The sequence below is a fragment of the Podarcis vaucheri genome (assembly GCF_965113315.1).
Source record: "Podarcis vaucheri genome assembly, chromosome: 17".
Classification (NCBI taxonomy): domain Eukaryota; kingdom Metazoa; phylum Chordata; class Lepidosauria; order Squamata; family Lacertidae; genus Podarcis; species Podarcis vaucheri.
This window is the reverse complement of record NC_138755.1, coordinates 7,022,449-7,587,199: the sequence shown is the minus strand read 5'-3', so window position 1 is coordinate 7,587,199 and position 564,751 is coordinate 7,022,449. Positions and strand designations below refer to the sequence as shown.

Below are 564,751 nucleotides of genomic sequence, written 5' to 3'. Positions count from 1 at the left end.
TCATTGGTTTGGTTTCCACCCAGCTTTCTTGCTTCTCATGCAGTATCCAGTTGGTTTGAGGTTGCCTTAAGCACTCTGTGATTGCCATGAAGAAGGCAGCCGGTGAAGCAGTTACGCAAGGAAGGGCTTCATTCCACCTTAATCCTGATCGAGACACTCAGCGCAAGTGTCATGAAAACTCTCCATGGTAATTCAGTTGTATAATACGGGGGGTGGAAAATTTATCAGGTCAAAAGCGACAGCCTAAGGGGAGGGACTGTTGCTCAGCGACACACCGTGCCCTTTGTATGCAGAAGGTCTAAGGTTCAATCCCTGGCAGTCTCCAGCGAAACATCCGCGAGTAGGTGATGGGGAAGACTCTGCCTGACAGCCCAGGGGCTTCCCCCATCCTCACACCCTCCAGATATTTTGAACTACCAGCTCTCATCCGCCCCAGTCAATGCAGCCTGGAAGGTACAAGGCTAGGGAACACTGGCTTTGACAACACTGGCCCAAAGCCGGCCCTACCATTAGGCAGAGTGAGGCAACCAATTTTGAGTCTCATGAATGGGCAGCAAATTATTGCTGTGTTCTTATTGCCAGGGTGGGGGAGAATTATTTGTGGGGATTTCATGCCTCAAATGCCAAAATACATTGACTAGCCATGGTATTCTGCACCTTGACTTGGGAGTGGGCACAGGATTGGGGGGAGGGGGAGTATTTGAAACTCTGCTTCAGACAGCAAGATTTCTTGGACCAGCCCTGACTGGATTACACAAGTAGAGGTAAGGACATTTTCTGTTTTCCTGTGAAGATGTAGTGCTGCTAGAAGACACGCGGTAATTGGGAATAGATGCTCTGTATGACTAGCATCAGGGACGCAGGTGGCGCTGTGGGTAAAACCACAGAGCCTAGGACTTGCTGATCGCATGGTCAGCGGTTCGAATCCCTGCGGCGGGGTGCGCTCCCGCCGTTCGGTCCCAGCGCCTGCCAACCTAGCAGTTCGAAAGCTCCCCCGGGTACAAGTAGATAAATAGGGACCGCTTACCAGCGGGAAGGTAAACAGTGTTTCCGTGTGCTGCGCTGGCTCGCCAGATGCAGCTTGTCACGCTGGCCACGTGTCCCGGAAGTGTCTTCGGACAGCGCTGGCCCCCGGCCTCTTAAGTGAGATGGGCGCACAACCCTAGAGTCTGTCAAGACTGGCCTGTACGGGCAGGGGTACCTTTACCTTTACCTTATGACTAGCATCTAGAAGGACAGTTCCCAATTGCTGGCTTAACTGAAGCAAGTTTAATCTTTGCTCCCTTCATTTTTGCATTCTGAGTATCTTATTCCCTTTGTTAAAAACAATCTTGCTATTTCACACCAGTTCTGGTGAGACCACCTAAGCTCAAATCTGCACAATTGCAGGTTCTCACGCTGCCTTCCTTTTATGCAGCATTTAAATAGAAATCAAGGCCATTACGCCCACAAAGATGGGGCTTTCCCCCAATTGTCCTCCTAGTTTAGGTGGTTCGTGTTTTTTAAATGGTTCGGCCCTTCTGTTTTGGTTGATTGAAGCATCTTGGTAGTTTCCAATGGGTTATTTACTCAGAACATAACCTTTCCACTGTGTAATCCTCAAGGTGGCTTGCAGCAACCCAAATGAATACCCACATAGATAAATAATAATAAAGTCAACAGAACAAAAACAATGGTGACCTCCCCTGTATCTAAGATGCATTCATTGAAGACGGGTCTGTCTGCAAAATGGAGCCCTCATGGACAAAGTTATACTACCTTTCAGGATCAGCTGCTGGTGACAAAAAGGGAGTGTTATTGGTTTTAGGCCTTGTGATCCTCCCACAGGCAATTGGTTGGCAGCTGTCAGCTAGTATGATGCTAGGCTGGATGGAATAAGGACGTTTCTTAGTGTTTGGGATCTGCAGTTAGTAAGGGCAGGCAGGATCCTGGACTGGACTCCTGGGGAAGAAATTACAGAAGCACAGCTTGGCTCAGGTATGGCCAACCCACATCATCATGTCATTCTGTTAGCATGAATAGGCCCTGGAAAGCTAGGGCACTGGGGGAAACTAAACGTGTGATGGACCACTTGCTTTAAAGCCTGGATGTGAAACTAGGTCTCCTTTGCAGTATATGCATCCAAAGTCAGGGTGCTTGAGGGAGGAAGCAAAGATGCATACCATCACTTGCCTATTCAGACATAGTAGAACCTGCTTCTTGAAATCCCGAAAACATTTGAACCCAAAGCCGTTTGTGTATAATGTGGACCCAGAACAGCCTTCTTCTTGGCACTGAGGTTGTGGAGTGCTGGAAGCGTGGAAAATGTTCACAAAAGCTCGTATTACCTAATGTGGTGGCTTATTATTGTTCCTGTGTCTCTTTGCCATTTGGAAACTTGTGTTGGTAAGCTGGGCGATGAGGTGGCAAGCTACCAGGCTCGCCCTGAACTAAGAAACGATGAGTGACCCAGAAACCGCATGGAGCCATTTCCACTGGCTGCTGGTATCCAGGTGACTGCCCAGTCACCTTTCCTCTCAGGAGCCACTGCCTTCCAGGCACTGCTGAGTCACTCTGCAAGGCAAGGAGATGTTGACAACTCAGTCCAGACTGTCATGAGTACTTAGTGGGTGTCTCCAGGAAAGAAGCTGCACCTTCCTCTTAACCAGTGCCCCTGTGGAGATGCTATCATTAAGAATTGCACCACTTGGCTCAGGCATTCTTGTTTTTCCAATTCCAGGGCTAGCAGGCAGAAGGCACCAAGGTTTAGCAGGATTAGAGAGCAAAGGGAGAAACCAAGATTGATGAGTGGAGAGGGGGCACAGAGAATAATTAAGATGCCGTGTGAGGTGCAATGGTGCCCAATACCCAGAATTAAGCATAGATGCTTTCTTGGCCTATTACGCTTTCGACTTTGCTCTCTCAAGAGAAAGCTGTGCGTGTCTGATTGTCCTCATTTCACATTATGCGTCCTAGAATAACTGAAACCGTGTGCCATCATCTCTGCCTGCCCAGTTGGTTTCTCTTATCATCTGCAGGCATATACTAGAAAGTTGGGGAAATCTGCATTGTTAATACCCTGCCTTTGCTAGGCATTCATGTGGGGACTGGAGTACCAAAGCATCGTCATCGTCATCATCATCATCATCAGCAGCAGCAGCAGCATTAAATTTGTATCCCGCCCTTCACCTGAAAATCAGAGGTGGCTCACAACATAAAAAGGTTCCCCTTTCATCCTAAGGTAAAGGTAAAGGGATCCCTGACCATTAGGTCCAGTCGTGACCGACTCTGGGGTTGCGGCGCTCATCTCGCTTTATTGGCCGAGGGAGCCGGCGTACAGCTTCCGGGTCCTGTGGCCAGCATGACTAAGCCGCTTCTGACGAACCAGAGCAGAGCACGGAAACGCCGTTTACCTTCCCACCGGAGCGGTACCTATTTATCTACTTGCACTTTGACATGCTTTCGAACTGCTAGGTTGGCAGGACCTTTCATCCTACATATTTATAATTTCAACAGCATACTGAGGAGTCTTAGCAGCTCAGTGAGGGAAGGGCTGCGTTGAGAGCTAACATACCTCTGTTGAGAGACAGGCAGTGTGTACAGGGCCAGCCCAAAACATTTCTGTACCTGATGCTGAAATCCCTAGTAACACCCACCTTCCCACTCACTAACATGGGGGCACAGTCCGCTGGGAACTTGTCTTGTACAAGCCCGTTGAAGTGTATGGTGCTTGTCTGATTTCTGTTCATGTTAGTGGGGCTTCCATAGGATAATTTCCTACTGGAAATTGAACCTAATAGAAAGATGTTCTTGATTGGTAACTGATAAGCAACACATTAGATTGCCTACATGGTTCATCGCAGGACCATCCTTAGGGTGTACGGGAGGGTTGCCCTAGGTGTTGTTGGAGCCCAATTCCCATGGGCCCCAGGCAACCCAGACAAAGGCCAGGGATTTGGGGAGATGCAGTTGAAGAACAATCCCAATCCTTGGTGTAGCGGTTGGGATGACACCTACTTTTCTGTTTTGAAGGTGACAGAAGGAGGTCCCTTGACATGGAACGTTAGCAGAGGACTGAACTCATTGTCTCCTTGTGGTCAACACCGACTCTTCCTCATGCTTTGCCCAACACAGCAGGTACAGAATCAGATGGAAATCAAGAGGCTGTGTAGGAACAAGTCTAGGAACTGGCAGATGTGCTGATTAACCAAGTGCAGCAGAGTGTTACGGCACCCAGGTCAGGATGGGGAAAAGATCCGACCATTCGTTCTAAACCGTCCTAAGAGGGGTGGAGGAAAAGGATCCAGATAATTAGAGAACCCCAAGTGGAGTCAGAGACTGGCCACAAGAGGCCAGCCCTTGAGTCAGAGGCCCGGATTTCCTATTCCAGGCAATTCAGGGTTGCTCAGTGAGTCAACTCGTCAGCTATGCAGAAAGGGCAGCCCCACAGCCCTACAGAAGGAAAACTAGCAGTGGGTGGCACCTTTGCCAATGCGCTTGTGGCCCTGCCCTGGTTTCCTCGTCCTGGCACAGGGCTGTGTGAGACGAGCCTCACGTGTACAGGAGGCACCTTGTTTGTAATACTAACCTCCTGGCACAATGCCCTGGCTGTTATGTAAGCACTGGGGTTGCAGGCTGCTGGAGGGAAGCCAGATCCATGCAGGAGGGAGGAGACCTGAGGGCAGAACAGGGAAAATAAGCTCCAAAGACCCGAGTGACTCGGGCATCACGTGGGAGGGAGGGAAACCCTGAGCCCTGGGCCCGGCTGGGGCCGCTCGTTCTTTGAACCGAACCCCACACCCTCAACAGTGGATGAGGAAACCACCCCAACCCCAGATCCAGCTCTTCTGCCCCAGTCTCTTCTGGGTCCGGCTTCCTTTCCTTGGAGCTCAGGGAATAAGAAGGTGGGAGCTCTCTGGTCCCCTTCCCTCCGTCCCAAACAGGCAGCAATAAGAGAGAAGCTAAAGGCCAGATTTGCTGTACAGGTTGGTTTATTTAACATGACACAGTGTGCCTGCCTTAATAAGCCTGGAAACAAGTTATAATGGCCCAGAAGACACACACTGCGGGCAGACACTGTGTGGCTGTCAGCTTCTTATCTCCTTGTGAGGGAGGTGGGCTATATGCCTTTATCCACATTACAGATAGATGCCAACATAGCAGGGGGTGCTTCAGTAGTCGTTCATGCATGTCAGAGCTTGGAGGGCGCAACAGCCATCGACACACCCTTCCTGCAAGGTGGACAGACTGGCAGGAGCTCCTACTTCCCTGGAGTTCTGCTCTCCGAGTGCCTTCCTTCCTTGTGGGTCCAGCAGCTCTGGACTGGTGAAGAAAATTACTCATCCAGATAAAGCATTTCCCCACTTGCTCTCCTCCCAGTCTAGGACTTATCCCTATCCCCACAGCTGTAGGTTCCTCAGCACATGCATTGTATCTTGCAGACTCACCTGGAGCAATCGCTATGACTAGCACTAGGTCTCATATGGTTTGGGGGACATAGAATGCATATTGGCCAGGCTCACACAGCTTGTGACCCACCAGGTCAAACACAGTCCACTTGCCACATATTCTGGCTTCCCACATGCTTCCCAATCCCGTTTTTTGTTGCCCCAGGCAAGGAAGATTGATCAAGCCCAACAGGCTAAATTTGGTTTGGTCAGACAACAGAAATACTACATGGGTTGTAAAGTCTCAACAGAAGTGAACCCGGCTTTCCCCTAAAACCCCACTTCATTGCTATTATTATTTCCAGTGGAATATCTGATGCCCAGGGATCCAGCTCTCTTCAGGAAAACAAGTGGTTTTTTTTCACCATCAGGATAGCTGAGGAAAGATGAGTTAATGGCTGCTGCAGGGTAACAAGAGGGAAATTTGAGAGGGCGGGCAAAAGTAAAAAAAGATTTCTGCCATCAGCTCGCATTGCATAGAGGGTATCTCTCACTTCAGAGGTAACTGGAATGGGAGAGCACCAGTGAGTGAGGAAGGCGGCTGGAGACAGACTGGGAGCTGAACCAGGCGGAAGAATGGTCAATAATACATATGGAAGAACCCTAGTGATTAGGGTTTGATGTTGCCGTTTGCAGCAGGGCTGCCAACTCTCTGACCATGACCCAAAGTTGCAGGGTTTTTGCTTCCTTCTTAAGATTTACAGGCCAAAGAATAAAGCCTCAGAGTGAGGGGGCAGATGCAAAGAGGGAAGAGAAGGCTATTTTTCTTATATGGTGCATCCAGGACCTAACCACTTAGTGTTGGTAAACAGTAAATGGTAAAAGGCAAAGGACCCCTGGATGGTTAAGTCCAGTCAAAGGATGACTATGGGGTTGTGGCGCTCATCTCGCTTCAGGCCGAGGGAGCCAGTGTTTGTCCACAGCCAGCATGACTAAACCACTTCTGGCGCAACGGAACACCATGAAGCCAGAGCGCACAGAAACGCCATTTACCTTCCTGCCACAGTGGTACCTATTTATCTACTTGAACTGGTGTGCTTTCAAACTGCTAGGTTGGGAGCTCACCTCGTCATGGGGATTTGAACCGGCAACCTTCCGATCGGCGAGTCCAAGAGGCTCAGTGGTTTAGACCACAGCGCCACCACGTCCCTTAGTGTTGATTTAACTTACCACTAAATAACCTTGGGCGCTGTAGGTTTAATGAGAGTTTAGGATTTTCAGTCAGGAAACTGCTGTCACATTTACAAGGCTACAATCTCCAAGGTTTAAGTGGATGCACCTGCCATTCCTCCACTGGGCTCCATCCTCCTCCCATGTTCTCAAGAACAAGGTAAGGATTGTGAAGCGGACTGAGCACTGGAAGGAGTTTAAAGCCATGAGTGGGTGGTGAGAAGTTCGGTTGAGAATTTTTGCCCATTTCTTCTGAAATCAGATTTCACCCCTGATCCACCAGGCATCACTAGGCCCCGCCCCTGCCCTGGCAGGCTCCACTCCCTCTTATGCCAAGCTGTACCCTGTATTTCAGGGTCTGAGCCTTTGGAGGCCTGGCGGCATTGTGCCTCTGGGCAGAAGCTGCAGACATGCTCTGAGGTTACAGTTCTACAGCGAAACAAGACACTGCCAACTTACAGAACCATCATGCAAGATGACTTCATTGCCCACAAACACAGATGACACAACAGCTGGATGATGGGGCAGCATGGTTGGCTGCAGGCATTTTGCCCAATTCGTGGCTGCAGGAAAATGTATTCCCGACCAACTTCAACCAAATTGGCAGCTGCAGGAGCTGCTGACACAACTGCGATGTGCAACAACGGCAGTGCCCATCCTCGTTTTCCAGCACCATCATTGCCTTCCTAGTGTACATGCCAAATGGTTCCACCCTCCTGGTGCCAGCTCTTGCCACTGACATGCAACAGCCCAGTGGGCCAAGGACTGCTGTGGTAGTTCTACATTAAGGGGCATGCATTTAGTACATTGGCAGGAGATGCCATTTTGTACAGCAGGTCAGAGGTTATGCTATGTGAGCACCCATTGGGCACCTCATGTAAGAATAGGGGCAGAAAGGTATTAATAATATTGTGGAAAACTCTTTCCTCCCTTCTCCAAAATGGACTCAACACGCATTTCCAGGTTGGGATCCACCATGAGCTCAGACTGCACTATAACATGCCTATTCACCAAGCAACCAACCACCTTTAATGGTTTTCAGTTGTCTCCAAAATCACTGTCTGAAAAACCACTTATTTTGATGGGCTCATTAAACCAAGTTTGAAAAGACGTGGGCTCTCAATGGCTCTTTCTCTCAAGAATCACTAGTCTGTCTGGCTTTGCCTTTGCAAGATACTTTCGTTCCTAAGGTTGAAAATCCAAATGGCTCACCTCTTCCACTACTTAAGTCAAGAAGTGAGTTCACCAGCATAAGCCCCATTTAAACAGGGCTGGTACAGGGATATTTGCCAATCAGTCGTGACCTCTAGGCCAGATATTCTGATCTCCCACTTTTCATAGTGCGTCAAATTTGCCACCTGAGGGGACCTTTATAGTTCAAGCACCTCTGCTTTTTCTAGAGGTGTGGCCAATCTGCCTTTTTCTCTATCCAGGCACATTCAAATCCAAACTTTTGTTTAGTTTCAAACAGACGTACAATACTAAGAACTGACCAATGTGCAATTTGCTTTGCCAGGGAGTTCAATTTGATGTTTAAAGTGCTCACTTTGGCGAGATGATTTAGCTAAGTATTAGAACTGCAAAACAATAAATTCAGGGTTTCTGCATCTCCCTGCCTCACCTAAGGAAGTCAGGAAAGATGAACTTGCTTTGGACATGTGCTACGGGCAAATTGAAAGTGGGGGTGGGGACTTTGGCTGTTGAGGGATGGGAACTCACTTGCTGACTGCTGCCATGGTGCCAGCCTGGACCAGCTTCTCTCAATCAATCAATGACGAACTCGCATGACGTTGGACACCCCCTCTGCATGCAAGGACCCAGACGCAACAAGAATTATAATTGGGCTTCTGCACTTTGTGGGTTTGTAAAATCTTCTGCGCCCCAACTTACTTGGTCTGCACATGTTCTGATGTCTTTTCCTTGCACATCCATTCATTCCCCCTGTTACCCTACAGACTTCAAGGAGTAGCTTGAAACACAGGGCCTTGGGAGTAGCTTTGGGGAAGGGAGTGATCACAGTATTAACCTTTTCATGTATAGAGTAGTCTTGCTCATATATATATATATATGTATATTTATATAAATAATATAATATAATATATATAGAGAGAGTTATGTATAGGTACTTTACAAGGCCTAACACCAGGCATGCCATTTGCAGGAGGGTGGCCGGGGGGCGGGGGACGGCTTTATTGCCTCTGCCCTTTGTATTTACAGGGAACTTACAGGTCAGCCCCCTCCAGCTTCGATGTGGGTGCCCTAACCAGCCCCACTGCTGCCACGGCTGCAAGGCAAAGATGAAGGAGGTGTCCTAAGGAGCGTGGTCTGGGGGTCAGTACAGTGAGAAAGGCAGTCCTCTGGGTCAGCGTGCCGCCCCCTTTTTCTCCAGTGCGGGCGGTGAAGGCCGTGGGGTGTCTCCGGCACACTTGTTCCCGGATCCCAGAGCAGACCCCTCTTCCTTCCCCCGCTTCCCCTTTGCCTCCGCTGAGCTCCGCTTCAGCCCGTTCTTGGTCCCCTCTGGGCAGAGGCAACTGGGGGTCTTGGCGCAGGTCCCCAGGGTGGTGTGCTCCTCCACGACCTCCAAGATCCACTTCTCCTTGGGTGAGCCAGCCTTGTCCTGGCCATGCTCCAGGGCAGCTTTCCCAGGAGGGCCAGGCTCTTGGATCTCCTTGGGTTCCAACACAATGGGGACAGGCCCCCGCGGGGCGACTTCCACCTCCACGCTCCCTTTCCTGCCTTGCTCGTGCTCTTGCACGGGGCTCAGGGCTTTGGCCAGGGCACGGTTGGCTCCTGCAAACGCCTCTTCGGTCTGCACAGCTTGGCTTCTCCTGCAGTCCCCCAGCAGAGCTTCCGGGAGCCTGGCCTTGATGCTGGCTTCCAGGGCGCTGGCCTCTCCATCTCCTGCCCCAAAGCTAAGTGGGGATTCCTGGCGGCCCAGGCGCCGGGTGGCAAGCGGCTTTGGAGCCCCTGATTCACTGGGGCTCTCTCCGTCGGACTCCGCCAGGCTGTGGAGGCCAGGCTCCCCATAGAAGTCCTTGCGGTATTCAGAGTGAACCACCTCCAGGCTGTGTTTCCTCACCACCACTTTCTTCTCGGAGCTGAGCGGGGAGCCCAGCTTCTCCGCCGACTGCACCCGCTTCAGTAGAGGCGAGCGAGGGGGCTCTGCGCTCTTGGGGCGCGGCCTCACCACGGGTGGCGAGGAGTGGAGCTTGGCCGGGAAGCTCTGCGTGGTGTTGGAGCTGCCCACCGTGTGGCCAGGTAGCGGGGGCGGCGAGGACTGCGTGGGCGAAGGCGTGTGAGCCAGGGGCGAGAGGGGGATGTTGCCGGCCGACTTGCAGCGCGCGGAGCGGTACTGGCGGTGCAGCTTGGGAGACAGGCCGTGCAGGGTGCTGGGGCGCATGTGGTGGGATGAGGAAGCCGGCGAGTTGGGGGTGCTGGAGGCTGGGGAGCTGCTCTGTGAAGAGGCACCTGTGGGGGGGGGGCAAAGGGGAAGGGGGCAGGCTGAGAGGCAGGAGACCAGCAGCCCTTGCTGGGCACCAGGTACGCTCCAAGCCAATCTCAACTCCCTCCGGGGTGAGAGGCAGCAAGAGCTCACAACATGCAATTCTGCCCCCCCCCCCACTGCCACCCCATTAAGAACATCTTTGGGGGAGGAATGGATTTGTAAACTAAATGAATATTTAATCTTGGCAAAATTAACTGCTATAATAAGAAATCAGTCAAATCAAAAATTTAAAAAGGAGTGGAAATGTTTTGATGAATAGATGGCAAAATATTGCTCAAAAAAAGATACGCTAATATGCCTAGATTAAAATGTGAAGTACTGGATGGAAGAAAAATTAGTAAGGAAAGATAAGATGATTTGAGAATAATGTAGAATGCAAAGATTATTGTAAATTGTATAATGTGGAGGAAATCGAGTGGGGGCGGAGGGAAGTGGGAGGAAGGGGAAAAGAATAATATGATGGATTGAGGAAATAGAAATGCAAATGTATCGGGGAATGGGGAGGAAATGGTGTTGGCTTTGGTACATCTGTATTGTAATGTAATATGTGAAAACCAACAAAACACAAAACAAAACAAAAAGAACATCTTTGGGAACAAATGTCCCCCACCTCCCTAACCCTCTCCCCACCCGCCCGCTGCAGCCCAGCCCCCTTGTGCTTCCTACCTAGGTAGGCAGAGTCAGGGGTAGAGCGCAGGCTCTGGGTGGGCGAGCGCGCGCCCAGGCCGTGGGTGGGAGAGCCCGGCAAGCTGTCGCTGGAGGACAGCGAGCGGTTCAGCGACGAGAGGCTCCGGCTGGTGTGCAGCAGGTTGGACTGCTTGGTGATCTTGCGGAAGAGGGAGCTGCGCTTCTTGCTGCTACGGAAGGAAGGGGAGCCGTTAGCCGAGAGGGGAGCCAGCCCCTTCCTCTCCACCCCCCGCCCGGTTATTGCACATCACCTGTCCTGCCCTTCCTTGCTGGTGCTCCTCTTGTTCCTCCGAGCCATCTTGGATTTGTAGCTGCTCTTGCGGGCTGGCCCAATCCGGATGGAGGTGTTCTCAAAGGGCGTGGTGGTCACCATCACTTTGTTCCCGCTCTGTGGCGAAAGAGAGGGGAGAGAGCTGGCTGTTGGCACAGCAAGCAGACGCAGCACTTTGCCCAGGTGCCCTCGGAGGCCACGGCCGCTCTGTGCTTACCTTCAGGATGAGCTCCACCACTTCCGTGTGCACCAGCCCGTGCACTGGCTCCCCGTTGACGTGGGTGATCAGGTCTCCGGCACATAGGCCTGCCTCATGAGCTGGACCACCTTCTTCCACGTGCTGCCAGGGGAGAAGACGAGAGAGATGCTCTCATGGCTCTGCTGTCCCCTTCTGCCCACAGCACACCCGGCTTTGGCCTTGCAAGGGCTGTTGCCTAAAGCGTTTGCCCCTTTGGGCTCTCTTAGCGTGAGGCAGACAAGGCAGATAAGGGGCTCTTCCTTCCCCTTGGTGCAGTGTTAATCTTAAAGGTAAAAGGTAAAGGGACCCCTGACCATTAGGTCCAGTTGCGGACGACTCTGGGGTTGCGGCGCTCATCTCGCTTTATTGGCCGAGGGAGCCGGTGTACAGCTTCCTGGTCATGTGGCCAGCATGACTAAGCTGCTTCTGGCGAACCAGAGCAGTGCATGGAAACGCCGTTTACCTTCCGCCGGAGCGGTACCTATTTATCTACTTGCACTTTGAAGTGCTTTCGAACTGCTAGGTTGGCAGGAGCAGGGACCGAGCAACGGGAGCTCACCCTGTCATGAGGATTCGAACTGCCAACCTTCTGATCGGCAAGTCCTAGGCTCTGTGGTTTAACCCACAGCGCCACCCGCGTCCCAAGTGTTAATCTTACGCCTGCCCAAAGTGCCCTCCGGATTGGCATGCATGCTTACCCAGACAATGTGGTGCACGCTGTAGACATCGCTGTCCCCCATGTAAACCCGGATGGCACGAAGTGTGAAGCCGTACTTCTTCCCCGAGCGCTGGATCGTGATGGGCGAGCGCAGGATGGTGACGGCGGGCGAGTAGTCGCGGGACGGAGAGGAATCGCGGGATGACGGGTTGGAGGAGAGTGACCGGGGGGACATGGGGCTGGCCAAAGGTGAGCTGCTGTGCTGTTCCACTGCGAGGAGGGAGAGGGAGAGAAAAACTAAAGGGGAAGCAAGAAGCCCCCCGCCATTCCATGGGGCAAGAACACAAGAGCACCTCTTGCCTCCCAGAACAGGAGCCCTGGCCCCCTGCCTCCCCTGCTCTAGGTCCTGCAAACTTGTACTTTCTGGTCTCTGCACACAGCCTAAGGCCAGTCGCCTGTTCCTTCCAGTCGTTTCCCAAGACCTGTTGGCAGCGAGGGAAAAGTACAGAAGCTGCAACACTTCCAAGGGCAGTTTTGAGCTTGGGAAATGGTACGTCGGGGTAGGTGGGAGTCGAGCAGGCTAGGGCAAAGTGCTCCCGCAGGTCCCAAAGGCAAATGAAGCCTGGTGTGTGCCCTACTAGCAGGAAAGGGAAAATAAGTGGTGCCTTTCCCTATTCTCTGTGGCCCTCCAGGTGCTGTTGGGCTACCACTTCCCATCATCCCTTACCATTGGCCATGCTGGCTAGGATTGGTGGGAGTTGGAACCCAGCAGCATCAGAAAGGGCTCCCCACCCCCAGTTTAAGCATACAGCCATAGACCCCTGTCACAGACAAAGGCCTGCATGGTGCAATTTCAAGCTGCAGAAGGCTGCGGGCTTTGGGCACAATGTTCAGCTTCCCAAGAACCTCCCTTTGCATTTGAATTAAAAGCAAGTTTCCAGCCCTCATGGCGCAATTGACAATGTGTGGGCAATGCTTGCTTAAATCTTAAGCGGCGTAACTGAATAAGATTCCCAGCATTCAGGGGGTCCTCAGTGCCTTGAAAGCTACTTTCTGTCCCTTTGTAAACGACAGAAGCAGAGCAAACTATGCAAAACTGTAGAAGCTGCAAAATCTAAACCAACAGAGGAAGTTATACATGCAAATATGCTTCATTTGCATAAGTTTGTGCATGGCCCAGAGTTCCATTTTTCTTATGGAAGACCTTTTTTTTTATTGGCACAAAACAGCTCAGCAACTATGTTAGAAGTGCCGAAAGGGTGGGTACAGCATGCAGGGTTGATAAGTGAGAGGTTGGGGGCTGTGAGCTGATGAAGGCTGCAGTGAGTGGGGAGTGTTCATTCCTACTGGAACAGCCACAGATGGGTCCTGTCTTCAGGGACTGGACGGTCTTGATCAGGATGCGGCCCGCCGGGACAGGCCGGTCCGATGGAAGAGGAGCGGTTCTGTGCAAGGGCGGGTGGATACAGCATGAAAGACAGGCCAAGATGCTGTCAAGCAGGATGGACGGTTTGTAGTGAGAAGCCCAGTGCCCCTGGGGGCAGGGGGTGGGCTGAGAGCAGGGGGTGGGGTGCCAGGCTCAAAGTGGGATGCCGTTCCTATGGGGTTAGTGCTGTGCCTGCTGGTTATGTGCAGGGGGGCGAGAGGAGGAGGCCCGTACCTGTGGGGATAATGACGGACAGCGCAGTAGCTGAGGCAGATTTGATGACCTTGCCCCCTGTGCGGGAGCTGCGCTTCTCGGCCGTGGCGTCCCCTGAGAGCTGTTGGTGGCGGGCCCGGCGCAGCACCAAGTCATTGGTGGCTTTGGGGGCTGAAGGGTCCAGCTCCTTTGGGGGCTGTAGCTCACCCGCTTTTGATTTATTGCCTATTGGGGAGGGGAGAGAGAGGGATGATGACTCAAGCCCTACATCAGAGGACCACACGCCAGGGGCCCCCGCCTTCAAACAAGGAGCACAGAGCAGAGGGGGCCGCGGCAGGGACTGTCCAAACCCCCAGCCACCCGAGAGGATCACAAGCACCATGCCCAAAGATTTCGCCTTTCCTCATCACGCAGAAGGCGGGCGGAGCACCAGGCAGGGTGACTCTGCCTGCCTAGACCTTCTTGAGGTGGAGCTGAGGAGATGGGGTTGCACCCCAGCGGAGCTCGGAGGCCTAGGGCCAAGCCCCAGCGTGCCCACCAAACTCTCACAAATAGTGTGAAAAGGACCTCATGGTAAGTGCTACCGATGCACACCTGATATTGCAATTGCCAAGCTGCCTGCCCTCAGTTCTGTGGACTGCATAAAGGTGCTGAAGCCATGCAATTCGATGCTTGGGCTGCAAGACTCTGCAAGGAATCATTGCCCTTTCCCTTTTCTTACTAGACATGGCAAACACCTTGGATGCCATGCAAAGGGATGGCTCTGCCCGCCCCCCACCCTGGGCACCTTACCCCCTCCAAGAGCACCAGCAGAGGGCTTGTTAAAATCACCAGGGGTCAGATAAGGGCTTGTTTTAGTACAGTATGCCAGTAGCAGAGGGACCTTTCGGTCTGATCCTACACACACCTGGGCTGACAAGGCTCTCGCCATTTTGGGTTTTCTGCAACCACACAAGCTCTGACAAACGTGGGGAAAGCCCAGATTCCAATCAAACCGCTTCGCAGATATTACTAGAATAGAAGTAACTGCTGCATTTGCTCTTTTTGGAAATCTCAGGGGTTTGCTAGAGCCTTTGAGAACTTGCAGCAGATGTGTCTGTTCCTGGGGTAGAAACAGAGTAGGCAACCCAAGCACTAAGGGACAGAGAGGGCGGCAATAATTTCTTATTTATATCCCACCCATCTGGCTGGGTTTCCCCAGCCACTCTTCAAGAAGGGAGACAGCTGATGGTGGAATGTGCAGCTTGGTAGGCTTTTACTAAATAATCTGCCCGCAACCACATTTTATTCATAGGATTGCACACCTGCTAGTAGCCCCAATCTAGTGCCAGAATCTATTTGGGGGGAAAGAGGGGAGGATGTGCATTGGCTCTGGGTAAGGGGAGCGTGCAACCTCTAAAAAACCAAATTATGAAACAAAAGCATCCCTCTTCCCAAATAGTTTGGGAGAAAACAAAAAAATTGAAGAAGCAGAGGGGCAAGGTTGCAGCAAAGGGGCAATCACCCCTTTTTTTTCATTTGTTTTAAAAGCACTTCATGGAGCACCTCCCTCCTATGGCACCATGGGGTGGGACTTCACCTCCAGCATGTAAACAAAGAAATAAAAGGGTTGCAAAATGACCCTGGCAGAGGCAGGAAGAGAGTTGTGTCACCCATTGCCACAGAGCCATTCCTACCGTGAAGCAAGTGTCTCACGCAGCAAATTTTGGGCGGCAGAGTGTCCGACCCATAAGTCACAATCCACCAGGAAATTTTCCTGTGCAAGCCCATTGAAATTACTGGAGGCTGTGCAAGAATGGAATTGGTTGCAAGCGATCGGCTGAAGGGCCTGCACCAAATACACATTGCCTAGTGTACTCCTTATCGCAGTGGATGTGTTATCAGGAGATTTGTGCGGTGCTGGTGGGAGGAAGGTTCGAGTTTCTCCAGCAACAAAACCTTGCAGCCCGAATGTTGGGAAATTGCAATTTCCTGGCAATTGATGGGAGAACAGACGTTTGGATCCTCTGCAACCGCTGCATTGTGCAATGCCTACCGGAAAGGTCCCAAGAGGCTAACTGTACACTTGAGATTTGCCACAGAATCAAGACCAGAGTGCTTGGATCTGCCAAGGGGTGATTTAAGGGATCTGGGGTGCACTGCTCCCTGCTCCCTAGGGATGTGTGGTCTCCCTGAGCCAGACTGCATCTCCTCACCAGAGGCTGGAAGGGAGAGGACTTTGGCTGCACAAAACAGATGTCGAAAGGGAGGCGACGTACCAAGAATCTGTTCAGACTGTAATAGGCACATCTCATGTAAACAGCAAATTGGGCCCCCGACTGTGGCATCTCCCCTTCAGCTGCCAGAGTGAGGGCTTTCAGCCAGAGGCCATTACTCACCTGCCTCAGTCTCTACAGGGGCAGGACTCTGCCCAGCCTCTGCTGCTGCCCCTTCCTTGCTCTCCTTGCCTTCGACCTGGGGCGTGGACCCCGGGGGCCCATTTTCCGCAGGAGCCTTCGCAGGCCCCTTGCCAAGACTCTCGCTGTCGGTTTCCAGGGGCACGGCAAAACGGCTGGTGTCCATCAGGGCCGAAAAGCGCCGCCGTGCACCCAGCGGGGGGCTGGAATCGCTCTCGGTGTAGGACGACTCCGAGGCTGAGAGCCGCTTCCTGAGAGACAGAAAACAAGCAAGATGGCTCACCCCCCCACCCCAAACACCTGAAGCTATGTCCAAAATGCCAACCAGGGCTTAACTTTTGTCAGGAGGCCTTAGAGCTTATTATTATTATTATTATTAGTGCTGTAACTGGAGCGTAATCTACTTTAGCCGAAGCCGCGATGGGGAGCCTGTGGCCCGGCAGATGCTTCAGGACTACAACTCCCATCATCCCTTTCTACTGGCCACACTGGCTGGGGCTGATGGGAGTTGGAGTCCAAGAGTCTCTGGAAGGTTGCAGGTTCCCCAGTTCAGAAGTGAATCTTCAGTGGATTCAGTTGCAATAAGTGAGGAGACATTTTAATTGTTAGGGCTGCAACTTAAGAGCACGGGAGTGGTGGTGGTGGGAAATAAATGCCTAAAGCGTTACATTTTGCACTGAGAGCATTACAGTTGTACCTTGGATCCTGAACACCTTGCAAGTCAAACACTTTGGCTCCTGAATGCCACAAACCCGGAAGTGAGTGTTCTGGTTTGCAAACGTTCTTTGGAACCCGAACGTCCGACGCTGGTTCCATGGCTTCTGATTGGCTGCAGGAGCTTCCTTCAGCCAATCGGAAGCCATGCCTTGGTTTCCAAACATTTTTGAAGGCGAATGGACTTCCGGAATGGATTCCGTTCGACCTCCGCGGTACCACTGTACTATAGTAAGGAATGAAAAAGAATTTTAAAAGATTATCTTCCCTCCAAAGAATGAGGAGAAAGCAATTGTTTGTTGAACTTTATGTCATCCTGTACTTTAGTCCGTGCCTCACTTATATTGCACCTACACTGAGATTTCGGTAATTCAGAAATGCATTACATTTAAGCTCAGTCAGTAGAGCATGAGATTTAATCTCAGGGTTGTGAGTTTGAGCCTCATGTAGGGCAACAGATTCCAGCGTTGCAGGGAGGTGAACTAGATGTTCCTCGCAGTCCCTTCTAACGCTACAATTCTGTGATTCTAGGAACAGCTGATTAATGTACTAGTTAGACAGACGGCGTCCATTTTCTAAGCATCCTGTATTCATCTGATATTTCTAGTTTTCTCTGCTAAGTCCGCAGGGCATATGGAAAAGTGCAAGACTAACAGCAGCTAGCGTCTGCCAGGGACCAGGGGTTGGGACCAGAGCCCTGGAATATCCAGGAAACCCTGAAGCCCACATTTGCCTCTCAGAGCTGGAGTGAGAGCTCCTCTTCCAAGTGCCCCCAGCCTCCTCTAGGTCTGGGGGCTGAGGAACAAAAGCCACAGCTGTTATTACACAGGGTGGAGACTCACATTTCAGGGGAGTTGGTGCGCCAGCTTTTCTCTCGAAGGGTGAAGCTGCCCAGACTCTCCCTTTTGCTGAGCTTCTCATCTTTGTGTTTGTTGCTCTGGTCCCTCTTGGTGACGCCTGGAGTCTTCTGCTCATGCTGGGAGAGGTGCTCCATGCTGCTGTACACCTGTATTGAGGGGGGCAGGTGGCAAAGGCCAGAAAGGTGAGAAATGGTACAGCCACGTGCTATAAGGAGGAGCTTTATTGCTTATGTAGTTATTTTTAATTTTTAATTTATTTAACATAATTGTTACAAAATATAAGCAAAATATTGCAAATACATACATATATTTTTCAAATAAGCACATGTATACGAAAAAAGGAACAAACAGGAAAAAAAGAAAAGAAAAAAGAAAAAAATAAAGAGAAAAGAAGAAGAAAAGCTGGAAGAATTTCTTCCAAGTTTATTCTACAAATATCTCGATATGAAAATAATAATAAAATTTCATTGATTGACTTCCATCACTTACACTGCACTTCCTATATACATTTTAAGCAAGATTGTATCTGTTATTCCGTATTTTCCCCATACAATCTCACACAAATAATCATAGAATCATAGAATCATAGAATCATAGAGTTGGAAGAGACCACAAGGGCCATCGAGTCCAACCCCCTGCCAAGCAGGAAACACCATCAGAGCACTCCTGACATATGGTTGTCAAGCCTCTGCTTAAAGACCTCCAAAGTAGGAGACTCCACCACACTCCTTGGCAGCAAATTCCACTGTCGAACAGCTCTTACTGTCAGGAAGTTCTTCCTAATGTTTAGGTGGAATCTTCTTTCTTGTAGTTTGGATCCATTGCTCCGTGTCCGCTTCTCTGGAGCAGTAGAAAACAACCTTTCTCCCTCCTTTATGTGACATCCTTTTATATATTTGAACATGGCTATCATATCACCCCTTAACCTCCTCTTCTCCAGGCTAAACATGCCCAGCTCCCTTAGCCGTTCCTCATAAGGCATCGTTTCCAGGCCTTTGACCATTTTGGTTGCCCTCTTCTGGACACGTTCCAGTTTGTCAGTGTCCTTCTTGAATTGTGGTGCCCAGAACTGGACACAGTACTCCAGGTGTGGTCTGACCAGAGCAGAATACAGTGGCACTATTACTTCCCTTGATCTAGATGCTATACTCCTATTGATGCAGCCCAGAATTGCATTGGCTTTTTTAGCTGCCGCGTCACACTGTTGGCTCATGTCAAGTTTGTGGTCAACCAAGACTCCTAGATCCTTTTCACATGTACTGCTCTCAAGCCAGGTGTCACCCATCTTGTATTTGTGCCTCTCATTTTTTTTGCCCAAGTGCAATACTTTACATTTCTCCCTGTTAAAATTCATCTTGTTTGTTTCTGCCCAGTTCTCTAATCTGTCAAGGTCGTTTTGAAGTGTGATCCTGTCCTCTGGGGTGTTAGCCACCCCTCCCAGTTTGGTGTCATCTGCAAATTTGATCAGGATGCCCTTGAGTCCATCATCCAAGTCGTTGATAAAGATGTTGAATAAGACCGGGCCCAAGACAGAACCCTGTGGCACCCCACTAGTCACTCTTCTCCAGGATGAAGAGAAGAGTCTAATCAATAATTTTTCTAAATCTTTCATAAATCTATTCTAAACACAACCTATACCTTACATTTAATCCTTGTCTACATAAATAAATATGTATTTATTTTCCTTATTTATAGACTGTTTTTCACTACAGATGGCTGCAAAGCAGTTGAGCCAACCATCCACAAAAACAACCCATCAATCATTCATGCAGTACTAAAACCACAGGTGAAAACGTAATTAGATTAAACGTCCTCCCCTGAGGACACACACTCAGAAGCATGTTGTGTGGAGGATATAACAACAAAAACAAATCACAGCACCCAGAGCCTTCTAAGACATTCTTTGGTGTTTGTAAGGGAAAATTTGAAAAGTATCTCAGCCACCAAGAATTAACACATAGCCCTGCTGTGCTCTTAAACCTCCCCAAATCTTTCAGATCTCCACAGAAAATCCCCCACTGCCCACAAGGTGATTTCAAGTACAGTGGTACCTCAGGTTACAAACACCTCGGGTTACAGACTCCGCTAACCCAGATGTTGTACATCGGGTTAAGAACTTTACCTCAGGATGAGAACAGAAATTGTGCGGCAGTGGGAGGCCCCATTAGCAAAAGTGGTACCTCAGGTCAAGAACAGTTTCAGGTTAAGAATGAACCTCCAGAATGAATTAAGTTCGTAACCAGAGGTACCACTGTATATGTTTTCCATCAGTGAGGGTTACTGCTGGTTTCAGATCCTATACCAGGGGTGCTGGGAACAGTCTTAGAAAGGTCTGAGTGTGCAGATCTGGCCCATGCGGGAGACTTCAAGCATCCCTTCTTCCTGCCAATCTTCGCCTGAAAATACCCAGCCACCTACCCACACCCACACATTAGCTCAACAAACACACAACTTGGAAACCATAGTTCTGCACACTTAAGTGAGTAAGTTTGCATAGGGCTGTGCTGCTGCTGACAATCTCCTACTGTATTGCCTCCCTATAGAGATGCGCTATGAAGACAGCCAATACATTTATTGGCTACCCACCCCCAACATATACCATTCAAATCCCGACTCCTCATTGCACTGTGCTCCCAAACACATTTTGCTAATGTGTTTGGCTGATGGTAAGGAGAAAAATGAAGAAGACAACAACAGCAGCACTTCATAGAGCAATTAAAAGTATTTATAGCATTTCACACACATTATCTTAGTAATCCTTACAGCAACCATGCCAACACAATATCCTCGCTTATTTGCAGAAAGAAAGAGAGGCGACAGAGAGGGAAGTGGTTAGGGACACTTGTGACCTTGAGGCTGAGGTGAGATTTAAACTCTGGGCTTCTGAGCGCACCCTCTATAACCACAGCACCAGTGTTAAACAACAGCAACAATTCAAATTAAATGCAGTCAGTGAGGACTCTCACCTTGCTGAACCTGGGGGAGCAAGATGAAAACTGCCTTATTTCCACAGGTTCATCTTCAGTCGTGTCATCTTCATCATATGAGTTAATGTGGTGGTAACGATCGGAGCGAGCTGGAAAGAGGAAAACTGTCTCATGGGAGCTGCGGGAGACCTGGGCAGCAGGACTGCTGTTGAGCTGCCCACATTCCCTCTAAGCCTGGCCCCAAATGGCTAGAGAAAGAGAAACATCACCGAGGCAGCTTCATTCCTGCACCCACGTGGAACATCTCACCCTGAACAGGAAGGAAGCTTGGAAAAAACAGAAACAAAGCCCCACCAGGACAAGCAGCCTCTCCCTTGGCACCCCCACCCCAAAGATGAGGAGCATACCCATGTAATTAAAAAGAAATGAGAACCCTAGAATGTCCCCATCATCTCCCAGAATTATGCTGCCATTGTCACATAAGAGCAGATGGGGAATCCTTTTCAACCTGAGGATCAGATCCAGAATCCACCCTCCATAGACCATTTTTGACAGGTGGGTGAGGGGTCACCTACCTGTCAATCACCTACAGTTGTATGGCATGGATGATAAAGATTTCAAGCCCAGAGCAGGCAGAGGCTTATCTCTGATCTTGGCCGTGTGAACCAAACAGGAGATCAGATGCACCTTAGCATTTAGCGCATTACGTTTTAAGCATTTGCTTGTCAGGGTCTGGGTAGACCGCCTCCCCAGCCTGACCCTTCCAGGGAGGAGGAAGAGGAAGACAGTATAGATTGACAACAGGTGTTTGAGGGAGGTCACAGCTCAGAGGCAGATGAGGGGAAAAGTTAGGAAATAATGAGAGAGGAGGAGGCAGGACCAGAATGGCAGCTGGCTGACACGGTGTCTTTAGAAAGCATTCCAGACTCCCCATCTCCCAGAACACGGTGAGCCTTTAAAGTAGGAGAGCTAAGAGCTCAAAGACACATAGCAGGACCCATAGAGGAGACGATGAGAATAATGAATGAGGAAGAGGGAGAGATGGGTGTGTGTGTGTGTGTGTGTGTGTGTGCATTCACTCAGGACAACGCCATTATCCAAGAGGCTGGGTTCAATAGCCTCTCTCTGTAATATTGAAATAAAAAAGGAAGGTAAGAAACTTTCCCTTGTCTTTATACTTTCCCGGGCAGCCAGCCAGGAGCCGCTGACAGCATCCTGACACTGTTTGACATTTGTCAAATATTGTATTTTTTAAAAAATACAATAGCAGCTGCAGCGGTGTGATTCTTTCACTGGAACATTGCCTCCTCCTACAGACGCAACCACTGGTTCATAATGTTCCACACTGTCTACACTGAGTGACAGCAGTTCTCCCAGAGTTCCAGGCAGGGGTCTCTCCTAGTCCCAGCTAGAAGTGCCAGCGACTGAATTTAGGACCTTCTGCTTGCAGGCATTACTCTGCCAGTGAGCTATGGCCCTATTCTCCCCTGTGGTAGCCCTGGTGAAAATGTTTCCTCTGAAGCTGATATTTGCAATGGAAACCCCCCACTGACGCCTCTCTGGTATGGAAGAAGGAAGGAAAAGGCCCTTATTAACATGAGCAATACGGGATTAGGTGTTTCTGGACAGTGGGAAGTGGTGCAGTCCAGCAGCCTTGCTCTTGTTTGTTAAAGGAAAACATTTGGGAAGGGAGAGAGAAAAAGAAAGAAGAATGTTAACACTTGCTGTCAAAGTAGCTGGTGTCTTCCTCAGACTCCAGGTGAGGGATGAATTCTGCTTTCTGCCTCAGAAGCCCGTTCCAGTCCAGATCTTTGAAAAATGCATGCTGTTTCACTTCGTAAGCACCACCTGCAAAACGCAAAGACCAAAGTCTTGCTGCCCTCTGCTGGACAACACCACCAATCAAACTGGACATGGTAAGAGGTGCTCTATCCTAGAAACATGTGATTCTGCTGCCAGGTGGTGGGGGGAGGGAGGGGCAACATCCTGAGCACTTAGGGAATATTGACACAGACCCACCAAGGCCACAGCTGGTCAACAATTTGGTGTCCCAGGTTGCAACACCCCGAAAGAGGATCTAGAGATCTGGGGGCAGGACTACCCCTCCCCTCCTTCTGGATTGGATCACACTGAAGCCCCACCTAACTAACTGCCCTGCACCCTGACCAAGTGTCCTTACCTGCCCCCAGGCGGAGAAGAGGATTGGTCTGCAGGAGGCAGGAGATGAGATCTTGAGCATCTGCTGGGAGGGCCTCCTCCCCTTCCGGCCACAAGATGTCATCTGAAAGCAGAAAGAACAGAGAAGCTCTTGGTGGACAAGGCTGCTGATGGGGTGGGTTAGGGAGGGCTAGAAGGGTCTCCTTAATGTGTAGATTATTGTGACAGGTTTAATTGTTACTGGGAAATGGGCTCGTATGCCAAGTATCTTCCTAACATGGAAAGCAGCTCACAGAGCCTCTGAACCCAAAGCTCCACCTTAATGCTTCTCTCTGTTTCATGGTACCCTCCTAAGGTTTTTCTCCCCACCAACTCAAACAGCACCCTCCTCTCACCCCTCCATTCACCTTGGTTGAGCAGGAGCAACTGAGCCAAGCCTGGAGGAAATGCCAAAGCCAGCAAGTAACAATGTTGAGCTCATAGCTGGATCACAGCCACCCAAACACACCTGCCCTTCACTTACCAGTGATGACCTGACCAAAGAGCTCCTCAGGGGTGTCTCCAAAGAATGGCACACAGCCCACCAGGAACTCGTACAGGATGATGCCCATAGCCCACCAGTCCACTGGCTTCCCATAGCCTTGGCGAAGGATCACTTCGGGAGCAATGTATTCAGGGGTTCCACACACCTGCCAATACACCAACCATCCTTCAGCTAGCAGCACAGAGATTGGACGAAATCCCGGTAATGGCCGGGAAAATCCATATGTTAGCTGAGACAACTGAGAAGGGGGTGATCTGCATTCCTTTCAGAGTCCTGGGCTGGGTGGAAAGGTTTCAGACCTCTCTATCCATCCTAGAGCTGGGTATATAATTTTTGTTTTGACCACCACCACCACCACCTGTGGGGTCTTGGGGGTCAGAAAAGCTTCTGCCAGGCCCCTGGGGTGGAGGTTAGACACCCTAAGTCTACAGATTTTTCCCTCACATACACAATGACAATTTGTCATGTCCTGCCTCATGTCTTCCTTCTAAAATACCAGAAGGCCTTGTTTGGTAAGAAAGGCTTTGTTCTGCTGACTGACAAGTTCTGATTTAAAGTCCATGCTGGGGCTTAAAAACAAGTCAAACAGATGAGAGCTTCCAGCCAGCAGCAAGGGGTTTTTGTACTCTCTTATCTCATACCTCCCTAAATATTTACCAAGTGGTCTGGCGGCAGTGAAAACCCCCATAGCCAATGACTAACTGAGATTAATGTCCTCTTACTTCTGTCGTTTGTACGTAAACACAATCTAAGAGGAGCAGGAAGAACTCCCTTGGATCAGCCTTGATTTGCACCACAGGGCAGGGTTATACCACAAAATTTCAACGACACGTTTCAAATTCTGCCCCCTCACCCACCCACAACGCTCCCCTCTCACACACCCCATCAGGGGGCCCACCTGTTTGTCCAGGAACTCCCGGGCATCCTTCTCAATGTGACCCTCATACAAGTTGGTGGTGAGGCTCATCAGGCCCATCTTGGAGAGACCGAAGTCTGTCAACTTGATGTGCCCCATGGAAGTGATCAGCAGGCTGAGGAGAAAGCCGGAGAAGCAACCGTCAAGAGAGCTCAGATCACAGAAACACCTTGCCCCCCCCCCCACACACTTTTGGCAAAGGAACCCAGGGAATGTCAGCAAAGCTCTTCTCCCGGCAACATAGCCCAGGAGAGGCTCTGGCTCTCCGCTTCATACTTGTCGGGCTTTAGGTCACGGTGGACGATGCCATAGTTGTGCAGGTACTCCAGCGCGAGGACAGTCTCAGCAAAGTACATGCGGGCCATCTCCACGGGCAGTGCCCCTATGTTCTTCAACAGTGTGGCACAGTCCCCGCCTGCTGGGAAAAGGGCCAAGTGGTTAGGGAGGCAGCTAGCAGGCCACTCTCTTCGTACAGTGCAGGACTACTGCTCTGTTCCTGCCCTGGATCGGAGCTTGCAGTCCTCCAGTGCCATGCCATTTGGAATGCTAAGAAGCACAGTCTGTAGGAGGGCAGGTACAAGGCTTGGCTCCCTGTGCCTTACATTCATGCTGTATTTAATATTAAAAGACCTAGGTGATCTTTCAACCTGAGACTGGTTTAAAGAGAGGTGTTTCCAATCTTGCTTGCTGAAAAAGCTAACAGGATGCTGGAAGCCCCTGCCAAGCACACAGGGACTCTGCCATCTCTTACAATCCAAGCTTGCTTTGAAGCCAGAGACACAGTTGAATAAAAGAGATTTTTTGAATAAAAGAGTTTGTGTGGAGGGCAGATAGGCTCAGTTAATTTCATTGTACACAGGTTGTACATTGACAATAAAGGTATCATCATCATCATCTTAGGGCTTCCAGTAACATCACTGTCCTGACTAAAAGTAATGAGACCACTGGTTGAGGAGCTTGGGTGCTAATGAACTGAGAAGGATAAGAAGAAGAAGAAGAAGAAGAAGAAGAGTTTGGATTTGATATCCCGCCTTTCACTCCCCTTCAGGAGTCTCAAAGCGGCTAACATTCTCCTTTCCTTTCCTCCACCACAACAAACACTTTGTGAGGTGAGTGGGGCTGAGAGACTTCAAAGAAGTGTGACTAGCCCAAAGTCACCCAGCAGCTGCATGTGGAGGAGCGGAGACACGAACCCGGTTTCCCAGATTACGTGACTACCGCTCTTAACCACTACGCCACACTGGCTCTCGAGAAGGATAAGATCAGTTTGGAATGCCAGGAAAGATGCTTTTCTCAACTTCTGAGCTATATTTTTAATTTAATAGATAAATTTAATAAATAATAATAATGACAACTGGATATTAATTGTACAACAAAGGATGTGCACGTTGTTTGCTCATGAGTATCTGATATCCGCTGCTGCTCTCAGAATGGGTTGTTTCCTGCAAGCTCACACATGGGATTTAATTTCCATATGTAACCTGAAAGCTGACTTGTGTGATGCTGAGAGGCCAGGGGGTATCTGAGTCCCTTCAGGAGTTCTGAGGCCGTGTACCTTCGACATATTCCATGACCATGCAGAGGTAGCGCTTGGTCTCAAAAGAGCAGAACATGCTGACCACAAAGGGGTTTTCTGCAAAAGTCAAAATGTCGCGCTCCACAAAGGCCTGCTGGATCTGGTTGCGCAGGATGAGGTTTTGCTTGTTGATCTTCTTCATGGCAAAGCGCTGCCGGGTCTCTTTGTGCCGCACCAGATACACAGCTCTGTGAGAGGAGGAGGCGGAGAAAGCAGAGGGGATGTGCTCAGCAAGAGGCAGCCCCAACCCACAAAGCACTTCTCCAAGAACACAGCAGAGAATGTAGGTGTATTGAGGGATATTGATCCTCGCTCTATAAATACTAGACTCTCTCCCCTATTTAAACAATGGGCTGGTAAAATAGCTTTTACCCAGAGCTTTTGGGAGGGGGCAGTGAGACTTAAAGGTAAAGGTTAAAGGGACCCCTGACCATTAGGTCCAGTCGTGGCCGACTCTGGGGTTGTGGCGCTCATCTCGCTTTATTGGCCGAAGGAGCCAGCATTTGTCCGCAGACAGCTTCCAGGTCATGTGGCCAGCATGACTAAGCCGCTTCTGGCGAACCAGAGCAGTGCACAGAAACGCCGTTTACCTCCCCGCTGGGACGGTACCTATTTATCTACTTGCACTTTGACGTGCTTTCGAACTGCTAGGTTGGCAGGAGCAGGGACCGAGCAACGGGAGCTCACCCCGTCGCGGGGATTCGAACCGCCGACCTTCTGATCGACAAGTCCTAGGCTCTGTGGTTTAACCCACAGCGCCACCCGCGTCCCTTGTCCGCTCATATGTTCACTGCATCAACATTACACATCATTGCAAACCCTTAAGGTGGCAAAAGATATTGGGCCATCCTGGGGTGGGAAGCTGTCTGAGGATTGCGACCTGAAGAACAACGCCCTGCTCCCGCATCGCCCTGCCTTCTCTTTGATGCCTTCTTCAGAACCCTCCCTCCAGGTGCCTCTGCTGTCTCAGTATGAGGCAAGTAGCAAGAGAACACAGGGCCTTCTTGGTGGTATCCCACAATTGACATCATATGTGACAGCTGGTTTTAGGCAAATATGGACGTGCCTTAAATGGGGCTCCCTGCTGTTCCTATACAAGTAAGGTTCCCTGTCAGCATCAATACACTGATCCAGTTCCCTACACCATCTTACTATGATGGGAATTTACCATTATTATTCTCCTTTCTGTGTAGTTGAAAAACCCTTATACAGTCATACCTCGGGTTAAATATGCTTCAGGTTGAGCGTTTTCAGGTTATGCTCCACGGCAACCCAGAAGTAATGGAACGCGTTACTTCTGGGTTTTGCCGCTCGCGCATGCACAGAAGCAGCGAATCCCGCAGATGCGGGTTGCGTTCTACTCAAGATGCGAATGGGGCTGCGGAACGGATCCCATTCGCAACCAGAGGTACCACTGTGATTCCTCTCCCCCCCCCCCCGGGATATCTCCTGAACTTCCAAGCCTGGTTCAGATGATTCTATATATCAGAGATCCTGCACCCCTACACCATGATGCAGTGGCATAGCGTGGGTTGTCAGCACCCGGGGCAAGGCAAGTAATTTGTGCCCCCTAACCCGTGGATTTGCGCCCCCTAACCCTAACCCCCAGATGTTGCGCCCGGTGCGGCCGGCCCCCCCTGCACCCCCCATGCTACGCCACTGCCATGATGCTCATATGAAGAAACAAGGGACATGGGTTCCCCAACATGGATGGCCGTACCATAACGGTGTGATACTTTCAACTCCAACCAGCTGAAACAGCCTACTCCTCCACTTTCGGAACAGCACCTTTGGGCCAGGTAAGCGTTTGGACCAGGCCTGATTTGGTGCTGAAGGAGCCAACCAGAAGCAAGAGAGACCCTTCCATGGAGGCAGATCCAAGGAGCTTGGGATCTGAGTCTGCTCACTCACCCATATGCCCCGTTGCTTATGAGTTTAATTGTTCCAAAGTCTCCTTCTCCCGGTGGCTTCTTTGGCTTTGGAGTAGTTCCACGACTCTGTAATGGTAATTAAACTGGGTGTGAGGGCATAAGAAGCTCCTATGAAATCCAGCCACGCTAACTGAAGACAACCCCAACTGAGGACCCCTTCTTTACCAAGGTTAGGAGCATTATTGTTTTTGGTATGGGAACAGTTAGGGCCAGAGGTGCCAACTTGCAAGGGCAACTGTGGGGGGGGGGGGTGCCGCTGTTGCGAGTGTGACATCGCTATGTTGTGATGTTGTGTGCTGAGCATTGTGCCTCCTTCCGAAAGCTGGGTGGACTTTGGGAAGGTGGCAGAAGGTCTCCTGGACCCAGTTGGAGCATCACACCTCCCTCTCTAAGACAGGGAGAAGTTTCCCGAGTTTTGGGAAGGAGGCACCAGTCTTTAATACAATTGATACTCTAATTTACCCGGAACATTTAGGGAACCTGCCTAGTCCACTGACCGCACGCCACTGGTTAGGAGTGCAGTTGTGTATGGAATATGACAGATTGTGAACGCAGTTAACACTGGTACCAGAAAACTGGTAGAGAGCCACTCTGAAACTGAACAGGCATAGCCCATTTAGTTTCATTTATAGATGCAGAAGACAGAAAAAAAAACGGCACTATGGATTTAATGATGAACCTTGCTGGCAGAGCCACCCACTGACTCAGATGCCTAATAATAAGGAGTTACTCTGGTGGAGTGTCTTCTGTTATTCAAGAAGCCAACCCCCTCAAGCCTGGGTCACACAAATGAAAGGTTAGTCAGTAAGAGCAAAAAGGACAAGAGATTCCACATGTTTTCAGTTCCTTTTTGTAATCACAACAGATTTATTTTTATTCCTATCTATTGCAGATCAACTGGGCGGGGAGCTAAGAGGGAACCATGCTGGGCTCTTTTTCCACCTAGTATGAAGGAGGTGGAAGCCTGCTAGATCTCTCTCCCTCTTCTCTATCCCCACCCTTTATCTTTACTAAATAAATAATTTTATTTTCTATTCAAAAAAGGAGCCCGCACAGCAATTTTTGGGGGGTGCATGCGATCACATTCTATTTTCCTCTTAATAAACGCATACTGTTCTAACAACCTTTGTGACACAAAACCTAGAAAGGGATCTCCCCGGACAGGGGCGCTGACTTGCCCCCCCCACTGCAGGTCCCCAACATTGGTGCACACTGAGTTGCAGCATAATGACGTGGTGATGTGATGATGTCATGTCGTGTCATCACGATGGAGCAGCTCCAGCACTGTGAGAGTGACTGGATCACGGCCCGTGTGTGCCGTGGCTGCATTGGGTGATGCCCAGAGGCAGGCGACAGAGGCCAGGCACCATCAGCAAAAGTTTTGTGGGTGCCCAGGCCCCTGGGGCTTGCTGGAGATGGCGCCAGTGTCGCCTGCAACTGGATTCATTCTACTGAATGGAATATTTATTCTTCCACAAGAAGGGCTGCTTCTGGGTCCCCCAGGCTGTTGAGCTTTAACTGAGGTCAACTGGAGTTTAGGAAGGAGTTGTGCTTGTCACCTTTCTGTCCAACCAGACTGGTCACCATGCTAGATGGCTAAGGTGCCCCAATGGGAGGATGATAGGCTGCTGCAGGCACCACACCATCACTTTCTCTGATTCTCAGACCATGGCAGGCTCTATCCCAGCAGTGGGGCTTCCTGCCTTTCCAGCTGTTTGAGAAAGCTCTGTAGCTTCTATTGACACACTCTCTCTCTCTCTCTCTCTCTCTCTTCCTCTCTCTCTCTCTCACACACACACACACTCTCTCTCACTCACACTCTGTCTCTCTCACACACACTCTCTCTCTCACGCTCTCTCTCACTCACTCACTCACACACACACACACACACACACACTCCCTCCCTCTCTCTCTCTCTCTCTCTCTCTCTCTCTCTCTCTCTCTCTCTCCCTCCCTCCCTCTCTCTCTCTCTCTCTCTCTCTCACACACACACACACAGAGTACTTCCTTTCCTAAGACCTGAGTGGCTGGTCATATATTCCACTGCATACCGCTTCTTATGATAGACAGTTGAGGAAGTTGGGTATGGAAAAGAGGAGGCTGAGAGGAGATATGATAGCAATCTTCAAATATCTCAAGGGCTGTCACATGGAAGATGGGGGGGGGGGAGCTAGTTTTCTCCTGCTCTGGAAGATAGGACTCGAACCAATGGCTTCAAGTTACAAGAAAGGAGAGGCTGACATAACACCAGGAAGAACTATCTGTTCCAACAGCTGTCCTGACTCCAGTTTTTAAGCAGAGATTGGATGGCCATTTTGCCAGGGATGCTCTAGTTGAGATCCCTGCCTTGCTGGGGGTTGGACTAGGTGACCCCATCCCATTCTTCAATTCTATGATTCTAAGATTTTCTGTTTACCAGCATGTTTGGACGTAATTGTTTTGGCTACCCCACACCACTGCATCATGTGCTCTTTTCCCAAATAAAAATGCAGCACACACTCTGAGAAGAATGGATGAATGAAGGCAAGAGAGCCATCACCGCAGTTTCCTACGTCTGTAGCAAACAACCATGTCATGCTTCTGTAGGCTTCGGTGCTGCAGTTTTATACTTAGTTCTACTTTAGCATCTTTTTTCGCAACATATCAAAAAACCAAATGTAAAACACACCATTCAAATTCAATAAACCAACACATAACATCAGTGGTGGAAAACCCAAACCCTCTACCAGTTTAACCCTGCAGCCCAAATAGCACCCAATGAATCTTAGCCGTATGTCTGAGACGTTTCCGTGCTCAAGATTTGGGGGACCGCCAAGAGGGAAGAGAAGGGATAAGGACTAAGAACGCCTCCCTACGCCCCCTTTGCTGTCAAAATGAGAGACATGAATACCATCCCTGTACCCTGACAGACTCTGATAAGGCAGAGGGTGGTGGTGGATAAAGCAGTTCCTAGGCTTGGACCAGCAGGACTTAGGACCACCTCACACTGTATATTTTAAGAAGCTCATTTTCCTTCCCTGTACTTTCTACCTGCTTCCCTTCCCGGCATTCTCACACAAGCCTCCTCTCTTCCATTTGCCCATGATGCTTCTTGTCAATCACCCATGCCTTCTCTTTTCCTCTCACCCACTAATCACATTCCTCCTAAACTTTCCTCTTGGCTGCTTCCAACACCATCTGGGCTTCTTTCCCCTCCCACCTCATCCACCCATATTCTGTGCCTCTCTTCCACTTGTCTCCTAGTTCTCACATGTGAACCTTCCTTCTCTTCCCTCCTCATATGCCTGCCTGGACTTCTCTTTCGAAAGAGTGGAGGAAGCAAATGGGAACTTCATGCATTTTCTCCAACTTCTAACACACCAGTTCTCATCCCACCCCCTATTGTGGTTTTTTCCAATTTATCTGCCTCTTTCCCTTTTCTTGAACAATTGCTATGCTACTACTGTGCATGGCTGCCACAGATACACAGTCAAACCTCAGTTGTCGAACGTAATCCGTTCCGGAAGCCCGTTCAGCTTCCAAAATAACAACTGAGGCGTGGCTTCTGACTGGTTGCAGGAGCTGCCTGCACTCAAGCAGAAGCCTCGTCGGGTGTTCAGCTTCCGAAAAACATTTAAAAACCAGAGCATTTACTTCTTGGTTTTCGGCGTTCAGGAGCCGAAACGTTCCAAAACGGAGATGTTTGGGAGCCGAGGTTTGACTGCATTGCTGATCCAAAACCAGTGTGCCACAAATCCAAGAACTGCACCCTATCATCCTCTGCCTCTGGCACCCCTAGAATTGCTGCTTGGGTTGCCATCCTTGGCGCTGCTGCTACCTCTACCCAAGTCAGGGTGCAAGGAAGTCAGCTGCTTCCACAACTCCCAGGGAGTCATCTAACACGCAAAATTCATAACTCGAGCTGCAAGTTTTAAGCCGTCAACTAAAGCTTGGGTTGATTATCAGGTGGGGCTCCAAGCACATTGATTTCACTGTACAGGTCCCAGCGCATGGTCATGTTTTAAAAAAAATAAATTAATTAAAGGTGGCCTTTTGTTTTGACAGTGATAATAATAATAATAATAATTTATTTATTTATACCCTGTCCATCTGGCTGGGTTTCCCCAGCCACTCTGGGCGACTCCCAACGGAACATTAAAAACACGGTAAAAGATCAAACATTAAAGCGAGGCGATGAGTCTGTTTATTATGTTTATGCCCCAGTCCCTGTCCCAAAGTTCTATGAGCCCAGAAGGACTTTGGATTTGGGGTGGGGAGAACAGCTATGGGAATAGGGAGGAAGTGTCACTCTGCCACTGACAAATTCTGACCTGCCAAAAGTTATCCATTGGGAAGCCTACTTTGGACTTTCCCCCGAAATTGCAAATATCACCTTTACGTAGGGATGGAAAAATTCATCTCCTCACCCCCCCCCAACAGTCCTGAGGCTGCTCATGGTTGGGGGGGGGGCTGCTTACTTACATAACAAAGGCGTGTAAATTAATTGCATCCAGGCAACAAGTTCTGGCTATAGCCTAATGGTTCCCAACTTTTTTTTGGCCATGCCCCACCTAGGCATCTCTAAAATCTTGATCCACCCCCCTCCCGTGACATGTAATTCTTATTATTCAAAAAGTGAACTCCTATTCACATGGAGGAGTGGCCATTAACTCTTAATAACTCATTCTCAAATTGCTCCCCTTAAAAATCAAATTGCCCCCCCCGGGGGCGTGTGCCCATGTTGGGAACCACGGCTTTGGCCTGATTTCCAGCTGCTACCAGCAGTAGAGACCGAACACCCAATAATAAATGGAGGGCTTTAGTTGCATGAACCCAAGTGAGTAGCCAGATTTCCTTTAGTTTGTTTTCCTGCACAACAGCCCACCAAATGGGGCGGCTGCCTGAAGTCAGGTAGGCGCAGGAGCTTTGCTTTTCCCTCTTTCCCCAGGATCAAGCTTGCAATGTGGATGTAGTGACAGAAACACTGAGCAGCGTTATGAAGAGAGAGAGAGAGAGAGAGCGACAGAGAGAGAGAGAGACAAAGAGAGACAGAGAGAGAGTTGTGTCTATGTGTGAAGAGTTGGGATAGACAGCACAGAGCTGGGGTGCGGCTGGTGCCCCCTGTGTACTGACCTCTGTGAACTCCTCTGTCTCAGGTGTGTTCGATCCTCCGCTATCATGCTCCTCCACATACAGCACATCTGACGAGAACAGGGTTTGGAAAGAGCCAAAGGGAGAGCCAAGGGAACAAGGCTTTAGCAACCCCATTGTCATTCATGAAAGCACAGAAAGGGCGAAACCTAGACATGTGCATACAGCCATGCATATACGCCAATGCACATGCCTTGTGGTACATACATGCACCCACGCGTGGGGGTATGTGTGTGATGGAGAGATACACGTGTCAAGGAGACAAATCAGGAGATGGAAGCATGCGCTCGCTAAGACAAATCACAGGCGAATATGCTTGCATGCACCTTAGCACACACCTTGGGAACAGATACACAAACACCTGCGGGTATGCGGGTTCGCATATACTTACATTCACACTGGAATACAACGTCAGCTGTGCTATCTGCTCACACAAATGCAAGCCCATGCCCATTTAACACACACAGATACAGATAGTTTACGCCAAATTGCAATCTCTCCGTCATCTGGTGCCTTGGAGACCACTTGACTCTCCAACGTCGGCACGTGAACTTGGTTTGGCTTACCTGGGTGTCAGCACTTTGACACCACACAGACTCACCTTGAGCAACTACCAACCCTGTCCCTGGGTCAAACAATTGGGAACAGGTCTGTACAACTTTCTCCCATGGGAATAAAGCAGCTTAAGGTAAAGGGACCCCTGACCATTAGATCCAGTCGTGGCCGACTCTGGGGTTGCAGCGCTCATCTCGCTTTATTGGCCGAGGGAGACGGTGTACAGCTTCAGGGTCACGTGGCCAGCATGACTAAGCCGCTTCTGGCGAACCAGAGCAACGCACGGAAGCACTGTTTACCTTCCCGCCGGAGTGGTACCTATTTATCTACTTGCACTGTGAGGTGCTTTCGAATTGCTAGGTTGGCAGGAGCATGGACCGAGCAACGGGAGCTCACCCCATTGCAGGGATTCGAACCGCTGACCTTCTGATTGGCAAGTCCTAGGCTCTGTGGTTTAACCCACAGCGCCACCTGCGTCCCTTAAGAAGAGCCAAATGTGACTGGGAAACCAGCCTGAGAGGAAAGCATTAAACATGCCCTTGGCCTGCACCGCTCGGACAGCCAATGTGGCATAATGGCTACAGTGTTAGACTAGAACATGGGAGACCAGGGTTCAAATCTCCACTCAGCCATGTAGCTCACTAGGTGACCTGGGTCCAGTCCCAGTCTCTCAGCCTAACCTACCCCACAGAGTTGTTGTGAGGATAAAATGGAAGGGGTGGGGAGAAGTGAGGTGTGTACACCACCTTCAGCTCCTTGGAGAAGAGGAGGGATATAAATATAACAGACAGAAAGACAGGCAGATAGATTTGGAGTCCTGGAGACTATAGCAAAAGTGTTAGGTTGGGGTTTTTTTCATTAGAAGAAATTCCACATGTATATAACGACATTTTGCCCCTCAGTTTACACAGATAAACCAAGAAGCACACCCTGAATGACCATTGAAATCTGCCATATAAGATCAGTGCATCAAACGTTAGCTAGTTCAGTCCAATTTAAGATTTCAAAATCAAGAAATTTATTGATGGAGGTAAAAGGTAAAGGATCCCTGGACACTTAAGTCCACTCAAAGGCGACTATGGGGTGTGGCATTGATCTTGCTTTTCAGGCCAAGGGAGCCTGCGTTTGTCCACAGACAGCTTTCCGGGTCATGTGGCCAACAGGACTAAACTGCTTCTGGCGCAACGGAACACTGTGATGGAAGCCAGAGCGCATGGAAATGCTCTTTACCTTCCCATCGCAGCGGTACCTATTTATCTACTTGCACTGGCGTGTTTTCGAACTGCTAGGTTGGCAGGAGCTGGGACAAAGCAGGGGCTCACCCCGTCACATGGATTCGAACTGCTGACCTTCTGATCACCAAGCCCAAGAGACTCAGTGGTTCAGACCACCTTGATACCAAAGCAAGCATACTTTCTAACCTGACAACTTAATAAATAAGATACCAGGGCGGTGAACAGTATTTCAAAAAACGTTCATACAAAGACATCCTTTCAGTCATAATGTAGATTCACACATATGTGGTCTTTCCCCCCAGGTGTCACGTATCTGTGATACATGATCATATGAACAAATAAATGGCTGCTAATGTGTGTGTGAACTAGGTCCAGATTCACACAGCAAGGGTCAATACTTGGGATCTCTTAGTGGCAAAGGCTTCACTGATCTGTATTAATAAGGGAACCAAAGAATGTATCTTATCATCATCCGAAGTGCCTTTCTATATCAGACTGAAGTCCATCTAGTCCTGTGTTCTCCACAAAAATCCCAGCAGTAAGCTAAGGAATTATCCAATGGGACGCGGTCTATCCATGATCTATCCTTTCTTAGGGGATGCTCTGTCCCCAAGGAATCCTGGATGAGTTTCACCTCTTTGTTAAGATACAGGTACCACTGTACTGGAAATATGTCAAGGCTAGAAGCTGTCCTGACACCCACTCCCATCAGTGACATCACACCCTCAGTGTGTTTTTCTGTCCTGCTTAACAAGCAGATCATTCTAAACAATAAACACGCACATGAAGAGGTCAGCCTGAACACCGTAGAGGAAATGTGATTGGCCCACGAATGAAGAACCCTCACGAGGGGGAAGGGGGATGGAACAGCCTGTGCTTCTTGGAACCCATGTAAAGCCAAACTCCACAGCTAACAGGACAGGTCACTTGCCACATAGCCACGGAGGTTACAAGATGAGCATGCTAGCACATGCATGAAATCACATACACATATGTTCACATAACACAGTAGGTACTGCGGCCCAGGTACATACGTGGAATGCAGCCTGCTTTCCTGCAGGTGATTTTTTTGTTGAATTACCTGGGAAGGGATCTCGGGTAAGTCCCAGCTGGCTGATGATGTAGCGAGGGATATCAGTCTTCACCAGGTGTCCCTCTTTGGCATGGTCCTCAGCAGCTTCCAGCAAGTGGTAAAACTCCTCGGGATTAAACTCCTAGGGAGCAGTAGAACAGCTCAGAGTTAGGCCTTGCTTTGGATCGGATCAGGCCTCTTCTCCTAAGACTGCGGGGAGATAGCAACAATGAGCTGCCTTTGCTTTTTCACAAAAGGGAGAGTTGGTGTGGTGTAATGGTCAGAGCGCTGGGAACAGGATCAGAGTATCCGGGGCGAGCCTCAACCAGCCGCTCCTTTCTCTTTGCCGAACTTACCTCGCAGGGCAATTGTTAGAGTAGAATCGCACAGTCCCCAAGCACACTGTCCTGAGCTTCTTGAAGGAAAAGTGGAATAATAAGTTTGGGGGTTGGATCAAATGGGTTCTTTTGGGGTCCCCTTCAATCCTGCGACTTCATAACTAGGACCAAATTCTGTAGAAACAGGAAGGCTGCTGAAATGGTCAAACTAGTTTCTTTACTGAGGAAATAACCCCAGCTGCATCTGTTAAGTATCTACTTAATCGGGGAGGAGGATCTGTTGGGAGTGTTAATGCTATGAGTTTTCTATCTTCTGCATAGACTATTTATCTATGGAAGCAAGATCATACAGCACAGAAACACTATCTGTCTCCATCAAGGGAACCAAACCTAAAGTATGTGCTAGTACCCTGAAACCTCTCACCACTCAGGGACTTGGGTGTGCAAAACATTGTTTTATCCACAAAAAGCATAGGATTTTACCATAGTAAGCAGGTTAAAGATTCTCTTTGGGTTACTTGTTTAGAAATGAAGGTGTGCAAAAATGGGGTGCTGTGGGCCATAGAAAAAGGCTGGTGCAACATGGATCGGCTAGAGGTTACAAGATGACTATGCTTATGCTAAATGATGAATTGGGGTCCTCCCATTTCATTAATTTTATTCTATGTTATCAAGTATACCAACTGTGATGCAGACTGATTTATGTAGCTGAGCCAGGGATTTCTGTGTTTGTGCTGTGGGGATCCTACAGTGAGTGAGTGGAGGAATTATGTGACTGAGGTTTCGATCTGAACCATTATACTGCTGTGTGGTAATTTTGCAGTTTGCTTAATATGACAAAGTAATTGTCATATAGGTCTGTGAACTGGGTTGCAACCTCTTTGTGAATCAGAAATTCAACTAAGTTTTACTCAGAGTAGCTCTGCTAGCATTCATAGACCAAGCTTGGCCATGTTCATTAATTTCAATGGGGCTACCTAGTTGATCACACCACCCAAATTTTAAAAATAATGCAGGCTACAGATCTAGCTGCAGCAATTTATGTTGCTTCTAAGGAATGAAACAAGCTGACCAGGCTGTGAAAGAGTAATCAAAAGACTGATTCTGACTGCAGTGTGTTTGGTTTTGTGGAGTTGGAAAGGATGGGGAGAGACAAAGCAGTAGACAGGGAATTAGAGAGATGAGACTGGGGAGTTATTATAGAAAAACAGGAATTTGAAGTGTTCCAACTTAACCTTGGTGAAAGCTTTATGTGTGGGTGTTTTTGCTTCCCTTGAACTCCCAGGTCCAAAGGAAACAGTATCAGGGGAACCAGTCCCAGTTCCTGTGCTAGAAGAAATAAAGGAGGAACAAAATCTTTTGCCCAACACTGTTTCCTTCAGATCTGGCTGACAGAGAGATTCTTCATCAATCAGTCACAACCCAACAGCCGGTGGAGAAAAACACTTGAAAAAGGAATAAGGAAATCAAACAGCTTCCCATCAGCCAGCTTTTGGCAAAAACAAACTGACAACTAAGTATATACATATATGATAAAAAGAGGCGTAATCAGTTGCTTTCTTCTCTACTGCTACTCTCCTCCTTTTCAAACAAGGGATGCCCACATAAGCACAGCAACTGATACTGCATTGGCTTGGCACAGCCTCCTGCTCCTCAAACCACCTGGCAACTAGCAAGGCTGAGGAAGCGCATCCTGTGATTGGATGGTATGTTGCCAGGGAAACCGGCAGGTGGATGAAAGCTGATGCCCTGTGGATGGCAGAGAGCAGAGCCAGGATTAAGAGGGAGAAGGAGAAGCAACTGGTGCCAAGGCTCAAGGGTGCCCGGCTCAGTGCTAATACTTAAGTCGTGGTACGAAGGACTGAACACTTTTCCTGGACTATGGCTCCTCCCCACATACAGGCACCAGGATGAACTCCTACCATGTGGGAACAAAGCTGACAAAAGTAACACAAGCCAGGGTGTCCTTTGTAGGCAGAATTAAGGGCTGGTCCAAGATGTGTTGGGGCAACACCAAATCCAAATTGCTGCCTCACCTCTAATTAGAATGAAGAATGACTTGCTGAAGTCTTCGGTTAAAGCCCTGGGCCGTGCTGAGGAGAACTTCCTGGGAGATTGAGTACTTGCACAAGATCTGTCTCCCTCCCAGTTTGCCACCCTTAATTTATTGACCAATGGGGCTGCCCTAAAGATGCCTCTTTCACTTTCTGCCTCATAGAAACAGATACAGAGCAAGGATAGTGAACATGTGGCTCTCCAGCAGTGTTTGGACTCCAGCTCCCACAATAGTTCAATAGATTTCCCCCCCTTCCCAATGATTTTCACTACCCGTATGATCAAATCCTTCTTTGGCTGTGTGTGCACTTTTCCTTAACCCAGTGGTTTTCAACCAGTGTGCCGTGGCACCCTCGGGTGCCTTGAATGATGGTCAGGGGTGCTGCAGGCAACACTGGCCTCTGACCCCCTTTCCTTCCCTCCCTTCTCAGATTGCCTCCCAAAGGCTTGCACAGCTGTATATTGCAGCAGCCCTGGCTATAAGCTTTGGGAGGCACCTCTCTTTGGGGCAGGGGGCACAGCTCAGAGACCAGGGATGGCAGCTAGAGGACTCCCAAAGAGAGGGGAGAGGAGAGGAGGCTGAGGGAACCCTCCACAAGGGAGGGTGTTCAAAAAAGGGTGAGAGGCTGCCAGCTCTGCAGGCAAGGAGTGACAGAACTGGGCTCCTGAGCCCCACAGGGATGCCACAGAAAAAAATGTAGTTAGTTAAGGGAGCCGTGGACTCAAAAACGTTGAAAACCTCTGCCTTAACCTTTTGTGTGCAGTCTGATAGTTACTGAGTAATACCCTGTATTTACAGCATGCTTTTTCATTTTGACTGCATAACTGGTGTTGAAAATATCAGTGGGCTGTGGCTCATTTTAAGCTCTGATAGTACATGGTTAGGATGAATTCGCTTCCCAGCTCTGGAAGAGGAGGTAGCGCTGGGAGAAGAGGTGGTATCCATTTGTGGAGGGCCCCCCCCCAGCTAGCAAGGCTTCTTTTGTATTATTTATGGCATATATTTAAAAACCGTTGTCCCATCTCCTATCCCTGTAAGGCCCTCTCAACCTAGGCTACAATGCAATTATTAAAAAACTTGATATACAGGCCACAGGATGCATGGCAGCACTCTTAAAATACATGTCCACCTAAAGGATGTTTTGGAGAGTGCACCCTCTAGAGATAAAGGGAATTGGAATCTTCTGGGGTCCACTGGTGGGAATAGCCAACAGGCCTTGAACAAAGGGAGAAGATTCCAGTGGGCCTTGTGTTGAGTTAGGGCAGCTATGTTCATGCATTCCATTCATTTTAAGGAACTTTGTGCGCACACATGATTTTTATGTTCTTCCTAAAACATGTACATTGCCTTCTCATTTGCTGTGCACAGCCCACACGTTGTCCCTCAGGGATGTCATATGTTGTAAGAGTTCCTTCAAATGGACCATTAATTGCTACTGTGTGTAAAACATGCCTCTAAAGAAGTGTTGTAGGCTCTTGCTGGGTACAGTGCTTTGTGTGTGTGATGTTAGAACCCACAACATAGCTCCTATCTGCCAGTCACTTCATTGTGAATTTATGTTTTGAGTGTTTTGGTGGCTCCCTGCTACTCCCATCACACAACTCCTTTGCAGCAACATGCATTAGCAAATGAAAAAGGAGGATGGTGGGAGAACAGCAGAACGGCACTCTTCTCCCCATCCTCACAGCAATGCTACCTGTCACAATCCCAGAGTCAATGACCAAGATATCAAAGAGGCAATAGGGCTAGTGGCTGAGGTGGTGGACTAGGTTCCTGGCTTTGAGCATGATACTGAGCCCACTGAACCTGAGGCTGGCGGACAGGAAGCTCCAGGGCTGGATCCTACAGAACCAGAGCCCATAAACCCACAGCCTTGACCCTTACAGGTGCCTTCCCCTTGACCTGAGAAACTGAGCCCCTCACCAGTCCAGAGAGTGCAACAGGCAGGAGATCATGGAGTGATCTTGATGTGAACATGTGGGAAGATATCAAGTGGCAACAGAGACATACAGCTTTGACTTCTGCCAATTCCTAGGGAAGCAGACAGACACATATACCCCTCAGGGCCTCACCAGGCATTCCAGCAGCCGGGCTGGTCGGGAGATGATAATCAGCAGCTTCTTCACAAGCTGAGTGACAAAGGTCACCTCCTCACTCTCAGAGCGCTCATAGGCCTGTAAGCAATGGAAGAAGGGGCTTGTTAGAGAATGGTTTTGGTTGCAGTCATCTCCATGGAATGCCACTGTGCCCACAAGGAACACCTCCTCATGTTCTTGCTATCACCCCACTCAGAGTCCCTGCTCTCACATGGCTTGTTTCGTCCATCATGGTTGCTTCCATCATAACTTGCTGCCACTCACACCTAAACCCAAATTTCTCCAGAAAATACTCCAAGCCAACCCAGCTCCCTCCCTTTGACCACTGTTGCCTCTCCTGACTGTATCTTTTTTATTCACTGCCGTGCAAAACTGACTTCTTCAGCACATCATTCACTGAGAGGCCCCGTGCTCACATCTTTCAGAAGTTTCTCCATGTTTTCCTGCAGCTCATAGAAGTAGACCGTGGTGATGAGGCCTTCCTGGGACTTGGCTAAACAGTCTCGTGCCAGCTCAATGACTTGGTGGTGGATGAAACTGAGAGCCCCATCAGCCAAGGGCAATACACTGTCTGGCTCATAGCTCTTGATGAAGTCTTTCAGCTTCTCTTCCATCTGTGCCGTGGCCTGTGAGGGTAAGAAATTGGAACTCTTGTGTCAGGAAAAAGAGGAGTCTAGTAAATAACCCAGAATAGGCATTGCTCCTTTCTCAAAGCTAGGAAACGCATAAGGGAATCCTGATTCCCAGGCCCTCAACTACAACCCAGTTCACAGCGCACTCTGTGCTCTCCCTGTAAAAAAACAAAAATCTATGAATTCTGGGTCATGAGAGCCCTTCCTTTTTATCACCTTCCTCCAAAAGAATCACTTGCTATATCACAGCTGCACCACAGTAGGACACGACATCTAACAAGGCACATCCAATCTCAGGGGCTCTCTTTCTTTCTCAGTCTTATAAGGCATAAGGTATTTCTCTTCTCCATCATATCTATTTATATAAATAACAATTACACACCCTAGTCAGGTATCATTATACCTGTTTGCTTCCATTTCTGTGCCCAGTTCTTATTCTCTCTCTCCATTACCCTTTCTCAGTGTGTTTGTTTGGAATGTGGGCTATTGCAATAATCATGAGAGAAGGAGACAAAGTAAAGCAATGAGATACTGCTCTGGGCAGGAGTATTCAAGTTTTAAAATGTAAATTAAGGGCTGATCCACACTTTTCCTAGACACGATCCACGGTGTAAAACTCCTGCTCAAGGTGCCCACTCTTTAAAGCTCAGTTGGAGCAAAAGGCAATTCGCAGAAAAACCAAATGGACATTTGCTCCAATTGAGCACTAAAGAGTGGGTTTTTGCAAAGAAAGCTCCAGGACAAAACACACACATACACACACACACACTTGGACTCAGAGCTTTTAAGCATGGAGCTGTGTCCAGAAAGAGTGGGACAAAAAAAAAGCCCTAAATTTACACACTAAGTGTCAATACAGGTAGATTGCCTGTCTTTTGTCAATGGAAAGTGGCTAAATGAAACAGATCCCTTTGCCTCTAGCAGCCATTTTCCAGGATTATGGGCAAAATGGTCCCTGTAGGATGTTATTTGATGGAAATGAAATCTTTAGATTCTGCCTCCGACTATAATCCTTACCTTGGGGAATCGTTCCTTGTACACATGATTCATCATTACTATCTCATTGTCATAGGAGGATGGGGACCGGCCCGGGCTGCAAAGGAATAAAAATGCATCAGCTCCTGGTATCTTCTATTTTCCTGTACTCCCCATCGTCCTGAATTCTATTTGGGCATTTCTCACTTTTCTTTATTACTACTTAATCTTTATATTTTCATTGCTAATGGTGTGAAATATACTGTATGGAAGAAGTGGGGAGAAGGTAGATTGGGATCTATGGTAAATCTCTGGGTACTTTGCAGGAGACTTGGAAAGGTTTTCTTACACACACAAAAGACTTCCCTCTCACTTTCTGAATAAGGCTGTTGAAATAAAGAAAACATGGTGGTATCAGAATGGATTTTTGTGTGAAAAGACTGTGAGGTCAGTTGCACTACTAAAAACAAACTCATGGGCTGAGTGTGTGCTCAGAGGCATCACACTCTCCATTTCTAACTGTCTCGTGCACTTGGCTTCCAGCAGTTCCAGTAAAATAGAAAACAGATTCCGAGACCCCAGCCCCTGTGTATAGGAAAGATCAGTGTGGTGTTCAGTATTACCCATATTGCTTCCTATACAGTCAAACCTTGGATCCCAAACACCCCCATTTTGGAACGTTTCGGCTCCCAAATGCCAAAAAACCGGAAGTAAATGCTCCAGTTTTCAAACATTTTTGGGAAGCTGAACGTTTGACACGGCTTCCACTTGAGTGCAGGAAGCTCCTGCAACCAGCCTTGGTAGTCAAACATTTCGGAAGCCAAACGGGCTTCCGGAACAGATTACGTTCTCCAACTGAGGTTTGACTGTATTATCCTATTGCTTTCATTAACCAAAGGCAACACTTTCAGAATGGCACACAAACCTGCTTTGCAAGATATACAGGGAACCATTAGCAGGAGCTATTTAATCACAGTTCTCTTCAATTAATTGCTTCCCAGCAGGCAGGACAGTAGAAGAGCCTTTTGTATTCAACCTGTTTAACCTTTCCTCCTGGCCTGGATCATACCAATGTGAGAAAGTAAAAGTGCAATCCTCTAATGTCTACTCTTAGAAGTTCAACAGGGCTTACTCTTAGGTAAATATATATAGGATTGCAGCCTAATGACAGAATTCAAATAACTAATCCCATCAGTCTCTATCACATTTGAAATGCAACAAAAGTTATATTTGCTGAGTTGCTAAGCTGTTTTGTGCTTATTTTCTTAGATGTTTAATGTATCATTATACCTTGATACGTTGGTAGTCAAACGGCTTGGCTCCTGGACAAATTGGCTCCTGAATGCCACAAATCCGGAAGTAAGTGTTCCGGTTTGCAAACATTTTTCAGAAGCTGAACGTCCGACGTGGCTTCCTGCGACTTCCAATTGAGTGCAAGAAGCTCCTGCAGCCTTGGTTTTCGAACCATCAGAAGCTGTGCCTTGGTTTTCAAACCATTTCAGGAGTCAAACGGACTCCCGGAACAGATTAAATCCAAGAACCAAGGTACGACTGTGTTTCTTTTTGTCTACGTAAACCTCATTCATTCTTTAAGATTACTGGAGGCCTTTCAGTTGTTGCTGGACTATGACTCCCATCACCTCTGATCACTTGGCATCCTGGCTGGAGCTGATGTCCAGCAGTATCGGGAGAACCAGAGATTCCCCACAGATCATTGCGCAGATCATTGCACTAAAATGCTTCTTAGCAAATACACTACATTGTATTTGGGGTTGGGTTTTTTTTGGGGGGGGGGAGCTTAGGATCTACCCATGCCAGCCAGGGTTGACCCTGAATCAAACTGGAACACTGGCCTTTTATCCCAGTGTTTCCCAACCTTTTTTGGGCAAAGGCACACTTGTTTGATGAAAAAAATCTCGAGGCACACCACCATTACAGCCCCGTGACGTCAGCGCGCAGCATCACGCCGGGAGGGACGCACGAAAGTGTAAGTTTCAATTTTTTTCCCTCCCCCTTGCCGGGGAACCTCCAAGCTTTGGGGGTGGGGGGGGAGGAGGCAGCAAAGCGAGGCAGGAAGGATAGCGCGGCTTGGCTGGGTGAGCTTTGGCAAGGGCAGGGAATGAGAGCCGCGAGGCGGGCGCTGCGGACGGAGGCACTGCCCGCCGAGCTCGCAGGCAGCCAGGCAGGCAGACGGCGAGAGCCCCGCGCTGGGCGGCCTCTCCTCGTCGTCGCCACCCCGCCTCTCGCCGCCCGACTCGCCCGCCTCCCTCCAGGCAACATCTCGCGGCACACCAGGCAACATCTCGCGGCACACTAGTGTGCCGCGGAACAGTGGTTGAAAAACACTGTTTTATCCCATTCTATAGACCTTCAATAATTCCATTGCAAGTCTCTCATTTGCTTATATTCCTACAAAAGTATCTGAGTGAAGGATGAATGCGCAATGGACATACAAGGGACCCAAGGGAGTTGCTCTGCAGGGTGACGGCTGCTCCATCCTTACCTGAGGCTCCGGGACCGGGGCCGCACCGCGGGGGACCTCCGCCCCCCGTCATCATCAGTAATGCTCTCACTGCTGCCGAAATGCTTGGAAAGGAAATGCAGCTCATCCATAGTGGGCTGATAAGGCAGCTGGTGAAGGCGCTCTTGGGAGGAGCAGGACGACTGCAAGGAAGAAACAGAATTGGCCCTAAGTTGATGCCAAGTGTCAGCTCTTTGCAAATGTCTTCCCAAATCTGCCACAGAAATGTATCTAGGTCTGGGAAATGGCCCAGCTCCTATACATGGGCTGCATACCCTTCTAAAACATGCAACAGTTTTACTGCAGGAACCAAAATATAATACAACTGCCAAGGCAACATGAGAATTGTTAATGCAGAATGGTTTTCGTATGTCAGCCGGGCATTAACCCACAGAATGTGACTGAGCGCAGGAAGCTGCTTAAACCATCTATGCCCATTTAGCTTGGCATAGACTACACCAGCCTTCTCTGTCCTGTTTGCCTCAGGCAGCACAGCAGAGGTGATATTGGGGTGTGCAGTTGTAGTCCAAAACATAACGGAGGGCACCAAGTTGGCAGGAGGTTGCTCTATGGTTTCAAGCACGCATATTTTCTAAGTCCTACCTGGAAATGCCAGGAATGGGTTTTGTGACCTTTCGTATGGAAAAAAAAGCATTCTACCACTGACCTACAGCCCTTCAGGTTGACATGAAGCTAAGAATTCCAGATGTTATTACAGTGAACCACAGATACACACACAAGGATGTTAAAGATTGCACTGAGTTTTGCGACAACATTTGCAATGGGTACGCAGTCTGCTTCCTCAACCTGTGCTGAGTACAGTGGTGCCTCGCAAGACGAAAAGAATCCGTTCTGTGATTCTCTTCGTCTAGCGGTTTTTTCGTCTTGCGAAGCAAGCCCATTGACGGATTAGCGCTATTAGCGGCTTTTAGCGGCTTATCTGCTGATCGGATCAGCTGATAAGTGGCTTAGCGGCTTAGAAAAAAGGGGGGGAGGAAAAAAACCCAGCAGGAACTCGCAAGACATTGTCGTCTTGCGAAGCAAGCCCATAGGAAATTCGTTTTGCGAAGCACCTCCAAAAAGGAAAACTCTTTTGTCTAGCGAGTTTTTCGTCTTGCGAGTTTTTCGTCTTGCGGGGCGCCACTGTACTCACATTATGTAGACGCCTCTTCTCCTAAGGGTGCCCCAAGGCAACCCAGACTGACAGCACTGACTCCCCTCCCCTATCTCTTGTCTGTATGCTAGGGTTGCCATATCTTGAAGAGAGAGGGGGAGAAAAGACAGCCAGAGCTGCTGCCAGCCCAAGCCAGGGAAAGCGGCGCAAGGGTGGGCAGGGCCGCTGCACCAATGTGCCTCTCTCCCTGGTTCAGGCTGACAGTGGCCGCGGCGTGCAGAGCCACCCGTGCCCACGCCAAACTGCACCCCAATTTCAAAAAACCCAAACCCCAGACATTTCCTTTAGAATGTAAAAATCCCCCCCCCCCTGTTTACCCTGCAAAAGAGGACATGTCTGGGATTTCCTGGACATAAGGCAACCCTACAGTGGACATGCAGGGCTCTCTTGGGTGGGGGTGGGGGGGGGTCAACAGCTGCAAACTAGGAGTCAGTTGGCCCACACGTAGTTTTAGCAATTTTTATCACCGTATTTATGATTTAGACTTGCATGGCTGGCCTGTCCTCAAACACCCCAGCAGAGTCTTTGGGCCACTGTCCAATAAACAGCTCCCATAACCAGTCAAATCTTGCCTCCCTCCCAGATCTTCTTTCCTCCCAGATCTTCTTAATGGCAGGAAGGTCTTACCGATACGGTGGAGCTGGGAGTGTTGGTTCCATATCCAGATGATGGCAAGGAAGCCAAGGACCAGCGCCGGCCATCTGCCCTGAAATGATCAAAATGAACAGGAACTTTAAGATAGTCCATAGTTTAAAGATTCAGGCAGAACCAGTTCTGATGGGGGGGGGGAGAAAAAACCCATATTGTCACAAAGTCCATGTTTCAACCACTTGTGCTTTCTTTACTGGTATCTCCAGTAAACCAGCTGGCTGGAAGTAATTGCCTGTTCAGACTTTCAGGACACAAGAAGAAGAAGAAGAAGAGTTTGGATTTGATATCCCGCTTTATCACTACCTGAAGGAGTCTCAAAGCAGTTAACATTCTCCTTTCCCTTCCTCCCCCACAGCAAACACTCTGTGAGGTGAGTGGGGCTGAGAGACTTCAAAGAAGTGTGACCAGCCCAGGGTCACCCAGCAGCTGCATGTGGAGGAGCGGGGAAGCGAACCCGGTTCACCAGATTACGAGTCTATCACTCTTAACCACTACACCACACTGGCTCTCGCACAAAGGTGCGTACAAAGCATATGAGTTTGAATGCTACACTATGCCTCTCATATCGAACTCTATCTTGACATATATGTCAAACCATTTAGGTACAGCCTAGAAAACCTCTCTCTATTACTGTAGACACAGATCCATTTGTGGGCTTTAATGAGGCTTCATAGAATTACCAGAAACTTTGCTAAGGGTAACTGACAATGCAGTGAATGGAGGATGGGGCTGGGAGCTCTATGGGCTTGAACACTATGATTCCTATCAACAGAATCCCTTATTCTTTGTCCCCCAGTATATGGTGTCCAAAAACATTCTGCAGGGATTGGCAACGTGGTGCCCTTCTGACATTTTGGCTCCAGCTCCTATCAGCTCCAGCCAGCATGGTCAAAAGTCAGGGATGATGGGAGTTGTAGTCCAACAACATCTGGAGGGCAACACATTGCCTACCCCTCCAGTATGTTGCTTCTGAATGCAGAGGTTCTATTTACCTCTCATGACTAATAGGTGCTGAAGGCAACAATTCATTTGATGTTTTAAAGAGAAGTACTTTGGGTAAGGACTTCAGCCGAGAGGCCCAGACTCAGTCCATCACTAGTAGCTGGATCATCTAAGGCTTTATATCACAGGTCAGCAAACTTTTTCAGTAGGGGGCTGGTCCACTCAGACCTTATGGGGGGCCGGACCCACCCTCTCCAGAAAGCACCCCCTCCCCTGAAAGGCCCCCCCTCCCGCCACTTCCTCCCGCTCAGCTCTTGACCATCGCTTTGGTCCATCACTTTAGATTGGCTTTATATCACAGGTCAGCAAACTTTTTCAGTAGGGGGCTGGTCCACTCAGACCTTATGGGGGGCCGGACCCACCCTCTCCAGAAAGCACCCCCTCCCCTGAAAGGCCCCCCCTCCCGCCACTTCCTCCCGCTCAGCTCTTGACCATCGCTTTGGTCCATCACTTCAGATTGGCTGCAGGAGCTTCCTGTGGCCAATCCGAAGTCGCGCCAGCATCGCTGCCCACCCAGAGGCATCCGCAGCTTCGGATTGGCTGCAGGAGCTTCTTACGACCAATCCGAAGCCGCGCCAGCATCACAGAAGTCAGTCCCCGCGTGGCAAGGACCAACGGGCAGCAGGGTCCGCAAGGTTCGCAGGCCGGATTAACGAGCCCGGTGGGCCACATTTGGCCCCTGGGCCTTAGTTTGCCGACCCCTGATCTAGATTCTAGAGGATCCTTGGCCAGTCCCACTGCCCCCACTGCCCCAAACGCAGACTCTTTTAGGGGTTTATGCAGGGGATACCACTGGCAGCAGCTCTCACCTGCCTGTATCATTGACAGGTGCAGTGAGGACCTCCACAGCAGTGAGGGCTCCTGCCAACAGAACCTGGCTGCATTTGAGTGGAGGGAAATCTCTGCCACTTCTTAACTTCCTCCAGCACAGCAGATTGGGGGTTAAGCTTGTTCTGTTATTTTGCCCAACCTGAGCCTACTGTCAATCAATGTTATTGTCAAATTCTGTTATCCTCAGGGAGAAAAATGTCTCCTTTCCCATATTGTTGATGCTTTTATGCCCCTCTGCCCTTGCTCCCTGTCTTTTTACATTAAAAAGCTCCAAGTGATTTGGATTTTTCTCATGGGGAATGTGCTCTTGAAGCATTTTCACATGTTAAGACGTGTGCAGGGGCAAGCCCTCTGCCCCCTCCAAAACCTGCATAAGCTCAATTCAGGTGCAATGTAGGTTCACAGGTGTACAGTTTGAGCCTGGACCAGGAAAAAAGAGACTTGATTGTGTGAACTAGCTGCTATATCAATGAAAGCTATAAACACACTGACAAGTGGTGTTTGGCTGTTGCAATTAATCTTCTGGATCCAATGACAATTGATTAGCCTGGCCTTGAATAATTAATCAAACTTTCGTGTTTGTTAAGTAATCTGGCCAGGCAGTAGTGTAATTTAGGGCTCATACACAATTCTGCTCGTTCCACACCTAGAAAGCATGGATCTGAGCAGTTTCCCCCTTGCCCCACATCTTTCCCAGGGAAAACCTGCTCTTTAGTGCTAAATCAGAGCAAACACCAATTCAGAGAAAACCTGAATTGCCATTTGCTCTGATGGAGCTATAAAGAATAGTTTCCCCCGGGGCAAAGCTGCAGGACAAGAGAAAGTTCGGATAACCATCACCAGTGGTTAGGGATGATGGGAGTTGTAGTTCAACCGCGCCTGGAGAGATGCTGTCACACAGCTTAACCTGCCTGGCAAGGTTACTGAGAGGATAAAATGCAGTGATGATCTTCCCAGAGAAGTGCCCTTGGCGTTTTCCCCTGCAATTCTCAGAAGACTCAACAGAACTTTGCTTTTGGAGAAGGTTCAAGTCTCTTTGGATTCATGACTATTTTGGTGTTTAACTTTGTTTCTTTGCTAAACTATTTTGTAGAGTTCATGTTTCCAGTTATTATTACCTTAGACCATCTCATTCAACTAAGCAGTTGCGCTAGTGGGAGCCAGTGCAACAAGTTCTGCTATCTCTTCTTTCCTCCCCTCCCCTGCATGGCCCCATCAGTTTGGGGACAGGGATTGAGAGAAATTTAAGTTTGATTTAAATACTCCCATCTTTGCTTCCGTATAATTAAAAATAATCATGCCCAACACAGCTCCCCTTTCCGCCTCTTTCTTTGATGAGGTTTTTAAAAATACCTCTCTTGTTAATAAAGCCAGGTCCACAGAATGCCTTATACAGTGGTGCCCCGCAAGACGAATGCCTCAAAAGACGGAAAACCCGCTAGACGAAAGGGTTTTCCGTTTTTGAGCTGCTTTGCAAGACGATTTTCCCTATGGGCTTGCTTTGCAAGACGAAAACGTCTTGCGAGTGTTCCGATTTTCCCCCCTTCCCCCCTTTTTCTAAGCCGCTAAGCCGCTAATAGCCTTTTAGCCGCTAATCTGCTAAGCCTTTAATAGCCGCTAAACCACTAATAGCGCTAAGCCGCTAATATGGTTGCTTTGCAAGACGAAAAAACCCGCTAGACGAAGAGACTCGCGGAACGGATTAATTTCGTCTTGCGAGGCACCACTGTATCAAGTTGATGAAGGTAGAAAAAGTGATTCAGTAGTTATGTGTGATGGTGGCATAGCTTTCAGGGGTGTAAACTGGATTACTGAAAGTGGAGTACCTGGGTGAAATAGTGAATGCCACAAACCCTTTAAGGAATCGCAACCCCAAACCACAACAGCAGTTCAGGCGCAAGGGTTGATTCTAATTAGAGTCCTTGCATTAGAATTCTCCTCCCAGTTCTATTTTCCCTTCAGAGGTTCAGAAAGAAAGGAAAGCACAAGAGAAAAAGTGCTTGTCAACATAGGGCAGATTCACACCATGCATTTAAAGCACATTCAACACACCTTTGAAACACATGGCTTTGCCCAAGGAATCCTAGGGACTGTTGGGTGCAGGGAATTGTAGCTCTGTGAAGGCGAAACTACAGTTCCCATGATTCTTTGGGGGAAGTCACAAGTTCTAAATGTGTGTTGAATGTGCTTTATATGTGTGCTGTGGACCTATGCTGCATCTCAGACTTTTTAATGCATGCTAGACGGTCAACTTTCTCCTCCCCCAGCCCCAGGAGGGGTCCACCTACAGATGTTCTATTTGTTTGCCCTGACCCAAGCTAGCTAGAAAACTTCAGTGTTGGGTCTGCGTCTTCGTCTGGGCATGACAACAGCTAGTCTTGACCTTGTTGACTCTCTGGTTGTTATCTGTTAGATTATGGCATCTTGTTGGAAAGGTACCTTACCTTCGACCCCAGCTACCGTGTGACTCTGTTTTGGACTGTCCCTTTCTGCATGCTGCCCTGATCCTTTGGCCAACAATTTCCAAAGCTTTCTGGCAAAGTTTTCCCCACCCCTCAGTCTTGCATCTGGAACAGCTTTGACAATTTACTGGCCCTCAACCCTGTGCTTTCTGCAAATAGCCAACATCCTCCTCCTTTTATTAGGCAGCCTCAGTGGGTTTGTTAGGGCTGCCATACATCCGGATTTTCCCGCACATTACTGGGATTTCGAAGGTGGAATTGATGTTGGGGTGAATTTCCGAAAGGTAGCATTTTGTCCTGGATCTTAGGCAAGTCAATTAAAAAAAACCCACACATACATTTTTTGGCGTTTTTGTAAAGAAAAGCTCAACAACTTTCGGATTTTCCTTAAAAAAACCCCACAACTCAACAATTTCAGTGGTTTCCTTAAAAAAAGCTCTTTCGGGGTGTCCTGGTTTGTTCCAATCTATACACTGTGCTTGATTTCTCTCTCATTCTCTCTCTCTCTCTCTGACACGAGTGACTTTGCAAGTTCCACGGAATAAGGTATTTTCTAATCTTACTCCTGTGATAAAACCGTACGTGTGTTTTAGTCCAGTGTGAAAATTCACAGAACAGAGATCTGTAAACAGCTCAGGGCGGATTTTACTCAGCACTTTGTTGATGGCAAGATGGAACTTCACAGTCTGTTCCCTTGCTTTTGGGGGTGGGGGTGGGAGGCAGAAGCTGCATGGGCATGACTATAAAAAGAGCAGAGAGCAGATGGGGAGTGGGGAGCAGCAGCGGTAGAGTCTTCAACCGCCTCAAATGTTCCTGTATGCCACATTCTGGCAGCATGGCCTGGTAGATCAAACACGAGAATGATAGCCAGGAACCTGCAGTTCTCCTCCGAAGCCTTTGAGAGGGATAGGGACTTCTTGGGATGGGCTGGTGGGGAACTGAGAGATTGGGCAGGGGCTGAAGCAAGAAAAAAGTATGAGGGAATGGATATGAGGTGGTTCTCCTTGTGGACAGAGCAACTGGTTTCTACCCCAAGTGGGCTTCCTTTCACTCAGTAGTCTATAGGAACTTTGCCCAGGAGACTGCTTCTGCAACCAGATGTGGGAAAATGGTGGGACTTCATCAAATAAGAACTGCAAGTGGAGAGGCAGGTCTCCCATGAGGCAAATATCTAGGGGGGCTTGCTGTACTATCAGTAGCTATAAGCGGCATGGCAAGACTTATTTTTGTGTGTGTTTACTCCTCTACCCCCAAATTCACAACCCTTCATTTTGCCCATTGCAAAATATGCTGGTAAACCTTAGTTCTTGACTATTTTCTGCTGTTGTTTTTTAAGGTGTGGTTATATGTGTAGGTAAAAAAGTAATGGAAAAGGACCCCTGGACAGTTAAGTCCAGTCAAAGGCGACTATGGAGTTGCAGCGCTCATCTCGCTTTCAGGCTGAGGGACCTGGCGTTTGTCCGCATACAGTTTTCCAGGTCATGTGTCCAGCGGGACTAAACTGCTTCTGGTACAACGGGACATTGTAACGGAAACCAAAGCACATGGAAATGCTGTTTATCTTCCCGCTGCAGCGGTACCTATTATCTACTTGCGCTGGTGTGCTTTCGAACTGCTAGGTTGGCAGGAGGTGGGACAGAGCAACAGGAGCTCACCCCGTCGCAGGGATTCGAACTGTTGACCTTCTGATCAGCAAGCCCAAGAGGCTCAGTAGTTTACACCACAGTGCCACCTGCATCCCTGGTTATATCTATATCTATAACTATATCTATAACTATCTGTGCTCATGCCAACCTTAAGTAAATGTTAATGTAGGGTGTGTATATAATAACTGAGGGGAGTGGTCACCACAAGGATACACGCAACTAGTGCAGATGCAAAACACTGGTTTAGGACTCAGAGGCAGAAAATTTAAACGACATCTGTGGACACTGTTGCACCCAGGTGCATACGTAAAAAGTGGACTACTCATTGTACAACACCCCTGTATGGACACAGCAGTGGTCAGTGAAGGAGTCCGGGTTTGCAGTGGCGATTCCCAAAAGCCATTGGACACCAGAGCCCCAAAGAATGAGGGACTGCTCTTACCTGCGGGAGGAAGCGAAGGAAAAGTGGGCTGGTGTATTGGGGGAAAAGTTCCGAGGGCTGTCCAGCGGGCTGCTACCTGTGGACAGGGCAGGAAAAGAAGACACAAAAGGGAAATCAACACATTGCCTCGTGAGACTGCCAGAGGATCAAATCGAATTATTAACCCTGTCTCACTCAAGGAGCCAGCATATTCATATTCATATTCATATATTCAGAGCCTGCCATAATGAGAAAGGTTGCCATAGTGACTCCAGCAACAAGCCATGGGAGGTGATGCAGAGGAATATGAAAACAGAAGACAGAAAGAGGCCAAGAAATAGAATGCTGGATGGGTGAATAAACAAATAAGACAGGTGACAGGCAGACAATGGGGGATTAATGATCAATTGTCAAATGGCTGGGTAGACAGTCAGAGGAAAAGATTTGAAGTCAGACAGATGGACAGACAATGGCAGGGATAGTTAGTAAGATGGACAGACGAGAAGGTGCTGCTATATATGTGGCCAGAATAATAGACAGATGGCCTGGGATGCATGGAAAGATGAGAAAAGAAATCAGTGGGAAAATTACAGTTCGGATGCAAAGGCTGACTAGAAGATGGATGAACCCACAAAGACAACATTGGTTCTAAATCAAACTAATATGATTGCTTTGGAGTCAACATAATTCTTATTGCTAAACGTATGGCAAGGCTGACAGGATGGAAACTGGGTGAGGTGGACATGGACTTTAGACAAAATTTCTCTCAATATTTCTGTAGGCATCCTGGCATGTTATGACAAACAGGTATAACACAAGACTATGTCCATCTAATCCTATCCAGCTGTAGCAATGTGAAGGAACCCCACATTTTTTATAAAAAAGAGGGTAGATTAAAAAATGAAGGACTTACATTACTGTGTCCTCACAAGGAACCAAGGGCAACATATTAGTCCTGGGTATAAGCAATTACTACTCCAAGGTGTGCTTTGTCAAAGCCAGTCTAGCCGGCCTTGTTTGAAGGCCACTGCCTGAGCAGGGGCAGCAAGACAAGGGGCCATATTCTGTTTGTGACCCACCGTGTAGTGCTGGATAAGGCACACCCAGGGTGGAACTCCTGAAAGAAGGATGGGGCAGGTCAAGGGCTTAACTCACCAATATGACCTGGGAGTGGAGAGTGAGGCCGCGGCAGCGTCGGCGATGTACTTGTCAGGATCAGGCTCTTTCTGTTACTGGTTCGGCAACTGTACAAAGGGGAGGAAAGAAGGAGAGGGAAAGAAGACAGGCCTAGATCAGGGGGGGTGTGGATGAAAGATGCCAGACCAGGCTGCAGCTCATGTCACTATGTGGTTTGCCTTAAAAGACCGCAGTTAGAAAGCTTGGCCAATCAATTCTCTTTTCAGCTTGGTTGGCTACTCCAAAATGGTAGCAGGTTACCTTCTATAGTCCTTTCCCAAAGAAGAGCTGGCCAGGAAACCCCATTTCCCACTTAACCATTGGCCCACCTTGTGCCATGGAGCTCCCTTATTACTGGGTCAAACCGCTGGTCTTCCTGGTCCCGTACTGCCTGTTGAGACTGGCAGCATCTCTCCAATATCTCAAGCAGACTGAGATCCATTTAGCTGAAGTCGCTCAGGACAATGACCGAGGCATTCTGCATACAACTATTATCTCTAATAAATAACTGAGCTACAAATCCCTTATGAGAAGGTGTGAAAAGCAGGAGTATTGGTTCAGTGTGGGGCAACAGAACTCCACTACAAATGTGGGTGGGCTTATCTAGAGTGTGATCCAAAAGCAGAACTACCAAACTGAGCTCTTTTGCTACAAGACCTGCCTCCCAACTGAGGCCTTACTGTGCCTGCGTTCTCCGTCTTTCTCACACACATATACAAGCTTTCACTCAATATTGAAATTCAGAAATCCTGGATCCACTCTTGCTTGCTATGATCACATAATACTCAGCTCCCTTTTCCTCTGGAAGGTGACATAGAGGGCATTGGCGGTGTTAATTAACTGCTATTTGCATGGAACTACGGGTCATACTTAACAGAAGGGTGGAGCCAGATTTTTCCTAATCAACAATTAAGTAGCATTTCTAAGTGTGATTTACAGCCTTATGTGATGGCCTGGGATTCGGACTCAGAGGCTGAACCTGAGGGATCCCAGCCTGCACAGGATCCCCCGCCTCCAGAACCAGCTGCAGCCGGGGCTGGGGCTTGAGCCTGAAGGGTCCTCACCTGTGCTGGATCCTCAGGTGCAGGCACCAGCTGAGTCTGCTCTGGCTCCTGAGGGGATGGAGGACCCATTGCCTGCAGGTGCTCCACTCTCAGCCCCGTCAGGGGAAGCGGAGGTTGCCTCTGGGTCCGGTAACCCTCCAGCCTCTCCTGAGTTGCAGAGGCTCAGGGCAGAGAGGCGGAGGGAACTAAGTTCCTGCAGGTGGAGTGCTCACCTCCAGGCCAGGAGAGGCGAGTCACCTGTGGACCGGGGCCGCCCTATGCCTCGGGGCAGATAAAAGCCAGCCAGCCCCAGTCCCAAGTTGCGGGAGCAACGTTGTTGGTAGCCTGTTCCTGGCTGCACCCTGTCCTGCTCTTCTGCCAGAGTTCCTGACCCCACCCGACTCCCCACCTTGGACCCAGCTACAGCTTTGACGGACAGCCTCCATACCGCTCCCTCGACCTCGGACCTCGCCGCACGGATAACCCTCGGGACCAGCACACCTTACTTCTTTCTCCCCCAAGCCTTAACATTGTCACAAAGGGTTCATTGGCAGGTTATCCACACCTTTCCATGTTTATTGAGCCATAACTAGTCCTCAGATAAGTGAGCTGAACTCAGTGATGAGCTGAGGTAAGGCAAGTCATTCCACAACCCAAGCAGTTCAAGAAAAGAAACTCTGCCATAACGTTTGGGCATTATAAAGTAAATTGGAGTAGCCCCAACACCGTTCAGATGTGTGCCTTGACAAGGCTGTGTTGAAATGCCATGCAGCTCCCAGGTGCAGCTGGCTGGCTGTTAACCTTATTTTGCCAGCTAGTCTTCAGTGCTGTACAAACAGTATGGTATAGGTTACTAACTGCACAGGGCTGGATGCTTGCCCAGGTTTATATTGCTGTCGGTTTCTCAGGCTGCACAGTAGCTTATGGGCTGCCAACAATGGCTTGCGTGTTGTGCAGTGCCCCTTCTGTCCATTGCATGCTAAGGCTCAGGGTTGCAACTGAACAAGTTTGAATTAGCAATCATCTGAGCCAGAAGAAATGCACCTCCAAGGCTCTTATCTTCTCGAAACATTCATACGGAAAGCCCAACATGCACAACTGAAAGACAGCCAAGTGTCCCAACCCTCCATCACAAAAGCTATAGAAAGTTCCCAAGGCGGGTTCTGGAGTGATGCAAAACTCACACATGGGCCTAGGATAAACAGCACTTCTAAACAAGAGATAATTTTGAGGGTGTGTCGTTCATTGTGTGCCAACAGGATACTAAAGTACATACCACCATATACCCCCCAGAGTGATCCATCATCCTAACGCCTCTCTGACACTCAGTTCTCAAAGAGGAGACACAAACAAAAGAGTTGTGCGGCCTTTTAAAGACTAACACACTTATGTGGCACAAACATGTTAATTGAAGAAGGGATGAGCCTGTTCAGTGTATTCTGGAGGAGGAGAGCAAGGTCAGGGGAATTCACACCACACAGTGGCGTCGCAAGAGGAGTGGTGCGCCCCAGGTGCCATGTCTGGGGGGTGACAAGAAGGCACCCTGCCGTCCCCGGGCACGGCGGTGTGAGCAGCCATTGTGCTGCCACAGCCGCATGTGGAGGATCCTCCATTCGCAGCTGCAGCCGCGAGCAGAGGATCCTGCCACCGTCCGTACGCCGTTTGCAAACCGCTATGTACAATGCATGTGCAGTGTCGCACGCATGCACCATATGTAGAAACACTGCACATGCGCCCTATGTAGCAACGCCACACATATGCCATATGTAGCGACACCACGCATGTGTCGTATGTAGCGGCACAACGCATGTGCAGCCTGCAGTTTGCCCCTCCACGGGTGTCGGTTAGCCTTCGTTCACCCCTGACATTATATACCCCCATTCAGTGCTCCCCCCCCTAGAAAAATAGGTGCTCGTACTCACCATGATGTTGTTAGAGTAAGTGCCACACTTTTTAGCAACAACAAAAAGAGGTGCGGGTACTGCATACCTTTGAGCACCCCTGAAAAAAACACTAAAAAGTATAAAAACTCTGTCCTGCTGTCATTCTGGAGACCTATCCACCTCTCCTTTACTATCAAGCGTTCTGCTACTAGGGGAATAAGAATAACTAAAGGATGGCAAGCAAGGGCTTAGGCTACCTGAAATAGCAAGTGAGATGCAAATTTCTCAGGCCAGAATAGTTACCCTTCTTGTTTTTTTTTTTATAAGATATTTATTAAAGTTTCACAAATTATATAATCAAACACAACAATACAAACAAACACAAACAAGAAAAAACAAGTATAATTTCAAATCCTTGTTTTCTTAAAACTTACTTCACCGACCTCCTCATACCTCCCCTTTCTGCATTCCAATTTCAAATATTTAGTTCAGCAAATCCTCACCCTTAATTTTATCTAATTGTTAACCTTTCTTTTCTTTTAACTTAATCTTTACAGCTGTAATCCACTTAATTTCTAAAGCCGCATCATTTTAACACTCATTAATTTTACAATGTTTCTTAAGATAGTTCTTAAATTTCTTCCAATCTTCTTCCGCCGTCTCTTTTCCCTGGTCTCGGATTCTGCCAGTCATTTCTGCCAATCCCATATTGTCTATCACCTTCATCTGCCATTATTCCAAGGTGGGTAGCAGAATAGTTACCCTTCTTGTACTCCCACCCCATGAGTCCGGTAAGTCTGAGCAAGTAGGGACATTATCAGTGGGGGCAGTCAAACTGCACAATCCATCCCAATCACCCCAGTTTTGATATAAAAATAAGAACTAAAGCCAGAACGTTGCAAACCAATGTGTATGAAAGGATCCTGACACATTTTGAGACTCAGGTTTTCCACTAGGGAATAAATTTCATTTAAAAAGACCAATCTTTCATCCGAGCAAGCAAATGTAGCAGGACCCTTTCATAAATATTGGACCACATCTTTGTAGACACCCTCTACAAATCCCCCCCCCAAAAAAAAACTATTTGCAAAAATACAACACTTTTGCCAGTTGATGATGGTAAAAAGAAGTTAGAAGGAATGCATACAGTGGAGGATGGAATTGGTGAGCAAAAGAAAAAGGGAATTCAGCTAAATGATGGCAAGAGAATGGGTACAGTGCTTAACCCTCTTCTCTTTCAAGACTATGGGAAAGAGGTCCATAGAAATATCTTCTGACACTTACTAACATTCATATTTCTCTTACAACCATGAAACATAGAGACATCCCTTTTATTTACGAAGTGAGATTTGCGTGGCTAATCCCTCCCCCCCCACTGTAGAATAAATAAAGACAACGGACACAGAATTTAGGTTAATGGGCGTAAATGGCCACAACTTTATTGATTACAGGTAAGAAGGGTATTGGCTTTTAGGCATTGGCCCCTAACCGACTATCCGGTCTGACCGGGAAGGGTTAAACACCAACAGGGGGAGCCACCCGAGATGCGTATCCCTAGGCGCTCCCCGAGGGGTTACCGCTCGGGGGCGCGCTTTAGGCCCTAGCCTCCGTAGGTTTCGGACGAGGCGTCGCCCCTCGGAGTCCTTTAACGAACTACCCTTCAAGCATTGGGGGAGGTGATGGCGTTCCTCCCCCACCCAACCTCATTTGCATGACAATATACAACAATACCCCGGCCAATGCCTACCGCCACCCGAGCCGTAAGCCGGCTCGCCGCCAATACCCTCAGGCCTGTAACCAATCCCTAATGCCTTGAAAAATATCCGCCAACCAAATATCATTGCCAGCATCAGATAGATGCACGCCATCCCAGCGGTAAAGCATTTCCTTGTCAAATCGTATGCTTGGGTGTTGGATGACCCGTCCTCCCAACGCAGCCACCCTACGCGCTACCGCGCGCTCCACAAGCCTCCTTGCCTTGTTCACGGCAACAGGTTTCTCCGCGTCCCGCCAACATCGCCTTTCCAGCAAGGAAGACCAAATTATTGCAATGTTTCCATGAGAAGCCCTCAACAATTCTAGGTCATTGATAATGTTCCACATCAAGTTAACCCCTTTCCTATAAGGCAGATCGTTCTCGCCCAGCTGAATGTCTTGCCTTGCTTTCCACATCCCTGATTAACAGGTGCAGAGTTATGCAAATTAATCAAATATAAGCAATGTTGCTTAATTTTCATATGCTTATTACAATTAAAAAATTTATTCCACCCCTACCTTTCTAGGAGCAGAATGTGCATAACCCTGGCACAGAATTGCGTGTGTGTGCTTTGAAAAGGCATGGGGTGTTCACAACCCTGACCAGTTCACATGTGGCAACTATAAACTCACTTTGCACACTTCTGTGGCCACGCAACATTTCCACCTTACAACCCAGTGATTTTTCTTTTACATCTTGAATTACATACAGTTCTGTCTGATTTCCTCATCTGAGGCCCACCTACAACTCAAGCCAGGCCTGTCTCATTCATACACATCCTAGCATATGCTCCTCCATACCAGACCCAATCTGGTACAGTCACTGTCTTTAGGGCTGTGGCCTTTTCCAGGTGCCCCCTGACTGGGCTGAGAAGAAGAGCCTTGTCACTTCTGATTATTATTAAAAGGACCGAGTCACCATCAGGGCTATATAGATTTTGTCTTGACAGCCAGCCATGATTTCCACCAATCTCTCCGGCATGCTCAGAGGGCGTGGGGAAGAGGCAGAGATTCTCTTAGCTACTGTTGATTTTTAATCTTTTCCTTTCATTTTTGGAATGTGTTTGGAACACCTACTAACTTCCTTAGGGCCCTCGTATTTACGGGACCACCTCTCCTGGTATGCCCCGCAGAGGACCTTAAGGTCCACGAATAACCATAGTTTAGAGTTCCCGGGCCCTAAGGAAGTCAGACTACCCTCCACCAGGGCCAGGGCCTTTTCAGTGATGGCTCCGACCTGGTGGAATGCTCTGTCCCATGAGACTAGGGTCCTTCAGGATTTAACCTCCTTCTGTTGGGCCTGTAAGACAAAGCTATTCCACCTGGCCTTTAATTTGAATTCAGCCTGATCTTTTATTTCCCTTTTCTTCCCTCCCCCTCCCCTTTTATGAAGATTACCCGCTCTGAGACCCCACAGCTAATTCTCCCCTTGCATCCTCGCCGGCCCAAGTAGGACTAATTCAGCCAGCTAGCCCTGGTGAATATCTAATGCTTATTAGATAGATTTTCTCCAAACTGATTCTTGAACTTTGAATTTTATTGTTATTCATGTTTTTATACTGTATTTTATGCTGCTTCTACAATTAAGTGTTTTGAATTTGTTGTTAGCCGGCCTGAGCCCAGTTTTCTGAACCAGGAAGGACAGGGTATAAATAAAAAATTATTCTAATTTATTATTTATTGTTATATTTTTTGTAAAGCACTCAGAGGTGTTTGGGTCTTTTGCTTTTCTTTTTCTTCACAATCAAGAGGTATATAAATTTTGTTTAAGTAGATCAAATCTGATCCATAAAAAGTCCTTTTAAAAAATGCATTTCCCCCCAACTTCTCTCCAGAAAGGCTTCTCATATGCAGTTTCATTTCCTGCCTGCCTTAAGAAACCCTCCTTTGACCCCAGCCACACACCTCACTTTATTGAGCCGTTTTTGGAGTGTGTGCTTCTTTTAAAAAAAATAATAATAATCCCTGACCACCTTTCTCCTCCTCCCCCCTCCCTCCCCTTTTAATATCTTGTTTTTTAAATCTCTGTGGTGTGGTTGATGGCTTTTAGCTCCTGCATTTGATTGTGATTTCAGCTTTTCTGCTCCTGTGTTGCACTTGTGTGTATCTGTGTGTTGGCCTTATGTTTGTTCCTTGTACGCTTTTACGCTGGTTGGATTTTTAAGCTTGTTGTGGATTTTGAATGTACCATTGTATAATTGCTGTGTTTTATTTTTCTGTATCAGGCCTAGATAGTTTATTTTAGGGGGGCACCATATAAATGGCAAAGGATAAATAATTAAATATATAATATACACATAGCCCCCTCTCCCCGGGCAGAAAAGAGAGTAGGTCGCTGACATGACTCCTAACTGTGAGGCTCTATTTACGGCTGGGACACACATACATGAATCATTGTTTGAGTTCTGTCACTCCAATGACTCACAACTGTTTCCATTGAAACAAGGAGCATTGTGTGTGAGGCGATATGAAAGGCTCACCTTAGGTGTCTGATGCATGATGGCTCGTTCACAAAACGCACGTCACAATCAGGTAACAAGCCTAAACCGAGAAGCCCTAAGTGAGGCTGTGCAAAAGGGAAACAGGTCTCTAGGCTGGGCCCTCAAGACTCGGCTAGGACTCCTGATGCAGCAGAGAGCTCCCTGAGGACAACCTAGTACAACCAGGGCACAGGACTAAGCTGGCGATGGTTCCCTGTCCAGCTCACACTTGTGCGGTGACTCCTGAGCAGGGCATCTGTTTGTCTCGAGAGACAATGGAGTGCACCATCAGGGGTGAAGTCATAGAATCATAGAGTTGGAAGAGACCACAAGGGCCATCGAGTCCAACCCCCTGCCAAGCAGGAAACACCATCAGAGCACTCCTGACATCTGGTTGTCAAGCCTCTGCTTAAAGACCTCCAAAGTAGGAGACTCCACCACACTCCTTGGCAGCAAATTCCACTGTCGAACAGCTCTTACTGTCAGGAAGTTCTTCCTAATGTTTAGGTGGAATCTTCTTTCTTGTAGTTTGGATCCATTGCTCCGTGTCCGCTTCTCTGGAGCAGCAGAAAACAACCTTTCTCCTTCCTCTATGTGACATCCTTTTATATATTTGAACATGGCTATCATATCACCCCTTAACCTCCTCTTCTCCAGGCTAAACATGCCCAGCTCCCTTAGCTGTTCCTCATAAGGCATCACTTCCAGGCCTTTGGCCATTTTGGTTGCCCTCCTCTGGACACGTTCCAGTTAGTCAGTGTCCTTCTTGAACTGTGGTGCCCAGAACTGGACACAGTACTCCAGGTGAGGTCTGACCAGAGCAGAATACAGTGGCACTATTACTTCCCTTGATCTAGATGCTATACTCCTATTGATGCAGCCCAGAAGTGCATTGGCTTTTTTAGCTGCCGCGTCACACTGTTGGCTCATGTCAAGTTTGTGGTCAACCAAGACTCCTAGATCCTTTTCACTTGTACTGCTCTCAAGCCAGGTGTCACCCATCTTGTATTTGTGCCTCTCATTTTTTTTGCCCAAGTGCAATACTTTACATTTCTCCCTGTTAAAATTCATCTTGTTTGTTTTGGCCCAGTTCTCTAATCTGTCAAGGTCGTTTTGAAGTGTGTTCCTGTCCTCTGGGGTGTTAGCCACCCCTCCCAGTTTGGTGTCATCTGCAAATTTGATCAGGATGCCCTTGAGTCCATCATCCAAGTCGTTGATAAAGATGTTGAATAAGACCGGGCCCAAGACAGAACCCTGTGGCACCCCACTAGTCACTCTTCAAACTAGTCAAACCACTAGAGCAGGCTTCCTCAACCTCGGCCCTCCAGATGTTTTGAGACTACAGTTCCCATCATCCCTGACCACTGGTCCTGCTAGCTAGGGATCATGGGAGTTGTGGGCCAAAAACATCTGGAGGGCCGAGTTTGAGGGGGCCTGCACTAGAGAATCACAGCACCTGCTGTGGCTGCAGAGACTGGTAACTTGTAACTGCTTCCTCCTGCGTTGCTTTTGCAACAGCACTGAAGTAACCTCTCCGGGGTGCAAGCTTAGGCAGTGTGTACAGAGGTCCTGGGCTGCCCAGATGACAAGAATCCCCTTTCAGCCTCACTGATGTGATCCAAAGGAAAGCAAAGCAATATGTTTGGCACCAGCTTTGCTGTAGGAGCTGCTTGAAGAAGGCATACAGGGAGCCATTCAACCACCTTAGGGACTCCACTCTGGATTTCTGTAGGGTTTACTCCGAAGTCTTTCTTCTTCCAAAGATATCCCACAAGGCAGCAGAGGTACAGGCTCAGAGTTTTCCTTCTCCTAGATGAGCTAGCTCTTATGGCTCACTTGAAAGCCTTAATAGAGGGAAGCAGTTGGGCATCACTAGAAAAGGGATTTACCAACCAGGGGGCCATGACCAAGAGGACCCTGTGCTGCCTTCCAGCTCACCAAACCTCAGAAGGCCATGGAAATATTCACAACAAGACCCATTGGCACCTGGTTTAGCTGGCCAGTCGAAGATGTTCCCGGGATGTGGCCACTGTCACATGCTGACAGGTAGAAGCCACAGGTGAGAGCTGATTGTAGGGTGGGGACCAAAGATGGTCAAACAATCCAAAAGGAGGACAATGTGTCCCCCACCAGAGGTACTAACCCTCCCATAACACTCCATACACCCTCGCTCAATAGCAACAAAAATCACATCACTACCTTTTGCATTAATCCATCCAGAATCAGTATCATTCCTCAGGTGAAAGTTCACAATTGCCAACACAAATGAAAATCTCTATTACACTTCAAGCACACTGTTATGAGTTTTTTTTGGGGGGGGGGAGTTGGCTGTATGCGATATCCTTCTGATCCCTGGATTGAGCAAATATTAAGATAGGCTACCTTCCTGTGTTGAGGTGATAGCCTGGGGAATGGGTCATTAAAGGAAACAAATGAAAGAGGCTCTGTGTGAGACTACAAATGGGTGGGGCTGTTCCCCCAGTTTGCAGTTAGTTAAAAGGACAAAGCCAGGGTCCAGAGCTGAGTTGCAGGGATATGGACCAGAGGCAAAGCAGCAAGCAGAGAGAGACAGCCGTGCTGGATTCTGGATGCTGCGAACCCCTCCATTGTAGGCTCAGGTAGTAAAGGTAAAGGTACCTTTAACCGTTAGGTCCAGTCGCGGATGACTCTGGGGCTGCAGCGCTCATTTCACATTATTGGCCGAGGGGGCCGGCGTACAGCTTCCGGGTCATGTGGCCAGCATGACTAAGCCGCTTCTGGCGAACCAGAGCAGCGCACAGAAACACCGTTTACCATCCCACCAAAGGGGTACCTATTTATCTACTTGCTCTTTGACGTGCTTTTGAACTGCTAGGTTGGCAGGAGCTGGGACTGAGCAACGGGAGCTCACCCAGTTGCGGGGATTCGAACCGCTGACCTTCTGATCAGCAAGCCATAGGCTCTGTGGTTTAGACCACAGCGCCACCTGCGTCCCTATAGGCTCAGGTAGTACCTGTGTAAATAAACCATTTATCATAAAGACACCATAGTCTCTGCTGTGCCTCTTTCCAAACGGAAACATGAACACTGGGTAAACACCTGGACCATCTGGAATCTCACACCACTTGGGGTTGCATGAAGCAATACATTGAAAAGCATAAATAAATGCACCCCTTATTCTCCCTCATTGTGAATGCAACAGGGTGGTTAACAGGGAAGCTAGTCTTTATTATGTACTCCAGTTATGCTCCCTGAAATACATTCTCCTCTAATCTTCCTACATATCACAATAACAATCAAAGATTAATTTTCAGACACTTATAGGCAGTCCAAGAAGCACCAACATCACACCAAGAACTCAATTGCAGGAGTAAAAAAACAACCCTTCACTACGCCCCACATTTCCCCAAAGTTGGCAATAAAGGTACCAGGTATTAAATACCATTACAATATTATTAACATTTAAAAATAAATAAACAGCATTCCCCTCCCTTTGAATTTTTCTGTTTTTCCTCACCTCACATCTCTGAAGCTGGAAGCAATGCCTGAATGAATGAACAATCCTCATTTTTTGGCTGCAGAACCCAGGGGGAAAGTGGGTTCTCAATTCTGGGCATTCTAATAATAATAATATTTTTAATATTTCTACCCTGTCCATCTGGCTGGGTTTCCCCAGCCACTCTGGGCAGCTTCTCATCCCTGAAGCAGCCAACCTGGGGCTACTTTTACAAGCCTTACCTGTATTTAAAGGATCATATCTGCCTACATGAGCCTATGCAGGTTTTGAGCTTTTCATACCACACCCTGCTCTCTGGTCTCCTGTGGACCCGAAGTAGTTTGGCAGGGTCTTTTCTGCACCAATGCAATGGAACACAGGCAAACCACCCGTCCAGGCCTCTCTAAGCATGCTTTGATAACATTTGCATTTAAGAAGGCCTTTATGATTAGCTTTAATCTGGATGTACTGGCATTCAATTAAGTTTTACTTAGAGCAGGCCTATTGAAATTAATGGATCTAACTTAGTCATGTTCATTAATCTCAGTGCACCTACTTTGAGTAAAATGTTGAGCATGAATTTTAAGAAGGCCTTTCAGCTGTGCTTTTAAATGTGATTTACCTGTGATACTTTATTGGTTTTACTGATTTATGTGAGGTTTTTCTTGCTTTTGAATTTTGTAAGCTAGTCTCGTAAAATGTTACTCCAAAAAGCAGGGCATATGTAAACAAATAAACAGCAGAACACCTAAGATAGAAGTGCAACAGAGCTGACTCCTCCTCCTTTGGGGAAATTTTTCTCTTGCATATCCAGAATGGAAATTGTGAGGTTGGGTAATGCTCTGGGTTTGCGACTCAGTTGCCAAAGACCAAACTACAACAAAGGTGGTACTTGACGTCAGGTCTCCACGAACCTTGTCCAACGCCATCTCATGAACTGCACAAGAACGTTTCAGATGTGAAGGTTCATTTGCATGACAGCTTAGAACAAGAGTTACCACACAGAAAGGACCATAGATCTCCCATATTAACAATGATATATAAGACAGTGATGGGGGACCCTCCAGATGTCACTGACCTCCAACCCCATCAGCCTCAGCCTGCCTGGGTCTGGGGCATGGGAAGTTAAGAGTCCAGCAACTATCTGGAGGACCACAGGTCCCCACCCCTGAAATAAGCTTTTTAGCCAGGACTGGTGCGATGTTTGGGGTGAAAGATTTGATCTACGTCCCAGAGGACTGTGGCAAGGAAGTGGAAAGATCATACAAGTCTATTCCTAATCCTAAAAGTCTTGAAAGCCATGTTAGATACAACAGGGGCAGCCATGTTTCTTTCTTCTTGTGTCACCCCATGCGTGTACAAAGCGATTGCCGTTGGTGGGATCAGCTTGACATTAGAAGAGGCTGACAAGGAAAGAGAGCTAAGCCCAGCCGTTCCCTTCCTAGCCTCCCTGCAAGCTACATTCGAAACTCCCATTGCTCTAGGCGCATTTTGCGACCGGGAATTTCATTAGCGCTAGCGGTTTCTGAGCCCTGGGCGCACTCCTGCACCCAAGATTTCAGATTAAAACTGCAGAGTGGAAGGAAAGGAGGAGCCTTTTCTGCCTCCCCACTTCTAGCTACACTCTGAAGACCGGAGAAGAGACCCTCTTAAGAATATTAGTGGGGGTGGGCAGGGGAAGGATTAGACCATTTGAAAAATGAATATAATATTTTAGCTGCAGCTGATTCATTTTCAGCTTTGTATTCTTGTTATGAAAAAAACGTGCCTAGACATTCCGTTGTTGCGCCCATTACCTAGGTTTAAGGTGCCATTTAGCTCCTAGCTTTCACAGCTCAGTTTCTAACACTGCCTGCAAGCCATTGCTCCATAGTCTGGGCTGAGGGGAAAGGGCCTGGGGAAATGAAACACATGGTAGTTGAGGCTCAAAGGGCTCTTTTCTTCTCACCAAGCATCCCTTTCCATGTTAGAAGAGCAAACACGTTTCAATTCCACAGCGTACAGGAACGAGGCAGACATATGAACAACAAACATGGCTACCCCTGGTCATGTCTAGGCTCTTCCTTAGTATGCACTCTCAGCTGCTCCCCTTTTCTCTACCCAAGGCAGCAGCCGATCTTTTCCAAAACCACATCTAGTATTTGGAAAGCAGTGGGGTCCATTTTCTGGAAATGCTTTGCAAAGACAAATCCTTAAAAAACAATAATACATCCTGGGTGACCTTGAACCAGTCTCTATCTATCGATCTCTCAGCCTAACCCACATTTGCAGGGCTTTTTAAAGATAAAATGGGATTCTCCTTGTACATGCTGCCCAGAGCTCCCAGGATAAAATGTGAGAAAGAAATATCCATTTTAGCTAATCCACAAGTATGGGATATAAGCTTATTCCTGATAGTTTGAAAATACATCTTTCCTATAGGTGGAGCAATAGGGCAGAGGACCTGTCACCATCTGCCTACTGTGAAGCTCAACAGACTCCCTTCTTTCATAGGGAATATTGTCCGAGTCTCCCGGGGATTCTGAGTTCTGGGAGAGAGCCCACTGCAAACTTGCAACACATCAAGGCATCTTCTAGCACTGCAATTTGGCGCAAGTAATTATAGTAAGCCACCTGGCTTCTGGTCTGAAGTTCCTACACCACTGTTCAACCACACAGAATGACAGAGTGACAGCACACACTCTGCTCTCTACGTCCTATGTAAACAAGTAAACACACACACACACGTCTGTGATTACCCTGTATTTCTCTCCCCCCAACTCAGCTCTTTCACTGCAAACTCACTCTGCCAATTACTGATGTTCAAATGAACAGATGTAGACTGCACACATGCAGACACAAACAACACAAACTGAGCTAGTCTTGTAGAAGAACCCACATCTGATAAGCTGAGACAGCAGGGAGGACTTAGCTTAACTGCCACAACCCCACCTGACTGACGCTGGACCCGTCTTTAAGTCTCTCTGTTATACGCAGTTATAAAAGCATTGCCCTGCAGCTGAGCAGATCGCAAAGATAAATAACAGAGAAAACAGTGGTGTATATTGAGGCATTATGGGAATGGAGGGCAATGGCAGGGAGAATTTAAGCAAAGGATGGGGGTGTTACTGCTATACATTCCGTACTCAACTGCTATGATGGATGGGTAAAGGGGGTGGGGAATAAATGTAATCTAGATCACTTTTCACACAATCGCTCCTAGGGCTAGAATGCATTTAAAATTCCTAGCTGCCAGAAGTGGCAGCTAGGCATGCAGGCACTTGAAAAATTCACAGGCGTGAGCATCTTCAGGAAGAGGAACAGAATGCCAGAGCCCAGCCATAGATCTTTCCATTTATTCCCACTCATCCCCTTCCCACCTAACTTTCCTGTGGCAAATATATATAGACACCCACAACACCATCCTTCTGGAGTGCACTCAGACACGCAGATCTCTCGCCCTCTGCATCTTCCTTCCAGCCACTAAGGCTCAGCCCCCTCCTATCCATCTCCATTTGCTCGCTGCATCCGACAGACCCCATCCCCACCCACCCACCCACACCCCAGCCCCTCCATCTGCCCACCCAGCAGCCACAAGCTTGTCCAGGCTGAGTGACCCAGAAGAACCGAGGGGGGGGGGGATCCATGGAGCCAGAGGGAGACGGACAGCTAGAAAGACAGGCAGACCAACCATTTGTCATAGGCAGTGCTGCCAGTTCATATACAGCTCATGTCCTTGGCAGTTGCCATGGCATCCTAGTCTTTGTGAATCTTTCTTTCCCCTCCCCCAACTGCGCCACAACCCTGCCAGCCACTGCAACCCCCTCCCTCCCTCCCCCCAGGAGACACCTCCTTGGAGAGTCCTGGCTGCCTGGCCACAATGCGCGGGGGGGGGGGTGTTAGAGAAAAAGGAAGATGATAATACACAAGCTATTTTTTCCCCTTCTCCCTTGAAAACCAGCGAAGTGGGGGGGGGGGAGTGGAGCAAGAGATACAGGAGACAGAGGAGAGGGGAAGAATGATAGGGATGAAGGAAGGAAGGATGGAGGAATGGGAGCAGAGGGGGACAGAATGCTGATGGGGAGGGGCTACGGAGAAGGGGGAGAAAAGATGGAGGGATGCAGACTAAATTAAGCTTCCTTTCTCTGTACCTTTTTGTACGGCGAAACATGCTGCTCTCAAGGAAATCGGGCATAGAGAAATTGGAGAGCGCTGTCCACAGGGACTCAGACATCATCCCCCAGGGGGGTCATGGTGGCGAGGCTGGGGGTGGTATATGCTGCAGAGGCAACTTCTGAGCCCCCACTGGAGCCAAGAATGGAGGGGGGGAGGTCTGCGGTGAGCCTTCCCTTTTGAAGAAGAAAGGAGGACTGGAATGGAGGGGAAGACAGAGGGAGGGAGAGAATGCGGGGAAGGGCAGGGAGAGGAGGGGGAGGTGTGAGGGGGCGGCGCTGTATTAAGTGCCAGTGTGTGCATGAGCGCATGCTGCAAGTGCTGCTGATCTGCATATGGGTGTGGGTTGTGTGCACACATATTTGGCTGTGTGCAAATACCTGCCTATCGTAGGTGCTCTCACCATACGGGTGAACGATGTCTTGCACTGATGGACATATTTGTATACTTTGATGGTGTAAAAAGTATTTCTTCTTCTTCTTCTTTGGCGATCACTCTTAGCCGAGTAAGATTGTCTTCCATAAAGTATATCCACTTACTAACTCTTTTGCAAATGGTGCCCACTGTCCCTGGCTGCGTAAATGCTTAAGAGCATTCATAGGTACGCTGGCCTAGGATGAAGCTGATTTCACTAGCCATAAACAGCAGACTACATTAATGCCAAAATCTGGGCAACTGTGAATGTGGCGTTTTTGCTCAAAACAAGCTGCATTCCCAGTACAACTTAGGGAAATATCTGGAAACATACATCAACTCCATGCTCAGAAGCAGGACACCAGGTGGCCATGTTCATGCTGCATTTTAGTGGCTAAAAAAAGAGAGCTATGAATAATGACCCTGCAATCATCATCCGAAGCCCTTCTTTCGCTGTGCCTCCTACACAAGAACGGGCCTTTTCTGTGGTGGCTCCCCATCTGCGGAATGCTCTTCCCAGGGAAGCTCACCTGGTGCCTTCGCTCCATATCCCAAGGCACCAGGCAAATATATTTCTCTCTAACCAGGCCTTTGGATGATTTTATATTCTACAACCTAATAAATGTCTTTGTGGGAGGTGGGTTATTAGTTTGTTTTTGTTTTTATTATGTATTTTGTGTCCTCATTTTTTAATTTTTATGTTGTGAACCACCCTACGATCTTTGGATGAAGGGTGGTATACAAATTTAACAAAGAATAAAAGAAAAATAAGGAAGACCCTGCCTCTGTCATGAGCTCATTATGAGCAAATCTCTCTGGGCTTCAGCAGCCTCTACTCTGCAGTAAGGGTCTTAATGATACTGACCCTAACCTTACAGGGTTATTGTATTTCTGAAGTGCTTTGAACCATCTAAAGCACTATGGAAACGTCAATTATAATAAGGGGAAATAGTCATATGACTCACTCACCTAAAGCAGAACTGCAGTTCTCCCTGCCACTGCAACCTTCTAAATGCAGAATGAGCACTGGCTGGCATGCAAAAACTGCAAAAATTTACCCATGGAAAGTCAATCACCTGATTTGTTTGCCTGAGCAAGGAACACAATGAAGGGCATCAGCTTCCAGCCATAATGGTTGCTGCATAATGATGGCCAAGCTGGTTCATCTTTGTACCTGTAGCACACTGCCTGCTTCCACGCCAAATGGAGCAAAAGCTGATCAGGCAAGCTCCTTTTCAACCTGTTGGCTGGATTTTGTTTTGGGATTATTGTGTGACTTGCTTTATGCCAGTGGTTCCCAGGGGATCTGTGGCACGTCTGTCAACTGTCCAGGACATCTTGTTTTTCGGGACCTTACTCTCGCAGGGTGGCGCGGGTGGTGCTGTGGGACGTGGGTGGCACTGTGGGTTAAACCACTTGCCGATTAGAAGGTCGGCAGTTCGAATCCCTGTGATGGTGTGAGCTCCTATTGCTCGGTCCCTGCTCCTGCCCATCTAGCAGTTCGAAAGCATGTCAGAGTGCAAGTAGATAAATAGGTACTGCTCCGGCGGGAAGGTAAACGGTGTTTCTGTGCACTGCTCTGGTTCGCCAGAAGCGGCTTAGTCCTGCTGGCCACATGACCCGGAAGCTGTACGCTGGCTCCTTCAGCCAATAAAGCGAGATGAGCGCCGCAACTCCAGAGTCGGCCACGACTGGACCTAACGGTCAGGGGTCCCTTTACCTTTTTTACTCTCGCAGGAGATCATGGTGTCCCAAAATGCACAAGATCATGTGCCAAAACACACACATTTTGGGACGCTGTGCTCTTGTGTGGGAACACAGTTGGGAAGAATGTGTGGAGAATATGTTGGAGGGTATGGTGGCACCATTCACATATCAAAAAGTACCAGAGAGATATCAACATTTTCAAAAGCTGGGGGCCCATGGCTTGGCTTTTGAAAAACAGGGAGTCAGCAGTACTTCGCTAATTGGGAACCACTGCTTTATGCAATTGTATGACTTGCATACAGTTTATTTTTATTTTTTTAAATATATTTTTGACTTGCATACAATTTGAAATAAAAATACTGTAAAAGAAAAGCAATCAGTACGGATAGCAGAGAAGTGCATGAAAATAAAAACAGGTCACACTTTAAAAAGGACTGTTTTGGGCATAGCAATAAAGTAGCTGTTGCAGACATTCAGGACTGAGGGGATGTGGTACAGTCCTCTGCACAATTGTTGCATATGTGTGGGGGCACTCTGTGCAGGAAAGAACCCCCCCTTTCCAAAACCTCCATAAAAATGGAAATTTTACATGTTAGGATAAATACTGAGCTTAATCTTTCCTCTCTTTAGGTTTTCAACATAGGGATTTTGATGGAACGAGGATGCTCTCAAGCCAGCAATCCCTGAAGCCACAGTATCATTGGCAGAAATTGCCACAGGCTCTCCATCACAAGACATTCAAACACAGCACCTGGTAGCACTTTTTGAAGTAGGTGCTTTAGACATAAAGTCAGAACTAACCCTGTGAATCGACATCATGCAAATCTGCATTCTTGGTTCCAATCCTTATTCAGTTTCCAGTAGTGTGCTCATATTCGAGCCCAATTCCTCCAGCAGTGGAATATCTCCAGGTGGGGGCGGGGGGGGGGAGAGAGAGAACTTGAATCTATAGAAAAACCCTTCCTAAAAGGTATATGTAGAAACATATGAATACTCATTTAAATGCAATAAATTGTGCAGCTTCTGTTGTGCTTCTTTAAGCACAACTTTGTAACATATGAGTAACGCTCTAGAAAGTGTACACACACACAAACACACATGTAAAAGGTGTGATTCAGCTAACTTGTTGCATGCATAGAATATGGTCTGCTTGTGCAATAGGAGTTCCCCCTCCAGAGGCAAGTTTAGGGGAGTGCGTGGAGCCACAGCAGCCACCATAACTATAATGTACAGTGGTACCTTGGTTCCCAAACTTAATCTGTTCCGGACGTCTGTTCCAAAACCAAAGCATTCTAAAACCAAGGCGCATTTTCCCATAGAAAGCAATGCAAAATGGATTAATCCATTCCAGACTTTTACAAACAACCCCTAAAACAGCAATTTAACATGAATTTTACTATCTAATGAGACCATGTACTGTACTATAAAATAAGTAAGACAATATTGTAGATGATAAAAAAAAAAATTCTTATGTGCACTGATGTGCACTCATTGTTTGAATGGGGGGGGGGGCTTTTATCCATTTCTGCAGCCACACAATCAATCAGTAGCTGAACTGGGTCCACACAGGCACAAAAACAAGTCACAAAAATGAAGTCACAAGCCACAGTCACAAAAACAAAGTCACAAGCCACAAGTCAGTCCCATAAAACGAATAACAAGTTACAGTAAAAAAAACGAAAAAGCCACAAAAACGCAAAAATAGCAAAAACAAAAGCTCCAAATATCACCTCCGTGTTGCATGGGTGCCATAGCTGTCAACTTTTCCCTTTTCTTGCGAGGAATCCTATCCGGAATAAGGGAATTTCCCTTAAAAAAAGGAAAACGTTGACAGCTATGGTGGGTGCTGGGGACTCAACAGCCGACAGACTCAACAGGAAGCCTCTGATTAGCAGCTGGGGACTCAATTTACAAACGGAACACATTCAACAGGAAGCGGAACATGTTCCGCTTCCAAGGCAAAGTTCACAAACTGGAACACCTACTTTTGAGTTTGCAGCATTCTATTTCCAAGTTGTTCATAAACTAAGCTGTCCTAAAACCAAGGTGCCACTGCAGAATGGAAGGTGAGAGGCGGAGTCATTTTGGAGTCACACGTGGCACCGCTGACATTTGAGACCCCAAAGTCCACCACTGCCCCTCCTCCCCTGTGCCCCCTGCATTCAGCTCCGGAGGGTTGAGGGAGCTCTCAGAAGAGGTTTAGGGGCTTCACGGGGGAGCGAGGTCCGGTTCCACGAGCTGACCTCATTCCCCATGCGCAAACCCCACTGTTATGTTGAATTCCACCCATCATCTCTTAGTAATTTCAATAGTCACACAGACACACACCCAGCAATGAACGGAGACTTTTGAAAGGCATGGTCCTCAGCATGGACTTTGGCTTGACTTGAAGCCATCTTGCCATGTGTGGGCATTTCATGAGATGCTGGAAGTGACTGCCACCTTCGTTTTAAAAAACATTGGTTTCTAGTCCTCATGGTTAGAGAAAAATACTTCAAAATGAATGCATATTATTATTATTATTTTGCTGTGTTCTCAGAAATGCAACTCCTCTCCTCTGGCTTTCCCTACACACACAGCCCATCTAATATTCATGTTCTTAAATCCTGCTGTACTCAGCAGTTTCGTCTTTCTCGTCAGTGTCATGCTGGAAGTGCTTCGGGAAATGAGCACTGGACTCGGCACTGGAATCCAAGCAGCAACTGTAATGTACAGTGAGCATTCAGCGTGTGTGAGGAGGGAAGCATCTTTCTCTAGACCCCATTAGCCTTAGTCTGACCTAAGGCAAAGATGACATTCAAAGCTGGGACACAGTTCTGGTCTAATAAGCACAAACTGATTTACGCAACATGAACACTGCCCAATAAGATCCTGTGAGAGAATGGATTGCAGTGCAAGACATGGCAATTCTGCCTGATGAAACTCAAGGCCAATGCATGGGCAATTGGCTAAAAGATGCTGATTCATCCTGGAAGTCCATATTTGTCTATGCTGATGATCTGGAGTCTTCGGTGCATGTAACATGCATAAATGTGAAATTGGTGTGTTCTGCTTTTCTTTAATATGACTAGACTATGTATCTCCAGTATGCCTAAATTGGCAGCTACTATGGTGTTGTAGTTTGGTTTTTATGTTGTTATTTGTTTTTTATTTTGTTAATGCTGGAAAAAATAGTAATCATTTTTTTTTAAATTAAAAAAGCTTTGCTCTGGAGTATTATATAATAATGTCCTACACATTTGTGGGAACCTTACTCATCTCCTCCTCCTCTGATCATCCGTGCAAGAGAGGTGCCTCCAGAAAGTTGAGAGGGCATTAAAGGTAGCAGAACATATTAGGGGAACTTATGATTTTCAATTTTTTTATTTATAGAGCCCACTTTAATACCCTTAGAACAGAACTTTCCAAACTGCTTTGTTTTAGTGTGTTGGCTGCAGTGTGTAGGTGTGTCGCATGAATGCTCCCCGTGCTCCTCCTGGGGCTGGAAAGGGTTAGTTTAACTTACAGTTTTCTACTAAAACTGAATTACTGTGTCACGAAATGATGTGAAACTGAATTGCTGTGTCACGAAATGAGGCATGTCCTAAAAGTGTGTCACCAGCTTGAAAAGTTTGGAAGATCCGGAATCAGCGCGATGAACTGTTTCAAAGGGACTGGAGCAAATTTATATTATATATGAAAGAATATTGTAAACATCTGAAAACGTTTGTAGCTTTGAGTTGAAATGTTTTGTAATGATAATACAAGGAACTGATTTACATTGAATAAGGGGAAATATAAAAATAAGCAAGAAGGTAAAAAAGTGGTTATAGAAATGCTAAGAATAAAGTAAATACATACGGAAGTCAGAAAGAGGGGCGGGAGGAGGTCGATGCTCGGATAGAGCGATGTTTGAGCTTATTGATTTATGTGTTGATATTGTGATTACAAAAAAATTGAAAATGTAATAAAAATTATTTTAAAAAAATATAAAAACATGAAAAGTTTGGAAAGCTCTGCCTTAGAAAATGAATAAGGAGAATATAGGTTGCTCGACTTAGTCTGTGTATCTGAAGAAGTGTGCATGCACACGAAAGCTCATACCAAGAACTAACTTAGTTGGTCTTTAAGGTGCTACTGGAAGGAATTTTTTTATTTCGACTTAGTCTGTATCACTGCTTTGCCATACTTCAGGCAGCCAACAGTGACTTACTGCTACCAGCAGCCATTACTTCAGTTCCCATCTTCATTTCAGACCTGTATGCACATACATACTCCCCAACATACGACACACCAATATGTGTTTGCTAAGTGTAAAAACACAATGTCAAGAATTAATGCGGATGCACAGAGATGAACAGTCCCCTGCACAGATACACCTTAGCCACACACACCATTCAAGGGGCATTTTGCTACTCAGATATAAGATCCATGGGAAGGATGGAACTGGCAGGAATCTAGTTTTCTGGGCAGATTTTTCCTGCACCATTTATATGAATTAGGAATTCCAGAAAAAATAATTCCCACATGTAATCCTCCTATACATTTATCTATGGAGGCAAAATATTATGGCAACAATCTAAACAGTAAAATATGAAGCAAAAGAAACCACACACACAGTCAGAGCTTATTTTGACATTTTATTCTGCAGCTGTTCCAACACCTAATGAGGCAAGTCATTTTTGAAACCAAACAGTGGCTTGCCTCTTCAGGATAACAAATGCACTCCTCCTATCTGCTTATCCACATAAATAAAGGGGTATCTATTCCACAATTTCCACACCCCACCGTTTCCTTACTGAAGAATTAATTATGGCCTCAGTAAACTGATTTCTGCTTAAAATAGGATTGTAGAAATGTTGAGATTGCAGAGGACTATGAAGTACTGAATCATACACCTTGGGGAACTTTCCTGCCAAACTTTGAAATGCCGTGAGAACTCCAGGTACAAATATGCAGCTGCAAAGTCATGCAAGCTGAATATTCCATTTGAAAGACAACTCAGTTCTGTTTTGTGTATGTCAATACAGTGGTGCCCCGCAAGACGAATGCCTCGCAAGACGGAAAACTCGCTAGACGAAAGAGTTTTCCGTTTTGGAGGTGCTTTGCAAAACGAATCTCCTATGGGCTTGCTTCGCAAGACGAAAATGTCTTGCGAGTTCCTGCGGGTTTTTCCCCCTCCCCCCTTTTTCTAAGCCGCTAAGACGCTTATCAGCTGATCCGATAAGCTGATAAGCCGCTAAAAGCTGCTAAAAGCCGCTAATAGTGCTAATCCTCTAATCCGTCAATGGGCTTGCTTCGCAAGACAAAAAAACCGCTAGACGAAGAGAATCACAGAACGGATTCTTTTCGTCTTGCGCGGCACGACTGTATTTATGTGTGCAGAATGCTTTCATAGAACCAGCCAACGGGATAACCACGTATTCCAGTTCTATGTTATCACTTTGCAGACTACTACAAATACCCTAGCATCCTGGCATAAAGGTAAAGGTAAAGGGACCCTTGACTATTAGGTCCAGTCGTGGCTGACTCTGGGGTTGCGACGCTCATCTCGCTTTACTGGCCGAGGGAGCCAGCGTACAGCTTCCGGGTCAATGTGGCCAGCATGACTAAGCCGCTTCCGGTGAACCAGAGCAGCGCACAGAAATGCCTTTTACATTTCCGCTGGAGCGGTACCTATTTATCTACTTGCACTTTGATGTGCTTTCGAACTGCTAGGTGGGCAGGAGCAGGGACAGAGCAACGGGAGCTCACCCCGTCATGGGGATTCGAGCCGACGACCTTCTGATCGGCAAGCCCAAGAGGCTCTGTGGTTTAACCCACAGCGCCACCCACGTCCCTTAGCATCCTGGCATAGCAGTCAGTAATTCAGAGTCTCCTTGGACAAGCCTTCCTCTCCCTCGAGGGGTCCTTTCTTGCCCCACAGTTGCCAACCACGAGGCAACAAATCTCAGGCAACAAGATTTGTCAGCAGGTCACTCTGAAGGGCTGGCGGTGGGAGCCTTTGCCTTCTAATCTCTTATTTTATTCATAGAGTGGATTTCTAGGGAAACTACCTGTTGGCCAGAACAAACATATTTTTAAGAAGCAAACGAGCAGAAAGAAGAGGCTTTGTCCACAATGCAGAATGAGTGTTCAAAATGGCCCAGTGGTGAGTTTATAATGTGAGGGTTTTGGGCAGGCTAGGAGACAAAATAGCAAAAAATGCTGAAGTTGGGAAGTAGCTTTGAAGAGCAGCTTAAAATATTATGACAGCCCCTGTGTGGAGGCTGCTGAAATTATCTTCCCCGTAGTGGTGCTCTGTTTGGTGGAAGCGAACACTTCAAAGCTCCATGCTGCATGCATTGCTGGGACTGCGTACATTTCTCCTTCACCACCAAGGATATGCAATATGACAAGGCAATTCACATTATAAGGAGATGTTAAACAAAGCACCACCAGGCTGGAAGCCTTCTCATTGGAGTAATGATATTTAAATCAGTCCACAAGGGGGGTAGTTAGTAATAATAAATAATAATAAATTACATATCCCATATAATACACACACAAGCAAAAAAAAAAGTGGCTACAAAGAAAAAGTCCCCCCCCCCTCACGTTGGCATTCTGTTATGCATCTATTATAAATACAGAAATCTTGTACTTACCTACTGCTTTTCCTGGGCAAAGGGAGGTCTTTCTGCAAATAATTAAAAAAATGCATTAGCTACAGGTGTAAATTGAGGATAAGGAAAGGAAAGACTGGCCTTTTTTTTACATCCCATCCTCCATGAAGTAAAAAGGAAATTCATCCCTACTATTTATGTAACTCATTCTTCATTACACATCATTTATATGGAATGTAGCTGTCCTGAGGGAAAGTGGAGCACAACAGGTAGGCAACAGTTCTTCATTCCCAATAAGCCATCGCATTCTCCTCAGAACGTTTGATGAGAGTGGGATACCCAGAGGCAACCTAGACTCCTCTACAATTTTCTCATGGTCAAAAAAATGCTAAAGGAGAGGTGGAGAAGACAGGGAGACTTGTGGTGGCAGATACCGCAGACCACGTAAATCTGTGGTAAGCCCCCACAGAAGGGTGTTGCAGAAGAGCTCAGTTAGAACACACATTTGCCATGACTCCATGAAACACAAGAGGACAGGATGTATATGCTACATGCACAGAAACCATCTCTCTGAAAAACTCAGCTTTCACGTTAGAAAAGAGAGAGAACAACGATCTAGTCCATGGGTAGGCAAACTAAGGCCTGGGGGCCGGATCTGGCCCAATCACCTTCTAAATCCAGCCCGCAGACAGTCCCGGAATCAGCGTGTTTTTACATGAGTAGAATATGTCTGTTTATTTAAAATGCATCTCTGGGTTATTTGAGGGACCTGCCTGGTGTTTTTACATGAGTAGAATGTGTCCTTTTATTTAAAATGCACCTCTGGGTTATTTTTCCCTTCAAAATATAGTCCGGCCCCCCACTAGGTCTGAGGAACAGTGGACTGCTGAAAAAGTCTGTTGACCCCTTAGTCCTTATATCTGTAAAGACGATTGAAAGTGGGGTCACTGCATGCCTGCTGAAAACCCAAAGGAGTTGCCAACAGGATTTCCCAGTGGTCAGAGGCATCTATAGCTTCCTGCCCCTGACTAGCAAAACCAGAATGAATTATGCATAATAACAGTAATTGTCCAAAGTGCATCATAAATTATGTAAAACAAGGGAAATGGGGCAAATGTGCTCGATTTACAGCGTGTACCTAAATCACAAAGTTTACCTTTTCTTGTTTGGACTGCCTGGCTGCATTGTTGCTCTTTTTCCATTTTAGCACAGGTGTTTAGCACAGGTGTTTATGAGGCGATCGGGTGAGGGACAAAAGAAAGGAGGGCCGCCCCAGAGACTGTCCTCACAAAAGGCTCAAAGGTGGAAATGACAAAAGACATAACAAGTCGGGTGAACTAGGTGAGGGAACCAACGGGGTGCGGGGCTGGGCTGGCGGGAGCAGAAATAAGAAAAGGGAATCAAGGAAGGATGGGTGAAGAAAATAAAGTATCAAGGCTACAACCATATGCCCACTCACTTGGAAGTGAGCACTATTGAACCCAGTAGGGCTTACTTCTGAGTAGGCATGTATAGGATCACACTGAAAGACAAGCAGGCAGGCAGGCAGGCATTGAAGTTGCTTCCTGATATTAGGTTTCTTCAAGACAGGAAAGCACTTGATTCTCTCAATGTAACAGGTAGCATTAGATATATTTCCCGTTGAGTTATTTTGACAGACATATTGGATTTTCCAGATTGTCCAAGTGCCAGCAGAATCGCTAAATAGCATATTCATGCCAACCACTTTGCAGTACAGATTTCAATTTCTGCTTACCAACAGGGAACAATATAAACAAAGTTATAGGTCCCTCTCTACCCAGTACCGTTAAAATGCATTGTTGCACGCCAGCCTAATCTCTGTGTGGTGCAAGTTACAAGGAGTTCCAGAAACTCACCCAAGGTTTGTCTTTTCTTTTGGAAAGGAGGCACAGCAGAGACTGCAGTGTCTTTATGATAAATGGTTTAGTTACACAAATATACAGCCTGAACCTATGCTGGAGGGATTCGCAGCATCAGCACCTCTAAGGGGTCTTGATTCTTTCTGATACACAGGCATGACCATAAATGCTACCCCCACTCCATTCACAGTCACCAATGCATGTTCATGTGCCTTGATACATCTCCACAATGCTCTACATCACACACATCAAAAGAACCCCAAAGCCCCTCCTTAACCACTCAAATTCCCTCTCAATAAAGGGCTCACACCCATAAGACATTAAAAAATTTAAAGGGACAACCTGCCCAAAGCTCCGCTGTCAAAGTTGTTGCACCGCTAGCGACAGCTCAACACAACTAGCTGGCAATACCGCTGTTTCTATGAATGGAACCCCCTCTGTGTCAATGGAGCAAGTACCATAGCGGGATATTGACACTTTCTATCAGAACCGGAAACAATTAATTAGACTTGTTTTCTAAGGAAAAGCACGTGTATCTGAATGAAACTATGTATAAAATAATTTGTAAATGCTTTGTTCTTTATAAGGGGGTTCTAGAATGACTCACACACTCATGCATTATGGGAAACCTTGTCTGCCGTAATTCCCTAAGCAGGCAATCGCGAGTGCGGACGCTTATCAGAGGAAGCTTCCAGAAAGGTTTTCCTTACACAGTAGACTCTGGTGGTAGTAACTGACAAAGCCCACTGCAATGTTCACCGAGACTGTCAGATGAATGAAGCGCATGGATCCTGTTGATTACCCAGGTTGTCACTTGAATGTAACTTGTGATAACTGCTTAGAAAGTCCTGCATCCAGACAGGCCTTTTTATTTTGGCTGCATCATCTTAAATTCAAAGTGCTATTATCTATAAAGCCCCCAAAGGCTTGAGATTAGGCTATTTAGAGGGCTGCCTCTTCCTCCATGAACCTGCCTGTCAACTGTGGTCATCTTCTGAGGTATTGCTCTGCATTCTGCAACTAAGGTGGGTGCAATTAATGGAAATGTAAGACAGGGCCCTTTGCGTGGAAGCAGGTAAGGACATGCTTGTTCCACCAGACTTTTAATACACCTTAATTTTATCTAGTTTTGATTTTGTTCATCTGTTTTATTTTGGTTTTGAATACACCTTTTAATTACATTGGTATTTTATTGCTGTGAACCACCTTGAAGGCTCTTCTTAGAGCTAAGGCAGGATGGAAAAGTCCTATAAATAAAGTCTTATTCTCAATTACCACCCTGCCCATTCCATAACTTTTGCTAAAACCCAGACCATTTTTCCTCAACTTGGTGCCTTCCAGATGTTGTTGGACTATAATTCCCATCAGTCCCAGCCAACATGATCAATGGTCAAAGAAGATGGGAATTGTAATCCAGTACTAGACTGGGAAAAGCTGACCTAGACTGATGCCCTAGCTATTTCCTGAATTGACTCCAACCTAACTTTCCCTTCAGTTATCTCTTTCATTTTAATTGCTGGCTCACACATGCATGTTCGTCACAATGACTGCAGCATCAGGTGGCACTTTGAAAATGAGTCACCATCACAGGTTCAACTCCACAGGGAGAATGTCCTCCTCACCTCAGACAAAGTGCTTTTTGAGGTCAGTTCACACAACCAAAGCCGGTCTTTGCCACGGGCATCAGCATCCCCACAACAAGTTTTCCCACTGCCTTGCCGTATTTCCCCCCTACAATTCATCACAAAGCAAGCTTGAGATCTGCCTCAAGGAAACTCAACCGTGTGTGTATGTAATGCATGCAATGGCCTTGGCTCCAGTGAAGTGTGATATCCTTCTAAACCTGAAGACACAAGCAGCATTTCATGTTCAAACCAAGGCCTCTTCTGCTACTTGTGCCGTGTAAACACACCAAGAGTTGGCTGCAGCAGTGCTGGCGTGCTAATGCTACAGGTACAGCAGCTGAGGGCCCAACTGGCAAATGAAGCTGGTTGGGCAGAAAAGAAGAAGAAGAAGAAGAAGAAGAAGAAGAAGAAGAAGAAGAAGAGGAGGAGGAGGAGTTTGGATTTGATATCCCGCCTTTCACTCCCTTTAAGGAGTCTCAAAGCGGCTAACATTCTCCTTTCCCTTCCTCCCCCACAACAAACACTCTGTGAGGTGAGTGGGGCTGAGAGACTTCAAAGAAGTGTGACTGGCCCAAGGTCACCCAGCAGCTGCATGTGGAGGAGCGGAGACACGAACCCGGTTTCCCAGATTACATGACTACCGCTCTTAATCACTACACCACACTGGCTCTCAATCAATTTTAACCCACCCAGCATCAAGTTTAAATCAAGCCATGCACTAAACAATATGGCAGATGCCACACACGTGACAGAACAAGGTGGCAAAACAGCAGGGGAATTCTGGGCAGGGTTTGGGGGCAGACGTCCAGGGCTCCTACAACGCAGAATAAGCAGACCGACCCAGACAAGGCTGGCTTAACACATTTTTTTAAATTGATCTTTATTAGTTTCAATTAAAAAAAGAGAAGTCTATATATACAGCAATATTCAATACCAAAGCTGGAACAAAGAAGAAAGAAAAGGAAGCTATGGAAAAACAAGTACATAATTTTATACAATTCTTCTGTATGAATATAATAACAAATTGTCCTTTATGTTCCTACAAATACAATTTCGTAAGAAGGGGGGGGGATTTTCTATAAATAAACTTTTTAAAGACTTCCAATTTTTTTTGTTTACTGTGTCTATTCTTTCCGTTATAACTCGCAGGGCTTACCACATTTTGGAATAAGTGAAGTACTGTAGTACACTTTACCATCGGAAGGCGAGAGGGGGCAGCAAAGGCCATTAAGTCCAGAGTCTAAAATTACCTAGCTGCGCCACTGTGGCTGAACCATGTTGGAATGGTTGTATGTGAGAAGGTGCCATTTGTGAATGGCAATCTGCCCCTATAATTCCCTGCAAGGAAACAAATAGCACTCTCAGGGATGTTCTAAGCCTGACCTGCCTCCCACATGCCATACCCTCCCACATTTCTCCCATGAAATAGGGATGTCCCCTTCCATAATGATAATTTTACTATTTATACCCCACACTTCTTATTGAGTTGCTCCAGCTACATCAGGCAGCTTCCAACATATATAAAAACATAGCAGAACATGAAACATTAAAAAAAACACTTTCCTATACAGGATTGCCTTCAGACGGCTCGGGGGTTGGATAACTCCAAACCCTCCAACATTTCTCCAATGAAAATAGGGACGGCTTAAGGAAAAGTGGGACATTCAGGGATCAAATCAGAAATCAGACAGCTTTTCTAAATCAGGGATGTCCCTGGAAAATAGGGACACTTGAAGGGTCTGACAGTCTAGTTTACTACCTGCAAGGAACTGTGTGTGTGTGTGTGTGTGTGTGTGTGTGTGTGTTTAACATCATGTACCATTTAAAAAACCCTGCAGTCTAAGGTAGTACATTCTTCTTCTTGTTGTTTAGTCGTTTAGTCGTGTCCGACTCTTCGTGACCCCATGGACCAGAGCATACCAGGCACTCCTGCCTCCCGCATTTTGGTCAAACTCATGCTGGTAGCTTCAAGAACACTGTCCAACCATCTCGTCCTCTGTCGTCTCCTTCTCCTTCTCCTTGTGCCCTCCATCTTTCCCAACATCAGGGTCTTTTCCAGGGAGTCTTCTCTTCTCATGAGGTGGCCAAAGTATTGGCGCCTCAGCTTCACGATCTGTCCTTCCAGTGAGCACTCAGGGCTGATTTCCTTAAGTATGGAGAGGTTTGATCTTCTTGCAGTCCATGGGACTCTCAAGAGTCTCCTCCAGCACCATAATTCAAAAGCATCAATTCTTCAGCAATCAGCCTTCTTTATGGTCCGGCTCTCACTTCCATACATCACTACTGGGAAAACCATAGCTTTAAGTATACAGACCTTGGTTGGCAAGGTGATGTCTCTTCATGGATCACTGCCTTGCTGTGGCGAAGGGGCTTGAGTAACTCAGAGAAACTATGAGCTATGCCATGTGGGGCCACCAAAGATGGACAGGTCATAGTGGAGAATTTTGACCAAAAGTGATCCACCTGGAGGAGGAACCGGCAAACCACTCCAGTATCCCTGCCAAGAAAACTCCATGGACAAATACAACAGTACATTCTACCACCGCACAATTTCACCTTGTCATTCTGTTGCTTGTATAGACCTAGACTAGGCCGCAGTCGCAAAATCATCAAATACTGATCAAAGAGTGGCCAGAAGTAAGGTCATGTCTATGTGCGTGTGAATCAGCCTTAGGCCAGGTGGCAGAATGAATGGACAATACTATTCCATACTGAAGGCGGGGGAATCACATAGTTCAGTGTTTCCCTAGGCCAGGCTTCCACAAACTCACCCCCCCCCAGATGTTTTGAGACTACAATTCCCATCATCCCTGACCACTGGTCCTGCTAGCTAGGGATCATGGGAGTTGTAGGCCAAAACATCTGGAGGGCCGAGTTTGAGGAAGCCTGCCCTAGGCAAACAATTAACTGCAAGTAGAAAGCCAGTGCAGCAGGTACAAACTCAGGCTAGGAATCTTTCTTCCTGTGATCCTACTCTTCTTCTTGCATAGATGTTACTCCAACACATCGTTCACTGTTGTTTTTAACGATGTGGTAAATTGTCTCTGGGCTCGGTGATTCCATGCTAACTTCCAACACATTTGCTTCCCCTTCCCAAGAGTCTTAGGTGTCTATAAGACTTTGCTGCAACAAACTAAGGTTATAGTGTGCATATAGCCTTCAAACACATTCAAAGCACATTATTTCCGTCAAATAATTCTGGGTGCCATAGTTTACACCTCAGAGGGTTACATTTCCTAGCAACCCTTAACAAACTATAATGCCCAGAAGTCTTTGAGGAGAAGAATATAACTTTACAGGGATAGTGTGTACAGCCTCCAACAAGGCTATCTGGATATGATTTGTCCCTCTGATGTCAACACCAGGCTAAGCTGAATGTGAAGCACATCCAAAATTCCTTTTTCTGGAAGGAGGCAAACAGAACCTGGGGCAAGGGAATCCCCCTGTCCACCCTCATTTCAGTGGGGGTTGTGCTAGAGATTGAGAGTGGACTGTGACCCAGGTAAATGACCAAGGAGGATGTGTCATTTAGTGTATCTGCCCAAAGCGCCCATTTCCCCCTCAAATCAGCTCCATTCTGGGTGGGATATTCAGGGCCAATGCAAAATTTCGTTTTCATTTTTGTTTATTTGGAAACTGCCAGGTGGATTATGACCAGAATATTTATCTGCCATCCAAATTTCCAAGCAGATATGCCAAGGGTAGGTGGGAGATTGGGAGGTTCGGTGGGGAACAACAGCACAAGGGGCGGTCTTATTTTTCTAGAAAAAGAGGTGCCGGAACTCACCAGGAATGCCTCTCTTATTCTCTTATGAAGGCAATGGCACCCACCTGAGAGGTGGCAGAACAGAGTTCGGGCTGGAAAAACCCCCTGACAAGGGGTTATGCTTCAATACCACATTACCGCACCAGTATGTTTCTTTCCACAGTCGCTCCAGGCAAAGAGATAGGTAAAGACTAGAATGACAATTCAATTCTCTGGAGACAGAGCCTCCTGGTTCCCTTATATGCTGTTTTTCTCTCACACCCAGGGCTGAAGTGAGAGAAGCGATGGAAAACAATAAACGAGTGTAGCTATGATTTGACAGTCATAAGTCCATCCAGAAACAAGACCACAGCTAAGACAGAAATAATTAAAAGCGTGAAGTTTCATTTTAAAATACTTAAAATGATTTCCCTGCCAATGCCAATATACAACATTGTCTTCATAATGCTCTTTTTTTGGAGGGAGGGGCACAGTGCTGTAGCTGAGAGAGAGAGAGTGGCTGACAAGAAGCCTGCAATACAGCCTACTATTAATATTTCACAGGGCTGCACCAAGATATTTTGCTGACTGAGGAAGAGCACCAAATGGTGCCCACCAGTCAGGTACAAGCTATTTTGCCACCTGGTGTGGAAAATCCTACAAGTCTCTTTTCCTGGAAATTATGTAGTTGTTAAGCTTTTGTTTAGGAAGACCCCCAAACTGCTAAGCTTTTTAAAGGAAAACCCTAGTTGTTCAGCTATTATTATTATTTATTTTTTAATTGACTTGCCTAAGATCCAGGACAAAGCGCTGCCTTTCATAAATTCCCCCCGGACATCAATTCTGTCTCTTAGCATCAATTCCAGCCATTGCTTGTTAACTTACCACAGTGGTCATGTAACCACTTGGCAAGCTGGTTATGCATGCCGTCCTATCTTTGTGGGTGAGGACAGATTCTGCACACTTCCATGCCTCAACAGAAAACTAGAGGCGGCTTCTCTTTTCTTGCAAGGTGTTGGGTTTTTGGTTTTGTTTTTTAAGTTCTGCTTGGCATGGAAACTGTTTATCATCAATACACACTACATAGATATAATTTCAGTATTCAGAAACACCAGTTCCTTATTCTCAGAGTCTAATGTGTCTATTAACCTCAGCATTTCAAAATACTGAAGGTGCAGTTCAAATTCCACTTGCCATTCTACTTAAATCAAGCTGGTTTCATTTGCTATCACTTGACCCGTGGTTAGCCCCAGTAATGATCTTATCTGTCAAATCTTTACTAACTGCTGGTGTTAAATTCAAGGCAGCATTTCAGCAACAACTTGGAAGCATTCATTTAGGCACTAGATCCTGCAGCTACTTGCTGCATACATTTAATAATCTGGGGCAGGGGAAGTGAAGTGTTTGTCTCCAATTACGGCACATTAAAAGGTGCTCCTATCCATTTTGAGATCAAGAAACAGACTATCAACAGCTGAACCCAGCCTCCCCCAAGCTGGTACCTTCCAGATGTTTTAGACTCCTCCCCCCACTAGGCCCTGGCCAATGAGAGTTCCAGTCCAAAACATCTGGATGGCACAAGGATGGGAGAGGCTAGTATAACCTTAATACCCCACACAGTGTCTTCTATCCTTCTTTTGTAAAACCTTCCTCTATGTGTGTGTATCTTGGCATAATTTCATACATTTGTTCATTTTAAATCCATCACTATCTCCAAGCTCTCACAGCAGCAGCCAGCATTGAGGCCTCTACTCACGCAAAATACCTGCCCAGGCCAAGCGTGACAGTTCCTACATGCAGGCCTGCAGCATATACGGTTATATTTTGTAGTGACTTTTGGCATGTTGCTGAGAATACTCAGAAATATTCAGCACAGTCAACATGTGTTGAGCCCTGCTGATATCGCTGGTTTAACACGTGACTGTCTCAAAATGGGTGAGCTACAGGTTCTGAGAAACCAGAAAGAACTGAAATGGCCGCATGGGAGAAGCTGTGGAATGCAGATTTAAAATTTACAGCAGAAGGAAAACTACATGAAAATGATGTATAGATGGTATTCCTTTGGCGATCACTCGTAGCCGAGTAAGATTGTCTTCCATAAACATGGTTTTAACAGTGAGTCAGTAAGTGACTATGGGAGCCAATTCTGGATCCACACATCCTTCCACAGTAGGGACATTGGTTTCCAGGCGGGAGTTGATCTCGGTGTGGATTTGCCAAGCGTTACTTCCTCTTAGCACATTTCTCCCTTTCGTCCTGAGTTTGAGCATCTTCAAAGCCCATGACACCTTTGGTAAAGGCTGTTCTCCAACTGGAGCGCTCGCAGGCCAGTGTTTCCCAGTTGTCAGTGTTTATACTACATTTTTAAAGACTTGCCTTGAGAGAGTCTTTAAACCTCTTTTGTTGACCACCAGCATTACGCTTTCCAGTTTTAAGTTCGGAATAGAATACAGTGGTACCTCGGGATGCGAACGGGATCCATTCCGGAGCCCTGTTTGCATTCTGAAGCGAATGTAACAAGCAACGGCGTGTCTGTGGGTCGTATTTTGCTGCTTCCACACATACGCATGACGTCATTTTGAGCGTCTGCGGATGCGCGAGCAGCAAAACCCGGAAGTAACGCACTCCGTTACTTCTGGGTTGCCGCAGAGTGCAACTCGAACGCGCTCAACCTGAAGTATATTCAACCCGAGGTATGACTGTAGTTGCTTTGGAAGATGATCATCAAGCATCCGTACACAGTGGAGGAGCTTCATGCTCCAGCACCAGGGGGGTGGGCAGAGAGCAGGCTAGCACATGTTCCGGGGTGGGGCACACCGCCCACAGGGGCGGGACGTGCATTCTGGGGGTGGGGCGCCCAGCGTGGGCAGGAGGCAGCCGCAATGAAACCCCACCGGGATCGCGTTGCCAGGGGCAGTGCACTCCCCCCACTCTCCTCTTCCTCCGCCAGTGTCCACACAACATGACCAGTCCAACAAAGTTGATGTTGAAGAATCATTGCTTCAACACTGGCGATCTTTGCTTCTTCCAGTACACTGATATTAGTTCGCCTGTCTTCCCAAGTGATGTGTAAAATTTTTCGGAGACACCGTTGATGGAATCTTTCGAGGAGTTGGAGATGGCGTTTATAAGTGGTCCATGTTTCACAAGCATACAGTAAGGTTAGTAGTACAATAGCTTTGTAAACAAGCATTTTGGTTTTCCTGTGAATGTCCTGGTCCTCAAACACTCTGCACTTCAGTCAAGAGAAAGCCGCATTCGCAGAGTTCAGGCGATGCTGGATTTCGCCATCAATGTTGGCCCTTGTGGAAAGATAACTGCCTAGGTAGGAGAAGCGATCAACATTTTCCAACATTACACCATTGAGTTGGATTTGTGGCGCTGCAGAGGGGTTATTTTGTACTTGTTGGTGCAGCACTTTGGTTCTTTGGATGTTGAGTGATAGGCCAAGCTTTTCATAAGCTTCTGCAAAGATATTTAGGATGGTTTGGAGGTCATCCTCTGAGTGTGCGCACAGTACGTTGTCATCAGCATACTGAAGCTCTATGACGGAAGTTACAGTAATCTTACTCTTTGCTTTCAGCCTGCTCAGCCTGAAGAGCTTTCCATCTGTTCAATATATGATTTCTACTCTGGTGGGGAGTTTCCCTTTGACAAAGTGTAGGATCCTGGCAATGAAAATAATGAATAGAGTTGGGGCAATAACACAACCCTGTTTAACACCAGATCCCACTGTGAATGGTTCACTTTGAGAGCCATTGTTACCTGCAATTGTTGCTGTCATATTATCATGGAGGAGCTGAATGATGTTTACAAATTTATCTGGGCAGCCAATTTTCAAAAGGATAGTCCACAGGGTATTTAACCCCTAGTGGCTTAGCAAAAAGGTATAAATCAAAATCAAACACATGCTAGAAATGTAAAGAAAAAGAAGGTACTTTGTCGTGGTCTTGTAAAAGAGCAAAAGCTTTCTGGGAAATGGTTTATAATGAATTGAAGAAAATGTTTAAGATAACCTTTAGCAAAAAACCAGAAGGTTTTCTTCTAGGGATAGTAGGTACAGAGATGCCAAAAGACCAAAAAAAAAAAAAAAAAAACCTGTTTATGTATGCTACAACTGTTTTTTTGCCCAGAGGTGGAAAGAATATGCAGCACCAACCAACGAAGAGTGGCTGGTTAAATTAATGGACTATGCCAAAAGGGCAAAACTAACAGGTGTCATAAGAAACCAAGAAGGAAAAAAATTAATTAAAGACTGGGGAAAATTTGTGGAATATCTGAAAAATTCTTGTATGGAAGTAAGTTCATTAGCAGGACTAAAGTAAAACAAGCAGTTAAACATATTATCCAGAGAAATTAAACAATAACTTTAAAATGGATTAATGTGGAAAATGCAATATGAAAAACTAAAATAAAAAAACCACAAGAAGGGGGAGGAAAGTCAAATATGCATGTGTATTGGAATTGTATGTGAGCTGTGTCTTTGTGATTTGTATGTCTGTAAATTTTGGAAAACTAGAAAAATAATAAAATAAAATCAAAATGAACTGCAGCTGCCATACTTTGCAAAAGCAGTAACAAGAACCAGTCAATTTTGGATTTCTGACCCATACAGTACATTATTGCTGTTCTCCCTTTGCCATTAATTCTGCCTCTTCCCTACAGCCTACCATGCTCAGAAAATACATGTTCATGAAGTTCATTAGATGTGGGAGGCTAGAAGCATCCCACTCCAATAAGTGCAAAATTCTCAACAGCAGAACATGGGGGCAATACTTGAGAAGATGCAAGATACAGATCCCAGTACATAGAGCCAATAATAACATAAAGGTGGAAGAAGGAGATATAGTTTGACATGAATGTCTTCATAAAACACAGATTTCACAATGAATTCACATGCTAAAATTCAATTAAGCATTATTTTCTCCAGGGAAGGAAGATATCTTCAACCTATCTGGGTGGCAAAGAGTAACATTACAAACATTCAGAGGGAAAATATTTAAGACACCTGCAAAATAGTGTTTGATGTATTTCTGGACAGCCAATGGCCAAGTATGTATACAGTAGTACCTTGGTTCTCAAACGGCTTAGTTGTCGAACAAATTGGCTCCCAAATGCCACAAACCTGGAAGTGAGTGTTCCGGTGTTATGGAAATTACGGGGGGTAGGGGCACGTCTTTAAAGTTGTTAAATGTTACAAATATTATGCATAAATGTGTCCTTTCGACTTGACAGCTCAGGGAAGTTACCTAGCTTTAAAAATCATATAAAATCAACTCCTTTGCCAGTTTCCTTCATTCCGCCACCAATTTGCTTCATTGGCCAAGGACTTGGAAACAACTTGGTCCCCATCAAAATCCCTAAAGTGGGAGGTCACATATTCACAGGAAGGTACTCATAGGTGTCAATCGCTGGGCAAAGGCACTCCTCCAGACTTGCCCAGGTGGCAGACCATGCAAAGCAAGGTTCTATTGTCCCATTGTGCTTAGAATGTACTTCCCAATACATATCCTGTATCCACCTGTTGCCCCAACACATTCCTCCTATGTTAATCAGGATGTAGCAATGATGTAGTGATGATGCTTAATGAACTGTATGCTGGGATAAGATAGAAACTTTTAAAAGTCCTTGTCACCCCATCCTCGGGGTGCAAAATTCCTCTTTGAACCTGTTGCGCAATAAACTTTGGTCTACAGCTATTTGGTGGCTGGACTCCTTCCTTTATTCTGCCGACGAGCTGGGTGACTGAGCAGCCTCGCACATAGATTTTTCCATAACATCCGGTTTGCGAGCGTTTTTTGGAAGCTGAATGTCCGATGCAGCTTCCGCGGCTTCCAGTTGAGTGCAGGAAGCTTTTCGAACAGTTTCAGGAGTCGAACTGGAACGGACTAAGTTTGAGAACCAAGGTACCACTGTATTTTATTTATTAAGTTTATTAAATTTGTATCCTGCCCCTCTTCCCAAAGGAGCCCAAGGCAGCAAATGCATCAGGATGAGCGACCCTATACTCTTGAAGCGCCGGGCAAAAAATTCGCCGTCGGCTCCCACAGGGCTTATGACTTCTACAATATTGTTGGGATGCCAATACAGTAGTACCTCGATGGAAAATAAAACCCCAAGGTGGTTGTCGCCAATGGAGGCAAAAGCTGTGAAAAAGCTCAATATGGAGGCCAAATGGCCAAAATATTGGGAAATTTTGGAACAGGAGGGAGATAAACTGAAATTACAGAGTCATGAGAAACTGAAGGTTAAAGTACGAGATTGGCTCCATTATTACCAAATAATGGAGGTTTACAAACAGGACAGGAAAATTGGCTTCCAGGTGGAGAAATCAAAATTAGAAACAGAACTGTTAGAACCCAATACTAAGAATTTGTCAAGAATGTACAACTTGTTGCTGAAATGGAATACACAAGATGAAACAGTGAAATCAGCTATGATAAAGTGGGCACAAGACATTGGTCATAACATTATGTTTGCTGACTGGGAACAGTTGTGGACCACCGGCATAAAATTTACGGCATGTAATGCCTTAAGAGAGAATATTATGAAAATGTTTTACAGGTGGTACATGACCCCAGTCAAGCTTGCAAAAATTTACCACTTGCCTGATAACAAATGTTGGAAATGTAAAGAAACGGAAGGTACCTTTTTTCATCTTTGGTGTACGTGCCCGAAGATTAAGGCTTTCTGGGAAATGATATATAATGAAATGAAAAAGGTACTTAAATGTACTTTTCCTAAGAAACCAGAGGCCTTCCTCTTGGGCATTGTCGGCCAATTGGTGTCAAAGAAAGATAGAACTTTTTTATGTATGCTACAACAGCAGCAAGAATACTCATCGCAAAGTATTGGAAGACACAAGATCTACCCACTCTGGAAGAATGGCAGATGAAGGTGATAGACTACATGGGACTGGCTGAAATGACTGGCAGAATCCGAGACCAGGGAGAAGAGACGGCGGAAGAAAATTGGAAGAAATTTAAAATTTATCTTAAGAAATATTATAAAATTAATGAGTGTTAAAATGTTGTGGTTATAGAAAGTAAGGGATTACAGCTGAAAAAGATTAAGTAAAATAAAAGAAAAGGAAACATTTGGATAAAATTAAGGGGGAGGATTTGCTGAAACAAATTTGGAAATTGGAATGCAGAAAGGTGAGGTATGGGGAAGTCGATGAAGCAAGGTTTAAGAAAAAAAGGATTTGAAATTATACATGTTTGTTTGTTTTTGTGTGTGTATGTTTGTATTGTGTATTGTGTGTGTTTTTATAATTTGTGAAAATTCAATAAATATTTATTAAAAAAAAATACAGTAGTACCTCGGGTTACAGACACTTCAGGTTACAGACGCTTCAGGTTACAGACTCCACTAACCCAGAAATAGTACCTTGGGTTAAGAACTTTGCTTCGGGATGAGAACAGAAATTGCGTGGCAGCGGCAGAAGGCACCATTAGCTAAAGTGGTGCTTCAGGTTAAGAACAGTTTCAGGTTAAGAACGGACCTCCAGAACAAATTGCGTTCTTAACCCGAGGTACACTGTAACTAATAAAAACTATCCTCAAAATATTCAGTACTTTGTTCATTTTCCCTTTATCTTACACTCTGGGTGAGTTTTGCAACCTGGGCAACGTGCCAACACCATTTGCACCATTCTGTTAAAGAGGCTACATTGGAACTGCACCACTTGCTGGGTACTTGAATTTTGGTATTTGATAGCAAGTTAACTCAAACTGGGATTCACCTATAGGGCTGCCATATGTCCGGAATTTCCCGGACATAGTCTGGATTCAGCCCTCATAAACGGTGTCCGGGCAGAAAATCACTTTTTTAAAAAATGTCTGGGAAAATCCAGCTGTATGGCAAATTTCCTTTAAAATAGCTCAAAATGTTTTTTTAAAAAATGCAAAAAAGCTCAACAACTTTGGTCAGAATTAATAAAAGCTCAACAACCTTTGTGTTGGGATTTTCACTTTTTGAAATAAGGCAACCCTACCTAACAAAGGTACAAACAGCAAAATATAAGCTATTGATATATGCACCAAAGCAGTGAAAGTGGAACTGTACAGAATGAATGCGGGTAATTTCAAGACCACTGTAGAGCACTGGCAAGGCTGGGGTTCTTTTAAACTATAGTTTATATAATATTTAGCTAAAATACACAAGGCAAATACATAAATAAAACCTGACTGAGATATACAAACAAACTAAAGCAACAATAAGCAGGGCTTTGTAGATTTTTTAAAAAGCCTATGAAAATAAATAAAATTTATTTCTTTGACAGGTAAACTGGCCTGGCAAACTAAGGCAGAGAAATGAACAAAGCAGTTTTTGAGGAAGTAGCTAAGCAGGTCTCTGGAGGCAAACAAGATGAGTCTTGCAGTTCTTTAAAAATGAACAGATCAACAGTGGTATTAGCTTTCTCTGTTGGCTGTGTGTGTGTGTGTGTGTGTGTGTGTGTATACAAACAAATCCAAATGACAAGAAATGGGATTACACCAAAACATTAGGAAGAACTTTCTGGTGGTAGGAGTTGTTTGACAGTGGAACAGACTCCCACAAGACTTTCATTGGAGGTTTTTAAGCAGAGGTTGGATGGTCATCTGCCAAGGATGGGGGTTGGACTAGATGACCCTCAGGGTACCTTCCAGCCCTACAAGTGTATGATTCTATCATTTACGGAGGTAGAAATTGTGGGTCCAAAAGGCACATACCTAACATTTCTATGCAGAACAATTCTTCAATCAACAAGGGATTTGACACAACTTCTCTTGGCATTCTAAAAAAAATTGTGAGGGTTTTTTCTTTTTCTTTTTTTAAAAAAGCAGATTAGGAGGCATTTCCACCATGTGGGTACACACTTCACTGAAAACCTGTTTCAAAATCTGGTAACCGATGAATCACTGTCGAGCTGGGAGGAGGTGTGAAGTCAATTTCCACAGGTGCACCATCTTATATCACATGTTGTTTTAAAAATGACATTAATCTTCCACTGCCATTTTGAACAAGTTTTTGGTACTCTGGCAAACCCAAGTTCAACAAAACCATCATATCTGAATGATATGCACATGTGAGGCGTTTCCTTTTAATCTTTCAAACACAAGAGTGGGTGGCCGACTGTCATTTTCTAAAAGCTACTTGTGTGTATGCATTTTTGAGAAACTGACAAGCAGCTAAATAAATGCCCTCGCACAGTTCAAATATGACATATCTATAGCATGGTAATCCTAATTAATTGGTTGGCATCCATCTGTCTCAGGAGACACTGGAAGAAGAGCGCGCCTTCAGGGATGAAGTCAACCAACTTGGGGAATTGCAGCACCTGCCGTGGCTGCACAGGCAGAAACAGGACCTCTTCAAAACCTAGTAAGTGACCAAGGAAAATGGATGCAGAAAGCGACAGGGCTCAGTTCCCCAATTTTCCTCTCTCTCTCTCTTTCTCTTTAGCGAACATAACAACATTGCCATCTCTTACAAAGATATATAACCACAAGATTGGGGGCGGGGTTAGCATAAGGAGCCCTTCAGCAAGTTAACACAACACTCAGTCTTCGCAATATTTATTTTAGGGAACTACTCCTACATATTCAGGCTCACTGCACCTGCTTTTCATTTTCTTTTTAACACAGCAACCTCTAAATGCATACAAATGAAACAAGTCTCAGATCCCAAACCGTTCATTCCCAAACCATGTGCCATTGTGCACCAATTGTGCCACTGAGGGAACTGCTTTGGGCTGTGAGAAAGAGCATTACGTAAGGCGGCTCTGGTGGTGAGCCCCACTCACCCACGAGGCTGCCTATTGCGTCTCGCCTTGCTTTAGGGATATAATGGGAATAAATATTTTCACCATGCTGGGCCCACCTCTTTCTAATCAAGCTGCAGCTGGGAGCAGGTTATTCCATTGTATCAAGTACAAATGGAATTGTCTAGGCCAGGGCTGGCCCACTCAGAAAGCATGCCGAGGCAGCTGCCTCAGGTGGCAGGTCTACAGGGGCAGCAGATCCCAATGTAGACCTTTATAGGCCAGCCTTTCTCTACCTGCTGCCCTCCAGCTGTTATACTGAAGGGAGCTGAAGTCCAGAACAGCTGGAGGCCACCAGGTTAGAAGAGGCTGGACTCGTCACACAGGAAATCCCTTTACACCAGGTCAGACTATTGGTCCATCTAGCCAAGTGTTATTCCCACTCTGGCGAGAAGCAGCCGACATCCTTCCCATTAGTGTCATACCTCGTGTTACGTCCGCTTCATGTTACGTTCTTTCAGGTTACGTCCCATGGCAACCTGGAAGTACCAGAAAGGGTTACTTCTGGGTTTCGCCGCATGTGCAGACGCGCAAAATGACATCACACACATGCGTAGAAGCGGCGAAACGCAACCCGAGCATGCGCAGATGCGCCACTGCAGGTCGCGTTCCTTTCATGTTGCGAACAGGCCTCTGGAACAGATCTCGTTCACAACCAGAGGTACCACTGTACATCTATCAGATCATTTTAAGTGGAGGTGCCAGGGACTAAAACCTGGGCCTTTCTGCATCCAAGACATATGTCCAACCACTGTGCTTGCTGCCTTCCCCATTAGGTGCAGCAGAAGTAGCTCACAGAGGCTGCCCGCTACCTCTCTGAAGGAGTCACTATGTTGGGCTTGCCCCACTCCAGCCAGGAGGTGTGTCCAGAACAGTGACTCATGCAGAAATATAGGGAGAAGCCTTCTTTGAAGGCAAGTCATTCTTATTCTCTCTTAAAGGAAACCCTTTTCCCATTTACACTCCCCTTACATTTAGAAGAATGCATAAGGAGCTGACTGAGCAGGGGGGGGCCCCAAGCACAGCACATAAAGATCCCAAACGCACACAGCAAGGGGCGCTTTCTAAGGAAGTCCCTCTCAGCAGTACAACACATGTTGTTTTATGCTGTTGGGTCACCCATCTGCTAAGGAGCAAGGAAAGAGAAAACCCCACCACCCCATCATGATCAGAAGATTACAGTGGTGCCTCGCAAGACGAAAAGAATCCATTCTGTGATTCTCTTCGTCTAGCGGTTTTTTCGTCTTGCGAAGCAAGCCCATTGACGGATTAGCGGATTAGCGCTATTAGCAGCTTTTAGCGGCTTATCAGCTTATCGGATCAGCTGATAAGCGGCTTAGCGGCTTAGAAAGGGGGGGAGGGGAAAAAACCCGCAGGAACTCGCAAGACATTTTTGTCTTGCGAAGCAAGCCCATAGGAGATTCATTTTGCGAAGCACCTCCAAAACGGAAAACTCTTTTGTCTAGCGAGTTTTCCATCTTGCGAGGCATTCGTCTTGTGGGGCACCACTGTATCTGACTACCACAGCATCATGAGGAAGGGCAGTGGGGTGGAAAGCGGGGGGGGGGGGGGAGAAGGAGGAAGCACTGAAAACAAATACAGTTGTCAGGAGTGGGTGCCAGGAGCAGGTTTGTAATAACTCACACAGCTTCAGTGAAGTTAACTTTTTATTCAAAGAAACTAGACAGCCAGAAGGCCAGGCCTGCAGAGCACAGCAACTCTTCCAGGTAGAACTTGCCCCTATGTGAGGACTAAAGGTCCTTGCCTTCTCATAGTTGCCTAAGCTTCCTCCTTCCCTGAGTCCTTCCCATGCAACCTGAGACTCTGTTGTATTACCTGTCTTTGCTCCACCCTCTTCATACCTCTTCTGGTTCTGGGAGACCAGGGGTGAGGGGAAGCCCCCCAGACTTCTTCAGCAGCCTGCCTCATCTCTTCCTCTTAGCTCCTCTCCTCTACAGCCTCTGGTTCTGGGCTGCTCTCTGCCACAGCCTCTTCCTGCTCACTGATCCTTGTTGCCCTTTCAGTTTCTGACACCTCATCCTCTGCCCCCTCTTCTCCCTCTGGCCACTCATCGTCATCCAACCACCAATCCCCTGGGGTTTCATTGGGGGTTTCCCAGCTGGTGCCTCCCATCAACCCTCTGGATCCAGTCAGTTCATAAAAACAGTGACTAGCTAAGAGAAAAAGTCAGCAGTGACTCAGATATGAAGTAAGTGCTCCCTGATAGGCAGGAAGAGGGGTGTTTATGTACCAAATGGTCTTCGAGAGAAGGCATGTTCACCGCCAGAGCCATGCTGAGGGACATCAGAGCAGCACAATCACTCTTGTGGTAAAAGCTGCACCTCTCACTGCTTTCACATGGCAATGCTCTCCGGAACCCAATTACACATGAGTGTTAGTAGCTTCTCTCTGCAGGCACCCTAATCTCACCCCATCCATAGCACACAAGGGTGGCTCTCTGAACACAGGGACACCACTGCTCCATTTCCGTGCTCCCTCTGCCAGTCCTAAACTACCCTCAGAACTGTGAACATGCAGGCTACCTCCAAGATCAGCGAAAGAAAAGGCAGGCACGCTTGGAATGTGTACGGTGGAACAGCAAGTGCAGGGTCTGAAGAACTGGGGATGCCGTTCAGTGGAGCTCAAAGCTCTTCTTAACTACAGACTTGTGGCAACATGATATGGCTAAAATTGGATGGAGTCAGGATTGGGGCGTGTATACTTCATTAACCTCTCCCCCTCCCCTTCATAATGAAGACAGACCATACCTACTGGTTCAAACCAGAGGAGGGCAGTTGCAGGAGAAATATCTTTTTCAACAGTGGCCCAATTATGAAATGCTTTCTCCAGAAGGGCCTGCCTGGCACAAACATTGTCATATTTTTGGTGCCAGGATGGGACTTATATTTACTCCAATCCATTTGGCTGTGGAGATTTTCCTCTTCTGGAGGGGTGGGCTTTCTTAGGTTTGTTGTTTTAATGATGAGTCAGTGTTGTGCAACTGTTTTAAGTAAAGGTAAAGGGTCCACTCGTGACCGACTCTGGGGTTGCGGTGCTCATCTTGCTTTATTGGCCGAGGGAGCCGGCGTACAGCTTCCGGGTCATGTGGCCAGCATGACTAAGCTGCTTCTGGCGAACCAGAGCAGCACACAGAAACGCTGTTTACCTTCCCGCTGGAGCGGTACCTATTTATCTACTTGCACTTTGACGTGCTTTCGAACTGCTAGGTTGGCAGGAGCTGGGACTGAGCAACGGAAGCTCACCCTGTCGCAGGGATTCAAACCGCCAACCTTCTGATCGGCAAGTCCTAGGCTCTGTGGTTTAACCCACAGCGCCACGGCTTTTAGCTACAGCATTTAGTATGACTGCCTTTAAAGGTGAAGGTAAAGGACCCCTGACAATTAAGTCCAGTCGCGGACAACTCTGGGGTTGCGGCGCTCATCTCGCTTTACTGGCCGAGGGAGCAAACATTTGTCCACAGACAGTTTTCCAGGTCATGTGGCCAGGATGACTAAGTCACTTCTGGCAAAACCAGAGCAGCGCACAGAAATGCTGTTTACCTTCCCGCCGGAGCAATACCTATTTATCTACTTGCACTTTGACGTGCTTTTGAACTGCTAGGTTGGCAGAAGCTGGGACCGAGCAACAGAAGCTCAGCCCGTCGCGGGGATTCGAACCACCAACCTTCCAATCGGCAAGCCCAAGAGGCTCAGTGGTTTACACCACATGTATGACTGCCTTTACTCTATTTGAATTTTTATTGTATGCATTCTGTATTATTTTTGCTGTATTAATAGAAGTTACCTTGAGACCCTTGTGGCATAAAGCATTGTTGGTTTCCTTCTGTCTTAAGACAATGGAGTGCGCCTCCAGCGGTGAAGTCAAACCACTGTGTTAGGAGGCCAATGTGACCTCCCAGGAGCACAAGCCTAGGCAATATGTATGGAGGTCCTGGGCTGCCAAGAAGACAAGATGCCCCTCTCAGCCTCACTGATGTGGTCCAGAGGAAAGCAGAGCAATATGTTTAGCGCCAGCTTGGCTGCAGCTGTTGCCAGGAGGAGACATACGAGAGGCTATCCAACCATCTTAGGGACTCCACTTCAGATTTGTGTAGTCCTGAGCCTTTTTTCTTTCGAAGGCAGCAAAGGTTTAGAACAGGGGTCAGCAAACTTTTTTAGCAGGGGGCCGGTCCACCGTCTCTCAGACCTTGTGGGGGGCCGGACTATATTTTGCAAAAAATATATATGAATGAATTCCTATGCCCCACAAATAACCCGGAGATGCATTTTAAATAAAAGCACACATTCTACTCATGTAAAAACACGCTGATTCCTGGACCATCTGCAGGCCAGATTTAGAAGGCGATTGGGCCGGATTCTAAACCCATGGTTTCCCTTCTCCTAGATGGGCTACCTGCGTAGGCTGACGAACCCCATCTGCCCCTCACTTCCCTCCACAGCAGGTGCAGAAACTGCCTTCTTGATCATTGCACCCACAGGCATAATGTGGGGAGGCCCGGGAGGCCCATGACCTTGGGTGCAGATATTGGAAAGGGCGCAAGGGGGTGCAACCAGGCACTCCCACAACATGCCCCCTCATTCGCCAAGCCACACGTGGGCTGGGCCTTTAGGGCTGGGGAAGCCCCTTGTGGCCAGTGAAGGGATGCCCGCACATCCCACCCCTGGGCGGGCAGAGAGGAACTGGGTGGGAGAACACTGCCGCCACCCACCAAGAAGAAACAAGAGGCTCTTGCAACCTCCTCCTCCTTTGCAAAGGGGGACGCCACAGGCTGCCAGGTGGGCACCCGCAGCCGGGTAGGGGCAGGGCATGAATGACGCGTGACAGGGATTTCTGCATGGTGTGCTTGCTTTGCGCACCCCCCCAAATTGTGCACCTGGGGCAATGGCCCCCCCTGGCACCCCCACAATACGCCACTTTGGTGCCACAGCCCTCAGGTCTTCCCTCGTCATGGGGTGCCTTCAAGCCTCTTTCTTCCTCCTTCGCCACAGCTCAGACTGCAACAGCTCAGTTAGAAGTGAGGGCTTGGGCTGGCACGGGCACCCTCCGTGCCCCATCTCTCAGGCACACACACACGTGCACCCTAAGAACTTGCGCTATACGGTTCGTTGGACCGACTATTGGCCTCATCTGTTTAGTCTGCCTGAGCCCGTCTTCTCACGCTGGGGAAGTCCCTAACTCACGAAGGGTTTGAGACCCTTTGGCAACCTTCACCTGGTTTAGCCGGCCAGTTGAAGCCCTTTCCCAGGGTATGGCCACTGTCACATGCTGACAGCTCCTAGGAGCCACAGGTGCAGGATGAGGACCAAAGGTGGACAAATTACCCAAGGAGCACAATGCGTTCCCCGCCAGAGGTACTACCTAACACTAAATAAATTACCCTAACACTAAATAAAAGAATAATAACAATCACCACAGGCCTCTCTCATCCAATTCCCCACAGTGGCCAACCAGGCATGGAGAAGCATTGGCCTTTTGTAACTGGTCCGACTCTCCTACGAGTCACTTTCGCGTACTGCATTCTCCCTTCTACATCCTTGTAGAGTGTCTTCCTGGAAGCATGTCAGCTGTTGGCAACAGTCCCATAGGAGTCAGTCAGGGGGGCTTTCTCCCATGCTGCTGCAACCCCCAGCCAGCCATGCTCCCAAATTTCCTCCCACCACAACACCAGATTTAGGGTGGTGCAGGCAGTTCCACTGCACAGGGTGCTAAGGTGAGGGCATCCAAAAATGAGAAGATCCAAAAAGGAGAAGATCCATTTGCGGGGAGTACGCCAAATTTTGGCATCACACAGGGTGCCATATTCCAAAATAGTACTATAATCTGCCCCATCCATCGTGTGTGTGTGTGTGTGTGTGTGTGTGTGTGTGTCCCACCAATTGCGGACTTCCTGAGAATGGTCTGAAAGCAAAACAATAGTTTCTAGAGCAGAGAGGCTGAGATACACGCTGCATTTGCAACATATCCAAATCCCAGCCTACACTTACCTGTGTCAAATAGCCATCCTTGAAGGTGAGCCAGTCAATGCAATGCTAGGGTGCTGTAACTAGGACTGGGGGAGAGCTCGCAAAGCATTGGAAGACTCAAGATCTACCCACTCTGGAAGAATGGCAGATGAAGGTGATAGACTATATGGGACTGGCTGAAATGACTGGCAGAATCCGCGATCAGGGGAAAGAGACGGCGGAGGAAGATTGGAAGAAATTTAAAATTTATCTTAAGAAATATTGTAAAATTAATGAGTGTTAAAATGTCGAAGTTCTAAGGGAAATGGGGGGTTACAGCTGCAAAAGATTAAGTAAAAGAAAAGAATAAGGAAAAATTTGATAAAATTAAGTTCTGTTAGGATTTGCTGAAATAATTTTGGAAATTGGGATGCAGAAAAGGGAGGTATGGGGAAGTTGATGAAGTAAGGTTTAAGGAAAAAGGGATATAAAATTATACATGTTTGTTTGTGTGTTTATTTGTTTGTTTATGTCTATTAAAACTTTGTAAAATCAATAAAAATTTTATTTTTTAAAAAAAGGACTGGGGGAGAGCTGGGTTCACATCCCCACTCAGCCATGGACCTTACTGGGTAGTCTTGGGAAGATCACTCCCTCTTCCTCTCCCAACTCAGAGGGCTATTTAAGAGGAAAGTCGGAAGAGCCATGACCACCACCTGGGCACCTTGGAATATTAGCAAGTTAAAAATGTTTTGCATGCATCAGCTTTGCATGTGCTCACCCCCACAACTTGAGTATTGTATTTGGACTGTGGGACCCTATCTGGCCTGGTCTGTCTCTCCAAGAGACTTAATGCAGCAAACCTAGCTATCAATAAGAAGTCCTGAGTTCAAATCTCACCTGTGCTATCAACACACTAGATGGCCTTCAGCAAGTCACACTAATATTGTTTGTTTGTTTAGGAGAGGGCTGCTTAAAGCTAATAATATTGGGCCTACCTCAACCTCATTATTGTAGGAGTTACTGTATGAAAAGTGTCTAAAACGCTACAGCACCGACATATCACATTAAAATATTATGATAAAGGATTACTAGCTTTATAATTACTACATGAAAATGGTTACAAGTCATGAAGACTGTTGCTAAATTCAAGTCACATTTAAAATAATGTAAGGCATACTATTTATATCTGCAGCTCCACAAATAATATCGAAGCCACAGTATAATTAAGGCGTAGGGGTGATATTTTCTTTGTAGCATCGTGAAAACAGTAGGCAAAAAAACCCACGTCAGTCAATACACTTCATCCACACTTGATCAAATGGTACAGGAGTGCCTTTTACCAGCTTCTGTCATTTCTGGTCAGGAATAGCCTTATGCCCGTGACTCATCCACTGGCTACCTCAAAGTTGGATTGCTGCAATGTGCTCTATTGTGGGGCTGCCTTTGGGGCTGATCTGGAACCTGCAGTAGCGACAAATGTGGTGCCTCGGCTACTCAATGGATTACATTATTGTACAGATATTATTACCTAAAGGAGCTCAATTGGCTGATCATTAGCTATCAGGCTAGGTTTAACTTCCTGGTTCTGGCTTTAAAAGGTAAAGGACCCCTGACAGTTAAGTCCAGTCGCGAACGACTCTGGGGTTGTGGCGCTCATCACGCTTTACTGGCCGAGAGAGCCGAAGTTTGTCCGCAGACAGTTTTTCCGGATCATGTGGCCAGCATGACTAAGCCGCTTCTGGTGAAACCAGAGCAGTGCATGGAAAAAAGCTGCTAGGTTAGCAAGAGCTGGGACCAAGCAACAGGAGCTCACCCCGTCGCGTGGATTCAAACCACTGACCTTCCGATTGGCAAGCCCTAGGCTCAATGGTTTAGACCACAGCGCCACCCGCGTCCCTTTGGTTCTGGCTTACAAAGCCCCAAACAGCTTGGGACCAGATTGACAGATTGCCTCCTCCCATATTGCCCTGTCTGATCAGTTGAGGCCTCTTGGTTGTAGAACATTGTGAAGAAGTGCATTTGGGGGTGATCAGGAATAGAGTCTTCTCTTGGTGGCTCTTGATGGCATGTCCAGCTGGACACCAACACTGATGGTGTTTGGGTGCCTTCTGAAAATGCATTTGTGACCCTAAGATCTTTGCTGGTGTCTAGTTCCAGAAGTGGTTTTGTGTTGATTTGCCCTGGATAACTGCTGTGTTTTAGTTTTGAAAATATTAACTGTTTAATGTTGTAACCTGTTTGATGGATCATTGTATTTTTCCTGCTATGTAGCATATGAAAGGCAGTATACATACAAGCCCAAAGTATGGTAAGGACCATTGGTAAAAGAAGGAGGAAATGCTTAAACCTATCGCCTGGACAAATAAATTAAACAATGGTTGGCTTACATGTGCAGAAGCACAAACCATAGTCTGGATTTTGAACTCTGATTAGTGCAGAACATGGTTAGGCATGATGTCTGAAGAGATACAGCAAAAGATGTCTAGTGGACACCACTGAAAGATGGCACTTAGTTTCTAACAGTGCAAATTCCAGGACTGAGACTATCTGGAAACACTTTCAGACCCGGGAACCCTATGGCTTAGTCCTGGGAATCTGTAGCTTTATGTTGGATGAAATTCTCTCTTCACATGGTCAGAAGCACTTTCATCACTTCTCATTTCATATGCTTCAGGACAGCCTGGGCATTGCATAAAGACACCGCAGATGGGCCTACATAAATTAATGAAACCCTACTCCAAGATTATATGAGTGATGGTGACTTTCTCTTCTCCATCAAGGAGACTGCAAAATGAGGTAGGGGAGGTTATAGATCACTGCATTATTAATTGAAATTATTATTAATTGTTGTCGTCATCATCATCATCATCATCACTATTAGATTATCCACCCATCATCGGAAACCCCCAGAATGGATTACAGCAAAATAAAATAAAATACAGAATAAAAACAGTTCAAAACAAAATACAATCGCAAATAGAACTATGGAACTAGCTGTTCATATGCAGTCAACTTTTTGCTATTTCATATGTCTCTTAGCTTCCAATGTCTACCAATGTGAAATAAAGAGAAACAGATTTTCTCATTTATCACGTTTATATCCTCACTTTCCTCCAAGGAACCAAAGATCCATTTTATCCTCAAAAGAATCCTGTGAGTTGGATTACACCAATGATGGCTGGCCCAAGGTTTCCCAGCTAAGAAAAGATCTGAATTTGCCTGGGTCACCCCAGTCCCAGCACTCTAACTAGTACAGCGGCCTTTGCCAGCCTGGTTCCCTTCCAGATGTTTTGGATTACAACTCCCATCAGCCTTCAGCCAACATGCTGCGGTCCAAAACACCTGGAGAGCACAAAGTCGGAAAAGTCTGCACTACACTTTCTGCATCCTTTCATGGACCCACTGCAAATACAGCTCGGGAAATGGTTTCTTAGGAACAGATTGCTTACAAGAAATGATGGGCTTTGAAAAAGTTTTGTTTCCATTTTTAGAATGCCTCGCCTTCACTAAGCACGTTGTCCAGCCACGGGGACTTCTGCTGTTTCGCTTTTCCCTTCCACATGAGCTGAGCATCCCCGTAGCTTTATCTCTCTTGTATCCTTCCTTGCTGCCCGGAACAGTATGCAGATGAATGGACTGCACTACTCTCTGGGAACCTAGCATATGCATACATTGTCATGTCCCCATAATTCCAATAGACCATAAACACCTTTCAAGCTCTGTGAAATAAGAGAGACAAGGCTAAACAACTGTTAAAGCTAAGTATTTTTAAAACATATAACTAGAAGTGTCTGGACATGTGGAGAGGTTGTTTGTTACCTCCACAGCTCATACTGCCTGCAAGGAGCCAAGAGAACAGTCTATTGATTCAATTTCCGGGGGGGGGGGGGGCCTCACAAACAGATACCAGCCAGGCAGAACCTGCTTAGGCCCAGAGTCCATGGGGCTCTGGGTGGGTGCCCCATTCTGTGCCTCTCATCATATCCATACCACTCCAGTTGTTAGATCTCATTCATGTCACAGTCCTAATTCTTCTGTGCACACAATGTGTGCTATCAGCACACAGTGCTTCACAGAGCATTTGTGAAACTTCTGGAGCAGCCAAGCAAAATCACTAATGTCAAAGGTGTGGTGGGTTGGCTTTCCCTAAAAAGCTTTAGCAACTGGATGTTTCCATTGCAGTCTTTTGTTGTTCAACATTTCCTGACATCCAAAGTGGGGAAGTGGGAATGAAATGTAGCAATATAAGACACCTTGGCTTTGGAATGTTTTCACAATCAAAGGCTCATCCAGCACCCACTCCAAGTCTTCCTCGACACTTTTTTGATCCCCCACCCTCTCAACCTTTTTAGTGTTTGTCAATTGCTCTATTCCATTTGGCTGCTGTCAGGCTCAAGCTGTAGTTTACTCTACGCATTAAGGTTTATAAAATAATAATGTTTGTAATGTTGCCCTTATAATGTACTTAAGGCGTAGGGCAGAAATCTAAACAAGTTATTTAAGTAAATAAATGTAATAATTCTACCCCTATTTCTCCTTTGCTAGTGCCCTGTATTTAGAGTGGAACTTCCTCGGGGCAGGGACTGCTGCTTGTCATTTTTGCATGCTGCCAAACACTACATAAACGGACTCCAGCCTGACCCCGCTGGGAAATTCTTCTATTCCTAGGACTACAGCCTCAGTCTCTTCAGTCTGGCTTTGCCCCAACGGATGAAGCAGAGAGAAAGGAGGCGGAAAAAGGAGCCTTCTCCCAGATCTCATTTTCAGCAAAGCCAAATGAGGATTCGCAGGCGCCGCTGATCTTTCCCTGGCGCTGCCCAGGGACGCGCGTGACCCCACAGCCCACCCGGGGCAGGCGGCCCTCGACTTCCCCGCTGGTCTTCGGCCATTCCGTCCCCCTTCCCACTCCTCCCCCTGCGACACACCAGAAGATCTGCTCGGGTCTGGCGTGCGGGGAGCGCGCCCCCCTGGCACCAAAGGAAAGCGCCGCTCGGTTGGCACCGAGCACACCTGCGCCCTGCAGGAAGAAACGAGCCCGGGCTGGGCTTCTGCTCGGAGGCTCCCCCGGGATGGCGGAGGAGAGCGGCGGCGGCGACCAGTGGCGTAGCGTGGGGGGTGCAGGGGGGGCCGGCCGCACCGGGCGCAACATCTGGGGGTTAGGGGGCGCAAATCCACGGGTTAGGGGGCGCAAATTACTTGCCTTGCCCCGGGTGCTGACAACCCACGCTACGCCACTGGCGGCGACTGCCGCCCTGTCTCTCTTGCCCATCGGCCGGCCGGCCGGCCTCCCTGCGTCGGCGGAGAGGGCGCGCGGATTGCGCGCCGCATCCCCGGCACCGCGGCAGGCTTGGCCAGGGCGGCGCGGGCTTCGCTTCGGAGAGGAGGGAGGGAGAAGGGACCCGCCGCGCGCCCCGATTTACCTGGAGCCGCCTCCGGCGTATGATCCCGGAGTCGTCCATCGCTGGCTGGCCCGAAGAGCTCGCCCCATGGGCGCCGCGCGCCTAGTGCCAGCCGAGCCGAGGCTGCGCGCCTCCCGTGCCGCCTTCCAGGCCGCGGCTGCGCTGCGCTGGGCCGGCGCTCAGGGCGGGGCTGGCCAGGTGGGCTGCGCGGAGGGGGCGCCTCGCCCGCCCGCCCGCCCCCCGACTGCGGCACAGCCCCGGCCTCGCCTGGGACGCTTGGCCCGGGGCGCGCCGGGCGGATCCTCTCTCTGCGCCGGGGCAGCAACGCCGCGCCCCTGGGGCTCGCCGGCTGCATGCGCGCCCGAGGCTGCCGGAGCTGGAGCGGCGGCACAAGGAGGCGGCGAGGGCGGCGGCCGCCCCTCCCCGGCTCCCGCTCCTGTGCGCCGCGGGCGGGGCCGACGTGCGCTCCGACCTGGCGGGGGCAGCGAGAGGATGCGGCGCCCCCTCGCCGGCCAAGTCCGGCCTCCTTAACCCTTTCCCCTCGGCCGCCTCGGCGATCACACGGCGCCGCGCCCGCTCCAGGGCCGAGGGTGGGGGGCGCAGCTGCAGCGCGCCGGGCTTTGACGCACTCCCCCGCCCTCGGGCAAACGACCCTCACTGAGAACTAGACTCTTGCCATCTCACCTGCGAGGCAGCCCTGAAGAAGGAGCCGCCCCACCCGCTACCTGCATTCCACGCGTCTTGCCTCAGGCGCCAAAATGTCTTGGTCGGCCTCATAAGAGCCCACTGCTAGGGGCCTGTGGGGGCTTCCCCACAGTAACATATTTGAGGGGGCCGGACCCCCGCAGATTTTATGCCCATTCCCATTCAAATGGTGTGTGCGTGCTGCATCATGGAATCAATTATGTGGGACAGAAAGATAAAAAAGGAAAAGGACCCCTGGAGGGTTAAGACCAGTTAATGGGGTTGCGGCGCTCATCTCGCTTTACTGGACGAGAGAGCAGACGTTTGTCTGCAATAGCTTTCCGGGTCATGTGGCCAGCATGACTAAACCGCTTCTGGTGCAGTGGGACACACTGACAGAAACCAGAGCGCACGGAAACGCCATTTACCTTCCCGCGAGAATACCTATTTATCTACTTGCACTGGCATGCTTTCGAACTGCTAGGTTGGCAGGAGCTGGGACAGAGCAATGGGAGGTCACTCCATTGTAGGGATTCAAACCGCCAACCTTCCGATCAGCAAGCCTAAGTGTCTCAGTGGTTTAGATCACAGCAGCACCCACTCCCTTACCTGCGGGCCCCCCAATATCTTATTCAAGTTGTGCCCCCCCCGTCTACCCTGACTATTATATAGAATCATAGAATTGTAATGTTGGAAGGGTTTTCTAGTCCAGCATCCATGACAGTTAACCATCCAACATCTGCTTTCAAACCTCCAAGGAAGGAGAGTCCGCCACCTCCCAAGGGAGTCCATTCCCCTGTCAAACAGCTCTTACTGTAAGAAGGTTCTTCCAGATGTTTAGTCAGAATCTCCTTTCTGGTAACTTGAAATGAAGATCTGCCTTTAAAAGGGTGGGGGAGTAATATCAGATTCTAGCACCCATAAGCCACACAGATAAAACATTCCATTTGCCAGCTAAATCAAATCCAGCTCATCATCATCCAATGGCAGTTGATAGTGTAGTAGTCTGACAAATGTGCTTTAGTAGGTTACACAGAAATTTATTGGTCTTATAATATATTTTACATTTGCACAGGGCTGGCACAAGCAGAAAATCTGAAGTGGCTCACATTCTCCCACGTGGGACACAATGCATTGGCAAATTCTCGTTCTACAAGTTGCATTAAAATTGGTGGGAGCTGTGGAGGAGCGAATCCTTTGCAAAACTTCCCAGATGGTGTCTTGTGGGCCACTGCTGCCATAGGAGCATACGAAGCTGCCTTAATGCACATGGGTCCATGATGCAGCCTAGCATAGCCTCTTCCCACCTGGCATTGGGTTTCCCATGGTCTCAGGACAGACAAGGCTCCTTGCTCCCGAAGTTAGCCCTCAGCATCAGGGGGACACTGAAGTTGGCTCCTAGTTCCTTATTTGCACGGAAGTTCAAATGCAACACCATCAAAGCACTTTAAAAATGAACTAGGATCTATGTGTTCCTGAAACCCAAACTAAACTTAGGTGCACTCCATATCTATATCTCCTGGACAAAGTCCCTGTTTCCTTGGAGATCAGCAATCGTGCAGATTCCTTGGCACCTGAAGCAACTACTTTGTTGCTTATGTCATTAAGTTGGTACAGATGTTATTAGCAGCCACAGAGCAGAAGTAACCCTCATTCCGTTCAATAGGACTTACTTCCAGGAAGGTTCACTGTGGTGGTCAAGGCTATGCTGTGTCAGTCTATAGGTGGTGAGTTATGCTCCTCCATACAACTTTCCCCCTTCCTCTACATAGAAAACTAGGATGTCAATGAGATGGATTCTATCCCTGACTTGCTAGTTTTCTATCTGCAGGGAATGAGGAGTGTTCCATTATGCAAGTCCCCACTTACGCTCTGAAGTGGCGCAGCTCAGACACATTTACCACCTCAGTAAGAAGTAGTCCTTTGTAAAGCAAGAGTTTCTCTGGGCACTAATGGCATTGGGATTACAGACAAGATCAATCATTGACCCTTTCACATATAGATCTCCCAACACTTTGCTTCTTTTTCTCTCTAGCTTCGCCCTCTCTCATCCCAAAGAAACATGTTATTATGTTATGGGTCATAGTGTACAAGGGGAGGGGAGGAGAAATGGGATAAATTAGTCTGATGAGCTAATGTGTCTGGGGAGAATGACATTTAATAAAATGTTTTTTGGCTTTTTTCACAAGGCTCATCCATGTCCTGTCCCCCATCACAGTATCTTTGACATATGCTAAGAGCTTTGCTGTATTATTGATCAGTCTCTGGTTTCTAGTCCCAGGGGGAGTGGGGGCTGGGAGCGCCAAACTGCCAACACTCTTTTCTTATCTGTTAAGCAGCCCTAAAAGGAGTGTGAGTATTAGGTGATGGTGGCTGAGAGAAAAAGTATTGTTACATGCCACCCCAAATTCCACAAGTGGTGCAAGATTCCAGGCATTCCAGGAGCACTTTACCCATGGAGAGCGAGGCACGGCGGAGACTGTAGCGTTTTTATGATATATGGTTTATTTACACACATATATAAAACGTGAGTCCAGATGCAGGGGCTCAACACGCTACACTCCAAGAGGGTCCCTTCTCCCATAGGCACAGAAGGCTTGAGGTTCAGAGCAGAAAAATCAGCCATGCTCTCTGTCTCTTTGTTACAGCCCGTCTCAGTCAGTCAACATGGTGCTCTTCGGCCCCTTTCTTGTTCCTTGTTGTGGTTGTTAGCCCAGTGAAACGATTCCCCTCCAACCCACATCATCCAAACTGAAATCTGAAACCCTTTTTGTCTCTGCCCACTAACACACAGCTGGAGGAGGGGCTCCACCCCCCTTGCTGTCCAGCACTGAATGTCCTGATGGCTCAGCCATTATCAGGCGGTTACCTCACGGGGAAGCTGGCCTGTGTTATTTCCATTTTGAATCCCTGCTGGATCTGGGAGGTCGGTGTTTGCAGTTTAACTTCCCAAACCTTGATTAAATTCTAACACTTACTAAATCTAGAAATTATGGGTGCCTTGCCCCCACAAATTCTGGCACCTCAAACTTATAACAGTTTTATTTCATTCATCCCACAAATCCCTCCAAGGCTGCAATCTCCACTTGATGTTTTCATGGTTTGGCAAAGGATGGGGTTGGAGACAACGTATTTATTTATTTCGTAAAATTTATATAGCACTTGATTGTAAAAACGAAACCTCAGAGGATGGAAGGGTTGGCTTTAAGGGCTAATCAATAAGAAGTGAACTAGGGCAAGGCGGAATTGTGATGAAGACCATGGCTGTGGTCCAAAGGATGACTTCAGAAGCTCCTAGGGGCTCAGGCATCTTCAGTGGGGTCTCTTGCTAGGGTTGCCAACTCCCTAGAGGGAGGGGGTGGGTGGGAGCAGCCCGGCCTGCCAATGTCCCTTGCAGCAAAAGTTTGAAATGCAGAAATTGATCGCTGGGGAAGCTTTTACATGGTATGGAGCTAAGCATTCTCTTTTGCTAATTGCTGCAGAACAAACTGCTGCCATGCAGGGGATAAAAACAGGGATTAAAAGTTGACAGCCGTTATGATACTGAGTCTGTAGAACTAGTCAAGTAGTTATTTGGATCCTGGCCAGAAAACAGGTAGAAATAGGAATCAAAAATGTACAGTGACTGTGGGTGGGTGGGTGTGGCATGAAGTGGCTTCCTGTTCTCTTGTGCACCATTTGTCTTGGGTCCTAAACCCTGTGCATCATGGTTACTATCTGCCCTGAATCCTTTAAGGTAAGGTGCACTATAAGATCAAATGAAATGGGTAGTAAATCCATACATTTCACAGGTATCATTGTGTGGTGTGCACTGTGGAGAAGTGAGGTCTTATGCCTAACCTGAGAGTGATGGAGCTGTTAGGTAAGGTAAGGTAAAGGACCCCTGGACGGTTAAGTCCAGTCAGAGGTGACTATGGGGTGTGGTGCTCATCTCGCTTTCAGACTGAGGGAGCCGGCGTTTGTCCGCAGACAGCTTTCTGGGTCATGTGGCCAGCATGACTAAATCACTTCTGGCGCAACAGAACACCGTGATGGAAACCAGAGTGCACAGAAACGTTGTTTACCTTCCTGTTGAAGTGGTACCTATTTATCTACTTGCACTGGTGTGCTTTCGAACACACAGGGCAAGCCAGAGGAGAATTTGCCAGGCGTCCCATCTTGTAAACCACCCCTGTCCTGAGTGGCACTTCAGCCAAAGCCCTGTGGGGTGAAAGGGGAGAAGCTCCTTTGGACAGGTCTCCCCAGTCAGGGATTTTTTGTGCCAATTCACACCACCATGTGCCCACTTGGTGGAATTGGCACTACTACAAGTGCCACATAATACCTATTCCACATTTGTAAGAGCTCAGTCATTTAGTGTGGCAGCATCTACTCTCTTACCTATTAAGATCAAATATCTTTACTGTACTCTGAACCTTCTCTACCTTCTAATAACACCTGCTAGAAACATTATTGTTTAGACAAGCCTACCCAGATGTTTACAGTGTTGAGGATCTGTTTTAGTATTTTTGTATTTTAACTTTTGTATTTAAAGTAGAGTTGTAAATCTTTCTTGATTTGACTGTTTTATTTTTTATAAACTACTTTGAGGGTTTGTTTTACAATCAAGTGGTGTGTAAATTTTGTGAAACAAACAAACAAAAAACTAGTGTGCAGGATCCAATTTTTTCAATCTTGGGTGACTTTAAAAACTTGTAAAACTTGTATTGTGTATGCCTTTTTCCAAGAGATGAAAGACTAGCTGATACTGTTGATGTCCATTGTATTTAAGATTATGTTTATTACATGTGATTAATAAATTAAAAAAAAAAAACAACAACCCATGTAGTGTGGCAGTGTGATAAACCAGGGACTGGAATCCTGGAGGTGTGTTCAAATAGCCACTTTGCTATATACATTACCTACCCAGGGAGACAAAGCAGAATCCACAAAAGTGAACCTACCCTTACTCTTTGAACAATTACTCCACAATTTTGGCTCTTGGAAAGGACACAGGAGAAAGGATAAGAGATTACTCTGTTGACTCTGTCTGCTGCACACATTGACCTAGTATTGCAGCACCTCCAGGAACAATACTCTTCTATTAATAGTTTAAAATCAGATTAAATAAATACAAGCTAATGCAAGTCAGTACAGAGGACAATTTACCAAAAGGTTCTTGCATCTGACAGATACAAGACTAACAGACAGACAGACAAGGCAGGGACTGCCTCTTCCATGAAAGGGGCCTTCTCATCGGTGGCTCCCTGTTTGAATAATGCACCACCCCTAGGCACTAGGCAAGAACATTTTTATACATCCAGGCCTTTGCATCCTAATTTTCTGCTATCTTTTAGTGGGCTGGGCTTGAGTTGGATCTGCTCTTTTCTATATACTACTGGTGACCATTTTTGGTTGTTTTTTATTTTGCTTTTAATGTTTGTTTTTGTAAGCTTATTTGAGTTCATCTTCCTGAAAAAAAGCATTATTATCATTATTATCTAGTGCAGTCAGGGAGTGGTAGAGCTCTCACATCTTGGTTGTGAGCTTACCAACTGGTTGCCCTGTAGTGCATGATTTTTATTTGTGAATCGCCTTTCACATACCGTATTTTTTGCTCTATAAGACGCACCAGACCACAAGACGCACCTAGTTTTTGGAGGAGGAAAACAAGGAAAAAAAATATTCTGAATCTCAGATGCCAGAACAGCAAGAGGGATCGTTGCACAGTGAAAGCAGCAATCCCTCTTGATGTTCTGGCATCTGGGATAGCGGCGCCTTCATTCGCTCCATAAGACGCACACACATTTCCCCTTACTTTTTAGGAGGGAAAAAGTGAGTCTGATAGAGCAGAAAATACGGTAAGTCTGAAGTCTATTTGAGTGGGTGTCAAATGGGTTTAGTAAAAAACAACAACCAAAGGTAGGTTTCAAAACAATACAAATAAAAAACCCTAGACTTTAAAAAAACCCACCCCAAAGCCTTATCTTCCTTCACCCAAATGATGATTTAGGGATAATAATAAAAGCAAACAATAAGACTGCTCCTATAATCCAGGCCTCGTGCCTTCAGCACACAGCTGTCCATAATAGATTCACAAGGAATGCAAATGTATATACATTATACATACCCAAGTATACCATGGAGGCATATTGGGGATGGGCTGTCACATATATGATGTCTCTGCATGAGGAGATGTTGGTGTTTCTGCTCTTCCAACATAAAGGCTTTGTGCTTGATAAGGAAAATTCTGGGTTGAGAGACTACTAAACAGCTCAGCTCATCAGGGTACAAGTCCCCCGTGGGTCCATGAAGTCAGTAAAAGAAGGAAATTCCAGCCAAGTAATTTGAAGCAAAACAGCAGTCAGTAGGCTTAGATCCTTTATTGTTGCGCAACAAGTTCAAACAGCAGCGAGTGAACCTCGTGCATGGGGCGACATTGCCTTTTAAAACTTTCCCACCATATCCCAGAATACAGTTCGTTCAGCATCATTGCTACATCACTGAAACGTCAGAAAGGGGAGGGTTATACAAGATTAACATAGTCAAATATGTCATGGCAACACCCAAGTATAAGATTAGCATAGTTAAGTACCTACCACCCAAAGTAAAATGGAACTTCCTTTGCATGTCTGGATCCCGAGGCAAGTCCAGCGATGAGATTTGGCTTCCCTTGGCCAACAATCAGCTCAGCAATTGTCACCCCTCTGTGTGTGTGTGTGTGTGTGTGTGTGTGCATGTACATGTCCTTACACTTGAGGGATTATGGCGGGAGGTGGCAGGGAAAAGGGTCCTTTTTCCAAGGGCAAAATGGCGTTGGAATGCAGGAAATTGGCAGAGGGGTTGGTTTTCTATGATTTATAAAGCTAGGTATCTTCCCTGAGCTGTCAAGTTGAAAGGATACATTCAGGTATAATATTTATAACATTTAACAACTTTAAAGATGTGCACCCCCATGTAATTTCTGTAACATGCTACTCACCATTCAAAAAATCACAATTCATGCACAGAGTCTGGCACACCCTGAAGCTATATAGTAAAATAACATCTCCCACTCATATAACACGTTTTGAGTCTTCAAAGCATGCAGTGCAGGCCAGTATAGTCATAACTCGGGTTGATGTTGCTTCAGATTGAGCATTTTCGGGTTGTGCTCTGTGGCGATCCGGAAGTAACGGAACACATTATTTTCAGGTTTTGCTGCTCGCATATGCACAGACGCTCAAAATGACATCACGTGCATGCGCAGAAGTGGCAAATTGTGACCCGCACACACGCCAACGCGGGTTGTGTTTGCTTCAGGATGCGAACGGGGCTCCGGAACGGATCCCGTTCGTATCCAGAGGTACCACTGTATTATAAACCCTGTGTTGCAAATGGAGGGATTGTTGTCCATGTCCTGAGAAGGCCACATTGAGGTGAGATTTGCACCTGGAACAGAGCTCACCCCATGTCCACTATGCTACAAATGGTATCTTACATTCAGCTTCCTGCCTCCTCTTCAAAATGAGAGCGCTCCGAGGTGGCAGGGGAAGGACGGACTGCTGCTTCTATGCCCAGCAGTTTTTCTGTGCCCCAGAAAAATCAAGACCCGTATGTCCCTAGCAAATGGAGTCAGAACAGCCCCAGCCATGTTTGCAAAATTAGCTTTGATGAAATATTCATGCAAGTGATATATTATTAAAGCCAGAAGAGCAGGCAGCGCAGTCTCCAGAATGGAAGAAAGTGAGCTTGGCCTATGACCCACCATTAAGCAACAGGGGAGGGAAGCAGACGAGGCTGTAGCCAGCCTGCTACACTCAGAGCAGACGGCCGTGCATCATTCCTGGTTGATGGAGGCTGCAAAATCATTGCCGCAGCTGCTCCACTTTCCAGGGGCAGCTCTTGTTCAAAATCCCGCAAGCACGTAGGTCAGACATTAATTTTTTAAGAAGGAAGAGTAAAAAATTGACTCCCTCTCCATTTTATTAAGAGGGCTGTTCAGATATGAAGATGTACAGTAAGCTCATGCGCCACAGTTCTGCAGGCCATACGATACGATAATCTTTATTGTCATCGTCCCATGCAGAACAACGAAATTGGGGGAAAAAATCTACATCAGACATTCAAAAACCAACAAGCCTGCTATCCCAGCTATCCCAGCTTGGTTAGCCTCCTAAAAACTCTGATACCCCATAATTAAATACAATATGCTCCCAAAGAGACTACCTTACACTGCGTTTAAAACCCAAATTGCATTTGGATAGAAACTGTTTCTCAGACATCCATATTTATTTGGCAATAACCCCACTGCCTTAATCTGCAACCTTATGCACACATATTTAGAGTAAACCTGGTGGAACACAGGGGACGGGGCTGGATCAAGACCTTCAGAGGCCCTAAGCACTTCCAATATTTGGGTGCCACCGTAAATATCTAATTCAAAATATAAACAATAATAAACTGTAAAATAAAATTATATTTTTCGAAATGAAACAAAACCTACAGTAAGGTGGAAAATATTTATTTTTGTATACTTCCACTTTATTTATATTTGAATTTTTTTCTCCTACTTTTCCTAATTGCAAAGTCATTGATGAGATCCTCAAAGCTATTCTTACACAACACATCTGCTTCTATACTTGGTAGAGATAAGGCACCCAGCCTGCCTTGTTGCATAGTTGTTGTGTTGGGATTTTTAATATACTTCAGCTGAGAGAATGAATGCTCAGCTGAGAAATTTGTGACCATTAGCGTTAAAAATCAGGAAATGGAAAATTTCTGTGGTGCCAACCTTCCCTAGATGCCCTAAGCACGTGCTTATTTTGCTTAATCTAGCCCTGACAAGGGAAGTTTGTTCTCGGAGGACAACCTAGGGAGCACTGGGTTGACCACTGCCCAGAAAATAAGTTCCATTCTCCTGTGTCGTACTCCCTTTCCTAGCCAACGTCATTGTGTTTGGTTCAGCTGGAAGCCAGAGACATGTTTGATTTGTGCTGGATCCAAAGTTGTGACTCATGGAGAAGCAAGATCTGTTGGGGTGTTAATGCTGTGAGCCCCTTCACCCCCCCCAGATCTTATGCTCAGGTTGTATATATGTGTAAATAAAACCACAAAGGCAGTGAGCAGTGAGAGAATTCAGGGGCTCCAGGTGCCTGCCCAGGTTTGGGTTCCTCCCCCCCCCCAATTTTTTTTATTAGTTTTCCAAATTTATAACAAACACATCCACAAGCATAAAAAAATCAAAAAAACAAACAAACATGTATCCTAACTATAATATTTCCACTTTTGTTGTCATTGTTGGCTGAGTTCCTCGAATCTCCCTGGCTGAGTTTCCATATAAGTCATTATAGCAGTTTCCCAAAACTATTTTCACATAAAATTTACTTGGTCCATTAACATCTTTCTTTTCATTTTGACTTTTATGGTTCAGGTTCCTTGGAATGAAGGCCTGCCCCATTCATATGTAAACAAGAGAAAAGGTCGGGCAAGGTCTAATTTTTAAACAAAAAAGGACGTGCTGCTGTGCTAAGCATAACCCTTCGCCCTCTGCTCCCTCTCCTAGTTTTGCACCAGCGCTCTCCCCAGTTGGATATCTGATATTGGAAAAATGAGCTTGGGCAGACAAACTGTGAGGGGGGTAGAGCAGTTCCCCTTTTGCGCATGCACCTTTCGTTGGCTATAAGTATGCCACCTGCTGCTTAATACAAGAATGGGTGAATAAATGAACAAAAGAATGTGTCTGTCTCCATCACGAACACTTCGTCCCTTTGTTGATATGGTAATGCTCACATAGGCTTCATATGAAACAGATCCTGTCTGGATAGCCTCACAGAACTGCAAATCATCTTCCGTAGTGGTACCAAGAAGATATGTCTGATGCTGACACACACATCAGTAAGTCATTATTTGAATTCCTTTCTGAAGGAAGATGGAGGCACCTTTTAAAAGCTTTGGATTCTAAGGGTACACACCAGGACTTATAGTACTTTCTAATGCTCAGGCACGTGGTTTAAATTAGCATGCTGCAGATGTTTTTACATGTTCACTTTCAGACAGGTTCTAGTCTATCTCAGCATAAGTTGGTTGCCGCTGCTTTGGTCCCTCAAAGACAGCAGTCGTTGCCCTTTAGTCGCTGACGTTCCATCTGCAGTGAAGCAAGTCAAAGACCAGGTCGGCATCAAAGGCAGGAGCCAAATATTTCTTTCTAAAATGCAACAAAGACCTGGGTGACATCATTTCTAACCAATCCCAGATCTTCCTTCTCAGAGGCTCTGCGTATTACATTTCCAAAGCATAACATGTAAACCAATTTCCAGTTGAAACTCACACATGTAACGTAGAAGCTACCTTGAAACTTTAGGCAGGTGGTTTAGCTAATGCTACTTGCACATAATAAAAGCTCATCTGATGGAACACTGATTTGGGCAGAGGAGTTTACTGTTCTAAGGAGAAAAGGATATCATTCACATTTGACAGAGACCACAGAAGGGTGTAGGTACTTCTGAATTTATTGTCTCCTGCAGCTGGTGCTTCCTGTGAGTAAATTGCTCACAGGAAGCTGCCATTTTGCTCTTAGTACAAAGACAATATAATAAATTTTCAATTACAGTATATACCTAGGATTTCTCTTCACACCACTGCCTGGATACACCATGGGACAAATTGCATGTGACATTTTTCATGCCTTTACAACAGCATGCTTCCTGGCCACTTTTATTTTGAAGGAAAAGCAGTTGTGGGGACTGTGCCGGAAAATGTGCTCCCAGTCCAGATCACAGCCCTGTGGCAGGATCCTGCTGGATATCATAGCCTGTTTTTTGTCTCTGGTTCTTGCTGATAGCAAGGGGGTTATGTTCAGCAGGAAATTGCGGTGGAGCCCTATTTTGGATCTAGAACAAGTTCTGTAAATGACATTTTCCTCAAACTAAAAGTGGCACTGAGTCAGTGCACAAACCCAGGATGGTTCATCAGATTATTGTCACTCTATTAATAAACAAAAAGATTCCATCATCTCAGTTCTAGTAGTAAACATATTTATGAACTCTTATGTTCAGAGAACATCTTCTGGTTAACTTTAATTTATTTGATTTCAGGTAACAAGGGCAATTAACAGAACAGATACCCAATACTTAACAATAACCAGCCCGGCAAGAGTTAAAAGTACACCATACAGCCCTATATACCACAATGTGCAAACTGCAAATTGCCCCAGAACATCTATCCAAAGCAAACTATATGATAATGATGGAAAGCAATTGTTTTCCTTGTGTGAGCTACACACAATAAAACAGTACCATTGTTAATGAGATGTGCCTGGAGATGTCCCCATATTTTTCCATGCTGCTGACCGTATTTATTTATGTATAATTTTGTGTATTATTTATTACATTTGTATTTGTCTATATCAATCCACCGAGTCACTGTCTGCTAGTTAGCAACTGTTTTGGCGGTTGACACAAAAAAGACAACCAAAACTTCCTTGAGCTGTACAGTGGTACCTCGGGTTACAGATGCTTCAGGTTACGTGATTTTGGGTTGCGCACTGTGCTGAACCCGAAAGTACCGGAATCGGTTACTTCCGGGTTTCGGTGCTCGCGCATGCGCAGACGTGGCGCTGCGGGTTGTGAATGTGCCTCCCGCACGGATCATGTTCGCAACCTGAGGTTCCACTGTACATCAGTCTTTTCTCTATCGAAGACAGAAAACAATGTCATAAGTAGGTTTGGTTGGAGGTGTCTGATCAGTAATTAAACCAATTTCATGATTGACATGCCTCAAACATCTTAATCGCTACACGGAAAAATGTGCCTGGCTCTCCACGCCCACTCCAACACAGAAGGCTATATATTCTGGATAACTCTGATAAGGTCCCTTGTCCCCCACAAGCCTGTTTTGTGTGTTTCATATCTGATTGCAAGTACCAGGGACTACAAGCAAGAGGCTTAGCAGTACTGCAGTGGCTCACAGCCTCCCTTTTAAAGACACTGAAATTCGTTGGGGCTTATAGGCTATTTCCTTGATCACAACAGCACCAGCTAAAGCAGCATAGAGACAGAACAACAGGGTGGAAGGTGCCTGGGGCCTCAAAGCCCAGTGGCTTGGTTTCTATGTTACCGTGGTGTCGTCCTGCTCTAAGAGGAAGTACTCTAAGAGAAGGGAGCTTCTGGCTTGTTTTCTGAAAGCTACAGGGACACCATCGCAGATGGCTACCACATAACCTCCAACATTTCTCCAATGAAAATAGGGATGCCCCTTCCATAATGTAATTTTACTATCTATACCCCACACAACTTACTGGGTTGCCCCAGTCACTTAAGGTAGCCTCCAACATATATAAAAACATAAGAAAACATTGTTTTTAAACTTCCCTATACAGGATTGGCTTCAAATGGCTCGGGGGTCAGATAACTCCATACCCTCTAACATTTCTCCAATGATAATAGGAACATCCTAAGGAAAAGTGATCGGAATGCAGGTGGCGCTGTGGGTTAAACCACAGAGCCTAAGACTTGCCGATCAGAAGGTCAGCGGTTCGAATCCCTGCAACGGGGTGAGCTCCCGTTGCTCGGTCCCTGCTCCTGCCAACCTAGCAGTTCGAAAGCCCATCAAAGTGCAAGTAGATAAATAGGTACCACTCTGGCAGGAAGGTAAACAGTGTTTCCATGTGCTGCTCTGGTTCGCCAGAAGCAGCTTAGTCATGCTGGCCACATGACCCGGAAGCTGTACACAGGCTCCCTTGGCCAATAAAGCGAGATGAGCGCTGCAACCCCAGAGTCGGCCATGACTGGACATGACCGGACATAATGGTCAGGGGTCCCTTTACATTTACCTAAGGAAAAGTGGGACATTCCGGGATCAAATCAGAAACTGGGACGGCTTCTCTAAATCAGGGATCTCCCTGGAAAATAGGGAAACTTGGAGAGTCTGCTCCCAGCTCAATGGGGATAAGCTAACACAAGAAGTTCTACCTACCTGCCGCATTGGCCATAGAATGAGCTTTCAGTCGCCATGATTTGGTGCAGGAAGTGAGGCCTTGAGGGCCAAGGAAAGCTTCCAAAGAGGACAGGTGTGGCTTCTCCAAGTGCCAGAGATAAACTAAGATCACATTCACACCATACATTTGAAGCACTCTCATACTACTTCAACATTCATGGCTTCCTTCAGAGAATCCTGGGAACAGAAATTTGTTAAGTACGCTAGGAATAGTAGCTCTGTGAAAGGACTCCTAACAACCTGGCATTCTTCAGCTATGGTTCCCAGGACTCTTTGCAGGCAGTGACTGTTAGAGCACTTTAAATGTGTGGCAGGGACCCATGCATGATGTGCTGGTCCCATGGGTTACCCGAGAGGTGAGGTCCAAGTCCAGTCCATGGTCAAAGGTGCAACGTGGAGGCAGTCCATAGTGGCTGAAGCTGGGTGCAGGGCAGGGAGTCGGGTGAAGTCAGGAACAGGCTTGCAAGCAAGAAGTCAGCGCAGGTCAGGAGCTCCGGCAGAAAAGCAGGACAGGGTTCAGGCAGGAACTAGCAACCAGCAATGTTGTTCCCACAACTTCGGACTGGGTCTGGCTGGCTTTTATCTGCCCCGAGGCATAGGGTGGCCCCGATCCTCTGGTGACTCGCCTCTCCTGGCCTGGAGGTAAGCACTCCTCCTGCAGGAACTTAGTTCCCTCCGCCTCTCTGCCCTGAGCCTCTGCAACTCAGGAGAGGCTGGATGGTTACCGGACCCAGAGGCAACCTCAGCTTCCCCTGACGGGGCTGAGAGTGGAGCACCTGCAGGCAATGGGTCCTCCATCACCTCAGGGGCCAGAGCAGACTCAGCTGATGGTTGCACCTGAGGATCCAGCACAGGTGAGGACCCTTCAGGCTCATGCCCCAGCCCCGGCTCAGCTGGTTCTGGAGGCGGGGGATCCTGTGCAGGCTGGGATCCCTCAGGTTCAGCCTCTGAGTCTGAATCCCAGGCCATCACACATGACCTAAACATGAGTCGTGGCCCGATGCCTGCTTGAGCCCAATATTGTACAGCTCTGAGCATTTTTGGCATGCTTCTGTCTCAAGAGACAATGGAGTGCGCCTCCAGGGGTGAAGTCAAACCGCTGTGTTAGCAGGCCAAAGTGACCTCCCTACTGCACAAGCCTAGGCAGAATGTGTGGAGGTCCTGGACTGCCCTGGAAAATAGGGACACTTGGAGGGTCTGGTGTTCAAGGTGCTCAGGGTGGCCAAAGACATCTTTCAAGAGCCAAGCATTAGGGCCCTTCTGCTCCCTGCCACCCTTGCTCCCATTCCTCCAACCACTGATGTACATATCTGAGGACATTCTATACAAGATCTCAAAGTAGCTGTTTTACTACAAAGGAATTTCAGAAATAGACTGGAAAGAGAAGCTGCTGAATTGCAACTCATTACCAAACTTAAAACCATGGAGAGACCTGGTCTGAACAAAGACATTGGATTCTTATCTCATTATACATGACTAAGCCATTCTTCACCTTCTCACCCCTTGCCTTTTCCTGGAAGACCTATTACAGTCGTTTAGAGTCGTCAACAGGCTCATCTCAGCTATCTGCCAATCTCCCATTCCCACCACCCTTCTGAGTAATACCCCTCCCCACCTTCTCACTATATAGAAGGGTCTGGCAACTTCTGTTTCAGTGTATCTGAAGAAGTGTGCATGCACACGAAAGCTCATACAAAGAACTAACTTAGTTGGTCTTTAAGGTGCTACTGGAAAGAATTTTTTTTTATATCTGAGGTGTGTGTTTATGAATTCTATTCAGAATGGTAGCTTGTGTGTGGCTGTAGGACTGACTGAAAATGCAGGGGAAGCAGGGGAGAACAGGCAGGCAGGCAAATTTAACAGGCCAAACACCTGCTTTGGGTCTCTTCAGGACTTGCCACACTTGTGTACAGAGACTTACTACCTCCCCCTCAGACGCAACAGTCTCCTGAGCTCCACAAGGCATCATTAAGTGAGTGTTGCAACACCAGAATCGTTGCTATGGAATCAAAAAAGCAACGCCAAAGCCTAAACTTTCTGCGGCCATCGCAGCATATTCCCCATACATCTCTTTAAGATTCGAGTATATGAGGCCTAGATATTGTGGAAATTTGAAACCATGGGTCTCTCACTGAAGAGTAGATTTGAGAACATGGGTCTTTCATTGCCAAGGAGACAAGGCTAGATGCGTATCTGCTTGCAGGCAGCCTTCCGTCCCCAGGGAAAATAAGAGTAATAGGCTTGCCAGGGAATCTGAGACCATAGATCTATTGTCACTGCAGAGTGTAAAGTTCCTTTTATATTTCATATACACTTCAGGCCCTCCAAGTGTCCCTATTCCCCCCCTCAGTGAACCCTTGCATGAAGTCAAATAGGTGCTTTCCCTGCAGGGTTTTTTTTTTTGGATGGAACTACAGTGGTACCTCTGGTTACGTACTTAATTCGTTCCAGAGGTCCGTTCTTAACCTGAAACTGTTCTTAACCTGAAGCACCCCTTTAGCTAATGGGGCCTCCCGCTGCCGCCGCGTCACCAGAGCACGATTTCTGTTCTCATCCTGAAGCAAAGTTCTTAACCTGAGGTACTATTTCCGGGTTAGTGGAGTCTGTAACCTGAAGCGTCTGTAACCTGAGGTACCACTGTATTTGGGTGCTCTGTGCTTGTCTTCTTTCCTTTTATACTGTTCAGTCAAAAACATTCTTGTAAGAAGTGAGCAGGGTGGTCTCTGGAGCTGCAGATTTATGCTTACAATAATTCTTTGTGTCTTTATTGTTTGTGCCACAGGAGCTTGTGCTTGGCATCCTTCTGTCCCGAGAGACAATGGAGCACACCTCTGGCCTCCAGGGCACATGCAATATAATCATTATGTGCGCTGTGTATGGGGCGGGTGAAGAAAGCAACTTGCAGGGCCTCCCCATCCCTGTAAGTGCATTGCTTCCTTCCTTGTCTATCTGATAGAGTCATGGAAAGGATCCTGAGGTCCAATGCCATGCAATGCAAGAGTCTCAACTGAAGCATTCATGACAGATAATAATAATAATAATAATAATAATAATAATAATAATAATAATAATAATAATATATTTATACCCCGCTCTCCCCGGCCAGAGCCGGGCTCTGGGTGGCTAACACCAGAAAAATTACATTAGAAATATAATAGGGGAAAAAAACCCAACCAATTTAAAATACAGGTTAAAATACAATTTAAAATGCAGCCTCATTTAAAAGTAGCCCATGGATCAAAACCATAAGGGGAGGGAAACATAAGGGTCAGGCTGAGTCCAAACCAAAGGCCAGATGGAACAGCTCTGTCTTGCAGGCCCTGCGGAAAGATGTGAAGTCCCGCAGGGCCCTAGTCTCTTGTGACAGAGCGTTCCACCAAGTCGGGGCCAGTACTGAAAAGGCCCTGGCCCTAGTTGAGACCAATCTAACCACCTTGAGACTTGGGACCTCCAAAGTGTTGTCATTTGTGGACCTTAAGATCCTCCGCGGGGCATACCAGGAGAGGCAGTCCCGTAGGTACGAGGGTCCTAGCCCGCAGAGGACTTTAAAGGTCAAAGCCAGCACCTTAAACCTGACCCTGTACTCCCTGGGAGCCAGTGCAGTTGGTAAGGCACTGGATGAATGTGATTCCGCGGCAAGGTCCCCATAAGGAGCCTCGCCGTGGCATTTTGCACCCGCTGGAGTTTCTGGGTCAGCTTCAAGAGCAGCCCCGCGTAGAGCGAGTTACAATAATCAACCCTGGAGGTGACCATCGCATGGATCACTGTGGCTAGATCAGGGCGAGAAAGGTAAGGGACCAACTGCTTAACACGGCGGAGATGGAAAAATGCCACCAACTTCTGTCCTCCAAGGAAGGAGAGGCCACCACCTTCCAAAGGGGGTCCGTTCCACTGCCAAACAGTTCTTACTGTCAGAAAGTTGTTGCTGATGTTCAGTTGGAATCTCTTTTCTTATAACTTGAATCCATTGGTTCGAGTCCTACCCATCAGAGTTGCACCATGTGGGAGGAGGAAGATGATGATGATGATGATGATGAGTTGTATTTGTATACCGCCCTACACTTGGAGGTCTCAGTGTGGTTCAGTGGCGTAGCGTGAGGGGTGCAGGGGGGGCCGGCCGCACCAGGCGCAACATCTGGGGGTTAGAGTTAGGGGGCGCAAATCCACGGGTTAGCGGGCACAAATCCACGGGTTAGGGGGCGCAAATTACTTGCCTTGCCCCGGGTGCTGACAACCCACGCTACGCCACTGGTGTGGTTCACAGAACAAAGATGCAGGGATTTGCCACACCGGCGGTTTGTGTGCAACAGGGGCTGGGCTGGGGGTTGCCCCAAAGGAGGAGGGAAACATGGACATGGGTGTGAAGGTGGAAACGGGTGCAAAGTGGGTTTGCAGAAAAGAAGAGAGAAGTGCTTAAAAAATGGGATCAGGAAGTTGTAAAGTGAGCAAAGTAGGGTAGTTGCATGGGGTTGAAAGAAGATGCTCAAGGAGGTTAATGTGGGGGGATGACCGGGAGTTGATGAGTGGAGCAAGTAAATACTCATAAAAGCCGCAGGTTGCAATTGCTATCTTAGTAGAGGCATCCCTCTGTGTGGGGAAAAAAGAGGATGCCTCTTTTAAGATTATGCCTGCTGTGACAAGTTTACATAATTAGCATGAGCTGAGTCTCCAGGTATTGTTGGCTGACGCCTTTCACCCTTGAGCTCCTGCGCATGCTGACTGAGACTGATGAGAAAGGGAGTCCAAGGACTTCAGGAGGATAGCTCAGTTGGCTAGAGCATGGTGCTGATAATGCCAAGGTAGCAGGTTCAATCCCTGTCTGGGACAACTGCAGAGGGTTGGGCTAGAGGATCCTCACTATTATACAATTCCAACTCTATGATTCTATGAAGGGACACGGGTGGCGCTGTGGTCTAAACCTAAACTAAACCTAAACTAAATGTCTAGGGCTTGCCGATATGAAGGTTGGTGGTTTGAATCCCCGCGACAGGGTGTGCTCCCGTTGATCTGTCCCAGCTCCTGCCAACCTAGCAGTTCGAAAGCAAGTCAAAGTGCAAGTAGATAAATAGGTACCACTCTGGCGGGAAGGTAAATGTCATTTCTGTGTGCTGCTCTGGTTCGCCAGAAGCGGCTTAGTCATGCTGGCCACATGACCCGGAAAAACTCTCTGCGGACAAACGCCGGCTCCCTCAGCCGGTAAAGCGAGATGAGTGCTGCAACCCCAGAGTCGTTCGCGGCTGGACTTAACTGTGAGGGCTCCTTTACCTTTACCTTTTTTATGATTCTATGAGGGCCATATATTCCCCATCCCTGATCTAAAAATGGAGTTGGATTCAGACAGGTGTCATTGATCTACAGGTCTACTAAAATCATAAATAAGTCTGGATCCATCCCAAAGTAAGCTTTTCCCCACTTTAAAGTTATTCATGTGTCACCCCCCCAAAAAAAATAATAGATGGATTTATCCATCAATTAAAGGACTTATGATTATTTGACCAAGATTTCCTTAATTGGGTGGCAGCCCTAGTGAAAAATAGATTTCTGTCAGATGTTAGTGTTATATTTTAAGGAGTAAACATAAGTGTGAATTTTCAGGGGAATGTGGAGCATTAATCTCCTTGGCAACCCTGCAGCCTCACTTTAAAAGTCCCTATGTATCCCTGAGGCTCGGCAACCAGATATATTTAATAAAAGGGGACGTGTGCCATCAGATTAAATGAGGAGGAGGAGGAGGAGGAGGAGGAGGAGGAGGAGGAGGAGGAGAAAGAACCATGTAGGCCACCTTGAGCATCTTGAAGAAAAAAAGGGGGGAATATAAATGCAATAAACAACAATAATAATCAGGGAAGTGAGAGCTATGGAAGTGGAGCACAGGAGTGGCTACAGTTACGTGCTCACAAAGGGCTTAGCACCCCCACAAAAACCCCATTTCAGCAGCCTTGACAAACAGAGCCAGAAGATGGCCAAGATCAATATATTGAATGGAAATTACAGAGGTGATAAGAGCAAGCCTAATGCAGGGCATTTAAGGAAATCAATTGGCATTGATGGGTCCAAGAAGCACAGCTAGCCCTAGCAAAGCTGCCTAGAGCAATTCTAGCCAGCAATATTGTCTCAGCATATATACAGGGAATGAGCCAAATCTTTATGATGATATAGCATGCAGCTACAAGGTAAGCAGGCCCCTGTTGCACTGGGTGCTCTCGGTCTCTTAACTGTTTATGTAGGAAGCGTGCAGTCAATAGATACGAAGTATGTGGAAATGTTGTTGCCTGCGGCAGCTAGCTATCATGTGCTTTGTTTATATATGCTTAGAGTAGTGATAGGCAGCCATTTTTTTACTTCCCCTAGCAAGCGGGCAGCAAATCAAGTCTAAAGAGTAAAGAACTGTCCCTCTATCCCAGCCTTCCCTAAAATGGATGCCCGCCATGTTTTTGACTGCAGCACCCTCTGCCTTCAGCCAGCAAAGCCATACCGGCCAGGGCTGATGGGAATTATCGTCTAAAACTGCTGGAGGCTACCAAGCTGTTGAGGCCTGCCTCTGTTCAATGGGGTTTGTTGCTTTCTTGTAAGGATTTATGCCCTGTCTTTCCCCAACAAATGCATTCAGTGGGGCTCACAAAAACACGGAGCCAATAAGTACACAGTGACAAAAGGAAATAAAATATAAACAGCAGCATTAAATTATGCTTAAAAGACACTCAGATAAATAAAATGCCTGCTGAAAGGTGAGCAGCAGAGGGCCAGGTGAACTTCTCTTAAGCAGACTATTCCACAGCCTGGGCACCACAACCGAGAAGGCTCTTTCTTATGGGCACTTATGTCTCAAATCATGTGAGAACAGGTAGGGGGACTTCCACAGAGGAGCAGACTTCTCAGGTAATAAGGGAGGGGGCAATTCCAGAGATAGATTGGACATTTAGAGCTGTAACGATAAAAGCTAACACAGAGAAACAAATTTGCAGTGGGTGTAAAAAACAAACAAAGGTAAAGGACCCCTGGCAGTTAAGTCCAGTTGCAGACGACTCTGGGGTTGTGGCGCTCATCTTGCTTTACAGGCCAAGGGAACCGGCAGTTTTTCCAGAGCAGTGCATGGAAATGCCATTTACCTTCCTGCCAGAGCGGTACCTATTTATCTACTTGCACCTTTTTTTTGCATGCTTTCGAACTGCTAGGTTGGCAGGAGCTGGGACTGAGCAACGGGAGCTCACCAAGTCGCGGGGATTCGACCTTCTGATTGGCAAGCCCAAGAGGCTCAGTGGTTTAGACCACAGTGCCACCTGTGCCCCCTCTTGCAGTGGGTGTAGCTGATACAAAATCCAGTAATATGCTCTGATCTCGTGGACCAGACAAAGGCTGCCTATGTTTTCATGAGAGATGCCTGATCTGATGTCCCCTTCCTGTTCTCTCTGCCATATATGTAAACCCCACACTGGCTAGAATGCACATTCAATGTGAACATGACTCCCTTCCACTTTCCATCTTGCATGAGCATCTTCAGTATCAATTGTGAAAGTGCCCTGAGTTTATACGTTGTGCCTGGGCTTGGTTTGATGAAAGCCAGACAGAGATATGCCCACTTGATTTGTTTCCAAAAACTCCTTTCTTGCAGAAGCAAACCCAACCCTGGGAGGCGATCCTTGCGCAGAGGAAGCGAGAGGGATGGAGAGCAAGGCAGAACCTCATTCTCAGCTGCCCTTAGTCGCTGTCCATGGTAACTGAACTGCTTGGCTCTATCCCCCAAGGAGCTCTGGCTCTTCGCTCACGTGTCTTTGCCTGCATCTCCCAGAAGCTGTGTGTGCTGGAACATAGCTAGGCTTCTCCTGTTTCTACATGAAGACATGCAAGGAGGCCGGGAAAGGGTGCTTGCTGGGAATCTGAATGAAACCTGGCGTTAGCTGACCAGCTCGGGGGAGCTGTAAACGTGCAAAAAATAAGAGCACCTTGGTTTTCTTTGTATTTTCATTGTTTGGATTGCTATTCCATAGTGATTTTTTTATTGAGAGGATTTTGTGGTGTACAAAATGTACTGTGGGTATGTCAGCTTTACATGTGTGGAGAAAACTACAGGGGCTGGAATTTTTTGCCAAGCCTATCTATTTTGAAAGTGTTGCCTAAAACTTAATATGCAGGTGTCAGTCACAAACAGATAGCAAACCAACAAACCTATGAAATGGTTCATTTTCATTTTCCTACTCCCCCAGCCCCAAATGAAATACAGTGGTACCTTGGTTTACAAACTTAATCCGTTCCAGAAGTCCATTCTTAAACCAAAGCGTTCTTAAACCAAGGTATGCTTTCCCATAGCCGTGGGGGACTCAATTTGCAAATAGAACACACTCAACAGCTTCCAAGGCAAAGTTGACAAACCAAAACACCTACTTTCAGGTTTGTAGCGTTCTTAATCCAAGTTGTTCATAAACGAAGCTGTTCTTAAACCAAGGTACCACTGCATGTGTATATGGTTACCTTCCTTCATGGGCCTGTCAAGGTCATTTTTTCTCTTCATATGAATTCCATTCTCCCCTTCTCACTACCTCTCTCTGCATGACTGGAAATTATTTCTCAACACACACCCCTGCCAATCTTATCTTATTCTCTCAAAATTTGAATCCTTGATTCCTGCTCTAATTGTGGGTGATTCTGACATTCAGGTTAGTTTCCCTAATTCCTCTTCTCTTGAATACCTTCCCCATTTGCTAGACATATTCTTGGTTGACTGACCGAACCCAAAGAGCGCTCATGTTTGCTGCCTCATCATCCTGGAAAAAAGAGACAAAGGTGGGGGGCCTGGTGTTGTTCAACATATTTATAAACAACTTGGATGATTGATTGATATTTATTACGGCCATTGGCCCATCACACGACAGTTTCCCACCAACATATATATACTTAAACCTCCAAATTTAAAACAGCCAAAAACTTACAAAAAACAGACAAGAACCAAAGCAAATAAGCAAAAGACCAACATACATTACAATAAATTTACAACATAAACATCGCCCTCTGCTCATAAATTAATAAAAGACATCAGTGGTGATATCACCTAGTTACATCCTAAAACATAGATCGCAACTTGGATGAATGAATTGAAGAGCTGCTCATCAAATTTGCAGATGACACCAAACTGGAAGGGGTAGTTAACACCGCAGAAGACGCAGTTGGGACCTTAACAGGTTGGAGAACTGGGCCCCAACTAATAAAATGAATGTCACTAGAGACAAATGTCAGGTTCTGCTTTTGGGCAGGAATACCCATCTTCACAAATATAAGATGGGGGACACCTGGCTCACCAGTAGCACATGTGAAAAGGATCTAGAGGTCTTAGTGGACCACAAGCTTCACATGAGTCAACAATGCCATGCAGCAGCAAAAAAATATATATTATTCTAGGGTGCATCAACAGAGGTATAGACTCCAGATCAAGGAAAGTCAGTACCGTTCTATTCTGCCTTGGTCAGACCACACCTGGAATACTGTGTCCAGTCATACGCCCCACAATTTAAGAAGCATATTGACCATCTGGAATGTGTGCAGAGGAGGGCAACCAAGATGATCAAGGGTCTGGAAACCAAGCTTTATATATATATAAAAGCAATGGTTGAAGGAGCTGGGTATGTTTAGCCTGGAAAAGAGGAGACTGAGAGGAGAAGTGATAGCCATTTTCAGATATCTTAAGGGCTGTCAGATGGAGCAACCTCATTTTCTCCTGCTCTAGGGGATAGGAATCAAGCCAATGGGTTCAAGTTACAAGAAAGGAGATTCTGAATAAACATCAGGAAGAACTGTCTGACAGGAAGAACTTCCTGACAGTAAGAGCTGTTCGACAGTGGAATTTGCTGCCAAGGAGTGTGGTGGAGTCTCCTCCTTTGGAGGTCTTTAAGCAGAGGCTTGACAACCATATGTCAGGAGTGCTCTGATGGTGTTTCCTGCTTGGCAGGGGGTTGGACTCGATGGCCCTTGTGGTCTCTTCCAACTCTTTGATTCTATGATTCTAAGACCTCTTTGACAGTGGAATGGACTCCCTCGGAAAGTTTCCCTGGAGGTTTCTAAACGGAGGTTGGATTGCCATCTGCCAGGGGTGCTGTAGCTGAGATTCCTGCACTGCAGGGGGTTGGACTAGATGACCCTCAGGGTCCCTTCCAACTCTAGAATGCCGTGATTCTATAATTCTATGAAATGTGTTAAAGTGCATGGAGGGGAGGGGTGCTGGACTGATTCTTTGTCTTCACAGTGCATTCAGCTGCTCCTTGATCTGCTGGAGGGGCTTTTGACACTGAATCTTCATGAGAGGTTTTCATAGGCTCAGTCTTGTGCTGATATTTCTCTCTGGTGGTGTCCAGTAAAAAAGAAAAGAAAAAGAAGGATAAAATCTGCTCAGACTATTGCTGACCCATAACTGTTAAGCTATGCAAGCAAAACTGCGCGCCTTTGGAACCCTCTTCTCTATAAAGCTTTCGGTGCGGTCAGTTTGTGCAAATGTGGTTTACAAGAAAAGCGAGGCTCGCAGCTATTTTTTTATATTAAATTTTAAAATTAAAAATGCTCTGTATATGGAAAAGCAGCTTCGATCGCGGAACCGAGTCGGGGTAGAGCAGCGCCCCCTGGCGTCTCTTCGCAGCGAAGGCGTCGCCCGCGCGGAAGCTCGGCGCTTTCGGGAGGGCGGGGCAGGAAAGGAGGACGAGGAGGAAAGGAGCGCATGCGCACGAGAAGAAAGGCGGGTGTATGTGCAAGCGGCAGGCAGAAAAACGTTTGGGCTTGGCAACGGTCGCGCGCATGCGCTTTGAGTAACGAAGCCGGCCGCTATTGAGGCGGTGTGTGTGTTTGTGGGAATCATAAAGTTAGGGAGGGAAAGTGTAGAGTGACACAACGACATGGACTTCCGGGGGAGGGAATCGAAAACGGCCATTGGCCATTAATCCTATTTTGGGCGGAGTCTGCTGTATTTTCCCTATCATTAGGGTCTGGAGAGGAACGACGGAGCCGCGCGTGCGCGTGATGTCACTCCAGAAGCGGCCAATCAGCGCCTCGCGGGTTTCGGCGGCGCCCAATCAGGGCGGGCTGTTCGCTGAGCGTTTCAGAGGCGCCGAGTTCGGAATCCGCGCGGGCGACGCCAGGAAGGCAAGCGAGGAGGGTCCTTCGCTTCTGAACCTCGCCATTCGATGTGAGGCGTGTCCCCGTCCATGGGCGCAGCCAGGATTCACCTGGAGGGGGGGCGGGCGGGGGGGGAATCGAGTTCTCTGCCATGCAGTTGGTCATTTAGTTAGGTATTTTTGTTTATTTGCTTGTTTTTTTTCGGGGGGGGGAGCTATGCTCAGCTCAGTCAAGCGCGCCTTAGACCATGTGCAGAGTGCCGGCGACGAACCTGGGGTTTTGATGGGCCAGGAAGGGAAGGGGCAATAGCGGGGCGCCCTCGAGCGCTTCCTTCCGAGTATGGCGCCTATCTTGCGCCAGGGAGGCAGCAAGAACTGACTGCTCCGAATAAGGCATTGATTGAATGGGCGGGGGGTGGGGACAGGGCACACGGAGAAAAATATAGTTTTATTATTTGTACCCCCGCCCATCTGCCTTGGTTGCCCCAAAAACTTCCCTACACAGGGCTGCCTTCCTATGTCTTTCTAAAAGTTGTATAGTTATCTTCTTGACATCTGATGAGAGGGCGTTCCATGGGGGGGAAGTCTGTGGTTGCAAGAAAACAGAAAGATATTAATGAGAGGAAACAAAATCCCAGGGTGATGCATGCTCAAAATATTTTGTATGCTTCTGGTGGTAATCCATCTAAGAATAACAATGATTTACAAATGCACTTGGCTACATTGGTGTTGGGTAGCCAAATATTGTAAAGACTGGTAGAAAACCTTTGTTGGGTAGCAGATATGTGCTGAAACTTTTTAATAATAATAATCATGGGTTGGCGCTGTGGGTTAAACCACAGAGCCTAGGGCTTGCCAATTGGAAGATCAGTGGTTCAAATCCCTGCGACGGGGTGAGCTCCCGTTGCTCGGTCCCAGCTCCTGCCAACCTAGCAGTTCGAAGGCTAGTCAAAGTGCAAGTAGATAAATAGGTACCGCTCCAGTGGGAAGGTAAACGGCATTTCCATGCGCTGCTCTGGTTCGCCAGAAGCGGCTTAGTCATGCTGGCCACATGACCTGGAATAAAGTGAGATGAGTGCCACAACCCCAGTGTCGTCCGTGACTCGACCTAACAGTCAGGGCTCCCTTTACCTTTTACTGGGAACAGTAGAAATGGTAAGGCACACTGCTGCTTCCACCCTGATTTGCCCATATTGGATGACCCGTCCATAACTTGCTGCCACTTTTGGCATTTATACAAAGGGACTTTGGGTGGGGGGAATCAAGCAGGAGCTCACCCTTCCTCTGGAAATTGCTGGGAGATTGCATGCCTAGAATCCCCCAAATGCTGACCCTCTTCCCCCTGCCATTTAGCTTGGCATATTAATAGGTGCGATGGCTGCCGTCAGTGAAGAGTTACAACATCTAGACAGAAGGACCAAGCAGCTGCTTGAAATGATGACAAGAGCCAATGGGGCAGAAATTCTGAAGGAGACTCTAGTGAAAGAGGAGCAGATGCTCAACAAGCTCTGGGATACTCAAAAGAGCACAGCCCAGCTGCTGAAAGGTAACTGAATAGCAACAGTTGTGATTGAGTATGTTACTGTATCTCTTAATTTTGTTACAGGTGGAGACCATGGAGAGGCTTTTTAGAGGGTGCTCCCCGTTTGTGTGATTTTATGCTTATGCACATCGAGGCCTGGAACACCAGTATCTAAATTGTATAAAACAGATAGGGTGTTATTCAGCTAATTTTTACTCTACAGTACACCCTTTGAAATTAATGAACATGACTAAGTTAGGCCCATTAATTTCAGTGGGTCTACCCTTAGCAAAACTTAGCTGAATACCAGCCCTCATGTACTGAAACCCTGTGTGGACCACGGTCCCTGCACTTGCTTGGGGTTGGATGAACATTACAGCACCAGGTGTTCCTAGTCCACTACAGTACTAAAGTTTGATCATTGCCTGCATAGGAACTCCATGGTTGGATTATATATCTTTTGGGTGACTTGCCACGCTCTGAAGTTTGGCAGGTGATGATCTAATCTCATGCTGCATTTCTTAATTAGTCCAAATAAAACGTTCCCGATGTTGATCCTTTGTTTATTTTTGGCAACCTCTGAATTAGTTTAGCAAGTGGGTTAGTGCATTGTAGTTCTCTGTGAATTCTTTATTTTCCTGTTGTAATCCAAAGTCCTCAGCAACTCACTTTCGGTTTCCCTTTTTTATATTATTCCATTGCCAGAATCGTAGTAAAAATTTCACACAGTCAATTTTGTGATTAAACAATAACAATGGCAATAACAATACATTCTTTCAATCCTGCTTGCATTTCAAACATCAGTCTTTCGGGAGAGATTTGCTGAATAAAACAGCAAATATAAAATATATCAAAAGAGGATAATGGAGGCTCACCTCCCCCAACACACCGATCCGATCACAATGAAAGCCCTTCTTCAGGTCGAAACCTTGGAACTCAGTGGCTGATTCAATTAGCAGAATATTTAATCCCTGCTAGTTCAGAGCATGCCTGTTAATTAAGTCCAAATTTCATCTTAAGAACAGGTGCCCTCCGCTCATGGCAACAGCTTTGGAGAGTTGCCAAAACACGCGGTGCATTGCCCCCCGCCCCCCGCATTCCTTCAAGACAAGCGGCAGGAATTGGATGATCAGCAGGTGGAGCAGCCCCCCCCCCAGCCCTGGGGAATTTTTGGAGGAGAATTACTCCCATATTATCCTCAATTAGCTGCACGGAAAGGCTCCGCTGGAATAGGCACAGCCGTTCACCATGGCGGACAGACAGGCATTGAATGTTTGGCTTTTTTGATTGTATTATAATTTGGAATATTTTAATGAGGTTTTTATTGGATTGTTAAAATGGAAAATTTTATAAAATTTTTTTTAAAAGGAACTCCATGGTTGGAGATAGCTGAATTTTGTTGATTCACAAGTGCATCATGGGAAATGGGGAGAGGAAGAGAGAAGGGCTGTTTGGAATTTGGTGAAAATGTGGAGCTATGTTCAAAACATGAACTATTCTGAATCTATTTGCTAGATGCAAATAGATCCTACCAGCTCTCTTTGGCACTTTGCAGTTTGGTTGCAGAGATGTACAGTGGTGCCTCGCAAGACGAAAAGAATCCGTTCTGTGATTCTCTTCGTCTAGCGGTTTTTTCGTCTTGCGAAGCAAGCTCATTGAAGGATTAGCGGATTAGCGCTATTAGCAGCTTATCTGCTGATCGGATCAGCTGATAAGCGGCTTAGAAAAAGGGGGGGAACCAGTAGGAACTCGCAAGACATTGTCGTCTTGCGAAGCAAGCCCATAGGAGATTCGTTTTGTGAAGCACCTCCAAAACGGAAAACTCTTTCGTCTAGCGAGTTTCCCGTCTTGCGGGGCACCACTGTACTTGTGAGGGGCTGCAGTGTGCGTGCAGTTCTCATCTAGACACTGATCAGGTTAACACGAATCTCATCCTTTCTCTCTCACTCTTGGGTGCTTTTCCTCTTAATGAAATTGGAGTTTATTATAAGGGATACCTAATGTTGGTTTGGCATACTATCCAGTCATTTCAAGTAGTTGTCACCAGCCTCATCTTCCCTTTAATTCTGTCTGTATGCAGCTGAGAGATCAATTGGGTACCTGATTAACTTTATTAGGGGCCAAGTCCTCCTACACTTCTGGGGAAAAAATGGCTTGTTTTGCCTTAAGAGTGGTAATTTTAAGGAGAAAAGTTTGAGGGGATGATAAGTAACATTCAGGGGAGCAAACGTTTATCTGACAGAATGCCTTGTTTTAGTAATTATTTTACTGTATAATGTATTTTAGCTGTATAATGTATTTTGTCCTATGTATCTTGCTTTTTGTAATGGCTTAGGCTACACAAATAATATTCATAGCAAAATTAATATCTGCAGAATTTAGAAAGTTTTTCTCCTCTGTACTCCTCCACCTCTCCCCTCTAAAAGAAATGAAGATTTTTTTTAGACACCTTTACTAAAGGAGGAGGACAGCAAATGTATGAAAAAGGAAGTATCAAAAGAGGAGATGAAGGAATTAAAAACTTGAAGGTGGGAAAATCTCTGGCCCTGATGGATGCTCCGCATCCTTTTGCAAAGCATCTAAGGAACAAACAGTCCCAAAGATGGCCACAATATTTTAGCTGGTAATTCACTTCCCACAACTTGGAAACTTTCAAGAACAGTAGTTATTCCCAAACCTCACCAACTGATCTTTTTGTTAAATCATAGAATTGTAGAGTTGGAAAGGATCTGGAGGCTCTACTTTTTAAAAAAATCTGCATGTTCATGGTCAGTGGGGCTGTGTTTTATTCCATTGGGGCTTTGCAGAAGCAGTGCAAGTCTCTCAGCTGTAAACCCAAAGTGAAGGAGTATTGGATTTGAAGGAGAGGTGCTTGTCATTAGTAGTAATAATGTTTGTTTGCTGGTAAACATTTATAGGCTGCATTTTGTTAAAAATCCCAAAGGTAACAAATATATGTGCAATTATATGTCAGTCTGTCTCTCTCACACGCAATTTAACACAAAATCAAGTATCTGCAAAAGTAGTACATTCCTGATAGTAGAAATCTGTTAAAAGCAGCTGTCATGAAAGAACAGATGATCCCAAAAGTTTTATGGAAGAGGGTTGCTTTGTACTGCTACCTAAATACCATCAGGAGAACTGAAGTGGGCGCTTTTATAATGTTGGTACCCTATCCTTTCCTTATGACAGATCTCATGACTGCAGAGGAGAAAGTGGCCCAGAAACTTTGCGACAGGGAACAGCAGCTGAATGCAAACTTCCAACAGCTGCAGAAAATTGAAGACGAATTGCTCCAGGCAAATGAGAAGGCTGCTGAATTGAGGACCAACACCAAATATCCTTCCCCATCTGCATCTGGTGCCAAATCGAAACATCCCCTGGTTGGGGGGGGGTCAATCCCTCAAACATTTCTCCCCTTTTAGAACATGCTACAGATCAGCCAAGGTTTGGTAACTTTTCTGTTTGAAGGTGTCACCCTGGCTCAGCAAGGCAGGGCATAGCTACTCCTGTTTAGCCAGCTGAGTGGATTTAACTTGATTTGTCTGAACTGATATACAGCTGTATTTTTAGTTGTATGTCCTTGCTAATTTCTGGTGAGTTATTCACTGTCTCTCCCCCAGAATTGTTGATTTCACCAAGCAGGGGTAACATCTGTTGTTTTGACGAGGGCAGGACTTCACTTTACCTTTCCCCCTTCCTTTCTTATGGGAAGGGACACTGGTAGAGTACCTCCTTTGAATACAGAAAGTCTCAATCCCTGGTAGCCTCACGAAAAGGACCTTCGATACTGGGGCTTAGGAAGACCTGCCCATGAGATCTCAGGGAGACGTTGCTTCTCAAAGTAGACACCATTGGGCTTGATGAAGCAACTCTTACTTACTCAGGAGTCTCGCTTTTTGAAATCAGATTTCTTAAAGTCGAGTGTGCATCTTACCTACCCGCAGCTTTCCCTTTCCTCTGTAGATGCTTATATATTTTGGGATGAACAAAATCAAGTCAAGAGACACTTTGCTGAAGGCACCTCAGCCTTGGATTGGGAAACCCGAGGTCTTCCATATGTTATTGGACTCTGACTCCCATCATCCCCAGCCAGCACAACCAATGGTTAGGGATGATGGGTGTTGTAGTCCAACAATATCTGAAGAACCATAGGTTCCCAATCCCTGGTACAGTCATACCTCAGGTTACAGATGCTTCAGGTTGCATTTTTTGGGGTTAAGGGCCACCGGAACGGGTTACTTCCAGGTTTAGGCAGTCGCGCATGCGCAGAAGCACTAAATTGCCATTTGCACATGCGCAGCAGCGCCAAATCGCAACGTGTGCAGACGCGCTGCTGCGGTTTGCGAATGTGCATCCTGCGTGGATCATGTTTGCAACCCGAGTGTCCACTGTAGTCCTAATTTTTCCCTCTTGTAAGTTAAGACAGAGGGAGAGAGGCTTATCCAGCTCAGCTGTCCAGCACGTGAAGACCCTTTTGCGTCATTGTATTGTGTTATATTTCTAGTCTGCTCTTTTGTACAGGCAGTCAAGTAGATCAGAAAGTTTCATGGCACCTTGTTGCCATTCTTCAGAGGACAAATAACTATCTCAAGTAATTTGCCCTTGCTGAAATCAATAGCCCCTGTTGGGTTTGGGGAATGCATCAATTATTATTCCTTAACTCACATCGAACCGATTTAAGAAAAGAACTGGAGGCTTTGAAAGAAGAAATCAGGCAGAAAGAGAAGAATGCAGATAACGATGCCATTGTGTCCAAATCGGCTATGTAAGTAGAGACCTCCCTCTGCTCCTTTTATTTAAGCCTAGTCTTGTGAATTGGTTAGGGAAAAGGTAGATTATTGTATCACTTACTGTCAGAGCTGCCCTAGGTCCCAGCTCACAAAGGACCAACGCTGGTTCTTGGTATATACAAAAGTCTTTATTGAAGTTCAGTTCTGCTTTCACAGCCGCAGCGCGCAGCTCTACGTCTTAGACTCTAGACCGCTGAAGCTCCGTCTGAGTCTCCTCCCCCGATACACCAGTTTAAGACCCTAGCCTTGCTCCACCTCTTCCTCTGCTCTTTCCTCCGCTGGGTCCGCCTGTCAGCTGGGGTTTCGCCCTTCCTAGACTCTTCTGACGCTGAATCCCCTGAGTCTTCCCCCTGCCTCCGGCGGGCTTTAGGACCTGGTTCCCGATCCGGGCTTTCTGCTGTCCCGCGCGCCTGTACATTTGAACTTGGCGCGCGCACCCAGCCGGCAACCTTCCTCCTGACCGTTTCACTGCTCCTGTCACTGCTTCCCCCTTCGGGGAGGCTAGCTGGACCTGACACCTGGGACTCTTCCCCCCCCCCCCACTGTGCTCTGGTGGGGAAGCTGGTCCTGATCTCCAGCTGCTGCTTTGGGAGTCCCCGCTGGCTCCCCGTTTCTGGTGCCCCCCCCCCGGGACCCCCCTCGCCCTGACCATCGGCGCCTCCTTCTGGGAATCTTCTGATTCGCTGGAGAAGCTCATGGAATCACTCAGGTCACTGTCATACTCCCCTATGCTGCCCTCAGATCCTTCCCCTTCGCTCTCCATCTCCTCTCTCCCCTGTGTCTCTGTCCCCGAACCCCTGACACTTACCCTTTATTAAACGTTTCTTAAAAGTTGCCCAAGCCAGTGACAAGGACCTCTGCTTCTTTTCCCACTGAGTTAGAGGCAGAATGCTGCCAGCTGCAGTTTCAAGAACATTTTTAAGTACAAGAAGATTCCTGCTTCTATCCTGAGATGGAGTGATTGTCAGTGGTCTGTACAGAAGTGTTGGCCTAGCATCGTATTCTAGGTCCAGCTATAGATAGTGGTTCAATTCAGACATTTTGATCTCCAGTCTAATGCAACCATGGTTTATTGGACTGGGAATGAGGCATAAACCTGTGTGTATTCTCTTTGTCCCTTCATGGCTTCTTCCTTGTCCCGTGACACTGAACTGGTTTAAGGGTTCTATGTAAACCGGAACCCAGTTTTGTTACATCTCCCTGAGGATTTTGGGTGATGAGCTCAGATAAAACTATCCACTTTTTAATGGCCAGTGGGTGCAATTGGGATATTTCCCCCTACCCACCCTTGAGTAGCCAAGGGACTGAGCCATGAATTAAGAAGTCCTCACATTGTACTTATTTACTTCACCAAACCTTTATTAGGCATTACAGCCCACATTGTATCTTGGCCTCTGCACCCTCCACTACTGGCAACCGAGGAGTAATTAGTGACTTACCTTACAGTGCTCTAAGGATGACAACCAGCTTAGGCTTATGAAGTGTTTTGAACACTTGAAAGCGCTACTCTAAGTAGTATCGTACATAAGTGGCATTGAGATCACACAGATAGGATTTTTATGTTCAAGGGGCTGTAGTATATATAATGGATCTCAGCCACAGGTGCCAGAGTAGGCAATGATCTGATCTGGGAAGCTTCATATGTTCACTTTTGTCTTACAGGTATATTGTGCACCTTTATTACCAGATCTGCCGTATTGACTGGGACTACTCCTGTGAGCCAACAATAGTCAAAGGAAGTATCCTTCCGCTGCAGGCAAATAGGGTTCCTTGCGGGGAGGGGAGACATAATGTTTTTTTCCTTAACCCTTTTTGCCTTCAGTTCATTATGGGCCAGACATTGCTCAGCCTATCAATCTTGACAGCAGCCAACACTCCCGCAGCTTCATCTGCGACTACCTGTGGAACCTTGTGAGCACAGCCTGGTGAAGGAGATGACTCTTGATGTGAATGTACAGTGGCCTATACCTATTATAGGCGATCAGTGTTTCTTTCCCTGTTGTAACGTATGTCAGAGGTGTAAATAGAGAGCAAGAAGAAATAAACTTTCGTACTAATCGCAAAAAGTTGCTTTATTTGTGTGAGAAGTGTAATTTAAAAACCAGTTCATTTCAAGCCAGTAAGTTTGATGGTAAAAACAAAAACAAAACCAATCGATGCAGGAAGCCCCCTGGCCAAGTACTTCTCATGGGGTGGCAATAATTCAAAAGCAGCCAGGGCCCACCTGAAGTCTTTATAGGTCCTGTTCTATGTTTACTTACCTTGCAGAACTATCATCCACACAAGAGCAAACAGTCTGCCCAGCTTTCTTCCTTTTGCAGCGTTCTGTCAAAATTTACCAGTTTGAATAGGCAGAGAGGGAACTTTAGAAAAATCGAGACTTGAATTTGATGTCAAACTGTCTGTTCAATAAACATTTCAAATAGGCAGGAATGCTCTATTTACAAGGTATTCCCAAGCGTTCCATGCAAAGGAGACGCCCACCCCCCAACAATTAGACTATTCCTTGCCAGATATCACTTGCCAGACATCTGGAAAGAAGGGCACTGTGAACATCAAGCTGTCTTCTGCAATTCTCCTAGGCAGGTTCCTTTTTTAGACGACTCCCAATACAGTCATACCTCATGTTATGTTTGCTTCATGATACGTTTTTTCAGGTTGCGTCCTGGGGTGACCTGGAAGTACCGGAAAGGGTTACTTCCGGGTATCGCCACTCGCGCAGAAGCGCACAATCACGCTTAGTGCACAAGCGCCAAATCTGCGCAGATACGGCGCTTCAGGTTGCAGGCTTTCCATGTTGCGAATGGGCCTCCGGAACGGATCCCATTCGCAACCAGAGGTACCACTGTACTAGAATGAGGCAGAGTCAATCGTAAATCACCAGATACACTACCCTGATAAAAGCACAGAGCAGGGACAGTTCTTCACAGTCACTGCCCCTCATGGGTAGTTTTGAAGTTTTGCTCATCCTTGGCACTTTTCCTTGGTCCTGGCAGAACAGAACTTAGCACTAGGCATGTCTTAATACTGAATCTTCTCCCATTTGTTTTCTTTCCTCCATTTGAAAGGAACTGCGCTCTCTTAGCAATGGCAGTTTTCATCGCCCTGTTTGCGGCATGGCTCCATGGTGACGGCCACCCCCACCCCACTCCGGCCTGATGTCATGTGGGTCACCTCGGTCCAAGTATCGGTGGTGGGATCATAACATTCAACACTATCCAGGAAGGTGTGACCATCATAGCCACCTGCATGGGGAGAGAGCCAGCAATTAACACACACAAGAAAATCAAGCAACCATGTGCAACTAATCGCTCCCACCATGCCTGTGCATAGGTAAAAAAGTTAAAGGCCCCATGATGGTTAAGTCAAAGGCAACTGGGGTTGTGGTGCTCATCTTGCTTTCAGGCCGAGGGCGCTGGCGTTTGTCCACAGACAGCTTTCCGGGTCATGTGGCCAGCATGACTAAACCACTTCTGGCACAATGGGACACTGATGGAAGCCAGAGCGCACGGAAACACCGTTTACCTTCCCACCGCAGTGGTACCTATCTATCTGCTTGCACTGGCGTGCTTTCAAGTTGCTGGGTTGGCAGAAGCTGGGACAGAGCAACGGGAGCTCACCCCGTTGTGGGGATTTGAACTGCTAACCTTCCGATCGGCAAGCCAAAGAGACCCAGTGGTTTAGACCACAGCGCCAGTAGACTTGTGTTAGTGCAATAGCTGCGACACCCCCATATTGGCTTGGGAGAACCCTAGGAACAGCATAGGGGAGATGATTTCATCAGCTTGTTTAGCCCCACACTGAATTCCTCCCAGTGTCTTTATCCACCATACATATGATCATATTCTCTTTTAAAAATATAGATATGCTAAGGGGGATGGGGAGCAAAAAAGAGCCATGCCAACCCTGCCTTCTGCAGCCTTTTGTCCTTTTGCCACCTCCCTCCCAGCAGAGAGCTACCCTGGCCAAGCTTACCCAAGACGTAGATCTTGCCCTGGTGCACAGTGACGCCTAGCGCACTCCGGCGGTGGCTCATGGGTGCCGCAAAGGACCAGGTGCCTGCCTCCACATCGTAACGCTCCACGCTGTTGAGTTGTAGTGTGCCATCAAAGCCCCCCATGGCATAAATGCAGTTATTGAGCGCACAAACCCCTGTGGGAGGAAGCAGCCGTGTTAAGACAGACCAGCCTGACCCAGACTCATCCCATCGTATTCAGAGGCCCCACAGATATTTAGTGTCTCGTTTCAAGCCGTACGTGTGAAGTCTTTTGGCCTACCTAATGAAGCATAAGGCACTGTTTCCCAGAGTACCCCCCCCCCCATTTTTGCATGGCAATCAGCAATAAGGAGACCGAGACCTGGCTGACCTATCGCCAGTAGGAGATGGCTGCATTTCTATTGCACAGGCCTCTGCACCAGGAGGGCTGGCCCATCAGCAAAACAAATGGGCCTGTGAGTGCCATGCGACTGACTCATCTGCGCTGCAGCTGCACTTCAGCCTCTAGCCTGGGGTGGGGCACCAGATGTTTTTAGACTACAAGGCCCATTGTCCTCAACCATTCACTATGCTGGCTGGAACCAATGGCAGCTGGAGTCCGGCATCAGCTGGCAGGCCACAGGTTTCTCCACCCGAGCTTTAGCTCATCAATGGGAGCTGCTGCCAGGACCATATAACCTAAAGGACCTACATTGGCTCCCCAGTACATTTCCGAGCACACAATTCAAAGTGTTGGTCCTGACCTTGAAAGCCCTAAATGGCCTCAGCCCTATATACTGGATGGAATGTCTCCAACCCCATCGCTTAGGCCAGAAACAGCTCCAGCGAGGGCCTTCTGGTGATCCCCTCGCTGTGAGGCTACAGGGAAGTAGGGACAGGGCCTTCTCCGTAATGGCACCCTCCCTGTGGAACTCCCTCTCATCAGATGTCAAGGAGATAAAGAACTAAACAACTTTTCAAAGACATCTGAAGGCAGCCCTGCAGAGGGAAGTTTTTGATGTTTGATTTTGTTTTTAATATTTTGTAGGGAGCTGCCCAGAGTAGCAGGGACAACTCAGTTAGATGGATGGCCTAATAATAGTAGTACAGTGGTGCCTCGCAAGACGAAATTAATCCGTTCCGCGAGTCTCTTCGTCTTGCGGTTTTTTCGTCTTGCGAAGCACAGCTATTAGCGGCTTAGCGGCTTTAAGAAAAAGGAAACAAACTCGCAAGAACTCGCAAGACGTTTCGTCTTGCGAAGCAAGCCCATAGGGAAATTCGTCTTGCGGAACAACTCAAAAAACGGAAAACTCTTTCGTCTTGCGCGTTTTTTGTCTTGCGAGGCATTCGTCTTGCGAGGTACCACTGTAGTAGTAGTAGTAATAATAATAATAATAATAATAATAATAATAATAATAATAATAATAATAATAATAATACCACCATTACTACTAACACCATTGTCAATCTAGGATGCCCATTCAATATAAGAACAGTTGGGAAATTCAGAGAGTAAAACCAAATCTGATCCCTCGACCCAGGCAGCACCCATGGCCAGATGAGAGCAAAGGCAGCGCACCTCCAATCTCGGTGCAACCAGCAGAGAAAAGACAGCCTTGGTGAAGGTTCTGGGACACAGGAACCCAATTCCTTTCCATCGCCCCACTTACCTGCTCCACTCCGGATGGTGTTCATTGGGGCAATCATCTCCCACGTGTCCCGCTCAGGGTAATAGCACTCCACTGAACTGTGGCGGCAATTGCCATCAAAGCCCCCCACCGCGTACAGGAGACGGTTCAGCACAGCCACCCCGACACCAATGCGACGGGTGAGCATGGGCGCCACTAACTGCCACTCGTCCCGCTCTGGCTCGTACCTGGAGGAAGAGAGGGGAGGAGACGCCTCAGGGCAGGTCGACCATGTGTGCGCATGAGCAAGGGGCTCAGGCTAGCACAGAGTTAAGCAACTGCAGGGAGGAGGGCACCAAATCTTGACTCCTGTATCCAGAGGTGCTTGCGGGAGGGAGGGGCAGCTGCAAAAGACACGACATGCTTGCAGTCCATGTTGGGGGACGAAGCCCTGGCCCCCCAGCACTTCCACAAAGCAATCACTCCATAAAACTAGCTGTTGGCCAGGAAAGGCTGCATTTCACACCTATTCAGCTTCAAATAAGCAGCTGCCACCACCATCTTGTTCCTAGGGCCTCCTCCAAAAGGTCACAGTCAAACAACAGCAGATGAGCAGAGCCCCTGTGTAGCCAAAAGGTCTCCCCAAAACTCAAGGGAAGATTGTTAACAGTCAGCACAGAACTAGATATCTGTCTTCCATCTGAAGAGAAGATCGAAACCCTCCTGGTTTCAAAGGAGCAAGGAAATAACTGAAAGGCAAATTTCTGTCTCTGGACAATTCACCAGTGGCCTCTCTGCTGACACCACCTCCTTTTTCAGGGGTGTCTGAACAGCCTTAGTCTCTAGAAACCTGCACTCCACACACCGCCACCCCTCCCTCTGGAAAGTTGCAAGGTCCTACTTTAAAAGTCATAGCCAAGGCTGGCTGTGTCTCTGGCACCCATGCTCAAAACTTGGGTTTTAGAGCACATTCTGTTTTTTTCTTTTTTGAAAAAGCAAGGATCATTGGCCGAGTGACCAACCTGGGTGAGGCACGGTGCAGAAAGAGCGACAGGAAACAAGTGAATTTTGCTCCTGACTCAGAGGGGAACCACCTGCAGCCTGTTTACTGTCCTCTGACCTCCATGCTGTCTGAAATAGGACAATCAAAATGGCCGCTATTTCCTCACTCTTGGCTATCTCATGTCGGTTCCCCGATGCCTCAGATCGAGGGAAGTAGGTTTGCAGGTACTTTCTTCCAGGGGTCAGGGCAGGGTGCCAGGGCTTCCTTTTTGGTTCTTTCAGTTATCAGCAATTCTGAAGCCAAGCCAAGTCCCCCCCCCCCAAAAAAAAACCTTCCTGCTGACTTTTCTTCACTTGCAGGCACCTGGGAGAAAAAGAGCACCCAGGGAACCCTGTTGCCTTTGCAATGAGGTCATCAAATTGCCATCAGCTTTGAGTTGTGCATGCTGCTGGCACAGACAGTAGCCTCCTGAGAAACCACGGGCCCTTGCCACCCACCCAGTACCTGTGCAGGGGAGAGTCCCACAGGGTCGTGCCAGATGGGCAGACGCCCCAGACTAGCGATGGGGGACCTTCGTACGTCCAGACATTGATGGACTACAATCACCCTCATCCATGACCACTGGCTACTGCTGGTTGGGAGTCCAGCAACGTATGAAGAACCACAGAGCTCCCCGTCCCTCCCTAGACTCAGCCCCCTTTCCCATCTGGGTCATATTCATGGGCGTAGCCAGGATTTTTGTTAGGAAGAGGCAGAACTTGGTTGGGGGGCAGAACCAGCGTGATTGGTCAGTTAAGCATTTCTATTGTTTTACTTGATCTAGGGGGGAAAGCTACCCTCCTCCAGCTGCGCCCATGGCTATATTTCCTTAAAGGATAATCTGTAGGGAGCCACATGCCAGTGGTGGGTGGGGCCAAAACCAGGCGTAAGCAGGGCCTGCACAAAAGCTGGGTCCTTTCTTTTCAACATCACCTTCCCTTTCCCTCCCTCTCTCCACTAGGCTGCCCAAGGAGGGGCAGATCACTCTTGCTAGGGGTCTGAACTGACTGCCTTCCCATTCCTGCAATCTTCTCTCCCTTTCAGCTCCTCCCCATCCCTCCCAAGCGTATCTGTCCCTTTCCAAAAGTGCTGGGGGGAGAAGGTGCCCAATTTAAAAAGCACCAAAGGTAAAGCCACAGCGACAAAGGAAGAAGCAGGAACACACACACACATGAACACACACACACACAAACACACAGAGCCCAGCTGTGATTGTTCCTCTGCAGCCTTGGATTTGCAGCTCTGAAGCAAAGCACCGTATTTTTTGCTCTGTAAGACGCACCCAACCATAAGGCACACCTAGTCTTAGAGGAGGAGGACAAGAAAAATATTCTCTCCCTCTCTGCGCAGCGCCCCTTCAGCGAAGCGGCAGGAGAAAGGGAGCCCCTTCCATTTCTCCTCCCGCTTTGCTGAAGGGGTGCTGCACAGAGAGGGAAAGCTGCGCAGCGCCTCTCCAGCAAAGCAAAGCCAGGAAAGCAAGAGAGATCCCTCTTGCTCTCCTGGCTTCAGGGATAGTTGCCCGAAGCCTCCGGAGCGCAGCGGGAGCGCTCCTGCTGTGCTCCAGAGGCTTCACGTTGCTTTCGCTGAAGCCATGGAGCCTGCATTCACTCCATAAGACACACACACATCCCCCCTTACTTTTTAAGAGGGGGAAAGTGCGTCTTATAGAGTGAAAAATAGAGTGCTAAAATGTTGAGGTTATAGAAAAAAGGGGATTACAGCTGTAAAAGATTAAGTAAAAGAAAAGAACAAGGGAAAACTAGATAAACTTAAGGGGGAGGATTTGCTGAAACAAATTTGGAAATTGGGATGCAGAAAGGGGAGGTATGGGGAAGTCGGTGAAGTAAGGTTTAAGAAAAAAGGATATGAAATTATACATGTTTGTTTATGTGTTTGTTTGTTTGTATTGTGTATTGTTTGTGTCTATATAAATTGTGAAAAAGCAATAAAATTTTTTTATAACAATAAATAATAATATATAGAGCGAAAAATACGGTACTCTTGCAGGGTCCTGTTTCGCACCCAGCCCTTACCTCTCCACGCTGTTGTGATGGTTGCTCCCGAAAGAGCCGCCCACTGCGTAGATCATGCCGTCAATCACCCCCACGCCAATCCGGTTACGTGCCACGCTCATAGGAGTGCAAGGAGACCACTGGTTCGTCATGGGGTTATAGCAGTCAATGGCGCTGGAGTCCATGTTGCCGTCGTGGGAGTTGTTCCTCCCACCCACCGCGTAGAAGAGTCCGCTCACCACGCAGCTGGCCAGGCCGCTGCGGGGCACCTCCAGGTCAGCCAGTCGAATCCAGGAGCCGTCGCAGGGGTTGTAGGCCTCCAGGTAACTGAGGGACCGGTGGTAGTAGCCGCCCGCCGTGTAGATGAGCTGCCCCACTTTGGGCGCCCGGCAAGACACATCCTTGGTGGGCTTGTGCAGGGTGAGGTCCTGGAAGATCTTGGCCAGGTAGTCCTTGCAGCGCGAATCCGACTTGAGGATCTCGCACTTCTGTAGCTGCATCTGGAGGAAGTGAGGGGTGAGCGAGTGGCAGCGCACGGCCTTGAGCAGCGCCTGGACGTAGAGCCGCCTGTTCTCGCAGTCGTACTTCACCCAGTTGATGCAGGCGTGGAAGACTTCCGACTCGCAACGCACGTTCAGCTCGTCCCTGCTGATCAGCGTCACCAGCTGGCAATGCGAGAGGTTGAAGAATTCATCCTGCTTGGAAACCTGCAGTGGGGTGGGGTTGGGGGCAGAGAGAGAGACCCAGGACATGACAGACAAACTCTGCAGGAGACGTTCTGCAGATTCGCTAGAGCCCTTCAACACACAACACTTTCCTTGACCGCTCTGCAACGGGGAGCAAAGTGCCTTCTGGTGCTGCGGTGAGACCACAATGAGTGGTGCAGGAGAAGACCAAGTTTAGAGCAACCTTCTCTCTCTCCTCTCCACCCCCAGCCAAATAAAAGAGTTCTGGGGTGGGGTGGTAGGGCATGAGATTTCTGAAGCTCTCAGATGAGCGAGAGTCTGCATGAGAGATTACCGTATTTTTCGCTCCATAAGATGCACTTTATTTCCTCCTAAAAAGTAAGGGGAAATATCTGTGCATCTTATGGATCAAATGCGTGGTCCCTGGAGTCGAATTGCCCAGGGGCGAAAAGCAGATAATGCTTTTTAAAAAAGAAAGAAAGAGGGAAGGGGGTGTTGAAATGAAGCTGCTGAGCAGCTGATCGGCTAGCGATTAGGAGGGAGATAAGGCTGTGGGTAAAGGAGGCTGCCAGGGGAGGGGGGGATGTAAAGAAGCAAACTTGCAAGGAGAGGAGACAGGAAGACTAAAGCAACGAGGAGAGAAATTAGAAGAAAAGGAGGAGCAAAAAACTGCTTCAGCTAAGGAAAAAACTCTAAAGGCAAACAAGAGGGAAGGGGGTGTTGCAATGAAGCCACAGAGCAGCTGATCAGCAAGCAATCAGAAGGGAGATAAGGGACGCTAGCGATAAAGGAGGCTGCCTGGGAGGGGGAGGTAAAAGCACATGGATCCTCAGGATTTTTGCATTGATTCACCCCAAATTCACCATCAGATCACATAGCATGTCCATGGCTCTAGCCTGCACCAAAAAAACCACGCATCCACGGTTTCGTGGGGCCGCAGTGGCGCAAAGACGTGGTTACAAAGCACGGATCCACATGGATTCTCAGGATTTTTGCATTGGGCTACCAGAACCTACCGTCAAATCACATATCATGTCTGTGGCCACAGAATGAACCACAAAAATCAAACATCCACTGTTTCGTTCAGAATATTTATTTTCTTGTTTTCCTCCTCTAAAATCTAGGTGTGTCTTATGGTCAGGTGCGTATGATGGAGCAAAAAATATGGTATGTTACAAAGCTCCTTGGCTGCTGGCGGTGGTTTTATGGAACTAGCCTTTGTTCCAAGGCCTCTTGATACTGGAGTTGCTAAAAGGACTGCAAGACCATTCCTAGGAAGTGAAGGAGCAGATCCTACCATTACTGACCACTCTCCTGGGCCATCTGCCTGAGATAACTCTTGGAAGGCAATGGTGAAGCTGTTGCAGTCTTTGCTGTATCACTGCTTGAGCTGAGTCACCACAATGGCAATGGGCGCATCAGTACATTTGCCAGCATCACTTACTGGGTTGGGTGGCTGCTCCCAAGCGCATCAGATGAATGCTGAGGAGTAAATTAGATTCAGCCTGCAAGAGGTAAGACTCCCCCAACTTTTTTAATTTGGTGGGAATTCACTTTCCAAAACCAGGGACCAGGAGGGCCATAAGCAGAATCTGAAAAATGTACAGAGACTTTTGGCATATTTTCTTGAATTGTTTACATCTGAGAAACCAGCCCATCTCTGACATGGCTCTTCTTTTATTTGGATTTTAATCAAGTACTTCTTTCAGCTTTCAGGTGTGTGAGAGATGGAAAGTTTCTTATATTTGATCCCAGACATAAGAAACCAAGGACCCACATTTCCTGGCTGGCAGCTTAAGTCAGCAACAAAGATTTTAACTCCCCAGTCCTTGCGTCTGTTAGAAGGGTTGCAAGTTGGGCTGTTGGAAGGTGGTTTCTATCAACTCAGGCCTCATAGTGGAAATGCATATGCTAGAAACAGTAGCATAAATGCTTACACCTATTTAACAACACACTTTTGGGTTATCCTAAGCACAGAGGTGTTCCATCTTCATCACATCTACAAGACCAGTAGTACAGAAATGTTTCTGTACAGTCTTTATATTCTTAAAGGTAAAGGGACCCCTGACCATTAGGTCCAGTCGTGGCCAACTCTGGGGTTGCAGCGCTCATCTCACTTTTTTGGCCGAGGGAGCTGGCATACAGCTTCCGGGTCATGTGGCCAGCATGACTAAGCCGCTTCTGGCAAACCAGAGCAGCGCACGGAAACACCGTTTATCTTCCCACCGGAGCGGTACCTATTTATCTACTTGCACTTTGACGTGCTTTCGAACTGCTATTTCTCCTTACTTCCCTTTTCTGTTGAGCCAGACTTTGGCCTCTCAGTTACGAGACCCTGTTGTCACAAACAAGAACATAGTGCAGCCCCACATTTCCACACCAAGGTTGGAAAACAGGCAGAATGCAGGGGTGGTGACAGAGTTCAGCTTCTCACATGTTTAAGGAGTCTGAAAGGAGACTCCCTAGTGCTGGAGAGCTGGAATATGACAGCGTGGAGGCACTGCTTGGCAAATTTCAAGGGCATGAGGAGTGTTCCTCCATGAAGAGGAGTAGCAGGCTACAGTTGTACCTCGGGTTAAGTACTTAATTCGTTCCGGAGGTCCGTTCTTAACCTGAGACTATTCTTAACCTGAAGCACCACTTTAGCTAACGGGGCCTCCTGCTGCCGCCGGGCTGCCAGAGCACGATTTCTGTTCTCATCCTGAAGCAAAGTTCTTAACCCGAGGTACTATTTCTGGGTTAGTGGTGTCTGTAAACTGAAGTGTATGTAACCAGAAGCGTATGTAACCTGAGGTACCACTGTACATGACGGGAGCAGCAGCGGCAGTTCTCTCGTGCGAGCAGACATTCCCCCACACCCAGACCATTCCACCCTGACGCTGAAAAGGCCTGCCCTCCGTGCTCCCCCCCCACCTCTGCATGGGCACTCACCTCCCCAAAATTCATGTAGATGTACTCCCGCGCCCGCTGATGCAGCTCGGTACAGCCAATCTGCTCAGCGAAGTTGGCGATGCCAATGGCGTTGCTGGGGTCCAGCTGCTGGGCCAAGAAGGTGCAGCAGGCTTTGACCACGCTGTCGATCTGGTACATGACGGCCCCGTTCATGACGTGCAGGACGCACTTCTCGCCCACCGAGATGGAGGCCGTGTAGGCAAACTCGATGAGCCTCTCCATCACTTTGGGGTGGACGCCCTCGATGGGCACAATCTCCATGCCCTGCTCCCGTAGTCCCATGGTGAACATGGCCTTGAAGACGGGGCTGGAGGAGGCAAGCACTACCTTGTGGGCCTGGAAGTCGGCCGGGGGCATGTTCTTGTACTTGACCCGCAAGGTGACGTCGCAGAGCTGCTGGCTCAAGCGCAGCTGATTCATTATGCTGAAGGCTTGCTTGGTGTGGTCCTCCAGCGTGTAGCTGAAGGTGTGGTTGCCATTGTGCGAGGGAGTCACCTCCGCCTTGCACTCTGGGGAGTACATCACAGTTGCAGCCGCACACTCATCGCACGAAGGAACAGAGGAAGAAGCAGTGGTGGCGCAAGCGGCCAGGCAGCTGTCTACAGGGCCCCTGCAAGCAGCCAGATCTCTGCACCTGCACAAAGGACAGAGAAGCCGAGAGGTCTGGTTAGGTGAGGTGTGGAGCCACAAGGAACATCTGCCCCTTTAGGTGTCCATCCACTTCTGCCTCAGCCCTTTTGGTTTCGGCAAAGAAAAGTCCCAAGTATGAGGAAGCTGTTTCGTTAAGGAAAATATAGGTGAGTCAAAGAGAGGGTAGGATGATAGAGGAAACTAGATAAAGAGTTTTTCTCCACCTCATAGAATACTAAAAACCCCAAGAACACACAATGCAGCTGAATGAAAGGAAAGGAAGCAATTCCTTCACACATTCCTTTTACTTAATGTTTTAATGTGTTGCAAACCACTTTGAGACTTTTCCTTTGAAATATAAAGATGAAATGAAATGAATAATAATAATAATAAACCCACTCCAAAAAAGGCACCTAGACATTCTGTTGTGGTAACCATAACCTAGGTTTAAGGTGTCATTTGGCAATTAGCTTATATATCTGAGTTTCTTACACTGGATTTGAGCGATCGAAAAGCAGCTTCAAAACAAAGATCTCGACACAGGGCACAGGAGTATCTCTCACTCGGAGCTCCATATCCAAAGTCCTCCTTTGACAGAGAAGGACGTCCTATGCAGCTCTCATAGGATTCTCTCAGATTAGCAAGATCCCCTTTCCTTCTCCAGGAGACCCATGCCAGAGGCTAACTGAAGCTCATGCGTACGCCTCGTGCCCTCTAACTAAGGACACCATTCTGAGTGTTTTTTCTCTGTTCCGTCACTCAGTGTTTAATCTCTTAAAAATACTAATGTTATTAATACATGGAGGAGAATGTGCTCACGTTAAGAATGCACTCTCTAGAGGACACAAATAAGGGTCCCTGAACAGCCAACCTCAAATTGTGAGTTACCCAGCAGTATAGATATAGCTTCCACACCAAGGCAAACTGTGTGCTGTGCCCCCCCGCCCCAAATCTTGTCATCTTCATCATCACTTCTTGCTACAGATATAGCTCCCCCCAGTTTCAAAGAGCTTTGCGCGCAGCAAACTTGTAACAGCCTTGTGAGGTGTGCATTTCTTATTAGCAGAGGGCCGGAGGAGGGGGCACAGAAACTAAGGCCAAGGGAGGGTGGTTTGGCTACAGTGCTCACATTCGGGTACCCTCAGGAATCTGCCATGGGTCCTTGTGCACCAGCAGGACTGGCTGCTGATGCTGCACCTGGGACCCCCGTCCAGGCAACAGACAACCAGTTCTATTATACGCAGTGCCCCCTGACCTCACGCAGCTCTGGGGTGCTGTAGTGATGTTGGGAAATCTTAGCAGGTTAAAACTTTGGCTCATGCAAGAGAAGAGCATTATGGGAGAGCCAAAGAAGCCATAGAATGCTGGGAATGCATATCTAGGTCTAATCGCAGACTTTCTGTCTTTAAAAGTGTGAACTGGTCATCTCCTTCCTACAGGAAAGAGTTTTTCCAGCTGATTTGTGGTTCTTGACACCTGGCTGTCTGGGACGCAGATTCAGAGTGAGAGGGTTATCTGGCTAACTCAAAGAATCTGGTTTGTCTTTGGGAATGCTTTAATCTTCAAGGCCTTTTGATAAACAGGATTCAGCAGTCAAGTCTCCTAACAAGCCTGAGTCATTGTTCCTCCATGTAACCGTTGGCGAATTGTTAATTAATCTAAGGGACTGATTGGTTCCTAAGTTTTGAATCCACATGGGTTCAAGAGGGATAAAACCTTAGGAAACTAACTTGCAATTCACAGACGCTTTGGCAGCCCACCTCCCTGGCACACCACCTTGCCATGAGGAAGGCCTGTCCTGATGCGCAGAGGTGCGGAATCAGCCAAGAACTACTTTGAAACTATTATGCTTGCACTTCTGTTCTTGTTGTGAGTACAGTGGTGCCTCGCAAGACGAAAAGAATCCGTTCTGTGATTCTCTTCATCTAGCGGTTTTTTCGTCTTGCGAAGCAAGCCCATTGAAGGATTAGCGCTATTAGCGGCTTTTAGCGGCTTATCTGCTGATCGGATCAGCTGATAAGCACCTTAGCTGCTTAGAAAAAGGGGGGAGGGAGGGAAAAAACCAGCAGGAACTCGCAAGACATTGTCGTCTTGCGAAGCAAGCCCATAGGAAATTCCTTTTGCAAAGCACCTCCAAAACGGAAAACTCTTTCATCTAGCGAGTTTTCCGTCTTGCGAGGCATTCGTCTTGCGGGGCACCACTTTATAGTTAGTCATATTAAACAATGTTTTTATTTTCTTTTTTGGGATTTGTAAGAGATGTGCCAACTTTTATGTTCTGCATAACCTTTCTTTTTAATAAATCTGGAAAAAGGATTTTTTTTCTGCCTTTGTCTTTCGTGTCTTTCTGCTGGGGAAGCTGAACTAGTGCCTCCTCCCCTTAGTCGCCTATCAGAGCCTGTTGGATTTCTGCCTGTGTCACTGAAGTGGCATAGGGTGGGGCAGTCCGGTAAAGACTGAAGAGTAATCTTTCTCCTTGGGTTACTTTTTGGGACTGTCCTGGAAACAGGGAGGTGGTGGCAGCAAACCACTGTTCTGTTTTATGTTTTGAAAAAGCTTTCACGTGCCTGTCTCTCTTCCTGCCGGGTCCTGACGGATTTGGAGGACGTGTTGGAGAGGTGCAAAGCGCGCATGAATGCTACAGGTGCTGTCAGGAGTTAAGAAATCGAGATGCATCCATCCACCTCTTCCCCCCTCCAAACTGACTGATTCATTCATTTCCCCTGTGGGAAATAAACAGGGCAGACAACTTGCAGTCCTGCTGCTCCCACTAGATGTCGTCACCAGCAGGGCAAGCCCAACGGCAGGCGGGTGCTGGATCTGGCCCCAAATGGCTCACCCAAGGTAGAGGAGTGAGAAACAGGAAGCCAGCTTTCTGTGCCAAAACTCGCTTGGAAACAAGCAAGCCCTCCTTGTGCAGCCCAGGCCTGGTTATTTGTGGGGATTTTCTCCCCGCGAGTTCTGCAACCTCTGTAGGAAGGAGCCCACATACTCCATTGCCCCAGGTGATTAGGAACAGAATAGAAGGGGAGGGCTTGGCATGGTTGCTGAAACACCTCAGAAGGGACGGATTTCCTACAAGAGAAAAGCAGCTCACTGGAGGAGGAAATTGTGCAAACCGCGTGGAACCCCCTCCCTGCTTCCTTAGCAGAGACAGCGCTGCGTGCAAAATACCAGTAGATATGCACCAAATGGCAATATGCTCCATTTGTGGCTGGCAACCAATTCTTCATATCTGTGGGGGAAGCAGTATTTTCTCCCTCTGCGAGTTCCCTCAAGCAAAACCAGAGGATCGTCCACACTTCCATTAGGCATGCGTCCTCTTTCGTCCCGCCGCTTCCCCTAGGAAAACCCGCTGTTTGCCGATGAATGGAACAAACATCAATTGGGTTTTCTGCCCACTGACGTTTGTTCCGATTCAGCAGTAAAACCATGGGTTTTCTGGGGAAAGTGGTGGGACTAAAACAAAAAACCGTCTTGGGCCTGTGCCTAGAAATCACGGGAAAGTGTGGATGAACCCCAGAGAACAAGCAAATGCTTCCCTTTAACCTGCCGGCCCGCATGCCCTTAATATACTGTCTCCATAATGCCCCTCAGCTGACTGTTTACAAGCCTTTGCCCTGCCCCAGTTTCTCCAGACGCAAGACCGATTCACCGGCAGGAAATTATTCCTTGAACTTCCCTTAGCCACCCACACCTCACTCCAGGTCAGGGTGGTTCAACATGTGGCCCTCAATTCCTTTTTTGATGGCCCTCAGCAACATCTGACCGCCCCCCTGCCCTCACACTGCCTTCCCAAAGCCTGGCACCCTGCTTAACTGGCAGGGCGAGGGCGGGCGTCAGATTTTGGCCTCGCTTCTCACCTACCCCTCTGCAACAAGGCAGTGTGCAGCCTTTGGGTTGCATGTCAAAGTACTCTTGTGGCCCACGTGGTACAAAAAGTTGGGCTGCCCTTCTCCAGGTTATCAAGAGGCCTCTCTTAAGCTGGGAAGGCAAAGACCACGAGACCAACATCACCCAGGCTGAGAGGATCAGAAGCACTCTCTGTCCCAACTTAAGCAAACAAAGGGTTGGCCACTTGGGGCATTTTGCAAAGGTGGTGCCTGCAAATCACTCAATCTCTCTGCTGCCCTTCTTGAAAGGAAGGGGCCTACGAAGGGCAAGATGGAGTCGCAACCTTATCTTCTGCTTCCTGCTCCATCCACTACAGAGTCACTTGAAGCAAGGGATGCAGAATGCCTCAGAAGAGGGCATGAAAAACAGAAACAAGTCAGAAGGGTGGGGCGGGAATGTGCAAAAGGATCTTACTAAGTGCCAGAAAATCTGGTAGAAAGTATGTTGGAGAATAACAAGGCGAGAAGTCCAGGACCGGCAGACACCACCGAAATCCCACACTGTACTGGGAACTGTGGGAGGAGTTCCTCCACAAGTGGGGCAGGAGAACTCCTGGCTCATAAGGCCCATGAAGCCACCAGACTGAGCTCTTGCTACATTCGATGCAAAACGAGAGCCGTGAAAAAATTCAAAGGCCGGGGTATGACTGCATATGTGATCTAAATGGAACCCCCACCAATAACCAGACTGCTGCATTTTGGACCGAGCGAAGTTTCCAAGTCATCTGAATCCAGTCTAGAGTAGATTCTAGTAATTTGCTTTCTCCTGAAGCTGAACTGCCACTACCTCGCTCAAAAGGGGGGGGGGGGTAATTGCCACTGGGTGATAGTTGTTTTAACCCTTCTGGGTCAAGGGGGGTCTGCTTAAGAAGGGGGCACACCAATGCCTCCTTTCTCTCTAGTGAAGCATCAACCACTCCCAGCCAACCCCCTGTGCCTAGTTTTAAGAAGCGAAGATGACCAAGGGTCAAAGCTGCTATAATCTAAACTGATCAAGTATAGATGAACACAGTGCTCTAGACATCTTCATGGGACTTGGCATCCAAGTCTATCCGAAACTAAGCAATATTGTCCTTAAAGTGTCTTGCAAGTTGTTACTGCAAACCTCTGAAGGTGTCAGAGGTACACTTTCTCGGCCAGGTGACAAAAGCCCATTCACCACTTGGAAAAGCTCTGCCAGAAAACTACCTGCGAGCACATCTCTCACATCTTTTCAGCCCATCAAATGTGCTTGGAGGGCTCTAAGAAACTGCAGACTATCAAGGACTCTCAGCATCAGAGGTACAGAAATCACACTGGGCAAGGAAGAGCAGCTGCTGCGTAGAAGTAGGGACTCAAATGTTCTCCCGGCCTTACTCTAATTCTGATGGCTTTTGATTCTAGTAAAAATAATGTCAGAGGGGTACTAACTTTTGCAGGCTTATTCACGAAGACACATCACAGCTTCAAAACTTTGATTCAGTAATTAAGCAACTAAAGCCTTACTTACTCAGGGCCAGTTTGAATACAGTGAGGCTACGAGTTAAGACCACCTTTTTATGCTTGTTTCTCCTTTGAGGTTCTAATATATTACCTTGATGAAAGAAGAAAATGGAAGTGTGACAGGTGTTCTTTGCTCTGCGAAAGGAGTGGTTTCTCTTGTTTATTCAGTAAAACAACAGTGCCCTCGGTATTTCACAAATGCAACAGTATGGAGGGCTTTGCCTATAAGCAAGTGAGAGACCCAAGGTTTCAGATCTTTTGCTGCTATTAGGAAGGAATGAAAGATGCTCCTATCACAGAGGCCTGAAAAGTCAGGAACTAAGCTGGGCATCTTGGAAGATGTGGATACCAGTATCTCCCAATGGGGTCTTGCGTGTTCATTTATTTAGGATTTTACTCTCAGGGGTGGGGAACAATTCAAAGTGTTGGTGCTGACCTTTAAACCCCTAAATGGCCTCGGCCCAGTATACCTGAAGGAGCATCTCCACCCCAGTCATTCGCTGAAGTCCAGCTCTGAGGGTCTTCTGGCAGTTCCCTCATTGTGAGAAGTGAGGTTACAGGGAACGAGGCAGAGGGCATTCTCGGTGGTGGCGCCCGCCCTGTGGAACGCCCTCCCACCAGATGTCAAGGAAATAAGCAACTATCCGACTTTTAGAAGACCTCTGAAGGCAGCCCTGTTTAGGGAAGTTTTTAATGTTTGACTGTATTTTTTATATTTTGTTGGAAGCTGCCCAGAGTGACTGGGGAAACTCAGCCAGATCGGTGGGGTAATAATAATAATAATAATAATAATAAGAAGAAGAAGAAGAAGAAGAAGTGTGGGGAAACAGCCTATAAGTGATTTAAGTAACTATCTTTAACTTTAAGTCAAGTAAAAGGCAGGTACAGTGGTACCCCGGGTTAAGAACTTAATTCGTTCTGGAGGTCCATTCTTAACCTGAAACTGTTCTTAACCTGAAGCACCACTTTAGCTAATGGGGCCTCCCGCTGCCGCATGATTTCTGTTCTCATCCTGAAGTGAAGTTCTTAACCCGAGGTACTATTTCTGGGTTAGCGGAGTCTGTAACCTGAAACATCTGTAACCCGAGGTACCACTGTACAGTCATACCTCATGTTATGTTTGCTTCATGATAAGTTTTTTTCAGGTTGCGTCCCACGGCGACCCGGAAGTACCGGAAAGGGTTACTTCCAGGTTTCGCCACTCGCGCATGCGCATAAGGCCAAATTGCGCCATGCACCTGTGCAGATACGGCGCTTCAGGTTGCGGGCTTTTCATGTTGCGAACGGGCCTCCGGAACGGATCCTGTTCGCAATCAGAGGTACCACTGTACTTAGTTTACCAAAAAATTCTTATAAAATCCACTGACCACTTTTTCCTTTCAAGCCTCAGTGGGCAGCAAGTGTTGGGGGGGGGCACGGCATGTAGGTACAGGAGAGGAAGAGGGGGGTTTGTGTGCTGGCTTCATTGTGGTTGGCAAAGGCCTTCCACCATCCTTCTGCCAGGGAACTGCAGCCCAGTTCTATGTACACATTCAGCAGTTTCTTCCACATGCCACAAGCCTACTCGAGAGGAAGAACTTAGGCTCGAGTGCCCAGATTTCCCCGATTAATTTCTGAGACACACAAGGGGAGCGCATACCCCTCCTCCTTGCAGGCCATGCTGTCTGGGGAGATGGAGTCTGTCGACAACATCTGGAGCTGACCCCTTACAACCTGAGACTCGTATGTCCTGGATGCACCTCCAGGATCCTGCACCCCAAGCCAGATCTCTTGATGACATCACCAGGGATCCCGGGCCACGCCCATCACACGGGACACCCTTCAAAATACTGCCATTCCAGATGGCCCGCTTGAAATCGCTTCCGCAGCCAGTTGTGCCCGACCCTAACTTTCTCCCTTCCCCGCCCCTCCTCTTACAACCCCACGGTCCAAAGAGGCGCCTCCCCATAGCCAGCCACCCGCTCCAGCTCGCCTACCTGCCCCATAACAAAGGCACAAAACTCGGGCCGGGATGCATCTTCCCACCAGGTGCAAAGAGCTAAAGCAAAACCACCTCCCAAGTCGACGAAGGCAGAGCCCCCTCCCGCCCCTGCGCTTTCCTCCTCGGGGGCCTGGGAGCCCCCACCCCATATGCGCCCCCCCCGGCTCGCCGCTCACTTTCTACAGCTGCATCAGGAGGATGACTCTTGGTGGAAGTTAAGGATAGGGGCCTTCCTGAGCGGAGAGCAGGCGGAAGGCCTCCCCAGCCAGGGCACGCCCCCCCCCCCGCCAGGACACAGCTCTGGGGAGCCCGCAGCTCGGGCCCGAGCCCAGCACCGCCTGGCGGCCCACGCAGGTCGGGGACGGGAAAGAAGAGTCGGAAGCAACAGGCCGCCCTCTGTGCATGTGCAGAAAGCGGCGCGGGGAGCGCGGCGACCACTCACCCGCCCGCGGCTGCCCTCCTCGCCGCCGCCGCCTCCCTCGCCGGCCTCCGCCGCCCGCCCGGGCGCTCCGCTCGCCCTCCATTGCGCACGCCGCCGCCGCCACTGCCGCCGCCGCGGGAGGAAGGCAGGAGCGCGGAGCGGAGGGAGGAGGCGGAGGAGGAGGAGGAGCGCGGGGCTGTAAGTCAGCATGACTAAGCAAGAGAGGGAAGCGGCCGCCCCGCTTCACAATAAGAGTCCCCCTCCGGCCGGAGCCGCGCAGCTCGCCCCGGCGCGCCTGGATTGGCCGAGGGAGGCGCGCAGGGAGGGCGGAGAATCGAGCCTGGGCAGAGGCGGGAGGGGAGGCGGGAAGGAAGGAAGGAAGGAAGGAGGACACGGGGCGGGGGGCGACAAGCAGCTGCTCCATAGCTGTCAACTTTCCCCTTTTCTTGCGAGGAATCCTATTCGGAATAAGGGAATTTCCCTTTTAGAAAGGGGAAACGTTGACAGCTATGAGCTGCTCCCCGCGCGCAGCCCTGAAAACAGGCGCAAGTAGCAACACGTTCCTTTGCCGTCCGGAGGTCTTGCTCCCGGGGAAATAGGCGTAGGATCGCAGCCTTCGGTGCAAGCAGACGCGATGCGCTCTGCCTTTGCTTCTAGCCGCGAAGTGTAATCAGACGCGTGTCTTACTTTCCCTTTCTCTCCCCTGCTGCTCCGGATGGACCCCCCCCCGCGCCCGACCAGCCCTCGAGCAGATTTTGAGGGTGCCAGCGGGGAAGGAGGCAGTTAGGTTGCGCACGCGGAAGGGCGCAGCGCTCGCGGAACAGCTTTGGAACCATAGGAGCCGAGGTCCTTTCGCTTCCTCCAATAAAATATTTGAGGGGGTCTGCCTGCCCAAATTTTATGGGCATTGCCCATGGGCGTAGCCAGTGTTTATGTTAGGGGGGCAGGACTTTTGCTAGCGGGGGCAGAACCGAGCTATCTGCGACTCAGTCAGTCATTTACTAAGTATATTTATTTACTTACTTGATTTAGGGGGGCAACTGCCCCCTGCACCCCCCCTGGCCAGAGAAGTAGCTAGGTGATCTTGCGTCCCTGGCAGAACTGTCCAGATTATGCCCTCCCCCATTCAATTCACCCTCTATTTAAAACCTTATGAGGCAATAATCAATATTTTTATTTAAAGACATATTTGTGGACATATTTTTCAGCCGATTTTGCGCCCCTCCCCTCGACTGTACCCCTGGCTGAGGCCCACCTCACCACCCCGTAGCTACAGTGCTGCCCCGGGCTATCACTTTATTAAATTTTATTCAAGTTGGCACCCCTGCTTTCAGCATATGGGCAGGACTGACCTAAAGAGCTCCCCTTTTGCTCCCCATTCCCAAATCATCTCAGAGGGTATATGGCAGGTGGGGTGGGATGGGGTGGGGAGGTGAGCAGAGTCGTTCTACCTGACAAGCACTGATGGGACATTAGATTTGGATTGATAACACATTGTGCATGCTGTTAGACAACAAAGGTCTCTGAACGGCTTACGATAATGAAAATGGTAGTCCCAACTATAAGCAATAAAATATCCTCGTATCAGCAACGAATAATCTTGCAGAAGCACCAAGAAGTAAATAGGATTTAGATTGTAAAATGAAGTTTTTCAAAAGGAGGAGATAAAAAGTTCTTCACCTGGGGCTGGAGAGACATCAGAGAAGACACCAGGTAGGGATGCCATTCCAGAAATTAAAGGTATTGGGACCCCTGACCATTAGGTCCAGTTGTGACCGACTCTCGGGTTGCGGCACTCATCTCGCTTTATTGGCTTCCAGGTTGTAGCCAGCATGACTAAGCCGCTTCTGGCGAACCAGAAAAGCGCAGGGAAACGCCGTTTACCTTACCGCTGGAGCGGTACCTATTTATCTATTTGCACTTTGACGTGCTTTCGAACTGTTAGGTTGGCAGGAGCTGGGACCGAGGAACGGGAGCTCACCCCGTTGCGGGGATTCGAACCGCCGACCTTCTGATTGGCAAGTCCTAGGCTCTGTGGTTTAACCCACAGCGCCACCCGCGTCACTTCCAGAAATTAAGAAGGCCTATAAAGATCCATTGCCTCAAGAGTCAGGTTTTTTGCCACCTTAGCAGTGCTTGAAAGCAGCAGGTTTATTATTTTCATGGTGATTTGATGGTGAGTGGAAGTGGGGGTGTCACTTAAAAAAATATGCAGTTTCAAGAACATCCTTGGTCTGACTCGCAAGTGCGTGTGCATTCATCTTTTCTCCCGAAATCCCATTCACTCCCCCTCACTTTCTCTTGAGTCCACTTTCTCTTTCCTGCCTTCCCCCAGATGGCATGTTTCCCTCCCTGCCCCTCTCAGTGTCCTGGGTCGCTCCCCTTCTTACTCTCAGTTGCTTCATTTTTCGCTCAGGTGCCAATCTGAGCCTTATAAAGGACATTGAGCTGGAAAAGGAAGTGGGAAAGAAAGAGTGCTGCTCTTCCCACTTCCTCCTTCACCTCTATGTGCTTTTCGGGGAGGGGGAGTGTCACCCATGTGCAGCAGGGAAGGGTTGATTGTGCCCACTTGCACCACAAAGGTGACCCCAGCTTTCTGGAGTCAAAACTGGAACATTATGTCTTCACCTGTGCACGTCTGATGCCAGGCACCCACACACCCAAGAGGAGTTAACTAAAACGTGGCCTTTTCCCCTTCCCTGCTCATTACAGGGGTACCTTGGGTTAAGAACTTAAGTTGTTCTGGAGGTCTGTTCTTAACCCGAGACTGTTCTTAACCTGACACACCACTTTAGCTAATGGGGCCTCCTGCTGCTGCCGCACCTCCGCTTCCCAATTTCTGTTCTCATCCTGAAGCAAAGTTCTTAACCCGAGGTACTATTTCTGGGTTAGCGAAGTCTGTAACCTGAAGCGTCTGTAACCTGAAGCGTCTGTAACCCGAGGTACCACTGTACACATTTTTGTTAATTTGGGACATTTCTTAGCCTGCTCTGCAGCCAAAGGGTCTCTTGGAGTAGCTAACAAAAGATTTAAAAGCAACAGGACTTCAGTAAAACTGGTACAATTAAGAAGAGGAGGGGATGAAGTTAAATGAGTAATCCTCAGCATATTCACTCAGAATCAAGTTTCACTATGCCATTAGGCTTCTAAGCAAGTGGGCAGCCTAAAAATCTGCACCTCTTTTTAAAAAAGGGGTGCTATTGAAACTTGGCACCAAAAATAAATCAAATCCAGCAGCAGGCAAGCGTCCCTAGGGAGGGCATTCCATAGCTGGGGTGTCACAGCTAAAAATGCCCTCCAAGTGGCAATAGCTGGTTCCAGCACTACCCTCAAATCACAAACCTGACCCTTCAGAGAGCAGCACTGCTCTAACCACCTAGGTAGACAAATCTGCCTACCGACAGCATCTTATAGGCATTGAGCTTCTCTTTGTTGGCCCTCATGCAACCTGTTACTGTCCCCACTGGTCCAGCACATTATCCAGATTAGCCAGGATTTGACGAAAAGGAGAAGCAGAGTCCTGACGACACGTTACCCCCAAATACGCAGATGGCCTAACTCAGTGGTTTCATGTAAATCTTAAAATAGCATGAGGGACAAAGCAGTCCTGCAGAATGTATCAAAAACTTCTGAGAAGTCCAGAAGAAAAAGCATCTGAATCAGGTTTGACAGAGGCCTGGTAACCCTTGTCGCTGGAGTTGAAATGGAGTTGAGATGATCAATTTTCTCATGTTCATTTTCAGTGTCTAGCCCCGTCTTTCTCACACAAGGGCACATCAGGATTGCTTCAGTCAGCTAGAAGAAGAATTGAAATTGTGGTTCTTCGTGAGACTCAGTATAGTAGTTGATTACCCACAATGCCCAAATCCTTTCATAGGGATGATACAGTAAAATGTTTGTCTAACTGACTGAAGTCCTGGGGCAGGTTACAATGATAAAAATAGATGGTTATACATTAGGGAGAATGATTTACCAGGAACGTGGCACCGCAGAACAGAAAGTGCCCCATGTAATAATTACGAGATCATGTGCTACTGAGTCACAGAGAAGTCTTTGGTGTTCAGGGGAAAGAAGCAAGTCATCGGTGTGGCATTGCTCAGCTTCCCTTTGCCAAACCTCTGGCATCCTTCAGGACAAAGAAGTGAGAGTCCTTCACTGGCAAGGAAGGTTAAAGTCCCCTACCCAAAGCAAGAAGGGCATGTCTCTGTGCCTGGTGCCATATATGTGTCTCGTAAATCCCGCAGGGAGCATCGAATCTGGCAAATTAGTGGGCCGCTGGTCTGATCCTTACGTTTTTAATTGCAAAAGCAGAGTCAGATTTGATTATATAGGGTTGTATATAACTATGTTCTTCTCAGAGCCACATAAATTAATAATAATAATAATAATAATTTTATTATTTCCCCAGCCACTCTGGGTGGCTTACAGCACATAAAAAATGGCAAAACATTAGAGAAACTTTTTTACTGATACAGGGTTGCCTTCAGATGTCTTCTAAAAGTCAGGTAGTTGATTATTTCATTGACATCTGATGGGAGAAGTGACATGGGAGTGTGTGTGTTGTGAACACTTTCAAACATTCAGAGCACTTTGTGAAGAGGACCAGAAAGGCTTTATGTCCCAGGGCAGAGCTCTTAAGTTAGCTGAGGGAGTTGCGTGTGATACTACTTACTCAGTGCAGTACAGTATGTGCTTGGTTTGATGGAAGTGTCCCCTGAGAGAAAGAAACACAGAAATTGTAAGGTGTGCAAGTAATTAATGTGATTACTCTAAATAAGGGACAGTTCATATAACACCGGACCTGAAAAACCTGCACTGGCTCCCAGTACATTTCCGAGCACAATTCAAAGTGTTGGTGCTGACCTTCAAAGCCTTAATGGCCCCAGCCCAGTATATCTGAAGGAGCGTCTCCACCCCCATCGTTCAGCCCGGACACTGATGTCCAGCGCCGAGGGCCTTCTGGCGGTTCCCTCCCTGTGAGAAGTGAGGTTACAGGGACACAGGGCATTCTTGGTGGTGGCACCCGCCCTGTGGAAAGCCCTCCCATCAGATGTCAAGGAAATATCTCTTCGACTTTTAGAAGATATTTGAAGGCAGCCCTGTTTAGGGAAGTTTTTAATGTTTGAAGTTTTATTCTGTTTTTAATGTTCTGTTGAAAGCTGCCCAGAGTGGCTGGTGAAACCCAGCCAGATGGGCAGGGTAGAGATAATAAATTATTATTATTATTGTTATTGTTATTGATTCAGGTAGGTAGCCATGTTGGTCTGACACAGTCAAAAATAAATTAAAAATATTTTAGCACCTTGGAGACCAACTAAGTTTGTTCTGGGTATAAATTTTCATGTGCATGCACACTTCTTCAGATACTTCTGACAATTCTTCAGGTATCTGAAGAAGTGTGCATGCACACGAAAGCTTATACCCAGAACAAACTTAATTGGTCTCTAAGGTGCTACTCGACTAATAATAATAATAATAATAATAATTGTTTGGCCAGTTTTCAGTGAATGTTTATAGTATGTGGAGTAGAGCCTAGGAGGCATTTACACTGCAATTTATTAAACTGAGTTTTCACATTTATCTGAGAACGATTGTGTTACATCACTTGGCTGTCTACGTTGCATTGAATGACTGAGGTTGCAAACTTCTGCCATTGGGCTCAGCGGAAATTTCTCCCAGGTAAACATACATAGAAAATATACATGCAGTTCAATCTGTCGTCCCAAGGAGGCTCTTAGGACTCACTTTCACTCCCTTCCCTCTGGATTAACAGGAGAATCATTTGCATGTCAACTGGGGGAGGGGTAAGGCTCCTTTAGTAAAACAGGGGCTTACTCCCAGGCAAGTGAATATAGCACTGCAGCAAATTTCCCACAATCCAGAATGCGGTGTTCTGCAAACACGATCGCTCTGCCTCCTGCATATGCACTCTTGTTTTGATTGTATGGCTGTATTAAATCCTTTTAACACATTATCTTGTGTGATCCGTTTGATTGCTGTTTTATGTTAATTCTGTAAACTGCCCAGCAGAGGGCAGGCCAGAGGGACAGATTGACTTCATGCCACTGTGTTCTAAAAGTATGGAAGCGGCTGCATCCGTTTTCTACACACCATGCAGTGGCGTAGCGTGGGTTGTCAGCACCCGGGGCAAGGCAAGTAATTTGCGCCCCCTAACCCGTGGATTTGCGCCCGCTAACCCTAACCCCCAGATGTTGCGCCCGGTGCGGCCAGCCCCCCCTGCACCCCCCACGCTACGCCACTGACACCATGTATCGTTTTATAATCTTGTATCGTGGCCCCACAGCTGACTCCCCTGCCCCTCTCTAGACTGAAACTCCCCAGTGCTAACCCCCATTGTTGGGGAATATGCTTCAAGCTCCAGAGCTGTAAAACTGTTTGAATATTGTATTTTTATATTGTTGCAACTGGGACTGACGAAGAGCGAGTCAGAAATCGAACATATACATAAAAAAAAATACTTCTTGGTTGATTTATATCAAGCCAATTATGATAGTGACACAGTTCTGAGGCAGCTATTTTCAATCCCCTATCAAACACTTAAGTTCATTCTGCCCCGATTCAACATTTTTGTTGAGTTACTTTACTGTAATAAATTGTATAAAACTTCAGAGTTCCTTCATAAACACACTACCTCAGTGGCGTAGCATGGGGGGTGCAGGGGGGCCCGGCCGTACCGGGTGCAACATCTGGGGGTTAGGGTTAGGGGGCGCAAATCCACGGGTTAGGGGGCGCAAATTACTTGCCTTGCCCCGGGTGCTGACAACCCACGCTACGCCACTGCACTACCTGAATGGCCCCAGAATCCACTTGGGCCCTGGAGGTAGAGGATGGGAGTGTTCATCCTTTCTCCCTCTAAACCTGGATCATTTCCCTGATCCAATCCACCCCATCCACTGCTATTTGTCCTGCAGAAGAAAACAGGAAGAGCGCTCCGTTCCGACCATCTATCATTTGAATGCTTTTGCTGAAATTCCTGCATCGCAGAGGGGTGGGCTGGATGACCCTCAGGGCCCCTTCCAACTCAACGGTTCTATGATTCCATGATTCACAGGACAACAGTTTAACATCCACCCCTCTCCTTTCATAAACTGGAGGGTTGGGGGTGATTACAAATCTGCTAGTGATTCTAGGAGCCACCAGAAGCTTTGTTGTTTTTGCTACAATGCAACTGACTAAATACAATTAGTCAGAAAGCAGAAAATAAAGGGTCTTATTTAAAATGTTACAATTACAAAGACACTCCAGGAGGATGGCAGGAGCAGCGTGCCATGCCTTGAACTCGTTCAAACAACCCGCTCAGCCTTCAGGAACCATGGCTGTTCAATAGCCCATTGTTGCACGAAGTGTCCAGAAGATGGCAGCAAGCAGGTAACACATTGCCCCTTTTCTGGAAAGAGGAGATTTTACCTTATCTCTTCCTTGGTAGCCTCCAGAATAAATCACAGCAATGCACCAGAGAGTGATGTTTTCGAAGAAGACTGCAGAAACAGAATGTCTGCTGCTCACCACCTAATGGCACACAGCTGTCCTGATTTGCAGCACCACCAGTTGCCAATTAGCATCCAGACCCAATTCAAGATGCTGAACCATGAAGACCTTGCATTGTCCAAGACTGCCTCTCTTATTTCAAGAAGTGGCACTTAGCCTTTGCAGCGTAGGTGCTTTCACTCTGTGAAGGACAGTCATGTTATGGGTAGCTGAACCTGATACTACTATTGGTCCATGGCTGTGCGGCAACCCTTTGTTGTCTTTTCCTGCTGAAGGGGTCAAAAAGCCCATCTTTCCAGTGGCGTAGCGTGGGGGGTGCAGGGGGGGCCGGCCGCACCGGGCGCAACATCTGGTGGTTAGGGGACGCAAATCCACGGGTTAAGGGGCGCAAATCCACGGGTTAGGGGGCGCAAATTACTTGCCTTGCCCCGGGTGCTGACAACCCACGCTACGCCACTGCATCTTTCTAAAGGCCTTTGGCTGCTGGTTTTGTTAATTGCTGATTTCCTGCATGTTCTATTAATTGCAACAAATAGTTATTTTATTTTTTGGTGTTTTATATAGTTATATTTTTGTTTTTACATTCTAGCTGTGTGTGTCTGTGTGTCAAAACAGATCATAGTGGCTTGTAATCAGGATAGCCAGAGAGTGCCATGTTCAAGACAGACACGAAAAGGGGACGAGTTTGTGAGAAGAGTGAAAACCCCATGGGATGAGGCACAGCGTTAAAGTCAGAAGTCCCTGGAGCTGTGGCGAGTGTGTTGATATTGCAATTCAAGAGCCTTTGAAGATGGCATCACGTCTCACCTGGGAAGAGTTGGCATTCCTTGGGATTGAATTAAAATAGTGCCTGCGGGGCTCTTTGGCTCCTGTCCAGGGCTAGCCCAAGACACTTTGCTGCCCAAGGCAAAGCAATAGATCCCTCCCCTGTCCCCACATCTCCAGGGCCACGGCATCCACAGCAATAGAACATTAGAGTTTGCTGCCCTCTTAAAGGTAAAGGGACCCCTGACCATTAAGTCCAGTTGCAGACGACTCTGGGGTTGCAGTGCTCATCTCGCTTTATTGGGAGCCGGCGTACAGCTTTCAGGACACCTGGCCAGCATGACTAAGCCGCTTCTGGCGAAAACAGAGCAGCGCACGGAAACACAGTTTACCTTCCTGCTGGAGCGGTACCTAATTATCTACTTGCACTTTGGTGTGCTTTCGAACTGCTAGGTTGGCAGGAACAGGGCCAGAGCAACGGGAGCTCAGCCCGTCGCGGGGATTCAAACCCAGACCTTCTGATGGGCAAGCCCCAGGCTCTGTGGTTTAACCCACAGCGCCACCCACGTCCCTGCTGCCCTCTTACGCCACCCACAATGAGATGCCTATAGCAGATGCCTTAGTCTGCTCAACGGTAGGCTGGAACTGGCTTTCTTCCCTTCTCCTTTTGGTCTCCGGGGGGGATTGAAAAAACACTCACACCTCTTACAGCCTTGCAGAGAAGGCAGGTCAAGGTCACAGGAACAAAGACTCCCTTTCTCCTGGTTTATTGTGAGCTCGGCTGCTGAACGGTTTTGGTAACATTTGAGAGAGAACATTGCAACAGCTGATTAACGACACTGCAAGGAAAAATGACAATTCTACAATTTCCAATGTGTCTATATTACACCATAAATACACAGACAGGAGAAAAGGGCAGGGGCAGGGCCTGCGTCCCAGAGCTCTCGAGGAGAGAATGCAGCTGGAGAGTCTCTCAGAGACCTCATTGCTCTCCACAAATGCACTCCCAGCACAGGTCCTACAGCAGGAGTTTGGGGAGAGAAACCGAGGCAGGGCCGGGAGGGAAAGGAAAGGGTGAGGGGTATTGTTTGTAAGGTTCTTTTACTCTTTTTAGAATAATTTACAATCTGCTTATTCACAACTATGTACAGTCCAAACCCGACCCAACAAACTCATGGAACAGAACTGCATACAAAAATAAAAGCTATACACAAATCAGAAAGAAAGAATTCCTCTCTCTTTCCCTTTTTTGTTTTTTCTTCAGTTGAGGCTTCAAGAAAGAAAAGTGAAAAAATACAAAGAAAATGGCTACAGTACTGTGTTCAGAAATGGCCATGTTCTCCTTGGGAGGAGATGCCCTACACTGGCTTTTGAGCAGAGACCAGGGGCTGCAGCGGCTGGCAGGTGTTCTAGGGGCTGGCTGCCTTGCAAGAGCTAGCCCATCTCTCCACCCCAGTTGTCCCCCTGCCCACTACCGTGCTTGGGTTGGAACAGTTCTGGAAGGCTCCTTGTCGCCTGCCTGAACCTATGTACTAGGAGAACTGGCCAAATAGAAGTCAATGCAAAGTGGGTGGGATGGAGACTTTGCAAAAGAGGAGACATGGCTTTGGTTCGAAAGCTCAGCGTGGTGATGGGAACGGAACCTCACTTGTTATTGCTTCACCACTTTACATGGAGGGGAGAGATTAGGGTAGGCACACGCCAGCCCTGAATGGCCACATAAGACAGGCTAAAGGGGATCCCAGTCCTGGCCTCACCTCAAGTGGCTCAGGTCCACTCACTCAAGTCTCGCATTGTCAAAAGGCCAATCCACTCACAATTCACTTGTGCTGCCGCTCTCCCACTTTCCTCTCCCTCTGCCTCCAGAAAGAGGGGTTGGGCCCTCTAGCCAGTGGGGTGGGGGAGTGATCCCCCAGAATCCAGCCAGCCAAGGACTAGGCTACAGCTTCCCCAAGTGGGCAGAGGCACAAGAAAAGAGGATCCACAATGTTTGTTTCCTGCGGTTCTTGGGACTGGATTCCCTAGCACTGCTTGTCCATGCAAATATCTGATGTCCCCAGAGCTAAGGAGAACGTCCATCCAGGGGAAGGGCAAGGCATTTTGTGGATGGAGAAAAGTTCACCCTCTTCATACCAGGACAGTGATGCAGGATACTAGCAAATTATACTCCGCTGGCTGGTTAAGGCAAAGAATAAAAGCAGCCAAAAATATCTCCTTTTGATATTCCACAGAGCAGATTTTCTTTTCTTTTCTCTCATGGTGATTTCTGGTGAAAGGGTGAGACAGCAGGTCCTGCTTCTCTAGGAGAACTGTCAGGAGGCGGCCGGGGCTCCTTGTTCTGTGCCCAATAATAGAGCAGGGGAAGAGATCGTCAGGAGAGCAGTATTTGGCATGGAGATCTGTATAGCAAGATCAGCCCCGTGGAGGGAAAGAAAAGCACATTTCAGACCCCCTTCCTCTGGCCAGTTTCATGCAAGTGGAAAAGCTGCCTCTGTATTTCACTTCAAGGCAAGTGACCTTAAAGTAAGAAACCTGCCTACTGCTGAGACTCCTCTTTTGGCTGGATTTTCTGTCGATCTGATTGAGCTCTGAGAGATGGAGCTTCTCTGGAACCAGACCCAGGGTCTGAAAAAAAGCTATTGGCTTACGTCACAGCAGTGCGAGAATGGTGTGGGGTTTCTGGGCACATGTAAACACATAATTTTCCTAGGAAGGTGGTGGTCTGAGGTGGATCCTCACCTCTGGAACCAAGAGTGTTAGAGCCTCTAGGCTTTGAACTTAATAAAGCCCGCCCCCCCTCCCCAGCATACAAACTTCACAAGTCAATCTATGTGATCCAGCCACATTACACTGCATTGCACAGAAATAAAGATTTGGGTTTCATTCATACAGACTCTGCTTGTATCAAGCCTCCTGTGAGAAAAATATGTGCCTAGAGGCACATGCAAATTGTTTGTTTGTTTGTGGTCAGTACACTTGCATTTCCTAGTTGACAAACCTGTAAGCAGGAAGAGGGGTACTGCAGTTTAGAGATTCATCAACTAACAAATCACAGGTTTTCAGACATAAAGATGGTGGTAACCTGCAAATTAGTCCTTAAATAATCATCACTGAAAAACATAAGTCTCTCCTCTTATTATTGGGTTAGGAAGGATGCAAACCAACCCTCCTCTCTCCATCCCATCCCCATTACTGGGAGAGGAATACTCACCCCTGAGGTCCCCTATGGAGCTGTCTGGGCAAGTTGGCCAGTTACAACCATTCAATCCTGGCCATATTGCCTTTTCTTTCTTTTTTTGTGCAAAATGATAAACGGAGGAAGACTTGGCTATTTGGAAACTCAGATAAAATGTTTTGCTTATTTGATTTCTTGTTCCCTTTTGTTTTCTTTAAAAGCAATGTCTTCTCCCATTTGCTTCTGGGAGAATGTTATGGCGTCACAGGCAAAAAAAAAAAAAAAAGGAACTCCCCACCTGCAAACCATTATTATTATTATTAATTTTTTTTAAAAAAAGTGCATCGGAAAGAAAGAAAGAAAGAAAGAAAGAAAGAAAGGAAGGAAGGAAGGAAGGAAGGAGAAAGGAGGCAAAGTCCTTTCTTCTTACCAGTCCGATCAAATCAAAATAATCTCACAAAAATAAATTAGCAGTAGCTTAAAAAAATAAGTTACAAAAATCAAAGTTATTAGAACTCTCCCTCCCCCCCCCAAACCCCCAATGTTTTGAACACCCTGTTTTCCAGCTAGGAGGGTTATGCTGTGATGGGCAAAGGAATAAAGGCACCAAACGACCCAGGAGGGCATGTCTGAAGCAAGGGAGCCAGATGAACAGAAGGGGCATGGGTGAAAATTATTACTGGTTTTTGGCATTGAAGCCCTGCAGTGTCTCTGCTTTGTTTTACTACAAATGGCTTAAAATACTATTATTATTATTATTATTATTATTATTATTATTATTATTATTATTCCTCCTGCTTGGCCTTTGCCACCACTTCATACATGCTTTTCATCACCATCGCCTTCCTTCTGTTCCTGATGGCACCAGTCTTTTTTTTAAAAAAAAGCAGCAAAGGAAAATAATAAAAACCCACTCGGCAACAACGGAGAAGAAAGAAAGAAAAAGAAAGCAAAATTAAAGGTAAGATTATTTCTGGAGTGCTTGGGCCGCTCACTGAGGCAGCAGGGCCACTGCCCCTTGCTTGGGCCAACCTGGTTCTACAGTTGCTGTGTATATTTCCCTTTTTTTCTTGTTGATTTTCTTTTTATAAAAAATACAATAAAAATAAAAAATGAGTTTTTTCGTTGTTGTTTTTTTATCCCTGCCCCTCCCTCATGAAAACTTTCGTGTGTGTGTGTTTTTTGCTTTTTCAGTTGTCCCTTCCCCGAAGTCATGATGTGCCAGTAGACGTGTCGTTCACTGTGTCGTCCGTTAGTCTGTCCTGCCCTTCCTGGGACTCGTGTTGCTGCTCCTCTGCGGCTGTGTAGTAGCTATTGTCCTCGTCGCCGGGGCTGCTGTGGTCCTTTTCAGACTGCTCTGAGTCCTCCCCCTCTTCCTCCAGAGTCAGCTCAAACTGGAATTTCTCCAGGCAGGCTTCATCGTCCTTCTCCGTGTCGTCCGGAGGGGGAGAGGGGCTCTGGGGGATCATGCTGTGGTACCAGTCCCTGTTGTCCTCTAGGGTGTCCAAAATGTCTTGTGCATCTGGGTGCACCAGGTCTGCCCACGTCTCCCACAGCGGGTGCACGATGTAGTCAATGAAGCCCACCTGAAACACAACCCGGGGCAGGGAAAGAAGAGGGTTGGTAACAGAACAGTGAGCAGTATTGCTGTTAGGTACTGAGTTGAATAGGATCCAAAATGCAGCAGTCTAATTGGTCCTAGAACAATAGGATTCAGAATGCAGCAGTCTGATTGGTCCTAGAACAATAGGACCCAGAATGCAGCAGTCTGATTGGTCCACAGGAGCCACACAATCCAGCTCCAGGCGGAAGTGAATCCGCAACCTGATTGGCCTACAGGAGAATCCTGGAATTAGCCAATCACGTGGGGCCCATTGTGTAAAGAATGTATATAAAGCAGACATTCTGGGGGAACTTCCATTCCTCCTCACCACTATGAGCTGAATAAAGAGCATGAAATCCACTCTCGACTCCGAGTATATTTCAATTGCCAACTGCAGTCCCTTAAAGGACACCCATGAACTCATCCTGTGCTTCCTCAGGCCACAGAAAAAAGGCCTGGATGCTTTTGCACCAGGTACATTGTGGGAAGGGGTGTGGGTGAGGGGTGGTTATTTAGGAGCTAGAATAATGCAGTGATAGGGCAGGGAATGTTTAACTTCTCTTAGCCCAGAGTCATCGCCCAGAACAGTGGAAGAATGGCCTAGGGAGCACCCAGACGGGTGAGCTCCTAGCCACTCCAAGCCACAGTGGACAGGCATGATTTTTGCACCCCTGGGCCTGTGCCCTTGATGGGGGGCAGCCTGGCTAACTCACAGGTATGTCCTTGCATCCTCATCTCTGGGTTTTGAGCATAAGCCGTAGCTTTATCCTTTCAAGATTCTCCAAGTAATGAGGACTAGAAAAATAGTATTCTGCTGAAATTCTCAGAGGCTTTCTGTAAGACAACATGTTCCGTTCCCTGTACCTGCTATTCCTGTTAGTGCTAAAACGAGTGCAGAAGTTAGCTAAACTGTAACTAACAACCCCCCTTCCCCTAACAGCTGTCCTCTATAGCACTGAAAGGGTGAGGTACATTAAAGTGTTTCTAAAAGGCAATAGAACAGTTGGTTCAACAAACAGTGGGACAGTGCTTTGGAGGAGTGTGGGGCTTGTTATAGCTGGCTAGGTTCTCTCTTACACATATTTTAAAAGACGACAATCCACACTCCCACCAAAATGGTACAGCAGGGAGCTCTCTGTTAGCAAAATAAAGCATTCTTTAACAGTGGTGCAGACATGGGTGTGATTGCACAGTTTTTAGTCCAGAGGTGCACACAATCATAAATGACCTAGTAACTGTGGGAAGAAGAGCACATTCCCAGTTCCCACAAGGAGGGAGCCAGGCAGAGGGGCTCCAGGTTCAATCCATGATATTCCCAGTCAAAAAGGGGGCCCAGGAAGTTAAGGGGGCTTGAGCCAGCCTGACAGAGGAGGCCACACCAGGCTATGAGGTCCCACGGTCTGACAGCATATAACAGCTTCTTTTTGCTTAAAACAGTAGTTTCTTACAGGGAAAAGGCAGGTTTCTGGCAATGGATCCTCTGTACCAACTCATGGCCACTGATTCCTTGCACGAACAAAAAACACTTGCCTGTAAAAGACTCAGCTATGTATGCTGGAAGCCATAAGCTGCTGGCTCACAGTCACAGGAAAGAAGCTTGCTTGCCTCCCAGTGCCAGATTCCTGCTTTCTTCCAATGGACATGGCAGCCCCTCCTTTCTCCTGTAATGGATCTAGGGTTTCCTTTCTCCTTCTGGACTGGCTATGTTTACTCCCTACTTCCTCCCAGCCCCTCAACTTCTGGTGAAGTTGTATTTTTGCTGAAACTCAGGGATGGGAGCACGATGATGCGCCAAAGATAAAGTGGGTTTTTGGCAGCAGCCATCCCATGTCTGAATTTTCCTAGCCTTGGTAGTAGCAGGAGGGGAAAGGGATCCCTCTTCGCCCCCCTGAAACATTATCCCACTTGGCCATCACGCACCTGCGATTTCTCCACGGAGGCCGTGTGCTTGTCGCACATGGGGCTGATCTCCATGCCCCGCTCCCGCTCTTTGTCCCCCTGCCGGAAGAACTCTTCCATGATCCGGTCTGTCCATTGCCGATAGAGCTCCAGCGGCTTCGTGGGGTTGCTCAAATCCGCACAGTGAACCATGTTCCGCAGGACCTGGTTGGGGTCAGGAAGCGGAAGGACAGTCAGAGAGAGGCCCAGCTGAAGCCGGGCTCAGAGCAGCTAACAACAATAAACACAGCATTCTAAAATCAATTAATTCTAAAATCAGTTCAAAATCACATCTATAGAATTTTGTATTTTAAAATGGGTTTTCAGAGTTTTTGAATGTTTTATGTAAATTTTCAAATTTCAATTTCTATTGACAATGACAATAAAGATATCGTATATATCGTATACAATGGCAACCACTGGGCTAGAATTCTGTGAGGATTACCAAAGGAGGGGGTCAGACTGTGCCTTGGCCAAAGGCCTGGTGGAACAGCTCTGTCTTGCAGGCCCTGCAGAAAGATGTTAAGTTCCGCAGGGCCCTAGTCTCTTGTGATGGAGCGTTCCACCAGATCGGGGCTACAGCCAAAAAAGCCTACCTAACCTCCCTGTGGCACGGGACCTCCAAGATGTTTTTGTCTGAAGACCATAAGGTCCTCCGTGGGAGATACCAAGAGAGGCGGTACCATAGGTACGAGGGACCTAGGCAGCTGAACACCAAACCCTTGGGAAGCAAAACAGTGAGTTGTGTGTCTGCATGTGTGCAGAGGGAGAAAAGACCTAGATGGAATCAGCCCCCCTCTGCTCTCAGAGCCTAAGGAGTTTGGCGAGTGGGAAACCTAGGAAAAGGACTGTGCAAATGAAGCAAAGGCTCTGGCTGTCCAACCCATGTGGCAAATTTCCTGCGCCACCACAGCAGTAAGGTTCTCTTGGTCTGCTACTTGGCGTGGGCAACACCAGCGCAGAGGGCCCAAAAGAGGGTCTGCAGCTTATTCAGTTGTCACGTGACAAAAGGAGCCAATGGGCTTTCTAAGGTCTGGGGGGTGGGCAGTGAACGCCATCATTGTCGTCACTACTGCCAGGAAGATACAGGGAGCCAAAGATTGCCCAGTCACCCGAAAGGAGGGGCTCCAGCCCCAGGGACACAATTATGCATGTGTTTGTATGCCCAGGCTGTTTTTCCCTGCAGGATCTTTAAGGCAGGTAAAAGGTAAAGGACCCCTGGATGGTTAAGTGCAGTCAAAGGCAACTATGGGGTTGTGGTGCTCATCTCGCGTTCAGGCCGAGGGAGCCAGTGTTTTTCCACAGGCCGCTTTCTGGGTCATGTGGCCAGCATGACTAAACTGCTACTGGCACAACGGGACACCGGGACAGAAGCCAGAGTGCACGGAAATGCGGTTTATCTTCCTGCTGCAGCAGCACCTATTTATCTACTTGCGCTGGCATGCTTTCTAACTTTAAGGATCAGCAGTTGAACCACAGGACCTTTCCCCAGTCTTAACTGTGTTTTCAGTGTGTGTTTTTGTTTAAAATTTTTAATATTGTATGTATTGTGTGTTTATATTTTCTTTTTTTGAAGGCTTCCTTGAAAGGCTGTTTTTAGGCAGCAGGCCAACAATTTAAATAAAACAATGTCATCCGTCCACCTTCCCGCCCAAGCCTCAGATGCTGGACTGGCTCAACAGCTTGGGCAACACATCTGAGAGCAAGCTGCTGCCAGGCGACCCTTGCAGCTGCTTACCAGCTTCCTTGTGGCCATTTTGTCTGAATGCCAGTTCCGGGACCAGCTGCACTTTGCCTCCCCAGCCTGCCCCTGTGGTGGGGACTGACCTCCTTCCTGCTTATCCTGGGCAGGGCTGTGCCTCTGGACAAGAGGACCTGACCATCCTTTCCCAATCTGTAGCATGCAGGACTTCATCCAGCCTTGCCCACCTGTATTCTGTCAGTGTAGTTGTCCAGCAGAAGCACCCCTGAGCTGGTCACTTTCTTGGTCTCCACCATCGTCTTGAGGTCAGCCAAGAGGCTCATATGTTTGGACATGTCGGTAGCCAGGACCTGCAGAAGAAGAAGCCATAATTTTTGATAACGGAAGGGGATCACTCGCGTTTCAACTATCATGGGCTCCATGCCTTTGTTCGTGCTCCATCCTTCCTCTCAGGGAATTTAGGCTCCTGTGCAGACAGACAGCAATCCAATGTAGAATGATAGAATCATAGAATCCTAGAGTTGGAAGAGACCACAAGGGGCATCGAGTCCAACCCCCTGCCAAGCAGGAAACACCATCAGAGCACTCCTGACATATGGTTGTTAAGCCTCTGCTTAAAGACCTCCAAAGTAGGAGACTCCACCACACTCCTTGGCAGCAAATTCCACTGTCAAACAGCTCTTACTGTCAGGAAGTTCTTCCTAATGTTTAGGTGGAATCTTCTTTCTTGTAGTTTGGATCCATTGCTCCGTGTCCGCTTCTCTGGAGTAGTTTTCTTTCATCTGGCCCAGAGGTTTTCGACCTTTTTGAGTCCACGGCTCCCTTGACCAACCTTCTTTCTGCAGCACCCCAGTGGGGCTCAGGAGCCCAGTTCTGTCACCCCTTGCCTGCAGAGCTGGCAGCCTCTCACCCTTTTTTGAACACCCTCCCCCTTGTGGAGGGTTCCCTCAGCCTCCTCTCCCCTCTCCTTGGGAGTCCTCAGGGCAGCCGCTGCTCCTGCTCATGGTCTCTGAGCTGCGCCCCCTGCCCCAAAGAGAGGTGCCTCCTCACACTGCCCCACAAGGGCCTAGGACTCCCCAACAGCAAGAGCTGAAGGAAAGGCTCGCTGGACTCCCTCACCTGCTGGCTGCTTACTCTGAGGCTGCCTCAGCTCCTGTCAACCAGCACCCCCTGGCCAGCCCCAGAGGCACCATTCACCTGTGGAGCTTGGAGCCGGGGCTGCTGCAACAAACAGCTGTGGAAGCCTTTAGGAGGAAGAGTCAGAAGAGGGCATCAGAAGAGGGAGGGAAGGAAAGAGGGACAGAGGCCAGTGTTGCCCACGGCACCCCTGACCATCATTCAAGGCATCCCAGGGTGCCACGACACACTGGGTGAAAACCCTTGGCCTAGCCCCTCCATGAAGCCTAGTGACTGTGGGACTGCCACTATCTAGGAGGGCTTCCACAGTCCTCTCCTTAGTGCTTTTGAGGTTGTTCTACCATATCTGTTCTGAGGAGAGACAGGCTGAAGAAACACCAGAGCTGTCAGCTGATGAAACCATTTTTAGATTACTTAATCAGGGACCTTTTAACTGATTATTTTAATCAACTAAATTTACATGAGTTTGAACATTATCATAACGCCAGTGAGCTAATCTCTCGCCCCTCCCCACCTTCAGGATTTTCTCTGAAACAACAGAAGCAACCTGAAAGCTCCTCCTAAACCAGGGTGGGACTGCGGGGTTCTGCATATCCTGGCATTTAAGCAAATCTTGCAAAAAGTCTGCTTCATCTGTCATCACCCACCCGGAATAGTTGGCAAGAAAAGGACTCTTTTGCAAGCAACGCATCTTAGTCCACTTGGCTCTATCTCAAATATTAGACAGAGCCAGTGTGCCTGTTTGGGGTCATGGGAGACGGGACCAGGATTTTGGGCCTGCAGGGCATCAACACAGCTGCCAAGGATGCCTGTGCTCTAGTTGCTCTGATAACACCCATCCCTCCAACCCACAAACCGCTGACTGGCCAAGCCTTTTCCGACTGGGGTTGCCACGTACTCATCAGCAGGGTCCTGCTATGAGTGGGCCCTGTGGCGCCCAGAGCAGTCTACAAAGTGGATGGCTGATCTAGAAAAAGGAAGGATGGATGAGGAGGGAAGGAGGACCCCCAGAGAGAGGGGACTTCGTTCTGCCTGGCAAGCTGCAATGCTTGGGCTAATGGGACATGTGCCATCATGCGACACGGAATTCCACCCACCCTATTTTTACTGCCAGGGAGCGGGAGGCTGCTTGCTGGTTTTTCTGCCTCAGCCTTGGACGCTGCGTATCTGAACTTTGGGCGTTGGTGCCATTTGGGGATGTGCCTTGCGCTACCATGGTCAATATCTCAGAGTCACGGTATGCCACTGTTTCAAATTATACAGTCCTGCTATTGGGAACCAGAGCAGAGGGGACCAACACAGAAGCCAGCGAGACGGGAGGCAGTTTCTGCACTAAGACAGAGGATCAGCCTTGCCACCCATTCCTCAAATCCCAGGTCACGTTTTCCTGCTTGAGGTGCAACTACAATTTCCTCCTGTGTTGGTCTTTGCATACAACTGCTGCCATGAAATGTGCACATGTGTACAGCAAAGGAATGACAGGAGACAAATTAAAATGATTCTGCTCATTTGAAGGTCCACCAGCTTGGTACAGACAGAAAGCCTGACAGGGATGATGGTCCTTCCTTGTGCAGCGTCACTGTGAGAAATATAGCAGCAAGTTTCATACCTCTGCTTTTAAACAACTGAATTTCCCAAGGGAAAAAATGAGGAATGGAACCTTGAACTGGGAGACCCAGCCCAGGGATGGAGTAGGGGGAATGCAGACTCGATGGCCCTTGTGGTCTCTTCCAACTCTATGATTCTATGATTCTATGTTCTTGGAAGCAGCCAATGGCTCTCCTTTCTGACGCTCACCATGTCAATGACCATCTTCCGCAAAGTCTGTCGCTGCCTCTTGCTCAGGTTCTGGAAAATATCGCAGTTCTCTTCCTGCAGCAGCTTGAAACCCACCGCCAGGTGATGGTTCTCCAGGACTGACTCGTCGTTGTACATCAGCGCCAGCTCCGAATCTGCCAAGGAGGATCACGTTAGTCGGTGTCACGGAGAACAGGAACGGATATTTCATTTTAGTTGCTGACATCAGCATATGGCTTACAGGATTTAAAAAAACAAATGAAATAAAAATGAAATCATCAAACAATCTGAAATTGCTCGGAGCAGCAGAAAGGAATCACGAAACAATGCAGCAATAAACCAAAAGACTCTTCGAAACCAAGGCTTGTTGAATAAATGTTGTCTGGGAGGCAAGTGGCTCTCTGGGGGTGAGGAGGGCGAGTTCCACAACCTAGGCACCACAGCCCTGTCTGGTGTCACTAACAACTGTACTGCCACCACGAACAAGGCCTCTGCTGACTAAATCAACAGGCAGCTGGATTTGTAAATTCAGTCCCTGAGGTCCCATGCAAACCACACACTTGCACCTGCCTTCTTCCTGCCTGCTCATACCCTTGGCTATGGCTTGAAGTATATGCTATTCCAGAACAAAGAGGCCAGGCAAGTCCTACAGAAGCAAAACATCTACAGAAGGAGGAAGAGCAGAACAACCCGCAAGAATATTCTGCCCTTGAATAACCCAGGAAGGCAGCACTTTTTAGTTATGCACCTCCCTGTAATTTTACAGGAGTTCCTTGCCCCTTTATCCACAATGGATTTGAAGAGCAACTTCTTTTCTGATGTTTGGAAACTACTGTTAAGGACTTTGTGATGCTCCCAGAAGTCCCTCATGTCCGCAGGAAGTCCTGCAGCTACTTTGCCAAGCCCAGACTTTTCTTAAAACACCTGCCGCCACCACAATCTCTTAAAGAAAACAGTAAGGCTTTCTCTTTATATCATTACACAAGTATTTTTTTTATGTTGCAAAATTATAAACTGCTTAACAGGCTGAGATTAATAAAAAGTATCTACCTGGATTCCATTTAGCATTTTTACACTAATGAAGTTACATAATCCTCTTAAGTATGATAAAGATCTGCTTTTGTTCGGTATTAAGTTGTCTACTGCACCAGTCAAGGCCCCCGGACAATTTGGGGAATGTCTGGAGCATGGACAAAAATTTGGGACAGTGGGATTATGAAAGGCTTTTGATGGCAAAATAAGGCAAGGGCCCAGTTTTATACCCATGACAATCCCTGTTTACTTCTTTCTGGTGGTGATCGCTATCAGGGGGTTCCACTTGCATGAGGGTAAGGAGGGAAGACAGTAAGTTTGAACTGGAAATTTGTTTGCTATCAGTATTGAAAGAGATGAGCTAATTCCTCTTTAGAGTGTCCCCCTCCCTGGTCCCAAGGCTGTGACTGAGTGGGAGAAATTGCTTCAGTCCCCAGGGAATCTTCCATATCTGATTTGCCTGGCTAGCTTTTGGTAACCCTGCCATCTTTCCCCCTTTGCATCCCTTCTAGTTTTCTATCACGTGTTTTGAGAAGGGTGCACAATATGAAGGTCACCGGGAAATTCAGCTGGACTAATTCCCTCCCCTCCCCTCCCGAGCAGAGCTGGGAAAGGAGGGCGAGTGGCAGCCTGGAAAATAAGGGCAACGCTGAAAATCACCTTATACAGAATCAGGGCCACGAGTCCATCTCTCTCAGCACCATCCACACTGGCTGAGGCTTTCAGTGTTTCCGGTGAGAGCCTATCCCCGCCCTGCCTGGGAATTCTGCGGATCGGGGCTACGGCCTTTCACAAGCGACTGCTCTCCCTCCCCCCTCTGAAAGTTTAGCAGTGGGACTCTCAGAAGGAGGCCATGCAGGTGTGTAAATTGTGCACACACAGAAGCATACCTGAGAGGGCCTCACCTGTCCATCTTAGAGGGCTCTATGCCAGGTTTCCTCATTTCAGGAAGCAAGAGCATTCTCTGCAGTGGTGGTTGTTTTAAAACCATACAAAACAGACACTCGTGGCAAAGATCCATTTATCTAGCTGCAAAAGCCCATCAGAACAAACACACCTTCACTGCCATGTGATGCTCAGGATGTATTCCTGACCCCCACAGAGCCAATTTCAGGGACCTTGTGCAGGACTTCCACTGATGGGGCTTCTTAGCTGCATCTCGAACACTCGTTGCCCCAATTCCACGAGGCAGCATCTCTTTGGATCTGCCTTTACTCCCCCCCTCCTGAAAATTTACAAATTTTCTTGGGTTTTTCGAGGAAAGGGCGTTTGTGACATTTTAAATCTAGAATAAAAATCGGCACAGCACCTTGGGCAAGTTTGCAAGCATGTGTGCAGGTGTCAGGTCTGAACTGGGCTTCCCTGTTAGGAAGATGGGGTGCTGTTGCTGTTGCTGCTGCCGCCTGCCTCACTTTCTCCCCCAACCTGTTTCTTGTTCTCTCGCAAAGCATCCGAGTCCCCTTCCGTGCCTAATTTTACTTTGCCGGCACACGTCCTCTCAGGTTACCTAGACAACAGGGACACCCTCTCCCACCCGTTGTCTGATTCAAATGATTGGAGAAAGGACTGTGCTTGCAGCAGCACAAAGTAAGGTGGAGGAGGAGCTGGCGACTCGAAGGAAAGCGCATGTTCGTGTTTTAGCTGAGCGGAGACAGGCTGCATTATCCCACCATCTGGGTACAGTGAAGAGTGGAAACACTCTTAAGCGTCACATGCAGAGATCTCAAGACGGTTACAGCCCGCATTGAGTAGCACACCCTACCCAAACCACCGCAAGTTCCAGAGCTGGCCTTAGCAAGGTGTGTCTGGATATGGCCCTATGGTATTCGTATGAACACCTCTGCACAAGAATGCAAGTTTGCAAGTATTTCTCTGAGCGAGGTGAAAATAACTAAACCAGAAGCAGACAGGGTTTGTGTGTCAAAACTGTCTGCTGCTGAATCCATCTGGAGGAAAACAATGAAGCTCATGACAGAAAAACAGTACTTCTGTCTTGTCAGGATTCAGCCTCAGTCTGTTAGCCACCATCTATCCTCCAACCACCTCCAGACACTCACACAGGACCTTCACTGACTTCACTGGTTCTGATTTGAAAGAGAGGTAGAGCTGGGTATCATCCACATACATAAGTCTCTCTTTTCTTGCAACAACCCTATAGCAACCTTGTCAGAAGAAAAGCAGTTCAGCCGCAGGCATGATAAGGTGACATTACAAGGTGCAGGCAAAAGAGGCACATTCAAATCCTTTTTCCGTCCAAGATCTCCTCCATATATGACACACATGCGTACCCCTCCCCCTCTCCCCACCAAGTCATGCCCCCCCACGACACCCCTTTGCCCCCCAACTCCCTGTGCTACTCACTGGTATTGATCAAGAACTGGTTGGAGACACCAGGGTGGTCCACGTCATGGATGGCAGCAGCAAATATTGCAGCCAGGATCTCAAGGTCAGTGAAGACAGCCTGCAAAGGACAGAGGGAGAAGCTGCTACAGGTATGGTGTTTCTGTCCTGCTTCGTGGAGGAAGCTGGTGATTCGCTAACAAGGAGAGATGCCCACTGCTAGCAGAGAGCGAGGCTAGATCCCAAACCCCAAAGATTTGTGTGTTGCCGCCATGTGAGGTAACCCACTGAAGCTTACAGGCCAGAGCATTTCCTGGGCAATATCAGGCCCCCAATGAACATGCAACTCTAATGGGATGCCTACGTCCTCTCCCCATTCTACCTGGGGAAAAGACCCTGGCATCCAAAAATTCCTCATATCCCAGGCTGGCCAGCCATTGTGGTTGACTGGTACAGAGCAGAGGTAGCTAACCTTTGGTGATACAAATCTTGCTGAACTACAAATCCCATCAACCCTGACTATCGACAGTGCCGACTGGGGCTGATGGGAGATGGAATCCAACAACATCTGGAAAGCCATAGAGGTTTTAACTCATGGGTTAAATCATGATTTCGGACATAAAAACAGAAACAACAATATCAATGGGGCTAATTTTTCTAGCCTCTCAAAAGGAAGCATTGCCTATCGCTTATTATCACCATTACCATTTCTATTGCTATGGTGTTTTGCAACACACATGAAGTTATAAGAATTGCCTGTCTAGATCAGAGCAGAGGTCCATCTGGGAAGCTCCTAACAGGGGCATGATTGGGAGAGTGCGTCACCCCCTGTTGTGGCCCCCCAGCACCAGGAATGGTGCACTATATTGACTCTTCTGGGTGTTTAAACACTGTGCCCTCCGTAATGCTCCACAGCGACAAGAATTAGGCAGGCAGCAGGTTTGCAAACATACTGTAATCTTTTGCATTTGCTAATAAGTCTTGCAATACTTATTGGAGCTCTGTGGCCAATAATCTGTCTTGTCTGCTCCAAATCGATATGTGAATGTCTGCTGCCCTCCTTCCATCTGCAGCTCCTGGCCACGTGCAAGTTTCCTCTCAGCTTCCTTTCTGCCCTAGTTTTCCTTTCCGATTCCTGGCTCTTGCCTTCCCCTCTCCCTCTCATTCTGCTGCAGCTTGCTTCTCCCACACCCCCAGACTTAAGCCCCTACTTCATTTTTATCCATCCTCTCCTAGGATCTTCTGCCAGTATCTAAAATCAGAGCAGTTCAGCCAATGGCAGCCAGAGCCTCTCCAGGCCACAGACATCCACCCTGAGGCTGGCAGGAGACAATCAGCCAGTGGATTCACCACTTAATACACTGGAATCTAGATGTTTTGAATCCTCGTAGCCCTGTGAAACATTAGGCTGGGAAATAGTGACTTGTTTAAAGGGTATTTGGGCCTAAGCACAGATTCCTCAAAGGCCAGGTCTGCCAAGTCCAAGTGAAGCACTACAGTCCCTGTGCTTATGACACAATCCTCGGCTACAGGCACCCAGTGAGCAATCTCCCCCACCCCCAAATAGGCAGGCAGGTGGACTGCCCAACCGCCGCACAAACACACTCACACAATTCACCGGTTATGGAAGACAAACCCTTACATCCAAGGCAGGTGTAGACAGAAGAACGTGAGTGGACTGCGTGACGTCAGCAGCATGGAGGCTGTTGTGATAAGCCACGTCGGCGTGATAGTGGTCTTCCAGCGTCATGATGTAGGTGACTAATGTGTCCACGGGGATCTTGAAAGTTTTCAGCAAGTCTCTTTCCTGGGTGGGGTGGAATAAGAGGAGTGAAGCGTTTGCTGGGAAAGTCAGGCATCAGCCCCCACCTAAAAAAGGTTGCTCAAATGAGTGCCGTTATCTTTCTCTTTCCCGTAGTGGAAAAGATAAAAGCGAGGGACAGAAACTTGTGGAACCTTGAGCAGCCATTACAATACACCAAGAGAGGAGGAGCGAAAGGCTTCTGCCCACGCACCGAGCCAGAGATCTCTCTTCCGTCTGCCAGAGCCCCCTCCCAGATATCACCATTCAACATAGATTAAAGAATATTAAGTACTCTACAGAAAGAAAGCAAAAGGAGAAAAGGGGGCCTCCCTCTGACTGACAATCTCATGGGAACATTAATCAGAAATAGATCTGCCTTTTCTCATCTTAGGCAGTCTATTCGATCCAGTTCCACAGGGGGCGGCAGGGGCTAGCCTAGGACCCACTGGATCACAAGTTGGCACTGCTACCATCAAGTTGTGGCAATGGGCTCCAATCCTGGCCTCTTTGCTGTGCTAGCTGCCCACTTCTGCCCTGGCCAGAGCAAGTGGTTGGGCTGTGGATCAAGCCCCACTGCTGCTGGCCAGATGTAGGATTGTAGGCTAGCGATCTTATTTATTGTTGCAAAAGCATTTGTGGGATGGAGCCACTCTGTCAATGCAACGGACCCAGGTAGGCTCAAGTCCATAGAAGTTTATAGTAAATATATTTACTAATGCTTGATGGCGCCACCAGGAGCCCCAACCTGCAACTCAGCCAGATCTCTCCTTAAATGTCCCCTGTGAGGACAGGGAGAGGACTTGGAAGTGTCATCCACCAGGAGACAAAACAATTTGACTCAGAAAACAGCCAAGTCTCAAACAAGCTGCAAAAAGGGCACCTCTTACACTAAAAGTGCTCAGGGAGATGAAATCATTAAACCAAAGAACTCTCCCAAAATTGACACACTCCCTGCAAAAAGTGCTCCCCCCTTCACTTTTTGTGGAATCCTCCTTGTTTTTTTGACTTGCTTCTTGTATACAACTCCATATGTATTGAAGGGATACAGAATAATGAATCCAAAACTGACCTAGAAAGGCACATCTCAAGCTTCAGCTTCATAAACAAGTCTTTGTATATTGCGGCAATATTGCAGCCCAAGCCAGTAGGAGGGGATGAGGACACGGGACGAGGACACGGCAGTGCGAGCACACGTACCTGGAATATTGTATACATGATGCAGCTGAGCGACCGATTGTTGGTGTACTCGGCGACCCGGAAGATGTTAAGGCCCCACTTGTTTAGGTGTTCCAGTTCCTGTAAGAGCGTAGTGGGAGGAAAGTTGGTACACTTTTGCCACAATGGGTTTCAAGAGGGAAGGAGGTCACCAGAGCAGAGATGTGGAACAAGTGAAGAGAGCAAACCCCACGGTGTGTTCTCCCTGGCAGTCCAGCTGGAGCCTGAGCCGCCATTCCACACCGGGGACATCACCAAAGGCAAGACTGAAAACCATGTCACCAAGGAGACTAGGAACACTACCCTCGCAGCTGCTCCAGAACACCCAACATGGCTTCAATCTAAGAGGCCATTTAGGAGCCTGGAAGCCAGGCAGTGTTTACATCAGTCCTGCCCAACTTGGTGCCCTCAAGGCATTGCTCAACTGCAACACCCCTTCATCCCAGACCACCGGCCAGGATGGCTGGGGCGCCAAAACATCTGGAGCTCACTAGGGTGGGAAGCCTGGTTTAGCTCATCTGTTTTGAGTACAGTCACAAGTAACACTAAAATTTAGAGACACAGAAGCAGAAAGGTTTTGCCAATAAGGTGTTTTTTTTTTAAATTACCGCATGCAGCTGGCTTAGAAATCAAACCTGTGAGCAGCTGAGCTTCTTCTAAAGCTGCGTAGCTCACGAGAATTTAAAAATGGAACAAAAAATTCATAGGTCCACCATGATCCTTTCTTCTCATTCTGTCAATTTGAAGACAGCTCCTTAGTACTCCATGATTACGTATGCTGTGATTAAATTATGCAAACCACTTAAACAGGAATTTTCTGCTAAGGCAGTGGTTTGCAAATCCCTCCCTGCTGTGTGGACCACTTGCTGAGGGCCTTAGCTGACCCATTGATCCTTTTTCTGCCTGTTGCAGTAATTGCAATGCACTTGAGCTAGATGCCGAATGATTTTAAGTTCCATTTTAATCACTTCTTTTATTTCTTACATTGTGCTTTATCGCATGAAAATCTGAATCCCATAAAATTCATATTGTAATACAATAAAATACAATATAAAATAATAGAAGTAATAAAAATATAATTTTAAATCAAGATGAATATTTAGTGCAGACATGCTGCAGACCACTTGGATGAAGCTAACGGACCAGAGTCTGAGAAGCACCTGCACCAAGAGAAACATTTCCTCTTTTTACATTTCAGCAAATATTCCCTGCTGCTATAAAAGGACATAATTGGACCACTTCCTTCGGCCAACAGCACTGTATTTGTGTTAAGGGTGTTGTAGAGCTGCACACTCTGGAGCTTGACTTTTAAAGATGCCAAATCCAACTTTTTGTCTTGGTTACTCATAGGGTGTGGCTACTGGTTTAACACCACCCTTCCAAAAAGTGAACACTTATTTGCAAATATAGCAGATGCGCTGAGTTGCCCCCAAGAATGATGTGTGTGTGTGTGTGTGTGTGTGTGTGTGACACCTGGCCAGGGCGACTTGTCTGCCAGCCCGCCCCCCCAGCCAGTCACCTTACGTTCATGAAAGTGACACACCAGGGTGAAGACACTTTGCCCTGGTGTGTCCTTTTGAGGATCACTGTGGAATTTGGGGGGCAGCCCCCTCCTTGAAAATATTGGCAGACCTCACCGCCCCCTGATGGTGCCCCTGAAATATAGGCACGGTAATTTCAGAAACAGTGGCTTCTGTTGCCTTTGCAGTATTGAGATAGCACTAAGAGTATTCTGATACCATGGGGTAGATTGTAATTTGCACAACCCTGTTTTAATTTTTTGAGTGCATAAAGAGTGTTTTCTGTGGTGCTCTCCATATTTTGCAAGACTGCAACTCCTATCATCCCTGATCTTTGGCTATGCTGGCTTCTGCAGCAGCTGGGAGTCCAACCACACTGCATATCCCTTTGAAGGTTTATGACTACACATATATTTGTACTTACTGCTTCTGACTATACTGTTATGGCCTCCAGCCAAGACAAAATAATAAACTTGAATTAGTCCATGAGACGTGCCTAAGCACTGGGTGGACACTGCCACACCATGAGGTGGCCATCCTAGTGGAAGTTAAGGACATATTTGGTGTAACTGTCCTAAGATTGTGAATTCCTGGCAAGAGGTATTGACTGAGTATGGACATGACATTCCCGGCTTCCAAGCGCTGAGGCTGCCTGCTTCCGCCTTGTGCCCTTTCCTCGGGCTGCAGCTTCAGCAGGTCAACCCAGGTCATTTTAAACCACTGTTACTCATTAGATCAAAAACAGACAACACCTCCCAGTTTTGGACGTAGCAGGCAACTGCGGCTGAAGAGACCGAGATTGAAAGAAGGAAACCAGCACATGAACGGGAAGCGGCGAGTGAAATGCTTGTAACTGGCTTTATGAATTATGGCTGATTAAGCCAAGAATGTTACTTCCAAGCAGGTCCTTTACATCATTTATAAAGGTAAAGAGCTGTGTCATCTTGGGCTGATGAAATAGAAAGCAAGTCCCAACAGACACCAACTGGCTAGGAATGTGCAAACTCAGTGGTGGTAAACCTCTCTGGTCAAGTGTGCCACAAGTCAAGCCCAAAGTATGAGGAAACACGAGGCCTCAATAGAAAGTGCTGCACATGCAGATCTGCATGCTCTGATGACCCCCGTCCTTTTTGCCTCTAGCCCAGGGATCGGAAAGGTTTACCTCACCTGGGCTGGTTCACTCCAGCGGAGATCCCTCTGTGGGCCGGAATGCACGTGCCCCATGTTTTCCACCATCTGCACAGAATCGATTTCCAGCGTCTTCACGGACGTGGTTTCCAGTGCCACGGAAGCAAGTCCCTGCGCTGTGCTGGTTTAGCGCAGCGCGGGGACTCGCCTAGCGGGCAGCTCGGTTTGGGGGCGGTTTGGGGGCCGGTTAAACAACCCCTGTGGGCTGCTTGTGGCCCATGGGCCTTAGGTTGCTGACCTCTGCTCTAGCCCATTGAGCCTGGGAGTAAGATGCAGGACAGTGCTGAAGAGGCAAGGAAGAATACAGGCATACACTCTTGTCCAGGCATATTGCAACCTCTCACTTCCTGCACCTGTTCTGCCGTGACCATCTATCGTCTAGTTGCCACTAAACTGGCTGTTTTTTGGGGGGGAGGGAATGGAGCACTCAGAAACTGGGCAGTAGATTATCAAGGGGAATGGTTGGAATGTTACGTCCATTAACAAATTAACTACGTACAGTAGGCATGCAGGTGATGGAGAAATATTGGCTCAAAGACAAAACAATCAGTTTTATTCTGGGTCAATGGAGAGAGCTCCCATGTCTTCTCTATACTACAAAAGGCAAGAAAGTACTGTTGCCATATGCCTGGAATTTCCCGGACATATCTGGCATACTGCAGCCGGAAGCAGCGCCCGGGTGGAAATCACCAAAAATGTCCGGGGAAATGTGGACATATGGCAACCCATGTTGGCAGTGTTGTTTTTGGCGATTTCCCTTAAAAACAGTTCAATAACTTCTTCTTTGCTAATTTCCCAAAAAACGCTCAACAACTTTGCCAAAAACGAAGCTCTGGATTTTCACCGTTTGAAATATGGCAGCCCTAGTACTGTTGGTTCTGGAACCAGAACAGAGCAAAACTGGATTCAAAGAAAGTCCTGCCAGAGTCTGTGATCTGTGACCCAGAATCCCCTTCAAAGCTAGATATACCCTTTGACTTTCCACACCAGCCAATGCCCATAATATGGGTGCCAGCCTCCTGCCGCCGCGAATCTCACCTTACTGAGCGGCTCTTCCTGGTCAGTTTTGACCCCAAAGCGGGGAATACTGGAATTGGTCAGGCTGGAACTGTGCATGAGTTTCTTGACTCCGCTGATCTGGCACATGGGTTGCTGCTTCTTCTTCTTCTCCCGCTCTTTCTGTGTTGGGGATGGAATCTCCACATCGTTCTGCTTGTCTGAGGATGAAAAAAGACTGCATCTGAGAGAGAAAGAGGACAAGGGCGAAAGACTGAAGGTGCCACTGTCTGACCTGCGCAAGAATCTCTCTGGGCAAACGTGCACCAAGGAGTTACATGACGTGGATGCAGTTCTGCTCCATCTCTCCAAAACAAAACAGTGCCTACATCAGGCAGAGATTCATCGCTAGCTCACATATTCCAGCCTGAGCTCCTGGAGGCAAAAAGGCCAGTAGTCCCATTCTTCAGTGCCCTGAACAGAAGCCAGGATAGTTCAAGAAAGGATGGATGGTCTACGGATGCTGGGTTCAAGACTGTACATGGGCAATGATTTCTCAAGGGACTTGGGAGGTGGTATTGTAGAGCCTTCAGTTACAGAATCATAGAATTGTAGAGTTGGAAGGGACCCTGGCAATCATCTATTCTAGTCCAACTGCATGCAGTGCAGGATTCTCAACTGAAGTGTCCATGACAGATACTTAAAAACCTCCATGGAAGGAGAGTCCATCACCTTCCAAGGGAGATCCTTCCACTGCTGAACAGCTCTTACTGCCAGAAAGATCTTCCTGAGTTTTAATTGGAATTTCCTTTCTTGTACCTTGAAGCCATTGTGGTGCACACAGTTAGTCCTGCCCCACTGTGGTCATACCGATTTAGCAGGTTTTTTCAGGGCTTTGAGTTGTGCTCAGGAAAAGCATAAGCAACTCCCGAGAAGTGTAACCAGTGGTGCTGCAATAAAAGTGTGCATGCTTTGGTCTGATTGCTGAAGGTACCTATTGGATAGTACCAATGTCAGAAGCAGCATAGAAATTATTTTTATGAGAGTGCTGCTGGCATTATGAATAGTAAAATACTGAACTTAAGGAGAACATTGTGGTTCAAGCAAATCCTGTTCACCAATTATAGCGGCCCCAAGGTGTGTGGGGGGCAATGCCATTGGAGGGCCATGTAGCCTCTGCAGTGAGGACTGCTTGTGCCTAGCTTTGGCTGGTTTGCCAGCAACGGCAGTTCCTGAACCGTGCTCCGATTATTTCATGGTTTGATTATTGCACGGTGCCCCATGAAAAGCTTCAGTCAAAGATGGTTTGGAAACTGCACCTGGTTCAGAACGCTGCTGCAAGGTGGGATCATATTATACTGATCCTGAGAGCGCTTTAATTTTCTGCCGGTGTGCTACCTAGTGCAATTCAAGTTGTTGGTATAAATGCATAAAACCCTGAATAGGTTAGAACTCAAGTGCTTGAAGGAACGCCTTCCGCCTTACCAGCCAACCAGTGTTGTAAGATCCGTAGGCCATGACAGAGCAGGGCTTTCTCAGTGGTGGCACCCTGCCTATGGGAGTCTCTCCCTGTATGGATCTGGTGGTCCACCACACTATTTTAATTCAGGCAACAGCTATTTATTTATGCAGGGTTTCTGTCCATCATGGGAGTGACCCTACTGATACAGCTGCATCACTAGTTGCTATATGGCATTGATTACTATACTGTGTTGTAGATTATGGTTTTAACTTTGTTTTTAATGCTGTACCTTGTGGAATCTGATAACCCCCCTGGGCTCCACATGAGGAAGCGAAGAATGCAATAAACAGGTAATGCTGATGACTAAATTAGTGAAAGATAAGCAACACAACTCTCCACTCTAGCCCCACCCATACAAAAATGTGTCACCACACATTGATTCAATTCTCCAACTGCTCCCTAACCATCTCTCTCTCTTTCTCTCTCTGTAGCAAATCTAGCCTATTTTTAAAAATAATAATAACATTTTTTATTTATACCCCGCCCTCCCCAGTAAAAACATAATGGGGGGGGGCAATTTAAAATACAGGTTAAAATGCAATTTAAAACGCAGCCTCATTTTAGAAGTAGCCCATAGATCAAGACCATATGGGGAGGGAAACATAAGGGCCAGACTGAGTCCAAACCAAAGGCCAGGAGGAACAGCTCTGTCTTGCAGGCCCTGCGGAAAGATGTCAAGTCCCGCAGGACCCTAGTCTCTTGCGACAGAGCGTTCCATCAAGTCGGGGCCAGTACTGAAAAGGCCCTGGCCCTAGTTGAGACCAATCTAACCACCTTGCGACCTGGGACCTCCAAAAATGTTATCATTTGTGGACCTTAAGGTCCTCCGCAGGGCATGCCCGGAGAGGCGGTCCTGTAGGTACTTGGGTCCTAGGCCGCAAGGCAGTAACTCCCCATCCAACCCGCCCCCAACCCCCCAATTCCATCCATTCCTTTAAATCTATTACCTGTGGACGAGGTATCATGCAATTGCATTCAGCCAGGACTAGAGGGCTCCACTGATCTTTTCAGGAAATGTGCACACTGGAGCTTCAAGGGATGGGGGCAAGGATGTAGTGATTCGGGGGCTGTAGGCCTCTAAGAAGGCTGTGGGGCAGTTTTGTGGAGAGACTCACCCTCAGGAGTGCAGGGCCTCGTTCCCCCACCTTCTTCAAGGACCGTCTCCAGGGGCAAGAAGTCACGGGTGGGGGGCACCCACTGGGAGAAGAGAGGAGGTGGTGGGGACAGCCTGCCCAGGGGTAGGTGGCGAGCCGTGGGTGAGCCCAGCGGGGGCAGGAAGTGGGGAGGGCGCAGGGTGAGGGGGAAGTGAGAGCGGGTCACATCATGGCAGGGCAGAGCTATGCCCCAATTATACCTGCGGGAGAAGCAGCGGCAGGGGGGCCTCATGGTCGAGTGGGGAGGGGGGCTAGAGGCCCTGGGGCAAGCAGTGCACAAGCCATCGCTGCATTCTAGAGTCGGTTGCTAAGAAGCAGGATTGTGACCCCTCAGAGCACCCAGCCAACCAGCAGGCAGTGGGGCTTTCTCGCGAGGGCAAAGCAGAACCCTTTGTCGAGCCACCTCCGCTGCCCTCCAGGGCCCTTCTTCATCCCAAACGCTTCCAAAAGATGCAGAGCTCCCAGACCCCCTCAAGCTCAGTTGAGCACAAAATCAGAAGTGGCTTTCTACCAAGACTGGCAGAGTGTGAGGACATCTCTCGTGGAAAGAGAGATAGTGGCCCAGAACCTCCCATAGCCAATTTGCTAATGGAGCCACCTTTTATGCAGACAGGGCAAGAGGACAGATTCAACCCCATCTTCCACAACAGGACAGCTTCCTGGGTGACCAAGAGCATCCTGGGATTTGCTTGTGAGCTGGACATAATAGACTCCACGGGCTGCCTCCAGTATGGTGAGTGATCCTTGACTTGCCGGCCTATTTTGCTTGAATGGTACAATCAGCTCAGGAACAGAAGAGGTTCCTCTCTTTTCCTCACCCCAACTACAGTCATACCTCAGGTTAAATATGCTTCAGGTTGAGCATTTTCAGGTTACGCTCCATGGCGACCCGGAAGTAACGAAGTGCGTTACTTCCGGGTTTCGCTGCTCGCACATGACAGACACGGCAAATCGCAACCCGCACACACACAGACGCGGGTTACGTTCGCTTCAGGATGCGAAGGGGGCTCCGAAATGGATCTCGTTTGCATCCAGAGGTACCACTGTAGTAGATCCCTCTCCCAACTCTGAGCTAGGAAGAACTCAGAAGTCCTGGCTATTTCCTACAACATAATCCCACGCCTATTTCCACACAGCCAAGCATGGGATCCAAATATCCCAGCGGTTCCCAGACGCAGTTCTATTCTGTCCTGCTAGACGCAACTTCCTCTGCCAATATCGGAAACCACCCAGGTTTTCTCCTGCTCTGTAGGGCAGGACTCGAACCAATGGCTGCAAGTTGCAAGAAATGAGATTCCAACTAAACATCAGGAAGAACTTTCTGACGGTAAGAGCTGTTCAGCAGTGGAACGAACTCCCTCGAGTGGTGGTGGGCACTGCTTCCTTGAAGGTTTTTAAGCAGAGCTGGATGGCTATCTGTCACAAATGCTTTAGCTGAGATTCCTGCACTGTACGGGGTTGAGCTAGATGACCCTTGGGGTCCCTTCCAATCTATGATTCTGTCATTCTCCTCGCAGCAGCTCTATGCCAGCAAAAATAGTCTGGGCTCTGGGCCAACCAGCTAAAACCAATAGCCTAGATTTGATCTCTCTTTCTTTGATCTCACTCACCTTTTGCACCTCAGCAGCCTTTACTGCCCCACCACCTGACCTGGGCAGGACATGCCGCAGTTGCTTATGCGGAGGAAGAGCGAGTGTGAATTCTGGCCCCAGCACAACTTGCCCTTGGCCTCAGCCCTCAGCCTGAGTTCCGGCTCCCTCACAAGGCTCCCATTGAAGGGGCCGTTTGCATCAACATTTGCTTAAGGCTGGGTATTTGCATCTGCTGACGTCAATGGATGCCTGGCTTCTTGGGAACTCAGTTAATGGAGGCACCCGGGAGTTTGCCTTGAATGTCCTCAGCTACCAGCTGCCTTTTTCTGGCTGAGGGGAGCGTGTGGGTCTGTCGCAGGGAGATACAGGGAGGAATCTCCAACTCAGCAAGTGCCCGAATGACCACATATACTTGAATGCGTTGTCTAGACACTGTTTTTCTTATGTCAACAGTGTACAGTGGTGCCTTGCAAGACGAAATTAATCCGTTCCGCGAGTCTCTTCGTCTTGCGGTTTTTTCGTCTTGCGAAGCACGGCTATTAGCGGCTTAGCGGCTATTAACAGCTTAGTGGCTTAGCGGCTATTAACGGCTTAGCGGCTTTAAGAAAAAGGAAACAAACTCGCAAGAACTCGCAAGACGTTTCGTCTTGCGAAGCAAGCCCATAGGGAAATTCGTCTTGCGGAACGACTCAAAAAACGGAAAACTCTTTCGTCTTGCGCGTTTTTCGTCTTGCGAGGTACCACTGTACACACCACAGAATGTGAGGTGCGCAGCATGGATTTGTGTCCATGACAGTGTCTGGAGGGGAAGTGTTCGCATATCATCGTATGTGTGCCTGAAGTGCCTCACAGTCCAATCCTATGCTCCTTATTCATGGGTTTCAAGGTGTTTTAATCAGAGTAAATGGTTTAGGCTCCAATCCTACACTCACTTGCCAGTGAGTTAAGTCCCACTGAACCCAAAGGGCCTTACTTCTGAGTGGAAATATCTAAACTTCCACTGTTAATCTGCAAGTGGAAAGAGCGCAGCATTAGCTTGTCCAGCCTCACATGGCATGGCCCAGCCCTCAAACGCAGGAATCTGGATCCTGTGACAGGAGGTGGTAGAGCCCATTGTCAAAGAGGAGGCACAGCCCTCAAGGGTGCTGGTTCCAGCTCTTGCACCCAGAGTTGTCCAACAGTTGAACTTCAGTTCAGACAAATAATCTGAAACTGGAAATGGACATGTAACCTTGGCGTAAGGTGGGGTTATGCACTGCCTACAGAATGCTAAGCTTACTAGGAAAGCTCAGCCACACCTAACCGTGAAACAAACAAAAAACAACAACACTGAAGCAAAACGTTTAAACAAGATAATGCAAAAGAAACAAACACAAATGGGATGGAAGTGATATTGAATAGGGAGGGGAAAAAGAGGTGCGCCAAAGTTTCACACTCAAGGTGATGAACATGGTTCTCCTCCTCCCCATTTCATTCTCACAACTATCCTGTGAGGTAGGTTAGGCTAAGTGATGGTGACTGGCCCAAGGTCACCCGGCGGGCTTCATGCCTGTGCGGGGATTCGAACCCTGCTCTCCCAGGTCCTAGTCTGACGCTCTTAACACTCCAACCACTACGCCACACTGGCTCTGAGCTGTTGAACTGTAACTCTGGACAACATAGTAGTAAGTCTCTTGGAGGCAAATTTGAACGTGGATGTCCTCTGGCCCCTTTACATTACTTTCAACTGTGTCTGTGCTTGAATATGCAATTCCAGCCACATTCTCACTGGAGTCTTGGGGAACTATGTGAAAAGGGAACTAGAAGTATCTTCATCCCCCTCCCCACCCATTCAATGCCTCACTGATCATCAAAAAGGGGGTGCTTGGGGGGTTATGTATGTGAACAGACAGTGGACCCTTGGGTTACGTTACCTTCGGGTAATGTAACTTTTGGGTTGCTAATGTGGCAAACCCGGAAGTGTATACTTCTGGGTTTCGTCACACGCGCATGTGCAGAAGCACTCCTCACACTTTGTGCATGTGCAGAAGTGCTCTATCACGCTGTTTGTGTGTGCAGAAGCGGCGCCTCTAGATGCGGACTTTTCGGGGTACAGATGGACCCCCGGAACAAACTAAGTTCATATCCGGAGGGTCCACTGCATTCATAAAACTTCACCTCTGCATTTGAGCTCAACTCTAAGGAAAATAACTTAATATTAAGAGATATCCCTGAAGAGATGCCTGACAAATTTTGGGTTAGTTCATTGTTAGACTCCAACAGGTAATATGAGAGCCATTTTTAGATTACAGCTAAGCTATGCAGACAGACCTAAATACATTTTAATCAGAGCCTATGACAATGGCCTGGAGAGATTAAAAATCCTACAGACTTTATGGCAAAGCTCCGAACTTTCCATTTCAGATTCAATTCCTCCTTTATCAGAAACCTTAAAGAAATGTACAACTTTAATGTTTGCCATGGGATTTTAGATTTAAATTAATTATTTTCCCATACAGGCCAGACAATATATGTTTATATCTCAGAACAATCCCCCCCATGCCATGCACACACTTTTTAAACAGTTTAAAGAACTCTAATAATCCTGAGAGCCAAATTGTGTAATGGTGATGTATGAGCAATGAGGAAAGTTGATGCTAGTTATTATTATTACTTGCTTATCCTGTGCTGCAAAAGAAAATTATACTAGGCATTAATATATTATTATTATTGCTTTCTTTTTCTTTCAGGTCCTCAACAGTCAAAAGGCACCTTTACACTCACCTAAGAAGGTGTTGGAAATATATTCAGAGACCTGGTTTCCAGAGCGGCTCATTTCAGAGAGGTGGGTTAGTTCACGGTTCAGCATTCTTTTGAACTGTCAGACAGAGGGGGAAAGAGAGAAGAGGAAGGAGTTAACATGGGTTTTCTGTCACATACACAGTTATGAACAGGTCATGCAATTGTGTGTCACTGTATATGACTTACAAGACAGTCTGAATTTGAACATGTATGCATACACAGGCATTGAGAAAGAGAACAACAACTAAAGAAGACGTTATTGGATCAGAACAAAGGACCCATCTAGGTCAACATTTGGTTGTCACAGAGGCCAACAAGATTCACACGGGAAGTCCAGAAGCAAGACATGAATGCAATTGCCTCTGACTCTGGAGGCAAACATCATGATGGCAGCCACATGGTCCATGAATACCTGTGAGCCACTACTTGTGAGCAAATGTGTGAGAGAATAAACATGTGTACCACATATTGAATCATGTGTGTTCTTCTAGTCCAGTGGTGGGTAACCTGTGGTCCAGTTGCTGTTAGGGCACCAGTTCCCAAGATTTCTGGCCATCCTGGGTGGGGCTGATGGGAGCTGGAGTCCACCAACATCGGGGTGTGTGTGTGTTAATTAGGTTCCCCACCACAGTGCAATGGATTTCAAACTGTCTTCCTAGGAATTACAGCATTTCTAAGGGGGCTTCCTACTGAGAAAACTGCAAATAAGCTTGTTTCCCACTTCCAATCATCTCCTGCTCACTGATTATGCTAGACTTCAGCTAGGCTCAACTGGCCTGGCCAGTTCTCTTGTCTGAATAGGGTGTGTGCACCCAATAACATGCACTGGAACCCTTTGTAACACATGTGGGGATTCACTGGCAGAAAAACCAACATTAGGGTAAGAAGCTTGACAACTGACACTCTTAGTAACACACATTACCCTTGCCCATGCATATATTTTTGTGTGAGTACACAAGCATGCATTCAGACTTTTCCCGTGTGTGGAGATGCTATTGTGTGGATACGGAGGTACAGTGTCTCAGCTGCACAAGAACGCTTGTGCAAGCGTGTGATGCATTGATACACAGTCATGGGAACTCACAGACTTTTATTAATACTGTTGCAAAAGTTGGGCGCCACTCCCAATCTCTGCCAAGCCATGGCAAAATTCCAAGGAGGTTCCAGGGTCTGTGCTTGTTTGAGATGCAAGACACAGCAGAGGCTGTCATAGCCTTAAGATATATGGTTTATTCACATATATATACTTTTAATCTGCGTGGAGTCCAGGAACTCAGCTACATTAGTAAAGAAACAGCGATTTGAATGCGCTATAAATATGTAACACCAGATGGCGCCAGAGAACAGGAAATTTTAAAACACAGTTTTCCATAGAGATTTTTCCCCTTTTGTTATAATGATCTAATTTTTGACTTATTTATAGTGGGGGTTTTTCCTGTGTCTAGATCCACTCCAGATCTTACAGCATGGCCATTTCAAAAGGGGCTTGTTCCCCACAGCAGTACAGCAGCTGATTCCAGGGCATTTCTCTCTACTTGCCTTCAGCCAGCCAGCCCGTCCAAGATCATTCTGGCCTTTTTTTCAGCCATTGTGCCAAAGGCTCCAGACTCTTCCTGTGACATCATGCCCAGTTACCCTGGCAACCTTCCGAATCCCCAGTCTCTGTTCACACTTCAGGGCAGAAGAGCAGGACTGTTCTCTTGCCTTGCCAATGGCCCTGCATTGTTTCTTAAAGGCCCAAGCATGGCCATGTTCTGCATAGGCTAGTCCAGGAATTCCTCCACAACTTGTATTTTCCCTTCATATCCCAAATAATCAAAATCCTACCATTTATTAATTTCTACTATTCACGAATAGACCCTGTTACCTCATATCTGTAACAATACAATACAAATACAATAACAATACAAAGGACATGCCATACCCATGGACACATGTTGCTTTAGCCCAAATGCAACCCAGAGTATGGAAAACTGACTTGCAAATGTGTGCGGACTCTCAAAACAGCTCAGGTTCAAGAGGGCTTCACGAGTGAAACCCCAATCTATTGTGGCACAGGGACATCATTTACACAGAGAGGACAGGGAGGTCATCTCATCCACTGACCCATCCATGCCTCACCCACCAGCTGATGTTTCAACCCATATGCAATCATTGCACGTGAATAATTCCTTATGGGTCATCCGCATGTTTGACCAGCTTCATAAACTGGGTAGCTGTAATGGAAATGGCTCTTGATATTGAGAATGCACACCAAAGGCACAAATTCCCTAGTTTCATTTTTTAAAAATCCATGTTGATAACACAGCTGTCTCTTTATTATGACATTTTTTAAAAAACAACAACCCAACAACAAATGTTCTAAAAATACAGGGTTTTCCGTGTGATCTCATTGGGACAGGCGGTGGAATCTAAGCTGGTCCATGGTCTAGTACTCTAGTTCAGGGGTCAGCAAACTTTTTCAGCAGGGGGCTGGTCCACTGTCCTTCAGACCTTGTGGGGTCAAGATGAAAAGCAGTTTGAGTCCCTCCTATTACTATTTCTGCATCTGAATGGTGTTAAAAGTGGGGCAAACAGCTTAACAGAAATCAAATACATATTGAAGGCAATGTAGGAGTTATATTTGCATATGAGACTAAGGAAAAGTGCTCATGTGTAAAATCTGTAGACATTAAGTGAATGGAACTGTTTTGTCTGCCTTGGTATTTTTGCACCTTGTTTTTTAACTGCAGTACCTTTAAGCTGATGACTTTATTAATAAACAATGACATTTAGGGGGGGGGAAAGACCTTGTGGGGGGCTGGACTATATTGGGGGGGGGGAATGAACGAATTCCTATGCCCCACAAATAACCCAGAGATGCATTTTAAATAAAAGGACACATTCTACTCATGTAAAAACATGCTGATTCCCAGAGGGCTGGATTGAGAAGGCAATTGGGCCGGATCCGGCACCCGGGCCTTAGTTTGCTTACCCATAGTTTAGATCAGTGGTGGGGAACCTGTGGCCCTCTGGATGCACGTGGACTGCAATTTGCAGCATCCCTGAACACTGACCACGCTGTCAGAAGTTGGAGTCCACCAACATCTGGAAGGCCACAAGTTCCCCACATTTGGGTGATGAACCAGGACTTCCGGGGAGGCGCCTTCGGCAATGGCTGGATTCCTCTGATCGGGAGGAATCAGCCCCGTGGAAATCTGGGTCTGGCCGCCACGGCGAAGGCGGAGACCCATTAAAAATCACAGGTGGGAGAAGCCTGTGAGTGTGGGATTCGGCGGGCACCTTTTGCGCCTCCCCCACTCATGGGGAAACCCGATTTCGGGGATCCAGAGCGACGTGGGGTGAGCGGCGCGGTGCTTCGAATCATCTGCTTCTTCCACGGAGCGAAGCCGCATAGCTGTTGTCGGAGAGCGTTCACTTTTTCCTGTGGACAATTTGACTCTAAAGTAACTACCCGTGAATAGAGCTTAATCGGGAAAATTGGATTTTTAAAAACATCTAATTTGGCATCGAAACGGGGAAGGTTCAATACAGGAAGTCCGCCTTCCCCTTTTGTAAATAGACTGAAGCAATTGAGGCTGCAAGCTGAAGTCTTGGAAAGCCTTTTGTAAAGACTAAATTTCCATAAGTAAAGAATATAATCCCCCCCTTGGAGGCAGGAGAAGGGGGGGGAGTTGTGGACTGAGTTTGCCTGCGGAAGAGACCAAGAGAGGCAAAATACCGCCGCTCGGACCCTGGGAACGGGCTGCTAGTAGGTCCGATGTTTGGTGGGATGTTTATTGACAGCGTTTGGATCGTTCATTGACAGCTAGCATAAGAGAAGATACATTGTTTCTACTGTCTCCAGCAGTGAAAGTAACTTTGAAATTAGTTTTGGGTCGTTTCAACTGTGCCTATAAGAGGATATTATGTATCAATACAAATAGAAACTGTTTCCCTCTAGTGGAAGTTCTTGAAACTGGTGGCTACATAAGATCTGGGCTGGGAAATTTCCAGCGGTAAGATAACACCCGTGAGACTGTGAGATTGACATTGAATCTATTGAGTGTTATGGCAGATGTGAAAGACGGAATGTCGCCAGAAGAGGCCTTAGCCTTCACAAGAAAATGGACGTGATAAATATGAAAGTGGATGTTGCAAATATTCAAACTGACTTAATGGTAGAAAGTTTAAATAACCTGGGACAAAAGGTGAATACTAATATAGAAACCACCCAGAAATTGATACAGGAATCTATCCTGATACGGCAAACTGCGGATGAAGTTAAGGAGAAAACCCTTGCTGCTGAAGTTAAAGTAATTCAACTGGAGAGAGTCCCATCCATTCAAGGACAACTTTATGAATTCATGCTGACACTGGTTATGACTGAACTTAAAGAGAAACAGATGAAATTGAGGATCAGAGCCCTACCCAAGGAAAATGTGAATTTATTCAAGGCAATTGTGAAGGATGTTGGCTTGAAGAGAAGGGGGATTTGGAAACAGGGTTAAATTGGAAGTGGTTATTGTTGGGCCGAGTTGTTGTGGCATGAGGGGGATGAGGGTTGCTGTGATGTTGGGGATGTTGCTTTTGCTTCAAACATTGCAAGCTTTGGATGGGAGGGATTGTTTCAGGAGGTGGCAGAGGGACCCCTCTAGATTTGTTTGGCAGGGCAGGAAGCCCTGAGTAAAACTTAAGATATTAACGGATGCTAAAGAAGGAGGTGGACTTGCCCTGCCAGACCCCTAAGTTTTGTTGTGAATCATCTGCTTTTTGCTGGCTGAGAGAATCGGCAGAATCCGAGACCAGGGAGAAGAGCTGGTGGAAGAAGACTGGAAGTTTAAAGACTATTTATAGAAATGTTGCAAAATTAATGAATGTTAGAACACAGTTGGAATGAAGTTATATGGCTTTAGCAGAAATGTCATAAGGAATTAAGTATAAATAGATCAATAGAGTATTAAAGGGAACAAAATAAGGTTAGAATGTGTTAAGATAACTATAGGATAGAACAGTGTTTCCCAACCTTTTTTGGGCAAAGGCACACTTGTTTATGGAAAAAATCTTGAGGCACACCACCATTACAGCCCCGTGACGTCAGCGCGCAGCGTCACGCCGGGAGGGACATGAATTGCTAGCAAATTACATAATCACCTCCTTGAGGGCTGGCTCATCTTCTCCGAAGGCAGAACCCCATTAATTAACAGCACAGACTCACACCATAGCCAAGACGAGGGGGGAAAACCTCAGTCATGCACAGTCATGCACATGTGGGGGCTAAATGAGGACGAAGACCGGGCAGAGAGCAGGGTTCAAATCACCCCACCTGGCCAGGACAATCCCTGGGTGCTCCCTTGGGCCACTCGCCTGACCCACCTCGCAGGGCTGTTGTTGCGAGGATAACACGGGGAGAACCACGCGCGCCCCCGGGAGCTCCTTGGAGGAGAAAGCGGGCGATGAATGCAATGCACGAAATATATGAGAGGCGACCAGGTTTTGCAGGTGAGGGGCCCCCGCCAGCCTCCGCTTCCAACACCCGGCGCAACGACGCCGAAGTTTCCCCCTGGGCTCGGCTCGGGGAGCAGCGCTGCTCCCCCCCGGCTCCCCTTAGCCCTCCCGGCTCTCTCTGCCGCCCACTGGGGACCCCCCTCACCTGCCAAGTCCGGAGCGCCGGTGGAAGTTGCATGCATGCATGCAGGGCGCCGCGTTGCCATTGCATTGCACTGCACTCCATGCAACGCCTGCATGCATGCATTGCCTTGCACGCCCGCCAAGGGGTCTCCCCGCGGTCTGATGCGTCCCCTCCGGCGCGGATGCAGCATTGCAAAAATACCCCCCCCGACGCAGCCCTAGCTGGGGGGCAGCCTCCGCCTCCGCCGCTCCGCCTCCGCGGGGATCCCCGGGCTGCATCCTGCCGCCCGATCTCCGCGGGGGCGCAGGCAGGCTGCGCGGGGTCTGCGCGGAAGAGCCCCTGCCCACCCGGCCGCCGCCGCTGCGCTCATTCCATGGCCGGGAGAAGAGCGCTTCAAACAAAACGCCAGGCCCGCCAGGCCACGCTGGGAAACGTAGTTTGCACACCCCGCGCGGGCGCGGAGTCCAAGGGCGAGGGGACTACGGATCCCCCCGGAGGGGGAGAGGCTGGGTGCAGGGATGGAGGGACGGGTGGGCGAGCAAGTGAGTGAGTGGCAGCCGCCAAGCCTTGGTCGAGAGCCAGGAAGGGCCTCCCCGGAGGAGGAGGGAGGCGCAGAGCGGGAGGGAGGGAGGGAACCCCAGGGGTCATCTAGTGACGGCGCCCCAATCGAAAATTTGACTTAAAAAAAAAAAATCTTTCGAATTTTTTAATTTTTCCCGCGGCACACCAGGCAACATCTCGCGGCACACTAGTGTGCCGCGGAACAATGGTTGGGAAACACTGGGATAGAAAACAGGGGGAGATGGAAAGGAATTGCTGAAATAATTAATTGATGTGGAATACAAAAAGGGAGGTGTGAGGAAGTCGTGAAAATAAGCGAACGAAAGATATGACATTGAAATTGTTTAATATGTTTTAAATGGTTTTTGTTTTGTTTTATTTGTCTTATGTGTTAGTTTTGTAGTGTTTTTGTATTGTATTGTGTTATTTTTCATTTGTTTTTCTTTTTTCTTTTTTTGTTTGTAGTGTTTAAATTTAAATTTTTGGAAACTCAATAAATATTATTTTTTTTAATTTAAATTTTTGGAAACTCAATAAATATTATTTTTTTAAAAAAAGTTCCCCACATTTGGTCCAGATGGATACACCAAATGTCAGATGATGTGGTAGCAGGTTTTCATACCCAGCATTGAAAAAAAGTGTGGTGAGCTCATTGGACATCAAAATCTTTGAAGTGGTTTTGTGTGTGTGTGTGTTTTGGTGGGTGGGTGGGTGGGGGGCAGACAGACACATTGTCTGGTAATCCTGCGTCAGACCTACTTCATTTCATCTTATCATTTCTAGAGCCTTGGTACCCCTTGGTGGTCTGAAGCTTCATCCCTTCCTGCAACCAGCACTACAAGGATTTGGGGCAAAGGGACTGGCTTTCCCAGTTCGGTGCCTGACATTGCTGTCATTTCAAAACCCACTTTGTCCTTGAAAAAACTCCCGGATGCTGCTCCCTGGCAGAAGGGTTGAGGTGACTCATCAGCTCGTCAGCCAAGACATGGGTAATGCTACAGACCGCCCAGCTGCAGCAGCCTCAGGAAGAAACCAAAGGGAAAAACCACCTTCCAGGAGGACTTCCACAGCGCTGCTTCAGCTGTTCTTGATTAAGGGTCAGGATGCTGTTATGTCAAAGTGCAATCCAAGGCCTGCGCTTCTCTGATACAGGACAAAAAACCAAATCCCTTCTTCCTTTGCTTGGACTCACCCAGGCATGCAAAAGCTTTGCGGACAGATGCTCTTGCGCTGTCCCTGCCAATCCCCCAAACAGGGCTTTTCTTCAGCTGCAAATCACCAGAACTCAGTTCCGGCACCTCTCAGGTAGGTGCCATTGCTATGATAAGAGAACAAGGGAGGCACTGATGGTGAGTTCCGGCACCTCTTTTTCTAGAAAAACAGCGTTGCCCACACCTACCCAGCTAGAGCCTACATGGAAATTCTGTCCTTCATTGCTATGTCTCTTATACCTGCCCTTTTTCCTGATTCAAACTTGCCCTTTCCTTGTTGCAGGGTGCTTGAGAGGTCAACGTGCTTCTCTGTGACTCCTGGGAAAAGGGCAGAATACAAACTCAGATAAATGATCCAAATCGCTGCTTCTTACTTGTGTGAAGATGCAGTACAGTAGATGCTCAGGTTGCGAACATGATCCGTGCAGGAAGCACGTTGGCAATCCGCAGCGGTCACAACCTGCAGCGCTGTGTCTGCGCACACACGGGTTGCGATTCAGCACTTCTGCGTATGTGCAAAGCACGATTTAGGTCTTCTGTGCATGCGCCAAAACCTGGAAGTAACCTGTTCCGGTACTTCCGGGTTCGGTGCAGTGCGCAACCCGAAATCACGCAACCCGAAGCGTCTGTAACCCGAGTTATTACTGTAGTGGCATGTTTGAGCATTGCCAACATGGCTCTTAAGGAGCAAGCCAAGAACATTGGGTTAGTGTATTTCTGGCCCATCCAACTCCCAAGAGACTGTGATCTACTCACATTATAAAAATACTGGCTGTGATCTACCCATTGTTATTGACAAGCAAAGTTGTTTTTTTTGGGGGGGGAGGAATCTACTGCAGTCTACCACAGACGTCTAGTGATCTACCGGTAGATCACGATCTACCTGTTGGACATGCCTGGTGTATTTGATTCCTGAAGAGCACCTGCTTCAAGTTAGGCTGATCTCCCTAAAGCCCTGTGGCTGATAAGGACAACTTGCCTATGCAACTTGCCAAGCTAGCTTCCCAAGAGCAGTATGTGGTGGAAGGAGGTTGTGTGTGTGTGTCTGTGCGTGTGTTGATTTCCTGCCTTCTTCCAAAACACCTTTCACACCGCTAGTTGTCTGCTACCACAGCCAAGTAGAAAAATGAGTAGCTACCACCTAGACATGTCCTTAGCCTGAGAGTACCGAGAGTTAAACCAGCCAGGGACCATCGCAAGTACAATCGTCTCCCTCCTCCCACATCTTTCTCAAGTGTTTAGCCAGACTTCTCCCCTTGCATAAGAGAAGCTGGGCAGCAACAATACATCAAGTCTGGAGTGGAGTCGGCTGAATGTAGCTTCAACCAGATCCATGGGCATAGCCAGGATTTTTGTTGGGGGGGGGAGAGAGAGAGGAGTTGAGCTTTTGGGGGGAAATCGCCCCCCAAAGTTGTCGAGCTGTTTTTGAGAGATCACCTCAAAAGTTGTGGAGCTTCTGTTGGGCGGTGTGTGTGTGTGTGTGTCAAGAACCTCAGTTTCTTAAGCATTATTAATGCTTTTTGATACTTTTTGAGGATTTGCTGCCCCCCCCCCCGACTACACCCACGACCAGACCCTGCCTTGAACATAAAAGAGCTGCCAGTGTTTAGGACCGGAAAGTGTTTTGGGAGGCAGACTTCCTTGCCACAAGACCCAGCTGCAATCCAGCTTCTGCTGTTAGCCCGATTCCTCTGCTCAACTCCCTTTTATCATTTGCTAGCAAACTACCTATCTTTACGAGAGACAAGGCAGATGAGGGCAGAGGGGTTGATGTAGGTTTCAGCATGTTCTGTGCACAAGCACACGCTGAAACCTCTGTGGGAGCCCTGTGCACGAAGGCCATGTCACCCTACAGTGAGGTAGAAGGCAGATTTTGCTTTTGCACACAGCACTTGTCTCCCATAGGTGTGAACAGTGTTCATACACTTATATGAGAGAAAGAAGGGAATGAACTTTAGGAGTTGGAGTTAAATTAGCTCCCCAAAACTGGAAACTCTGTTCACTACATTTCTTAACCCCTCCCCCCCAAAAAAAACCCCCTCTTCTATAAGTCATTGAGATTTCTTTCAGGGTATCACATGAGGGCTGGCAGAGGCAGACTTGCCAGTCCGCTCAGCAGATGAAAGGCTGGGCTAAACCTGAACTACAAAACATCAGTGTAAAGCCAGAAAGTAACCCCCCCCCCTTACATGCTCACTCCCACCAAATGAAGATATGAAGGTGATTGCATTAACTTGCTTTCACCCATACTACTTAAAGCACTTACAAGCCTCTTTCCTGAGCCTGGTGTGCTTGTGTAAAAGACAGAAATGCAGTTTTAAATATGTGAGTGTATTAAGCTTTTAAAAATCAATTGACGACCATCTGAGAAGGTGGATTAAAAACCCTCATTTTAGCCTGTGCATCACCTGTGAACAGAAGCGTTCCATCTGGAGCGTATTTTTAGTTCTCTGCTTGCATGTCAACATTTAAAGCAGGAAAAGCATTAGCTTGCAAACAGTGGTAGTGAATTAACTGAAGCAAGGATAGATTCCCAAGTGATAATTAAAGTACTTTAAAATGCATGTGCCATTTTGGCTTTAGACTCCCTCATGGTATGATTATTCTCCAGCATGAAACAAAGGTCAAAATTGCACCGCCACTGCCAAATGCCCACTGCTCTCAAAATCTATTAGGGCACCAGCCATTATGACAACATGGGCATAGCTGGAGGGGGGGGCAGGGGAGTGGCAGCTGCCCCCCAGCAAATAAATCAATAAAAATTCTTAACTAATGGAAGTTCTGCCCCCTACCCTGAAGCCTGCCCCTCCCCAACATAAATCCTAGCTACGCCCATGTATGACAATGTACCATATACAAAGTAGGATCCTCGTACCTACGGGACTGCCCCACGGAGGACCTTAAGGTCCATAAACAGCAACACCCAAAAGGTCCTGGGCCCTAAGGAAGTCAGATTAGCCTCAGCCACAGAGCCAGGGCCTTTTCAACACTGGCTCCGGCCTGGTGGAACGCTCTGCCTCATGAGACCAGGGCCCTGCAGGATCTGATTTCTTTCCGGAGGGCCTGTAAGACAGAGTTGTTCCTCCTGGCCTTTGGCTTAGGATCAATTTGATTCCCTCCCCCTCTTTCTTTTTTCCTTTCTCCTCCTGTGAAGAGGCTGCATTTTAATGTTTTGATGTTGTATTTTAATTCTTGTTTTTTTAAGTTGTATTTTAATCAACTTGTTTCATTATTGGTTGTTAGCCGCCCTAAGCCTGGTCTTGGCTGGGGAGGGCGGGGTATAAATAAAAATTATGATGATGATGATGATTATATGGGCAGAGGGCTTGGGGTGGGGAGTCCCAGATCTGCTGTGGATCCTCCAACCATGGCTTTTGCTGCTCAGCCTGAGAACCAACTACATGTAGAGCCAGCATTTCCTAGCTTTCACTCACTTAGCTCCACCCTTGTTTTGAAGCCTGTAAGAGTAGCCTTTCAGCTATTTCCTAGCCCACCCCACTTTCATACAGGGTTCCCTGTCCCTCTGGTGCAACAACTATTATGGATGGCTATAAATGACATTTCCTTAAGTACTTAATGCCCAAGACATGTCTCTCGCCACTCGGTTGTTTGTACTGTCCAAGTAAGGAGGTTTTAAGGAGATATTTCTATTCCATAACAGTGGCCGTGTTCTCCCCTCCACACACACTGGACCAGGCACCCCAGGCAAATGGCATCCTGTTTCATGGAATACAACCATGATAGGTTAAAAGGTAAAGGGACCCCTGACCGTTAGGTCCAGTCGCGGACGACTCGGGGGTTACGCCGCTCAACTTGCTTTATTGGCCAAGGGAGCTTCCGGGTCATGTGGCCAGCATGACTAAGCCGCTTCTGGCGAACCAGAGCAGCGCACATAAACGCCGTTTACCTTCCCGCCGGAGCGGTACCTATTTATCTATTTGCACTTTGACGTGCTTTCGAACTGCTAGGTTGGCAGGAGCAGGGACCGAGCAACGCGAGCTCACCCTGTCGCGGGGATTCGAACCGCCGACCTTCTGATCGGCAAGTCCTAGGCTCTGTGGTTTAACCCACGGCGCCACCTGCATACAACCATGATAGGTTACCACTTGCTAAATTGTGGCCTAGTGCTTCCAAATAGCAGGTGATATAGTCAAATTATGCCTGGGCTCTATCATGTCAGATGAAAGGCAATGGAATAGCAAGAGATACACATGCAATAGATAAAATTCCTAGGAAACAGCAAATTAGCATGCCAGGAAGCAGGATCCTAGCTCACCTTTCCCTCTGACTTGCCAATTTTATATGTGCAGGATTTTCCGCCCCCGTGGGGAACTTTTCTGTTGTGTGAAACGTCCACCTGCAGTCTAAATTGGTATGTATGGTCCACAGCACAGGTTTACCAGCTCAATTGCTCTTCCTGAGAACTTGGGCCTGTGCTTCAGTCTCTTACCAGAGGCTGCTAATAGCTCAGTCCACCTTCAAGAACAAGTGTTTGTGGCCGTGCTCAGAGACGGAAGTGGGGGCAGTGTTTGTGGGCAGTCCCAAGTTTTCACAAGATGGAGTTCTTACATGTGTGAGAACTTACACCAGCGTGTGAAGAAGCTCCTTCCCCACTTCTCTTGGCTGCAAGGTCGGCCTGACACATTTTAATCACCTAGGGGTGTCCCATTTTCCCTTGCCATGCTAGTGTAGGCTGAGGCCCAGTTTCTCTGGCCTCTTCCATTCCAAACCTACAAGCTCATTCTCTCTCCACCCCCTGCCCCAGGATCACGTGTCCCAAACATCTTCCTCAACTGCTTTGATTTCGTCTTTTCCTCCCCTCAGCAAAGCTACCAATCCCTCCCCTCCTGCTTCCCATCACACATTTCCTCAAAGCTGCATATAGCGGAACCACAAAAGGGGGGGTGGGAAGAGAAGGGAAGAGACATGAAAAGGGGAACAGAAGTGGCATCCTCGTCATCTCTGGCAGCCAATCCGCTGCGCCTCAGAACTATCTCCATAGCAACAAGAGTCTCCTTAGCAACTGCCCCCATTTTCAGACCAGAGGACCGGGTCTCTGGGAAATCCTCCAAACGCAAGACAAAGTGGAGGATAGAATCCCTTGGATTTAACCCATTATCTTTATATTATGTTAAACACATATGCCCCCTACTGAACTTTGGGGGAAACAGTCTCTTCAGATGCCCAAAATTCAGGCAGGCCCTCACAAATGCCCTCGCAATCTGAGGCAGAGGAAGAAAAGCTTCCATTTCCCCTCTCTGCCCCCAAGCTGAAGGCTCTTTCCACCTAGATAGGATTAACAACATCCTCTCTTTTTCCATCTGTGCTGCTCCCACATCTGCCTCATTCATATCCAGGCAGGCAGGTTTGTGGTATGGCAAGAAGGCCAGATGGCTGCTGTTGTGTCTCCCACCCAGTTCTGGGCACCACAGTTTAAGAAGGGCATTGACAAGCTGGAATGTGTGCAGAGAAAGGTGACCAAGATGATCAAGGGTCTGGAAGCCAAGCCTTATGAGGAATGGTTGAAAGAGCCGGGGATGCTTAGCCTGGAAAAGGGGAGACTGAGACAAGATATCTTCAAATATCTAAAGGGCTATCATGTGGAGCTTGTTTTCTCCTGCTCTGGAGGGTAGGACCTGAACCAATGGCTTCAAGTTACAAGAAAGGAGATTCCAACTAAACACCAGGAAGAACTTTCTGGCAGTAAGGGCTGTTCAGCAGTGCAACAGACTCCTACGAGAAGTGGTGGACTCTCGTTCCTTGAAGGTTTCTAAGCAGAGGTTGGATAGCCACCTGTCATGTACGATCTAGTTGAGATTCCTGCATTGCAGGGGGTTGGACTGTACAAATCATCTGGCCCTTTCTTCCACCCCATTCTTTGTTTTCCTATGTGGGTTAGACCCCTGCAATACCATGACTGCACTTTCATAAATTGTGGGTTAACAACGCACTCGGTTGTAGAGTTGCTCCAGGGTAGTGTGGGGAAATTTAAAATGGCAGGTTGTAGCTGAGCACCAAGGGGACTCAGATTAAGTGTCAGGGCCCCTGACTGGGTCCTGCATAAGGGGGTCAGTTGCTGACCCTGGGCCTGAACCTGGCAGTACAGTGGTGCCCCGCAAGACGAATGCCTCGCAAGACGGAAAACTCGCTAGACGAAAGAGTTTTCCGTTTTGGAGGTGCTTCGCAAAACGAATCTCCTATGGGCTTGCTTCGCAAGACGAAAATGTCTTGCGAGTTCCTGCGGGTTTTTCCCCCTTCCCCCCTTTTTCTAAGCCGCTAAGCCGCTTATCAGCTGATCCGATAAGCCGATAAGCCGATAAAAGCCGCTAATAGCGCTATCCATCAATGGGCTTGCTTCGCAAGAAGAAAAAACCGCTAGACGAAGAGACTCTCAGAACGGATTCTTTTCATCTTGCGAGGCACCACTGTACAAATATCTGAAGTATTTGAAGACTGGCCATGCTTGAATATACCAAGAGTATGAGACTTCATTAGGCATGTGCATGAGGGTGAGAGGGGTGATATTATCCCACCCCACTTTTTTTGTGTAGAAAGGACAACACTGGTTTTTAGAACCTGCTCAGCTTCGAAGAGAGGCATGTGCAGGTCAAGGTAAATGGGAAACACAACTGAAGCAGAAACATGACCCCTAGCTTTGTGGATACCACTGGTTTGGATGTGAAGTTTGTTTTGCTCCTAATCAACCATGATTTGTAGCTAAGGTTTGCTCCTGGCCTGCTGACAGTGGTTTGTTGAGAGTGAAACAAACCATAATGTTTTGTGTTCAGACATAAACCAGGGATTATGGTTTTTGCTTTTATGGGCGAGCGGGGAGGAGATGCTCCAATCTGGTTTTTACCAGGAGTACACCTTCTACTGGGACGCAGGTGGCGCTGTGGGTTAAACCACAGAGCCTAGGACTTGCTGATCAGAAGGTCGTTGGTTCGAATCCCTGTGACGGGGTGTGCTCCCGTTGTTCAGTCCCTGCTCCTGCCAACCTAGCAGTTCGAAAGCACGTCAAAGTGCAAGTAGATAAATAGGTACCGCTCCAGCGGGAAGGTAAACGGCGTTTCTGTGCACTGCTCTGGTTCGCCAGAAGTGGCTTAGTCATGCTGGCCACATGACCCAGAAGCTGTACACCGGCTCCCTCAGCCAATAAAGCGAGATGAGCGCTGCAACCCCAGAGTCATCCGTGACTGGACCTAATGGTCAGGGGTCCCTTTACCTTTACACCTTTTACTATAGACTGAAACCATGCTGTGGGAAATGGGCTGCTGACTGAACCCTGAATGCTTTCCGTCTTGATGAAGAAGGAAAGCAGCTACACTTCACAGATAAAGACAAAAAGTCAGTGAAATAAAGAATCACCTAGAGAATCTGAATTATTTTAACTCAGCAGAGTTAAGACAGCATTTTATCCAAGGAATTCCAGAGGCAGAGGATTCTACACCCATTAAGGGTTGCAGACTGATCTCTGTTATAAGGAGTAACCTATGGGGAAGCTCTCCTTTACAAGCCCCACTGAAATGAACAGGAAGAACTGCACAGTAATGCTCTTGCACACTTCCCATTCATGCCAATGCAAACATCCTGACAGATTGCGTCCCATATTAATTAGAGAAGGGAGTGTGGGTGGAGGTAACTAGCAGCTGAGTTTTCTACCTCAGGCATCAAAATGAATTAGAAACTTAGTAGGGAAATCTCAGAAATAATAGCTGACATACTTGAAAATTCATGGGAAACATATCTGGCCCTTCAAGTTGGAAGAGAAGTACAACAACATGTATCTTTTAAAAGGGGGAAGGGAGAACAACTTTTGGAATTATGCACCTGCAAGCATCAATGCTGGGAACGAAATTACAATAAGTAAGTTCATAAACGTTTTGAAGAAAATGAGGTATGAACAAGCAGCTTACAACCTTTTCTTGTTGTTAAAGTACAGATCCTACACCGTCCTAACTTCTTGCTTTGAAAAATAAATGATTTAGCAGGCAAGGAACACCTGGCAGGTACATATTGGCACAAGGCTTTGGAGGCCTTAGTCCTTCATGAGAGCCATGCATGGAAGTCTGGAATATATGAACTAGAATAAACTATCTTAAAATGAATACGCAAATTGGTGGAGAAATCACATATGGCTCAAGATCAGATTGGAATGAGGCTTGATACGAGTACAGCTATCAGTTCTGTAAATGACACAAATTTGTGGTTCCAGTTACAGATAGGTAGCCGTGTTGGTCTGCCATAATCAAAATAAAAAAATCCCTTCCAGGTATCTGAAGAAGTGTGCATGCACACGAAAGCTCATACCAAGAACTAACTTAGTTGGTCTTTAAGGTGCTACTGGAAGGGATTTTTTTATTTTGACAAATTTGTGGTGAACAACAAACAGTCTAGAGTGGGGATAGAGGACGTGTGGCCCTTCAGCTGTTGCTAGATTCCAGCTCCCATCAGTCCCAGATAGCACAGCCAAGGGTCAGGGCTTGGCTCCACTGCCCCAGCCTAGAGGATAAGTTAAAAATTAAAAGTTCTCAAAAACTGAAGAGCTGGGCACATAGACATGAAATTAAGTTTTTTCAAAGACAAATGCAAAGTGTTCCGTATAGGTACGAAAAACAAAATGCACCATTGTAAGAGAGGAATCTGACTAGGAAGCAGCGCTTCTGATAAGGTTGTAAGAGTCACATTTGATAACAAAATGAACCTGAGTCAGCTGAGGCCAGTAAACCTTCATCAGAATCAAGTGGTCAGGCTTACCAAGAGAGGACGAAGCGCTCAGCATGGCTTTCTCATCAACATCTTTATTTTGTAGAAGTGTATTCAAAAACACAACCACTCACTCTGGTGCTGCCTGAAGTAATCTAGTCCAGGAAAAAACCTGTACAATTTGATGCTTCTGAAAGTATAAATTGCCCCAAAGTGGAGTTTTGTGAAATACAAAGTGCCAATGCCCTCCTTATAGGCTCTGTTCATAACAGCACTATTTCCAAGACTAGGGAAGCTCTAATACTGGTATTTTCAATGCTGGTATGATTTTATTTGAAGGTCTCTGCTCTGGGCATGACTCAAGAAAGTTACTGATGAGCCGGAAAGGTAAGTCTTGCAAGAAAAGGCTGAAAGAACTAGGTAAGAAAGAACTAGAGAAAATCAAATCAAATACAATTAAAATATTAGTAATTGTCTCCCAATACGAGAAAGGTAGGTTGGGGATTGATTCTGCATTCTTTTCTAGTAAGTCAATGAGGTTTACTTCTAAGTGAACAGGTTCAGGATTGTATTATTACGGCATTAAGTAGGCAGTCCATTTAAATCCCACTTGTGGCACATTTAAGCTGTTTGGGGGAGGAAGGATACTCCTGACTCAAAGACAACATCCATTAAAAAGTACCATATTTTTTGCTCTATAAGACTCACTTTTTCCCTCCTAAAAAGTAAGGGGAAATGTGTGTGCGTCTTATGGAGCGAATGCAGGCTGCACAGCTATCCCAGAAGCCAGAACAGTGAGAGGGATTGCTGCTTTCGCTGCGCAGCGATCCCTCTTGCTGTTCTGGCTTCTGAGATTCAGAATATTTTTTTTCTTGTTTTCCTCCTCCAAAAACTAGGTGCGCCTTGTGGTCTGGTGCGTCTTATAGAGCGAAAAATACGGTAACTGGTGAGGGTGAAGGGTGGAATACATATGTGGGAGATGTAATGCTATTCCCACCCTCCTTGTTTTTAAAAAGCCTTGGGCACAAAAAATGGAAGTGCTCAGTCTATACAAAGGGATTTCCAAAGATGCTCAAACTGGCAAGCATCAACAGCCAAGTCTGGGAGAAGCTCTTTTCTGTTTCATCTCTGTGGGGATATTCCTGGAAGTCTTAAAGTCAAGTGGGAAAGCTGATTGCCTCTATGTATTGTGGGGGGACTGATCTAGAGTCTTCTCTTGAGCATTACTTTCCAATGCAATTCTCTTTTGCAGGTTGAGTACCACTTAAGACGGCAACATGTGCCTGAGAAGGGCAGTTATGTCACTAGTGACATCACCAGCACTATGCAGTACAAAAGATTCCATCAACAGTGTCTCCGGAAATTTTTATACATCACTTGGGAAGACAGGCGAACTAATACCAGTGTACTGGAAGAAGCAAAGATCACCAGTGTTGAAACAATGATTCTTCAACATCAACTTCATAGGACTGGTCATGTTGTGCCTGATTGTCGTCTTCCAAAGCAACTACTCTATTTCAAACTTTAAAATGGAAAGCATAATGCTGGTGGTCAACAAAAGAGGTTTAAAGACTGTCTCAAGGCAAATTTTAAAAAATGTAGTATAAACACCAACAATTGGGAAACACTTGCCTGCAAGCACTCCATTCGGAGAACAGCCTTTACCAAATGTGTCATGGGCTTTGAAGACACTCAAACTCAGGACAGAAGGGAGAAACGTACTAAGAGGAAGGCACGCTTGGCAAATCCACACCGTGATCAACTCCCACCTGGAAACCTAGGTCCCCACTGTGGAAGGATGTGTGGATCCAGAATTGGCCTCCACAGTCACTTACAGACTCATTGTTAAAACCGTGTTTATGGAAGACAATCTTACTCAGCTACGAGTGATAGCCAAAGAAGAAAGTATGCAGTATGTACCCCCTTCCCCTGCTGCTGCCCCAGATGCTTATGTAGCCATATCCTAGAGAACACTCCAAAACACAACAAAATCTGGAAAGATAATCTCAATTTCCCAATATGCCACACTTTCCCAATATATTGCAGATCTAGGACTAGGCAAATTGCGGTTCCTCTGAAACAGCAGCTCTTCCTTAAGAGTCAATATCTAGGTCCCATGTGCCAAATGGGCAAAGCTGTGCTTCCGCTGCCCTATAAGACAATCATTTAGAAAGCTTCTTAAGCAAAACACTATGAAATACAGCTTACTCATTGTCTTTGCTGGAGAAAAAAATGCTATGACTTATTAAGAGAGGAAAGGCATGTGTAGCCAATTTCTGAAATCACCCAACCTTGGAATGCCAGAAGTGTCCAGGGCAGCCTCCTTTAAACTGGTGCTTTTCCAGATGTTGCTGGACTAGAACTCCCATTACCCCTGACCACTGGTCATGTTGGCTAGTGGGAGTCCAACACATCTGGAGGGCACCAGCTTTGTGTAAGCTGGAGAGCAGAAGTGGGCAGACTATCCTCTTTCTTTTTAACAAGATCCCCCAACTGAAGCCAAATATCTGCAAAGCGGTTCAGCGGGGCAAACGTAAAGTTCAGAATTAAAGAAGGGTAAAAGGATGCCTCTGAGCACATGCTCGTCCCAGGAATTTCCTTTTGTCTCAGTCTTCTCACACAAAAACCCACTCCAAGTGTTCTTCATTTCAGCATCCAAAGAGAGAGACTTATAGTTGTTGCTACGGTTGAACAGAAACCTTCACTGATTTACAAGTTACCCAGAGATCAACTCTTGTCCATCCCTGGTGTAGAGCCCAGTATCTCAGAGTAGATCAGAGCAGGCTGAAATACCTGGCACATCTAGTTTGCATGGGTAGCAAGTGCCGAAGGTTTATTCCTGGCCCCAGCAATCAGAGAATAGCGTCCAGTATTCTTTAGCGTCCAGGCAGCCCAGGACATCTTGCTGTCCAAACAGCTCTGCCAACACCATGACTTCCAAACGTTGCCCTCTGTCTCTTGGGAATATTTCAGAGTGCAACATCCTGTCTGAGGGCAAGGGGGTTGGATAAGGGGTACGAAACGTCCCAGTTCAATGTAAACTACCCACAGTGGGCCATCTTGTAATCAGGCGTGCTGGGTATATGGGGCGCAAGGGGCTCCAGCCCTCCAATATTTGGGGGCAGGGTTCTGTGCCACCCCCAATATTTAGGAGGTCACCAGGTGGGGGCTGGGAAAAGGGAGGGCAATCATTGCCTTCACTTGTCCCAGCTTCCACCTGGCAGCCCAGGAACCCAGGAGCTGGGCAGCAGCTGGGGCGAGCAAGCGTAAAGAACACCTTCCGCACATGTGTCAGGAGGTATCACGTGACGTGTCACGTGGCCGCATCCCCTCAATGTGGGGGAGCAAGTCAATGCCCCTCCTTGCAATTATTAATTTATTAAATAGCTCTCATAGGAGAGTGTTGTTTGTGAATACAGTGGTATCTTGGGTTAAGAACTTAATTTGTTCTGGAGGTCCGTTCTTAACCTGAAACTGTTCTTAACCTGAAGCACCACTTTAGCTAATGGGGCCTCCCACTGCTGCTGTGCCGCCGCTGCACGATTTCTGTTCTCATCCTGAAGCAACTGTTCTCATCCTGAGGTACTATTTCTGGGTTAGCGGAGTCTGTAACCTGAAGTGCGGAGTCTGTAACCTGAAGTGTCTGTAACCCGAGGTACCACTGTAGAAGGCAAAGGAACGCTAGTCCCCAAACATCGATGGTGTGTAAAGAGAGACAGGTGCCAACACCAACAAGACTATATCACATCCCAAATCTCTGGCTTGGCAGATGAGGGAAAATGCTCTGTGCCAATCTGAAGCACCTTTGGCATGGTTCCTCTCTACTACCGTTACTATTGCCCACCATCAGATCAGGTGGTGATCTGAGCTAAGTTTCAGCCTATCCTCTATCAAGCTAGCCCTGCAGTAGGAGCAGACAGCCTTGAAGGAAGTGTGCATGTGTGTGCATGCAGGTACATACTCTCTCTCTAACAGCCCAAACCACAGTGGTTGGTTGGCATCCGCCTGTCTCAGTCTGTCAGAACAAAGAGGGAAGGGGGCAGGAGATCGAGGGAGGCTTGGGAGTCATGGGTGGGCAGGCGGCCATTGCCCAGTTTTTAAAAAACTCTGTGCATTTATGTTTCACAGGGTGCGAAAGAAGGGCTTTGTACCTTGCCCGGAAGAGAAACTATGTGCCTTGCACACCTCCTGGGCAATGGCCGCCTACCCGCAACTCCCGAGCCTCCCCCATCAGTCAAAACAAACGGGGAAGGGAGCAGGAGATCTGTACCGCCGGACCTCCCCGGTTCCCCTTCGGCAGTGGCAGCGGCAACAGCCCGGAGCCAGCCAGAGCCAACTGCGCTACCAGGCTGGCTCCGGGCTGCTGAGGCTGCCGCTGCCATGTTTCCCAGGGACAGATTTGCAAACCTGGGGACATTCTGGGGATGGAATTTGTCCGGGGACAGATCTGCCAATCCGGGGACTGTCCCCGGGAACCGGGGACGCCTGGTAACCCTAAGATAAGTCAGCTGGGAAGCCAAGGTTTAGTTACAGTGGTACCTCTGGCTGCGAACGGGATCCGTTCTGGAGCCCCGTTCGCAACATGAGCAGAATGCAACCCACGTCTGCACATGCGTGGATCACGATTTGCTGCTTCTGCGCATGTGTGTGACGTCATTTTGAGCATCCGCGCATGCGTGAACTGTGAAACCCGGAAGTAACCCTTTCCGGTACTTCTGGGTCCCCGTGTGACGCAACCTGAAAAGATTTAACCTGAAGCAAACGTAACAAGAGGTATGACTGTATTTGAAGGTTGTGTGCTGGCACACTAGAACACCGCAAGTCTTTAATTTTATAAGAAGCCAGCAACGGCTCGGCAGTTCCCCCTGAAACAATGCTATTCTTCCCTCCCCACATTCTGGTTATCATGCTGCAACTTGAATTGGGCCCTGAGTGACTAAACTGCAAAAACTAAGCAGTGCCCTGGTCAAGTTTTGACGGATCATTTGGAAAGACCTGAAGCATCTCCCTTTGTGAACACAGCAGTTCTATTTCTCCTCCACTCATCACCACATATACAACCATCCCTTCCCTCTGAACCCCCCCAAACTGAGGAACGTTGAAAAAAACAAAAAGGAAACAAGGCTGCATTCTGCAAAGACTTCCACACCACATGGAATCCAATGAACATGCAGAAGGCACAAAATAACGGAGACACACAGCATACTGTATGCCTTTTCCACATGACTGCATGCCTTGACCCTCAGACAGGTATATACAGGGAGGTAGGAGCAGGGAGGGAAAACTCCCAGACAGAATAAGAGAGCACACAGCTTATTTTGGGTTCTGCAGTCTGGTGGTGCTCATAGCAAGCTAGGTCAAAATTTACAGTAGAAAAACACAGTCCATTGTGTTAGAGGAAGAGAGGGATCTGGGGTGGGGTGGGGGAAAACCTTGGTGTACACACTACCTGCAGATCAGCAAGTAGAAGCAGTCTTGAGAGGCCAATTTGATAAAAAGGAGTTGACACACACATAGAAGGGGACTTAGAGGTCAAAAGCCAGGAGGTGTTCCAAGAGGTTATTGATAAGTATGTTGGCAGTGACACTTCTTCCTGTCCCCCTATTTCTGGGGTGGGAAGAGATTTTGCTATAAACCAAGGAACTAGCGTGGTATATTGTGTTGGCCTCCAACCTCATGGAGGTCAAATCCAGCGGCACCGATGGATTTTTTCTGTTTTGGTATAAAGGGGCAGGGTTTCCAAAGAAAGGAGAGAAGGAAGGAAGGAGAAGAAGCAGTGGGAGAATTGAGAGAAAGACAGATATATACTGTTAAAAATTAAAAGCAAGTCCAAGTCCCATGTTATGACTTCATGGTAAAATACAGGTTCCAGCTATGGGATGCTGGAGGCCAGAGGTGAAGTAGCTGAAATGTTAAAAGAGCAGAGGATGCTACAGGAGCTCACAACAAGCCGTAGCTGTTGGTGGGTGGGGGTCCTCACTTGACCCCCCCTCCACTGCCTGTGCCACTGCTACTTAGAGGGTGGAAGTAGAGGGGGAGAAGCAAGGTGGCAATGGGGTCAGTGAGGGGCAAAAGTATTGCACTTGGGCAAAAAAAATGAGAGGCACAAATACAAGATGGGTGACACCTGGCTTGAGAGCAGTACATGTGAAAAGGATCTAGGAGTCTTGGTTGACCACAAACTTGACATGAGCCAACAGTGTGACGCGGCAGCTAAAAAAGCCAATGCAATTCTGGGCTGCATCAATAGGAGTATAGCATCTAGATCAAGGGAAGTAATAGTGCCACTGTATTCTGCTCTGGTCAGACCACACCTGGAGTACTGTGTCCAGTTCTGGGCACCACAATTCAAGAAGGACACTGACAAACTGGAACGTGTCCAGAGGAGGGCAACCAAAATGGTCAAAGGCCTGGAAACGATGCCTTATGAGGAACGGCTAAGGGAGCTGGGCATGTTTAGCCTGGAGAAGAGGAGGTTAAGGGCTGATATGATAGCCATGTTCAAATATATAAAAGGATGTCACATAGAGGAGGGAGAAAGGTTGTTTTCTGCTGCTCCGGAGAAGCAGACACGGAGCAATGGATCCAAACTACAAGAAAGAAGATTCCACCTAAACATTAGGAAGAACTTCCTGACAGTAAGAGCTGTTTGACAGTGGAATTTGCTGCCAAGGAGTGTGGTGGAGTCTCCTCCTTTGGAGGTCTTTAAGCAGAGGCTTGACAACCATATGTCAGGAGTGCTCTGATGGTGTTTCCTGCTTGGCAGGGGGTTGGACTCGATGGCCCTTGTGGTCTCTTCCAACTCTATGATTCTATGATTCTATGAAATGTGTTGGCAAATCCAACCTGGTGGTCCTGCTGGCGTGTCGCTACCAAAGGTCACCACCCACTCCCATGAGGAACTGGATGCATAGACCCTGTTCTGAAACAGGCAAGTGGCTTTTTGTGATAAAAGGGGCTCTTTTAAAGATTTTTAGACCTCTTCACTTAAACTTCACTTAAATTGGAAGCAGGAGGCTTGGGCATGTAACCAGAAGTGTGGCTCTTAACAGAGTGCAGAATATAAAGCACCAGACAAGAACTCAGCATTTCCAGCTCTGCTACAAACTCAGTGGCTAGAGCGTCTGTTTTGCATGTAGAAGATCTCAGGTTCAACCCTCGTCATCTCTGGGTAGGGCTGGGAAAGATTCCCTATCTAAAATGCTGTTGCCCGAAAATGATGGAGCAATGTTTGAGTGTAAGTTGTGGTTGTGAGCTTGTGAAATGTCCTGAGAACTAGAGAGAGACGGACAGAACTATTTCTTTCACTCTATTGTTGAACGTTTCAGCTACCACAGAATGGCAGGGGACACCTTCACACTTGCCGTCTTAAAAAAAACACTGTTTTCAGTTTCTTGAAAGAACTGAGCACTGCTGAAACCAGGCCACAAAACATGCCATGCTCTATTGGATTCTGACTTTGGTGTCAAAATCAGCACCAGCTCTAAAGGGAGGTTTTGGTTTTTCTTCCTGAGAGTCTGAACCCCTAATCACTGTGACTCAAGAGGAGTGGGAGTCTTTGTTTGGGGGGGGGTGGGATATTCACCATTAGCAATTCATCTGAAGCAGACAAGAACTGATGCCCAGTTAGGCAGGGATGGGGAACCTGTGGCCAGTAGCAGTGTTAGAAATTAGCCAGTCATATTTTGTGACTGGCATGGGTTCAACTGTGACCACATGCAGATCTCTGGTTGCCAGATTGGCAACTGACAACTCCATCTGGCTGGCCTCTCCAGCTTTCTTAAGCAGGTAAGCAGAAGAGCATATTTATTGCATTTATATCCCACCTTTTTCTTCGAGGAGTTTATGGATCCCCCTCTTCCTCAATTTATCCCTACAATGACCCTGTGAGGGAGGCTGTGACTGGTCCATGGTCACCCAGTGAGTTTCATGACTGAGTGGGGATTCGAACCCTGATCTCTCAGTTAATAGTCCGACACTCTAACCACTAGACCACACTGGCTTCCTAGAGTTCTGCTATGGGGCAGCTATATGAATTCAGTAGGTAAATAAATATGGGGAAATAAAGATGTGACTTAGGGAAGAATCAGAAATGTTTTCTTTGAAGCTTGAATTTATTTTATTCTGGATTGTTTTAATGTATTGTAAACCACTTTTGAGATTTTTTTCTTAGAAATATGAAGTGGTATAGAAATGAAATGAATAGCAACAACAACAACAACAACAACAACAACAACAACAACAACAAATCCACTCCAAAAAAAGGCACCTAGACATTCTGTTGTGGCGACCGTAACCTAGTTTTAAGGTGCCATTTGGCAATTAGTTTATATACCTGAGTTGCTAACATTGCATCAGTGACATTGCAGTCCAACAACACCAGGAGGGCTATGGGCGCTTCATCTGTGCATTGGGATCTGCCCACTCTAACAGCATTCCCTACCACACTGGCTTCATAGAACTGTAAAGTTGGAAGGCAACCCTGAGGGTCATCTAGTCCAACTCCCTGCAACGCAGGGGTCTTTTTGCCTAACGTGGGGCTAGAACCCACAACTCTAAGATCAAGAGTCTCATGCTCTACCGACTGAGATATCCCAGCAGGCTTGTTTACATCAAAGCTCTGTTTGCTCTCCACTACCTTGCCTCCTTTCTGCAGCAGCTGCCATGTAAAGACAGTGTGTCAAGAGCAAGGGAAAATGGGAATTAAAAAGGCCCCAGCGAGGGCCAGTGTTGGCTCCTGGGTTGTCTGGAGGGCTGGCATTCAAACTGTGGCTTAGCCATGGACTTGAGCAAGTCCCCTTTTTAGCTTCAGGGGCCCAATGGCCAACCAATAAGAAGTTGACCTACATCAGGTGACGTGTTACAAGGAGAAACAAAGTGGTGTTTTCTGCCACCACCCATAAAATGGTACACATGTGAAAAGCAGTTTAGCAAACACTTCTACCCAAGTCTACACATATGCACACGCATACAGATTTCTGGCACAGTGCATTCTCATGCAGAACCACCATCCCAGCAAGGCTTATAGTCACATCCCATGAAAGCACACAATTCCACTGATGACCTTTGGTTCCCCTGAGGTACATGTGCAGCTGCTCAAAGCCACATAGCCTCCTTCCTAGACTCAAACACTATTCTTAGGGTGACCTCTACAAAGCACAATGACATTCAACCCCCAAAGACCAACAGCTTTCGTCACGTAAGTGGCTACCTCTCAGAACCTACACACAAGTCCCTGTGCAAAGTGCACACACTCTATTTCCAAGGCACAAATGCAAGAAAAGACACTGTCTGAAATTCACATCCAGTGAAGCTGAGTAAGTTAATCAAGCCAGGGGAAACGAACAGCTTCCATGCACAACAATATTCCTTGTGACCTCTACAAGCACACTTGACATGCAGTCCTGAAAATCCACAATTCTGCAGGGCAAGGCAGTCTTTCTAAAAAGCTGCATAACCTGAAATAAACAAAACTGATACAGAGTCCCGTAAGTGCCTGCAGTTCCACAGACCCACACACTCACAAGGAGGCACCACCCAAAACCCCATGTTCCAGAGACAGGGATGTTCTTCAGGTAGCTGACCATGCCCTGCTCCATTGAGCTGGTCCATGCGACACATATAGACACAGGGCAGGAGACACATGATGTCAGGTCTCTCTTCCAAGGCTGACAAAATCAGAGCATCAGTCTACCAAGGCTGCACATCTCTCTAGCCACGGGGAGAACGGACAGTGCAGAAGTAGCGACAGCCCTAATGTTGACTTTGTAGGCAGGCAGGAAGGACACAGGCCTCCTCCAATATCTCTTGGCAGACACAGTACTCCACGCTCCCAGGACCGGGCTGTTGCAAGCAGCACTCCCAACTGGTCATGCCCATTTCTGACCTTGCAGGCATGCACACTGCCTTAGGACCCTTGCAGCATCCAGCCATTTCTTCTGCTACTCTTAGCAACATTATGCAGGCAACAAAGCTTTGGCTACTGGACGTCTCTTGGTCGCCCTCAAACCTGCCCCAGCAAGCCACCCCAGTTGCCCATGTGGTGGTGGGGTGTCAGATATTGTCCATCGCAAAGTTCTCTCCCCCAGCCCCACAAAAACACATACTTCCCCCAATTTCATCCCTCCACACCCACCCACCCCAGGTATATCCAGATTACCTGGTCCCACCAGCCAACCAGCCATGGTTTCGCACAGGTCTCACAGAAAAAATCCACTAAGGGCATCTTCCGTTCTCCGCCAGTGGGCGGCAGAGGCTCTCTGGGTTACCCACCGACGTGGTCTTCCCTCTTTCCAGGTGAGCGGCCGATCTGTGGTGCCCCCTTTCCTTGGTGTTGGTAGGAAAGGAAGGGGTTAATCCCACAGAGCTGTTCCTTCCATGAGCGGGTTGGGGCCTGGCATGGCTCTTGCTGGCCAACCCGCCCTGCACAAGGACCCTCACATCTCTGCTGCTCCTCACTGATGCCCCCGCAAGGGGACCGTGGACCGGGGATATGGGCAAGGCCTGAGAAAACCCCACCGTCTCTGGCTGTACTGCAGATGAGGAGGGAAATACCCACAGTGCAACGCTGCTGCTCCGGCTACGAGCAAAACACACAGCCCCTCTCTTCGGTGCACGGGAGGGAGAGGCAAAAAAAGAAGTCCAGCCGCTCGCTGGTGAAGAAGAGAGAGTCTGGCTGAAGACGGCAGCAGGAGGAGTCACTGCAAAGAGGAACGGTGGTCTCTTCCAGGTGGAGCCGGCTGGAGATTCCCAGCCACTTCTGGGTACCACATGGCAGCCACCCAGTTAACAAGGCAGGGGCTGCATTGGCAGGAGGCACGTCCTCATCATCTCCTCCCGGGTGCGAGGGCAGCGGTCACCACGGAGACGGTACCTCCTTGCACGGCTCAGCCTCAGCTGCATCCCCAGCTTGGCGTTTGTGTGCAAGTGTGTGCGCGCTCTTCTCTCACTGCAGCACTGGGTAGATGGGAAATGATGTCAGGTGGCGATGAGAGAGAGGCGGCGGCTGGGGGGGTGGGAGGGAGTGGAAGTGAAATGAGGGAAGAGGCGGGGAAGGGGGGAGGTGGTTACCAAAGGAGCACCTCAGAAAGAGCTGGCTAAACAAACCGGGCAAATGACCGACCGGCGAGAGGGAAGGGAGAGGAAGCTCCGGAGCTCTGGGCCTCGAAGGAGAAAAGCTTCTGCGGCTCTAGCCTCTGCTCCTTTGCAGCAGCAACAGAGAACGCCTGGCGGGCTTGGCGGAAGACTTCACGGAAGGTGACCGGGTAACCCAGCTCTGCTGGTGGAGGAAACGAGGCAGAAAGGAACACACATGGACTCTTGGAGAGCTGCCTGGCTGCAGTTCCCAGACAGGGGCTGCAAACTGAACAGCAAGATGCTCCAGCTCACAGGGGGATGGGCAGCAGGACTCTGCCCCCTCCCCGCCCAACTTCAGCAGGGGGCAAGGGGCCAGCCAGCTGCCGCCAGTGACCCACCATTCTGCTTTTTCATTCTGATCCGTAGCCACCTCAGTCTGACATTCATGACTCGTAGCTTTGAGAAAGGTGAGGGACTTAAGAAAACTGCCCTGGTGGGGATGGGAGGAGGGAGGAGGGAGGGGAAAGCTAAGAGTACCGGGTTCAGTCGCAGCAACAGCCTGTTTTATCAGCTTCTCCACTCTGTCATGTTTGCATTCGCACAACCGTCTAGATTTATTTTGGTTAAGTGTGTCAAAACCTCCTGACAACCAGACTTCTAGCCTTCAATAGTTGCTGGCTTGATTTTGCTTCCTATATATCTAGGCAGCAGTCCCGGCATTTTTGTGTGTTTGGGAGGGAAGAAATTGCCACGGTATCCCAAGTACATGAAACACTGTCCCTCCCTTGCAAACACACCTGGGAAAGTGAAGCTGGTGCAGGACCAGGAGACTGCCTGGAGGGCTATTATGGGATAGAAGAAATACCTGCAGGGGCGAATGTGTTCTTGCTTCCCGCTTGCATGCACATATCCCAAGAGCACCCCTCTGTCACCCCCAATACTAGCGGTGGGCATTCTAATTTTTCTGTTCATACACCTGAGCTATGTTTGAGTGCCTTTGCTTTCAGCGTTAGGCCTCCTGCTACCCACAACTCGAGGGCACCTTGCCCTTGGGGCTCCACGTTCCAGACGTGGCAACATAAAAAAAACCCACAGAGGCAGGACAAGAGGCCCTTCAGAGGGGCGCTCTGCTCTTCCTTCTCGCTGTTGGAGCAGGACAATCTGAGCACAAGGATGGGAAGACCCCAACTCAGCCTACACAGAGCCGCTGCCATGCGCCATGAATACAAAACACGATTGCATACACCCACTGCCATAAGGTGGGCAGAAGGTACACTTTAACTAGGAGCGGCAAACCTGCTCCCCTTTCAGAAAAGGCTGGTCAGAACGTTACCCAGTCCTCAACACCCTCTTTGCTAGCTCTCTCCCTTGCTCTTTTCAGGGGAAAACAATCTCTTATAAGGTATCCAGAGCTTTAGGTGAGAGCCAGGGTGGTGTAGTGGTTAAGAGCGGTAGACTCGTAATCTGGTGAACCGGGTTCGCATCTCCGCTCCTCCACATGCAGCTGCTGGGTGACCTTGGGCTAGTCACACTTCTCTGAAGTCTCTCAGCCCCACTCACCTCACAGAGTGTTTGTTGTGGGGGAGGAAGTGAAAGGAGATTGTTAGCTGCTTTGAGACTCCTTAGGGTAGTGATAAAGCGGGATATCAAATCCAAACTCTTCTTCTTCTTCTAGGTGAGCAGACTGTGACCCATTTTCAACATAAACCTACCAGCTAGAATAAATGCTGGTTCAATTAAGCAAAGGCATGCATCTCTCTGCAGAATAAGGACGTGGAACCTACAGAGGTTTACTTCCTGAGACATGGCCATTCCAAACATTTTTGCTGCCCCAAGCAATTGCACCGTGGTATACATGAGGGGCACCTAGAATTCACTGCAATTTCACAAAAAGAATGCTGGGAAATAACTCTCAGATCAGGGGGGTTGTGAATTGGCACCGCCTGTGCAACACTGTGAGGGATTCTTGGAGCTCACACCGGAAACACTCCTCGCACAAGCTACACTGAAACAAATGGGAGCTGTGATGGGGAACTTTCCAAAGAGTTGTTACCTGTGCCTAAATGGACATAAGGAGGAGCATTGCCTGAGCAAAGATGACACTTCAAATGACAGGCTGGGATGATTACTTGCAAGTAATAATACAGTGGTACCTCGGGTTACATACGCTTCAGGTTACAGACTCTGCTAACCCAGAAATAGCACTTTGCTTCAGGATGAGAACAGAAATTGCGTGGCGGCAGCAGGAGGCCCCATTAGCTAAAGTGATGCTTCAGGTTAAGAACAGTTTCAGGTTAAGAACAGACCTCCGGAACGAATTAAGTACTTAACCTGAGGTACCACTGTAATACTTTGCATTTATAGTGCATTTTTGAAACATTCGAAGGTTTTGCCACGCATCATCTCTCAGTTGTTCTTGCAACAGTCATATTAAGTTAGGTTACAGTGGTACCTCAGGTTAAGTACTTAATTCGTTCTGGCAAAACAAATTCCGGCAAAACAGCAAACTCCAGCCACTAGACACGACGGAGGGACAGAGCGAGGGGGCAAAAAAAATTAATTCAGAAGTTATTCTAAGCCCACGATCGATAAGGATCCCGCAGTCTACCAGGATCACCAGGGGATCTACCTGTTGATGGCGGTCGACCAATTGAACATGTCTGCTATAAGATGAGCCCTGCTGGATCAAGCCAAATACCCATCTAGTCTAGCCTACAAACAGGACATGAGTGCACTGCCACTCTCTCGTTAAGAATACAAGAAGCTGCTGGATCTAGTTCAGTATCCTCTCTCACAGTAGCTGGCCAGATTGGAAGCCTGCAGGCAGGACTTCCACTCTTCCCACTTGTGATGGCTAGCAGCTGGTATTCAGAGTCAGCGGAGGGAGCTCCAGCCTGCAGTTCCAAGACTGGAACTTTTCCTCCCAAGAAGATTCCAGGGCGCACCTTCTGTGTCAACCTATTTAACTTCTAACTTTTGTTTTAAAGTTAGAAGTTAAATAACAAAGCGGCAGCAACAACACCACAAATGCTCCTCTAGCTCCTTCTCTTACGAAAGAAGCAGCATTGCTGGAAAGCTGAAATTCTGTGTCAAGCAGCCAGCTGGAGACCCTCCTCCCTTAGACTGGCCAGTGGCGACTCTTCAGAAATCCATGCTGAAGCCTGCTGCACAATAGGGTAAACTGTGGACTCTTGGGCCAAACCAGACCTGACTCAAGTGATCTGCTACTAGGATCACATAAGGTTTTCATTTTGCTAATTACTGCATGACTGCACACTTCAGTCCCAGGGCAACAGTCTGAAGGCACATGAGATCACCAACTTGAAGAACCTCAGCAGGCCTTGGCCCAGTCATTGCTTGGATGAGGGGCTCCATGAGGGAAGAAGGTATGAATGAATGAGACTGCTCTGAAGATGGGAAAGTGATGATACAGGAGAGGGTTTTAATGCCAATCCCCAATGCTATAACACCCACACACATTAAGGAGCTAGCAGATCCAGTAGGGTTGGGGAGAGAAACACAGATATATGCTGTTCTTGTGTCCCCCATCTCTCACACCCCACATGTGTTTGGCATCCGGTTCAGTCCTTTTCACAATTAATTCCAGATTGTACAATTGCAAGCACAAACTTCTTAAGACAGGAAGTGGCAAAGAGAAAGGGAGTGGGGCCTTGGGGAGAACAGACCTTTGGGAATATATAAAAGGCACATGACATAGTGGATTTGCTGTAGCTAAAAAGTTGGGATTGGTCAATGCTTGGATGAGAGACTCCCTGGGAATTCTGTGTACATAATCTGGAATTTCACAAAAGACAATACGAGGTATAGATAAAAGGGAGAGTACACCAACTGAAGCGGGGATTCTCAGGCCAATTATCTCGAAACATAAAGCAAACACACAACTAAACACACACACACACCAGACTATGAGCTCACTCATCTGGATTAATCCATTTGTATCTAGAAATGACCACGTTTCTCCTGTAGGACGTATCCTGCAAAGCAGCACCTGTCAATTTCTCAGCGAAGCAGCTCTCCACTTTGCATTTCTCTGCCCTGCAAGCCCCCTTAGCTCTCCCCCAAGTGAGAGTCTCCCGGCCACGAGACACTTCGCAACCCACTTTGATGCAGCGCTTCGCAACAAGTCTTTAAAACCACATCTGCCCTACTCAGCGAAGACTCAAACAGCAGGAGCAGCATAATAGTTCTTGTGGCCCAGAAAACAAAGAACTAAGCCATGCACAAACCAGAGGCAGAAACCTTTTTGCATGTCAACAGTTGCTAATGTATGATTCCATCTCTCTCCATCCATAGCTATAGGTTTATCATTAATACACTGCCCTGTACAGTACAGATATGAACATCTTAATAAATAAGACTGAAATTTATTACATTGCAATTTAAGGATCCAGACAGGTAGGGGTGGTGTGTGTGTGTGTGTGTGTGTGTGTGTGTGTGTGTGTGTGTTTGCCACATGTCTGATTTGGCCTGCAGAATACAATTATTCCAGTGGATTTCTTTAAAAAAATCTCATAGTCCTCAGAGAAATTTCTGGACGGGGATTTCCTGGGACAGACCGGCTCTTAACCTGCCCCCAGGCAGTATGAATTGTGCTCAGCTAGATCAACTGCGGCTGCCAATTTGACCCAAGAGTTTTGCCCTTTTTGTTCCCAAATGCAATCCCATAAAGATGCAGGGCTGAGAGCATGCAGATCCTGGCCCCCAGGGCAGCCAGGCCCCTAAAGCGTTGCAGCAACCAAAAGCAACAGGGAAGAAAGGCATCACTTGCACCACGATTGTGCAAGTGGGCATGGCCGACCAATGGAAACACAGAACAATGGCACTCCGCGCTGCAGCAAAGGGAGGTGCTGGCACCATTCTGGAAACCAGGGTGGCAGCCACAGAACAGGCCAAGCAAGCTCTGAGCCCTACCTTGTTGGATGCCATCTCACTAACAGAGCGGTACGTCTGAATGGTCTCCAGCTGGTCAAGGCACCAGTCTAGCTCTTCCAAAGTCTCTTTGGCCATCTGCTGGTATGTTTCTTCTGCAAGAGAGTCGGGTAAGAAAACAGCCAGTCAGGTTTAAGTGATGGAGAAGCATGAATTTCACCCTTGGCCAGTTCTGTTCCTCTTGCCTCACCTGCAGACAGCTTAGGAAACACGTTGCCAAGGGATATCGAGGGCAGGCATAGGATATTGGGATATTCAGGGCAAGCAGCACAGTCCCAGAGAGGTTTTCTTCTTTCTTATTATATTCTTTTAAATAACTGAAGGCCCCAAAGGTCTCAAAACCTATGACCTGCCAATCATCTATCGGAGCTCACCAGGGGCCTGATAGATTTTCTGTTTTCACTGCCTGCCTGGGACTGCAGAAAATGGGGCTGGGGTGGGGTTGCGAAGCACGAAGCAGGCAGCAGCAGTGAGTCACAACTGGAACAGGCCTGGTTTAAAGAAAAGGGGACCTGTGGAACTCAAGTCGTGTGGCACTGAAGCCAAGTCTGGTTGTGATGGGGAAAAGACGCGACAAAGGACCCATTTCAAGGAAACACACTTCCCATTCCACCCACTTTACCATGCTCCCAAAGAGATGTGAAGCTTAGCGGAAGTATAAGTATGCACAAGACCACCTAAGTGATGTTATGAATGAGCTAATTTACCAAGGAACCAGGGCTGAATGAAAGGGGGAACACGTAGATGAGCCACATACATACAAGGCAGGAATATAAAGCTGGGCATATGGTTTTGGACATCTAGAAGGGAGTCACATGATGCTGTGAACTTCAAGAGCCTGACTGCAGTTCCTTCTGCTACCAGGTAGCAGAAGTGGAAGCTCCAGAAACTTGAGGGAAACACCCCAAATGCACAGTCAATTCGAACTGAAGCCCTGGATGGTGTTAAAAACCAAATGGTGGCACACAGATTGCAAGATGAATTTCTGGCCAAAAGCACAGAGAACCAGTCAATTATACTGATAACATTGATGAGGCAGGGCCTGAGGCTGAGAGCAGGACTCACCTAAAGCCACCAATCAACAAGTTCATGGCCAAGCTAATGCAGTCTTGGCCATTAGATGCTACACTCATTCCTTTGCAGTCAGCCTTTCTTGTCATTCCAAGCTCTAAGTATCCTGCTGTTTAGCCCACACCACAGCTGGAGGAATTAGGGGGATAAGTGCCGGGGCAATGGGTTATTATAGCTTTAGGTAACATGACTTTGCCAAGAATATGCTCTTTGATTTAGCAATGTAGGAGTGCTGGGGTCCTCTTACAGTTCGGAACCCAAGCAGCAATGCCAGGTGTTGCAACTTTTTATAGAGGAAGACAAGTCAGGCTGACCCCTTTGGGGCCAAGGAGGAAGCTGATGCTCAAGAGGTCAGGGGTGACTGATGGATCTGAAGCATCAGGAACAAGCACCTGAGAGTGGCAGCTTTTGCAGCCGTGTGGCACAGGGCTGCTTTTCCTTTTCCCTTCAAGGGTTGCATTGCACTCAGGGAGATTCTGGCCAACCCAAGATATTCTGGCACTTGTGGCAAAAATTCCAAAGGGTTCCCTCCTTCCCAACTAATTAATATAGGACACAGGTACTTTGGGAGCTCTCCTGAACAAGCGCCACTGAATTAAGAGGAGCTGTGCTCTTATGAACATCAAAGCCATGCAGAGAAGATTCCTGGTGGGAAATGCTCCATGGCTCCCATATGCACAGAGATAGATGCATGAGTTGGCCACCTCATTGTGCCTCATAGTAAAGGCCACATCTGCACAGAGTGGCTCCAATTACCTGTTTCCCCCAGGAGACAAAGCCCCCCTTACTGAATGTGGACCTTTCAGGGGAGATTTATACATCATGCACGCTGCAGATCCTGGAGAGGGAGCAGGAATCCAATGAACTTTTCATGGATCCCAAAACTTTAGGCCAGGCCTATGATGCTGACTCTGTGTATGTTCCCTTGTTTGCTCCTCCAGAACCAGAACCCTCTTGGTACTAAACACTAGGCATCCCATTACCTGAGAGCGTGGCTCTGCAAACAGTTGGCTGGCTGCCCATGGGAGACCTCCTAAGGGGGACAGAAGAGAGAAAAGATAGATGATCAGGCTCAGCCACCACTCTTTCTGGCACATGTCCCTCCACCCCACCCCTCTGGCCACTTGAGACGTCACCTCTGCAAGTTTGCAGGCAGCAAATGAACTTGGGAGATACTGTAGGACCCAAAATCCATCCCATCCCACTGAGATGGAAATGTGAGTGGTTTTAAGTGGGGATGTGAAAGGAGCAGCAACCTGATCTCAGTTGATCTCTGAGGGACAAGCCTGCTAGAAGGAAGATACAGCTTAGCCTGCTGTACCAGGAGAATAACTGAAGAATCAATTGCCATAAAACTGACTACAAATACATTGGTAGCGTAGGTGTTCCCTTAGCAGCTGGGCAGATGGTATGTGCTTAGTTATATTGGTTTGCATGCACTGTGCATGTCTGAATGAGGCTGACTTTCATTCTTGCTTTACACTCTGTGACTCTGGACTTTGCCTCTGGCATTAATTAAACCCCTACAGTAGTTCTGGGAGGAAGGGAGGAGAGGCAGGCAAGGGAAAAGAAATACAAACAGAGACTTTTGCGGAATTACAGCATCTGCTCAGGCTCCAGCTCTTAAGGAATACAAGGGCATCAACTACAAGGGCTGGACTGGAGCATCAAGAAGGTATACCCCACCACAAAATAAAAGTTGAATTCCTGGGGGTTCAGGCAATTCAGAGTTAAAAGCTCCAGAAAAATCCAGAAGCTGATTTAACACCAAACCAGACTTGGTGGGAAGTAGTTCTCATCTCCTCCCAAACTTTGCTGTCCCAGCTCTTCCAGGGGAACACAGCCTCTGAACCTGGAGATTTCATTTAAAGTATTTTAGAATCATAGAATCATAGAGTTGGAAGAGACCACAAGGGCCATCGAGTCCAACCCCCTGCCAAGCAGGAAACAAGCCCTTTATCAATGCATAATCTCAGTGCAGGGTACAGTCAGCTGTAATGTTTGGATGCAAACCAGGCGCAGTCTTTGGAAGTAGGTTGGTGGTGGAAGATAAAAGATCCAGCTGAGCACAGGAAGTGCCATCTGGCCTGGTGCACCAAACGAGAACTAAAATTGCAAACGAGTCACATTTAGGCGTTTCTTGAACACCCCAGAACTGGCACACACTTACTTGTTGGATGTTGGCGTAGGAACATTTGCCAGGATGGAGAAATTATTACGTACGCTCCTCAAGCTTGCCAGGACCTATAGGAAGCCAATGGGCAGAGAACGTTAGGGCTATGAAGCTGCTCTGTGCAGCCAGCAGAAGACCCCAGAACAACGAGGAGGTGGAATGAAGAACAAAACTGAGGCTGACTCTCACCAGGAAGTACCAGAGGTTAAAAATGTGGGCTGGTAGGGAAGTGCTTTCTGTACCCAAACAGAAAGGTGCATGTCTCTTCATACCGAGAAGCGTGGCATAAGGATTTCTTCAAATTATGAAGAACTCTTTTAAACTATTTGCATCGCAGATAAGCGAATATGACAAGGAGCAAAGAAAACTTGGTCTTGCTGCTTTATTTCCTATTCATCATCTCCACAGGTGGACCAATGAGAGATACAAAATCGAGAGAGTAGCATCCGCTACCCCAGCCCCAGTGTCTGGTTTGATTTGGTCTCTGTTGAAGAGATGAGGGCTTAAACATCTGCACGCAGCAGGTGGGGCACACAATATTAGGCTGCGTATTTGCAACTCAGTATTTTGGCATGTTTAAAAGCTTTCAGAAGTAGGTAAAATAAAATTTACACCCTGCCCCACCTACACCACGAAGTCATATTCTCTGCTTCTGTATTTGTGCGGGAAAGAAAATATGTGCTAATCTCAGTGCCTTTTTTTTCTGGGGGTACTCAACGATATGTAGTACCGGCATCCTTTCCCCACCAAATGTTTAAAGTGTGACACTTACTGTAAAAACTTCATGGTGAGTACCAGCACCTGTTTTTCTTGAAAAAGAAGAAGCACTGCTAATCATTGTAACAATAAAGTATTGGATGTTCTTACACTTTAAGGAAAATAACAAAGCTCAATGAAATACAAAGTACGAATCAGCATGCAAGAATCTGAATTCACTGAATTCAGCTGAATGTTAAACAAAGAAATAAACAAGAAAAAAGGGGGGGCGAAAAATATATTGTTGAGCATCACCCCTCCCTGCTTTATTTTTGTTTTGTTTTTGCTTAACCTTCAGCCTGAAAAAAAAGCTTCAAAGCTTAAGCCACTTTTTGATTTGGGGAGCCTAAATAAGGTATTGTGGCAGGAATTTCTCAGAGCACACAACTGTGACAAGCCGACTTTTCTCACCTAAGCATGCACAGGGACCTGGGACATACCTGGGCAAATGGTGTCACTATCAGGTCTTCAGTATGTCTGTGAAGGATAAAAAACAACACGAGTACAGATGACTTGTGGGGAAGGGATGACAGAGCACAGCAAAACTCAAACCCCACACTCCAAAACTCTCCCTGGCAGAAGGCTTAGATAATGTATAGCAAATGAAATTTCAAGCCTGAGGGATCTTTTTGCTGAGTAGAGGAAGCCGTGTACTTTTAATAAGGATGGAGCAAAAGGCATATTAATGAGATTCCAATCTATATTCTGGACATTACTACCAGCCCATTGCCATTTTAGAAAACTGGGTAGTTTAAAACTTGGCCGCTCTTGTTTCTTTTATCCTACCTGTCACAAATCCTGCACAGGCATGCAGATAGGATTTGGTTGCACTATTTTCAGCTCAGCAGTTAGGTCATTACCCTGGAGGTGAAGGACCGGAGGACCCTGTGCTGCAACAGGCAAATCTTCCATCTGACAAAGGGCCCTTTACTGTTCAACATGTCTGGGAGCTTTCAGCCCTTCTGCTGCAAAGGTACCCGCTTGCGCTCAGGCCTGTGACAACTTGGAACCTACAGGGTCAGGCTACTGGGCTACCTAGATCAGCAAGACAAGGGACACCCCCAGGCCTGCCTGGAGACCCTGCTGCTAACTATGCTGCTGCCACACAGGGTTAGGAGCAGGAAGATAAGAAGCTGCCTTCGATCTATCTGTTCAGTACAGGCTACACTGACTGGCAGTGGCTCTCCAAGGTTTCTGATTAGGTAAACCCTACCTGAAGATGCCAAGAGACTGAGCCTGGGTCTGTCTGCATGCAAAGCACGGGCTCTGTCACTAAGCCACAGCCCCTCTTCAGTTTGTCTCTTTAGGGTGAGAATATGCTTGCTCTTTGGGCGCAAGAACGGAGGAGAACTCACGCTTCACTGGCGATGGATGAGTTGCGTGACATGGTCTTTGGAGACATGTCATAGTCGCTGTCCGAGCGGTACAGGAAGGACTCACGCCTCTGGCTCTGCGGAAAGCTGGGGTGAAGCACCAGACCTGGGCTGGCCTGGGGATCCAGCGGGCTGCGCCCAGGTGACGGGCCATTCTCCACCTCGAAACTGCAGGAGGAGAAAAGGAAATATGTCAAGGAAGAACAGAAAATGGCCTGCTTGATACGCAACTATGCAAAAGACACACAACCTCCCACAGCTGCCAAAGGGCGATCTCTGCTACTGTAAGGTGGAAAGAATTTCCAGACTTGTATATAATTTTTAATTAAATTTTCTGTTTCACAATTTAAAATACTCATTTTTACATCCTTAAAATACCAATGACTTCCCTTCTTCTATTTTCATGGTTCATTTTACATATCACAAATCCCTGCATATTTTACAGAAACTATACCATTCATTATTCCATTATTCCATCCATCATAACTTATTTACACTGTTGAATTTATCTTAATGCTGCCAGTGTTTTTAGCCGTACACATATATTCAATAAATGTTTTCCAGTCTTCTCTAAACGTATGTTCTTCTTGTTCTCTTATTCTATATGCTAAGTCTTCAAGCTGCACATATTCTGTCAACTTAAGTTGCCACTCTTCTTTGGTTGGGACCTCGCTCCTTTTCCATTTTTGGGCTATGGAATTTCCAGACTTGGCTGCGCCCAGATGCTCTGCTCAGTCTTCCTTCTGTCCATAGAGAAAGATCAGCCTGAGCCTTTTTGGCAGTGGTGTCTGTTTAAAAGAAGTGCCTCCCCACTTTCTGAAACAAAATCTGAACCAAAACACAGCTACCCTTCGAAAGTCGCACTTATCCAAATTTTGCAATGCAGTTCTCCAACAAAAGTGCAAAAATCAGGAGAAGTTCATACAAAAATGCTAAAGAATTTTTATGATTAAAAAATTCCTTCCAGTAGCACCTTAAAGACCAACTAAGTTAGTTCTTGGTATGAGCTTTCGTGTGCATGCACACTCCAGTGTATCTGAAGAAGTGTGCATGCACACGAAAGCTCATACCAAGAACTAACTTAGTTGGTCTTTAAGGTGCTACTGGAAGGAATTTTTTTATTTTGACTATGGCAGACCAACACGGCTACCTATCTGTAACTGAATTTTTATGAGTTTGTTTTTTTAAAAAGCAAATTTCTGCAGAAATGTGGAGAATTGAATTTAAGATTCGAAAAATGAGACTGACAAGTCCTTCCATCTGTAGCTGCAAGACTGTGCAACACTCAGGAGGGGCTGATGCATAGCATCTGACTGTTAACACTTTAAAGACTGGTTTCATTTGGACATGGCTGTTTTGCTATTTATATGGCAATTGTTTCATATCTATAAATATGCTTTTTTATATATCTTGTAAGCCACCTTGGGTAAATTCCACTGGAAGAGCAGTCCATGCCCAAATGCTATATGTAAGCAAGACAGATACAAGCTTGACAGCCTTTTAGAGCACTGTGCAAGCCAAACTTGCAGTGAGATCACTACAAAGGTGAAAACAATTGCATTCCTCATTTCCCTCTTTGAGCCACTTTGTTTATCTAATGGAGTGACAAGGGTGTAGCCCGGATTTTTTTGGGGGAGGGGGGAAGAACCTAATGCGATTTGTCAGTTAGTTATCTTTATTTATTTACTTAATGGGGGGAGGGAATTGCCCCCCCCCAGCTACACCCATGTAGAATGAGTAAGCAGTTGACTCTCACAGACTGTGCCACAATGTCAGCCTAGTTTTAGATCCTTAGAATCTTTACTTACTTACTTACTTTTTAATAAAAATTAAAAAGCAAGTTGCTGGCCCTCAGTGGAAATATACTTTTCAAAGCAAGCAGGCCATTGCTTCCAAGTCACATATACAATGGCTTCCATTTCCCATATGGCCACCTCCTTCCCATGTCACCTCTATTTGCACTGCCCTACCGTGCCTCTCTCACTATCACATAAAGCTTAGTTTTGCCCCAAACCTTACTCTGCGAAACTTCAAAAACCGAGTTTGGAACAGAAGCCGAGCATGCCTCTACAGGAGCAAGACCTGCACCAGTTTTATTAACTCGCTTTCCTCGCTTTGAGGCTACTGAATTTTAGACTTCTCAGTACAGGACTCTGAGTTCCTTGATGAAAAACTGGGCCTTTCAGCAAACACACAGCATAAACAAGTACAGCTTTGACGGATTGTCTCTCTTCCTTCCTCATTTCTTAATCACTAATTGTATCTCCCCCTAGTGGTCAGTACACCACTGTTTTCTACATGTACCGTACTTCAGCTACTAAATCTACTGCAATTCAGTTTAGACCAGGGTTTCCCAAACTTGGGTCTCCAGCTGATTTTGGACTACAACTCCCATCATCCCCAGCTAGCAGGACCAGTGGCAAGGGATGATGGGAACTGTAGTCCAAAAACAGCTGGGGACCCAAGTTTGGGAAACTCTGGTTTGGACTGTCTCCCCTTAAGTGACTGGAGATGTTTGCATTAGCAAATAACTGTGCAGAGGTTAAACAGTACCCTCATCCTGCCCAGTGCAAGAAACCCATGTGGCTTGAAAGCTGTTGTGGAATGAACATGGAAAAATGGAATGACCATGGCCAGGACACAATGCAAAAATGCCACCTGCAGCCACAGCGGGAACCTTTGGCCCTCCAGAGGCTAGTTGCTGAGCCACAACTCCCATCATTCCTGATCACTGGCCATGCTTGCTGGGGCTGATGGGAGTTGCAGTCCAGCAACATCTGGAGGGCCAAACAAGTTTGCTAATGCCTCTTGATCCCAACCTGTAGCCCTCTCAAAAACGAAGAACTTCCTCTCATCAATTCTGATCCACCAATTCCTTGATATCGAAGCATTCCAAGGTCCTTCAATCACTGTTGCTCCTTCTGGCATACCATTACACAGGTTTGTTGCCCTCCCTGCCCTCCCAGTCCGAGTTGGTCAACCCACCAACCCACCAACAGACATGAGATATTGGCCTGGTTCACGTGTCACACGAAACCAAACCATGGCTTAGCTCAGTGCAGTAGCAGAATGGCCAGAGAGGAAGGCACAAAACAACCATAACACACATACCGAACAAGTGCAAACTCATTGCCCAGTGGAGTTTCCCCCTGCCATAACTCACAGCCCAACTAACCTTCGGATGGATACATGGAGGCTGGGCAAAGCCATGATGTGGTGGTTACGCAGTTTATGGTGCATGCCATGTGGACACAGGTCGCCCTCCCGGTTGCTGGGGAGGAGGAGGTCTGGGTTTCCTGCTGTCCTGACCCAGATACCTGCAGGAGTCAAGCAACCTCTTTCCCTCGTCCCGCCCAGAGTCGTTTCAGAGGATGTTGGTGCAATCAAGTTGAGAAATGCATCAGAGAGTAGTGAGGGGCTGACTCACCACTCTGCAACCGAGACTGGGGCATGAGGAGGCAGGGCTGGCAGGGTCTCCCCCAGCACAACCAAAGAGAAGCTAGAAGTTCAAGAGGGTACAGAGCAGGTCCATCAGACCCTCCCAGAAGGGAAGGGGTTGGAGTTCCTCTTTATTGTGCTTCCAGCCTGTTTTGGTTTTGGTTAAAGATGAGAGAACAGCTCTTCCGGTACGTGTACACACACACACACACACACACACACACACACACACACAGCGAGAGAGAGAGAGGTCTCTGCAACTGGATATCCATTACCGAGGCAAAGGAAATGTGAACTCCTCCTGAAATTCACTGCTTGCTTGACCGCAGTGCCTTATTTCAATACATGCAAATTCAGAAGGGTCCTAGGAAATGGAAGAAAACAAAGAAAGCCGAAAAATCAAGAGCCCGGTCAGGCTGCAGCGGGTGAGGGAGGGTATTTAAGATCCATCAAGTGGTAAGCTTACGTTCAAATAGTTCCTCCTTCTGCTATGGACAGTGCACAAGACAAATTTGATAGGTGCATGTCAGTAACAGAAGAACTCAAATCCAAAGGAAAGGGAGAATGAACAGCAGCAACATGCCCAATCCTTGCGGGGTTTACTACTGCATTATTCTTACACGATGAATCTATTCAGCTTGCTCGTGGTCAGCATTCGCTGTCCCACATTTGAGACCTTGGCTCAGCCAATCTCAGCTTTGCCTATCTTTCATGCAGATCTTTATTATGAGGATAAAAACAAGAAAAGGAGGCGCACATTCTGCGCTGTGGTCACTGAAGGAAGGTAAGAACACAAGAATTATATCTTATGAATTGTCTTATGAACTTATTTAACAGGATGTTATAGCCAATGTTCATCTCTTATTGTTAACTCTTCTTTATTTTTATTTTTATTTTCTTTATCTTTTTCCTTTTATATTTTTGTGTTTAATTTTGCTGTAATTATTTGTAATGTATATGTAAGATGATATTTTAAATCAATAAAGATGAATTAAAAAATCTGGGGGGGGAGAATTCGTTTGTTGCATATTGTATTGTCGCAACATTTTAATTTGTAAGCCACATTGTGAGGGTGGACCTTAAAAGGTAGGGTGGGGGAATAGCCCAAATATAATTATTATAATAAAAATAATAGCATATGGGACCAACATGTGAACATAGAATCGTTGGACTCCAAGTCCTATCAGCCACAGCCAGATGGCCAATGGTTTGGTATCATGAAATCTGTAGTACAGCAACATCTGGCAGGCCCCACGTTAGCTGCTCCAGTCTTAATGCATCCCTCGGCATGGACAATCACATGCCATGCGGAAGCAAGAAAGAACGGCAAACGTGTGCATGCGTGAAGTGTTATTTCACAGACAAGATCAAGGCAGAATTAGACATGTGGTGTTGTGGTGTAAACCACTGAGCCTTGGGCTTGCTGATCGGAAGGTTGGCGGTTCGAATCCCCGCAATGGGATGAGCTCCCGTTGTTCAGTCCCAGCTCCTGCCAACCTAGCAATTCAAAATCACGTCAAAGTGCAAGTAGATAAATAGGTACCGCTTCGGTGGGAAAGTAAATGGCGTTTCCGTGCGCTGCTCTGGTTTCGCCAGAAGCGGCTTAGTCATGCTGGCCACATGACCCGGAAAAATTGCGGACAAACATCGGCTCCCTCGGCCTATAGAGCGAGATGAGCACTGCAACCCCAAAGTCGTTTGCGACTGGACTTAACTGTCAGGGGTCCTTTACCTTTACCTTTTCGTATACAATGCATATTCAGTTGCATAGAGAGATCTTATTCAGATGTTGTTTTTCTTTTTGTACTGTGGATTGACTTCTGCAGTCGCTGTATAGTCGGGTCTCCATATAACTACTAGGACACCTGTACAGATGCAACAGAAATATGCAACAAGCCCGACAGTTGCTAAATGTTAGTCTATAGTACCAAAGCACGATGACCATCAGGTTGTCGGGTGTTTTTCACTCACGTGGAGAGAGAGAGAATGGTGTAAGGGCAAACTTTGAACCCAGCCGCAGTACAAAAACAATCACAAAGCTCATCTGCTTTAAAGTGCTATGGAAAGAGCTCCCAGCTGCCTCTTCCGCTAGCAGGTCTGAGCAGCAGCTTCCTCCCCAGCTCACAGGGATATTTTGGTGCCTGTGGTCAGTGGGAAATCCAAAGCAACAGGCAGAAGCTCCCAGAGGATTGCGTCCCATTAGTGACAGCTGCCTGCCTTACTTTCATCATGGATAATGATTGGTAAATTCTGCTGACTGTGATACCCTGTGGCTAAAACCATGAAACTGGCAGCCCCCAAGTTCAAAATAGGGGGGGGGGACCACTCCCACTTGTGACACTAACTCACTGACTCCTATAAGTCACTACGCAGCATGAACAGGGCAGGACTTTGGGCAGAGGTCCCAGCGCCCAATCAGCAAAATGAGGAGGATTCCCAGACACGGCAAATCCAGGTTACTCTATGTTGGGGTAAGTAAAGTAACATTACAGTGGTACCTCAGGTTAAGTACTTAATTCATTCCGGAGGTCCGTTCTTAACCTGAAACTGTTCTTAACCTGAAGCACCCACTTTACCTAATGGGGCCTCCTGCTGCTGCCGCACCGCCGGAGCACGATTTCTGTTCTCATCCTGAAGCAAAGTTCTTAACCCGAGGTAATATTTCTGGGTTAGTGGAGTCTGTAACCTGAAGCATATGTAACCAGAAGCGTATGTAACCTGAGGTACCACTGTACTATCTTTCACCCTCCCAAAATAAGACCATTAAGTCCAGAGTGGTCCTATCTGGACCATTGAATCCACTAACATTTATTCAGAGCAGAGCTTTATTAAAGACAAGCTTCCACATAATTCCCCCTGCTGAAGTTCATGTCAGAAAACAGGACAGAAAGGGTTAACTTCCTTCTGTGAGAACTGTGGGATAACCAGCCTCATATAACCAACATGCTTAATTCTAATTAATGCATAAAGGGGTTAAGACCCAGGCTTAGCTTACCTTGGGACTAGGTACTCAAGACTTTGTCCCCCCACTGTCTACCACAGAAGCTCAAGCACTCTTAAGTTCTTCTATCAATAATTTTGGAACTTTCAACCCTTTGTAACTAAGCCAAGTTTTACTGCCCGTGCAACTTTTCTGACTAATGCTTGGAAAAGCACATGACTCTGACCTTTGGAGAGTTTGTAAGTAAACCATTTTTAACTTACCAGGTGTGTGGCCTTTTTCTATTCTAGAAGAAGAGGGGAACTTTGAAAGGAACTTAGAAGGGCATATTTTAAAGGTCCAACAGGATATATTTCCATGATTTACCTTGCTGCATGTTTTGTAATTTTAAATCTCTGCTTGGGTTCTCTTACCAAAGAGTTCTTGTCCCAAACTTGAATCGTGGCACCCAGGGATCCCTATTCTGGCATTTCCAGGCCATGTTTTCTAGCTGCTGGAATTTCTACCTTTCTGCTCTGTCCTCACTGCAACCTGCTAATTTCAATTTGCTTTTCCTTTGTAAAGTGTTTGCAGTATTCTCTAACCCTACCAAGGGCTTCCTATTTTGAGGACGATCAGCTAGGTTCAGTCCTTAGGGATTTTGCCAGTGCAATACAAATTCACCATACAATCCGCTGCTCAGGATCCCATGCAATATCTCAGAAGCTGCTAGGGAGACTGGAACCCAGATTATATGCACCCCAGTAACCTCTTCAGGCCTTTAGACAAAAATATTGTTGTGGGGATCTAAAGGTATTCTGAACCAGGGGCTATGTATGCCAGTGGAAACCAGCAGATTCCTGAATATAAAATACTGGAAAAGACGTAATGGATATGTGTGTGTGTTGACTCCTAAAAACAAAGGATGCTTAAAAATGTAAGGAACATGCAGCTGTGGTGCTATAAACTTGATGTGAAAGTCCTATTGGATTCACTTCTGACATATATTCCTTGCTCCAACAAAAACGATGCTAAGAAATCATAGAAAGAACCACGAAACTAACCTAGAATTACAGCAGCTTTAAACACATCCCTCAGTTCAGTGCTTGCAATCAAACGGGCCTGGATCATCATGTGCTCTCCTCCAGCTGAGCCAGTGGCATAGCGTGGGGGGTGCCGGCCGCACTGGGCGCAACATCTGGGGGTTGGGGTTAGGGGGCGCAAATCCACGGGTTAGGGGGCGCAAATTACTTGCCTTGCCCCGGGTGCTGACAACCCACGCTACGCCACTGAGCTGAGCTTTTTCGGTGGAGTGGATCAGTTGTAAGCAGCTGGGCAGCCACTAGGAGGCCTCTATTCTCTTACAGAGAGAGCAGCTCAGAAGGTTGATATGTTGGCTTCCTCAGGATTGCTATGCAACCCTAGAGAGGGAGGAAACCCCATGCCTTCCATATTGGGCAAAGGTACCGATTCAAGCTAACAGTCAACAATCCAAGCATAAAGCCTCCAATATAGTTTCCATCAAATTCAAACAGTGGAGGACAAGCACGTTTCAAAGAACCAAGTAGCATTTCATGAAATTAATGAGTGGTTTAAAATTGAAAATACACCCCCTCCCCATCCATCTTAGTATAATCCACTGTGAGCATCTCTAGCATGCCCTGCCTCTGCTCAACGGAGGTGGGGCTGTGGGTGGCCGAGGTGACCTGCAAGACCAAAACACATTATGCAACAATCTGCATAAGCGGATTTGGGTCTCTCCCTGGGCTGAGAGATGATCAAGCCAAAGAAGGTGGAGTGTACGCATTTAAAGCAATCGGTTGCAGGCATGGGACACTAATGGCTGGAATTCCCTGCTTCCCATTGCAGTCATGCTGATAAGAAATTTAACCCTAATTTCACAAAGGAACCGAAGTGAAGGAAGAAGAGGTGCACAGATGCGAACTGAGCCTGGGGATTTTAGATTGTCTTCAAAGGGTAAGGAGTTCTAGGAATGCAGTCTGACGCTTTAAACGTCTGTCTGACTCATGGGCAGATAAGAGGTCCCTAATTGAAGCAAGCCTTTTGTACGACTTGCCTGGCATTCATTCTGTTTGGATTTTCCTTGGAGAACGGAAGAGCTTTGCACAGAGTGTGACAAACTGGCACAGTGCAAGCAGAAGGGTGAGAAAGAATGCGTGCCTCATTCCAGTGATAGCTCCAGGGGTTGGGTTTTATTTTTGGCAGCGGGGGGGGGGGGGAAGCGTCTTGGGCAAGGTGCCCTCGGTAGAAACCCTTCCCACAGGGGCTCACCTCTTTCATGCTGCTGTTGCCAGTGCCAATTTGCTCTCTTCCTTTGGACTCAGTTTGCACTGGTGCCCAAGAGGAATGGGGCAACAGAAGCAGAGGCTGTTGCTCAGCCCCCCTGGTGGAGTGGGCACCTTGGCAAGTGCCCAGCAATGGCAACCTCTGGTGCTAGCCCAATTTCATTCCACCCAAGAACAGAACTGGTTTTTGTTTTTTAATTTAAATTAAAAATTCCACAGACACTCTTATTTCATGCCAATCTCCATATAACCATAGAGCACTTTTCTTCTGTTTCGAACTGTTTGCTTTAACCTTTTGGCAGCAAACGGAGGAGACACACTGCGCAAGGGATTTCGGCTGAAACACACACACACGGCTGTTGTGAGTACGTGCTTTTGTTGCTGACTTAAGTCAGAAATTCCTCTCGGAGAGTGCTAAGGCGCAGATGCCAAGAGCTGCCTACGTCATTCCCACAGGGGAGGAAATGGAAGCAGATAAGACTAAGGAGACACCATGTCAACGTAAGAGCAAAGAAGGTGATGGGGGCCTTATCAGTGCACAGACAGACGAGGGGAAAAGGGCAATAACTTACACTGGCAAGCAAGTGACACACCAATGACAACAGGTTATCAGGTAGATGAGACTGAGGAAGCATTTTCTGACACTACACTGTACAGAAGTGTGCAAGGAGCACATCACACCCAGGATACATTGCATTTTTCTCTTCTGGTGCTGAGGACATGTGGGTTTCACACCTCAGCCACGGCCAGCACTGACTTGGGAAAGAATTTTTTAATTCTTTTGTGTCTGAAAATTGATTTTTTTAAAAAACAAAACTATATTCACCTCCCGCTTTGATTACTGCAATGCACTCAATGTGGGCTACCCTTGAAGATGATCTAGGAAAAGATGCTGCTACCAGATTGCCTGCTGCTGCAGTGTGATGACATATAACACCTATTTTGCAGGATCTAAACTGGCTAAAGGTAAAGGTACCCCTGACCTTTAGGTCCAGCCGCGGATGACTCTGGGGTTGCGGCGCTCATCTCGCTTTACTGGCCGAGGGAGCCGACGTTTGTCCACAGACAGTTTCCGGGTCATGTGGACAGCAAGACTAAGCCACTTCTGGCAAACCAGAGCAGCTCACACAAATGCCGTTTACCTTCCCGCTGGAGCGGTACCTATTTATCTACTTGCACTTTGACGTGCTTTCGAACAGCTAGGTGGGCAGGAGCAGGGACCGAGCAACGGGAGCTCACCCCGTATCGGGGATTCAAACCGCCAGCCTTCTGATCAGCAAGCCCTAGGCTCAGTGGTTTAACCAACAGCTCCACCCACGTCTCTTTCTAAACTATAGGTCTGTTATTAACAACCCCCTGAACAAGGCCCAAACTAGGTACTTGATGGACTGTCAGCCCCAACAGTCAGATTAGCTGACGGGGCTCTTCTTCTTCCACCACTGGGAAATGTCACTTGATGCATGGCGACTCTGGACTGAACAGGGCTTCCTCAAGTCATAGTTGTGCCAACAGTGACACTCTTTCCCCCTGGAAACACTCATGACAAAGACATCACTGATGGGCTTAATCAAAACACAATATTTCTCCAAGGCTCTGAGTGGCTTGATTCATTTTTCTTTGGGGTTTTAGGTCTCTGTGCACTACTACTGCTATTTTGACCTATTTTTGATTTCATTGTTATTTTTGTGTTGGACACTACTCTGGGATCACGCTGAGGTGAAAAGCAGTTTATAAATTTTATAAATCAAATAATCGGCAAACATTCTTAAATTTAAAATGATTGTTTGGACAGACTGCTAACGAACCTTGCTTGGCAATCAGAGAAGCACAAAAGGGGAATTGGGGAAGAGTGCTGTGCCCAGGTGAAATATGTTAGGGATTAGGAAGTATCTGCTTGTGTTTTGCTTCAACATTCCCTATTTTCCCCAGGCTCTCATTTATATGTTTCCAGCCGTTTACCCTCTTCCATATTTCAAGATCATATGCTGCTGATAATAAACAACAGAAATGTGAAAAAGGCGAAAGATTTATACGATCTGAAGAGAAACCAGAGTATCGTATCAATAGAAATTAAGTGGTTTCCAGCTGTAATGCTTTAAGGGAATATGAAAAATGGGTTGTTAATAGGTAAAAATGTAATGTTACTATTTTAAGATCAAAGATTAGGATAAATAAAGAGGGTAAGGATTTGCTGAACCAACAAATTGAACTGGAATACAAAAAAGGGAGGTATGAGGAGGTCCGGGAAACAAGCTAAGGAAAAATAAGTAATGGAAAATTGAGTGGTTTTTAATCATTTTTATTTTGTATTTTGTACTTTTTCTCTTTTCTCTCTCTTTTTTTCATTTTTATATTGTAACATTTGGAAAATCTCAATATATATCTTATAAAAAATAAAAAATAAACAACAGAAATGTGAATCCTGAAGAATATCCACAGGGAACTGTATGTGTATGGTGTATGCTTCACTATCTTGTTCGCCTCTGTAGATAAACAGTGTCCTAAGACCCAGGTACCTACGGGACCGCCTCTCCTGGTATGCCCTGTGGAGGACCTTAAGGTCCACAAATGACAACAAGTTGGAGGTCCCAAGTCGCAAGGTGGTTAGATTGGTCTCAACTAGGGTCAGGGCCTTTTCAGTACTGGCCCCGACTTGGTGGAACGCTCTGTCACAAGAGACTAGGGCCCTGCGGGACTTGACATCTTTCCACAGGGCCTGCAAGACAGAGCTGTTCCACCTGGCCTTCGGTTTGGACTCAGTCTGCCGCTTATGTTTCCCTCCCCATATGGTCTTGATTTATTGGCTACTTTTAAAATGAGGCTGCATTTTAAATTGCATTTTAACCTGTATTTTATATTGCCCCCCCCCCCCATTATGTTTTTACTGTGCTTTTATTGATGTTAGCTGCCCTGAGCCCAGCTCTGGCCGGGGAGGGCAGGGTATAAATAAATTTTGTTGTTATTGTTGTTAGAAATCAACAGTTCAATCCTATGCATTTTTACTCTGGAGTAAATCATACTGTGTCCTATGGAAATTATTTCCAGCATGGCTAACACTGAAGCTGAAACCTGCAACTCAAACCACAGATTAATAAAGCATACATCCAAGTAGATGTGTTTTAGAGTTGGGCTTTTAAAAAGTTACAGTACAGTACAGGAAAGAAAACACCTTCCTTTGCCCTAACGTCTGATGATAAAAAAATACTTCAGTTGTGTCCATGTGAGAGGGGAGGCCGTGGCTCATTGGCAGAGCACATGCGTAAGATCCCAGCTTCAACTCCTGGCATCTCCAGGTAACAGAACCACAGGTAGCAGAGTTGAAGGAACTCCCAAGACCCTGAGAGATCTGCGGGCCCTCAAAGTAAATGGGCTGGATGGACCAGTGGTTATCCTCGATGTAAGATGTGCTTCATATGTTCATGTGTGCTTGGGAGAAGGGAAGCCAGAGGCACCCCGGCTTAAGGTATAAAGGGTGCTTTGCACGCAGAAGGTTCCCCAGCTTCTCCACTTAACAGGATCTTAAGTAGGAAGGCTAAGAAAGATCCTGTTAAGATCCTGAAGCTCTGTCAACAGTCATTTTGTAGACAGTACCTTGGTTATTAAATGCCACTTTGAACCCAAACACTGCAAACCTGGAAGTAAGTGTTCTGGTTTGCAAACGTTTTTCGGAAGCTGAGCGTGCTCTGTTTTGAGTGTTACGCTGAGGTCTGCCTGTTTTTGCAGCTTTTTTGTTTTGTTTTTGTGACTGTGTGGAACTCAGTTCAGCTCCTAAATGATTGATGTGTGACTGCAGTACATTCTTTACTGCTTTCATTTTATGGATCAATGGTCTCGTTAGATAGTAAAATTCATGTTAAATTGCTGTTTTAGGGTTTGTTTTTAAAAGTCTGGAACAGATTAATCCATTTTGCCTTACTTTCTATGGGAAAGCTCGTCTTGGTTTTGGAACGCTTTGCTTTAGGAACGGACTTCCGGAACGGATTAAGTTTGAGAACCAAGGTACCACTGTAATGGCATATATGGGCCAACAGCTGGACTTGGTAGAGGAACTATTTAAATATTACCCTGGCCATGTGCAGGGTAGCATTTTAAAACGGCTTACCATGTATGCAGCCTCCAGCTTATGCTAGCAATGTGTGGTGTTTGCAGATGGAAGCTACACATGTCATGTAGGGGCTGCAACCACAGCTGCAAGAATGCTATTTGCCCAAAAATGGAAGGAAGAAGAAGTTCTGATGAGAGAAGAATGGATATAGAAGTTAATGGGCTACAGGTCCAGCCCTGAGGGCCTTCTGGCAGTTCCCTCACTGTGATAAGTGAGGTTACAAGGAGCCAGGCAGAGGGCCTTCTCGGTGGTGGCGCCTGCCCTGTGGAACGCCCTCCCATCAGATGTCAAGGAAATAAACAACTATCTGACTTTTAGAAGACATCTGAAGGCAATCCTGTTTAGGGAAGTTTTTAATATATACGGGATATATATGGGAATGGATATATAAAAGAATATGTTGCGATCATTTGGAGTATGCAGGAAGGTGAAAAGAAATGTAAAGAACCACAGAAAGGGAGGGAGGGATGTCGGAGTTTGAAATATTAAAATTATGATTGAATAATTGTTGTAATATATATAAATGAAAATTATATTAAAAAAATTAAATAAAACCACACATGTAATGTAGGGACATTACACAATCCCCCACATGCCCCTTCGGGATCAATGTGGGCTTTTTGTTGTTGCCCGTGTTATCGGCTAAATAGCATTCCCACTTGGCTTTATATGGTCATTATACTCAAGGGCAGCATCCTGGCCTCATCGGCCTGGTTTGCTTGGGATGCACACGCCTTTATAAAAACACCACTGCGAGGCAGCTTGTGAGACGTTCCCCTGAGAAGTTTGTAGGCATGTGAGGATGCAGCGCAAGGATCGCAATGTTGCATCTGTGGGTGGGGTGACCCCACCCGCCTCCCAAAATTAGGAGGCAGCAGCCAGCAGAATAGGTTGCTGCGTGTGCTTGGCTGTGGTGTACAGTTCCTCCAGTTTGCAAATATTCCCCACAGGCCCCCCAAAATTATTATGGAGGGCACATGCTGGAAACACTAAGCTGAGCGAAGCAGAGACTCATGCTGGCAAAATCTGCTGTTGCCTCTGTTTCCAATTAGTATTGGGTGTGGTTATTCCTTTGGAAGGTTTGGTGGTGTGCAGAAGCTCTTTACCCAGAGAGTTCATTTAAGGTTAGGGCACCAAGTTGGACGTTACCTTGGTACAGCTGGCCAGGCAAGAAGGGTGGGTTTGGAGGAGCCTCCTAGTGATCAAGAAAAGGAGGGGGCACAGCTGGCGGAAACACATCCTAAATCCAGTTTCCCCAACCTGGTCCGCTTCAGATGTTTTGGACTATAACTCCCATCAATACAAGTTAGCATGGTCATAATGAATAGGGTTGAAGGAAGGCACATTTCATAATCATCTGGTAAGCCAAAGGGAGAGCACCCACACATTCTTAATATCTTCCGGTTGTTTAGAGACTAAGCTACAAATCAGTCAAATCTCTCCTCTACCATGAACTCACTAGGTATCCCTCTGCAAGCCCACTACACTCCAAACCTCAGGGCTCTCATCTGCTGTATGGTGAAGAAGAAGAAGAACAAAAACAACAATAAATTTGTTAGCCTACTCATCATGCCCACCTTATAGGGTTGTTGTAATGAGTCAACAGTGTGTTGCAGCAGCAAAAAAAAGCTAACGCTATTCTAGACTGCATCAACAGGAGCCCAGAGTCCAGATCAAGAGAAGTAATAGTACCAGTTGGTCAGACCACTGGGAGTTCTGTGTCCAGTTCTGGGTGTCACAATTTAAGAAGGATCTTGACAAGCTGGGATGTGTGCAGAGGAGGGCAACCAAGCTGATCAAGGGCCTGGAAACCAAGCCTTATGAGGAACTGTTGAAGGAGTGGGGTACGTTTAGCCTGGAAAAGAGGGGACTGAGAGGGGGTATGATAGCCATCTTCAAATACTGTCACACAGAAGATGGAGCAAGCTTCTTTTTTCCTGCTCCGGGGGGTAGAACCTGAATCCATGACCAAGTTACAAGAAAAGAGATCTCAACTAAGAATCCTTCGCTGCAGGTTTTAAAGCAGAGTTTGGATGGTCATCTGTCATGGATGCTTTAGCTGAGATTCCTGCATTGCAGGGGGGTTGGACTAGATGTCCCTTGGGGTCCCTTCTATGATTCTATGATTTACGACAATATAAGAGCACACAAAGTACTTTGGATATGCAGAAGCGTGAGAGCAATGCTAAGCATTCTTTCATTTTACTCACTGAGAATGTGGGCAACTCTCCTTGACTTTTTTGTTGCGGCTCAATGTGACAATATTTGCAGAATGCTTTGGAGCTGGAGCCACAAGTAGATGAATGTGGAGGCAGAGTAAACAGGTTCTCTGATGCCCTGCTTCTCCCTTAGAGAGCAATCAAGGAACCAAGTCCCTCCACTGTTGTGCCGCTCCTGGCTCCCATGGGACCTCCCTTGTGATGCAAACTGGGCTCTGCTTTCTCACTCAGTCCAGAGATTTAGAATGTACTAATGAGAGCTGATAGTTCAGCAGGCAGCTCTCCTATGAAAATCAGACAGAACAATAACAGCTGCCATTACGAACAACTCCCTAGCATTGAAGGCACTGCAATTCAGAGAGAAAGTTACCTGTAGAGAACATAAAGATAAAGGTAAAGGGACCCCTGACCATTAGGTCCAGTTGTGGCCGACTCTGGGGTTGCGGCGCTCATCTCGCTTTATTGGCCGAGGGAGCCAGCGTACAGCTTCCAGATTATGTGGCCAGCATGACTAAGCCGCTTCTGGCGAACCAGAGCAGATCACGGAAACGCTGTTTACCTTCCCACCGGAGCGGTACCTATTTATCTACTTGCACTTTGATGTGCTTTTGAACTGCTAGGTTGGCAGGAGCACGGACCGAGCAACGGGAGCTCACCCTGTTGCGGGGATTCGAACCACCAACCTTCTGATCGGCAAGCCCAAGAGACTCAGTGGTTTAACCCACAACGCCACCCGCGTCCCTTAGAGAACATCCCCAACAGGCAGGTGAAAAAGTCAGGTAAATGTATACAGACAAAGCAAAGGCAACATTCTGGCCTTTGAAGGCTTGGGTAGAATAATATGTTTCTTGCTGTCAGTGTGAATGAGTGTGCATTTAAGACTAGAATAATGCTTGTGTCAAGAATACGTGCCGATGCACGAAATGGGTCAATAGGTGCTGGATTTGTGGAACACATACTTGGCTGAACAGAAGCCCATATATCCAGGAGCATGGACAAAACTGCACACTTGTTGTTACATATGGCCCAGCCGGGTGCTCAAATGCCAGCTAATGAGCACTCTGCAATGCATGTGCTGGACATCCTTTGCAACTAAACAATCTCTCACCAAGGGATGGCTAGAAAGCTACTCCCAAATGGACTGCAACCATACTTCTGGGCAGATTTCTGCCCAGCTTCCTGTTTAAGACAGATTAACACCCCTGGGGTTAATTAAAGGGAAGAACCATTGTCCTGTTTTAAGAGACCTTGCAGGACTGGAGATGAGGCTGAGAGTGCTACAAGTGGAGAACAGCCTTGACCAAAGGTGTCATGGACTTTGAAGAAGCCCGAACTCAGGACGAAAGGAAGAAACATGCTAAGAGGAAGGCATGTTTGGCAAATCCTCACCATGATCAACTCCCGCCCGGACACTAATATCCCCACTGTGGAAAGACAGAACTGGCCTCCACAGTCACTTACGGACTCACTGCTAAGACCATGTTCATGGAAGACAATTTTACTCGGCTACAAGTGATCACCAAAGAAGCAGCAGCACCCAAAGGACAAATCTCCATTGAAACTGTGTGGCAAACAGGTCAGGAGACAGGTCTGTTCGAATTCAAATAAAGGACTCTGGTGCAACCAAGTCACTGCAATGTAGAAAGGGGGAAAGTTCACACATAACAAGGAACTAATGCTGGAGCAAAACCACCCAAAGAGAGATAGAATATTGGCTCCTTTTCAGCCTTTGTATTTGATCAGTAAGCTTGAAGCAATCCTGTCTGTTGAAAGAAGACAGGCTGAAAGAAAAACCCTAAGTGGAGCAGAAAGAAGAAAGAAATGAGATTCCTCGGTCAAAGGGCCCTACATTCTTCTCCCTGTGACCCAAAACAGACCATTGGTGTATGCAAGACAAGTGTCTTAGGGCTAATCCAAACTTCCTTTTGTGCTGTGTTTCAAAGCACAGGTCGGGAGCTCCACGCCAGAGGGCAGGGTGTATGTGTGCGTTGTCCCGGCACTTTCCCCTAGAAAACATGCATTTAACTGCTGAATTGGAACAAATTGCAATTGGGTTTTCTGCAGATTGCTGTTTGCTCTAATTTAACAATCAAATGTGGATTTTCCTGGGGAAAGTGCCAGGACCCCCCCCCAAAAAAAATAATAATAATCCACAACTGCTCGGACACAGAGCTTTAAAGCCTGGAAAGTGTGCTGCAAAAGGAAGTCTGGATTTACAAAGTCAAACTTCCACAGCTAGCTTGCTATGGGTCAGCTGCAGCACTGGACGCCAGATAACAGATCTCTAGCTCATCATTAAGAATGGATTGGCAGAAGTTTGAAAGCTGGGACAGAGCAATGGGAGCTCACCCCAGGCTTAAGATTTTAAGCTGCAATGTGCATACCTCCCCGCTGCCACTCACTTTCGAAACTGTCTTATTCTGAGTTAAACTGCTCGTCTTCAACTGGGGGTCTAGTGAACCCATTACAGCCAGGCTAGTGTGGGGAAAACTCTGGCCTGGAAGCTGAATACCCGCCCACCCGCCAGACCCTCGGCCCTTTGCGACTCTACTCAGGGCACAACTCTCACCTGCCCTGTTTTGCATTCTTCTTGAGTACTTTTGCCTGGCTGAATATGTCATTGAACTCCAATAATGCTGTTTGCTTGTCTAGCTGGAGGACAGCGAGGAGGGTGTTGAGAGCATGTGTATAAACTAGCCTATCATGTAAAGATGAATTTTACCTTCACTGCTCTGTTGTCTAATTCAGGGATGGGAAACCTGTAGCACTCCAGGTATTGTTGGAGTCCACCTCCTATCAGCCCCAACGCAAAAGTAAAAGTCTCTAACCTTGTTGCTTATGGAGACAGAAGGAAATGACATCCTATAGGTAGAATTCTCCCCAACTGCTAAGGGAGTTGCCCCCCACTTTCCAGTGTTCTGTCTGCTCAAGCGAAAAACTTAAGGATGGAGATTGTAGCTGTTTCAACATAGCTGAGGCTGGCTCGAAAGATGAATTGCTGCTCATGGCAAGAATACTTATCAGTGTGGTAAAGTGGTTAAGAGTGGTAGACTCGTAATCTGGTGAACCAGGTTCGCGTCTCCACTCCTCCACACGCAGCTGCTGGGTGACCTTGGGCCAGTCACATTTCTTTGAAGTCTCTCAGCCCCACTCACCTCACAGAGTGTTTATTGTGGCGGAGGAAGGGAAAGGAGAATGTTAGCCGCTTTGAGACTCCTTCGGGTAGTGATAAAGCGGGATATCAAATCCAAACTCTCCTACTTCTTCTCTGACTTTTGCTGCAGTAAACAGGCTTACTACTTGATCAGAGACAACAGTGGGACCGAAGAGGTTGGTGTATGTTGACTACAAGAGGTGATGACTCTCTCACACTACAGTGGTACCTCGGGTTACATACGCTTCAGGTTACAGACTCCACTAACCCAGAAATAGTACCTCGGGTTAAGAACTTTGCTTCAGGATGAGAACAGAAATCGTGCTCCAGCTGCGCAGTTGCAGCAGGAGGCCCCATTAGCTAAAGTGGTGCTTCAGGTTAAGAACAGTTTCAGGTTAAGAACGGACCTCCGGAACAAATTAAGTACTTAACCTGAGGTACCACTGTACTTGCAACTCCCTTAAAAGTTATCCTTATGCTAACTCTAATTGTTCTTAGGTTTTGCACTGACTTACAATGTCTGTTCCACACCGCACACTTGCAATGTACCCTGAGGCCCGACCATCACCAGATGTCTAGCTACAGGCCTGCCTGTTAATGGGATACCACAGGCAATTGAGCAGCCACAGCTGAGTGCGTCATAAGTACTCTTGGGCACAATCCAAGATCTTGGGATCTTGGCTCCATCTCAGCTGGCTTGGATGTCGAGACCCACACTCTCGCCTACACCAGAGGTCAGGCAGGAGTCAGTGGGGGCAGCAACCCAAATGCCTTTCCCCACATCTGCAGCAAGGCATCAAACAAGCCTTTCACACGCGCTCCAACCTAACAGGAATCCTAGGCAAGGTATCTCTCAATCTGCTCACAGCAGAACATGGAGAAAGAAACGCCAGCAGAGATTACTTGGCTCTCAAGAGCATGATCCTGACCCAGCCGCTGGAGAAACTGAGAAGCCCTGAGGACTGGGATGTAGCAGTACCAAACCAGGTTGCTTCCCCAGAGCTTAAATATAGCCACTCTTCTCCGGTTTCCCATTTGACATTTCTGTCCTGGCAAGAGTGAGCATGCAATGTAGTAATGACAACTCCCCTCCACACTGGTTATGTGGCTGCCAAGAAAAGCTGCCAGTTAAGGAAAGGGACAAGAGACTGCAGCAACTTGATCCAGATTCAGAGGCATATTTCAGAAAGATTATTCAGAGGAGACACAATTCCATTAGAGCTCCCTATGCAGAACAGTCTTGCGGAGAATCCAGTCCCATGCAAGAGTGCAATGGGACTTGTTCCCTACAGAACGTGAATCTGAGAACTGTGGCTTTATAGAATTTATTTTACCATCACATGGGGGGCATTAATACACTTCACAATGCAAAAAGAAACCCAAGCCTTTGGGGGGGGGCGTTTAACAGCATGGAGGTTACAGGCAATCCTTTGCTGGAAAGAAAGACAGTCTTGGTTACAATGGGAGCACCCAGAATATCTCTCTCAAGACGAAGTTCTAGCGATTAGTCAGCCTCTACACAAATTGTGTCAGTGACCAACACAACACAACACTGTTCTTTTCAAAAGACAAGGGGCATGGTCTCCCTGGAAGTTATTGTGTGTAAGATGCACCGGTCAATTTAATCCGGCCCCTGTGGCAGTTGATTTCAACAACGTCAATCCTAAAAAAAGCTCAACAACTTTGGTCGGCCCTCACTTCATCATCAAATCTGGCCCTCTTTGAAAAAAGTTTGGACACCCCTGACCTATAGTATTACTTTTCTCTTGCTACCTTGAAAAGTTCAAGTCATCATAAAGCCCTGCACTCCCTATCTCTACCTGAAAAATAGAAACTGACCACCACCAGATACTTGGAAGGCATACCTGCTTGCTGAGAATCTCCTTGTTACTGCTGCATCAAACAAAGTGAGTTCTTTAACAGACCCACAATATACTGATTAGCCTGTCAGATGCCGCAGAACACTTTCCATTGGAACATATTTCTAATATACAAGTTGAAAGTGCACCAAATAATAATAAAATTAAGAAGAAGAAGAAGATTGGGACTTGGTGAGGTTTGGGGTTTGATCCCCCAAGCTTCTCCCATGACTCTAATAGCAGTCTGTGTTGTTGTGGTGGTGACAGTAGCAGCAGCAGCAGCAGCAGCAGCACAGCAGCAATAATGAAGCCTACAGAGACCCCATCATCAGATACCATGCTAGGCAGGCACTGAGAGAGCCCAAAACAGTCTAATAGGAGTCTCTAATAGTCAGCAAGCCAGGACAGCCAATCATAGAGGCAAGCTGGGCATCCACTTTGGGTATCAAAACGTCAAAGGTGTCCCCCTCCCAGGATATAATTATCTTGCTGAAAGCGCCACTAACTGCACTCCAGAAACAAGACAGGAGAAGCTAGCAGGTTCTCCTGTAGGGCGACTCTCCCTGCATTCCAGGGGCACCCCTGAGAATCTTTGGACACCTATTGGCCCATGAAGATAGTTGCAAAGAGAAAGAATAAAAGAAGCGAGCCTCAGTTCAGCATAAAGATAAGAAAATAGTATCCTAGTGAGCCGTATGAGGAAAGCCCCCGGAATTTCCCTTTTGCAGATGGGGAACTGAGGCTAGGAGATGACTTGACTGAGGCCACCCAAGGTTGTGGTGGGGTTTGAATCCTGCTCTTTCATCCGCTGGACCACAATTGGAACCTGCTGCTGTTGCCACCGACTTCCTGGCCGTTTAACTTTCAGCCTGTTCCGCAGAGCTGCAGACGCAGCTACAATAATTCTGATCCCTTCCTTTGCCCTCACATGACCCCTGAAACAAGGGCTGTTTTATCATGATGTTCTGTATCATGCAGCCACCCGATGCAAAAGTTGCACCAGACACTTAATGCCAACGGTGACGCACTATCTGGAGTCCCAAACTAACTTTTACGCAAGGCAGCAGCGCTGTCTGAAAAGGAGACCCGAAGGAAAAACAAGGCTCTTTGTACACACATTCCCAAAAGCCTCAAAGAGAGACAGGGAGGGGTCGTGCAGCGTCTGGGTGGCTGGAGAGGGGAGGGTGTAAGCCGGGCTGCTGCCCACTGGCCTGTGGCAGATGTGACTTGAATGTGCCTTATGTCAGCCACTGCCAGACAGACCTTCGCCTTTGCACTTGGCCGGGAGATTTCCTGCCTAGAATGCGTGCAGGAAAAGGGTGGCACCTCTCAGAGAAAGATCAAAACCAGAAGCAGACACAAGCGCAGACAGATGTGTCCCTTCCTTCTAATGGGCACAAGGAAACTGATTGAGGCTCTTGCAGGGAGACACTTGGTTAAGGATCCCAAAAGGGCTTCATTTCCAAAGCATGTGGGTAGCAGCAAGATCTGCATGGGATGGCAGCTCCAAAACAGAGGGCACTACAATGCATGCAACCCCTCTGACCATGGGCATAGCCAGGATTTTTGTTAGGGGGGGCAGGACTTTCATGGGGGGGCACAGAACCGATGTGACTGGTCAGCTAGTTAAGCATTTCTATTGTTTTACTTGATGTGGGGGGCAGCTGCTTCCCCCCCCCTATGCCCATGCCTCTGACCTGGCCAAAAAAGATACTCCTTTTATTTCATGCACTTTGCTCCACACTTCATCACACTGCGTTTCCAGCACGGCGATCCACATCACTGGAAATAATGTGCCACAAACAATACAGTCAACCCACAGATAAGGCACCCAGGGCAAGGAGTGCAACTCCTGAATCACACAAACAATGCAAGAGCGTCATCCGGAGAGGCGATATTGTCCAGAGCGTCAGAGAAGCTGACAGGTACCCTCGGGCCAACGCTGGAGAGCCTGCGGGGTTGCAGCTGCCCTTGGGAATGTTCATGGGTGCCAGCCCAAAAGATGCGCCTCCGCCGTCCACAGCCAGAGCCAGAGGCCGAGTCACACCCCTCCAGGAAACTTTCCCTTTGCTACAGAGGTGCCAAGAAATAGCACGCGATCCCACGGGGGTGCTAAGGGGAGCTTGCCACTCCACGCTAAGCGGTCCCAACTCTTGGACACTTCTAGGATCCCCACCCCGAGGGAGGGTCGTCCCCTGTTCCCCGACTAGAGGATCCCGGGCTTGCCATCGCTCGGGAGCTGGAGCAAGTCCCTGGAGTGCGCGCCACTCACGGGGAAAACTTTAGTCGCCCCCTCCCCGCGATCGGGGCCAAGCCCCCGCCGAGCCCGAGCAAGGCACCCACCTCACCGACTTGGGTAGCAGCCGGTGCCGCTTAATGTCCTCTTCGCTGAAGGAGAAATGCATGTCCGCCTCGGCGGCGCGCAGGCGACCCGGCGGCAGCGCGAGGAAGCGAGGCGCCGCGAAGGCCGGGGCCGGCATGAAAGATCCGGGGTGGGGGGAAGCGCGCACCGAGGAGGAAAAGCGCCCTCGAAGTCGCTCCCGAGTGGCCCGGAGTGTGCCGGGGCGGCCCGCGGGGCTCCGGATCTTCCCGCGAATCCGCACAAAGCGGAGCGGCTCCGGAGGGGCGGGGCGGGGAGGGGCGGAGCTGGCGACTGCAAACCCCGGCGCCGGATTCTCCAAGGGCGGCGCGGGGCGGAGAGCGAGCCGGCGCCCGCGCCACGCGCAACCAGGGCAGTCCCGCGGATGCCACTCTCCTCGCCGGCGCCAGGCTCTGCGCGGATCCTGGGAGGGGAAGGGCCCTCGCCCCGGGGCTTCGCGCGCAACAGCCCCCGGATTCAGTCTCCGGCATTTCCAGGTAGACCCCGCCCGCCCCCCGAGAACCTGCCGGTCAAACCAGCACCCGTGGCCAACCGGGAGCCCAGGGTGGGGACCCTGCGAGCAGGCCATCCGCACCAGAGGCCCCCGGTGGCTTCCAGCTACAGGTATTCGGAAGCATCGCTGCCTCCAGCTGCGGACGACGAGGAACGGCTCCGGGCTGAACCCCGGGGAAGCCAGGGCCGGACAGGTCGCACGCATTACGCACGGCAATGGTCAGCTGGAGGGAACCAGTGGCTGACCTGTTGCAAGGCAGCCTCCCTCCTGCGTTCCTTCCTTCTTGGAAAGTTGTCCAGTGGTGCTTATTCCCCGATGAGTGGCCCCCAGAGATTGTAGACCTCGCCGCCCTGCGCTCCTAGGTGGTCACCTCCCCAAGCAGATCTAACTGCTGAGGTCAGGACTCAGATTGTCGTGACCTCCACCCCAGAATTTCCTTCTCAGTACTGAGCTGAGCTCTGGGGCATGTGAAGGAAAGTAAGTGTTACTGAGCATGTCCAGAGTGCTCCTTCCTTTGCAAAGTCACAGCTTTCCATAATCCTACGCCCCTGAGCTGGAATAAAAAAGTTTTCTGAATGCTTTCGCACGGTGTTGTCTCTTATCATCCGCTTGCTGCAAGACACAAATCACCTTTGGTACCCCTACAGCCTACTAGATCAGGGATCATCTAGTCCAACCCCCTGGAATGCAATAATATGTGGCTGTCCCACGCAGGGATCAAACCTGCAACCTTGGCATTATCAGCACCACTCTCTAGCTAACTGAGCTATCTAGGTATGTTGCACCCAACCCACGGACCTCCTCTTCCAGGCCTTCTACAAGCCAGGGTTGGGGCCTGCTGACCCATCATTTGGGCTTCGCTACGTTTGCTGAAGTTAAAAATAAAAATCAAAATCCCAGAGCACACTGGATTGGTCCACTGGAATACCTACTGTCAACCAACTACCCTAGAAAGGCTCATCCAGTATTCCTTTTGTGCCGTGTTTCTAGGCACAAAATCCAGCCTTTAAAGCCCTGTCTACGAGCAGTTTTGTTATTTGTTTTGGTCCCGGCGTTTTTCCCGGGAAAGCCCGCATTTTACTGGTGAATTTGTGCAAACAGCAGTTGGGTTTTCCATGCATTGCCGTTTGCTCCCATTCAATGGTAAAATGTGGGTTTTCCCAGGGAAATTTTAAAAAAGCTCAGACAGGGAGCTTTAAAGTGCAGACGTGCCTGAAAAGCACAGTGCGAAAGGGAGTCTGGATGAGCCCACAGTTCACCACCCAAACATTTTACTGATGGTGAGAAATTCATACCATTGTTCTCTATTAACTGAAATCAGCTGCCATGCTGGTGAAACATGGACTACATATAACCGCCATCGCCGACTCCTCGAAAGATTCCATCAATAATGTCTCCAAAATTTTTTACACATCACTTGGGAAGACAGGCAAATTAATGCCAGCATACTGGAAGAAGCAAAGATTATCAGTGTGGAAGCAAGGATTCTTCAACATCAACTTCGTTGGACTGGTCATGTTGTTCGGATGCCTGATTATCATCTTCCAAAGCAACTACTCTATTCCGAACTTAAAAATGGAAAGCATAATGGTGGTGGTCAACAAAAGACGTTCAAAGACTCTGTCAAGGCAAATCTAAAAAAAAAAAAGTAGTATAAACACCGACAACTGGGAAACACTGGCCTGCGCTTTGAAGACGCTCAAACATAGGATGAAAACACAGGATGAAAGGGAGAAACACACTTGGCAAAGGGAGGAAGGCACGCTTGGCAAATCCACACCGTGATCAACTCCCGCCCAGAAACCTATGTCCCCACTGTGTAAGGACATGTGGATCCAGAATTGGCCTCCACAGTCACTTACAGACTCACTATTAAAACTGTGTTCATGGAAGACAATCTTGCTCGGCTACGAGTGATTGCCAAAGAAAAAGATACTCTAAGGGAGTATTTCAGAGAATGGCAACAATTTGGATTTTACCCTACAATGTCTGGGGGCACAGTGAGGATTAAGCATAAATGTTCTTGTCTCACTGAGAGCAAGGTGTATCTAGTCCCACAATCTGTTTGCGGCAGTAGCCAGGCCTCTGTGCTCTGGCAAGGAGTGTTTGAAGGCACTGGCCAACCCTTCTTGTTCATCCCCAGCACCTGGCATTCAAAGGTATACTGCCTCCAAATAACCTATGTTCTGTGGGCAACTCACAGAAAATTATCATTTTTTTCAAAAATATATGTCAGGGAACTGACATCGGAGCTATAGGCGGAGGGGAGGCTCTCAAATGATGCTGGAGAAGGGCCCAGCAGGGAGAAAGGCAGCTCAGCAGATGGGGAAACAAATCAGCGCAACACCAGGGACAAAGGGGGGCAGATGGGGGAATCGGCGAGAGGGCTCCAGGACTCTTCACCGGACACCAGCGGGGAGAGTACGGGTCCTCCGCTACCCACGCCCACACTGCGCAGAAGACTTCCGCGCAGGGAGAGTAGGAGGAGACTGGGCGTCAAACAACTTTTATGTTGGAAAAGGTTTAAGAAACGCCCACTGACGGATTCTGCTAGCGACTGAGGCAGCCACGAAGTGAAGGGCTGTCCAGACAGAAAAGTCCAACAAGGCAACATAGCCAGGAGAGGCAGCAACTTACGCACAAGCAACCCATACTCATTACAATATATATATTAAAATACAGTTATCAGAACAGTAGAAAACAGCATGAAATGTTCTACCCCCACCTTGCAATGGAAGAAATAAACCAGTTAGTCAAAATGGGTATACAATAAAACAAAAATAATAGATTGAGATGCTCTGACTCTTAAAATGTGAGCTGCTTATGTTCCATTTCCTATGTTCGGAACAATGTTGTCATGCTGCTTCTTAGCCAGCAAGCTAAAATGACCTTTCAAATAAGCATATGGTCATTACCCATACATATAAAAACCAACAAAAAACCCCAGGGGTCGTGGCATATCTGTAATTATTCCCTCTGATTTCTACACTTAATTCTTTCTACCACTTCAGAAAGGCACGAAAGATAAAGAAGCAAATAAGGAGAGAATATGAAGAAAGTGGTTGTGGGAATGAAAAAAAGAGAAAAGGAAAGAATTAACTTGGTGCCCAAATCCAGATTCTCCAGTTTGGGGTTTCGTGGATGCTCCACCCATTTATTTACTAAAGGTAGAGAAGGCTAAGGGCTTTCCCATGTGAGGCAGTTAAAAATAGGAATGTCCCTTGCATGCCTACTGTACATAGAACTTCATTAGGAAACAGACACCAGACTCTCGGCACACACACGAGTATAAAGGCAAAAAGCTTCTTCATATATTGCCGGAACATAGATGTTATGACCCCAAGAGAGTCCACTAAGGATGGCTCTTGATTTTTTGAGGAAACCAAACAGAAAAAGCAAAAAGCAGCTGTTGGCCACGGGCAGGGGGAACATCTCTGAATACCAGACGCTAGAAGCAAACAATAGTGAGTGACAGCCTTTATATCCTGCTTCCCTGCTTCCCAGAGGCATCGGGGGACTGACCGCCTCTGGGATGCAGCGCTTGCCATGCAACCTGTCTGATCCACGTGGAAAGCCAATCTCATGTCATGGCACTGCTATGTTTCAGTTGCTACCATGAGTGTCTCTCCTAGAGAGGAGGCAGCCTGAGAGCCCGGCCTTCCCGCTCTGCTCTGTGGCTTCTGGTGGTGGTGCTGAGCCACGCAAGACGGCCCCATCAGAGAGAGGCAAGCAGGCAGGCTGGCAGGCTGGTTCTCTCGTTGTGGTTTGTGTTCACTCCCTAGCTTTCCTGGGCTGAATTGGCACCTGCAAGTTCTGCTTCTCCACCAGCAGGAAGTGCCTTAGGCTTGGCTCAGCAGTTCTCGGAAGTCGCTGACAAGAGCGTGCGATTGATTAGCCTCCTGTGGCTTAAGTTTGCAAGTTATGCACAAGGAGTCCTGAAGCCATATCTCCCAACCCAGTCCTGCTCTGCGCTTTGGGGCTAAAGTAACTGAGAGAAGAAGGCACTCTGCGTATGCTGAGAGGCACTCCTCTGTTCTGGTTTTCCTAGGCCTGCCATACGCCCGGATTTTCCTGGGATTTCAAAGGCAGAATTGATGTGGGGTTGTTTTTTTTGGTGTTTTTGTAAAAATAAAGCTTAACTTTCAGGGTTTGCCTAAAAAAAAAAATCTCAACAACTTTCGGGGTGTCCTGGCTTTTACTTTTTGAAATCCGGCAACTCTAGGTTTTTCACGGCCCATCACTGAAACTTGGCATAAAAGGAAATAAAATTTGAGATCTAAGGTAGTTTGTCCAACTTATCTTGAGGAGCAGGAGATTTGAGGGTGGGGGCCGCGAGAGTTTTAATAGCACAAGGATGGAAGACTGAAGAAACCCCAACTAAAGAATCATGGCAAGAAAAATTGATGGACTATGCAGAACTGGCAAAACTGACATACAAGCTACGGGACAAGGATAACTGTGACTTTAAAGATGAAAATACTTTACAAAGTATTTGAAGATGCAACAAAGCGAACGGGACTCCTTGGCTGGTGGTTTTGAATAAACATTCACAAACTTTTTATTGATAATAATAACTGCATGTGTAACATGCAGAAAACAGCATTTTTAGAGAAATCAAAGACTGGAACGGAGGGAAGTCGGGGAGCGGGGGGTTCTGTGGGGGGAGGGAGGAAAAATGGGGAGGGGAAATAAGGATGATATGTTTCTGGATAATATGTTTTGTTTCAATTTTGAATAAAAAAATATTTTAAAAAAGGAGATTTGAGGGTGGGGGCAAGGGAAAAACCATCCCAGAATGTGTTCACGGTGGACATATAATGAGCAGCTGTGGGTTTCTAAGTTTATTGATTGGATCTCAAAATCGGGTAACAAAAGTGAAAAAGGAGGGAGCTTGGAGCCTCCCTCCTGTGCCAATTTCCTGGCTTTGCCACTGAGTCACTCTGTGAGCCTTGGCGAGTCACTTCCTTTCATTGTGCATCATAGTTTTTGCTTCAAAAGCAAACAAAACCCATCCCCTCGGTCTCCTTATCCCGCCCCCACCCAGGCTTCCTGTGCTGTTATAAATTATTCTCCACATCCCACAGCCCGTAGCCCCGGAGACAGAGGGAAAAAGGAGGCGTAGAGGGAAAACACCAAGTTCCTTTCCCAAAACACTTCAAATCCCTCTGTTTACCAGGGTCTTTAACAAGACAGATAAGTGAGGACTGTAATTTCTCTAGAATTGCTCAACCAACTGCTCAGAAGGAGAAGGAATCCTTTTCCTGGATCAGCATTGGGAGTGATGTGGTGTTGATGTGGTGTTTGGCCTTGGATGAACTAGGTTTATAGACACACTACAAGTATCTGTGGGAAATGCTGGCATCATAGGTTAGCTATATAAGAGATAAGCTATATCAGACAAACGACTCGCTTCAGGTTTTGACATTTTCATCACAGTCTATGGCTTTTTAAATGTGCTTGTGGGAGGAGGGATATTGGTTCGTTTTATCATCTATTTTGTGTCCTCATTTTGTATTTTTCTGTTCTGAACAACTCTGTGATCTTCAGCTGAAGGGCGGTATACAAGTTTTAAGAACAACAACAACAACACCCAGGGCAAAATGGGGCTAGGTCACAGCATATCATATAGTAAAGGTAAAGGTAAAGGGACCCCTGACCATTAGGTCCACTCGTGAACGACTCTGGGGTTGCGGCGCTCATCTCGCTTTATTTGCCAAGGGAGCTGGCATACAGCTTCCGGATCATGTGGCCAGCATGACTAAGCCGCTTCTGGCGAACCAGAGCAACACACGGAAATGCCGTTTACCTTCCCGCCAGAGCGGTACCTATTTATCTACTTGCACTTTGACGTGCTTTCGAACTGCTAGGTTGGCAGGAGCAGGGACTGAGCAACAGGAGCTCACCCCGTCGTGGGAATTAGAACTGCCGACCTTCTGATCGGCAAGTCCTAGGCTCAGTGGTTTAACCCACAGCGCCACCCACGTCCCTTATCATATACAGTGGTGCCCCGCAAGACGAAATTAATTCGTTCCACAAGTTTTGTCGTCTAGCGAATTTTTCGTCTTGCGAATCACGAAATCCCATAGGAATGCATTGAAAATCAATTAATGCGTTCCTATGGTCAAAAAAAGTCCAAACAAAGCCAAATTTGGTACAACAACAGTTTATTAACTGCTCTTTAAAGTCACACATACTGTAAAGAGCAGTTCAAAAATTGAAGGGAAAATAAATTAACTTTATAAACAAAACATGTCTTTGTTTTTAGACAAAGGAAACAAAGTCGTGAGACGTTTTCGTCTTGCGAAGCAAGCCCATAGGTGAAATTCGTCTTGCGAGGCAAATCGAAAACGGAAAAACCTTTCGTCTAGCGAGTTTTTTGTCTTGCGAGGCATTCGTCTTGCGAGGTACCACTGTACTGTGTCTCATATACTGTGCTGTAAAAGCAGTGTATACTCTTGCCCATTTCCAGAGTGTCTCTCAGCAGGCTTCTAAAAAGAAGCCCTTTCATCTCAGGAACAGTATAATACTGTATACAGTCTGCAAGATTATGACAGAAATGTAGAGGGGTGTGTAAATCTCCTCTAGAGGGTTGAGGAAACCCCCACAACAGGTTTTTTTGGGGGGGGGGCGCCGAAAGTCCCATTGTGCATGCAGACCTCGCACCTAGCACACATTCCCCACCTAGTGCTTCCTTTAATTCTACCCTGTGTTTTCAGAGGGACACGGGGTGGGGTGGGATTAGGATAAAACTTTTTTAAAAGGTAATATGTCAATCCACCCTCTGATATTCAGATTACTGGGAAAGTCTCTGGGCCTCAAATGGTCTGGTATAAGGATAAATTGTGAGAAAGCGCTTTAGCAATCCATGCTGAGCCCCTGGGGATATGGCAGGAAAGAAATCCAGCGACAAGGTCACAGGAGGATGTACCATTACGTTTCTTAAAAATAAAATACTGAAGAAAGAAATGAAAGTCCCAAGGGTGCTTCAGAAAGATTTTACACAGAAAATCATGCAAATTTCAATGGATTTCCAGTTATGCTGGATTATCCTCGAGGATAGGAAAATACACAAATTAGGGGATAGTTCTGGAGAGGAGCAGTTGAGCTGAGTGCTAGTCATATTTTGCCTGTGCACACATAAACAATTCTGTCGTGTTATAGAAAAATTTTCACAGCTGAAAATAAGGACACTCCCGTATACTTGGAATAGCAGAAGCAAACCCTTTCCTTCCTCCTGCCTCAAAGACTCTTTATTACACCTAATGGGTATTGCATCTATTTATTTACTGCATGTAAGAAATGCCCCATGAAATGAATTCTCTAGGCATTAGCAAAGAGGAAAAAGAATGAAAACAGAACAAAACCATATTACAGTAAAACCCCACATTGAGCTTGAAGAGGCAATAAAGCACAAAACCTAATGCAAAGTCAATGTAACAAAATACAACACACAACACAGAACTAAAATAGCCATGCATATGCTAAATGAAAACCATCAACCATATGCAGAGACTGAAAACCAGAATTCAAAATGCCCAGGAGAACAGAAAAGTCAAACTTGGTTCTGAAAAGACAACAAAATGTCAATTCCAGGTGAGTTTCACTAGGTAGAATATTCCATAGCCAGGGGACCCTCCACCGAAAATGTTTGAGAAAAGCAGTGGGAGGCAGACATAGTCCTAAGCCACACAAGGCCCAGTAACACCAAACCCACCAATATAGCATGCTAGCAATGTTTTCAAATGCTGCTCTACAGCCACCAGAAATGTGCTCTGTGTTCAAGATAAAAGCTGAGCTTCCAAGAAAGCCAATTTTTCAGCCAGACACGGCACAGGTCCCCGAGTTATCCTGGCCCACCCTTGCATTTACACACTAGCCTGGTAGCCGTAAAACAAGTGAGCATACTGGTGGAAAAGGCAGGACAGAGTGCTTCACCCCTCACCTGTACACAGAATAATAATAATAATAATAATAATAATAATAATAATAATAATAATAATTTTTTATTTATACCCCGCCCTTCTGGGTTCAGAAAACCAGGCTCAGGGCGGCTAACAACAAATTTAAAACACTTAATTGATGCAACAAAAAAACAGCATAAAATACAGCATAAAATAAAACGTGAATAGCAATAAATTCAGAATTCAAAAATCAGTTTAGGGCTGTGTAAGTGTAAGTGGGCTGTCTTCAACACAGAAATGCCGTGGGCTGCTACAAAGAGGTACATAACTCTCCCTCCTTCCTCTGCCAGCCCCCAGCAGGCTAGGAAGCATTTCTGCAGGCCAGAGTTAACTTTTGTGGGCCTCTTTAATAATAATAATAATAATAATAATAATAATAATAATAATAATTTATACCACGCCCATCTGGCTTGGTTGCCCTGGGTTGTGGCTGCTGCTACTTCGTACAAAGCTGCCTCAAGCAGAGCTGAAGCTGGGTCATCATTTGTGCAGGGCAGAATCTGAATTGCACCTGCAGAGCCACAGCTTCCAATGGAAGCCCCTACATTTGCAAAGCATTTCCTTCAGCCTCTTAACTGTCCGAATTTGGCTGCGCAGTTGTGGGAAGGGGCATAAGATCCTTTCACACAGACAGAAAGTTCATCCCAGTTGACTGGAACATGGGTGGGCTGCTGAGGGTGTGTGTGTGTGTGTGTGTGTGTGTGTGTGTGTGAAGTCGCACCCTTCTTACTCTGACGACTGTTTGTGCTTTTACTCTGAGCCTGGTCAGCATCCCCTCCAGGATGCCCAGCCCATAGCTGTCAACTTTTCCCTTTTCTTGCGAGGAATCCTATTCGGAATAAGGGAATTTCCCTTTAAAAAAGGGAAAGGTTGACAGCTATGGTCCAGGCCCCTGGGCTCAATCCAGAGAACACACACACACCCCTTGCCTCTCCCTGCTGCCCTTTCCCCCAAAACACACAAAAGGGGGAAGCTCCCTGGCTTGGCGGGGAAACTTTGGGATGGATCTGGAAGCAGGCGATTTCCATGCTTGACCCTCTTTTCAAACCATCATCATGGGCTGGAGGACAGGACAGAAAGAAAACTCTCACCGTTACCACCTCAGATTAGCAGGTGGTTTAAGACAAAGAGGTGGAAACCACCACACACACAAATCTAAGCTTCTCACAACATGAAAGCCCAAATTCATCATATATGTGTAATCTTCGCTCTTTATTTCTTGCTCCAAAAGCCTCCTCCCACTTTTTTAGCATGATGAGAGGGGTAGGCTGAGAACTGTATTGCTGATTCTTTTCATTACTTTATTGCATTTTAGAATCTTTAGTTTATGGCTTTAATTCAGCTTTTAATCTGGTGTTTTAGATGTTCTTGGAAGCCCTAGGCTCTGTGTCAGGGTGCAAGAAAATAATCGCCCATCAGGGATGACAGTCTAAGGCAAATGTCTCCTTAAGAGCTATCATTCAGGAAGCTAGTTTAAGCATTCGCAGCCCAAATCTACAAGTTAAAAAGGAGAACATCAAGCAGCTGTAAGCTACATGCTTGTGGGATCTGCTTTGGGTTTTATTTTTACTAGAACCCACCAAGTGGTCTCAAATGGTGGCTGAGAGGTGGAGACACGCACCTGCCACACACCATGAGTCACACAGCGGAATAAACTGCATATAGAAATACTAGTCAACCTGCCAGTTACAGCTGATTCGGGATCCTTACAGAATTATATTTTTTTGCGGGCCTTTTTCCTGTTGCCATTATCCAGCGAGTGGCAGTCATAATCCCTCGATGATCTGTTACAAATCACCCAGTAATCTAATAGTAGGTTCCAATCTACCTTTTGCCCAACTCTGCAATATGGGACTTCACATGTAGTTCAACAAATTATATTGCAATGCCCTCTTGTGGACAGCTCCTGCTAACGTGCATTATTATTCCAGGACTGAAAAGCCATGTTAAACTGTGTTCCTGAGAATCCTGGAGAAGTTGGAAGCTTACTGGGGTTCCTGAATGAGATCTGTAGCAGTGGGCAAACTTCCCAGAAAGACTGCTGGTCACCACGATCAATCACCCCCCAGAAATGTGATTCACACATGCAAATGAGACCTGGCCAAGCGTGAATCCTTTGCAACTTGCAGACAAGTTGACACCTTTCTCCAAGCTTTCAAGACTCAAGCCAATGAGGAGGAGATTGAGGGCTTCACTACCTTCCACTTGTTAGGGAGGAGGACTTCTGAAGTGTAGAGTTTTCTCTGCTCATGGAGGCTCCCCATGAACAGAGAAGTAGACATTCAGCCCTCCAACTCTTGGGGGGCGATGGGACCCGTGACAAACAAAGCAGGTGGGGCTAGCGTGCTCACCCCTGCAGTGTTGAATAGTGTAGGATCTGAATGCCTGAATAGGGATTACATGGGAAACAACCCGCTTATCACAGAAGAAACCAAATGCGCCCATGATGCACCTATGTAAAAATCTGTTTCATGTTTTATCCTGTTTATTGTTTTAAAATCTTTTCACTTGTTTTTTGGGTTAAACCACTGAGCCTAGGACTTGCCGATCAGAAGGTCGGTGGTTCGAATCCCCACGATGGGGTGAGCTCCCATTGCTCGGTCCCAGCTCATGCCAACCCAGCAGTTTGAAAGCATGCCAAAGTGCAAGTAGATAAATAGGTACCGTTCTGGCGGGAAGGTAAACAGCGTTTCTGTGCGCTGCTCTGGTTCGCCAGAAGCGGCTTAGTCATGCTGGCCACATGACCCGGAAGCTGTATGCCGGTTCCCTTGGCCAATAAAGCGAGATGAGCGTGCAACCCCAGAGTTGGCTACGACTGGACCTAATGGTCAGGGGTCCCTTTACCTTTACCTTTTTAAAACCTAGCATTTTGTTTAAAGACAACAACGCGTTTTGTAAATGGCTCTGTAACAGAAAAACAATAAAATTTGAATAAAAATATATATTTTTGGAATGGGAGATTTGAAGTGGAGAAGTGCTGGCAGGGGAAGGAGTTACACATTTTCTGGATTTTATTCACTCTAAAGTGTGCTCTCTGCAAAGTAGCTTTCCCTCTAGAAGCAGTTTGGCCCATTCATATCATCACACAAAGTACTGAAGCTAGAAAAAAGGGGGACATTGCCACCTAGTGGGCATCAAGAGAAATTGATTGCCATTGTATGAATCACTGTAGACTAGAGATTTGCACATTAGGTGTGCTGTAGGAAGACATTTGACCTTAATATTTCAGAAGTCCACAGAAAACTATTACTGCCTCTGCCGAACCTTTGGGTACCCAAGCAGGAGCTGTTGCCTAACACGGACACAATGTCAGGAGGATGCACATGCAATATCCACAGACACTTTAGGAATGCCCTAACAGATTCCAGTTTGACATCTTTCTGTCACCATCAGAATGATGGGAATGCTCTTGGCGTCAATATCCCATGGTTGAGGAAAGACACTGTTCTCAGGCTGCCAGGAAAGGTCAAAAGACAAACAACCCTCTTGCAAATACCGTATTTTTCTGTGTATAAGACTAGGTTCCCCCCCTAAAAATAATGTCAAAAATTAGGGGGCAGCTTATACATGGGGGCGTCTTATAGATGGAAAAATACGGTAAGTCCTAGGAAAATTGGAGCTAGATGTTTCTTCCATCCTGCCCCCCAGACACCTGCCCTCTGCACCTCCATCTTTCCAGTCTGCAAGGGGGAAATAGTCCGTCGTGCCTCCTGCCCCTGCCCTCCTCAAGTAAATTCTGCAGCAAAGATTGCAGCCATAGATCTGTTTTTTAAAAGCAAAATCTGCCCATGTAAGGCAACAGGGGTTTTGAAGCTGGGATTCTGCCAGGGCAGTATTTTCCACTATGGCTGCTAGCCAAGGGAGGAAGCTTCTCAGCCAACTTGCTCCTGCGCTTCAGCACCAGCGCTGCAGACGGCAGAGAGTGCAGGGAAGGAATTCAAGGGGCCAATAGGATTCCAGACCTATACAGTTTCTTTAGCCTGAGCCACTATTTTCGCAGGCACAGATTGTGAGCCAAACCGGATGCGATGATGCTCTTGTTATTTGTGCAAATTTGCGGGTTTCTTTTCTTTTTGTAATTAACAGTCTCCAGTTAGAAATGCCAAAGGGACAAACCAACGAGGAAGTATGCGTGAGGCAATGGCAAAGAGATGTGGGGGAACAGAATTGGAAACACAACGCAAGGAACAGAACTGCAAACAGGCAAACTCTTAGGCAGGTTCCTGCAGAGAACTAATGCTTGCTCCTCAGGTCAGGAGAAAGTTGTGCCTTGGGGCTTACCAAGGGGTGCTTTGTAAGGGGGGGGGGATCCCCTGAAACTTGGAGCTAGCCCAGACTGCAAGCACCACATAAGGAACAGAGCTTCCAACTTTAAGAGTGGTTCTCTGCAGGTAGCAGAGCACCTGAAACCTCTATGCAGCTCCCCTTTATTTCAGCTGGCTTGTTAAGGAGAATTTCCTTCTAAATTTGCACTGCTTCTTGGTGGTGGTGGGTTTTTAGTTAGTAATAAACTGGGTGATGTTAAGGGTTCCCACTGGGAGTGTGCATGGGCCGAGTTTGCAATCTATGGCCAGCAAAATAAAAATAAAATAAAAGCCAACTTTCTAAGATTAATGCTACAATCCTATACATACTTACTTGGGAGTAGGCCCTATTGAACTCAGTGGGACTTACTTCTGAGTAAACATGCATAGGATCAGGCTGCAAAAGAAGGAAAACAATTTACAGAAACCTGTATTATAAAAAAATTGACAACTACTTACTGATCAAAAAATATTCCTCATTTTAGAAGGAGAAGCTATTACAGTGGTGCCTTGCAAGACGAAATTAATTCGTTCCGCAAGTTTTTTCTTCTTGCGAGTTTTTCGTCTTGCGAAGCAGTTTCCCATAGGAATGCATTGAAAATCAATCAATGCGTTCCTATGGAGACTGTCCGGGGACAGAGGGGAATCGCTTCTCCCCGTTGCCGCCCCTTGGTTCAAAAGGGGTCCGGGGAGAGAGGGGAAGGCGCGCGCGCGCCTTCCCCTCTGTTCCCGGAGATTGCGGGGCTGGCAACGGGGAGAAGCGATCTTCTCCCCGCCACCCCTTGCTTCAAAAGAGGTCTGGGGTGCGGGGGCAAGCTTCGTTTTGCGAAGCAAGCCCATAGGGAAATTCGTCTTGCGAAGCAACTCGAAAACGAAAAAACCTTTCGTCTTGCGAGTTTTTCGTCTCGCGAGGCGTTCGTCTTGCGGGGCACCACTGTATTAGAAATCACTTTAAGAGGACTATTTATGTTGTGACTTAAGTTTAGTACACTACTACTATTGTCAATGTTAGGAGTGGTTTTTTTTAAGGCTGTTTACGGGACAAAAAGGCTTAGAGTGTTTGATACCAGTACAAACAAATTCAACAGCAGATTTCCATAGTCTATTCCAAACTAAGTCTTGTTTTGTTAAATGGGGCTTACTACAAGTAAAGGGGTTACAGGATTTTGTTTACCTCGGGTTAAGCACTTAATTCGTGCTGGAGGTCCATTCTTAACCTGAAACTGTTCTTAACCTGAAGCACCACTTTAGCTAATGGGGCCTCCCGCAGCTGCATGATTTCTGTTCTCATCCTGAAGCAAAGTTCTTAACCCAAGGTACTATTTCTGGGTTAGCACAGTCTGCAACCTGAAGCGTCTGTAACCTGAAGCATCTGTAACCCGAGGTACCACTGTATATGTATACTGTACATGTATGTATTGTTATATTTCCATACCCTTCAACATTTCTCCAATGAAAATACGGACGTCCTATTCAATAATAATAATGATAATAATAATAATAACAATAGTAGTAGCAATAATAATAATAACAATAGTAGTAGTAGTAATAATAATAATAATATTTATACGCTGCCCTACTGACTGAGTTGTCCCAGTCCCTCTGGGTAGCTTCCAACATACATAAAAACATAACAAAACATTAAACATTAAAAAACCCTTCCTTGTACAGCGCTGCCTTCAGATGTCTTTTCAAGGTTGTATAGTTACTTATCCCCTTGGCTTGGGGGTCACATAACTCCATACCCTCCAACCTTTCTCCAATGAAAATACGGACCTCCTAAGGAAAAGCGGAACGTTCTGGGATCAAATCAGAAACCGGGATGGCTTCAGTAAATCCAGGACCGTCCATCAAAAATAGGGACACTTGGAGTGTCTCCATTTTTATCCCCCCTTTCCTGCAGGGAGGTCATACATGATTGTATTATCAACCTAACCCTGTTAGCATGGAAAACTGTGACTGACCCAGTGGGGCCCAGTGAGCTTTACTGGTGATGTAGAATCCTGGTCTTTCAGGTCCCAGGCTAGCACTCTAACCACTGCATTCTACTGATGAAAAGGTAGGTATTTTGACTGCTGAAAGGAAATACACAATAGGAAAGGCCAGTAAAACACAATGATTGTTTAATGGCCAACCTTCAACACACTTCAGCTGTCTTCATCGGAGGAATTTACAGAGCAGGTGTGTGGACACACTCAGGTTGGCGGTCTTTTGGAGAGCCCTGGGAGAGTGGCCTCAAAAAACCTGGGTAATGTAGTTTACCCCTCACAGAGTTACAGCTCCCAGCAACCCTTAACCAGCACTGGTGCCCACAATTCTCTGAGCAGGGGCAGAATGTGCTTGAAAGGCTTTCACAGCCCTGGTTAAAAACAAATCACTACTAGCAACTCACTGAGCTCCTATCAGGCTTGCCGACTCGGGTAGGAGATTGGGGGGCTGACGTCGTGTGTGATGTCATGATGCCATGACGTCACATCCGGGTGTCACGTGGTAACTTGGTTTCCATTGCCAGCGGTGCCGGTGGCACCTCCTGCCCCTGCCACAGGCCGGGGGCTGCTTCCCCTCCGTGGTAGAAGGAGGAGGAGCCATGGAAGATGCCCTTCCACATTGGCGCATGTATCCTAACAGGCCTGCTGAGGAATTCAGGGGCATCAGAGAAAGTGCTGCTCCAGTGCACCCAATCCCAGGGGTCTGCGCAAAGAGCACAGGGCTGCAGCCCAAGCAAACCCCTTGCCAGTCCATATAGATGACACAGTAGCCAGCACAGGCCAGAGGCTGGGCATGGCTGGCTCTTTACCAGGGGAAGAAGAGACCTGGGTGGCGCTGTGGTCTAAACTACAAGAGCCTAGGGTTTGCCGATCAGAAGGTCGGCGGTTTGAATCCCCGTGACAGGGTGAGCTCCCATTGCTCGGTCCCTGCTTCTGCCAACCTAGCAGTTCGAAAGCACGCCAAAGCGCAAATAGATAAATAGGTACCACTCTGGCGGGAAGGTGTTTCCATGCGATGCTCTGGTTCGCCAGAAGCGGCTTAGTTATGCTGGCCACATGACCTGGAAGCTGCACATTGGCTCCCTCGGCCAGTAAAGCGAGATGAGCGCTGCAACCCCAGAGTCATTCGCGACTGGACCTAACAGTCAGGGATCCCTTTACCTTTTTACCAGGGGAAGAACAAACAGGTTTTTCCAAAGGCTGTTCTATCTTAGGCCACTGTCTCACACTTACACATTTGGTTGAAAAAAGTAGACTATAGTCTTACTATATAAAAATCTGTATACTGCTGAATTGTAAATGCAACATCTACACCACCAAGCTTCCCATTTTCTGCCTGGGTGTGTTGCATGAGAATTGCTTCTGTTTAAATCCACAGACTGCCAAAGGCCTTTGACGTGACTCCCAGTTATTCCCAATATCTCCAAAACAGCAGCTGTGCGGCAGAATCAGTCCCAATGGTCCCTGTTCTCCTGCCCTGCTCTCTGTCATAGGAGCCAATTCCTAAGGGCCAAGGGGTCCCTCACCCCAATATTTTATTAAAGTTAGCACCCCTGCTCTCTGTTTTTCCCTTATGAGGAGAATCTGGCTTTTGAGAAAAAGCATTAAGTATGCAAACATCTGCATCAGACTTGCCAGGCTTCAGACTCTTCCATGGGGTATCTAGAAGTTAAATCTCTGTCTGGGGAATGCGTGGCGGGCTTTCTCTTGCATCTGCACTCTAATGCATCTTGAGCATGTCATTGCGCACGCATGGAAGCTAAAGCACTATCCAGCCTACCATTTTTACCTGCTGCAGCGTAATATTTATTTTGAATAGCAAAGTATGGCTTATAGAAGCGCAGGGATACACAACTACACAAGAGTGACTTTGTTTTTATCTGCAAACTGCTGGAACCAGTGTGGGGCTAGGGACCTTCTCGTTTCCTTACCTGATCTTTAAAATCAGTAAAAAGAGTACCCTTAAGCCTGTGTAAGCAGGAATAAAAAACTTAGTTCCTTCCTTGTCTCATAGCACAGGCAAACATCTGACCTTCTGAAACGGCAGGAAACTCTCCGCCCCCCTGCCCCCTGCTCCAAGGAGTTGAAGGCAGTTTAAAAAGAGTAGTCACTGTTTATGGTGTGTACACAAGCTGCACATCTTTTCGCCTTTAGCAAACAGGTTTAACTTGCTTTGTGCATTGTTTCTAAAGTCTGCAAAGCTTTTTTCACTGAAGGTGACAGCAAGGCAAAAGATATACATGCATACTTCAAAGTGCTGCTTCTTCCAAACTAAAGTTTTCCAAAGCTAAGTGTGTGAGCACCAGAAGCAGAACGCCAAAGCTCCATAGTGGGGACTAAATTGTGGATAAAGCACAAGGCAAAACACAGGACATAATGAGTTGCACCTCAGTGCATTTCAGAAAGATACGTCTTAAAAAATCTTTTAAAAAAGAACCACCACACAAAAATCCTAGCAATAAACACACACACCTGCATTTATGGACTCTGCCTCACCCTGATTGATCCAGCTGGGGGAGCGCTATAAAGCCAGCTGGACTTGGAGGTCACCGTCCCTTGGGGGGAAGCATTTCAAGGGTGGAATGAGGGTGTGGGGCCAGGCCCCTTATGGTAAGATTTTTGTTTTAACGAGGGTGGGTGCATTGTTTTAAATTCAGGGTTGGTGTTGTTTTACTTGAAAATATGCCTGGGAAGAGAGGAGCTGGGGGAGAGCTGGGGGCGGGGATTGCAATACTTCAGGGCAGGGGCAGGTATGGTGCGGGAGCTGGGGCAGGCTGGGTAAGGGGCACACAGCACAGGCAGTTGGTGACTGTGCCATGTGCCAGCCCTCCTCCAACCTGGGCAACATGGTTGTCCTATCAGCCAGCCCTCATGTCTGTAGATGCTCAGACCCCCCTCTTATCCATGATCTGATTGCGGATGAGGAGGTTGATTTGGTTTGTATCGCCAAGACCTGGGTGGGTGAGTAGGGTGGAGTTGGTCTCACCTAGCTGTGTTCACCAGGGTGTGCACTGGGCAATCAGGACAGATTAGGGATTCTGCTGGTTTACCACTCACCTCGCTGCCCTGCCCGAGTTGACAGAGATGGTTTCAGAGGCGGTGTTGAGGAATCCCAAGACTAATCTATACGGGTGAGTTAAAACGTCATAAATGTGTTATAAAATGTGACGCCAGGGGTGACACTTGAGGGGTGTCCAGAGCACTGTCTAGTCCTGTTGTGTTGGATGAGTTTCAGTTGGTAAGGCTCGAGGATGCGGACAAGGTGTTTGAATTGGCCAGGGTGACCGCTTGCACCCTGGACCCCTCCCTTTTTTGGCTGATAAAAAACTAGCAGGGAGGGGACAGCTGGCTGGGCCTGGGAGGTGATAAATGCCTCTTTGTAAGAGGGGGTGGTCCCTGCCTTCTTGAAGGAGGCAGTGGTAAAATCTCTCCTTAAGAAACCTTCCCTGGATTCCGAAAACCTAACTAACTACTGGCCAGTTGCTAATCTTCCCTTCTTGTTAAGGTTCTTGAGCAGGTGCTCATTGGCCAGATCCAGGTGCTATTGGAGGAAACTTGATATTCTAGATCCATTTCCATCAGATTTAGACCCAGTTTTGGCACAGAAACTGCTCTGATTGCCCTGTATGGACCTTTGTCAGGAGAGAGAAAAGGGAAATATGTCCTTGTTAATGCTCCTCAACCTCTCAGTGGCTTTTTGATACCATTGACCATTGCATCCTTCTGAAGAGGTTGTCTTGTGTTGGTAGTCGTTCTAGTGCTGCTTGGATGGTTGTTTCCAGAGAGTGATGGTTGGGGAGTGCCTTTTGGCTCCAGGAATCCTTGAATGTTGGGTTCCTCAGGGTTCAAGTTGATCCCCCCTGCTGTTTAACATCTACATGAAACCGCTGAGTTGGGTCATCCAGAGTTTTGGAGTACGTTGTCAGCAATATGTTGATGACACACAGCTCTGCTTCTCCTTCACATCTGCAGTGGATGTGCTGGACCACTGTCTTGCCTTGGTAATGGACTGGATGAGAGCCAGCGAACTGAAGCACAATCCAGATAAGACTGAGGCACTGATAGTGGGTGGTTCCTAAGGCCGGATGGATGGGAGGTGGCCTGCTCGTGATGGAGTTACACTGCCTCAGAAGGAGCAAGTTCGTAGCTAGGGGTCCTCTGCTGTCACTTAAGGCTCAGGTGTCTTTGGTGGCACAGAGTGCCTTCCATCAGCTTCGGCTGGTGGCCTAGGTGGACACTATCAGGACAGGGATAGCTGGATTTCTGTTGTCTATGCTCTGGTAACCTCTAGGCCAGATTACTGCAATGCAATCCATACACAGGGCTGCCTCTGAAAACGGTTCCTAAACTTCAGCTGGTGCAAAATTTGGCAGCCAGGTTGCCTACTGAAGCAGGATGGCATGAACATATTACACCGACCTTGACCCAACTGCACTGGCTGCCGATTAGCTTCCAGGCCCAATTCAAAGTGCTGGTTTTATTTTTTATTTTTTAAAGATATTTATTAGGATTTTACAAACAATAAAAAGTTACAGAATTAAGGATAAAAAATAGAACAAAAGAACAATAATAAAAGAAAAAGAGATACAAAAATACAAAGACAAAATACATAAAAAGTAAAAAGAAAGTTAGAAAAAAAGAATCAATATTTTCATATCTTATATTTCAGTTACTTGTTTCCTGACCTCCTCACATCCCCCTTTTTTGTATTCCAGTTCAAATATTTAATTCAGCAAATCCTTACCCTCTATCATTTATCTTTACTTAATATCTTAACCTATTTATAACTATATATTTCCAACCATTGTCAACCCATATTTACATATTCTTATTAATCTTTTTACCAATACCGCTTATTTTCAATCCAACATCCCTTTAACATTCATTAATTTTACAGTATTTCTGCTAATAGTCTTTAAATTTCTTCCAGTCTTCTTCCACCACTTCTTCTCCCTGATCTCGGATTCTGCCGGTCATTTCTGCCAGTTCCATGTAGTCCATCACCTTCATCTGCCATTCTTCCAGTGTGGGTAAATCTTGTGTCTTCCAATACTTTGCAATCAATATTCTTGCTGCTGTTGTTGCATACATAAAAAAAGTTCTGTCCTTCTTTGGCACCAATTGGCCAATTGGTTTTCACCTATGAAACCTCAAATGGTTCTGGACTGCAATACCTCAAGGGATAACCAACTTGGACCCTGCGATCATCATCGGAGGCCCTTCTTCATGTGCCTCCTCCATGAGAGGTTCAGAGGGTGACAACATGAGAGCGGATGTTTTCTGCAGTGGCTCCCAATTTGTGGAATGCTTTCCCCAGGAAAGTTCATTTGGTGCCTTCATTATATACCTTCAGACACCTTCTCTACAACCAGGCCTTGGGCTGATTAATATTCCGTAGTCTTTTTAATGGGCTTGTGGGTGGGGTGGGGATTATTGTTTTGTTTTGGTTCTATTTATTTGTGCTTTTATCCTGTATTTTTACCTTGTGAACTGCCCTGAGATCTTTGGATAAGGGGTGGTATATAAATTTAGTAAATAATAATAATAAATAATACCCACCATCTTGGACCCCAAGGATAAAATAAGGAAATTTAACCTGCGTTTTATAAATTAGACCAGTATCTTCTGGTTAAAGAACTTTTGAGCAGTACAGAAATTCTTGAAACATATCAGGTTTTTGGAAACAAATCAGGGTTGCTAACCCTGTGCCTTCTCCAGCAGCCTGATACACAGAAACGTAGCACATGAAGCTTCCCCGTCTCACAGGCCACGTCACTTTAATCTTCATTCCAGGAAAAGCCTGGGGCTGCTGTTAAAGAGACCAGGCCTGACTGGGCCGGAAATGAGCAGCAGCAGGAGGAAGAAGCAGCAGCCACCCTTCCGCTGATGCCTCTACTTCGGCCACAGCTTTCGGTTCCTTTTGCTAAGCCCTTTTGAACAAAACACGGCGCAGGCTCTGGGAACTATTTTTAGACCTGTGACGTTACAGAGAAAGAGCAGCTTTCCCCAACCAATTTGTCTCCTTGGGAAAAATACACATAATAGCCTCTTCCGTCTATCTCCCCTCCCACCAACCCACCAAATTTGGCTCATGTACCTCACTGCCCAGTCCCTCCTTTCAGAGATTTAAAAGGAAGGACTGGGTTCCATTCAATATACAGTGGTACCTCGGGTTACAGACGCTTCAGGTTACAGACTCTGCTAACCTGGAAGTAGTACCTCGGGTTGAGAACTTTACCTCAGGATGAGAACAGAAATGGCGCAGTGGTAGCAAGAGGCCCCATTAGCTAAAGTGGTACCTCAGGTTAAGAACAGTTTCAGGTAAAGAACAGACCTCCAGAACGAATTAAGTTCTTAACCTGAGGTACAGTGGACCCTCCAGATACAAACTTAATTTGTTCCGGGGGTCTGTATGTACCCTGAAAAGTCCACATCTACAGCCACTGCTTCTGCGCACATGCATGGTGCGCAGAGCGCTTCCGCGCATGCGGTGAAAACTGGAAGTATACACTTCCGGGTTTGCCGCGTTCGCAACCCGAAAGTTACGTTACCCAAACGTAACGTAACCCGAGGGTCCACTGTATTTTGTTGCTTTGGATTCTAGAGTAAGCTACACCAATCCCGCAGCGGGGGTGGGAAGGGAATTTGATTTGCTCTGGATTTTTAAGCGAACAGACCTAAACTCACCTTTCTCGGGCTAATAATACATGGGTTGGAATGCAATTAACCTTTGGGTTTTGCAGTTCTCCAAATTTATTGGCATGCAGTACTTGGATTCTTTTTAAAGTAAAAGCTGAGATGAAACACTGTTTCAAGTATCTATCAAACTAATGTGGAAATGGGACAGAATGGACTGATGAATGGAGCAGATGTGAAACTGTCACAAGCCAGACTGATCTGCCCATCCCTACTCAAGGGTTGCCAAATCCTCTAAGGCTCGGACCATGAGACTCAGAGGTGAATCTAGGTCCATATTTCAGATGGCATCCCATCTGGCAGGTCACAGGTAGAGCCTGGTGGATATGGGAGTTGAGCGAACAGCATAAACTCTAATTAAGCCAAGGAGAAAATGCTCTTCCGTACGGACTCTGGATTCTGGCCTCCCAGCACGAGATTTACTCCTCCTCCTGGCAGCTCTATTAGCTCTCCTCTCTGCAGGAGACACCCAGCTGCTCTACCCCTTTCCAGCTCTTTCCACCAGTGACTCTCAAGGAGGAGACTGAACTCTTGAACCAGTGCCTGGGAAACAGTTTGGGGCAGGATTAGAGTGAACAAGCTAAACTGTAATCTAGGCATGATACAGTGGTACCTTGGTTCTCAAACGCCTTGGTTCTCAAACTCCGAAAACCTGGAGGTAAGTGTTCTGGTTTTCAAACTTTTTCAGAAGCTGAACATCCGATGCGGCTGTTGGCTATTGTTTCCGGGGCACCTGCACCAATCAGAAGCTGTGTCTTGGTTTCTGAACATTTTGGAAGTCAAATGGACTTCCAGAACTGATTAGGTTTGGCACTTTTGTTTTTGCTATTTATTTTGCGTTTCTGTTTTGTGAGGCTTTTTCGATTAATTTGTTTTTGTGACTGTGTGGAACCCAGTTCAGCTACTGATTGACTGATTGATTGATTGATTGATTGATTGTGTGACTGTGGAAATGGATAAAAGCTCTCCATCCAAACTATGACTATCATCGGTGCAGGTAAGAATTTTTTTTTTCCATCTACAATACTGCCTTATTTACTTTATAGTACAGTACATTGATTATTGCTTTCATTTTATGTATCAATGGTCTTGTCAGATAGTAAAATTCATGTTAAATTGCTGTTTTAGGGGTTTTTAAAAGTCTGGAACAGCTTAATTCGTTTTGCATTACTTTCTATGGGTTCTGGAATGCTTTGGTTTTGGAACGGACTTCTGGAACGGATTAAGTTTGAGGCAATGTGGATGGGTGCTTGCAAGTGGTCTTGGACAGGACTGCACACCCCTTGGAGGAACAAGTTTGCAGTTGGGCAGCAGTGCTGGACTTGGGGCTTAAATGGCCAGGTGGAAGACCAGTGGCCAGGAGTAGTTTTCACTGGCTGGCATTCCAGCTTATCTTGAAAGAGCAGACTTTGAATCCATCATCCATGTGCAAGGGACACTGAGACTGAACTACTCTACATAAAACTGCCTTTCGAAAGACACTTCAGGAACAGCAACAGATGCAAACTGATGCACTTACCTTTTTAAAATTATTATTATTATTATTATTATTATTATTATTATTATTATTATTAAAGATTTTCTTGATTTACAAAAGTGTGTGCAATGTCTCTCTCTCTCGTATTTTTCCCCCATGTAACATTTTTAAAAATCAGTTTCATTTGTTGAGACATTAGGAAGAAAAGGGGAAAAGAGGTGGAGGGGGCGGAAGATGGGGTGGGGAGGGGCCGGGTGGGGATGTTTCTATTTTACCTACACGGGGACAAATAGAAGACGACACCTTCACCCCGGTATGGCTCCCCTTTACCACATACACAGCTCAACAAGACCATGACAAAAATCCACCAACAGCATACAAATCAATATGGCTAACCTGATCCAAAACACCCACCCACCCCACTCACACGTGAAAACAAAGACCACCACAGCCAACCACAAATGAATAACCACACCCTAGGCCAACCCCAACCTCTCTCACCACCGAAGGAACACAAGTGAACAGCAGAGAACCTGAACAAGCAACGCTGACACCAGACCCTACATATAGTAAGTAAAATGCACTTAACTTTTGCTTTCTAGGCACAAGACTGCACTGTCCAGTTCTTTTCCTTTTACCCCACCGCTTTTCTCACAGAAACCTAATCTATACTGCTGAATTGAAGCAAAGGAAGCAAAGTCGGGTTTTCTGTGGATTGCCATTTGCTCGGATTCAACGGTAAAGAGTGAGGTTTTGTGGGGAAAGCAGTGAAGGGGAAAAGAGTGCTTGGCCCCAGACTAGGAAAGCCCAGACCTGTGCCTAGAAATGTGGAGCAAGGATGAGTTTGGAGTGTGCAAGATGTTCAGATCATGTTACTTGCATAGGAGCCAACTCCTAGGGGTTGAGGGGCCTTTGCACCCCCAATAAAATATTTGGGGGTGCTGGACCCCCACAAAGTTGATGGGCATTGCCATTCCAATGGTGTGTTTCTTGTGATCAATAATGTGGGGTGGAGTTTACCTGCCCCCCTCAATATTTTATTCAAGTTGGTAAAAAAAGGTAAAGGTAAAGGACCCCTGGACGGTTAAGTCCCGACAAAGGTGACTATGGGGTGCGATGCTCATCTCGCTTTCAGGCCGAAGGAGTCACCGTTCACCCACAGACAGCTTTCCAGGTCATGTGGTCAGCATGACTAATCCGCTTCTGGCGCAATGGAGCACCGTGACGGAAACCAGAGTGCGCAGAAATGCTGTTTACCTCCCCGCCAGAGCAGTACCTATTTCTCTACTTGCACTGGTGTGCTTTCAAACTGCTAGGTTGGCAGGAGGCGGGACAGAGCAACGGGAGCTCACCCCGTCACACGGATTTGAACAGCCAACCTTCTGATCGGCAAGCCCAAGAGGCTCAGTGGTTTAGACCGCAGAACCACCTTCACCCCTGATTATATGTATGTTGTATCAGTGGCAATGGCTGCCACTGCACTTGCAAATCTGATGGACGTGGCTGTCCACCTCACCCTTTTGAAGCCCAGGATCGGCAAGAAAGCTACAGATGAGAGAACAGAGAGTGCTATAATTGTTAGCAAAGCCGGTTTTTCATTAGGAAAGGTGCCAAACTGGATCTTGCAGTAAAGGACAAGCCACTGCAGACATGATGACCCAATGATAGAAGTGGCAACCCTAGTCACCAGCCTATCATAGTAATATACTGTCAGCCAAATTGTACAAAATAAATAAATAGGTAGCTGTCATTTGCTCCATATTGACTCTTCTCCTTGTACCCAGGCCCCGCCCTCCAAGAGTATGCTATATTAGGCTAGGATATCTTGCAAGGATAACATGCAAGTCTTCCTGGCCCGAGAGAGAGAGAGAGAGAGAGAGAGAGAGAGAGATCTGGCTTCACTGATATCTGGCTCTCCTTTGAAAGGAGCCCTCATGAACTTCAGCTCAAAACCATTTAGTGTGGCATTTGTCTCAAAGCATCCCCCTGCGTGGTTCCAATGTCCTACACAAAGGAATAGGGCTTTTTGAAGAAAGCAGTGCCTTGTGCAAAAATAAAACTGCTGTCTCTGTCCTGGGACGGGACTGCACTGGACTAAGCATGCACAGCCTTCTCTGTAAATCTCAATTTTCCTCCTATTTTAGAGAGTCTTTCAGGACTGAGAGTACATTCCACAAGTCTACCACATGACTGTACAAATGCAATATCTGGTATCCTGTGTGTAAGGCGGCATTTTTGAGAATCCTATTTCTGCTTTCATCTCCTGGAAAGAAAACATATCTCATTCCTGGAAATTCAAACAGGGCTGGGTTTACTGGAACCCTCGGAACAAAAAAAAGCGTCTCCGGCTGGTCAGGGAAGGGTGTTTCAGAAGCCTGAACAGGCTCCTGCTTCTCTGACACCACTGCATGTCTCTTCCCTACCCCAACTCCATTGACCACCCATCCCTAATATCTAGGCACTTTCCTTTTCCAGAGGCAGCAATTTTAAGCATTTTTCTCTTGGTGTTATGGACTGGTTGGACACAGAGGAAGGGCGGAAGAAACCAGCTGGGGAACGCCCGGGGAAAGAAGGCACAGAGCCTGGGAAAAGGGGGTGGGACAATGCTGAGTGGTTGGAGAGAGAAGACAGGGGATAGTAGTGTCAGAAGCTAAAGAAGTAACAAGGCTTAGTGAGCGTGGGGAGTCTGTGGCAGAGAACGGTGCAGACTCGGAGGCTGAAGCTGAAGCAGGAGAGGAGGGATGGTAAGAGGCAGAGATGAGTCAGGCTGGTGTTTCCCTTCTGCTATGACAAGTTCCCCTCCCCTCTGGTCTCCCAAAACCAGGAGAGGCATGAAGAAAGGGGAGGATAAGTTAACTTGACACAGGCCCAGTCTCAGATTGTTCGGGGGGGGGGACCCTGAAGAGGAGGGGACAGGCAGTTATGGGGAAGTGGGGACCTTCCGTCTCTGCAACTGCCTCAAGGGGGCAAGACCTGCTGGAGCAGAGTTGCTGCGCTCATTAGGCCTGACACTCCTGTGCAAATCCTTGGGGGGGGGCTAATAAAGAGTTAACTCCAGCTTGCTCTGTGTGGTTTCCTGCTGTCATTCTGACTCTTTGCTGCAGGGCTAAAGGCAGAACTGGACTGCTAAGAGAGTGTGTAATCCAGGAATGAGAGGAGTAGCCTTGCTAAAGGAGGCTGGAGTGCACCTTACATTGGAGCAGCTCCCAAGCGCATCTCACTATAGCCCTCCTGAAATAGCAAAACAGCTATAACACACACACCCAGTGCTTTATTCCCCACAACACACACCTAATTAGATCATGTCACTCAGACCACAATGAGCCAAAAGAAGAGGCAACAGCAGCACCCTCTCTCACAGCCTCCATGTTTACCTACCAAACATCTTTGTTGCCCCCCCCAGACCACTGTATAACATTTAAAAAATCTAATTCCGCAAAAGCTAAAGTACCCTCTCACACTACCTAATAAAAGACATACAAACCCAGCAAAACTGTGCAATAGTTTTCCTATATATCATTCCAAGGCCAGAACCAACCTTTCAGAATGTGGGCTTCTTTAATCAGGCCTCAAGGATGCTGCTGTCGATCTTTTTGTGTGTTCTGGCCTCAGGTAGCCTCCTAAATTGCTTCCTGCGGATGTTGGAACACAGTCCCTAACCCCACACCCCACCCTGTCACCAGCAGCTCTGGGGGGTTAAAGCAAGTTCTTACCCCACTGTTTTCATTTTCCGACCAAAGTCGTACATGCTCCTGCCGACCTTCAGTTTCATGAGGTAGCTGGGCGAATGGGCAGCAAACAAGACCGGAGAGCTGGGTGCCCTGCTAAGGGCCCCCTGTTTGGCTAAGGCCTGTGAGTCACTGGACTCACTGGGGAGGAAGGCCTCATCATCGTCCGTGGTACTGGAGGTGTCTTCAGGAATGCTGGACAGGTTGGAGGGTCTATCGGAAGCCATGGCACGGCTCAGTCTTTGGCCAAGGCTTCTGCTGGTCTCGGGGGTAGCTCTTCAGGCAGGCCAGAGGCAAGGGCTCCACAGGTGTGTCATCATGCATCCAGTCTGGAGGGAGATGCAATGCTGGATCTTTAGGTACCCAGCTGAAGCATCAGCACTGGCAAAACAGTGTGTCCCCACCTCCCTTGCTCCGCTTGGCTGTCCTGGAGGCAAGGGGAGAAGTCAGGCTCCTCCCCAGTTCTTCCGAGAGCTGGAGTGAGTTGGAGGTGCAGTAGAAGGAAGCAGCATTTCTAGTCACTGCGATGCATCCGGAGGGCTCTTTGTTTTAATGGGGGGGGGGAGTTGGAAGAAGAGGAGGAAGGAGAGTAAGCCGCTGTAAAACTTTCAAAGGAAAAGGGCTCTGGAGGTCACGGGTGCCAGGCACAGCGTGGAATTCCTTCTGCCCATAAAGTTCTCTTCTTTATCGTGCTCTCGATCCAGGACGCCAGGAGCCAGCAATATCCTCCTTCCTCCTCAAGTCTCTACAAGACAGATTTGTTCTGCCCGCATCCCTGGCTATCAGCAAAGAAGTCCCACCATGTTCTTTCACTTCCCAAGCGAGTAGAAGGTCCCTGAAAGCAGAAAGACCATCCACACTTGCAGACACAAAAAGGCTGAACTGGCTTACAAGTGTCCCAGCGGCGGCAGCTGCCTTAGAAGAGTCATGGGCAGAGAGAGCCAGCTGTGTGGGTGTGTTGCTTAATGCTAATCACAAATGCTTATCTCAATCTCTCGGCCCTCCCAGCACAATCAGGCCTGCAGGCAGTTGCAGGCAGCAACAGGCAGCGAGAAACTCTTCAGAGCCGTGCAAGCTTGAATCCCCTCACCGGGGGTACCAAATAAACATGCGGCTTTGACCCAGAGCTGGCAGGAGTTTTATTTCTCCTTTTCAAATTGAAACAGCACATGGTTTTGTGGTCAAAGGCACCATGTGGGGGAAGGAGAAAAGTTTAGAACTCAGTTCCACTGCAGATACCATGTGAATAGAGGCACGCAAGTCCTTTTCTGATACTGTGGTTATTTATTTCACGCATGTCACTCCTGGGATGAAAACTGTAACAGAGGAAGGAATTTTTATTTGCTGATGGACCCAATAGAGCTTTGTTGGCTTTCGGGATTCTTAACGTTTCTGCATCTCACTCACAAGCAAGTCCAAATCCTTCTGGCATGACCATTTTCATCCCAGGAGTGACCGGAAGGAAGGTCCTTTTCCTTCACATAGACTGAAGCCAGCAGCCTTTTCACAGCTTGCAAGGTCTTTCGGGGCGCAGATTGTATCTCTGAGGCACCGCATTACTTGCCTCCAGCCGCCAGGCTATCTCTCTGCTGGATTTTCACATTTTCAGCTTGGTCACCCTAAGCTGAGAAAGCCACGTAAACTACCGTATTTTTCGCTCTATAAGACGCACCAGACCACAAGACGCACCTAGTTTTTGGAGGAGGAAAACAAGAAAAAAAATATTCTGAATCTCAGAAGCCAGAACAGCAAGAGGGATCGCTGCGTAGTGAAAGCAGCGATCCCTCTTGCTGTTCTGGCTTCTGGGATAGCTGTGCAGCCTGCATTCGCTCCATAAGACGCACACACATTTCCCCTTACTTTTTAGGAGGGAAAAAGTGAGTCTTATAGAGCAAAAAATACGGTACTTCAGCCTCAGCCAGCTTATGACAAAGATAAGAACGTCCTCAGCTTGGGGGCAAGTCGTTAGGGTTGCCAGATAGCAAGTTAAAAGATTAAAACACACGCACACTTTAGCATTTATACAGCCCTTTTAGAATGCTCAAAGCACTACATAGGCATCATTTCGTAGCAAGCCTCGTAACAGACCTGTAAGGCAGGAGAGTTTGACGAGCTGCCTTCTATTCAGATGCAGAGGCCGGTTGTGCTGCTCAGTACCAGTATTTGGGGAATAACAATGGGACAGGACTACTTTGCCTTCACATTCTATCATGGGCTTCCCATAGGAAGGTTCCTTACTTATACCAAGCCCATCTCATTCAGTATTGTCAAGCTGACTATCAGTTCTTAGCTTTCTGTTGTAGATGGGAGCGCTCCACAGCTTGACAATAGAGAGAGTAACTTCATGGTACATTTGAACATGCATTTGAAATCAGGTGGGAAGAAATGCTATGGGGTGGGGGTGGAGGCGCAAACTGGAGTGGGAAAACAGTCAGTGGAAAGGGAAACTCCTTACTCCATTAGAAGAGCTGAGTCTTGAGTAGACAGACAAGGATAGGGCTTTTAGTTACCCCCAGCTCCAGTACCGGTAATTTGGTAAGGTTTTTTTCAACGCAGAAAAAAACCCCACCTTTGCCAAAAGTGCACTAGGTGGCTTTTTAAAAGGTAAAGGACCTCTGACAGTTAAGTCCAGTCGCAAGCGATTCTGGGGTTGCGGTGCTCATCTCGCTTTGCAGGCCGAGGGGCCCGGTGTTTGTCTGCAGTTTTTCCAGGTCATGTGGCCAGCATGACTAAGCTGCTTCTGGCGCAACGGAACACCAAAACCAGAGCAGCACACGGAAACGCCGTTTACCTTCCCGCTGGAGAGGTACCTATTTATCTACTTGCACTTTTTTTTGGCATGCTTTCGAACTGCTAGGTTGGCAGGAGCTGGGACCGAGCAATGGGAGCTCACCCTGTCGTGGGGTTTTGAACAGCCGACCTTCCGATCAGCAAGCCCAAGAGGCCCACAGTGGTTTAGACCACAGTGCCACCCGCATCCTAGGTAGCTTTTAGGTAAGCCCATTTTTCTTAGCCTCAGTACCCACCTTCCTAGCTAACAAGAACGAGATAATAATACTGTCCTAACATACAGGTCTTTTGCAAGGATAATGCTTACACAAGGCATTTTGAGCACTCAACACTACATAAATGCTAAATGTTTCTAAGGTGTTTTCAGCACTAAGCACTATATAAATGCTAAAAAACAACAACACAATTATCCAGAAGTTAGGGGTTCAATTGGAATATGATTATAGATGCAATCCTGAGAAATATAGCACACACTTTCAAATTAGTGCTTTACGTGTGTGCTTAGGTGCCAGTGATGGAAATGAGACTTTGAGCATTGATCACCAATTCCATATTCTACTCATCTGAGCTCCTCCCTCCCCACGGCACAAGTTTTAAATAATCTCAGCGACAGTTTCTTACCTGATTGCTAAAATCCACCATCACTTGCAGTATGGAACATGTAATATTTATGCTAGGACATTGGACCGGCCCTCGCATTTCCTGCTCCAGCTGCACGCCTGCCTTGTGACATCACACTTTGCTATTGTGAGTCCATGGTGCTGTCACCCACATCTACAAAAGCAGCCAAGTTGGGAGGCAGGCAGCTGTTCAAACCACCTTGGTATCAGAAGCAGCCTGGGAATCGGGAGGCAGGAAGAGGGCCCAGTTGAATGTCCGGTAGATATATGCTAGAATAAAGCTCTCTCCTTCTCTTTAGGTTTGTATTTATATACAATTATGAACAACTGCACACTGAAACTGGAAACTGGGTGACTGTCAGGTAAGATTACTAAGGGGCAGCCAAGAGAAAACAACAACAGAAAAAAACTCTACTGAGTTGTCTTGGCATTTTGAACGTACATGAAGGCTTTAAGTTGCATAGAAATATTCGCTGGTGTTCTTGTAAAAAGGGTTTTGTGCAGCAACAAAGCCTTTTTTCACCTCATGCATCAAACAGTCTGTTAGCATTTTAGCAATGTGATAACTCTTAATTTTTTTTGGGGGGGGGAGAACCTAGCAACACGGGACGCAGGTGGCACTGTGGTCTAAACTACTTGCCGATCAGAAGGTCGGCGGTTCGAATCCCCACAAACCTAGCAGTTCAAAAGCACGTCAAAATGCAAGTAGATAAATAGGTACTGCTCTGGCGGGAAGGTAAACGGCGTTTCCGTGCGCTGCTCTGGTTCGCCAGAAGCGGCTTAGTCATGCTGGCCACATGACCCAGAAGCTGTCTGAGGACAAACGTCGGCTCCCTCAGCCAGTAAAGCGAGATGAGTGCTGCAACCCCAGAGTCGTTCGCAACTGGACTTAACTGACTGGGGTCCCTTTACCTTTAACCTAACAACAACTGTGTACTTCTGGGCTGCAGAGCTTGCTTGATGCTCATGCCTTGATCACATGCCTGAAGTACAATGCTACAAATATAATAAGGAAGTGACTGGGCCTATCTGCTCTCATTTTGCTTCTATAAAAAGTTTTTTAGAAATAATTTCCCCCCAAAAAATTTTGTTCCTCCTGACATCCCCCAAAACAAAATATTTATTTCTATTCTGAGCCATTCAGGAAAAAAAGAACGAAAAACTCGCCTTGGTCTAGATGGGTAAACAACAAACGCAAAGTGAATGAGGAATTTAACAGTAAATAAGGCCCATTCAAACCATAGTATGGGAGAGGGCAGGAAGCTCATAACTAAAATTTTTGTAGTCACCCTCAGCCTGAGCCTGCTAAAAATTTTTACAGGGAAGGCTCCTGTGTCTTTAACTGCTGTTTGACAAGCAGAAATTCAGTAGGTGAGGCTTTAACCATCGCTGCATCTGTATGTCCAAAATGTTTCATTTGCAAATTTTTGGGCTGCATTTTAACAACTCTATCCAGGGGTGGTAGGCTAATGCTCGGGAGACAGGACTCTTACATTCTACGTGGCTATTGAGCAGAAAGGAAAAGCGCAGTTGAGCATACCATGTTCAATTAAAGAAACAGAAAGAGAGATTTTCATACGCAATCAAAAAATATTTCAGCACAGCTGACAAAGTGCCATAGAATGTGACTTTGCAGTGAGACTGTGCTGCCACCTGCTGGAGCAAATAAATCACTACACCAACAGGCGCCTGCTGAAATTAAACAAAGGCAGAGCCAAAAGTGCTGTCCGAGTGCTGGGAACAGTTATGGACCACAGGTATGAAGTTCACGGCATGTAATGCCTTAAGAGAGAATATAATGAAGATGATATACAGGTGGTACATGACACCAGTCAAGCTTGCGAAAATTTATCATTTGCCCGATAATAAATGCTGGAAATGTAAAGAGACGGAAGGTACATTCTTTCACCTTTGGTGGACATGCCCAAGGATTAAGGCTTTCTGGGAGATGATCTATAATGAAATGAAAAAGGTATTTAAATATACCTTTCTGAAGAAACCAGAGGCCTTTCTCCTGGGCATGGTCGGCCAATTGGTGCCAAAGAAGGACAGAACTTTTTTTATGTATGCCACAACAGCAGCAAGAATACTTATTGCAAAGTATTGGAAGACACAAGATCTACCCACTCTGGAAGAATGGCAGATGAAGTTGATAGACTATATGGGACTGGCGGAAATGACTGGCATGACCAGGGAGAAGAGTCGGTGGAGGAAGATTGGAATAAATTTAAAGACTATTTACAGAAACATTGTAAAATTAATGAATGTTAGAATGATGTTGGAATGAATCTATGTGATTTTAGCAAAAATGTATCAAAGATTTAAGAAAAATAGACGGTTAATTGGTGAAAAGAGGGAAAGTAAACTTATAGTAAGATCAAGATAAATTTTCAGGATAAGAATTTTGAAGAGAGGGAAAGGATTTGCTGAAATGGATAATTGACTTAGAATACAAAAAAGGGAGGTGTGAGGAGGTCAGGGAAACAAGCATATGAAAGATAAGTTATGGGAAGGCTCAATTTGTCTTCTTTTTTTCTTTTTCTTTTTTTTTTGGTATGTTGTTTTTAAGTGTTCTTATTTCCTTGTTTTTTATTGTGATGTGTTGTTTTACTATTGGCTAATCTGGTGTTTTTTTTGCTTTCTGTTTTCTTTTGCCTTTTTGTAAACTTAAAATCTTAATAAATACTATTAAAAAAACAAACAAACAAAAGTGCTGTCCGAGCAACAGGCTGTGAAATTACACCCATTTCGTAAACAGCGGAAGAAATGTGTCAGATTTGCCTTGACTGGTGCCTTTTGACTGGTGAACCTGAATGCGTCTGGCTGAGCAGAGGGGGATTGCTTCTCTCCTGATCCGACCAGCTCAGAGTCGTGGGCTCTGTACATGGAGCTCTCTGAGGAATGCCTGGAGCGCAGTCCGAGGAGCTACCCAGAGTTTTTTGCTCACGAGATTCTGAAAAGATGTGCATGGGGGGGGGGGAGAGATTGGAGACTGAAGAAAGGGAGGAGTGGGAAGGACCACACAGGCTTGTGCTCCTAACCACTGAGATCCAAACAGGTCAGATCTCCAGTGAGGGAAAATACTAACAGGGATGGTTTCCGTATGTTACAAGAAGCTAAGGTGCGGACAGAGTTTCTCACACCTGCCCTGGTCAACCAGCTGGGTGCCATATTGGGGGAGGGAAATTCAAAATCGGGGGGGGGGGACTAATGAAATTTAAAAATCGGGTGTGTGGGTAAACTGACTGTTAAACCAAGAGCCTCACCCAAACATATAGAGCAGTCTGAAACAGGGCATCCAAGTGCAAATGTACAGTGGTGCCTCGCAAGACGAAAAGAATCCGTTCTGTGATTCTCTTCGTCTAGCGGTTTTTTCGTCTTGCGAAGCAAGCCCATTGACGGATTAGAGGATTAGTGCTATTAGCGCTATTAGCGGCTTATCTGCTGATCGGATCAACTGATAAGCGGCTTAGCGGCTTAGAAAAAGGGGGGGGGGGAGGAAAAAAAACCAGCAGGAACTCGCAAGACATTGTCGTCTTGCGAAGCAAGCCCATAGGAAATTCGTTTTGTGAAGCACCTCCAAAACGGAAAACTCTTTTGTCTAGCGAGTTTTCCGTCTTGCGGGGCACCACTGTAATCCCACGTGCCCTACCAGCAGCCCTTGTCACTGGTGCCCACTCCAGGGGGCCCTGGGCGCCTGGACTCTCACAAATTTTGGTTGTGGGTGCCTGGCCCCCAAGCTCCACAACCTGCCGCTGCCACTGCCAAACACCACTGCCACCTGGCAGTTGCCCCCTGCCAGTGAGCGCTACTGCCACCCGACCTTTGCCCCCCTACCACCGCCTTACCCCTTGTGCTTAGGCAGAGGCTCAGACCCTGGTCCAGATGCTGTGGCGGCGCTGGAGCATGGCACGGCACGGCACCCACGCAGTGGGCACCAACAGCCCTTGTCATGGGGGGAATTATGGCACCTGGGGTGGAATGGATGTGAGGTAGGGGAGGAATGCACCAGCTTCCCTAAACCAGTGTGCAGCTGCCTTCGGCCCACATGCTTCCTTTAAAGAGGCAGGCAAAACAGCTGAAACTGGTTCACAGTGTCTCTCTAGCTACACAGTTTGAGGATGCAAGTGTAGGCTTCCAGCCCTGTCACACCCCCTGGAAATGGGGTTGGCTGTAGGATATGTGCAGCTGTGTGGGTGAAGGCAGCCACTACTCCCCCCCCCCCAGACTTCTCACTTTCCTCCTCTCCATACTGTCCTCAGTCTCTTTGTTTTCTGTACAGTCTTCAAATCCTCCAAAATCTCCTGCATCAAGAAGGGTAGTATTTCAGGCAGCCCACAAGGCACCACATCCCACAGGATTGCGTGCAAATAGAAGCCTTTCTCATGCAGGCTGACAGATGTGACTCCACTCCTCAATGTGCATGGTGTGCTTGTGTGAACACCCTTTGCTACGAGCCTGATCCAAGTCCTATCTCCTTAGGCAAGCCACTGTCTCCCAACCTCAGTCTGGAGACAGCACCACACTATTCTGCCTTGGTCAGAACACCTGGAATCACCAAGTCCAGTTCTGGGCACCACAATTTAAGAAGTGTATTTGCAAGCTGTCTGCAGAAGAGGGCCAGCAAGATGATCAAGGGTCTGTCTTATGAGAAACAGTTAAGGGAGCTGGGTATGTTTAGCCTGGAGAAGAGAATACTGAGAGGAGATATGACAGTCCTCTTCAAATATCTAAAGGGTGTCCGCGGGTTAGGGCACCAAGGACACATTTTATCGTCTATCATGAAATGTAGGGTTTGCACCACCAAACATTGTAGGGACCAATTTGCAGGTGTTTGGCACCCTTTTTAAGTGAATCGGACGTTGCATATTTGGCGAAACCGTGACCCCGCGGGTTAGTGCGCCTACAGTTACAAACAGCAAGCGTTAATTCCAGAAGTAAGCTCATCACTCCTGTCTGCACTGTCAACTCACAAACCTGAACTTTCATTTACTCCAGATGGTGAGGAACAGGGGTCCCTCAGGCATTGATCCTTGGTAGGTATAGCAGGTATTGTTTCATTTATTTTTAATATATATTTCCTAATTTCAGCAGAACTCATCTCAGGGTGGGATACAACATCATTACAAATCCCAAAAACTCATCGATCACATTCAAACCACCACAAACCAGACTTCTGTTAACTGGAAGAACAACCATAATTAAAACTACATATACTTAAAAATAACTGATGTTTAACAGGCACAAAGCAGACCACTATTAGTCCAATGAATGCCTGGGCAAAATGATAGGTTTTTTTACTTGGTGCCAAAATGAAAGTCATGGTGAAGCGTACCAAGAGCGTCCCTTTTCTCATTTCTAAATACAGAAAAGTATGCATTGGAACAGCCTTGGACACCCTGGTGCCGGCTGTGCTGGATGGGGCGAGTAGCAGCCCAAAACATATGGAGGGTACCAGGTTGGCAGAGGTTGCATTAGGAGGTGACTGTATTTATTCTAATGAAGAACTTGTGACCTGCTTTTGCTAAAGGCGCAAATCAGACCAGGCTGTCTTTATGTGGTCAGTTGGCCTGCCACCGTCCACCACTTCGCTCCAGTATTTCCTGGAGCATCTCTCCTTTTTAACGCCGAAAACTGAAGTATGTAATTCTTAATGAGTACTTAAAGAGCAGGACTGCTCAAGTGATAATGGCTGTTTGAGGGCAAATAAAGATACAACTGCCCACATCACTATTATAACATGCTCCCAGGAGGTCCAGAAGTAATTCATCTGTCAAGGAAAGGGCTTTTAAAGGAGAGAAGAAATCAATGACCTAAGAGCCTTGTATGTAGTCAAATCATCTGTGACTAATCTTGTTCATTACGATTGTCTCTATGAGTTACTGTCATAGCAGGAAACTGCAGGGGGGCGGGCAGGGCGGGAGGAATGTGTAAAGGCTGGCTAATATCCAACAATTTAATGTTCCTGGGAACTTGAAGCAAGTCTCAAAATAAGCAACCAGTAAGACCTGCAGACAGAAAAATTGTTGAATACACAGCAGTCTTTGCGGCTAGTGGGGTGTGGGTTGTGGTATTGGCAGCACTGTGATGCAAAATGACAAACGACAATAGAGCTAGAGACAATCTTCTATGTTTAAAGTGATATATGTTATTAAATAACTCTTAACATAAGCACTTTTAATTTTAGTAATAAATAAGTGCCAATGCACATCTGCCAAATCTGTGGGAGGAAAATATGAATCCCTGTGACCCACATGTGTGGGGTAAATAACAACCGCCCAAAAAATGGCTGGGTCGATTCAAAACACACTCTTCAGCAGGGGAGAGTCCCCAGTAGCAGAGTTTTAACTCACAAAGGTCAAGCAGCAGCATAGTGTGGGAATGTTGGTTATTAAACCCTTTTCATACCCCCCTTGGTTGTATACAGCACCCCTCTTTCTACCCCTCTTGCAATGAACAGACCACACACTGTTAAGTAAGTTTAAAATACTTTACTTACAAAAGTCCCAAAGGTCGGGTTCATGCATTTATCCAAGCAGCAGCAAGGAGAACCCAGGAAGAATACTCTTGGGTAGAAAATACAAAAAGACTGCTTCAAACACATGCTCTAAGCTCGGAGCTCACTTAGGCACATCTTCCTTGGTCAGTTACATTGCATGAAGAAAGAGGGAACAGGAAGAGAAGGCTTTGCTTCCTCCCTCATCAGAAAAAGGGGGCATGACCTGAGGCTAGGAATTTAACTCTATGGTCTTAACCCATTAATAAACTAACTAGTACTCATGCATCGTTATGCTTGACTGCAATTTCCCACAAAATCACCCTGATGCTTTTGGAAGCACTGACCAAAACATTAATTTCTTAGTGAACAACTGAGTAGCTATACCACCTGAAGATGTCGCTTATATCTGCATAAATGAAAGGGTTGGCCCATCACTGTCGAACTTCCTGGATGCTTATACCAGCTGCCTAGGACGCCAACGCCTCATTAAACTTGGCTTGGAAGGTCAGGTCCTTCTTTGTGAAAAGGCGCTGTTGCAGTTCCTTGTCATGTAAGCCACACACAAACCAGCCATGGAGCATAGTCTCCAGATCAAGGAAACGCAAAGGCAAAAGCCGCAATGAAAGCCACCACTAATTTGGTTGGAGCTTGGTCTATTTGCTGGTGGGCTATTTCTGATGCTTGTAGTGGAAAGTGTTTTTGTAGTTTCTCCATTAAGTCCTTGAATGAACCCCGGGTTGGTGACCTTATTGGCTGCGATGCAGAACTCGAGCTTGGCAGCATAGCATGTAAGGCCCATTTTCCGGGGACTGCTCTGTCAAATTCATCAATGTGGCCCTGTGTGTTCCTAACGTTCTGCCCTGAGCGCACCTTGGCAGCGGCCAGAATTGAACCAAGGCAGTGGTCTCGCCCTGAATAGTGGTTTCAGCTCCGTCTAGCCTACCCATCCTGACATCCCACCTTCATTGCCAGTAAAGTATACGTGGGTTTCTATGAAGCAAGACATTGTGATTATAGCAAGAGACTTTACTGAGCTAACAGAACAGAACAGTCAAAGGGGGCAAAGCAACTGCTTATATGTATTTCTGAATGCCTGAGCCACTCCCACTCTCAATGTGATTGGCCGTCTAAACCTCCAAGAGCTTAAGAGCCAATGCCAGTAGCCCAAACACTGGAAATAATACATGATTGGATATAATGTATTGAATCAGAACACAGGGCTCAGAATCCTAGTCCAGACTCAAGCTCAGATGAACACAGACCATCACATACATAACAGTTGGCTCTGCAAATCTGCTCTCACCTGAATACAAGTTGATGCTGAGGCATACAAGACACACATCTGTTGTCTAGATTCTCTAGCTACTTACTGTATTTACTCAAATGTAATATGTACCCTTTTCGGCCAAATTACGTCGTGAAAATTCGGGTGCGCATTAGATTTGATGGCACATTTACATTCACCAGCAAATACTTTTTTTGTTTCAAGGTTTTGCAAACTGAGGTGTGCATTAGATTCAGTGTTGCATTAGATTCGCATATATGCAGTAAGTTCTGATTTGACGGTTCTACCATTTTTAGCTCTGTTGACAAAGCTAAGTATGGAAGATGAGCAGTGTCTGAAAGCTGTGAAATCACTTGGAAGAAAACAGACAACCACCATGTTGAGATAAGATATAGCCAGGGCCAGCCCTACCACTAGGCAGAGTGAAACAGCTGCCTCAGGTGGCAGATGCTAGGTAGGGGTGGTGCAGGGAGTGGTGGCTATCTGTCCTCTGGAGGGGAATGTATTTCCACCAGCATCAAAATATGATTATATTGCCTATCTATTCAACTTTTTTAAATGAAATGGGGGAGTCATCCTGTCCTTCACCTCCTGCAGCAAAATGTCTTGGGCTGATTCTGGAAACAACCACCAAACACTACCAGTGAGGCATCTGATCAAGGCCTGTATTTTAAAATGAGCTTAAAGATATATTTGCAAATGTTTGTATGTTTCATGCCAGGCAGAAACCAGCTGGCTAAGTACTTTGGCAGTTGTTTATCTTCCTGCTCTCCTGAACAAGGGCCCCCCTGATTTATAGCAGTAGCAGGAGACAAGTTTCTCAAAGTTGTAAAAGGAAATTACAGGCTGGGAGCAAATGTTACACTGACCCTACATATTACAGAATACAATCAAGCTGCAAAAACACTAATTAAGAGTTGGTAAATAGTAAGATTTATTGTTTAACAGAAAATAATACCATGTGCCTCCCATCAGACTCTAGCCATATTTTCCTAAGGTTTAAGGTATAATGAGAGAGTTAAAGGGCAATAAATTTTGGGAAGAGCTAATGGGAAAAGTAGCTGGCTGGGAAAGGGGGGTGTAAACTGAAGAGGCTTCTTTTGAAGCTGTTTTTACTGAGTTCCTTTTTTACTTTGCGAAGGCCTTTTCTTCTAAAAAGCTATCTATGTTATGTATGAGATTTGTTGGCTTAATGTAATTATGCAAAGGATTTAGAAAGTAAGAAATGTTAGATTCTTATGTTAGATTCTTATTTCATTGATGGTGTGTGAGAATGTGAACCCAAGATCTCTGTTTAGATAGAATTTAATACCATGAGCCATTTGTTTTAGCCATTTGTTTTGGAATGCAGGGGCAACAGGGGCAAAAGGTGATCTGGTAATTAAGGTGCCTTGTCGAGGCAAATGTAAGATATATGGCTACTTGTCTGCCATTTATGGATAGAAGGAAATATAGCTCTTTGTCTCCCATAAAAGGTAATAGGAAATGGGTGTATCTTTTATGATTGGTTCTAGCAAACAGCCAATAGGAATTTCAACCAGGCTGATTGGACAGAGGCAGCCAAAGGAGGAGCAAGGGGGCTGGGCTGAGGGAATATAAGTGCTGGCCATCAGGGCTGGAGGGGGCAGAGCTTTGGTAACCATATACCACTGTGCCTATCATTTATTTGTCTGACAAATAAATTATTATTTTAATTTCTCTATTGCTGCGTTGAATATTTCATTCCAGCTAAGCGTTAACCACAAGCAGGGCAAAAATGACTATGACCTACCCAAATTCCTAGCTGCTGTGCTCACAAATGACATTCCTTCCCCTCCCTCTTGACTCCTCTCCTAGTATGAAACCATCTCTGCTTGGAATTTTGCAGTGAAGTGTTTGTTTCAACCTCTTTTGTAATCTACTGCCATGATATAAGCTCTCCCCTTGGGTTTGGACTGTGCATTTTTCAGATTTCTTCTCTTTTCCTTTGTGGTGCCTGACCATGTCATGCACAGGGAGGGTCTTCTTTGAATCCACAACTCTCCCCTCCCCTCCTGCAAAGTGCTAGTAAAATAATTCTGCGTGCTGCCAAAGTGTTTGGCCCCAAGACAGCACCTGAGATGAAGCAGAGGTAAACAAATGGAGATTGCTTCAGCCAGGAACAAAGAAGGCCCCTGTCAAAATCCAGCAGAGGGATTTGATTTTGGGTGTTGCAACAAAGCGAGGGGAAGGTTTCCTGCCAAGCTAACAATGCACTGTACTCTGCAATTAATACTCTTGGCTCCCTCCAATTACCATCTTCACAGACGCTTATGAAAAACAGGTGTCTCCTTTGTTTCCCTTTATTCAGCCTTTCTGGCGACACAATTAGGAGCAGGCCTCCTGACAAGGAGGGCAGAGTCCTCTTTGTTGAAACTCCTCAACAGCGGTGAAGGTGGCAGCCAGCACATGGACCCAAGAGTTGAGTCACTGCGCTCCCAACAGCCTCAAAGTGCGTCACTGGAACAGAACAAAGCTGCCACCACTTAAGAACCACAGTTCTGGGGACAGAATGGGAAGGGACTTGTCTAAGGGTGCTCTTTAAATCTGCTTCCAGAGGCAGCTCTTGAGGACTCTATTCAACCGCCCTTTCTGCATTGTGAACCCAGGCCCTAGCGAGTTTTCCGTCTTGCGAGGCATTCGTCTTGCGGGGCACCACTGTACTTCCTTTCCCCAGTGAGGCTCCTGTGCTGGTTAACAGTTAGAATAACAGCTGCTGCAGCAGCTCAGATATAAGTCATGCCAGAAACTTGGGGTGGTCTGGGACCTGAAAGGAAACCCTTGCTAAAAAGTCTTATGCCAACCAGGAGGCAGTACTTCCTGACCATACCTGTCAACTTTCCCCTTTTCTTGCGAGGAATCCTATTTGGAATAAGGGAATTTCCCTTTAAAAAAGGGAAAAGTTGACAAGCTATGTTCCTGACTGCCTCACCCTGGAATCACTGGGGAAAGTGAGGGACGCGGGTGGCGCTGTGGTGTAAACCACAGAGCCTAAGGCTTGCTGATCAGAAGGTCGGCAGTTCTAATCCCATGATGGGGTGAGCTCCCATTGCTCTGTCCCTGCTCCTGCCAACCTAGCAGTTCAAAAGCACGTCCGAGTGCAAGTAGATAAATAGGTACCACTCTGAGGGGAAGGTAAATGCCATTTCTGTGCGCTGCTCTAGTTTGACAGAAGCGGCTTAGTCATGCTGGCCACATGACCCGGAAGCTGTACGCCTGCTCCCTCGGCCAATAAAGCAAGATGAGCGCCGCAACCCCAGAGTTGTCCATGACTGGACCTAAAGGTCAAGGGTACCTTTACCTTTACCTTTACTTATATCAGGGGTGAGCAGTTGCGACTGCTCCCATTTACCTCTCTTGCACTATTGGTTTACAGACATCAGCGCCTCAGTGGATTCCCCCCTCTCCACTCGCCAGCACAGAGCACAGCCAGAAAGGGACCACCACTCAGTGACTGAGGTGGTATGCCTAGCATTGCGAAAGGTCCCAGGTTTCATCTAAGCGTCTCCGGTTTAAGAAGATCTGGAAGCAGGATGATGAGGAAAGTCCTTTTTATGAGACTCTGGAGAGTCCCTGCCCATTCTGAGACAGCCTAAGCTGGGGCGATGCAGCTTCCTATACAGTGGTACCTCAGGTTAAGTACTTACTTCGTTCTGGAGGTCCGTTCTTAACCTGAAACTGTTCTTAACCTGAAGCACCACTTTAGCTAATGGGGCCTCCAGCTGCTGCCGTGCTGCCGGAGCACAATTTCTGTTCTCATCCTGAAGCAAAGTTCTTAACCTGAAGCAATATTTCTGGGTTAACGGAGTCTGTAACCTGAAGCGTATGTAACCTGAAGCGTATGTAACCTGAAGCGTATGTAACCCGAGGTACCACTGTATTGCTATGAAAACATTCAGACATGCTGTGTTTCCAGCCCAAGAAATGTGATGGGGTCCCTGGACTGCCCCCTCCCGTTTAAGTAAATAAATGAAAATACTTAACTAACTGACTAATTGGGTCACAGATAACTCGGTTTTGCCCCTCCCCAACCCGCCCCCCCCCAAATCCTGGCTATGTCCATGACGGGCTCATGTGAGAGATGCCACCATGTGTTGCTGATTTATGCACATATAGGCTTTAAGAATGCCACTGTCACAGACATTCCCACTGCCAGGCTATGGGCACTGAGCACAGGCTGAGATGTTTTCCAGTAGAAGTTTACTGAGACTTGCCGTGAGGGTGGGGGGGAATCCTACATCTGAGCCCAGAGTGAAGTTTCAAAATGAACAAGATGGCTCTTTTTAATTCAGTCAAGAGCCCTGAAGTATTTATAAGCTGCATTTCAATCCTGACGCACTATTGGTATCATTCACAAATGGATGTACTCTATCTGAAGTAGCTCATTGATCCTCTGCATCCAATATTATCATCATGGATTTGTATCAATTTGGAACTTGACGAAGTGCAAGAGTCCAGTCCTATGCTTAGTCACTGGGAGCATGGAGACTTTTTGAGCGTGTGAAACCTTCACTTTGTGAAAGTTTTGGTAGCTGGGATGTGTCCTAAAGTGATTTTCAAGGCATAAATGGGAGCTCAGTCTAACACTTAGTCAACACTAGGTCATGCTACCTCTTAATATTTCTTTAATAAATGCCAATAGAACAATTCTCTAGCCTTTCAGCTCCAACCAATTAAAAAAACAACAGAACTTCCCCTGCAGTGAGGCTCAGAGAACTCAAAAATCTTGCCTCTCAGCCCATCCTTCTCTAACCACTGCACAAGCTTTCCTTCCCATGTGGCTCATCATCCAAACTGATTTAGGGACAAAGGAAGAACCTTGTGTGACTTGTTTTGTGGTATCATCTTCTCTTCCCTCCACAACCAAAGATGATAAGGCCCCCTCCATATCCCCAAATCTGCAGGACTTAAGACACTGAAATGTTTGTTCTAGTTATTTCAATAACTTTGACTAACTTCTCTTAAAAGCTTCTAAACTCCGTTAGGATCCAAGAACGCAACGTTATCTTTGATCGATACGAGTGAAAGCAGTTGTACCAAATCTATTGATCAGTCAGACATATGAAAGGATATGCTGCTTTTTGGTCACAAGAATCCCCAAGGAGACAACAGAATAAAGCATATCTATGGACTACTTTTAAAATGAGGCTGCATTTTAACCTGTATTTTAAATTGCATTTTTTAAATTGGGTCCCCCCCCTATTATGTTTTTACTGTAATTTTACTGGTGTTAGCCGCCCTGAGCCAGGCTCTGGTCGGGGAGGGCGGGGTATAAATAAAAAATATTATTATTATTATTATTATTATTATTATTATTATTATTATTATTTGCAAAGCACACAAGAAAAGAAAATGCAGAGAAGCGGAGAGCTAGAAACCAGAGCTGTTCTAAAGAAACCTTCTGTAACAGCAAGAAGAAAATGAATGGAACCCAAACACATGGTGAAGTAACAGCAACTTTTCCCAAGGGCTGAAAGAAGGGGGATTAGTTGGGCTCCCCACCCCCTGCCACAACCTTTGGGAAATGCCCCTCCACCCTTTTGCGGAAAGACTTCTACATCAAGTTTGGAAACCATGGTTAATGACTCCCTAGAAGTAACAACATCTGCCAGTAGAGGGTACTCTTGTCTTCTATTCAAAATCAAAGTGAACACATAAGCTTCCCTTTCTGTCTCTCAGTCCAGGCAGCGGCTTCCTCCTTCCAGGGCTAGGATACAGGCCCCAAAGGTGCCCATTCAAATTACGACTCTTGAAGTGTCCTGTTTTCTTCTTGCAGGCCAGATAAAGCCACTGTGTAAATAACATCAAACCACTGAAGAGGTGGGGTGCTCTGAAAAGCTCATGTGGGGAGGGAGCTGCTGGCATGTTCTGCCACCTGAGAACCTGCAGCTTCCTGCTTGTGTTTTATTTTTTCCACTGCAAGGCTTCGAAACATCTGCTCAATTCCAAAAGAATGCACACTGTTTTCCAGCCACTAATCTAAGGGTAATAGGAAGCAGTTGAAAGGATTAACAAAGTGCCGATTAAATAACTCTTCCTTCCCCCCACCGCTTCAACCCATGACTGGGCAGGGTTCCATGAAGTCCATGTGTTTTGTTTCAGCTGAGGCTCCTTGATGAGAAAGCACAAGCAAGCCAGCTTTGTCCCCCTGCAGAATCCTGACAATACGAAGCTGTTGCAGAGAAGGCGCAGAGTTCGCTGTTGTGCATGGCAGAATCACAGCCTTAGAAAGTTTCTCAGTAGTCAATTCCCAATGTCCTTTCCCAACAGCATATAAGAATGTATTCTTCTGGTTTCTTCTATCATGTGGGTTAGATGGCATGATGGCAGAGGAGCTGGCATTAGCAGACGGCCTCTCATATATTAAAGAAGCAATGGAAGCTCTCCAAGAATGCTTTGCCCTGAATGTGCTGATAAAGCAGGCAGCCAGTCTCAAGATGCTACAAAACTGAGAGGAACACAACGGAGGAGAGGGATTCAAAATCAGAATAGTCCAGAATCTGGGCTCCAGATAATGTGGAGCACAGGAAAGCTGAAAACATTTTACACATTGCCAGAAGGAGGGAGCGTGGGAAAACCCTAATTTCACATGGACATTGATGGGGTCTGACTAGAAGTTTCCCCTATAGAAGTTAGTTCCATTAAGACAGTGGTTCCTAACCTTTTTTTGACCATGCCCCACCTAAGCATCTCCAAAATCCTGATGCCCCCTCCAGACATATAATTCTTATTATTCAAAAAGTGAACTGTTCATGTGGAAGAAGCCTAAAAGGTCATTAACTTGGTCTAATTCATTCTCAAACTGCCCCCCTTAAATATCAAATGGCCCCCCTGTGGGGCATGTGTCTCATGTTGGGAACCACAACACTAAGATGAACAGGAGCTGTGTATGTAGTAGTCTTGCACAGCTCTTATTCATTTCTCTGGGGATTGTCCAACCAGTATTTTGGTGGGTTATGCCCCATGGGCCCAAAACATGCCTCTTTTACTCTGTGGCCCTGAATAAAAGCTAACACAAATGAGCCAGCTTCATGGGAAGTTTGCCTCTGCAGGAAAATTCGTTTCTATTTGTAATGGTTCTAGGGGTTGCTCGTGCGTAAGTAGGTACCTATCTCCCCGGCTGGGTGCAAACACCTAGCTGGGTTGCCAAAGTGGACCTCTTTCTGTCTGGACAGCCACTCACCCGTGGCTGACTCAATCGCTGGCAGAATCAGTGAGTGGGCGTTTCTTAAACTTCTTCCAGCAAAGAAGTTCTTTGACGCCTAGTCTCCGCCTACCCTCTCTGCGCGGAAGCCTTCTGCGCAGGGAGGGCGTGGGCAACGGAGGACCCCTACTCTCCTCGCTGGTCCCAGGCAAGGAGTCATGAGACCACCTCACCACTTCCCCCCATCTGCACCCCTTCTCCCCTGGTGCTACGCTGATTCTCTTCCCCAGAAGATGGGCTGCTCCTCCCGATCCCTGGACGCTCTCTGGAATCCCTCTGGCTTTTGCTCTCCCCCTCCAGTACTGATGGCAGTTCCCTGACACTATTATTCTTTGACAATCTGAAGGCTGTGCTTTGCTGCCAGAGCGTCACTGATCTGAACAGAATGGCAAAGTCACCAACTGAAGAAGCCTAAATCGTGCATTCAGTCTCGTAGGCCATCTACATAAAAAACCCCACTTAAGAACTTCACAAACTTGTGCAGCTTGAATTCTGCTTTTCAAGAGAAACAAATATTGCAGCTTGTTTTGTGAATAGGTTTTTTCTTTGTTTTCTTCTTCTTCTTCTTCTTCTTCTTCTTCTTCTTCTTCTTCTTCTTCTTCTTCTTCTTCTTGGTCTCTCTCTGTTTCAACACCAAACAAAATGCATGCATTTCTGTACAACAAACCAATTCATCCTCTTCTTATTTGTATCACGTCCATCGTGGCATTTGTAATCAGTTTTGCTCTTTAAAGAATTGGCCGCCTGGTGAGGAAGCTTATGTAATACAACAGCTTCCTCTCATACTCTGCCTATTCCAAAAACAGCTAGACTGATCAAAGATATCAACAATGCTAAGAGCAGTCCCTGCTGGACTGGACCAAAGCCTTAGCTAGTTCAGTGACAACCATATGTCCCAGGAAGCTTACAAGCAAGACCCCAGCATCTGGCTATCCAGAGGTATCTTGCCTCTGTAGTAATGGAGCTTTCATTTAGGCTTCGTGGCTAATACCCGCTGATAGACCTAACCATCTGCAAATCTCACTAATCCTGTATAAAAGCTGTCATGACAGCTTGTGACAGCAAATTCTTTAAGTCAGGTGAAGTTGTGTTGCTAGGAACTCCCAGCAGCCCCAGTCAGCCTGGCCAATTGCCAGCAATTATGGGAGCTGTATTCCACAACACCTGCAGGGGAAACAGGTATCCCACCCCGTTCCAATATAGTTATGTTTTGGGAGAACGTAAGCATGATATACACTGCCCAGAGTAATGCTGACAATATCATGGGAGATGTGAGTCAAAAGAAGAGGCAGCATCCAGCAGCTCCAGTACAGTGTGTCAGAACTGACATGGCACTCTGTTTCTGGCTCATGCTAAAAACACAAGACACATGATCATACCAGCTCCCCAACCTCCCAGTGCTGCTAGTGGGCTGTTCCAGTCCCCAAGTCACTGAGAGCCAGTCTCATAGGAACCAGACGGAGCCATGAACCAGGAAAGACTTGCTTCGTATCTCACCTCAATATAATGAACTCACTATGTGCTGTAAGCCGCCCAGAGTGGCTGGGGAAACCCATCCAGTTGGGTGGGGGTATAAATAAAATAATATATATATATATATATATATATATATATATATATATATATATATATATATTTGCTTTCGTAGATTTTCACGGGTACAGGAATGCAGGTTTTGGTGTCTTCGGGTGTATTCCCGTGTAAGAGTTGGGGTGTCTGGGCGACGTTTCGACGAGGTCTCACTCGTCATCTTCAGGCTGGTGCTTTCGGCTTCTTGTTACTGGAACAGAGCAGGATCTTAGTGTTTGAGTTCCTATAAATACTGTTGAGGGGGTGTGGTGTATAGCCTCCAACGTTCTGGGCAGAGAGGAAGTTCCTAGATTAGTGTGCCTTTTCTTCTTTTGTTCCTTAATTACTTGAGGGATATCTTGAGTGATTTCATGAGTGATATTCTGAATACCACTTAGGTGGGTCATTAAGTGTGGATTAGTTGCTAAAGCTTTCGTGTCTTGACCTCTTGAGCTTGTGAAGAGTTTTTCGAAGATGGCTGTGCTGCATTTAGTTGTGCTCAATTACCAGGGATGATGACACCTAGAGTCCAACAACATATGGAAGGCATCACATTGTGTATCCCACACAGTGTGGCACACTGGGATGTGGTAGTGCAGCTGCCCCCATAATACAGATCCCTTCATACAGATCTTATCTTGGCCCCATATTTCTTCTGCAGTTTGTTATAGCTGTGTCTATTATCCTACGTGGGTCTCAAACAAACAAGCAAAAAACAACCTAGTCTTTGAACATTAATACTGGCACCATTGGTTTAAAAAAACAAAACCCCTCTGGTGACCACTAAGTGTCTCTTAGCACAATACAGGGTGTCTTTCCCATTAGCCTGGGGATGGGAAGCCCTTTTTGGCCTGAGGGCCACATTCCCTCTTAGTCAACCCGCCAAGGGCCACATATGCTTGTGGTGCTCAGGGCACAATCAAAAGTGCAGCCAACCAAAGTGGCAGGCAGGGCCACCATTTCGTGCACACCCAAGTATGGTAAATTACACAAATTCATGCACAACACACATGTACAAAGCACACCATACAAGGCTTTTTTAGGGAGATAGCATGTCTCGAAGCATATACAGAGCTTCTTTCCCCATGACAGGAAACATCTTTTTTTAAAAAAACACACCAACCCCCCCCCCCCTAATAGCCCTGTCGTATAACAACACCAGGTGCAGAACTGTTGCTTTTTTGGCTTTCCATCCTCCTGTGACCAGGAGGAAGGAACTGTGGCCCTTTGTGACCACGACGGACAAGAGAGGCCAGTGCCCTTGGCAGCGGAAAACCCTCTTTCTGAGAACCAAGCATGCCGTCCCCTTGAGGTGGATGAGGCCTGACAGGTAAAGCCAGAGCTGCTGTTTGTCTTGTCACCACAAAGGTCATGCCATTGCCTTCCAAGGGTACATCTTGCTGCCATGATTTATTGAACAGGCCCTGCGGCTCTTGCTAAGCTCCCAGCAGTCAGCGGCTGACTCACTCTCTCCCCTCCCCTCCCCCTGCTCTTTCCCAGCCAGCTAAATTCCCACCGACTCACTTGGCAAAGAATCCTAGCTGATCCTAAAGCGCACTGCCCTCCTTCTCCTTTTACCAGCAGGACCACTGTGAGGAATTCCTGGGTCTGGATAGCTGGGTTAGTGTCAAGAGGGCTTCGTGGATTCTGCACACAAGCGAGACAGAATCGTCCCAGGATTGAGCTGGCACTCGGACTCAGGAGTTCTGGTGTGGCCCTTCAGCCTGGGGTGCTCCCCAGGCCAGCTGCCCTCTTCAGGTTGTGCTCTGCATCTCCTTGAGTTCTTTTGCTCAGCTGGAACATGTCCTTGAAACGAAACTGCAATCAAGCCTCTTATTTTCTCGCAGCGGCTACGGAGCGTTGTGTGAAATGTGTGTGATCCAGTGCTCGGTGTTGCCACTCATCTTCCTAGCCCCTGTGGCAGAGAAGACAAGCAACATGGCCTCGTGGAATGCCCCCCTCTCACCAAGTTTCAGCAAGAGGTGGGGTGGAAGGGAGGAAGGAAGGGGCAGGAGGTGGTACAAGGGGATGGGCCGCTCCTGATAGTATGTGCAGCACTGGGGAATATGGAATAAATTGAGGCAGAGATTGAGAAATCCTAGGTCCTAATATACAGTACAGTAGTACCTCGGGTTAAGAACTTAATTCATTCTGGAGGTCCGTTCTTAACCTGAAACTGTTCTTAACCTGAAGCACCACTTTAGCTAATGGGGCCTCCCGCTGCTGCCGTGCTGCTGCTGCGCAATTTCTGTTTTCATCTTGAAGCAAAGTTCTTAACCCGAGGTAATATTTCTGGGTTAGCGGAGTCTGTAACCTGAAGCGTCTGTAACCCGAGGTACCAGTGTATTGCATAGGAGTCGGATCTAACACAGTGATGGGTGATCTCCGGTTCACCAAGTATTTTGGGACTCCAGTTCCCATCAGCCCCAGCCACTCCAACAATACCTGGAGGGCCACAGTCCCACCCCCCCCCCAGCCACAAGGGCCAGGATGCCTGTTTTGTACCAGGAGGCTGATGCCAGCCAGGAAGGGGAGAAACATCTCCATTGCCAAGGCAACCAATCCAACAGTCTGTCATGCTCTGAAGTACATCTGCATGTTGATGTACTGCCTCATTTTCAGTGGGATGTGCATTTGGATGTGAATCCCAGTACAAGAGAGTATGTGGTCCCCTTGATTCGGTGATGGGAAGGTACCCTGTTCCTCTCTCGACTCTCCCTCTCCCCCAGACAGTATCAGACCAGGGAAACAACGTCTCTGATCTGGCATGGGAAAATGCACAAAAGAGAGCAAGGGGGAAGGAGGGGCTCTTGCTATTTTGACAAATGCTTTCGCATTTTCCTAACGCAACAACTGTCACAGAGAAAAGTGAATCTCACCAACGTCTGGAGCATTGCTAATGCTGGATTTGTTGTTGTTGCAGAATTGGTGATCATGAGGAGGAAGGGAAGGAATGGGCCGGAAGTCACCCATCTCCTTCCCTCCAGCTAAGTTGCTCCCTGGCTGTAGCACAGGCTCACAACTCACAGAAACCCACAGGCTTGAGAGACAGTCCAAATAAACTACTTTGCATTATGCAAATGCCAACCTGCAGCTGTAGCTGGCAGCTAGGTGACAGGACAGAGCAGGGAAAGGCGTGGGCTGACAGGTTATTAATACAGCTCATCTGCCATCATGAATCACTGACAGGATGAGGGAGGCTGATCAAAGGAAGGGACCAACAATAGGTACTAACAACCACCATGGCTTATTTGTGGAACTACTTATAGAATTGCGCTTTTTCTGGTCCCATTGGGCAGTTGCTGCCTTCATCAAAAGGGTGAAAAGTACAAGATTAAGAATCATCAGAAGGCCACGCCATAACCGTACCACTTAACTGGTTTTTGACCAGTCTGACCTTTTGTTTATTAGGTTGTTCTAAATGCCCAGCCCCAATGTAACAACAAATAAAGTGCCTCCCTCCAAAAAAAACCCCATACCCTTCCTTAGGGTGCTTTCCTGCAGGAAATCTCTTATATTTCTCAGTGCTGTCCTTTTTGAAGACAAAGGGCAGGATCCAACAAACCCAGTATGCTAACAGAAATCAGTAAAAGGGCTCCAGCTAGTGCAAGGGGCTTCCCTGCCTCCTCCCTCTGTGTCCCCCTCCCCAAAACCTGTCCTAGGGGGTCAGGAGAACCTGTAGAACAGAGCAAGAAATGTCTGTACTGAATTCCTCCTCTACTGTTCAGAATAGACCTAGTCTGCTCTGAACTGAACGTGACTAAGTTAGGGCCACTAATTTCAGTAGGCCTGCTCTATGTAAAATTTAGTTGACTAACACCCATAGAAAATGAGAGAGCGGAGACCCAACGCCAATCACTCATCCTCAAAGGTCTGGATGAACAGATACGCTTTTAGCAGGTGATGAAATGATAGCTATGGGGGGGGGGGTCAAATGCCGCTGTGACAGGAGAAAACCCTGCCCTGCAACACCACCAGATGAGCCATAATAACCAATGACGGGCTGCAAGGTGGGCTCCCGCTGCAGTTCCTGAGGCATAAGCCAGGCAGTATTGGAAGAGGCACCCTGTAAGTGCCTGGATTCCAAGCTGTTCAAAGACCTAATGCCTCTTGAAGTGCCTTGACACGCCTGTTACATTCAAATCCTAAACTATGGTTAATCTTAAGCACAGTTTGTAAACCATGGTTTCAAGTTGGCTTGTTTCCAGGAATCATAGCTAAGATGAACCCCAGTTGGTTCAGCTCGTGGCAAACTGCAGTTGATATAAAATAGAAGCAGGGACTTCTGGTCTCTTTGCAGTGAAGCTGGAGGAAGAAGGGGGAACATGAAAGCTAAGGGGGAGGATAGGCTCGTTCTTGGAAAGCTCAACATAGGTTGCTCCATCCAAAACCTCCAATACTCTGTAAGATTACACACAAGCAACCCAATTGCGTCAAATCTCAAGAAACTGTGGGTGGCTATCTGCCATGGATGTTTTAGCTGAGATTCCTGCTTTGCAGGGGGTTGGATGAGAAGACCCTTGGGGTCCCTTCTGATTACAATTCTAGGATGGCAGTCCTAATTTTTAAAAAGCAGCAGCTCCCTTTGCCAGTGAAGCTCCCCACTTCAGAGCTTTCCTCCCACCCTCTTGTAATCTTCCTAGCCCAAGTAACCTCTAGGGACAGAAACTCCTTAGCTCAGACTTCTCCTTCCTGCTGCATTCCAGATGTTTTGGACAGTAATTCCTAGCAGCCCAATGTTGGCTGGGAGGTAGTGAGTGTTGTCTTAACTGTTAGAATATTTTACATTATCTGCCCTGAGTTAGAAAAGGCTCTGTATCTAAATTAGTAAAACAGTGTTGATTTCATGCAGGGTATAGGCACAGGGCAATTTTTGCGTGTACCCAAGTTATGCCCTAAAAATAGTCTCTTTCTGAATCAAGAAAACAGTAAACAGAAAGTGGTAAGAGCATTACATCCTCAACAAAAAATATGGTTATGATGACAAGGTTGCCTCAAATAATGAGGCTTGCTATTTAAATAGAGTCATTTTATTCTTTTAAAGTAACTTTGTAACCTTCAAGTTTTCAGGGGATGTGGGAAACGTATGACTGATCTGTGTGATTCTCACCTGATTTCATTTAGGGACCATCCCTAAATATAAAGTGGAATGCCAAAATATTGGAGACCCAGAACATAAAATAGATGCCTCCTTCCTGGCTTCATAAAACTCTAGGGTCACTTTACAGATGCAACCACACACCAGCAAATGGGCAATTATGGTAGATTGGGAGGTCTTGGGCAACAAACCAGCTGCTCCAAAAGACCAGACTTTTTGCAGTCAGGAAAGTGACAGGGAAAGGCACTGAGAGGTATGGGAAAGCACTTGCTGTGACGCAAGGTCATCTAATGTCCCAGGAAGCTCATTAAATAGCCAGCACTGTCTAATCTCCCTGCAAACAAAATGAGTCAGAGGATGCACTGCTGTTGAAGAAATAATAATAATAATAATAATAATAATAATAATAATAATAATAATTTATTAGCTTCCCTAAACAGGGCTGCCTTCAGATGTCTTCTAAAAGTTTGGTAGTTATTTTTCTCTTTGACATCTGGTGGGAGGGCGTTCCACAAGGCAGGTGCCACTACCGAGAAGGCCCTCTGCCTGGTTCCCTGTAACTTGAAACCAAGCTTTCAGATGGGAGGAAAGCAGGAGTCATTTGAGAGGTTAGCTATATTGTAAGGAATGGAGGTTGAAAGAGGCCAAAGCTGAACAGCAGGATAAGGAAGTTTTAAAAGATGAAGTGGAGTAGCAGTTAAACAGTGCAAAGATCATACACTATCTCACAGCATAGGTTTAAAGGCTACTAATACTGACTGCCCCAGGCAAGAATTAATACATTTCATGTTTCGAATTCTGCTTCTCACGAGGCTTCCTCTGGGTTTCTTTGTTTTACGATATGAAGTAATAGGTAAACTACTGTATTATAAGTGATAAATGTGCAGGAGAAGACAGATTCACAAATTAATAGTAGTAGTAGTAAAGGTTCTCCTTGTCTGTCCTAGGACAGCTTCCTTCATGCATTTATCAATTCCCAACTCAGGAGTGGGAGAATGTACAGCTCCTTTTCAACCTAAGTAGAACACTGCTTCTTTAAGAAGGGGGTTGGACTAGATGAGTCTTGGGGGTCCCTTCCAACTCTACAATTTTAGGAACCACCACAACAGAAAGCCATGTGTTTCAGTTAAAGTGCTTGGGACAATAGCTCAGTTTTATAGCTTCAAATTGTTTCCAGGTGCTGTAAGTGCACCAATAGAACCCTAAAGAACTGAGTGAAGAGCTGGACTGGGGAGTTCTGGGTGTGAACCCCTGCTTAGTTCTGATGCTTTCTCTCCCCCGATTGCCTCTCTCTCTTTTTCAGCTCAAACTCCCTTGCAAGGTTGTTGTGACATTAAAGCCTCCTGCCCTCAATGCTGTCTTCTATTCCCTGGAAGGAAGGGTTGGATAAAAGGGGGCGAGAGGGAGGGAGAGATCAATCATACAGGGCAGTTCTCTCCTGCTGGCTTTAAGTTGAACTCCCATCCCCTGTTTAAACTGTGGGCTGCCATTCTGAACTGCTGCTGCCGCTTTTACCTGTGACTGAGTGACACAGTGCTTTGCACTTCAACAAACCAGCTCTCTACATGCCTGCAAATGGCTCCTTAAACCAACTGGCATATAGGGAACAGGTCAGAGGGATGCACTCTTTTGTGGTTCAGTCAAGGGAGGCAGTTGCATGTGTGAGGGGTGTCTATGAGGTACTTGCACAAACATCCCCGAGTGAACACCTTACAAGCCTCTGCAAGGAGGCTCACCTGTGTTTTTAGAAACCTGGGATGCTTTCAAATCAAACCATTTAGCAATTTCTCACTAAGTTTGTGGAGCAGAAGTTTTCCAGCAGCCTGAACGCTTTCTTGTCTTCCTCCTCAGTCTCTGGAGGTGATGGAGGTGCCAGGATCGCAGGCATTTCATTACAGTATATGGCTGCAAGGTGGGGACTGCATGGGCTGATTGGGCATGCACAGTGATTAAAAGCAGCCATCTCCCCAAGGCTCCATCTGTACCAGAAAATGTGGCTTTGTGCTGGTATATAAGAACAGGCAATCAATATGCTTTACTGATGCCTGAGTTGCTGAGAAAGATCTCAAGACCAGAGCTGTGCCCATAGATCACAGGGCCTGCAGGGACTTGAGTCGGTGTACTGAGTCCAAAGAAGCGGCTCTCAGCTCTCCCTTTTTTTGTGTGCTTTGCGTGGGAAGAGGTGAATTTGCAGCATTTGAAAACAGCTGATTGAATTGCTCCTTTAGTTTGTATGCCGTAAGGTGATCACTTTTTAAACAGTGCAGTGGTACCTCGATTTTCAAACAGCTTAGTTCACGAATAACTTGGAACCCGAACGCTGCAAAACTGGAAATAGATGTTCCGGTTTTTGAACTTTTTTTCAGAAGCCAAACATGCTCCGTTTTGTGTTTTTTAATGTATTTTTATTAAAGATTTTCTTGATTTACGTCTCCCTCATATTTTCCCCCCATGTGACTTTTTTTTTTACAAATCAGTTTCATTTGTTGAGACATTAGGAAGAAAAGGGGGAAAGAGGTGGAGGGGGGGAACGATGAGTGGGGCCGGGTGGCAATGTTTCTATTTTACTTAATATATGTGGGGTTTTGTGTCAGTGTTGCTTGTGCAGGTTCTCTGATGTTCACTTGTGTTCCTTCGGTGGTGAGAGAGGTTGGGGTTGGCCTAGGGTGTGGCTGTTCATCTGTGGCTGGCTGTGGTGGTCTTTGTTTTCATGTGTGAGTGAGGTGGGTGGGTGTTTTGGATCAGGTTAGCCATATTGATTTGTATGCTGTTGGTGGATTTTTGTAATTGTCTTGTTGGGCTGTGTATGTGATAAAGGGGAGCCATACTGGGGTGAAGGTATCTTCTTCTATTTGTCCCCGTGTCAGTTTCAGTTTATTGGTTAATTTTTCTAGTAAGGCTGTTTCCCATACAATTTGGTACCATTGGTCCATGCTTACTCCTGACAGGTCTCTCTAGTGTCTGGTTATGGTTTTTCTGGTTGCTGAGAGTAGGTGGGTTATGAGTTCTTTGTGGTGTAAATGGGCATTGTTGTCTTAGAAGATGTTTAATAGAGCCAATTCTGGGGTGATTTCTAATACTTGCTTGGTTATTTTTGGCTGTTGTCCAAAATAGTTGGATTTTGGGACACTGCCACCACATGTGGAGGTATGTGCCTGTGGAGGTGCACCCTCTCCAGCATTTTTGTGAGGTTCCTGGGCGTATTAGCGCTCGTTTTCTTGGTGCTGGGTACCACCTGTAGGTGATTTTCAGAGTGAGTTCTTTTCTTTTTGTTGATATGGATTTAAAGGGGGGTTTAGACCACATTCTGGTCCATTGAGTGGGGTTAATCTCATAGCCTATGTCTTCCTCCCATTGTTTTTTGATTGTGTCTAGGGAGTTTGTGGGATTTTGGAGTAGTATTTTGTATATTGCGGATACCATCCCTTTATCGTGTTCCTTTGTTGTTAGGAAGAGGTTTTTAAAGGTTGTCAGGGGCCTAGTTGCTGCTGATAGGACCCTCGTATCTACGGGACCGCCTCTCCTGGTATGCCCCACAGAGGAACTTACGGTCCTCAAATAAAAACATCTTGAAGGTCCCAGGCCTCAGAGAGGTTAGGCTGGCCTCAACTAGAGCCAGGGCTTTTTCGGCTGCGGCTCCAACCTGGTGGAACGCTCTGCCACAAGAGACAAGGGCCCTGCAGGACTTGACATCTTTCCGCAGGGCCTGCAAGACAGAGCGGTTCCACCAGGCCTTTGGTTAGGGCACAGCCTGACTCCCTCCTTTGGCAATCCTTACAATACTTTAGTTTATGGTTGCCATCAATTCTGATTTTAATTAATTCTTATGATGTTTTTATAATGTTGCACTATTTTAGTGTTGTTAGCCGCCCTGAGCCCGGCTTCGGCTGGGGAGGGCGGGATATAAATAAAATTTATTATTATTATTACTGGATTGTTTAAGAGGGCATGTAATTGGTGATGTTGTTAACCAGGACATTTGGGCAAACATGCTCCGTTTTGAGTCCCCCTGTGTTTCCTGTTGCACTGCTAATTTGCCCACCCCACCCCCATTGTAATTCAAGCCTTCCGTTTCCGATTACAGTGTTCTGAGGTGATATTTGGAGCTTATATCTGGTGCTTTTGTTTTTGCTATTTTTTGCGTTTTTTGTTTTGAGGCTTTTTCAGTTAATTTGTTTTTGTGACTGTGTGGATCCCAGTTCAGCTACTGATTGACTGACTGACTGACTGACTGATTGATTGATTGTGTGACTGTGCAAATGGATAAAAGCCCCCCATCCAAACAATGACTTTTATAATCTACAATACTCTTTTATTTATAGTACAGTATATTGTTTATTGCTTTCATTTTATGGATCGATGGTCTTGTAAGATAGTAAAATTCATGTTAAACTGCTGTTTTAGGGGTTGTTTTTTAAAAGTCTGGAACGGTTTAATCCATTTTGCATTACTTTCTATGGGAAAGCGTGCCTTGGTTTTTGAACGGACTTCCAGAATAGATTAAGTTTGAGAACCAAGGTACCACTATATGCGTAAGAGGGTGAATGTTTAAGAGACAAACAAAGGCATCAAGCAGAAGGGCTCTTTGTAATTTGAAAGCTTACAGTTTTATGTCAGTAGCTCCGATTCGGCTTTAAAAAGTGGGTTTTCACAGGGAAACTTCAGGGCAAAAAAATCACACACATACCCCAAAACACCTCCCTGCTTGGACATGGAACATTAAAGCATAGACCACTGCCTGGAAAGAGTGAGGCAAAAGGTTGGTGTGGATAAGCCCCAAGTCTCAGCAGAGGCTTGCCTTTTGAACTGCAGTGGAAAAGTCAGAGGCCTGACTGCGTCAAGAGTTGCTCACTACTGATGTATTGCATCTTTGAAATTTGCCACCCAGAGTAGAAACCTTCTACGTACCGAAGCTATTAAATGTGCACACAAGAAAAACCAGGCAGATCATTACATGCCATAAAATGCTTGTTATGGAGAGAAGAAATATGCTTCCAAAACTAGAAACTAGATTGCCTTCCAGTTCTGATGCACTGACCTGGAAGCCCTGACACAAAACTGTTTGGGGGTGGGGGTGGGGAGTGTGCATGCTCAGGTGCCCTTTCCTTATCCATCCCAAGATAAGGGCTGGCACTGGAAACGAGGTTCAGATCTCAGCATTTTTTTTAGCTCCTAGCCAGATTTAAGCACTATGTGTATCTCCTGCGGGTCAACAAAAATGACCTATTATTTGCTCATTGCAATCTAAAAGAAAATAGAACTTCAAGAACCCATCAAAATGTATCCTCAGAATCTTCTTGAGCCACACATGGTAGATATTTTCCAATGTGCAGAATGACAGCTGTCAAACTGGAAAGCTCACTTAAGAACAGGGCTGGGATGAGTTAATAAGGACCTTCTTGGACAAAGCAAGAAAAGCACCTGCTTGAGGCATTTGGGAGGCACTATTTTTAAACAAAGGATACTCCAAAATCTTTTTTAAAAAAAGCTTATTGGAGGCAACAATTCACTCGGCACAGATCTTTGTCAGGCTCCCCACTTGTAAGCAGAAGTAGAGTGATTATGAAGGAACTAGGTAAATAGCAAAAGGTGGATGGAGGCAAGGCTGTTTTCCATCAGCTGCTTCCTGACTCGTTTCTCCATCTCCCATGCATTAAAAAAGAAGAGGAGAAAATTGCTACCTTGCAGAACTAATGAGCTATTAAACAGCATGAAACCTACAAGAGGTTGCCCATTCCAGCGCCAAGTGCCCTATTTGCTGGTGCAATGGATCCCTTCAGCCCATTACAGAGCTACAAACAGCATCCAAGAGGATGCTATTAAAATAGAAAGAATGATGCTGGGGAGTCTTTGAAGTAAATTATTAATACACCAAGCCTGAATTGGCCCCGTAAGACCATTGCCTGCAGTCTCTCTCCTAACAATGTGGTATTATGCAGGAGAGAGGCAGAGAATGGGCACCAAGAAGGTTCACTCACAGTTTAATCTTAACCAGAGTTGAGTACAATAATCTGTCCGGAAGAACAAGACCTAGTGCCGCACTGAGGCACTGGAGGAAATTAAAACAGCACACAGACACAGTCGTCCAGCATTGCACAGAGGGCTGGGCCAGATCTTTTTTTTAAGGGGGGTCCCAGGGAACCCATAAGTGCTGGGGCTTTGAAACACACACACACACACTATATATATATATATATATATATATATATATATATATGCAGGTTTTGGTGTCTTCGGGTGTCTTCCCGTGTAAGAGTCGGGGTGTCTGGGCGACGTTTCGACGAGGTCTCACTCGTCATCTTCAGGCAAATATATATATGCTTTCGTAGATTTTCACGGGTACAGGAATGCAGGTGGTGTCTTCGGGTGTCTTCCCGTGTAAGAGTCGGGGTGTCTGGGCGACGTTTCGACGAGGTCTCACTCGTCATCTTCAGGCTGGTGCTTTCGGCTTCTTGTTACTGGAACAGAGCAGAATCTGGTGTTTGAGTTCCTATAAATACTGTTGAGGGGTGTGGTGTATAGCCTCCAACGTTCTGGGCAGAGAGGAAGTTCCTAGATTAGTGTGCCTTTTCTTCTTTTGTTCCTTAATTACTTGAGGGATATCTTGAGTGATTTCATGAGTGATATTCTGAATACCACTGGGTGGGTCATTAAGTGTAGATTAGTTGCTAAAGCTTTCGTGTCTTGACCTCTTGAGCTTGTGAAGAGTTTTTCTGAGAGGATGGCTGTGCTGCATTTAGTTGTGCTCTGGCTTGGCTTCGTGTATAGGGGCGAGCTGTGGTTTTGTGCCTTGTGCCAGCCAGATCTGTGTAGGGATTGCAGGGGGGTGCAGCATCCGGAGGTGCCACTATAGTTTGGCTACTGGATGGAGTCTGTAATATGTCTGTGGAGAGGGTCTGGGTTTGGGTCTGGTGTGGTTGATTGGTGACGGCGTTCTGTGTGCCTCTGGTTCTGGTGTCGGTTTTTGTGGGGAGGGCTAATTTCCAGATGTCTGGCAGGCGGGACGTGTCGTCACGCTTGTTCATGTTGTGAGGGTGTTTCTCTATCTCGATGGCTTCCATGATTATTCTCTTGTGGTGATGTTCCATGTTAAAGAGCAATTTGGAATCTGCAAAATTAATTTCGTGTCCTGTTTCTTTCATGTGTTGGAAAAGAGAGGAAGTTTTTTCTATATATATATAGGCATCCACATGATGTCCTACTCAGGTAAGTGGTGGTCCTCACTCCCACCGCCCCCCAAATTAAATTCAGATTATACTAATCTAATAAGAGAAGACAATCCAATAAAAAGTCACATGTTGGGTGTGGCAACCTCAGGTGCATTGTGTGAACAGGTTTGTTGACATGCATGGCAATGTTTTTGTGAGTGCTGCCTGGGGCCCCACTTCCATTGGGCTTCCATTGACCAAAGCATCCTGCCCTTTGCTACCCATCATGGGATTAAAAAAACCTATTAATTCTTTAAACAAATAAAAAAAATGTCTTTAGGGGGTGGGAAAGAAAAGAGAGGAAAGAGCAGACCCTCATGAATGCAACTCCATTTTACAATTTTCCATTTCTTCCACCCATTCACCAGTACTTCCTTTGACCCGAGCCCTCTTGCTGGTTTGTGGGGCAGGGGAATGCATTCTCCAGAGCCTTCTTCTCAATGCCAACAGGTGTTTCACCTGCCAGTGTTGTTGTTGTTAAAATTTATTAGCTGCTTTATCTTGCTCAAGGCCACCTGAAGCGACTTGCAACCAGTACTGCTCTGAGCATCACAGGCATTCTGGTGTAATGGGGTTAAAGGCTGCTGAGAGCAGAATCATCCCTCTGTTTGTAGCTGGTATTTCTAAAATGCTATCTACATAAAGTAAGAGATGAGGTACTTCTCTTGTGAACTGTAGCCTGTAAAGTACATGACAGCACACACCCCCTGCCTGTTTGGCAGTCCCAGACAGTCAGCAAAAACAGATTTATCATGTTCCTGGTGAGTCGCAAATGTAGCTGGTGGGCTGCATTTACCTTGGTGGATTACAAGGGACCGCACGCTTTATTATTTATCTTGCACCATCAACAATTAATGTGCTTTGCAGAATAACAGCACAAGGGTCCCTTCTGCCTTTTCACATTTGAGCCCCCCAAATCACAGATTTTTGTGTGTGTTGTTGTTCAGGGTTAGGTCAGGCAAGTGCCAGAAAATGTTCCCAAGTTACTCCCCCACCTCCATAAATATAAGTATACATATTCAGAATGCATCTTACATGGAGAAACATGTGTGAAGCAGGCAGCCAGCACATGGATATGGCTACAGTGACTCCCCTGATCATACTAACATTTCTCAACACAACCACAGGCATGCAGCTTGGCTCTGCTCACGCATAAAGGAAATGGTGTGAAACAGACCTAAGAAATCAGGGCAGCTGTTTCCAGGTCTCAACAGCATTTTAGCAGCAGAGCCCAAATGCCTGCTACAAGCAGCCATCTTGGGCCGAATCATCACATCCATCTACCTCCAAATACACCAGGCAGCATGAACCACAACTACCAGTTGGGATGCGTCACTAAGTCATGTGCCCCGTGGTTTGTTTCCCCATGGAGAGGTAAACAGGGAGTGCTTTCACTTCCTGTACAAGCTAATCTACTAAACTATGGTTTGTGGCTTCATGTTACATGCAAGGGTAGCCAACTTGGTCCCTGCAGATGTTGTTAGCATCCCTCTCCACTGGACAGGCTGGCTGGGGCTGAGAGAAGTTGAAGTCAAACAACATCTGGAGGATACCACATGGGATACTCCTGGTCAACAATGTAAACCAGGACAATATTCTGCCCTGCACTAAAGTTTAAGGGCTACAGCTTGAGGCAGCATCCAGAATCTCCCAAGAGGCCTTTGAAACTCTGTCCGTGAGGAATCACTTTGCTTTCCTTTTCTGTTACAGCTGAATGTAACATGCTCTTTAGACAAGAGCATCTCTTCATGCTCCATCGGTCCTCTTGAAAGAAATGTCAATAGAGCCAATAAGATACTGTTCTAGGCAAGAGAAGAGAATAAAAATAGCACACATAGGCCTACCTGTTTTGATAGGTATCAAACTATTTATCAGAAGTTCAGTCAGCAAGAGTTCCAAACTAGCCAAATGAATTCGGTAACTCCTTCCCCACAACTTTCTGTGTTCCATATATATTTACGTTTTCTGAAAAGAAAATTCAAGTATCGTATCCAAGCATTATATGTTAACCCCCCCCCCGCCTCCATCATTTTGTTCTTACACTGGGGACTGGAAATGCTATGGATTTCAATGAGTGAGGGATACTCCATAGGCAGTCCTCTGTCACAAAGGGCATGGCTAGCTTCTTGGCTTGTCACAAAGCTATGAATACATGGGGGGAAAGTGCAGTTGCTGAAGAAAAGAACTTTTGTAATAGTCCGTGTTGCTGTGTGGAACCAACCATGGAAATAGATGTCTGTCCGCTTGCTCCAGCATTGGGCATATGCCTGAAGCTGTTTTTGTTGTAAATAAAAATATTTTACTTGCATTTGTTTTTTACGGCTGTTGCTGCTGAGGACAAAGGCTTGACTGTAAGTAAACTATATGTTTTAAACTTACTTTTCAGTCTGTAGCCTACTTCCTTGAAAAATGGAGTAACAAAGGGGAAGATCAGCCTAACAGCTAATTCCTATGCCTTCAATTAAACAGTGTAAAATGGGATTAAAACTCTGCTAAGCCCTGTACACAAGCGGTAAACTGATCCTTTTGTCTGTTAAGCCACACAAGTGAGCCAGTAAGGGGATGAAATAATAGTCCCTTGCCCTCACCTTGGGACAGCCCCTGCCTCTCAGGCCTAGCCTACTTCACAGGGTTGTCATGGGGATGAAATGAGGAAGAAGAGGAAAACCATGGAGAGCCACTTTTAGCTCCTTGGAGAAAGTGGTGGGATGTGAACATAATAGATAGATAGATAGATAGATAGATAGATAGATAGATAGATAGAGGCCTCCTAGTCCCAACAGTTTGTGGGTATGAAGTGTTAGAATTCCTGATCTATGACTGCAGTCATGGAATTTTTGTCTATCACATGATGGTATATGTTTTGACTTCACAGAGTGGGAAGTGACGGAGACAGGATGTTTGTGTTACTGTGTTCCATGAAGTGGGACTATTGTCCTTTGTTCTTTTTTTCTCTTTGCTGTCTGATGCTAGAGAGAGAGAGAGAGAGAGAGAGAGAGAGAGAGAAAGACATGTTGCAGTGCTCTGTGTGTGTTTATATGTAAATAAAGTAGATTAGCAAAAATGCATGATGCGCAAACTTTGCAGATCCTTAAGTGTGCCGGTGTCTGTAGGCATCGGTCACTGTGATGTTCTGGCTGATGAAAGCTTTTGAAGATCCCAAACGATTGACCAGGAGGGAGGGAACATGCCAGTCGGGCATGTGTCTCTGCCAGTGTCCTACTCGAGTGTAGGCTGAACTCCTGACACGGAGGAGGCCTCTCTGAATGTGCCGAGGGGAAGGACTGGTTTCTCCCCTCCACATCAGTGCAGTTTCCTGCTTGGGGGGTGGCAGGGGACAAAAGGAGTACATCACATTTTCCAGAGTCTTCATAGCGCATTGCACAGAGTTTCCAGTTTATCTATAGAGAACTTGTGACCCACTGGGGTGTTAATGGACATCAACCCATCAGCAAGGAAAACAGTCAGGAGTGGATGAGAGTCATAGCCCAACAACAGCAGGAAGAGCACAGGTTTTCCACTCCTGCTACAGAGGATGCTGAGGTCTTGGTAATTCTTTTCAGCGTGCAAATGTAGTTGTCTGCATCTCTCCTGCTTCAGCTTCACCCCTGCTATTAAAACAGGCTCCTAGAGGGACAGTGTTTGGTCAGGTGGTGCATCTACCACAGTCACAAAAACGTGGAGGCTTGATCCATGCCATCTGGTTTCTAAATTCTTCAGCACCACACTGAGACATTCAAGTTGGCTTAGCCACCACACTATTGCATTAAGAGCCCTGGGGTGTGTTCAGGCTGGGGAGAATGTGTGTGGCACAGGAAGCAGGACGCTAAGCTTTAAATGCAGCCATCTGCCCGAATGAAAACAACAAAGCATCAAGCAGAGGAAGTGGAAAGATGGCTTGGTGGCCTGGCTTGATTTACAGTAATCCATCGGCCAGAGTGGCTCTAACATTGGCCTGGGACTTATCCAAAGCGAATGGTGCACAATGGATTATTACAGAAATTAAGGGCACAAATTGCTCGAGTTGCTTGCCACTGCAGCACATTCAGATGAGGATAAAATCCTGGCTTTGAACACTTTCTCTTTGCTCCAAATGAACCAAGCCAGTGAGATCAACGCTTCACAGTTTTGCAAAGTCCTTATTTGAGGAGCAGGGAGTAAGGTTAGTGGTCATGCCATCAAAAATGCTTAAGAATGCCACATGCCCACTTGTCAGGGCTTTGGGTACCACAAAAAGTGCAATATATATGCATCAAGGTTTTAACTGTACATACGATACTACAGATTATTATGGGCGCAACCTCATTTTTTGGTACCTGTGGGTAAGTCCCACTGACTTCAGGAAGACTTATGCATGAATAGCTAGAGAAAGGATTATAAACCACATTAATCACTGGTGCCGTTATCAGTATGTCAGGAAAGTCACACAAGCCAAATGAAAAGATTGCTCAATGTCCCCATCGTGGCAGAAAATACCAGGATTTCACCATGGGGCCTTGTGCGTGTGAAAAACATGCTCTTCCACTGAGCCATGGCTCCTTCCCATAACACATATAAAGCCCTCTGAACGACTTTAGGCACAGTAGACATGCTTGCTATTTATCCACTCCAATTCTCCAGCTAAAGGGGAATGTCATAGCACAAGCTGGAAAGACGCATCTGCCTGAGACACTGGAGAGCAGCTGCCAATCAAAATGGACAACATTTCTCTTGGTGGAGCCAGCTGGGATATTCCTTTCATAGCCATAGAAGAGTTCCATGAGGCAGAGCACACTGAGTATGTGTGTGTTCCTTGAAAGTATTATGGCCCTTTGTGTTATAGGTGGAAAATGTCAATTGAAGTCTACTTTCAGGACATTGCTTCTTGCTCCACTATGAGGGCTAGAGTCTTGTTTTATGCAACCGAGTACCACGGCTCCTGCCAAAAGAACCCTGCACACAGCAAAATGAATGAGGGAGTGCTGCTAACATCTTATTGAATGCAATAATATGTGCATGTGGAATGTGCATTTAATTCCAGACACTAAAGCCTAATTTCCCCCCAAGGTGATAAATCTACTTGAAGGCCGTACCACTTAGGCCTGCAGGTGAAAGTTCACTTAATGAAGTGCTCTTACATACAAAAGCATTACCTGCCCATAGAAAATAGATAAAAGAAATGCCGCTTACCTTCCCGCCAGAGTGGTACCTATTTATCTACTTGCACTGGCATGCTTCCGAACTGCTAGGTTGGCAGGAGCTGGGACAAAGCAACGGGAGCTCACCCCGTCGAAGGGATTCGAAACACTGACCTTCCGATCAGCAAGCCCAAGATCTCAGTGGTTTAAACCACAGCCCCGCCCACATCCACGTCCCACATGCCAAAGGAAAGGCTATGCTATAACCTTTCTCTCTGACATGCTAGTTTTATATGTGGAGGGAAGCTTTAAATCTATGAAGGAGCATTAAATCAACTAAGCCTTCATCTGCAGTCTGAAGTGGCACAGCTCAAACACACATTTACTCACCATTGTGAGAACCATTCCCAGTCTTTTGCGCTGGGAAGCAGATGCAAACTCCAGGGACAAGAAAAATTGAGTGCTAAGCATGATCAGAAACTGCTTCTGTGAACATGAAGACTATCCTGAAACTTCTGAGTTTCCCCTCTCCTTCCCCACGAATTCATCATCATAGCTCCATAGCACCTTGGTTTAATTAAATATTAGCCAGGTGACCAGTGCAGAGATATTTTGTGGATGGTTTTATTTCCAATTCCTGTGATCTCCTTGGAGGAATATAGCAGACAAGAGATTTAAGCTTGCATTTGTGCCTGTCTGTGCAGGATCAAATCTTAAGTCCCATAGGGAGCAGCCTGAGGCTCCTCGCTCTTGCAGACAGACCTGAGAAGTGCTAAGAGCAGCTCCTTAAACATCTTTCAATCGAATTACTTACAAGCACTCTTCATCATTTTACACATCTCCCTGGTTTATGGGGAGCTGATAATGGGATATATTTAATCTGCCACATTTGCAGGGGCAACAGCAATGTTGACTGCTTTATCAAGACATTCACTGTTAATAGTTAAACAGTGTTCTACTACAAATGTCACCCTTCAGAAGGTGAAAAGAGAGTTTTTGCAGGAGGCTGGGCTGGTAGCTAATATGCAGGAGAAGTCTCCAGAAGGGCTGAGAAGATGCAACATCTTAACCAGAGGGTGGGGATTCTCAACAGTTTATTGGGGCAGGAGAAACATTGTTCCTGTGCTATATCATAGGCTTTGGCTTTTTGTTCTCCAGAGACATGAACCTTTTCCCAAACATTCAGGCAGAGGATACCCTATTCATTCTCATCCACCATAACCTTCCCTCAGCTGTTTCCGGAACAGGACTCCAAGTCAAGGGAGAGTGCTTGGTGAGTAGAGGAGAAGGCGTGTGTGTGTGTGTGTGTGTGAGAGAGAGAGAGAGAGAGAGAGAGAATGAGAGAGAGAGAGAGAGAGAGAGAGAGAGAGAGAGAGAGAGAGATGTCACCAAGACATTAGTGTTTTGTTGGAAGCCGCCCAGAGTGGCTGGGGAAACCCAGGCAGATGGGCGGGGTATAAATAATATGTTGTTGTTGTTGTTGTTGTTGTTGTTGTTGTTGTTGTTGTTGTTGTTGTTGTTGTTGTTGTTGTTAGAGGAGAGCATCCAGGTGAGGTAGACTTGGAGGGAGACCTGGATTTGGAAAGTTTCTGAGCAGGGGTGCTATTTGGCTATTTTGGATGCAGAGTGTTTGCCTATGATCTCTGAGAATTCTTAGAGAATAGATGAGGTCCCTGCAGACTGGAGGTGGGCAAATGGTGTCCCCACCTTCAAAAAGTGGGAAAAACACTTCCGGTTCGGCGCCAGCGCTAATGGCTGCTCCCTCTCCGAGCTCCGGAGAGAGGACGGCTCTGCGAGTTCGGGTCTGACCCGCTACGGCAAGCGGGGGACCCCTAAAATCACAGGAACGGAGCCTGTGAACAAGGAGATTCGGTGGGCACCTGAAGCGCCCCCCTTTACCGCAGAAAGAGCCTTTTTAAAGGCTCCGGAACGACAACGGGGAGCGCGGTGCTGAGAATCGCTACCCAGCCCGCAGGGTGAAGCCGCGTCGCCATTAGTGGAGAGCGCCGATTCCCTTCCTGAACAATCTGGACAAAAAAGACCCGTGAGTAAGATTGAACCTCTATTCGTGCCAAAACTACCTGAAATTAGGCTGAAAACGGGAAAGGCAAAAATTAAGGAAGTCTGCCTTCCCCCGACTGCATGACAATTAAAGCAACGAAAGTTACTGAGCTGCATCCGTATGGGATATTGTTTTTAACTGCTTGAATCCGACATTTGGACTTTGACTATCCCCTCTAGCTTGCAGGGCAGAGGGGAGGAATAAGTGACTTTATAAGCTGCATGACCAACTTAAAGGAAAGGGAACTCTCTGCAGCCTTCAACCTGGCACAAACTGCTATTAGAACAAAGGAACACTGAACTGACTTTAGACTCTTGTGAAAGTAACAAAGTGGAAGTCTCATTGTTTATTTGATACAAAGTTTTGGGACTTTGTGGACACAATATATCAGGGAAGGCTGGGACTTTATCTAATGGGAAAGTGTTGCAATATACATATAGAAGCCTCCCGATAAATTTGCTTTTCAAATACTCCTTGCCTTTGTTTGCGGACATTGTGATTTGCTCCCTCTAGAGGGTAAATTAAAAGTTGCTACGCTTTGGGACAGTGGAATTTTCCTTTAGGAGAAGGCTCTCGTGGGAAACGACCTTGGGATATGAGTGGCCCAGCAGATGAGATAAGCACGAGAGCCAAGACAAGGCAATATCAACAACAGCTACAGCAACACAAGAAAAGAGGCTCGATCTCAGGCATAACTCCTACAGTGACAACAGGACAAGAAAAAGGTACAGCAGTCTCCATGGATGCAGTGTCGCAAGCCCTTCTTAAGATAAACCAGTCTCTGGAGAATCTAACAAAGCAGACGGCAGAAAATACCAAGAAACTGACAGAGAATTCACAGAAATTGACAGATTTAACAACAAGACTTGACCTGAATACAGAATCTATAAACAGGCTTACGCAAGAAAATTCTGCCACACGACAAATTGCGGAGGAAGCCAGAACTATTGCTGGAGAGACCCAGGAAAAATTAGAACCGATTGCCAGGAAGGTCTATGATCACGACGCAACTCTGGCTTTGTGGGAACTACAAAGAAAAGAAAGGAATTTGAAATTACGATCAATTCCAGAGGACGAAGGAGACAATCTTACGGACTTTTTAACGAAAGAGTTTGCTGATTCCTGGGAAGACCTAGAGGAAGACGAATTTAAAATCACAACAGCATTTAGACTGGGCAGAAGACAGAACAGAAAGGCGCCGAGAGACTGTCTGATTACCTTGAGATCGAAGGAGGAAAGAGACAAAATTCTAAGACTGCACTTTGAAAAGGCCTTACGAATTGGGAACTCACCGATACAGATCTTTAAAGACATTCCTAAACATTTTTTGGACTTGAGAGCTTCTTATAAGGATTTGGTCTACCTGTTGAAGAAGAACACCATTCTCTTCAGGTGGGAATTTCCACAGGGACTGTCTTTTGACTATAGAGGGAAGAAGGTGAAAATAAAGACGATACAGGATAAAGACAGGTTCCTGCAAAGAAATCAGGAAGACTTACAGAAAGGAACTGTAGACCCAATTGCTGAGCAAAGGAGTGTAATAGACATCCTGAACCTTTCGTTTGGACAGAACCTTCCACCACCAACAGAGGAGGAACAACAACTGGGAGCTGTTGGAGGAATACCAGAAAAATAACAAGATGGCCCTGCAATTCCTTAGTTGGAATTGTAATGGGATGAACAGCCCTTTGAAGAGACGACAAATATTCCATATTTTGAACAGAGAACAACTGGACTTGATTTGCTTACAGGAAACCCACATAACCAGAGCACACAGGAGACTGCTTATGAATAAAAAATTGGGACAAGAATTTATTTCGTCGGACAAAGTTAAAAAAAGAGGAGTTGTGATTTATGTAAAAGAGAAGTGGGCTCCAAAAATGATGTTTAAAGATGAACAAGGAAGATATTTAGCGGTGGAGATTCAGGTACAAGGAGAAAAATTTTTGATAATTGGGATCTATGCGCCAAATGAAGGTAAAGCAGAATTTTTCAAAAAACTCCATGAAACTTTGACGGATTATTTGGAATACAATATGATAATTATGGGAGATATGAATGGTGTAGTTTCTACAAACATGGACAAGACACAAAGACTGACTCTTACTAAAGAAGGGAGACTCCCGAAGACTTTCTTCGAAATGACTGAAAATATGGACTTAATAGACATTTGGAGAACAAGGAACCCTCTTGAAAGAGAGGGAACCTTTTTCTCCCATGCAAAGATGACCTGGACCAGAATCGACCAAATCTGGGTTACTAGTGGAATGGCTCCGAAGATTAAGAAGGTAGAAATCTGCCCAAAAACCTGTTCCGACCATAACGCCGTGAAGATGGAAATGAAATTTACAACAACTGGTCAGTTTAGATGGAGAATGAATGACACCCTATTTCGAGATAGAGAGATCCACATGAAGGCCCAAAAAACTCTAAAGGACTATTTTGAAATCAATCTAAAGGGCGATGTGGAAAAAAGAGTGATCTGGGACGCAAGTAAAGCTGTGATGCGAGGATTTTTGATTCAACAAAACTCAATAAAGAAGAGAAAACAGAATGAGAAAAAGGAAAAAATTTTGGAAAAGATAAAAGAAGGAGAGAAAAAATTAAGATCAAAACCAAAGTCCCAGGAGATTTTGAGGGAGATTAAGTTGTATCAAACACAATATATGGAATTGATGAACCAAGAGATAGAATGGAAAATAAAGCAAATGAAACAAAAGACATTTGAGTCGGCAGACAAATGTGGTAAACTTCTGGCATGGCAACTTAAGAAAAGACAGAAATTAAATACAGTCACAAGTCTAGAAGTGGATGGAAAAAATATATCCAAACCCAACGAGATAAGAAATTGCTTTGTGAGTTATTTTAAAAAACTCTATTCTCAAGGATTACAAAATGAAGAGGACATAGATAAATTCCTTAATAAATATGGATTACAAAAAATCTCTCATCATAGCAAGGTGGAGCTAAACCAGAGAATAACAGAACAAGAGATAGAGGGTGCCATTCAGGATATGCAATTGGGCAAATCTCCAGGGCCAGACGGACTGACTTCCAGATATTACAAATCTTTAAAGGAATGGCTAGTACAACCGTTAAAGGAAGTTTGTAACGAGATCTTAGAGGGAAAAAAGGCACCCGAATCGTGGAAAGAAGCATATATCTCACTCATACCAAAGACAGAGACTGAAAAGACTCAACTGAAGAACTACCGCCCAATTTCGTTATTGAATGTGGATTACAAAATTTTTGCAGACATTTTAGCAAAAAGATTTAAAAGAGTACTGATGGAGAAGATTCATAGAGACCAAGCAGGCTTTCTCCCAAAAAGACACCTCTCAGACAATGTTAGGAACATAATAGACATTTTGGAAAAGTTAGAGGTGAATATAAATACTAAAGCAGTTTTGATATTTGTGGATGCGGAGAAAGCCTTTGACAATATTTCGTGGAGTTTTATGAAAAAGAATCTGCATGGGATGGGGGTAGGACAAGGATTTGAGAATGGTATGGGTGCAATATATTCCGAACAAAAAGCTAAGCTGATTGTAAACAATGTAATAACTGAGAAACTTAAGATAGAAAAAGGAACACGACAGGGGTGCCCAATTTCCCCATTGCTTTTTATTTCGGTCCTGGAGGTGTTGCTGAACATGATTAGAGATGACCAGCAAGTTAAAGGTGTACAGGTCGGAACTAAACACTATAAGTTAAGAGCGTTCGCAGATGACCTTGTATTGACTTTGCAGGAGCCAAACACTAGTACAAAAAGAGTGTTGGAAATAATCCAACAATTTGGGCAGGTAGCCGGATTTAAATTGAATAAACAAAAAACTAAAGTCTTAGGGAAAAACTTAACAGATATGGAAAAGAATAAGTTTCAAGAAGAGACAGGTCTGACGGTGGTTAAGAAGGTGAAATATCTAGGGGTTAATTTAACATCTAGAAACTTGAATCTGTATAAGGACAATTATGAAAAATGCTGGTCAGAAATTAAAAAAGATCTAGAAATATGGTCAAATTTGAGATTGTCAATGTTAGGCCGAATTGCAGTGATTAAGATGAATGTATTGCCTAGAATGTTATTTTTATTTCAAACTTTGCAGATTATTGATAAGATGGACTGTTTCAAGAGGTGGCAGAAAGACATTGCGAAATTTGTCTGGCAGGGCAAAAAGCCCAGAATAAAATATAAAATATTAACAGATGCAAAAGAAAGAGGGGGATTTGCCCTGCCGGACTTAAAATTGTACTATGAAGCAGCAGCATTCTGCTGGCTGAAAGAGTGGATGCTCCTCGAGAATACAGATATCTTGGACTTAGAAGGTTTCAATAATGCATTTGGCTGGCATGCATATCTATGGTATGACAAAATCAAAGTGCATAGTGCCTTTAAAAATCATATTGTAAGGAAAGCGTTGTTTAATGTTTGGATGAGATATAAAGATCTGTTGGAAAACAAAACCCCTAGATGGTTGTCACCCTTAGAGGCTAAGGCCCACAAGAAAGTTAATATGGAGGTCGGATGGCCAAAGTATTGTGAGATCTTAGAACAGGATGGAGAGAAACTGAAATTAATGAGCCATGAAAAACTAAAACCCAAAGTACAAGATTGGCTCCACTATTATCAAATAATGGAGGTTTTCAAACAAGACAGGAAAATTGGCTTCCAGGTGGAAAAATCAAAACTTGAGACAGAATTGTTAGAACCCAATACTAAGAATTTGTCAAGAATGTATAACTTGCTGTTGAAATGGAATACACAAGACGAAACAGTTAAATCAGTTATGATTAAGTGGGCACAGGATATTGGTCATAATATTATGTCTGCTGACTGGGAAAGGTTGTGGAACACTGGTATTAAATTTACGGCATGTAGTGCTTTAAAGGAAAATGTTATGAAAATGGTCTATAGGTGGTACATGACCCCAGTTAAGCTAGCAAAAATTTACCATTTGCCTGATAACAAATGTTGGAAATGTAAGGAAACTGAAGGTACTTTTTATCATCTTTGGTGGACATGCCCGAAGATTAAGGCTTTCTGGGAGATGATATATAATGAAATGAAAAAGGTATTTAAATATACCTTCCTTAAGAAACCAGAGGCCTTTCTCTTGGGCATTGTCGGCCAATTGGTGCCAAAAAAGGATAGAACCTTTTTCATGTATGCAACAACAGCAGCAAGAATACTGATCGCAAAGTATTGGAAGACACAAGATTTACCCACCTTGGAAGAATGGCAGACGAAAGTGATTGACTATATGACATTGGCGGAAATGACAAGCAGAATTCGTGACCAGGGAAAGGAGACTGTGGAAGAAGATTGGAAGAAATTTAAGATTTATCTTAAGAACTATTATAAACTTGATGAAGCTTAGAATGTCGAGATTTTACAGAGAGAAAGGGATGCAGTAATATAAGATCAGATTAAGAAAGGACTATGATGAATTAGGATGGGAAAAAACATTTATAAGTTGCTATAAAATTTGGACATGAGGATGCAGAAAGGGGAGGTATGGGGAAGTCCGAGGAAAGAAGTCTATGAAAGGACATTTTGAAATTATATTTGTTTGTTTGTCTGTTTTTCTTTTATGTTTGTTTGTTATAAAAACTTTTGTAAAACTAATAAAAATTTTATAAAAAAAACAAAAACAAAAAGTGGGAAAAACAAAACCCAGGTAACAACTGACCGGTGAGCTTGACATCAATACCAGGAAAGGTCCTAGAACAGATAATTCAACAGTCTGTCTGTGAGCACTTAGAAGGATGCCATGATTTCTCAAAAATAAGTCATGTCAGATGAATATAATTTCTTTTCTCTGATGGAGTTACAAGATTGGCGGATTGGAATGTGTGTGGAAACCAAGCTTTATGAGGAAAGGTTGAAGGCGCTGGATATGTTTAGCCTGAAAAAGAGGAGACTAAGAGGAGATATGATGAGATATGAGATGAGATATGATGGCAATCTTCAAATATCTCAAGAGCTGTCACATGGAAGGGGAACAAGCTTGGATTCAAGTTACAAGAAAGGAGGTTCTGACTGAACACCGGGAAGAACTTTCTGACATGAAGAGTTGTTTGACAGTGGAAGGGATTCCCTCAGAAGCTGGTGGATTCTCCTTCCTTGGATGTTTTTAAGCAGAGCTGGATGACCATTTGTCATGGATGCTTTAGCTGAGATTCCTGCACTGCAGGTAGTTGGAGCAGATGAGCCTTGAGGACCCTTCCAACTGTCCCTGCTTATGCATCCCATGCAATGTCTATCCATCTCTAGTAATTGCTCCTCTTTCTACAAAGACGACTCCATGTATCTTTTGGGACATAAGGCAGCCAGAGCAGCACACAGAAGCACCGTCTTCAGCTCATACTTCCACTGGTTCTTCCTCCCACTCCTGAAACCTTTATTTATTCATATCCCACCTTTCCTCCAAGGAGCTTAAGATGTGGAAACATGATTTCCCCTCTCTCCATTTTAATCCTCACAACCTCACAACCTAAATGTGATGGGGCAGCCCTGTTCACTTGTCTGATCCACTCGCATGGAAAGTGTGGGGTGGGCATGTTCTAGGTTTTACAACAAAGAGTGCCCATAGGTCAACGGAACTGAACCTCCTCTTCTCTTGCCTTAGCCACCTGTTCCGTGACAGACAGCTCATGGCCATAAGCACTTCTCTCCCAAACTGGATACAATGCTGGGAGTGAGATGATCTAAGGAGAAAAAACGAGGCATGGAATGGACTGTGGGTCAAAGCCCATTATAAATCTATTTCAGATATGACAAGAGAAAGAGCCCTCAAAATTGCACATGGCTGGTATTTAACACCTAGATGTCTAGCTTATACAAAACCCAACAGCTCTCCTATGTGTTGGAGAGAGTGTCCCATTATTGGGACATACAGACATATGTGGTGGGAGTGTTCAAAAATAGAAAAATTCTGGGAAAACATCTTTGCAGATATATCTTTGATTACAAGGCAGACAGTACCTATGTCCCCAGGACTGGCATTGCTTAATTTGTTCATCCAGGACTCACCAAGAATTAGAAATAAAGATCTTATAACCCATTTATTGACCGCAGCAAGAATGACCATAGCCAGAACATTGAAAACACTGCAGCTGTTGACCATGGATAAATGGTATGAAGTGGTCTGGCAGACAGCGTTGTTGGAAAAGCTAACATAGAAACTGCAGGTAGCAAGAGGCCAAAAGAAAAACGATAACTTCTACGCAGTCTGGGGTGATTTTATTGAACACACATCATGTATTGTTTTATGGTTTTTAAGATTATGAGAATGTTTGAAATATATGCTGTGGCAAAAAAATTATTTTTAAATGGAAAAAAAGCCTGAATTGCTGGGCACTGAGCTGTTGGAGGCTTCAGCTCTCATAGTCCTTGGACAGTCTGATCCACCCCACCACCCACTGCTTTATACATGACAAAGGCAGGCTGATGAACAAACTAACATGGGCAAATTTGGCACATCTAGTTTGGCATGTTTTCAAACAACTGACCCACCCTGGATATTTCTCTCTGCACAGTTGCCCTGGCCAGGCTTTTTGCCTCCGTCATTCCAGAGTATCCGTTCCAGACAAACAATTTGTGCTGCCAATCCATTATTAATGGCACCGTCTGGCAGCTCCTGACGGATGGTTTTAATACTTCAGTGAAGTGGGAGGATGTAGTAAGCACTGTGGGGAGCCACAGTTTAATAGTTGTGGCAACCCTTCATGAACTACAACTTGGACACAAATTTACAGAATGTTTTAACCTCAAACTAAGTGGGCATTGCCCACAGGGAGTGATGACGCTACATTTAGGGCCAGCCCAAGACATTTTGCTGCCAGAGGCAAAGGGCAAAGCAACTTAATTCTCATTCTTCCCACTTTAATTCACTATGATCCTATTTGACTTCCAAACGCAGGAAGATCAGGAACTGGGACTTCTAATTTTCTGACCTTCCTTCACATAACCAATTATATCACACTCATTGTGGAGAAACATCTAGCAACCGTCCTGGATTCCACAAGCCCTTACTCCAAACCAGAAACTGGAACTTAGCCACTCAAGACTCTGTTGTTGTTTTTTGCAGGACCATTATTGAAGCAACGAAGGGTCGCTGCCAAATTCTGAGGAAATCTGGAAGCAGGTTTGAGATTCTGGTTAGGGAGACTCCACCACAGAATGTCGATGGAGGTGTACTCACTGAATCTGTGAGACTTGATCCAGGGACTGCCCTACCTGACTTTCACCACACCTTTCCTTCACATTTATGTAATCCAGAGAAGGATGTTCTTGCCCCCACTTGATTGACCAAAGATTGGAGAGGACCATGCAGGCTGTAGTAGTTAAAGAGGGCCTGGGGAGAGCCAGGAGAGAGTCAGGAATCTCAACTAGATTCATTAATGGATACATGATGGGTAGTTAATCAGGTGGGGACTGAAGTAAATAAATAGCACTGAGGTAGTTAGCCAAGTGAGGAAGGAAGTATACAAATGAGTCAGAAAGGTTAAGTTGGAAAGGGTCCAATTTCTGCATTCTGTCCCCCAATTCTCTGGGTTGCAGGAATCACATTGCAGGGGGCTGGACTGGATGGCCCTTGGGATCCCTTCCAACTCTACAGTTCTATAATTCTAGGAGCTCCAGGAATCCTCTCCAAATCTCCTGGAAGCTTATGTCGTTTTGCAGATTATTAAACAGGATTTTATCATGGGTTGCCAGCTGCAGAAGATCTTGCATAACTGTGCCCAGCATAATTTAGGATTTCCAGAGTTGGGATGATTATTCATCTTGCTGCTAACGTTACCTGATGAACCAAATTCCCCCCCCCCCCGTCCTGACAACTCCCATTTGACAGGTATGCCACTGGTAATAGGACTGGTGCTTCCCATCTCCCAAGGAGTCGCTGTCCCAGACCAATTTGATTCTGGTATGTACTGCTTTCCAAAACAACTCTATACAACTGGGCATTTACACAGGAAGTGTATCAGGTCTGCCTGTGGCTGCTCACATTGCCAATGCCCACCTGCTTAATGCATGCTGGTGTCCAATAGGCTCAGTGCAATACTTTCTGTTGGATGAACCTTAGCCTAACATTACAAGATTACATGCTGTCTTAATGTTGCATTAGCACCATTTGCCACTGTGCAGGTGTTTGTTTGGTTTTAAGTTTGTTACCCTATTTGTTGCTGATAGGGTATTTGTTGCTGATAGGTGCTGCATACTGAAAAATATAGGCGCTCAGTTAAGGTTTCTGGAGAACAACACTACAGAGCATTCAGTTTCCATCAGATCTGTGGTGTCTGCTGCTGCACTTAGCACATCTGGTCTTAATTTTTCCACTAAGCTGCATTTCAGCTGTAGGAATTGCCAAGTTGCTGCAAGGTCTAATTCTTCCTGGAGAGTGTCAAAGGTTTTTAATCTTGTTGTGTTAGGATCTGTGAGAGGTGCAAGATTCCCCAAAGGGCAGTAAATTGTTCTTCAGCTCATTGTTTTTGTAGTATTTTTAACTCTTGGGGAGACAGAGAGGTGACTGTGGGACTTTCTGCTTCCAGTGCCAAAATAATGTTATAGGTTTGTGGGAAGACCCCCTCCCCACTAAACCCCCCTATAAATTAATAAATGGTAGGATTTTGATTGCATTGACTATGAAGGAAAAATACAAGCTGCAGAGGAATTCCTGGGTTAGCCTATGCAAAGCAACCTGGCCAAGCTAGGGCCATTAAGAAACAATACAGGGCCACTGAGAGCCAATGGCAAAAGGAAGAGAATTGTTCTCCCCATTGCCCTGAAGTGTGAAGAGAGACAGGGGATTTGGAAAGTTGCCACACAGGAAGAGCTTGAGGCCTTTGGCAGGAGACTTGGAATAGCTAAGAAAAGGGCAGAAAGATCTTGGCTGGCTGAAGGGAGCGGCGAGCTGCCTCAGATTCCAGTGCTGCACTACCACGGGGAACAAGCCCTTCTTGAGATGTAAGGATCTGGCCTCCCTTCATCTAAATTCAAGTGCAAATATGTGAATTAATAATATTTCTTAGAGCTACAACACTCTCTGCAGCGTCTTCAATTCTCCAAAGGAGCACAGACCCTGGTTAAGGGCCAAGACCCCTGGAATCCTGTGCACAGCTTGGCAGGGACTGGGAGGGCCTGTAACAAAAATTTGGCTGTGGTCACTAAATAGCTTGACTAACAGGCAGGTTGGGATTGTGCTGCTCAAGCAGCAAAATAGATTGAGCTGACCCATCAGTAGCCACGGTGGATACCACTCTGAGAGGAGATGAGCAGATCAGAACCGAGAACCAGAACTCCTGTGATTGGTGTTCTTAGATTTAAATTTGCAAGGTATTCTGGGTTTTAAGACCAATTTGAATCGTAACTATATATTACTACCAATGCAACTATCATGGCATCCCCTATAAAACAAAACAAAACAAAACAAATCAATAAACACAGGAAACTGTAGTTTGTTGAGGCTCTAGTAGAATCAGTACTACAGTACAGCACTACAGTTTCTAGCCTTCCCTGTTTAAATTCTTGATGTAGATGCACCTCAAGATTCACCCTCTTCCCCTATGTGTGTAGAACAGATTCTGTACATACTCTGATCTTAGCTCCATTTAGGGCTGTTTTTGTACTTTAAAAAAAACCCAACGCATCCCCACAACCCCCTTCCAATCATTTCACATCAGAAGCCACGCAGGAGGAATCTAACACGTTCCCAGAAAAACAGGTTGGTGCAGCAGGCTGGGTCTTTTGTTTGTTTACTTCTGCATCTATTTATCCTGCATCCTCAAAAAGAAACAGATTGAAAAGAACAAAAATGATGGAGCTTATAACAACAGTGTGCGCTCTTTCTCTCTCACACGCACACGCATGCACACTGGGCACACTCATTAATGATTCCGCGCCAGCTCTGTCACCGATTTCAAAATTGCCTGGTAATCGCTCCTTCCAAACTCCTTCCAACCATCTGCTCTGAAGAGCTGCCAAGCACAAAGCAGCAGCAGAGGCAATATACATTTCCTTCCTAGCTGCACACTTGGTACCCTGACACACCACCCAGAATGCAACGTTTTCTGGTGCACAGCTGAGGATTCTAGTTGAGGATTTTTACTGAGAATAAGTGACAAGTATGCACAAGGCAGACCACACCAAGAAAGGGCACTTCTTAGTTTTTGTTTTCAGGGTATATCTAGAGGATGGAATCGGAGATGGGGACAGAAAACACTATATGAGAACCTCATTATTGCTGCCCAGCACTAGTTGTATGGGAGCAGCAGCAGCAGCAGCAATCAGCTAGGAATAAGTACCAACTGAGGGTACCAACAAGGACCTGGCACTAGCTTGGGAGTCTGAAGCTACAGTCACTGTTTGGTGTGACAGCTACTTTCCCACCTGTCCTAGCACACCATCAGGTTGAACAGCAACCAGCATGGAAATCTGCACAGTCCTGATGTTGATTCTCTTTGTTTGGCATGCTGATTCAGCAGGCCGGTCATCTGCAGTTCATCTTGGAAGCACATTTTAAAATGAATGCAGCAGATCCATGAGCACCAATAGCTGTGCCAGTGGAAGCACTCACACATGCACACTGAAATCCCAAATACATAAGCAAGGGTAACTGCTGATGTCACATTTGCACAACTCTTCATACTAATCTACCAGGCATGCCTTTCTACCAACACCCAGCTTCTTCTCCTATGCAGGCTAACCAGCCGTCTTTTTTATTTACCAATCAAAGATCCCATCAACCTTCCCCTCCCTGGTTTTTCCTCCTCTCTGTCTCCCCTGCCCACAGCAAGGCTGGGTTCCATAGCCTCTCTCTGTACCTACAAAATAAAAAAGGACGGTAAGAAACCTTCCCTTGTCTTTATACTTTCCTGGGCAACCAGCCGGGAGCCGCTGACAGCATCCTGACCCAGCAGCAGAACAATCAGCTCTATTCTCTTCCCATCACTTTTTTTAGGTTCCCCCCTACCCCATACCAGGTAAGTCACACAGAACAGGCACCAAAGTACTTTATGCAACTCTCTCTCCATCTCTAACTTCAAAAAGAGGAGTGAAGAAAGCTCTGTCATGTGCAGTTCTGCTTGTCCCGCTCCTCTCAACCTCATGCACTTTGAACCCTCACCAATGGTTTAACAGAGAATCGATCAGCGTTATACACACCACTCTGTCCCTTTCCCTCTCCACAGAACAAAGGAAAGGGTGCTTAGGAACTGGGTGAGCTTTTGGAGCACCAGTGTTCAAATGCTTGGGAGCAGAATCAAGGCAATCAGAACCCACCTTGCTGAGAATGTGCTGTTTCCTTTTGGGTTAATAAGGGAATACTAACTTCCTTGCAAACAGATCCAGAAGGAACACAAACATCACCAGTTGTCTGTGATTTGGAGGAAACAAGCAGTGGAAGGGAAGCGGTCAAGCAGCCCTCCTCTCTCCCCACCAAAGTGTTCCCTCCTTTTTTTCTTTTTTAAAGCAGATATCACAATTAAAACACACACGCTTGCAAGAAACTTGCAAATGTCTCCTTTCCAGCTACCTATCCATTCTGACATTTAGAGGCAGTTTTCCTTTTTATATACAAGAAAGCAAAGAAAGTGTACACAGAAAAGTGTTATTTGCCCCGTTCTCACCGTATATCAAGTGAATGAACTAAAGGCTGGCGGGGTGGGAAGAAATGTCATAAAGATGATAGGCCCTCATCAGACACACATTTGCCCTGATGTGCACTGTGCATTGCATCCCACTTTGCTCTCTGAGGCATCATCTTAACCTTTAAGTGGGATGCTATAAAAAGGCAACTGTCGGTCAGAAGTGAGGAAGAGGTGGGGGTCCTCTTGAAATGTCAGAGACTCTACACAATTTGCATAGAGGAGCCATTAGCTGGCTGTGTTGCAAACAAGCAACTATTCATGTCCTGTGACCTTTACTGTCAAGAGGAAACAGCAGCACTCCATCCTTGCCTCATTTTCAGCGCCAAGGAGTGGCTGGAAGTCCACTTGGACCTTTGGTGTTATATACTTCAAAAGAAGCAGTTATATCGCCCCACTCTTCTCTGTCCTCCAGGCCTCTGCATATGCTGCAGGGCCTTACAGGAACATTTCACACACAGCAGCTTGGAAGTGCAAACCTCTGGGTGTAAGGATAGGCAGAACTGTAGCTACAGGAGGGCGTGGGAAGAGAGGGCAAAGGCAGCTCTTGCAAAGGCAGAATGGCCTGGGAGAGCTTTCGTTTAAAAACTTTTGCCAAAGCGCAGGAAGCTGCCTTATACCAAAACATAAGAGCCCTCCTGGACCAGACCAAAAAGCCCATCTAGTCCAGCGCTTGCAGTGGCCAGTCAGATGCCCATGAAAGGCTGGAAATAAGTGCGACAGTGTTCTCTCCACCCGTGATTCCCAGCAAATAATATTCAGAGGTATAATGCCTCTGACACTGGAGGTAGGACATAGCTATCATGCCTAGGAGCTGGTTTATTTGCCTACAGCAGCCAGCCCACAGTCTATAGTAGCCAGGCTATTTGCCTAACCAGGGCAACCTATTTTTGTCTATCCAGCCAAGTATGATCTACTCCGAATCTCCAGAGTCCAAGTCTTTCACATCACCACCCTGACTTCATGCATTAACTTCTCCATTAGTGCCAAGTCTTGATAACTCATATGTTCCATTATTACATCCTTCAGTATTGTTCTCTTGTATCTGAGAGCCCTTAATGTTGTTCATTTGTCCCAGAGGTTCCTAAACTTATTTGGCCTACTGCCCCCTTTTCAGAAAACAATGATAATTGCTCAGCATCCCCTGGAAATCTACTAGGGATTAAAAACCCATGGGGTGGACCAGAGTGAAGCCTGCCGACTCAGTCCGATTCGTCCCAAGGACCCACAGCCCGCCTACAGTTGGCCACTTCCCAGGCCTGGGTGAAGCTGAAAAGGGTTCACCCAAGCCCAGGAAAACCCCTCGCCTCCAGCACGGCAGCCAGATCCAGAAGAGGAATTGTCGCTGTTTCACAACACTACCAGATTGTAAGTGTCACTGCACAACAGATGAAACATGTATACACAGTTTTTAAAAAAATTCTTCTCTTCTCTTCTTTATGCTTCCACCTCCTTCTTGTTTTTATTCAATGCCCCTCCAATTGCACTCAAGGCTACTACCGCCCCATGGATTGTTCCAGCACCCCCAGGGGGCAGCTTCACTCCCTTTGGGAAACAATTATTTACCCCATAACTCAACCTAAGGAATTCAGCATTTGTGGATTCTGGATTCAGAATGACACGCGGAAACTGTGTCAGATTATGCTTAATCTGTCAAATCACCTTTTCGTTTTGAGCAGAATTTGCCTAGTATTGCATTTCAGAGTTTCTCCATACAGCAACAATATGCCTGCTCTATCTGTGATCCAGGCTAGAAGTATTTGCACTGCCAGACCAACGATACCGTTAACATAAAGCTGCAGAGCTCCTAGCTGCCCACATTGCTTTTTTAGAAACTTTCATGCTCCTCAAAATGTTTATGCTTTCATAAGGAACACAGAGTCCCTACCCAATGATGGAAGCTTTTGTTTAGATATTGCAAGCCTTGTTTTCTTGTTTCTCTCCAGATCAGTCCAGATTTCTCTCCAGCTACACATAAACACCGTGTTCCCAAAATGGGGGGGGGGGGAGGGAGGATTTCCAAGCTCAATGGAACTGTTGCTGGGCAAGCGAAAATGTCACTTATTAAAAGACCACAAAACAGATTCGGCATACTTCAACTGTATGACCAGCCCTGGGGGAGATGTATGCCCCAAACAGCAGAGCATCTAATAGCACAAGATGTAAGAAAATAAGAGAAAATTGAAATTATTGCAAAGAACAACAACTAGCAGGGGCAAATCGGAACTTGAGAAAGAAAGGCTAAACATGAGTCTAATTCTTACTCAGGTGGCAAATGCAAAGCGCAGGTGGAGATTCACACACATACAGCCAAACAAAAATCCCCCTGCATATTGAAAATATGTTTGGAAGAAGCCTACCTTTCTCTCAGACAACCTATATATATGGAAAATTGTTCCATCATCAAACTGCCACCCACCCACACACCTCCTTGCAGTCTAAAGCGGCACAGTCTAGACACAGATTTACCACCTCAGTGAGAATACACTTGTTTTCCACACTGAGCCACAAGGGACAAAGACTGGAGTTGATGCAATGTTCATTAAGAGACCCTTATTCAGAAGGGCATGTGGGATTAGGAGAGTTCATGTGAGCCCAGCAAGACCATATAACTTGCCAAAATAAAATTCATTTCTCAGGATTTTCACGGAATTCTAAATCTTTCACTACAACTCACTGCTGCATTCAGTAACCAAAACAACCACAACAAACACAACCACAACCGCCACCACAACAACAAATCCACCACCACCCCAGCAAAACATCCTGCCCTACCACAAATATTTTGCACAGCAGAACTAGAGGAAAATGTAAATTGCAACTCAGCAATTTTAACGGGAGCCATTCCAGGCTTTGGTAGAGCATAGGAGATCACTGCAGATGGTGACAGAAGTCACAAAATTAAAAGACACCTGCTTCTTGGGAGAAAGGCAACGGCAAACCTAGACAGCATATTAAAAAGCAGAGACATCACCTTGCCAACAAAGGTCCGTATAGTTAAAGCTATGGTTTTCCCAGTAGTGATGTATGGAAGTGAGAGCTGAACCATAAAGAAGGCTGATCGCCAAAGAATGGATGCTTTTGAATTCTGGTGCTGGAGGAGACTCTTGAGAGTCCCATGGACTGCAAGAGGATCAAAGCTATCCATTCTGAAGGAAATCAGCCCTGAGTGCTCAGTAGAAGGACAGATCCTGAAGCTGAGGCTCCAATACTTTGGCCACCTCATGAGAAGAGAAGACTCCCTGGAAAAGAAGCTGATGTTGGGAAAGACTGAGGACACAAGGAGAAGGGGACGACAGAGGACGAGATGGTTGGATAGTGTTCTCGAAGCTACAAACATGAGTTTGACCAAGCTGCGGGAGGCAGTGGAAGACAGGAGTGCCTGGCTTGCTCTAGTCCATGGGGTCACGAAGAGTCAGACATGACTAAACGACTAAGCAGCAGCAGCAGCAGCAGCAGCAACAACAACAACAACAACAGCAACAACAACAAGAAGAAGAGATAGGAAAGGTGGCAATGGGGTTCATAGTTGTGGAAAGTTTTTATGCTGACTGTGGGATGAGTAAGTCTTTTTTTTTTTTTTAGCGTAGTCATTTTTCCTCAGCTTGGCAAAAGATATGAAATTCTTGCTCCACGTTCCACTTTCAATGAGCACGAACCAGTTATCACGTAATGGACCATGAGAAGGAAGAAACAAAACCAGACAATAAACAGTTCTTTTGAATTTAGCATGAAATGTTTCTAGGAATAGGGTTATTTTATATCTCTTCACCACCACCACCCCACACACAATGGGAGAGGGCTGTTCTGTCTGAATCTCCTTTGGGGTGGCTCCCCTTCAGGCTATTCTAGGGTTACCTGTGTGGCCGTATCAGGTGGGCAGGACACATGACGCAGCCCCACCACAAAGTATGATGCAGCAACTACAACTGCTGGCACACTTTAGGTACCATTAAGGATGGTGGGGAGGTAGGCAGAAATCTGAACACATGGGGCACATGCTGTCGTTCATTTCAGAAAGGTTGCTAATTAGTGGGGCTTGACATTTGGATTTTCCACCTCAGCTACCCCAAAGTATTTGGGGCAGCCCTGCTGTCTCTACTGCTGATGTTATTGAGGAGTCTGAGATGGCTGTGGCTTCTCAGCATTATCATATGCAAAGTTACAACACAGATGTTCAAGTAGTACATTGTTTCAATTGCAGTTTCATAACCGCAGCTGCAGCGAAGACAACACGTGCACTTAAATCATCACCATGTTTGATAACTTCAAATGAAAGTGTACCAACACCGTTTTAAAAAAATGTAATTTGCATTTAGCAGCTACATATCACTATACAATATTGCAATATTTATCTAACAGGCTTTTCCACCAAAACCCAAATATTTACCACTCAAATTGCTCTTTATATTTTGCAAAACATGCTAAATATTTTTGCACTTGTCTTCATAACAAATTAGTTAGAACAGTTGCTGCTGTTTCCATTTTACACATGGAAAACCGAGGCTGGGAGATAATCGACCAAAGCCATCTAGCTTTTGGAACACAGTGGCTCCACTGGCGATCTAGTCCATGCTACTGACATATCTGTAGACTCCAACCAGTGGGTCGCTGAGGCCAAACTTTGGGTAAGGCCAAGCTGTCACTCTTATCATTGCCATTCCTTTATAATGAGGTGCCCAGGAAACTTGGGGTATACACAGCAGTATCCTGCATAAGATAAAGATGGAAGATTTTAAGCACCATGAAGGGTGACATAGTAAGAGACATCTATCCAACATATTGTGAAGTCCACCAAAAAAGACATTAACAGCATGAGAAGGGAAGCAATCCATGCCTAAGCCACCTACAGGAATTCAGCCTTTGGAATTCACTCACAGATAGCTAGCAAAACATTCCTTCCTGCACAGCTACAGCCCCTGCACATCCATTTCAACCTAGAACAGTTGCAAGGATTGCAGGAGGGCAGAATTCAGGTGCATATTCACAACACACAAACACACAGTAAGCCACTGCTGCAAACAAATCCTAAGATTTCAAGGGGTGCAAGTCTGTGTCCCTGCTCTGACAATTACCAAGCAAATAAGCTCTCTGTTATCTTTACAGTTGCAACTACCTGTAGGTGAACAAATACTGCACTTGTACACAATTAGCACATCATCTTGCTCTGCTTTAGGTGGCAACATTAGGGGGAAATGGTGTGTGGGTGTGCATGCACAAGCATGGTGGGGTTTCCTGACTGAGTCACATTAGGGCATTAGTTACCCTGTGGTGATAATTTCAGAGTTCTGGATCTCAAACAGCAATGCAAGAGCCTGCCCTTTAACTCCCTAGCCTCAAGCAGCTAGGCAAGAGGCCTATACCAATGCAGATCCAAAGGCACTGCCACACCCCAAAGGCCACACGCTGCCAAGTTTAGCCAAGCCCACCCTGAGGAAGCAGACTCCATGAATGACCCCATCTCTGAGACCAGTCATTCAAAACAGCCCATTGGTCAAGCCTCAATCCCACAGTGAGCGACTAGGGCACTGAATAAGCTTTCTCCACTGTGAACTTCAGCATGAGATGCTGAGTGGCACGGGAATGCACTGATTGGCAGGACAAGTTACCGAGGCTACCTAGATGCATGGTGCATGGCGGGATGGGAAACCTTTGCAGCCCAAGACCCACATTCCCTTGTGCGCAACCTTCTAGCACCTGCACACCAGTGGCTGATGCAGCAACTATGGCGTTGGCAGGCATGCGCCTTGCTCCGTCCTCCATCCAGTTCAGGGACACATAAGTAAAATAACTGGAGGGTGCAGAGCAGGAACACAGGGCATGTGGCCTAAGCAGAGTGTTGAGGGCCAGGCAGAGTTTTGGAGGGCCACATTTGGCCCTGAGGTTCTCCACTCCTGGCCAAGAACTACTGGAGATTTGCAGGCGCTTTATCCAAGTCTCTCTAGGAATGGGTTTAGCATTAATGTATAACATTCTTAACATGTTTATTTTATTTCAAAGCCTCACTGTTCATCCTTCTTTCTTTTAGCTTAAAGTTTGGATGCCCACGGATTGGAATTTATAAAGATATGTCAGCCATCAATACTCTCTCTTCCTGTACTTCCAGCCCCTTAAGGTCGTTTTTACTATTGTATCCTATGTTTCTCAAGCTCGGCAGACCTCCATTTTTATGAATGGGGTTATCTGAGGGTTTGCCTGCTGCAATAAATTTGTTTGATTTACACCCACTGCGTGTCCCGTGAGCCATTCAAAAAGGATAGGAGATGCCTTATTTGGTAGGCTTCACAGTATGATTTCAACAAGGGGACTCCTCATCTCTCTCCACTCATTTTTCAGTACCTCAGGGTTTTGGATGTATGTGACCATTCACTTTTAAATATGAAGAATTCTAATATTTGCTGCCAAATTTTAAAACACTGTACTGGAACCTCTTGTGCCATCATTTTCACTGCTGCGAGCCTACTGGAGAGCAACTGATTCATCAGTTCCACCTCATTAAATTGCCTGAAGTGCATTTTCATACTGGGCCATAATTAGCTGGAAATGATCTGTTGGGCTTTCCAGTTACCCATAGTCCCAAGTACTGAAAAGCAGGGCGGACTACAGGGACTCTTAACAGTTGTGAGAACTGGAAGTGTGTTTTGGGGTTCACGTTATTAACAGAGCAAGTCTGATTTGTCAACATTTACTCAGAGCCCCGATAAAAAGATTGAAATTCCTGTTTTAAATCTCTCCTTGCTTCTTCAGGGGAGTCATCAACATACATACTCAACAGGGGAGATCAGGAGTGTATTTTAATATGCTTGATGCATTCATTTTTCCTAAATTTAGCTGCTAAAAAAAAGTTATTTATGTGAATAAAAGTGGGGAGAGGGGACAGCTCTGTTTAGTCCCAGCCAGGTCACATTTAAAAGGCCATATAATGTTAATCTCCTGCAAACCTAGCAGTCTGAAAGCATGTCAAAGTGCAAGTAGATAAATATGTACCGCTCCGGCGGGAATGTAAACGGCGTTTCCGTGCGCTGCTCTGGTTTGCCAGAAGCGGCTTAGTCATGCTGGCCACATGACCCGGAAGCTGTACGCCAGCTCCCTCGGCCAGTAAAGCGAGATGAGCGCCACAACCCCAGAGTCGGCCACGACAGGACCTAATGATCAGGGGTCCCTTTACCTTTACCTATAATGGTAATCAGCCTAAAGCTATGTAATGAAGGCGCTAGGCAAGAACAGGGCCGGATGATGATCTCAGGGTCCAGGTAGGTTCATAGGGGAAGAGGGAGTCCTTGAGGAAATGTGGTCCCAAGTCATTTAAGGCTTTATCGGTCCAAACCAGCACTTTGAATTGGGCCCAGAAACTAACTGGAAGCCAGTGCACTCAGGCCAGGATGGGTGTAATTTGCTTAAACTGTCTTGTTCATTTTCTGGAATGATGGCATATGTTATGAAATTAAACCATACCGGGACAAAGCCATCTTTCTCGATCCGTGCACATGTCAACTGCAGTTTATTTGTTAATCTCTCAAGCAGAGCTATTTCCCAAACTCTTCTGTACCAATTGTCTATAGTCGTGCCAGAAAGATCTTTCTAGAGTCTGGTTATGTTGCATCTTGTCGCTTGTAATAAATGGCTTATTAATTCTGTATTGTGTAAATCCAGATTGTTGTTTTGAAATGTATTTAATAAATTTAATTCTGGATTGACTTCCCATTGTTGTTTTGTTATTTTATTATTTCCTGGAGCCACCTATGCACAGAGTAGAATTGTATAGATTTTGAATGTTATACCTGGGCCTTGTTACCTCCGTGGATACTACAAGTCTTTCAAATGCAGCTAGTGGCCTTGAGGCTGCCTTACTGGTCATCCAATAAAAACAACTGACACTAGATTCAGAGAAAACAAAAGAAAGTACTTCTTCGTGCATGTACATCATGCACAGTTATATGCTCCCAGAAAATACTGTTAATGACCACTGGCTTAGATGCTTTTGGAGGCAGACAAATTCATGGAGAAGGGGTCAAGAGAGTACAAATTTATGGCTTGAGTCATAACAGCTTATGTTCAAGCAGTAAACAACAAAATCACAGACTGAATATCAATCAAAAAGGTACAGAATCAGGCTCACATCAACAGGACATCTTATTAATTTAGGAGGCTACCCAGAACATATTTATTCACAAACAATTATGCAGCTTTAAGGGCCAGCCTGAGAGTAAAGGGCTGCCTTTAAACAAACTTCGGGTGATTATTAACAAGCGAAAAATATTTTTGCAGATTTGTGCAAATCAGACCAGGACTCTTGCCTTCACAATAACTCATGATGGAAGGAAAATAAATAATGAGATAAATCTCCAGTGTCATATTTGAAGTGCATAAGCTGTTTCTTAAAAAAAATAATAAAACTGCCATCTAAGGTTGCAAATGCATTAGCAATGATAGGTTCTGATCCGAAGGCACTCAGATATTACTTTTAAAAGCCAGTTGTTTGAGGGAAGAGGCATCAGGGAGAGTACTGATGCCTTCCACTGTCCTGTTTGTGAGCTTCCTAAAAACATCTGATCGGCTGCTATTGCAGACATCTTAAATGAGTCAGACCTTTAGTTTCATGCAGCAGGGTGGCACATGTTTTCAGCATTTAATACGGATGTTAGTCCAGCCCTACACCACAGAGGGAAATACAGTGCTCTAAATATGGTTTTGCTTCTATGTTGTTTTAAATTTTATGGTTGTAAGCTCTTTTAAAACATTTTTTTGAAAATAGGCAGGATATAATTTTTTAAAATAATTAATAAAGAAGTGAAGGCATCCGATTCTTACACTTTCAACCACACAAGCCCTGCACGCTTCCTACTGTTTTGACATGTGCGCATAATGAGATTCAGATAAGATCCACACTTAGAATGGGCTTTGGTTTCTGTCAGGATTGTAGCTGGAGAGGGAAGAGTTAAACCTTCACTTTCGAGATGAAAATTAGGAACTATGCATTTAGGATTATTAATATTTTAAGAACCCTATTGTGGCAGTTAGCCACACAATGAACTTGCCTGGCCTACTCTTTAGATCAAAGTGGTCCAACATGTGGCCAGGACAAAAGCAGCATGTGGGCGTTTTTTGGTGGCTCCATGTGGGACTGGCCCTAGTCTTCCTGCCTCTTCCCCAAAGCTTAGTGCTTTCCCAGGTTTGGAAAAGAGATGGGAAATCTCTGTAGGATGCTGCCGGAGCCTTCACCTCTCCTGCCCCCTTGGTTTAGTACCCAATGCAGGGGAATACCCCTCTCTCTCTCTCTCTCTCTCTCTCTCTCACACACACACACACACACACACACCAAGAAGGAAAGGGGACCTCAGACTTGTGACATGCTCAGATCTTCCCCGGCAGGATTTCAGGGGTCAGATTCTACCTCACCCCCCCCCCCCAATCCTGGGTTCTCCCACATTTCCGTGCTGTGAATCTATCTGTTAGTAACTCACCCTAAGCTTGTGTATTAAATTTGTTTAATAAATAAATGCACACAAACTAATTTGGTATGTCAAATAATATTAATTATATTGCAAACACTTTAATTGCTGGTAATAACATGTAACTTTAATTAAGTGTGTGGCCCATAGACATGACATTCTCAACCACACTGAACCATACAAACAAGTTGCATTACTACAGACACTCCCAAAAGGTGATTTCAGGAGGCAAGCCAAGGCAGACTGCATGCAGATTTCATATACCATGAGAATGACATCTCCTAACCCCACCAATCGTGTAACTAAGCCCAGAAAATGCGCTACTCTTTAGCAAAAGTATTTTCAGAGGGGCCCATTTTGTCCTAAGCCACTGGGTGCTATTTAGCTAACCATGATAAACAAAGAGCTGTTCCCCCGCCCCACCGCCCAGCCTGGCGCAGAATGAGTCATTCATTGCCATTTAAGTCTCTGAGAGTTTGCTATCTCTCCCCCCTCACTTTTCCTCAGGTTCGACTCCTCTGACAAATCTTTTTTTAGCAGCATCTCAGGCTCCCTGTGATCTAGTTAAAATTTGGCTTTAAACAGACTGGAGCTACAGCCATTCTTTCATTCAAAATTTCATGCTTTCCACGACTGGACCTAATGGTCAGGGGTCCCTTTACCTTTTTTTCCCACTAGTGCAGGCAAAGATTATATCCAGAGAACACTGCAGGTGTGGAAGGAGCCACCCTAGGAAAGTGACAACAGCCCATAGCTCTACATCTGATCAATGTTACAGGGATAGCAAGCAGTCGGTTGCATTAAGCTGACAAAGGGAAGAGTGCATAATGCTGCAAATTCTCTCCTCTGAGAGACAGCAAGCAGCAGCTGACATTTCAGGGGTGCTTATGAGAATGAACCCTTCCATTTCAGAAATGCCTTTCATTTGAAGAAAAGCTCTACAGGTGGTGATCCTGTCGTTGCTTGAAGAGAAGCAAATGGCAGGATGAAGAAATGGGTTAAAAACAAGGGTTGTACGCCAATGCTTCTTTCAGTTTTGCGGTTTCCAATCGCCTCCCTAACAATATATGCAATTTTCCACTTTTTTTAATTTAAAAAAATGTTAATCACTGAATTGTTTCTTCTCTGTATATTGCTGCTTTGAAACTTTGCTTTCTCTGTTGAGTGAACATAGCCCATGCGTAGGCAACCTAAGGCCCAGGGGCCGGATGTGGCCCAATCGCCTTCTCAATCCGGACCATCCAATCAGCGTGTTTTTACATGAGTAGAAAGTGTGCTTTTATTTAAAATGCGTCTCTGGGTTAGTTGTGGGGCATAGGAATTTGTTCATTCCCCCCCCCCAAAAAAAATATATAGTCCGGCCCCCCATAAGGTCTGAGGGACAGTGGACCGGCCCCCTGCTGAAAAAGTTTGCTGACCCCTGACACAGCCAGTCAAGGATCACACAGTGAACACAGTGAACATCACAATGCTACATAGCTAGGTTTGGACTCAACATTACTGAAAGCAAAATAGATAGATCGATAAGATAGATAGATAGCCGACCAGTTCAGAGTTAGGGCAATGCTTTCTGGACTAGTTACATGGGTATCCCTGCCAAGAAAACTTCATGGACAAAGACAACAGCGGAACGTCTTTAGGAGAAGAAAAGGCTGACACAAATTTGGAGTGGAGACCTTAGGCGGTTGGATGGCGCCTTGTACAGGTGAAACTCAGAAAATTAGAATATTGTGGAAAAGTTCATTCATTTCAGTAATTCAACTGAAAAGGTGAAACTAATATATGAGATAAACTCATGACATGCAAAGCAAGATATGTCAAGCCTTTATTTGTTATAATTGTGATGATCATGGCGTACAGCTGATGACATGGCTCCCCAAATCTCTTTTCTGATGAGAGCAGCTTTTGCATCTCATTTGCAAACCAAGGACCCAGAGTCTGGAGGAAGAATGGGGAGGCACACAAATTTTCAGTTGAATTACTGAAATAAATTAACTTTTCCACGATATTCTAATTTTCCGAGTTTTACCTGTATGCCTCCTTCTGGCAACTCCTGCAGCCAGGCTAGTGCCCAACATATTGCCCTGTTTTCCTTTGGGCCACATCAGTGAGGCTGAGAGAGGGTGGGTCTTGTCATCTGGGCAGCACAAGGCCGCCATACACCCTGCCCAGTCTTGCGCCCCGGAGAGGTCCCTTCAGCGCTGTTAACACAGCAGTTTGACAGGAGGGATTTGCGAATGTCATTCCAGTCCCAGAGTTTAGAGGGTTTTCCCTTTAACACAGACACATATTCAGCATGGCTTTTCTCCCCAAGGCCTCCTGGCAGGGTGCAGCATTTGTGGGGCTTAACTATTGTTTCAAAATAAACAGCTGACAATTCTCAGTGGAAAGTTCCCAAAATGCTCTGAGTCAGCCAGCCAGCATGAGGGCCAGAACTGAGCTTATCGTGACAATGAGGCTTCTTTTATTCTGCATTTCCTTGAAGCACAGTTGAGCGAAGAAGGCATTACTTATGGAAGAAGCAAGGACTATGCAAGCTGCTCACCTAAATCAGGATATTGTACAAGGAAATCTTGTCACTATCCTTCTTTTACTCACTTCCTACTAACATCCTCTTAATAACATCCTTAGAAAATCGGGGTGGGCGGTTATTTCTCCTCTCATAATGCTAGAACTCAGGACCATTCAATGAAGCTGAATGTTGGAAGATTAAGGAGAAGCAAAAGAAAGTCCTCCTTCTTTCACTCAGTGCATAGTTGAACTGATGGTCACCAACTTGAAGGCTTGAAAAAGGGCTTAGGCAAATTCAGGAAGGATACGGCCGTCAGTGGCAACATGCCTCTTAATAGCAGCTGCCTCCTGTTCAACAAAGCCACTTCCGGCTTGCCCAGGAGGTGGGGTTGCGGGCTTCACGCCCACCCCACGTGAGCGGGGGCTGGTTGCAGCCCCCGTGAGAGCAGGGGAATCCCGGCTGGGCCTGCCCCCCAGCCAGCCAACCAGCTGGTTGGGGGGGGCGAGGCCTGTCCTATTTAGGGCCGGTGCTGAGGGGGCTCGCCCTCTTTTCGCTGGCTAGCCCTCACGTTTTCCCACCCTCCCTCCCTTTAAGTGGGCTTTAGGTAGGTCTTTGACTTTGCTATGGACTTCGGTCTGTAGCCGCAAGGGGCATGGTAGGAATTTTTCCCAATTGGCAATTTCTAGCCTTTTGGTTTTTCGCCTACCTCGTAGCAACTCGTCACAACTTCTCGGCATTGGCGGTAGGCATTGGTAAGAAGGGGTTAAGAGGATGTGGGGGGGAGGAACGCCATCACCTCCCCCCAGTGAGCGAAGGGTGGTCCGTTAAAGGACTCCGGGGGGCGTGGCCCTGTCCGAAGCCTATGGAGGTGAGGGCCAAAGGCACGCCCCAGAGCGGTGACCCAGGGGAGCTCCTAGTCGACGTGCCTCGGCGGGAGACTCCCCCGATATAGTGTTAACCTTTCCCCGTGTCTCCAGCAAATGGGCTGGAGCCGGATAGTCGTTAGGACCAATGCCTAAGCCAATGCCTCTCATTCCTGAATTCAATAAAGTTGTGGCCTAATTCGCCCAATTAACCTTATATTATGGTGTCTCGTGTCTTTATTTATCCTGGTGGGGGGCGGGAACTCGCCACACAAATGGGGAGGAATAGCTGCAGTTGCACTCAGGTCCTGCCTGCGGGCTTGTCTCAGGAAATCTTTGTTGACCACAGTGGGAGTAAGATGCTGGACTATGATGGGCCTTTGGTTTGATCCAGCAGCACATTCTTGTGGAGATGAAATTAATGAAGCAAAGGCTGTAGCTGCACATTACACATTTAGCATAGCATATAGTTATGACTAAATCTATAACTATACACATAGTCTATACACAATGTGAAGCAAAAACTTCAAAGCAGAGTTTTTTTGGGGGGGAAACTATGGACTATGCAGTGAAATGAGGTGATAGCATCCTGCAAACATTTATTTTTATTATTCTATTATTTATTAAATTGGTATTTCATCCTTCATCCGAAGACCACAGGGTGGTTCACAATATAAAAATGCAAAATGAGAACACAAAATGCACAATGAAACAAACACAAACCAGTAGCGCTGTCCCGCAAACACATATTATTTATTAAATTTGAGTAGAATGAACAGTATCTCTTCAGACTCAAGTTGTGGAAGGATTACCATTTTTTAAACTCATCGCTATTTAAAAAAGTCAAATAAATCAGTAAAACAAACCTTCTGATAAGTTAAAATCTAGCAAAGAGTAGATTGCGCTAGAACTCTCTCCCCCCCATAGATATCCGGTGTGCTTGCTTTATTGTGTGATGTTTGTTTTTATGTGGGGAGCATTCCAAAAACTGCATCTTTCCTCTATAGGCTGCCTGAAGTGTCTGTGTCTGCTTTACCATCACTTCAGGATTCTGCCACATGTGTAGATCTGGCATGCATGACAGCTTTCACTTAACTGCAGCTGCCAGGTTTGTCAAAAAAGCCCCTCCCTGCATGCTAAAGGCCAACCAGTTTGGCTGTTCTTGAAGGACAATTCCAACAGATTCCATACGAACAACGCTTATGTCCCTGCGGAGATCGCAGCACCGAATAAGTGGTGCATGCTCTCCTGGCATGCACTCTTTACAAAGACCTGAGGAATGAGGTTATCACCCTCTTTTGTTGTCCATTCTGGGTCGCCCAACCACTGCCACAGTGTCTTTTCTCATGGCGGATCAGGAGGAGCAGATGACAGCAAGGGTTGTGAGGTTTTTAGCTGGGGCAATCAGAATAAGACCCACTGTTTGACTATTGATTCAGGACCCTAAACTGTGTTTTATTATAATCGACTTTTATTGTGTTTTGTGTACATCATAATGCTTTTTTTATTGCTATGGCCGATGGTAATGCAAATAGTTTCATTCTATAAATGCCAACCAGTTTAGATCAATGTCCCCAAAATCCATCTTGATAAATAAGGATAACCACTCTTACTCAAAGTTTAAACAAGTGTTGCTCTGGAGACAAGTATGTTCTCAAGATAGCATGTTTAAGTGGGTTTTGTGTGTGTGCTGAAAATTAAATTCTTAAAAGAAAATACAAAGCGATGGTAAAAGTGTTCAGCAGAATATAGTGAATGCAATTCTTAAGAAAGTGTTTCTACGACTGGAAACCAACTGATTTGACATTTCTATATTATAGTAGACTTGTGGCAGTGAAGCCTCTGTTCAGAAATATTTCAAGTGCTCAGGAAATAAAAGGTGTCAGGACACTTGCAATTCACTTTCTATGAGGGAAAGGATGATTGTCAGCTGTGATTGTCAACCCACATAGTTGCTTGAATTCATGACCTGGGATCACGTTAGAGGGAAGGAGTTCCCATCATGCCACAGGGGTGGAAAAGGGGGGAGCTTTGGTCTCCAAGTAGATAGGAAATTACTTCAGAGAGACCCCAAACTTATTTTGTGGAGCAGAAGTGTGCAAATATCAGTTCCTTATTCAGTCTGTTTCTGAACCTTTTTGTTGAATAAGAAATTGGGGTCTAGAAACCAACTTCAGTATCATTCTGAAGAAGGGAAGGAGGGAGCAGATTCCCACTTTCTACAGACAAGGAAATCCGACTTGTTGTCAGTCCTTCAACATGCTTATCCAGTTATTAAAACGAAAAAAGGAAGTGCCTTCATAGCTGAGGCTTGAGAAAGAAAACAGTTTGCGATTGATTTGAGGGCTAAAAAGGTTTTTTAGGCCGTGGGTGGTGGGGCTGTTGCCTTGGACTCCTGGTAATTTATCTTGAGGGAGGTCTGCAACACAAGCAGTCTCCCAGAACTGTGGCCAATTGATCAGGGTGATGGATGGTAAATGCACAGCTCTGCTCTGCTGAGAAATCAATCAAGTGCAAGGAAACTCCTTAAGCTTACTCAAAGGCTTGTTCTTGCTCCTCCCACCTTCCTCCTTCTTTGACATTTATCATTCAGAATCTCCTGCAGCCACTGACAGGCAAGAAGCACACGGCTGCCATGTATACTTTCGCCACGTGTGTATGTGACTATCCACATTTACATATCAAGGGTACAACTCAGATCAGAGGTGCAATAAGCAAGGGATTACACCATGGGTAGGCAAACTAAGGCCCGGGGGCAGGATCTGGTCCAATTGCCTTCTAAATCTGGCCCGCGGACGGTCCAGAAATCAGCGTGTTTTTACATGAGTAGAATGTGTGCTTTTATTTAAAATGCATCTCTGGGTTATTTGTGGGGCATAGGAATTCCTCCTCCTCCTCCTCCTCCTCCTTCTTCTTTTCAAAATATAGTCCAGTCCCCCACAAGGTCTGAGGGGCAGGGGACCAGCCTCCTGCTGAAAAAGTTTGCTGACCCCTGGATTACACACTTACACAACACACATTGTGGTCCAATCCTATTTGCTCCCATTATTTGGAGCTTCTTCTAAAAATCTTGCCTCTGCTGCTCCCACCAGTCAGAACTCATGGGAATTCACTTCAAAGGCAGGTGAAAAGCCCATCAAAAGCCTGCCATGCATAGGTATTTCGTAATTTCTGCCTGGATGCTGTTTACAAGGGCCAAATACCAGCTATGTCCGGGAAATTCTGGACGTGTGGCAACCCTAGGCAGAACCAAGATCCAAGAGAAGGGATTTGTTGCTTGTTCTCCTAAAGTCAACCTGCTGCTTCAGAGGATGCTAAAGCCCCTGCCACAAAAATCATTTTCTCACAACCTTTGGAGACTAACCTCTCCTTCGAAACTTGGTCTAACTTTGGCCCCCAATCTGGACCAACCATCTGTTCCTTGGCAGAGAAATTCAGAAAAGTGCTGAGTACAGTAATGTGCGCAGATCAGTGGAAAAGGGCTTGAAAACAGCACTGGCTTTAAAAGGAGGAGCAGGCAAGACTTTTCTAACTCTATGCATGGGGAAACACCACTAGACAAAGCAAAGAGGCATCTCCCTTCCCATATCATGTCAGGAGTCACATTCAAGATGAAACATTGAGGAGGATCCCCACCTCAGGATGGTCTCAATCCTTGGAACTCTGCACTGTCTTTTCACGCCCCAAGCAGGGCCAACCCAATATATTTTGGCACCAGAGGCAAAGCAAAAAATGTCACCCCCTGGGAAGAAGGGATGAGTGAAGATCAACATCAGGAACAAGGGTGGGAGGAGACCAGCAGTGCCACTGTAGGGGTGGCATCGGGGAGCAGCTGCTGAGGAGGGCAGTAGCAGCAGCAGAGGGCAATTCACTCAATAGAGACCAGATCTCCAGCCACCTGAGGTCCTCACCTCGCTGTGCCTCAAGGGTGGGCTGGCCCCACCCCCAAGAGCAGCCAGCCCAAAGTTTGAGAACCGCCACTATCCTAGAGGCTGATATTCTGTTACTATGCAAAAATGAAAAACGATTTATTTCATTTGTATCCCACCTTTCTTGCACTCTGCCTGCCAGGCCTTCTGAGCTTCAGCAAGGTGATAGTCTCATATGCCTTCACTAGGTAACCAGAGCTCAACTGTACCTTCAATGAATCCTGAAGCAAAGTTCTGCCTGCATTCAGATTTTCTGGGCACCACAATTTAAGAAGGGCATTGACGATTTGGGACGTGTTTGAACATCCAGAACAATTCCCCGCACAGGCAAAAGTTTCTCCACAGCAACAAGCACTTTGGAAGTGACACAGTGCTGGCCTGGAATGTGCAAGTTTATTGGGTAGAGGGATGTTCAAGACATTCATGCCTTGAAGCAGAAGCTAAGTGAGATGGGCCTTTTCTGTCTTACTATTTCCCTTCCCATCCCATTTTCCTCTGCTCTCCTCTCCTCTCCACTGCTTTTGCTGTAAATTCCTTGTAATCAGAGGTTGTCTCAATATGATTCTATGCTGCAAAATTAGGTCTTTTTGAGTGCTGTCATAACCCGACTGCACTACTAGACAGTCAAAGCAGGTATGTCTTTGATAAATGGCTGAGTGGAAGACACTACAGACAACCGAACAGCCTTTTTGGAGGGTTAATTTGCTCTACTCTGTGTTGAGCAGTAAAGCTAAAAAGCAAAATGGATTTGATGATATACAATATAAATAGAAAGCCAGCACAATGCACAGCACAAATTGCCTGGGCAGGGCTGCACAGCAAATTGCTAACCTCTCCAGTGCTGCCCAGGCTGCAGCACAGAGGACAGTAATTTTTCCCCGCTTTCCAGAGGCTTTATTACAGCTCACGCCTTTCAATGCTGCTTCCGTAGCATCTGCCCAACTGGGGGAGGGGAAGCTGGATTTATAGGTCAGATTTTACACGTTAAACTAAGTTTTGTTTCTAAAGGGGGATCTTGTTATTTGCCCTCTCCATCGTTTCATACTGAGTGCCAAATAGCAGACTTTTGGCTGCTCTCCATGCAATTAATGCAACCTGTAGGTTGACTTGTAGTTTACTCTCAGTATCTCAGAACATAGCAAGGAATGCAACATGGAAGCCTCATCAATGGGGCTCCTATTTACTATTTAGCGCCATCAGTGCACACAGTACAGGTCCTTGCCCCGAGGAACTTGCAATCTATAATCTGACACAGGGGAAACAACAGAAGAAGTGAAGGCAGGACTGAACAGGGAAGGAATACGTTGCAGCTTTTCAGGTTACAAACGCCGCACATGCATGCACAGAAGCAATCTGCGCGTTTCACGCATGCGCAGAAGCAATCTGCGTGCTTCGCGCATGCGCAGAAGCGCTCTATTGCGCTTTGTGCATGCACGGCACCCTACTTCCCGACTTTTTGGGGTGCGAACGGCACCCCAAAATGGATCGCGTCCGTAAGTACAGGTACCACTGTATGCAATTGTTTTAATTATGCATACTCTGGCCTGGTTACAATTCAGTTACAGAAAGGCAGGGGAATTAGGGAGCAGAGTCAAAGGGTGAGACTTTGGTAACAACAAAGAAAGTTTGAAGGTTGAAACGGTACAAGGTCAGCAGTACTATATAAAGCGCACCAACCACAAGGTTGAAACCCCCTTTAGCGGAGCAGACCTGACTTGAGAAAGAGGGCAAAAAAGGGGAGACACAGCAGAACTGGATTCCACGGCACCTTCAGCAAGGCTGAATGCCTGCCATTGCCCATCACAGCCAGAGCTCTTCTGATCCCCATCACAGATGGCAAAGTCGTGCATGAAGAAAATGCATAATCAATAAAGAGACCGCAATGCATGTCTGGCTGTCACAATCAATCCATCATAGCTAGGGGGGAAAGGTACACTCCATCTGCAGCCCTTTGCAAAAGAATGGCAGAGCCTATGGCGAATCTTGCTCCCTCTTAGAGTTGCAGAGCTCCCACACATCTTTCTGCAACACTACTGCACTCAGGACCCTTTATCGCTTAGGTCAGGGGTCAGCAAACTTGAGGGTCCCTCAAACCTTGTGGGGGGCCGAATATATTATTTTTTTTTGGGGGGGGAGAATGAATTCATAAGCTCCACAAATAACCCAGAGATGCATTTTAAATAAAAGGACACATTCTACTCATGTAAAAACCAGCTGCTTCCTGGACCGTCCGTGGGCCAGATTTATAAGGCAATTGGGCAGGATCCAGCCCCCGGGCCTTAGTTTGCCTACCCATGGCTTAGGTGATGCTGCCAAATGCTGTTGGACTCCAATTCCCATCATATCCAGTCAACATGCCCAGTGCTCAAGGATGAAGGGAGCTAAGTTCATCATCATCTGGAGAGCAACATGTTAGCAACACCTGGCTCAGGGGCCAACAAAGCAATACCATCACCGACTGCCCCATTCTCCTATAAGATGCAATGATGCTCACTCAGAGAATGCTCTGTCTGGACAAGTGTGGGATATGTGGATGCAATTACGTTTCAGGCTATTCAATGAGTTAGGATGGCAGTTGATCTTCTCTTGTAAGTGATTGGCTTGAACTTGAGTAAATGAAATGCAACAGATTGCCTGACAGTTTCTGCCACATTATATGGGAATTATGCTGTGCAAGCATTCCATATGCTTTTAACAGGTTAATCCAGCAATGTGGTAGGTTATTTATTTTATTTTATTGTATTAAATTAAATTAAATTTGTATACTGCCCGACATCCATAGATCTCAGGGCACTTCACAACATAAAATTACAATATGAAACACAGAAAATATATAATAAAAATAGTAACAAAATGTATAACTGATCACATGACATGGCTCTCACACACCATTTGAATGTGAATCCCCCTGAACTTTAGGGGGGCCTGACCCCCTCAAATATTTTATGCCGGGTGGGGGGCAAAGGGACCTTGGCCCATAGGAACTGGCTGCTATGGTTTACTGAGTCTTCAGTAACCAGGGAGGTGGAGGGCTGCATTTATTAACATTTGGTGATAGCAAGCTGATGAGCTTTGTAGCAACCTGTTTTGAACACTGACCTGGTTTGGACAATCAAATTCTGGTTTAAGGTGCACCCAAGCTTCTTGGCTTGTTGAGAAGCTATTCACCACAGTTTCCCAGTGTGCATATATGAGAAGCTACAATTAACTGTGTCTTCCTGGTTTGTTTTCCCTATCTGTGCCAAGGGAGGAACAGACACAGAGCTTGTGTGTATCTTGGCTAACTTAGCCAGGATTTGATCATTCAAATGATGAAATATTTCACTCCTTCTAACAGTCAGCACTAGGTCTTACTAATTCCTTCAAAGACTTAAAGAACTAGGCCATCATTTTTTAAAAAAGAAATGTGAAGGGGGGGTTAGACATCAACGAAAAGAAAAGAACTCACATTGAAACTCACCTACAGGTGGTACCTAACACCAAGGAAACTAGCGCTAATACACCCAGGAACCTCACCAAAATGCTGGAGAGGGTGCACCTCTACAGGCACATACCTCCACATGTGGTGGGAGTGTCCCAAAATCCAACTATTCTGGACGACAGCCATACAAGAAATATGTACAATAACTAAGCAAGTAATAGACATCACCCCAGAATTGGCCCTACTAAACATCTTCCAAGACAACAATGCCCATTTACACCACAAAGAACTCATAACCCACCTGCTCTCAGCAACCAGAAACACCATAACCAGACACTGGAGAGACCTGTCAGGAGTAAGCATGGACCAATGGTACCAAATAGTATGGGAAACAGCCCTATTAGAAAAATTAACTAATAAACTGAAACTGACACGGGGACAAACAGAAGAAGACACCTTCACCCCGGTATGGCTCCCCTTTATTACACACACAGCCCAACAGGACATTGACAATAATCCACCAACAGCATACAAATCAATATGGCTAACCTGATCCAAAACACCCACCCACCTCACTCACACACGAAAACCAAGATCACCACAGCCAATCACAAGCAAACAATCACACCCTAGGCCAACCCCAACCTCTCTCTCCACCAAAGGAACACAAGTGAACAACACAAACAACGCTGACACCAAACTCTACACACATTAAACATAATAGAAACACCGCCACCCGACCCCACCCCCATCCATCTTCCCTCCCGCCACCCCCCTTTTCTTCTCTCTCTCTTTTTTCTTCTCCCCCTAATGCCTCAACAAATGAAATGGATTTGTAAAAATGTTACATGAAAAAAAAACAAACCAAAAATGAGGCACTACACTTCTGTAAAACAAGAAAATCCTTAATAAAATATTTTTAAAAAAAATAAATGTATTAATATTAAAAAAAAAAAAGAAATGTGAAGACCATGTGCAGAATCTCTTTGCTAAGAAAAAAGGTGACATCCATATGTTGAAGGTCATGTGGCTAGATTTCTAGATGGATTTGGAAAGCATTTAATATGGGAACTCAAGCGAAGTACACTTGAGTGACTGGGGGCAATCACACAAGGCACTGTATATTGGTGAACTCCCGTCCTTCAGAAGGCACTGGCGTGGGTTGCCCAACCTTAATGAAGAGAATATTATTTACTTGAGGGTCACACACAACTGTGGTGATTTCATGCTTGTAGTTTTATTAGTCTAGTTCAACTGTTGCCAAGACGCAGCTGAAGTCCACAATGCATGCAAAAGGATTCACTGATTGAAAACTTGCGATGGCTGAACCTTCCTCATCTTGAATCAGAGTTGGCTCAGTAATTATGATTTATCTCAGCAAATGTTTATTCAGCAGGCTGATAAAATTCACCCAAATACATACTCACCCATAAAAGGCTGCTTGGTCAGATGGCTTGATCATGCTTTTTCTTTTTTTAAGAGCTCGTGAAGAGAGATTCACCTAGGGCAGGCATGGAGAATATGCCGCCTTCCAGATGCTGCTGAACTACAACTCCCAGCATCCCTGGCTATTGGCCACACAAGATGGGGTTGATGGGAGCCAGAGTCCAAGAATATGTAGAGGACCACAGAGGCTTCCCACCCCTGATCTAAGATAAGACATTAATGTCAAAGAACTATGGAGGCAGTGAGAGATTTTACTTTCTTGGGCTCCATGATCACTGCAGATGGTGACAGCAGCCACGAAATTAAAAGACGCCTGCTTCTTGGAAGAAAAGCAATGACAAACCTAGACGGCATCTTAAAAAGCAGAGACATCACTTTGCCAACAAAGGTCCGTATAGTTAAAGCCATGGTTTTCCCAGTAGTGATGTATGGAAGTGAGAGCTGGACCATAAAGAAGGCTGATCGCCAAAGAATTTATGCTTTTGAATTATGGTGCTGGAGGAGACATTCTTGAGAGTCCCATGGACTGCAAGAAGATCAAACCTATCCATTCTGAATGAAATCAGCCCTGAGTGCTCACTGGAAGGACAGATCCTGAAGCTGAGACTCCAATACTTTGGCCACCTCATGAGAAGAGAAGACTCCCTGGAAAAGACCCTGATGCTGGGAAAGATGGAGGGCACAAGGAGAAGGGGACGACAGAGGACGAGATGGTTGGACAGTGTTTGCGAAGCTACAAACATGAGCCTGACCAAACTGCGGGAGGCGGTGGAAGACAGAAGTGCCTGGCGTGCTCTGGTCCAGGGGGTCACGAAGAGGCGGACACGACTAAACGACAACAACAACAACCTACAAAATAGCTGCCTTTGGGCCCCTGGTCTGCTGAAATCTGGCCTAACATGCTCAGAGGCTTGTTTAACATGCAGTTTTGCCGAAAAGTGCAAATACAGCCAAGTGTTACAAGCTGGGTATATCCCTTTGCCAAACTAGGTAATTAGAAACTTCACTACTGAAAAACATTTTCTTTGGCTCGTGAGAAGCATATTTGTGAGGGATGCAAACTTTCCTTCATGAGCTTTTTACAACGTCATGAGCTTTTTAAAACGTCAACTGATGTCAATATAAAGAAGGTTTTGAGCTAGCCCATCCAGGATACAATTGCCTCTTCATTAAATAACAGAGAAAAACAGATAAACTTAGGCAGCTGCCGTATTTACGGTAGCTGCTGCCAATTTAGGTATGACTTTGTATACAGATACTATCATTTGCCAAAGGGATTGTTCAGCCTCCTTTTTTATGTGTGGCTTGCTGAGATTGTGATCTCTGAATTGCTATACAGGCAACTCCCCTTTTGTGCAGGGGTTGCGTTCTGGGCATTTGTGCGCATCAGCAGAGTGTGCATAAGCCAAGTTGGTCCACCCCATGCACCCTCTTCCAGGTCCAAAATGACCCATGAGTCAGTGGCCGCGCATCAACTGAACATGCGCAAAGTGGTCATCACCTTCACATGGACTTCATTTTGTTTTCAGTGTTGGGGGGGGGGCTGTTAGAGAGAGATACTAAAACAAGCAACACGCCACCATTGCATCCACAAAATCTAGCAGCTTAGACCCCAGGCTGAGGAATTCTATATTGATATTTTTGAAACAGAAAACAACATATCCATAACAACATACACAGCTGCCCCTATGTTGCCTTATTTAGTGTAATTGTCTGCTCAGACTGATAGCAGCTATCACGTCTTTTCTAAGCCTCTGCTACCAACATGAGATCCTTTTATCTAGAGATGCTTCTTCCCAGTTATTCAGTTTCTTGCAACTGATGGGGCTTCTTTTGTTTGCATATATTTAATTAACTTGTTACACTATTATGCAAAATATGATTTCTGCAATTTTGTAACTTTATTTTTATATACTGTTATAGGGTGGCAATGTGATTTTGGTGTACTTTTGTCATTTCTATAGGTTTTAAAAGGTAAAGGACCCCTGACAGTTAAGTCCAGTCGCGAACGACTTTGGGGTTGGGGTTGCGGCGCTCATCCCGCTGTACAGGCCGAGGGAGCCGACGTTTGTCCGCAAACAGTTTTCCCGGGTCATGTGGTCAGCATGAGTACGCTGCTTCTGGCGAAACCAGAGCAGCGCATGGAAACGCTGTTTACCATCCCGCTGGAGCGGTACCTATTTATCTACTTGCACTTTAACGTGCTTTCGAACTGCTAGGTTGGCAGGAGCAGGGGCCGAGCAACGGGAGCTCACCCCGTCATGGGGATTTGAACCACCAAGCTTCTGATCAGCAAGCCCTAGGCTCTGTGGTTTAGACCACAGCACCACCCGCGTTCCTCTATAGGTTGTAGGCCACCTTAAATACAGTAATGTGGTATGTGCAAGGGTGGAATACAAACTAAAAATGAAATTACTTGATTTGAGGCCTTCTGCATGCAGCTGCACACCCTTCTGCTAAGCTCCAGCTGCTCCCCAAATGGAAATTTCCTAGCCCTCATGGTTCCAGACAACTCTACAACAGCAGACAGCACCACCGGCTGAGTCCTCACTGCCCCATAAGGCACATTCCAAGCTCAGAGTTCAAAACAAAATTTTATTCTTTAAGCAAGGCAAAAAGTACCGTGTAAGTGGATAAATGTGTGCAGAGATTTAAAAACTGCTATTTTTAAGTAACCTGTTTGAAACATGAAGGGAGGCTATAAGCTGATGCAATATTTGATTTTCTGTCTGCCTACCTGCAACACAAACAGTGAAGATGGGCAGAAGCCAGACTCACACCACAGGTGAGAAAGCCAGTGTGACTTATCATTAATTATCTTAATCAATCTTCACCCTTCACTGCCATCTACATAGGGCTGGAGCCAAAACTCTTGAGGTTGGCTCATAGATACCTGATGCAGTCCAAAATGTGAAATAATTTTTCAACTCCCAACTGAGTGATATCTGACTACAGCTTGGGAAAGTCATCCATTAGTGCCTTCTATGCTAAGTTGACCCTGGAGGCTAATGAGGCCAAGAATCAATTAGCATAACTGAATAGATGCTATGCTGGAGGGTAATTTGTCTTCATTACAGAGCCACACAATAAGGTCTCCGAGGACCACCGCTGCAACAGGAAGGTGTGATCTACCCATCACTGATCAAACCAAATACCATAGCTGGAGCTTTCATAACCCCCCATGACACACCATACCCAGCAGTTTCCAAGCAACATGATACACTACCACCCTTGGCTGTGAGCAAACTGAGGAGATATTCACAGGGTCAATGACAGGAGCAAGCCAGCAGTAAATCACACCGAGCAAGTTGGTGTTAACTCTTTATTAGCAAGAACAGGAGCTGCAGAGGAGTGGCAGGCCTAATGAGCGCAGCAACTCGTCTCCTGCAGGTCTTGCCCTCGTGAAGCAGTTGTGGAGCCTGAAGGTCCCCACTTCCCCACAGCTGCCTAAGGATTTCCCCCAAGCAATTGGAGACTGTCCCTCTGTGTCACCAATCTCTCCTCTGCTCTTTTCATACCACTTCTGGTTCCAGGAGACAAGGGAGAAAGGGAGCTTCCGGACTCATCTGTGTCTCTTGGCTTGACTCCTCTCCTGCCCCAGCTCACTAAGCCCTGTTACCTCTTCAGATTCTGACATCTCCTGCTCCCAATCTTCTCCCTCTGACCACTCATCTTTGTCCCACTACTGATCCCCAGGCTCTGAGCCTTTTTCCCTGGTGGTGGGAGGGTTTCTCAGCTGGTTCCTCCCACCATTCTTCTGTGTCCAGCAGTCTGTGACAGGTAAGGAGGAAAAGAAAAATGCTTTACAGCATTGAAAGAAGCTCTCAGACAGGGTGGGGGAACCTGGAGCCCTCCAGATAAAGTTGTACCAATACAGATACCATCACCCCTGACCATTAGTCATGCTGATGGGAGTTGGAGTCCAACCAATATCTAGAGCAGTGGTTCGCAACCTGTGGGTCCCCATATGTTGTTGGATTACAACTCCCATCATCCCTGAGCTCTGGCCTTGCTAGCTAGGGGTGATGGAAGTTGTAGTTCAACAACATCTGGGGACCCACAGGTTGAGAAAGGCTGATCTAGAGGACTACAGGCCCCCTTGCCCCAACCTAGAACATGGACAATTCTCAATGTGGGGCTGCACAGGGGACAGGAAGAACAACCAACCACAGTTTTTTTTCTTTTATATTCATTATTGAAAGATAAAAAGTACATAATTACAAGTGCACCGAGTAAGATAAGATGTGAAGAAGAAGAAGAAGAAGAGGAGGAGGAGGAGGAGGAGGAGGAGGAGGAGGAGGAGGAGGAGGAGAAATAGCACCCATGTAGAAAACAGAACACACACACAAAAAATGTTTTCAGGTTTTCTAAGAAACCGTAGTGATTTCTTTGAAAGAAAATAAAGTTCCTTGCATTCCTACTGGAGTTGGAATCAAAATCAAATCCATGTTCATTTTATTTAACATACCTCTATGCTCACCCAGCCCCCACTGTTGATGGGCTCCCTTGACGCTCACGCACCAGGCAGGGGGCAGAGGGTGTTCTTCACTCTCTACTCCTCACCCTTGACCAGAGCACAGGGCCACCCATCAGCTGGTGGGCAGGAGCAGGGGAGGTGCATGCAGGGAGTCATGCCCCCCCCATTCTGCGCCTGGGGCCATGGCCCCCTGGCCCTCCCTACTACACCACAATGTATACCTCTATTTTCTTCCACAAGCATCCAAGGCAGAAAATTAAATGCAACATACAAAACTGCAAAATACCGAAGACCCAATATCCCACCCTTCCATGAGAGCCTTTCTAGAGATGTTTAGCTGCATGCTCAGAGGGAGAAGGGAGCCATTAACACTGATTAGCGTTGGATTTTGCTCTGCATGGCCCCCAGTTGTTTAACGGATACATATGATGGCATGCACAGAGTAATGCGCCATTAGCCTAGGCCACTAGAGTTAAGTCACATGCCCTGCAGAAGGGAACAGCGGCAGCTTGTGGGTTGCTAGTAGTGACAGCTGATTCCAGAAACATCCATGCATGAATAATATGCTCTGTGTGGCTTTTTAGTACCCTTTTCCGTTTACACAAGTCACTGTGACCTAAAGGAAGGTTGATTTAGATGAAACTGTTGGAAGGGCTTAACTGCATTTGCTCCTGTTTATCTTTTGCCACCTGCCTCACTGCCTTTCTCCCATCTCCCTTTTATCTCCCTCCTGGTTGAAATTTAGACTGTAAGCTTCTAGGGGCAGGTTTTTGCTGTGGATCAGGATGTAGCATGGGAGGGACTGTGGCGCTGAGCATGGATTTTTGAGGAAGCACGAAGCAGGCACCATTGGCAGGTGCTCCCAGGGCACCCTGGCCCAGCAGTCCTCTCCAGAGCCAGTGTGGTGTAGTGGTTAAGAGCGGTGGACTCATAATCTGGTGAACCGGGTTCGCTTCCCCGCTCCTCCACATGCAGCTTCTGGGTGATCTTGGGCTAGTCACACTTCTTTGAAGTCTCTCAGCCCCACTCACCTCACAGAGTGTTTGTTGTGGGGGAGGAAGGGAAAGGAGAATGTTCATAGAATCATAGAGTTGGAAGAGACCACAAGGGCCATTGAGTCCAACCCCCTGCCAAGCAGGAAACACCATCAGAGCACTCCTGACATATGGTTGTCAAGCCTCTGCTTAAAGACCTCCAAAGAAGGAGACCCCACCACACTCCTTGGCAGCAAATTCCACTGTCGAACAGCTCTTACTATCAGGAAGTTCTTCCTAAGGTTTAGGCGGAATCTTCTTTCTTGTAGTTTGGATCCATTACTCCGTGTCCGCTTCTCTGGAGCAGCAGAAAACAACCTTTCTCCCTCCTCTATGTGACATCCTTTTATATATTTGAACATGGCTATCATATCACCCCTTAACCTCCTCTTCTCCAGGCTAAACATGCCCAGCTCCCTTAGCCCTTCCTCATAAGGCATCGTTTCCAGGCCTTTGACCATTTTGGTTGCCCTCCTCTGGACACGTACCAGTTTGTCAGTGTCCTTCTTGAACTGTGGTGCCCAGAAATGGACACAGTACTCCAGGTGAGGTCTGACCAGAGCAGAATAGTCGCTTTGAGAGTCCTTCGGGCAGTGATAAAGCAGGATATCAAATCCAAACTCTTCTTCTCCCAGGAAGGAGCAACGCTTATGGGGAGGAGCGCTGTTCCAGGTCATGCTGGGAAGTAGAGCAGCACATGTGATACCTTATATATAGCGGTGTCTCTCTTTTGCTCTCCATTGTTGGGGACCTGTGTGTTCTCAACTGATTGATTGAGCTTGTTCATATGTAGCTCAGGTTGTAATTAGCAGCTGATGAGAGGGACGGAAGTTGTCTGCAGAGAGAACACTCAGAGCCTGCAGAAGAAAATCTATCTGGCCACCATGCAATCAATCAATCAATCAATCAATCATTAGACTCACCACTCTTTCTGACACACCCTTCAGTGTTGCAAGTTCCAATAAAAAATATAAATAAAAGAAAAGCTTCAGGATGCAGCACCTTCTCCTTCCGGCATTTTCAACACGCAGGGAGGAAAGCCGGGGGCTTGGGGGGGAAATAACAGCGCCTTGCCTCCTCCTCAACCAGTATTTTTGGAATGCAGAGTGTGCATCATGCCGGCTGGCGTGGGATTTTCTAGTAAATGGGATATTATCCGGGCGTTTTTAAAACAAATGTGAATCACTTTTAAATGGAAGCAGGTGACTCATCCAAAACTTGGAAGAAAAAGGAGGAGAGAGAAAAAGAGGGGAGATTAACCAACTTTATCACTGCGCCAAAATTATCTCCTGTACATCCATCAAAAGCAGGGGGAGACAGTTAATCTTTACAGAGCTCCATATGTGGCAATGACTCCTTCAAATCTCTGCATGGTTACATCAGAATACAAGAAAGAGTGCAAGTTTTGTTAAATATGAGGGGAAATAATCAGACATGAAAATCTATCACAGCTAATGATTTTTTAATGTAACGTGGGCCATAGAAGAACTGATTACCCAAAGAAAAAATTACCAAGGGGGAGGGGGAGGCAAATAGCAAAAAGAAGCAGAGGAGGGAGGGGCAGGACTGTGGAAAGACTCCTCCTTTTCCACCATCAACACCTTAGATATGGTTTGGTGTGACCCGGTCCTTCATAACAGGGACTGCTGTTACCAAATTTCCATTTGCAAACCTTCTCCAATTGAGCTTCATTCCTACACTGCCTCTCCTCCAAAGAGCTCAAGTTGGTTTACATGGTCCTCCGGACAAATACCCAACATTTTATGCTCCCAGCGACCCTGTGAGAAGGAGAGATACCGACTAGTGCAAGGTTACTGAGTGAGCTTTGGGCTTAAATGATTATTTGAACCCTACTCACCCAGATCCTAGTCTGACTCTCACAACTGCTGCATCACATTGACTCTGGCTTGCAAGCCAAGGGAGCGACAGCGCACTCTCTATTTTAATTACCTGCTATATTTATATACCCCACCTTCCCCAAAGAGCTCAAGGCAGTGTAGAGAGTCCCTGCCCATCCACTTTGTCTTCACCACAACCCTGTAATCTAAATTAGACTGAGAGGTGGTTGCTGGCCCAAGGTCACCCATTGAACTTTGTGGCTGAGAAGGGTTTGAACCCTAGTCTCCTAGCTGCTCTCTATTAACTATCTATTGCACTGCCTCTGCAATCTACTATACGGCAGCACCAGTATAGGTTGGTATTGCAGTTTTCTGCACAGCAGAGGTCAGGTGACACAAGGAGGCAGTAGGACTTTATCTAGTCCCATGAAGAGAGGTAAAAAGGTAAAGGGATCCCTGACCATTAGGTCCAGTCGTGGCCAACTCTGAGGTTGCGGCGCTCATCTCACTTTATTGGCCGAGGGAGCCAGCGTACAGCTTTCGGGTCATGTGGCCAGCATGACTAAGCCGCTTCTGGCGAACCAGAGCAGTGCATGGAAATCCACTCCCGAACTACGGAGGGGGGGGTGCGGGCGCACGCCCCATTCACACTCTCGCGGGACTGGCTACAGCCCCGCGGGACTCAGGGAGCCCATCAATATTCATATCTGGTAGCACCAGCCAATGGGCTGGCGCTAGGGGCGGGGCTACCTGGGGGCACTTAAGGTCAGGGCAGCCCTGGCTCGCCCCCTTTTCCTCTCTGCAGCAGCCGCTGGGGGGGCTCCCCCTGTTGGTGCTTAACCCTCCCCAGTTAGACCGGAGGCCAATACCGCTCTTACCTGTAATCAATAAAGTTGTGGCCATTTTTTCGCCCATCAACCTAAATTCTTGTGTCTGGTGTCGTTATTTATTCCATCTGTGGGAGGGGGCGGGTATCGCCACGCAAACGCCGTTTACCTTCCCGCCAGAGCGGTACCTGTTTATCTACTTGCACTTTGACGTGCTTTCGAACTGCTAGGTTGGCAGGAGCAGGGACCAAGCAATGGGAGCTCACCCCGTCGTGGGGATTCAAACCGCCGACCTTCTGATTGGCAAGTCCTAGGTTCTGTGGCTTAACCCACAGCACAATTTAATTAATTAATTAACAAACAACAGCAACAACTCTGGAGCCCAGCTCCTCAAACCTGAGCCATTTGTTACTTAGGTGCAGGCAGAGCTGCTTGCAAACTGGGCTCATCAACCCCCAACAAATACACGTTTTAATTTGTTGATGAGAGATCTATATTAAAAATAGTTCTTAAGAAATATCTTGAAATATTATGTTTCAAAATGAATTTTTAAAGAGATGAACAGCACACGATTAACTAAAACTTGTATCTGATGAAATATGAAAATGTACAAGAACATGAAAGCAGTGGCATGGATAGGGAATAAGTCTCTCAAATGTATAATCTTTCTGGAAGTAAAAATATATACACTTTCACTAATGATTCTGGTATATATATATATATATATATTCAAGACATTAAGCTTTGGAGCAATGTGTAATATAATGTTTACAAAGATGTCTGCACACGTGACGTGAAGACTGGCAATATCAGCCCTGCCATGTGGGAATCTCTTGCAGACGACCACAGTGTCTGGAGACAGGCAGTCAATGTGCGTATCTATAGAGGAGAAATGACGGTTGGGAGGAACAAAGAGAGAAGAAACTCCCTGGTGCGTCTGCAGCAGCACAACTGGATGCCTTCGTCTGCCCCAGCTGCAACAAAACCCATCCCTCCCCTAGTGGTCTCTACAGCCACAGCAGGCGCTGCAACCTTACAACACCTTGACCTCACCCGCAAAGATGCACTTCTCCATAGTCTCCCGAGGCACACGGATGCCAACCATACAATATTAAGTAATTGAACTGTTACGACAAATGTTAGAAACTGGATTTCATATTGTGTAAAAATGGTTCTGTGTATTCTCATCATGCCTTCAAGAAAGGCCTATGGAGCTCAAAATACACTGGATTTCTGTGGATATTTAACAGTAGTGATTCCTTCTGGAACACTGCCTTGTGCGCCACTAATCCTGAGGCCTGTTCTCATTGGGGGTTCAGACTTGTGGGACCTGTGCTGAGAATGCCCACTCAAGAATGAAAGTGAGGGCTGACAAGGTGAAATTGCTCCTCCATAGCACATCAGGGAGGAAGGCTAGGCTCTGGCTCTCTCGCCAACATGCTAGTGGTTTCTGTGCAATAGACTTATGAGCAAACATGGTGTCACATAACGCTCCACCTGTAGTCGCATAACCCAGACGCAGCCTTACCAACTCAGTGAGAACTAGGCAAGACCTCACTTGCCTGCTCCTGCTAGGGGTGGCATGCACCTGGGCTCATTGACCAGGTATAGCTTGGGGAAATGCTGCCCAACCTTCTCCATTATCCTTAGTTTGCAACATGAGGTCAGTCGTCTATTTTTTTGGGGGGGAGGGGGGTTATCTTCCATGTCTGTCTGTGTGTTTGGACTCACAGCTGTCCATGGAGGCGCAGGTCAGTTCTGTGTCCAGGGCAGCTGTCTACCAGCTCCATCCGGTACACCGGATGGGCAAGATATAAAGAATAAAATTATTATTATTACTGTCTGTCTCAGACATATGCAAGGGTTGGTGAAAAACCTGCTGCTAGCTCCATACCAGTGGCAGCATTCCATTTTTTGATACCAATTCAGCACTATGCGGGTTATCAGCTGTGCTGGGGGAAAAGACAACTTGGCCATGGAAAGATCACATAAGGGTCCTGGCCCACCTCCTTCTGGGAATCTGAGGGGTTCAAGAGACCCTAACCCTCCGAGGGCAGCACACTACGAGTCCTTTTTCAATTTACAAAGCAGCCAACATAGAAAGATGCATAAGTCTCTACATGCGGCAAGTCCATTTTGGAAGGGTCATGTTTTACAAATTACCGGTACATAACATCGCTTTTTAAAAAATGCTCTGAATGAAGATGATTTGGGGGGCGGCGTTCGTGGAAAAAAGCTTACTTCTTATTGGTTGTGTACAATCTGTTCCATCAAGTTTCACTATCTAGGGAACAGCTGCTCCTCATTTCAGAGTCTAGGTTTGGAGGACACGGTTTCAGGGCTCAGAAGCAGCATCTCTGAAGACTGCCACAGTTTTAGATGTCTGGATATTCATATACTCTATTTGCACGGATTGCTTCTCCCTTTGCTGGGAGCGCTGTAAACAATTACAATATTTGCAGGCTGTTCATCCATGATTTTTGGTGGAGATAGAACTGTGTGTCCAGTTTTCCTTTTCTCAGCTTTCAGTTTCAGAAACAAAAGATTTTTTTTTGGGGGGGGGCGGCTAGGGTCAGGGCTGTTTGCCAGAGACAGCAAAGAGCAACAGCAAATATACTTTGAAGGCAACCAAATGAATGCCGTGGCAAAGGATGAACTTTGTAGGGAGAAGGTATTGGGATTAAGCTCAGACAACTAAATAATAATAATAATAATAAAATAAATTTATTTACTGGTATATCCTGCCCTCCCCAGCCGAAGCCGGGCTCAGAGCGGCTAACAACAGTAAAAGTAACACAGTTTACATAAAAATCACAATCAATTAATTGAAATACATTCTAAAATCAATTCATTCTAAAGGCTTCCAGTCTTGGAGATCAGTAGGTAGGAGCGAAACTAGGCTTTATTTCACCTGGGTCAAAGACCCAATATGGACACCCCCCACCCCCTTGCATTTGCGCATGTACACACACACACACACACACAGAGAGAGAGAGAGAGAGAGGTTGGGAGCCTCAATGGTGCCCCTCTGAAGCCTTCACCTGGGCAAATACCTAGCTATCTCCCCCATAGCAACAGCACTGACAAAGGTATATCTCTGTTGGGTCCAAAAAAGCAGAGCCTCCTCTTTCTCAGTAGGCAATGGCACAACAGGAGCAGGGCTTAAGGAGGGGGTGGGGGACCTGTGGTCTTCCTGTTGTTGTTGGACACCGACTCCTGGTCACTGGTCAGCGATGACAGGAGCTGGAGTCTATGGACATCAGGAGCAGCACAGGCTCCCTTCCCTGGAAAGGAGAACTCTGCCCTGGAAGTGCCCTGCCAAAAGAGGACGGTATGGCTAGCAATCAGAGACCTGATTAATAGCTGCCAAACTACTGCGGCAGAAAAAGGAAGAAGATTAGCTTCCGGGGAAACTAATAAATCTAATTATATTTCTGCCCGCTTAAAGTGTCTATTTATATAAGCTTCCACAGGAGGCAAGAAAGGGAGGGCAGCGAATGTGGGTGAAGTGGACGCCCTCTCAATCCACGGAGAAACAGGAGGCCAGCCAAAACAATCAGTAAAATTTATACAGCTCACAGATTTTAGCTTGGTACAAAATTTTGATTCTTTTTTCTCTCTCCTTAAGCATCAATTACACACAGTTCTGGGCATATGATGAGAGTGAAAAAGCACTTGAACTTTTTAAAATCGCAAAGGTTAACACTTGCCACTCCTTCGCTCCATCTGGGTGCAGTCTGGAGCTGGTGAGACATAGTGACTAGTTCACATCTAAAATCTGAAGGCTCAAGATATATGCTCATGGTGACCTGGTCGCGTCACTCATGGGCCACAAGCACAGCTTTGCCATTAGAAAGGTTTTCATTGATGTGCAAAACTGCAGTTCATGCCGATGACTCCCACAAGCTACCATATTTTTCGCTCTATAAGACGCGCTAGACCACAAGATGCACCTAGTTTTTGGAGGAGGAAAACAAGAAAAAAAATATTCTGAATCTCAGAAGCCAGAACAGCAAGAGGGATCGCTGTGCAGTGAAAGCAGCAATCCCTCTTGCTGTTCTGGCTTCTGTGATAGCTGCGCAGCCTGCATTCGCTCCATAAGACGCACACACATTTCCCCTTACTTTTTAGGAGGGAAAAAGTGAGTCTTATAGAGCAAAAAATATGGTATTTCTCTACGAGTCTAGTTTGAACGTGAGCAGGCCCTAAAACACTGGAGTCTTGATGACCCAACTCTATTCCAGTGCCTTACATAAAAACTGTCATAGTTCTGTTTACAGGGTAGAGGAAATGGCAGAGCACATTTGCATGCAAAAGGTCCCAGGTTAAATCCCTAGCATCTCTAGGTAAAGCTAGAACAGACTCCTTTCTGAAACAATGGAGAGCTGCTACCTGTCAATATAGAGGATACCAAGCTAAATGCACCAGTGGTCTGACTGGTGACATACGAGGCGGCTGCTGGATCAGGCCAAAGGCCAATCTAGTGCAGCATCTTCTTCTCACAGTGGCCAATCAGATGTGCTTGTGGGAAGCCCTTCAGCAGGACCCAAACACAAGAGAACTCTCCTCTCCTGCAATGGTATTCAGAAGCTGGTATTCAAAAGTGTTGCTGCCTCCAAATATATTTTTTTAAAAAATTGTTTTTTTATATATAAATATTTATTAAGTTTTCACAGAATTTTAGAAACAAATACAATACACACAATACAAAAATACACATACAATGACAAACAAACACGTATAATTTCGACTCCTTTTTCCCCCCTTAAACTTCATCAACTTCCCCATACCTCCCCTTTCTGCATTCCAATTCCCAAAATTATTTCAGCAAATTCTTCCCCTTAATTTTAATCCGATTTTTCCCTTTCCTTTATTTTACTTAATCTTTAACAGCTGTAATCCCTTACTTTAAATAACCACAACATTTTAACATCCATTCATTTTGCAATATTTCTTAAGATAAATTTTAAATTTCTTCCAACCTTCTTCCGCCGTCTCTTTCCCCTGGTCTCGGATTCTGTCAGTCATTTCAGCCAGTCCCATGTAGTCAATCACCTTCATCTGCCACTCTTCCAAGGTGGGTAGATCTTGTGTCTTAAAAATATGGAACGCTTCACGAATTTGCGTGTCATCCTTGCGCAGGGGCCATGCTAATCTTCTCTGTATCGTTCCAATTTTAGTATATGTGCTGCCGAAGCGAGCACTGCTGCATCCAACTATAGAGGCAGTATTCTTAGCATAGTATTTCCTAGCAGCTGCCTGCACATTTAAAATTGAATAGACCTCTCGCACTCACCTCCATAGCTAGAGCGCTGCATGGCATGTTATGAACAATGAAATATGACTCCTCAGTGCATCAATTCTGTAGCCATCTTAGCTGTAAATAAGCCATGGGAAAATACCCAACATCAAAGAATTCATATTCCAAAGATTGCTGTCCTTTGGGTGGAAACGTACAGTGGTACCTTGGATCTCGAACTTAATTCGTTCCAGAAGTCCGTTCGACTTTGGAGACACTGTCAATGTTAATGAGGCTTCTAGAATGTAATTTCCTTTCCCTGACTCAGGCTCAGTATTTAATAAGTTCTTTATTACTTCAGATGTCAAATGATTAGAGATAGCACATCAGCCCCAAACAGGGCTGTCATGTCACACCACATGCAATAACCATTTCCTTCAATTAACAGGTAGGATCTTCCAAAAAATGATCAAATAATGGTTGCATGTTTGAGCAAATTTCTGTGGAACCAAGCTGCATTTACTCTTTGTCAGTTGTGCTTTCTAAAGCTCTTTAGATAAATATTTGGACATAAAAATGTGGGTCCTCACCAACCACATTTAAATGCCCAAGCTAAATCAGTGTATTAGAATGCATCTGCTGTGTTTTTAAAAATTGATTAACTTGGTGTTGCTAAATGCTGCTATGATAAACAGAGTTGCTAGGGAGCAAGTGCCATTAGGTGTAGTGGGACTTACTACTGAAGAAATCTGCAAAGAATCGTTTTCCCTAGACTTGCGGAATGGACACACATTCCAACATTCACCACTGCTGGAAGAGAGGCAGATTTAGGGCTGTGCACACAGGGTGCTGAGGGGTGCTAGCTCAAAGCCCGGTAAGCAAGACGCTGAGCTTTGGCAAGGAGGCATGAGGCTCTGGCAAAATCCTAGTGTCCTCCCACCTCCATCCCAAAGCCTAGTTAGCACTTATCCAGGTTTTTTTTGGGGGGGGGCAGAGCCCTCGTGCTTCCTTGCCAAAGCCAGGCATCCCCTTACTCACCTTTAGGAACTAGTGCAAGGGCTGGCATGGGGAGTTGTGCCAAATTTTGACCTCACAAAGAGCACCCAAGTCCACTACTGGCTTGAAACACGGTCACTCTCAACACAAGTCATCAACATTACTGGGGGCTTCTTTGTAGCAGCCACTTGGCTATGGAATCCCCTCCTGAAAGAAGTTAGTCTAGATCAGGCTTCCTCAACCTCAGCCCTCCAGATGTTTTGAGACTATAATTCCCATCATCCCTGACCACTGGTCCTGCTAGCTAGGGATCATGGGAGTTGTAGGTCAAAAACATCTGGAGGGCCGAGGTTGAGGAAGCCTGGTCTAGATCCATCCTTGATGGCTTTTTACTCGAGAAGTAAAAAAGATATCGTTGTTTTGCCTGACTTTTAATTGTGTTTGATTAGAATACTAAAGTTTTGATTTCTCAGATTTCTTTGTGCTCTATCTCTGGTTTAAATCTTGTTCATAATGGTTTAAATTGTTCAAAGCCTGTCAGGTCTGTTCTGCTTCATGCTTTGAAGAGGAACATGGGAAACCTTCCTAATCCAGAAGGCTTGAGGAGGGAGCAGCAATTGGTTTTTATTATCTTGCTGTTGTAGCTGATCATCTATAATACCTTTATTGGTTTTTAAGCTGCTCTTGAGTATTCCTCATGTTTTATTTAGGTACATATTTAATTGCTGGTGCTGGGTTTTCTGAATCATTAGAATCGTCACCGCAAGCCACCTTGATGGTTTGAACGAACTATGCAGCATGAAATCTATTTCATATTAAATAGAAGACAGGTCAATAATATACTGGGTGGAGGGTGGAGGGAATCACATCAATTGCACTGTAAATATGTACAACAGATTTATGACTGAATAAGTTAGGGAAGGGAAAGGTGACCAAAGTGAAAGGAAATAAAGGCAGACAAAAGACTACACATTGTGGTAGCAAAGTAAGTAGTGATGACTTTCCTTACTCAAATATTGACAGGATGCATGAGGTGTCAGTTGTTGACTTATGAGAGGATCAGTTATACATTCACTAAACATCTGATAATAACTACCATAAAACAACACATGCGTGAATACTTCAGTCTGCCTTAGTGAGACTACAGGGGGAACCATCTATCTTTAAAAATGAAAACCTGCCACCTCAAAGCTTCAAAGGTAACACATTAAAATGGGACAACAAAACAGCTTTCCTGTACTGAAGTGTTGGGGAAAATAAATAAACAAAGCATATAATTATTCATTTCCCTTTTTTTTTTTTTGCAAAGTATTGGAAGACACAAGATCTTATTTATTGCAAAGTATTGGAAGACACAAGATCTACCCACCCTGGAAGAATGGCAGATGAAGGTGATTGACTACATGGAATTGGCAGAAATGACTGGCAGAATCCGAGAACAGGGAGAAGAGTCGGTGAAAGAAGACTGGAAGAAATTCAAAGACTACTTACAGAAACATTGTAAAATTAATGAATGTTAGAAGGATGTTGGATAGAAACTAAGCGGTTTCCAGCTGTAATGTTTTAAGAGATATGAGGAAAAAAAAGGTTTCACAAATGGGTAAAAGTTTAATGGTAAGGATTTGCTGAACTAACAAATTGAACTGGAATACAAAGAAGGGAGGTCCGAGGAGGTCTGAGGAAATAAGTGTATGGAAGTTATGTTATTGAAAATTAATGTGTGTTTTTAACTGTTTTTTTATTTTGTATGTTTATTTTTCTTTTTTTGTTATATCTTAAAAACTTTCAATAAATATCTTTTTAAAAAAAACCCAAAGCATATAATTATTAAAGGCAATCCCTGTCACCACAGAGAGGCATACAGATCACAGGCTGATGCATGTAGCTCTTGCAGATCCACAGGTTGTATACAATAACAGCCCTACTCAGAGTAGACCCTTTAATTAATGAGGTTCATCCATTTTAATGGGCCTACTCTGAGTAATGGCGACTGGTCCCATCACCTCCTGGAAAATAGAAGGGGACGAAATGGAGGCAGTGAGAGATTTTACTTTCTTGGGCTACATGATCACTGCAGATGGTGACAGCAGTCACAAAATTAAAAGATGCCTGCTTCTTGGGAGAAAAGCAATGACAAACCTAGACAGCATCTTAAAAAGCAGAGACATCACCTTGCCGACAAAGGTCTGTATAGTTAAAGCTATGGTTCTCGCAGTAGTGATGTATGGAAGTGAGAGCTGGACCATAAAGAAGGCTGATCGCCAAAAAACTGATGCTTTTGAATTATGGTGCTGGAGGAGACTCTGGAGAGTCCCATGGACTGCAAGAAGATCAAACCTCTCCATTCTGAAGGAAATCAGCCCTGAGTGCTCACTGGAAGGACAGATCCTGAAGCTGAGGCTCCAATACTTTGGCCACCTCATGAGAAGAGAAGACTCCCTGGAAAAGACCCTGATGTTGGGAAAGATGGAGGGCACAAGAAGAAGGGGATGACAGATGAGATGGATGGACAGTGTTCTTGAAGCTACTGACAAGAAGACAGGAGTGCCTGGTGTGCTCTGGTCTATGGGGTCACGAAGAGTCGACCACAACTAAACAACAACAACAACAACAACAACAACACTGAGTAAACGTAGTTGAGTACAACCCAGTATATTTCATTCTCTATTTAACTATAAATTTAGCTTGCTCTAATAAATCCAGTGAGAGGTGCCAGCATCCAAATTCATCATACTGCAAAATTACAACATTTAGTCAAATATTTGCCAAGAAATGTGACTCCTCACCAGGACCACTGGGGTGCTATTAAAATAATAATAATAATATTGAGGGTATCTGCTACCACCCCAGAGCACTCTAAATTACCAGTCACAACTGCAACCAGAGGTGTCATGCTTTTTGCATCATCAGCCTCAGTCAGAATGGCCAGTTGACCAGGCTTGATGGGAGTTCCAGTCCAGCAACTTCTAGAGGGCCCCCAGCTTCCCCATGCCTGGTTTGGCGCATGTTCATGCTAGTATTCATTCCCTGACTATTGTAAAGCGTACAATTACTCATTTGCTGCATAAGATCTAGTTAGTGTCCGTCCCCCCTCAAAGTTTCTCTTTGTTTGCAGTGATAATGCATTTTCTAAGCATTCAACAAATCACATTTTGTAGGTAGGAAAAATTGTCTGATTGCTCAGCCATGGCTTTTGCCGTTTTGTGAGTGAGAGAGACACCCACGGAATGCTTGCCTGTGTGACACAAAGGGTGATGAGCAACATCGCCCTCTTCCTCTCCCCGCCCCCAGCCAATGCCATAGTTACTTTTTAACCATACCTACGCTGGATATTCACCAGTTCTGATTTCAAAACTAGCCATTTACCGGTAGGTGGGAAGCGATCCACCTAACACAACCAGGAATCACATAGTAAATGGAATGACATCCATGCTTCATGAACAACCAGGTTTGGCTAGGCGGTGCCCTGGTTGTGGACAATTTAACAACACCTTGATTACTTTTTCACAAAGAACAATAAAAAAGCCAAAAAAAGGTGAGGGAGGTACTGCCTAGGACAGTATTTCTGAGCAACACAAATGTTGGGGGCCGGGGGGGGGAGAGAAGAGAGATGCTACCTGCATTATTCATTTTTTAAAGAAGGAGCATAAAGACAGTTCTTCTTCGGGTGTCCTCCCATCACCACATTCCAATTTAGGCACCTTCCGATTTCACTTGCGGCAACTTGTTTGTTAGGTATTTGATATTGTTGTTGTGAATCAGCATGGAGGTTCAGTGGTCCCAACCATATGGTCTCAGTGCTGCAGCACTTGCCTACATGAGGTTGAGAGTGCAGAACACCCAGGGCTGGATTTGGGTTTGATTAGGCCCTAAGCTACTGAAGGTAATGGGGCCCTTTATACGTCCAGCTGTCCTTGGCAACAACAAATTGTCACCTTTTTGTGCTGAATATATACTATATAGTAATTTATGGACCTAGGTAAAGGTAAAGGACCCCTGACAGTAAAGTCCAGTCGCAAACGACTCTGGGGTTGCGGCACTCATCTCACTTTACTAGTAGAGGGAACCGGCGTTTGTCCGCAGACAGTTTTTCTGGGTCATGTGGCCAGCACAACTAAGCCGCTTCTGGTGAAACCAGAGCAGCGCACGGAAACACCGTTTACCTTCCCGCCGGAGCGGTACCTATTTATCTACTTGCACTTTGACGTGCTTTCAAACTGCTAGGTCGGCAGGAGCTGGGACAGAGCAACAGGAGCTCACTTCGTCGCAGGGATGCGAACCGCCAACCTTCCGATCGGCAAGCCCAAGGCTCAGTGGTATAGACCACAGCACCACTCGTGTCCCATTTATGGACCTAATAGGTATCTAAAGCCATTTACTGTATGTAGGTTTTATTTTATTTGCTTTTTATCTTATATTTTGGAAATGTACATGCAGTTTTCTTTTCCTTTAAATTTTTTTGGGGCCCCCAAGAGAGTGGAGCCCTAAGCTATAGCTTGTTTAGATTATACGTAAATCCGGCACTGGGAACACCAACAAGTTAGCAATCTTGCCCTCCTAACATTTCTTATCTCTTTCTCTTCCGTTCTAAGGGCACAAACCACCACTTACCAATGCTGGAGCATACATATGGCTGGATTCTTACGATTTTAGAATAACAGCAACCAGCAATATGGCTATACTACGTAACTCCCACTCACCTGTCACTTGTAGGCTGCATTTCATTACAGCCATGCACAGACCCTTCGAACCCAATCCAATGTGTGGCCTTGATTTGCAAATCCAGTCAGATCTGGTCTGGTCCAGACTGATCTGGACCCTTTCTGACCTGTAAATTCCATTAGTTTTTATTGCAATACTAAAATGCCCATAATTTTGTTATTTTACCTAAGGGCATGGAATTTAGATGCATAGTAGCCCCTAAGGAGGGGACTGACCCTGCCAAATTTCAGATGGATAGCTCAAGATGGTTTTGTGCTTGCCACCATTAAAATGTGTTTCTCCCCCCCCCCCCCAAGGACTGGAAAAAAGAAAAAAAAAGACTGAGTTTGAAATGAGAAGACTATAGTTCATAAAGTCTGGGCATGTATTCACTAATAGTCTGCATAAAAGAGAGCGAGAGAATGCACACACACACAAGTCTCTAGGTTTGAGGGTAAGTCAATTATTTAATCATAATTGCGGCAGCCCTTGAGTGCTGTTTTTCTATTGTGTTTGGGAATTTAATATATAATATGCCAGTGTGCTGTATGGTCAAGGTCTGGATGACTGCCACATTGCAACATCTGCTATAAAAGCCATTCATAGCTGCAGTTCAGATGAGTCAGTATTCAAAAGACTTTGCATCTTGGAGAGGTGAGCCAGCACTGAACAGTTGCAGAGAACAACCTGTCCTATTCTCCACCACACAACACAGCAGGCATCTCACGAAGTCCAGAACAAGGATCAGGGTCACAAAAACTCCATATTTTGGTGTAGTTAGAGGCAACAGCTTCGCGCCCCCCCCCCATCCCTCCCCACCTATCATACCTGATGTTAACTAGGAACATCAAGCTATTCCAAAATATCGTCTTCTGAGAAATTGTAATTTAAATTCCTGCTCACCCCACCCCACTGATATATCTCAGGATGTAACACTCATTTACAAGTCTGTTTCTTAGGCAGGGCATGGAGCGGGAGGATTTTTTGACAAGCAAAGGCAAAATGGCCTGACGTTACAATACAGCTGCAAATGTGTTATCACTGTCGTTATAATAAGCAAGGCTCAAAAAACTCCATCAATATTACAATGTCATAGTATTCCTCCATTATGATTTTTGCATTCAGCCAGCAATCAATGAATCCACAGATATGCAGGAGAAACCACAACTTCTGATTTTGGGTTGCTATGTTTCGGCAGATATAATTGCAAAAGAATAAATGCTGGACTTATGGGTGCTAAAAGAAACCACCCTTGGTGTTGATGTGAAGAAAGCATTTACATATGCCAGAGTACTATTGGATAAACTTTTAAACCTCACTGAGGTTTTATTCTAATCAAGCAGAATATAAAATTTGTGAAACAAAACAAAACAAAGCAATAAGCCTGTAAGTGTTCCAGCAGCTGCGGTTCCTGCAATGATGGACAGACAGGTAGGTCTTATCACACCATTGAAAAGTGATTCCTCAAATCTAATGTGATATGCTAAGTTTAATGTTGGTGTTATTACTTAGCATTATTGAAACAAAGTAATATGAAATTACGACTTAAGGCTTTGACTCCTGAATATTTGACAGTTATGCTTTGTAGTTTTGAGGCTCAGGAACATTGGCTTGATATAGAATGTTGATGTGAGATCTCTGAGAACTGGAGGTGATCAAGAGAAGTAATAGTACCACTCTATTCTGCCTTGGTCAGACCATGCTTGGAATAGTGTGCCCTGTTCTGGGCACCACAATTTAAGGATATTGACAAGCTGGAACATATGTAGAGGAGGGCGACCAAGATGACTGAGGGTCTGGAAACTAAGCCTTATGAGGAACATTTGAAGGAGCTGGGCATGTTCAGCCTGGAAAAGGGGAGACTGAGAGGAGTTATGCTAGCTATTTTCAAATATCTAAAGGGCTTTATACAAGCAGGGCTCAAATACGAAAATTTGGTTGTGTCTAGACTAACCTTTGTGAAGAATATAGAGAACATAAAGATTTGATTGATTATGAAAGAATCCAAGGAAGGGAAATGATTGAAGAACAGATGTGAAAGCGAGCAAGACAACTAAGAGACGTGTGGTGAATGCGGTGGAAGTCTTTTATAATATTTTAACTAAGATTTATATATTGCAATATTTGAAGCAAGAAGTTGGTAATATTCCAGGTTATGAAAAGTATTTTTTTTCTTTTGTCTTTTATTTTTCCTTTTTTTATTGGTTTTCAGTTTGGAAAATATGTATATAAGTGTGTTTACAGTGTAATGTATTGTTCTTTGTTTTTCTTTGTTTAATTTCTATTTCTTGAAAAATTTAATAAAAATTAGGAAAAAACCCAAAAACAAATATCTAAGGGGCTGTCACATGAAAGAGAGAGCAAGGGTAGGACTGTACTAACGGCTTCAAGTTACAAGAAAGGATATTTCAACTTAACATCAGGAAGAACTTTCTGGCGATAAGAGCTGTTTGACAGTATAGCAGTCTCCCTCAGGAGGTGGTGGGCTCTCCCTTTTGTTGAGGTTTTTAAGCAGAGGTTGGATGGCCATCTGTCATGGATGCTTTAGTTGAGATCCCTGCATTGCAGGGGGTTGGACTAGATGGCCTTTGGAACCCCTTCCAACTCTAAAATTCTATGATTCTAAGTAACATCTTTCCTTACAAAGGGTAACGTACTTGTTTAGGAGGGAGCCTCCCACTCTCCACTTAAATCCTGATGCAAAGGGTAGTTCAAAAGGTGATGTATTCAATTTTCAATTTCTCTTCCCTTTCAGAGCTTGTTACGAATATATAGGGTGACTGCCCTAGCAGGACTTACTACACAAGTGAGGTCAGGTTTTAAGCAACGGTCCTGCTGTAAGACAAGAAAGAAAGCAGCATGCAGAGGTTAATCGCAAAGCTGAAGAGCAACTTGCTAGGAAGATTAGGAGAAACTGATCCTCCTGTAAAACAGTTTCAAAGAACACCAAATTTGTAATTAACAAAAAGAAAATACACGGAACACCACTTCTTATGAAACCTGCAGAGCAAATACTATTATATTTGTGAATAAATTAGTCTGATGCATCTTATCAATGTTCACAAGAACAATGGTGAGTATAAATAGATCCCATTTTTCTCTTTTACCCCATTATTAAGTAATACAACAATTGCCTTGGTTGATTAATGTAATTGCTTAAAAACGTACCTATGTAAACAAAGTGCAAAGTGTCGTTTCCTAGACACAGTGAATGCATGGAAATTAATGCCTTATACATAGAGGCTTCCTAGCTCCATGCCAGCACAATCTGGCGACATCATACAAGCAAGCATTCTTTCATTGTCAGAAGTCAGTTTACTTTGCCATGAATCACAAAAGCAGCTTCAGCCTAACAGATTTCAAGGCATCTGGCAGCACTGGCCAAACTACTGTTGTCTGTAGCTACCAAATACTCATATCCTTCGTTGCTTGTCTGATAAAAACAGGCAATCTCGTTGCAAATGACAGGAATGAATAGCTCTTCATTGTGAGATACGGACATTCACGGCACCAATGGGCTGCCTCTCTGCAGTCTTCTGCTCAAGCTCAGTAATGTCTCTGCTCCAACTGGCAGTGGCCTTCTGGGGTCTTAGTCAAAAGTGTTTCCCATCATGTTACCAGACGTGGGCATAGCCAAGGAGGGATGGGGGGCAGCTATCCCCCCCAATCAATACAAATCCATACAAATCTGAGGTTCTCCATCCCCTAACAAAAGCCTGCCCCCCCCCAAACAAAAATCATGGCTATACCCATTTTACCAGATACTTCTAACTGGAATTGCCAGGGATCTGGAATTCCAGAGCCAGGGAACTGGAATTCTCTAGGCACATGTGTTCTACCTATTATTTATGCCCTCTTCCTGCTTTTGAAGGTGCTCCCATTTCATTAGCTAGCTGGTATCTGCTTGCTTTTCAAAGGATACTGACCCAGGATGGCTAAGCTGAATCAGCCAATAAAATAATTAGGTAACAAAGACTCAGAGTGTATTTTATATCTGGCTACAGTCCAGCCTACCTATGCAAACCTAGCTCTCAAGGTGTGCTACTTTCCAAACTTCAAAACGCAGCATACAGGTTGCCCAGGCTGGAACAAAACAAAACAAAACAAAACAAAGTCAACACTGGGTGTCAGTGAAGCACATCTGTTTGAGCTGTGCTAATGTGATGGCTAAGAGCACTAGAGGAAAAAAGCCTATGGTTCAAATCATACCACAGCCACAACCTCACTTGGGGATTTTAGGAAAGCCCCAGTTCTCGGCTTAGCCTCAGTGCACATCCAATTTGCAAGTGGAGGATAATAGTGTCTTACCTTAAAGGGTTGTTTTAAAGGTTACTGATATGGCTATTATGTGAAATTCTTTAAAAATATTTTATTCACATTTTCCATAGAATACAAAACCAGATACAGTAACCTTGCAAACAGCAGTAGCAGCAGCAACAACAAAAAGGTCAGATCTCAGTTCTATTATGTTGAGTACTTGAACTTCATTATATAAATGTTATTGTTACAGATTTTGGAGGTTTTCCAGGAGAGATTGGAATACCTGAGATAGCCATTTCTGTTGGTGCTTGAAATAGTTATCACCCCACTTTTTTGGACAAGGATGCATGAGGCATATTTGTAAGAACCAGTAAATACCTACACGGTTTGCCTTCAAGGAACCAATAAATGCAAAGATATTCACAGCGGTTGGCAGATAGGCCAAGGGAACTGTTCTTGAACTGCTGGGTGGATTTCAGTGGTTGACAAGGCTACCGCTAAGCTGCACATTAACTCCACAGTGATGCTTTGACCTGATAAAGGTGCTGCTTTGCACTTTCATTATTCACTGCTAGTTCATTGCTAACAGTGAGTGCTCCGTATTATCTTCCAGTGTTCTGGAAGATCAAAATTAATTAAGCTTCACAGCCTGTTTCTGTGTAAGTGTTTGTGCTGGGGGAAGGGGAGAGACAAGAAGAGGTGTCCGTTCCTACATGGTAAAGCCCAAGTGTCACACGGCAGGAAGTGTCTTTCATCCCCTAGGATCTCCTAGCACTTTACAAAACACAAAACTAATTAGCTATTGTTTGCTCAGCAGATACATGGTGCAAATGTATGTGCCTGAAAGCTAAGTATACATTCATTAGCCTTCAAACACTGCAGAGCAAGAAAGCAAGAAGGAGCTGGAGCAAGGGAGAAGGATGCCTACCAGAGTCTACACTGGTATATGACAACAATAACAGAGAAAGAGAGAGAACACACGACAAAGTTGTTCAACTACGGCCTCTAAGATGTGCAGTAATAATAATGATTAAGGGTTGTATCCAACATAGCTCCAAGTTAGTCACTTAGCAGTATACGTGTTCCTCTGGCAAGATGTTTTGCACCAACAGAACATTGTTGCACAAGTGAATGCATTAGCAGGTTGCTGGTAACTTTGCTACACAACCGCAGACCCTCCAAGTTTCCCTATTCTCTAGGGACAGTCCTGGATTTACAGAAGCTGCCCCAGTTTCTGATCCCGGAATGTTCTGCTTTTCCTCAGAACGTCCCTATTTTCATCAGAGAAATGTTGGAGGGTTTGGAGTTATTTGATCCCTGGACCAAGGAGATAGGTAACTCTACAACCTTTAGAAGACATCTGAAGACAGCCCTGTACAGGGAAGTGTTTTTTTATAAAGTTTACTGCTTTTTTATGTTCTTATATGTGCTGGAAGGGACGCGGGTGGCACTGTGGGTTAAACCACAGAACCTAGGACTTGCAGTTCAGAAGGTCAGCGGTTCGAATCCCTGTGACGGGGTGAGCTCCCGTTGCTCAGTCCCTGCTCCTGCCAACCTAGCAGTTCAAAAGCACGTCAAAGTGCAAGTAGATAAATAGGTACCACTCCGTCGGGAAGGTAAACGGCGTTTCCGTGCGCTGCTCTGGTTCGCCAGAAGCAGCTCAGTCATACTGGCCATATGACCCGGAAGCTGTACGCCGGCTCCCTCGGCCAATAAAGCGAGATGAGTGCCGCAACCCCAGAGTCGGCCACGACTGGACCTAATGGTCAGGGGTCCCTTTACCTTTACCTATATATGCTGGAAGCCACCCAGAGTGGCTGGGGCAACCCAGTCAAGATAGGTGGGGTATAAATAATAAAATTCTTATTCTTATGGAATAGGGCACCCCCATTTTCATTGGAGAAATGTTGGAGGGTATGCAACCGATGGCACAATCTGTTGTGCAACAAGTTTCTGCAAGCACAACTGCATAACCAGGGTGGAAGAAGGGGAGATGCACTGTGCTTCAAAGAAAAGTTATCAAACCAACTCTGACCTTTAAAACTGTGACTTCTGCATGGGTTTCATGGGACTCCATCTCCCCAGGCAGTCCACACAGTCCTGCTAGAATGCTCCTTTAGGGTATTCCTGTAGTAGCTGCAGATACTAAGACTGCTTTCCTGATAAAAGTCATGATGTCTCCTTTTAAACTGGGCAACCATCCTTCAGTGCTCTTGTGTCCCTGGAACTCACCCTTGAAAAGTGACTGTGGGTTGCTGTGTTGTTGGGTTCCCCTCTCCGATTGTTTTGGTGGCAGTTATTTTAAATTATGTATTATGCTTACTTTTATTTTTAAAAAGTTTTTTTGTTTTTAAATACCCAGATAGAACTTTCAGAGATGCAGTGGATTAAAAGTCTATTTCTCTACAAATTCAGTTTTAAATGTGGTGTATTTTACGAAGTCCCATGTAACCAGCAGAATGGTTACAGTACTCAAATTGTAAGGAATGAAATAAAACTAACCACTTTGTGTGCATTATCTTCTGGAAATCTGCACAACAACCTTCTAACGAAAACAATTAAAATAAATCCCTTACTGCAGGCTGGATCTGTAAAATAACATGTTGCCTAAGGCCACCTAGAGAGCCCATGTAAGAAGACATGAGCCCATCCTAGGAAATTCCTGACTCATAACCATTAATAAAGTAAAGTGTCAGTGCTGGCTGAAACATTTCAGCATGCAAGGCAGAAAATCCAAATTGTACCCACAGCAAGTAACAAGTGGCCTGATCCACTGGCATGAGTTCCTCTGTGCAAGTGTAATTTCCAAAGGGTAAAGCACAAGAGAACTTCCTGGCGGACCATGCTCCCAGGACAGATATGGACCCCCCCCCCCATTCTGCTGCACCCTGAAGGGTACCCAGACAAATTAGAGGCCCCTGGCGGCAGCCGCAACCTTGTCTCACAGTAGGACAGCTTCTACAAAAGATGCAGGGAAGAGAGAAGCAGAGGACAATGAACAAGAACGCAGAGCTCTTGCTCAACACAGAAGGACTAAGAAACTCTCCTCTCTCAGCCTGGGTTTGATCCTTGCTATATTTAGATTTTACTCTGGAGGCTCAAAAGCTGCAGCTAAAGTCTGTGGGAGGCAAGGCTGGCAAAGCCTTACAAATGCTTCCTCTTTAATCTCCCAATGAATTGCCTGCACAATGACAGAAAGACTTGGGGCAAAGGATCGGTGGCAATTCTTGGAACCAGTAAAGCATTACCCACTGTCTTGCTCATTTTAATTCTAAGAGGGCTGTGTCCTATTTTACAAATGGTACAAAAAGCTTTCCCTTCTCTGTGGGGAAAGCTGCTTGTTTTGAGCAGAGCTGGAGTTTAATTTGGGGCAGACATATGCCACCATTAGGCTGATGTAGTTGTCGCACTTCTGTCAATCCCTTCACCTTTGCAAACTTTGTTTCCAACAAGCTGCTCAGCAATCAAGCACCATGTGTCACGCTGAATTCTTAAATGAGTGGTCCCTTGACGAAGTGGGCCTATATTAAACAGCTGAGGTCTTCAAGACAGCCTCACCCGTTCAGAGAAATCTGTTTTTCTTTGCATAGAAATCATACTTATTTGTTGTGGTAGTTGACACAAGAGAGAAGATCACGCATGCCATATATATTTAACTATATTAAAAGTTAAAATAAATATTTACCCTTGATTAAACCCTTGATTAAACCCTTGATTAAACCACTCAGATATAAACGCTAATCGTCAAATGGCACCTTAATCCTGGAATGTCTAAGTGACATCCCCCCAGTTAGATTTATTATTTTTCATTTCCTTTCTATATTGCTTTATATTTTAAAGAAAAAACTCAAAGTGGTTTATAACACATTAAAACATAAAATAAAGCAATACAGAATCAAACAAATTCAAGCTTCAAGGAAAATATTTCAGATCCTTCTCTATGTGACATTTTGCTTTCCCCTTGTTTATTTATTTACCTACTTATTTTTTATGGCTGTCGCATTGCAGGAGAATTCTAGGAAAGTAGTGTGGTGTAGTGGTTAGAGTGTCGGGCTAGGACCTCGGAGATCAAGACAAGACACTGACAAACTGGAACGTGTCCAGAGGAGGGCAACCAAAATGGTCAAAGGCCTGGAAACGATGCCTTATGAGGAACGGCTAAGGGAGCTGGGCATGTTTAGCCTGGAGAAGAGGAGGTTAAGGGGTGATATGATAGCCATGTTCAAATATATAAAAGGATGTCACATAGAGGAGGGAGAAAGGTTGTTTTCTGCTGCTCCGGAGAAGCGGACACGGAGCAATGGATCCAAACTACAAGAAAGAAGATTCCACCTAAACATTAGGAAGAACTTCCTGACAGTAAGAGCTGTTCGACAGTGGAATTTGCTGCCAAGGAGTGTGGTGGAGTCTCCTACTTTGGAGGTCTTTAAGCAGAGGCTTGACAACCATATGTCAGGAGTGCTCTGATGGTGTTTCCTGCTTGGCAGGGGGTTGGACTCGATGGCCCTTGTGGTCTCTTCCAACTCTATGATTCTATGATTCTATGATTCTATGAAATCTCTACTCAGTCATGAAACTCATTGGGTGACCTTGGGCCAGTCACAAGCTCTTAATCTCCCTCACATGGTCATTGTAGGGATTAACTGAGGAGGGGAGTGAACCATTTACTCCTTGGAGGAAAAGGTGGGATAAAAATGCAGTAAACAAGCGCTTCAGTTTACCTTCTTAGGAAAGCTGGAGGGGGCAACCAGATGGAGATGTCAGTGGCCAACCTGGCATCCAAAGATCTCCATGTGGTCACAATTGGACCCAGGCCAGTCACAAATTGCACCTGGGGAATTTCTAACACTGCACCACCCACAACAGTGAGAAAAAGTTAGCAGTTTGTAAGTCCTTTCTACATTCAGGGCAGGTTTCCAATGTTTACTCATTATCACTGTCCAGATACTAATTCCACCAACATGGGCAAGTGTCTTTATCAATCCAAAGACTTCTTAAACATTTCAACAGATAAAGCACACAATTGTAAGTGCATCACCTACATTATAATTTTAAAATTATTGATGGAACAAATGATTTATTATCTTCTACGCAGCTTATACAAAACCAAAGGCCTTGGGCCCTAGGCTGAGATTGGAAAGTATAACTGTGAAACAAAACAAAAGCTATTGGTGAAAGGGCAGCAATAAGAGCTGAGCTTTCAGCTTAATAAGACCCAGCATTTGAATTAACAACATCATTTGTCAACAAGAAACCTGAACACTAGAGGCTTTCTCACCATAGAAAAGACAGAGGAGGTTCAGATGAACCTCCCCTGATCCCACATATTATAGCTTAAAATAATAAATGAGAAGCAACATTCAGGTCTGCACAATTGTTCTGCAAAAGGCAGAGTAGAGAAGGAGATCCCTGGTGTTGCTTTAAACACTATCATAATGGAGAGAATGATTACTGTAATTGTAACTCATGCAGAGAAGCCTACACTTCAGCTAATGAGGCACCAATGGATTTGCAATGCAAGCCACCCAACGTCTGCCCAGAGCTATGCAACAGCCTGGACGGAGCATCACTCACACATGCAGAGCAGTGTTAGAAACTCAGATATATTAGCTGGGCATCAAATGGCCCCTTAAACCAGGGTCACAGTCACCAAAACAAAATGTCTAGTTGCCATTGGGGGTTAGACGGCTGGAAACATGACTTTTTGGTTCCTGAAATTCATTTTGATTGTGCAGATAAAATACCATGGACAGAATTCTAAAGATCCAAGGATTCCCAGGCCTGCACCTCCAGTTGGTAGAGACATCAGTCACTATCCTGGCACCTGGGCTTCTTCACTTGGTTGCAAGTGGCCAAAAGCCAGGTGCAAAATGTGCCTAGTGAGTTTTGAATGCTGATGCAGAATATGCAGGGTAGCAAAGTCAGCCAACAGCACATCTGACAACCTTTAGTATTGCCCTGTAGGGAGACACAATGCTGACATCTGCAGAGAAGCATGAAATGAACATAAGAGATTGCTACCTAATTACCGGTAGTTACTTGCCACCTGATCAGTAGTGGGACAGCAATATTATCACAAACAACACAGTTCAAAGGGAGGAGGTAAACACTCAGTAGTAGAGCCCCAGAAGGTGTGGGGTACAATCCCTAGAATCTTCTGGTAGGACTGGGGAAGACCTTTGGGGAGATGTTGCTTGTTGGTTGTTGCTTTGGGGAGATGCTGTTGTTCTGGCTGGGGCTAATGAGACTTGGAGTTCAATAGCAGCTGGCCAGCCACAGGTTCCTATCCCTGTATTAAAGGATAAAACAGTCCTTGCCTCTATCTAACAGATAGGATACAAAAGGAACAAGGAATAAGAAGGGAAGAGAAGCCAAGCTCTGGAATAGCTGCTGCTCTGTTGGTCTATGGATGGAACCAGGCAGGCCTCCCTCTTGTTGTTGTTTAGCAGTTTAGTCGTGTCCGACTCTTCGTGACCCCATGGACCAGAGCATGCCAGGCACTCCTGTCTTCCACTGAGAACACTGTCCAACCATCTCGTCCTCTGTCGTCCCCTTCTCTTTGTGCCCTCAATCTTTCTCAACTTCAGGGTCTTTTCCAGAGAGTCTTCTCTTCTCATGAGGTGGCCAAAGTATTGGAGCCTCAACTTCACAATCTGTCCTTCCAGTGAACACTCAGGGCTGATTTCCTTCAGAATGGAGAGGTTTGATCTTCTTGCAGTCCATGGGACTCTCAAGAGTCTCCTCCAGCACCATAATTCAAAAGCATCAATTCTTTGGCGATCAGCCTTCTTTATGGTCCAGCTCTCACTTCCATACATCACTACTGGGAAAACCATAGCTTTAAGTATACCATGTTGTTATTCCTGAGGTGTCGGGGTACAGCCTCCTTGTGCTCCTTGAGGCCCTGGCCAATGGCATAGGCCAGAGCTTGCCTCCCTTTGATCCTGCAGTCCTAGGGTAACTTTGTCCCTCAAAGGCTCAAACACAATCCAATCTCACAATCCTGTTATAAGCAGCATCTACCTATCTTCCCTGCAGCCAAGCAATCGTGAGCCACCATGATGATATCAGTTAATCAGCAGGCGCTGTTTATGTCTTGTTTATTTTCCTGCCAGTGTTATAAACGGGAAGCTGGAAGGGAGCCTTTATTTTGCTGTTAAAATAAACTAATCTTGGGGCTTCTTAACGTGTGCCTTTCATCAAATCCTCCAATTAGAGAGTAATCAGGTATTTAATATGTATCAAGCTGCTTGGCGAGACATGATGCTGCCACAGTGGGGGTATGAAATTACAGGCAGAAATAATGCTACGAGTCTTCACCATTACAGCACAACAAGAGCATAAAACTGCACAACCTTTCAGCTCAAGAATGTTTGCATTGTCATCCATTGCCGAGACTGAACTGTACTGTGGTTGTTTTCTTAATGTTGGAAATGAGGACATCAGGAAGAACTTTCTGATGGTAAGAACCGTTCGATAGTGCAACGGACTCCATCGGGAACTGATGGACTCTCCTTCCTCCGAGGTTTTTAAGCAGCTTGGACGGCCATCTGTCATGGATGCTTTAGCTGAAATTCCTGCATTGCAGGGGGTTGGACTATGAAACAATGACTCTTGGGGTTCTTTCCAACTCTATGATTCTATGAATGCAACTAGAGATATGCTCCAAGTGCCTGTCAAGTTTAACCAAAAGACAAAAATGATGCAGTTTTAGACAAAAGGAAGCAACTGACAGCGCAGGTCCCCAAACCATCATAAAAATATTCAGATTGCTGATACCCTCTTGAAGCCCTTGGGAGCCCATACTATTCCTAGAAACACATGCTGCCCAAACCTAAGGAAAAGCCAGATTTCCTGGCTCCCAACTGCCCTCACACTTCATGTACTAGGTCCCTCCTAGGACAATAACAGAAACTGGTTGAGATGCTCACTGAACATCTTCCGTCAGCAACAGCAAAGCAAGGAATCTACAGCACTGAGTCCATGTTGATTCCGACACAGACTTATGCTAATCCATGACACAAGAATGAAAAGGCTCAGTTGCATATCAGGATACTTCTGATGAACCTAATCACTGCCAAACCAAACCAAACAACTAACCCAAAAAAACCCAAAATTAGTGACTCACAGACCAGGATTTCATTAACATTTTGTGCCAGTTTTCAACTGGGAAATCAAACTAAGACATGATAGGGGAGAAGAAGCATGCCTTGATAAATAAGCCCCTATACTGAATTCACTCACAAACTCATGGGGACCAGAGCTCATCTGGGCAGCAGCACCATCTCAAGGGCAGTGTTCGAAACTCCCATTGTTCTAGGCGCATTTTGCGACAGTGAAATTCATAAGCATGAGCAGTTTCTGAGCCTTGGGCGCAGTACTACGCCTAAGATTTCAGATTAGAACTGCAGAGTGGAAGGAAAGGAGGAACTTTTTCTGGCTCCCCATTTCTAGCCACTCTTTGAAGACTAGAGAAAAGAGTCTCTCAAGAATATTGGGAGGTAGGTGGGCAGGGGAAGGACTAGACCATGTGAAAAATGAACATAATATTTTAGTTGCAGTTCATGCATTTTCAGCTGTGTATTCTTGTTATAAAAAAGCACATCTAGACATTCCGTTGTTACGCCAATAACATAGGTTTAAGGTGTCATTCAGCTCCTAGCTTTCCTATCTCAGTTTCTAACACTGCTCAAGGGTGAAAGTAACAATGCATCCTGAGTCCCTGGTGCAACCTTTGTTATGGCTATCAGGCATCAAGGAATCATAGAATTGCACAGTTGGAAGGGATCTTATAGGTCATCTAGTTCAACCCCTTGCAATGCAGGAATCTCAGCTAGATCATACATGACAGATGGCCATCTAACTTCTGCTTTAAAACCTGCAGGGAAGGAGAGTCCACCACCTCTTGGGGGTAGAAGCCAAGACAAACACCTCATCTCTGACCCCTGACTAGCTGGGCAAAGGGGACAGCAGGACGCTGAGAATAAATATAAACTGAGCTCCTTCTGCAGTTGTAGGGAGCATGCCTGCCCATTGATCTGGAAGCTGGCTGAGAAATCAATGTGCACTTTAAAAAAAAAAGTGCAGGACTTAAACATTCTTCCAATTTTAGTCGGGGGTGGGGTCAGATATCAAAAGATGTAGGAAACACTGTAATTGTCATTTCTACCTCAAAAACCAGCACTGTGTGTCTCCATGCCTTCTCAAATACCCATCTTTCAGTTATGCTCAGCAATAGCACACATCCCTGGATGAGCTTTCTCCTCCAGTCTAACTACAATGGTACCTCGGGTTAAGAACTTAATTTGTTCTGGAGGTCTGTTCTTAACCTGAAACTGTTCTTAACCTGAAGCACCACTTTAGCTAATGGGGCCTCCTCCTGCTGCTGCTGCGCCGCTGCCCGATTTCTGTTCTCATCCTGAAGCAAAGTTATTAACCCGAGGTACTATTTCTGGGTTAGCGGAGTCTGTAACCTGAAGTGTATGTAACCCGAGGTACACTAAGGTTACCAGACATCCCTGTTTCCTGGGGACAGTCCCCAGATTTAAACATCAGTCCCCATACAAAATCCACTGAAGTTGAAAAGTGTCCCCGGATTCACTGAAAAAAATCTTGTAACCTTAAACTACACTTCCCAATCAGTTGTGTAAGTACTACTGATTTGACACAGTTGTGTAACTGGACCTTTTCACTTATGAAGGTAGAACCCTTGTTGGCACTCTGCGACATCAGAGCACCTTAGCCAGTAACTGGAGGCAGAGAAGGGGAGGTGATGGGAGGAAGAGGAGCTTGCAGGCAACAAGTTGGCAATTTTCAGTTTTGCATGCTTACTCAAAGCTCAGGAGCATGACCTTCTTCCATTTAGCCCCATTCTGGCTGTTCTAAGCCCCACCTGGATCCTACCACCCCTCAATGTTAGAGTTTGAAACTTACAATATTTTTCTCTCGCAGAAAGGCTATTTCAGTCATTGCAAACCTTCATTCAACCCAGACAGAAAACTGCGAGAATCACATTCTTTTACTGCTAGCTTGGCCTGGATGACTCACTCACACTGCAACAGATCATCCCTAATAGACAGAGAAGCAAGGCTTGCTTATTATACCTGCATGCTACCCCGAAATAGGTTTTGACTTTGCCTCTTAAAAATTATGCATTTTCTCTTCCACTTGCTTATTGTTTGGCCAAAGGAACTGCCTATACTCAGCAGTTAAGAGTTAGATAGATTCAATTAAATGGATAAGAAATAAATCATACCCCTCAAAACCCAAAAAACACATTCATTAGCAAGAAGAATGCACACTAGAAATGCAGTTCCCTACAAAGATTGAATCCCCCCCTTTTCTTTCCTTTTTTGCTTCTTCTTCTTTGCTTGGGGCCTTTATTAAGGTGCAGGCATTGTATACTCATGGGGATGGCAGATGGTTGATGGAAGACGCTGGGTGGGAGGCAGGGAATTGTCAGCCTCCCAGGGTAAGAGGCTGGGAGGAGAAAGGAAAGATCCCAAGTGAGATCTGGGAGGGGCTACCACCTCTTGTGGGCGGTAAGGTCTAAGACAGGGGTCAGCAACCTTTTTCAGCCATGGGCCGGTCCACCGTCCCTCAGACCATGCAGTGGGCTGGACTATATTGGGGGGGGGGGTGAACGAATTCCTATGCCCCACAAATAACCCAGAGATGCATTTTAAATAAAAGGACACATTCTACTCATGTAGAAACATGCTGATTCCCAGACCGTCCGAGGGCCGGATTTAGAAGGCAATTGGGATGCATCTGGCCCACGGGCCTTAGTTTGCCTAGCCCTGGTCTAAGAACTACCCTTGAGAGAGGATTCTATTTGTATTTTTTGTAGCTGTTATCGTACGGTAGTATGAAAAACGTTAATAATAAAATATTACTGGAAAATAAAAAATACTCTAATATTGGGCAGGACTTGGGTAGTGCACCCGTATTAGGGCTGCACCGTATAAATCAGGGGTCAGTAAACTTTTTCACCAGGGGGCCAGTCCACTGTCCCTCAGACCTTGTGGGGGGCTGGACTATATTTTGAAAAAAATATATGAATGACTTCCTATGCCCCACAAATAGCCCAGAGGTGCATTTTAAATAAAAGCACACATTCTACTCATGTAAAAAACACACTGATTCCTGGACCATCCATGGGCTGGAATTAGAAGGCAATTGGGTCGGATCCGGCCCTCGGGCCTTAGTTTGCCTACCCATGACATAAATGATAGAATACGCTCTCCACACGAAAAACATTCTCTGCACAATTCAAAACCTGCAAAATTAAGCTGTCAGGTTGCTCACTGGGGCAAGATGGTTTGAGCATATAATACCAATCCTGGCCCAATTGCACTGGATGCCAATTAGTTTCTGGGCCAAATTCAAAGGGCTGGTTCTGACTTATAAAGGCTTAAAAGCCTCAGCACTGTAATACCTCAAGGACCACCTCTCTCTATACAAACCAACCCAAACCCCACGATTGCCCCTTCGCAAGAGCATCTTCACTACATACCTTTAAGTGCCAGGCAAAAACATTCCTCTTCTCCCAGGCCTTTGGCTAATTAAACCACCTATGACATTTTAAACTGGAGTGGGGTATTGTTTGTTTGTTATTATGTTATGTATTTTTGTGTTTTATACTGTAAACTGCCCAGGAGGTACAGAAATTTAATAAACAATAATTATTATTTAAAAACTAGCATCTTTGCCCAGGACATACTAGTTTTCTGTGTGAAAAGAACTATCCCTTACTCCTCCCTAATCTAAAAATACCCCCACAACCCTCCTACTTTCACATAGGGAACTTGCATGTTACCCTCACAATGCTGTTTGCAGATAATGTAGTTATTATTTAATATATTAAAAAATTAAGCCACCCTATCTCAGAGGCTGAAAGCAGCTTACAAAAAGAGAACAAAACCCCAAGAGAAAAAGATCACTCTATATTTCCATTGTTCCATTGTTTTTGTGAAGAAACAAGGCAAGAATAATCCAGCATTAGTCTTCCTTCTGCAACTCCTTCCCAAGCCCTCCAATCTTTACATCACTGCAGATGCTATTTGCATCCTTGTCTTCCCATATGGCATTTATGTCATAATCAACAAGACATTCTTCTCCTTTGCCGCTCTTCCATCTTTCCAATAAATAAAACCTCTCGCCCTTTCCATAGGACAGAACATCCGGCGTTATTTAGCACCAACAGTGCATTAGGTGTTTACAAAATACCGTACACTGTGGGGTGTCAGAGTCCAAACAGATTTACAGATATGGCAGTAGTTGAGGGCAGTGTTGAACAAAGAAAGGAGTTGTGCAACTGTGCATGAAGGGAGGTTATGGGTGGCAGAAAACTAGGAGTGGTCCAGGAAAGGCTGTTATAAAGTTATGAAAAGAAAATGGTTTTTCGAAGTATTTCAATCAGAGGAGGGAGTGGGTTTAATAGTGAGTGAGCAAAAGTTCAGCCCAGGGGAGAGCATGGCAGAAAATACAAAGCCCCAAAGAGGAGGAAACAGGGACCCAAGAACAAATGAGCCTGAACTGTGCAGATAAAAGAAATAAGGGAAGGAAGGGAGGTGCTGAAGAGTTACAGAAAATGCTTTTGCAGAATTGAGTATGGAGTCCTCTTGTTGCCCAGACCCTACTTTCAGACAGCTACATTCCTTGCGCAACTGGTCCTTGTGATAACGTTGTTGTTGTTGTTGTTGTTGTTGTTACAAGGAAGGCTTCCAGAGAAAAAGCCCCAGATAGGTAGAGTAAGAGAAACTTGGGGCCAACTTCTACCTTGCCCTTTTGCAAGTCCCATGGCACTACTAATTTTGCTCCACTGAGTCTTATCTCAACCTTTCTGAACAGAAATCAGCAATGGTGGCTCAGTCATACCATACTTAACAGTCCTCCTCCTCCTCCTTCTTCTCCTCTTCCTCTTCCTCCTCCTCCTCCTCCTCCTGAAAAGGAGCCAATATTCTATCTCTCTTTGGGTGGTTTTGCTCCAGCATTAGTTCCTTGTTATGTGTGAACTTTTCCCCTTTCTACATTGCAGTGACTTGGTTGCACTAGAGTCCTTTACTTTGAGTTTGAACAGACCCGTCTCCTGACCTGTTTGCCACACAGCTTCAATGGAGATTTGTCCTGGGGCTGCTTCTTCTTTGGTGATCACTTGTGGCCGAGTAAGATTGTCTTCCATGAACACGGTCTTAGCAGTGAGTCCGTAAGTGACTGTGGAGGCCAATTCTAGATCCACACATCCTTCCACTGTGGGGACATAGGTTTCTGGGCGGGAGTTGATCACGGTCAGGGTTTGCCAAGTGTGCCTTCCTCTTAACACATTTCTCCCTTTCGTCCTGAATTTGAACCTTTAGATGTGAAGGAGACTCTTCATGCACCTGACCACACCAGGCAATCAAGGCAATGGTGTGAGTGTATGTGTGTCCCAGTGAGGGGTGTGTGTGTGAGGGCAATGGTGGGGGACTGCAGGAGCAGCATCACTTTGGATGAAGAGCAAAATGCTGGACCCACAAATCTCCTTCCAACATGCTCCCCCAGCCAAAACGTGAGTAACACATGAAGACGGCTACTGAGAAAAGCTATTGTCGTTGACCAGATTTGCAAGTGCTGCTGGCTGGTTTCCGTTTCCAGAATAAATACCAGGAGTTGCCAGAGAAAGAAACACTGTTTGTTCCAGAGAGGAAGCTGTTGGTGAAGGTGGGAAGAGAGGGGAGAGATACTTATTTGAGTGCCACAATGCTTCTGCTTGCCTGTAGGGGAGAAAAAGACTTATCATTGATTTAGTAGATGTGAATGCCAAGCAAATTACGCACGGGTACAAAGCGTGTCCAAGTGTGCTATGGCAAAGAGCCTGGACACCTGCGAGAGTTTACATGATTGCGCTTGTGGATCCAAGGATACATTTTGTTTGCATGCACAAGGAAGGAAGTATGCAAATACGCCAAAGCATATGTGAGCGAGACAAGACTGCACAGGCAAATTCAGAGACCTTCGGCAGAACCCAGAGGCCACAATTTCCCCATTCCCAGCATGTCATTAGGGGACAAGTAGCTCTGGACAGAGTTAAGCCTCTGATGTCTATTAAGTGCTGCAGCAACTGTTAATTTCAATGATGGAGACAGAGATAGAGATACAGGAACAGCACACTCTTCCTTCTCCCTATCTCTCTATTCCCCCCCCCCACTCCCCAGGTTACAGATTAATTCAATTCCAGCCGGTGCTCTCAGAAGTTAGATAATTTCATGGTGGCTGTCACCACCCACAGATCAGATACAGTAAAGCAAAGCTGTTAGCTTAGAGAAGTGTTTCGGAAGTGTGATCAGAATGGGAAACCTGGAGTGTGTGAAGGGAAGCCTTCAGAGGTGGGAAAGAGACAGGCAGCAAGAGTGAGAGGAATTAATTCACTTAACAATAACTCCCTGAGGAAGAAACCTCCAGCTACCACACACCATGCTCAGAGCCAGGGATGGAGCCCAATATAGCGGGCAACCCAAGTGGGCTAATATCTGCTGCCTTTGGCTAGGAATGGCAGAGCAGGGCTTTGTGGGGTGTGGCCTGGAGCAGTGGCGGAGGAACACTCTCCAGCACCCGGGGCGGCGCAGCCCGTAGGGACTGCACATGTGCGGCATCCCGCACATGCACACTCTGTACGGAATGCCTCACATGCACAGTCCGTACCAGCTGCTGCTTGTGTACTGCAGCCATATGGGCTGCCATGCGAGCAGCATCCTGTATGGACTGCGCATGTGTGACGACCATACGGGCTGCCACTCATGTGCAGCGGCCCGTACAGACGGCGCACAAGAGTGGCAGCCCGTACAGATGGCATGGCCTACTTTTGAAATGTTTCAATCTAAGCCCTGATGTTCCATATATAGTTTCATTTAAAGTCGCCCTGTGTTGTGCACCTTCAAACAGCATTCTTATACATTTGTTTTTCTCTATTTGTTTTTCTGCGTTCAAACTGTGAATGCAAGTGTATTGTGCTCACGCACAATTCAAAGTGCTGGTGCTGACCTTTAAAGCCCTAAACGGCCTTGGTCCTGTATACCTGAAGGAGTGTCTCTACCCCAATCGTTCTGCCCGGACACTGAGGTCCAGCGCCAAGGGCCTTCTAGCGGTTCCCTCGCTGTGAGAAGGCAGAGGGCCTTCCCGGTAGTGGCACCTGCCCTGTGGAACACCCTCCCACCAGATGTCAAAGAGAACAACAACTACCAGACTTTTAGAAGACATCTGAAGGCAGCCCTGTTTAGGGAAGCTTGTAATGTTTGACGGACTATTGTATTTGAATATTTTGTTGGAAGCCACCCAGAGTGGCTGGAGAAACCCAGCCAGATGGGCGGGGTATAAATAATAAATTGTTATTATTATTATTAGGGACACAGCTAACATTTGGTGGGGGGAGTATATTCTAGGCAAAATGGCCAATCAAGTCACATTATACTTATGATTCCCAATGTGGCACCATGGCAATCTCACACAGCTCCTTGGTGCATGCCCAGACCCTTTGCCCCTCCCATTTTAAATGAAATTTTTGAGGGTTTATCTTTTTAACCGAGGATGCTGCTGAAGTGACTGGAAAGTGGCACGCAGGCATCTTATGACACCTTGACCTGTCTCTGGATCCTACCTGGAGCCCATAGGGAAGGAAGAGAGGGCAAACAAGCTAGAGGACACCAGCAACCCTCTCCTGTCCTGAACTTGTTTTAATGCTCCTGTCTTTGCTGCAGGGGCCCTGTCTGAGAACTGCTTACAGCTGGATCCTTGCAAGAAAGAGCACGTCCTCATGTGCCACGGCGGCAGCTGCAGCCCTAGCTTGCCTGTTTCACCCTCATCCAGTCTGTCACTGATTCAGAACAGAGATAGCTTCCTTGGATTTAGATGGAAAGGAGAAATGGTTGGGAGTTCAGGGGTGCCTTGTGTGTTTGTATTTATTCTTCGCTCTACCCTCTGAATCTGCATTTTCATGGTTTTAGACTACACATGGTTGGCAAAAAATAGCTTAAACTCCTCATTTTCAGTATTAACCCTCACCCTGTCTTTCTCTCTGCAGATCAGGAGCTATGAATACTCCCTTGCTCCATTCCTATATATCAAGCCCACATGTCTATTCTTTCTGGAAGGTCAAGCATAACTTTCAAAGGTTCTAGGCTAGATGTTTTGATCTTATTAGGCAATGCACCTGCTCCAGCTTGATGTATTCTTATGTTTGAAAGAACAAAACTGTCCACGGGATATGAAAGTAATGGAGATCAAGCTTGATTTCCTTTTCTGTTTCAGTGAGCAGTTGTGCATGCAAGCAGCACCCTCCCAGCACCACCATCAATGCGAAACCATTAACTCCTTATGCAAGTCGTCTCCCAAGTCCTCTAATGGTACAGTTTATCTTACCTCTTTTTAAAACACCATAGCATTTGCCAGGTAACTTGTGTACCTGGACTTACCAACACTCCTGGGGTAGGGGAGAATATAGGTTTGTTTGCCTATTTACACAGATTTGCTTTCCATATGAAAGCTTAACATCGCTTGTTGCTTAGCATTAAGTTTCAGCACAACACAAAAGGTGGTCAGAGGGTGAGAGGACTGTGCTCTCCACTCCCAGTTGGAAGCAGGAAGGCCCCACACCAGTGCACATTTCTACTGTTCATTTGAGTGTTTCCATTGTACATTGTCATACCTTGACAGATCTGAATGCCAAAGCTAAGGAACATTTGGCCGCTGCTTGGTAAAGCCATGCACTTTCTATACCTGCATCCAGCCCCAAAGGGGGCTCTGATTTCAGGACAGGCAAAATTTCTGAAAGGCAGTGGCTACCAAGCAGCAGGTATTGGCCCAAAGGTTACTCAAAGATGACTCATTTAAAGCAGCCCTCAATTATGTTTTTTAATAATTTCATTAACAGAATAATGGGAAATCACTGTCACCAAAATGGCTACTCTGCATTATTGCTTATCTCCAAGGTTTTACAAAATTGCCTTAAAATTACATTTTTTTTAAAACACGAAACAGTATCTCTTGGGCTTTCATGCAAAGATTATGTTTTGCCACCACCACCCTTCTTGCTGCCTCATTTTCGCCAATCCTGTTGGCAACAACATTATTTTTTTAGAAATGCCGCTGGGGAGGTAGAAGAAATAGGGGGGAAGAGAAAAGAGCAGCTCTGGCCAGAGATTGTGTACAAAGAAGATAGCAAGGAAAAGTGATGAACACACCAGTGGTTTCATTCAGCACTAAAAATATTCACCTCATTGTTTTAGCCTCAGGTATCATATTATGAGCTGGAAACCTCATTGTGGTGCTCTAGACCAGCAACTTTATACCCTATGCCATCCCAAACCCACCTGAACACTACCAACTCCTCCCAAGACATCCCACATCCCTTTGTTGCATTTCTTAAATCAGCCATAATGTCTTTTTTTTTAAAGTCTTCGGTTGCAAGTCAACTCATACATCTACTACTACATGTTGAATCCAGCCCCAGGCTCCCTTCCATGTTCCTGACACTTGTACAGTCCCTCAGTTGCAATACTGAAAATGTCTACTGCAATCTTAGAACACTTCGTACCAAATGTTTACCTCAGTGTACCTGCTCATCATTGTTCTTGGACCCAGACCTCTCCAAGCTGAGGCCATCGCCTCCTCTTTTCCCCACAGCAGAAATAAAGTAAGTTTTGCTTTCTCTGTCCTAATATTAGAACCTGGGAGGATCCAATGAAGTGGAATATGGGGATATTCAGGATAGACAAAAGGAAGTCTAGGCAACACTCAGGCGCTCTGTGGAAGGACGTGTGGATCCAGAATTGGCCTCCACAGTCACTTATGGACTCATTGTTAAAACTGTGTTGATGGAAGACAATCTTACTCGGCTACGAGTGATCGCCAAAGAAGAAGAACAAGAAGAGGGTCATTTGATGAAGGATGACCATATAAATATTGATATCATGGTTTCATAAAAATATGGAATTCACTTCCTCAAAATGTGGTGATGGCCACCAATCCCGATAGCTTGAAAAGGGGAGTAGACAAGTTCACGGAGGAAAAGGCCTACAAGGACTATAAGTCATGGCAACTATGAAAGATGACTGAAACCAGAGGCACCATGCCTTTGAATACCAGCTGCTGGAGAATGTGGTTACACTCATGTCTTGCTTGTGGGCTTCCCATAGGCATCTGGTGTGGAAACAAGATACGGGATACTTTTCATCTGATGAAGCAGGGCTCTTCTTAGAGGAACATAAGAGCCCTACTGGATCAAGCCAAAGCCCCATCTAGGCCAGTATGCTGTTCTCATAGTGACCAGTCATATGTCTCTGCAGCCCACAAAAAGCACTCGCTCCATATGCTATTCTATATAAAGGGCTTGGAACCATCCAAGCTGTAATAACCTGTGAAACTGGGTTTTTTTTTGGGGGGGGGGCATTAAAGCTGCATTGGAGAAGCCCTGCAAGGCAAGGGAGGAACATGTCACGGTTGGACGCAGAAGAATGGTGGGAGGAACTAGCTGGGGAACCCCCAAAGGCAGCTCAGAGCCTGGAGAGTCGTGGTGGGATGATGATAAGTGCCTAGAGGGAGAACAGTGGGAAGAGGAAGTGTCAAAAGCTGAAGAGGTAGAAGGGTTTGGTGAGCTGGGAGAGTCTGTGGCAGAGAGAAGGCAAGAATCAGAGTCGGGAGCTGAAGCAGGGGAGGAGAGAGGCCAAGAGGCAGAGATTAGTCAGTCAGGCTGGTGAAGAGGCATGGGAATCTCCCCCTCCTGCTGCAACAAGCTCCCCTCCCTACTTGTCTCCAAGAACCAGAAGTGGCATAAAAAATGGTGGAGACATTGGCTGCAAGCAGGCGCAGTCTCCAATTGCTTGGGAAAAGCCCTGGAGAGGAGGGGACTTAAGACGGCTGTGAGGTGGTGGGGACTTTCCGTCTCGGCAACTGATTTTCATGGAGTAAGACCACTGGGAATGAATTGCTCTGCTTATTAGGCCTGACACTCAACCGAGTCTGTAGAGATTGTGTTTTTGCTAATAAAGAGTTAACTCTAACTTTTTGATTACTGACCACCACGCTCCTGTGACAGAGTGGAAAGGTTATCCTTATATTCCAAGATTTCACTCCCTTGGTAAGTGCTTGATTTCCCAGGATGATGACATATAGTCCTGGAAAAGCAGCATTTAGATTACTTCTATCTGCAACTTCCAGAAAGAGTTGAAGACATTTTTTGCTCCAACAGGCTTTCCCAGCTGGACAAATGGATCTTCACCACAAGTGTCCATTTGTTAGTTTTGTTTTAAATGTATTTGCTTTTATGTTTTTAACTGTTTTGAATGATTTTATGTGTAAATCACCTAAGCTGGTGGTTTAGAAGGTGACTAATAAATAATAATAATCCCACACACTGAGGCTGAACCTACTTAAATTCACCTATTAAATGCTACTGCAATTTGCTCTCCCAGGAGAAAAAGCAGAGAGTTGCTCAGATGAAGCTTAATGGCTTGATACAGAACTCCAATAATACACTATTGGAATTCTATAGCCAGGCTTATATATAGGCTTAAAGCTACACAATACTGAGATTAGATGATGATACAACTATTGATGATCTGTGGTACATGTCCAACGTGATTAATTACTCAATCAGTGATTTACAATATGCACATCACATTGTGTTTACCCGTTTTGCTGTATGAAGGTGGGACTGAGACCTGAATTCTCTCTTTTGTCAAGCTCAGATCCTAGGATTACGTGCTTATATACCAGAGACAGTAATACAGTGGTACCTTGGGTTAAGTACTTAATTCGTTCCGGAGGTCCGTTCTTAACCTGAAACTGTTCTTAACCTGAAGCACCACTTTAACTAATGGGGCCTCCTGCTGTTGCCGTGCCGCCAGAGCCCGATTTCTGTTCTTATCCTGAAGCAAAGTTGTTAACCTGAAGCACTATTTCTGGGTTAGCGGAGTCTGTAACCTGAAGCGTATGTAACCCGAAGCGTATGTAACTCAAGGTACCACGGTACGCAACACATTAGATAAGCAAAAAAATGTATTGTTAAAAAGAAACTAAGTGCATAATTAGATACAAAACACAAACTATAGCAAAATGTGTGTTGGTGGAGGCTAAAATATACGTCATGTCAATTTAGTCAAGTTATGTTAGGTGCTAAAACGAAGGGCAGAACTTCCTTGCCTTATGTCATATTTAGCCCCACATTCTGAGCAGGAAAAGCGTGAATTACGGTAATTGCAACCTCTGTCTCAAGAGTAGCACTAACAGCATCTGACAGCCAAGCAAGAGATTTGCTCAACACGTGTCTTTCCTAAGGACACCAAATGAAACGTATGAGTGATTTGTGGCCCATTCATTTCTAGCGGGTCAAGCTCCACCCCCCACCCCCCCAGCACAATTATCTGAATGATTCCAATGATTGTGAGGTCACAGAGCTTGATTATTACTAGTATACATTCAGTTACACACGTTGCTAGCTTTAACAATGGGAAGTATCTAAGGCATCTGAATATGCAATGTCTATGAAAAGGATATAGCTGTCAGAATCCACAGAACAAAGGAATGGCTTTGATGGCTCCGTTTTTCGTGGCACAAGCATGCAATCAGAGTCAGGCAGAATCACCGAGGTGTGTAGAACATCTTATCTTGGAGGACCTTTGAAGTCCCAGTGATCTGCATGCAACAGGCTAGGCTAAGACAAAGACCTCACTATAAGCTAATGCTAGACTCCCAACACAGAACTTTTGGGATGCGCCTAGTATGAAGGTTATAGAAAGAAGACTAGTTTCTATTTTATTGTTGTTTTTCTAATGTAAGTTTCTCTTTATCTCACAATTCTAAAGGAAGTGTTGTACAGTGGTGCCCTGGTCGATTCACATTATTATTGAAATCAAAATAGTGACAAAAGTGTATCTTCTTCTTTTTGAAATGGTTCTACTAGTGCAGGTCTGCAGCAAAAGAGACAGCCTGGTTAGGTGCCTGGTTCACGAAAAATGCTAAGCCACAGTTGAGGGTCCCCAATATGGAGTCAGAAGCATTCTTCCAAGGAAAGGAAAGAGGCCAGTATCTGGCCTTCCAGCTACCTGCTAGAAAACTCTTTGGAGAAGAAAAATACAAACGCTGTTGATGAACCGTTCATTTGGAGGAAGCAAGAGAGAGCCAGGGTGCACATTTTCCTGGAAATTTTGTTTTGAGGAAGTGTATAAGTGTTACTTGACTTGAAATTGTTGGGTGCATTTTTTTTGTTGGCTGCTTGGGTATGGAGTGCTTTTGTTGTATGTGTTTTCTGTTCGGTGGGGAACAGTGCCTGCTATTTTGTGGGGGCATGTTTTATGCCGTGTGTGCAGTGCCTGTTTTGTTTTTTTAATTGCCTGTCTTTTGAGGGGGGTGTTGCTTGTTTGTTTTGCTTGTGTCTGTGATGTCACAGATATTTTGTGGCAACATTGACAATTTATTATTTTTCCAAATGTGTCCCTGGACCCCAAAAGGGAGGGAAACCCTTGTTTAAATCATGGTTTGCTCAACGAGCCATTGCAGTTAGCCACAGGTTGTCCCACAAACCAAAGAAAATATGCCTTTCTTCTCCAAAGCTTGTTTCGTCTTTTAGCTACTCTCACCTCATGACTTTGGCATTGGGTCGGGTGGCAAAACAAACAATGGGTAAGGAAGGGTGCTGGGTTGACATTTTAACACAAAGCCATTGCTAAAACACAGTAAGGGGAGACATTCAATTTTGCACCAAGGTGATATTTCCATCATGGCCAGCAGTTTGGCTTGAATCCCCAACTCTTCCTCTGTGAGCTGTTCCAGAGTTTCTCCCAACCTCTTCCTCCACAAGCCAATTTCAGAGGGTGCACAGTGTGTGTGGTGGTGGTGGTGGGGAGCCTGTTGCACAAGCACAAGTCGTTGCCAAGAGCTTCCACTGACAGGACTCATTAGAGGAATCCAATGGCAACAACGCTCAAGGTCATGGTTTGTTGGCAGGTAAAAAAACGCAGTTAAACCAGTAGACAGGGCTCAGATAAACCTAATGGTTTAATACACAATGGCATAATACAGAATGTGCAGCCCAGGTGTCTGGTCTCTGTGATGCACAGATTTAGGAAGTTGCTACCCCTTTTAAAGCCTGCGTGAATCTTTAAGCAAACAACTGCTTTTGTAAGCAGATTGACCTTTTAAAAAATGGTTCACAGCTTCTTTTGCAAAGTCTCAATGGGAAACCGTTCCAGGCAAGACTGAACTCCTTGTACCCATCAACAATCCCAGAACACCAACCAGCTTCAGCCCTGGACTGGGAGTGCTGTGGGTTAAACCACAGAGCCTAGGGCTTGCCAATCAGAAGGTCGGTGGTTCAAATCCCCGCGATGGGGTGAGCTCCCGTTGCTCGGTCCCTGCTCCTGCCAACCTAGCAGTTCGAAAGCACCTCAAAGTGCAAGTAGATAAATAGGTACCGCTCCGGCGGGAAGGCAAACTGCATTTACATGCACTGCTCTGGTTCGCCAGAAGTGGCTTAGTCATGCTGGCCACATGACCCGGAAGCTGTACGCTGGCTCCCTCGGCCAGTAAAGTGAGATGAGCGCCACAACCTCAGAGTCAGCCACGACTGGACCTAATGGTCATGGGTCCTTTTACCTTTACCTGCAGACAACGGGGTGATGCTGCACATCTATGAAATGGAAGCAGCCTCACAATCTTTCTATGGCCCCTGGCATTATTATTATGCATTATGTGTATTATATACCACCCTTCATCTGAAAATCAAAGGGTTACAACATAACACAGGTAATAAAAACACAAATACAAGCAAAAAGAGGGAGAACAACCAGAGGAAGAGAACAGCCAGAGACTAATCTGAGAGCAAGAATGGAGGACTTTCTGGGTTCACAATTAAGGTTTAGCCACTATGGTACACTATGAAAGTTCTCAAAAGGTTTGCATCTGGGTGAAGAGAAGGATGTAATTTTTGTAGAGCAGTGAGTTTGGTTTGGAAGCTTCCTCACCATACTGAGTACAGACAGGGCCCCTCCCTCTTTCTAGAGTATTGTGCCTAACAGTGATGATTGGGAACATGGTTCTAAGACACCCTACCAAAAGCCAGCTCCGGATGGTGCCAGCTGGCTGCCACAAACTTTGCCCAAACACCTCTCTAGATCCCTGGAGCTGATCTGCAACTTTTAAAAGAGCTACCTTAAAAAAAATAGTAATAGGTGAAGCATTAATGCATTAATAGCATGCATGCAACATTTTCAAAGCGGGTATGTCCTCTAGAATACATAGAATCATAGTATCATAGAATCATAGAGTTGGAAGAGACCACAAGGGCCATCGAGTCCAACCCCCTGCCAAGCAGGAAACATGTATAGGGAGAAGCAAACATTCTTCATTGCTATGCACGTCTGCCATTCAAACAGTGAAAGTACAAAGGAGCCAAGCTTGCAATATGGATGCAGAGCCCACAGTGACCTCTCTCATGCTATTGAGTCTTCCACAACTCCCAAACCGTGCTCTCAGAGCTATGTCACTGTTTGTTTGCCAGGTTGCTTAGTACTAAATTTGACATCAATACAAATTTTCATGGTTCAGGGCTGATGAAATGCATTCAGCCATTGATGTGAAATAGCACATGCCATCTCTCACCAAGTTTAAAAGAGAGAGAGAATGAATCAATTAATGGTGGCTTCAGATAAGTAGAATTCTCAAGGCAAAATATTTTTTCAAGTTCAAAGCACTAGAGGCACTTTCCTTTGTCGTGCCACCCACTTCAGTACGCATACCGTAATTCCATTTCCATATCCACTTCTTCAACCTGCTTGAGATTTTGTACTTATTTATATCATATCTGTCCTAGTCTCTCTTTGCTACGCTAAGTATTCTAAGATTTTTTTTTAGCTTATGGAAGAAGTTTCATGCTTCACTTCTTTTAATCATTTGTGTTGCCCTTTTCTAAGCATTTGCTTCTTCTTGTATTATTTTTAAGACTGGTGACCAGAAATCCAGATGTCACCCTAATGACACACCACTGACTGATATTATCTGGATGTCTATGGCTATTTTCTATCAAGCCGTGCACCTGATTATTTTACGTTTCCCTAAATCATGGAGAAATTCACATTCCTTGCTACCTGTTTTCATCATCCAGCAACTTTAAAGTTGCACCCCAAAATTATAGTCTGAGAGCAAAGGGGAAAGTGAGCAATTCATACTAATAACTTTAGATGCTGGAAGCTGAGGTTTGGCAGAATCAGTCTATTATGCTCCAAGCCTACTGAGCAATGGGGTCTAAAATAGATTCCTTCCCAAACTAATAATATGGCAAAACAGAATCCTAACAGCCACACAACTCTTCTGGGGAACCTGAACTTCCCATGGGAGATAGGACACAATACTTCATGCTCCTGAAAGAAATACACATGCCCCCCCCCCTAAAGTTAATCTCCTTCTTTCCAAGAAGCAAAGATGTAACATATTCCGGATTTCATTTCACACAATGATTATGCCACTGGAAATTGAAGATTAAATTAGTCAGGATGTAAAATTGCTTATACTGAATACTGGAAGGGGGAAAGAAAGAAGATTCCACCTAAACATTAGGAAGAACTTCCTGACAGTAAGAGCTGTTCGACAGTGGAATTTGCTGCCAAGGAGTGTGGTGGAGTCTCCTCCTTTGGAGGTCTTTAAGCAGAGGCTTGACAACCATATGTCAGGAGTGCTCTGATGGTGTTTCCTGCTTGGCAGGGGGTTGGACTCGATGGCCCTTGTGGTCTCTTCCAACTCTATGATTCTATGATTCTAAGCTAAAGCAGCAGGTGAGATGATCTGAAAAGGCTTACACCTCTGGATGCGTTAATTAAATCCAGCCCAAGTCAATGAAAGAAATAATGAAAAGAACATGGAAACCTCTCCTTTGATTTATGATTTCAATCCATTACTGTAGATTCTCCTTCCCCAAGTCCAAGAGGACTGTTGCATCAATAAGAACGAGTCTTCGTCTGTATGAGAAGAGGGCCACAGCAGATGCCACAAGGTGGAGCTGTCTTATAATTAGTCTTATTTATAATTGGTCTTATAATTGGCCCTTCAATTATTTTAAGACAAGGAAGGTGATTTTTAAAAAAACAACAACCCATCTCTTGCTCATTCAGAATGTTCCACAATTAATAAGAGGTTTCCATATATGCTTTAACTAGCTTTAAACATTTGCTTCCAGCTTAAAACTAAAGCGTTGTTGCTTGCCTTCTAGAAGCCTGAGGGAGTTTCTTTCTTCGCTGGCAAATAAAGGTAAAGGTAAAGGTACCCCTGCCCGTACGGGCCAGTCTTGACAGACTCTGGGATTTGTGCGCCCATAGCCACACACAATTCCCACAATGAGTTCTGTATCGTGGACCTTCAAACCCTGCTCAACAGCCAGCTGCAGAGATGCACTTTGCTGATTTTTTTTGAGGGGGCGAGGTTCCTTCGAATCTTATCAAGATAGATATTCCTTCAACATGAACAACAGCAACACACTGGCAAACAGTCTTCCCAGCGTCATGTTATAGGGGGTAAATGAGGTTTGGCTTTTACAGCCCAACTCCCCATCAAGGGACCCAGCACCCCATAAATCCATTACCGGTCGGTTAAGAATGAGTGGAAGCAGGAACCAGTTGAGGAAAGCAAGGGAGATCTTTATTTTCTGTTGCAACAGAGTTCACTGCCCCCCTTGCAAGGAGGTGAGGGGATACAGAACAAAGGTGTGAAACAACTTTTAAAGACATTAGAAATTGCCCCAGGTGAAAGACCACCTAAAAGCACATGGATGTAGCGGGGGGGGGGAGGTATTGCCCCACCTAAATCAAGTAAATAAATAAAAATACTTAACTAACTGATCAATTGCACAGCAATTAACTCTGTTCTGCCCCCACCCCAAAATAAAGTTTCCCCCCACCTAAAATAAGCCCTGGTTACGCCCATGCAAAAGCATCATACAAGTGTTACAGAAAGAAGCAGTCTACAATGTAAATTTGTCTCAGTTAAAGGTAAAGGGACCCCTGACTGTTAGGTTCAGTAGCGGACAGCTCTGGGGACAACTCGCTTTATTGGCTGAGGGAGCTGGCGTACAGCTTCCGGGACATGTGGCCAGCATGACTAAGCCGCTTCTGGCGAACCAGAGCAGCGCACGGAAACGCCATTTACCTTCCCGCCAGAGCGGTACCTATTTATCTACTTGCACTTTGATGGACTTTCAAACTGCTAGGCTGGCAGGAGCAGGGACTGAGCAACAGGAGCTCACCCCGTCGCAGGGATTCGAACTGCCGACCTTCTGATCAGCAAACCCTAGGCTCTGTGGTTTAGACAGCGCCACCCACGTCCCTCACAGACTCAGTTACACAGCTGCAAATAAAACATTTTAAATGTGTTGTAAAGTGCAATGTACAAATGTGACACTAGATGAGCTATGCCAAATTCAATTTATTTTTCAAAACTTTTTTTAAAAAAACATTTTCACAGAGTTTTTTATGTTTGTAGATTTCACCTATGACTTGTCTCCTGTCTGTATAATAATGCTTGCTGATTCCTTGCCAGTCTAAACCATTCTTTAGGAATGGTGAATACTTTGACTACAGAATCCATTGTCACTGAAATATACTCTGAGTCCTGTAGTGATTTCATGCTCTTTATTGCAGCTTGTAAAACAGTGATTGATTCCCCCCCCCAAAAAAAACTCAGGCTTTTATATACATTATTTACGCAATGAATCCCATCTGATTGGCTGATTCTGCTTCCCTCCTGGAGCCTGATTGGTCTTCTCCTGCAAGCCAATCAGTTGTTGCATTCAAGGATCCTACTTGCCTATTGTTCTCGGATCCAAGGTTAGTACATAACAGTCTCTGAACTGTTTCATTCATGCATATATATCCTCTCTTTTGACAAGTCTGCTTGGAAAGTTATCAAACCAGTTTGCTAAACCAGTTGCACAGAGGGGAGGCTAAGGAAGAATGTCCTGCTATGTGGCTGGAGGAGTCAAGGGTTCAGACATGGCTGGTGCATGGCTCTCTGTACTATTTCAGCTATTGGTGGATTCATCTGCGAAACAGGGCTAAGTGAAAGTATCCACTGTAAATACAAATCTATATGCTTTTGTTACCATTTTAACGGAGTTATGTTGCACAGGCCATTTGCAGAAGGGCTCCTATTGCATTACCTGGTGTTACATTCAAGGGATTTGGTGTTTCGTGGACATGTGTAAATGAAGTTATCCCTGTGCATTTATACTGACAGGTCATTAATTTTTCCACAACCACCACTACCCTTTCCCTACAACAGTTAAGACCAATGAGCCATTTTTCTGTGTCCCACAGAGCAGAGACGGGCAGACTTCAGACTTGTGGGGTCCACTTTGTTTTTTATTAGACCCCCAAGGTCCACCCACCAGAGCCAGGTGTAAAATGGCATCTCAGGGAGTGGAGGAAGATACAAAAATAAAATAAAAAATAAAGCAACTAAAGGCAGAGCCAATGACTTCCTGAGCCTCAAGACCCATATGCTGGTAATACCTGTATATACAAGGGGAAATAAGTTACGACAGTTCACTGATTGTAAAACCAGCCAGGAGACTTGCACAAAGTCTGGGTCAAAGGCAACCACTTAATACTCCTATTTTACAAGTGAGGAACGCAGAGACCAAGACAGAAACAATTAGCAAAAGGTCAGCTAAACCAAATATATCTATTTTTTTGGTCAGGTGCAGCTGCTATTGTGCAAGCACTGGAAGTCAGAGACCCCTGCAAATTTACAGCAAATCACCCAGAGAACTACCAGTAGGTCTACCTTCTGCTTGCCTTTACCATGAAATTGCCCCCCCCCCCCCCGTGAATCCTTGGCAGTGCAAAAAGGCTCCTTGGCAGAAGAAAGATTGCAAAATATCACTGCATATTTTAAAGAAGTGATTGCGACAAGCGAGTAAGTAGTTGGTTCACTTCATCCCAGCGGGGGGGGGGGTGTCACCGTCCGGTCTGTCTTCTTTCCCTGCACCCCCACTCATAGCCCACTTATGGAAGCAGAAGCAGAAAAGGCCAAATTGCAGCATCCATCACAACATTCCCACCCCACCTTTCACACCTTGTCTGGCTGTGCAGGGAAAAACAATCTGTTCATCTACTTCCCGGCTGTTCCCGGCTATATAGATGTCAGTCTTGAAGAAACAGGACTTGAGGCTAAAAAGAAAGGTAAGGCAAGAATGTCGTTCTTTCCCAGCCATTCTTCAAGGTTGAGAAGAACCCTCCAAAAATTACTGTTTCTGCGTCTAGCTCTTGAATCACACACACCCATTGCTCGGTATAGATTCGTCATGGCTACATAATAGCAGGAAGCTAATCGCCTTGGCATTTCGGAGAGCAGGAGGCTGTGCTGGGAGAGGTGCGTGGGCTCAGAATCACAGCTAGCATTCCCCACTCTCTCTCTTCTGAAAGTTACAAACACTGAGGGACTCCTAAATGCTTGGATGGTGGGGGAAAACCACACAGCCTTGCGCTGGTTGGGTTAAGGTTAGGTATGTCAAGGCTTTGCCTTAATCACTCAAAGGCCCCATCTGCACAATTGCATTTAAAGCAGCACCATCCCGTTTTAGAAGAGTCATGGCTTCCCCCAAAGCATCTTGGGAACTGTAGTCTGTAAAGCATGCTGAGAGTTATTCAGATATTCCAGTTCCCCTCACTGAGATACAATTCTCAGAATGGTTTTACCATCAATTGCTTTTCCCAGTGAGCTCTGGGAACCGTGGCTCTCTTTCGGGGAATAAGGGTCTCTTAACAACTCTCAGCACCCTTAATAAACTACAGTTCCCAGGATGCTTTGGGTGAAGCCATTGCTAAAATGGTATTATACTGCTCTGGATCCATATTGCCGATGGGGCCTAAGGGTGTGGAGAAGGGGGATAGCCCTTATTGAAGCTCTGAATATTTGACTGTGGCTCAGGGCTAAGAAAGATGCTCTGGTGCCCAAGGCAGAAAATCTGGACAAGGAATTCCCCATGCCCGTCCACTGGCAGGTACACACACCAACACACACAGGGCACAATCTTCTCCAGTATGTTGCATGCTCTTGTGTGGCTCCTGTTCATTTCTGTGGGGCTTCCACTGCAGAACCTCTGGGTGGACTCTCTGCCCCATTGTTCAGATATGTTTGCCTACCATTCATTACATTTAACGGTACTTAGTCTGGCCTCAGAGATGCTTCCTCCCAGTGAGACACTTCTGTGTCAGTTGCAGCTGCAGTTGTGTAGATAGGCATCCATAAGAACATAACAGAAGAACACAACTGGATCAAGCCAAAGGCCCACATAATCCAGGATCCTGTTCTCACAGTGGAGAATCAGATGTCCATGGAAAGCTCACAAGCAGGACAGAAGTGCCGCAGCCCTTTTGGTGTTCGGAGGCATGAAATGAACCAGCCTGAAACACTGTGCAGGAACAGCAGGATTAGAACAATGTCATAACCTTCAACATTTCTCCCATGAAATTAGGGATATCCTATTACACCACCACCACCACCACAACTCTGGACGGCTTCCAACATATATAAAATCGGTTTAATTTTTTACTTGTACTTTGTAACTTCTGAACAGTCCTCAGATCTTTTGATGAAGGGTGGTATATAAATTTAATAAATAAAACTTCCTTAGACAGAGCTACCTTCAGATGGCTCAGGGGTCAGATAGCTCCACACCCTCCAACATTTCTCCCATGAAAATGGGGGTGTTCTAAGGAAAATCAGGGCATTCCAGGATCAAATCAGAAACTGGGACGGTGTCTCTAAATCCGGGACTGGAAATCCCTGGAAAATAAGGACACTTGAAGGGTCTGCAAAAACCCAGGATGAAGACTGACCAAGGCAGCAACACAGATCGTGCCAGAACTCCCACCTGCATCCAGGGCAGTGGTTTGATTGCCTGACTCATGAAAAGCCAGCTCATGCCTTAATGCAGAAATGGGGATCCTGGCATCCAATGTTTGGAGGGCTGCAGATTTCCCAGTAATTCGTTTTGTGCAGGTGAGTTGCCAATTGAAAACTGTAATCCTCAGGGGCTTATGCTACTGCTGGTCAGCCTTTAAGGTAAGCCACATGACTTAGCTGGAAATAAGTATTCTAGATAAAGGAGGAGGGATATAAACCCACAACAGGATTGTAGGCACCTCAACATCAAGGCTCCCACCAAAGCCATCAAATTAGGTTTCAGTTCTTCAGCTCTAAGCCCAATAATGCACTGGAAAATATAACCAAGAACACCTCGCTTGGACTCCAGTTTGGCTGAGTTCTATAAATCAGAGCCTCTTTCCTATGTGTTACAGAAACTGTAAGGATAAAAGAACCCTAATAGATCACTTACAGTGGGCTTGTACTAAGGCAGACACTTACTGGGCATTCATTTTTACCAGTACTGTATTAGTCAATCGTACAGCAACTTCACTCATGAACCTCTGCTTGCTCTCCCATCTATCTTGAGAAAAGGGGTTAAGGCAGAGCTTTCCAAACAGTGTGTCGTGACACATTAGTGTATCGTCTGCAGTGTGTGGGTCTGTTGCATGAATGCTCTCTGCACTCCTCCTGGGACTGGAAAGGGGTTAGTTTAACCTCCGGTTTGCTAGTAAAACTGAATTACTGTGTCGCGAAATGATGCATATCTAAAAAGTGTGCCACCAACATGAAAAGTTTGGGAAGCTCTGGGTTAAGGGGTTAATAAGCCTCTGGTCCACAGATATCTGGTACTGAAGCAACTGGCAGCTGCTAGATTAGAAACTGCATGCCTCTGGAGGGAATTGGGAATTTAGAATCACATAATCACAGGACAGTAGAATTGGAAGGGACCCATAGGTCATCTAGTCTAACCCCCTTGGCAAGGCAGGAATCTCAACTAAAGTATCCACAACAATGGTCACCCAACCTCTGCTTAAAAATCTCCAAGGAAGAAGAGTCCACCACAAGGGAGCCTGTTCCATGGTCAAACAGCTCTTACCATCAGAAAGTTCTTCCTGGTGTTTATTTATAATCTCCTTTCTTGTCACTTGAAGCCATTTGTATTTTTGTTATAAACAAGCACACCTAGACATTTCGTTGTTGTGCCCATAACCTAGGTTTAAGGTGCCATTTAGCTCCTAGCTTTCATATCTCAGTTTCTAACACTGCTGGCCATTGGCTCTAAATGAGAAATTAACACAGAATTGCCAGAAAGCAAGGGGAGGAATAAGCAAAGACAAATTCTCCCAGGCATCACTTCAATTTATAAGGTATTTAATAACAAAGATAAAACATTCTGAATTTCATCATCATATCTTTCACTTCAGCTTCACTCAATAGGCCTAACTAGGCCTGCGATTTCGGAATACAATTTTTCTCACCATGGTGGTTTTGTGAAAAAATTCAATAGCAACTTATTTATTTATTTATTTTAAAAAGAAAGAACACGTTGCTGAAACAGACCAAAGGCCATTCAGCTTGCCATGCCTCCTGTACGCTAGCAAGCAGGAGACAGCCAAACCCCTGCTGGAACAAATGAACCGGGGACAAATGACAAATTCTAAGTTACACAGCCAATTAATTCAGCCATATCAAATACCATAGAAGTCCATTTTTATTTCTCAGACGTCATCTCTCAGCTGCTTTCCTGAAATACAGGATTATATCTGTTTCAACCCAAAAATAAATGCAGGCATCTGGGCAACAAACCAATCCATCCTCTTATTTGTATCACGTCCTTCATTGTATTTGTAATCAATTTTGCTCTTTATACTGCTGAGAATTGGCCACCTGATGAGGTATGTAACTCAACAGCTTCCTTCCATATTCTGGCTATTCCGGAAAACAGAAAGCAAGTCTGAGCAAAAATATACAGAATGCAAAAACAGTTCTACTGGATTTTGACCCAAATCCCCAGCTAGTTTGGTGTTCTGCTCCCAAAAGTGGCCAACCAGATGTTCCTGGAAGTTCACAAGACCACAGCATCTGGACATTCAATGCATACTGTTTCTGTAGATGAGTTTTCAATTCAGCCGTCATGACTAACAGCTGCTGAGAAGCCCATCCATCCATAAATATTGTCAATTCAGAGGTGGGAAACCTTTCCACCCAAGGACTACATTCTCTTCTGGGCAAATGTCAGAGGGGGCACATGGCAGTCATGAGTGGGTGCCAGAGGCAGAAGCGGGAGGGGCAATGAATGCAAATTGTTACTGCTGTAGTTACAGATAGGTAGCCGTGTTGGTCTGCCATAGTCAAAATAAAATACACTGTGTATCTGAAGAATATATAATAATAATAATAATAATAATAATAATAATAATAATAATAATATATATATATATATATATATATATATATATATATATATATATATATATGAATATATATATAAGAATATATAATATAAAAATAAAATACACTGTGTATCTGAAGAATATATAATAAAGTCAAAATAATAAATAATAAATAATAAATATATAATAAAGTCAAAATAAAATACACTGTGTATCTGAAGAAGTGTGCATGCACACGAAAGCTCATGCCAAGAACTAACTTAGTTGGTCTTTAAGGTGCTACTGGAAGGAATTTTTTTATTGTTACTGCTGTACTCTTGGCTAATTTTGGCACATACCCTTCTCTAGCAGACATCCAAGAAAGCAACAGGACTTCAAGAAAAAACATTTCAGTCGGGGAGGGGCAGGCAGGTACATGCCAAGGGCAGGTCCAGTAGGAGATGTGGCGGGGAGGGGCCCAAGGGCCAGAAGGGAGGCTTGGAGTGCTGCATTCGGGCCCATCCCATCCATTTTAAATGAGTGGCCCACACATTATTTTTTTAGCATTGAATTTTCTAACTTAACTGCCTACTTGAGCCAGAGATGGCAAGCATGACCTACAACAGGGGTCAGCAACCTTTTCCAGTCGTGGGCTGGTCCACTGTCCCTCAGACCTTGTGGGAGGCCGGACTATATTGGGTGTGTGTGTGAATTAATTCCTATGCCCCACAAATAACCCAGAGATGCATTTTAAATAAAAGCACACATTCAACTCATGTAAAAACATGCTGATTCCCAGTCTGTCCGTGGGCTGGATTGAGAAGGCGATTGGGCCGCATCTGGCCCACAGGCCTTAGGTTGCCCACCCCTGTCTTACAACTTCAACAATAATGTTAATGTGTATATTTATTACATTCATATCCCATTTCCCGCCATGGAGCTCTAGATGGCATACGTGGTTCTCATAGAATCATAGAGTTGGAAGAGACCACAAGGGCCATCGAGTCCAACCCCCTGCCAAGCAGGAAACACCATCAGAGCACTCCTGACATATGGTTGTCAAGCCTCTGCTTAAAGACCTCCAAAGTAGGCGACTCCACCACACTCCTTGGCAGCAAATTCCACTGTCGAACAGCTCTTACTGTCAGGAAGTTCTTCCTAATGTTTAGGTGGAATCTTCTTTCTTGTAGTTTGGATCCATTGCTCCGTGTCCGCTTCTCTGGAGCAGCAGAAAACAACCTTTCTCCCTCCTCTATGTGACATCCTTTTATATATTTGAACATGGCTATCATATCACCCCTTAACCTCCTCTTCTCCAGGCTAAACATGCCCAGCTCCCTTAGCCGTTCCTCATAAGGCATCGTTTCCAGGCCTTTGACCATTTTGGTTGCCCTCCTCTGGACACGTTCCAGTTTGTCAGTGTCCTTCTTGAACTGTGGTGCCCAGAACTGGACACAGTACTCCAGGTGAGGTCTGACCAGAGCAGAATACAGTGGCACTATTACTTCCCTTGATCTAGATGCTATACTCCTATTGGTTCTCCCCTTCCCTGTGATGGAGGTCAGGCTGAGAGGCAGTGGCTGGCCCAGGGTCATCCAGGGAGCTTCATGACTGAGTGGGGATTCGAACCCTGCTCTTCTAGCTCCTAGCCCAACTATACTGGCTCTCCCACTCATGCGCCACCTCAATATAGTACCCCATGGCTAGCTCTCTACTGCCTCACCTACAGCCCCTACCATAATATTTAGAATAGCTTAGCATGCAGATGTCCATGTCTCTCTGCATCCGTAGTCAATGTGGGTAAGAAATGCTACTACATCAGACACCCCCCCCCCAAAAAAAACTGGACCCCTTTTGGGCAATTTTGGAATACATACAGGCCAAGTGATTTAGTAAATATAGAAGTCTTGACAATTTGATGTAAAGACTGGAGTTGATGGACTACTATAGGATTTAATTATGGGTTTTGTATTTCCCATTTATTTACTTTACACCACATTTATAGGGTTGTGTATTATTATTTAAAACAAATAAAAAGGGAAAGGAAGAAGTGGCCTAGACACAGATCCTGTAGCTTTAAAGACTTAACACTACAGTGAAGTCAGTTACCTTCCCGGCTCCTGCTCCTCATTTTAGAAAATTCTGCACGTCACAGAATCAGGGATGGGAAACTTAATTGCCAGCAAAGCATTTTGTGACCTTTGCAAGAAAAGCACCTAGAGAAGCACTAACACTATTAGTGAAAGAAAATGAGAAACCAGGCCAGAACTTGAAACAATTACCAAAGCTTTCCCTGTAACCAGGAAGCAAAGGCCAATTCATTCTTGGAATCTGAAGATTAAAAAAACACCACCTTGTTCTCATTCTATAGTCCATTGTTCACCAAACCATCTATAAAAGGTCTGGGAGATGTGAAAGACTTCAACTTGCAGTGTTAACCTGCCAAAAGCCTAGAGGAGTTCTGCAGAGCTACTGGGACAAATACAGCCTATATTCAATTTACAAAAAGAAAACCTTTCAGTTTGACATGTTGTATTAAGGGCTTTCCATGTTCACTCAGGATCCAAAATGCTAGGAAATTATAGCTGTTAAAAGACCACAACAACCGTAGAATATCAATATTGGCTAAATGATGCTTCTATATTTTTAGGACCTACCTTATTCTTACGACTATTTGTTTTTAAGCATTTTTAATGTTGTAACCTACCCTGAGGCCTTATGGTGAAGGGTGGGTAATAATAATAATAATAATAATAATAATAATAATAATAATAATATAGAAGGAGGAAGAGCAGCATGGACTTTGTAATTTTCCAGCATTTTGGTGTTTGAGCAAACATGAAAAGCACTCATTCTTTTTTTGTTTTTGTTTAATATGTTGTACAGTATTAAGTGAATTTGATTACATTTTGAGAAGCCCATGCCCACAATCTCTCTCATCAGGCAAAGCAAGCTTGACATTAAAAATGATAAACTAATTGGACAAAAAAGAAGAAGGGACCTCATTAATAAGATATCGCACATCATTTAGAAGAGTAAGAATTCACATGCAAACTTACATATGCCTCTTAAATATATAATCTATTAAGCGAATTAAGGTTAGAAATAAAGGTTGCCCCCCCCCTTTTCTCCTAACCACACTCTTGCCTCTTTATTGGAATTGCCAACTTTGGGCGGCTGCCACTGCTTTTTTGCCTGCGACAATTGGTTCATTGGGTAACATTAGCAGGGGATCATTTCCATGCCATCCAGTCATCCCAATTTATTTCTGCAGATTGTATGGTTGTTAAAGGCACAAGAGCAGGGGGTTCTCAAGTCAACTGACAAGACTTGCTGTTAAAGGTTGCAATGAATAAAAAGGAAAATAATCAGATAAAGCGCAAACAGCCAATACAGTGGTACCTCAGGTTAAGAACGTAATTCATTCTGGAGGTCCGTTCTTAACTTGAAACTGTTCTTAACTTTAAGCACCACTTTAGCTAATGGGGCCTCCCACTGCCGCTGCACCGTGGCGGCGTGATTTCTGGTCTCATCCTGAAGCAAAGTTCTCAGCCCGAGGTACTATTTCTGGGTTAGCAGAGTCTGTAACCTGAAGCGTCTGTAACCCGAGGTACCACTGTAGTTGCTCCCTCTAGCTCCCTCCCCCCCCCAGGCTCTCCTGTGCCTTCAAATGCTGACCATCAGAAATCCAACCACTGTACACCTCAGAGTACTGTCCTTATGAGATGTTCACCATAGTGTAACACTGAATTCTACCTACAACCTGGTCTTTGAACTGCTTCTGAGAATTCCTGGACTTCCTCAGAAGCTTAGTGGAGGCTTCCCAATGAGAAAGGCATCAATGACAGAGCAACTTCCCAGAAATACAGCCACAACACCTTTCCCACTGAATATGTGTTTATCCACAAGGAGGTATTGTGAGGTGCTGTTGTCCCCCCCCCCCAATTTCCATGGGGTAAGGTCAACATTCTGTGTGACTACCACACCTGGAACACGTCATGTGAAGAAATGTTTCCATGATCAAATAGGATCTATAAGCCGCGGCTGTGAGATGGCCACAATGAGCCAGATCTCAGATCCTTGGCATTTGCAATCCAACATCCCCTTCAGTCCCTTTTCAATTGATAGCAGTGGTCAATGATTTGGACTAAAACAAAAAGTTGTGAATTGGTATTTGTTAATTTATTAATTAAATTTGTATACCGCCCTTCATCTGTAGATCTTGGGGGGTTCATAACGTAAAAATACAATGCAAAAGCACAAAATACATAATAAAAACAAGAACAAAAAAAGAACACACTAAAAAAAACAACCCTCATCATAAAGGTAAAGGGACCCCTGAACATTAGGTCCAGTCGTGACCGACTCTGGGGTTGCAGTGCTCATCTCGCTTTACAGGCCGAGGGAGCCGACGTTTGCAAACAGTTTTTCTGGGTCATGTGGCCAGCATGACTAAGCCGCTTCTGGTAAAACCAGAGCAGCGCACGGAAATGCCGTTTACCTTCCTGCCGGAGCGGTACCTATTTATCTACTTGCACTTTGACGTGCTTTCAAACTACTAGGTTGGCAGGAGCTGGGACCGAACAACAGGAGCTCACCCCCGTCATGGGGATTCAAACCACCGACCTTCCGATCGGCAAGCCCTAGGCTCAGTGGTTTAGACCACGGCGCCACCCGCGTCCCGCATGTTGCATAGCATGGCTTTAAACCAGGTTTCCTCAACCTCGGCCCTCCAGATATTTGTGGCCTACAACTCCCATGATCCCTAGCTAGCAGGACCAGTGGTGAGGGATGATGGGAACTGTAGTCTCAAAACATCTGGAGGGCCGAGGTTGAGGAAGCCTGCTGTATGATCGCAACATCTGAAATGGGACCCACACCTTCCAACATTTTACAGATAACAGGGACGCTCTTGTCAAAGGCGTCAGCAGCTGACAGTAAGCCACTGCATCTTGTTTTGCAAACACAGCGAATCCACACAGAATTGGCTTGTGCAACTGTTTTAATACATAACTGCCGACTGCCCACAATTCTTGCAGCAAGGCAGGCATCTGACATTTATCAAAATGTACAAAAAGACACATAGGACGTTGTTGGTAATGAAGAGGTGACCCTGTCCAAGATTTCTCCACATGAGTTGTGGAGCCTGTTGATTTGTCTCTCTGTGAGTCCTCATTTATGTCAGTTAAAGTGGAAAGTGTGGCTCGTGTAGGTGAAAGAATGAAGAGAGGGAAGTTAATTCCAGAAGTGTTGGAGAAAGACTCACGCCTTTAAGATTTCCCTCCCTGTTTGCCCGCTGTGGGGGCAACTTTGTCCCACCCCTTGAGATACTGCAACATGAGGATGGGATCAAGGCATCTCCACATTCCTATGTGAAATTATGGGGGAAGGAGCAGATTGGGAGTCCATAATTAAGCAGCATTTCCTACACCCTGCTTATTTACTTATTACATTTATATCCCACCTTCAAGGTGGTAGGGTTCCCCCCCCCGCTCTACTTTATGGTCACAGCCACTCTGTGAAGCATGTTAGGCTGAGGGACTATTTAAAATGGCCCAAGGTGAACCTCCTGGATGAGTGTCTCCCAGGTCCTAGTCCATGGGTAGGCAAACTAAGGCCCAGGGGCCGGATCTGGCCCAATCACCTTCTGGGTGGATAGAAACCAGGGAATTATTGCAATCATCCCCCATCCCATTCTGATGCTCGTATGCTGAAGTATATCACGTTCCTGTACGGCCTTTCTTGGATTACTATGCATTAAGAGGGCATCATTATAAAACAGACTGTTAAAATGCCTAGGTAAGCCACAAAAACCTAAGATCTGGGTGGTTGATACTAGCAGCCACAGATGCATCAGGGGAAATATTAAAAAAAAACACATTTTGGTGGATAGAGGGAAATTAGGGAGAAATAAACCCACATTCTAGTCATGTAAACTCTGGATATTTACTAATTAGAAGCCCTAAAAAAGTCACATCCTCTACTCACCTTGGCAGACAAAGAGGTCACTGATCCTTTCTATCCTTTCCTCCTTTTGTTTTTGCTAAGATCACTTAATCCTCAAATGACAATCTGAACCAAACCAATTTATCTAGCAGAAGGTGGACAACGTGGTGACTGGCACTCACAAATATTTTGGTTTTGTGGACAGGAGAAGAGTGTCAGCAAAGAGACCAGAGAGAATTCGAACAGCACACAAAAACCTGAACATGGCACCAGCTGATCTTTAGGATTCTGCCACAGGTAACTAGAAGTTTTTTTCACCTCATTGGGGCAAAATGCAGTTACCTCACTAGAGACAACTGGTCCTCGCAAAGTCAACAAACTTCCAGTTTATTGATAAATCATTACTTACATAATGGCTAGGCAGCCAGCTAACACCAGCTGTCCCCCAGCACTAAAGACTGGCAGTGGGTTATCCAATATAAACATGAAATGTACATGTCTTTTTAATTAGAGTTCACTGATTCAGTCTGGAGATAACTCATACCTGCAAGATGGGAATCATTGCTGAATGACAGCAATCAATAAACCATTAAATTGATTCATTGAGTTAGGACCACAAGATTTTTCAAACCTGGAATGGCTGGGTCAAGTCACCATGTAATGGGGATTGGGGTGGGGTGGCGGAATAGCATGTGAAATTTACCCCTTAAAAAGGAAAGTTTTCAGATTGCTGTCATTCATTAACACTATTCCTATTGAACATAGCTGAGACACTGATGCAGAGAACAAGACCCTGCCCAACACAATTAAAAGCCCCAAAACTCCCACTGGGCCCTTGGTGTTCACATACGGCATATTCTCAATTTCATGTAGTACAAGCGAGTTACAATTTTCCTACGATGGAGTTCAAATGTGTACATGGCAAGCATATGAGACATTCACACGCTGTTGGACAGTGCACCAGAAATTGTAATTCCAGAATTTCACTTAAGGTACTTCACTTCTTTTTTCATTGAACCACTTCCACTTTCTTAACTGAACCATTTGCACTTTCCAAAAGCCTACATCAATAAGATGCAAAACCAAACAGCTCTGAGTACACAAACTCAGAGCAGTTAAGACATTTATTTCCAGGCGTACTAAGCTGCAACTCTTTATCTGAAGAGGATATCAGGAATCGTTAAAAAATACCAGCACATGTTTTCCCTGGGCTGCAGGCACAGGGAGCTCTGGCATCTCCGTCAACAGGATGGCTGTGTTTACCTCATCCAGTTCAGTTCCAGTGTGCTTCTCTGCCAGCGGACTTCCAAGATTTTCCAGATAGCAGCCATGTCAGCCAGAAGCCAGCCCTCATGCTCAGCCAAGTATAGCTTACATGCCCCAAGTAGAATGTTCAAGGGTCAGCAACCCTGATCTACCACTCCAACAAGACCATGACTCAGTTCACATGTCGCGGTAAACCACAGTTAATGGCTTGCCATGAATGTCCTCCAGAAGGCTCTTTCACTCTTCCCTCCTAACACCACGACCTCTGGCTTCTTCTAACGTCCAAACAGCAAGCCACAATCTGTAGCCTATGCATGTTTTTTGGCTTACTGATTAGTCTCGTAAAACTGGGGAATGTGACTTGTTACCTCTGCGCTTGGGCAGAGGGAAGCCAAAGAACTCTCTTGACCACAATCAGAATAAACTACAGTTTACTGTGACATGCAAATGAGGTCAATGCAGACTTGACCACAGCAGAATCAGGCTCAGAGTCATCCCAAGCACTGTTTTTACAGTGCAATGGCAGGAAAAATTACCTTAAACAAAAACAAGTAGACAGCAGGGGGTTGAGGAAGCTTTAAAATAAAACATTTCTTTTTATCTGTTTAGTTGTCTAGGTGTCCTACATTATGATGAAAGAAGGAATTATATTCATGAATCTTTGATTTCGCCCAACACTTATGTGTTTGAATTGCACCTCCCAGTTGCTCAGTACAGATTACTGCAAAGAGGCTGTATTACCCAAAACCAGATTTCCTCCTTCTTCCCATGAAAAGCTAATTTAAGTTTTCATACCAACTGTTCCAGATGTCAACTTAACTGTATTACAAATACAGTCACAGTTACACCAACTCTCATCTTGAGAAGCATTACTCAGTGTTGACCCCAGACATTTCTGCTCCTGAGGCAGTTAATACAAGAGCACCCCACTAATTTATTATGGGGCGCAATTCACTGCCAAAGTCCCAGTGAAATCAACACAAGACCAGGCTCTTGTGCAGCTCCTGTTAATCTCAGTCACATTTGTGCAGGCACCCTGGTGAATTGTGCCCCATGGGTCAGATCTTTCTACCACATTTTTACCACATTTCATGATGGCCAAGGTCTGCTGGGAGGCTCTTGCTCCTCAAGAGGAGCATCATGGCAAGGGGGAGACCATCCAGGCCCCATGGACAGGGGCTGCAGAAGCAAGGGGAAAGGGACTAACTGGAGTGGCTGCCTTGACCCATGGTTAGCTCTCTGGGTCCCACATCTGACCCAATAAAGTGGGCATGGCCATGTGGAAGCAGCAGTTCAGGGCTGCTTTCCAAAGGCTTTCCCTCAAGCAAATCTGCAATATTTTAAATCATAATATGTAATATATTATTCAGTTATTCAATTCAGGAAAACAAACGAAACAAATGGACTCACCTTTTGGCAACATGGACTCACAGAAGGGGAACCACAAGAGCCGTCAATCATTTAAGAGCAATATTTTTAAAAATTGGGGGGGATGTCTATGGGAGGTCACATAAAATCTTTTGGGGAACATATATGGCCCATGGACTGTGGATTAGCCATCCCTATCCACTGAGTGGAAGAACCAACTGCTATTAAAGCAACAACATGCCCAGGAAAGGAAAATTATGCCCCTATGATAGCTTCCCACTTTGTTCTGGTCTTCAAGTAAAAGCCTCTCTCCTCTACCCTTTTCCTCCATTTCCCTTTTCTTGTCTTTTTTCTTTTTAGTTTTCTTTAAGCTGATGACAAAAACACCCACCCACCCCTTGATTGATTGAGTTTACTTATATGTTGCTTCCCACAATGAGCTGTGGTCAAAATGGCTTACAGCAAACTTTCCAAAACCAAGAAATACAGAACATAGAATTACAAATATACAAAATACAGAACTTGTCGGTAAATTAAAAAATGACAAATATCAGCAAACACGGAATAAATTCCATTATTACCGGGGGGTGGGACCACCCACGATCTAGGCTGAAGTACATAATATACCTGAAGGAGCATCTCTACCCCCATCGTTCAGCCCAGACACACTGAGGTCTACCTCCGAGGACCTTCTGGTGGTTCCCTCATGGCAGAAAGTGAAGATATAGGAACCAGGCAGAGGGCCTTCTTGGTAGTGGCACCCTCCCTGTGGAACACCCTCCCTGCAGATGTCAAGGAGGTAAAGAACTATGCAACTTTTAGAAAGCATCTGAAGGCAGCCCTGTATTGGGAAGTTTTTAATTTTTGACGTTTTACTATGTTTTTATGTTTTGCTGGAAGCTGCCCAGAGTGGCTGGGGCAACCCAGACAAATGGGTGGGATATAAATAAAAAAATTGTTGTTGTTAAACAGAACAAGAATCAACTGATAACATTCTGGTACTGGACTTGCTGGACTCCAAGGAGCCTAGCTTACATACAATTAAGAGTAAATGACATACAGCTGGCATATAGACTAGATAACGTACAGAGGTGGTTAACAGTAGCAAAAGGAAAATACTGGGGAGGACAGTAGTTAGTCTCTCCCACAGTCTTCTGGAAGTACCTATACCTGCTACAGGTATTATTGCTCTTCTTTGAGAGAGAATAATTCTCTGAAATGTTCAATTTCAGAATGGCAGAGCAGGATAGGCTCTTTTGGGCACAATCCACGGAGAAATTCTCTGGAAGTGAGCTGAATCTGTGAAATAGCCTGGAGGATTATTCCCTGTGTGAATTAACCTGAGGAGATCTATCTGGATTTTCCAACTCGAGACCACCAAAATTTATTCAACCAGACCAAGCCGTGCCCTTATCATAGATATTTCACGTTGCAATCAAGTCACCTCAAGCCACAAAGTGCAATATTAATGACTAGTCAATGGGGTAACTAACTAATCCCATTTCCCCCCAAGCAAAATTGCAGGCTGTGCAAAGTCCTCAAAGTGTCATAGAGAATGCTTCACCACAGGCAATATCAGCTAGGCCTACAAGATAGCTGATATTCTTTCTTTCCCCATAGGCCAACTGTATTAAAATAGCCTTCACCCATGCATGAATCATACTTTACATAACAATGCAATAAAAAGCATTGAAAAAATCTTTCAACTGATCCTCACCAGAACAACTGCAAGGCATTCAAGTCTTTCAGGACCTGAGTTTTCAAATATGATTGCTGAGGGGTCCTTTACCACAACCCAGTTCAAACCAACCTGCAGCCATGAAGTCACCAAGTGGCCTTAGGCAAGCCACGGTTGATGATTGGCCCCTCATCTGCAAATGTAGAGGACAACACTTGTGTACCTTAAAAGGTTGTTGCAAGTGTGCTATACAAATGCCGCCAACTGCCCTTCCCTTCAGTGCTAGAACATCTGATTTGTGGGCAAGAAGGTTCCAGTTTCCATTCTCAACATCTCTAAGTAGGCTTGGGAAAGTCTCCTGGCCTGATCCACCAGAGAGCTGCTGCCAGCCAATGTGGACAGTGCTAAGCTGCTGGCCTGACTTCATCTAAGGCAGACTCCTGTGTTCCTCCTATCATTTCCCTCATATGTCTTTGGATTCCAAGGGTGCTAATTGTCCCATGATCGTCCGGTCATTTAATATTTCCCTTGTGTGCCAGTTTAACTCTCTGTTAGGTTGCATGGCTTGGAAGACTCCATGTTACGCCCCAACAGCTGGGTACATTTGCACATGCAACAACTTAAGATTTTTGTTGTTTTTTAAAAGAAAATGAATGAGGACATCATGAACTAAAGTTGTGTTGTGTAATTCAATCAATTGCAGGAATCACTTTAAAATGCCACACAGTAAGAGGGGTGGCAGTTTGAGGGACACAGCCAGCATTTTAACACTCAGGGGTTGTTGTTGGGGTGCCTTTTACACAAAGCCTGTTACACATCTGTTTCAATCAGTGTGACCCGTTAGCAATGTTCACAGCTCAAGCTGTTAAGGAGAAGATTGCCACAAAGTGCCCAATTTGGGAATTCTGTCCTCTGAACTTTTAATGTACGAAGAAAGGACAGATTGAACACCATTCAGGGGCATAATGCTCTTCCAAAATTGTCTTTAAGGTGTTGGAGGTAGTTAAGGTGGGGGGGGGGGAGAGACACATTAATCATAGGAAGAATTATTAATAAAGGGGAATTGGAGGTAATGTTCTCATTCCCAAATACCCTACTACGCTTTGATTTGCTGCTGAAATCTCAGATGAATTTTACTTGAAAAGAAACTTTTGAGGCTTTTTAATTTTCTTTTACTCTCTCACAGCCATACATTTTAAAATGCCAGTGCTGCTCTATTACAGCTAATGACTATCTGTGGGCAGTAGATGTCTGCTCTCAGCCAGCCCAAAGGCAGCCTATTTCAAAAGAATTTTTATTTCATTGTTTAAAATATATTGGATTACAAGAGCAAGCTGTCTCTGTTCTCTCAGATAGACAAGGGAAGCAGTAGTAGAATTGGACAACTCTACAAGATGCTAGAAGGAAAAGGCCTGAAAAGATACCAAGATGAATTGAAATGAGGAGACAATAGGGAAATTGTGTTTTAAAATTTTAATATTTTCAAACTTGCAAGATGTCAGTTCTAAGCAACGGTGGCCCATATACTATATTGTTCTACCTGTATGTACACATGCCTTAAAAGAAATTAAATTTGCCCAAGCAACCTAAATTCAACATCAAAAAAGCTGAATCTTGTGAAAATTTGAATGACTTTTTATTTTGTATAGTGTAATCTAGTTTTGCTAATCATGGAGAAAAGCAAAGAGCTGTACTTAAACTCATCTGCCTAACCACTAGAAAATATATTCAGCTTATCACCTACATAGCTAATATTTCAAGGCATTGCCAACATGCTTTTAAACATCAGTTTGCAACCACAAGGACTACAAACTGATATGTGAAACGTAAGATTCTGTGTCCAATAATCACACTCTGAAATTCTTTCTCTACCTTCCTTCCTTCCTTCCTTCCTTCCTTCCTTCCTTCCTCTTTCTTTCTTAAGCACTCCTGCAGGTTAGACTATTCCCAGTTTCTCTAGTTATTCAATAATGGAAAATAAACTGGGTAACTTTAAGTGGACACAATTATTCATATCCACCTACTGGTTAGAAGACCACATTTGGTCTTCAATGGTTCCTCTATGAGTATACTGTATAGACCAAGTCTCCACCTTTAGGATACCTGCCTCGTGCCACAGTAGTTGGCTAACAGGCCAATATATATATCCATGCTGTGCACCAACTAGACAACAATTCCACTGTCCTTAGCTTACAGAAAGCAAAAAGCTACATATGACTAGTATTATTAATCAGAGACCATAATTCCCTGCTCCAAAGAGCTTAAATAATTTTTCAGCCCTGATGCAAGACATATCCACAACTGTTTGCACCACCTACCCAAGCATATGACTGGCATGAGCTTTGTACATTTTGCTAACTTATAAGCAGAAGGCAGCAAATGTGTCAAGGATAAGCAGGCTGAAGGACACCCCCCTCCCCATAAGTCAACCAGAACTCATGTTTGGATGTGATCTCCTGTGGCCATATGGCAGTGCTCCTACTTCATCAACTCCCTCCCTCATCTTCTTCCAATTCTTCTCTCAGCTACATCTAGACATATGTCAGCATCTTGTGCCAGCTGGAGCTCCCATGTTGGAGCTGCCCATCAAACAAAAGTGGAATGCAAGGAACCTTGACAACAAGAATTAGCACACAGGGGTTGTACAGGCAGCCACCTCCTTCAAAGGAAGGCAAAGTTGCTTTCACTGCACACTTAAAAAGCTACTGGTAATGGCTGACGGGGAAGGATTGGCTGGAAAACCAAGCAGCGGCAGGTGAGGACTCACGCTCTGGAAAGAGGCTGTTAGCAAATTACATAGGATTCCTTCCACACAGAAAACACAACTGATACCATGATTGAAGTTATTCTAGAGAGTGTCACTGACCAATGAGGCAAGACAACAGACTAGAAGGTAGACTGCAATCACCTTAACATTCAACATTAGAGGGAGTCTGCAAGAACAGCTGAGCAATCTGCCTAGTGAGAAAATCATGCAATCCGTTTCAAGGCATGCTCAGCAGCATCTCTCAGAAAGAGTTTAGGACAAGTGACTCCTGCTGCAGTGGATGGGGCTGGAACTGATGAGCCTTGAGGTCCCAGTACAATTCTTGCTAATGTTACATGAGAGTGGGCCTTTTCTGCAGTGGCTCCCCATTTGTGGAATGCTCTCCCCAGGGAGACTCACCCGGCACCTTCATTACATATCTTTAGACACCAGGCAAAAACATTCTTCACCCAGTCCTCTGGCTAATTAAACAATCTATGGCCTTCTAAATGTGTGGGTAGTGCAGTTTGTTATTATGTTCCGTAATTTGTGTTTTCTGGTTATGAACTTAATTCGTTCCGGAGGTCCGTTCTTAACCTGAAATCGTTCTTGACCTGAGGTACCACTTTAGCTAATGGGGCTTCCCGCTGCGGCACAATTTCTGTTCTCATTCTGAGGTAAAGTTCTTAACCCGAGGTACTACTTCTGGGTTAGTGGAGTTTGTAACCCGAAGTGTTTGTAAACCAAGGTACCACCTGTATATAAATTTAATAGTAATTACTAAGACTGAGCTGTGCAGAGGGTATGGATGACAGAAACCAACTAACACTGAACAGTTGAAGAGATGTGGACCCTTTCTCCATCATTGAGTAGCACTCATCAGAAAACCTGCAGGCCTTGAAGGAACAGACTAAGTGGCGGCAGCAGCCCATCTGCTAATACTATTTTTCTCCCACCCAAGCTTGTGGGGAGCTACCAGGGGGCACCAGATCCCAATATAGATGTTTATTCAACCATCTAGTCCCTGATGTACATTTTCACTCACCCTTTCTTCCCTGGTGTGGAAGGGGGCACCATTTTGTGGTACACCTACGGTGTCAAAATATCTTGCGTGGCCTTGACAACAGACTCCAGTTCCATCAGCTTACAGCTAATATGAATCACGGCAAGACTAGCACAGAGTTCCTCAAGCCTTTCCGCATAGTTCCACCCGCTGAAGAACTCTTTAAAATATCTGCCACAGGAACTAACATTTCTCAGAGGGGTCCAAGGCATATTTTGAAGCACCCAAACTAGGCATAGCTCCCGGAGCCTAACCTATAGGGGGATGACCACTGGGCTTAAGTGGTTTGGTTTTGGGTTGCTGACTTTTCAAATAGCTACAGCAACTTGAGGGTAGGCAATTAGCAGACAATCGTGTTCACCTCCCTGATGAGTAAAGCTTTGCAGACTGAGTTGTGTAGATGAACATTACAAAACAGTGAAATTTGTGAGAGTAAGCTACGCTTCCCCGCTCCTGATCCACAGCCCTAATTTCAGTAGAGCCTGACATTTAACTTACTGTGGAGTAAGACTTGCATGAATTTGGAAGAGCTCACATTTTACCACAAAATAAATAAAGACAACTTGTTCCATCAGATTTCAATTTCCTGAGAGCCTTCTCTCCCCACCCTCCTCCTGCTACAAAATGTTAATTGGATTTTAAAGGAAGCCACACATTGTGGGAGAAGGGCAGTTGCTGAACCAAAGAGGCCACAGACAACAATAATAGCAAAAAGCACGATTCAACACTTTCTCTTCTAAAAACAGGAAGTTCAGAGGAAGGGACTGCGAGGGTCACAGCTTGGTGCCCATTTGAACTTCCCCTAACAAGCCCTAAACAAAAACCTTCCACTACTTTTGGAAAGCAAGGAACTCAGCTGCCCATATTTTTATTGAAAATCTGTGATTGTGGGGTGATGCCTTCAATGTCACCCACCGTCCCTAGCTCTTCCTAAGAAGGGGTAAGGAGCAAGTGGGGTTCTGTGGGTGATGTGGCAGCTCCAGCCACCACCAGCCAGCCCAGCAACAACCAGGGGGCGAAAAGTCTCCCCCCCCCACCGTTGTTCTCAAGAGTGAGGTTGTAGGGTTTGCTCTTTTCCGCACATTGAGCCTCTCCCTTTACATGCCTCTCTTACGCACCATACATGAACGGGGCGTGGAATTATTATTATTAATCAAAATAAAGAAAAGGGTTATTTGGAAATGCCGGTTTCATGCCACAGAAACCAGTACTTGACTTGTATGAGAGAGAAGGGAGCTGCTACTAATTCTCTTGAAGACATTATGAGGCATTATTTTTATTCTCATGAACTGTATGGATGAGAGCGAGAAAGCAGCTAAGGCTGTTGAGATTGCCAAAGGATAAATACAATTTTATACCTGCCTAGAGTTCAGGCCCTGTGCCAACTGCACAAACACAAGAAGTTTCTCTGTACTGAGCCAGCCCATTCGTCCGTTTGGATCAGTATTACCTATACTGACAGGCAGCAGCTCCTCAGGGTTTCAGGCAGGGATCTTTCCCCAAATCTACCCGCAGGTGCTGGGGTTTGAAACCGAGACCTTCACTGAGCTAAAGCCCATCCTTAGTGGCGCTCTGCGTTGGGCAGGTTATAACTTTAGAAGACGCCACTAAAGCAGAGCTCAGGTGGAGTTAAGATTGCACCCGGGGAAGCTGTGCAATAAGGAGCGCGCCTCTAGGCATGTGCAAAGGGCCTCCTGCCCACTACTCTAACGAGCAGCTATCGTTTGCCCAGATGCAAACTGCTCCAGGCGATGGGCAACGCTAAGCCCCACGGATGGGCGAGATTGTTGCAATCAAGCACAAGCCTCAGGGCAACCAAAAGATCTGCGGAGCGGGTCAAGGGGGCGACGCCGTCAAAACACGAAAGGGGCGAGAACCCGGAGCTCAGCAGAAAGCAGCAATCGGATGCGTTTCCCTCCGGTTGCAAGAGTCCCCGGTTCCCCGCGCCAGGCGGCACTTGCCCCGCCGACCCCCGGGCGCGCCCCCCACGCCCCGCTTCGGAGCCTACCGCTTGCCGGCGTGGCCGCCGCCTCCGCCGCCGCTGGTGCTGGTGGTCCCGTGGAAAGACGACGGCCAGGACATGCGGCATTTCTTCAGCCCCGGCCGGTCGCTGGTGTCCATGGCGTCCGCCCTCTCGATCTGCCGGTGAGGGTGCCTCTCCGTGTCCGAGTAGCCGCGGTGCTTGATCTTGATGGGGGTCCGGGGCTGCCGCCAAAGGTGCTGCGGGGGCTTGAGGGTGGCCTGACCCTCCCGCGGCACGGGCAGCGACAGCGACAGGCTCTTCTTCGAGCAGGGCGGCGGCGGCTCCATCCTGCTCCTCCTCGCCGGCTTCGGACGGAGCTACGCGGGCGGGCGGGCGGGCAGGTGGCCGCGGCTGCGGAGTTTGCGCGCCCGGGGCTCGGTCTCCGGCCAGCAACCCGAGTCGCCGCCCTTCGAGCGGGGAAGCGCCTCACAAACTCCGCCAAGAAGCCGCCGCTGCCATCCCAAGCGAGGCTTAGCGCGGAGGCAGCCGCCCAGGGCCCTTCGCGCCGGCTCCGGACGCCCCCTCCATGCTCCGCGGCTGCCGGAGGAGACTGGCGGCGCCTGCCCGAACACGCACCCAGCTCAGCCCGCGCCGGGAGCCGACGGAGCGTCCCCGCTGCGCGCGTCTGAGGCGCCGCCGCCGCCGCCGAAGGGAAGGAGGGAGTGCGCCGCCGGCGGGGCTGCGGGGAGGGAGGAACCAGCGGAGGCGGAGGGGACGCGCCGAGGGTCGCCGCCTTCACGGCATCCCCCGCTTGGCGAGGCGGCGGCGGCGGCGCCACGAGACGGGCGTGGGCGGGCGTCTCCGTAGGCTCCGCGGTTCCCCGAGGAAGGCTCCGCCTGCGCGGCAGCCGGCTCGCGCGCGGACTAAGTCGAAGCACGGAGCCCGAGCGGCGGTGGAAGAGCCCCGCCCGCGGCTGCCCGCGCCAGGCTTCGCCAGCTTTCTCCCGTCCAATGTAGAGCCGGCTCCCTTTCTCCTTACAAGTCCATCCCCCTCGACGTACTTGGAATAGCAAGAGTGCCTCTGAGCGTGTACAGAAAGCCTTTCCCGTCAGCAAAGGCCTAAGGACAGTTAGCCCTTACCGCGTCAAGTATCAGCACTGGCAGTGGCGGATTTACGTATAAGCTAAACAAGATATAGCTTAGGGCCTCAGCATAGCTGTCAACGTTTCCCTTTTTTAAAGGGAAATTCCCTTATTCCGAATAGGATTCCTCGCAAGAAAAGGGAAAAGCTATGACAGCTATGGGCCCCACTCTCTTGCCCCCCCCCCAAATTCACTATTAATATGCTTCTTCTTAATTGTATTTCACTTCAACCATCACTTTGATAAAATACATATTTTGTTATGTGCAAATGGCTTTAGATACCTATTAGGTCCATAAATGACCATATAGCATATATTCAACACAAAAAAACAGCCACAATTTGTTGTTGACAAGAGACAGCTGGACATATAAAGGGCCCCATTACCTTCAGTAGCTTAGGGCCTCATCAAACCAAAATCCGGCCCTGATCAGTGTCCAGTTTATTGGGGGGGGGCTGGGCACATCTCGGTCTTCCTCTTCCATTCTGCAAAACACCCCCCCCCCCAAAAAAAAAGCGTAGTCACCAACAAAGCCTGTTGGGACTGAGAGAGTTGGTTAACTAAGTGGAACCTCCATGTTCAGGAGTAGTATACCTTTGGATCTAGCACGCTTGGGACAAACAGTGGAGGAATACTGGTGCCCTCATGCTTAGGTATTATCATGTATTTGGGTGCTCCGCAGGCGCCTGTTGGATCTAATCCCAAATTGTTGTCTCCATCAAGGCAATCAGGCCACCCTTCCTTTTGGGTCCACATTTGACCTGGAGCTTCCTTCGCATGGCTGTCTCTCTGTCAGTCTTAATGCGGGGTAAGGATTTCAGCAGAACTCCCGGACCTGCTTCACCTCCGAGTCTCAGTGAAACGCAAAGAGATTTCCTGTTTTGGGGTAAAGTAGGCGGAGCATAAAGGTGCTCTCCTGTGTAGGGTGAGAGGCCACCCTGGGAAAAGTAAATAAACTCTTCCTAGCATGAGGGGGTGGCCCACAAAAAACACCTTCTTTTAAAGTGTGGGGGTAGCATATGGAATAAAGGCCTTCTCGGTGGCTGCTCCCAAGATTCTGGAGCTCACCCCCTAGAGAGGTCAGAATGGCTCCTTCCTTGCTGTCCTTCTTGTCCCAACAGGGTTTGGAACTGACTGCTTTTAAAACTTGACATGCTGTTGTTTTTTTTGTACTTATCTGTATGTTTTTAATAGATATATAGCTTTGATCATATTAATGTTTAATTATTTTCCCCACCCATGTTTTCAGCTGTCCTTATTTTATCTGTAAGCCACCTTGAGTTTCTGTCAGGGAAAAATGCAGAGTATAAATAAATTAATAATAATAATAATAATAATAATAATAATAATAATAATAGTAGTAGTAGTAGTAGTAGTAATGAGAAAGAAGGTAGGCTGAGCCATTTTTCTGTGTGTATGGAGCTGTTGTTTCAAGTAGGGGAATATTCAACTGACTCCCTTGTTACACATGTGCAGCTTTTTCTCTTGATTCTGTTGATGTTATGAAGTGGTCCTCAACACATGTAGGAATTAATTGATCTTAGCAGCCTATAAACCAGAGCAGGGCCTTCCCAAGACATTTTAGCATCTGAGGCAAAGCACAAAATGGCACACACACCCTCCCTGCCAGGGAGGAAAGGGCGAATGAAGAAGTACATCAGGAACAAGCAGGGAATAAATACTGACATTGGGATCTTCTGCCACTGAGGATCCTGCCACCTGAGGTGGTCACCTGACCTTGCCTCATGGGTGGGCCGGCCCTGAACCAGGAGCATTTGGGTCCAAATGTGTCCTTCCAGCTTTTGTTGCTGTGACCCAGTTGCTGGGATTCAGTGTTGCTTTTGCTGTGCCACCTTCAGAGCTCTGGTGTGCAAGCAGAGAAAAGGTTCAGGGATACTGTCAAAATAGTACTAGTCTATAAAGCAGGGCAGCTGCGAGTGGCCAGAGGCAGCCTCTGGCACAGAAGCTGCGTGGTGATCAAATAATGTCATTATTGAGCAATAAAGTGGCTATTAATAGCACGGTGGCATCGCCCCCTCCTTCCTTGTAAATAGTTTATATAGGCAATGGTGATCCGTGTCTCTTGCAGGATCAGATAGGAGAAAAGGAAAGGTTAATGGCGACCTGTGTATACCAGCATAACTGGGGTGGCATTCTCCAGCCAGAGATATTTCAGTGGAAAATCCAAAATGGGAGCCCTCCTGCTCTTAGCTAGCATACTGGGAAGCTCTCCTGCACAACCCTCGTTGAAACAAATGGGAGCTATCTGTGAACAATATTGTGTTCCTTCTAAACCATGGGTAGGCAAACGAAGGCCTGGGGGCTGGATCTGGCCCAATAGCCTTCTAAATCCAGCCCGCGGATGGTCCGTGAATCAGCATGTTTTTACATGAGTAGAATGTGTCCTTTGATTTAAAATGCATCTCTGGGTTATTTGTGGGGCATAGGAATTCGTTCATTCCCCCCCCCCAAAAAAAAATATATATATATAGTCTGGTCCCCCCCAAGGTCTGAGGGACAGTGGACCAGCCCCCTGCTGAAAAAGTTTGCTGACCCCTATAATCTAAACTCTTTCCATGGTTCAGCTCTGTCAGTCTCCCACATAAGGACTTTCTTTCTTAATCATATCAGAATCTATCTAATCTAGCGTTTGGTTTCCAACAATGGCCCAACAGACTTCTGCTTCAGGAAGTCCACAAACAGAGTAGGAGAGCAAGAGCCCTCCCCGGTTGTTTGCCCTCAGCGCTTGGTATTCAGAAGTACACTATTTCTGAACGTGGAGATTCCATTTAACTATAATTAACCCTCTTCCACTCTTGAAAATGAGTAAGATGGGCCACCTGCTTTGGGCCACCACAGCTAAAGTAAGGCCACGTATGGGCTATCCTGGCTGCACATTTAATCCAAGCGAGACACAGGGTATGGCCCTCCTGAATTCTGCAAGGGAGAGGTAAAATCCAGAGGTCTTGCCCTGTCTATTCCCATGAGACCAGGGCCCTACAGGATTTAACTTACTTCCGCAGGGCCTGTAAGACAGAGCTATTCTGCCTGGCTATCAATTTGCACTTAGCCTGATCTTTCCCCTTCCTTCCTTCCCTCCCCTTCCCCTTTTTATGAAGATTACCAGCTCTGGGATCCCACAGCTAATTCTCCCCTGGCCTCGTCGCTAGCCCAAATAAGACTAATTTAGCCAACTAGCCCTGGTGATCATCTAATGTTTATTGGATGGATTTTCCCCCTAAATTGATTTCTGAATTCTTAATTTATTGTTATTCATGTTTTATACTGTATTTTCAGCTGTTTTTTGTTGCATCAATTAAGTGTTTTAAATTTGTTGTTAGTTGCCCTGAGCCCTGTTTTCTGAACCGGGAAGGGCGGGGTATAAATAAAAAAAATTATTATTATTATTATTATTATTATTATTATTATTATTATTATTATTTTATTTCAAAGGCTTGGGAGCAAATTATTCCTGCATTGCAGGGGTTTGGACTAGATGACCCTTGGGGTCCCTTCCAATGCTACAATTCTATGATACACTCTCATCAAAACAGGTTTATTGCCCACTCTCCCAAGACAAACTTCACTCCCAAGACAACTTCACATACACACATGGCTTCACTTTAAATCAATTTTTGCTCAAGAGGATCCCACGCAGGGAATCAAGCATTACATGGTAAGGTGACAGCAGAAATTGTTCCAGGATGTGATTTAGCTATTTCTGTCCCTCCAGATAAAAATAGACGTCTAGAGGATACTTTTGTTCAACATATTTCATGTGCCTTGAGAATCTACATGTTTAAAGCCTCCAGAATAAGAGGAAACAAGCTCAAAGTAGACTCAGAAGGAGGGATAAAGAGGAGGGAGAGAAGGAGACAGAAGAAGGATGTGGTTCACAAGTCCAAAACATTTCCCTGCATGAAGTGCTTGTAGGATGGGAGAGGTACAGAGCCTAAAGTGCTTCTGAGCTTATGCAGAGTACTGTACTTGCTTTCCTCAAGACATGCTACTTTTAAAACTGGGAGTGGGGGCTTTAGGCCCTCTCCCCTACTCCCGTTGAGTAGTTAAGATGAAGTCACAATTGAGAGGGCATCTTCCTCTCTTTTGAAGTCCATTTTGATATTGTCCATCTGCCTAGAAACTCCTTTCTTTTCTTTTTAGACACCTTGAGTGTTTTGTGGTTTGGGGTGGACCCGCCCCTAGATTGAATAATTTTTGTTGACAATGATGTATTTTAGGTTATTGGGCAAAAAAGGCCACAACTTTATTGGTTAAAGAATGTGAGTGGTATTGGCTTAGGCATTGGAAACCACACGACTATATCTGACTCCTGCCCATCTGCAGGAGTCTTGGAAGGGTTAACCACCAGTAGGGAGAGCCCTGCTGATGCACATCAACTAGGGACTCCCCCAGGGTCACCGCTAGGAGTCATGCCATGGCCCTAGCTCCCCGTCTGGGGCTTCGGATGGAGAACCCCTCATGAAGATCCTTAGCCCTCATTTCTGCCCCTTCCTCAGCTACTTGCCCAATTCTCCAGTTCCAACCTCAGAGCCTTCCTGGATATTTCTCAGAACCCAGTGAAAAGCCAAATGGGGCTTCCTTTGTGCACCCAGAATGGCTCCCAGAGAGGGAGGTTGGAGACAGGAAAAGGCAGCCCACTTGGAACCTGGTGCCAGTTTCATGCAGATGGACCATTGCTCCATCTACCTCCTGTGGCTAACAGGTGACGCTCCACATGCTGTTGGACTACAACACCCATCAGCTCCGGCAGCACAGCCAAAGGTCAGGGATGATGGGACTTGTAGTCCAGCCACATCTGGAGGGCACAGCACTGGCTACCCCTGGTCTATGCTGACTTTCGTATGCTATGAATGTACACAACAACATGGCCACAACTTTTGTTGTTGTTTAGTCTTTTAGTCGTGACCGACTCATCGTGACCCCATGGACCAGAGCACGCCAGGCACCCCCGTCTTCCTTTTTTTAAAAAAAATGATATTTATTAAGTCGTCTTCCACTGCCTCCCGCAGTTTGGTCAAACTCATGTTCGTAGCTTCGGGAACACTGTCCAACCATCTCGTCCTCTGTCATCCCCTTCTCCTTGTGCCTTCAATCTTTCCCAACATCAGGGTCTTTTCCAGGGAGTCTTCTCTTCTCATGAGGTGGCCAAAGTATTGGAGCCTCAGCTTCAGGATCTGTCCTTCTACTGAGCACTCAGGGCTGATTTCCTTAAGAATGGATAGATTTGATCTTCTTGCAGTCTATGGGACTCTCAAGAGTCTCCTCCAGCACCATAATTCAAAAGCATCAATTCTTCAGCGATCAGCCTTCTTTATGATCCAGCTCTCACTTCTTCAAATGCCCCAAACACCCAGTAACTTCTGTCATTGATAGGCAGGTATTTCAGATGAGGGCAGCACACTGACGCACACAACCACACACACACACCCCTGGCACACACACCCACACACCTGACAAGTGTACTCTTCTGACCAGAGTTGCTTGCACTTTTCTTCATTCCTTCAGTGGAATATAACACGGGCTGCACCCTGAGTCATCTGGCTGCCTGTCCTGCGTAAGGGATGGCCAGCCTTACTGGAAGGATCTGATGCCAGCATTTTGAATTTCTGAGCAAAAGAAAGGGAAACACCTCAAGACTGAAACGAGATGCCACCGGTGTCTCGACTTTGCTAGTCAAAGGGTCTGAAGCTTCAGCCTGCAACCTGTTAATAAGAAACGTATTTGCAAGGAAGCGGCAAGCAGCACGCAGGCTGCTTGCCAGCTACAGAAGCATCTGCACATTGACTGCTCTGCAGGAGCCTAATTTTAAACTGGGCGATTTCTTCTCAATGAAGCAAAACAGAATGCCCACCCTTTGAACATGTGCCTTGGCAAAGAGTTGCCAAATCTCATTCTGCTCAAAAGCAATTTTGCTGCCCATATGCTCCCCCTCGCAGTACTGTACGTATCTGCTGTCGTCAGAGAAGGTGCCTAGAGAAGGAAAGAAGCACTGGCAGCGGTGCTTGGAAACTCAGAGAAACCTACAGCCCATCCAAAAAAACCATGTGCTGTACGAAGGCAGGAAGGCGGCGGCGGCGGGGGAACCCTCAAGTCAATGGAGCAGGTGAAGTCAAAAGGGGCGGAGGCAGCCAGTCACAGACCTCTCTCTTCTCTGACTGCAGGTCATGTTTTAAGAATGTGCTTGATTCAGTTCGGGTTTTGCTCTATCAGATTTTTACATGATCAAATTGTATTTAACTTCTTCATTATTTATGTATTTCCACTTTACTGTTTATATATTTGGAATTTTTTGGAGTGCTTTAAAAGTTGTCAGAAGGGACGCGGGTGGCGCTGTGGTCTAAACCACAGAGCCTAGGGCTTGCCGATCAGAAGGTCGGCGGTTCGAATCCCCGCAACGGGGTGAGCTCCCGTTGCTCGGTCCCTGCTCCTGCCAACATAGCAGTTCGAAAGCACGTCAAAGTGCAAGTAGATAAATAGGTACCGCTCCGGTGGGAAGGAAAACGGCGTTTCCGTGCACTGCTCTGGTCCGCCAGAAGCGGCTTAGTCATGCTGGCTACATGACTGTACGCCGGCTCCCTCGGCCAATGAAGTGAGATGAGCACCGCAACCCCAGAGTCATCTGCAACTGGACCTAACGGTCAGGGGTCCCTTTACCTTTAAAAGGTGTCAGAGGTCTGTGGCTAGTACAATAAATCTGCTGATGATTGAAGCTCAGCGTATAGTTTGCTGAGGATTTTAAATCCCAAGTAAACAACTTTTCTCTTTCCCAATGCCAGCAGTCTTCCTTCACCTGATTATGCCATTTGTCACTTATTCACAATTTTTTATGGGGTGTACAGTGCAAAGCTGATGCACTTCCTGTTCAGTTCAATGGGCCTTATTCCCAAGTGACTGCGTCTTGGACTACAGTATCAGCATGAAAGGGCTTTCACAGTAGGCATATGAATCATTAAAAGAGCCCCATGAGGAAACTGGACATTGGTATTCCCACTGGAATGACTTAATCACAGGATACGCCAAATATTCAGAACTAAGTCCAGATTTGAACCCGGATCCAAATCCTACACTACAGTGGTACCTCGGGTTAAGAACTCAATTCGTTCTGGAGGTCCATTCTTAATCTGAAACTGTTCTTAACCTGAAGCACCACTTTAGCTAATGGGGCCTCCAGCTGCTGCTGCCACCGCACAATTTCTGTTCTCATCCTGAAGCAAAGTTCTTAACCCGAGGTACTATTTCTAGGTTAGCGGAGTCTGTAACCTGAAGCGTATGTAACCTGAAGCATCTGTAACCCGAGGTACCACTGTACATGGTTTTGCAAAGAAGGAAACGCTATCTAATGCTTAATTCAAGGTTCCCTGAACCCACCTGCCTGCTCACCAGCTGTGAGTATCTTTTCACCTTCTGACAAGGACAATCATGCCTGTCAGTAAAAGCCATTTTGGGGGGGTTAGGAGATAAGCCTTCTTTCTTTTCCTGGAGGAAAATATGGGTGGTTGATTTCACTCATTGCCTAAAACACTGAAAGGTCAAGGCAGATTCATTTGTAGAAATCGCTTAGAAGTTTGCCTGAACATTTTGCCTCACATTTCCTTCCAGGAAGCCTAAAAACTTACTTTAAGTGTTTTCTGTAATCGCTTCTCAGGAGTTCTGTTGGCAGTGACCACAAATAATGGCTAGTAAGTCAAGCCCAAAATTTTCGGTCTCTGCGCTTAATGTTTCACCATTTATACTGGAAACCTGTTACCCAAGAGACAGCTTTATAAGGTCTCAGCCGGGCACTGTATATATTAGAAAAATAAAATTCTACATGGAACTCTGCAAACTGTATAAATTATACAAAGTTAAGTGAGCAGGTATTCTAATTTTCTCTTTGCACAATTCTAGATGTGCTAGGAGGAGGAACTCTGCAAGGTACTGTAGGCCAGCCCCCAAAGCTGGAGATCTTGTTCAGCCTCCTCTCTAGCACTTCAGCTAGTAACACAATCACACTTCCACACACACATATTCCCAGCTTGAAACATGCTTTTACAAAACAATGAAATCCAAGGTTATCAGAAAGCTGAATCTTGCACTCCACACTTCTGCTACGCTTGTGCAGAATGACAACACTTGCACACACAAACACCTGAAACTTGAAACTTCTTTAAAAGGTAAAGGTAAAGGGACCCCTGACAATTAAGTCCAGTCACGAACGACTCTGGGGTTGCAGCGCTCATCTCGCTTTACAGGCCGAGGGAGCCGGCATTTGTCCACTTCTGCAGACAGTTTTTCCAGGTCATGTGGCCAGCATGACTAAGCCACTTCTGGTGAAACCAGAGCAGTGCACAGAAACGCCGTTTACCTTCCCGCCAGAGCAGTGCCTATTTATCTACTTGCACTGCATGCTTTTGAACTGCTAGGTTAGCAGGAGCTGGGACCGAACAACAGGAGCTCACCCCGTTGCGGGGATTCAAACAGCTGACCTTTCAATCGGCAAGTCCAAGCGGCACAGTGGTTTAACCCACAGCGCCACCTGCTAAACTTCTTTAGGTGGTCCCAATTTCCAAAGACTTTCCAGAGAGATCCATTTCTCGGGTAATCACTGGCATAAGTCTAAGGCATTGGGTACCTCACTGTCTCTTAGCTTTTGTCTTCCATGGTAAAATACAACTCTTAGCTGTTAAGCAACACCAGCGCCAAGGCTTGCAAGCATGGAATATGTCAACTGTCAATAGTCCCCATGGATTATTTTGATAAACAGGCAATGTAATGGAGAAGAGGTTAGAGCAGAAAACAGCTGGAATAGATGCAGAGAAGCTTTAGGCAGGTGGCTTGATCAGAGACTAAATAACTTTCCTGGAAAAAAAAAGCAGAGGGAGGTCTCTTTGATGCATCACAGACGATGGAATAAATTTCAGCTGCTGAGGACCAAAGCCAAGCAAGAGTGGAAAGGAAGCACAAATAGCTCGAAAAATATGTTTTATTGTATTATTTTTTAAGGTGGGGATTAGTCATCGAGGCAACTCTCCAAAAGGAAAATGAACATTCACCAACCTTTGACATATTCTGCAAACAGTGTGGAGTTGAAGATCTGTTTTGAAGAACAGAATTGCTCTGTGTGGGGTGTGCCCGGCGCCAGCACCACTCCTTCTCCTAACAAAGCACAGGGATTGGCACTGGTATAAACAAGATCCATTCAGAAAAGCACAGATTATAACTGAATAAAAACTAGGCTGTACATACAGACATCAGAAGAATCATAGAACTGGAGAATTCGTAGGGACCGCCAGGGTCATCTTGTCCTACAATGAAGGAATCTCAGCTAAAGCATCCACAACAGATGCTCATCCAACCTCTGCTTGAAAACCCCCAAGGAAGGAGAGTCCACTGCCTCTTGTGGGAGTCTATTCCACTGCCAAACAGCTCTTACTGTCAGACAGTTCTTCCTCATGTTTAGCTGGAATCTCTTTTATTGTAGCTTGATTCCATTGGTTCGGGTGTTATGCTCAGGAGCAAGTGGAAAAAAGCTTGCTCCATCCTCCATGTGGCAGCCTTTTAGATAGTTGGAGAGGATGACCATATCTCTTCTCAGCCTCCCTTTTCCAGGCTAAACATATCCAGCTCCTTCAACCTTTCCTAATAAGGCTTGGTTTCCAGACCCTTGATCATCTTAGAATCATAGAATCATAGAGTTGGAAGAGACCACAAGGGCCATTGAGTCCAACTCCCTGCCAAGCAGGAAACACCATCAGAGCACTCCTGACATCTGGTTGTCAAGCCTCTGCTTAAAGACCTCCAAAGGAGGAGACTCCACCACACTCCTTGGCAGCAAATTCCACTGTCAAACAGCTCTTACTGTCAGGAAGTTCTTCCTAATGTTTAGGTGGAATCTTCTTTCTTGTAGTTTGGATCCATTGCTCCTTGTCCGCTTCTCTGGAGCAGCAGAAAACAACCTTTCTCCCTCCTCTATGTGACATCCTTTTATATATTTGAACATGGCTATCATATCACCCCTTAACCAATCTTGGTTGCCCTCCTCTGCACAGATTCCAGATTGTCAATATCCTTCTTAAATTGTGGTGCCCAGAACTGGACATGGTATTCCGGGTGTGGTTTGACCGCGGCAGAATAGAGTTGGTGCTATTACTTCCCTTGATCTGAACAGTATACAGTATGTAGGTGCAGGGCTGGTTCATTAATGAGAGATTTCAGAATGGAGATGGCAAAAATGAAAATCTACTTGGATTGCTTTTAAAAGTAAAGAGTCTGGCAGAACAGTGGTGTTATTACTTCCCTTGAAGTAACAGATTTCCAGAATAGCATTAGCTTTTTTTGCTGCTACATTGCACTGTTGACTCTTGTTAAGCTTGTTGTCCACTAAGACCCCAAGATCTTTTTCACATGTTCTACTAGTCTGCCAGATGTCCCCCATCTTATATTTGTGCAGCTGGTTCTTCCTGAAGAAGTGCAGAACATTGCATTAGCTCCTATTGAAATTCATTTTGTTAATTTGGGCCCAGTTCTCCGATCTGTGAAGGTCATCTTGAATCTCAAATCTGTCTTCTGCAGCATTAGCTACTCCTCCCAGTTTGGAGTCATCTGTAAATTTGATGAGCATCCCCTCATTCCTTCATCCAAGTCATCTATAAAGACACTGAACAACAACAGGCACAGGACGAAACCCTGTAGCATCCCACTTGTCCCTTTCCCCAGGATGATGAGGAACTATGAATTTGTACTCTTTGATCAGTCAACCAGCTACTAATCCTCCTAACAGTAATCTCATTTAGCCCAAATTTTACCAGCAAATCACAGGCATATCATGGGAGACTTTGTCCAAAGCCTTTTTGAAATTTAGATACACTATGTCCGTAGCATTCCCCTGATCCACCAAGCTTGTAACTCCATCAAAAAAAAAATGAGATTTGTCTGACATGACTTGCTTTTGAAAAAAAACCATGCTGCGTAATCACAGCATATTTTCTAAGTGCTCACAGACCAGCTGTTGGATTATCTATTCTAGGACCTTTCCTGGTAACAAGCTCACTGGTCAGTAGTTCCCTAGGCCTTCTTTTCCCCCTTTTTTTAAGATGGGTTCCCCAGGCTGCAGGAATGTCACTTGTTCTCCAGGAATTTTCAAAGATTATAGCTAAGGTAATGGTAAAGGACCCCGGACGATTGAGTCCAGTCGAATTTGACTATGGGGTGTGGTGTTCATCTCGCTTTACTGGCCGAGGGAGCTGGCATTTGTCTGTAGACAGCTTTTCTGGGGTCATGTGACCAGCATGACTAAACCACTACTGGCACAATGGAACACCATGACGGAAGCCAGAGCGCACAGAAAGACTGTTTACCTAGCACAATTGTGTGTAGTGAGAAGGGGAAATAATTTGACTTGCTATAAGGCAGCTTCTTGTGTCCCTAAAATAAGGGGGGGGGGAATTTTCCCCTGGATTCCCATTGGTTATAGATGGTGCATCACTGTACAGCCTGGGCAATGGGAGCCAGAAGATCTGGCTTGCCTTTAAAAATTGGGTCATGGGCATGGGAGAAAACGAAGAACACTTCCTTATGTAGGCCCAGGACTCCATTGAGATGGATATTCATTAATTTGTTAATCCTCTTTTTAGAAAGAGAACACCATCTTTCTAAAAGCGCAAGTACACAAGGCACGGCTCTTAATATAGCACTGGCAGCCCTGACGCACACATGTCACAGCCCCAAGGCAGCTTGCTTATGCGCTCACTTCCCTCTCCAATCCTCGTCCAATCTGGGCTTCGTGCATGGCCTCTAAGCCCAGTGGCAGGAGGGTTATCTGAAGCCACTTGTGCCAATTGGTACAGGTAACACAATCCTGGCAAAGCAAGGATCAGTGCAGAGAGGCCATAAATGCCATCAGTTTCAATATCTAGAAAAGAGGTAACTGCTGACTATATCCAATATTTGCACGGTCTAATAGAACTTCCCTGCTTATAAATGAGTTCCTCTGGCAGCTGCCATTCAGAAATCACCTCCCAGTGAATAAATAAATAACAGGACTTAATCATAATAATAATACCGTGTGTCTGTTAGGGAAGAGGGCAGGGAGCCTGGAATGGATTTTGACGACTAGCTGCATTCCAGCAACGCTGAGCCCCAGCACCTGTTTTCCAGTGCCAGCCTTGAAAGAGGTGAAAATAATTGTGAGAATTCTCCAATTCTGTGGTAAAATGAAGCTTTTTCCAGGGAAAGCACCAGGACAAAAACTGCTCAGAAACAGAGCTTTAAAGCCCAGGCCTAAGCCTAGAAACATTGAACAAAAGGAAGTGTGGCTAAGCCCTTACAGAAGTCTATGGTGAAATGTGCAGGCCACATGCAACTCAGCTGCCCAATAAGCAAAGCTGCTTCTGTCTTCCATTGGAGCCAAAGACTCTAAAAGTACTGGGACGATTGAGAAGCACTTAGCCTGTGTGAAAATATCACCTTTTCCCAACATTCTTCACCACCACTGTCTCCTCTGATGGCTTCCTTTTATTTCTGCCTGAATTTGACACATGAGTGAATCTACCTAGTTGATAATCACATTATGTGTGAGATAATATCAGAAAGAAAGGGAAAAACCCCCACAAACCAATCAGATTTGGCTACATAAGAGAAATGAGGGCTATTGAGAGTGAGGGCAAGTGAGGGCAACTTAAAGCTATAAGCAATGAGTTATAAGTGGGGGGGGGGTTGAGAGCAAGAGTAGTTATAATTGCTGAAAATGTTTACCTGTTGTTGTTGTTGTTGTTGTTAAGGTCCTTTCTGGGTATGTTCCTGGTTCACTGCTATAGTACAAAACTGGACTTGTGGTAAACAGTAGCTGAGAAAAGAATTTTGTTATGCTATGTTGAATTTTGAGCAACATAATTGTTCCTATAAATGTGCCACTATTCTCTACATTCCCTACAGTTGAACCATCAGCAGGTGTGACCTGCCTTGTGAAGGTCAGGAAGAGAGTATTAGATGTTGGAATCAGCTCAGAAAAACATCGTAGAAATAAAATAGGAAAAGTTAGGTTTTCGTGCCAGAGCCTTGGACAATTCTGAGAGTGGCAGCTGGACAAAATATAGCTAATTCAAGAAGAAGCAGGATCCAAGAGAAACAATGGTGCCGAACAATATTGAGAAGGGTTTTTGGACCATCCCAAGTGTTTTTCAAGAAAATTCCTACCCTGCCAAATTTGCTAGGATTGGGATATGAGAAAGCCAGTTCTCATGTTATCACTTCAGCTGCAGCTGGAAGACAATAGCCCAATGGACAGTTTGTTAGTTGCATTTTCCTATATGGATATACAGTGGTGCCCCGCAAGACGAATGCCTCGCAAGACGGAAAACCCGCTAGACGAAAGAGTTTTCCGTTTTGGAGGTGCTTCGCAAAACGAATCTCCTATGGGCTTGCTTCGCAAGACGACAATGTCTTGCGAGATCCTGCTGGTTTTTTCCCCTCCCCCCCTTTTTCTAAGCCACTAAGCCGCTTATTAGCTGATCCGATAAGCCGATAAGCTGCTAAAAGCCGCTAATAGCGCTAATAGAACTAATCCGCTAATCCGTCAATGGGCTTGCTTCGCAAGACGAAAAAACCGCTAGATGAAGAGAATCACAGAACGGATTCTTTTCGTCTTGCGAGGCACCACTGTACCGGTAACTCCACATAGGACATAATGTGTATATTGTCAGTGTCTGAAATGCATCAAGAAAGAGGCTGGTCCACAGGTCACACGTTGCCCTGCTTCTTGTAAAAATATGAATCTGCATGCAAAACTGTAAGTAATGTATGAGGTGGGCCAAACACCAGATTACCTCTGGACCACCAGCAATATTCTGCAGGAAGACAATTTATGGTCCAAATACCACAGACGAGCATTAATCTCCAAATCTTGTCTTCTGCAAAGCCTTTCCTCCCAAACCCCTGCTTCTGCAGGCATATTGCCAAGCAAAATAATATTCAGGAAAACCATGGATTCACTAAAGCCTTAGAAGCTGCTCCCAAATTCAGCCGGGGTCAACTTCTCATTAAGGGAAGACTTTCCTCCTGAGCCAGGTATGAGCCCTTGTGAATTGCTTAAATCCTCTTTTTCTCTAAATGCACCACCTGGCAGACAAAGGAGCCGGTAAACGATAGGAATGAAATCAATACCCACTCTGCAGTGTAATGGTTTTGTGAGGATGCTAAGCTGGTGGAAGAGGCTACAGATCTATTTATCCATCTCCTGCAGGGAGCGAATAAAAGATTGCTATTCAGACTCAGCGACTGTAGAGAGAATCACTCCTTGATTCTCTCTAGCTTGCGCCACCATTCTGGATGATCTGAGAGGCTCTGACCTTGGGAGGTGCTTCTTGGGCTCTCAGAGATGGAGGCTGGCAATGAATGGCAACTTATGAGGTTTGGCAAATGACAGAGGGGACAACATTGCTCATTCCCACTGCTGGGAAAGAAAAAGAACAGAAGAGAGAAATGGAGGATTTTTCTACCCTTGCTACCACCTTCAGCTCAAGGAGTTATTGGAGAATACTGCGGATTCAGAAAAAAAAGTGTAGCATAAACACCGAGAATTGGGAAAGTGGAGTGGGGGACAAACTACTCAAAAAACCCATGACTGCTTTTGCAACTGCCGTGTGTGGGTGGCGCACTGTTTATGGCTCTGTGCACGTCACAATCTCAATCCAAACAAAAGGCCCTTCTAAGGGGCAAATCTCAGGAGGTGTTTTATTCATGCTTTTAAGCAACAAGCAAGCTTGCACCTGGCAGCTTTTGCTTTAGAGAAAAAGCAGCTGCAGGGTCGTGATGAGCTGCCAGTCTGAACTGGGGCCCTGCACCGGGCTGTAAATCACCTCTCTGGCTGCTATTTGCACACAAAGGTGCTGTTTGCAATAAATCAGCCTTGGGGGCGGGGGCAACAAGTGGGCAGGAGGGAGTGATTTTCAGGAAGAAACTGACAAAGGGCCTCTGGATTGGGACCATGTTCCAGGTTGGGAAGCTTTTAATGTTGTATTACGGTGTTTTAATATTTTGTTGGAAGCCGCCCAGAGTGGCTGGGATAGCCCAGCCAGATGGGCGAGGTATAAATAATAAATTATTATTATTATTATTATTATTATTATTATTATTATTATTATTATTATTATTATTGCCTTGGGATTGTTCGTACTTCTAAATAAAAGTAGGCAAGTTAAGCATGTTCGTTTAAACATGTGAGTAATGTTCTTGTGACACAGGTGGCGCTGTGGGTTAAACCACAGAGCCTAGGGCTTGCCGATCAGAAGGTCGGCGGTTCAAATCCCCACAGCAGGGTGAGCTCTCGTTGCTCAATCCCTGCTCCTGCCAACCTAGCAGTTCGAAAGCACGAAGTGCAAGTAGATAAATAGGTACTGCTCTGGCGGGAAGGTAAATGGTGTTTCCATGCGCTGCTCTGGTTCACCAGAAGTGGCTTAGTCATGCTGGCCACATGACCCGGAAACCGTACGCTGGCTCCCTTGGCCAGTAAAGCGAGATGAGCGCCGCAACCCCAGAGTCGTCTGTGACTGGACCTAACGGTCAGGGGTCCCTTAACTAAATGTTCTTGTATGAGGGGTGGGTGGGCTGTATGAACAACACCTCTGTTCAGGCACTTTTGAAAAACCTCTACTAAATAATAATAATAATAATAATAATAATAATAATAATAATAATAAATTTTATTTATATCCCGCCCTCCCCAGCCGAAGCCGGGCTCAGGGCAGCTAACAACAATCAAATAATCAAACAGTAAAATAGTTACACAATCTAAAAATATTTCATTATAAAAATTAATTAAATCAAATTGAAGGCAACCAATTAAGCAAAATTCTGTGCAGGTTTCCAGAGGAGGGAGTCAGGCTGCGCCCTGACCAAAGGCCTGGCAGAACAACTCTGTCTTGCAGGCCCTGCGGAAAGAAAGAGTTCCACAGCTGTGGATCAGTCACTCACAACAGCTTGCTCTCGGTGCACTTGTTGTCTTACACTGCACAGATCACCTGCAAACTGAAGCACATGAAATATATGCAAGGAATTCTGGACTACGGAATTCTTGGAAGCCCTCCAAGATGCTGATCACACTGGGCAAACAGAACACCTGCAAAACTTGTACCCCCCCTCTATTTTGACATTCTTATCCTTCTGTGGCCAACAAAACTTTAGAGGACATCTAGATTTCATTTTAGCAGCCCAGCCGTTAGAACATTTGTTTCCATCAAAGACATGGATGCCATTTCAGGTTTGTGAAGAAGCAAAATTCACAGAAAGGCTTTTTTGTGGTATATTGAAGGTTACATTACAAGCAGTACTCATCTGTTGATCTATCTATATTTGCACAGTTTCTTTGCTGCATTTTTTATTCTGATCAAGTTATTCTTCACAGTTACCCGTTTTATTCTTACAACAACCTTAGCTGAAAGTGAGTCACTAGCTGATGGCCACCCAGTAACCTTTGGGACTGATTACAATTCAGAAGGGATTTGAACCCCAGTCTCAATACAACTGACAACTTGTATGATGGAATGGTCCTCAGTACAAAAACCAAAATCCCTGCATATAGAAAACTAGTAAGTCAGAGGCAATGCACCTCACACTAGCCTGAAGCATGGGCAACCAACCGAAGCAGGATTGTTACATGCCTGTTCAAATGAAGGATCATGATATCCTCATGAAGGCTTCAAAACACTTTGCGATAATACAGTGGATTCTATGGCCCTGGCAGCTCAAAAAGACCCACGATAGGGTGTGCTCTGCATTCTGCCTTTTCTTTGAACCTCAGTCTAAAGACAGATTGTAGCCCACCAGATATTACTGTACTTCAGCTCCCCTCAGCCCCAACCAACATAGCCAGCCATAAGGGATGATGGGAACTGGAGTCCAACAATATCTGGAGGGCACTGGGTTTCCTGCCCAGGCTCTACAGCAGGGTTTCCCAGACTTGGGTCTCCAGCTGTTGCTGGACTACAACTCCCATCATCCCCAACTAGCAGGACCAGTGGTCAGGGATGATGGGAATTGTAGACCCTGCAGTCTCCAGCATCCGATTTCCAACTACAGTGAAACCAGAAATCTAATTTAATTTCTTTAGCTGTTTGAAAGAATACTAGCTGTACCCGCTTTGACTGGCAATCCCCATGCCTTATGGACATTCTGCTGGCTCCCTTCCCACCCCCCACCCCATTTCTCTCCACAAACAGCCAATTCTTTTTTAATTGAGCAGAAAAGACCATTTTCCAATCAACCTTCCCTGGGAGCACAAGCTTCCGCTGTGTAATTATTCAATAAGTCCTAGCACAAGAACAACAGTCGTTCTCTCCAGTGGAAGGAAGACATAATGCTGCCTGAGAACACCAACCAAGGATGAGACCCATGGCATACAGGAAGGAAAAGTTACTGCACATAGGAGAGAAACAGCATGTAGTTTGTGTTGGGATGGCTGCACCTCCTAATTCTCCTAGGGCTGGGAACCAGATGATCCCAGAAAGTTAGATCCTGCAACACTAGGGTCTCTTCCATATGCCCTCTGCTCTGCTTCCTTGATATGGGCAACCACCAGACTGGCAGGCAGGCTGCTCTCTAGGTATTTATTTGCCAGCAGCACTCTGGCCTCAGCACCTGACAAGTTACCATACGTGACTTGAGAAAGCCTGGAAAGCCAAGAGAAAGAGAAGCATGTGTGCATGAAAGACAGGTTGACAGAAGTGCAGGGCAATCTGACAGAAAGCCACAAAGCAATGGCACAGAAATCCCATGCCCTGAACATTTTTGAGCCACTTACTACTGTCCTGTGTGTTTAAACGCAATTATATGTCCATGAAATGGAAGTGAAAGCTGGACCATAAAGAAGGCTGATCGTCGAAGAATTGATGCTTTTGAATTATGGTGCTGGAGGAGACTCTTGAGAGTCCCATGGACTGCAAGAAGATCAAACCTCTCCATTCTTAAGGAAATCAACCTTGAGTGCTCACTGGAAGGACAGATCCTGAAGCTGAGGCTCCAAGACTCTGGCCACCTCATGAGAAGAGAAAACTCCCTGGAAAAGACCCTGATGTTGGGAAAGATGGAGGGCACAAGGAGAAGGGGACGACAGAGGACGAGATGGTTGGACAGTGTTTGCGAAGCTACCAGCATGAGTCTGACCAAACTGCAGGAGGCAGTGGAAGACAGGAGTGCCTTGCATGCTCTGGTCCATAGGGTCACGAAGAGTCGGACACGACTAAACGACTAAACAACAACATGTCCATGAGGTCTAGAAATGTTTTTGTGAAAGAAAACCAAGGGTCCCTAGAGAGCAGTTTCTGCACCTGATTCTGGGCCAATGAGGAACTGCAGAAGGTGAGCAATTCTACCCAAGTGTGCCTGCCTCTGTGAATATAATCCACTAACCCTTTCTTTTCACTAGATGAGCTGCTAGAGTTGTTTTGCCCAAGCTCACTGGCAGAGTGCAAGCTTCACCTGCATAACAGTGCCAGGCTAAGTCCTTAAGCTCTGGGCACACAATAGATGTAAAGTGCATTCAAAGCACATGCACTGTAACTCTGTGATGGGTGAAACTACAGTGACCGGGATTCTAGGAGGGGCAGAATATGCTTTAAAGGTACAGCGCGAAGGCAGCCATGAAGATCAGGCAGAAAGACTGGAAAGGACTTTTGCCTGAGATAATGTAGAACTGCTGCCAGTCAGTAGATTATATCAGGCTAGATGATCTAACAGTCTGACTCAGAATAAGAAAAAACAAGGTCCACCCCCAGAAAGAATGTAAAAAAGCTGAGAAGCAAAAGAAAAATTACACTCGCAAAGAATATATTCAAACAATAGTAATGTATTGGCACAATGATAAAAGTAATGCATAGCAATAATGCGATGAAGTATATAAATGAAGTATATTATTGCATGGCAATAATGTGATGAAGTATATAAAACACATATGTTACACAAAACAGAGTACGCTAAGTACAAAAATAGGTTTAAAAAGAATGCCAAGGTGTTCAAAAGACAGAAAGCAAGCTAATCCATTTGTTGGGTTTACATCATGTTTATGCATAGGAAATTGATCAAAATAAGAAAACATCTTCCACGTTGTTGAATTATAATGGATAAAATGTAAATAGTATGTTCCATGTGTACTGGAACCTTGCTGATAAATAAATAGCTTCTTGAAAGCTACCCCCCCCAAAAAAAATCACACTCATGCAATTTCTCTGCAATCACTGAGAAAAATTTAATTCTATGGGGTTTGCAGCCAAAATCACAAATGCATGTTTGCTAGACAAGCACGAGGCTAGTACACAGAGAGTTCTTGAACTTCCTAGAGAGGATCCTCTGTGTATGGTACAAATTAGACCATCCTGTATATTTCCATCTCCCTTTAAAAAGACTCTCTTCTCACCATGCCTTCAAGCTGTCCTGACATGCTTTCAGCCATCTTAGCTAAGACTACCAACTTTAATTTTACTGTAACTTCTATCTTTTGCACACTATTTTGCTGTATATGCTTCCTGCATTGAAATGTAAATAAATCCTTTCCCCGTTTATCTTACAAAAACATGTGGTTCATTCTCTGCAACGGGAGTGAAGAGGTGGAGCTCAACAGACCGCAAATAGAAGGGCATAACAAGGTGTAACTGCCTAATTCCTAAGCTTTAATAAGCTGCAAAATTTGTAAGTACATTTATTTTGCTAAAAAGGCTTCACGGCCAGGTTACTTCTGTATTTCTCCCACACACATGGGATAGGAGGTTTAGATCTAAATCAACAGGTTTGATCCTCAATCCACTTCCCACAAATTAGAACTCTCTGAGGCCTGCAATACTGTGCCCACTTTCCTGAGGACGAGCCCCACTGAACTCTGTTGGACTTGCTTGGTGTGTACACAGTATTACACCGTTACTGAGTTAAAATAATGTTCCTTGTTCCCATTAGAGTTGGTCAAACCGAATAACCAACTTCTATACCTTTATTCAGACTTTCAAACCAAGTGTTCGGAGTGCTTTGTGTGTGTCAATGTGCATGGGAGCACAGAAGCATATCCAGCAGCCCCTGCCCTTCATTTATTTGATTTTTTCAACTTATAATTTTACAGAGATATATCAAACATAAACAATAAAAACAAGATTCCAATGAATCTCCTGGACTTCCATCCTCCCCTATGTGGGTCCTATTATTAATCAGTTCCTCCCACATCTTTTATGATAATCCAAACCCTTCACTTCTTTTTCCCTGATTTATGACTCTTCTGGTCATTTTAGTCATTTCCACATAATCCATTAACTTCACCTGCTATTCTTCTCTGGTAGGAACTTTATCTTCTTTCCATCCATAGCTGTCAATGTTTCCCTTTTTTAAAGGAAAATTCCCTTATTCCGAATAGGATTCCTCGCAAGAAAAGGGAAAAGTTGGCAGCTATGTTTCCATCTCCGGCTCAGCCCTTGACATTGTCATCCCATGTATATTTCACACCCCAAAATTCCCACTCAGGAAGGTCTGAAGAGAGCTTCTAAGATCAATCCGGTGAACACATTCAGAATGCCTCCTCTACATGAAATACTGATAATGCGGGTTCCTGATCACATGGATACTTCTAACTACATTCAGCTGAAAGCTGTTCGTTGGCTCTTGGAATCAAAGAGTTGGAAGGGACCCCAAGGATTATCAAGTCCAACCACTTGCAATGCAGGAATCTCAACTAAGGCATCCATAACAGATGGCCACCTACCTGTCAGAAGTCCCCTTCAGACTTCTAGACTCACACATGCGGGTCTCCTTTGGGGATGGGGACAGCAGGGGTGGCTTCATCTGTGTGCAAACCTATTTGTCCTGTTCACGCATTCTCTTTTAATTCCTGCAAAACTGTGATCACATTGGTTCACGCAATCACCCTTGTTTGGGTCCACGGCTGACAGCCGGCTAGATTGGGGTGTGGGTGTGTCATATGGGAAGAATTCTAAATGGAAAGCAAGGCTACAATAGACAACAGAAAGATTTGGCAAATTTCAGATCCTGACTTAGCTGTTTACCTCTTGACCTTGTCAACATTCTTGAGTTTAGACCTCATCTGGCTCAGTCTGATTATCTGTTCCTGAATCCATTGCAGCCTCTCCCCGGGAAAGGGAGAGAGGCAAAAACAGCCACCCAGAAGCAAACACACCAACCTTCCCAGTTCTCTGCAAAGATTTCAACGCAACGTCCATAGCAAAGCTGCCACATGTCTCATACTTCATTATGCATTCTATAAAATAATGAAAATTTCACATTAGGAAGAACTATTATTATCATCAGAAATTAAAACATCCCTTTAAATTGCCCAGACGAGATGAGTCAGAGCATATATTTGGTAGACACAGAGCATTATCCCTGCTCCAACGTGAATGTTGTTTTATTGCTGCAGATCCAGCCTGGTACTGAACACTCTTAGCAAGCCAATGATGGCTTATTGTTGGCACCATAGGGCTTGAATGGCAAAAGCATAAGCATTCAGAAATAGGGAGGAATTACCTGCCTGAACAACTGGATTATATTTGAGAGGATCAGGCTGATTGCAAATCGTTCAGAATTACTAATGCACAAGAACAATGGAAATTAAAGAAAACAGGATAAACAAAAAAACAAAAAAAGATGATGAAACAGCGAGCTAGTCTTCTGTAGTGGTTAGCAGGGCTGGCCCAAGACATTCTCGCACCTGAGGCAAACCACAACATGGCACTCCGTCCCCACCAAGGGAAGAAAGGGTGAGTGAAGATGTATATCAGGAATAAGGGGGAAATGCATTATTTCCTAAGGATCCCTAAGATGGAATTTGCCTTTTTCACAACTGCCAAACACTAGATCAGGGGTCAGTAAACTTTTTCAGCAGGGGGCCGGTCCACTGTTCCTCAGACCTTGTGGGGGGCTGGACTATATTTTTTGGGGGGGAGGGGGGAATGAACAAATTCCTATGCCTCACAAATAACCCAAAGATGCATTTTAAATAAAAGGACACATTCTACTCATGTAAAAACACGCTGATTCCCGGACCGTCTGTAGGCTGGATTTAGAAGGCGATTGGGCCAGATCCGGCCCCCGGGCCTTAGTTTGCCTACCCATGCACTAGATCAACATCTTCTTGTCAGGGCCTTCTCGGTAGTTGCACTCGCCTTGTAGAACGCCCTTCTGTCAAGGACATAAACAACTATTTGACTTTTAGAAGACACCTGAAGGCGCCTGCATAGGGAAGTTTTTAAAAGTTTTTAATGTTTTACTGTAGTTGATGTTTTAATTTTCCAGAAGTCACCCAGGGTGGCTGGGGCAACCCACTCAGATGGGCAGCAAGCAAGCAAATAAAACAACAACAACAACAACAACTCCAAGGTCTTGTTCCTGGCTCTGCTTTAGCAAGGCTTGCTTATGCTTGTTTATTTTATCTTTAACAATACTTTCCACTAGTTTTCCCAGAATGAGAGACCACTGTGATGGCAGATTGAGTAAATAAGTACATCCTGCACGACTATCTCACTCTTCTTGTTGCTCACACCACCATACAAGGTAGAATGTGAAGCTTTTATAGGCCTGAGGCCTTGCACATGACCTGCTGTAGCCTCAATATATGTCAACCATTTGAAAATTTTCACACTTGCACACAGTCTGTACAAACTCCCATCATCCCTGACCCCTAACTATGCTGGCTGGGGCTGAGAGGGATCCAACAACATCTGAAGGGCCATAGATTTCCCATTCCCCGAGAAATGGGGTTTGGGGCTTTCATTAAAACTATCTTACCTTTCCTCTCATAATTTGTACTCAGGTGAGGATTCCAATTTGACAATCTGGCAATGCTGGCTAGCTGACCTGCTGCTATTAAGAACCGCCCTTGCAGATCTGAGTAGAGTTCGTTTTTTTTCTTTTTTCTTTTTGCCAAACCTTGGTATAGCTGCACAACCTAGAATGCCAGACCCTCCACGTGTCCTGATTTTCCAGGCACAGTCATGGAATTACAGAAGCAGTCCTGGTTTCTGATTTGATCCCAGAATGTCCTGGTTTTCCTTCTTCTTTTCCCCACCACGTCTCGGAGGACAATATAACGTGGTGTGTGTGGGTGCAAAAACAGAGTCCTGTTCATACTGAAAACAAAATTCCTGCACCAAATGAAGGGCACTGACATATGAAGCCTTTCCTGTAATTTTGAAGGAAAAGGTCACCAATCCACTTTAAATTCTTTAATGGCAATGCTTCAGCAGCCGGCCATTTCTTAGGAAACACATGGGGTGTTGATTGCGTGGGATCAATTCCAATCTGTTACCTCCGAGGATGTGGACAGGCTGCTTGGACGAGTGAAACCAACCACCTGTCTCCTTGATCCTTGCCCATCCTGGCTTATAAAAGCTAGCCGGGAAGGACTGGGCGATGGGCTTCGTGGGGTGGTGAATGCTTCCCTCCGTGAGGGAGCCTTCCCAGACCCGCTGAAAGAGGCTGTTATTAAACCGCTTCTTTAAAAACCATCTTTAGATGCGGCCACGATGGCCAACTATCGCCCAGTCTCAAATCTTCCATTCTTGGGCAAGGTGATTGAGCGAGTGGTTGCTGAACAACTCCAGGCACGCCTGGAAGAAGCGGACCATTTGGATCCCTTCCAATCGGGATTCAGGCCACATCACGGGACTGAAACTGCCTTGGTCGCACTGGTTGATGATCTCCGGCGGGCTAGGGAGAAAGGTGAGAGCTGTTTCCTAGTTCTGCTGGATCTCTCAGCGGCGTTTGATACCATCGACCATAACATCCTTCTGGACCGTCTTGAGGGGCTGGGAGCTGGGGGCACCGTCATACAGTGGTTCCGCTCCTTCCTCCTGGGCCGTGTTCAGAAAGTGGTGGTGGGGGATGAGTGTTCAGACCCCTGGGTTCTCACTTGTGGGGTGCCTCAGAGTTCTGTCCTCTCCCCCATGCTTTTCAACATCTACATGCAGCCGCTGGGAGAGATCATCAGGGGGTTTGGGCTGGGTGTTCATCAGTATGCAGATGATACCCAGCTCTACCTTTCTTTCAAATCAGAACCAGTGAAGGCGGTGAAGGTCCTGCGTGAGTGTCTGGAGGCGGTTGGAGGATGGATGGCGGCAAACAGATTGAGATTGAATCCTGACAAGACAGAAGTACTGTTTCTGGGGGACAGGAGGCGGGCAGGTGTGGGGGATTCCCTGGTCCTGAATGGGGTAACCGTGCCCCTGAAGGACCAGGTGCGCAGCCTGGGAGTCATTTTGGACTCACAGCTGTCCATGGACGCACAGGTTAAATCCGTGTCCGGGGCAGCTATGTACCAGCTCCATCTGGTACGTAGGCTGAGACCCTATCTGCCCGCGGACTGTCTCGCCAGAGTGGTGCATGCTCTGGTTATCTCCCGCTTGGACTACTGCAATGCGCTCTACGTGGGGCTACCTTTGAAGGTGACCCGGAAACTACAACTAATCCAGAATGCAACAGCCAGACTGGTGACTGGGAACGGCCGCCGAGACCATATAACACCGGTCTTGAAAGACCTACATTGGCTCCCAGTACGTTTCCGAGCACAATTCAAAGTGTTGCTGCTGACCTTTAAAGCCCTAAACGGCCTCGGTCCAGTATACCTGAAGGAGCCTCTCCACCTCCATCGTTCTACCCGGACACTGAGGTCCAGCGCCGAGGGCCTTCTGGTGGTTCCCTCACTGCGAGAAGCCAAGTTACAGGGAACCAGGCAGAGGGCCTTCTCGGTAGTGGCGCCCTCCCTGTGGAACGCCCTCCCACCAGATGTCAAAGAGAACAACTACTACCAGACTTTTAGAAGACATCTGAAGGCAGCCCTATTTAGGGAAGCTTTTAATGTTTGATGTATCATAGTATTTTAATATTCTTTTGGAAGCCGCCCAGAGTGGCTGGGGAAACCCAGCCAGATGGGCGAGGTATAAATAAGTTATTATTATTATTATTATTATTATTATTATTATTATTATTCCTTTACAGTATTGTAAATGGGAGACCTGCTCATAAATAAACCCCACTGTATTCAGGTAAGGTGTAAGGTGCACTGAGAACTAAGTCCCACTGAGTTTTATAAGATTTACTCTCTGGTATGTTCCTGACCATTCACACAGTTTCTACCACCACCACTATTATTATTATTATTATTATTATTATTATTATTATTCCTTCCTTTTTCCCTGACAGAAACCCAAGGCAGCTTACCACTAGCAGTTTATTTCATTCCATTTATCTGTGGAAGGTGTTGTGCACAATCCTTTCCCTTGCACATTTTTTTCTTTACAACCATCTTGTGAGGGGGGCTCGGCGGAGAGGTTGTAGCTGGCTCAAGGTGACAGATGTATATGTGCCGATGACGTATAGGTTTGCAGCGAGATCAAATGCAGGAGAAACTTCCGGATGTAGAATTGGAATGTCTCTATTTTCATCTGAGAAATGTTGGAGGGTATGGAATGCCCAGCTGAGAATCCCCAACTCCCGCAATCAGGACCTGCTTGTTTCAGCACCCTGTTCTCGCAGTGGCCAGCCAGATATTCATGGAAAGCCTTGCAAGTAGGACCTATTATCCAAGGTGCAGTGGGCGTTTCTTTTCTCTCTCTCCCTTTCCCATGCCCTGAGCCAATCTGCTCCCCCAGGCCATCAGGCATGAATGGAGATTGCAGAAAGGTCCTCACATCCTTCTTCAGCCCCACTGCTCATGCTTCTGCTATCCTCACTTAATCCCCAGATGGAGCGAATATTACAGCAGATGGAAGCCACTCCTTCCTTATCCTCTTCCTTGTGTATGGAAGAAAGACAACAATATCATATGGCTGCACATACTAAGCAGACAAACTAAGATGATGTAAGCCCTGTAGAATATAGCAAGACTTTGCCATCAATAAATATGCTTAGGATAGTGCTGCTTGCTAGCAAAGTTGACTCAAGATCTTCCAACGCTGCCTCCTCCCCCTCCCTCCCTCCCTCCCTCCCACCCAGCCACCCAAAAAGGCACAGGTGACTATGTGCAATACTAAGAGGCTGGAAATGTCAAAGAAAAGTGAATGCCTGGCAAAAGGCAAGCATCTTTCCAGATGAAAAAGACTGAAAGGTCTCAGGAAGAGCCTTGGCTGTATTCAGGTGGAACACACACCATAAATATAATGAGGTGCTGCTTTGGCTTGATGTTTCATTTTGAATTATAAATGTAGCCTCTGAAAAGATCTGGGGTCCCCCTATCCAGTCCCTGTGAGCAATGTAGGGTTTGGGGGAAGTAGGTGGGTATTGTGCATAACTTTGAAAGGCAGGATTGCTAATATTTCACATTCAATGAAAGAATTTTTGCGATTGATTCTGGTAAATAAATTGAGCGATATGGCTTGACTGCATCTGATCAGCTGGTTCAAGACTCCCTTGAGTAATTTTGGCAGATATACCAAGTTTGAAACCCCAAATGTATCCTCAATTGCCCCGAAAATCACAAGGGACCCATAATAATAACAACCCACCCTACAAATGCTTACATGTGTAACAGATCCTCACTCCCACTCCACACACATTTCTGCAAACAATCTGTATTCTTATGTCTTCTTGGGAGTCAGGCAAACAACCCAATAGGCTGACTTCGAAAAACACACGCACTGGACTGGGCTGAAAGTTGCACTTAAGAAATTGGAGAGAAATTAAGTGGTTTTTAGCTGTAATACTATAAGGGAATATGAAAAATGGATTACTAATAGGTAAAAATTTAATGTCACAATATTTTAAGATTAAAGACTAGGATAAACAAAGAGAGGAAGGATTTGCTGAACTAACAAACTGAACTGGAATACAAAAAAGGGAGGCACGAGGAGGTCCGGGAAACAAGCTAATGAAAAATAAGTAATGGAAAGATTGAGTTGTTTTTAACTATTTTTATTTTGTATTTTTCTTTTTTCATATTGTAATATTTTGAAAATCTTAATAAATATCTTTTTTAAAAAAAATGAAAGTTGCACTTAAGAGGAACACTTTCTATGTACTATGTTCAGATGCAAACATAGTGCAGCCTGGCTATAATGGACAGACCATGGGGGCAAGTCTGAGTCACCATGGACTGGCATTCTCAAGTGTAGATCAGAGCTTGCACTGTCCAACACACAGATTTGACGGTCAGGTGCAGAGCAGGCAAGCACTCTTTCAGGTGTGAAAGTAATAAACCAGGGGTGGGCAACCTAAGGTCCAGGGGTCGGATGCGGCTCATTCGCCTTCTCAATCTGGCCTGTGGATGGTCCGGGAATCAGCGTGTTTTTACATGAGTAGAATGTGTGCTTGTATCTAAAATGCATCTCTGGGTTAATTGTGGGGCATAGGAATTCGTTCTCCCCCCCCAAAAAAAAAATATAGTCCGGCCCTGCACAAGGTCTGAGGGACAGTGGGCTGGCCCCCTGCTGGAAAAGTTTGCTGACTCCTGCTAGTCTAACACTCTGCTTCCAACATCTGGGTATCAATAACAAATGGCACTGATAACAGACCCAGGTGAAGCCATAAGTAGTGCTGGGCCCACTGCAGAACTGTTAGAATTCCTGCTCCATGATTGCAGTCATGGGATTTTTGTCTTTCACATGACGGAATATGTTTTGACTCCACAGAGTGGGAAGTGACGGAGACAGGATGTTTGTATTACTGTGTTCTGTGAAGTGGGACTATTGTCCTTTGTTCTTTTTCTCTTTGCTGTCTGATGCTAGAGAGGTAGGGAGCTATGTTGCAGTGCTTCGTGTGTGTTTATATGTAAATAAAGTAGATCAGCCAAAATGCTGAGTTGCTGAGATTTGTTACGCAACTACGCATACTGTACGGATCCCTAAGTGTGCTGGTGTCAGTTGGCATCAGTCGCTGTGATGTTCGGGCAGAAGAAAGCTTTTGAAGCTCCAGGAGGGAGGGAACATGCCAGTCGGGCATGTGTCTCTGCCAGGGTCCTACTCGAGTGTAGGCTGAGCTCTTGACAAGAACTAGCTCCAGATGTCTGTCTGACAAGAAAGGACCTGACCCACCCCTTTAAAAAAGCAGAGCTAAGTTCAACGTCTGAAGCCATCTTTTGGAGAACCATGATCCCAGGTATCAAAAGCAGTTCTCAAAACTAGCCAGGATCCAACTGCAACCACATGGAGATTTTTGGGTGCCAGGCTAGTGCCTGGGGAAAACAAAGGGTCACTTCAAGAAGGTTCTGATATATTTTCCTTAGAGCTTGAATTAGTTTTTACATGAGTAGAATGTGTTATTTTATTTAAAATGCATCTCTGGGTTATTTGTGGGGCATAGGAATTCATTCATATATTTTTTTTCAAAATACAGTGGTGCCTCGCAAGACGAAAAGAATCCGTTCCGCGATTATCTTCGTCTTGCGGTTTTTTTGTCTTGCGAAGCAAGCCCATTAGCGGTTTAGCGGATTAGCGCTATTAGCGGCTTAGCGGGCTTAGCGGATCAGCTGATAAGCGGCTTAGCGGATCAGCTGATAAGCGGCTTAGCGGATCAGCTGTTAAGCGGCTTAGCGGCTTAGGATCAGCTGATAAGCGGCTTAGTGGCTTGGGAAAAAGGGGGGGGAGGAAAAAAACCCCGCAGGAACTCGCAAGACATTTTCATCTTGTGAAGCAAGCCCATAGGAAATTCGTTTTGCGAAGCACCTCCAAAATGGAAAACCCTTTCGTCTAGCGGGTTTTCCGTCTTGCGAGGCATTCGTCTTGCGGGGCACCACTGTATAGTCCGGCCCACAACATGGTATGAGGGACGGTGGACTGGCCCACGGCTGAAAAAGGTTGCTGACCCCTGTAATAAACTGTGAAACTTTAAACAGGTCCACTTTGTCCATAAAAAACACTTCCTTCAGACCAAAGCACACAGGAGTGGTGAGCACAGGGCTTTAGGAGTAGTGCCACCACTTGGAGTGATGTTCCCAGAGGCCTAGACAACAGCTTCCGAGCAGGTTGCTGGTTGGTCAGCAGCAGTAGTCAGACAGTTAACCAGCCAGCCAACAAAATGGTGGCAGGTGGATCTGCAGGTGGGAGGCAAAGATGGGGGCACTGATCTGCTGCCCCTTCTCACCCACCACCTGAGGCAAGGGGCTCACCTTCCTTAACAGGTGGGTCAGCCTCGGGTTTAGTGGTCCTGTTTTTCTTGACAAGACCCGCAAACTAGTTTTCTAGAAATTAGCTTCCCCTGAACAAGAACCTTCTGGCAAGAGGTTTCCAGGATGCTCTACACATGGAAGTTTATGGAGGCTTATCAAGGCAAGGGGGAAAATTGCAGCCATGGCTCCAGTTGCCTGGAGATGAAATAGCACAGTTCCTAAGAGGTTTGCATCTGTGGTTCAGCAAAACGCCATTCATCACGTCCAATGAGCCTTGTCACATTTATGCAAGAAGTAAAGAGCTTGTTATCAGTGCTCCCTGAGCCAACTCTGAGGAGAACAGGGGAAGGTTGCCCTTTATTCCTCGTACGTGTGAGTGGTTCTAAAACTTGTGCCTCAAACACCAGGGCTGGAAATGTTAACAGGCACAAGGCTGTCCAAACGCACGTATCTCCCAAGGTTTGTGTTCTTGTTTCAGATCAATATAAAGCTAGAAGCTAAAATGTGACGCAGGCTTCCTAAATCAAAACTAAAAATAAATTTATATTTTCAAATCTTATATTTTCTTCACTAGTTTCTTGACCTCCTCACACCTCCCATTTTGTATTCCACTTCAAATATTAAGTTCAGCAAATCCTTACCCTCTAGCATTCATCCTTACTCCATATGTTAACCTATTATTATAACTATCCATTTCCAGTTATCAATCCCTATTTACATTTTCTTAAGCATCTCTTTACCAGTACCACTTATTTTCAATCAAACGTCATTTCAACATTCCTTAATTTTACAGTGCTTCTGCAGGTAATCTTTAAACTTCTTCCAATCTTCCTCCACTGACTCTTCTCCCTGGTCACGGATTCTGCCAGTCATCTCTGCCAGTTCCATGTAGTCCATGACCTTCATCTGCCATTCTTCCAGTGTGGGTAGCTCCTGTGTCTTCCAATATTTCGCGATGAGTAATCTTGCTGCTGCTGTTGCATACATAAAGAAAATTCTATCCTTCTTTAACACCAATTGGCCGACAATGCCCAGGAGAAACCAAAGCCTCTGGTTTCTCACAACTGTCACATGTTAAGAGAGGCCAAGGTTGCGCAACACTTCATTGGGTTTTGAGGGGCTCTTGAGCTAGATGCCCTCAAAGCCCTCTCTTCCTGAGTGGGACCACTTCCTCACCACCATCACCCCTGCCCGCTCGCTTGTCCTCTCCCTTTGGACTCCATCTATAGCAGGGGTAGGCAATCTAAGGCTCGAGGGCCAGATGCAACCTATTTACCTTCTCAATCCGGCCTGCAGACGGTCCAGGAATCAGCATGTTTTTACATGAGTAGAATGTGTCCTTTTGTTTAACATGCATCTCTGGGTTATTTGTGGGGCATAGGAATTCATTCATTTCCCCTCCCAAAAAGAATATAGTCCAGCCCACCACATGGTCTGAGGGACGGTGGACTGGCCCACGGCTGAAAAAGGTCACTGACCCCTGATCTACAGCAATCCTGCCCAGAAGGAAAGGCTTCATTGTCTCATCTTCCTCCTCCATGCTTTTGTCTCTGCTTGCCCATTTGGAGAAAGAAATGGAATTACAACTGTCATTCTAAATAGCACTGAATATAGTACTATATTCCCCATTAAAATCCTTCAGTGTCCTTGGGAAATATGTCCCTGAGTTGTTTTCCCCAACAAATACATCTGTTAAATGATTTAGTTATTAAAACACAGGCAAGTAATGGAAGTAGAACAGGGGAAATAGTGGGAAAGGCATATACCGTATTTTTTGCACCATAACACTCACTTTTTTCCTCCTAAAAAGTAAGGGGAAATGTCTGTGCGTGTTATGGAGGGAATGCCTACGGGTGGCATGCCTACGGATTTTCCTCCTCTAAAAACTACGTGCGTGTTATGGTCGGGTGCGTGTTATAGAGCGAAAAATACGGTACCCAGATTTATATACAACATAGCTGGAGACTGAATTAGGCTGTCTCATAGGTTTAAGTTCGATTGGGGAAGATGATCTTGAAAACAATATAAAGGACCCCACATGGAGTATTTTATGGTTAAACAAACCATTTAAATCAGTATCAGCTAACACCAGAGAAATACTTCTCAAAATTTTACAACAGTAGTATCCTATGCTGAACCAACTGGCACATATTATGCCCTCTGTCGATTCCAAGCTCTGGCAAGGCTACCACAATAAAAGGGTATATTTACGTTTGTGGAGGACATGCCCATATGTTGAAAGGTTTGGGGCCTTATTTCATGTTGAAATGATAAAAATGACAAACACACTGATAGATGTCACTCCATAATTGTTTATTTTATCAATATTTACAGGATCTAATCAGGTGATAAGTTCTAAGGATTTGATAGCACATTTACTGGTGAAAACTAGAAAAACAATAGTACAGAACTGGAGAAACCTCGACAATGTGTCTTCAAAGACTTGCCACAGAAACATATGATATTCAGTGGTACCTTGGTTCTCAAACTTAATCCGTTCTGGAAGTCCGTTCCAAAACCAAAGCGTTCCAAAACCAAGGCATACTTTCCCACAGAAAGTAATGCAAAATGGATTAATCTGTTCCAGACTTTTAAAAACAACCCCTAAAACACCAATTTAACATGGATTTTACTAACGAGACCACTGATCCATAAGATGAAAGCAATAAACAATGTACTGCAGTCACACAATCAATCAATCAATCAGTAGCTGAAATAGGTTCCACACAGTCACAAAAACAAAACAAAAAAGAGCCACAAAAACAAAAACGGAAAATAAATAGCAAAAACAGACAGACCTCAGCGTAACACTCAAAATGGAAGTGTGGCAGTCAAAACAGAAGTGTGGCACTCAAAGTGGAGCATGTTCGACTTCTGAAAAAGTTTGCAAACCTTCACACTTACCGGTACTTCCAGAATTGCAGTGTTTGGGTTCCAAGTTTGAGTACCAAGGCGGTGGAGAGCCAAGGTACCACCGTATAGTAATATCAGGTGGAAATTACTTTATCCACATGTTAGCTACAAGGAAAAGCACAGCTACATAATTTTAGCGCTGTGTGGCAGGATTTTATTCAATCTGCAAAGGTCACTGGAGAATACAGGGCATTACCAGAAGGGGGGGTGAGAAGGGTGTGTTGGGTTGGTATCTTCATCAACTATGGAATACACTTAGAACCATGGTGTAAGATTTAGATAAGATATATATGTGACAGATACTTTATCATTTCAATCGCCTCCATAATGGTTTTGTGGTTATAGATTGCATTTTGTATTTCATTTGTAGACTTTGAGATTTTTGTTTCTGTATGCTGTCCTTGCTATCAGTGTCTATCCAGTGGCAAAGGCGAAGGAAGGAAGGAAGGAAGGAAGGAAGGAAGGAAGGAAGGAAGGAAGGAAGGAAGGAAAAGAAAGCAAAACCTGGATCTGTAGTGAGGCATGGAACTACATTCTTTTTTAAAAAAAATGTTAAGGTTTATAGAGAAAAACTTACTATCTTTTCCTTTTTTAAAACCAAACCAATATTTTTATATGGATACAATAAAAACACAAAAAGGTGAGGGGGAGGGGGAGAGAAATAGAGAAAGAAAAAGAAAGGATGGAAGGAAGGAAGGAAGGAAGGAAGGAAGGAAGGAAGGAAGGAAGGAAGGAAATAGAAGAGGTTAAAATAGTAAGATAGAAAAATAAGATTCAGAAAATACAGAACTTCCAATTCTTCATCTGTCTGCTATATAAAAACAATATTCACTTCATTCATCCAATCCAATACCCCACAAAACCACTTTCTATAAATAAAAATTATCTACAATCCTCAAATCCAGATGTCATTATTTCTTTTTGTTTTTCACGAAAAAAGTCCATGAGAGTTTTCCAACATTTAACAAATGTTAACAATGACTTTTCTCTGACTAAACATGTCAGTTTTGCCATATCAACTAAGTCCGCCAGTTTTAGCAGCCATTCTAGCAGTCCTCCCGTTTTTGTGCATACAAAAGTCTCGCAGCCGTAATCATATATTGTAACAAAATTCTATAGCTCTTTTCTAACTGTATATCCATAAGTCCCAGCAGGAAGAGTTCTGGTTTCACTTGAAAATCAATGAAGCTACTTTCAGAGTTTTGCTCGTGTGCTTTACTTTTTAGGAACTCATCAATGCTGCCTCAGGATTGGGTCTCCCATGCTACATTTGTGGGGTTACACTTCCTACATTCCAGCTAAAAACTCCAATTGGAACTGCTGACACAAATGTATGTATACCTTTGAGACAGCAGTGGAAAAAATGCACCTAATTAATTCTTATTAAAGGCTCATTGCCATTAACCAACCTGTTCTCCATGATTCCCCCCCCCCCCAGTGTTTCTTCAGCTTCCAGATCCAGCTCTCATTTTGCTTCTGTTCTTCATATAATAACTTTATAAGCTTTTATTAAATGAACTTTTTTGCTACATTTGATGCATAGTGTACCTGGGAAGTTTAGGCCGCTATTATAAAGGCTTGCAACTAGGTGCGGAAGGAAAAAGTTTTCATCTGCTTCTGAAAGTCTTGGTTGTATTCTCTGACAATTTAAACAATCTGCTTCTTGGAGTAAGTGCTGACAAGATGCAAGTATCACAAATGACTTGTGACATTTTGCTGCCTGCTTCTATTTCCTGAGCAGCACCTTGGGCCTCGTTACTACAATCATACTTAGCATAATGTTAACTTTGCTTAATGAGCTGGAAGCTTAAGCAAAAAAAGTGAACAGAGCTTGGTCACAGAAGGTGCACTGAATTCCAATCTGGCAAATCAGAGTCAGAAAGTTTTGTTAGAAGGTTTACATAACACGGTTTGTGTTCACCATGGCTTGACATAATGCCTGAACAATAATTGCAGTTGTTGCTCCACCTCTGGAGGCTACCACTCTTGCGAAAAAAGTGCTAGGCAGACAGAAAATGAAAACCAACAAGCAACTCTTACGCTTGCCTAATTATTTGAAAGGTCAACCATTTGCTTCGCTTTCTAGCTGTGGTTAACACAGTGGTGATGTCTGAACTGGGCTACTGGCTTGTGAACCACTTCATGGCACAATCTTAGGCATGTTTATGCAAAAGTAAGTCCCACTGTGTTAAAACAGTGCACACTCATTAATTTAATTTAATTAGAGGGAGGGATTAAAACACCAAGTGCTTCTGATCATTCCATCAGCGAAAGCATTTCCGCTTGCCAGATGGAACAATCACTCTCCCTGTCTCATTTTGTTCTGGGGGTTCTCCTGATTCCCCAGAGTAGACCTGAGGGAGGAACGGGGAGGAAAGCCCCCTTGCCCTGGTGAGATCCATTGCACTGACTTCCGCTATAGCACTGAGTTCATTGAATGCAGCCCTTAGCTATTTCTAACGTTCTTTATATGTCTACCTATGTTTTAAGGATGCGGGTGGTGCTATGGTCTAAACCACAGAGCCTACTGCTTGCAGATCAGAAGGTCGGCAGTTCAAATCCCTGCGACAGGGTGAGCGCCTGTTGCTCGGTCCCAGCTCCTGCCCACTTAACAGTTCGAAAGCACGTCAAAGTGCAAGTAGATAAATAGGTAACACTCTGGCGGGAAGGTAAACGGCGTTTCTGTGCGCTGCTCTAGTTCGCCAGAAGCGGCTTAGTCATGCTGGCCACATGACCCAGAAGCTGTATGCCAGCTTCCTCAGCCAGTAAAGCGAGATGAGCGCTGCAACCCCAGAGTTGGCCACGACTGGACCTAATGGTCCCTTTACCTTTAAAGGTAAAGGTAAAGGTACCCCTGCCCGAACGGGCCAGTCTTGACAGACTCTGGGGTTTGTGCGCCCATCTCACATCTATTGGCCGGGGGCCAGCGCTGTCCGGGGACACTTCCGGGTCACGTGGCCAGCGTGACAACGCTGCTCTGGCGAGCCAGAGCCGCACACGGAACGCCGTTTACCTTCCCGCTGGTAAGCGGTACCTATTTATCTACTTGCCCCCGGGGGTGCTTTCGAACTGCTAGGTGGGCAGGCGCTGGGACCGAGCAGCGGGAGCGCACCCCGCCACGGGGATTCGAACCGCCGGCCTTTCGATCGGCAAGCCCTAGGCGCTGAGGCTTTAGCCCACAGCGCCACCCGCGTCCCTGTTTTATTGTGCTTTTAATTCTGTTGGGAGCCACCCAGAGTGGCTGTGGAAATCCAGCCAGATGGGCTGGGTATAAATATTATTATTATTATTATTATTATTATTATTATTATTATTAGTTCTCAGGGTGTCTCACAGCAAGAAATAAAATCATAGGTGAATAGGATCTCAACCTGAGAGTTTTGATTAGTAGATCAGATTCGAGGCATCGTTACTCTTCATAACATCCTTTTGAGGAGGGCAGTTCAGAATACTGATGTAATATATATGAAGCACCAGAGAAATTCTGAATCTGCAGATGTATCTGTTATGGACAAAAGTCCATTGCTGGGATGATGAGTCAAGAATCACACCAGGGTGGAAAAAGAAAAGATTTATTCAGACTGCAGTAAGAAGGTACAAGGGAATCAAGTTCCAAAACCTGCCTGTCTTTTTACAGAATAGCTCGCACATCTTATACTGTTTAATTCCATACATTAATAATACTATGACTCTATTGGCTTTTAGCATTCAGCGTAAGCAATCACTATGGCAACCTAGTATTTATTTATTTTTTGTCTGAAGTCATCTTGCAAAGTCAGCATCAGCTTCTCAGTTAAGCAGGTTAAGGGGTGATGGAACGTCTGGCAGTTTTAGCTAAGTTTGCTGGTCGGTACATTTTGGGGGGAAGTGGGAGAGGTGAAAATGGCAAAATCTAAATGTGAGGTGGGGTGTCAGACTATTGCAATGGCAGATGTCAATGTCAAGGACAACTATGTGGCTTTTAGAAGACACCTGAAGGCAACTCTGTACAGTATTGAGAACTATTTAATGTCTGTTTTACAATTTTTAATGTGCTGTAAGCCACCCAGAGTGGCTGGGGAAACCCAGCCACATAGGTGGGGTATAAATGATAAAAATGTTGTTGTTGTTGTTAGTATTGAGGCAGGTGGGGTGTGTTAGAAAAGCCAGCAAGTTGCAGAGAAGGCTAAATTATGTCTGCCTTGATTTGCCTATTATCTGAAGCAAAATGGAGTCTCTTTGGTTTTCCTCTTCTCGAATTCCCATCATAAATTTTCTGTCACAACTATGAGCTTGCCTTGAAAGCAGATTAGATAATTAAGTGTTGCTGGTCTACGCACGCACACCCCTGTTATAGCTAGCTGGAAGATGGCTAAAATTAACACTGTTTATAGACAGACAGAACTGGAGTTCCAGAATATTGCTGATATTTCTGTCATACACGCCTATGATTTTTACACTTGTAAAGAACTGAATGTGGGTCACAATCCCAGAAGGTCCTTTGAGCGCGTGTTGTGGGGATTTCACACCTTTTGTTTTTCTGCCCCCTTTCCTTCTGAAAACTGCACATCTGGGTTGAAAGTCAGATGAAGACACAGCAACTTGTAGGTGGGGGGGGGTATACACAGGGCCAGATTTAGGTTGGATGAGGCCCTAAGCCACTGAAGGTAATAGGGCCCTTTATTTGTCCAGATGTCCTTTGTCAACAACAAATTGTCGCTGTTTTTTGTGTTGAATATATGCTATATGGTAATTTATGGACCTAACAGGTATCTATTTGCCATTTGCACATAACATAATATGTATCATATCAAAGTAACTGATATAGAAATGAGCGAACCAGTGGTATTTTAGGGAGCAGGCTAGCAGGCGGGGCCCATTACTTACATCATAGGAGCCTACACAACACAAAACACTGTTGCTGTATGTAGGTTTTATTTTATTTGTTTTTTATCTTATATTTGTCATGGGCATAGCCAGGACTTATGGGGGGGGGAGCTTTATGTTGCGGGGGCAGAACTGAGTTATCTGTGACGCAATTGGACAGTTAGTTAAGTATTTTTATTTATTTACTGGATTTAGGGGGACAGCTGCCCCCTGCATCATGGGCATAGCCAAGGTGAGGACAGCTGTCCCCTCTAGATCAAGTAAAACAATAAAAAATATACTTAACTAACTGACCAATCACATTGGTTCTGCCCCCCCATCAAAAGGCCTCCCCTCCCAACAAAAAGCATGGCTATGCCCATGCCCTGCACCCCATGGCTAAGAGCGGTGGACTCGTAATCTGGTGAACCGGGTTCGCTTCCCCGCTCCTCCACATGCAGCTGCTGGGTGACCTTGGGCCAGTCACACTTCTCTGAAGTCTCTCAGCCCCACTCACCTTACAGAGTGTTTGCTGTGGGGGAAAGGAGAATGTTAGCCGCTTTGAGACTCCTTCGGGTAGTGATAAAGCGGGATATCAAATCCAAAACTCTTCTTTTTCCTAACCACCGCTTGAAGAAAACAGCCCTTGAGAGCGAGGGAATGACACAAAACCCGCTTGCAGCTTCATTTCTCCTTCCGCTGCTAAACTGAGCACTTTGCCATTTTTGGTAGCAGTGTATTTTAGCCCGGGGCCTTGTGGCTCTAAGGGGAGGGTGGAAAGCTGAGCTTGTGACAAAATATTCAGAACAAAGGAGTCTGGGGCTTAAAAGGCAGAACTGAAAGGGGCAGGTAATTCGAGGCCATTTCTTTGCGGAGGGAGACGTTAACATTTAGAATACTGTGTGCTCTTTTAGTTACCTAGTCTCAAAACGGGTATCATAAAGCTGGGGAAGGTACAGAAACGGTCAGCAGCAATGGCCCAAGAGCTGTAGCATCTCCCTTAACAGGAAAGGTCAACGCAATGAAATTGATTTAGCAGTATACTGGGGGCTTACAGATCTCTAGATTGAGGGACAGTTCGTTTATATCCCATTGTCAGGGAACTGACATCAGAGGCACTGGAGAAGGAGAGGGTCTCTGATTCTGCAGGAGAAGGTCCCAGCGCTAGGGGGAGACTCAGCTGGGAAGAAGGGGAAGAGAATGAGTGTAACACCAGGGATCCAGGAGAGCAACGGGACAGGGAGGTGCAGGGGCTCCAGGACTCTTCGTTGGAAGTTAGCGAGGAGAGCCCAAGCACCCCGCTGCCCATGCCCACCCTGCGCAGGAGACTCCCGCGCAGTGAGAGGCGGAAACGATTGGGCGTCAAACAACTCTTATGTTGGCAATGCTTTAAGAAACGCCCACAGACAGATTCTATGAGTGACTAAGGGCAGCCACGCTGAGATGGGCTGTGCAGTCCGGAGGGTTTAACCAGGCAATCTAATGCTCAAACGGAGCAGGATTACGCACAAGTAACTCCCACCCACTACACCCATGTTCCCAAAAGTACCAGTAAGAGGAAAGTGCTCCTTCACACACGGTGTGTCTGCCACTTCTCATTCAGGGATTCAAATTGGGAATGTTGGATATTTTCAGTCCCACATTTTATAAGGGAAGGAATCCCCACAAGCATGTGCAGGAAAAGTATCTGTAGAAGACTTATAAATCTACAAAAAAAATTATTATGAGTCCATAGCGCATGAAGATCAGCGAATCTCAAAAGAGTCATCTACCTGGGGACCAACACAGTGAATGTAGGGAGAATTGATATTCGGGTGACCAGGAAAGCAACCAATGGGCTGGGAAACCTCTGAGTCAAAGATCCCCCTCATCATTTACAAAGTAGCCCGAACTTAAGCAATAAATTATTTCACAGTACCAGACGTCTCCACACATCTGACAGACTGTAATATGGAGTTAATACTTGCCTGTCCCCATAGAGTTTTTATAAAGCTTTTCATTTTTAGAAAAGGGATACTGGACTAGTCAGATCCACCAGTACTACTGAATAAAGTTGCTGTAATTCAAAGTGGTGTTCAAACCCAATGGAAACAGCTAAATATTTGTTTATTTGTGTATTTGTTGATTTCAAATCTGGCTCGCTCATTCCTTTGGAACTGGCAGCTGGGGTGTTTATTCCCACATTTTGTATCCAATCTTTGCATAAGCTTACATCTAATAAAAAGGTGTCTTTTAAAAGTTGAAGAATCATACTGGTATTCAAATGCATACTGCCTCCAAGCAGTTGCCAAATGTACTAAACGGCCAGTACTCTGGAGTTATGATTTCTGATGTTCTGAAAGTTCAAAGCAAGCTGCATTGCAACTGCCTTAGAACTCCAAGGAGTGGTTGCTACCGTGCTCAGACCAGCTTCTCTCTTCTCAGGTCTTCTCTTAGGTCAGACACACGAAGAGAAAGCCCTGGAAAAAGCCCTTGCATACCAGAGACTAGCTGAAGAATTGATTTCGTGTAGGTGCATATATGCAGCACTCCTCGGTTCCCCACCAACATAGTAGTGTTTTCTCAGATAAGAACAAATTGACTTTTATTCCTTTTGTCCTGTCTGAGAGCCACTTGGTAGGCTTTTCACATTGTGTGTGTGTGTGTGTGTGTGTTTGAGAGAGAGGGGGGGGACTAAAGTCAGAAAGGATTATTTACTGAACAGTAGTGGGTGGCGCTGTGGGTTAAACCACAGAGCCTAGGACTTGCCGATCAGTAGGTCAGCGGTTCAAATCCCCACAACGGGGTGAGTTCCCGTTGCTCTGTCCCTGCTCCTGCCAACCTAGCAGTTCGAAAGTACGTCAAAGTACCTTCCGGCGGGAAGGTAAACGGCGTTTCCGTGTGCTGTTCTGGTTCGCCAGAAGTGGCTTGGTCATGCTGGCCACATGACCCAGAAGCTGTACGCCGGCTCCCTCGGCCAGTAAAGCGAGATGAGAGCCGCAACCCCAGAGTCGGTCACGACTGGACCTAAGGGTCAGGGGTTCCTTTACCTTTACTAGCTGTATTAATTTGTTGCACCAAACTTTCTTTCAAGGGTAGAATGTGTAACTTCGGTTGGATCATGCCTGACATTTTAACAATGGAGAGGGTAGGGAGGGGAGCAGAGGAGGAGTAGACAAGAGCCCAATTATCTGCATTGAGGGGGTCCAATAGAACAAAAGGGGTTGTGCGGTTGTGCAATTTCTTCCCCCTGGGGAAGTCTGATTCCTGGCACTTATGATTGCAAGTACAGCAGACTTTTCCATTCCAACGTCTCAAGGTGGGAAATGCAGAATTTGCCCTAGAATGATGGCATTGTTTTAGCTACACATCACTATTTGCTCAAACTTTAGGAGATTTATTTATTAAATTTATTTTTTAATTTCTATACCGCTTTATATTTTTAATAAAAATCTCAAAGCTGTTTACAGCATATTAAATCAATAAATCAAGAAAACATTAGCCGGGTGATGTTCCACCTAGGCCAGGTGGAAAGGGCCTTGGAAGGAGTAGCCTCCGTGCTTCACAGCTGGGCGATGTTCCTCCGGCCTCAAGAGGAGCCTCTTCAGTAGGGCTGGTGAGTGTGGGCCTCGCCCCCTAGGCCAGGTGGATATCCATATGATATTGTGTCTAAGTATCTAACGGTTATCTTTTGTCTGTGTTTTTCTCCAGCATGCCTTCTATCGCCAGCCTTCCCAGTACCAAAGCTAAAGTTCCACCCCAGGCACATTATGGCTCCTTTCCAGTATGGCTGTTGTGCAGGGTATTCTGTTTGCAACTGGGTGCCTTTGTCCTGGCTCTTATTGGTTGCGTTATGAACATCTGCTCCACATCTGCCAATCTTGAATGGAGAGTGTGGCAGATTGAGAACACCATGGGCAGCAACAAACCTGGCATTGTGGGCACTGGGATCTGGGGCGCCTGTTCAGTGTGCAGAATGACAATGAAGAAGATCAACATCACATCCATACCATTAAACGATGAGGAGTCCCTACCCTCTGAAATCATCCTTGCCCAGGACTTGATGCCATTGGCCTCAATTGCCAATGCGGTGACCGTTTTTGTATGGCCTTTGTGCTTTATAACATATTTAAGCCGGGAAAACACGATGATTTCATCATCACCTTCTTTTCCATCGGAGCAATTGTGGACTTGGCAGCAGTTACATTGGTACTTATTTCCATTTTGTGGAATCTGCATTCTATATTAACAAACGAAGGAATTAAGCTTCCTGAGGTTTTGGGAGTGCCTCCCATTGAAACAGAACAGTGTGCTGGAATTTCTATCTATACTTGGTTTAATGCAGCAGCTTCACAGATCTTAAGTGGAACGCTGGTTCTGGGTGAAAAATATTTTTGGGAAATGAGTGAAATAATCACTTCCAAGCAAAAATTTGTAGACGACCCAGAAAGTGTTACAGGCACTGAAAGCCCAACGCTTTCAGTGAGGGCATTACTGTATTACTCTTCTGTGACACTTGAGTGTGAAGAAAAACCCACTATCTGGTGGAGATATCAAAGGACTATTAAAACGGAAACCATGCCAGACTCATTAGGAGTGTGGCTAAGGAACGGCTCCAGTCCTGTGACTGGCTTCTTTTAAATCTTAGCAAGGAAGATTCTGTATATTTATTATCAAATTTGTTCGTTTTTATCTTTATGCATATTATGTTTAATTTTTTTTGTTTTTAACAATGTTCCTGGGATGATTACAATATAGGGTGAAATATAAATTGGGGGGGGATGAAAAAAATCAAATTGTTATATCTAGATGTTGATTTTGATCTCTTTTAGCAATAAAAAGAATGTTATCGCATTGCAAACTTATGCTGGAGTTCTTATTTTGCTGCAGACTCTATTGTCTATTCTGCTTTTCAAGTTTTCTGCATTTCAGAAACACTGCAATTCGCAAAAGGTTCTGGGACATGCTTGGGATGTGGGTGTGTGCAGTCTGTTTTACAGAGAATACTGGCCAAGCCTTTGAGTGCTTGTGTGCTGCTCCCAGCCCTGGCCAGCAAGCAAAATGATCAGGGACACTCAGTTTCCGTAGTCCAGAGAGACCTAGGCCACTTCCAGCTTTAGGTAGAATAAAAAATTAAAAATGATGGAACACAAAACAAAATAGCGCCACACACCTAAGAAGTGAGACGTAATTAAATATGATGAAATATCTGTGTACAAAAAAGAACCATGTCTTTTACCAAATCATATCTCTCATTTCAGCTCTAAGCTGCAGGTAGAAACAAGTTGAGAGAAGAATCAAATACAAAATAATTAAGAAGTGACTAAATCTGAGGCCCACTTAATTATACATACTTTAATTTTGAACAGATCCATAATTTTCTTCAAGTCCCGTAAACTTTTCAGTTTTTAGTCTTCCAGAAAGTTGGGTTTTCTGCCACATTTCACCAGATCTTATTTTATTTTATTGCTGCCATAAATACAGTTCTGCCCCTTACAGCTTTCCCACAGTGATTTGCAGCCGGGAATGACTTTGACAGAAGACCACAGGTATTTAGGAACAAATTTCCCTGTACAACACAGCAAAATTGTTATCTGTGCAGACTGTGCTCTCTGTGTCTATAATCCATACTGTAAAAGGAAAAATACATTACACATTTGTAAAAGTCAACAGTTTCATAACGAAACCTTGGATGTAGCACATCACATGGAGGGGATGGGGAAGGCAACTTACATTTAATCAAATGTGCTTTACATTTAAGATGGAGAAGATTAAAATACATTCACTGGTCTCTAGGAAAGACGCACATATTTCCTGCAGAGTTTGTGTCAGTGCTGCCTTGGAATCGGCTCCTTGATTATAAAGCTATCAATGCTGCCTGCTGTTAATGTTCCTGAGAGATGGGTTAGGCTGCTAACAGCTTTGCTTGCATGGAACAATTTTGTCTTCTTAGAATTGGCTCAGGCTGCAAGAATGCTCCACCAAATGGTTGCAGTCTGAGTGACAAACAGTATATTACAGAGCAAGATCCACCCGGTAACATAGACAGGTGACCACCACACATCCTAGAACGTCAGTGCAGGAGAAACAAAAGACTGCCTGCAGCTCACTCTCTGAGCATATGAATGCTTGCAAAATCCCACTATGGATTTTGGATTCCCTTCCCCTTATAGACCAACACAGGATTATTAGTAGTTGTTGTTTTTTTATGAGAATTACAAATTGAGCCCTTCATAAACAGGATAATGAAACTGGAGAGAAATGAATTCCTGTCGCCTGCATCTGGTTGAGGGTTACATTTCCTCCAACCACTAGTTGATGCTATGCAATTTAACTTCTATTGACTTTTTTCTTTTACCTGGTATACCACCTAAAATATAATCTCCAGCTTTGCTGTTAAGAAAACCAGTTGAGGCTAGTCCAGGAGGGCAAGTAGGGTCCTGCTCCACCAGAGCTCGCCTAATCTTGTGGCTGGGGAAGAACCCTGGTAGAAACCTCTGACTTCCACTTGGCTGGTATGTTGCCTATGGAGAAAGTTAAGAGTCATGTATGTCTCTGGCCCCATCCAGAAAAGCAGAGGAGCCAATTCCTAGGGGCTCAAGTCCCTTCACTCCCAATAAAATATTCGGGGGGCAAAGCCTCCCAAATTGATAGGCATTGCCATTCAAATGGGGTGTGTATGTGTGCCACATCTTGTGACTGATTATCTGGGCCCCTCCTAAAGGCTTTCTGGGAAATGATAAATAACGAGTTAAAGAAAATGTTTAAAAACACTTTTGTTAAAAAACCAGAAGCCTTTTTACTGGGTATAGTAGGCGAAGAGATGCCAAGAAAAGATAAAAGATTTTGCATGTATGCAACAACAGCGGCAAGAACCCTTTTAGCCCAAAAATGGAAACAGCAAAAAGTACCAACAAAAGAAGAGTGGCAGATGAAACTGATGGACTTTGAGGAACTGGCGAAGCTGATGGGAAAAATCTGAAAACAGCATGATCAAGTTTTCCAAAAAGACTGGAGTAAATTTATACAATATTTGAAAGATCATTGTAAACCATCAGCAACACTAGTAGGGCTTTCTGAAGACTTGTAATGAGAATTTTTTTACCTTTCTACATTTATTTAAATGTCGAGGTATTTTGTGATGAGTCTTATTAGAATAGGAAAATATATAAAATGCTGTGATATAAAGGTTAATTTTGAAAGCCAAGAGGTGGGAGGGAAGGAAGTCGATAGGCTCTAAAGAGCCAAAGAGGTAAAGCGGATAATAATGATGTGATTATATATATTTAAATGGAAAATTAATTTTAAAAAATTAAAAAAGAAGATTATATGGGCCCCTCCCATATTTTATTCAAGTTGCACCATAGTCATCCAGCCCCTGAAAGGTTCATGAGGGAATGCCACCCTCAGAATGAAAAACACTTCTTGTTCCTTATCACAGGTGTGCCTCCAAACATATAATGTGTGAAGAGGCCCTTAAAACAGCAGCCTGTGACAGTTCAGTGACACGCAGCCTGAGACTCTTCCAAGGTTTTCCTTTTGGCTTACTCCCAGGGAAATGTGCACAGGACTGCAGCTTTAGAGAAGTCAATGCTGAGCATATATTCCTCTAGTGTTAAAAAGACAATTCCCAGATTAGTTTATAAAGTGGGCTGCACATTAATACTAATCTCAGGGCACATCAGGCTGCTCCAACTAATAGGGCTCTTGGGGACTAAAGGACTATTTATGGGTGTTTTCTTTCAAAAAAGAAACATTTAAAGGGCCTTCTAAAAATAAGCATGCTTTTAGCTAATACCCCCTTCTCCAGCGCGCCAGGGAGTGCTAATGATGGCATATGCTGCTCGCTATAATTGCATAGCATTAAGACACAAGATCTGCTGCGTGGCAGTTAGTTGGGAATCCAAAATGCACCCCATTATTGATAATCACCATCTTAACTCTGGTGCCTTTGTGCCTCACAATGGTAAAAGAATAGCAAGCAATCCAGCAGATTTGCAGACCGCCAGAGTTCTATTGTGGCTAAGCCAGAACGTTATCTTCCTGACAAGTTCTTGCCAAAACTGGAGGGGGCAAAGCCAGGAACGGAGCAGCGTAGTGCAGATGCAGGCATGAGGAATGCAAATGCACGTGGGCTGTGCTGCCACATGGAACTTGGCCCTTAATAAGAGGGTGATGGAGGCGGCTGCCACAACATTGCAAGGTACACTTAGCAAATACACGGGAGTATACTGCGTGTTTGCAGCCGTTTGTGGTCCCACTGATTTGTGCAGTCCAAATGATGTTAGCCTTCAAACAACACCAGTCTCAAGGCTTCCCCCCTGTAAATTCAGGGAAATGCAGCTCCAAACAGCTGCACTTGGGGCTGTAGACGATTTGTTTCAGTGTTTGGGGGTGGGCGATGGATCAACTGTCATTTTCTGTTACTTTCCATGCCCACTACTTCCGCAATGCTTTAATTTCTTTCCTGCCCCTCCACATAACTATAAACAATGTACAGTGAACACTCGGGTTGCGAACGTGATCCATGCGGGATGCATGTTTGCAACCTGCGTCTGTGCATCTGCGCATGCGCGGGTTGCAATTTGGCACTTCTGCGCATTCGCAAAGCACGATTTAGTGCTTCTGCGCATGCGCAACTGCCGAAGCCCAGAAGTAACCTGTTCCGGTATTTCTAGGTTTCGGCAGTCTGCAACCTGAAAAAATGTGACCTGAAGCGGACGCAACATGAGGTATGACTGTATACACACCAGACACTGCATATCAATCAAAAAAGTATATGATTCTTATTTCTTTCCCAACCATGCTTGTAACTATTTCTGGTGTATTTCTAAACTAAAAGGTGAAAGGTAAAGGTAAAGGACCCCTGGACGGTTAAGACCAGTCAAAGGTGACTATGGGGTTGCGGCGCGCTGTGGTCTAAACAGGGGCGTCTTACTCATAGAGTAAGTGCGGGGCGCCAAGTTCTGGAAGGTGCCAGGGAAGAGGTGGAGGCTGGACGCGGCACCTCTCGGCATCAACTCACCGCCCTTGCCCGCCTCCGCCATGCTGTGCCAAAGGTGTGCCATGCCCGGAGCCTCCGTCTGCCATGGCCACTGTGGCACGAAGTGGCCAGCTGAGCCGGGAGGTGCCGCGTCCAGCCTCTACCTCTTCCCCGCCAGAGGAGCCACCCTCCAGCCGCTGCCCTCCTCCTCCAGCCCCGCCGGCAGTGCCGTCCTCCCTAAAAAAACTCTGGGAAACGGGGTGGGGTGGGGCTGCCGGAGGGAGCTTTGCACCACGGTGCCAGATATGCTTAAGACTGCCCTCGGTCTAAACCACTGAGCCTCTTGAGCTCGCTGATCGAAAGGTCGGCGGCTCGAATCCCCGTGGCATGGTGAGTGCCCGTTGCTCTGTCCCAACTCCTGCCAGCCTAGCAGTTCAAATTCCTAAATTACACACACACACAGGAACCGGGGGGGGGGGGGAGAACTACACTGGGATCTGCTACTGTTGCTGTGAATCCTGCTGTGTGAGACAGTTGCCCCACCTTGTCTCATGGATGAATCCACCTGTGTGGATGTCTATGATGCAATTAATATTGCCTTTCCCATGAAAGTAGCTAACGCAGCAGAAGACAGAATCAGGATTCAAGATGACCTTAAACGATTGGAGAACTAACAAAACGAATTTCAATAGGGATAGATGTCAGGTTCTACACTTAGGCAAAAATGCACAAATATAAGGTCGGGGCACCTGGCTTGCCAGTAGTACTAAACTAATCATGAACCTTTGGCTGAGATGTTTTCAGCATTGGCTTTGGGCTCAGAGCTCCCTCAAAGCACAGCAAACAGGAGATTATCAAAGAGGAGATCATCACTCAGAGGATTATGCCGGCCCCCTCTGGAATGGTGACTTGAGAGGGAGGGAAGTTAAGGAGATGAAGGAGGTTTTAAAGGGAATTTCTGTCACAGGGAAATGTATATCTCTGATCTGAATAAGCCACTTAATACAGATGGTGTGGTTGGGAAGTTCAGAGGCAGATTTAATCGTAAATCTCTCTGGATTAACCCTAATGGTCTGATGTGTGTAGTGAGCATACAAAGAGGAGGAGGGAGAAAACACTCTTTTTTCTGTTGAGATTCCTGCATTTCAGGGGGTTGGAATAGATGATCCTTGGGATACCTTCCAACTCTACAATTCTATGAATCTACCACCTCTCTTTGAAATAAAAGAGAGCACACAAACAATTCTTAATGGCTGCCTTGCAGGGGCCACAACTGAGTTACCTACAAAATTCCATTCCAAGTCTCCCCCACCCCAGTCATCCAGTATTGGGCTCAATCCATCCAGATATAATGCTGCTCAAAGCAGCAACTAGCATCTCATTCAAGGAGTCCTATTCTGAACTGCACTAGCAACACTCTATTTTACCATAGTCCCACTCTGCTCACCTGGGCAAAGGTTAGGCTGACACCACCAGTGCCTGCGGTTACCCACAACTCCTGGCATCAAAAGTTCTGGCACCTGAAAATTGCCTGGGACTTGAACTCTTTGAATCACTCCAGAGGCAGAATACTTAAAAATAAATAAATATAATTTTTAACAATGGGTTCAACCGGAAATAAACTCCATCCAAGTTGCTTTTTTCTGCTTGGATGGCAAACTTGTCAAAGGCGTCCTTTAACATCTAATTGAGGTATAGTGTTAATAATGTTGCACGTCTCCCTAGACTCCAACCAGGTCAAGATAGCATGATGCCCAGGGTTGAGTTTCCTTGAAATGAGGTACAGCAGAGACTGTGGTGTCTTTATGATATATGGTTTATTTACACATATATACAACCTGACCCTATGATGGAGGGATTCACAGCATCAACACCCCAAAAGGTCTTGCTTCTCCTATAGTCATAGCCTTGGATTCCAGCAGAAATCAAGCATGACTCTCGCCCTCTGGCTTCTGCCTGCTTCTTGCCCCGTTCTTTCATACATTGTTCCGGCTGTTGTCCTTCTCTCTATCAGCCAGGTGAGGGAGGGGCCCCACCTCTTTGCTCTCTGCCACAGAGCCATTTGCTTTCTTATACTAGCAACCATGCTTAGTTAGGCCCATTAACACATCAAGAAGCTAACTGGCTAGTTCAACAATGGGATCCTCCATTACATTTTAAGCCTTACTGGATCCAGGACCCCAGGAATCAGAAGGGACCTGAGAATCATGCAGGCTACACCCCCACCCCTGCAACTCACTACAATATGTACTAGCTAAGGTGTTTAGAAACCATATGAAGAGAAGTGGGTGCAGTTTCTTAAATGCCAGAGCGAAACACAGGTAAACAAACTTGGACTCAATGAAACGGGAATCGCAAAGAAAAGAGATTTAGCATTATTAAGAACTTACATTCCAATAGGAGCAGCTCAAAAAGCATCCTAATATGTATTCATCATTTGATAATAATAAACAAATGGATATAATGGGTGTATCACAGCCTAGAAGAGGAGGAAGGGGTCTGAGCTCTTGGGGCCCGGGCTAGCTGAGTCAGCTTCATTAGCCATAGCTAATGGGTTAATCATTCATGCGTCAGTCTTCCTTGCTTGGCTTCTTCCTGCTGGGAAACAAACCACGGTCCCTGGCTGTGTTACATCTGAACCAGAGGTTGCTGTTTGCTTCACTGAAACAAACCACAATCTCGGTTCAGATATAATGCAAAACCTTCTTCCTGGGGAGAAGCAAAGTAGGTTCAGTCACAGTAAATCAGTGGTGTCCAAACATTTTTCAAAGAGGGCCAGATTTGATGAAGTGAAGGGCCGTGAGGGCCGACCAAAGGGCCAACCAGTTGTTGACCTATTTTTGGGTTGAAGTTGTTGAGGTTTTTTTAGGATTTTACCCCAGGAAACAAACTGGCACAGGGGCTGGATTAAACCGACCAGCGGGCCGGAATAGGCCCCCAAAACAGACTTGGGACATGCCTGCAGTAAACCATTAACTATAGTTTACTGTGATGTGTGAAGTAGGCCAACACAAGAGAATCCAACTCTGTACTCTTCCCCGATTATTTATCTGAACTACCATCTAAGCATCTCTCCACAACTTGGACAGCCTGGCTGAAGAAGAGGAAGCAAGTCCCAGAACTTCTCCTCAGCAAACATGAACAGAAGCTGATGCTGATAGTGGAATCAGAGGCCAGGATTGCTGCATCAATTCTGCTCTTTCTTAACTGCAACCAGACACTGTTTATTGACATCGTATACAGTGGACTGTTTGGGCTTAGTAAGGTTTTGGGCCATGTTGCTTCTGTTCTGACCACCACCAATCTTGCCACTAGCAAGCAAACTTAAAAGATGAAATTTCTCCTGTAATGTGCAATTGAATTTCTTTCTTTTTTAATGATTTTTTTATTTTGCCAAAGTAATAAGAATAAATAAATAAGAATAAAAATGTGCACCCCACCCCAGAGACCATTCCATTGTAACTATCCAACCTCCCAAAATTTCAACACTTCTTGCGATGGTTTGACCTCTTTCCATTTTAACAGTACAAATTCTACAAACACCCTCCATATCTCCTCGAAATAAGTTATCCTGCATATTCCCCATCTTACCTTAATGGCACATGTTAATTTATCAGTAATAGGTATACCCCACACCTCTTTATACTATTCTTCCATTTTACATTCTGCTTGCCCCTTCCACTTCCTAGCTATAACAACTTGTGCAGCTGCCAATAACTTTGTGAGCAAGTCCTTCATAGCCTGTGAACCTTCCACCCCATCATAAATTGATAATAATGCAACTTCTGAACTTTCGGTCAGCTTTAACCCAGTGATTTCTGTTATCTCCTTAAACATCCTTTGGCAAAAAATTATACATTTTTACACCCCCACCAGATGTGAACATAAGTCTGCAATTGAATTTCTAACCCACCTTTGTTGGCCGTTTGTAGATCCAGAGATTCCTTGTAAATTAATATGCTGATTACATGGTAGCAAAGTTTTTACATATGAACGAGACACAGGTGTGGTGGGGAAACAATTTCCACCACTCTTTTTCTGGATGCCTGCCCTCACATTATTACAGAGGTCACTCCCAACCCTCTCTTCCCAGGAGCTCCAAATGCAACACAGCAAATAACCACCCCTTATATACTCTGTGTGCTAGCATCTCAGACCTGTAGGATGTCCACCGGCACACTTGCTCTCTCAATAACACAGCACCCCTGCTTCACTATCTCCCTTTGCCTTACCTGTCTGGGTCAGCATGGGTGATAGAAATTCGTGGAGGGATTCGTAGTGGGAGAGTAGTTGGCCGCTGGACATTGTCGGGCTCTGGTGAGCGCGCTCTATCTATGGGCTTCCAGGGTGGGACTTGCAGGCTGGAGGAGAGGCGTCTACGTCCCCGACGCAGGTCGGCACCCAGCATGTTGGAGGAAGTGTAGGAGCGGCTGCACCAGCTAGGGTCCAATGTGTCCTTGGGCTTCTGCAGAGGAGAAGAGGGAGAGGGGTGGGAATTGGGTTACTCCATTCAACAGGGTATCAGAAACTTAAAGAGCTACATAGTGCAGCCTCAGCTTGCCATGTATGGATACAAGCAGGCAAGATAAAGCTGAATTTAGGAATAGAAAGATCGGTCAGTTTTGGTTCTCTGACTTTCCCCTAATACAATGCATTTTTGTATGCTGTTGTAATGTTTTGTAAAACATTGGCTGGTTGCATAACTTTACTGCAAAGTTTGAGTAAGTGTGAATATGGGTGAATTTTAAGGATGCCTTTGTTTCAAATGAGAATTTGGTAGTTCCCCTTTAAAGGTAAAAGTAAAGGGACCCCTGACAATTAAGTCCAGTCGCGAACGACTCTGGGGTTGCGGCACTCATCTCGCTTTACAGGCCGAGGGAGCCAGCGTTTGTTCGCTTCCGTAGACAGTTTTTCCAGGTCATGTGGCCAGCATGACTAAGCTGCTTCTGGTGAAACCATTTACCTTCCTGCCAGAGTGGTACCTATGTATCTACTTGCACTGGTGTGCTTTCGAACTGCTAGGTTGGCAGGAGCTGGGACTGAACAACGGGAGCTCGCCCCGTTGCGGGGATTCAAACTGCCAACCTTTCAATCAGCAAGCCCAAGCGGCACAGTGGTTTAACCCACAGCGCCACCCAGGTCCCAGTTCCTCTTTAATCTGTATCAAATTTCTCCCCTCTACCAAGCTGAGATATGAATTGGGTTTGGAAATGTGATTCCTAAGCCCACCTCTGTTCATTCCTCATTTGGCAAGCAGCAGTGCGGCCTGACAATGATGGAACAACAGGGTGCCGTTAAATGCTGCAAAATGCCAGTGACAGCATCCATTGTGTTATTTGCTTGTTTCACTTTTGCCTTTCGTCCCAGGAACTCAAGGCAATGTACATTGTTCATGCAGGCACTTCAAATGTACCTCTTTAATTAGCTGGATGTCTTAGATAGGTGAATTCCAAAGTATATATTAAGGCAATATCTCTATCAGGCCAGATATAACAAAATAGTGTGCTAGCTTTTTTATTTATTTCTCCAGCACTTTTTCATCAAGCTAGATGGTAAACAAAGCAATGACAGGTGGGGAAAGAGAAAAATTGGCCATTGTTGAAGCCATGAAGTCTATATGAAGTTAGAAGTCTTCAGCAGGGGCGAAACTAGGATTTATTTCACCGAGGACAAAGACCCAGTTTGGCACACACACACCCCATGTGCATTTGCATACACACACGCACACGTAGATTGGGAGTCTCAATGGCGCCGCTCTGGAAGCTTCACCCAGGACAAAAATGTGGGTTGTAATCCACTGGGATCAAATACAATGTTCCTTGTTTTCCTAGAGTGGACATGCAAGGGGATGTTGGTCCAGCCAGTCGAAACTTCCTGTTACTTCCTGGGCTGGAGCATCCTTCCTTGCATGTGAGCAGAGGTGAGCGTGACCTTACCTGCCCAGGTAACAAAAAGGAAAAGTCACACAGCACTCTCACTCTTCTTTGACTTCCTTCTTCATTGGACCAGCTTTTTAGCTAGGGACTGCTATGCTAGCTTTCAGCTAGCATAAGCACTGGAACTATTCCCCCATATGGGGTAGATCCACATTGTAATGAATATAGGGGTTGCTCGTGCGTAAGTTGCCGCCACTCCTGGCTATGTTGCCTTGTTAAACCTTTTCTGTCTGGACAGCCCTTCACTTCGTGGCTGCCTCAGTCACTAGCAGAATCCGTCAGTGGGCGTTTCTTAAACCTTTTCCAGCATAAAAGCTGTTTGGCGCCAAGTCTCCTCCTACTCTCCCTGCGTGGAAGTCTTCTGCGCAGGGAGGGTGTGGGTAGCGGAGGACCCATGCTCTCCCCGCTGGTGTCCGGCGAGGAGTCCTGGAGCCCTCTCGCCGATTCCCCCATCTGCCCCCCTTTGTCCCTGGTGTTGCGCTGATTACCTTCCCCAGCTGATGAGCTGCCTCTCTCCCTGCTGGGTCCCTCTCCAGCATCACTTGGGAGCCTTCCCTCCGCCTCTGGCTCCGATGTCAGTTCCCTGACACACATGTACATATTTGTAACTAAGTATGCCTTCAGGAATCCAACTGTGAACTGATGTGAGTAAACTTCTTTCATTGACTTTAAATAAGATTGTCGTGTCTTTATTCTTTTAAGAGGGATTAAAAGGAATTTACCAGGAACTATACAATTCAATCTGAGACAGACTGAATTGTATAATAGCGAGAGGCTTACACAAGCCTGCAACCAGCTATCTGCTGTGCGTGAAAAGGGGAATGTAAACTCTGCTAAGTAAAGGAATTTGCTAGCGCAAGTTAGGAAGGATATTAATAAACAATATATGCTCTCCTGCCACCCTGAACATTCTAACACAAAAAAACTGGCTAACCCCTCCCCCCACCCAACCGCTACAGCTCTGTCTTTAGATATATAGATTCATATGGGGCTGTTTAGATGCTATTCAGGCATCAGGTTACACCAAAGTCTGAGGGAACAAGAGCCATCTCTGGAACCAGAATACAGCTGAGAAACTGGCCCAAACAAGTGTTATGTCAGCATCTGCTGCCTCTAAGTCAGCGGTCACATCAGTGGCAGATTTATATGTATGCCCAGAATTAGGGACCTCTGTGGCTGAGGAGCATCCAAGTTATTGGTATACATTGTTAACTGAGAGGATACCTTTGAAATGCGACTACAAAGAATGAATTGCCATTGTTGAATTCTAGTGTTTTAGTTCGTTGCACTGTTTCCAGTCTTCATTTTTCTTACACCTCAACTAAAGTCAATGGAGGTAGATTCATTAGGGTGGGGGTCACCACTCCAGGCCCCATGAAGGCCTTCAGTGGCAACCTTGAACAGAGGCGTCAGACTCTGAACTATCTTATAAATAAATAAGCAAGCAAACAAGCAAGCAAATCTCTAGCCCTCCTAGAAAGTTATGAAGCATAATCTGCAGGTACCCCTCTAAGCAATTTCTCTTAAATGAGTCAGTCTGACTGCTCCCACTTGTCAGTGCTTTTAGCCAATAAGTAAAGTCATCTCATGCAGCCCTAGCTTTGACACAGGAACATTCATTTCGAAGAACAAATAGAGCCCCCCAAAAGGGCTAAGCTGAAGGTCCCACACACCATAAATCCACCACTGGGTCACCAGCCCTTTTGGAGAGACAGCCACCCCTACAACCTTATGCATACGATAGGAAGATGTTTATGTCCTGCTGGTCCTGATCTTGGAGATCACACAATATGGATGTTACGCACAAGCACGTGTACACATCGATGTTGTTGCTGTCTAATAACAACAGGGAGCATTCCTCAATAGCAGGGGAAACTATGCAAGATGGTCACAGCACACTTATTCTCCTTTCACAGAATTTCCTTAGAAGGAACATGCACGTGTTTCCCTACAATATTTCTTCTGGGAAATTAAAATGGTGGCTCGGACTCTGGGTCACCAATAAAACCTGACAACCCCTGCTCTAAGATCATCTGGGTAATAATAATAATAATAATAATAATAATAATAATAATAATACTTGAGTTTCCCCAGCCACTCTGGGTGGCTCCCAATCGAGTGTTAAAAACAATACAGCATTAAATATTAAAAGCTTCCCTGAACAGGGCTGCCTTCAGATGTCTTTTAAAGATAAGATAGCTGCTTATTTCCTTCACATCTGAAGGCAGGGCGTTCCACAGGGCGGGCGCCACCACCGAGAAGGCCCTCTGTCTGGTTCCCTGTAACCTCACTTCTCGCAATGAGGGAACCGCCAGAAGGCCCTCGGCGCTGGATCTCAGTGTCTGGGCTGAACATGAGGGTTATTTCTTTACCGTTAGTCAGAAAAGGGAATGGGGAGAGAAAGAGCTGACTCCTTGCCACAGCTTTGCTCAGCCCTTCCCTCACTTTTTTGCAAGATTTCAATCATAGAATAACACCAGCAGGCCCAATGGGCCTCCCTTCTCTTGAGCTAGGAAATCACTCTTGTAAAAAAACAGAGAGGAGAAGAAATAGGCTTGTTCCCTGCTTTCCTTTCTATTTTGCTCTTCCCCCTCCCTCCAGCTTAATGGAGAGCAGCTTGTTGATTCTCTATTTTTTCCCTCTAGCAGAGCATGAGACAGAGTAGACCAGTGTTTCCCAACCTTTTTTGGGCAAAGGCACACTTGTTTGATGAAAAAAATCTCGAGGCACACCACCATTACAGCCCCGTGACGTCAGCGCGCAGCGTCACGCCGGGAGGGACACACGAAAGTGTAAGTTTAAATTTTTTTCCCTCCCCCTTGCCGGGGAACCTCCAAGCTCTGGGGGTGGGGGGGGAGGAGGCAGCAAAGCGAGGGACTGAGGGACTCCTCCAATGACAAGGGTTGGGGAAGAAGAGAAAGGGCTATTCTGCTCCAGTCACGGGAGGGGAATATGTACTGGCCCAACTGGTGTGCGGTCTTCGGAAAGCGGGGTGCGGGAAGGAAGCCTAGGCTCGGGGTCCACCGACCTCGGCGGAGAAAGGCAACAACCGGAGCCGATGATGAGCCGGCGCGTGCGTGCAGCGGCTGGCCTCGAGCTTGGGAAGCTGCGCGCGGCGATGTTGACGCGGGGCGCGCAAGAGCTTGGGGGCGGGAGAGAGAGAGAAAGAGTTGGCAGCACCAGGCGCTGTTACTTATTGCGCTGCGGACGCTGCCAGCAACTGCGGTGGTTGTGCGGCGGCCGCCGCCGCAGAACGTCCTCGTCAGTCAGCTGAGCTGCCTGGCGGCGTAGGGAGCCGAGGGGCGGGGCTTCCTTTCTGAAGGAGCTGAGGGTGGGGGTCCTCCGGCGCCTTCGGCGAAACGGCGCCGGCCCAGAGCGCTTCTAGGAGGCTGCCTTTGTGCGCGACGTAAAGCCCTCTTTCCCTCCCTCCAGCCCCGTGTCACCTGTGGAAAAGGGGGCTGGATCCAGTGACGCAACTCGGAAAACTGTTAGGGAAGCTAGAGCAGGAAAGTGAGTGGGAGGTGTCGTCGCTGCTTTAACCCACGTTTCCTTTTCGCCCGCCTCCCTCCAGGCAACATCTCGCGGCACACCAGGCAACATCTCGCGGCACACTAGTGTGCCGCGGAACACCGGTTGGGAAACACTGGAGTAGACTCTGAGATTTGGAAACAAGGTTCAGGAGATGTCTGCAAAGCTCTTGGCTTATAATTTAGTTCTATGGATGCATTGGCAATAGTCCCGATTGTTATAAAAATCAGGGATTTCCTTTGCACCTCAACCCTGCTCAAGGGACTTGTGTTCCCTTAATGTTCACTCAGTGGTCTTAGTAAAATCGGAGACGGAAACCAGGTTAAATAAAAGCAGTGCTTTTTCCCCTGGAGGTGCTCAAGGGTCCGCAATACTGGCACACTTTTTCCTAGAAGAAAAGTACTGAGTAAAAGCAGAATGGCTGGTAAGTCTGATCCTTTATTTGGTCTGCTGCAACACGGTTCACTTCCAGTGACAAGAGGAAGCGAGACTCTAAGCATCTTTTTAAAGTTCAGATTTTGCCCAACCCATTACAAAAAACACCCCACCCACAAAACATAACAGAAACATAACAAAAAAAAGAGGTACATTATTTGCAACCTGTCTATCAAGATATTTTGAATTACAAGTCTCTGGGTGTCTCTTGCATTTTGATACCTATTTGCATTTCCTCTTGAAATTTCAACTAGTGCAAGCCTTATTTCATTTCTTGCCGTCTTACTTAAACACGCCCCCCCCCCCATTCAGGCACAGATCACTACCCTTCCCTTTGTCGAGTCCCCAGCCAGCTGGTATTGCCCATTTGACAGTTCCTTAAGAAAGTTCCTGGCTACCTACTGGCAGGTCAGGAACATGGTGGTGGGGCAAAGACAGGTGAAACACAGCTGCCTAAGCCACCCTGGTTCACTCTGTGTACAATATTGGGACTTTTGGTTTGAGTTCTAGTCATAAATAAACTATTTCATTCATGATTCTTGTGTTCCCATTCATAAAATATGGAGATACTTATTACTTCTGGAAGACACACATCTCTGAATATTAATGGATACTATCAGTTTAGGGCCATCTGCTATAGCACTCCTAGTGGCCAGTCTGCTTGATAGCTTCCCTTTTTGACAGCAAGGTAAATTAGAGGGTGTGCCGATTTAAAGGACGGCATTTAAAGTGTAGGCTTGCGAACTTGTGTATGGGTTTGTTTTCTGTTTTCTGTGTTTGTAGACATGTATTGAATGCAAATGCATTTAGACCCAATGCACTTAGGGACATAAACTTATTTCATAGAGCTTCAATTTTCTTATATCAATATTTCTCTGCAGGTGGTTTGTGTGTGTGTGTGCGCGCTTGTCAATCAGATGAACCCTACTGGTAGTCTAAAACAAAATCAAAGCCATTTTAACCTTTCTCATTGCACTATCCTATGCATGTCTACCCAGAAGCAACTCCTATTGAGTTCAATTGGTCTTATGGTAAATATGTAAAAGATTACAGCCTCAGACAGAGTCCTTGGGGCACGTCTCTGTTCTTTGATAGGCACTGCCCCTAAAGGTAATAGAAGTGCAATGTACAGAAATGTGGTTTAATATATACTATTATGCTTGTACTCTGGAATATTGTATATCACTGTGAGTGTCATTGCTGTGTGCTGTACTGTGAAGGGTGATTTAGAAAGCTTTGAATTAATAATTTGTAACTCCTATTGCTATGCAGGAGACATGATCATAGATCTTGATCACTGCATCTAGCTGATCCCTGGTTGGTTTCGGTCTCTGATAAAAGAGTGCAACAAAAGAATCCATTCTGCCTGCTGTTGGAATGCATGCTTGATTTTTAAGTATATTTTAAGTACAACAAGTAGTACAAATACACCAGTAGTGTCTCATCTAAAGAACTAAAACCCTAAACCTTCCCAATAGTCAGGAAAATTTGGACTGTGTTAATAACAGGTACAGCATTTAACTGGCTTAGGGCAAGTTTGATGGACCAGGAGACAAGAATTCAATATAAGTCTTTTCAAAACTTTTCCCAAGTGCAAGTTGGTGGGTCTGGCTAGAGGAAGCCATTTTAAGTGGTTGTCAAGCCAAACATTAAGTGAGGCTACCATTTTAGTGCAGTGGGCCCACCGTCTAAAAGCCTTCAAATAGTTTTGCTTATAGTCCCTGGGGCCAGGAACTGGATCCGGCCAGCGGGCTGGGCCCTAGCGTCCCCTAATCCCCGCAGGCCCTTTGGACAGGTGAGTTTTCCTTTTCCTGTATACCGGTAGTTTGAAGTCAAACCACGCTTACAAATGCAGTTTTGCAAACACTACAGATGACAGGCACTTGCAAATGCACAGTGCTTTGCTGACGCTGCAGATCAGCTGATATATGCTGCTTGCAAACCTCCCGCAGCTTTTGGCAGGAAGCCCTGCCCCACACCCTGAATCCCTTGCACAAAATAATGAGGGTCTGGGGACAGAGCATGCTTCTTGTGAGAGCCAATGGAGAGAGCTCTGGTCATGACAAGTAGACCGGGAGGGTATCCACATGAGTGTGGATGAGTGTGTCTGTGTGGAATTAGCCTCACCATTAATTTTAATTTTGCTTCCAGATCAGTTGGGAAAAAAGGGCAAGGATAAGGCCATCACACCCTTTCCTCTTCCATAAATCCAATGTAGTATACTGTTCAATTTTCTAAAAAAAGAATTGCATTTGAGCTACATTAATTTATATTTTTGTTGATCTCTTTTACATTTGATCTCTATTTTTGTACAGTGGTACCTCGAGTTAAGAACTTAATTCGTTCTGGAGGTCTGTTCTTAACCTGAAACTGTTCTTAACTTGAGGTACCACTTTAGCTAATGGGGCCTCCTGCTGCCGCTGGGCGATTTCTGTTCTCATCCTGGGGCAAAGTTCTTAACCTGAGGTACTATTTCTGGGTTAGCGGAGTCTGTAACCTGACGTGTCTGTAACCTGAAGCGTCTGTAACCCGAGGTACCACTGTACATTGCTTTTACATTCTTTTGTATGGTACTGGACCTCTACTTTGTATAGTATTCTGAAACAGTTGTATTGCATTTCATTACTACTGTGTTTTGATCCCCCCCCCCCGTACATCACTCTGAAATGGCAGATGAAGGTGATTGACTACATGGAATTGGCAGAAATGACTGGCAGAATCCGAGACCAGGGAGAAGAGTCGGTGAAAGAAGACTGGAAGAAATTCAAAGACTATTTACAGAAACATTGTAAAATTAATGAATGTTAGAAGGATGTTGGATAGAAACTAAGCGGTTTCCAGCAGGAATGCTTTAAGAGATATGAAGAAAGGGGAAAAAAAAGGTTTCACAAATGGGTAAAAGTTTAATGGTAAGGATTTGCTGAACTAACAAATCGAACTGGAATACAAAGAAGGGAGGTATGAGGAGGTCAGAGGAAATTGTATGGAAGTTATGTTATTGAAAATTAATGTGTGTTTTTAACTGTTTTTTATTTTGTATGTTTATTTTTCTTTTTTCTTGTTATATCTTAAAAACTTTCAATAAATATCTTTTAAATAAAAAAAAAGAAATTCTTCTGAACATAAGGACTTTCATGAATGTCATACACCATGTCAGATATAGGTGGGCATGACTTGGTGCAAAGGTTCGCCACGGCTACTCTGGCCTACTGAACCAGGAAAAGGGCAGACGCTGAGGCAAAGGTCTGACAACCCTCTTCAAGGGGAGCTTGGTGAAGAAGAAAGATGCCCATTATTTTTGTACTGTGTATTGTATTGTGTTGTGTTTTTACTATTTTTTGTCGGGAGCTGCCCAGAGTGGCTGGGGTAACCCACCCAGATGGGCCTCATATACATAATAAATTATTATTATTATTAGGGAGAAAGGCACTGGCCAGCTCAGAAGTGGCGCACTGAGCATTGCTCAGTGTTTCTGCCAAGGGTTGACAGCTGCATGCAAGGCGCCATTTCTGAGACTGCTGCCTCCCTGCCCACAATCCCCCCTGGACCTCCTCAATTGCTCACTGGAGCTTGGAAGGGTGCCTCCCCAGCTGAGTCATGTGCTCCAGGAACTTGTTTCCAAACAATAAACTGTGCTAAATAGTAAAGTGAAAATGTTAACTTCATTAAATGTCTAATTTATTACTGTACAATTTTAATTGGCCAATTAAAACTGATCAAAGCAAGACGGCTAATCCAACATAAAAGCTTTTTCTAATTGGCAAGCCTGCTGCTCTGGATTTTCGCCCAGTTCCTAATGGAACAGGAATACCACCGTAGAATAACATTCCCCACCCCCCGTCCCAAGATAATGACAATTTTTGTTTTGAATATTCTGTCTCACTGTTCTCGCTGAAGACAGAGAATCATACATGGTAAAAAGTTAATAGTGGGTCCCATATTGCAAGCTGCAATTAAAGGCCAATCCTGGGTCTGAAAAGTTTGTTTTCTGTTATTTACAGTCCTCATGAGACACTCTCATAACAATGGTCTGTTGAAATCCCTACTTTGTTCATTTTACAGATGGGGAAACTGAGCCAGGCAAGCATGGCTTGCTCCAAGTCACCAAATACCTTATGGTGAAAAGGGGTCTCATGTGTTCTCTGTCCTCCAGACTGAGAGCTGAAACAGTTCAGCCACACAAGATCTACCCACTCTGGAAGAATGGCAGATGAAGGTGATGGACTATATGGAACTGGCAGAAATGACTGGCAGAATCCGAGACCAGGGAGAAGAGTCGGTGGAAGAAGATTGGAAAAAGTTCAAAGATTATTTACAGAAACACTGTAAAATTAATGAATGTTAGAATGATATTGGATAGAAACTAAGTGGTCTTTTGCTGTAATGCTATAAGGAAATATGAGAAAATGGTTATTAATAGGTTAAAAAAATTAATGTTATAATATTTAAAAATTGAAGATTAAGATGAATGAAGAGGGGAGGGATTTGCTGAATTAACAATTGGAACTGGAATACAGAAAAGGAAGGCGTGAGGAGGTCCGGGAAATAAGCAAATGAAAAATATGTGATAGAAAGATTGAACTGTTTTTTATCTATTTTTATTTTGTATTTTTCTTTTTTCTTTTTATTCTGTAATTTTTTTGAAAATCTTAATAAATATCTTATATATATAAAAAAGAAACAGTTCAGCCACCTTGCAGAGGGTCAAGCTCCACAATAAAATTGTTACTAGCTAACTGTGACGCAGGAGTGGAGCACAGGCACTCTGAGAGGGTGAGATCACTGACAGCAGCAAGCTGAGAAACTTAAGCGTGCGCTTAAAAGAAGCCCTTGTGCCTAAGGCAAAAGTCTATACCAGGCATAGGCAAACTTGGCGCACTAGATGTTTTGGGACTACAACGCCCATCATCCCTAGCTAACAGGACCCGTGGTCAGGGATGATGGGAATTGTAGTTTCAAAACATCTGGAGGGCTGAGGTTGAGGAAGCCCGCATTATATGAACCACTTATATGAGAGTCAGTCTGGTGCAAAAGCGAAAGTGTCAGACTAGGACTGGAGAGATGCATGTTCAAATCCTCACTCAGCCATGAGGAGTCTAACTCTGGCAAGGTAACCTCTCAGGGCTGTTGTAATGATAAAATGGGTAGGAGGAGAACAATGCCCTGAGCTCTTTGGAGGACAGCTGTGGTATAATTATAACAAAGAAATCCATTAATGAGAATGGCAGATGAAGGTGATAGACTATATGGAATTGGCAGAAATGACTGGCAGAATCCGAGACCAGGAAGAAGAGTCAGTGGAAGAAGATTGGAAGAAATTTAAAGATTACTTACAGAAATATTGTAAAATTAATGAATGTTAGAATGATGTTGGATAGAAATCAAGTGGTTTCTAGCTGTAATGCTTTGAGAGAATATGAAAAAAGGCTTATAAATGGGTAAAAGCTTAATGGTAAGGATTTGCTGAACTAATAAATTTAAGTGGAATACAAAAAAGGGAAGTATGAGGAGGTCCGGGGAAATAAGCTTAAGGAAAATAAGAAACGGAAAATTAATGTGTTTTTAACTGTTTTTATTTTGCATTTTTCTTTTTCTTTTTCCATTTTTATTGTAATATGTTAAAAAATCTTAATAAATATCTTATAAAAAAAAAGAAATCCATTAATGAAATCCATGTGAGGACTCATTGCTATTTTTACTTACTAGTGTAACTATGTGGAGTTGAACCCCTCACCCTCAAACACATTTGTTTGGTGAGGTAAACAAAGCCCCTATGAAATTGCTTTGGGTGATCACATCTGTCTGATAGACCCCACATTTTGTTAACTCTCTGCACACCGGCTTCCATTTCTTCCAAGATGTCTCGCTGAAGGCATTTCTTACTATCTGGGAGGGATAGCTAATGCCACAGAAGGCAATAGGACCTTAACAGATTGGAGAACTGGGCCCAAGCTAACAAAATGAATTTCAATATGGACAAATGTCAGGTTGTCACTTAGGCAGGAAGAAGTGGCTGCACAAATAGAAGATGGGGGACACCTAGCTAGTGTCCAGTCTAGTGTCCAGCTCAAGGGAAGTAATAGTACCACTCTATTCTGCCTTGGCCAGACCACGCCTGGAATACTATCTCCAGCATATTGACAAGTTGGAATGTGCAAAGGAGGGTGACCAAGATGATCAATGGTCTGGAAACCGAGCCTTATGAGGAATGGTTGAAGGAGCTGGAAATGTTTAGCAGGGGGAAAGGCTGGCTGAGAGGAGATATAATAACTATCTTCAAAGATAAATATAGGCAATGAATAAAGAACAATAAATGTAATAAATGAGAATAGCAGTTTTGGGGTTACAGTTGCAAGCCTATGTACACTTACATAGTAAAGGTAAAGGGGCCCCTGACCATTAGGTCCAGTCGTGGCCGACTCTGGGGTTGCAGCACTCATCTCACTTTATTGGCGGAGGGAGCCGGCGTACAGCTTCCTGGTCATGTGGCCAGCATGACTAAGCCACTTCTGGCGAACCAGAGCAGCGCACGGAAACACCTTTTACCTTCCCGCCGGAGCAGTACCTATTGATCTACTTGCACTTTGACGTGCTTTTGAACTGCTAGGTTGGCAGGAGCAGGGACCGAGCAACAGGAGCTCACTCCATCGCGGGGATTCGAACCACCAACCTTCTGATCAGCAAGTCCTAGGCTCTGTGGTTTAACCCACAGCGCCACCCACGTCCCTGTACACTTACTTACTTTGGTGTAAACACCTACGGGTTTTGCCTGCAAGGCTGCAATCCTAAACATATTTTCCAAGACATACATTTCACTAAACTCTGAAAAACAAACATCTAAGTAAAGATATCTAGGACTAGGTTGTTGGTTACGTTAATTTCACTCAATTGGTGAGACATTCCTCTAAGGTTTGTTTCCCCCTAAAACTGATCAGACATCAAAAGAATGGACACAATCAGTAGAAATCTCATTTGCAGACCCATCAGCAAACATGATGCATATGCCATAATGTACAGTCATAGTCAATATTCCCATTGCAAATCAAGAAAAATAAATGCCCATAAAACTGTCATTTTAAAAACCCCAATAATTACACTTCACTGAACACACCTGCTGTGAATGTTTTGCTGTTCTATCAGTTCAGATTTATCCAGCTTAGAATCTCTGGAAAAATACTGAGGACTCCCTTTAGACAATACATTGCTGTTGTTGACCAATACTGAAACAAGATAAAACTTGTCTAAATTACCGGTAACTGAGGGTGTTTTGGGGAAGAGACTGGAGCAATACTTCTGATCAGCAAACTGCAGGAGCACCCACTATAGAACCTGCACAGGTTCTTCTCTTCAAGAGAAGAAAAGGCTAAGGAGTAAACCTTACACAAATCTGGAGAGGAGTCCCTAAGACAGTTGGATGGTGCCTTGTTTGCCTCCTGGTGCTCTGCTTTCCTTTGGACCATGTCAGCCAGGCCAAGAGGGGGGTCTTGTCTTCTGGGCAGCCCAGAACCTCCACAAACTTTCCCCAGCCTTGCGCCTCAGGGAGCTCACTTCAGTGCCACTAACACAGCCATTTGACTTCACCCCCAAATAATACATGAGAATCTTCCAGCCAGCTTTGCTCAAGGGAAACCTATCTCTGCAAAAGGCCCTCTGTTGACGGCAGCTGTTGCCTAGCATGGGAATAGCCTAGGCATTCATTCCTGTTTTCAGGGACCAAGAGAGCGGTCATATTTATTCTCCATCAGTTCAGAAGAACTGTGGTTCTCCTAACATCTTCCCTCACTCCCAATATATATGACAAGAACAACAACAAAAGTAATAGAAAACAGGATTAGACAACGGTAAGATAAAAGGCCATTATTATTTTTAGTAAATAAATTGAGAGGGTCCTAACAACATACCACCGTCCTTACTTGAAATCCAGCCTCTGTTGAGTCTCTTATTCTAACCTCTCAGTCCTGGCCTTTCAATCGTTCCCCTCGAGAATGCCAATCAAGACTAATGAGGACATGGTAGACAGTGAATCCCTCAAGTCAGGCAGAAACAAACCCTCAGGCCTATCACTCACAGACCTGTTGCTATGCTTTCCCCTGGCATGACATCTTCACATATCTAGGTGGAGAAAGCAGGATCCTGACAGGCAGCTGCATAATTTGCTGGAGCTTTTGCCGGGGCTGGCTCACCCATGAGGCAAGGTGAAGCGAGTGCCTCGGGCAGCAGCATCCACAGGTGCAGCAGGCCAGCAAGGAATGCATTGTCTGCTGCTGGTGACAACTGCAGGGCACTCCTTGGAGGCTGAGACTACCACCTCCTTGGCACCGTCCCTCAATACCTCTTCATGAATGGGAGGTGTTGCTGGTCTCCCCCCATCCCTAGGTTGGAAATGGCAGGGGCTGGCCATCGGGGGTCTCCTGGGCTCTGCCTGGTGTGATTCAGAGCAAGTCCCTTTCCCCCACAAAGGCCTTTGATGCCCACTTCAACCATCAGGTAAGGTTGACTTGATTCCCCTGCTTGTTCCCAATGTACATCTTCACTCCCCACTTGTTCCTGATATAGATCTTCACTCACCCCTTCGTCCCTGGCCAACACCCAAGCATCTCCAGCATGGATCTTGCCAATAAAGAAGAAGCAGCAATTAAGGACCAACACTGAGAACAGGAAATACAAATAGATTATATGCGTAATGTCCAAATTAAAGCCTTTGTGTTCCACTTCCACACAGGGCTGCCTTCAGATGTTTTCTAAAGGCTGCATATTACTTATCTCCTTGGCTCAGGGTCACATAACTCCATACCCTAAAACATTTCTCTGATTAAAATAGGGACACCCTAAGGAAAAACGGGACATTCCAGGAAAAAATCAGAAACCAGGACAGCTTCTGTAAATCCGGGACCATCCCTGGAAAATAGGGGCACTTGGAGAGTCTGGAATATAATATGTACATAACCTAAGAGTATGCTCCAAAAGGTTACTTAATTTTGATTTTGATAGATGTGATTATATTTCCCTTGCAGAATTGTATCAATGGACAGTCCTGAGTAACTCATTATGCATAAGGTGCAAATATTGTAACGAAGAGCCAAGTATCTCTGTTGGCTAAGCAGCTTACAGCCGCCTGACAGTGAAAATAGTAATGTCTCATTGCTACTCAGTGTTGTCCCTTTACGTAAGGATTAGTTAGTAATCTGATCATAAACCAATTAACTTCCAACCAAACAGCCCTGGCTTCCAAACACTTCATTTAAGAAGTGGGGTTTCCAGGCAGTTCTGCTTTGTGACCTGCTACGCAGCAACTGGGGGGGGGTGGAGCCACTCCAGGGGGGGGCGTAGCAGGAAGAAGCTGGGTGTCCCTGGGAAAAATGACCTGGCAGGAACAGATTAAGCAGCCTTTGCATTCCTGTCCTTTCTCATCACCTTAGGCAGCTAGTGCTTGGGGGCATAGGAGCCAACTCCTAGGGGTCAAGGTCCCTTCGCCCTCCCCCAATATTTGAGGGGGCTACTGCCCCCAAGTTGATGGGCATTGCCATTTAAATAGTGTAGGTGTGCTCCATCATGTGATGGATTATGTGGGGTGTAGTTTACTTGGCCCCCCATTTTTTTATTCAAGTTGGCGCCCCTGCTTGGGGGGGGGGGCACATAAGAATTAGGGGTTAAGGTGGGGCAGAGACCTGTTTGCCCCATGCAGCTTGCCCTGCTCTGCCTGGCGTCTGCACATGGAATAGGGTGGATGGTGCCAACTTGCTGCCAACTTTGCTCAGGCAGCAAAATGTTTTGGGCTGGAACCAGTCTCCTCCCAAGGGTGCCTTGCAAGCCAGAATCCATGAATTATGGCAACACTCATTACCCAAAATTCAAGCTATTATTTTTATTTGCTCCCATCCCTTCCTCTGATCCCTCCTCTGATTCCTCTATGTGTGGGGAGGGGGGGGAGAGAGAGAGAGAGAGAGAGAGAGAAAGAAAGAAAGAAAGAAAGAAAGAAAGAAAGAAAGAACAGTAGAAACCCAAGACAGCCTTTGTGATGTGTCTTTCAACTCCCCTCAGTCCCAGTGGTCAAGGATGATGATGATCATCATCACCATCACTTTTAATTTGTATACCGTCTTTCTATCTTACGATACTCAAGGCGGCTCACAAACTGAAGAAACAAAGAATGTATACCTTATAACAATCTAATGCAAAACAAAAATGTCATAATAAAGCATAGCTTTAAAACAAACAACCTACATCAAATAAAGTAACATTCAACAATCATTAGAATATACAATAATATCAGCATATAAAAATTAAACAGAAACCCACTCTTAACAATTACAGTAAATAATTTCTAAGCTATAATCCATAAAAAAGACGGCAAGTAACAGTGCATAAAATAATACAATACAAATTGAGAAGCAGAGAATGGAGGGTGGGGCAAAGCAGGTGGAAGGAGGCCTTGCCTGATGAAGTCTCTCCCCGCTCTTCCTCCAGGACCAGCTCCCTTATGACTCCTAGGGCTGGGAATTGTAGTCCAGTAACATGGAGGTCATCATTCTGGCTACCCCTGTAATTAACCTGCCATTCAGAGCTGATGTGAATGTAACTGCAGTGATGTATGTGAAGCACTCTGAACACTTTAGCTTGTTGATCTTAATTTGCTCTTTTCCCTGCTGCTTTTTTCACACATGAATTTGAAACGGTTTCGTTGTGTGTGGGGTTTAGGGTTTTCAAGGAGTCGGAAAGCAGCGAATGTTCCTTAACAGTCAGCCGACCAAGTTGCCAGGGTCGCCTTTTCCTTAGGGAAATGGCAGGTAAACGGCTCACAAAGTTGTAATCTACTTTGAAGGGCTTAGAGAAGGATGTTGCAAATTTTACATTAAAAAGCAACTGAGAGGTGGCCAGTGAGCAGGAAGGCCAGTGAGCAGGAAGGCTAGGAAACTGTCCTTCTTCCCTCCCTTTCACTCTGCAAATGAGCTCTAATCTCTTTATTAAAAGGCTCAGACAGGCGCAAAATCCCGCTTGCAGAAATCATGGGTGCGACAGATGTTCAGGGCAGTATTCTCTTACGCTGGCAAGACACCCTATTGACATCATCATCTGCACCATAGTAACAGCAACCCACCTCCTGCCTCCTTCAGGGCATCTGTTCTGTGAGAGGCACAGTTCTCTTCTGCCTCTTGTCCACCTTGTGGGAAGGCTGGTTGCTTAGCAGAGCTCCTTGGCAATGATAAGCTGGCTTTCAGGGGGCCTCTAAGGGCAAAACCTCCCTTTGCATCTTGGCTGGGAGTCCTGCAATACCTGCTCCCTGCCTGGCAGGCTTTTCCCACCTGGCCTGAGAGGGCGGAGGTGTGACTGACTCCAGCTACAAAAACTGAGGCTGCTGAACAGACTCTTGGGCTGGGGTGTTACTTGGGGGTTTTTGTGGCTGTTATTTATATTAATTTTTTGTATCTTCATTTTTAGATCTTACTATAGTGTACGTGGAAATTGTTCGGTTTTGTTGGGTATTTTTGTTGTGTTTTATTTATTGTTATTTTTCACGTTGTAAGCTGCCTTGAGTTTTAGCTATGGAAATGCAGCATCTCAGCAGAAACTGTGTGCTGTGTAAAACCTCAATAATGGGCAGGTATTCAAATTCATGACACCTGCAACAGTTTCAATATTTGACCGTCCTTCCCAAAGCAAGCAGAAACTCATGGTGGGGTGGGGTGCCGGAGGGAGAGACGGGCAGTTGGTTCTTCCACATTAAAATGTTTACCATGCAAAAGTTCACAACAGGCTCTGGTTGGCATTTCCCAATAGGCTCCATCCCACTATGGTCTTGGCAATGTGTGAACTGCGTCATCACTTAAAACAGGAGGGGGAAAATATTTTTCAGATGATGACTCACATCGCTCTGGTGGAAAGCTCTCAGTGCCTGCATCCCAGTAGTGGACAGGGCCATATCAAAAAGTGGGCAGCTTCAGAATCACATGAATAAAGCTGCTTCTCAGGGAAACAAGTGACGTACATTTAGTATTTTGTAACTCCAATAGTTTCATTTCCATTTCTTCATAGGCTTTTCTTCTTTTTGTACAATCTTTTGCTTGTTCGTTTTTAAAAGCTCTCCAACGCTCTTGTCTTGGTTGTGCAAAAAGTGCTCAGTAATCCTAGTAGAAGAATGTAAATGAAGTCAACGCACTATTGAGCAGCAAGTCCTGCTTTAGCTCTATGTAGTCTCAAGCTTCAAAATGCAGTTACGTTCTGAAAATTGCAAGCATACAGCTGCAAAATGCATGGATAACAGTTTGCGTATTTTCATTTTCTTTTGCCATCCAACTGTCTTCAGAATTCCACTCTCGATTTGCGTAGGGTCCACTCCTTAGCCTTGTCTTCTCCCAATGATGTCCCGCAAGGCAGCAGATATGGATTTTCCCTTGGCGCTTATTCCCAAAGGCTTTCTCATGAATGAATATGGCTGCAAGGCAGCAGTGGTTTAGGATCAGAGTCTTCCTTTTCCTAGAGGGGCTACATTTCCAAGTTGAGAAGCCACATCTGCCTCTCACTTTCTTCTACAGCATATGCCTTTTCGGCTATTGGACCCACTATTGGTCTCATCCGCTCAGCCCATTGGAGGCTATTTTTGCATTCAAGGACTTCCTTAGCTCACCAAGGGTTTGAGGCGAAGCCATTTCTGGGGTGTGCTCACCATCAGGGGCGTCTCACCCATAGAGGCTAGTGGCGCGGGGCGCTAGGGCGCCAAGTTCTGGAGGGCGCCAGGGAAGAGGTGGAGGCTGGACACGGCGCCTCCCAGCATCAGCTCACTGCCCTCGCCCGCCTCCACCAAGCCGCGCCTGGAACCTCCACCTGTCTGCCGTGGCCACCGCAGCACGAAGCGTCCAGCTGAGCCGGGAGGCGTCCAGCCTCTGCCTCTTCCCCACTGGAGGAGCTGCCCTCCAGCCGCTGCCCGCCTCCTCCAGCCCCACTGGCAGTGCCATCCTCCCTAAAAAACTCTAGGAAATGGAGGGGCGGGCGGAGGGAGCTTTGCACCACAGCGCTGGATATGCTTAAGATGGCCCTGGTCACCGTCACATGCCAGCAGCTTCTGGGAGCCACAAGTGAGAGCTGAATGCAGGGTGGGGCCCAAAGGTGGACAAACGACCCCAAAAGGAGCATGTCATGTTCACAAGCAGAGTTACTACCCCTCCCCTAACTTCCCATACATACACACCCATTAGCCATAGCCTAATCCCTAGATCAAAGAGCATCACCTGGCACAGATAACTGTTCAGTCTCCTCTCCTCCTTGGCAACTACTATCAAAGTAAAAAGCGCAGCCCAAAGAATGTTAGTTCTTTCCCCACCACCACCACCTTTCAATGTGAAAAAGTTGAATAAAGGCACCACATAAAATCCTGGCTGCGTGACTCGTGCCATGAAGCTGGGACTCCCTCGTCCCTTGCTGATTTGCAAGTGTGATCTCATGTGTGTTGAGATTCCTGCCTTGCAGGGGGTTGGACTAGATGGCCCTCGGAGTCCCTTGCAACTCTCCAATTCTATGATTCTATGTCTACAACTGAAGTCAAGTCCTTAAGGATCTTTAGGGGCTCATGAGAGTAAATAGTCTCCTCCTCTCTTTGGACTTTTTCTTTCTTTCTTTTTTAGCATGCCTGCTGTACACAGAGACAGTAACTGATTTAACAATGTATGAGAGAATGTAAAGGTAAAGGTAAAGGTACCCCTGCCCGAACGGGCCAGTCTTGACAGACTCTGGGGTTTGTGCGCCCATCTCACATCTATAGGCCGGGGGCCAGCGCTGTCCGGAGACACTTCCGGGTCACGTGGCCAGCGTGACAAAGCTGCATCTGGCGAGCCAGCGCAGCACACGGAACGCCGTTTACCTTCCCGCTGGTAAGCGGTACCTATTTATCTACTTGCCCCCGGGGGTGCTTTCGAACTGCTAGGTGGGCAGGCGCTGGGACCGAGCAGCGGGAGCGCACCCCGCCGCGGGGATTCGAACCGCCGACCTTTCGATCAGCAAGCCCTAGGCGCTGAGGCTTTTACCCACAGCGCCACCCGCTGTGTAGGTGTGTCTAAATCTGAGTTACAGAGTCAACAAAATCTGTCCTATTGTTCGTTTTCAATTGAAGTGGTTCTGAATTGTGCCCAAGGGACAGATCTGTGTGTCTCTCTCTCCACTGCTCTTAAGAGTGCCCCAAATCTGCCAGCAGACTTGCCACATGCATTGCAAAGATGCCCCCACCAGCCTGGAGCCCATTGGGCAGCTGAGACTGGAACCAGAACAATTCCCCGCTGGCAGTCACTGCAGAGGCTCAGCTGCCCCTGTTTCCCCAGGCGTGCCCCAAGGAGCGCCGAGGCAACTTAGAACAATTATCACAGCACTCCCAGTTCTGACTTGGAGTCAAGCTTGACCCTTTTAATTAGAAAATGTAATTAAATGGCAAGGGAACCCAGCCAGGCAAATTAAAGGAAAAGTTAAGTCAATATGAAGGATTACAGCGAGAAGGCGAGAGGATGAAGGTGGGGAGCACTGCCCTCTGCTGCACCAAAGCAAAACCACCAAAAGCCGGGGAATTTCCACGGTGCCAGGGACAAGAGAAAGAAAAAGAAAAAAGCGGAACAGGAAAAAGAGAATGATGATCTGCGAGCAAAGTAAAGTGAGAGGCAACACTCAAACACAGAGGGCCACCAGAAGGCAGAAACTTCAAGAGAAAGCATACAAAAAACCCATACTAAAACCTTTGGGATGCTGTCAAAAGAGGCTGGAACAGGGCAAGGGAAGCAAGAAAGCAGTGATTTCCATCCCATCACATGTTATAATTATAGAATCATAGAATTGTAGCGTTGGAAGGGACCCTGAGGGTCATCTAGTCCAACCCCCTGCAATACAGAAATCTCAACTAGATCATACATGACAGATGGCCATCCAACCTCCACTTTTAAACTTCCAGTGAAGGAGACTCCACCACCTCTTGTGGGAGTCTGTTCCACTGTCAAACAACTCTTAGTGTCTGAAAGTAATTCCTGGTGATTAATCAGAAGCTCTTTTCTCATAACCTTGGTGAAGACTTGAGGTTTTCATCCCCAAAAAAGTTTTTGATTGAGTTTCCACTGAAATGAGGCTGCATTTTAATGTTTTAATGTTGTATTTTAATATTGTTTTTTAAGCTGTATTTCAATCACTTGTTTTTATATTTGGTGTTAGCCGCCCTGAGCCCGGTCTTGGCTGGGGGGGGCGGGGTATAAATAAAAAATTATTATTATTATTATTATTATTATTATTATTATTATTATTACCTGGCTTGTTTTTGAGAAACCCATGCTGGGTCTTCGTAATCACAGAATCCTTTTCGAAGTGTTTACCAACCAACCGCTTGAACCCTTATATTCCAGCTTGATCACTGTGATCATCTGCTAGAGCACCGCTGGTTGTTCCCCATGTTGGGAAGGCTCATTTGACAAGGAACTGAATCTTTGGTGTCATCATAAAATCACAGAATTGTGGAGTTGGTATTGGCCCCCAAGGGGGTCATCTAGCCCAACTGACTGCAATGCAGATACCCTGGCTAAAGAATCCCTCACAGATTACCACCCAAACCCTGCCCAAAAAATGTCCAATGAAAGGAAAGCCCACCACCCTCCAAGATTACTTATTCCACCACTGAACAGCTCCTACCCCCCAGAAAGTTCCCCCTAAAGTTTAGTTGGAATCTCATTTCTTGTCATATTTCTACTGCATGAGCTTCATTTAAGAGTCTGAGGCTCCTTTTATCCCCTCGCAAATTCCACTCTTTTGAAGAGACTGTCAGGTAGTGACCTCCCTTAGCCCCATGCCTTAAACTTTTACTTCTGCCCCCACCACAACCTGGGGAAGCCTTAATTAAGCCAAAGCAGCCCCCCTACCCCAATGGCCTCCATCCCATGATCTGATCTGGTTGGGCTGTTCTTTGGACAGTGTGGGTAGGACCTCTCTGTTTCCTTATTCAACTCTTGAAAACACGTCTCTTCTCTTTGCAAGTGACACAGTCTTCACAACATCAACTGCGACTTAAGAGATTGGATAGGGTTGCTGGGTGGAGGGGGCAAATCAATTGACTTCTGGACCCCCACAGCCCAGCCCACTCTCGATCTCTGGTGCAGGAACTAGACATCCCTGATGCCCTGGTAAATGAAAGGAATCTCCTGTTGGCCTCTGGAGTTTGTATGCAGCAGCAGAAGTAAACTTTGGTGAAATGGATCTTTGGAGCACATCTTTAATTCGAAGACTGAGACTAAGTACAGTGGTACCTCGGGTTACAGACGCATCAGGTTACAGACTCCACTATCCCAGAAATAGTACCTTGGGTTAAGAACTTTGCCCCAGAATGAGAACAAAAGTTGTGCGGTGGCGGCATGGCAGCAGCAAGAACCCCAATTAGCTAAAGTGGTACCTCAGAGTTAAGAACAGTTTCAGGTTAAGAACGGACCTCCAGAACGAATTACGTTCTTAACCCAAGGTACCACTTTATAAAATAATGAAACTGGTGTTTATTAAGGGAAGTGCATTCTTCATAGGAAAGGGTTCTGGATAACTAACCAGCTGGAGGGGCAAAGAAGCCAGGTTGCCTTCTTTGCTCTCAAATGGCATCCACGAAGACCTCAGAAGTGTGAGGGGAGAGGCGAAAGCGAACTGGGATGCATGCAGCCAGCATGCATCCCTTGGACTTCAAAGGACAGGTCAGCACAGAGATCAAAGGAAGAGGCAGCACAGGAATCTGGAGGTCTCCCACTTGATCTGCCTTAAGCAGCATCTCAGCATCTCAACATCTCATGCAAGAGGACCTGAAAGGAATCTGAGGACCAGAGTGCTAAGGAGCATCTACAGTTTGGCTCACCAACTTGTGTCAGCTGCAATTGCACTTTCATTTTATCCGTTTTAGCTTTCTGCTTCAGATATGCTTGTAATATGGGTTATATCTGTGCGGACTTGAAATCACACAGGTGACTTATAACAGCATGCAATTACACCTAAGGAGTTTTTCCCCTCAGCCCAACCATTTGGCTTTCTCAAGACTTCGTACTATAAATGGGCATGGCTTAAGGCAGGCCACAACCTTGGCCCTCCAGATGTTTTTGGCCTACAACTCCCATGATCCCTAGCTAGCAGGACCAGTGGTCAGGGATGATGGGAACTGTAGTCCCAAAACATCTGGAGGGCCGAGATTGAGGAAGCCTGCCTTAAGGTAGCATTAGTAGATCTGCACTGGCAGCCTGTTTGCTGCCAGGCTATGTTCCAAGTATATATAACTCTTAACAGCTTGGAACCAGTTTACTTAGGGATCACTTTATGGAACTGGCACTCTTTTTAAAAAATATACCGGTAAATAACATTTTTCATGGTACAGAAGATTTTGAGAAAACAATTGTTACAACAGTAAAAAAACCAAAAACTTTTCCCAATATAATTAAAGATTTGTCATGCTATGTAAGGACATTTCATTTGATTTTCCCACAAGTGTTGGGTGGATTGCTCCCAGAGTCTGAACAATTTATGTATACAATAAACGTATGTCAGATGTTATAAAAGGAATAGGGATTGTGTTTGCCCTTTGCTACTCTGTCCTGACATGATAGTTTCTCAGTCAATGCTATTGACAATATCCTAGTGTATCAAGAATTGATGTTAAGTCCAATGCTGGTTTTCCATATGGGCAACTGTCAATGGAAAGGATAAGTCAGGGATAGGCAACCTAAGGCCCGGGGGCTGGATGCGGCCCAATCGCCTTCTCAATTTGGCCCGTGGACGGTCCAGGAATCAATGTGTTTTTACATGAGTAGAATGTGTCCTTTTATTTAAAATGCATCTCTGGGTTTTTTGTGGGGCATAGGAATTTGTTCATCCCCCCCCCAAAAAAAATAGTCCAGCCCCCCACAAGGTCTGAGGGACGGTGGACCGGCCCCCTGCTGAAAAAGGTTGCTGACCCCTGGGCTACGTGGTCATCATTAGGGTAACCTGGAAAGGGTGGGTCTGTAAACCAAGTACTGTAGTGCTAGTGCAAGAGACACTTCAATTGTTCTATTACATATCAAGCTTATTTCTTTGAAGACAGCACTCCAGAAAGGTTTGATGACGTCGCAAAACCACCACATATGGAAACACTGCTTTTCTTCTAGAAAAGTGTGCTGAAGTTGTTACAGTAAGGACCATGCTTTTAACTAGTGCATTTGATAAATGTAGGTCTTTACAAGATCTAAGGCCCCATTGTCGCTGTAGAAGTAATGGTGTAAAGTTTGCTTTCTTTAGAGCTTTAGAGCAGGTTTTTCATACAGGCTTTTAAAAAAATCATCATCATCACAATGTGTGCAGAAATGGGATGAACTGAGCTTAAGAATGGAAAAAAATATGAAAACTGATCGATATCAGAACAGTCCATCCCAAGGTGCTTCCACAGCCAGCCCAGCCTTGGCTCCCAAGCAGCCTTGTTTTATTGATTTAAAGGATTGATTTAGGTACCCTTTCAGTCAAAAGTTTCCTTAGTAGCTCACCCTCCTCCCCACCCCCAAAATTAAACAAGTTACACAAACTGAACAACAGCCAAAATCAATAACTACTAACAGAGCAAAAAGAGACAAACAAAAGAGGCAATATAAAGGCAGCAGTAGAGGGGGAAAATCAAAGCAGCAGCATGGAGAATAAAAATATCTATTAAAAATCCACAAGAATCTAGGAGAAAAGAAATGTGTTCATCTGGAGCTCAAAGGATAACAGAGTCGGTGCCAGCTGAGCATCCCTGAGAAGAGGACTCCATAACTAGGGCGCCATTCCTTAAAATCTTTATGACTGCTCCATTTAGCTTGAATAAAACTCATCAAATATAATGGGTGTGCTTTAAAAAGATCCCTTTCTTTGAATTTGGCTCCTTAATTCCCATAGTTTAAGGTGCAATCCTATGCATATTTATTACGTTTGTATCCCCCCCTTTCCTCCACGTAGCTCAAATTGTCTACATAGTCCTCCCTTGCCACCATTTTCTCACAACATCCCTTTGAAGATAGGTTAGGCTGAGATTCAGTCACCTAGCGAGCTCCATGACTGGGTTTGGGCTTGCATCTCACTCTCCCTAGTCCTTGTCCAATACTCCATCCCAGCCTTTCTCAGCCTTGGTTCCCCAGATGCTGTTGGACTACAATTCCCATGATCCCTGACCTAGCCAGGGATGATGGGAGTTGTAGTCCAACAACATCTGGGGACTCACGGTTGAGAAAGTCTGCTCTAACCACTGCACCACATTGGCTCACTCAGAAGCAAATCACAGTCTGTTCAGTGGGGCTTGTTGTTCCTGGATAAGCATCCACAGGATTGCGGCCTTAACCACTAAAGTGCTAATCCAGTTCTCTCCATGATCATTTACAGCATAGTTCAAACTTGGGGATAGGGAAACAGCTGGATGTTGACAAGTGTGCACATGCACAAAGCTTGCCAGCCCTGATAGCTTGATACGATCTACTGCCTTCCTACAGTAATGACAGCAGAGGGCACTCCTGTACCATCTCCCTCTTTGCTAATGTTACCTGCTGTGGATGGATGTGGGCACTTGCCACAAACCTGGCATTCAACTTGTGAAGTTCAGGTTCAAGTCATTCTTCCTACCGTGAAGATCCCTGCCAGAGATCACCATTTTTCTATACTGCCATACCCAAGGCAGTTTACAAGCCAAAGAAACAACAAAGATCTCACATCTTATAACAATTTGGTTTTTTAAAAGTCGTAACAAAAAGATGACTTAAAATGACAGCTGATATCAAAATAATTTTCAATAAGGCATTAGAATATGTTGCACAAAAATTAACTCTCAAATATCAACAAACAGAAATACAGTCTCAACAATTACAATAAATCGTAATCAATAAAAATAACAGCAAAGTTACAATACATTTTAAAAGCCATGCAAAAAGATGAAATTGAGCAACAAGGTCACATAACTTATGAAAGTGTTGAAGGTATTTTATTCTGAGCTTCTCTTCTCCATTCCCGGCTGCTTTTGCTGTTCTTGAAGTCATGGTGTGGGAGAAGCTGTTGCTCAACTGGACTTGACCGAGGGTGGAGGAGGCAGAACGATGAGGCAGTTGTAGTTGTTAAAGTGAGATGGATTAGCCAAGCGTTATGGCCACTCACCAGGGCCGGCCCACTCATGAGGCAAGATGAGGTGACTGCCTCAGGCAGCAGGATCCACCAGGGCAGCAGATCTGGCCTCCAAGGAAAGTTCATCTGCTGCCAATACTGTCGCTGCCACAGAGGCAGCAACAGTTGTGCATGCTCCTTGTAGGACGGGTTTGCCACCTCCTCAGCAGCCTCCCCCGCAATGTTGCCTCCATACTGGCCTCTTGGCAAATAGGAGGTGTTGCTGGTTTCCTCCCACCCCTAGGAAGGAAATGGTGGGGGCTGCCCTCTGGGGGCTCTGCACTCAGGGGCGGAGGAAGGGGGTGCAGTTTGGGCGGACCGCCCCAGGTGTCTTCACCACAGGGGGTCACATTTGGTTTGCCACCCGCCTGCAACTCCCAAGGCTACCCCAAGCCATTTGGGGGCATTCCCCCCTTTGCCCTTCGTTTTGACAGCTTGGGGAGGCTTGGGAGTCGCAAGCAGGCGGCACGTCAAATGTCCGCCATCGGCAGTTCGCTCGGCCCCCGGCTGCAGGGCGCGCACGCCACTCTGTGCACCTGAGCGGCTATCCAGCGCCTGGGAGGGCACCCTCCACGCCACGCCCCCCTCGGGAGCGCACCCACCCTGTCAAGCGTGGGAAATGCTCCACCGCTGTCTGCACCCACCCAGCTTGATTCAGAGCAAGCCCCTTGTGTCCTACCCCATTGATGACTTTTGATTCTCATTTCAACACTGTGATGGCCTGGGATTCGGACTCAGAGGCTGAACCCGAAGAATCCCAGCCTGCACAGGAGTCCCCGCCTCCAGAACCAGCTGAGCCGGGGCTGGGGCCTGAGCCTGAAGGGTCCTCACCTGTGCTGGATCCTCAGGTGCAGGCATCGGCTGAGTCTGCTCTGGCTCCTGAGGTGATGGAGGACCCATTGCCTGCAGGTGCTCCACTCTCAGCCCTGTCAGGGGAAGCTGAGGTTGCCTCTGGGTCTGGTGACCCTCCAGCCTCTCCTGAGCTGCAGAGGCTCAGGGCAGAGAGGCAGAGGGAACTAAGTTCCCGCAGGAGGAGTGCTCACCTCCAGGCCAGGAGAGGTGAGTCACCAGAGGATCGGGGCCACCCTATGCCTCGGGGCAGATAAAAGCCAGCCAGACCCAGTCCGAAGTTGTGGGAGCAACATTGTTGGTTGCTAGTTCCTGCCTGAACCCTGTCCTGCTTTTCTGCTCCTGACCCGCCCTGGCTTCCTGCTTGCACGCCTGTTCCTGACTTCACCTGACTCCCTGCCCTGCACCCAGCTTCAGCCACTATGGACTGCCTCCACGTTGCACCTTTGACCACGGACCGGACTTGAACCTCGCCTCTCGGGTAACCCATGGGACCAGCACAAACACAAGGGTCCTGCTATTCACTCCTCTGTGTCTATCTATGTGGGAATGCTCTTGCAATACTTCTGGCAATAGCACATGCAGACAAGTGGACAGCTGCCACAAGAGCATTTTTAATGCAATTGGGGGAAGCACAAAATTTGCCTCAGAAAACAAGCCACCTCTTGTTTTGAGGCACATTGCTTTTTGTGCTCCACAGTGCTGGGTGCTCCTACTCTCCCTCAGCAAGAGCTTTGCCACGAGGAGGGATTGGATCACTCAGCAGATCCCCTCCCTTGAAATGAGATCATGTCATGGATCAAGCTGGAGGTGGGCGAATGTTGTCCCCATCTTCAAAAGTGGGGAAAAAGAAGACCCAGATAACTAGTGACTGGTCCGCTTGACATCAATAGATACCAGGAAAGGTCCCAGAACAGATAATTAGATGATTGGTCTGCAAGCACTTAGAAGAGGATGCTGTGATTATCAAGTCCCAGCATGTGTTTCTCAAAAACAAGTCATACAAGACAAATCTCTCTCTCTTTTTTTTTTATAGAGTTACAAGCTTGATGGATCAGGGGCATGCTGTGGATGTAGTGTATCTTGACTTCAGTAAGTCTTTGGACTTTTGATATTCTTATGGAGAAGCTGGTAAAATGTGGGGTGGACAAGGTAACTGTTAGGTGGATTTGTAGCTGGTTGACTGACTGAACCCAAAGAGTGCTCACAAAGGGTTCCACGTCACGCTGGGAAAATGTGATAAGTAAGGTGCTGCAGGATTTTGTCCTAGGCCGTTTTTCAAAATCTTTATAAACGACTTGGATGAAGGATTTGAGGGGGCGCTCATCAAATTTGCAGATGACACTAAACTGGGAGGGGTAGCTAATGCTGGAGAAGGAAGAATCAGGATTGAAGAGGTCCTTAATAGACTGGAAAACTGGGCCCAAACTAACAAAATGAATTCCAATAAGGACAAATGTTAGGTTCTATACTTAGGCAGGAATAGGCAGCTGTACAATTATGAAATGGGGGACACCTGGCTTGCCAATAGTACATGTCAAAAGGATCTATGGTTTTTAGTAGACCACAAGCTGAACATGAGTCAACAGTGTGATGCAGCAGCAAAACAAGCTATTGCTATTCTAGGCTGTATCAACAGAAGTTAGTGTTCTGCTCAAAGGAAGTAATAGTACTGTTCTATTCTGCCTTGGTCAGACCACACCTGGGAGTACTGTGTCTAGTTCTGGGTGCCACAGTTTAGGAAGGATATTGACAAGTTGGAACATGTGCAGAAGAAGGTGACCAAGAGTCTGGAAACCCAAGTCTTATGTGGAACAGTTGAGAAAGTTGGGTATGTTTAGCCTGGGAAAGAGGAGTCTGAGAGGAGATTTTCATAGAATTTTAGAGTTGGAAAGGACCACAAGGGTTAAGATAAGATACTATATTCAAATATCTAAAGGACTGTCACATGGAGGATGGAACAAGCTTGTTTTCTCCTGCTCTGGAAGGTTGCACCCGAATGAACGGCTTCAAGTTGCAAGAAAGGAGTTTCCAACTAAACATCAGGAAGAACTTTCTGACAGTAAGATGGAAGAAAGGTCTCCCTGGGGATGTTGTTAACTCTCCTTCCTTGTAGGTGTTTATGCAGGCTGGATGGCCATCTGTCATGGATTCTTTAGTTGAGATTTGGACTTGTTTATATAAGTTGTTTATTGTGGTTTAAATTGTATGTTTTAATGCTTGTTTTTTAAAAAACGGAATTTCTTTATTTACTGTGGACCACTTTGGGAAGGTCTTCTGTCCCTGTTTGACCTTTAAAGCCAGGAGGGGGTGGATCTGCATCCCTCCAGCTCTCGTCAGCAGGGTCCAAAATTAGCAGGGCGCCAGGAGCATTTTGTGCCTAAAGATTCTCCATTTGCAAACACCTCAAAAAGTCTGGGTTACTGAAATATGTGCTCTGAAGCCTCAAAGTCTGTTAAGGATAGACAATATGTTAAAGAGTTTAACAATAGAGAATAGAGCGTTTTGAAAATTGAAGTATGGTAATGATATTTTTATTGTATTTATTTATTTTTATTGTAAATACTAAATTAAACATGTATTAACAGTTTCTGCTAGAAATCTGAGATTAACAACGTGTCACTTGTGTGAATAGCGTATTAGTTCATGCTTATCAAAAGAATCAATAAAAAGTCTTTACCCCACCTGCCAATGGCAACTAGACGTTCTGTTTCGGTGCCCACAACCCAGGTCCCAGAAGCCATTTGGCTCCTAGCTCTTCTATCCCAGTTTCTAACCCTGCTCATCAGCCCAGCCTGTGTAGCCAGTGGTCAGAGATTATGACAGCTCTTCTTCAACTAAGTCACATGTTAGCCCCCCTGCTTCAAATATCCATGTCCTGTTTTTCAGATGCTAACCCGAACATCTCCTCCTCCCCAACTGCAGAAACATTCAAGAAACAAAAAAATGTCTTAAATACATATTCACATAAACCAATGCCCTGTGCCCCTGCTTGTGAACAGTTCCTGCGCCCCACTAGGGACCGTGAAAAAACACCAAACGCTTAGTCCTCAGTGGGTCAGTTTTGAAGTTCAATTTCACCACTTTGTGTATACCTGAAAGGTGAAGACAGACATAATCATTCTATTTTTTAAATTAATCTTTATTAAAATTTAAAACACATAAAAGGGGGTGGATTACAGCTGTTGAAGCAATATTATACACTTCAAAGAAACAAAGTGGCACAACTTATGACTGGCAGCCAATAAAGTACTTTATGCATATAAAACAAAAGTTGGAAATAAATAGCTCTGAGCATATACCGTATCCAAAACATATCCACTGGGACAGATAAATCTGCTACTTGTTTCTCTCATTACATCGTGTGATACGGAAAGGAAAGCCTACATAAACCAAACCTTATTAGAACCATAGAGTCATAAAATTGTAGAGGTGGAAGGGAAAACAGGGGTCATCTATCTCAAACCCCTGCAGGAATCCTTTGCCCATTATTTGTTCAAACCCACAACCCTGAGATTAAGAGTCTCATTCTCTACCAACCGAGCTAAAGGTATTTTTAGGGCAGTGCAGCCACTCTGGCACAGCCCTCACACCCTGCATCCCAAGCATGATTTTACCTCTTTGGGATCTAGGGGTGGGGCAGAAGGTTGTTCTGCGTGTTCACAGCAGAAACTAGCTGCAAACATCACTGACTGACTGTCACCTATGCTGGCACCAAGAAATTTCCCCATTCAAATCCACCAAACAGCAAAAATGGGATATCTCCAAGAAATACCTACAAAAATATAACAATGACATAACATCTATGGCAGCATTTGACCCTTGTGTAAATTAAATACTATTAAATGAGGAAAAATGGTCCAATATGTTATAAGAAAGTACTAGAAATTATAGTAAGGTAAGAAGTATAAGTACATTCAATGTCGTAAATGTAACTTATGTTGGGAAATGATGGGAAGCCTGTTTTTATATAATTTAGTTTATTGGCTTTTTACTATTTATTATTTTTACTATTTATTGTCAATTAATAATAATAAAATTATAAAACAAAAACAAATCCACTGACCAGCTTTCTTTTTAAAAAGATATAAGTAATGTACAGATGATGCTTTACAATGCTTTTTTTAAAACAGCCTGCCTGAAGCCTGGATCTGGTGGGGTTGTAGACAAACAATGACATCAGTCAGTCCAACTGCTAAGCTTGGGAGAGCACTGGGCTTACCTGCACCAGAGGGAAACACTGTGAGAATCTGAGATGTACCTGAGCTGAGGCCCTGCATCAAGCGGGGACCAATTCAGCCCAGTCAGGCCTGCAGATCTAATTTGTGCATTTTGTACTGCACTCCCTCACCCTCAACCACCTGCCCTCCATCGCCTTCTTCCTCAGAGACCAACAGAACCAGAAATCTGGCTCTCTCTTTGTGACATTTGGGTTGACCCTAACAAAGGCCAACTGTGGATTTTGGAGCATTTCTCTGTGGATCAACTTGGCAACTGTCAGGGAACTGACATCAGAGCTAGAGGCGGAGGGAAGGCTCTCAAATGATGCTGGAGAAGGGCCCAGCAGGGAGAGAGGCAGCTCCGCAGATGGGGAAGCAAATCAGCGCAACACCAGGGATATAGAGGGGCTGAAGGGGGAATCGGAGAGAGGGCTCCAGGACTCTTCACCGGACACCAGCGGGGAGAGCACGGGTCCTCCGCTACCCACGCCCACCCTGCGCAGAAGACTTCCGCGCAGAGAGAGTAGGAGGAGACTGGGTGTCAAACAACTTTTATGTTGGAAAAGATTTAAGAAATGCCCACTGACGGATTCTGCTAGCGACTGAGGCAGCCACAAAGTGAAGGGCTGTCCAGACTGAAAGGTTTAGCAAGGCAACAAAGCCTGGAGAGGCGGCAACTTACGCACGAGCAACCCATACACATTACAGCAACTGTCTTTGCTTTTTATAAATTATATCTTCACTCCACCCCAAGTTTCATGGGGGGGAAAGCAACATCTCAGACAGGTGACCCAACTCAATTTGCAGCAAGGCAACCATGACAGCCCTGCTCACCTCGTCTGGAGTCACAGCAAGGACGCTGCAGCTCTTCTTCATCTCCTCCTCCAGCTTGCCGGCCTTTGGATCCCGTCTCTGCTGAAGCTTTTTCAATTCACCAGACTTCAGCCATTGGGGCTGAAGGGGCTCTAGGTAGGGCCAGGCGACTGAGCGATGGATGTGCTACCACCTCCTGGGGCCTGAAAGGGAGAACAGCAATGGGACAGTCAGTGAGGGAAATTTAGCCATAAGGTCCCCCACTCCCTACTGATGGCTGTTGGTTCACACATGCAAGTGTATCTGTCACTTGATCGCTTATTTTTGATATGCAGTGGCTCATTCAAATATATGACATATGAACTCAGCAGCATGAAACAGGCACTCGTGGCTGTTTCATTCCCTTTCTCTGTATGCAGAGATCTAAAAACAGCTAACCATGGTTAATTACTTATGTATTTAACCAGAATAGCTGCTGAGGCAACTCTTTGGGGCCCCAGTTCATGCCGGCTTTAGAAGCTATGTAAGCAAACCATCTCATTAACCACTCAAGAAAGAGCAAAATATATGGGAAAGATTGGATTATAGAAGCAGGGTTGACCAAGAGTTTGGCCTTCTTTGGCGCATCGAACTGCCCTGTAGGGAATCCTGTACCTTAGAATCATAGAATCATAGGATCATAGAGTTGGAAGAGACCACAAGGGCCATCGAGTCCAACCCCCTGCCAAGCAGGAAACACCATCAGAGCACTCCTGACATATGGCTGTCAAGCCTCTGCTTAAAGACCTCCAAAGTAGGAGACTCCACCACACTCCTTGGCAGCAAATTCCACTGTCGAACAGCTCTTACTGTCAGGAAGTTCTTCCTAATGTTTAGGTGGAATCCTCTTTCTTGTAGTTTGGATCCATTGCTCTGTGTCCGCTTCTCTGGAGCAGCAGAAAACAACCTTTCTCCCTCCTCTATGTGACATCCTTTTATATATTTGAACATGGCTATCATATCACCCCTTAACCTCCTCTTCTCCAGGCTAAACATGCCCAGCTCCCTTAGCCGTTCCTCATAAGGCATCGTTTCCAGGCCTTTGACCATTTTGGTTGCCCTCCTCTGGACACGTTCCAGTTTGTCAGTGTCCTTCTTGAATTGTGGTGCCCAGAACTGGACACAGTACTCCAGGTGTGGTCTGACCAGAGCAGAATACAGTGGCACTATTACTTCCCTTGATCTAGATGCTCTACTCCTATTGATGCAGCCCAGAATTGCATTGGCTTTTTTAGCTGCCGCGTCACACTGTTGGCTCATGTCAAGTTTGTGGTCAACCAAGACTCCTAGATCCTTTTCACATGTACTGCTCTCAAGCCAGGTGTCCCCCATCTTGTATTTGTGCCTCTCATTTTTTTTGCCCAAGTGCAATACTTTACATTTCTCCCTGTTAAAATTCATCTTGTTTGTTTTTGCCCAGACCATATGCAGCTAGTTGGACTACCTGACAATTTATGGTTTGAAGCAGCCTCCTCTTATAAGACAAACAAGCTCTCTACCTCTTCTGGGGAGCCCCCATACCTTTAAAAAGTGTAGATCCTCCAGACAGAACAATATTCCCAAATAATGTCCGCCGCAGGTCCATGTCAGATTTCTGAATAGCAAATGCTAGCACTTCATGGATCCCCTCGCTTTCATCTCCTATTAGGGATGATGATTGTAACATTTCTTTACTGACCTTCTTCCAAGGATCACAATACCCCTCTACGTGGTGCCTTCTAGGTATTGTTGGGTTCCCAAATCCCCATCAGCCCCTGTTATTATGCCCAACAATCATGGATGATGAGAGTTGCAGTCGGACAACTTCTAGAGAGTACCACATTGGTTACCTCTGTGTTAGACTCAGGGCCAGATTTAGGTTTGATGAGGCCCTCAGCTACTGAAGGTAATGGGGCCCTTTATATGTCCAGTTGTCCTTTGTCAACAACAAATTGTCAGTTTTTTGTGTTGAATGTATGCTATATGGTAATTTATGGACCTAACAGGTATCTAAAGCCATTTGCACATAACAAAATATGTATTTTATCAAAGTAATTGTTGAACTGAAATACAATTAAGAAGTATATTAATAGTGAAATACAGTGGTGCCTCGCAAGACGAAAAGAATCCGTTCTGTGATTCTCTTCGTCTAGCGGTTTTTTCGTCTTGCGAAGGAAGCCAATTGACAGATTGAGATTGAATCCTGACAAGACAGAAGTACTGTTTCTGGGGGACAGGAGGCGGGCAGGTGTGGGGGATTCCCTGGTCCTGAATGGGGTAACCGTGCCCCTGAAGGACCAGGTGCGCAGCCTGGGAGTCATTTTGGACTCTGAGCTGTCCATGGAGGCACAGGTTAAATCCGTGTCCAGGGCAGCTGTGTACCAGCTCCATCTGGTACGTAGGCTGAGACCCTATCTGCCCGCGGACTGCCTTGCCAGAGTGGTGCATGCTCTGGTTATCTCCCGCTTGGACTACTGCAATGCGCTCTACGTGGGGCTACCTTTGAAGGTGACCCGGAAACTACAACTAATCCAGAATGCAGCAGCCAGACTGGTGACTGGGAGTGGCCGCCGAGACCATATAACACCGGTCTTGAAAGACCTACATTGGCTCCCAGTACGTTTCCGAGCACAATTCAAAGTGTTGGTGCTGACCTTTAAAGCCCTAAACGGCCTCGGCCCAGTATACCTGAAGGAGCGTCTCCACCCCCATCATTCTACCCGGACACTGAGGTCCAGCTCTGAGGGCCTTCTGGCGGATCCCTCACTGCGAGAAGCCAAGTTACAGGGAACCAGGCAGAGGGCCTTCTCGGTAGTGGCGCCCTCCCTGTGGAACGCCCTCCCACCAGATGTCAAAGAGAACAACAACTACCAGACTTTTAGAAGACATCTGAAGGCAGCCCTGTTTAGGGAAGCTTTTAGTGTTTGATGTATCATAGTATTTTAATATTCTTTTGGAAGCCGCCCAGAGTGGCTGGGGAAACCCAGCCAGATGGGCGGGGTATAAATAATAAATTATTATTATTATTATTATTATTATTATTAGCGGATTAGCGCTATTAGCGGCTTATCGGCTTATCGGATCAGCTGATAAGCGGCTTAGCGGCTTAGAAAAAGGGGGGAGGGGAAAAAACCCGCAGGAACTCGCAAGACATTTTCGTCTTGCGAAGCAAGCCCATAGGAGATTCGTTTTGCGAAGCACCTCCAAAACAGAAAACTTTTTCGTCTAGCGAGTTTTCCGTCTTGCGAGGCATTCGTCTTGCAGGGCACCACTGTAATTATTAAGCTCTAACTGTATATAGGTTTTATTTAATTTCTTTTTTATCTTATATTTTGTAAATGTACATCCAGGTGTTTTTTTCCTTTAATTTTTTTGGGGGCCCCCAAGAGAGTGGGGCCCTAAGCTATAGTTTGTTTAGCTTATACAGTCATACCTCGGGTTAAATATGCTTCAGGTTGAACGCTTTCGGGTTGCGCTCCGCAGTGACCCGGAAGTAACGGAATGCTTTACTTCCAGGTTTTGCCGCTTGCGCATGCGCAGGCGGTCAAAATGATGTCACGCACATGCGCAAAAGCGGAGAATCGCGACCCACACAGACGCGGGTTGCGTTTGCTTCAGGATGCGAATGGGGATCCGAAACAGATCCCGTTTGTATCCAGAGGTACCACTGTACGTAAATCCAGCACTGGTGAGACTTCAAAAGGGCCTAGGGTCTGTTCTGTGAGGATATACTGGGCAAGCTCTCATTGTAGGACAACCAGGTCTGATCCACTCACCAACCCTTTTGCCAAGCACCCTTCCTCCATGCCTGACCAACTCCTTCCCTTTACCCACCCCCTCACCCCCACCCCCACCCCACAGCTCGCCCCAAGCTCCTCCAAGCCCTTTTCAAAGTAGGTGGGAGGTGCTTCACAGAGTAGCTTGCTGAAATACTGTACAAAGCACTTCCCTCTATTAAATTTTGCTGACAGATTTAATCTGCCATTAAATCTCATTTAAAAGAAGTGGGGAGGTGCTCCACATTGCCCACCAGTTAAGCAGCTCGCCAGGGCGGGCCAGCCACTCCTCATGGTGCAGTTGGCATAGGCACCTATTGGCAGCCACACAAACTGCAGAGTGTGACGACACCTTACATTTTTATGCATATAGGAAGATATGAAAACTGCCTCACACCATGTCACACCATGGATCCCTTTGCATTGTCTCTTCAGGGTTTCTGGCTGAGATCTTCCTCTGCTACCTTTTTAAAAACTAACTAGAGAAGCCTTGCTTGAGCTTGGGAGCTTCTGCATGCAGCAGGTATCTCTACCGTGGCCTCACATTCCATCTAAATGAAATGAATGACAGCTTCAGACACAGAGCGCATGCGAACATGACAGGATCTTGAAAGGAGCATAGAGAAGCTGTTACAGTAGGAAATGCACAGTCTTAACAAACAGGCTCCAGACAGTTCTCTGCATGGTTGATGGGACGAGAAGTTGGAGTGCCAGCCTGCCTCCTGATTAATTCGGTGTTTGCATTGAGATATTTAATATTTATTCATAGCAAGTTGCGTTATACCATTGTAAAGGTTCTGAATATGGCGGTGTAGAAAGGCCCTCGCAGATCATAAAAACTGGAGGATAAAACAGATCCAGTGGAAGGAGACAAATCACACAAACACTGCTAAATAAAGTAGACCAGAACAAGCCTAGAGCTCCAAAGCAGTACAAACAAAAAGGATGCCAAGGAGACAACAGAAATAGCTGTTTAAGGTGTGGAGGCTTATGAAGTAACCACATGCCTACAAAGCACTTAAGGGATGGGGAACTTGTGGCCCTCCAGATGTTGCTAGCAGTCCAACTCCCATCAACTCAGCCAGCATGGCCAAGAGTCAGGGACATGGGTGTAGCTAGGATTTATGTTGGAGGGGGCAGAACCAAGCTGTTAGTTAAGTATTTCTATTTATTTACTTGATTGGGGGGCAGCTGCCCCCTTGCTGCCCCTTGGCTATGCCCATGGTTGGGGATGATAGGAGTTGGAATCAAACAGCAAACTCTGGGGGGGGGTCACAGATCCCCGACCCCCACACATTGCAGCAGAGCAGAAGACTCAACGAAGGGCAAGGGTGGAAGAAGTTGCAACCACAAGTGTGTAAGAACGTGGAGAGAGCCTCACTTCAGCTGACACAAATCCAGAACTCTCTTTCCATCAGAAGCCTCCAGGAGAGGGGGGCAGGCAGGAGAGAACAGCCCATTCCCAGTTTTGTTTCCCCTGTTCCAGCACACTGCTTCTGAGCATCAGGGTTCTATTTAGCTACCTTCTTGAAATTTAATTTGTTTTTAAACATTAATATATGCCTTCCCTATCAATCACTACGGTGGTTTTTGCAATCTCGAAAGAAAACCTAACGAACAATGTCACAATGTTAAGAGCTCAACATCCAAAGAGAGTAACGCAGGGAAGGGGTTGCTGTTCAACAGGAAGAAATGTGCCCCCCCACACAACCATATGGATGGCGTTGCCTAAGACCACTTAGGGTCCTGCAGGTTAGAAAACAATAATCTCAGAGGCCGGGCACAGATCAGACTGTCCCAACTTTACACCAAAATGACAATGACTGCAAAAACGTGGAAAAGTTTCCTTTTTAAAGTATCCTTTCAATCACACATGAAGAAAAGGAGTCATTGGTCTGAGCTTTTTCTGAGGAAACCAATGGAATAATAAAAAGGTAAAGGTAAAGGACCCCTGACAGTTACGTCCAGTCACGAACAACTCTGGGGTTGCGGTGCTCATCTTGCTTTACTGGCCGAGGGAGCCGGCATTTGTCCGCAGACAGTTTTTCTGGGCCATGTGGCCAGCACAACTAAGCCGCTTCTGGCGAAACTAGATCAGTGAATGGAAACCCCATTTACCTTCCCGCTGGAGCAGTACCTAATTATCTACTTGCATTTTGATGTGCTTTCAAACTGCTAGGTTGGCAGGAGCTGGGACCGAACAACGGGAACTCACCCCGTCATGGGGATTCAAACCGCCAACCTTCCGAACGGCAAGCCCAAGGCTCAGTGCTTTAGACCACAGCGCCACCCCTGTCCCAACGGAATAATAGCAGAAACTTAAAACTAGGTATGGCAACAAGTTAACATTATTACCAGACAGGCGTAGCCCATTGCATTTTGCTGCCTGAGGCGCAACGGGAAGGTGATGACCCCCATCCCGCTGCTGCCACAGCCTTGCTTACCAGGGTCATGTGACAGCTTCCAGCAAGATATTGTGAGAAGTCACCAGAAACCACCGCCATTTCTCATTGTTTCTCCTGTGAGGCAGGGATGGGCGGTGCCACCCGATTCTGCCACCCAAGGCAGCTGCTTCAGTCTGCCTCCTGATTGGCCCGGCACTGTTCCCAGTGGAACTATTGGAACCACAACAGATCTTTCATGCTTAGGAGGATGAGTAAGCAACGCTAGGATCATGCAATTTCCTTCCACTCAATGGTATGCACGAATTCGAAACTAAACCCGAAGGAAATCTGGAATGGTTGTGTTTGTAACCGCATGTGGAAATAGTGGCCGTTATAGGATTAAAACCTGCGAAGTGTAGTTTATTTCAAAGGGTGTCTGTTTGTTGAGCGACAGTTCCCAGCTGTATTTCAAGACACAGGGAAGCGCTCACCTGAATGTGAGGCTTCAGCCTTGCTGAACGAAACTTCCCTACCACTCATGCTCTGAGAAACAGCCTTCTTGCTTTAAGGCAGAAACTGAAAGAAGACTCAGCTGAGTGAAAGAGACAGGTCAGTGTAGGCAAAACAGAAAGGGCATGCAAATCGCTATTTGCATTAGCAGGCAAGCCTTCATTGGCACAGGATGAGGGCTGGCATGAATTACAACTTCTGTCTGCAGAGTGACTCAACAGTTTATCCCTGAGTGAGGTCACAATATTCGGGTAGATCTCTAGGGGATTTGCAATAGATTGCCAAGGGTTTATGTCCTCCTTCCTGAGCTGCTATTTTGTGCTTTGCACTGGTTGATGGGCATCAGGCTCTAGGAAAACAAACAAACAAAGTAGACCTCCACAAGCCTCCTCAACCCTGCTTTACTTAGCAGTCTCAAACCTTCTTCAGCTCTAGCAGGTCTGTGTGATTTTAGGGCATACCTGTAGCCTAGCCATAATCATTCACAACTGATTGGTGGAAGGACCAACAGACACATGTGACAGATTACAAATACGACTTGTTTGTTTGTTTAATTTACCGTATTTTTTGCTCTATAACACGCACCAGACCATAACACGCACGTAGTTTTTAGAGGAGGAAAACAAGAAAAAAAATATTCTAAATGAAACAGTGGATGTATGATTTTTGTGGTTCATGCTGTAGCCACAGACATGTGATCTGACAGTGAGTTTGGGGTAGCCCAATGCAAAAATCCTGAGGATCCATGTGAATCCATGCTTTGTAACCACGTTTTAAGTGGGGAGGGAAGGAAAAGCACTCAAGGGACAAGGAGCATGCATGGGGTGTGTGAAGAAGGATGCTGCTAATAATGCTATTTAGCGAGCTGAGTGGGGAGGAGAGAGGGGCAGAGAGCCTGCTTGCTTTAAAGGAGCCAACCGGACAGGAGCTGCTTACACTCGTGTAAGCGGCTCCTCTCCTCTCCCGCTTTGCTCCTTTAAAGCAAGCAGGCTCTCTGTCCCTCTCTCCTCTCCACTCAGCAGCTCTTCTCCCGCTTTGTTGTTTCAAAGCGAGCCACGGAGGAGGGAAGGAAGGGGAACCATGGATCCTCTGCTTACGACTGCAGCAGATCCCCCCGCCATCCGTAGGCATTCGCTCCATAACACGCACAGACATTTTCCCTTACTTCTAGGAGGGAAAAAGTGAGTGTTATGGTGCAAAAAATACGGTATATCCTGCCTTCTCCTCTAAGGTGCTCAAGAAGATGTTTCACCTGCAATTGCTAATATTACCAAACCACAGAACAAAAACTTGGGGGAAATATGCTGAGCACCAATGTATTACCCACAGCTTTTTTAACAAGCAGTAACTGGGTCAAAATATGGGGGTCAGAAACTGTCTAAGCCAATCCAATGACAGCCTGAAATCCTGGAGAGCAACTGTCAGTTCATGTTGTCAATACTAAGATAGGTGCACTGATGGCGTAATAAATCTTCCTATATTCCTAGGTAAGGTTGATCAAATGGATGAAGGCTGGAAAAAAACATAAAAGTACTGCAAAATGCTTTTTTATGCTCTCGTAACCTCTAGGCTAGATCACTGCAGCATGGTATACATGGGGCTGCCTCTGAGGATGGTTTGGAAACTTCAGCTGGTGCAGAATTCTGCACCCACGTTGCTCACTGGGGCAAGATATTTTTGAGAATATCAGGATTGTAATGCTAATCCTGACTGCACTGGTTGCCAATTATTTAAATTTAGCTACCACCCTTCACCTGAGAATCACAGGGCAGCTTAAAAACACAGAATGCATCCTTGCCTAGTACCTTTGGATAATGAGAAAGGTGCAGACATTATGCCATCTGGAGGGCACAACACAAGAACGAACCTTTTCTGCAGTGGCTCCCCAGTTTGCAGGACGCTCTCCCTAGGCAGACTCCTTCATTATACATATTTAGGCACCAGGCAAAAATGTTCCTCTTCAAGCAGGTCTTGGGCTGATTAACCTCTTATACCCTTTTACATGTCTTTGTGGGAGGGGGTTATTGGTTTGCTGTTGTTCTTTTGTGTTCTCATGTTGCACTTTTATATTGCCCTGTGATCTTTGGATGGAGGGTGGCAGAATAAGTAAGTAAGTGACTCCAAGCAGCTCACAGATCCTGCGAAGTAATTACTTGGAAGAGGCCTGGTGTTTAATAGAGAAGATGAGTACAACTTCTCAAGAAAAGAGAAGAAGAATCACCATCACACTTTACAGAGCAGACAGATATAACACCTACACAGCAAGGATGGAGGAAAACATAAGATTGAAACAGAAAACCAGGACTAGAACCAAATATGAGAGACCATTGGAAGCAGGGTACAGATGGACATACACAGATCTCATGAAAGATGATTAAGGGAGCATTCCTGTGCAGTGCTTGAGTTCTACCAGCTAAGAGGCTCTTGGATTTGGCAGAAGTCCCTTGGCACTGCCAAAATTCAAGATGAAGCACCCACATGAAAGATGCACCAGTGGAACACAACAAATACACCTGTGGAGCCTTCGGCCAGTGAAGATGTACAAGTGAAACAGCTAAAATAGGGTGGAACCCTGGATAGAACAGGAGTGGCCTGGGAGAGGTGCAAACCTACATGGTAGGTTTATCTTCTTCTTCTTCTTCTTCTTCTTCTTCTTCTTCTTCTTCTTTGGCAATCACTCGTAGCCGAGTAAGATTGTCTTCAATAAACACGGTTTTAACAATGAGTCCGTAAGTGACTGTGGAGGCCAATTCCGGACCCACACGTCCTTCATTGGACTGGTCATGTTGTGTGGATACCTCATTATCATCTTCCAAAGCAACTACTCTATTCTGAACTTAAAAATGGAAAGCGTAAAGGTATCTTATATACTTGTCCCGAAAACAGAACTTTCTACCAGTCCCGGACTTGGTGCTAAGAATGTCCCTCCTGTGAAGAGGGAAGGGGTGCCCATCCCCTATGCCAATGCCTGTGCCTAGGACATGGTGCAACTAACCACGTAATCACAGGATGAGACCAACACCCAAATGCTGGTGCTATCAAAATCTTTGCCTTGGCCTCTTCTAATCCATTTTTAAGAATAAAGAGGAGGGCTAAATTGATCTGCGAATCAAATTCTGTATCAAATACCAAGTTCCACCCAAAAATATCCTTTCTTAACAATTACTTTGTAAGAAGGACTAGTTCCAAAACAAGATCCCCAGAATTTGCTGCTGAACCATAATATTATTTCCAGCAGAACCAGATTATCTCCTGCTCCTACATTTTTTCCCCTCCACCTTCCAGGAACTGTAAATCCCACACAAAGCTTTTTGCTTCGCTTGAATTCTTCTTTTACGTCTTATGCAAGCACTTTTCAAAATTTCATCTGTGGGTGTTGAATGGAGAGCGAGGGAGATTTGCGTTGGCCGGCTGTTCCCTGGGTAAGCTTGTTAGGTGCAACTTGGCACATCCTTAGGCATCAGCATTTAGCTGCTTATCCCTGTGTCCAACATTACCCAGAGGATCTGCTGGGGTGCCGCCCTGCCGAGACCTCAAACACGAGCTCTACTCAGATGGGAAGCAAGCAGGAGCAGGGCCCTCCAGCAGATCTCCGCATTGATAATGACCCTGAAAAAACATTGGATCTGGACCCCCAAAGCTGGAGGCGCCCACACCAGCTGCCAGAGTTTCTGGCTTTCAGCTGAGCTTCCCTCCCCTCCATTTCCCTCAGGGCGATGGGTGTCCCCCACCCCTACCCCGAATTTCTCCCAGACAGAGTGACTGTCAAAGTGCTCATCTCAGGGGTCAGCAAGCTTTTTCAGCAGGGGGCCGGACTATATTTTGAGGGGGGGGGATGAACAAATTCCTATGCCCCACAAACTGAAATTCTTTATTGTCACTTGTACAACTTGTATACAGTGAGATCACACGAGCACTCAGCTCTCTTAGTCTTAATTCCCCTCGTTTACTGATGCGCACCCACCAAACCCAAAAGTCAGTTGCCTTGTTGTTATCTTTTCATTCAGCAGCCTAACAGCCCACAGATAGAAGCTGTTGGTGCGACTAATCATGCTTCTATATCTTCTGCCCAAGGGCAGGAGATCAAGAAAGTGCCAGCCAGGGTGTGAATCATCCCTGAGAATTTTCCTCACTCTCCTGAGGCAATGTTCTTCCGCTATTTCATCCAGCGGATTCATGGGAAAGCCCATAATATCTTGTGCTGTATTCACCACCCTCTGTAGGCACTTCCTATCATATTATGTCAAACCAGCGTACCACACCGTGATGCAGTAGGAAAGGACACTTTCTATTGTGGACCGGTAGAAGGAGATCATCAAATAACCCAGAGAAGCATTTTAAATAAAAGCACACATTCTGCTCATGTAAAAACACGCTGATTCCTGGACCATGCGCCAGCCAGATTGAGAAGGCAATTGGGCCGCATCCTGCCTTAGTTTGCCTACCCATGACCTAGCTGCACTTTGAGGAACTTGAGGAGGAAGTGTTTGGACCACCTGCTCACATCAGGGCTGGCTGGGGCCCAGGAAGGGGTGGCACTCCACTGAGCATCCCTGAACTTCATTTTACCCAGTAGTTTTCAACCAGTGTACTGCAGCACCCTAGGGTGCCTTGCATGATGGCCAGGGGTGCCGCAGGCAACATCCAGCCTCTGTCCCTTTCCTTCCCTCCCTCCTCTGATGTTCAAAAGGCTTGCGCAGCTGCTTGCTGCAGCAGCCCTGGCTACAAGCTCCCCAGGCGAATGAATGGTGTCTCTGGGGCTGGCCAGGGGAGGGAAGGGGAGAGGAGAAGAGGGTGAGGGAACACTCTACAAGGGAGGGTGTTTGAAAAGCATGAATGGCTGTCGGCTCTGCAGGAAAGGGGTGACAGAACTGGGCTTCTGTCGCTGGGTGCACGTTTCCACACAGGGGTGCTGCAGAAAAAATGTACTTGGTAAAGGGAGCCGTGCACTTAAAAAGGTTGAAAACCTCTGTATTAAGAAATAAAATAGAAAAGGAGGAGGGAGGGAGAGAGTGCACAAGGCCAATACAACCAGCTCCTTTAGGGACCTCTCAGAATAGTACAGCTATTAACAGAAGTAACAAGCTACAGCCTTGAAAGCTGGCTGCCAGGAGACACACAGTCCGCTCACGTCAGAGTAGCTAAGCAGTGACTTTCTCGCCCATAAGAACACGTTGTCCTAAGCAGCCTATAAAGCAAATAGGGGCTGGGGAAAGTAATCATAAGTGGGACGCAATGGTGGGGCTAAGATAATAGGTGGCTGGCTGCCTTCTACTGCAAAGTCAGCAAAGGATCCATCCCTACTCAAGTGGACTGAGATGCTCAGCGCTTGGGTCAGTTCAATATATTGTTACAAAAGTTGGGCTCCACTCCCAATCTCTACCAAGTCGTGGCAAGATTCCAGGGGGTTCCAGGCGCTCGCCCAGGGTCTGTGCTTGTTTGAGATGCAAGACACAGCAGAGGCCGTTGTAGCTTTAAGATATATGGTTTATTCACATATATAAACCTTTAGTATGCATGGTTTTCCCAGTAGTGATGTATGGAAGTGAGAGCTGGACCATAAAGAAGGCTGATCTCCGAAGAATTGATGCTTTTGAATTCTGGTGCTGGAGGAGACTCTTGAGAGTCCCATGGACTGCAAGAAGATCAAACCTCTCCATTCTGAAGGAAATCAGCCCTGAGTGCTCACTGGAAGGACAGATCCTGAAGCTGAGGCTCCAATACTTTGGCCACCTCATGAGAATAGAAGACTCCCTGGAAAAGACCCTGATGTTGGGAAAGATGGAGGGCACAAGGAGAAGGGGATGACAGAGGACGGGATGGTTGGACAGTGTTCTCGAAGCTACCAGCATGAGTCTGACCAAACTGCGGGAGGCAGTGGAAGACAGGAGTGCCTGGCGTGCTCTGATCCATGGAGTCATGAAGAGTCGGACACGACTAAACGATTAAACAACAACAAAGTATGCATGGAGTCCCTATCTTGCAGCATGGTCATTTCAAGAGGGGCTTGTTCTTCACAGCGGTACAAGCTATTGTGTCCATGGCATTTCTCCCTACTTGCCTTCAGCCAGCCAGCCAGCCAGCCAGTCGTTCTGGCCTTTTTTCAGCTGTTCCAAGCCTTGTGCCAAAGGCTCCAGACTCTTCCTGTGACATGCCAGGTTACCCTGGCAACCTTCCAAATCCCCCGTCTCTGCTCACACCCTTGCCTTGCCATTAGCCCTGCATTGTATCTTAATGGCCCCAGCTTGGCCAGGTTGTTCTGCAAAGGCTAGCCTAGGAATTCCTCTGCAGCTTGTACTTCTCCCTTCACATCCCAAATAATCAAAATTCTACTGCTTATTCATGTTTAGGGGGTTCCTCCCCAAAACCTTTAACAATATTTTGACACCTGAGGCGGAACACTCAAAGGGCAGGGCCATAGCTAGGGGGTGGTGAGATGGGTCCCCACCAGGGGCGCAGATGAGCTGGAGGCGCAAATTTGGCTTAAAAATATATGCATAAATATGTCCATAAATAAAAATATTCATTATGGCCTCATAAGAAAAGGTTTTAAATAGAGGGTAAATTGAATTGGGGGGTTGGGGTTGGAGGAGCAGCAGAAAGAAGAGCTAAATTGTCTGTGGCTAGGGGGCACAATCTGGACGGTTCTGCCAGGGGCGCAAGATCACCTAGCCATGGCTATGCCAAAGGGTGCTTGCTACGCAGTCACTTATAGAACGAGCTTAACCATGTCTATTTAGCAGTAAGTCCTACTGAATTCACTGGGGCTTACCTGCAGATAAGGACTGCAGCCTTAGAATCAAACTGTATACAGTGGTACCTCGGGTTAAGAACTTAATTCGTTCCGGAGGTCCGTTCTTAACCTGAAACTGTTCTTAACCTGAAGCACCACTTTAGCTAATGGGGCCTCCTGCTGCTGAAGCGCCGCCGGAGCACAATTTCTGTTCTCATCCTGAAGCAAAGTTCTTAACCCGAGGTAACATTTCTGGGTTAGCGGAGTCTGTAACCTGAAGAGTATGTAACCCGAGGTACCACTGTACTATGCAGTTCACACAATTAGTGAATGGTGTTTTAAAGTACAGTAAACTGGAAGCACAGTGTTCAGGTTCAGGCTGCTGGGGCAGATGATGATATAAATTTATCGCCTCCCAAAGGAGCCCAGCGGGATGTGTACCTAGAAAGGTTAAAGCCCCTTAACCCACTCCATTCCCAGGTCCTAGACTCAACTCTGACCCTGAAAACAGGACCTGTGCGATTTCAGAAAAGACATGCCTCTGGGTCTCACACTGAGTTTTGGCATCTTTTAAAGTCAGCCTGGTGATGTCAGCCTTTGGCACAGGGCACAGGGCCCCTGCCACACTCTGTGTCATCTCCCTCGCCTTCAACAAGCCTGTCTCAATGTCATGTGTACCATTACAGCAGAATGACAGAAGGTGTGCGAAGCCAGCCTTGGCTGGAAAACTCACAAAAATGCCCCTTTTGGACGCACCAAGCCAGCCAGAGTATCCCACTACAAGGGGATGCAATGGGGTGGCAACCATGGGATGTGAATCAGCACATTGAATGTTCAATTCAAAACCTACTTTGGCTGTGGACCAGCTTAGCTAAGAGCTCAATAAGCATCTGCGGCTGAAAGTCTTTGCCTTTGAAGGGATGTTCCTCCTTTGAAACAATGCTGAGGATTAACAGCCAACCTTAGAAATGGGAGGATGAAGGTAGGATATGCTCTCACTGAGCCATAGAGACAGGCAGGATAGAGCCCTCAAGCAAGGAATCCTGCCCACAGCCTTTCTCCACGCACAACTCAGAGGGGCCTTTGAACAGGGGAGAGAAAAGAAATCACAGCGTGAGCTTCATAGCACGAAGCAGGAATTGCTAACGCTTCTGACAAAGCTTGCTGGCTTGGAAGGCAGCCAGGCACGGGGACTCCCTAAATGACGCACAAAGGCTGGGCAGGGCTGGATGTGGGAGAAGGAGAGGGAGTCCTCCAGCCGCTTCCAGGGAACTCGGCACAGAAAGGATGACTCTGAGAGCAGCTACCAGCAGATGCAAGCACTCCCTGCCAGATTAGCTAATGTAAGATGCTTCGAGCGTTGCCTGAGGAGCAAGAAATTTGCCAATTTTGAGAGCTGGTGTAGCACAGCAGTTATAACAGGACAGAGCTTGAAAATCAGAAAATCCCTGATTTAAATCTCCCCTCTGCTATGTACTTGCTAGATGAGCCTCTTGCTGTCACCCACAATACTGAAATATTACTTACCTACCTTATACTGTAAAAGGGATGCGGGTGGCGCTGTGGGTTAAACCACAGAGCCTAGAACTTGCCAATCAGAAGGTTGGCGGTTCGAATCCCCGTGACGGGGTGAGCTCCTGTTGTTCGGTCCCTGCTCCTGCCAACCTAGCAGTTCGAAAGCACGTCAAAGTGCAAGTAGATAAATAGGCGGGAAGGTAAACGGCGTTTCCGTGCGCTGCTCTGGTTCGCCAGAAGCGGCTTAGTCATGCTGGCCACATGACCTGGAAGCTGTACACCGGCTCCCTCGGCCAATAAAGCGAGATGAGCGCACAACCCCAGAGTCATCCATGACTGGACCTAACAGTCAGGGGTCCCTGTACCTTATACTGTATGCTTGTACAAAGAAACATTGCGCTTCTTGCAAATGATACATTATGAGAACTGTTGGGGAGGGGTGCTAAACTCCTTTCTTGTTTCCCAAATTCAAATCGTACTGACACATGATTTTCTCCAATAATAATTTATTTACATATTTACAGGTATCCAACCTTTTCCAGCTGTCCTGCCTGGTACACCAACCATTCAATGCCAAATACCATTATTCACTCTACCATCTTGCTTCCTTCTCTGTTTTATCATTACCTTCTCCTTTTCATTTTATCTTAGTTTCCATTTTCAGCTGTCCATAGCGATTTATGCTCCCCTTCTATATTTTTCTTTTTCAAATCCTTAGGGAGTCTGCCTCCAGCAATTGTGGGGCAAAACAGGAAGCAATGGTAGTTTATCAGGAAGTAAGCTAAAGTTTCACTCTTCCGAAATATTTGAGGCTAGAAGAACAAACCTGCCATTCATCTCCCTCTCCCCCACCCTCCATTAGTATGTCATAAATATTGCACGACAAAAACTCTGTTTCAGAGTTGTTGGTTTTTAAGTATAAAAGTCCTCAAAAACCCCAACCCCAACAACTGCAGAGAGCTTGTAACTTGGGAAGGAGATGACAGAGCCCTCTTCCTCTAAATCAATTTCTGTTGCATTATGCAGAAGATCAAGGAGATATTTTGTGAATAATTGATTGCTTAAGCTACAGGGGGAAGGCAAGACCAAAATGTTTTCACAACTGTGCTCAGCAGAACAAGCTTGTTTTCCAAAACACAAAGGCAGGCAGGCAAACAGAGCAGTGTCAGGTGAGAGATCATCCCTGTGTCTATCCATTTTTCAGGCCAATTCTATGCATGTTTACTCAGAAAATTCAATGGTGCCTCTTGTACAGATAAGTATCCATAGGGCTGCAGCCTTTACAACATATACAAAATGGTCAAGGTGGTTCCTCACCATTTCTCTGCTGAAATCCTTCCCTGTCTCCTGGTTGCCACTCCACTTCTTTCTTCAGCCTCACTTTCTTTTAAGTCCTTTTCTCTTACCCATTCCATCCACCAATTCAAAACTTGGAAGTTATTTGTATATTCATTGTATTTGATCAAGCCTCAGTTGAGCCACTATGCCAAACTTTATCCTCCAAACCAAACTTCCCTTAAAACCCAAGTTAGTTCTCTCTCCTATTGATTTATCCATACAAAGCCAGGATGGCGGGGAAAGGAGTTTCTTCCTGATATTTTTTCATGTGAAGAATTAAAAAAATAATAACAGAGGAAATTAGTATTGCAAATTTCCATCTTCAATCTGAAGAGTTACAGCTGAGATGCACGCTTATCAGCTCAGTGAGGAGTAAACTCTCAATCACACACCGGATTAGTAGTACTTGTTGAAGATAAGCCAATACATTTCTTTTTCTTGAGTTCATAGTTAATGCATGTGTTACTTTAAACACCAGAGGACATTGTTTATATAGAAATTAGGCCAGCAATTTTTGTAGTTCTCTAAGTTAACTCTACTCCTAAAGGATGAGCAATTTTTGTTTGTTCTTCTCTCCAGAGAAGTTATCTGCTACCCTCTCTCTCTCTCTCTCTCTCTCTCTCTCTCCTTTCCACTCACTCTGTAACTAGTTCCTGCATGAATAAAGCCTTTGAATTCCAGGAATTGTAAATGATTATTCCAATATAATTCACCCAAGCTACAAGGTCTGCTAGTACTACTATGCCAAAATCTGTTCATTTTCTTGAAAGTTTCCTTCCTCAGAGAAAGAGGCTTCATTCTTCTATCTCAGGAGCCCTTTAGAAATTCAGGGGCTATGTTGTTCCAACCCTACCTTGTAACAATTCTCCAACATTCTGTTTTGTTTTTTGTTGTTGTTTTTTTAAAGATATTTATTGAAAGTTTTTAAGATATAACAAAAAAAGAAAAAGAAACATACAAAATAAAAAACAGTTAAAAACACACATTAATTTTCAATAACATAACTTCCATACACTTATTTCCTCGGACCTCCTCATGCCTCCCTTCTTTGTATTCCAGTTTGATTTGTTAGTTCAGCAAATCCTTACCATTAAACTTTTACCCATTTGTAAAACCTTTTTTTTCATATCTCTTAAAGCAGGGGTGTCAAACTCAAATTCATCGGGGGCTGCATCAGCAGTTTGGTCACCCTCAAAGGGCCGGTTGTATCTATAGGACTATATTTCCACTCTTTATTATCATAAATTATTGTCACTGCATTCAATTATTACTGTTTTTTGGTAATAATGTAAGTAATAACTAGCTCTGAAAGCAGAAACATAGTCAGAATAATGGCAAGTAGATCTGTCACATCACAGGATGGCATGCGCTCAATATAAAAACAAGTGGAGGTTTCCTGAATGCATGTAAAGTGGAGATTTCCTGTGTAGAACGGCCGGCGCCGCTAGAGGGCAGACGTTCTCTGGCTTGTAGGCTGCCGCGCATGCGCTGAAGAGGCAGCTTTCTTGTGTCAAAAAAAAAAAAGGCGAGAATAAAAGGTGAAGGTTGGCGGCCGGCGGCGGCTACACGGGCCACATGACGAGGTCTGGCGGGCCGGATTCGGCCCGCGGGCCTTGTGTTTGACACCCGTGTCTTAAAGCATTACAGCTGGAAACCGCTTAGTTTCTATCCAACATCCTTCTAATTTTACAATGTTTCTGTAAGTAGTCTTTAAATTTCTTCCAGTCTTCTTTCACCAACTCTTCTCCCTGGTCTTGGATTCTGCCCATCATTTCTGCCAATTCCATGTAGTCAATCACCTTCATCTGCCATTCTTCCAAGGTGGGTAGATCTTGTGTCTTCCAATACTTTGCAATAAGTATTCTTGCTGCTGTTGTTGCATGCATAAAAAAAGTTCTATCCTTCTTTGGCACCAATTGGCCAACAATGCCCAGGAGAAAGGCCTCTGGTTTCTTCAGGAAGGTATACTTAAATACCTTTTTCAATTCATTATATATCATTTCCCAGAAGGCCTTAATCTTTGGGCACGTCCACCAAAGGTGAAAGAATGTACTTTCAGTTTCTTTACATTTCCAGCATTTATTATCGGGCAAATGATAAATTTTTGCAAGCTTGACTGGGGTCATGTACCACCTGTATATCATTTTCATAATATTCTCTCTTAAGGCATTACATGCCGTAAACTTCATACCTGTGGTCCATAACTGTTCCCAGTCAGCAAACATAATATTATGTCCAACATCTTGTGCCCATTTAATCATAGCAGATTTCACCGTTTCATCCTGCGTATTCCATTTCAACAGCAAGTTATACATTCTTGACAGATTCTTAGTTTTGGGTTCTAACAGTTCTGTTTCTAATTTTGACTTTTCCACCTGGAAGCCAATTTTCTTATCCAAATTATATGTCTCCATTATCTGATAATAATGAAGCCAATCTCTCACTTTATTTTTTAATTTCTCAAAACTCTGCAATTTCAATCTATCTCCGTCTTGTTCCAAAATTTCCCAGTATGTCGGCCATTTGGCCTCCATATTGAGCCTTTTCAGAGCTTTTGCTTCCATTGGTGACAGCCACCTTGGGGTTTTATTTTCCAACAAGTCCTTATATCTTATCTAGACATTAAACAAAGCTTTCCTGACAATATGATTTTTAAATGCTTTTTGAGCTTTGACCTTATCATACCATAAATATGCATGCCAACCAAATACATTGTTAAAACCTTCTAAATCCAAAATGTCTGTGTTTTCAAGAAGTAGCCATTCTTTCAACCAGCAAAATGCTGCTGATTCATAGTAAAGTTTAAGGTCTGGCAGGGCAAATCCACCCCTTTCCTTTGCATCTGTCAGTATCTTAAATTTTATTCTGGGCTTCTTGCCCTGCCAGACAAATCTAGAGATATCTCCAACATTCTGCAGCCTCCCTGGGTGCTTACACTCCTGCTCTGAAAAAACCCCATGGGAGGAGTTACCGTATTTTTCGCTCTATAGGATGCACTTTTTCCCCTTCAGCTAACTTGGCTCAGTTCAAACACCCCGGACACATTATCTGCATCTGTATATACTGTATATTATTACGAGAGTCACGCTGTGGTCCATCAGTGGCCCCACCAGCTGCAGCATGATGACAGAACAGCAAGCAGGTGAGCCAGCAAGTGGCCAGGGGTGTTGAGCAGCCATGGAGGAAGGAGAGGCATTTAAAGAAAGGTGGGAAGTGCTTCAGAGAGCAGCTGGGCAAACAGCGCCCCTATAAGACGCCCCTTCTCAATTAAGGGAAGAGCTGTTTGGGAAGCCTGCAAGGGAAGGGATGGCAAAGGGGTAAGGCTTCAATTAGGTAAAGGTAAAGGGACCCCTGACCATTAGGTCCAGTCGTGACTGACTCTGGGGTTGCGGCGCTCATCTCGCTTTATTGGCCGAGGGAGCCGGCGTAAAGCTTCCGGGTCATGTGGCCAGCATGACTAAGCCGCTTCTGGCGAACCAGAGCAGCGCACGGAAACACCGTTTACCTTCCCACCGGAGCGATACCTATTTATCTACTTGCACCAGTGTGCTTTCAAACTGCTAGGTTGGCAGGAGCTGGGACCGAGCAACGGGAGCTCACTCCGTCGCGGGGATTCGAACTGCCGACCTTCTGATCAGCAAGTCCTAGGCTCTGTGGTTTAACCCACAACGCCACCCACGTCCCTTGAGGCTTCAATTAAATTCTGTCTAATGATGGGATTTAAACTCTGCCTTTATGTTTTTTAAAAACAGGCACAAGCACGTCGCTCTGTAGAGGATTAAATGCAATTGATATATCAACTTACTAATACCTTTCAGTGTGCCGTCCTTCCCATAGCTCAGTGGCAGAGCGCTTGCCTCACATGTGAAAGCTCCCAGGTTCAATCCCCAGCATCTCTGGTTGCTGTTTTGTTTTTTAAAGGAGCAGGTAGCCCCAGAAGCCGCTGCCAGTCAGAGCAATAGATACCGTATTTTTCACTCTATAAGACACACCAGAACACAAGACGCACCTAGTTTTTGGAGGAGGAAAACAAGAAAAAAAATATTCTGAATCTCAGAAGCCAGAACAGCAAGAGGGATCGTTGAGCAGCGATCCCTCTTGCTGTTCTGGCTTCTGGGATAGCTGCGCAGCCTGCATTTGCTCCATAAGACGCACACACATTTCCCCTTACTTTTTAGGAGGGAAAAAGTGAGTCTTATAGAGCAAAAAAATATGGTAATTCTGAGCTAGATGGACCTCATATAAAGCAGTTTCCTAGGTTCTTCTTCTAATGCTAGCATTGCCGCTCCAGACCTCTGACCCTGATATGCAGCAGCTGACTGCATGCCCATGTCTGACTGCAAGACTCTCTGCTAACTTACCTAGGAAACAAATACTTGATTTTGGTTTAGAGAGAAGAGGTAGTTCAATAAAGCGAAGGGGGAAAGACTAGTCTCATTCATAGCTGGCTGTCAACCCAGCCAGCAATAAACAGCATGGCATGTGATTTGCAGTAGACTGCAGGCAAAAACAGAATTAAATATCTGCACATGATCTAGAGAGCTTGCTGTATTTCCAATGCTCCCCTGACTGCCAGGTCAGGAGGAAACCTATCTGATACCTCTGGGGAATTTCTGAGAAGTGTGATATGCTGGCATAGCAGACTTTATCTGAATCCCAAACAGATGCTACGTATTTCCCTATTTCCTTATGTGGCTTTGCGCAGCTGGAGCAAACACCCGGCCCACGCAGGAATTAGAGTGAATTATGCAGCAGAAGACAAAAGCTACAACCGTTTCCTTAACACTTTGATCTAATGTATTTCTCTCCCAAACAGGATCAGCATTCCAACTCTGATTTTAAAAAGAGAGAGAGAGAGAGAGAGAAGATGAAGAAACACACATCTTGTTCTCATAGTTGTAATAAAGTTTTGTAAGAATGCACATTCCATTTGCTAAAGCAGTGATGGGGAAACTCCAGCTCCCATCAGCCCCAGCAAGCATGATCAACAGTCAGGAATGATGGGAGCTGTAGTCCAGCCACTTCCCGAGGGCCACAGTGCTAAGATGGGCAGGGGCAGTGTTAGAAACTGAGATATGAAAGCTAGGAGCTAAACGGCACGTTAAACTTTCTAGGTTATGGATGCAACAATGGAATGTCTAGGTGTGCTTTTTTAATAACAAGAATATGAAGCTGAAAATGAATGAACTGCAGCTAAAGTGTTAGGTTCATTTTTCACAAGGTCTAGTCCTTCCCCTGCCCCCCTAATATTCCTAAGAGAGTCTCTTCTCTGGTCTTCAGAGAGTAGTGGGAGTGGGGAGGCAAAAAAGGGTCCTTCTCTCTTTCCACTCTGCAGTTTTAATCTGAAATCTTAGGCGTAGTACTGCACCCAGAGCTCAGAAACTGCTCGCGCTAATGAAATTCCCTGTCGCAAAATGTGCCTAGAACAGTGGAATTTTTGAACATTGGGCAGGGGTGGGGCAGGGAATCTCTACATTAAATTCACAAGTCCCAACTCCTGTTTCCTCTCCATTTTAGTCAAACCACGCCCCACCATTGGACTTCTAAAGATAGTTCTCAAGGGGGAATTACACAAAAGGCTAGCCATTATGTTTTTGCACCTATAACCCAGGTTCCAAGAGCCATGTGGCGAATAGTCTTTCTATCCCAGTTTCCAACACTGCTCCAAAACTAAGATCATGGTTTTTGGAAAACATAGCCACAGAGATAAACAAATGTTGGACCATCATGAACAAGAGCAAACTCGATCTTTTTGATATCTCAGAATCCGGCTTAGCAAATCCCTTTCCTGGATATTGAAATGACGAAGGCCAAAGCACAAAAGGTAACAGGGGCACTGATGTAGTTTTATTTCCAGGAGGGTGGTCAGTTGTTTGATCCTGGATTGACAATTTTCAGTAGCAAAGTGATCCCCAAATTTTATATAGACCAGAAATTTGAGGAGATGACTTGAACACAAAGGGTTAGAAACAGCGAAGAATCAATTTCTTAGATTCTCTTCATCCAATGGAACATCAGTGGCTCTTCTACGAACAGAAGCAGGTTGGACAAAGGCAAGAGTGGACTGTGCACAGTTTAATTACCTGAAAAGAGTTATTACATCTCTACTCAATGAGCACTTTCCATCCATATGCTACATGGATCTGGAGAACACACATTGGGGGAATCCTGGGTATTATCATTCGCAGGAGCTGAATGAGGTTCTATGGTGTAATGGTTAGCACTCTGGACTTTGAATCCAGCGATCCGAGTTCAAATCTCGGTAGAACCTGTGTGTGTGTCTCAGCTGACATTTTAGAGACGATTAGCTTTTGTTTCCTGCTTGGCAGGGGGTTGGACTCGATGGCCCTTGTGGTCTCTTCCAACTCTATGATTCTATGATTCTGAAGAAGGAGAAGCGTCAACTAAGGGATTGGCTTTATTGGATAGAATCCAGAAGGGACTTACAAGCGATTAAAACATCTAACTGTTCCCTGTGTTTCCCTCTATTGAAAGCATAGCATTTTAGAGCCAATTAAACTTCTGCCTGAACCATTAAGATCTGCCTTTACTGTGTTGTGATTTTAAGCAATGCCCTCAGCTGTGCTGGATGGTCCTTACAAGAAGATTCCATGTGCAGATAGACTATGCATATGCAGGCAATTGCAGACAGAAGGTAGTATCCATTATTTGTTATTTTGCCCCTTATACACAGACCCAAGGAGTTGCTTTCTAAAACCCTTGTTTGTTCAAGGAAGCAGTCAACCCCCAATGGTTCTGTGATTACCTAGTGACTCCAATGTGTTAGTGACTCACAAAGTGGCTCTTTCTGCATTGGCAGCAAGGAGGAACTGGACAAAATAGCCGTGAACTGTAAAGGAGATTCGGAGGTCTAAATCTGAAAGACACTTTGCATCACAGTGAAGGCCTCCTGGTTATAGTCTCATTAGAAATAGATGGTTCTGTCTGTTTTAGTCGATACCTTAATCTATATTTTGTATTGAAACTATGTTTTCATGCTTTTGTTATGGCCTTTGGCTAGCACAATAAATTTATCGGTGATGGTAATGATTTTTAAACATATAGACTTGATTGTATGAACGGGTTTCCTCCCATCTCTGTGCACAGGGTATGACCAGCTTACATGGCTTGGAAGAGGAGAAAATCCCTCTGCCATTCCCTGGTCAACCATTCTGGCCAGGATAACTATGGCTGGTATTCAGCAGCCACTTAGCTTTGACCTTCGAACTGGCTCCAGATCCCTGGTTCTGGCCCACTCCACTCAGTCTCCACTGAGCTGCTTCAGAGCCCTAAAATGACACAGTTGTGCCTCTTGCCATCTCCTCCAATGGAGAGCAGAAAGCTATATCTGTCTCTCTGTAAAATCTGAAGACCTCTAAATATTTATGCTACAAGAAAAGTAAATGACTGCTGGATTGGACAGTGCAGTAAATCTTTATTATAGCACAGGAGTAGGAAGAGAACAAAGACGCCTATTTTTCCACAGGGCTTTTGGTATGTGTGGTCGTTATCCTTGAGATAGACCTAAAACATTAGCCCAGAGCAGATACTACAATCAAATCCACAAATTCTGCTAAGCCTCTATCACCAGTCAAGATCTGGTTGTTGCCACCAACCCTGTCCCAAAAAGTCTACATACCTCAACTTTAACAACAACAAAAACAACAACAATTTATTATTTATACCCCACCCATCTGGCCGGACCATCCCAGCCACTCTGGGCGGCTCTCAACAGAATATTAAAAAACGATAAAACATCAAACATTAAAAACTTCCCTAAACCTTTAGATGTTTTCTAAAAGTCAGATAGTTGTTTATTTCCTTGACATCTGGTGGGAGGGCATTCCACAGAGCGGGTGCCACCACCGAGAAGGCCCTTTGCCTAGTTCCCTGCAACCTCACTTCTCACAGTGAGGGAACCACCAAAAGGCCCTTGGAGCTGGACCTCAGTGTCTGGGCTGAAAGATGAGGGTGGAGATGCTCCTTCAGGGGTACTGGGCTGAGGCCGTTTAGGGAGATGGGTGGGGTATAAATAACTTAATATTATTATTATTAATTATTATTATTAATAATTATTATTATCTCATCCCTGGCATTGCACTGGGATCTGGAGGCACTCGGAAGCAGTCTCCTTCCGGCTTTCTGAGCACCTCCAAATCTATTGCCGAGGGCCTCTTGAGCTTCGAAAGATGGGTGTGGGCTCTTCCTGACCTTGTGCTAGGGTTCAGAGGGGCTCGGTTTCCAAAGATTGAGGTTAGGGACAGCCAACACCCTATCTCAGCAGACTGGAAAGATGCGCTTGCCAGATCGCTGAGCACTCTTTTCCTTTCCTCTCCCCTCACCGCAAGAAAGAAAGAAAGAAAGCAGCTCGTTGTTGCCAAGCAACACACACACAGAACCAACTCTCCCCAGCACCACTTTCCTAAAGAAGCCCAAGTCTATTGTCCTACTCCTCAAAACCAGTGATGAAGCCAAGGATAGGATATGGCGAGGACGTTTAGGACTAGGCTTTCCTGTCAGGGAACTTCTGAGCTGGGGAAGCAGAAAACACTAAGTGATGCTTCTTCTCTCTGGAGAAAAGCTGCCCATCCTGAACTCTTGCCACCTGACATGCAACCGCTCATGGCACAAGTCTCTTGGATCTGCCTGTTTGGTCACTTGCCATCGCTTCCGCCAGGTTGTCTGGCTGGAGGCAGCCAAAGGGAGAAGAAGGAATGCCCTCCTCAGACAAGAACAGGCACAGAGATTGCAGCAACACCCACCGCTGTCCTACTGGCGGCACATATCTTTTGTTCTTCACTTAAAACATAACACAGACCTCTAGGGATCTGCAGCCTGCAACGGCATCATCTACAGTATGTGGCAAGGTTTCTCAGATGAAGATCATTTCCATTTAAAATCTGTAAGTCAGGCCTCCGTGGTGGAGCATGCCAGTTACTCTGCAAACATTTAATAAATCCAGTTCTGTCATCTTATGCTACAACCACTATTGCAAGCCCCTTTAACACCCTCCAGCAGACACAAGGAAACAGTAACTGCCATAAAAAGACTTTTGGGGCTACTTGCAAGGAGCTTGGCTGTCTGACAGAATGCTGTTCTGGAGCCTTGGTTCTTGGCTGCAGAGCTGAAAGAATGCATTTTAAAAACAAATCTCATGCCTAATCTTGCTTCAGTCGGATGGAAGAAAAGGACAGGGGGAAAAGGTGTCCTATCCTGTGCTTGAAGGGGAGAGAAGTGCCTTTCTCTGACCATTTGAGCTACTTGCTGTCACACATTCCTTTTATTGATCCAGAGAGGTTGGTAGTTAACTACAACAAGGTGCCATCTGCTGTGTTAAGATCTCTCTCTTTTTCTGTAGCCATACTGTTACCCATTTTGAAAAACAAACAAACACATTTATTGTCTTTTCCATTAGCACTGTTGCTTAACCACTTTCCATTGTAAGGATATAAAACGGGGGGAAATTAATCAATGATAGATGTTGTATGCAATCAAAGTAAAGTTACCAATTATTTGTTGTTTTGAGTCCTACCACCTCCTGAAACCACAGAATAGACATATTATGGCACCACAGAAATCCAGCCACCCTACTCAATAAAACCTCATCTGAATGTAACCTTCGAAACTCCCAAGGTAAGCTTGTGTATTTCTATGGACTTGTTGATTCAGCAGCCCCACAGAATTCAACAGAAATTACTTTCAAATAACTGTATTACTAAAGCTGCAGTTCTAATGATCTGTACAGAATCATCATCTGGACAAAGTTGCATAAGCAAAGGGAGAGACAGATCTCTGCCCCAAGACACTTAAAATGTAAATGTAAGTAGGAGACAACAAAGCAAAGAGAGAGGAAAGGGACAGGAAAGAGGACATAGAATGAAATGCAGAGATTCAGTCTTTGTTTTGTTTCAGCTGAGGGAAAGGACAAGGATTAAGAAAAAACAACAACAATCTAGCTGAAATTTCCAAAAGGGTAACCATGTTTGTCCTTCTTGCTGCAACAAATAGTCTTTAAGACATACACATTTGTTACGGTATAAGCTTTAATTGACCACAGTTCACTTCATCAGCTTAATTACATAATTAAGAAAACAGTTGTTGGTAACGCAGACATCCTGATAGTTGTAAGCCAATTAACACATTTAAAGAGCTAAAAATCCTTCATTTCTGTTCATTCCATCATTGAACCTCTTGATGTAATTCAGTGGTTTCACACTTCAGTCTCTGTATGAAGTTCTTTGGTTCAAGATGCCCACTCTAAGGACATTTACTGAGTATCCTAGGATTTTTGAGTCCACGCCTCCCTTGACCAACTACATCCTTTCTGCGGCACCCCAGTGGGGCTCAGGAGCCCAGTTCTGTCACCCTTTGCCTGCAGAGCTGGCAGCCTCTCACCCTTTTTTGAACACCCTCCCTTGTGGAGGGTTCCCTCAGCCTCCTCTCCTCTTCCCTCTCCTTGGGAGTCCTCAGGGCAGCCACTGCTGCTGCCCCTGGTCTCTGAGCTGTGCCCCCTGCCCCAAAGAGAGGTGCCTCCTCACACTGCCCCACAGGGGCCTAGGACTTCCCAACAGCAAGAGCTGAAGGACAGGCTGGCTGGACTCCCTCAACTGCTGGCTGCTTACTCTGAGGCCACCTCAGCTCCTGGTAACCAGCACCCCCTGGCCAGCCCCTGAGGCACCATTCACCTGTGGAGCTTGGAGCCGGGGCTGCTGCAACAAACAGCTATGGGAGCCTTTGGGAGGCAGAGAAACAAGAGGGCATCAGAAGAGGGAGGGAAGGAAAGAGGGACAGAAGCCAGTGTTGCCCACGGCACCCCTGACCATCATTCAAGGCACCCCAGGGTGCCACGGCACACAGGTTGAAAACCACTCTCCTAGGAGACTGAAATGCCCCCTGCCCCTGCTGGCTTTTGAATGCTGTTGTTTCTGATGACAGATTTAGGAACATTTATTCTTTAGCATAGCAACCGGCCTGTTTGTTTTATGTAGACTGCAGAAGGACAATGTTGGAAGATGATGTCATACGTCACACTGGAAGATGAGCAGCCAAAAGAACTTCTGGTGTTGTGGATGACATTATTTGTTCCTGCCTAAGTGTTGTGGGAGATGATTTGGGGACAGAATTGGCCTCTAGGTCTGCAACAAGGGCCAGTTCCTCTGCCTGTATTAGGGCTGTGCAATGTTAGGTTTTCAACATTGCGCTATATCACCAAACATCCCAATCTAGCAATACATCAGGATGTTGAAAGGGAGAAACAAGCTGCCTGGTCCCCGGGCCCATGAAGTTTAAAGGAGTCCCCACCCCAGCCAATGTAGCTTGTTCCTCCCTCAGTTGTATGATGGCCAGAGAGTGATGGCGGTTTCACATGGCAATATATTGCGACTGAAACCACAAGTTGGAGATCATTGGAGTGGTTTCAGCTGGAAACTGTAAGTGACAACAAGTGGTCTTCTGTAATTTTCTCTTCTAGGTCAGTCCTGTAGTAGATTATTCCCAAATTCCCATCTGGCCTTGTTGTCCTGTTCCTCACCCCCAACTTCACTGTGTGGGTACTATAGGCTGAGAAATGAGACTGCAACACAAAATTGCCAAATTACAACACTATCATTTGCAGATTAAACCAAGACAAATATTTTCAGTGCACTATATGTGTTAATTGCCAGGACAACAACTATTTAGTGAATTGCCACCAATAATTGACAATTACAACTTGCTGTACTTTTCTGTATTTCATTTTCTTCTGACCTCACTGTTTACAATTCCTCCACCCCCTCCCCTGACCTGTAACTCAGAATAATCCTTCATGCGTCTAATGAAGTAGACTGAAGTCCATAAAAGCTCACACCATTTGCTAAGACTTTAAGATGCCAAAAGACTTTTTCTGGAAAGGAATGTTAACAACCAGGGTGAATTAACCTTATTTCATTCACAAATAGCTCTTTACCACTAGTAATTTACAGAACGTACCAACATCACTGAGTAGAGTTTGCACTTCCCTAGTGAAAGCACAGTGGAAAGTAAGGTTTACTGCTTTAAGGATCAGTAGCAGATTTAAGCATCCCCAGGGAACCAGTGCTAAAAGCACACAGATGGCTCTGGACTATTGAATAACTATTCCTGTTCTTCATCCTGTTCATCCACTATGTCCACAGCATTCCCCTGATCCACCCAACTTGTAATTCTATCAAAAAAAAAAAAAAGAAAAAGAAATGACATTCATCTCCCATGACTTGTTTTTGAGAAGCCAGTGCTGGGTCTTAGTAATCACAGCATTCTTTTCTAAGTGCACACAGACGGACTGTTTAATTATCTGTTCTAGGATCTTTCCTGATATTGATGTCAAGCTCAATGGTCAATAGTTACCTGGGTCTTCTTTTCCCCTCTTTTTGAAGATGGGGGCAACATTTGCCCACCTCCTGTCTGCAGGGACGCCACCTGTTCTCCAAGGATTTTCAAACATTATAGACAGAGGCTCTGTGATTACGTCTGCAAGCTCCTTTAGTACTCTGGAGGGCAATTCTGGAGAGTTGAATTCATTTAAAGTGGCTAGGTGTTCCCTTACTACGTCTTTTCCCATTTTGGGTTGCAGCTCCCTCCTTGCGTCATTTTTTCTGTTATCATCATGTTGGGCACTGTTTTCCTTTTGGGTGAAGACAGAGGCAAAGTCAACCAAGAGCATTTCTCTGTTTCCTCCATGCAAGGGACCTACTACTTGCTTGAACTTTTTCTTGCTTCGAACCTAGTCAAAGAAACCTTTTACTATTATTTCTAAACTCTCTTGCAATCCTGAGTTCATTCTGAGCTTTGCCCATCGAACCTTCCCGCTGTGAACGTTGGCTAGGCATGCACACTCTTCCTTCACGATTTCTCCTTTCTTCCATTTCTTATACATTCATTATGGAGCCACAAAGATTTCTTCGGGTGTGCTGGAGCACTTTGTTAATCAGAAATACATCTTAGTAAATGCATTCTCAGTTTGATATGGAGTTAAGGGCCATTTCACTTATAGCTGTATATTCTGTTTCCCCACCCCTCCCTTCCAAAGGCAGTATTCAGAAAACAGGCGTGCATTTTCTCCCCAGAGAGTGGGCAGCACCAAAGAGCCATGCTTAAGCCATGCATATTTTGATTACGGTATATCTCCTCTTGCCATAAGAAACCAGGCTTCAAAACAACACATTTACCATAAGGAAAACTGAGGAACAGCAGAGGCAGAAGTTGAGCTTGCACTGATGGATAGGTTGGGACAACTGAGTTGGAATTGATGCAGGAATTGATGCATTGATTGAAACAAATGACGTTTTGTACATAGACAAATCCTTGTATTGTATGTTCATGAGAGGCAGTTGACCTTCCCCTCCCTTAGTTTGGAAAGACCAATATTTTGCCCTGAGCAATTCCAATTTCCACAGAATACAGAGCATAACACAGTAAACAGGTAGCAATATAATGCCATTGGAACTCTGCTGAGGAGATTTCTGGCAGCATTTAAAGTAGAGAGTGAGCCCCCTTTGGCCTTTAGAGAATAGCAGGGACCTCTGACCAGAGGGTAGGATGGAGAAAAGAGAGAGAGAGAATGAACAGATTGGATGGGCTGTGATTACACCGCTGAGCCGTACCAGCACAGATCCTGCTTCACCCCTGCAACATGTGCACTTTCTCTGTGTACTTTCTGCAATGTAATGAGGGAATCCCAAGCCAGCTGTCGAAAACAGCAGCACAGTCAGTGCTGGCTCAGTGGCCCCTGTCCCCTGCTGGAAAGCTTCAAGAGAAATATAGCCTATATTTGCACCACTGCAACTGAAAGTGTGCCTCTGCTTGCAGGCTGGAGGGGATCTCAGTGAAGCTTGCTAGAGCTGCTGCCTTGTTGAGTTTGTTGTGCAAGAGACTCTGCTTGGCTCCCACTGTTTGCAATGCAGCACACGCTCCCTTCTGGCATTCTGGGAAAGCAGGGTAGCCCTGCTTTGCAGATAATGTTCCTCCCATCTTCTGCTGCCTTCTATCAACAGCTAGGGAGAAAAACAAGTGGATTTCCTTCTGCCTCAACCAGCCCAGGAAGCCATGCTAACAGCACCGGGCAAGTGGGAAGCAGAGCTGGCCTAAGGTGTTTGCCCCAGGAAAAAAAATCAAAAGCCACAAACACCTCCCAACCCACTCCTTAATATGAGGCACCATCCACCAGGAAGTAGACATGAATGGGAGGTGTACTCTCCCATTCACTTCAATGGAGTTTATGCTGGGGAAATTTCCCATGGGATTCTGCCTGAGCCAGATCTGATCCTATCCCAATGATGCCCTCAAAAGGTGCCACCTGCGGGCAGCCACCTCACCTTGCCCCTGGCAAAGCTGTCTCTACTGAGGAATGCCAAGGAGCACGTCTGAAGTTCACGGAGCAACGCCAACTCTCAATGCAGAGACATTCCCAAGAGCAGGGATGCACATGGAGTGAAACAGGTACAGTAAGAATTGCCCCTTTGAACTGAACTTTCTGAGGATCACAGCATGGCAGACTGGCTTGGAATAAATGGGCTGGATCTGATCTGTCACAACCCAATTCTGTCATATTACTGAGGATTCAAACTAATGGGGAGCTACCACAGTCAACTGGCCGAAAGCCAAGACTTTTGACTTTATAGTCCTCTGCTGAAAAAGGGGCACAGCACTGTGGCAAAGTGGGAAAGGTAGAAGCCCAGACCTCCAGGGACACATCAGTCAAACTTGGTTGTGCCTACGGAGGGGCCCTATAACTAGTTGCCTGGACAGTGCAGAACACAGATGGGGAAGTGGGGGCTTTTGCACAACCTGCTTGCGGAGCGCAACCTTTGGAATTTGGCAGAGGCAGAATCCTGGACCTGCTAGAAATTGTACATGGGGTGAACCAGCAGTGCTTGGGAGCTCTAGCTCTTGCACATGCAAACACAGAGACACATGAGCATATAAGAAAGTGCACCATTACATCTGCTTCTAGAGCTGTGGGGCTTGCCCCATTTTAGCAGCAGGAGCCTCATTAGGACCGGCTAGAGTAGACCACACATGGCAGGGAGGGCCTGTATTCAAATAAGCGCAGTCCCCGATTATGTGCACAGAAATGTAGTCTACACCAATGAGGGGAGGGTGGGGATTTCCACAGAAAACCCACTTGAGACAGCGTAAAATACTCGGAGGGCACCCTACCGGGGAAGAAATTCCTTGATCCTTCCGAAACTATTTCTGAGTGAGGACCCCCGGCCCCCTTCCAAGGAATCAGAATCAACGACAAGCATGAGACTCCACGGGCACCCATACCAACACCAAAGACGCGTGACAGCTTTTCACACATCTACACGTGTATGCCCGGGCAAACACAAACGAAGCCGCAGCTCCGCAGCCCAACACCGCCAGAGCCCGAGGGCTGCGGTGCAGCACATCAACTCACACCGGAAACCCACCGCCTGTCCCGCGGGAGGGGGAAAAATATATGTTTTTAAGGCCAACAGAAGGCTTCCCGCGGGACTGAATTCGGATGCGGTATAAACCCACGGAACTCCCCATGCGCGGCAACCCGGCCCCCCCTCCAGGGCACCCACGTGGGCCCACGAGCCGGGGCAGGAGTCGCCTTGCCAGCCCCCCCCCCCGAGGCCGGGCCCCGCAGCGAAGCCCCGCGGCTGGGAGCGAGCGGGCGGGCGGGCAGCGCAGCGCTCCGCCGCGCTCTGGCCCATTCCCGCGCAGCGCGCCCGGAGGCGCAGGGGCTCGGAGCGCCGCGGGGCCGCCGCCGCTCTGCCGCAAGGCTCTTACCTTTGCAGTGCAGCCGAGGATCCCGCGCGGCGCCGGCGGCTCCGGCTCCGCTTCCCGCCCATTCGCGGGCGAGCGGGCGGGCAGCGTTTGTTTCCCGCCGGCGCTTCGAGGCAGCGCGCCGAGGAGAGGGCGGCGTCGGAGGAGCCCGCGGCCGCCTCGGGAGCCCCGCCCTGCCCAGCGCCCCGCTGCCCAAGTCCCCGGACGGGGCGGCGAGCGGCGGCGGCGGCGGCTAGTAGCAGGGAGCGCCTCGTGCACGCGAGCGCGTGGATGTGCGCGCGCGGGTGCGCGGCGGCGGCGGCGGCGGCGGCTCTGGCTGCAGGCGAAGCTCGACGGGGGCAGAGCGGGGACCGGGATCGAAAGGGAGCAGGTCAGCCGGTACATCGCACGGCCGCGCGGGGTCCCGAGACGAGCCGGCGCGCGGCGACACCGGGAGGAAGAATCAGTGGGCTTTTTTCTATGTGAGCAAGGCAGGATTCCTGGATCTCCCTACGGTTGATCGGTTTTCTTTTTTGCGGGGAAGAAGGCAGCAGTGGCGTAGCGTGGGTTGTCAGCACCCGGGGCAAGGCAAGTAATTTGCGCCCCCTAACCCGTGGATTTGCGCCCCCTAACCCTAACCCCCAGATGTTGCGCCCGGTACGGCCGGGGCCCCCCCTGCACCTCCCCCCACGCTACGCCACTGGAAGGCAGACGTCCAGGTGCCCCGGGCGCGTAAAAAGCGAATTATCCTACGGGGAGGATTCCGTCTCCTAACAGCGCCGGTGCACCGTGCTCTGCTCCGCCCAGGGGGACGAGAGGGAAGCCCTCCGGCAGAGTCGCCTGAAAGCCGCAGCCGGGAGCAAAACAGGACCTGGAAAATGCTGCGCAGCTCAGCGCGGACCAGGTTCCTTGTTGCCTTTGGGGCCAAACTGCAGCCTCTACCCCGGACAGACCAGAAGCGGCTGCGTGAAGCGGCCCAGAAGCTGCCCAAGTCATTTTGCTGCGTGAGGCGAAGGACAGGGCGGTGCATCCCCCCCCTTCTGCGCACAAACTCTGGCTGGACTTGGGAGCTGGATTTTGTGACATATTTCTAGCCATTTCCCGCCCCCCAGAATTTGCCACCAGAGGCAGCGGCCTCATGGAAGGGCCGACCCTGTCAGTGGCGTAGCGTGGGTTGTCAGCACCCGGGGCAAGGCAAGTAATTTGCGCCCCCTAACCCTAACCCCCAGATGTTGCGCCCGGTGCGGCCGGCCCCCCCCTGCACCCCCACGCTACGCCACTGGACCCTGACAACAGGCCACTGGTCTGGGTCAACAGAGGATGGAAATAAAGTCTGTGGCTAACCAGAAGTTTAACCCTGCAAGACTGACTTCTCACGTCATTGGCATGTTCTAAATGAAAAATGGGGATGTGTATAATGTTTTCTAGAGCAGATAACATGACAGAGCTGTATGGGGGGGGGGAGACTTCTAATGATATAAGGGAAAGTATTCGTGTTAAATTCTACCCAATAACTCAGGTCTAATAACTCAGGTCCAAACTAACATGTCACAAAGCTGACTAAGATGTTAGCTTTCAATTAGCCCTTGTCTGCTAGTTTTCACTTAATAAATGGCAGCTGGGGTGATGGCCTGGATCAGGACTGCAGGAGTGTGGGGGGGAATTTAAGCTTTTGCCCCACGCAATGGATCAACAGCTGATTTTGCTTGGGAAGAAAGCCACTATTGGCAAGTGAAATGCAAAGCTGTTCCTGCCTTCTGGTTTTCTGGTGAATTGTATTAGGTATTATATACACTTTTAATGCAATTTAAAAACTTTAGACGTATTGGGCTACCTGTGTTTAGGTTCCAGTTACTCTGTGTTAATCTCCCTCCCTATCCTCACCCCAGTGTACCTTTCACCCCTTACTCCATGTCTGGCTATGGGCCTGAGAAGGGGCTTCTAGGCACCACCTACTGCTAACTTACCTTTGGGGGGGGAATTCTCACTTGATACCAATTGTGCTTTTGTAACTCTAAGCTCTTTGAGGCCATGGTGAGTTGAGGCTGGCCACTTTGCTTTTAATGGGCTTTTGCCTCTAGCACATTTTCAGGGTCAGGGGCGGTGCCCTACCAAGTACAATGCTGAGCTCTGGGCACTAATGGAATATAAACAATGCACTTATAATAATGCAATAAAGGCTGCATTTAAAAAAGCATGATGGTAAAATAGCATGCCCAATGGCAGAGTGGCCTGTGGGTTAGAACTAAGGGGTACTAAGATCTTTGGCCACCCCATGGCTCTTTGAAATGGCGAAAGCAGGCCCCACGTGCAAACAGATGGATTCCACACTTGGCAGAATCAAGCTTTAAATCATTAAATCAGGGACAGTCCGCGCCATTTTGCTGCCTGAATGGACAATATGCCTTCTGTACCAAAGCTGACTGAACTATGGGAAAGTATCATCTAGCACACTTTTGAGAAGCTAACTTGGGGGCCCAGGGCAGGCTGAATGGCACACACATCTCTGCCCACCCCACCCCCCAATGCCTCAGTGGCACTCCACACATCTCTGTGCTTACCACCTGCAGTCATCGCCTCACACTACCTAAGCAGTGGTGGCCAAACTTGACCCTCCAGCTGTTTTTGGACTACAACTCCCATCATCCCTAGATAACAGGACCAGTTGTCAGGGATGATGGGAATTGTCCCAAAACAGCTGGAGGGCCACCACCGGCCTAATGCATGGGTGGGCAACATTTGGTAGCCTGCACCACACTTCCCAATTTGGCCCACAAGGCTGCCTTGCCCAGGCCACACCCTCCTGTTACCCCCTTGACATGTGACATCAGGCATGGAACAGGTCAAGCCGCAGCTGCAAAAGAACAAGCAGGAGCCTTAGAGTATATCCCAAAATGTAGCTTTGCAGGTGTGGCTTACCACTGTTAACATCTAGTACTGAATGCAAGATGTTTTTACATTTAACTGAAGTCAGATCTCCTAAGTACTCTGATGCCTGCTGCAAGCACAGCTTGCCTTTGGTGTGCCAAGTATAAACACTGTAAGGCACCCAATAGTTCCTTTGCAAGCACAGATTGCCACTGTTTGAAGTGGGTATAGAATGAAAGCCACATTGGGGTCAGGCCCACCTGCTGTAATATGACATCAGGAGATTGACAGGCTCCACCCACCTGTCAGATGGGGCCCATGGAGGGTTGGCCACAATTTGGTCCAGTCCTCCAACCAAAAGTACAGTGGTCCCCTGGCCTAATGGATACACATGGAATATTCCCTTACAGGGTATGGGGTGCACAGAAAATGAGAACGTCGTGGAGAAGGGTTCAGTTGTGGCCTTCTCTCTGATGTGCATCTTTCTTATTTATAATTATTTTATTTGTTAGATTTATATACTGCCCTTCATCAAAAGGTCTCAGGACAGTTCTTTCTGCATATGTTTGAGCAAATCCACCCCTTTCTCTCTGTCCCCTCAGTTAATACACTGGTCATCTTTCCTGATGCAACCTTTCCTCTGGCCTACTCTTGCAGCTAGGTCTTCTCACCTCAGTCCAGAACTCATTCCTCTTTTCCATTGTGCAGGATGTGTGAAGCTCTTCCTCAAATCCCTTCCATATTCAGCACAAACTCCTACCTTTGGAGCTCTTCACACCTTTAATAGCTTCCCTTCTGAGATGAAGGGTGCAGCAGGAAATAGTGAGTCAGGGTGGGTGGTTTTCGCCAGGACTGCAGCACAGGGAGAAAGGGTTAAAGAAACCCCCTTGTATATCTCAGTCTTAATCCTGACCCAGACAACTGCTCTTTTTAAAGGAAAAACAACACATGTCAAATGCATGCACACATTTAACATATTGTTGTGTGCCACCCGAATCTCTGAGCGGTGCAAGATTCCAGGAGTTCCAGGCACGTACCCAGGGTTCTGTTTCCTTGGAATGAGGGACGGTGGTGTCTTTAGGATATATAGTTTACTTGCACATATATACAGTCAGAGCCTATGATGGAAGGGCTCACCGTGAGCCCCAAGAGGGTCTTGCTTCTCCCATAGCCACAGCCTTGGATTCCAGCCAAAATCAAGCATGTCTCTACCTCACAGGCTTCCACCTGCTACCTTCTTCTAGCTTCTAGCTCTCACACACATCAAGTCTGCCCTTTGTCCTTCTAACTAACAACCAGTTAAGGGAGAGGGGAATCCATTTGCCCTCTGGCACAGAGCCACTTCCTTTGTTACCTTAGGGACTAATACTTTGGGGGCCATTACCAAGAAGCTGGCCTTAGTATTTCAGCAATTGAATCCTTGCTGGATCCAATAATTAGAAGGGACCAGGGCATACAGCCAAGCACACACACCCTGAAGAAAAAACTTACAGCAATACCTTAATTTGGCACTTACCTAAATGTAAAGCAACTTTTTATGGCCCATTTACCTTCTTGGAACTCTTCAGAGTCCAGCTGAATTTTTCAGTATTTGTTTGCTTAAAACATTTTAGGCTGCTTTTCTGAGCAAATGCTCACTGACACTGAAAGCAACTTAAGTTTTGTTGTGTTTTTAAAATATTCTTTATTTCTTAAAGACTGAATATTTACAGAACTTCCCAAGTACAATAAGAAAAATAACCCCCTCCCTCCTTCCCCCCTAATGGAGCAGGCAACACAATGCCAGAAAAATACATTACATTTAAAAACAATAAAAGATTTTTAGAAATACAGAATTATAGAACTTGAAACTGCAACTGATCAACACTCCACATAATATTTTTTTAACAGAGCCAAAATTCACTCAGTCTTCCACCCAGTCAATAAACCTAATGCCTGAAAGCCAACGTGGGAGGGAGGATGTTTTGAGGTCCTTTTGAAAAGCCTGAAACATAGAAATTTGACACAAGTCCAATTAAATGGAATTCCATAGCTGTGGGGCCACCACAGAGAAGAACCTTCTACTTTGTGACCATCCACCTCACCAACCTGAACCAATTCTGAACAATTGGTTGTCATCAACAAACTTGCCACCTTCATCCCTGAGTCCAGACAAGGATCCGAAAGGGACTTCTCTGCTCACTTCCATTATGAAAATATGGCCTCTCTTTGCTCCCTCCCTCCTTTTGTCAGCAAATGGGTTTGTCCCTGGCTTGCCACTCATGGTTTGTTCAGGAAACAGAAACCAAGACTCCTCGTTCGCATGTGATGTGAAGCCAGCGTAGGAGCCAACTCCAGGGGCCCGTGGGTGTTTGAGCACCCACAATAATATAATTGCAGGGGGCAGGCACCCGCAAAGTCAATGAGCAAAGCCAGAGAGAGGCAGCCAACCAGCCTCTGCAGTGCTGCCTCCGAGAGAGAAGCAGTTCAGTTCCATCCTCTGCAGCCAGGAGGAGGTGAAAAAGGAGGATTGTAAACCATTTCAATATGCTACGGTAGCAGCTAGGATCCTCGTGGCTCAAAAGTGGAAATTACAGGAGACCCCAATGGTGTTGGAGGGGCAGACCAAACTCTTTGAATATACAGAATTAGCTAAAATGACTTATAAATTTCGAGACCAAAAAGGGACAAAGTTTGAAGAAGAGTGGGGTAAATTCGTTACATATATAAGAATTAACTGTAGAAGTCTAAAAACTGTAGCGGGGTTAGCATAAATCCTGTGATGTGTTTAGAAAGCAAATAAGAATCTGCAAGAGAAGATATAAACTAAGAAAACCGAAGCAGGGAAGGAAGGAAGTCTGGGCGTGAACTTACGCAGTGTAAATAAGATGACATAAAATGATGATTGTAAAAGATTAAGTTTTATTTATATTTGTGAAAAAACTAATAAAAATATTTTTTGGGGGGGGGAAGAGAAGCAATTCAGCTCCATTCTCTGCAGCCAGCCTTTTCGGGGAGGGGGTGGGCTTGGAGGCAGAGTCTCTCTATCTCAGAATCCAAGCCCCTCCCTGCAGAACAGGATGCCCCGCAGGCTGCAGAGAGGAGAAGAGGAGCCACCACCACAGGCTACAGCAACACCCTCCCCAAATATAACGTGATGTTGCGCATCATACATGTGATGTCACACATTCACGTTACAGCGGCAGGCACCCACAATCCTGAGGGCAAGATGGCGCCGCTAGAAGCCAGCACTCTGGTTTGTTTGCTCCCCACTGCACTGAAGAAAGGAGAAGGGAAGGGGCACAGCCCGGTCTTTTCAGTAGTGTGTACCAGCACATTCCTCAATCACATGATTAAACCATAGTTCAAAACAGCCTATGGGTTAATGTGATATGAGATCAAGGTTGGCGGAGTGGCATGGTTCTGTTCTAGTAGTGGGTGGGTGAGGCTGGCATGGAGAGTAGCCTTCCCACATAATCTCCCCTGTTCAAATATTTTCAAAGCTGCGTGGGAAACCACTACAGTATTCAGGATTAGCAATTAGCTCAGCTAACATGCTTGCAGTTATCTTAAAGCAACACCTACAACCCTACAGATAGCTGTACAGATGCAATGTAGGTTGCATCTTCCACTTTCAACCTATTTAATTTGGTTTTCAGCCCATAGGAATTTAACTCAAGCACATCCGTACTCTAAATCTGAGGTGGTAGTAGATGGCAAATTTTGCCTATGAAGGCTTCCGCCACAAGAAGTCATATTGTCTCTAAATCACCATGGGATTCACTAGACTTACTTTGTATCATTAACATTTGTAGGAGCCTGGGTGTTTGAAACAGCTGAGAATAAAGTACATTTCCACTTTGCCAAGTAAGATGTAGTTTTAGCAATAAATGTAGATCAGTAAAGCTATCTCTTTGGAATAGACGAAGAAGCAAAAAGCAGTTCATCTCAGTTTTTAGTCTGTTCAGTCCCACAAACTCTGAATGAGTTACAAACAAGATGCACCCCAGAAACCAAAGTAGAAGAATACAGAGTATTAACCCGTTTGCCTCTTCTGCTTTGGGGGCAGTGACATAATTTGCATGAGCAGGAGAGTTGGCTGTCAAGCCAGTTTGCATGACCAGGAAAAGGCCACACCAGCCAGGAGCATCATCATGGTGCCAAAGTTTAAGAAGGATATTGATAAGCTGGAATGTGTGCCTGAGGAGGGCAACCAAGATGATCAAAGGACTGGAAACCAAGCCTTATGGGAAACTATTGAAGGAGTTGGGTATGCTTAGCCTGGAAAAGAGATGAAATAGAGTGGTACTATTACTTCCCTTGATCTGGGCACCATATTTCCGTTGATGCAGTCTATAATAACATTAGCTTGTTTTGCTGCTGCATCACACTGTTGGCTCATGTTAAGCTTATGGCCTCCTAAGATCCCCAAGAGAATCACTAGTCGTATATACTATGGGGGTGGGGGCAGAGATGGCAATGGGGAGGGAAGAGGAAAGCAAATTCAATTTGGGTACTTAAAGCTAAATCATTTGAAGGCTGCCCTGTACTGGGATGTTTTTAATGTCTGACATTTTACTATGTTTTTATATGCGCTCTAAGGTGCCCAGAGGGTTGGGGAAACCCAGCCAGATGAGTATGGTACAGTGGTAGCTTGGTTTACGAACTTAATCCGTTCCGGAAGTCCATTCTTAAACCAAAACTGTTCTTAAACCGAGGCATGCTTTCCCTAATGAGGCCTCCCACCGCCGGTGTCCTTCCACTGTTCGGCTTCTGTTCTTAGACCAAGGTAAAGTTCATAAACCGGGACACTACTTCCGGTTTTGCACAGTTCATAAACCAAATAGTTTGTAAACAGGGCTGTTCTTAAACCGAGGTACCACTGTATAAGTAATAAAATTATTATTATTATTATTATTATTATTATTATTATTATCCCTAAAAGTGTGCATTTCCAAATGCAGACCTGAGACTTATGTCTCTCAAATAAATCCTGAATGCATATCATATTGGTTTGTGGGGAGGATTAGGTCTATAGAAATGAGAATTCCTCAGTAACAAGATCAGAGTTTGAAGCACATACGCTTTGGTGAGTGCATCATGTCCCTGAGAGCAGTCACACAAGCACGTTCAGCTCAAATGGCATGTGACTTCTGGTCTGTCTCTGACTACATCTGCATCTCTGGCCTTTGTGACTGCTGTGTGGCGCATGCTGCTTAAAGGGCCGTACTGCTCCCTCTGGATCCTGACTATCAGCCTGCCTTGGTCCCCATCATCTGACTGCCTGTGACAGAACCAGGCTTTGCCTCAGTTTCACCCTGAAATATATTCGGAGTTGAGTGTGAATTTCATGCTCTTTATTCAGCTCGTAGTAGCAATGAATGAAACTTTCCCCAAAACATCTAGCTATACAGTGGTACCTCAGGTTAAGAACTTAATTCATTCTGGAGGTCCGTTCGTAACCTGAAACTTTTCTTACCTGAAGCACCACTTTAGCTAATGGGGCCTCCCACTGCTGCTGCGGCGCTGCCACCCAATTTCTGTTCTCATCCTGAAGCAAAGTTCTTAACCCGAGGTACTATTTCTGGGTTAGTGGAGTCTGTAACCTGAAGCGTCTGTAACCTGAAGCGTCTGTAACCCGAGGTACCACTGTATATACATTATTTACACAATGGACCCTGCGTGATTGGCTAATTCTGGGCTGCTCTTGTAGGCCAATCAGGTTGCAGATTTACTTCCTCCAGAAGTCTGATTGGCTGCTCTGGCTGGCCAATCGGGTTGCTGATTCACTTCATCCAGGAACCTGATTGGCTGCTTCTGCAGGCCAATCAGGTCACTGATTCACTTCCACCTGGAGCTGGATTGGGTGGCTCCTGCGGATGAATCAGACTGCTGCATTCTGGATCCTAGTGTTCTAGGATTCAGCTCAGTACATAACACACCCTATCCCAGTACAAAACCAAACCTGCCGCCGAGGCTAAGTGTGCAGCACTGATAGCATATATACATACCCTCCAAATCCAGTGTGTGGAGGAGCCTTAACAAGCACAGGCAAGAGCTGCCTAAAAGTATACGAGGAGGAGCCGTCGCCGGGAGTTGCTGCTGCTGTTGCTGCTGCTGCTGCCCGGACATGCCGGCCTCCTCCTCCTCCGCTGTCTCGCGCTCCTCCCTTTTGCGCGCGCTGCCCCGCCGCTCGGCACCACCACCGCGGAGCCGCCCCCGGCTCGACGCGGATCCTCGCCGCCGCCGCCTCTCGCCGCCCGACTCGCCCGCCTCCCTCCCACGGCACACCAGCCGGTGTCTCACGGCACACTAGTGTGCCGCGGAACACCGGTTGGGAAACACTGTGCTAGGGCACTGATGATCAGGAAAGTCCTGGTGCAATAAGGTGATGGGACAAATAGAAAAAGCTCCCAGTTCAGCACTGGAGAAACCTTCTCCACGGGATCTCCTTCTGCAAATCTCTTTCTCTGCTCTCCCTTTAAAGCCAAATAATCTGATGCCCAGCAGGCAGAACTCACAGTAATTGCATTTCTACTAAATGATGAACAAACTCATAAACTGTTTCCTGAAGGCAGGAAGGCAAAACTAGAGCCATTTAACAGCCAGGGAAACAACCAATGAGTCAAGGGAAATTAAATGTAGGAGGATAACTTGCTCCTGTTGCGAACGCTGCAAAGATTAGGTGGTGCTGTTGATGAGCTGCCTGCAAGGAGAAACTGAAGAATCTCCCTTAAGGCTGGTGGTGGTTGTTAAAATTTCTATACTGCCCTTCATCCAAAGATCACAGGGTGGTTATATAAAAACACAAAAAATGCATAACTTAGCAATTAACAGAAACAATAACCCCACCTCACCAAAGGCCTTTATAAGGTTCCAGGACTCTGTGGTGGAAAATAAATGTAAATGTGGAAAATAAACACATATTATTTTGGATCTTTGTTCCACACCGTAACAGGGTCTTTCGGATATTCTGATGCACACGCCACAGAGACTTCATGGCCTGCAGTTCAGAGGATGGAGAGGAGCTGGCGGTCCTTGTTCCAGACATACCACTTCTAGGTTGCCAGTGACAACTCAGGCACAGTGCTGGGCTTTGTAAAGCAGAGTGGCCAGCACCCTGGTCTGAGCACTGGGAAATATCAGCCCATCCAGGTTGAGGTGGGAAGTACTTGGAACAAAAGGGGCAGCAAACAGGCTTTCAGGCTATGTAGGATTTGATGTAATGTTTGATGTTTTATTGTGCTTAAATATGTTGGAAGCAAATCAGCAGCAACTAGGCCCCTGACAACCTTTGAAAACCTCCTCCTAACAAGAAAGGGAAACGGTAAAGGAATGGTATCCGCAATATACAAAATACTACTCCAAAATCCCACAAACCCCCTAGACGCAATCAAAAAACAATGGGAGAATGACATAGGCTATGAGATTAACCCCACTCAATGGACCAGAATGTGGTCTAAACCCCCCTTTAAATCCATATCAATGAAAAGAAAATAACTCACTCTGAAACTCACCTACAGGTGGTACCTAAAACCAAGAAAACGAGCGCTAATACGCCCAGGAACCTCACCAAAATGCTGGAGAGGGTGCACCTCCACAGGCACATACCTCCACATGTGGTGGGAGTGCCCCAAAATCCAACTATTCTGGACAACAGCCATACGAGAAATATGTAAAATAACTAAGCAAATATTAGACATCACCCCAGAATTGGCTCTACTAGACATCTTCCAAGACAACAATGCCCATTTACACCACAAAGAACTCATAACCCACCTACTTTCAGCAGCCAGAAACACCATAACCAGACACTGGAGAGACCTGTCAAGAGTAATGTGCTGGTCCTGGGGGGGGGGGTTACTGTGCAGTGTGGTCTGAGTCCGGTCCTAGGTCGAGGGTATGGGGGCTCTCCATCAAGGGCAAAGCAGGGTCCAAGGCAAGAAGCCGGGCATGGTCAAGAACTCTGGAAGCCGTGGAAGAGCAGGACAGGGTGCTGGTAGGAACAGGTTACCAATGATGTTGCTCCCGCAACCTGGGACTGGGCTGACTGGCCTTTATCTCCTCTGAGGCATAGGGCGGTCCCGGCCCACAGGTGACTTGCCTCTCCTGGCCTTAAGGCGAGCACTCCTCCTGTGAGAACTTAGTTCCCTCCGCCTCTCTGCCCTGAGCCTCTGCAGCTCTGGAGAGGCTGGAGGGTTACTGGGCCCAGAGGCAACCTCACCTTCCCCTGACAGGGCTGGGAAAGGAGCACCTGCAGGCAATGGGTCCTCGATCACCTCCGGAGCCAGAGCGGATTCAGCTGGTGTCTGCTCTTGAGGATCTGGCACAGGTGAGGGCCCTTCAGGTTCAAGCCCCTGCCCCAGCTCAGCCGGCCCTGGAGGCGGGGACTCCTGTGCAGGCTGGGATTCCTCAGGTTCAGCCTCTGAATCAGATTCCCAGGTAAGCATGGACCAATGGTACCAAATAGTATGGGAAACAGCCCTACTAGAAAAATTAACCAATAAACTGAAACTGACACGGGGACAAATAAAAGAAGACACCTTCACCCCGATATGGTTACCCTTTATCACATACACAGCCTAACAAGACAATGACAATAATCCACCAACAGCATACAAATCAATATGGCTAACCGGATCCAAAACACACACCCACCTCACTCACACACAAAAGCAAAGATCACCACAGCCAATCACAAACAAACAACCACACCCTAGGCCAACCCCAACCTCTCTCACCACCAAAGGAACACAAGTGAACAGCACAAGCAACACTGACACCAAACCCTACATACATTAAGCATAATAGAAACATCGCCACCCAACCCCAACCCCAACCCCACCCATCTTCCCCCCCTCCACCCCTTTTTTTCCTCCCCCTAATGTCTCAACAAATGAAATGGATTTGTAAAAATGTTACATGGAAAAAATACGAGAGACATTACACACACTTCTGTAAAACAAGAAAACCTTTAATAAAAAAATATAAAAAATATGTTGGAAGCCACCCAGAGTGGCTGGGGCAACCCAGTCAGATGGGTAGAATAAAAACATATTGTTCTTGTTCTTGACCCTGGAGACCCTGCTGACCCTGGAGAACTGGATTCAAGTATGGTGGCTTATGGCCCTGATGGGATCCAAGAGCTCAGAACTGCACTTAGTTAGCCAATACAATCCAGATTTCGGGCTCGTCCACACTTCCCATTGTCCTGTGATTGCTTCCGTGACTTCTAGGCATGGGTTTGAGAGGTTTTCCTGTTGTCCCGCCGCCTTCCCCAAGAAAACCTGCTGCTTACTGCTGAACTGGAGCAAACGTCATCAATCTGCAAAAAACCTGATTGGTGTTTGATCTGATTTGGAGGTAAACAGCAGGACAGGAAATTGGGCTTCCAGACTTCCGGGGTTGGCGCGATCTGGGAATGTCGGATTCCCTCCGAGCTCCGGAGGGAATCGGCTCAGCGGGGGACGGGTCTTTGCCGTGCCGGCGACACGGGGACCCTTAAAACCGCAGGCACGAAAGCCTGCGGACTGAAGACTCGGTGGGTGCCTTAAGCGCCCCCCCTGATTCGCAAAGAGCCTTTTTAAAGGCTGCGGAGGGGATACGGGGGGGTGGCGTGGCACCGAGAGTCCATCGCTACCTCTGCTGAGCGAAGCCGCGAGCCATGACCGGAGAGCGCTGACTTCCTTCCTTGAAATTCGGCTGAGAAAAAGAACCCGTGAGTTAACTGAATTTGGATTCTAAGAATTTCACCTATTGAATTTGAGACGATCGGGGGATGTGTTAAAAGGAAGTCCGCACCCCCCCCTTGCAGACGATCCAGAGCAACGATAAAAGAACTAAGCTGGAGTGCCTACCCTGTAAAGGGTGAGTTTAAAAAGACAGTAACTTCCAAGATTTGGAAAAGGAATCTTTTTTTGAGCAGGAGAGAGGAGTGTTGGAAGGGGTATATTTCTGTTGTAAGCAACCCCCCCTCCCGGGCTCGGGAGTGTCCTACTTTGGAGCTGGTATAAGAAGAGCAGAGTTTGACAGCTGTCAAAGCTGTCAAACGGACTGTTAATAGTAGAAAAATTGCTACTTAAGACCCCTCTGGATTAAAAGGAGTTACAATTGAACTAAAATTGTTGGAAACAAAGAATCAATAATAAGACAGAGGACTGTTGGAGAAAAGAACACTAAGTAACCAGATTCCCTCTAGGGGGAAATCTGTGGAATTACAATGGCTGTGGATGGAAAGATACTGGGAGAAATCGAAAGGATGTTTTATTTGGTTGGAATCTTACAGGAACAGACTACGGCTATGAGTGAACAATTGATGACCTTGAATCCTGAAATAAGTAGTTCTGTTCAATGTAATGAGAACCTGGCTGAGAAAGAATCCACAGCTGAGCCGGAAATGATAACCAAAGAAGAGGAGAAGACAAAACAAGAAAGAGAAGAACTGAAATGGGAAAATATTGTCCAGAAGCTGACATCTGTGGAATATAAACAAGGAGACTATTGGACTGAACCTACTACAAATCTACGAAAGATCCAGAAGATGAAAGTGGAGGCCCTGGGAATTTATGAAATCAAGGAATTTAAAATAAAGAAGTATAATTGGGGCCTCCACATAGACTCTGACTTTGATTATGTTCAAAATTCATGCCTTGTGGAAATTCCTCAGCAGTTGCTTGCAAATATGGGAAGAGATTTTGGACTGATTGTGAAAGAACTCTTTCGAGACGTGAAGACCGACATAAAGGATTGCCAACTAGGCCGGCGGAGAGGGACTGAAAGAGATTTGAGAGCCTCGGACGTAAGGAATCCGGGCTAATAATTGCTATTTTGGACATGTTTTCGGAAGGGACACAAACCGGGGAAGGGAGGGAGGGAAGAATCTAGTTTCAACAACACTTAAGACTATGGGATTTAGCTAACAAGATTATTATTTAAGACAAAATGGGAAATCGTTGGAAGGGAACTGAGGTCCAACTTAGAATAAATTTAATTTTGCTTTTATATATATATATATATATATATATATATATATATATATATATATATATAAAGGACTAATATTAAGATGGATAAGGAAATGCCAATTTGCTGATACAAATTTGGGAATAGGGATGCAAGGGAGGGGGTGGGGGGGAAGTCAATGACCAGGGTTAGAAAATAAGTTTTTTCTGGAAACTATATATGTTTGTTGTTTTACTTTTCTGTTTGTTTGTTTTTATGTTTTTTGTGTTTTTGTCTTTGTCTTTGTCTATATAAAATGTGAAAACCCAATAAAAATTTTATAAAAAAAAAAAAAAGGAAATTGGGCTTCCAGGTGGAAAAATCAAAATTAGAAACAGAATTGTTAGAACCCAATACTAAGAACTTGTCAAGAATGTATAACTTGCTGTTGAAATGGAATACACAAGATGAAACAGTGAAATCAGCTATGATAAAGTGGGCACAAGATATTGGTCATAACATCATGTTTGCTGACTGGGAACAGTTGTGGATCACCGGTATGAAATTTACGGCATGTAATGCCTTAAAGGAGAATATTATGAAAATGATTTATAGGTGGTACATGACTCCAGTCAAGCTTGCAAAAATTTACCACTTGTCTGATAATAAATGTTGGAAATGTAAAGAAACTGAAGGTACTTTCTTTCACCTTTGGTGGACGTGCCCAAAGATTAAGGCTTTCTGGGAATTGATATATAATGAAATGAAAAAGGTACTTAAATGTACTTTCCTTAAGAAACCAGAGGCTTTTCTCTTGGGCATTGTCGGCCAACTGGTGCCAAAGAAGGACAGAATTTGTTTTATGTACAACAGCAGCAAGAATACTCATCGCAAAGTATTGGAAGACACAAGATCTACCCACTCTGGAAGAATGGCAGATGAAGGTGATAGACTACATGGGACTGGCTGAAATGACTGGCAGAATCTGAGATCAGAGGAAAGAGACGGCGGAAGAAGATTGGAAGAAATTTAAGACCTATCTTAAGAGACATTGTAAAATTAATGAGTGTTAAACTGTTGCGGCTACAGAAGTAAGCGGATTACAGCTGTAAAGATTAGGTTAAAGGAAAAGAAAGGATTACAATTAGATTAAATTAAGGGTGAGGATTTGCGGAACTAAATATTTGAAATTGGAATGCAGAAAGGGGAGGTATGAGGAGGTCGGTGAAGTAAGTTTTAAGAGAATAAGGTTTTGAAATTATATTTGTTTGTCTTTGTGTGTGTGTGTTTGTTTGTATTGTGTTTGATTTTATAATCTGTGAAAACTTAATAAATATCTTTTTTAAAAAAGAACTTTGCTTCAGGATGAGAACAGAAATCGGGTGGCGGCGGCACGGCAGCAGCAGGAGGCCCCATTAGCTAAAGTGGTGCTTCAGGTTAAGAACAGTTTCAGGTTAAGAACGGACCTCCGGAATGAATTAAGTACTTAACCCGAGGTACCACTGCATTTGGGATCAGTTTCAATTATTGTGGCCTGAAGACATGGACAAGCAGCTTGAGGGAGTCCAGCCTGCCACCTTGTTCCCTTGACCCTTGCCCATCTCAGCTATTAAAAGACAGCTGGAGGGGACTGATTGGGTGGTGAATGCCTCCTTTTGGTATGAGATGGTTCCAACCACCTAAAAGGGGGGATAATGAAGATTTGTATTGATGATTTGTTATGATGCAATTGTTAATAATTTTTTTTTTAAAGGAAACACTGGAGGACTCAAAATGAAGCATGTTCAGCTTCCGAAAAAAAGTTCGAAAACCAGAACACCTACTTCCGGTTTTGCAGCGTATGGGTTCCAAGTTGTTCGTGAACTAAGCTGGTCAAAAACCGAGGTACCACTGTAAATAAAAATAATCCTTTTATCTGACTCCACTATTCTTTCTGACTGCCAGTCTGAAATTTTCTTGTCTGTCAGTTATGTGTACCCATATAATCTGTTGTGGTGAATTTCATTTATTCACCTGTATACCTACTTTGGAGCCACCCCCTACCCCCCACTTTGCCTCATTCAGCTTGAATAAGAGTTCTGGAGAACTCAAAAGCTTCCCCACTACTTTTGTAATATTTTTGTTTGGTATTGTCCAGTTGTGCATGTTGAAATATTGCCGCTGCTGTTCACAGAACTACCACATGGAGCTGTCCAAAGTGCTGGAGAACTTTGCAGCAGATCCGCGTGTGCTTTTTTCTCTGAATACCAGCAGAAAGATAGCCCTACAGGGCCAATACTAAGTGTAAGTCTCTGTCTCGAATATGAACATTGCTGGGGAGAGTGGGCTGTTAGCCAATACAAAAGTTGTTCCTTCCCCTGAGGATCAGTTAAGTATTTGACTAAAGTCAATTATAACATTATAACTTAAAGAACCACAGTTGATTTATCCCAGTCTTAAATAACTAATTAAATATGCATATAGGTGAAAAGTAGACAACATTCTGCAAAGGATATGATATTTGAAATTCACCCCAAACAGACCCTTGGTTGCCTAAATGTTTCATTATCCTGGCCTAGCAGGAAACATTTCAGGCGTAATTTTTTTGTGTGTGTGTGGAAACAATCCCTTTTAAAAAAGGCAATTGGTCTAACATTTAGAATAATAGAATCGGAAGGGACCATGAGCATCATTTAGTACAACCTCCTGCAATGCAAGAATCTCAACTAACAAATCCACCTGCATCCAGGGCAGTGGTTTGATTGCCTGACTCATGAAAAGCCAGCTCATGCTGAAATGCAGAAATGGGGATCCTGGCATCCAATGTTTGGAGGGCTGCAGATTTCCCCGCAATTCGTTTTGTGCAGGTGAGTTGCCAGTTGAAAACTGTAATCCTCAGGGGCTTATGCTACTGCTTTTTTAAGGTAAGCCACATGATTTAGCAGGGAATAAGTACAGTGGACGCTTGGGTTGCGAACATGATCCGTGCGGGAGGCATGTTCGCAACCCTCAGCGCCGCGTTTGCACATGTGCAGGTCACGATTTGGTGCTTCGGCGCATGTGCAAAGTGCAATTTAACACTTCTGTGCATGCACGAGCGCCAAAACCCGGAAGTAACCCGTTCCAGTACTTCCGGGTTCGGTGCAGTGCACAACCCGAAATCGTGCAACCTGAAGCATCTGTAACCCAAGGTATGACTGTACTCTAGATAATGGAAGAGGGATATAAACCCACAACAGGATTGTAGGCACCTTCAACATCAAGGCTCCCACCAAAGCCATCAAATTAGGTTTCAGTTCTTCAGCTCTGAGCCCAATAAAGCACTGGGAAATATAACCAAGAACACCTTGCTTGGACTCCAGTTTGGCTGAGTTCTATAAATCAGAGCCTCTTTCCTATGTGTTACAGAAGCTGTAAAGATAAAAAGAACCCTCTATCCCTTATGGTGGGATTGTACTAAGGTGAACACACTTAGTGGGCATTCATTTTTACTTGTATTAGTCAATCGTACAGCAACTTCACTCCTGAACCTCTGCTTGCTCTCCTGTCTATCTTGAGAAAAGGGGTTAAGGCAGAGTTTTCCAAGCTGTGAATGTCTATTGCATGAACACTCCCTGCGCTCCTCCTGGGACTGGAAAGGGGTTAGTTTAACCTCCAGTTTGCTAGTAAAACTGAATTACTGTGTCGCGAAATGATGCATGTCTAAAAAGTGTGCCACCAACATGAAAAGTTTGGGAAGCTCTGGGTTAAGGGGTCAATAAGCCTCTGGTCCACAGATATCTGGTACTGAAGCAACTGGCAGCTGCTCAATTAGAAACTGCATGCCTCTGGAGGGAATTGGGAATTTAGAATCACATAATCACAGGACAGTAGAATTGGAAGGGACCCATAGGTCATCTAGTCTAACCCCCTTGGCAAGGCAGGAATCTCAACTAAAGTATCCACAACAATGGTCACCCAACCTCTGCTTAAAAACCTCCAAGGAAGAAGAGTCCACCAAAGAATTACTATCTGAAACTTCTTCCTGATGTTTAGTCAAAAGCTCCTTTCTTGTAACTTGAAGCCATTGGTTTGTGTCCTACCCTCCAGAGCAGGAGAAAACAAGCCTGCTCCATCTTCCATGTGACAACCCTTCAGATATTTGAAGATGGCTATCGTATCTCCTCTCCGTCTCTTTTCCAGGCTAAACATACCCAGCTCCTTCAAGCGCTCCTCATAAGGCTTAGTTTCCAGACCCTTGATCTTCTTGGTTTCCCTCCTCTGCACACTTTCCAGCTTGTCAACATCCTTCTTAAATTGTGGTGCCCAGAACTGGACGCAGTATTCCAAGTGTGGTCTGAGTAAGGCAGAACAGAGTGGGACCATTACTTCCCTTGATCTGGACACTATACTTCTGCTGATGCAGCCGAGAATAGCATTACCTTTTTTTGCTGCTGCATCACACATAATGTATCATGCATAAACAATAACCATCAAACACTTGTCCAGCAGTACGTCTAAGGGTGCTTGTTTATCCACTGTCTGTTGACATACATCTACATGTTCAACATTCAAACATATTGGAGCCAGTGTGGTGTAGTGGTTAAGAGCGGTAGTCTCGTAATCTGGGGAACCGGGTTCGCGTCTCCGCTCCTCCACTTGCAGCTGCTGGGTGACCTTGGGCCAGTCACACTTCTCTGAAGTCTCTCAGCCCCACTCACCTCACAGAGTGTTTGTTGTGGGGGAGGAAGGGAAAGGAGAATGTTAGCCGCTTTGAGACTCCTTAAAGGGAGTGAAAGGCGGGATATCAAATCCAAACTCTTCTTCTTCTTCTTCATATTACTTAGCGTAACCTCTCCATTGAGAATATTGAACAGTTGTTATAACAAGGTCTTGATTTTGGTCATTAACAGAGTTAAAGAAAGGGGCCTATGTGTCTTGGAAGGTGTCTCTATTCAGTATGCCTTTAACTGCCCTCCTGTGTCTGGTGAGACGCTCAGACATTGCTGTATCAATATATTATTTTCCCATGTAGTCCAGGATATTTCACTCTGGTTCTTCCATTGGTGAGCTATCGCTAATCGTGCTGCGGTCAGTAAGAAGTCTTCTAGTTCTCTATGCTGCAGGGTGAAGCCTAAGTCAATATCTGAGGAAAGTAGGACTAAGCCAAGATTTGGAGAAAGGGGTTGGCCTGTAATTGGGGAATACTCTATTCCAGGCATAGGCAAACTCAGCCCTCCAGATGTTTTGGGACTACAACTCCCATCATCCCTGGCCACTGGTCCTGTTTGCTAGGGATGATGGGAGCTGTAGTCCAAAAACGTATGGAGGGCTGAGTTTGCCTATGCTTGCTCCATTCTAAAGGTTTTTAACATTGGGGCATTCCCACCAAACATTAATTAATGAACCAAGCTTTGTGCACCCCTTCCAACATAAAGGTGAAAGGGAGGGTTCACACTGTTGACTTATGTTCAGCTTGTGGTCTGCTAAGACCCCTAGATCCTTTTCACATGTAATACTGGCAAGCCAGGTGTCCCCCATCTCATATTTGTGCAGCTGGTTCTTCCTGCCTAAGTGTAGGATCTTACATTCGTCCCTATTAAATTTCAGTTCGTTAGTTTGGGCCCAATACACACTCACTCTTGCTCTCTCTATATATATCTCCCCCACCTCTTTATCTATGGTCTTAAATCATTCCTTTGTTGTCTTGTCACTGCATCCAGCCATTTATTAAATAAATACAATATAACACTATTGTCAAAAGGCCAGGTCTTCTGAGAAGGAGACGTGCTCTGTGCTAGGCAGACCTGCTTATTACTCAGCATTTGAATTATGAGTAAAGCTAGAAAACGACACATGAAAAATTGAAATTGTAAAAAAAGAGCCATGAAGGCATCTCCCATGCCCACCTGGTAATACAATAGCCAGGTTGCAAAATACCATAGGCAAGATCTAGTGAACAAACAAGCTTTGATAACCAGGTATGACTGTCTGATCATTATGACAAGTGTGGCTACAAAACCTGCCACAGAAGACAGGTCTGTTTCTTCCGAGCAAAGTTCACTGATGCTGCTTTGACAGCTGAGAGACTGGCCTACTTATTCAAAGGTTTCTCTCATAAAAAAAATAGTGACAGATTTGACTTAAGTTGTTTTGGTCTGTGCCAAACATATGTGGGCGACTCACCTTTGTTGCTGCCACCGCTGCCATGGCACTTGACACTGACGAGTGGGAAAAATGAACAATAGATGACAAGGCTTCTGTTGCAAGTCTGAATTCAAAGTCTTCTTCAAGTCTTCACACTCTTCCTGAGAGTTTGCCCCTGCTCCACAGAGCATAGCCAACTGGAGCTTGCCTCTGCCCATACAGGGGCTGCTGCCCTCTCTTCATGCCCGTTGATTGGCACCTGGCATGAACCAATTAACAGACAGGGTTTCCTTTACAGCACCAGTCCCAGGTAGCAGCCCTAGTTTGGGTTTTTGTTTTAAAACAAGCCCCTCCACGCACCCCTTTGCGCAAACCAAGCTACCTTTCTGTGCACCCTATAGCCATTGAAGAGGCTTTGGGCCTTTGTGGGGAAGGACCCGTCCAATTTAGAGAACCGGTCTAGTGTAATGGTTAGAGCGTAGGACCTGGGAAACTGGAGTTTACCGTATTTTTCACCCTATAGGACGCACTTTTCCCCCTCCAAAAATGAAGGGGAAATGTGTGTGCGTCCTATGGGGCGAATGCAGGCTTTCCCGGCCTTCCTGCAGTTCTGCGGCACCCTCCGGTCCCGGCGCGAAGCCACGCGGGGCTCCGGAGGGTGGTGCAGAGCTGCCTGCATTCTGAAGCCTGGTGCGCACTGAAGAGCACGCCCGGGCTTCGCGCACCTCTCCGCAAGCCTGGGGAGACCGGCGCGGCTCCCTAGGCTTGCAGATAGCAGGCTGTTCTGGGGGCTGGGGTCGGGGGAAGCTCGGGCTTCCCCCGCGCCTGCCCTGTGCCCGGGGGGGGGGGAATAGTTTTTTTTCTTTATTCCCCCCCAAAAAAATTAGGTGCGTCCTATGGGGCGGTGCGTCCTATGGGGCGAAAAATACGGTAAATAGCTGCTCAGTCATGAAGCCCACTGTGTAAGCTTGGGCCAGTCACTGTCTCTCTGTCTGCCCTACCTCACTGGGTCACTGTAAAGATAAAAAGGGGACATGGAGTAGGAGTGCATAAACCGCCTTGAACTCCTTGGAGAAAATGTTGATATATAAATGTAATAATAAAACAACAACAACAACAATAAAATAAATTTTAGCATGGAGTATGCATGGACACACAGCTGCGAGGCATTTGCGAGCTTTTTTGCGGAGAAGGTCCTGTTGCTCTGCCATGACCTCCCTGCCAATTTGGATACAATGAAGGAACTGGAGGCCCCTCGACTGTCCTCGGGTCCAGTATTGGACCACTTTGACCGGATATCCCCAGGCGATGTGGACAGACTCCTCCAAGCTGGAAAGCCCACCACCTGTCCTCTTGACCCGTGCCCGTCTTGGCTGATTAAAGCGTGTCCAGACGAGGTGCGGGCCCCCCTGGGTGATATCATCAATTTGTCCCTTGGCACTGGGATATTCCCAGGGGAACTGAAGGAGGCAGTGGTGCGTCCGCTCTTAAAGAAAACATCATTAGATCCTTTAGATCTATCCAATTACCGCCCGGTTTCGAATCTTCCATTCCTGGGTAAGGTGATTGAGAGAGTGGTTGCTGAACAGCTTGGTAGGTTTCTGGATGAAACATCTGCTCTTGATCCATTCCAGTCCAGCTTCCGCGCTGGTCATGGGACCGAGACGGCTCTGGTCGCCCTAACAGATTATCTCCACAGGCAGCTGGATCGAGGCGGGTCGGGGCTGCTGATTCTTCTAGACCTGTCAGCAGCCTTCGACATGGTCGATCACGAACTCCTGGACCACCGCCTTGCCGACGTGGGGATCCAGGGCACAGTCCTTCGATGGATGCGCTCGTTTCTCTCCGGTCGGGGACAGAGGGTGGCGCTTGGGGGGGAATTGTCATCGCGCCACTCCTTGGTGTGTGGAGTGCCTCAGGGTGCGATTCTCTCCCCGATGCTTTTTAACATCTTTATGCGCCCCCTCGCCCAGCTTGTCCGGAGTTTTGGGCTGGGTTGCCATCAGTATGCCGATGACACCCAACTCTATCTGTTGATGGATGGCCATCCTGACTCGGCCCCAGATACACTGACCAGATGTCTGGAAGCTGTGGCTGGATGGTTACGTGGGAGCCGGTTGAAGTTAAATCCTTCGAAGAAAGAGGTCCTCTGGCTGGGACGGAGCGATATGGGATTGAGGGGGCAACTCCCATCTCTTGCGGGGGTGCAATTAGTGCCAGCATCCTCCGTTAAGAGTTTGGGTGTAATCTTCGATACCTCCCTCTCTATGGAGGTACAGATTACAGCTATAACAAAGGCGGCATATTTTCATCTCCGCCAAGCTAAGCAGTTGGCCCCTTATCTCTCTCGCCCTGACCTAGCCACTGTGATCCACGCGACGGTCACCTCCAGACTGGATTATTGTAACTCGCTCTACGTGGGGCTGCCCTTGAGACTGACCCAGAAACTCCAGCGGGTGCAAAATGCCACGGCGAGACTCCTTATGGGGTCTTCGCTGCGAGATCATATCCATCCGGTACTATACCAGCTGCACTGGCTCCGGATCAGGTTTAAGGTGCTGGTTTTAACCTTTAAAGCCCTATACGGCCTAGGACCCTCGTACCTACGGGACCGCCTCTCCTGGTATGTCCCACAGAGAAATTTACGGTCCGCAAATAAAAACACCCTAAAGATCCCAGGCCACAGAGAGGTTAGGTTGGCCTCAACTAGAGCCAGGGCTTTCTCGGCCATGGCTCCAATCTGGTGGAACGCTCTGTCACAAGAGACTAGGGCCCTGCAGGACCTGACATCCTTCCGCAGGGCCTGCAAGACAGAGCTGTTCCACCAGGCCTTTTGTCAGGGCGCAGCCTGACCCCCTCCTCTGGCAATCTGCACAAAATTTTGCTTGATGGTTGCCATTAATTTGATTTTAATTTGATTTAATTAATTTTATAATGAATGTTTTAAAATGTTGGACTATTTTGATTGTTGTTATCCGCCCTGAGCCCAGCTTCGGCTGGGGAGGGCGGGATATAAATAATTTTAAATTTTTTTTAATTTAGTACCAGAGTCAAATTTGCACTGTCAGACTTACGCTTATATCATGAAGCTGCATGTCTATGTTAGTTGAAGGAGTGGATACGGTTGAAGAACACTCAGCTGTTAGATTTAGAGGGGTAGGATAGTAAAGTTGGTTGGCATGCATGCCTATTGTGTAAGGATAATGCTCCATAATGCAAAGGCAAACCTCGCACAAAACATGCCACAGCATGTCTGGGAGCATCACACTTGCTTTCTCTGACCTTTTGCCTTCTTGGCTGAAAAACAGGGTTTCCCCCTTGACCTTTTGTCCTTTCGCAAACTGTCTGCTTAATGTTTCACTTGGCTGGAGCGTGATGGGTGGATCAGACTTTGTCTAATGTCAGGGGAAGCACCTGTTTGACACGTGTATCACTCACACTAGAAATGTGCCCTTGCTGGAAATATGTTAAGTTCAGGGTGGTTTACACTACTGTTTCCAATTCTTGACTTCTGCTAATAAAAAGAGGCTCTGCAAAGCTAGCCGGCAGCTTGCTTCTGCATAGCTCACTTCCATCCCAACTCCTGTGCCGTCTCCTTATTTATACATATTGTATGGTAAAGCCAACATATATAACAGCTTATTGAATCATGTAGTTAGAAAGAATCTATAGAATATGGGAGAAATAAAAAACCTGCTTGAAACTCTCACCCAAAGAAGCAATTTATTTGAAAAGATTGAACATGGACCAGCATTGGGGAACATACAGAGATCTTCTGGATTGTTTAGAGCAAGACGTAAAACTGAATAAATTAGAAGATGTTAGTAATATGGTGAATGACTGGCTACAATAACACCAACGAAATGTAATGTTTAGACTACATAAGCAGTATGGTTTTATGGATCAAAGTTTCCAATTCAAAAGCGAATAGAAAATAGAGACCAACTTATCTCTAGGATGTACAAGTTATTATGAGAGTGGGAAACAAAAGATGAATCAGTAAAATTTGATACGATACATTGGGCAAGGGATATGGAACATG

At 46.1% G+C, this 564,751-nt stretch overlaps 4 protein-coding genes and 3 long non-coding RNA genes across 19 annotated transcripts; 4 read left to right on the top strand and 3 right to left on the bottom strand.

Annotated features, from left to right (window-relative positions):
- Positions 1-7,165: 7,165 nt before the first annotated feature.
- MAST1 (microtubule associated serine/threonine kinase 1) lies at positions 7,166-105,646 on the bottom strand. Of its 5 annotated transcripts, none has more exons than XM_082205375.1 (27): positions 105,520-105,646; positions 77,121-77,152; positions 53,568-53,656; positions 52,434-52,509; positions 46,027-46,105; positions 44,208-44,368; positions 41,747-41,822; positions 40,514-40,723; positions 40,074-40,175; positions 35,617-35,749; positions 32,728-32,795; positions 27,596-27,681; positions 25,664-25,872; positions 24,385-24,523; positions 24,091-24,223; positions 23,172-23,337; positions 22,671-22,772; positions 22,217-22,339; positions 20,531-20,640; positions 17,547-17,710; positions 15,973-16,241; positions 13,616-13,819; positions 11,996-12,225; positions 11,277-11,399; positions 11,040-11,176; positions 10,768-10,958; positions 7,166-10,064 (listed from the first exon to the last, which is right to left on the bottom strand). In XM_082205375.1, the coding sequence occupies exons 1-27, from the start codon at positions 105,556-105,558 to the stop codon at positions 8,959-8,961; spliced, it is 4,557 nt and encodes a 1,518-aa protein (XP_082061501.1). In that variant the 5' UTR covers positions 105,559-105,646; the 3' UTR covers positions 7,166-8,958. The 5 variants fall into 5 exon arrangements, with proteins under 5 accessions (XP_082061501.1, XP_082061503.1, XP_082061500.1 ...); XM_082205377.1 differs by having other exon boundaries at positions 10,768-10,955; XM_082205374.1 differs by lacking the exons at positions 77,121-77,152; positions 105,520-105,646 and adding an exon at positions 68,355-68,625 and having other exon boundaries at positions 10,768-10,955.
- A 24,217-nt stretch (positions 105,647-129,863) lies between these two features.
- Positions 129,864-138,610, top strand: SPC24 (SPC24 component of NDC80 kinetochore complex). 4 transcript variants are annotated; one of them, XM_082205560.1, is made up of 6 exons: positions 129,864-129,950; positions 131,583-131,775; positions 134,944-135,088; positions 136,427-136,519; positions 138,207-138,283; positions 138,367-138,610. In XM_082205560.1, exons 2-6 carry the CDS (start codon positions 131,604-131,606, stop codon positions 138,471-138,473), a joined length of 594 nt encoding a protein of 197 aa, XP_082061686.1. In that variant the 5' UTR covers positions 129,864-129,950; positions 131,583-131,603; the 3' UTR covers positions 138,474-138,610. The 4 variants fall into 4 exon arrangements, with proteins under 4 accessions (XP_082061686.1, XP_082061683.1, XP_082061684.1 ...); XM_082205557.1 differs by lacking the exon at positions 129,864-129,950 and adding an exon at positions 130,000-130,257; XM_082205558.1 differs by lacking the exon at positions 129,864-129,950 and adding an exon at positions 130,149-130,300.
- KEAP1 (kelch like ECH associated protein 1) lies at positions 138,599-157,413 on the bottom strand. Its single transcript, XM_082205439.1, has 6 exons — positions 157,269-157,413; positions 148,820-149,474; positions 145,224-145,909; positions 142,191-142,396; positions 140,520-140,696; positions 138,599-139,789 (listed from the first exon to the last, which is right to left on the bottom strand). The coding sequence occupies exons 2-6, from the start codon at positions 149,360-149,362 to the stop codon at positions 139,626-139,628; spliced, it is 1,776 nt and encodes a 591-aa protein (XP_082061565.1). The 5' UTR covers positions 149,363-149,474; positions 157,269-157,413; the 3' UTR covers positions 138,599-139,625.
- A 12,166-nt stretch (positions 157,414-169,579) lies between these two features.
- On the bottom strand, positions 169,580-508,989 carry PDE4A (phosphodiesterase 4A). 6 transcript variants are annotated; one of them, XM_082205418.1, is made up of 16 exons: positions 508,814-508,989; positions 477,108-477,340; positions 231,488-231,673; positions 230,573-230,609; positions 229,374-229,447; positions 228,187-228,236; positions 226,115-226,227; positions 194,000-194,093; positions 187,011-187,189; positions 183,247-183,345; positions 181,888-182,052; positions 180,267-180,366; positions 176,874-177,028; positions 174,167-174,289; positions 172,220-172,402; positions 169,580-170,282 (listed from the first exon to the last, which is right to left on the bottom strand). In XM_082205418.1, the coding sequence occupies exons 1-16, from the start codon at positions 508,853-508,855 to the stop codon at positions 169,908-169,910; spliced, it is 2,208 nt and encodes a 735-aa protein (XP_082061544.1). In that variant the 5' UTR covers positions 508,856-508,989; the 3' UTR covers positions 169,580-169,907. The 6 variants fall into 6 exon arrangements, with proteins under 6 accessions (XP_082061544.1, XP_082061545.1, XP_082061543.1 ...); XM_082205419.1 differs by lacking the exons at positions 477,108-477,340; positions 508,814-508,989 and adding exons at positions 280,519-281,368; positions 283,945-284,066; XM_082205417.1 differs by lacking the exons at positions 477,108-477,340; positions 508,814-508,989 and adding an exon at positions 425,980-426,299.
- Positions 189,973-194,483, top strand: LOC309522336. The gene is made up of 3 exons (XR_014215039.1): positions 189,973-190,377; positions 193,966-194,060; positions 194,160-194,483. It is a non-coding gene; the product is annotated as an uncharacterized lncRNA (long non-coding RNA).
- LOC309522356 lies at positions 281,844-302,262 on the top strand. The gene is made up of 4 exons (XR_014215066.1): positions 281,844-282,180; positions 283,931-284,242; positions 288,942-288,979; positions 302,100-302,262. It is a non-coding gene; the product is annotated as an uncharacterized lncRNA (long non-coding RNA).
- LOC309522360 lies at positions 465,474-468,753 on the top strand. Its single transcript, XR_014215070.1, has 2 exons — positions 465,474-466,421; positions 467,604-468,753. It is a non-coding gene; the product is annotated as an uncharacterized lncRNA (long non-coding RNA).
- Positions 508,990-564,751: the final 55,762 nt, after the last annotated feature.

Bases quoted from the DNA above. Each gene is read 5' to 3' on its own strand.
- SPC24 (XM_082205557.1), top strand. From the start codon at position 130,135: ATGTCACTCCAGAAGCGGCCAATCAGCGCCTCGCGGGTTTCGGCGGCG. The intron at 131,776-134,943 runs GTAACTGAATAG...TCCTTATGACAG, and splicing joins CACAGCCCAGCTGCTGAAAG to ATCTCATGACTGCAGAGGAG. The intron at 138,284-138,366 runs GTATCCTTCCGC...TTTTGCCTTCAG, and splicing joins GCCAACAATAGTCAAAGGAA to TTCATTATGGGCCAGACATT.
- PDE4A (XM_082205417.1), bottom strand. From the start codon at position 426,281: ATGGAGCCGCCGCCGCCCTGCTCGAAGAAGAGCCTGTCGCTGTCGCTG. The intron at 187,190-193,999 runs GTGAGTGTAAAG...TTTCATCCTCAG, and splicing joins TATTTCCAACACCTTCTTAG to ACAAGCAGAACGATGTGGAG. The intron at 177,029-180,266 runs GTGAGTAGCACA...CCTCCTTGGCAG, and splicing joins CCAGTTCTTGATCAATACCA to ATTCGGAGCTGGCGCTGATG.
- MAST1 (XM_082205373.1), bottom strand. From the start codon at position 68,440: ATGATGTCTGAGTCCCTGTGGACAGCGCTCTCCAATTTCTCTATGCCC. The intron at 22,340-22,670 runs GTAAGGACACTT...TGCGTTTTGCAG, and splicing joins TCTTCTCCGCCTGGGGGCAG to GTGGTGCTTACGAAGTGAAA. The intron at 11,177-11,276 runs GTAAGCACAGAG...CTTTCGCCACAG, and splicing joins TGGTGGAGCTCATCCTGAAG to AGCGGGAACAAAGTGATGGT.
- KEAP1 (XM_082205439.1), bottom strand. From the start codon at position 149,362: ATGTACTCCCCAGAGTGCAAGGCGGAGGTGACTCCCTCGCACAATGGC. The intron at 145,910-148,819 runs GTGAGTGCCCAT...ACCCCACTGCAG, and splicing joins TCTACATGAATTTTGGGGAG to GTTTCCAAGCAGGATGAATT. The intron at 139,790-140,519 runs GTAAGCTTGGCC...CTCCCCATGCAG, and splicing joins GGGCAAGATCTACGTCTTGG to GTGGCTATGATGGTCACACC.